Genomic DNA, 562,613 nt, shown 5'->3' on the forward strand with positions numbered 1-562,613 from the left:
TCCTGCCAACTCCTTGTCCTGTTTCGTTGGGGGTTCTGCTGGGAGTCGTTCTAACTCTGTGCCCTGACCTGTTGGGGGTCCCGCCGATACCTGTCCCGCCGGGGGTCCTGCCAACACCTGTTCCGTCGGAGGTCCAGCCAGCTCCGAATCCTGTTCAGTCAGAGGTCCCGCTGCCACCAGATCCTGACCCGCCGGTGGTTCCGCCTACACCATGTCCAGTTCTGTTGGGAGTCCTGCTGATGCCTCTTCCGCCGACACCGTGTGCTGTTCTGACGGCGGTCCCGTCGACTCCAGCCCTTTCCCCGTCCGGGGTCCCACTGACACCAGCCCATGTTCTATCCAAGGCTCCGTCTGTGCCTGTTCCATCGTGGGTTCCATCTGCACCTGTCCCGATGGCTCCGGTTCCTGTCCGGCTGACACCGGTTCCTGTCCCGCCAACTCCGGTTCCTGTTCCGCCATCCCCAGCTCCCAGTGCTCCAGATTCCTGTGCTCCTGCTCCGGCGATCCAGCTGACCCCGGAGGGGCCCCATTGCAGCCTACGCCGTCTTCCTGCCCGCCCTCCGGAGCTGTCCTGGCGCTGTCCTGGCGCTGCCTTCCTGCCCTTCCTTCGGAGCCGTCCCGGTACTGCCTTCCTGCCCGTCCTCCGGAGCTGTCCCGCCTCCGTCCTGCCCTTCCTCCGGAGCTGTCCCTGCGCTGCCTTCCTGCCCGTCCTCCGGAGCTGTCCCGTCGCCGCCTTCTTTCCCAGCCGATGCCTTTGCCGTCGAGCCCGACCCCCTGACTTTCCCAGCCACGGCCTTCGCCCTTGAGCCCGGCCCCCTCACTTTTCCAGCCGCTGCCTTCGCCCTCGAGCCGGGCCCCCTGACTTTCCCAGCCGTTGCCTTCTCCCTCGAGTCCTGCCCCCTAGTTTACCCCGACGGGGCCTTCACCCCTGTCTTCGGCACCCTGAGTTTCCCCGCCGCGGACTTCCCTGCTCTGTTGCTGTTCCCCCGGGCCGTCCGCATGAGTCCCCCTTCTCGGCTTCTGCTTTGCCCCGGGATGTCCGTCCGAGACAGCGTCTGAGGGCATCTTAATATTTAATAAACTATGAATGTTTTATATCCATGTAACGGGGAGAAACTCAGCTAACTGATCTTTTTTTTTTTTTAAACCCACAAAGCTAACGCTCTGCCTCTGAATTAGCCATGAGCGGAAAAATGCTAACGCATTACTGCACAGGAACTCACTCATAACACCCTTATTAATTATCGTAGCTGCACGTCCAATCCATCGATTAGCATCGTGAGAAGACACAGAATCGATCGGTACCTACATTATCACTCCATGATAAGAACTTGCGAAGATATTAACAAGAACAGACATCAAAACATGTGGCGCTAGGTAGCTAAAAACGGCAAAATGGCTCACCTTTGTCGTTGTCTGGTCAAAAGTGGTCTTCAATGGAATCAAAACGATAACAACGCTGCTGAAGGTTAATCCAATGTGTCTGTGTCCCTTTGAAATGATTTCTGATAATCCATAAGCAATAAACCTGCTTTTCCGTTTTCAGATGTCAGAGCGAGAGATAGGTTTGCTCTCAAGCAAAACTGTGTGCGCATAGCTCTCATTTCTCAATGGTAAGGTGTGTGTGTATGTGGAAATTCCCCTTTGAATCTATTGGCTCTAACAGTCAAAAAAAGATGTCAATCAGCAAAATTGACCAATGGGTTCCAGAGAAACGGTAAAAAAACGGCCATATCAACCCAAATCACTCCAGAGGTGGAGTTTCTTTTGCTAAACCTCTCTAAAAAGTTCAAATGTCACTTGTTTTGCATCAATCTTGATACAGGGTACTTATTATATGTTGTACTTTGGATTCCTAAAGCTTTTAGTATACCTTACCATCATCCAAGGGTAGTTTTCACGATAAGTAAAAAAGAATTTTTGGACAGACACTATAATTTACAGTTTTTTACTATGTTCAATCTTAATTTTCTTTAAAATAAAAAACATCTATATTGATTCTGAATTTTCTACATCCAACTCACAGGTTTATAATTAATTTTCCCCTTTTAGAAGTATAGTTATGGTCATTTGTTCTGGAAATGTCATTTTCGAGCCTGAGACCTGAAAAACAGGCTCAGTGCTTAACAGGTTAAAGTTGACCTATCATACAAAATGCACTTTGTGATGTCTTTTATACATACATATGTGTCCCCGGTGCGTCGGGGAACTCACGCAGCGTGTTTTGGACGTAATCTCGTCTTTGTTTACATTAGCAAGTCTCACTAACACTCAGAGCTAACCTGTACTGTATAGAGCAAGGCAAGGAAAGGCAATTTTATTTATATAGCACTTTTCAGCACGTGGGGATTCAAAGTGCTTTACAGATTAAAAGCAAAATACATTTAAGAACAAATACAGCATAAATACATTATTAAAAAGGCATTTAAAAACAGGCATAAAAAGATAATGAAATAAAATAGATGAATAAACACAGCAGGTACAGAATACATGACTAAAAAAGGCATACAGATGTAGCACTTCATTTCAGACTCCAGCTTACAGCTTCCTGCCTACGACCTGCCTAAAACCAGTATAGAGGAATGTTAAGCCCTCCCACTATTTTCCAAGAGGGCGTTGCCAGATTTTCAATTTCAGGTTTTAACCAGGAGATGGCGCTTCATTCACAACTACAGAAAGACAAGTTTCATGGACTTTCAGTTGTGTTTTGAAGAGCATTTGAACACATCAGTATTTTAGATCAACTAAAGTATATCTAATCTTGTAATTCAATAATCTATAGTCTTTATATATTAAATAATAATAATGTAAATGTTTACATTACACTTCTTTATTTGTTATGCTCATACTTTTACCTTTACAATCGTTTGCTTTAATATGCAATATATGTTTTGTATATTTTTGTGTTTGCTTCCTCCCACCCACCCTTTCTGACACATACTGTATGATTTATTATTATTATGAATATGAAGATATTATTAAGATAAGATAAGATGTTACTTTATTGATTGAACATTTTAGTTTAGAATGTGCTGTCCCACGGTAATTCAGAAGGCTCACAGGTCACATTCCGACCATTATTTAAAACAATAGGTGCTTTCACACCGTCTACAGTTTGATTTGTATAGAGGGAGCTCTGTGGCCAGTGTTCGAATTACCCATTTGCTTTCGGGGGAGCCCTATTATTCAGTGCACATCCTGCTACTAAATATATCACACGCACGCTCTGTTGACTGGCGCAGCAGCAGTTGAGTAAAGTTGGAACGATATTGGCAGATTCAGATTTCACGGATCAATAACTCATGAACAAAACGTTATTCAGACACAAATGACGTATCCTAAGTACCGTGGTAAGGTTGACAACAAACTACATTTTTATCAAAAAAAGCCAATACGTGCAGTCCTCCAAACTGGAAACATTACATTGGTCTCTATCCGCAGCCGGAGAAGAAATGAGTGCTCAGGGACCGTCTGCAAAGTGCAACTCCGAAAAAAGAGAATACAATAATATTCAATCACTATTATACAGCTTATTACTACCAAACTCACTACAGACATCAATAGTCTCCTGTTGGTCAGACTACAGCAGAGAGTTTGGAAGAATGTGCTTTTGAATAATTTTGGTGAATATTTCTAATGTAAAATCTTCAATAAATATGGCATCATCTTCAATAACGTTACTATTATACAGTATATATATACCAAACTCACTACACACATCAATAGTCTCCTGGTGGTCAGACTACAGCAGAGAGTTTGGAAGAATATGGTTTTGAATAATTTTGGTGAATATTTATAATGTAAAATCATGGCATCATCTTCAATAACCGTCTATACCTCCTGGATCATGGGTGTAATCCTAGACGGCACACGAGAGCAGATGGCCAGGCAAGAGCTAAAAAAGGTGAGTGAAACTGATTATTCAAAGTATTTGCATCCCTTTAGTACTGTAGGCTTGAGAAAGGAGACTGAACTGTGTCTCCAGGCAACTTCCCGCGTTATTATAATCATGCCGTTTTTGGAGACATTTGTGTTGTTTTTAACCAATACATTTAGAATATAAGCTTCCCTTTTTTTCTTGTTCCTGTTGAGAAAAAAAAAAATGAATACTGTGTAAATGAAATTATTGTTTTGCACCTGTATATTATAGAAAATAACACTTATGTTTAAATATTCCCTAGGTTTTTCAGGTCACATTTGATCTATATGATGGAGCCATTGGATTTGTCAATATAAGAAATCAAAACCAAACCATATTCTTCCAAACTCTCTGCTGTAGTCTGACCACCAGAAGACTATTGATGTGTGTAGTGAGTTAGGTAGAAATATACTGTATAATAGTAACGTTATTGAAGATGATGCCATGTTTATTGAAGATGTTACATTATAAATCTTCCCCAAAATTATTCAAAAGCACATTTTTTCAAACTCTATACTGTAGTCTGACCAACAGGAGACTATTGATGTGTGTAGTGAGTTTGGTAGAAATATACTGTATAATAGTGAAGTGATTGAAGATGATGCCATATTTATTGAAAATGTTACACTATAAATATTCCCCAACATTACTCAAAAGCACATTCTTCCAAACTCTCTGCTGTAGTATGAGGATCAGGAGACTATTGATGTGTGTAGTGAGTTTGGTAGTAATACTTTATAATAGTGAAGTGATTGAATATTATTGTATTCTCTTTTTTCGGTGTTGCACTTTGCAGACGGTCCCTGAGCACTCGTTTCTTCTCCGGCTGCGGAAAGAGACCAATTTAATGTGTCCAGCTCGGAGGACGGCGCATATTGCCTTTTTTTTATCAACATGTGATTGTAGTTGTCAACCTTACCACGGTACTTAGGAGGCGTCATTTGTGTCTGAATAACGTTTTGTTCATGAGTTATTGATCCCTGAAATCCGAATCTGCCAATATCGTTCTAACTTTACTCAACTCGCAGCAGCGCGGATTCGATCAATTGCTAAAAAATCACTCTGCTACTACTACAGACGGTGTCACTACGCCAGCGGCTGTGGCCGTTGTTGAAGCGTCTTCAGGCTCCGCATCGGCAGGCCTCTCCCTCGGTGTGGAGCTGTCAAGCTCGACCCTAACGCCGCTTACAGCCGGCCAACTAAAAGTTGTTTTCCGTTCACGTTGTCATTTTTAGACTCCTTCGCTTCTTTGCTTGCGAATCCAAAAGCTGTGACGCTTGGCTGTTTTCGTTTTGCCATATTTTTTTTTACAAAGCCAGAGTTAAAAAAATATCCATATGAACATTTCAAATACCGCGCCGGCATCACCGCCATAACCATAGCAACGTAAGTAAGAATGCAGCGCCGCCACGTACAGATGGCAACACCCAGACATATTCACAAATATAAAACAAATATTCAGAAACTGTAATGAACAATAACTATTTTTTATTTCAAGAACTGTTATTTACAGAAACTCAACATTTCTAATCTGTGGGACACAAATATGCACGATTGTTTTGGGCTCCCCCTATTTATCTCAAAGTCAGCCATCAAGGGAGCTCCCTCCCTCTTCGAGGGAGCCAAGCTCCCCCTGGCTCCCCCCATTTCGAACAGTGTCTGTGGCTGAATGGCCAGCGATTAGGTGTGGCGCATTTATCATAGGTGATCAGAGCTAACTGCCTGCCGTCAGATTTCATTTAAAAAACAGATCTGATTTTAAGACTATTTCTGCGCTCATAAAGAATGATAAGAATAAGAATAATGCGTATTTACTGGTTTCATTAATTAGTGAGTTTATTTAACACTAGAACAGCCAATCGGGTCAATTTGTGTGATGTGTGTTGTGTGTGTGCAATGTAACTTTTTTTCAATAAAATATTAAAGTCCCCCAGTCCGTGACTTTTCCTGAAAGTGTGTTATTTAGCACCCTATGTTATTAAAAATTGCATTCTAATAGCGGGATTTGACGGCTTTAGGTAGGCCTATACAGAAACCTCTGGTGGTTCTAGTGTTAAGGTAATTAGGTAGAGCAGAAGCCCTTTTTTATCAGTAACGAATTTAGCAGTTGAACATAAAAGTCAACTAACTGAGGGTCACTTGCAATGACAGTGTTGTGTCTAACTGTAAGCTTGTCACTCAGAGTAACCTACAGTTAATTTAGCTGCTGGAGAAGAAAGATCAGGGGGGGAGGGGGGGAGAGAGCTGTGGTTGATGGGCTATTAGTTGTGTAAATACACAGCTGAGAGCTGCCGTTTCATTCAGACTGTTTAAAATGTCAATTTAAATCAATACAAAAAACTATTTTTTAAATCAATAGCCTACATACAACTATTCTTTCAATCAATAAAAACATTTTCTAAAACCATAAAAGCATTTAAATTAATATTGGGAGTCATGTCGTTACTTTGTTGAGAATGTGGCCGTGTAATAAGCGGGATAATTTGCAGCGACTTGTTCCTTATGGGGAAAATAAGACCCGTCATGTGTGTGTAGGGGTGTGTGTGGTTAAAACACTTTCATGAAGTGAAGGAGGTTTTCCTTCTATAAAACAGCTGTGGGCAGCAGTGAGTGTCACGGACATGAATTCATAGATCAAAGCAGACTGGTGCACACACTCTCCTGTCCTGCCAACACTGGCAGGACAGTAGGCGACACGCCCGTTCTAAGCCGTGTCCCTCACTCCTCACATCCCAAGCTGCATCCCCACAAGTGTATTATGTTGTTACATCGTTTCAGATGTTATGTTTCAGTTGTGCTCTGTCTATGTTCAGTGATGCAAACTTGTCACCTTTCGGCGAAATTCGCCGTTTTGAATCCAAAATAGGTCGTTTGTGTGATTCATGTAGATCTGCAATAAAAATATTGTTGGGGTATGGGGGGGGCTGGGACCCGGAGTAATCTGCGGCCGTGAGCTGTTATGTGCCATCATGACACGCATGGTATTCTTTTTTATATATATTATAATGAAGTGCGAGCTGTGTGCTCGAGTCTTCCTGCCTGTCGGCTCTGCTCATGGATGTATAATAAGGCTCTGCTGCTCGGTTATGGCTAGAAAGGATCCGTCTAGTGTAAATATGACGTCACGTTCTCGTTGTAACTCTCGTTGGAGCGGCTCGGAAAAAACATCTACAGCAGTGACATGATGCAACATACACATTCATGCAGCAGGATAATAGTAAAACACTGAAAGGGAACATTTTATCTCACCAGGAGCTATCTTGGGACTTTTACTGTGACAACGTTGACTTGCCTGTGAATAAAAAATAAACCGCAGTGTTGGTGATATACAGTGTTGTCATTCTTCTTTGAACAGCAAGACCACTAACACCCTATTTCAACAATCACACTCCCTGTCATTGACATAATTAATAGATAGTTTAGCTTCTCACGATCATTTGCTGTGGCCCACTGATGTTAACGATCGTAACTGAAAGGCTGCCTGCCAAATGTAAACATTCAGCTACGTGACTTGCAAACTCTCGCGAGACTTTTACACTAGACGGATCCTTTCTAGCCATAACCCTGCTGCTCCGAGATGATGGTCTAGCTTCAGCAGCTACATTACCTACGGGTGCGTTCGTTAATATTAACTGCGCGTCCGGTCCGGAGTCACTGTGGCACAGACTGGACCGCTGGTGAACAGCTGTTAGAACGGGCCGTTCAGGTGTTCAGAGCAGAGCTCCCTGTCGGAGTGGCAGAGTGTGATGTGAACTGAAAAGTTTTTCTGTGGCAATAGTATTTAAGGAATCGTTGAGCTAGCTAGCTAGCATACATTGTCACTCTGCTAACGTTAGCTTTAGCCTTCTATTTCTAATAGTTTTTTTCATAGGCTATAAACAGAGGTGGTATAAGTATATATATATTGTACTTGAGTAAAAGTAGAAGTACTCAGATCTTGTGCTAGAGTAAAAGTAGAAGTACTCAGATCTTGTACTTGAGTAAAAGTAGAAGTACTAAGATCTTGTACTTGAGTAAAAGTAATAGTCCCAGAGTGTAGGAATACTCTGTTACAGTAAAAGTCCTGCATTCAAAATGTTCCTCAAGTAAAAGTAGAAAAGTATTATCATCAAAATATAGTGAAAGTAGCGACAGTAAAAGTAGTCATTGTGCAGATTGGTCCATTTCAGAATAATACATATGATGTGTTTTATAATGATTGATCATGAAAATGTTCTCAAAGCTGGTAAAGGTGCAGCTAGTTTGAATGACTTTGTATACTGCAGGGTAGCTTGTGGATTTAGTCCAGGTGGAACTAAAGTCTGATTTAACACTTGATTATATTTCACATCATTCATCCACATCTGTAAAGTAACTAAAGGTATTACATATATGGAGTGGAGGAAAAGTACAGCATGTACCTCTGAACTGTAGTGGAGTAGAAGAACAAAGTAGCAAAACATTGAAATACTTAAATAAAGTACAAATATCTCAAAATTGTGCCCAAGTATAGTACTTGTTGAGTTTATGAACTTAGTTACTTTACACCATGTGGCTATAAAGAAAGAAAGACTTAAGCCTTGCACAGAGGCATGAAAATACATTTTCAAAATGCTCAACAGTGCTGCCAAAATTATAAACTGACTGCTACACAATTAAAATAAATGCTTTTATATATTTCTATTAGATTTGACTCTTTGGCGTTTCTGATATTATTAACACTGCTGCTTTAGTTGTTCTGACTGCTAAAATCCTCTGTTATTCCTCATTTTAAAGCCGATATTCCGTGGGGTGGGGGAGCCGGGGGCTCGGATCCTTGTCACCTTTTTCACACAGATGAGTTTGAATCCCAAAGCCTCAGTCACCTTAATTCATGTAATAAAAACATCTCAGGTCAGTAACACTCAAAGCTAAATGTGCAATACCATGTTCAGCTATGTTACTATTTATAATGTTATTGTTGTTACATCAGAAGATGTACATATTGGAATGATTTCTTAACTTACAGTAGGCTATTTTTTACAATGTGTGTTAGAAGGATTTATTAAATTACTATGAATATTGTCATTGTTTAAGGCTTTTAGAGTTCGTTTTTTTCGAATAAACAACATTAGTTTGTTAAATAACAACATGGTGATGTTTTGTAAATGATTACATGTCTCTTATTTAGCACAGAGTATGATATCCGTGACATATGGATCTTAACAAAGTTCCGCTGTACATCCAGCATACTGTATCTGACTTTATTTCACATGAGCTCCAGTGTGGAACCCCACTGCACCCCCTGGTGGATCAATCCATTGCAGCTGGCTTCATTATAATTATATTTATCTATCACGGGGGCGGTCTCAAGTCAAGCTGGAGGTTTTCCCTTGAGCGAGGGCAGATCACGTACCAATCACCGCCCTCGCATTTCAAACTGTCTGAAATGAATCGCTACATCTGTACTGTAGCGTGAGTATGGGCAGCTCAATTAAAAGCAGTGGCAAATAGGTGTACTATTTAAAAATAGGAAGTGTTTCAGCGGACGCGCACAATTTGGGCAGTTTGTTCCAAATTGTTGGGGCATAATAACTAAAAGCTGTGTTAAGTATTATTATGATGACGCCCTTAGTCTGTGTACTACGGTAGCAGTCGCACTGTTATTCTGTTCTTGTATGAAGGTACGTCCTAATGGCACGTCACTACGTTGACTGTTGTCAGTCTGTGAATAAACTTACCGGAGACATGCTGAAGAGAATACCGAGTCTGATTTACTTATTGTTCATACGCGATTCATGTGCACCCAAGCTTAACAGGTTATGGGCCCAGGCAGAGTTGGACACAAACCGACTTGGAGATAAGTGAGTTAGATTATCGGAAGAAGTGTTACGCGACGTATTACGCGTTAGCCAATTAAGCTAACAAGCTAGCTTAGCAAGTGAAGTATATTAGCAAGCTAGTAGCCCTCGCGGTAAAGTTGGCGCGGTAAAGTTGGCGCGCAAAAATGGCAAGCAGAGCAACAGGTCTCCTGGCACCGCAGCTCTTATTCAAAGGATGTGAAGATAAGTATGACCTTTGGGAAACAAGATTCCTAGGCTGCTTACATACTCTGAGGCTAAAAGAGACTATCTTACATGAGCCCACCGGTGCTGATCAAGAACAGCTAGATGCAGATAGAAGGAAGAATGCTGATTGCTATGCTGAGCTAATAAGGCTGATAGATGATAAGAGCCTGTCGCTAATAAGACATGAGGCCGCAGATGATGGCAGGAAGGCTCTGAAAATACTGAAAGAACATTATTCAGGGAAAAGCAAGCCGAGGATAATAAACTTATACACGTCGTTAACGAGGCTGTACATGGCAGACAACGAGAGTGTTACCGACTACATGATAAGGGCAGAGAACGTGATTACAGCCCTGAGAGATGCAGGTGAGACCATGAGTGATGGACTGACCATAGCCATGATACTAAATGGGTTACCAGACTCCTTCAAGCCATTCGCCGTCCATGTAACACAGAACGAAGATAACGTTACGTTCACAGACTTTAGAAGAAGATTAAGGGTCTATGAAGAGTCGGAGAAAATGAACACAGCAGAATCCACAGATAATGTGATGAAAACATGTGCAAGGCAAGGCCGAGGCACCAAGACGCACGCTAGCAACAGAAGAGATGAAGATGCCAATGTGACGTGCTACAAGTGTGGAATAAAAGGACACATATCAAGAAAATGTTTTCGAAAAGTGTGGTGCGGTTACTGCAAAAGGAATACACACGATGAATCACTCTGTAAGAAAAAGGGGGGAGAAGATGGTGCCAGAAAAGTCGCAGAGGAACAGAATGGCGACCAAGACCATCTCTTCAAGGCCAAGCACACAAAGAGCAGGAAACCACCAGACAACGTGAAGATGAAAGGCATCATGGTGGACGCAGGAGCGACATCCCACATCGTGAACGACATCGGAAAGTTTAAAAGCTTCGACGATTCATTCCAGCCCGAGTCTCATTCAGTGGAGTTAGCTGACGGGACCAAGTGCAATGGAACAGCACAGAGAAGAGGAACGGCGGTGATATGTCTATTAGACGACGCCGGACGACAACACAGAGCACAGCTACGGGAGGCACTGTACATGCCCTCATACCCACATGACATCTTTTCGGTGGCAAGAGCAACAAACGGAGGGGCGACAATCACCTTCAAGAAAGGGGACAGTCACATGGTTACCAAAGACGGCAGCAGGTTTGACATCCATGAAAGTGTAAATTTGTATTACTTACCAACTGTTGAGGGGAATGTTGACCAATGTAAAGGGTGTCACGACATGCAAACTTGGCATGAAATTTTGGGTCATTGCAATTACGAAGATGTACAAAATTTACAAGGTGTGGTGAAAGGCATGGAGATAAGAGGAAGTGCAGTCAAACCAGCTCAGTTGTGTGAAGTGTGTACACAGGGCAAGTTCACCCAAACGAGAAATAGGGAGCCAGACAAAAAGGCTAAGATGCCCTTAGAACTAGTCCACACAGACTTAGCCGGTCCCATGTCAACACCAAGCATAGAAGGGCACAGATATACACAGTCTTTTACAGACGACTACTCTGGTACTATTTTTGTGTATTTTCTAAGGTCCAAGAGTGATACAGTGCAGGCCACAGAAAGGTTCTTAGCAGACATAGCACCTTACGGAGAAGTTAAGTGTATCCGTTCAGATAACGGCACTGAGTTTACAAGCCGAGACTTCCAGGCACTGTTAACCAAAAATAGGATTAGACACGAGACGTCTGCACCCTATTCACCCCACCAAAATGGTACAGCAGAGAGAGGTTGGCGAACTCTCTATGATATGGGCAGATGCTTACTGATAGAAAGCAAGTTACCAAATAAACTATGGAACTACGCCATACAGACAGCAGCTTATGTAAGGAACAGGTGTTACAGTAGGCGCACAAAGAAAACGCCATACGAGCTGTTCACAGGCAAAGAACCAAATATATCCAAACTTCAGAAATTTGGGTCAGTGTGTTTTGCTTACAAACAAGAGAAGGGAAAGCTCGACCCTAGGTGTGAGCAAGGTGTTTTCATAGGCTATGATAAAAATAGCCCAGCTTACCTGGTGTATTATCCAGACACAGAGAGGGTCCAAAAGCACAGATTGGTAAAATTCACAACAAAGGGGGATAAAGAAAAGGAAACACAAACACCAGAGTCATACAATGAATATGGTGATAGTGATGTACATCCCAGGGTCAAGGACAGCGATGAAAATGTTGTTGATGAATGTGATGTGGGAAATGTGCCAGGTCAAGATACTCAAAGTGGTGTTTCTGGGACTTTACCTGAACAGACTGAACGTACACAGCCGGGTAAAGTCACCGAGACTCCAAACAGAAAAAACCCACCCAGAACCAGGAGGAGACCAGCTCACCTACAGGAGTTTGAGACTGACGATACGGAGGACAAACTGCAAACATGCATGGATTTTTGTTACAGAGCAGTATGCGACATTCCTCAAACCTTCCAGGACGCCATAGCGTCACCCAAATCAAGGCAGTGGAAAAATGCCATGAACGAGGAGATGAGATCACTGGAGGAGAACGAGACCTTCAACCTCACCCAATTGCCACCAGCCAAACGGGCAGTGGGGGGTAGATGGGTCTACGCACTCAAGAGTGACATTGATGGGTCAGACAAGTACAAGGCGCGATTTGTAGCTAAAGGCTACAGTCAGAAACCAGGAATCGACTATGATGAGACATTCTCACCCACAGCTGATATGACAAGTGTAAGAGTACTCATGCAAAAGGCAGCACAGGAGAACTTAATCTTACACCAAATGGATGTTAAAACAGCCTATTTACATGCACCCATTGATTGTGAAATATATATGACACAACCAGAAGGTTATGAGAAACAGTCAAAAACAGGTGAAGAGTTAGTATGCAAGTTGCACAAATCTCTCTATGGTTTAAAGCAGTCAGGCAGAAACTGGAATGCTATGTTACATACATGTTTGACTGAAAATGGTTTTGTACAAAACCCCGCTGATCACTGTGTGTATACAAGAGAAAAGCACAGCGAAAAGGTAATCCTAATAATATGGGTTGACGATCTCATTATAGCAGCCAGCAACGAGGGTGTATTGGAAAGTGTAAAGGGGATGCTCACTGAAAGGTTCAAAATGAAAAACCTGGGAAAGTTGAAATATTTCTTAGGTATAGATTTTGAGCAAACAGAAGGTCAAGTCAAAATGTCTCAAAAGAGATATGTGAGCAAAATACTGGAGAGATTTGAAATGCAGGATTGCAAGTCCAGAGACACACCATGTGAGCCAAAACTAGAATACACAGCAGACGCTGAAAACATTAAAGAGCCAAGAAAGTACAGGGAGGCAGTAGGAAGTTTAATCTACTTGTCCACATGCACTCGACCAGATATATGTTTTGTGGTCAGTAAACTATCTCAGCACTTTGCTGAACCAACTGAAGAGCACTGGAACACAGTAAAACATGTGTTCAGATACCTTAAAGGTACAGCAGAACAGGGGTTATGCTTTAAGAGAAATGACACAGATAGACTAGGTCTGAGAGTGTACAGTGATGCTGACTGGGCATCAGACGTAACAGACAGACGTAGTACATCAGGATATTGTGCCAGTCTCAGTGAAGGAAGCTCCTTGATCTCATGGAAGGCAAGGAAACAACCTACGGTTGCACTATCTACCTGCGAGGCAGAGTACATGGCCTTAGCATCAGCCATACAGGAATACATCTACTTAGAACAATTACTCAGAGGTATAGACAAATACAAATATGCACAAACAAAGGTGTACGAAGACAACCAAGGTACTATAGCACTAGCCAGAAACCCAGTAAACAGGCAAAGGTGCAAGCACATTGATATTAAGTACCATTTCATAAGGGAGACTGTAAATAGTGGAAAGGTAATTTTGGAATACTGTCCTACTGAGCAAATGATCGCTGATGTGATGACAAAACCAGTCACCAAAATAAAGCTAAAGAGGTTTGCTCAGGATATGTTTGGCACCTAGAAGGGCAAAGAGTTAACATAGTTAAGGTAAAAGAAAAAGAAGCCTTATTTTGTTTTGTTCTCAGGTAACCCAGTAAGCTAAGAGCGAGTGGGGGTGTTAAGTATTATTATGATGACGCCCTTAGTCTGTGTACTACGGTAGCAGTCGCACTGTTATTCTGTTCTTGTATGAAGGTACGTCCTAATGTGACGTCACTACGTTGACTGTTGTCAGTCTGTGAATAAACTTACCGGAGACATGCTGAAGAGAATACCGAGTCTGATTTACTTATTGTTCATACGCGATTCATGTGCACCCAAGCTTAACAAGCTGCTTTTCCATGTTTAGTGGTTATTCTCGGAACAGAGATCAGACCCGACCCAGAGGACCTGAGACTCCTGGATGGTTCATAGTTATGGAGTAGGTCGTCTATATACCTCGGTCCTAAGCCATTTAGTGATTTAAAAACTAGCGGTAGTATTTTAAAATCAATTCTTTGGCAGACTGGAAGCCAGTGTAATGATCTCAGAACCGGAGAGATGTGATCCACTTTTCTAGTGTCAGTGAGTACTCGAGGCGTTCTGAATCAGCTGCAGCTTTCTGATAGATCACATTTTTAAAAAGCAGGAAATAAAAAAAGAACTCACCTTGTGATAAACCTGCAAGAGAAAATAGTATTGTAGTAAATTGTATAGCCCTTATTAAAAACATTCGTTCCTCAAGTTGTAAAAATGTGCTAATAACTTTATTCTGAGAGTTATTTCCCTCTGCATTATGAACGCGCATCTAACCCACGGGACTGCGCCGCCCGGCACGTTCATGTGATGTGACGTGTCAGCACTACATGAGTTTTACCTTTACCCATGCATGCACAATAAGAACGGACCCATATCGCCTTACTGCCAGCCCACGGAGCTGTAATAATGGATATATTGCACATGTTTGCTGTAATTCATCATTTATAAAATATTATACTACATGGGCTGTATGATGTAAATCTTGTATTAATTAAAGTTAATATTACCGACGTAGATTAACGTCCCTGTAGGTTCTTATTGCACTTATATACCATTAAAAGGAGTTGAACGTTGCTGTTTGCTATTTCTATAATACCACATAGGGAAAAGCCAGAGTTTACAACCTTTGCATGTGGGCACAACACGTTTTGACCAATGAATTAGCTATAATATCGCCCGAAGAAGTCGTCATACTTATACATATATAAATAAAGATATTTGTGTCAAAGCTCTAATCAAATGAACAGTTGTATTAATTATACTTGTATATGTATATGTATATAGCCTGTGTTGTATATTTATACACACAAATGAACATGCTTGTGTGTGTCAAATAACAAGTTGTATTGTAGTGTTTATTTTAGTGTTGTTTTATGCTTATCCACATTTTGATTTCAGAGCACAGGAGAATGCTGGGCACAACATAAAGCTCAAAAGTGAAGCTGTCAATGCTGAACAAAACCATGACTAGATCCTGTTACATCAGCGTAATATAAAAGTACTAGGGCTGTCAGTCGATTAAAATATTTAAATCGCGATTAATTGCATGATTGTCCATAGTTAATCGCAATTAATCGCACATTTTTTATCTGTTCTAAATGTACCTTAAGGGAATATTTTTCAAGTTTTTAATACTCTTATCAACATATTGTGCCATCCGACCTCTGCAGCTCATCCAGAATGCAGCGGCTCGTCTGGTCTTCAACCTTCCCAAATTCTCCCACACCACACCGCTCCTCCGCTCCCTTCACTGGCTTCCAGTAACTGCTAGAATCCACTTCAAGACACTGGTACTTGCGTACCATGCTGCGAATGGATCTGGCCCTTCCTACATCCAGGACATGGTTAAACCGTACACCCCAGCACGTGCACTCCGCTCTGCATCAGCCAAACAGCTCGCTGCACCCGCACTGCGAGGGGGACCCAAGTTCCCGTCAGCAAAAACACGTGGGTTTGCTATCCTGGCTCCAAAATGGTGGAATGAGCTCCCCATTGAAATCAGGACAGCAGATAGCTTACACATCTTCCGACGCAAACTGAAAACTCATCTCTTTAGACTCCACTTCGAGCGATAGAATTACTAACAAAGCACTTATATACTAATAAAGGGCTGGCTTTCTAAATGCCAGTTGAGTAACACTTGAAATGTTTGGCTCTATGAAACCTGATGTACTTATATGATTCTGTTTTCTTAAAGGTTGTATCTTCCTGGTCGAATGCACTTATTGTAAGTCGCTTTGGATAAAAGCGTCAGCTAAATGCAATGTAATGTAATGTAATGTAATATGAGTGGACAAATATGCTTTATGATAATGTTTATTATCATTTGAACAATGACACATTTTCTCATGAATATTAAACACAACAACCTCTGGACATTACAAATATTCGCCTCAATTCAACCTGGAACCTCTCTCATACAATAATACAATACAAAGTGTGTGTGTGTGTGTTTGTGTGTGTGTGTGTGTGTGTGTGTGTGTGTGTGTGTGTGTGTGTGTGTGTGTGTGTGTGTGTGTGTGTGTGTGTGTGTGTGTGTATGCTCGAACAGGAGCTGCCTGGACGCTGCAATCATGTTGCACTATCCGTGCTGAGTGTGCTGACCAGTGCTTGAATTGGGCCGGTACTCACCGGTACGCAGTACCGGCACTTCTGATTTTTACCCATGTGGTACCGGCACTTCTTACTGAGTACCGGCAAGGTGCCGGTACTCAGTAAAATGCCGGTACTCAGCCGCCGGCAATATACGTATATATTGTAAACGCAACGCAGCGCAAATGTGGGTCTGACTCTGCCTCACAGAGGGTGACTGGCTGTCTACATGACGTGGCCTGCCGACATTGCCACTTTCATACAGATCATACTAATGCCCTCGATTGGTCTCTGTGTGTCATTCAAGCTCGGGAGGGTGTGTGTTGGTGTATGTGTGGCGCAAGCGAGCGAGAAAGCGCGCGCACCGGTTACGTGTATTGTTGTTAGCATCTGGTGCTAGCTAGCTGCGCTAACGGATATAAGGAGCTTTTTCAACAACAAGGTGGAGGGAGAGTCCTTTGCTGTCAGACTGAGAGGCTGATAACTACAGCTCTGGTGAGGTAAATTACTCTCTGAGTCTTTAGATAGTTAACTTAGTTTAAGTTATCTCAGTGGGTCTCAAACAGTTTGGTCACCATTTATGTAAACACATATTTCCATTTGAGGGGGTAGTGATTAGTAAAATATGCATGAATAATACAAACAAAATGTTAACTAGGTGAAAAAAGGTAAGATAAACTTGTTGAGAGCTAAAACTAGTCTTTGCTGTTGCCTCAAAGAGGAGCAGGGGGGAGAGGAGGGAGACAGGAGAGGCCGATTCAGGAGCCCAGACACACTCACAACTATAAATGAACCAAAAACAAATAAATAAACAAGTTTCAATGTTTTTTCATATTGGATATTGTATGTTATTGGTTATGGCCATGTACTTATGATTTTATGATTATTTAAATGTATACATTTTTGTTTCATATGGGTGTAGTCTCTTTATTTCCCCCTCAAAATGCACCAGATTGATGCATTTAAGTCCAACATTTAAAAAAAAATCTTACCGGGGGAGCATGCCCCCGGACCCCCCTATAGGATTTGAGGCCCGGCCCCACTGTTCCCAAATAGATTTGCAATTTTTTTTTAAATAGTAACCCATCTCCATATGTTTTTTTTGGGTAGTAGATTTAAACTAGAGGGCTATCACTTTGTGCAGCAACGCTATTGACAAATAAATCCAGCAAAATGGCACAAAAAACTGGTAGTGGCCTCAGGGACGAGGAGTCATTTAACCAGCCAGTAGGAGTCAAGCTTTACTTTCTTTTATATCCATAAAGAAAAAGTAAATCTGTTTACAGTTGTTTCATTATGGATGTTGAGAGGTATCCATATATCTCTTCATTTTGCTCTCAAAGTGCACCAGATTGATGCATCTAACTTCAATATTTAAAAAAAAATGTTCCCGGGGGAGCATGCCCCCGGACCCCCCTAGACTAGAGGGTGTCAGGTCCACTCCCCACTTATAAAAATAGCACTTTACCACTGCACCCCCTCTAATCTCAGATGCACCCTGAGTCATTTTGTTTAAGAACAGTGAGCCTTTCTAAAATATACAGTAAAGAGACAAACCCAACAGCATTATAGGATATACTATGACTTTGTGCCAAATACTTGTTGCTGATTTAGAGTACTGGCACCTTTTTTATTCCAATTCAAGCACTGGTGCTGACTTTTCGTACAATGTCCCACTGTCTGGCTACCTGCATAAAGTCAAGTGCTCTGTGCAGTTTTCGGCGAAATGTCGCTCCTCTGTTTTCATTTAAACAGCTCCTTATATCCGTTAGCGCAGCTAGCTAGCACCAGATGCTAACAACAACAATACACGTAAGGTCTCTCTCTCGTGCCACACATACACACACCCTCCCGGTCCTCCCGATGGCCAGTCGGTGCCTGCCGGCGAGCGTGGAAGTGTGTTCTGCTGCAAGCGGACGGCAGGAGCGGGGCTGTCAGCATCAGCTTGTAGATGGTATTTTAAACTCAATGCGCTCTGAAACTACGGGGCGGCCGAGGACAAAAAATACACATGCGTTAATCGCTTTAAAATAATTAGTGGCGTTAATTTTGTTTTGCGTTAACGCGTTATTAACGCGTTAACTTGACAGCGCTAAAAAGTACATAACGATTGATGTGTACATTAGCATAATTACTAATGTCTCGGACGTTACACTAGCTACCCGCTAGCTGCTAGTTGCTAACTGCCGCGGCCGCCTTGTTATTCGCTAATCAAATCAATCATAACAATCCAGAACGTGCGGTGCTGTTACGTGTACGCAAATTAACGTGCTTGATGTGTGAAAGAGCCTTTGAGGGGCGTGGTTAAAGTTGCACATGCTCTATGAGCGCACATACGGGTACTTCTCAGGCATGCTGGGTAATCTGTGACGTTTCACTCCCTCAAAAGTTGGGCCATTTTGTCATCCATGCGCCATTGAGCAACTCTCATAGGAATGAATGAGGCCCCGCCTCCTACGCTGTATCCAGTTCTTATTATACATCCATGTCTAACAGGGCTTAGAAGAGGGGTTTGAGCAGTATGAGGGATGGCTACAATGGGTGAACTGTTTGGTATTTTGAAAAAAAAACTTCACAGACATGTTTTGTATAGGTATGGACCTACAATATATGTTTCAAATATAGCATGATAGGTCCACTTTAATTGTGGAATGAGCCAGCCCCCTGTCCACCAGTATATGTAAGTAGGCAAGAATAGAGCCCAACGTACATGACAGAGGCTCTAGACTCCTTACTTCGCACCATCGCCGGAATCCCGCCCACTTTGGCCGGTAACAGTCTGTGGTGGATTCTGCTCTTGCTGCCTGGATAGTCTGTATAACGTTGTCGGACAGCCCCACCTGTCTCAGTCTGTCCCTCTCAGGAGCCAAGCCTGGAGAGGTTGGCCCAAAGGTAACGCCCCTATTGCACCTGCTTCCTGAGACAGCGCTCCCCAGACCTGAGGAATCGCCCAGGGCTGGCCCACCATCATCTGTGTTACCTCCGCTTACGATAGCGCCAGGCGGCGACAGCTGTTCCCACCTCACCAGGAGGGGGGGATAAGGTGCAGCGGTGGAAAGGCGTAAAGCAGCTACAGTGGGGGAAAAAAGTATTTAGTCAGCCACCAATTGTGAAAGTTCTCCCACTTAAAAAGATGAGAGAGGCCTGTAATTTTCATCCTAGGTATACCTCAACTATGAGAGACAAAATGAGAAGAAAAAAAATCCACTCCTTTGTTGCCCGGACGGTGTGTTTGGGATCATTATCATGCTGAAAGACCCAGCCACGCTTCATCTTCAATGCCCTTGCTGATGGAAGGAGGTTGTCACTCAAAATCTCACAATACATGACCCCATTCATTATTTCCTTTACACGGGTCAGTCGTCCTGGTCCCTTTGCAGAAAAACAGACCCAAAGCATGATGTTTCCACCCCCGTGTTTCACAGTAGGTATGGTGTTCTTTGGATGCAACTCAGCATTCTTTCTCCTCCAAACACGTTTATGGTTGAGTTTTTACCAAAAAGTTATATTTTGGTTTCATCTGACCAAATGACATTCGCCCGATCCTCTTCTGGATCATCTAAATGCTTGCTAGCAAACTTCAGACGGGCCTGGACATGTACTTGCTTAAGCAGGGGGTAACGTCTGGCACTGCAGGATTTGAGTCCCTGGCGGCGTAGTGTTACTGATGGTAGCCTTTGTTACTTTGGTCCCAGCTCTCTGCAGGTTATTGACTAGGTCCCCCCGTGTGGTTCTGGAATTGTTGCTCACCGTTCTTGTGATCATTTTGACCCCACGGGGTGAGATCTTGCGTGGAGCCCCAGATCGAGGGAGATTATAAGTGGTCTTGTATGTCTTCCATTTTCTAACGATTGCTCCCACAGTTGATTTCTTCACACCAAGCTGCTTACCTATTGCAGATTCAGTCTTCCCAGCCTGGTGCAGGTCTGCAATTTTTGTTTCTGGTGTCCTTTTGACCAGTGTTGGGACTAACACTCGTGTTACAAAGTAACGCGTTAATGTAACGCAACTACTTTTTGCGGTAACTAATAGCGTTACTAGTTACCAAGCGGCAAACTCTGGGGAAGAGCCGGGACGCCAATACGGAAGTGTCAGACACTGCAGTTCATATATTGGCCGATAGGCGATGGATGCAGAAAGGAGCAATTTCCATAGAACCCCATGTTAAAATGCCCAATTTTACAGCAGAGAAAAACATATTTCTACCCCTGGCTCCATAAATTTTATTATCGATATAGTTAGATTCCAGCTTCATGATTATGGATCTGTGAGTGAATTGTTTTATAACACAACCCTTTTATTTATATTAGGTCTTAACGTTTTTGCATAAATTAGGGCGTGGTCACATTGAGTGACGGCTCTGTCAAGTAACTGCTGCTGCTAGCTTCTTGTCTCTCTGCTAGCTGCTCCGTGAAGCTAGCTACAGGGACTCTGCCTGGTCAGTTCCTCCAGGAAACACAACTTGAAGCCGGCCGTGGTTGTTTGTTCTTCATGCTTATATATCGGGCTATTGTGATTCGCTCTGCGGTTAAAACAGACGCTGCATGAATGCGGTTTTGCGGTAAGTGAAATTTGAGTACTTTATTCATGTGTTAATGATTTTAATCTACGTAATGAATGGGCTTGGGTTGCGAGTGGTAGCTACATCGGTGCTAACGATGCTAATCGTAGCCTCCAAGTTAAAATCATAGACTGTATATATAAAGGTTAAAACAAAATAGAGAAGTGTTAAGAGTAAAGTGGGATAATACTGTTGAACAAACAGCTTCTGTTTGAGGTTGATCAAATAAGGTCATCCTTGTAATTTAGAGATATTTTATTATGTAGGTAGGAACTGCACCACTAAGGTTAATTTAAATTGGCTATGCTCAAGTATGTAGACAAGCTAATGTCAAAGTAGTAGTGTATGTGAAATTAACCTCACAATAAGATGTGTGTATATTACAATTATTAATGTCATATTTCAAGATGATTACTTAAATATTACAATATGGTTGGTTGAGCTGGAGTTCATTATTGAGCTTACACGTTAACATCACAGTCATCTGAAGAACGAACCCAAACCTTGTTCTTTTTATTAATTGCATTACCAAATGGGTATCAAATAAACAGTAAGCATTGGTAACACAACTTCCAAAGTTACAGTAAAATAAAAAGGACCCTGACCCTTGCGCATGCGCGGAAGTAGTGTGTGAATTTTGAAAGCGTGTAACTCCCGTCTCAAACTTTTTGAAAAAATCTGGTTATGAACGGATGATCAAGTTGTTCAGTCAAAGTCCACAGGAGAGTATAATGTGGGGAATGTAATGCCGTCGAAGAAATCAAGAAGAAAGGCTAAAGTGGCGTTAAATGAGAGCAGCGATCTGTCTGGAGTGGATGAAACACAAACAGCTGATGAGAGCGCCATGGACAGCGGGTCCTCACAGGTGAGCCACTCGGAGCTGTCGGCACTAATACGCTCCATAATGAGAGAGGAGATAGGGGCTGCTTTTGAGAGATTCCAGCCGCAGCTTGATACTTTAAAGGGAGAACTCGACTCATGTTGTCAGAGGATCGGTGATATGGAGGTGGGACTGACTGATGTGGATTCTAAGGTTGCTATACTCGAAACTGCAAACCAAAATCTAATGAAGGAAAACAAAGACATTAAAGATAAAATGGAGAGGATGGAGATTCAAACCAGAAAATGTAATCTACGTGTCTTTGGACTGAGAAGGGATATAGAGAAGAGCGATCCCATTGCCTTTATGACAAACCTTTTAAAGGAGGTATTCGGAAATGCGCTCTCGTGTGAGCCGGCAGTAGAGATTGCCTACAGGATTGGCCAGGGGACTGATTTGAGACCCAGACCTATGATCGTCATAATGCAGAGATATCAAGCAAAGGAAGCTATCTTGAAGTTGGCAAGAAGCAAGGGAGAGATCATGTTCCGAGACATGCGACTGAAGATATTTCCTGATATCACTGCGAATATATTGCCAGGAGGAGAGCCCTATTCAATGAACTCAGGATGAAGCTGCGTAAGGCTGAGGTGAGGCATGGACTACTGTTCCCCGCAACACTTATTGTAACCTTCAATGGACAGACAAAACTGTATCGGGACTGTAGTGAAGCTGAACATTTCTATAAAACAGTGATAAGCCCGAGTTCAACTAAGATCTGAAATGAAGGTGGGAAAGGACTGATGGACATGACGTATCAGATGGTATGGTTATGCATATTAGGAGATGAAATTAATTATATTATGCAAAGGGAATTGCTGCAGTTGTGGTGAATTGTGTATTTGATTGTTTTCTTTTAGGCCAATATCCACTGGCCTATGAGTGATCTACTTTTTATTTAAAATTATTTACTTATCAACTGTGATTATGAGTTTATTGTGATTATTATAGCCCATTAGGAGATGAAATTAATTATATTATACAAAGGGAATTGCTGCAGGTTTGATGAATTGTGTTTTTGATTGTTCTCTTAGACCAGATTCCATTGGTCTATGAGTGATCTACTTTTTATTTAAAATGATTTACTTCATCAACTGTGATTATGAGTTTATTGTGATTATTATAGCCCATTAGGAGTTGAAATTAATTATATTATACAAAGGGAATTGCTGCAGGTTTGATGAATTGTGTTTTTGATTGTTCTCTTAGACCAATATCCTCTGGTCTATGAGTTATCTACTATTTTATTTTAAATTAGTTATTTCATCAACTGCGATTATGAGTTTATTGCTATTATTGGGCTATATAAGGTGTTTGTTTTTTTGTTTAAGGATGTTGAATAGAGACCAATTCTTACTGGTCTCTGGGGTTGTTCATTCCTCCTAAAATGTCATTTTGATTTATTCATTTTTTTGATTTATTGATTCATAAATAAGATCGTGTGTAATAGACATTACCATGAATGTATCTAACACATTGACAACGATCTAAAATGTTTGGGAGCTACATGCTGCTCGTATAGGTGATTGAGTGAGTGAGTATGCACAGGGATAGTAATCCTTTATGTGCAGTTAGGTGGTGGGTTGTATGTGTGGTTTTAGTTGTGTTACATGTGTGTTTTGGTTCAGCTCTCAATTTAAAAAGTAGTGAAAGAGAAACACATTTTAAATTGCCATCTTAATGTCAAATAAGTTACCAAAGAAAGGGTTTAAATTGGCTCATATCAATATTTGTAGTTTAAGGAATAAAGTTACTGAGATAGAGGAAATACTATCATCGGGTATTCATTGTTTAGCTATATCAGAAACTCACTTAGATGACACATTTAATGACGCAGCAGTTGACATTCAGGGATATAGTATATTTAGAAAAGACAGGAATGCACATGGAGGTGGGGTGGCAATGTATATTCAAAAGCAAATACCAGCTAAAGTGAGATACGATTTAATGTCTCCTGATATTGAAGTACTTTGGTTGCAAATTCATTTACCACACTTAAGACCTTTGTTGGTGGGATGCTGTTACAGACCTCCTAATGCTAACCTTGCTTATTTAGAAACAGTATGTCAAATGTTAGATAAAGTTTGTGATCTTGATAGAGAGATTTATTTTACAGGTGATTTAAACATAGACTGGAATATGTCGCACTGTGCCCTAAAAAATAAGTTGCTGACAATTACTAACACATGTAACTTAGTACAAATGGTGACTAAACCTACTAGGATAATTAGAAAGAAAGATGGATCAAATAGTGCAACTTGTATTGATCATATATTTACTAATTTCAGCCATTTATGTTCACAAGCAATTTCAATCCCAGTAGGGTGCACTGATCATAATCTAATCATCATTGTGAGAAAGACAAAGGTGCCAAAACCAGGACCAAAAGTAATAGTTAGAAGATCAATGAAATATTTTTGTGAAGAGTCATTTATAAAGGATGTTCAAAAGATATGTTGGAAACAAGTTCTTGAGAAACTAAACCCAGATGATGCTCTTGATGGCTTTAATTTCTTATTCAAGCAAGTGATTGATAAACATGCACCACTTAGAAAGCAGACTGTAAGGAACCTTAGAACGCCCTGGTTAGATGATGAGCTAAGAGAACTAATGAAACAAAGAGATGATGCAAAACTTGTAGCTATCTCATCAAGTTATGAGTCAGACGGGCACATTTATAGAAAATTGAGGAATTATGTTACAGCATTAAATAAAAAGAAATATTATTATTATTATGGAAAATAAAATTAAAGCTATTAATGATGATAAGAAGAAGATGTGGGATTTAGTCAATGGCATGATGGGCCGTAAGCCCAAATCCACCTCAACATATCTTGAAGTGGAAGGGAAATTTTTGACTAAACCGGTACAAATTGCTAATTATTTAAATGATTATTTTCTTGATAAAGTGGATACTTTGAGGAGAGATATGAAGCAACCTATTAACAGGAACTCCACTTTTCTAATAAATGATTTAATCATGGAAAATAAGAATTGTAAATTTAAAATAGAGAAAGTGTCAATTGCAGATGTTGAATGTCTACTAGGTAAATGTAATGATAAACCACCGGGTGTTGATAATCTAGATGGTAAATTTCTTAGATATGTTGCTAATTTGGTTGCGGAGCCTATCTGCCATATCATCAATGTAAGTATTGAAAAGTGTATTTGCCCACAGGCATGGAAAATAGCAAAAATTATTCTTGCAAAAACTCCAGCTGGATCATTTTCTGGAACAAATAGTCGCCCGATAAGTTTATTACCAGCGTTAGGAAAGATAATGGAGAGAATAATGTTTAATCAAATACAGAAATACTTTGAAGGTAACAATCTTAATACTGCTTATCAACATGCCTACAGACCGGGCCATTCCACATGCACTGCTTTAACACAAATGACCGATGACTGGAAGGTGGAGGTAGATAATAGGAAGTTAGTGGGAACAGTACTACTTGATTTTAGTTCTGCCTTTGATGTCATCGATCATCCATTGTTGTTGAACAAGCTAGAGCAATATGGTTTTCATCTGAATGCACTGAGGTGGATAGAAAGTTATTTGACCAATCGATGTCAAACTGTTTTTTTCAATGGAAGTCTGTCAACTATTAAGAAAGTCAGTTGTGGAGTTCCTCAGGGGAGTTGTTTGGGACCACTTTTATTTTCTATTTTCACAAATGATCTACCATTGGTCTTACAGGAATCCAAAATTGTTATGTATGCAGATGACTCGACAATATATGGAGCAGGTTCATCTACAAGGGAGCTGAGTCACTGTATAAATAAGGATCTACAAATGATTTCAGAGTGGGTAATAAATAATAAGTTGGTACTTAATGCAGGAAAAACTAAATCTTTAATAATTGGGTCAAATCATCAGTTAAAATGTGAACCTAAATTGCAGTTACATTTAAACCATATTGACATTAAACAAGTCAAGGAAACTAAGTTGTTAGGGATAACTCTAGATCAAACACTGTCTTGGTCTAAACAAATTGATAATGTTGTGTGTAAAATGGGAAGGGGTGTGTCACTCGTTAAAAGAATTGTAAAACATTTGCCAATAGATGTCAGGAGACAAGTCTTGGATGCTTTGGTGCTATCACAGCTTGATTACTGTTTTGTTGTTTGGTCTAGTGCTTCAGAAAACGATTTAAATAAACTACAAGTAGCACAGAATAAGGCAGCACGATGTGTTCTGCAGTGCTCCTACAGAACCAGAGTGACTGAAATGCTGGAGACACTGAAATGGATGAGTGTTAGACAGAGGTCCATTTATTCTCTGTTAAATTTTGTAAAGAATATTACAGTGACACACTTACCACATATATTGTCACAAAAGTTCATAGCACAGTACTCTACACATAACTATCAAACCAGACATGCAATAGAAAAAAGGTTCATTTTACCCAAATCAAGATCAAATATCAGACAGAAAACAGTACTATACAGAGCAATGGTCAGCTGGAATTCGTTACCGGTCCATATCATTCAAGACAACTCAAACATACATTTCAAACATTTGCTAAAACAATATCTGAGAACTACAAATTAAATTTGAACTGTACTTGTGGGTCAATTAGTAATTAGTAATTAGTATTATCATGTAAATTATATTGTTGGTAAAATTTTGTTTAGGTTTTGACTTGATGATGGCTAAAATGTGATGACTATTTTTTTCTGTTTTGTTTTTGCTTTCACTTCCTTACAATGCACTTTTCATGAAATGATGAGTTGTTCCGTTCTGGTTTGTATTATGTATGTTTTGTGTGGGTGAGGACCCCAGGAAGAATAGCCAATGCTCATGCTAGTGCTAATGGGGATCCTAATAAAAACTAAACTAAACTAAACTCGGATAATACACAATCCAACATGTTCAACAGAAGAGAATCAGTTATATTGTTTGTACACATGGTACTTTACATATATATCTGTTTGTTTAAGGTGTCCAGGTGATGCAGACAGGCTGGACCAGAGAGTGAGAGACATACAGTAACTGGACTCCTCACAGCAGTGAACTTCAGCTCAGGTACAAAGACTCTTTTTTTCATACTGTACAAAGAATCAAGAAAGATATTTGTTTAAATTAATGAAGTATTGACTTTAATACACTTATATACATTCCATTCAACAATACTAGATCACCTACACATCAGTGAAGCTGAGGGTTTTTTCTGTGCAAAAAGTTACATTTGGATATTAACAAGCAATATCATTTCGTCAGCTTTCTAATTTAATGTATTAAAGGCAAACATATTTAACACATACTGAGAACTGCTACTATTTATCTCTGAATATTGTTCAAAAAAAGTGGTAAAAGTTATTCTTTCAGTGAGACAACAGAGCAAGCTTCTACAGTTGCACTACATTTTGATAACAGTTAAATATTATTTTGATAATAACATATATTTCAATGTTGATGAACTTCATACTGTTCATTCATAATCTGATTGTCTTTGTAGCTCACTGTTGAAATAAAAAAAAACATTACAATTACAAAATAATTATATCTACAGCCCCTAAACACACAAACACATCGCTTTCATAAATAACACACTTGTTCTGCAATAATATGTTTTATGTTTCCTGTAATTTTTGTTAGGAAAGGACATGCCTGAAAGACACAACATTTTCTCCTTCTCTGAGGGTCAAGAAGAACATCCAAGAGGAAAATTAAAAGCTGATGCTTTGAGATTTTAAGACCAGTACACTAAGCAACTACTTTTATTGTAAAAACAGTCAGCTGATCGAATGCACCTATTTCCACATCTACACTCCATCAGCTGATTATTTCTATTTGCCTCGCTTTATGAGCTTCATAATCTTGCCCAGCATGGGCTCCTCCATCAGGCCAGGTCCTCCTCGCTGAGGAAAGACCCTCAGTCCTCTCCAAACCAACAGACAGGACGTCCATCACACAGAGGTTTCTCTCTGAAGTCTCTGCAGCTTTCTGGACACCACGCTGTCTCAATCCGTCCACACTGAATATGAGAGGGGGGAAATGAAAATAATAAATGCTTTAGACAATAAGAAACATAAAGTTGACTGTTGAGTTGCTCAGTTTTTTTAGATTGTCAATACTATTACTGTATAACTAATATATCAGGTTAAGAGGCACATTCAAATAAAGATTGGTCTTTAAATACATGTTGTCCTTTGAATTGTTTGTCTAAAGTCAAGGATCTAGAACTGGTACTTAGTTTTAATGATACAGTCTGGTTATTATGCTGTTTGGAGGAGGCCTCACAGGTAAGAGCACAAACTAGCTACCAGAGGTGGGAGTAAGTCCTACATGTGCAAGTCATGAGCAAGTCTCAAGTCTTGACCTACAAGTATCAAGCAAGTCCCAAGTCACTGTGGTGAGAGTCAAGCAAGTCAAGTCAAGTCATTGCTCAGGTCAAGCAAGTCAAGTCAAGTCATACGAAATTCTGATGAATAAGCCCAGTTTCTGCATTTATATCAGTTAAAAGATTGTGGTTATGAAAATGGATTTAACCCACACTATGATCTTCATTACATACACAGTTAATCATTTGAAATCTAATTTAGACCGATGACAATCATATTAGATTCATATTAACCCCAGAACTGTAGACAATATAGCTAGGACTCAAAAAGTCTGTTCAAAAAGGCAGAATTCCAGGTAAGAAAATCATATGGCATTTGCCATTACACATATTTAATTTAAATTTCTGTTAACGCTAGAACCGCCAACAGCGTCAGCACCTATGTAGCGATTCATTTCCGACAGTTTGAAACGCGAGGGCCGTGATTGGTACGTGATCTGCCCTCGCTCAAGGGAAAACCTCCAGCTTGACTTGAGACCACCCCCGTGATAGATAAATGTAATTATAATGAAGCCAGCTGCAATGGATCATTGATCCACCAGGGGGTGCAGTGGGGTTCCACACTGGAGCTCATGTGAAATAAAGTCAGATACAGTACGCTGGATGTACAGCGGAACTTTGTTATTCATATGTCACGGATATCATACTCTGTGCTAAATAAGAGACATGTAATCATTTACAAAACATCACCATGTTGTTATTTAACAAAATAATGTTGTTTAGTCGAAAAAAACGAACAGGAGGAAATGCAGCCCGGCTCTCGATTTTTAATCCTAATTTAATCATCATCTTCACCACGATCATTTATGTTTATGTTCGCCGAATTGACATGAAATCACTGACACATATGAATATACTGTATTCAACTTCATTAAAACGTTATTAACGTGCCTAAACTCAGTAATTCACTAAAAATATTTATATTTTAATGGAGACTCGTCGGCAGATTAGGATCCCAAAGCGTGGCGGAGGGATCCTGATCTGCATGACTGGTGCTATTTTCCCCATAAGGAACAAGTCGCTGCAAATTATCCCGCTTATTACATGGCCACATTCTCAACAAAGTAACGACATGACTCCCAATATTAATTTAAATGCTTTTATGGATTTAGAAAATGTTTTTATTGATTTAAAAAATAGTTGTATGTATTGATTTAAATTCACATGCATCCGCTAAGAAAAATTGTCCGTTGTTACCGTTTTTTAAACAGTCTGAATGAAACGGCAGCTCTCAGCTGTGTATTTACACAACTAATGGCCCATCAACCACAGCTCTCCCCCCCCCTCCCCCCCTGATCTTTCTTCTCCAGCAGCTAAATTAACTGTAGGTTACTCTGAGTGACCATAGACTGTATGTGACAAGCTTACAGTTAGTGACGTAACAACACCATAAAAGCTGGTGGGTTGAAAGCAATACGGGAGGTAAAAATAACTAGAATAATTGTGATTCATTTATTGTGGCTTTTATGTTTTTAGGTATAAAATGTTATGTAATTCAGGCTTATAGTTCACCCTTCTCTAAAAGCCTTCAACAATGACAATATTCATAGTAATGTAATAAATCCTTCCAACACACATTGTAAAAAATAGCCTACTGTAAGTTAAGAAATCATTCCAATATGTGTATCTTCTGATGTAACAACAATAACATTATAAATAGTAACATAGTTGAACATGGTATTGCACATTTAGCTTTGAGTGTTACTGACCTGAGATGTTTTTATTACATGAATTAAGGTGACTGAGGCTTTTTAACATACAGGGATGCAAACTCATCAGGTATGAAAAAGGTGACAAGGATCCGAGCCCCCGGCTCCCCCACCCCACAAAATATCGGCTTTAAAATGAGGAATAACAGAGGATATAGAGAACCGCAGTGACGCGTCGTAAAACCAGGAAGTAAGTTAGCATTTTTAGCACTTCCGGTTCCTTCCTCAAAAAGCAATGCGTTTTTTCCATAGGGTTTTGGAAAATAGCTCGAAATATGGTCTGTGGTTGACACAAATTTAAGAGATAAGTCACGTTTTGTTTTACGACATTAAATACATCAGCAGTGACCCCACTGGGGATTTTTGAAGAGTTTACGTGTCTGAAAAACGATGGTTGTTACCGAGTGGCGGAATAGGACTACAGAAATTGTCGAGGTCGTTGTACGTCATTACGCAGAACACGTAAACACTCCCGCTAAGTTTGTTTTCCCCTGTGTTCTGATTGAAAGCAAGTACCTGCCTATCTTTAGTATCTGTATATCTATATCTGACCATTAGAATCTGCATTTTTGAAATTGTCGTTTTTAACACAGTAGTTTTACTAATTATAGAATAATTAATTACCAGTGTTTTCCAATTTTACTCGGCAGTTCGTTTCGTTAGCTAACGTTAGCTAAAGCTAGCTAAAGCTAGCGCTACTAGTTAGCTACGCAATGGTTTGTTGCTTTGCTCCGGGTTGCAGCCACAGGTCTTCGCATGAAACGTGCTTGTTCTATCGTTTCCCGGCCAATGTTTTCCAAAGGAGAGTCTGGATTCGTGCCATGAGGTAAGCTGACGTGACATTTTTGTCCATGTCACGGTGAAATGTAAATGATGGGTAGTGACTGTATCGCCGTTTTAGAGATGGCGCTGCTGAAAAGACCGCAACATAAGTAAAGATAATGAATACATCCTATTAAAACCTGTGTGGCTTATATGATAAGTCTAATTAGTACAAGCAGCATAACGTGTCACCATGTAACTAAAGATTGTAGTCAGGGAAATCAGTTTGACATATTGAACTAATAACAAATCACCTCTGGCTGGCAGAGAACTCTCGGCTCCATAGCTTCTCTTGGGATGTAAAATCACATGTACATTTTACATTTATATTCAATTTAATATTCCATCCCTCACATACTTTGGTATATAATAACTTATATTTAGTTTTTCTTGTTATGCTGCTGCAACACAAACATTTCCCAAATTGGGATCAATACAGTAATATCTTATCTTAATTAATTAAGAAATATAACTCTTATAATTAGTGTAGCAGCTGACACCTATTTTCAATATATTTTCCATTTATTTCTTTAGTTCAATTTTCATCTATAAAAATGTCAAAATTGTGAAAATGTTCCCGAGACTTATCAAAGTGCAAGGTTATATCTTTAGATGTTTTGTTTTAGCCTATGTACTGTATGTCTTAATGCTCTTACAGTATATGTGACGGTGTGAGCTGACCTTGCACTTGGTGCCAGTAAGGATGTTCCTCACGCAGGCTGAATGTTTCCCTTGATTTGCAATGCTTCACTAATTTTCATTTCCCTGGCTCCGTAGGGACACTTTACCTCCAGCACAAAGGAAGACCCTACCAGACCATCTGGAGATGCCCCCAACATTCCTGATATGGAGAGCCACAAATCTGACTCATGGACTTGCATCTGGGTTGCAGTGGTGAATGCCCTGACGCCCTCACATTCATTCATAGTCCTCCACTGTACAGACAAAACAACATCAAGGGCCTGTTGTTGCCCTAGCACCCTGGCAATAAGGGAAGCAGTCACACGCTTTGACCTCAGGACAGCTCCAAAGTTGCTGGCAGTCAACCTTCCTTTCCTGAACAAATGCCAGTTTGGGTTGGTTCGCTGACCAGTGGTAGCCACCTGAATTGCCCTCTGTTGCTCTTCAGACAATGCCATGCTTGCCACAATTTCCTCAGGTCCCTGATGCCCAACAGATTTGATAATTTCAGGAACAGTAAGTGTTTCCAAGCTGTAGTGTTCCTTTTCTGGCTCGGGGGAGAGAAGCCAATAAATTCCTGAAAACCTGCCCCCGAGTCTGTCCCTCAGCCAGTCACGATCTTCGGAGGTGGGCTCTCTTGTCAGCGGGTTAAATTAGTTATTGGTTTGAACAGTCACATTAAAAAAGTTACTACATCGGCTTACTATCACCTAAAGAACATATCTAGGATTAAAAGACTAATGTCACAGCAGGATTTGGAAAAATATGTCTATGCTTTTATCTTCAGTAGACTGGACTACTGCAATGGTGTCTTCACAGTTCTCACTAAAAAATCTATTAGAAAGCTTCAGCTGATTCAGAACGCCGCTGCTCGAGTCCTCACTAACACTAAGAAAGTGGATCACATCGCTCCAGTTCTGAAGTCTTTACACTGGCTTCCTGTGTGTCAAAGAATAGATTTCAAAAATACTGCTGCTGTTTATAAAGCACTGAATGGTTTAGGACCAAAATGCATTTCTGACCTCCTGCTAAATGATGAACCATCCAGATCTCTCAGGTCTTCAGGGACTGGTCAGCTTTCTGTCCCCAGAGTCAGAACTAAACATGGTAAAGCAGCGTTCAGTTATTATGCTCCAAATATCTGGAACAAACTCCCAGAAACCTGCAGGTCCGCTGCAACTCTTACTACTTTTAAATCCAGGCTGAAAACTTTTCTTTTTGTCGCTGCTTTTAATTGAACTATTCATATCTTAGACTGCACTGTAACTTTTATCCATGTTTTTTTTCTTTTAATGTTTATTTTATTAGCTTTTCTTTTTAATGAATGATTTTAAATGCCATTTTCTTAATGTCTTTAATTTTTTGTAAAGCACTTTGAATTGCCTTGTGTTGAAAAGTGCTATATAAATAAACTTGCCTTGCCTTGCCTAATAAAGATTTCATGTGACACATAAAATTGATTTGTTGATGGGAATTAATGTGAATAAATTAACTCTAGGTTAACGGTACTCTTGCTATCACTACTCACCGACACTATAAACCTTGTCCCTCATGCTAGCCCTGACAACACCGGTAAGCACACCTTCATCTAGGCTGCACTGTAACGTGTCCTGACTTTTAGTGGTTCTCTCCTCTGTCTACACTCTTCTTGTCATCTTTGTAAAAAGATATCAGACTGGTAATTGACACAGCCATGACTTCTAGTTAAATTCAGTGTGGCTAAAATGAAAAGCTTTATTAAAATATGCAAGCATGCGAAAGTCAAATTCAGCTTTATTGTCAAAAATTCTACATGTGTTATACATCCAGAAATATCGAAATATCGTTTCCCACAGTGTGACATGTATAAATAAAACAAAACAAATACGGCCTCGATAAACGTGATATACATTAAACAAAACGGGCCTAGATAACCGGGGTATACAGTGTAAAATGTTAATATATTTAATTTAAAGTGTTCAAAGTGCAGTTTCAGTGCAAGTCAGTTGAAACGATCTTAAGTTGGTGTGACGTTGAAGTCGTGCGACCCTACTGCTGTACTGGCTTGTAGTTCGTTTATAGCATAACGTTAGCATTTAGCTTTTGGCGACTAGATTTATGATTCAGAAATTATAAAAGTAGGGTTGACATGTGGAGATTATCCGGCTGAACAAAACGTGATCCCTCTCTTAAATGTGTGTCAACCACAGACCTTATTTCGAGCTATTTTCCGAAATCCTATGGAGAATTTTCATTGGTTTTTCAAGAAGGAACCGGGAGAAGTTTACTTCCGGGTTTTACGACGCGTCACTGCGGTTCTCTATTAGCAGAACAACTAAAGCAGCAGTGTTAATAATAACAGAAACGCCAAAGAGTCTCATCTAATAGAAATATATAAAAGCATTTATTTTAAATTGTGTAGCAGTCAGTTTATAATTTTGGCAGTACTGTTGAGCATTTTGAAAATGTATTTTCATGTGTCTGTGCAAGGCTTAGTCTTTCTATCTTTATAGCCACATGATGTAAAGTAACTAAGTTCATCAACTCAACAAGTACTATACTTGGGCACAATTTTGAGATACTTGTACTTTATTTAAGTATTTCAATGTTTTGCTACTTTGTTCTTCTACCCCACTACAGTTCAGAGGTACATGGTGTACTTCTACTCCACTACATGTATTTAATACCTTTAGTTACTTTACAGATGTGGATGAATGATCCATCCATCTTCTCCCGCTTATCCGTGGTCGGGTCGCGGAGGGAGCAGTTCCAGCAGAGAGCCCCAAACTTTCTTTTCCCTGGCCACATCAACCAGCTCTGACTGGGGGATCCCAAGGCGCTCCCAGGCCAGAGAAGAGATATAATCCCTCCATCTGGTTCTAGGTCTACCCCTTGGTCTCTTCCCAGCTGGACGTGCCTGGAACACCTCCCTAGGGAGGCGCCCAGGTGGCATCCTAACTAGGTGCCCGAACCACCTCAACTGGCTCCTTTCGACGCGAAGGAGGAGCGGTTCAACTCCGAGTCCCTCCCGGATGACCGAACTTCTCACCTTATCCCTAAGGGAGACACCAGCCACCCTGCGGAGAAAACCCATCTCGGCCGCTTGTACCCGCGATCTCGTTCTTTCGGTCATGACCCATCCTTCATGACCATAGGTGAGGGTAGGAACGAAAATGGCCCGGTAGACAGAGAGCTTTGCCTTCTGGCTCAGCTCCCTTTTCGTCACAACAGTGCGGTAAAGAGACTGCAGTACCGCTCCCGCTGCTCCGATTCTCCGACCCATCTCACGCTCCATTGTTCCCTCACTCGAGAACAAGACCCGAGATACTTGAACTCCTTCACTTGGGGTAAGGAAATGAATGATGTGAAATATAATCAAGTGTTAAATCACCTGGAGTAAATCCACAAGCTACCCTTTAGTATACAAAGTAATTCAAACTAGCTGCACCTTTACCAGCTTTGAGAACACTTTCATGATCAACATTATAAAACATATCATATATATTATTCTGAAATGGACCAATCTGCACAATGACTACTTTTACCGTCCTACTTTCACTATATTTTGATGAGAATACTTTTCTACTTTTGCTTGAGGAACATTTTGAATGCAGGACTTTTACTGTAACAGAGTATTCCTACACTCTGGTACTTCTACTTTTACTCAAGTAAAAGATCTGAGTACTTTTACTTTTACTCTAGTCAGGGTTCTTACACCTTTTCCAAAGTCAAATTCAAGCACTTTTCAAGCATTTTCAAGGTGCATTTTCAAGCTTTTCAAGCAGCGTACAGCTGTTGTAAATTACATATTTATATGCACATACTTATACTCAAATGATTATTTCCCTACCTCACATTAAATCAGATGTTCTTTATGCTATAAACAACCAAATGTGTGTTTCGTAATAGCATTCTACATAAGGATGAAAAAATTAAAGATAAGAAAACAAAGTTTAATATTGTAAAATGAGTGACCCATATCATATATAGTAGACTGGGCATCCCATATAACCTGGCTGAGCCAATATAAAACAATCAGCCAACTAACTTTTCAATAAATTCTTTATTAACATTTTTAACATTTTTGAGGTCCTTTTAGGGTGGCAGTAAACATACGGCTCTCCAAGGTTAGGACAAAACCATTGAAACACAAAGCTGATATAAAAAAAAGCGTATGCAGAGATCCTCTTTCTGTGTAAGAGTTTTTGGAGGTTTCCAGGGAATTTTTTTCAGAATATGAAACTTTTATTGCCAAAATCTCCCGATAAATACATGTTTGAAGCTTGTAAAGGGAAGATGACAGCTCTCCCTCGCACTAATGCTTTTACGTAGTGATACTCCCCCCTCCCTCCCGCTGACATTATGAATGTATGTATAGTAATCATAGATAACACGGCAGGGTCCGTTAGTTTGTTTTCATCTGATTTCAAATAAACAAAGTCTTGGCTTTCAGAATATTAAACTTGTTTTGGCAAATTCAGATGATAAATACAACTTTGAAGCTTGTAACGGCATAATTACAAGCGGAGAACGGAGTAACTTTACGTCAAAGCAGGCATAACAATAGCCGGTGTTTCTCGTGAGTGTTTTCCCCGGGAAACTAACACAATACACACAAACGCAAAAATACACAAACACACACACACGCACACTCGCGAGCTTCCCCCAGACCAGTAATACAAACGAAAATATGTTTCCTCCGTTAGAAAGCTAGGAATATCCTCTTTCCAACAGTGTATAACTCAAAATGTGTCTTCGGGTCAATGTGACTGATTTCGATGGAGCAAGTTTAGGCACGAAAAATACTACCAGTAGAAATACATTGCTTTTATGTGCTTCATCCTCTGAAAACCACAGGATGGCGACTCTCGCACATACTGACATAGGTATGCTCCTTTTTATTATTGTCACCTGCATAAGCAATTATCCCACATCGAGTTCGCTAACGTTACTAGCTTAAACAAACGTAACATGCAGCGTTAGCCTAATCCAAAATGCTCTACTACGGCTTACCTTTCATATGGCTCGTCAGCGCAAACTCTCCCATCGCGAATAATTGAAATTCTTTGTGGCAAACTGTGCAGAAGGCGAATCGTTGGGTTGATCCTCGTTTTAGCCACAGCTTGTATTTCTTTTCGGATAGCCAACGCTCGTTAAAACAGCAACCTCCTGGCATACTGTCATTCTCTCATTAGAATGCCCAGGTCACACAAAATAAAACACTTGCAGGTCGCGCGCATAGCGCGGGAAGGCCGGAGCGGAGCTGTTTTATGTAGAAGCGAAGCAACTAAACTCGCTCCGACTTCTTTATTTTCTTTTAATCTAAAAAGCGAACTATTCAGTCAGACAGCAATTTATTGTAAAAGTAAAGCATTTACAATTTCAAGCACTTTATCTCAAAACCAAGCACCATTCCCAAAATTCAAGCACTTTTCAAGTCATGAAAACACCTCGTAAAAATTCAAGCATTTTCAAGGATTTCAAGCACCCGTACGAACCCTGTCTAGTACAAGATCTGAGTACTTCTGCTTTTACTCAAGTACAAGATCTGAGTACTTCTCCTTTTACTCAAGTACAAGATCTGTGTGCTTCTACTTTTACTCAAGTACAAGACATGAGTGCTTCTACTTTTACTCAAGTACAAGATCTGAGTACTTCTCCTTTTACTCTAGTACAAGATCTATGTGCTTCTACTTTTACTCAAGTACAAGATCTGAGTACTTCTACTTTTACTCAAGTACAATATATATATATACTTATACCACCTGAAGTATTATTTGAATTATTTGAAGGATTAAAGTAACGTGTTATGGCAGGAAAGTTCAATCTGGTATATTCATTTTAATGTCACCTTATATAGAATGTGTGTTAAACTTGTGATTTCTGCATTGAGTGACTTCTGCCTAGCAGATACCAAGAAGAGGCCCCTATGGTCTCTCTGTTAATTATCAATAGTCCTTGCAATTAACAGGGGAATTCCCAGATACATTTTCAGATATAAGGCAGTTAAAGTCTTGTAGAATTAATGATTTATCTCCTACAGACCCCAAAAGAGGCCTTGAGACTTGGGTCACCCAGCAGTAAACGAGATAAAGGTCCTTTTGAGCTTATCAATAAAATGTATTAATTCCTAGTAAGTTGACTTCAAGGTGAAAGGAAGTTCACAGAAGCCATTAAGCGACAAGAACAATTAACTTATGTTAAAGATACATGATAGGATGTTTGTGTTTGTGTGTCCAGTGTACAATTGCATACAACCGTTAAGGGATTTTAAGATTCTGAAGTATTATGCAAAAAACTCAATAACTTAGATTATTATTTATAGTTTTGCTGAATAGTTTCATGTCGGCTTACCTTAGAAACGTAAAATGCCACGGCAGTGTGCAGATGCGGAGCATGTTAGCTTGGTAGCTTCAGCTAGCTCTGGAACTTTCAGCTCGGTGGCAGCAGGTCCCGCCTCGGCTCCGCCTCTTTGCCCTTATTTGGAGCAGGCTGGAGTAGGCGAGAGTTGAACTCTGACGTCACTGTCGAGCCGTTAGTGGCCGACTCCGCCTACTAAGGGCTTCTCGGCAACTCTGCAGAATCCTATGGGTGACGTCACGGATCCTACGTCCATTTATATATAGTCTATGATATTGACCAATGGAAAAAAAAACACAGCAACAGAACACATAAATAAAACAAGGATAACTGTGACTTATTGTTGAGTAAATAACAGTGTGTGTTTTAAACCTTGGTCCTCCCGGCAGAGATTTGTCCACTTTCTATGTTTTAGTTTTTTTAATGATATTGTCAACTGTAGATGTTTACAATATAGTAAGTTAGGAATTGAATGAAAACATATTTATTTACTTTTGTTTCAACATTGGATATTTTGTGTTTGTGGTGGATTCAATCGAATATTGAGAAAATTATTTATGTAAAAATGTTTTACTTACATTTTACGTTTTTTTTATTTGACGCTTTTTTTTGCAGTTTTATGTTTACCTTAAAATTACAAATAAATATCTTAAAGTCTTATAATAGTAATACACTTTTATATTACGAGTTACATATTTAATTAGAGATAATACTTTTTATTTTACGTACATCTGCATTTATTTTCTGAAAGTGCAAAAATACTATAAATATTATATAGTAAATTTACTGTAAAAACGTTATTTGTTGTTATTGTCAAAATACTTAAAATAATGTTTTGAGTTGTTAATTTATAGTTAATATCTGTCATTTTACAGGATTTTGCAAGTTATTTAAAAGAAAAAATGATAATTACTATAAACATTTACAGTTATTTCCTGTAAAATTACGATCTTTTTTTACAGTGCATGAGAAGTTATCTTCTCGGACGCTAAACAAACAAGCAGTTGACCCCACAAAAGAGCTAACCAATGAGGTATATGGACAATACAGTTTATAAAGCAAGTTTTTTTTTTTTAAACAAAGATGATATTTACATATTTTACATATTTACATGTTAAAACGTGTATTTAAGGTGTAATATATAAAATGTACAGGTACATAGATGTTCGGGGTATGAAGAAAGAGTGTTAATGACACTGTTAGCTTGCTTTCTTTGTGAAACCTCTTGACTGATTGCTCTGGATTAGTTTTCTGTAGCGCGTCCTAGAGGGATGTGGGAGAAAGTTAGTCTGGGTTATTACCTGTTCTCCCACCCAAAAGTTCACCGATTACTGTTTCACTTCTGCCCTCTGGTGGCTGATGACAGCACAGGGTACAAACACCTCACTGCACAAACAGAAATACATGTTGAGTCCTACTGGGCTTAGTCCATTAGTGTGCGGTGTGTTTCTCTCACAAATATATCTACTTGTTCAGGAACATTTGCAACAAGATATTGACAGGAATTGATGGGCTGAAAGGAGATTTTCAGATGAAGAAGAAATACATATATCCAGCATATAGTTTAATCAGAATCAGAAAATTTTATATATGCCCGGGGTAAATTGGATTTTGTAACAGTTATGTAATGACTGCAGTGAATACAGGCAACAGACTCAACAGCGCTCAGAGACAAAGGCACTAGTTTTTGCAAAACGTCGGTACATGCCGGATCACTCAGACAGGCAACCACAACACACGAGAAGTAGGCAAAGCAGGTACACAAACACTAAACACTGGGAATAAAAAGCTCTCGAACGCTTGACTCGGAGGTACAAAGAAGAACTAAATACACAAGGAGAATAATGATGAATAATGATGATAATGGGGGCACAGGCAGTGGCGGCTGGTGCATTTTTCTCCAGGGGGGGCTCTAACAAAATGTAAGCAAACTTATACACAAACTCAAAACATATGTCATATTACAACGCAGGGCTTGCTCAAAGGCACACAGCACTTGATACCAGACGTGGGAAGTCTTTGCACTCAAGTCACAAGTAAGTCTCAAATATTTGCACTCAAGTCACAAGTAAGTCTCAGGTCTTTGCGCTCAAGTCACAAGTAAGTCTCAAGTATTTGCACTCAAGTCACAAGTAAGTCTCAGGTCTTTGCGCTCAAGTCTCAAGTCAAGTCTCAAGTCAGGATGGGAAAATTCAAGTCAAGTCCTAAACTTTGATAAACCGAGTCTTAAACAAGTGAGTCATTATGTGCTTTTCACCAAATGTAATGAAATCCATCAACAGAATAATACTTAATAATCAAACTGCTCTTTATTAGTCACATTAATAATTTAATAATCAATTTTCTCTCTGCTGGTAAAGTAACATGTTTTTTCTATTTTAAGAGGGTTCAGTATAGGCTACTGTGACGGTTTGATTCAGAAGGAGTTTAATTGATAAGATCAGAATTATTTCCACTGTGTATGTAAGCGAAAATGCCGTCAAATGGACATAATTAACATTGCAACTGACGACCAAATGGCAGAATGCGTCTCAATTGACATGCTACTTCAATTGCCTATCAGTTTACTGTACCCAAAGTGACAAAAAAAGTATTCATTTGTACATGCTGAAATACTTTCAATTTACAATAGGTGGAGCTGCAGTAACACCTTCCCCGCCTTTCAGAGACTTTTTGCTGGGTAGAAAAGCCATGTTCATCACCCTGGATCTCTGCATGTGTGTGCCTGTGAGTCTGAGACCCTCACAGCAGTGACTACGGAGGGGGGGCTGCATGAACAGTTTCCCCAGGGTCCAAGCCCTTATTGCTGGGTATAAAAGCCACGTGCATCATCCTGGATCTCTGCATGTGTGTGTGCCTGTGAGTCTGAGGCCCTAACAGCAGGGACTCTGCTGTCTTGTCCATTTCGTGAGTCAAATGTTAACAAAATGGCCATATTTCGTGAGTCGAATGTTAACGAAATGGACAGACTTCCGTCCTGTTGAATTACAACAGTTAAATGCACTTTTAACACTCATGTACCCAGGATTCCAGCACCTTTCCTGGGTTACAAATTGAGGTGACGCAGCCTATCCTCTGGGTGCGCTCTGTGGGGGGGGGGGTCTCGCAGCCTGCTTCTCCGGGGTGCTACAGAGTCATTTTCAGGCTCCTCTCCAGAGTTGTCACCCTAAAAATGATTTTTAATCATTATTTTTGCATTTAAATGATTTATTTTTAACACAATGCACATAGTCTGGAGCTCACTGGGGTCCTGCATATGCTTTAATCAGGCGTTTTAACACTTTTTTCCACGAAAATGATTTTTTTTTCACTATTATGGGGCCATAAAAATCAAATTCCGGGTAATGCGGAGCACAATTGTACCTTTTACTATATTACTATATAAGTGCTAACGTGGAAGGGGCTCCGAAAAGCTCATTCCTTCGGCCGTAGCCCCGGACACTTTTCCACCCCCCCGTTGCAACTTACAACGGAGAGGGGAATCCAAGCCTGCCCTACTCCGTCGAAAAAATTAATTCATCATTTTCAGACTACTGTCTGCACGAAATCGGAAACCCGGTTTTTGAGAGGACTCAGAAAAAAAACAGCTGTGTAACTTTATGGAGGAATTTATCCGCTCTATGTGCACTCTGGCTCGGATACATTTGTTGCCCGGAGACCCCCCAGCATGGTTCTTACCAAACTTTAAGTTTTTGAACTGGTCTCTGGAGGAATGTAAGGGGAGTTGCCAGGGGACTCTACCCGCCTTATGAGGCACTATTTTCGGATACATTTTAACACTTTGTTTTTGGTTCTCCAAAAAGTTAACTCAGACTTTTTCTGAGTCTGGAGGAATGCGAGGGGAGTTGGCAGGGGACTCTACCCGCATTATGAGGCACTATTGGTGGATACATTTTCTCATTCTCACCCCTTTTCTATGGATCTCCAAAAAGTTAACTCAGACTTTTTCTGAGTCTGGAGGAATGCAAGGGGAGTTGGCAGGGGACTCTACCCGCATTATAGAGCACTATTTTTGGATACTTTTTTTTATTTTCATCCCTTTTCTATGGATCTCCAAAAAGTTAACTTAGACTTTTTCTGAGTCTTGAGGAATGCAAGGGGAGTTGGCAGGGGACTCTACCCGCATTACGGAGCACTATCTTCAGATACTTTTTTTCATTTTCACCCTTTTTCTATGGATGAATTATTTTATTTATTTTAACTTTTTGGTCAATTTCACCCAATTTTGGCCGCTGCCTTGCCTTGAGGATAGGACCGAGAGATGACAGACTCTCTTGGGGGCTCATGAGGAACTATTTTTGGATACTTTTTTTCATTTTCACCCTTTTCCTATGGATCTCCAACAAGTTAACTCAGACTTTTTTCTGATTTCTCACTGATTGAATGGCGAATGCGACCCGCCATCGGAGGGCCTCCGCCGGCCCGGCCTCGTGCCGGTGCTCTGGCGGTCGGTTCCTCCGACCTGGCCGGGAGGGTGTGCTGCTTGGGGGCAACCCTGCGTGTCTCTTCCCGGGCCGACTGATATGAAGCGATACCAAGACGAACCGTCTGACTCAGGGGTCCCACCACGGGTCCCGCAGCGGGGTGGATGTTCCGGGCTGGAACCTCCCCACCTCCGCCGCGGTGCACACGGCAAACACGGCAAACACGGCAAACACGGTTGTTTCTCGAACCCTCCACTGTTGCATAGCGGCCTTCGTCGGCTGCGGCATTCAGCAATTGGCCTTGCTCCAGGCACCGGGTCCCCCGGGGACCAGTGTTCTGTGGCTTCACATGATATAGGGTCGACCCTGCTTCATCACAGGCTACCTGGTTGATCCTGCTTAAATACATATGCTTGTCTAAAAGGGGTAACGGCCTAGTCCAGCTCGGGTGTTTCGCTACAGCTTGTCCAGCCTTAAGCTCTGATATGAGCAATTGGTCCTGCGGAAGCTGAAGATGATAGCAATCTGAAACTTAAAGGAATTGACGGAAGCGCACCACCAGGAGTGGAGGCTAAGGCTTAATTTGACTCAACACGGGAAACCTCAGCTAGCCCGGACACGGAAAGGATTGAAAGAGACCATCTTCTAGCTGACATTGCTTCTAATCGAAGCGAGTGTAATCAGTCTCGGCCGCCTTCGTCCCCCTAAGTGTAGACGTTTTTGGATGTCCGGTGCGGTTGCGTGGATCCCCTGGTCCTCCCTCCTCTCCGTTGGCGCAAACTCCCTTTTGCTCCTCTCACGTCCGGGTCTTCGGGTCCGGGGCATGGGGCGCCCCGTCGGGCTCGCCTCTGTGCGTGCGCGGCTGCCGGTGGACTTTCATTCTCCGCGCTGCCTGCGTTCCGCATGGCTTGCCACGTGCGGGTGTTGTTTGGGGAGAGAGGGGGTGCCAGCGGAGGTTGGGTCGGGTCCGAGACCCACTCTAATGCCGCAGCGGAGCACCAGACTCATGGGGAAGCTGTGAGCCTCTCTGTGCGTGCTGGGAGAGCCACGTAGTGTCGTCCTCCGGAGCGGCTCTGAAAGGAATAACGTCCTGGTCCTGCCCGGGTTATTTCTCTACAATTTGTCCAGCCTTAAGCTCTGACATGAGCAATTGTTCCTTCGGAAGCTGGTTCTGAATATGAAAGCAACAAGCTGCGGCTTAATCTGACTAAAAGCGGTTAACCTCACCCAGCCTGGACACGTAAAGGATTGACAGACATTCTCTAACAGCGACACTGCTTCAAATAATACTTCAATTGTTGCCTGGAGACCCGCCAGCATGGTTGTTACAAAAGTCCCATCTGGTCTCCGGAGGAATATAAGCAGAGTTGACAGGGGACTCTACCAATGTGCTTGTCAACCAAATGAGGGGTGTGCTTGAGAGGGGAGGGCTCTGGCTGTTTCTGCAGCCTCTGCTTCTACCTTCTCTCCCCCCCAGACGAGCTCGTGCCTGCTGTAAAAGGCAGGTGCACAGGCTCTTACTGCCAATAACTCTGAGCCTGGCTCCCGAGCAGCACGTTCTCCCCGGCAATCCGCCACCAGATGAAAAACTCCCACCTCTCCGCCTCTTCCGAGGGACGAGGGAACCGCGCGGGGGGGTCTGCTGAAGGCTCCTGCCGGGTGTTCCGTCCTGCGTTTCACCGGGATCTGGCTCTAAAAACTCGGAACCCTGACTCCAGTGCGGTGTGGCGGCCTCGCCCTGGCCGTCCACAGTGCGCCTCCGGGTACCTGACTCCCCTGCCTCCTCCGGGGGCAGGTGCGAGGGGTTCAATGCCTCCTCCCCCCGCTGCGGCGAAGGCCGGAGCGGGATGGAGTGCCCGGAGGTACTGTTGTTCCCACATTACCATGTTGTCCGGAGGATAGCACCGATAGATGACATACTCTCTACCCGAGTTACAAGTCACTATTTTCGGACCCTTTCTTTGCTTTACCCCCGGTATGGATCACCTTTCCACAACTCAATCTTCTTCCCCCAGCCCCCCGGTTCTCCCTACTGACGCCCGGTTACGGGTCAGTTTGTGACTCATTTGCTGGGTGAGTAACATGAATTGATGGCTCGTATATGAGTGTCGGCCTGGTACTCCGGGGCACTCTCTAGCTCAGTGTTGGTATTGGAGTCGGAGCCCCCCTTCTCTGGTTAAATATGATTTACCCAGCAATGTTGAACGCAGATGGAGCCTCCCATCTTCCGAAATAGCGTACCTTTTAATCGATTTTAATGAATTTTAATCTGCTTGTGTCTCCAAAGGTTCGGCTAATATGACTTCGAAGATGCGGTCCAAGATGCAGTCCAAGATGACGACAGAATGCCCGCTGTGTCACCTGAAATACCGCTCTCTCCCAAGACACTTGGTGTTCCGGCACCTAATCCGCAACAAAACTGAACGCAGCATTCTCCTACGCATGGCCAATGGAAGAATAAACATTCGCCTGGAGCCCTGCTCTGTTGTCGGTTTTGCATACCATGGCACGAGGCTGGACCGGCATCTCGAAACAGAGCACCCGGAGCTCAGCCAACAGAAGCAGACTTGGTACTGCGAGAAATGAAACGCCTGGTGGGGCTTAAAATGCTGAGGGAGCTCCGGCAGATCCGTACACATGACAACAACACTTGATGTGGAATGATGTGGAATGAAAACCCAGACTCCTTTTCCGGGGAAATTGACCTTGACTCCGATGAGGGAACAACACACAGACTCTTAAGGCTGGAAAACGTCGCACTGAAGGCTCAAAAAGAGGCCCTCAATAAAGAGGTGTGTTTTCTACGAAATAAGCTGAAGTAGTTGAAGGCTTCCAGTGCCAAGAGGGACCTCCGTAGCTCGTCAGCGACTCCACCGGCGGAAAGCATTACGATCCAGCAGCCAGCAAGGACAGCTTCCTCCGGCAGGTACCCCCTCTTGGTTGAACGTGGCAGGCCTCAATCGAAATACGTTGGCGATGAGGAGTCTAGGATTAAGGAGACCGATGTCTGCCGCCCCCAGTGTGAACCAAGTAGACTTGTCTCGGCGGCGAGCGACCATGCCGAGTTCCTCGGGGGTGAAGTGCAAATACAAGCAGAAAGACACATCACTTGAGCATGGCTATAAGACGGGCCGTGATGAGGGTCGTGGTGGTGTGGGAACCAGATATAGCGATGAGCTGCATGGGGACTGTGAGGACTGTGAAGACTCTGATGATTGGGCCATGACTGACGTGGATGAGACGGAGATGGCAATTGAAGTCACGGAGCTCCTCATGGGTCAAAAGCAACCCACCATCCCAACTATCTCCGGCATCACGACTCCTGTGACACAGCCCACGGTCAGGGTCACCCGCCTACACAGTAGCATTTTAAATGCTGCAGCCATTGTCAGTGCTCAATCGTCCTCCACCAGCAGGACTTGGCAATCGTTCTGTACCCCTGTATTGCTCAGGAACACCGAAGCTCGGCGCTAGACGGGCAGTGGTCCCTGTGGCTGGGAAAGCGTCACCCACACCTTCCAGGCCCTCTGGTAGTGGGCGTGCGAATACAATGTGGTACATCACACTTCCACCCAGCATGGAGGCGGTAATGACAGAGTACAGGTACTACAACGCGAGGGTCGATCCAGACACAAAGTTGTCCTAAAATGTGCGGTCTAAGGTGAGCCGGGTCAAGAAAACTTTCTACTATTTATGGGGCGAGACTCTCCCCGTCTGTCGGAATGGCTGTTCCTGAAGGACACTTCAAAGACCCGTGCCTGGCCACATGACCTGAGAGAAAACTCCAACCTTGCCGTCACGACTGTTGCCTTTTATATAATTAAAGGTCTAGTGGTGGTCTAATGGATAGTGAGGTGGGCTGAAGATCGGAAGGTTGTGAGTTCAAATCCCGCCAGGAACACCACCACTAGTGTGCCCTTGAGTAAGGCACTTAGTCCTTAGTTACTCCAGGGAGAATGTCCCTGTAATTGGTAATTGTAAGTCGCTTTGGATAAAAGCGTCAGCTAAATGAAATGTAATGTAATATAACAAATATAATGCAGTTTATCCGGTACTTGATGGACTCACATGTGAAAACAAACAGGCTCAGTGTTTCTGACATGAAGACCATAAAGCGGGAGTTGCAAGGTTGCCTGGACCGTCTGCACGGGGATGTGACATTGCTTCAATGCCATGTGAAGAGGCGTAAGCTGGACAGCCTGCCTGGCTATGGTGATCTTGAAAAGTGTCTTTCTGCCTCTGTCAAGCGCATCCCGGAACTATTGGATCGAATGGAGCGTTCCCCCTCTGTAGAAGCCCGCTACATCTTATACGGCTATTTCTCACTCCATTGGTCCCTGCTCTATGGTCACCGTGCAGGAGTCTAAGCAAACATGACTAATTCAGAGGTGAATGATGCAGAAGACAGGGGCACCAAGCACGGTTATGTCATCCATGTCAAGGCACACAAGACTGTACAAAACCAATGGAGAAGCACAGCTGCACTGTACTTTGGCGGAATTTGGCTGGGCCCAGCGATTGATGCAAATCAAAAAGACGTTGGTTGGGCAACAGAATCGCTACTTGCTCTACACGGCAGGGGACGGCCCCTCAAAGAACCTCCACATGTTTCTCAACCTTGCATGGACTGATGTAGGGCTTGAGGGTTCCATTTCCCACACCCTGCTCCGCACTGCCCTGGCAGACACTGTGAGTTTGGTAATGACTGCACATTTAACTGTTCCCAATTCCAGTTTTACTAATTATACGTATCTTTCGAGGTGAAGAGATACCAGGACCCATCCAATCGTGAGGTGCTGTCACGGTTTGTGTGCCACGATTTAAGGACTGCTAACCGGTACTACGCCAGCAGCCCCGGTGTTAAGGAGGCCTTGGGCATCAGATACATGTTTCAGCAGTCGTTTGCACAGGCGACAATGGATGCACAAGCCGAGGCCGGGATGGAGCCTGAAGCAGCAGGTCCCTCCGCTGCCCCAGAGCCAGAGCGAAAAGCAAAGCGAAAGACATCCTCCGTTCGAGCAGGGCGAGCTCCAGCTCATTGTCCCGAGTTCAGCAGCAGCAAAGATGAATTAACTCTGGTTTACCAAGATACCACCATTGATCCCTCGGAGGATGAAGCCGATACATAGTTCCGGGCTGGGCTGCTGGAGCGGGCGAATAAACGGGAGAAAGAACCGAATGAGACTCTCCTCGATTCTGCTGACAATGACAGTGACAATCCCTTATAGTCTACTTGCTTATCGAAGACTCTCCAAAAGCGAAGTCGCTAAAGGCTCACTGTAAATATGTATACATGTTCTTGTGCAATTGAAAATAAATATATTGTTATAATTAAATACTGTTTCTTCTTTTCAAAATGCACCGACACACCCACAAAGTCAGCATTGGATTATCAGAGCGGAGGCTCTTGGTAAAAACTCTATTTTAGCCCACTGTTTGGTTCCCAGGGTCACCAGCATAGATGCTTTCCATCATCACTGGTGCATTTGGTGACCGTTGAGACGCTGTCTCCCTGCTGTTTTTCCCTCTGGGACTCTGTCAAAGTGCTGGCACCTCCATGCGCACCGTGAGGGCCCAGGTATCCAAACTTAAGCACACATCCTCTGAAAAACCCCAAAATGAATGACTTGCATACAAGCATACCCCTGGTCACCTAAACGTGTCTGAATGTGTGGTAGTCACATTTCCGCTGTAGGATGCTTGAGGGCGGACGATAAAACACCACAAAATCCTCCCCGCTTTAAGGGTTACCAGGGCCACGAAGTTCTGGAGGGTGTGATACTCTGGGTTTAGTCCGTGGGGGAGTGCTTAACTGTGGGGGCCCGGGGACTCACGGTGTGAGAGGTTATGGAGGTGCCCATGACAGGGGCACATGCTGGAGGTCATTAGTCCATCCTTTCAGGCTCTATGAGGGGCTACAGAGAGGTGGTTTTCCCGGTGTCTGTCCTTGATGAGTGAAATAATCAGAGTGCCATGTGAGGGAGAGATGCTGGAGGTCATTAGGCCGTCCTTTGGGGCTCTGTGAGGGGCCAAAGAGAGGGGGCTTTCGCGGTCTCTGTCCTGGAGGTGTGAAAAAACCTGTTTGCCCGTGTTAGGAAGCCATGCTGGAGCTGCTTTGTCCGTCCTTCGGGGGTCTGTGAGGGACTAAAGAGAGGTGGTTTTACCGGTCAATTTCATGGAAGTCTGACATGAGCAGAGTGTGCATGCTTTGAAACTAATACACCCACGCCTAGCATGCTATTTTAGGGTATAAATCTTATCTTATCACCATGGATGTACCGGTATTTTAAAAAAGCTTACAGGATTCCTGCTCCTTTCCTGGATTACAAAGTGAGGTGACACAGCCTGTCCTCTGGGTGCGCTCTGTGGGGGGCGGGGGTATCGCAGCCTGCTCCTCTCTGCCTGCTGCTGCTGCTGCGCTTTGCCTGCCTGCTGCTGCGCTCTGCCTATATTCACACAATTTTTCCCCGCCTTTCAGAGACTTATTAATGGGTAAAAAAAGTCATGTGCATCACCCTGGATCTCTGCATGTGTGTGTGCCTGTGAGTCTGAGGCCCTAACAGCAGCGACTCTGCTATTTTTACCTTCCATTTCGTGAGTCAGATGTTAACGAAACGGACAGATTTCCGTCCATTTCGTGATTCAAATGTTAACGAAACGGACAGACTTCCGTGCACATCAGCGGCTGTTGGATTAAAACAGTTTAATGCACTTTTAACACTCACGTACCCAGAATTCCTGCTCCTTTCCAGGGTTACAAAGTGAGGTGACGCAGCCTGTCCTCTGGGTGCGCTCTGTGGGGGGGTATTGCAGAGCCGCTCCCTCCTCTCTGGCTGCTGCTGCTGCGCTCTGCCTGCTGCTGCGGGTAGAAAAGCCATGTGCATCACCCTGGATCTCTGCATCTTCCCGGTGTCTGTCCTGGATGAGTGAAATAATCAGAGTTCTTTGTCAAATCTTGCTACTAATTGATATATTTTAATAGGAATCACTGTTTGACATGTGTTGAGATTCTTCTATTTCTTCTGAAATAGCAAATTGTGAATGACCCATTTTAATTGAAAACTGAATTAAAACAGTCCCCCCGAGCTTTGCAACTAATCTACCCACGTTTAGCATGCTATCTTCGGGTATAAATGTTGTCTTATCACCCTGTTTGTCTGTGTTCTGAATTAAAACAGTGTGTGCCCTCTCTGGGTACACAGTCATCCGCGATTTAACCACTTTTCATGGTGTGTTTGTGCCCTGGTTGTCTTTTGACTGAATTTAAACAGTTTTCCCAACTTTAAACAGTAACAATGCCCATGATTTGAGCACTTTTCCTGCGTTATAAACTCATTTTAGCGTGCCCTGGCAAAAGCGGTTAGGCTGGATTTATTTCTGTCCATCTCGCATGCGGCCGTTGTATTTCATTTGGACGTCGCGTCTATATGGCGACACGCACCACCTAAGGCATGCAAGGGATAATGTGCAGCGAGGTGGTCATTATGGGGAAAAGAACACCCAACTCTACATCCCTCTGGAGGTGTATTAGTCGTTGTATGAAGGAAATGTCCGGTCTCAAAGGTGCATGATGTGTGTGTGTGTGTGTATGTGCTCAGCTCAGCTCCGCTGTGTGTGTGTGTGTATGTTCGGTGTGTTTGTGTGTCCAACAACAGCATTTGTTTTCAAATGACCATGAACAGTAATTTACAGACATCTGGCCAACTCCATAAGTATATGTGGGTGTTCCCAAAATAACTTAGTTTAATCTTAATCTCGATGTAGTGCTAAATGCTGTCGGAGTGCACCGGAACGAACGACACTATCATAATATCTTCAGAAAAGAAATGCTAGTGTCACACACACACACACACACACACACACACACACACACACACACACACACACACACACACACACACACACACACACACACACACACACACACACACACACACACACACACACACACACACATCTCCTTCTCCTCGAATAACGTCGGTTTTAAGTTTTGGTTTTAAATCGTTGGGTTACGTATTGTAACCCTTGTTATATTAGCAGAGGCGGAGCCCTCTACTGGACTATATGGGTACTGCCTTATCCTGCGTGCATTCCCCCACTGATACTTCTATAGACGTAGCCGGCCTAGGGTGGGCCTACCTGAATGCACGCGCATCACACCAAATATAAGGAGGCCTCGCCTCCTGCCCATCAACCTACACCTCTCTTCAGCGAGCGGAATAGGAAAGACATATTGCCCGAGGCACGGGCCGAGGAGGTGGAGTTGCAGCAATCTTTGACTCGAGTTTACTTATCAATACTAAACAAAAATTAAATTATACCTCCTTTGAAAGCCTCGTTTTTAGTATTACGCATCCGACCTGGAAAACTTTGCAGCCAATCTTATTTGTTACAGTGTACCGTGCACCAGGTCCTTATTCAGAATTCTTATCAGAATTCTCTGAGTTTTTATCAGCTTTGGTACTTAAAACAGATAAAGTAATTATCGTAGGTGACTTTAATATTCATGTTGACGATGATAAAAATAGCCTTACTGTTGCATTTAACTCTATATTAGATTAGTTTGGTTTTTGTCAGATTGTAAATAAACCAACCCACTGCTATAATCACACTCTCGACCTTGTTCTGACTTATGGAATTGAAATTGAGCAACTATTAGTCGAACCGCATAATCCTGCTTTATCCGACCATTTCTTAGTAACTTTTGAAGTACTGTTACTAGACTACAAAGCATTAGTCAAAAGCTCCTGCAGCAGAAACCTATCTGTTAGTGCTATAGCCAAATTTAAGGAAGATATTCCACCAATACTTAACTCGATAGCATGTCTGCATGTAAGGGAGGAAACTTATACAAAATGTACACCACCCCAAATTGATCATGTTGTTGATAGTGCTACAGATGCGCTGCGAATACAATTAGACTCTGTTGCTCCTTTGAAAAAGAAGAAAATAAAACAACATAGATTAGCTCCATGGCATAATGCCGAAACGCGCAAAATAAAGCAAAAGTCGAGACAACTTGAAAGGATATGGCGTTCAACTAAACTTGAAGAATCTCGTTTAATTTGGCATATTACTCTCAATGAATATAAGAAAGCACTGCGTAAAGCGAGAGCAGCCTACTACTCTTCATTAATAGATGAGAATAAGAATAATGCAAGATTTCTTTTCAGCACTGTAGCCAGGCTGACAGAGAGCCACAGCTCGATTGAGCCTTCTATTCCCATAGCACTCAGTAGTAATGATTTTATGTGCTTCTTTAACGATAAAATTGTTACTCTTAGAAACAAAATTAATGACCTCTTGCCTTTGACCAGTATAGTGTTATCAACAGCTCCCGGAAACATAAGTTCTAATATTAAACTAGATAGTAAACTAGAATGCTTTTCAGCCATAAACCTTGAACAATTCAATTCAATGATTCTCTCTTCTAAACCATCAACGAGTATCTTAGACCCGATTCCAACTAAGCTGCTAAAATAAGTTTTTCCATTAATTAGCACTTCTTTATTAAATATTATGAATATGTCTTTATTATCAGGCTATGTTCCACAATCATTCAAAGTAGCAGTGATAAAACCGCTTCTTAAAAAGCACAACCTCGATCCAGAGGTTTTAGCCAACTATAGACCTATTTCTAATCTTCTGTTCCTCTCAACAATTCTTGAGAAAGCAGTCGCAAAACAGCTGTGTGGTTACTTAAAAAACTATGATTTATTTGAAGATTTTCAGTCTGGCTTTAGAACACAACATAGCACAGAGACAGCTCTGGTTAAAGTCACAAATGACATTCTAATAGCCTCAGACAAGGGACTTGTCTCTATTCTTGTTTTGCTCGATCTCAGTGCTGCATTTGATACTATCGACCATGATATCCTATTGCAAAGACTAGAGCACTTAGTTGGCATACAGGGAACTGCTTTAGGCTGGTTTAGGTCCTACAGATGTAGCACTTAATTTCAGACTCCAGCTTACAGCTTCCTGCCTACGACCTGCCTAAAACCAGTGTAGATGAATGTTAAGCCCTCCCACTATTTTCCAAGAGGGCGTTGCCATATTTTCAATTTCAGGTTTTAACCAGGAGATGGCGCTTCATTCACAAATACAGAAAGACACGTTTCATGGACTTTCAGTTGTGTTTTGAAGAGCATTTGAACACATCAATATTTTAGATCAACTAAAGTATATCTAATCTTGTAATTCAATAATCTATAGTCTTTATATATTAAATAATAATAATGTAAATGTTTAAATTACACTTCTTTATTTGTTATGCTCATACTTTTACCTTTACAATCGTTTGCTTTAATATGCAGTATATTTTTTGTATATTTTTGTGTTTGCTTCCTCCTGCTCCCTTTCGGACACATACTGTATGATTTATTATTATTATTAATATGAAGATATTATTAAGACAAGATAAGATGTTACTTTATTGATTGAACATTTTAGTTTAGAATGTGCTGTCCCACGGTAATTCAGAAGGCTCACAGGTCACATTCCGACCATTATTTAAAACAAGGTGCTTTCACACCGTCTACAGCTTGATTTGTATAGAGGGAGCTCTGTGGCTGAATGGCCAGCGATTAGGTGCGGCGCATTTATCATAGGTGATCAGAGCTAACTGCCTGCCGTCAGCTTTCATTTAAAAAACAGATCAGATTTTAGGACTATTTCTGCGCTCATAAAGAATGATAAGAATAAGAATAATGCGTATTGAACTGGTTTAATTAATTAGTGAGTTTATTTAACACTAGAACCGCCAATCGGGTCAATTTGTGTGATGTGTGTTGTGTTTGTGCAATGTAACTTTTTTTCAATAAAATATTAAAGTCTCCCAGTTAGTGACTTTTCCTGAAAGTGTGTGTGTCTTTCATGAAGTGAAGGAGGTTTTCCTTCTATAAAAAAACAGCTGTGGGCAGCAGTGAGTGTCACGGACATGAATTCATAGATCAAGGCAGACTGGTGCACACACTCTCCTGTCCTGCCAGGCGACACGCCCGTTCTAAGCCGTGTCCCTCACTCCTCACATCCCTAGCTGCATCCCCACAAAGTGTATTATGTTCTTACATCGTTTCAGATGTTATTTGCAAACTTGTCACCGTTCGGCGCAATTCGCCATTTTGAATCCAAAATAGGTCGTTTGTGTGATTCATGTAGATTTGCAATACAAATATTTTTGGGGTATAGGGGGGTCTGGGACCCGGAGTAATCTGCGGCCGTGAACTGTTATGTGCCATCATGACACGCATGGTGTTCTTTTTTTATATATTATAATGAAGTGCGATCTGTGTGCTCGAGTCTTCCTGCCTTTCGGCTCTGCTCTCATGGATGTATAATAAGGCTCTGCTGCTCCGAGATGATGGTCTAGCTTCAGCAGCTACATTACCTACGGGTGCATTCGTTAATATTAACTGCGCGTGCGGAGTCACTGTGGCACAGACTGGACCGCTGGTGAACAGCTGTTAGAACGGGCCGTTCAGGTTTTCAGAGCAGAGCTCCCTGTCGGAGCGGCAGAGCGTGATGTGAACTGAAACGTTTTTCTGTGGCAATATTATTTAAGGAATCGTTGAGCTAGCTAGCTAGCATACATAGTCACTATCTGCTAACGTTAGCTAACTTTAGCCTTCTATTTCTAATAGTTTTTTTTCATAGGCTATAAACAGAGGTGGTATATATACAGGGCTCTCAAGTTTTGAAAAGAGTTCAGAGTGAGATTTTGGCAGCGCTGTTTGGTATTCCAACTTCTGGCTCCCCTCAAAGTTCCCATGAAGCCCTCTGTACCGCGAATGTCAACGGGGGGGGGGGGGCTAGTGGAGTATGAAGCCCTCTGTATCGCGAATGTCAACGGGGGGGGGGGGGGGGGGGGAGTGCACGCGTCTCAAACAAGCCTAGTTTGTTTACAAAATTGCGGCGCAACTTGGTGGGCGGTACCCTGGAAAGAAATCTCAGCGTGAGAAATACAAGGTGTGGCGTGTGAGCGTGTGAATGGAGTGAAATGCGTGTGTCTCACGCCAAATGCGTGAGACTTGAGAGCTCTATATATATATATATATATTAGGGCCAAGACTTTAACGCCTTAATTAAGATTAATTAATTACACAAAAATTAACGCGTTAAAAAAATTAACGCATTTTAATCGCACTTATTTTTGCACCGCGGAACGTTTCTCACTGGATGAGTTTCAAGGTTACCGATTATACTGGAGCACCAGCTAACGTTCATGACTTCAGACATCAACAAACCACAGTGAACAATAGTCAAACATGAACGAAGAAGCTGATGAGACCGCTTTGGTTGGCCCCGTGGATGGGACATTTTGTTTTAAAAAACGGACGGATGGAAACGTCGATAAGAGCACGGTTGTTTGCAAATTATGCAAAAAGGAATTCGCATATCACCGCAGTACATCAAGCCTCAAGTATCACCTCAATGCAAAACATATAGCAGCTAGCGTGGAAGCTAGCGTGGAAGCTAGCGTGGAAGTTAGCCCGACTCGGAGTACAAGGACCCACACCCAATTCGCGTTGATCAAACAGTGGCCTATGCAACAGAGAGATTTTATTTTTCATCAGGATATTGGAAGAATAGGAAGGATTGAGGTCAATCACTGGCACTTTTTTATTTTATTTTAAATGGTACACTTTATGTTGAACTATTTATTATGTTGTTGGTGCAACTGGCACTTTATGTTGAACTGTTTATTGTTTTGGCCAAGGTTATTGAGAGAGTTGGACTGAAATTGATTAGATTTTTTAAATCAACTGTTGGTAAATCAACAAAGTCTGTTATGGCCTCTGAAGCAACAGAGAGATGCTTTCTAATAGTCAGGGTTTCCAATGTTCTGAATGTACTTGAAAGTATTGTGTTTTACTTAAAAAACAAAGTGTTATAGTTTACAGAAGGTCTACCTACCTATAGGCTACCTGAATCTCTGAAATGTACTATATTCCTAAATATGCTATTGCTACACTTTATGGCAAAAATTGTACTTTTCTGTTGGTCTTGATTAAGTACCACCTTGAAAAAAATAAACAATGTTTTGTTGCTTAAGCTTATGTATTCAGTCATTATTCAATGGTATACTAAAGTCCATGTGAAAAAAATTGCTTCTCACTGTTCTCAGGTCAAATATTTATGTGATTAAAAATGCGATTAATTTCGATTAATTAATTACAAAGCCTCTAATTAATTAGATTAATTTTTTTAATCGAGTCCCGGCCCTAATAAATATATATTGTACTTGAGTAAAAGTAGAAGCATCAGATCTTGTACTAGAATAAAAGTGGAAGTACTCAGATCTTGTAGCTACTTGAGTAAAAGTAGAAGCACTCAGGTCTTGTACTTGAGTAAAAGTAGAGAGTACTCAGATCTTGTACTTGAGTAAAAGTAGAAGTACTCAGATCTTGTAGTTGAGTAAAAGTAGAAGTACTCAGATCTTGTACTTGAGTAAAAGTAATAGTACCAGAGTGTAGGACTACTCTGTTACAGTAAAAGTCCTGCATTCAAAATGTTCCTCAAGTAAAAGTAGAAAAGTATTATCATCAAAATATAGTTAAAGTAGCGACAGTAAAAGTAGTCATTGTGCAGATTGGTCCATTTCAGAATAACATATATGATATGTTTTATAATGATTGATCATGAAAGTGTTCTCAAAGCTGGTAAATGTGCAGCTAGTTTGACTGACTTTGTATACTGCAGGGTAGCTTGTGGATTTACTCCAGGTGGAACTAAAGTCTGATTTAACACTTGATTATATTTCACATCATTCATCCACATCTGTAAAGTAACTAAAGGTATTAAATACATGGAGTGGAGTAGAAGTACACCATGTACCTCTGAACTGTAGTGGAGTAGAAGAACAAAGTATGCAAAACATTGAAATACTTAAATATAAAGTACAAGTATCTCAAAATTGTGCCCAAGTATAGTACTTGTTGAGTTTATGAACTTAGTTACTTTACACCATGTGGCTATAAAGATAGAAAGACTAAGCCTTGCACAGAGGCATGAAAATACATTTTCAAAATGCTCAACAGTGCTGCCAAAATTATAAACTGACTGCTACACAATTAAAATAAATGCTTTTATATATTTCTATTAGATGTGAGTCTTTTGCCTTTCTGTTATTATTAACACTGCTGCTTTAGTTGTTCTGATTGCTAAAATCCTCTGTTATTCCTCATTTTAAAGCCGATATTCCGTGGGGTGGGGGAGCCGGGGGCTCGGATTCTTGTCACCTTTTTCATACAGATGAGTTTGCATCCCAAAGCCTCAGTCACCTTAATTCATGTAATAAAAACATCTCAGGTCAGTAACACTCAAAGCTAAATGTGCAATACCATGTTCAGCTATGTTACTATTTATAATGTTATTGTTGTTACATCAGAAGATGTACATATTGGAATGATTTCTTAACTTACAGTAGGCTATTTTTTACAATGTGTGTTGAAAGGATTTATTAAATTACTATGAATATTGTCATTGTTGAAGGCTTTTAGAGAAGGATGAACTATAAGCCTGAATTACATAACATTTTATACCTAAAAACATAAAAGCCACAATAAATAAATCACAATTATTGTAGTTATTTTTACCTCCCGTATTGCTTTCAACCATGCTTTCAACCCACCAGCTTTTATGGTGTTGTTACGTCACTAACTGTAAACTTGTCACATACAGTCTATGGTCACTCAGAGTAACCTACAGTTAATTTAGCTGCTGGAGAAGAAAGATCAGGGGGGGAGGGGGGAGAGAGCTGCCGTTTCATTCAGACTGTTTAAAAAACGGTAACAACGGACTATTTTTCTTAGCGGATGCATGTCAATTCAAATCAATACACCTATTTTTTAAATCAATAAAAACATTTTCTAAATCCATAAAAGCATTTAAATTAATATTGGGAGTCATGTCGTTACTTTGTTGAGAATGTTGCCATGTAATAAGCGGGATAATTTGCAGCGACTTGTTCCTTATCGGGAAAATAACACCCGTCATCCAGATCAGGATCCCTCCGCTACACTTTGGGATCCTGATCTGCCGACGAGGCTCCATTAAAATATAAATGTTTTTGGTGAATTACTGAGTTTAGGCACGTTAATAACGTTTTAATGAAGTTGAATACAGTATATTCATATGTGTCAGTGATTTCATGTCAATTCGGCGAACATAAACATAAATGATCGTGATGAAGATGATTATTAAATTAGGATTAAAAATCGAGAGCCGGGCATTTCCTCCCGTTCGTTTTTTCCTACAAACAACATTATTTTGTTAAATAACAACATGGTGATGTTTTGTAAATGATTACATGTCTCTTATTTAGCACAGAGTATGATATCCGTTACATATGGATCTTAACAAAGTTCCGCTGTACATCCAGCGTACTGTATCTGACTTTATTTCACATGAGCTCCAGTGTGGAACCCCACTGGGCTTCATTATAATTACATTTATCTATCACGGGGGCGGTCTCAAGTCAAGCTGGAGGTTTTCCCTTGAGCGAGGGCAGATCACGTACCAATCACGGCCCTCGCGTTTCAAACTGTCTGAAATTAATCGCTACATCTGTATCTATCTGAACGCTCTCAGTTTGTACGTGTCAACGATTAATCTTCCACGCAAACCTTAGTTAGCCATGGAGTGCCACAGGGCTCAGTGCTCGGACCTATTTTGTTCACATTATATATGCTTCCGTTAGGCAATATTATAAGGAATCATTCCGTAAACTTTCATTGTTATGCGGATGATACTCAACTATATTAATCAATCAAGCCTGATGAAATTAATCATCTAAATAAAATTCAAGACTGCCTCAAAGACTTAAAAACGTGGATGACCTTACATTTTTTTATGTTAAACACGACCAAAACTGAAGTTATTGTACTTGGCCCAAAGAATCTACGAAACAAATTATCTAAAGATATACTTACTATGGATGGCATTAATATGGCCTCCAGTGAGACTGTAAGGAATCTTGGTGTTATATTTGATCAGGATTTACCATTTAACGCCCACATAAAATCAATTTCAAGGACCGCCTACTTCCATCTACGTAACATTGCAAAACTCAGGCATATCTTGCCTCAAAACGATGCGGAGAAACTAGTCCATGCATTTGTTACTTCAAGGCTGGATTATTGTAACTCCTTATTATAAGGGTGTACCAAGAAGTCAGTCAAGTCGCTTCAGCTGATTCAAAAATGCTGCAGCTCGTGTACTAACCAGAGTTAGGAAAAGGGCACACATTACTCCTGTTCTGGTTGCCTTACACTGGCTCCCTATAGAACACAGGATATCATTTAAAATTCTTCTTCTCGCCTACAAAGCCCTTAATGGGCAGGCGCCATCTTACCTTAAATAACTCATTATACCCTACTGTCCTACTAGGGCATTGCGTTCGAAGAATTAGTTTGTCGGGGGACATCTTGCTTCTTCCTTCTCTCTGTCTATACCTGTGGAGGTACTCTCATGTTCCGAATAACCCAGCTTCCCCAAATTTCTTTCTTTTTGGTGTCTATATACGCCTGGATCCGGAGTCATGGATTATCCTGCGGTCCTGTGTCATGGATCGCGAGTCCTGGATCTTGAGTCGTGGCTGTGGTCCTGGATCATAAGTCCTGGATGGATATCCTCGTGGATTCATCTTCCTATTATACACACATGCATTTCCAAACATTTGGACTACCTATGTTACAAATGTATTATCTTTTCAATTTACACACAGCATCTATTGCACGGCTGTCCGTCCTGGGAGAGGGATCCCTCCTCTGTTGCTCTCCCTTAGGTTTCTCCCATTTTTCCCTTTAAACTGTGGGGTTTTCTCCGGAAGTGTTTCCTTGTAAGATGTGAGGGTCTAAGGACAGAGGGTGTCGTATTGTCATACTGATATTCTGTACAAACTGTGAAGTCCACTGAGACAAACGTAACATTTGTGATATTGGGCTATATAAATAAACATTGATTGATTGATTGATTGACAGTGCCCTGAGTAGAGGGCTCCGCCTGTGCTAATATGACAAGGATTACAATACTTAACCCAACGTTATATCACTCATAGGCTCCGCCCTCTACTGGACTCTATGGGTACAGTGGGTGGAGCCCCGATGCATGTACACACTGTCGTCCACAACCATTCCACCCTACCTGACCGGCTTTCCTGGTCAGCAGCTGCTGCCCCACATTCTCCCTTAACCCGGTTGTGACTGAGGAGAAATCTGGGCTGTGGCTGACAGAGCACACCCTGCTGCGCTTACCTCGCAGAAAGTGTGCTCAAAAAGCAGTGCGGGGGGCTCAAACGCAGGTCCCACTGCGGGGTGGAGACGTGCACCACGGGGCGCAGTCTCCTAACCTCCTGTAAAAACCGCAACATCAGTGGTCGACTAAAGGCTGACCTGCCACCAAATCCCTCATGACAGGACGAGATGGCTGCTGCATACACCTTCACTGTGGAATGCGCCAGCCCTCTGTCCACCAATAACTGTAAGAAGGACAAAATAGAGCCTAGCTCACAAGATAGGGGCTCTATTCTCCGCTCCTCACACTATCGCTGGAACCCCAGCCACTTTGGCCTGTAACAGGCTGTGGTGGATCCAGCCCTAGCTGCCTGGATAGACTGATAGATAATTTACCCTGTCTCAGCCTGTCCCTCTCAGGAGCCAGGCCTGGAGTGGTTGGCCGAGAGTGGGTAACGCCCTGATTGCACCTGCCTCTCGAGACATCGCCCCCCAGAGCTGGGGAATCGCCCAGGGCTGGCCCACCTTCATCTGTGTCATTTCTGAGTACCACGGCGCCCTGACACAGTCCGGAGCCACTAGCATGACTGACAGACGTTCTCGCCTCACCCTCCCCAGGCGGGGGCGAATAAGACTCAGCGGTGGAAAGGCGTAGAGCAGCTTCCTTGGCCATGGCTCGTGTGCAAACGTGTCCACCCCCAAGGGCGGGTCGTCGCTCAGGGCCATGGAGAACCACAGTCGCGTCCATTCGCCTGACAGGGGGCCGCCCTCTTCTCCAGTCCCGGGACGTGAAGGGCTCTCAGAGATAACACCACCTCTGGGGCCCATAACCACAGCTCCTCCGCTGTGGCCAACAGGGCGGCGGAGCGAACTCCGCCCTGCCTGTTGATATAAGTCACTGTGGTGCTGTTGTCGCTCCTGACCCTTACATGTCTCCCCTGAATTAGAGGCATGAAATGCCGGAGGACTAACACTACTGCCCGTAGCTCTATGAGGTTGCTGTGTCGAGACTCTGTCAGAGCCCAGCGCCCACCTATAGCCCTCTTCAGGCAGGTCCTTCCCATCCTGTTCTGGACGGGTCCTTGAACACTGTGATGTAGGAAGTCACCCGTCCCAGTGGAGACCCCCTTCGGAAGTGGTCCGGAGACCCCCAAAACTGGAGGTTGCCCTACACTGAGGGGGGGATGGTCACCAGCCGTCATTTGTGCCTCTTGGGGTCGAAACGTAGGCTGGAGAACCACCTCTGCAGGTAGCGCATATGTAGTAAACCCAGCGGGACCACCATGTGAGCAGCTGCAATGAGACCCAGCGACTGCATGACAGTTAAAGCTGTCACAGTTGCCCCCTGTCGCAGCCTGTACACCGCCCTGAGAAGGGACGCACGTCTGCTCTCTGACGGCCCCTACACACGGCGGCGTGCGTTGTCACTTGCCGGTGGGCATGTCTGAAGCTAGACCAACAACCAATCACCTGAATCTCCCGCCCCGGACACACAAGCAGCGGTTTGATTGGCTCGAGCTTGTACTGGCATATGATTCGATTGGCTGGCGCTTCCGTTGAAGCTTCAAAAGTAGAACATTGCTCTACTTTTGAAGCGAGCAACGCTTTGCTCCCACAATGCAGTTTGACGAAGCGTAACGTCACCCCATTCAAAGTGAATGGGCAGAAGCGTTGAAGCGTCAACGCACGCCGCCGTTTGTAGGGGCCGTAACAGAATGGCACGTAGCGCGTCTGCATCGAGTACCACACCCAAATACAACGCCTGTTGGCGAGGTATGGGGGTGCTCTTTTTCCAATTGATCGCAAAACCTAATTTGGTTAGGTGTGTGATCAACTGTGCTGTGCAAAACATTGACTGTTCCCGGGACCCCGCCATGACAAGGAGGTCGTCTATGTAAAATAAACTCTCATGCCCTGCACGCGCAGCGGTTGAAGCGCTGTGGCCACACATTTGCTGAATTTGCGTGGGGATAGGGAATAACCAAAACGGCAGCCTGTTGTACTCGTAGGCTATCCCCTGGAATTCAAAACGCAGATACTTTCTGTGCTCTGGAGCAATTTCCACATGAAAGTACGCATCTTACAGGTCGATGGTGGTGAACCAATCGCCTGGCTGCACAAGCCCTAGTAACTGTTTCACAGTTAACCTGCGGAATTCCTGCAGGAAATATGACGATTCAGGCCGGGGAGATCTAGAATAGGTCTGAATTCCCCTGTTTTCTTGAGAACCGGGAAATACATGGAATAAAGACCCTTCTCTCTGTGCCGAGGATGCACAACAGATACAGCCTGTTTCTGCACCAGAGCCTGAATCTCTGCTGAGAGGAAACCCATCTCCTCCTCGGAAGACAGATTTACCTCTCGCATGCCCATAAAAGGAGGTGGGACGCTGCAAAACTGGAGTAGATAACCCCGTTTCAGCGTCCTGTCCATCCACCTTGTCAGTACACAGCTGAGTTTCCATTCCCCATAACATTGTGTTAATGGGCAAGCCCTCAGCTGTGGGGCCGCAGCTATAAATCTGTGATACTCTCTGATGACCAGCTCCGCCACAAAACTCCCCGTAAAGGGAAGATTTGCTCGTGGGGGGTCGAAACAAAAGGGCCGATTATCTATTGAGGACCCTGAACACACCGCCGCGCACTCACGTGCATGGGAGCCTGCCTGAAGGCAGCAGTCTCAGGACACCTGCACTCTGAGGACACCTCCACTCTCAGGACAGGAAGTGCACGTTAAGAATTCCAAAATAAAATCGCCACTATCAGTACATCGCCACTTTCCAAACAGGAAATGCACTCAAATACAAAATAAAATCGTATTGTGACATTTATTATATACATATGTATATACAGATATATATAAAAATAGGGACACCTTGTATTGTTTACTCTCAGTACAGCACCACTTTCCGAACAGGAAATGCAGGCTAATACTACATAAAATCGCACTGACACTTATTATCTATATATATATACATATATATATATATATATAAATATATATATATCTATATAGCCTATATAGATATATATTTATTTATATATATAAATACGACATCTTGTATTTTAGTTCGAGAAACAACCGTGTTTGCCGGGTGCACCGCGGCGGAGGTGGGGAGGTTCCAGCTGGGAACCTCCACTCCGCTGCGGGACCCGTGGAACCCCTGAGTCAGACGGTGCGTCTTGGTCACGCTTCATATCGGCTGGCCAGGGAAGGAAGAGACACGCAGAGTGGGGGAAGTCCCCCACCCCAACGCAGCAAACCCTCCCGGCAACAATACAAGACATCAGAGTCGAACCCGCAGTTCGGAGGAACCAACCGCCAGAGCACCGGCACTAGGCCGGGCCGGCACGGAGGCCCTCCAACAGTGGGTTGCGTTTTCCATTCGATCAGTGAGAGAAGAGGAGAAAAATGCAACAAAAATTGTCAAAATCCGTTAATATATGGATGAGTGGGGGGGGGGACTGGACTCAGGACGTGGGGAGACCGGGCAGTGTCCCCGGTAGAAACCGGGTGAAATAGCCAAAAAAAGAAAAATTATAAAACCGGGGAAATAGGGGGAAAAGTGAAAAAAAGTGTCCGAAAATAGGCACTCGTGAGGTGGGCAGAGTCCCCTGTCAACTCCCGTTACATTCCTCCATGGTGTCATTTGAGCGAAAAATGGCTAAGTCAACTTTTACGAGAACCATGCTGGGGGGGTCAAAAGGGCTTGACCAAGGCCGACCCAAAGTGCGCGGTGGGCGGACTCATCACCTCCGTGATGAGTCTCCATTGTGATTTGAAAACTTCCATCAAACTAGTCTTTCGGGGGGTGGGGAAAAAACGTGTTCGTCAGAATCGTCACTTCCTGTGCTGACAGTGCAGGTGTCCTGAGAGTACAGCCTACACCGAAACTGTCCTGAGAGTGCAGGCCTGCAGGCAGACCCCTCTCCACGTGTGAGCGCATGCTCCATCATAATGCTATTTTCATCACTATGGAAATCAACACCATCTTTATTTTTAAAAGTCTTAACGGGAATCTGGGCATTAAACAGCGAGGAGGCGGGATTCGCCCTCGCGTACCCGGTAGAGGGAATCTCTACCCCCGAGGAGGCGCTACCTCCCCCCGCTAGTCAACTCCGGGAAGATGGAGCACCCCACCCGGTCGCTCTCTGCTGCTGCGGAGCCCTCGATCGGACAGCCCTTCCCCGTGACTGGCGGTACGCCGGTTCCACGGGGCGGGCCGTGGAAGTGGAGGGCGCTATGACTGCAACCCGGCGCCTCTCCCTCCATCTCACAGTCGCACTGCGCTCCCTCACCTGTGTGGAAACCCGTGGAGGAGCGCGTATCGGGGTCTGAGGAGGGGCCAGCGGTAGCTGGACCCTCTCCTCCTCCAGGCGACTGAAACGCTGCGTGACCGAGGAGATCGTCCCAAAGAGCCCCTCCGAAGATACGGGGGCTCCGAGGAGATCCTCTCGGTCCTTCTTGGACAGCAAGGTGAGTCCCAGCTAGGGAAAACACCCGCCCTACTGTGGCGGCCACGCCACAAATCAGATTATTCATCTGACCCACAGCGCGGTCCGAATAACCGCTCTCTTCCTGAGGCGAGAGGACGGGGGCGTCTGACTGAGGTTTTGTGACCAGGGAGACGGCCAACACGCCAAGATTATTGGCTGCAGCCGCCATCTGAGTACCGAGCTTGAACATCTTATCCAGATATTCCAGGGTGTCTCGGTCCCGGGGCAGCGAGGGCAGAGGGCGTTTACCCTCCGCCCAACCAGCCGCCCGCAGGAGCAGATGGGCCGCCAGGCTCTCATCGAGGGGGGCCACACCCGGACATGTCGTGTCCGAGCGATCCACCACCTTAATGATACCCGCCATGGCGGCTACCGGGGTCTTCGTTTTTAATGGCTGCTGCCATGTCGCCTCCACACACCGCCATACCTCTGGCAGCTGGGGCGAGACGAAGGTTGGCTACGCCGGATGCACCAGGCCATAAACCCCCGATCTCAGATCCAGCTCCTCCGACTCCTCCTGCGGGGCAAACTTCTCCAGGAAGTGCTGCCCGCGATGCTCCCTCTTGCGCCGCAGGATCACCTGGCAGGCTGAGCACGCCAGCGTCGAGCCCATGCCGTCCATCGCGTGGTCGGGCCCCAAACACATGAAGCAGAAGGGGTGCGGCGCAATCAGATTCGGACATTTCGGGCAGGTCCTAAGGTCCAGTACTGGCTCCATACTTTCTCTCTTTCACTTTCACTTCAGATACGTCTCAGTCTCTCGTGGAATCACTTCCGCTGCTGAAGAGAAAAGGATGATGGGCAGGAGGCGAGGCCCCCTTATATACGGTGTGATGCGTGCGCATTCAGGTAGGCCCGCCCTAGGCCGGCTACGTCTATAGAAGTTTCAGTGGGGGAATGCACGCAGGATGAGGTAGTACCCATAGAGTCCAGTAGAGGGCGGAGCCTGTGAGTGATATAACAGATATTCCTATTCGGTTTTGAAACGGAAAAAAACGAACCATACACGGATTCGGCAGCCCTGTGATCGCTTGGAACTAATGGTCCGTCAAGCGAATTATTCCGGACACAAGCAACCGACCGGACTGGACAGCTCTGTCAGTGTCAGGGTGCTGGTGTCAGTGAGTGTAGAGGTGTGCGCAGGTGCAGAGATGAGTGGATCTCAGCAAACTTCTATGAACCACTTCTCTGCGGGCTATTCCAATAAAAGAGATGGTGAGGCACAACCCGAAAATGCTACCAAAAAGAAAACAGCTTTAATCGCAAATACGATTCCTCGTATATCAAATATGGATTTGTTGCAACGGGCGATTCGTTGGCCCCAAAACCATTGTGTGTTGTGTGTGCCGAAATGCTTTGTAATGAAGCAATGAAGCCATTGAAACTTCAACGGGACTTGACAACCAAACATCCTTTTCTGATTGACAAACCGAAGAAGATTTTTTTTTAAATATTGAAGTTAAAAGAATCAATCTGGTGCCCTTTGAGAGCAACATGGAGAGATCTATGGATATATCTCTCAACACCAGTGGCGAACCTCTTTTCACTGAATTGTTGTCTTGAAAAGGGTACTCACAACAATTCCGCAACAACTTCATCTTCACCTGTTGCACTTGTCATTTCAACGTTAAAAACAATAAAACTGCATGAATTGCTTCGTCGCATTCATAGATCAGGGGTGCCCACACTTTTTGGGCTGGTGAGCTACTTTTGAAATGACCAGCTCACCGAGGTCTACCAACCAAAAATAAACTCCCAAATTGCCAGGGTTGCTGAATAACACGTGCTATTTATACATGGGATAAATAGGGCTGCTACAAAAGACTAATTTGATAATCTATCGATTAATTAAATGATTAATCGACTATTCAGACTATTACTGTATGCCTTGCACAATTTCTCAAACGCTCTTATTTAGCCATCAACTTTTAGATTTAGCTTGAGGATGTTTTAGGCAGGTGGAAACTAACAATGAAGACAATAAAGATGAATACTTGATTCAAAAATACTAGGGCTGTCAGTCGATTAAAATATTTAATTGCGATTAATCGCATGATTGTCCATAGTTAATCGCGATTAATCGCAAATTAATCGCACATTTTTTATCTGTTCTAAATGTACCTTAGAGGAATATTTTTCAAGTTTTTAATACTCTCAACATATGAGTGGACACATGTGCTTTATGCAAATATTTATTATCATTTGAACAATGACAAATATTGTCATGAATATTAAACACAACAACCTCTGAACAATACAAATATTCGCCTCAATTCAACCTGGAACCTTTCTCATACAATAATACAACACAAAGTGTGTGTGTGTGTGTGTGTGTGTGTGTGTGTGTGTGTGTGTGTGTGTGTGTGTGTGTGTGTGTGTGTGTGTGTGTGTGTGTGTGTGTGTGTGTGTGTGCGTGCATTGGAGCTATGTGCAACTCAAGGCATGCTCGAACGGGAGCTGCCTGGACGCTGCAATCATGTTGCACTATCCGTGCTGAGTATGCTGACTGTTCGTACAATGTCCCACTGTCTGGCTGCCTGCATAGAGGGCAAGTGCTCGGCGCAGTTGTCGGCGAAATCTCGCTCCTCTGTTTTCATTGAAACAGCTCCTTATATCCGTTAGCGCAGCTAGCTAGCACCAGATGCTAACAACAACAATACGAGTAAGGTCTCTCTCCCGTTCGCTCGGGCCACACATACACACACCATCCCGGTCCTCCCAATGGCCAGTCAGGGACTGCCGGTGAGCGTGGAAGTGTGGTCTGCCACAAGCGGACGGCAGGAGCGGGGCTGTCAGCATCAGCTTGTAGATGGTATTTTAAACTCGATGCGCTCTGAAACTACGGGGCGGCCGAGGACAAAAAATACACATGCGTTAATCGCGTTAAAATAATTAGCAGCGTTATTATTTTTTTGCGTTAACGCGTTATTAACTCAACTTGACAGCCCTAAAAAATACATATATTATTAAATTAACGTAACAAATTGTGAACAAAATTAAAATTGCTTTTTATTTAAATAAAATAAATAATATTTCACATCAAAAGAAACAACAATGTTTTAACAAATCATATTAAATAATCTGATGACAGAACTGTAAACAGAATAGCTGAAACTTTAACAAAATAAAGAGTAACTCTGTTACCTCTAATCATTAACCCATGTTTGTATAATTGAGTTCACTCTGTGTGTTGCTGCTAGCATACATAACACCTGAAGTGGAAAAGTTATTGGTGGATGGGGGGGCTACAGAGCTACTAGAAAGCCAGTCGAACCCGGTGCATTCCTCCGTCTGAATGTGGTGCACTTTTGCTAAATGTTTAGACAAATTGCTCCGCCCTTACATGCTAAACACTCTTGGCAAGGAGCATTGGAGAGACAGCAAGCGCATTTCGTGGCATCTGCGGGCAGTGGCAAGTACTTCCGGCATCTGCCACGGAGGCCGCTACTCCGTGGTATCTGTGGCAAGTATATGCCACAGATTTGGTATCTGTGGCAAGTATATGCCACAGATGCCACAACTTTCCGTGGCAAGTATATGCCACAACCATGCCACAACTTGCCATGGCAAGTATATGCCACAACTTATATATGCCACAACTTGCCGTGGCAAGTATATGCCACAACTTGCCGTGGCAAGTAAATGCCACAAGTTAAGAGTTAAGAGAAGGTTTACGGTAGCTGCCACTCGCCTTCCGTGGCAAATGCTGATATTTAAACCCGTATTTATCGCGTAAAATGTCGCTGTTTTGGCATGACTTTATCGGACTGATCTGTACACAAGACTGATGATCTGTTAAAGATGGTCCGATCAAATTTTTCAAAAAGATTAAACATTATATGTTCTATAGATTTTACTTGGAGAACGTGGTTTGTTAAAATAAATAAACGTGCTATTTTTATGATAATACTCAAGATATATTATTAGTAAGTTGACATAAAGATCTAACATTGTTGACCAGAGGTGGGAAATAGGCCAACTTGTATACTCAAGTACTGTACTTGTGATTTAGAAATAGCCTACTTGTACTTTAGTTGAGTATGTAAATGGTATGTTACGTAGTAGGTTACTTACCCCACTACAATTCAGAGGTAAATTGTGTAATTGTAGCCTACTCCCCTACATTTATTTAATACGCTACCTTTAGTTACTTACTACAGATTCTGATTAATGATGATACATATAATCAAGTCTTAAATCAGACTTTATAGTTTCTCCTGGAGTAAATTCACAAGATACCCTACTACAGTATACAAAGTCATTAAAACTAGCTGCAGCTTTACCAGCTTTGAGAACACTTTCATGATCAATCATTATAATGAAAACATGTAATATGCACTTTAAGTATATTGTTATGCTAATCATTTTGCGCTTTTATTTGAGTAACATTTTAATGCATGACTTTTACTTGTAACAGAGTATTCCAACATTTAGGTTGGCTACTTCTACTTTTACTTCACACTAGAACCGCCAGGGGTCGCTGTATAGCCTACCTAAAACCACCAACGTGTCAAATGAACGAATGCATTGGTTTTCAAGGTACAATATTATTTTATTTATCATACTAGAACACAATGAGTGTTGCCACTACTCGCCTATGTGCCTATGTGCCTTGGCATTTGTGGCATCTCCCACAGAAGTAGTATTATTCATCCCGCTTCCATCACATTAGTATGCATAGAAAGTGACAGTTGCTGTGACAGGTCACACCTCTCCCTACTTATGCTAATGAGCTAAGTCCCGCCTCCCCTTTGTTCGAGGTGTGAGATCTCAAGTAGGTGTGATATCCCAGGTAGGTGTGAGATCCGTCGATAGGAGGGGGGTGATGTGTATTCACAGGTGTGTTGCGCATTATGGTGTATCATAAAAAATGTTTCAATCACATTAGTATGCATAAAAAGTGACAGGTGGACCCGCCCCCAAGTCTATTAAAACAAAATGCCGCTTCCATCACATTAGAATGCATAAAAGTGACAGAAGGGCCCGCCCCAATTATGTGATGTCAGAAGACCGAAGGGGTGGAGTGAGATAAAAAAAAAGAACCCTGTGCAGATAAAAAGCCAGTCATTTCCAATCATCAAGTCATCTTTCCAAAAAGAAAAAATGGCCAAGAGACGCCTCGATATGGGTTTAATCAGCGAGATGCCTGTGACAACTTACCGCCATCCATCCGGAGTGCCAATCAAGAAACGGATGCAGTATCTGTGCCGGGTTCAAACACCTCCGTTCGAAGATCTTGAAGAGAAATGGCTTCTGGAAAATGAACATGTTTGGGGATACGTATTCAACTATATGGCGAATGAACTGCATTTCTACAATCTGAAGAATGGAGAAACGTATGGACCCCACAGTGTTAAAGCAACGTTGGCCTCAAAAGATTGGGCTGTGTTAACTCTGGTGTCTTCCAAAGATCTCCACGCAACCATTGTATCGGAAGAAGTAGTGCATCAAGAAAACACTGTGGAACCAGCGGTGTACAAGATATGTGCAACAAAAAGCAAAGAAACGCAAACAAAAAGCGAGATCAAAGAAGAGTTTTTACCGTTACCCCTCAATGTGGAGGAAGAAGAAGGAAATATCCCCCCGCCGCCAGAAGTGAAAAGAGTCCTGACAAGCACCTTCTGGGAAACTAAAAGCGGACCATCTGGGCGATGGTATTACCGCGCAAGCCGTTTGCTGACGCAGGGGGGAGGGGTTCTCTCTAAAACACAGTGTCCTGCCATCTCTCTCTGTTTCTGCTGATGTGTAAAATATACAAAATAACGTTTTATATACTTACTCTCTTGTTAAAAGGTGATGAAGTTTGTAGCGTAAGCCAGCCATCAGTGTTCTAGTTTTAAGGATCGAAGGATCCAATGTATTTTTTAAATGGAGCAGAAATAGAATTAGTCTCCCAGTGCAAGTATCTTGAACAGAGAGTGTCATATTGGACTCGCACTTGACTTTTTAAGAAACATATCCAGAAAGTATCCAATACCATTAAATTCAACTTGCAACATTTTAAACAAATTAGACCTTTTTCTTAACTGTCAATGCTGCAACGTCATACCTCCACTGTATGATTCTATCCCACATTGAATACTGTTTTACAAACTGGTCGTTTGCTTGTGCCACACACCTGAAACCCATAGAACAGCTGTTCAAGAGAGCTATCCAGGTGTTTGACAGAAAGCCACAGTCATACCACCACTGTACCATCCTTGAATATGCTGCTCATGCTCTTTCTGCATATCATGTATTTTATTTTTGCTGTATATATATATATAAATGTCATGTTCTTATATGCTGTATGTGACGGGGCTACAGATGGAAATTAGCTCAAAGCTAAAATCCGGCTCATTTACACTTGTAGGCATTATTTTTGTTTTAAAGTGTTCATCAATGTGCACTACGGTAGCCCTGAAGAAAATTAAACATTAAAATATGTTATCGATGTCCCCATTCCCAGTTTTGTTTTGGAAATAATTGCGATGTTTACTATGTTTTTGGTAGCTCTTAACAAAACAGAATTTTTGTAAAAGACTGCGACTCTAAAAGGCAAGTTTGTGATTTTAACACTGTTTCGATGAAACAATACATTATACAATATTACGACTTTTTGCCATATTTTTAACACAATATACTTGTACCTTTTTATTTATTTTTGTGGTTGTAGGGCTTCAAGATATTTTGTATGTCATGCATAAATACGGTGTCATCTTTTCCTTCAAACTGACGTGCTGCCCGTTTTACAAAACAAGTTATTTTTCTGCTTCTTCATCCTCTGAATTTTCCTCCCCCGTCCCTCTTCCTTCAGCCAGCACAACAAGAATCAAGGTGGATCTGTGAAATGAAACACCTCTTCCCAAAGCGTGACTTCCCTATTGAGAGCATGCGTCTAGGGCAGTAGGGTCTAAACCAATTGGCCAGATAAACTAACATGCAGAACGTACGGTATGTTTGAAGACTAACCATTCATCCAGTTCAAGCTGTCTTTAAGATGTGACATTGCGCTCTGACTATTTCCCGTAAAATGGTGACAAACTATTACTTATTCTTAAATTTGACCTCTTGCTGCTTGGTTGAAAATGATAGTTGAAAAATAACTTTTAAAAAAAAAGACTCAAACAGCGAGGGACATTATACTGGTGAAAAAAACTCTCAATTCTACAGATGACTCCCCCCACTCAACGCAATAAGTCCCTCCCTCCACTCAGCAAAGCATCTAAAACTAAGGACCCCACTAAGACGACAGTTTGAAAACTAGCTATGGATCTGAGAAAAACCAAGTCTCCCCCCGCGAGTTGCAGCCAGGAACAAACTCCTGGACTACCATCATCACCACCATTCTGGACACCCGAATCTTGCAGTACTACTGCTGCTTATTTTGCTCCTTGGGCCAAGACGTCTCTGTTTATGGACACAGTGAAATCAGTGTTGGTTGATATTGTGGAGGGGGTGACACATCGGTACAGAGAAGAAATATGCAACGGATGCCAAGTCAGTCACCCCGGCCAGAGGCAACACGATTGTCTGAATGACATGCCCGATTTTTATTCTTCAGAAACAATTACAACGTGTTAATGAAAAGACTCTGGCTCACCGACTTCATTACTGAGATCGACCAGACTCTTATTGATAAAGAAATGTTCACGGATGATTGGAGGATCCAAGGCGCTTCGGAGGCTTTTCTGCACAATCTCAAAAATTGTAGACGTCTCAAGGAGAGACTTGAAAAGATCCATGCCGAGTTGGATGGAGAAGAAGAAGACTAATAACCTATGGCTGGTTGAAGCCAGGGATTTGTTCTTTTTCGATACATTGAGTTTTTCTTTAAAATAAAAATGGGGAACTACTATGCAAAACGCTCGGTATATATTGATCAGAATGTAGTCAATACCCTTTTAATAAGTGTGGTGATGAGGACGATTGAAAACAGAGTGAATAGTGATCCCCGTGTAAACAGAATGGCTGAAGTTTGTAAACTAGAAGGCATTTTGGATATCGTTCGTTCTGGCAGTACTATTCCTGGTCATTGGGAAACGATTGTAAACGAAACATTTAAAGTGGTCCTGGAATCTTCATTTTCCGAAAAATTCTGTAACATTACCGAAGAAATGAAACAAACATCAAAAGTGTATCATGTGCTCTCATTGTATGCTCTGTTTGTAGATGTAATGCATCTTTGTGTCAAAAACAACATACACATGAATATTTTGACTGAAGTGAAAAAACTCCATCATGATATTTCCAGTAATCTGGGGAATTCTAAGCTGGAGACGGTCCTGGGGATGTTACAATCAGTATAACTATTGATTTTGTGTGTGAAAATGTTTAAATGTAAATAGGACCTTTTTTTTTTTTAAATAAAAAAAAGTGTTTTTTACATTTTAACATGGAAACACAGAAACACAGAAAACACTGAAACCACTGAAACACTGAAAAAACACAGAAACACTGAAACACCGACACACAGAACTACAGAAACACAGAAACACAGAACCACAGAGACACAGAAACACAGAAACATGGAAACACAGAAACACAGAAAACACAGAAACACAGAAACACAAAAACACAAAAACACTGAAACACCGACACACAGAACCACAGAAACACAGAAACACAAAAACACAGAGAAACATAGAAACACAGAAACACAAAAACACAAAAACACTGAAACACCGAGACACAGAACCACAGAACCACAGAAATACAGAAACACAAAAACACAGAAACAAAGAAACACAGAAACACAAAAACACAGACACAAAGAAAACACAGAAACACAGAAACACAAAAACACAGAAACACCGACACACAGAAACACAGAAAACACAGAAACACAGAACCACAGAAACACAGAAAACACAGAACCACAGAAACACAGAAAACAAAGAAAACACAGAAACACAGAAACACAAAAACACAAAAAACACAAAAACACTGAAACACCGACACCCAGAAACACCGAAAACACTGAAAACACAAAAAACAGGCTTGTGTGCTAGTATGGTTTTTGAATAAACACATCATTATTTAAAAAAGTCAAATAGTATCAGCCTCCCATCGACTTTTTAAAATACTGATGTGTTTATTCAAAAACCATACTAGCACACAAGCCTGTTTTTGTGTTTTTTGTGTTTTTGTGTTTCTGTGTTTTCTGTGTTTTCTGTGTTTTCTGTGTTTCTGTGTTTCTGTGTTTTCTTTGTGTCTGTGTTTTTGTGTTTCTGTGTTTCTGTGTGTCGGTGTTTCAGTGTTTCTGTGTTTTTTCAGTGTTTCAGTGGTTTCAGTGTTTTCTGTGTTTCTGTGTTTCCATGTTTCTGTGTTTCTGTGGGGGTATAATACGCACGTTTCAATACACATGTATCATACATCTTCACTGTTACCCTCCCCTTGTTATAATGAAGACAACAGTGCATGTGAAGGACTGTAATACACATGTATCAGACACGCTCCCCTTGCTATAATGAAGACAACAGTTTTTAAAATTTAAAAAACACTTTTTTTTATTTAAAAAAAAATATGTCCTATTTACATTTAAACATTTTCACACACAAAATCAATAGTTATACTGATTGTAACATCCCCAGGACCGTCTCCAGCTTAGAATTCCCCAGATTACTGGAAATATCATGATGGAGTTTTTTCACTTCAGTCAAAATATTCATGTGTATGCTGTTTTTGACACAAAGATGCATTACATCTACAAACAGAGCATACAATGAGAGCACATGATACACTTTTGATGTTTGTTTCATTTCTTCGGTAATGTTACAGAATTTTTCGGAAAATGAAGATTCCAGGACCACTTTAAATGTTTCGTTTACAATCGTTTCCCAATGACCAGGAATAGTACTGCCAGAACGAACGATATCCAAAATGTCTTCTAGTTTACAAACTTCAGCCATTCTGTTTACACGGGGATCACTATTCACTCTGTTTTCAATCGTCCTCATCACCACACTTATTAAAAGGGTATTGACTACATTCTGATCAATATATACCGAGCGTTTTGCATAGTAGTTCCCCATTTTTATTTTAAAGAAAAACTCAATGTATCGAAAAAGAAAAAATCCCTGGCTTCAACCAGCCATAGGTTATTAGTCTTCTTCTTCTCCATCCAACTCGGCATGTATCTTTTCAAGTCTGTCCTTGAGTCGTCTACAATTTTTGAGATTGTGCAGAAAAGCCTCCGAAGCGCCTTGGATCCTCCAATCATCCGTGAACATTTCTTTATCAATAAGAGTCTGGTCGATCTCAGTAATGAAGTCGCTGAGCCAGAGTCTTTTCATTAACACGTTGTAATTGTTTCTGAAGAATAAAAATCGGGCATGTCATTCAGACAATCGTGTTGCCTCTGGCCGGGGTGACTGACTTGGCATCCGTTGCATATTTCTTCTCTGTACCGATGTGTCACCCCCTCCACAATATCAACCAACACTGATTTCACTGTGTCCATAAACAGAGACGTCTTGGCCCAAGGAGCAAAATAAGCAGCAGTAGTACTTCAAGATTCGGGTGTCCAGAATGGTGGTGATGATGGTAGTCCAGGAGTTTGTTCCTGGCTGCAACTCGCGGGGGGAGACTTGGTTTTTCTCAGATCCATAGCAGTGTGAGAAAAAGTTTTTAGAGAGTACTTGTCCATGGACAAGTGAGTTTGGCAATTTACTTGTCCGAATACATTTTTCACTTGTCCAGAATGGACAAAAATTGGGGCCACTGGAATCTTCTTCTTCGCCATCGTATTTTACATTTTCACACATAGGGTTGGGTATCGTTTGGATTCGAACGATTCCGGTTCTGCTTTTCGATTCTGGTTATTTTCGGTTCTTTGAGAGGGTAAAAATAAGTCCCATGATAAAGTGGGAGAAAAATATATTTATGAAAACATTAAGTCAAATCTGTATTCCTATTTACAAATCACTTCATACTGTTTAATTTCTTATGGTTATTGAATACAATTATATAAAAATAATCTCTTCATTATTTAGTTAGTTCTAAGTTGTGCAGTTTGAGAATGTACAATTGGCCCAGTCTCCTCTGATGTTACACTGCAACCTGCCTGATACCTGCCTATGTAGAAAAGCGCTAGGCCTTAAATATAATGATAATAGGCTAATAATAATAGCTTATAATAATAAGTAATAATTCATTATTAGGCTACTTATTAGTAGCCTAATAATAAGGCCTAGCGCTTTTCTACAACTCAAAGACGCTTGCACGCTTACACATGTCCTTACGCATGTCAGTGTTTCCCCTAGGTTTACTGCCTTGGCAGGGTGCTGCTCGAAAACAAATGTCGGGGCGCCCACATTTTTGTTATCCTCTGGAGCAGAGAGGAGCTGTGAATTATTGTTATCGATATCGTACAGTAACAAATGTATTTGGACATTAAAAAGTAATACAGTACAGTGTTACACTATACTGTATTACTTTAATTTAAACTGTATTCCCTTCTTATCATGTTGTCTACACTTCTTCCTTTCATTGATACATTTAAATCACCTGACTACAGCATATAACATACCTGCTGCAACCCTGTGCTGCTGCTGCTTCTCTCTGCCTCATCCTCTATTGCTGGAGGCAGCTCCACCTCATCTGATCTCTGATATGAAAGCAATCGTGTTATGATCATATTGAGCTATTGGTGTTAGTGTAACATTAAACAAGCAGTCTACTTGTCATACATTGCTGACGATACATTTTAAGTGGCAATTTGTTGAGTCACTGCCGCTAAATGCCGGTAGCATCAAGCTAGCAAGTCCTGCATTAGCCTCACATCAACAGGTGTAGACAGAACATCCAATTATCCTGAGCTAATTTACTGAATAAACCAACTCACATCTCAATACTGTAGTTCAAAACCGGGTTACCTGCTCCATCTGTGAGCTATTTTTAGAATGCGCACGCTACGTTCGTTGTCGCGTTCGCGCGCGTCCACCTGGGCAGGCTGTGTGTGTCCTTCTCCCGTGACGATAACGGCTTGCGGTTAAAAAATAATAATAAACGAATTTGAAACTTGGGGGGGACACAAACGGGCAGACAGCAGAGCTCGTGCCAATAAAGCAGATTTGTTTGACTTTTTTACACTTTGTTGTTCTCCTCCTTTCCTCCGCTCTTGTCTCTGATTGTGAGCGCGAGTGTGTGCATTCGTGTGTGTGTGTGTGTGTGTGTGTGTGTGTGAGCCCCGCCCTTCAGAAACAGAGCGGAGGGAGAATGTGAATACGCAAAGCAGTGTACACTGAAACATGAACACATTGGATAAATAACATGGCGTTTAGTTTATTTAATAAAAGAGCACATGTTCAATGGGAAAAGTGACCGTAGATAGATGACTTCAGTTGAAATTTGGTGCTATATATTTTTTTTTTTTAAAGAAAAAACAAAATAAAAACAGCTTGAATTTCAGGCAGGGCGCGGGGCTCCGTTGGCAGGGCGCAGCGCCCCGCCAAGACAATGGTAGGGGAAACACTGCATGTGTATTACATGCTGCAGCTGCCCAGCTGCTCACTGTTTGTAAAAGTAAATAAATAGTATTTTCATTTCAATAATGTACTTTCTATACCCTGCTTCATAAACAATACTGACATCCCTGTGCTCCTCCGAGTCTGGGGGTCCGGGGATGTGAGGACAGCGCGAGGACACAGGGAGGCTGCTTCACTTCATAAAGGAAATGGCGGTCAATATTAACAACACAGGAGCTAAAACGCTTAATAACCTTCATTACGTATTAGAGAAAGAACATAAGAATGTTTGAAAAAGATGAGGCTGTTAAACGGGCAGCGGATCCGCTGTGTGTAGAAAGAGAGAGAGACGCTGAGCTGCACCATGCAGCGAACAGCTGATCCGGAGAATAGAGAGAGAGAGAGCTGCGGTCCGCGGGGCTCGGCCTCGCCTCCTGTCCCCACAACTCTTATTAATCCCGGTACCGGACAATTGTTATTTGTTCCTACTCGGAACAGAGTTTTGCTTCCCAACCCTGCCACTGTGCTACACTTCCAGCGCTGCCCCGCCCCGCCCTAACTGTACAGAAAGCGGCGAGATGCATTCCCTTAGGAATCGACAAGCAGAACCGAAACTAACATTTCTAAACAAACAATGGCGGACACTGTAAATTTGCGAATGAGTTCTGCCTTCTGTAAACTGAATTTATCAATAAATCAGGGCGAAAAACGTCACTTGTCCGCCGGACAAGTCAATTGAAATATCTACTTGTCCGATATTGTAAATAACACGTCCCGGACGGTGGGACGTGTACTTTTTCGCACACTGCATAGCTAGTTTTCAAACTGTCGTCTTAGTGGGGTCCTTAGTTTTAGATGCTTTGCTGAGTGGAGGGAGGGACTTATTGCGTTGAGTGGGGGGAGTCATCTGTAGAATTGAGAGTTTTTTTCACCAGTATAATGTCCCTCGCTGTTTGAGTCTTTTTTTTTTTAAAGTTATTTTTCAACTATCATTTTCAACCAAGCAGCAAGAGGTCAAATTTAAGAATAAGTAATAGTTTGTCACCATTTTACGGGAAATAGTCAGAGCGCAATGTCACATCTTAAAGACAGCTTGAACTGGATGAATGGTTAGTCTTCAAACATACCGTACGTTCTGCATGTTAGTTTATCTGGCCAATTGGTTTAGACCCTACTGCCCTAGACGCATGCTCTCAATAGGGAAGTCACGCTTTGGGAAGAGGTGTTTCATTTCACAGATCCACCTTGATTCTTGTTGTGCTGGCTGAAGGAAGAGGGACGGGGGAGGAAAATTCAGAGGATGAAGAAGCAAAATTTAAAAAATAACTTGTTTTGTAAAACGGGCAGCACGTCAGTTTCAAGGAAAAAGATGACACCGTGTTTATGCATGACATGAAAAATATCTTGAAGCCCTAAAACCACAAAAAAAAAGATTGTGTTAAAAATATGGCAAAAAGTCGTAATATTGTATAATGTATTGTTTCATCGAAACAGTGTTAAAATTACAAACTTGCCTTTTAGAGTCGCAGTCTTTTACAACAATTCTGTTTTGTTAAGAGCTACCAAAAAAATAGTAAACATCGCAATTATTCCCAAAACAAACTGGGAATGGGGACATCGATAACATATTTTAATGTTTAATTTTCTTCAGGGCTACCGTAGTGCACATTGATGAACACTTTAAAACAAATATAATGCTTACAAGTGTAAATTAGCCGGATTTTAGCTTTGAGCTAATTTCCATCTGTAGTCCCGTCACATACAGCATATAAGAACATGACATTTATATATATATACATACAGCAAAAATAAATACATGATATGCAGAAAGAGCATGAGCAGCATATTCAAGGATGGTACAGTGGTGGTATGACTGTGGCTTTCTGTCAAACACCTGGATAGCTCTCTTGAACAGCTGTTCTATGGGTTTCAGGTGTGTGGCACAAGCAAACGACCAGTTTGTAAAACAGTATTCAATGTGGGATACAATCATACAGTGGAGGTATGACGTTGCAGCATTGACAGTTAAGAAAAAGGTCTAATTTGTTTAAAATGTTGCAAGTTGAATTTAATGGTATTGGATACTTTCTGGATATGTTTCTTAAAAAGTCAAGTGCGAGTCCAATATGACACTCTCTGTTCAAGATACTTGCACTGGGAGACTAGTTCTATTTCTGCTCCATTTAAAAAATACATTGGATCCTTCGATCCTTAAAACTAGAACACTGATGGCTGGCTTACGCTACAAACTTCATCACCTTTTAACAAGAGAGTAAGTATATAAAACGTTATTTTGTATATTTTACACATCAGCAGAAACAGAGAGAGATGGCAGGACACTGTGTTTTAGAGAGAACCCCTCCCCCCTGCGTCAGCAAACGGCTTGCGCGGTAATACCATCGCCCAGATGGTCCGCTTTTAGTTTCCCAGACGGTGCTTGTCAGGACTCTTTTCACTTCTGGCGGCGGGGGGATATTTCCTTCTTCTTCCTCCACATTGAGGGGTAAGGGTAAAAACTCTTCTCTGATCTCGCTTTTTGTTTGTGTTTCTTTGCTTTTTGTTGCACATATCTTGTACACCGCTGGTTCCACAGTGTTTTCTTGATGCACTACTTCTTCCGATACAATGGTTGCGTGGAGATCTCTGGAAGGCACCAGAGTTAACACAGCCCAATCTGTTGAGGCCAACGTTGCTTTAACACTGTGGGGTCCATACGTTTCTCCATTCTTCAGATTGTAGAAATGCAGTTCATTCGCCATATAGTTGAATACGTATCCCCAAACATGTTCATTTTCCAGAAGCCATTTCTCTTCAAGATCTTCGAACGGAGGTGTTTGAACCCGGCACAGATACTGCAGCCGTTTCTTGATTGGCGCTCCGGACGGATGGCGGTAAGTTGTCACAGGCGTCTCGCTGATTAAACCCATATCGAGGTGTCTCTTGGCCATTTTTTCTTTTTGGAAAGATGACTTGATGATTGGAAATGACTGGCTTTTTATCTGCACGGGGTTCTTTTTTTTTTATCTCACTCCACCCCTTCGGTCTTCTGACATCACATAATTGGGGTGGGCCCTTCTGTCAATTTTATGCATTCTAATGTGATGGAAGCGGCATTTTGTTTTAATAGACTTGGGGGCGGGCCCACTTGTCACTTTTTATGCATACTAATGTGATTGAAACATTTTTTATGATACACCATAAGGCGAAACAGTGGGGGCTTTTCACACCTGTGAATACACATCACCCCCCTCCTATCAACGGATCTCACACCTACCTGGGATATCACACCTACTTGAGATCTCACACCTCGAACAAAGGGGAGGCGGGACTTAGCTCATTAGCATAAGTAGGGAGAGGTGTGACCTGTCACAGCACCTGTCACTTTCTATGCATACTGATGTGATGGAAGCGGGATGAATAATACTACTCACAGAGGCCACTACTCTGTGGCATCTGTGGCAAGTATATGCCACAGATGCCACAACTTGCCTGGCAAGTAAATGCCACAGATGCCACAACTTGCCGTGGCAAGCATATGCCACAACTTGCCGTGGCAAGTATATGCCACAACTTGCCGTGGCATTTGCGCATGCTGAATGGGAGTTGCCACAAGATGCCAGAGTTAAGAGAAGTTTTACGGTAGCTGCCACCCGCCTTCCGTGGCAAATGCTGATATTTAAACTCGTATTTATCGTGGAAAATGTTGCTGGACTATCACAGGACTGATGTGCGATCTCTATTTTTCGAAAAGATAATAAATTATCATTTATATTCAATTTTACTTTGAATAGCCTACTTGGTTTGCTAAAATAAACAAACGTGCTATATCTATGATAGTAGGCTAAACATAGGCCTATATTGTAATAAAAAAAGAAATATTGGCAAGTGAGCGTTGCAACGCAAGCCCTTGGCAATTGTCGCTTCTTGAGGGGAGTTTCCACTGCTTGCTACGATAACCAGGTGTATTGTTACTAGTAAAGACAAATAATTAAAAAATAAATATCTGTATTGACACAGCAACGTGTACAATGGTGTTGTTAGACTTGGCTACAGACTTAGGGCAGCTGTAACTGATTGCAGTTGCCACTGCTAGTGAGATGCTAAGATTTATATTTTATAAATGAGGCAAAGGACAGTTATATTTGATTGTACACATGTATAAATGTGTTATTTTAAATCCAGGCATATGTACTTAATTTGTATTATTTTCGTTGTTAATAAACAGATTAATGTCATTGTATCTGTTTTGTTGTTTAATATTTTAATTCTGGTTGAACATTTTTATTTAAATGCTTCAGATTATTCTTATTAGATATTGATATCAGTGAATCTAAACAAACCATGTTATTCCGTTAAGACAATCATGACAGTATATTAAAAATCGAGACACAATGCATGCTTTTTTATCCACCCTTTTATTGCGTTTTGAAACTGGCGAACAATTTATATTGTTCGAGTTCTTGACAGAACGCTGAGTCATGCTCATCCGTCTCCCCTTGCCAGCTTTTCAGTGCTTGTAGGCTTTGCGCTTGGTTGTCCTTATCCTTATAGCACAAGTAGACTATTTCTAAATCACAAGTACAGTAGGCTACGTGAGTATACAAGTTAGCCTATTTCCCACCTCTGGTCAACAATGTTAGATCTTTATGTCAACTTACTAATAATATATCTTGAGTATTATCATAAAAATAGCACGTTTATTTATTTTAACAAACCACGTTCTCCAAGTAAAATCTATAGAACATATAATGTTTAATCTTTTTGAAAAATAGAGATCGGACCATCAGTAACAGATCATCATTCTTGTGTACAGATCAGTCCGATAAAGTCATGCCAAAACAGCGACATTTTACTCGATAAATACGGGTTTAAATATCAGCATTTGCCACGGAAGGCGAGTGGCAGCTACCATGAACCTTCTCTTAACTTGTGGCATTTACTTGCCACGGCAAGTTGTGGCATATACTTGCCACGGCAAGTTGTGGCATGGTTGTGGCATATAGTTGCCACGGCAAGTTGTGGCATATACTTGCCACAGATACCACATCTGTGGCATATACTTGCCACAGATACCACGGAGTAGCGGCCTCTGTGGCAGATGCCGGAAGTACTTGCCACTGCCTGCAGATGCCACGAAATGAGCCAGGCCCTACTGGAGCATTGTCCACCTCAAGACTGGTAACATTTAACCACACCTTGGAGCGCTTCTCTCCGCCATAACCGCCGTGTGTTGCTGCATGTAGCAGCTGCGTGTGTGTAAACTGCCCCGCCCCCTCGCACACAGACGGGGGAGAGAGATCTCGCCTGGATTGGAAAGGTCGAAAATACACCGACCATAGACGCATGTGTTTGTCTTTTTGCATGTTAGAAACGAGTTGGCAACACTAAGACTGCAAGATAAGGTTTTTGTAGCAATAATACATGACCTTTCTCAACTTGCTACTCTGAGGGAAGTCGCTGTCATATGCCTTGTGAACACTCCGATAATGAAGTGAAATAAAAACCTCAGCATTTTCTGTGAAGATATTAACAGTACTTAATGTCAGCAAAACATTACAATTATTATTTACAATGGACTAAGCTTAGCTAACAGACAAATTTCCACCACTCATGGACCGCACCCACCTTTTCTTTTGAAAAACTGGGTGACATACTGTCGCCCTTTAGTCCCTCTCTCTTGTCTTTCTCTCCTTTCTTTTCTTTTCTGAAAGCATGACTTTGTTGGTCGTTGAGACATCGTACGCACGTAAGTAATAGAGTGGCGAAGTCACGCCCATCTACTTCCGGTCCATGGGACCTTATTTCGGAAAAATAATGTATTGAAGTCAATGGAGAGAGAAAACGTACCTTTCGATCCCGTTCGAATTGTGCCATGAATTACACATACTATGTTTGTCAATCTTAAACAATTATTTCCATGTCAAAAAAGTCAAAGTTTGTCGTTAAACTGTTGAAATATAAGACTATGAAAAATACGCAACTAGAAAGACTACAAATCCCAGAGTTGCGTAAGTGATGTCACAATTGTTTTCCTCCACTAAGATAGAGATAGCTAAGATAAGATAACTTTAACAAGATACCTGTGTGCTTAGTACCAGGTTGTTATCATACCAGCAATGGTTCTTGCTCGTTCTTTCGCTTCCCGTCTGATGAAAGGACCAGGAGGGCTGGATCAAGTTAGCTACCTAGCTAGTAGCTAGCATGTTAGTTAGCATTACAGCCTTGTCATTTTTATTAGCCTTAATATGAAGTAACATTAAGTAACCAAAAATGTTGTAGTAGTCATATTTCGTGGACCCTTTGAAGAGTACTGTCACACCGGTTTGATCATTCTTCTGGACGTGTTGACAGTAAGGGTAGTCAATCCCTTTAAGACAGTAGTGACAGCCATCTTGGTGACGTGTGTTGTTGTGCGAGACCAGAGCTGTAGTTCATTGAGCGCTTCACACAAAAAAATGTGTTACTTCACAGTTTTACGACACATTTTTATTTTTTTTACTTGCAAAATTATCTTTTAAATTGAAAAACATCATATGTGTAATTCGTGGCACAATTCAAACGGGATCGAAAGATAATCTTTCTCTCTCCATTGACTTCAATACATAATTTTTCCGAAATAAGATCCCATGGAGCTCCCCCGGAAGGAGAGGGACTTCGCCACTCTATAGAGAACCGCATTGACGCGTCGTAAAACCCGGAAGTAAACTTCTTCCGGTTCCTTCTTGAAAAACCAATGCAAATTCTCCATAGGATTTTGGAAAATAGCTTGAAATAAAGTCTGTGGTTGACACACATTTAAGAGAGGGATCACGTTTTGTTCAGCCGGATAATCTCCACATGTCAACCCTACTTTTATAATTTCTGAATCATAAATCTAGTCGCCAAAAGCGAAATGCTAACGTTATGCTATAAACGAACTACAAGCCAGTACAGCAGCAGGGTCGCACGACTTCAACGTCACGCCAACTTAAGATCGTTTCAACTGACTTGCACTGAAACTGCACTTTGAACACTTTAAATATATTAACATTTTAAACATTTGTTTAATGTATACCACGTTTATCTAGGCCCTTTTTGTTTTGTTTTATGTATACATGTCACACTGTGGGAAACGATATTTCGATATTTCTGGATGTATAACACATGTCGAATTTTTGACAATAAAGCTGAATTTGACTTTCGCATGCTCGCATATTTTAACAAAGCTTTTCATTTTAGCCACACTGAATTTAACTAGAAGTCATGGCTGTGTCAATTACCAGTCTGATATCGTTTTACAAAGATGACAAGAAGAGTGTAGACAGAGGAGAGAACCACTACAAGTCAGGACACGTAACATTGCAGCCTAGATGAAGGTGTGCTTACCGGTGTTGTCAGGGCTAGCATGAGGGACAAGGTTTATAGTGTCGGTGAGTAGTGATAGCAAGAGTACCGTTAACCTAGAGTTAATTTATTCACATTAATTCCCCATCAACAAATCAATTGTATGTGTCACATGAAATCTTTATTAGGCAAGGCAAGGCAAGTTTATTTATATAGCACTTTTCAACACAAGGCAATTCAAAGTGCTTTACAAAAAATGAAAGACATTAAGAAAATGGCATTTAAAATCAGTCATTAAAAAGAAAAGCTAATAAAATAAACATTAAAAGAAAAAATACATGGATAAAAGTTACAGTGCAGTCTAAGATATGAATAGTTCAATTAAAAGCAGCGACAAAAAGAAAAGTCTTCAGCCTGGATTTAAAAGTAGTAAGAGTTACAGCGGACCTGCAGGTTTCTGGGAGTTTGTTCCAGATATTTGGAGCATAATAACTGAATGCTGCTTCTCCATGTTTAGTTCTGACTCTGGGGACAGAAAGCTGACCAGTCCCTGAAGACCTGAGAGATCTGGATGGTTCATAATTTAGCAGGAGGTCAGAAATGTATTTTGGGCCTAAACCATTCAGTGCTTTATAAACAGCAGCAGTATTTTTAAATCTATTCTTTGACACACAGGAAGCCAGTGTAAAGACTTCAGAACAGGAGTGATGTGATCCACTTTCTTAGTGTTAGTGAAGAACCAGAGTAAAGACTTCAGAACAGGAGTGATGTGATCCTCTTTCTTAGTGTTAGTGAGGAATCGAGCAGCGGTGTTCTGAATCAGCTGCAGCTTTCTAATAGATGTTTTAGTGAGACCTGTGAAGACACCATTGCAGTAGTCCAGTCTACTGAAGACAAAAGCATGGACACGTTTTTCCAAATCCTGCTGTGACATTAGTCTTTTAATCCTAGATATGTTCTTTAGGTGATAATAGGCTGATTTAGTAACTGTTTTAATATGACTGTTGAAACCAACAACTAATTTAACCCGCTCACAAGAGAGCCCACCTCCGAAGATCGTGACTGGCTGAGGGACAGACTCGGGGGCAGGTTTTCAGGAATTTCTTGGCTTCTCTCCCTCGAGCCAGAAGAGGAACACTGCAGCTTGGAAACACTTACTGTTCCTGAAATTATCAAATCTGTTGGGCATCAGGGACCTGAGGCAATTGTGGCAAGCATGGCATTGTCTGAGGAGCAACAGAGGGCAATTCAGGTGGCTACCACTGGTCAGCGAACCAACCCAAACTGGCATTTGTTCAGGAAAGGAAGGTTGACTGCCAGCAACTTTGGAGCTGTCCTGAGGTCAAAGCGTGTGACTGCTTCCTTTATTGCCAGGGTGCGAGGGCAACAACAGGCCATTGATGGTGTTTTGTCTGTACAGTGGGGGACTATGAATGAATGTGAGGGCGTCAGGGCATTCACCACTGCAACCCAGATGCAGGTCCATGAGTCAGATTTGTGGCTCTCCCTATCAGGATTGTTGGGGGCATCTCCAGATGGTCTGGTAGGGTCTTCCGCTGTGCTGGAGATAAAGTGTCCCTACGGAGCCAGGGAAATGACAATTAGCGAAGCATTGCAAATCAAGGGCTTCTGTGTCAGTAAGGAAGGAGAAACATTCAGCCTGCGTGAGGAACATCCTTACTGGCACCAAGTGCAAGGTCAGCTTCACCTCACTGCAAGAAAGAAGAAGAAATAAAAAAATTGTGAATTTTTTTTAATTTACATTTACTCGCCTTTGCAATGTTGTGGTTGTTAGAGTGTTAGGTTTCCTGTCAGCTCGTCTGTTGGGAAGATATAAAATATTAGTTTCATGGAAGTCACACCGTCACATATAAGAGCATTAAGACATACAGTACATAGGCTAAAACAAAACATCTAAAGATATAACCTTGCACTTCGATAAGTCTCGGGAACATTTTCACTATTTTGACATTTTTATAGATGAAAATTGAACTAAGAAATAAATGGTAGATTAATTCATATTCAAAATAGGTGTCAGCTGCTACACTAATTATAATAGTTATATTTCTTAATTAATTAAGATAAGATATTACTGTATTGATCCCAATTTGGGAAATGTTTGTGTTGCAGCAGCCTAACAAGAAAAACAAAATATAAGTTATTATATATACAAAAGTATGTGAGGGATGGAATATTAAATTGAATATAAATGTAAAATGTACATGTGATTTTACGTCCAAGAGAAGCTATGGAGCCGAGAGTTCTCTGCCAGCCAGAGGTGATTTTTTATTAGTTCAATATGTCAAACTGATTTCCCTGACTACAATCTTTAGTTACATGGTGAAACGTTATGCTGCTTGTACTAATTAGACTTATCATATAAGCCACACAGGTTTTAATAGGATGTATTCATTATCTTTACTTATGTTGCGGTCTTTTCAGCAGCGCCATCTCTAAAACGGCGATACAGTCACTACCCATCATTTACATTTCACCGTGACATGGACAAAAATGTAACGTCAGCTTACCTCATGACACGAATCCAGACTCCCCTTTGGAAAACATCGGCCGGGAAACGATAGAACAAGCACGTTTCATGCGAAGACCTGTGGCTGCAACCCGGAGCAAAGCAACAAACCATTGCGTAGCTAACTACTAGCGCTAGCTTTAGCTAACGTTAGCTAACGAAACGAACTGCAGAGTAAAATTGGAAAACACTGGTAATTAATCATTCTATAATTTGTAAAACTACGGTGTTAAAAACGACAATTTCAAAAATGCAGATTCTAATGGTCAGATATAGATATACAGATCCTAAAGATATGCAGGTACTTGCTTTCAAGAAGAACACAGGGGAAAACAAACTTAGCGGGAGTGTTTACGTGTTCGGCGTAATGACGTAAAACGGCCTCGACAATTTCTGTAGTCCTATTCAGCCACTCGGTAACAACCATCGTTTTTCAGACACGTAAACTCTTCAAAAATCCCCAGTGGGGTCACTGCTGATGTATTTAATGTCGTAGAACAAAACGTGATTTATCTCTTAAATTTGTGTCAACCACAGACCTTATTTCGAGCTATTTTCCAAAACCCTATGGAAAAAATGCATTGCTTTTTGAGGAAGGAACCGGAAGTGCTAAAAATGCTAACTTACTTCCGGGTTTTATGACGCGTCACTGCGGTTCTCTATAGCAGTGGTTCCCAAACGGTGTGCCGCGGCACACTGGTGTGCCGTGAGGCAAGTCCAGGTGTGCCGTGGGATTTTGTGACAAACATACGTTATTATTGCAATATACAACTACACAAAAATAATTATTTTTTTATTTACTATATCAGTACTTTGTATGCACACATTTCATAATACAGAGGCAAACTCTATACCTAAAAACGATTATTTAAAAAATAATCCTCACAGAACCCCGTATTCCGCTGTTAACGCAGTTGCGCAGGTGGGATTTATAAGACTGTGACACATCAAAGGCTGAAGGACAATATTAAAACTGAGAAACAAGCAAGCGGGAAAATGGAGCGCTTTCTTGTGCGGAGCAAACCAGCAACCACCAGTGTAGAGACTGCCGACAACCCACCACCGAAAGAGAAGAGGAAAAAAACTGTCAGCAGACAGTACCATGACAGTTATCTGTCTTATGGCTTCATTTGGACCGGGGATGTGAACAATCCTCAGCCCGAATGCGTCGTCTGTCGGGAGAAGTTAGCTAATGCTAACATGGTTCCAAGCAAGCTGAAGAGGCACTTGGAAACCAAACATCCCGCCCATGTTCACAGTAACTTGGACTACTTCAGAAGAGCGCGGGATCTGAACCAGAGGCAGCAAGGACGTTTGTTGGATTCTGTGAAAGTGTCTGATAAGGCAATGGAGGCGAGTTACATGCTAGCGGAGCTCATTGCAAAGCAGAAGAAGCCTCACACAATAGCGGAGACACTCATCCTCCCTGCTTGCAAAATACTTGCAGGTGTCATGCTGGGTCCAGATGCCGCAAATGAGCTATCGAAAGTGCCGTCGTCTGATAATACGATCAAAAGAAGAATCGACGACATGTCCGAAGACATTGAGGAACATTTGGCAGAGAAACTGCAGGCGAGCGGCAGATTTTCCCTCCAAATAGATGAATCTACGGACATCAGTGGGGCTGCCCAACTTCTGGCAAACGTCAGATATGTTGATGCTGACTCCATCAAAGAGACATTTTTATTCTGCAAAGAAATGGAAAGCCACACCACGGGAGAGGAAATATTCAGGGTAACTAATGACTATTTTAAAGAGAACAGTCTGACCTGGAATATGTGCGTCGGTCTTTGCACAGATGGTGCGGCGAGCATGACGGGGAGAGTGAAAGGATTCATTGCTAAGGTGAGGGCACAAAACCCACATATCGTGACAAACCACTGCATTCTGCACCGAGAGGCATTGGTTGCCAAAACCATGCCCCCGGAGTTGACTGAGGTGCTGAATCAGGCCGTGCAGATGGTGAATTACATAAAATCAAGGCCCCTGAAATCTCGCCTCTTCTCCCAGCTGTGCGCCGAGATGGGAGCCGACCACCAAAGCCTGATCCTGCACACAGAGGTACGTTGGCTGTCACGGGGGAAAGTCCTATCCCGTCTTTATGAGCTTCGGGAACAGCTTTTGGAGTTTTCAGGTGAAAACGCTGTCCCACATAAAGACAAGCTCGCGGATGAGAGGTGGTGCGCCAGGCTGGCTTACCTCGCAGACATATTTGGGCATCTGAACGAGTTAAACGCCAAGCTTCAGGGAAGGAATGAAAACATTTTATCGTCCACAGATAAGATTCGGGGGTTTATGGGCAAACTTCTCCTGTGGCAGGAGGCTTTGGAGCAGGGCTCCATGGACATGTTCCCGCTGACATCAGCTGCACCGCAGGCAGCTAAGGAGCGCGCTGTGTATGCGGAACACCTTCAGACCTTAAAAGAGAAGTTTGAGCAGTATTTTCCACGTGTGGCTGACATCGAGGACTATGACTGGATCCAAGACCCATTCCACCAGGAATCCTCCACAGAGAAGCTCTCCATGAAAGAGAGAGAGGAGTGCGCAGAGCTCCGTGTGGACCGCACACTGAAACTCAAATTCAGTGAGCTCCCACTGGATCAGTTTTGGTTGGCTTCTGCATCGGAGTACCCAAGCATCTCCCACCACGCGATTGAGCAACTACTTCATTTTCCCACTACCTACCTGTGTGAGCTGGCGTTCTCTACTCTGACTTATATGAAGAACAACAGCAGGTCACGGCTGTCTGTTGAACAGGACTTGCGAGTTGCCCTCTCTTCAGTGCCACCGAGGATTAAAAAAATCTGCGCGCCCCGACAGGCACATGTATCCCATTAATCTGTAAATAGGCAAATTTTAAAATAGCACATGTTTCAATGCTGATTGGTGAAATGTTATATTCATAATTTGTAGTTCAGGACCATGTTTCCTTGCATTGACAGTTCTCTGTGCTGAGTTTCTGCTGAGTTTCCGTTGCCTCATTTTTTATTTTGTGACCTGTCTGGTTTAAATGAGTGTGTTGCTGCTTTGATGAAGCCTAATTTGCTAAAGTTTAATAAATTATATAATATATATATTATATATATATATATAATATATATATATATATTTATATTTATAAATTAATTTTAAAATGTTTTCGTTAATAAATATTTCATTAGTAATATAGTTGTCTTTGTCACATTTTATTTGCCATTAGTAAATAAGTATGCACATTTACAGATATTTTACATGATATGAGTGATAACACGTGTTATAAGGGCTATTTTAGGGTAGGTGTGCCTTGAGATTTTTACTTGTCCTTTGGTGTGCCTTGGGCACAAAAAGTTTGGGAACCACTGCTCTATAGCATCCCTCACCTATGATCCCTCCTCACATGCTCTCACTCGCTACCAGAAAGTGCGGTCAGAGCGTTTGGAGGCAGGACCAAACCATTACATGAAAATAGAGAGGGGTGTACTGAGGCTTTGGATAATTAACTTTTGGAAGAAAAAAAGTTAAATGTATCGTAAGTTTAGTGAGTACATTATCAATATAACGTTATATTAATGTTAATTATTGATGATTGATGAAAGGTTACTAAAACATTTTTTCTTAATGTTCTAAAAATGTTTGCGGCCCCTGTCAGTCAAGGGCCCTTAGAATCGTCCTAACTTTTCACCCCATTACGGCGCCCCTGAGTAGATGCAGTGTTACTGCTGACGATAAGGGCTGGTTGTTTTAACCATTTTCTGATGTCCATCATTGACTGCTGTCTAAGCACCTTGCAGATGATGAATGTGCAGCGGCACAGGTACAGCGCACCTGACATAATAATGTTTCTCACACTTTAAATTGACCAAATAAATGCAGCAGACAATGTTATTTAACCACAATTACAATTTAAACTATATTCTTATTCTTCTCATTATTATTACTACTATTATTGTTATTATATATGTAATATTTTTAACTTTTAATTAAAAAAAAAAGTTCACTTAAAATTGTTCAAATGAGGGTGCATAACGACTCAACCCTTATGCACCCCCGTAGAACCGGGTCTGTTGTCAACCATCACGCCCCGGTACGAAGTTATTATGGCTGGCAAACTATGGCGTTATACAATGAAACATGTTGAGAATAGAAAATGCTATTGAGCATCAGAAAGTTCTCTGAAGTTCGTGGCGGGCCATTTGAATCACGATTTGAATGCATTAATAACAGGATAGAAATGCAATTTTTGGTAATTAGTGGTCAACAAAGGTTTTGATTTGCAATATGTATACAACATATCGATATGTGTAGGCCTATGTAGTTACATCAATGTGTTTTTTTTTTTTTTTTAAGTAAAATGTGCTAATATTTGAGGTTTAAAAAAGATAAAATAACAAGTACTTTATTGATACCAATTGGGGAAATGTTTACGCTGCAGCAGCAAAAGACAAGGCATTGTTCGAAATGTAATGTAAACATCTTAAATAGAAATAACATAGCATTACAAAAAGTAGAAGATATACATAGACAGTGTGAACAGCTATCTTACCTGTTAACATATACAGTTTAGGCTAACGTTGCCTTGGTTTCAGAGCCTGTTGCTGTTGTTTATTGCTTTGAATTCTTTAAAACAAATATTATCTTCTTAAACTTGTATGGTAGTCAAGAACATCACATCCTAATGTTTATTGATATATTTAGAGGGAGGGAAGGAAGGTTTCAAAATTCAGATTATAATTATTTCTACCATTTCTTTAATTCATGGTGGTTTCAGTAATCCCTTGGTAATTGAGGACATAAGTAATCTAAATGACTAATGTAATCTTTATGACTTTCAGAAAGGACAGGAGACCCACAGGTGCCTATCAATGATTGTCAACTGACAGCACAATGAGTCAAAGGGCTAGCAGCAGCAGCATGATGATGTTAAATGTGTTGTTTTAGGAACATCCATGTAAATAAATGGAATTGAATAAACATTGAATAGCATGCGTGCAGTTTGTCTGTGCCTTTTCCTCCGTGTTGTCCTGGCATATAGTCTCCCCCATGGTTTGCTGTGCTGCCTGGGGATGCCCCAATCTCTCAGAGAAAGGAGTATGAATGTATGGCTTCCCCACTGACACAGAGAGGAGGAAAGAATGGCTGGCTCAAGTCAGCAGGAGCAATTTAACTATCACAAAAGACAAAACAGCAACAACAACATGTGAGGTAATCATATTTTTCACAAAACAAAGACCACACCATTGGGAAGCTTAATGTCTGTTTAATAAAAATAAGGAACAGGGAGAGGCTTGCAAAACTCTGGGAGTTGAGACTCAAGTGCAGGGTGAGGGTCTCATTGCAGGTCTTCAAGCTCCATTGAATCCCCCTGGGGTTCTTGTGCTGAAAGAGGGAGACAAAGACAGGATAAATGGTTAGATACATCTATATAGCAACCTAGGATGGGACATTGCTGATCTATTTGAAACTTACCGTGTGTTTTCACTCTCACTTAAAAACGACACTGTGTCTCAGGGGATCTTAATATTTAAGAACCTATTAATGTGTTATACCAGATTAACGGAAATAATCTCAGCTAACTGACGATACAAACCATTTTTACCAAAACAAAACACAAGTCTCATAAGAAGCATCTAAATGACCCCTTAGCGAAAAATGCTAACGGACATTGGCACAGAACTCAAGATAAAAGTACCCTTATTACTTATCGTAGCTGCACATACAAGATATCCGATTAAAGCTGAAGTTCCACAGATTATTTAGGTATATAGTATCATCACTGAGTGATCCGAACTCGCGACAGGGGAAGCAAACACAGACATCACAACACGTACCTTTACGGAGCTTCTAGGAAGATCGTCTCACCGTAGCTGTCAATCTGATCAAAAGACGTGTTCAATGGCATTAAAACGAGAAAAAACGCGGCTGAATCGGTTAATCCATAGGTTTTTAACGTCTCTGTATAAAAAAGTTATTTCATGTATAATCCATAATTCATTTTTTATGTAAAAATCAGAGAGCAAAAGTTAGCTGCTAATGGTAGCCACCAGAGTGGCTGCTGCTTCCAGTCTTGGCTATGCGGCAGTCTAACACACACACATTAACAAATAAGAACTATGTGGGAGTTCTCCTCCATTCCATTGGCTCTGACGGTTAGAAAGAGATGTCACATGTCAAAATCCAGCAAGGGGGGCCAGAGATATGAAATATCCACCCAAATGGCCCCAGCTATTAAATCTGTCTAAAAAGGTCAAATATCACTTGTTTTGCATCAATCTTGATACAGGGTACTTATTATATGTTGTACTTTGGATTCCTAAAGCTTTTAGTCTACTAATTGAAGTATTATTTGAATTATTTGAAGGATTAAAGTAACGTGTTATGGCAGGAAAGTTCAATCTGGTATATTCATTTTAATGTCACCTCATATACAGAATGTGTGTTAAACTTGTGATTTCTGCATTGACTGACTTCTGCCTAGCAGATACCAAGAAGAGGCCCCTAGGGTCTCTCTGTTAATTATCAATAGTCCTTGCAATCAACAGGGGAATTCCCGGATACATTTTCAGATATAAGGCAGTTAAGAGCTTATCAATTAAATGTATTCATTCCTAGTAAGCAGACTTTGGGGTGAAGGGAAGTTCAGGGAAGCCATTAAGCGATAAGAACAATTAAACTTCTGTTAATCAACCAAAACTCATGACTGTCAGGGGACAGGACATTCGTACCTATAACAAGGGTCACTTCATAGAGAATATGTGTGTGTATTCCTTACTGTGATCATATGTCCTGTATAATCATTTATCAACTATTCCTGTATTGGTGTTTTATTTGATTCCTCTGTTTTTATTCTTTCATGTGTGGGTACTAGATGGCTACAAACATTGTGGAGAAATTAGCTTAAACATGTTTTATTACTCTATATGAAAAGGAAGCAGCTTTTATGACAGGGACGAGAGAGCTGGGGGAGGGGACATTCTTCTTGAGATTTTCAGCATGTCAATGATCAGGGAAATCTACTTGTTTTAAATAGATGTGTGTGGTTGATTACTTTGTATTAATAATAACAGTATGTGTAAAGGAAGCTGGAAATATGCAATGTGAAACCTTTTATTTGAAATAAAGATTCTGCAGGGAATATTCTTAAAGAACAATAGCTCAAGTGTCTGGAAGAGCTGCAGGCTAAATGAGTGTTCGGTACTTTTTAACTGCTTGAGATCAGAGCTGATGTTTTCCTCTTGTTATTATTGTTTGAGGTTAAGGTAACTCACATGTGTTATTTGTATTGTTACTTTTTATCATTAAAACAAGATTATTGTTTAACTTGCATTCTGGTGTTTCTTAATCCCTTCCTTTTTTACGAATTTACCCAGCTTACCAAACGACACGCGGAGACGAGGTTGGTTTTAAACATCCTCCGATCTCCAACATAACCTATCATCCAAGGTTAGTTTTCACTATAAGTACAAAATATTTTTGGGACGGACACTATAATTTAGAGTTTTTTACCATGTTCAATCTGAATTTTCTTTAACCTCTTAAGCACGAGGGTCCTCCCAGTGGAACCCTCCCCCCACCGTGTTTTTACGAGACTATGTCTCAGGTAGGGTGACCAGACGTCCCCGTTTTCCGGGGACAGTCCCCGTTTGTATTGCCCTGTCCCCGGTTGAAACTGTCCCCGGAAATGTCCCCGTTTTTTAATATATGTTAAAAACACATAGCAACGTGAAATAAAACGTTTCATGTCATGAAACACTGGGTAAACAGACTGTGGTCAAGCCAGCCCCCACTTTGGAAAACACAGTCAAGCCAGCCCGCACGTTGTATTGCGGTGCGCGAATATCGTATGCATTACGGTAGAGGCCTGTAAAAACTGCCTTCAAAATAAAAGCGTTTACTCGGTCAATAACAAATATACCTAAAAAACACACCAAACATATTCATATATACTGGATCTTAAATTAAGAAATATTTACTATATAATGTGATCAATAATAATTTAAAACAAACTACATATAACTACCACATTATAACTGAGTGAATGTAAAATGTAAGGATACAGTTAGGAGGACATATCTGACATTTCCACTGGGTGACTAATTTCAAATGATGTTGACACCATCTCACAACACTCCTAAAATAACATTACTTTCTGAGGCACAATTTAAAATGTATGCTGTTTAAAATCTCAAATTAGATCTATTGTCCATCTATATTTTGATTATTATTTAATGGGAACCGTCCATAATCAAAGAGTCATTCGAAGTCAATCAAATACTTCTTTCACTTCAGGGTGATAGCATGACACCCCATCTAAGTCACTCAGAGAGAATCTGGACAATCTGATGTACAGTTTCAAAATAAAAGACCTTTGAAGTCTCATATATGAGCTATTGTCCTTCTGTTTGTATCCAACAGTTCAAATGTTCGAATTACATTGAACCAGAATTGTCCCCCTTTTTTCTTTAACAGCGAAGAAAATTGGATATGTTAATGAGATTTTGACCGCAAAACTCAAAATGTCCCCGGTTTTCATTTTGAAAATCTGGTCACCTTAGTCTCAGGGCTTCTTAACATTTATGAAACTATTAATGTTCCATACCCTTTTCACGATAAGAAACTCAGCTAACTAACAATATGAACAATTTTTAGCTAAAAGAAACACAAGAGTAATACCAAGCCTTTGAATTAGCATGGAGCGAAAAAATGCTAACTAATGCTAACGGACTTTTGCACAGCACTCACGGTAGCAATGCCCTTATTACTTATCGTCACTGCACAAACAAGATATCCGATTAAAGCTGAGACTCCACAGATTCCACACATGTAATGTCATCACTGTAGGACTTCGAATTGCGGAGCTATCAGCCAGAAAAGAGAAAGTAAACAACATCCGTTTTCAAAAATATTACAATAATTACGTCTTACCTTTTCGTAGAAATTTTTACAGGTAATCCACCATCATATTTATGGCAATATACTGGGTATAAAGTTTTGCCGTCCAGGCTTGTACTTTCAGATGTGCTTCGTTTGCTTCTCTATTACGTCTGCAATTTTAATGTTTACGTGGACTTGGGAACTGCTCATCGATTCTATTGGATGTAATGGTTAAGAAAAAGGTGTAAATCACCCAAATCGACCAATGAGTTCCAGAGATATGGGTAAAGTATGAAGAATGCCAGCCGGCGTAAGAACTTCTTCTTCTTCTTCTTCTTCTTCTTTTCTTTAATGACGAATCGCTTCCACTTGGAGCATATATCGCCATCTACTGTTTAGTTACTAAATGTTCATACTAAATCCTTGTCCTCAGACCAGTGCTTTTGAGGAATTTGAAGATCAGCTTGTTTGCTTCATTTCTTGATTTACTTTCAAATATTGCCTTGAAATCCATGTCCTTGATGTTGAGTTGTTCCAGTGCAGTTTTCAGAATGAATCTTTGTCTGTTATAGTCCGGGCAGCTAAAAAATACATGATGTATTGTCTCTGGTTGTTGGCAACCATCACAATTGCCATCTGGATGTTTTCCAATCAGATGCAGTGATGAGTTTAGTCCAGAGTGTCCCAATTTTATCCTGCTGTTGATGCTCTGCTCTCTTCTACTACTACCCCACGTGCTTCCTGTTCCTACTTCCCTTTGTATCTGATATAAATGTCTTCCTTTGGTGTTACTGTCCCATAGTTTTTGCCATTGTTGCTTGATAACCACTTTAGTAAAAGATTTGACTTCTGCTCTACTGATGGGTACACTAATATCAATCTGGTTTGCTTTCAAACCACATTTTGCCAGTTGATCCACTACTTCATTCCCTCTAATGCCCACATGCGCTGGAACCCACACAAATTGAACAACAATTCCCAGATGAACTAACCTAAACATGCTTTGTAAAATTTCATGTAAAATATCCTGACGACATTCTGAAGAGAAGTTGTTTATACTCTCCAGAGCTGCACTGGAGTCAGAGCAAATGACCACTCGCATTGGCTGTATTTCCTCTACCCACTGAAGTGCTAGAGAGATAGCCATCATCTCTACTGTATATACTGCAATGTGATCACTTGTACGCTTTCCCACTTTGACTTTTAACTCAGGAACATAAAATGCACAACTCGTTAAACCATTTTCTGGATTTTTGGATCCATCAGTAAATATTTTTATAAAGTGCCCATATTGTTCATGTAGAACAGTGTTCACATAAGCCTGTACATTGAATTTGTTTTTCATTGAATGTACCCGTTTCAATAGTGATAAATCTACTATAGGTTGAGGTAGCAACCATGGTGGAACAGCTGATAACAACACCGTCGGACTAATATTCCATTCCTTAACTTTGAATTCCTTACATATTTCCGAAACACAAAAATCAAAAACTTTCTTTTTTTATTTTGTTACTTTCCCAACTTGTTTGTACAGTTTGTTTAGTAGGGTGAGTATCTTTATGACCCTGTAGATTTGCCCAGTAATTAACAATTAACTGCTTTCTCCTCAAAGAAATAGGTACTTCTCCGACCTCTACCTGAAGTGCCGACACTGGTGTAGATCTGACTGCCCCACAGCATATCCTTAGTGCTTGTGCCTGGACTCTATCTAATTTTTGAAGAGAAGAGTATGAAGCTGACCCATACACTATTAGTCCGTATTCTATGGCTGATCTAATTAAGGCCGTGTATACGTTCCTCAAAGCAGTTTTATCAGCCCCCCACTTAGTGCCTGCCAAGCACCTCATAACATTTAAAACCCTTTTACATTTATCTACGACTTTATCAATGTGAGTACTCCATGTGACTCTCTCGTCCAACCATATTCCCAGAAATTTAAATGTCTTCACTTTCTTTAGATCTTGTCCATAAAGTTTTAACCTAACCTCCTCACCTATCCTTTTCCTCGTAAAAAATAAAGTTTCAGTTTTTTCCACCGACAATCTAAACCCCCATGTCAGAGACCAGCTTTCAATTTCCCTAATGGCTTCCTGAATCTTAGCTACAATATATTTTACATTTCTGCCCCTTTTCCAAATAGCTCCATCATCTGCAAAAAGTGACTTACCAATATCAGATCCTACTTGTGTATATATATCATTGATCATGATAGAAAATAAAAGAGGACTGATGACACTCCCCTGCGGGGTTCCATTCTCAACTTCATGCCTGCGAGAATATGACTTGCCAACTCGGACTCTGATGGCACGGCCAAACAAAAAATCCATAATCCAATTATATACATTACCTCCCAGACCCATAATGTCCAGTTTGATTAATAATCCTTCCTTCCACATCATATCGTAAGCTTTTTCCACATCAAAGAATACAGCTACAACACACTCCTTGTTCGCTTGGGCTTTCCTGACTTCAGACTCCAGGCACAGCAGTGGATCTAAAGTACTCCGCCCTCTTCTAAACCCACTCTGATACGGAGTCATTAGTTCATTTTTCTCAATGTGGTATGTTAGCCTTTCTGTTATTATTCTTTCCATAACTTTACACAAGTGTGATGTCAGAGCTATAGGTCTATAACTGCCTGGACTGGTTGGATCTTTCCCAGGTTTCCTAATAGGAATAATGACTGACTCTTTCCATATTATTGGCAGCTTCCCTTTCTCCCAGATCTTATTGTACATCTCCAGCAGCTTTCCTAAGGCAAAATCACTTAATTTGGTCAACATTATATAACATACATTATCTTTCCCAGGAGCAGTCATTTTACACTTACTTAATGCTCTTCTCAACTCTTGAATAGAGAAAGGTATATTTACAACACTCTGCGACGAATGTCTTTCTTCATATACATTAGGATGCTCATCTAACACTTCCTGCCTCCTGATCTTACCTTCTTCTGTCAAATTTTCCGAAGAATGAACTTTGACAAAATGTTCAGCTAGAATTTCTGCCTTCTCCAAAGCACCAGTGGCAACTTCCCCTCCAATCTCTAATACTGGCAGGTTACTCTGATGTCTTATTCCCCTCATCTTCTTAATCATTCCCCATACTTTATCTAATGGTGTAGTTCTCCCAATACTTGAACAGAATCCTCTCCAACACTCACTTTTTGCTCTTTTAACAATGTTCCTTACCTGAGCCTGTGCCTTTTTATATTCTAATAAATTATGTAATGAATGTGTCTTTCTTAGCTTTCCAAACAGCCTGATTTTGTTTCGGATTGCATCATTACAGTCTTTGTTCCACCACGGTACCATCTTAACACATTTACCAAGTTTCCCAGTTTTATTCCCAATAGTTTGATTAGCGCTTTTAATTATATTTGAAGTAAATTGCTCATTTATTTCATCAATACTTTCTGCCATATCAATCTGATCCAATTCATTATCGCACAATTTAGCAAACATCTCCCAATTTGCTTTAGAAAAAGTCCATCTCATGATACCGTCTAGCTCAACCACATGATTTATATCAAACTTGATTATAATTGGAAGATGATCACTCCCAATACTGTTATTTGTCAATACTTCCCAACTGCTACCAGAAGCTAATTCACTTGTTACAAGAGTTAGGTCGATCGCAGACTCTGTTCCATCTCTAAAATTGATCCTTGTACCTTGCCCATTATTTAAACAAACTAATTCCTTTGCCTCCATTAAATCCTCCACCACCTGTCCGTTGTAATCTGTTGATCTCCCTCCCCACATTGTATTATGTGCATTGAAATCACCACACCATATTATTTCATTTCCTTGGCAGAGACTGTCTAATTCCTCTATTCTGAGTTTATTACATGGATTATAAAAATTCAGGACACTAATTTTCCTTTTATTAATCCAAACTTCTACACCCACTATTTCTAAATCATGACTGTTCTTAAAAGTTAGCTTACTATAAGACATGACTTCTCTGATAAAGATTGCACATCCCCCTCCCTGGCCATCATTTCTATCTTGTCTTATAGCAGTATACCCCCCAATTATGAAGTCCAAATGAGTCTTCAGCCATGTTTCTTGAATACAAATAACGTCTGGTTTGTCTTTTAACTGATATATATAGGTCTTGAATTCTTGTCCATTTGCAATAAGGCTTCTAGCATTCCATTGCAGAATGAGAAAAACCATTCATCTACTCAATCTGTGAATCATCATTATTGGTGGCTAGCATTTCATGTATCATTTCAACGGTTATATCCTTTATCCCCAAAAATTCACCTGCTGCCTCCACTATTGTCTTCAGTCTTGACCTCTTTTTTGTCTGTTGTAACGCAACATTCACCACTTTTCCAATAAAGGCCACAAACTTGTACTTATTAACAATCAATGCATCCTCTCCTATCACACACTTATGTGAACACTTTGTGGGGCTTTCCTTTGCCTGTGGGAGTTTGGGAAAATCTTTTGAAGAGAAAATACTTGATGCTACTTGGGATTTCCTAGCTATGTTTAGTGAAACCTTTTCTGTTGCTTCAGCATATGAGACTTTATTTTGCACTTTGTATCTCTGCACCTCCTTGGCCTTTTTCTGCACTTCACAGCCCTGATACGCAGCACTATGTTCCCCACCACAGTTACAACATTTCACCTTAGCACCTGCAGTACAACTACCATATTCATGTTCCCCCGCACATGTTGGACACCTGGGCTTAGTTGCTTTGCACTTTTCTGCCACATGCCCAAACCTTTGGCACTTAAAGCAGCGCAGAGGTTTAGGGATGAATTCTCTTACTGGAAAGCTCATGCAACCGATCATTATCTTCTGTTGCATTGTTTCTTCAAACTGAAGAAGAACAGACAAACTATCCACTATCTTACCTTGATACCTAGTAGGAAGACGCTTTACTACAGTCACTTTCCCCCGTTTAATTTCCTTCTTGAGTTCTTCTATGCCTATTTCTATGGGAACTCCACTGATAACTCCAAGTATTTTCCGATTTGCTCCAGGAACATGGCATTTAATTCGAACTTCATTCAGGGTCTTCATTTTCAGTAACTTTTCCTGTTGTCTTGCATTAATCAACTCAACCAACATCCGTCCTTTGCTCAGAAATCTTGCTTGTTTTATCGATCCAATTTCTTTGTGAATTGCTTTAGTCAGGGCCACTGGATGTAGCTTAGCTGCGGTTTGCTCACCAAACTCCACAATCACTTTCCACTCTTCATTCTCAATCCTTTTCTTTACTTTCTTCAATTCATTCTGTGAATCAGATTCACTAAGACTGTCACTTGACATGTCTATCTTCTTTCTTGAAGTCTTTTTCCTTACTTCATTCCATCCTCCTTCAGATGCACTTTCCATATCCTCCTCTCCAGGACTCAGAGAAGCCATTCCACCAGCTGCTCTCAATCTCGCACTCACTTCAACGTTCACTCCTATCTCCGTCTACTCAGTCTCAGCACGTGTGTCCGCTGCTCCAACCCAACTCCAAAACAGCCGGATCAGGGCAATCCATGGCGTAAGAACTTTACGCAGCAGACTTTACTTATTTTTTACTACCGTAAGGAAGCAGGAATTGCAGGACCCAGAGCGCACGGAACACAGAGCGGACAGCAGATAATGGAATTGCGTGCGCCCCCTTCAGTGCTGCAGAGGTTATGGCTGCCTCTCCTGCTGCTTTTTTCATTGCCGTTATATGATGAGACCAGCGAGCCTAAATATCATATATACCTTAAATAAGTTATTTAGAGACTATGGATGGCGAGGATACATTTAATAAAGGGATCTACAAACATTACATTGGTGACCTACAGTGAGATGGTAACAGGCATGCGCTTAGGGCCCGCTTTCCAGCCAGTTTCTGTGGGGTGACACATTCTGAGGTGAGGCTGAGCTCATCTGTGCCTCACCTCACCCCACAGTAACTGGCTTGAGCGCGCTCACAAAATAAGTGCCCACGCTAAATTAGTGCCCGCGCTCCAGCAAGTTACTGTGGGCTTACGAGAGGCAGAGCTCGTCCCTGCCTCACTTCTCATCGCTACCCGTAGTTGTAGCGGAGCTCGGCAAATTTGCTGATTTTGATTTTAAAAAGCGATTGGAATCAGACATTAATCACACTTACATCATAGATCAGTGGAGACATTTTATTATTATTACTATTTAGTTTTTCTTGAGTTGTTTTTCCGTTACATTGGAGTATGATAGGTGAGGCTCTGCCTCCCCTGCCTCCCCTGCCTCCCCTGACTGCACGTCGCTGGTAGCTACCTAGCGCCACTTGTTTTGATTTACGGTTTTTTTTTTTTTTTTTAACAACTTTATTTTTCTGTTTTTCACAAATACAGTATGTCTGACATTTATGACAATAAGTTGCAAACACCCCAGATCCCACCCCCTCCCACTCCAGGTGGTATTCCCCAGTGAATAGACAAACAAACGACACAAATACACAAATGGTCATAGAAATAAAATGTAAAAAAAAATATATATATATAAATACAAGTAAAATAAATGAAAAGAATACAAGATAAATAAATAATAATAATAAGGAGTAGACCAAAATAAGAACATACAACAAAAATGACGATAATGGACAGTGTACGAGTAGATAATCAGATATAATAAAACATCACACACATAACCCAAATAAGCATTTTAGTTTATGCTATTCTTATTGCCAGCCTTCTACACCCTTAGTGTGACAAGGTACGTAACAACTTCAAGCCCACAGTTAAGGACCCCAGAGTGCCCAGGTCAATAGTCAAAGAAAAATGTACAGTGTATCAGGTGAGGGATAGGCCTCTAACATGGGTAATAAATAGCGACCAAGTTTTGTCGTATTTGTTGTCTAAACCGCGCACTGCATATCTCAATTCCTCCAAGTCTAGCTCAAGCATCACTTCCCTGATCCAGTGAATATAGGAAGGGGGATTTTTTCCTTTCCAATTTAGGAGTATGAGACGGCGGGCATGCAACGACGCATAGGCAACCGCATTTTTGTGGAGAGAGGAGAACCCTAGTCCAGTATCAACAGTTCCAAAAATAGCTGTTTGAGGATTAGGAGATAGTGTCCTGCCAAATATTGCAGAGAGTGACCGAAACAAAGAAGCCCAGAAACTGCTTAATGACGGACATGACCAGAACATATGGCCCAGGGAAACAGGAGAATAATGACACCTGGGACAGGCTGGAGCGACACTGGGAAAGATCTTAGATAGTCTGTCGTTGGAGTAATGTAGCCTGTGAACTACCTTAAATTGGATGAATCGATGTCTAATACAGAAAGAAGAGGTGTGTATACAGATGTAGCGATTCATTTCAGACAGTTTGAAACGCGAGGGCCGTGATTGGTACGTGATCTGCCCTCGCTCAAGGGAAAACCTCCAGCTTGATTTGAGACCGCCCCCGTGATAAATAAATGTAATTATAATGAAGCCAGCTGCAATGGATCATTGATCCACCAGGGGGTGCAGTGGGGTTCCACACTGGAGCTCATGTGAAATAAAGTCAGATACTGTGCAGTACGCTGGATGTACAGCGGAACTTAATGTTGTTTAGTCTAAAAAACGAACGGGTGGAAATGTAGCCCGGCTCTCGAGTTGTAATCCTAATTTAATCATCATCTTCACCACGATCATTTATGTTTATGCTTGCCGAAATGACATGAAATCACTGACAAATATGAATATACTGTATTCAACTTCATTAAAACGTTATTAACGTGCCTAAACTCAGTAATTATACGAGCATGTTCTGATAATGATGACGCAATAGCCCCGCCTCTCCCCACCTCTGCTGCTCACCCCCGCGTCAAAGTAAACTGCACACTGAACTCAGATTATTTATCTTTCTCTCGATATGGACATAAACGAAAGTGAAGTCTAATCTGACAGGACGGAGACACGCAGCTCTGCTCACCTGCAGCTCCTCCCGCTGTGATGCAGCGGGGAACGGAGTAAAACACACACTTCAGTCAGATCATCGCCCTTAGCTATTTTAATTACCTCTCGAACTACCTAAACTAGTTATAAATATGTTTATTTTTACTGTCGGCCAGGTCACTCATTACTGGATCAGCTGCTGCATGAGACAGACACTGACACTGTCCGAAGAGAGGGAGGAAAAAGAGAGGCTCCGTGTATTTTATTATTATATAGAGTCGTTATTCATTTGTTTTAAAGCTCAATAAATAACAAAGAAGACCTTTGACCGGCACTTTTTATAATTTTGTCCGGAAGATTTCAACTTTAATACACGTTGACCTCTGCCCCATGGGAGGCGGGGCCGCATTAATTCCTATGAGAGTTACTTGGCGCATGATGATAAAATGGCCCAACTTTTGAGAGAGCGAAACGTCACAGATTACCCGGCATGCCTGAGAAGTACCCGTATGTGCGCTCATAGCGCATGCACAACTTTAACCAAAATGCAAAGAATTATTGCACTGTATATATATATGTATATTAATTTATAAGCTTCTTAGTGCAATAAGTAGCTACAGGGACGTTATTCTAACGTAGGTAATATTAACTTTATTTAATACAACATTTACGGTACAAGATTTAATCATACAGCCCATGTAGTATAATATTTTACAAATGAGGAATTACAGCAAACATGTGCGATATATCCATTATTACAGCTCCGTGGGATGGCAGTGAGACGATATGGGTCCGTTGTTATTGTGCATCCATGGGTAAAGATAAACGCATGTTGTGCTGAACCTGCTGAACACGTAACATGAACGTGCCGGGCGGCGCGGTCCCGTGGGTTAGATGCGCGTTCATAATGTAGAGGGATATAACTCTCAGAATAACGTTATTAGCACATTTTTACAACTTAAGGAACGAATGTTTTTTATTAGGGCTATACAAGTGTTCATACTGGGTGGTATATTTAGTTTAAAAAAATTATCCAACGATTTACAGACCATTCTTTCCCCATGGGAAAAATGGGGAAAAGTGTTTCTGGGCCCAGCAACCTAAAGGAAGTGTAGTACCGCCGTTTGGCCACGACGAATATTCTACTCAGAGTCCGGCTCACTTCCTGGGGGCTTGCTCGGCCCCCACTGCGGAGAATAAACAGAAGGGTAACCATGACAACCATGCTTCTTCGCTAATTTTATGCCACTGGTCCGTGGTCAGGCCTGGGAACCGACGGGAGACACTGGACTCAAGTGGCTGCCTCACATTGAGGGGAAGGGGCATTTCCCCTTTGCTCCCGCTCCAGTTTGTGATTCTGACCATGTTCTCATAGGTTTCAAATGGCAACATGGCCATGAACATATCCCGCTATTAGAATGCAATTTTTAAAAACATAGGGTGCTACATAACACACTTTCAGGAAAAGTCACGGACTGGGAGACTTTAATATTTTATTGAAAAAAGTTACATTGCACACACACCACATCACACAAATTGACCCGATTGGCGGTTCTAGTGTTAAATAAACTCACTAATTAATTAAACCAGTTCAATACGCATTATTCTTATCATTCTTTATGAGCGCAGAAAGTCTTAAAATCAGACGGCAGGCAGTTACAGGTGTGTGCTTGTGTGTGTGAGTGTGAGTGTGTGTGTGTGTGTGTGTGTGTGTGTGTGTGTGTGCGTGTGCGTGCGTGCGTGTGTGCCTTACGTGCCCATCCCCCCATGTGAATCACACTTAGCTCTGATCACCTATGATAAATGAGCCACACCTAATCGCTGGCTATAAACAAGTTTACGCGCCAAAACACGGGTAGCGCCATGACACTACACAAATGCACTTCATTTCCGCCGGAAGTCTTTTGCACAGCGTCTGTCGGTGTAAACCGATGTAAACAGTCAGACGGGCACTGGTGTAAACACAGCGATTTCGATGCTAACAGTGATGCTAGCTTGGGAACACGATTCTACTTCTTTGACTGGAGATGGCGTTACTCTCCCCCACCCGAATTCAGTGCAAAACTGGGAGGATAACATGACGACGTGGCCCAGCATAAAACCAAAATAAACTGCCTTATTTAGGTCATGCCCACAGGAGCCAACAGTTGTCTGTTGTTTACATAATGCACAATTTACATGATCTCTTTATGCTGTGCAATATATCATATGTGCCTGTACTGTTTGAGTGAAAATAAAGTTTGATGTAATTTAATTTCATTATTGCACTGTTATTGCATTTCATATGTTCCTTAGAGTGCTACAATTTCTTTTAACACAGTTCATCATTCATATTAAGCTCATACTGTACATAAATAACACTGAATGAATTAATTGTTGAGAGGAAACTAAAGAAATGGCTTCAACAAGAAAGATCACGTTTAATCCTAACAGGTATTACAAATTAAAATATAAAAGCAGCCCACACAATTACATCACTATGAAAATATTCATATATAATATTAAAAAATACAATGCATGCAGTATTTGTTGTGTTTATCTGTATTTAATGAACAACATGGCTGGGTGCTGGGTGCTGGTTTGTGGTCGTAGCACTCTCTATCTAACCACTCGTTCAGGTGCTTTCTCGAGTGATTGCAACCAACTACCGCACACGTAGTTCCCGAACCACTTTTCTTCATGTTGTAATTGTTATATCCTCTTTGTCTCTGCGATATCAGTGCTTTGTCGGCACAACGGAGCTAGCTAGCTAAACAAACCCAGTCCGCCAAAACGGAAGTGCATTGCATCGAAGGGAGGAGTTCAGGATGTAGAGCGGAAACGGCTCAATAACTTGTGTATTCAGCCACAGAGCTCCTTCTATGCAAATCAAACTGTAGACGGTGTGAAAGCAGTGAGGCCTGTGAAGACACCATTGTAGTAGTCGAGTCTACTGAAGATACAAGTTTAAAATCAGACCTGTTTTTTAAATGAAATCTGACGGCAGGCAGTTAGCTGTGATCACCTATAAGGCTTGAAGTTACTTCAGATGCTGAAATATTTTTATTTTTCAAGTATAAACATATAGTATACAACAGATATACATGCATACAAATTATAACATCACATTTATGTTATTAATTTTACAAATAGGACAGAGGGTGCAGCACAAACAGTACGAAACAAATAGAGAGCTTTCTGAACATCAGCAGGAGAGGACTCTTTCAAGACACTAGTAAATACTGAAATGAACATTAAATGTCCTCTTAAAATGCAAGTTTCTTCGTGACACTTCCAACATAAATGGAATTCTCACTAACCTAAAACATTTTATTTTTTTAAAAACATGTCACTGTAGAGACACAAAATACTTGAACATACAAATGAACAACACCAAATTGAGCTCACTTTCTACACTCTTTAATGATCTACCTCCTACCTAGTTTGTTTTTTAGTCCATGTATTTTGGCAGAGGCTTGGTCTGGCTGTATCTTCATAACAACCCTCTGGATAAACTCAAATGAATATTTCATTTCCAGAGTATACTGAAGATTGAAGCAATATATTAGTCCAAGAAGCATCGCAAAGCCACATCTTTCAGGTTGTGGAGCACAATTGTCTCCTCGACCACAACTGCCACATTGAAGATCTGCTGAGGAAAGGCATCCCATTCACCTTCGTAGCCTATGAGTAGACCAACTTGCATCACCTTCATGGCTTCCTCGAGAATGTCTCCATGAGCCTTAAAAAAGGAGAAATAAAAGTGAGCTCAGTACTACAAGTACTTTTTCTCTACAAAGCTAATTAAGAGGCTTCTGCTATAAACATAGAAGCTAAAATCTACAGTTCACAGTGTAAAAGTGCAATGTGATGGAACATCATTTCAACTGCCTCTCTTTTCACAGTTTGAGCTTTATATTTATTTATATTATTTAATAGTTACGTTTTCTTGCGGTTTTTGTTTATATTAAATGTATCATTCTTTATTGCAATTATTTTAGTTAAATTAAGGTAATTGTAATCATTACTTTTGAAGGAAACTTTGGGCACAGGGTGATTTGGGTTTATTTATGTTAAAATGCACAATTACATAAAGTAATTCAAGACAGTTATGATCTTACATCACACATCCTGATGACATTTTCCTGATTTTTGCCAGACATGTAGTGTGATAGTCCCAAGAGAGCAGCAGTCCTTCTCTCATTTGTGTCCTGCAGGACAACAAATGCAGTGGGATATAAACATTTGTAGCAAACAAATGGTGGCTAAATGATGGTCATCAGCATCTCCACTTACATCTTTCTCAAGGCAGTCCAAAAGGCCTTTTAGTGCCGGCTTCTTTCCAGTCCTGGATGCACCTTTGTAGACCTCCAGCAATGCCAGGCCATCAAGTCCATCCAGAAACGATGAAAGCAGGTCCGTAGTGACAATTCTCTGGAACTCTGCCTGAATCTGAGGAGACAGACATATAGAAAATATTCTACCAACAGTCTGAAACTGTGCATGTTGCCTTCTCATTGTAACTGGAAAACCTGCACAACTTACAAGTCCACTTCATCCAGTTGCAGCAAAACGGAAATCTTTGAAAATCTGTCTGTAATAGAGAACACACATTTAGGTACATTATGAAGCAGGCCTTAATAAAGTAATAAGAACTGAGAACATGACAAAGAATAAGATGCACACAATTACAACAGTCACGTTGCCCATGAACTACAAGTCTTGGCTTTCACAATTACAATATTATCCCTGAATTCATATGATAAAGACTTAAACAGTACTTCATTTAAATAAATAAACAACTTGAAATGTTCATCTTTGATTGATGAGGCATATTCAATCTAATAAATTCATGGGATGCATTTAATAATAACAGGGAAAGGTTAGTGTGCATCCACATAGAGCATTTTTGTGTCTACGTGCATGCCAAATATATCAACGAAAAAACTATTATTTGTTTTAACCAAACTTAAAAGAAATTGTACAATGGTTGTAATTGTTGATTATTTGCTTACAGTTATTTTCCATAGACTATTCAGTGGATTATTATTGTTTTTTTAGTAATAACTTGACTAACTCTGAAAGCAGAAGTTTAGGAAAAATTATTGTTCATGTATAAATATTATTTATTTTATTATAATATAAATATCTAACAATTACAACCATTGCACATCTTATTTATTATTGTGGGTGAACAGTAACCTTTCCCTGTGTTATAATTACATACATCCCATTAATTTGTTAGATTAAATAACAATAATCTCATCAATCAAAGATCAACATTTTTAAGTGCCTTGAGCACCGACTGTTCCCGCTGCTAGAAACGGCTGATATTAAGACACTTCAGTGCGCAAGTCACAGAACGAAATGCATTGTGGGACATGTAGTTTATGGGCACCATAGTTCAATAAAATAAACTAAATATATTCCTTTCTTTTCTATAAAATATTTTCTAAAAAGCAGAAATACAAATTTGTCTCCATTTCAAGAGTGGAACATAGCATTTGTACACAATATAAATGCTATTTCTGAACACAGTTAGCATTTTACTCGTTCAATGGCGCGAGGCACCCCCTCTGTATCTGGGCAGGTTGAGCGTGAGCTGAACCAGAAAAACGTTGCAAGGATAGAATCACTTTAACACTTGCTCGGCCTTAACAAAAAACAATCTTCAAGTCCCCTATACTTATCCACAAATGACATCCATTTCAAAGCCATGGCGGGGGCTAACAAGCTACAATTCTTAGCCGAACAGAGAGTCGGGACACGGCTAATTACTGGCAGGAACACACACAACCCGACCGAAACACGTTAATTTAGCTTAAATATTTAGCCGAACAGAGCCGGGACACGGCTAATTACTGGAACGAACAAACAAAACCTCTCTAAATTAAGCTACAAATATAGGCAGTTACCATTTAAACCTTTTAAAAATTCATAAGCGTCATACATAAGAGTAAGAATACTTGAAACTTATTTATTTAATAAAAGTTTAGATAATCATAATCCTGTAAAGTTAGCTTGGTTAACCGACATTTTCATAACACTGCCCTGAAATAAAATCTCTTTTATAAACATTCAAACACCAGTTAGGTGTGAATTTAACTCCATTTAGCTACTTTTCGTTTTGCCTGAAACCATTAAATATGCAACCACTCACCTGACTTTGCCTGACCGTCAGTGGTTCATCAGCCGAAATCACTGTCATATCGCTTCACAAAAACGTATTCATCCGCCGCTTAGCTTTTCGTAGTCATCAATCTGTCCGGTGGAAGTTCTTCTTTTGATAATGGCGAATCAAACTCTGTGGTTCACTTGCTGTATATCGTAAAAAAATAAAAAAACTCATGTCCCTGTTAAATGCATTCAATTAATGAAAACAACTATGAGACCGGGACTATTTTCACCGGGCAGGAATATGTCAACACTACTGCCATGTTAAGAGGCCATGGAAAGTTTCAGAACATTATTACACATCACAACTCACTGTTCAGTCAAATTGACTTCATAGAATGTAGAGCTCATTGAACTGGCTTACAGAGCTGAGTTGAAATAATAACAACTTATGAAATTAAGTAGAAATTGCATAAATTGAGTTAGTTTCAATAACTTAATGATCAAATCCTTTTTTACAGCGGCTCCATAATATAACTGGCAAAAATGTGAGAATTTCATGCATCGGCCTACAGTGGGAAAATGGTTTAATCTGTTGGAATAGAGTATAAATATCAAATATCACTACTTTTCTTCTAAATGAAATGCTGACATTACAAAATGCATGGTTTAATGTAATGTAAACATTTACATTATTATTATGATTATTTAATGTATAAAGACTATATTTTCAAATGCTCTTCAAAGCAGTTTCTGTCAACTACGAAAGGCAACATCATTTCTGTATTTGTGAATGAAGCGCCATCTCCTGGTTAAAACCTGAAATTGAAAATCTGGCAACGCCCTCTTGGAAAATAGTGGGAGGGCTTAACATTCCTCTATACTGGTTTTAGGCAGGTCGTAGGCAGGAAGCTGTAAACTGGAGTCTGAAATGAAGTGCTACATCTGTATAGATTTAAATTGACATGCATCCGCTAAGAAAAATAGTCCGTTGTTACCGTTTTTTAAACAGTCTGAATGAAACGGCAGCTCTCAGCTGTGTATTTACACAACTAATGGCCCATCAACCACAGCTCTCTCCCCCCCCCCCCCCCCCCACCCTCCCCCCCTGATCTTTCTTCTCCAGCAGCTAAATTAACTTTAGGTTACTCTGATTGACAAGCTTACAGTTAGACACAACACTGTCATTGCAAGTGACCCTCAGTTAGTTGACTTTTATGTTCAACTGCTAAATTCGTTACTGATAAAAAAGGGTTTCTACTGTACCTAATTACCTTAACACTAGAACCGCCAGAGGTTTTTGTATAGGCCTACCTAAACCTGTCAAATCCCGCTATTAGAATGCAATTTTTAACAACATAGGGTGCTACATAACACACTTTCAGGAAAAGTCACGAGACTTTAATATTTTATTGAAAAAAAGTTACATTGCACACACACAACACACATCACACAAATTGACCCGATTGGCGGTTCTAGTGTTAAATAAACTCACTAATTAATGAAACCAGTTCAATACGCATTATTCTTATTCTTATCATTCTTTATGAGCGCTGAAGTAGTCTTAAAATCAGATCTGTTTTTTAAATGAAATCTGACGGCAGGCAGTTAGCTCTGATCACCTATGATAAATGCGCCACACCTAATCTGGCCATTCAGCCACAGAGGTCCCTCTATACAAATCAAACTGTAGACGGTGTGAAAGCACCTATTGTTTTAAATAATGGTCGGAATGTGACCTGTGAGCCTTCTGAATTACCGTGGGACAGCACATTCTAAACTAAAATGTTCAATCAATAAAGTAACATCTTATCTTATCTTAATAATATCTTCATATTATATTAAGCACTCACAAACTCTCCTTCTCTTAGCGACTGTAACTCCACAGTTGCCTACACTCTTTTCGGGTTTGCTAACGGGTTTGCTAACGGGTTTGCTAACGGTAGCTACTTTAGCTTGATAGCTAGCCATGGCTCTTTCCCCACCCTCGGGTGCTATTTCCTGCTCTAACTGTCTCATGTTTGGTTACTCCCCTACCTCCTTTACTGGTACCGATACATGTGTTAAATGTAGTATAGTTGTTAGGTTGGAGGCGGGAATCATAGCCATAGAAGCCCGGCTCCGCATCTTAGAAAATAACTCAGCTACAGTAAAGCCCATGTTAGCCGGTGCGGACCGGCAAAAGGTAGCTCCTCTTAGCCGTCCCCCGGCAACTCCCGAGCAGCAGGGAGAATGGGTGACTGTTCAGAAGGGGCATAACGCGAAACCCGCAGGTCCCCACCAACCCGTTCACGTATCTAACAGATATTCCCCACTCAGCGAGACACCCGCTGAGAAGCCAACTCTGGTCATTGGTAGCTCTATTATGAGACACGTGAATTTAGAGACCGAAGCGTCCACAGTCACATGCATTCCGGGGGCCAGAGCGGGCGACGTTGAGGCGCATCTTAGACTGCTGGCTAAAAATAAACGTAAATACAGTAGGATTGTTATTCACGTCGGTGGTAATGATGTTCGTTTACGCCAATCAGAATGCACCAAACTTAATGTGGCGTCGGTGTGTAATTATGCTAAAACAATGTCGGACACCGTAATCTTCTCTGGTCCCCTCCCCAATCTGATCAATGATGACATGTATAGCCGCATGTCATCATTTCAGCGCTGGTTGTCTTGGTGGTGCCCAGCAAACAATGTGGGCTTCGTGAATAATTGGATAGCCTTCTGGGGAAAACCTGGTCTGATTAAGAGAGACGGCATTCATCCTACTTTGGAAGGTGCAAATCTCATTTCGGCAAACATTTCAGGGCTCTGTGGACTTAATCCATGACAAACTGGAGTTGAGACCAGGAGGCAGAGTCGCAGTCTTACACGCTTCTCTGCGCTCTCTCCTAGGCAGTCATCCATAGGAATCCCGAACCCAATAAAATACCCAATATTAACGGTGTGTGTGTCTGCCCAAGGACAATTTAAGGTAAAACCTAATAGAGGTGTCATACATAATAACCTAATAAAAGTAAATGTAACAACTACTACAGTGCAACAAAACAGGAAGATTAAATGTGGTCTCTTAAACATAAGATCTCTAGCATCTAAAGCAATACTGGTAAATGATTTAATATCAGATTATAATATTGATATATGCTGTCTCACTGAAACTTGGTTGAGACATGAAGAATATGTCAGCATAAATGAGGCCACTCCACCCAGCCATATCAATACTCATATTGCCCGAGGCACGGGCCGAGGAGGTGGAGTTGCAGCAATCTTTGACTCAAGTTTACTTATCAATACTAAACAAAAATTAAATTATACCTCCTTTGAAAGCCTCATTTTCAGTCTTACGCATCCGACCTGGAAAACTTTGCAGCCAATCTTATTTGTTACAGTGTACCGTGCACCAGGTCCTTATTCAGAATTCTTATCAGAATTCTCTGAGTTTTTATCAGCTTTGGTACTTAAAACAGATAAAGTAATTATCGTAGGTGACTTTAATATTCATGTTGACGATGATAAAAATAGCCTTACTGTTGCATTTAACTCTATATTAGATTCTGTTGGTTTCTGTCAGAGTGTAAATAAACCAACCCACTGTTATAATCACACTCTTGACCTTGTTCTGACTTATGGTATTGAAATTGAGCAACTTTTAGTCGAACCGCATAATCCTGCTTTAACCGACCATTTCTTAGTAACTTTTGAAGTACTGTTACTAGACTACAAAGCATTAGCCAAAAGCTCCTGCAGCAGAAACCTATCTGTTAGGGCTATAGCCAAATTTAAGGAAGAGATTCCACCAATACTTAACTCGATAGCATGTCTGCATGTAGGGGAGGAAACTTATACAAAATGTACACCACCCCAAATTGATCATGTTGTTGATAGTGCTACAGATGCGCTGCGAATAAAATTAGACTCTGTTGCTCCTTTGAAAAAGAAGAAAATAAAACAACATAGATTAGCTCCATGGCATAATGCCGAAACCCGCAAAATAAAGCAAAAGTCGAGACAACTTGAAAGGATATGGCGTTCCACTAAACTTGAAGAATCTCGTTTAATTTGGCATATTACACTCAATGAATATAAGAAAGCACTGCGTAAAGCGAGAGCAGCATACTACTCTTCATTAATAGATGAGAATAAGAATAATGCAAGATTTCTTTTCAGCACTGTAGCCAGGCTGACAGAGAGCCACAGCTCGACTGAGCCTTCTATTCCCATAGCACTCAGTAGTAATGATTTTATGTGCTTTTTTAACGATAAAATTGTTACTCTTAGAAACAAAATCAATGACCTCTTGCCTTTAACCAGTATAGTGTTATCAACAGCTCCCGGAAACGTAAGTTCTAATATTACACTAGATTGTAAACTAGAATGCTTTTCAGCCATAAACCTTGAACAATTAAATTCAATGATTCTCTCTTCTAAACCATCAACGTGTATCTTAGACCCGATTCCAACTAAGCTGTTAAAAGAAGTTTTTCCATTAATTAGCACTTCTTTATTAAATATTATGAATATGTCTTTATTATCAGGCTATGTTCCACAATCATTCAAAGTAGCAGTGATAAAACCGCTTCTTAAAAAGCACAACCTCGATCCAGAGGTTTTAGCCAACTATAGACCTATTTCTAATCTTCCGTTCCTCTCAAAGATTCTTGAGAAAGCAGTCGCAAAACAGTTGTGTGATTACTTAAAAAACTATGATTTATTTGAAGATTTTCAGTCTGGCTTTAGAACACAACATAGCACAGAGACAGCTCTGGTTAAAGTCACAAATGACATTCTAATAGCCTCTGACAAGGGACTTGTCTCTATTCTTGTCTTGCTCGATCTTAGTGCTGCATTTGATACTATCGACCATGATATCCTATTGCAAAGACTAGAGCACTTAGTTGGCATACAGGGAACTGCATTAGGCTGGTTCAGGTCCTATCTATCTGAACGCTCTCAGTTTGTACGTGTCAACGATGAATCTTCCATGCAAACCAAAGTTAGCCATGGAGTGCCACAGGGCTCAGTGCTTGGACCTATTTTGTTCACCCTATATATGCTTCCGTTAGGCAATATTATAAGGAATCATTCTGTAAACTTTCATTGTTATGCGGATGATACTCAACTATATTTATCAATCAAGCCTGATGAAATTAATCATCTAAATAAAATTCAAGACTGCCTCAAGGACTTAAAAACGTGGATGACCTTAAATTTGTTGATGTTAAACACGACCAAAACTGAAGTTATTGTACTTGGCCCGAAGAATCTACGAAACAAATTATCTAAAGATATATTAACTATGGATGGCATTAATTTGGCCTCCAGTGAGACTGTAAGGAATCTTGGTGTTATATTTGATCAGGATTTATCCTTTAACGCCCACATAAAATCAATTTCAAGGACCGCCTACTTCCATCTACGTAACATTGCAAAAATCAGGCATATCTTGCCTCAGAACGATGCAGAGAAACTAGTCCATGCATTTGTTACTTCAAGGCTGGATTATTGTAACTCCTTATTATCAGGGTGTACCAAGAAGTCAGTCAAGCTGATTCAAAATGCTGCAGCTCGTGTACTAACCAGAGTTAGGAAAAGGGACCACATTACTCCTGTTCTGGCTGCCTTACACTGGCTCCCTATAGAACACAGGATAGAATTTAAAATTCTTCTTCTTGCCTACAAAGCCCTTAATGGGCAGGCGCCATCTTACCTTAAAGAACTCATTATACCCTATTGTCCTACTAGGGCATTGCGTTCCAAGAATGCAGGGTTGTTGGTTGTTCCTAGAGTCTCTAAAAGTATAATGGGAGCCAGAGCCTTTTCTTATCAAGCTCCACTTTTGTGGAATCAGCTTCCAGTTTGTGTTCGGACGGCAGACACCCTATCCGTTTTTAAGAGTGCGCTTAAGACCTTCCTTTTTGATAAAGCTTATAGTTAGGGCTGATTAGATTCAGCCCCTAGTTTTGCTGATATAGGCTTAGTTTGTCGGGGGACATCTTACTTCTTCCTTCTCTCTGCCTATACCTGTGTACTCTCATGTTCCGATTAACCCAGCTTCCCCAAATTTCTTTCTTTTTGGTGTCTATATACGCCGGGACCCGGAGTCATGGATGATCCTGCGGTCCTGTGTCATGGATTGCGAGTCCTGGATCTTGAGTCGTGGCTGTGGTCCTGGATCACAAGTCCTGGATGGATATACTCATGGATTCATCTTCCTATTATACACACATGCATTTCCAAATATTTGGACTACCTATGTTGCAAATGTATTATCTTTTCAATTTACACACGGCATCTATTGCACGTCTGTCCGTCCTGGGAGAGGGATCCCTCCTCTGTTGCTCTCCCTGAGGTTTCTCCCATTTTTCCCTTTAAACTGCGTTTTCTCTGGAAGTTTTTCCTTGTACGATGTGAGGGTCTAAGGACAGAGGGTGTCGTATTGTCATACTGATATTCTGTACAAACTGTGAAGTCCACTGAGACAAATGTAACATTTGTGATATTGGGCTATATAAATAAACATTGATTGATTGATTGATTGATATTAATAATAATAATAAATCATACAGTATGTGTCCGAAAGGGAGCAGGAGGAAGCAAACAGAAAAATATACAAAAAATATACTGCATATTAAAGCAAACAATTGTAAAGGTAAAAGTATGAGCATAACAAATAAAGAATTGTAATGTAAACATTTACATTATAATTATGATTATTTAATATATAAAGACTATATATTATTGAATTACAAGATTAGATAGACTTTAGTTGATCTAAAATATTGATGTGTTCAAATGCTCTTCAAAACACAACTGAAAGTCCATGAAGCTTGTCTTTCTGTATTTGTGAATGAAGCGCCATCTCCTGGTTAAAACCTGAAATTGAAAATCTGGCAACGCCCTCTTGGAAAATAGTGGGAGGGCTTAACATTCCTCTATACTGGTATTAGGCAGGTCTTAGGCAGGAAGCTGTAAACTGGAGTCTGAAATTCAGTGCTACATCTGTACGTGAGACAATGCTTTCCCAGGCTTCCTGTGAGATAGAATCACCAATATCTTCTTCCCATGCTTTTTTTGTTTTGTCCCATGTGGGAGGGCAGTTATTCAGAATCAATGTATATATTTTGGACACAGCCCCTTTATTAAATGGATTCACATTAAGAACCGAGCGAGCTAGATCTTTAGAGGGTGGACATGGATAACCTGGAAAATGTTTAGACGCAAAAGACCGAGCCTGGAGGTATCTAAAAAAGTGAGATTTTGATATGTTGTGATCCCTACACAAGTGTGTAAAGGATGCAAAACTGCCGTCACTAAAAAGATCTTGAAAATAGACCAAGCCACTTCTATGCCAAACAGCAAATGCCATGTCCAAACAGGATGGTGTAAAAAGGTGATTAGACATTATTGGCGGGAAAATGCATATGTTTTCCAGATTCATATGTGTCCTAAATTGACCCCAGATCTTAATTAAGTTTTGGACCACTAAGTTTGAGTTAAACTCACTTACTTTAACATTCAATGGAAGGGGGGCAGTTAAAAATGAGATTGGGGAAACTGGGAGTGTGGACTCCAACTCCATTGTAGCCCATATTGGGCCCTCCTTGTCTGCAAATGCGGTAATCCAGTATGTGAGTTTAGCAATGTTAGCTGCCCAGTAATAAAATAGGAAATTAGGTAGACCCAAACCACCTTCAGATTTGACCCTCTCCAGATTTGCCTTCTTTGTGAGTGCAGGCTTCTTATTCCATATAAACGCAGATATAAGGCTGTCTAGTTGGGAAAAAAATGATCCTGGGATGAAAATCGGAATCATCTGAAACAGGTACAAATATCTGGGCAATATTGTCATTTTCACAGGGTTTATCCGCCCTGCTAGTGTGACAGGTAGCTTCGACCACCTATCTAGATCATTCTTGGTGCGTTCCAAGATAGATTTATAATTGTACTTAAAAATATCCTTAACCGAGCCTGCTATCTCAATACCCAAGTAGGTACATTTTTCATTTTCAATCCTAAAGGGCAGATGACCATAATCCTCCAGTCTTGCCAAGTCGTTGAGAGGAAACAGTAAATATTTTGACAAGTTAATTTTGTAACCTGAAATGCTCCCAAATGCCTTCAGCAAGGAGAGGACACATAGCATACTTTCTATTGGGTCTGATATTTGCAAAAGCAGGTCATCCGCATATACAGATGTAGCGTTTCATTTCAGACGCCTACCTGTGCGGGTCCGTGATCTGCACGGGCTGGGCCCCTGCTGAAAAGGAAAACCCCCCCGCAGGACTTGATAGGCCACCTTGATAAATAAATGTAATTTTAATGAAACCAGCTGCAAAGGATCATGGATCCACCAGGGGGAGCCGTGAAAAGCTGCCACACTGGAACTCATGTGAAATAAACAGCTGATAGATCTACAGGTGTCTGATATAGCGGATATTTGTTAAGATCCATATGTCACGGATAGGATCATATTCTCTGCTAAATAAGAGACATGTAATCATTTACAAAACATCACCATGTTTTTATTTAACAAAATAATGTTGTTTAATTCACGTAGGTGTAAATACAAAACCATCCGGCTCAAACAAACGATTTTCAATCATCATCCTCACGATTATTTAATGTATCATATGTTTGCGAATTGAAATGAATGCACTAATACATGTAGTTTAATCCACATGAGTTTACAACAACAAAAATAATCGCTTTGTTTTTATATCACATCCGACCGGAGGAAAATGCAGCACGGCTCTCACTACCGATAATCCTAATCCCACGGGCAAACAATAATATGTACAGTTTACTGTATTATTAGTGTCTAATATTACTGCTATAACAATCACACATTGAGTTGTTTAAATCAGAACGTTTTTTTTTTTTAAACAGTCTGAATGAAACGGCAGCTCTCAGGTGATCAGGTGTGTGTTTACCAGTGTTGGGACTAACGTGTAACAAACTAACGCACACAACTACCTTTTGCGGTAACTAATAACATTATTAGTTAACTATTCCCATTCAGTAACGCCGTTATAGCTACTGTGATTTAAATGGGTGCGTTACTGCGTTACATTATGTGATCCAACTGAACCGAATCTCCCTGCGGATGTAATTTACAGGCGAATACAGCGATGTCCTCTCACAGTATCATGGAAAAGTGAAAGTGACCAGAGAGGAGTGATGATTGGTTAACGCGGGGTAACATTTCAGGGTAAGCCAATCAGAGACAGAGTTGGGCGGGTCTTGCCTTATGCGGAAAATACACAGACATACAAACACTTGCTAAGGCTAACACACACACATACACGGCAACGCCCACCACCAGCACACACACACTATGGCAGATGCAAGTATCAGCGAGAGCAGCAGCGCATTTACAACTTGGAGATATAACCACTATTTTCAATTTGTGGGGATAAAGGACGCACAAAATATTAGGGTCAAATGTAAACTGTGTGCAGGACAGAAAGAATTGTCAACATCGAATAACAGCAATCCCGATCTCCTGAAGTCGCCAAAGACCCCACCGTCTCAACCAACGGCAGTGACCCAGATGGAGCAACACCATCTAAACAGCCAAAAAACGATTTTTTTAAATCGCCACATGTCACCCAGAGTCAACTAAACAGATTGATTGCAGAAAATAGTTTGTTTGTCTTCAGTGTCAGTCTGACCGTTTATTATTTATCTAATTGTTACTGCCAAAAGAGTGTAGTTCTTGTTTAATTGTTACACTGCCAAAATAGTGTAGTTGTTGTTAATGTGTACACTGTGGTGATTGACATTATTCACCCACGGATCTATGGGTTGGGGTATTGTTCTGCACGGACATTTTAGTGAACCGGACTTCCTGTTTCCGCCGGTCTTCGCTTCCCGGGCATGAAGTTGTTTACAATGGTTTTCAGATGCTAAATAAAAGTCTAGCTTGTACCTTTGATACCCCGCCTCCGACTCCCATCTCTCGGCACCACAACACTGCCAAAAGAGTGTATATGTTTTTATTTCATATTGCACTACTTAGAACTTGATTGTTGAGGCCACAATAAAGATGCCTGCTTTATTGTTATTGCACAGATTACAGGTACTGAGACAACGAAATGCAGTTTAGCTTCTAACGGTGCAACAAGCAGTAAAGTGAAAAGTAATGTACACAATCTACAGAATAAAATATAGAATTAATTGAATGATGAATAAACAGTGAGGGGTATGAATACACTAGATATACACAGCAGCCTGTGAGCAGTATGAACAGTGTGTATGAATATGCTAAGATATATAAAGTATGAAAACGGTAAGCAGTGCAAGTATAGCATACATGCCAACCTTTCCAATTCCAAAAGAGGTAGGTTTGCGCGTGGCAAATGTGCACGCCCAAATAAGGTAATCAGAAGAAATGGAACCCCAGTAATCACATGTATAAACCATGTATTTAAAATAAATTGCATAATTGTATGCATTTTTCTGAAAAAGTGGTAGTTTGGTAAACAGTGACATCAACGACATGTTTGGTCTCCACATTTTATTATATTTTTTACGTGTTTCTGGTCCTCTTTCAGTTGAGACAGTGTAGATGAAGGATGTGTCAGGATGTAGAACTCTTGTGTGAACATTGGATAAAGCCAGGTTCATATTGTTGTTTCATGTTGTTGACATATTAGAGTCAAAGGTTTGCACAGAGCGAAATATCTTTGTGTTGCGCCATAAATCAGAAAATACTGCATTAAAAAAGTCATTTCCTGCATTTTTATACTGATAAAGTGTGATATAAATAATGTACAGGCTTTCAGATTGCTGTAGTTCACTAAACACATTAACGACATGTTTGGTGTTGAAAATGTCAGAAAAAGTGAAAAAATAGGAGATAAATATCCCCAAATCTCAAAATTGCATTATATTTTGTGTGTGTTTGTGGTCCTCTTTCAGTTGAGACACTGTAGGATGCTTCCGGAAAAGACCAAACACTGGATGTCTTTCAGTCGCCAAGATGTGTTTTCGACACGCTGATATTAACGGGGAAATCCTGCAGGACTCAAATGCCTCGTCGGGAGTAACGCTGCCTTTCCCGCAGCGTTACCCAGTTCTGTGTTATGCCCCTAATATGGGGAAAATATAAGACAAAGGAAACAGAGACGATGTTAGCTTGCTTCAAGTCTTATGTATTATGCACCCGCGGCAAGCAACACGCGCCCTCTGCTGGACAGACCCGGAAGGTCATCAACCATGACTTATATCTATTACACACTCCCCTTCAAAACAGATGTCGTCCCGACATTCTAATCCACAATATTATGCCTACATGTCAGCAACATCTATAACATTTATTAAACACATACCACGCTCACTGTTCAGTCTGGCAAAAGTGCACACACTCAATTTACACATTTAAGCCCTTGGCTTAGTAGAAAGTCCATCATTGTATGACAAACATATGTTCACAAGCTCTCCGTTTGTTTTTGTTTTTTACAGTCCCTGAATGTATGTTGTGTGTGTGAGTGCTCTACTTCTTGCTGCATATGTGGCCAGAAGAAACGGTCTCGAATATGCATTATTTCAGGCTAAACATGTTTAGTACATTTACCTATAAAGTGCAATGTTACAGTCTGGAACTCTTTTCATACATTTGTTTTTGACCTCCTTTGTCACACATACAGTAGTTTCAACATAGTCCGTTGCTACCTTGTTAACAGTTCTGCCTGTGCAGCATGTCCAAGTGAACTACACTCCTTTAAAACAGGTGAGTGAGATATGATTGACTGTAACAGTGTCATGTAATGATATATTGTGTGAAAACACAGCCCATAAATGTATCTCATGTCAACAATCACTTTGAATGTGACCTCTGCCGTCCATTTTCCTTTTTATGTGTTCTTTGAGTGTAATGTATGTGCATTTACTCAGTTCAATGGTGTGCAATGTCACTACCCTCATATCCATAGTACTGCTGAAAGTGGTATGGCGGTACAGTGTGTGTCCATGGCACCTTTAAGTTTGTATGCAGAGGTGGTGCTTTTATGTTGTAGCAGGCTGGTGAGCCAAGCCTATCATATGTGAAGACCTTTGGTCGTCTGCATTGTCGTCGATGCCCTTGAAGCTCCTTACTACTGGGGTCACTTTGAGCAGGTGATGGGACAGCATTCTCCACAGGTAGATCCTCAACGTAGCTGTCATTCTCCACAGGTAGATCCTCAACGCAGCTGTTTTCAACGTAGCTGTCATTCTCCACAGGTAGATCCTCAACATAGCTGTCCTCAACGTAGCTGTCCTCCCCCTCCGGCAAGTACCCAACTTTGTGTGCCATTTCTTGTTCTTTCTCTGGCTCAGCTGACAGGTTTTCCTCAGAGTGTATGCATTCAAGCTCCACAGGTGTACTAGTGCACGCAGGATTCACTGTCTCAGGTGGGCATGGATTTGATTGCTGCTTAAGTGGTGCTAGATAATACTCATCATCCTCTTCCTCCTCCCCTGTTTGCTCCGCTTCCTCATTTCTCTCCACACTCTTTCTCTTTGCATGTGGCTGTACTTGAGTTTCCAGCGGCAGGTTGTCACATGGGAGGAGAAGATTACGATGTAAAACCCTTGATCTCCCTGTCCCTCTCTCAGGTCTGAGTTCATAAACAGGGATATCTTGACTCACTTGACGCACAACTGTGTGAATAGCATCTTCCCAGTGATTTCTCAGTTTGCCAGGACCACCGCGAGGTGTCATGCTCCTGATTAATACACGATCACCAGGCTGTAATACTGAGCTTCTCACCTTACTGCCATAATGTGTCTTGCTTCTCATAGCAGCTTTGTGAGCATTTTCTCTTGTGATCTCGTATGCCTCCTCCATGCCCTGCCTCCACTTTTCCATGTAACGATGATGATTACTGTCCCCTTGCTCCACGGTCAAGTCGAACAGCATATCAACTGGCAACCGTGGAGAGCGTCCGTACAACAGGTTGAAGGGTGAGAAACCTGTTACATCACTACGAGTACAGTTGTAGGAGTAAATCAGTTTATTTAGTGAGTCTTTCCAGTTAGTCTTTTGTCTCTCTGTGAGGGTCTTTAACATCTGGAGTAATGTTCGGTTAAACCGCTCGACCTGTCCGTTTCCTTGTGGGTGGTAGGGAGTGGTTCTCGACCCAGCAACTCCACAGTACTTTTTCAATTGTGTGAACAATTGGTTTTCAAATTCACCACCCTGATCATGGTGTATTCTTGTCGGAAAGCCGAATCTCAGCACATAGTCGTTAAAGATTTTTTCTGCAACTGTTTTTCCTGATTTGGAAGTCGTGGCGTAGGCCTGGGCAAAACGTGTAAAGTGGTCAACAATTACAAGAATATATTCATAACCACCCTTACATTTGTCATGGTGCAAGAAATCAATTGAGACAAGCTCAAACGGTTGAGTGGTGACAATGTTCGTCAGTGGCGCTCTTGTCTGACGGCTTGGTTTCTTGTGCTTGAGGCACACACATCTCCTCATGACATAATCTTCGATTTCTCGTTGCATGTAGGGCCAGTAAAACCGGTCCCGTACCAAAGATGTAGTCCTGTCTGCACCTTGATGGCCCATTTCATCATGGAGCTCCTTTAATACTGTGCTTTTGTGCTTTTCTGGAAGCACAAGCTGTGTTCTGTTTGAAGTTTTCCTGTACAACACTCCACTCTCATTCATCTCCAACTTGTCCCACTCTCTTAGCAGACATAAGATTTGTGAACTGAGTTGTTTGAGTTCTGAGCCTGATGGCTTCTTTTCTGCCAGCTTGTACTGAATCACTGCTCCAACATTGGGATCATTTCTTTGGTCATGTTTGATCTGTCCTATTGTCAATGGAATGATGGATGCGTCTACAGTTAATGCTGCACAACTTAATGAGACACCCATGGACCATGACACACTGGATTCATCCTGGTTCTCCACTGCTTGTGTAGCTGCTCCAATCACATCATATGACATTTCCTCTGTACACTCAGCCATGAATACTTCCACGTCCAAAGGCATTCTGGACAGACTGTCAGCATCAATGTTTTCCTTACCAGGACGGTATTTAATTATGAAATGGAAGTCTGCCAGTTCTGCTACCCATCGACAACCTGTTGCATTCAGTTTGGCAGTGGACAGTACATATGTAAGTGGGTTATTGTCACTGTAGACAGTGAAGAATGGTGCATAGTATAGGTAATCACGGAATTTTTCTGTGATTGCCCATTTGAGGGCAAGAAACTCTAATTTGCCTGAGTGTAGATTGTAATTTTTCTCTGCTGTTGTTAAAGTACGTGAACCATAAGCAATCACACGAAGCTTTCCATTTTGCTTTTGGTACAATACTGCCCCCAATCCCTGGTTGGAAGCATCGGTATGGAGGACAAATGGCTGTGAAAACTCTGGGAAACCTAGAACAGGAGGCTGCGAGAGACAGTCTATCAACTGTTCCAATATTAACTGATGCATGTCAGTCCATTTGATGGGTGTGTTGGATGAAACTCCTCTACTGTTTCTTTTTGTTTTCGTTTTTTTCAGCATTTCAGTTTCTGTAGGTGCTTTAAGCAGGTCATACAAGGGACAGGCAATACGTGAAAAATCTTTGATATACTGCCTGTAATAACTTAATAGTCCCATTATTGCTCTTAACTCACCGATAGTTCCTGGGTGTTTGTTTTTCAGGGCCGTTACTGCAGCAGTATCGGCAGGGTCCACTCTATTTCCCTCAGCAGACACAATTCTTCCAAGGTAACGTACTTGTGTTTTAAACAGGTCACACTTTCTGGGCTTTAGTTTTATCCCATGCTCCCTCAGCCGTTGCAGCACCCTTCTGACAGCATTGATATGATCCTCAAATGTCCTGCTAAACACAAGAACATCATCAAGATATGGCACACATATTTCATCCCTTAAGCCCTCCAAGCACTCTTCCATGCAGCGCTGGAATGCTGCAGGGGCATTCATGAGTCCAAACGGGATTCGTACCCACTCATAAAGGCCCCAGGGGGTCACAAAGGCTGTTAGGTGTCTACTGTCTTTGGCCATGAAACCCTGGTGGTATGCCTTACCCTGGTCCAGCAGTGAAAAGAGTGTGTTTCCTCCCAGGTTATCCATAATGTCCTGTACTCTGGGGATGGGATGGCGATCTGAGTGGGTTTTCCTGTTGAGCTCCCCGTAGTCAATACATAAACGTAGAGTTCCGTCCTTTTTTCTTACGCAGACGATTGGAGAGGAGTAGGAAGACATGGACTTTTCAACCCACCCTTGTGCTATCAAGTCCAGTAAGTAATCTTTCATCTCCTTGTATAAGGGTTTTGGAACAGAGCGGTAGGCTCTTGACACTGGCTCAGCATCTTGTAGTGAAATCTTCATTTGCAAGTTTTCCACACAGCCTATGTCGTCATCAGACTTGGAAAATGAGTCTGATTCTTCTCTTAGCATCTGACTGACTATTTGTCTCTGGTGTTCATCAAGGTGAGTCAAATCCACAGGAGGATCCCACTGCTCATGCACAGGGGGGCTTTCACTGGAGATCTGGGCGTTGACATGGTGGATTGATGCAGCAGGTTTTTGGTCTGTTTTAAATATGTTTGCAGGATATACTGATCTGACTGACTGTACAGTTCCAATAATAGTTCTTGCTGCCATCGTAATGTCATGATTTGTTGTGTTTTGCACACTAACAATAATTCTTGGGACTGTATCTGCCTTCACGGACACAAGAGTATCACAAAACTCTAATCCTTCAGGCCATTGTGGGTTCTCATTTGGCTCAAAAACCAGAGTTTTATCCTCTTTGAAAAATGGAGCCTGTACTCGACACCCGAGTTGAATGGAGTTACGTTTAGGCACACTAACTCTCTCATTTGCTGTTCTTACATTATAGTCACATGTCTGTCCTACACTCACAGCATTAATAAAGGCTTTTGCTTTGTTTTTTCGAAGATGAGGAAAGGCAATTTTTACTGCCTGTACAAGCTTCTCTTTATCCCCATGTCTTTTCTGGCCTGGCTGACTGGCTATCACAAGGTGCTCAATGACATTAAAGCCAATAATGGGACACTGCTGTTGGTTACCTTTTAGCACTAGCATGGGTATTAGCAACTCGGTATCACTTGCAGTAAGTTTAAAGGACACTTCAAGCCAACCAACATATGGCATTTCTGTACCATTGGCCGCTTCAATTTGTAAAGAGTCTATAGGGTCAATTAGCTCTGCTACATCTCTTAGCGGTACATCAGTTAGATGGCTTTCTTTCCATACCTCATCTATAGCACACATTTGTGAGCCTGTATCCCAGAGGGCCTGAGTTTTCTGTTCGTGTAGGAAACACCTGATGAGGCACTTTTTCCCTACTAACTCTCTCACAGTAGCTGTTTTTTCTTTTGCAATATTTTGTTTGTGCTTGGATTTGTCATGTGACTGTGTCGCTTTCTTAATACCTGAACATGTGTATGTCTTACAATGCCTTTTGTGTGCAGGCCAATGGTTCTCCTGACATTCTTTAGAACAATACAGTGTAATTTTGCAAGTTGAACAGTATTGTAGTTCCCTACTCTTTTTCTCTTCATTGCAATTTGCACAAGATTGGGACTTATCTGTGTGGCCGGTTGCTGCATGTCCCATGGGAGCAACCCCTCTTAGTTTAAAGGGCTCCGCCTAGTGGGTCCCTCTACCCTCTGTGCCTTACAACCTGCTCTGAAATGTTCAATGCTTCCACACCTAAAGCAATGCTGACAGTACTCTTCGCCTGCATGAGTACAGGAAACACACCTAGGTCGGGGGCGTGGTGCTGGGTAGTATCGCTGCGGTGCATACCCTTGTTGAAACTGAGCCGTTTCTCTTACTCGTGCCGGGTGGAATGCCGGTCGGTACTCCTGCACTGCTGCTGGTGGCTGCTGGTGGTACACGCTGTTGGCATTGAATTCAGCCCTATAGGGAGAGGGTTGTTGGGGTGAAAACACAGGATAAGGGGCGGAAATATTAGCTGGTTCTCTGCTTGGTGAGGGATGCTGTGGGGGTGCAGATGTGGCCGTTTGGATCGTTTCTCTGATTTGGGAGACCTCAGCTCTCAGGGCTTGCAACAGCACCATGTCAGAGCACATTCCTTTGATTTCTGACAGCAGATCAGTGGGCAGAGTAACTGTGTTTTGCTGGCTGGTGCTTTTCATTTCCACCGGAACTTCAGTGGACTTGACTGTATTCACATTTGTTACTCGTGATGGGGCAGCAAGTTTCTTTTTATCCTGTCTCTCTTTTTCATTGGTGTACGCAATGTTCACTTTCTCCAGCAGCAGCTCATCCGAAGTACTTATCTGCATGAGGAGAGGCTGCAGGTCACTTTTAATATTGTCATTCTGTAGACCAGTCAGGACAGTATGCATGAAGAGACTCTGGACTAGTGCTGGGTCATATTTTAGGTTTGACTCGGCTTCTTGAGAAGCAAACAGGATTTTCTGTCTCATGTCCATAGTTCTAATCAGGAAGTTTTGAGGCGTTTCTTTACTACTCTGAACCTCAGAGGTGAGTTGTTTGTATAACTCTGTGGCACCTTTCTCCTGGTAATGAGACCTGAGAATTCGGCGAAGGGCAGGCAGTGTAAGGTTTTCCTTCCCTTCAAGGTAACTCCGTAACTGCAGGCCTGGTGTGATGGCACGGATTACAGCATCAATGATCTCTGACTCTGGGTGGCCCTTACTAAAGCCATTTTCAATTTGTCTGGCCAGACTAGAAAATGTGAGCCTATCTTTTTGTCCTGGCTCGCCTATTTGGCCTGCGATCTTAAGATCTTTGCGCCACATAGAACTACTGGGGAGTACTTGGGCCAGATTTCTTTCTGGGGGGCTGAACCCGGCAGGGTGGTTCATGCTTGTGTTCATTAGGTCATGCATTGCATTTTCTTTTTCTTGTAATGACAACCTTAGTGCCTCTAACTCCTTCTGGAGATCTTCCCTTTTGACACTGTCATGTACATTTGTTGTAATTTTGGCTTTGTCTATGATATCCTGCACATTAAGAAGTTCGGACATGCCTTCATCCTCTAGCTCGGCCATTTCTTCACGTTCATTATGCTCTGTGACATGAGAAATTAATTGACTGCGAGATTTACCAGTCACATGCACATTATCCGGTCCTGAAATCTCCAGTTCATTGCACACTTTAATCAGTTGTTCTACAGTCAGTGTATACAATGCACCTGTAATGTCCAGCTGCAGCTTCTCCAATTCAGCCTCCATTGTATCAGAGAAGTGGGCAGAAATAGCAAATGAGGGTTTATCTTACTTAATTAGGTTTTTTTGCTGCTCCCTAGTGGTGACTTTTCACACTTCAGGATGCAGGTTACCAACGTTGTCTGAAAACGACCTCGACTGCCTTTCCAAGCTCCTTTCTCCGATGACTGGGTTGTTTAAGGGGATGATTGATCAGAGGATTCCACTAACAACTCAGGGATGGTCCTCAAATCAAATCTCCCAGCAGCGCCTCCAAATGTTATGCCCCTAATATGGGGAAAATATAAGACAAAGGAAATAGAGACGATGTTAGCTTGCTTCAAGTCTTATGTATTATGCCCGCCAACAACATGGTACACATAGCACGCTGTATAATACAGAACATGGATTCTTGATATAAAACAACCACTAACAATGCGCGTACTGCAAACATACATCCAATTTAACACACAAGATGTCACTTTTTAAATGCACAGTACAAACATACATATCCAAATTAACACCCAAACTCCCCTTCTTGGAGCTAAACTACACTATCATAGCTAGCTGCGCTATCATAGCTAACGGCGCTCGCAAAGCTAGCATACACATCTACAACAATTACAGAACCTAGAGAAACCCTCCAAAAATACCTCTAACAACTATCACTATTCACATTAATATTATACACAGTCAGTCTACATATATAACGTTTCTCACGGATGAACTCACCTAATATGGGGAAAATATAAGACAAAGGAAACAGAGACGATGTTAGCTTGCTTCAAGTCTTATGTATTATGCACCCGCGGCAAGCAACACGCGCCCTCTGCTGGACAGACCCGGAAGGTCATCAACCATGACTTATATCTATTACACATGCACGTTGTTTCTCTTTCAGAAACACAGAGGACTACTGTTTGTATGATGCGATCACGCTGCAAACGATGTCCACCAAAAGTCGAGTCCAGTGTCTATGGAGTGTCCTTTTTATTTGTAATAGTTTGGGAAGATTGAAAATCGGTAGGGAAAGCCAGCTAAATCGGTAGGCGGTAGAAACATGTCAAAAGCGGTAGAATACCGCCCAAATCGGTAGGGTTGGCATGTAGTATAGTATAAAATATATGCATATTAATTTCATGATAAACATTGTGGAACAATGATGAAAAATGTGAATGGAAGTGGCGACGTAAAACTGACACAAAACAGCAACAAACTTTTGCCGAGCCAATGGAGAGTTTCATCAGCAGCGGGTACAAACCACCAATGAGCGCTCAGCTCGAGATACCAGCGAGTCGGGAGAGTGAATTATATCTGCATTTTCTCTTTTGAAAAGCCCCCACCCCCCATGTTGCAAGCTCTTTGTTGAAAGCTAATTGGCCATCGGAATGTGTGGAGTAAGTCTCCCTAGGGGGATGCTCACATTCCACAGCTCCCCCCCCCCCAGTGATCTCCCAACCCCCAGTCTGTAGGTTTGTGTTCGCTTCAGCATGTCTGTTAGGCCCCCACACACAGAGAGACACAGGGAGATCGCTCTTCTGGAGTGAAGAGAGCGGAAATAATGATATTGCAAGTTAGAAACGTAAGATGCATTTTGACAGACAAGATGGCCAGCCCGCCACTGCACCCAGCCCAGCCCACGTAAACTTTCAACGGGGGGAGCCTCGCTGCTGGGGGAACGGTGGACCTAGTGTCCCGACCGGAGTGGGAATAATAATAATAATAATAATAATAATAATAATCCATGCATTTTATCCATTAATTTCATTACATTACATTACATTGCATTTAGCTGACGCTTTTATCCAAAGCGACTTACAATAAGTGCATTCGACCAGGAAGATACAACCTTGAAGAAAACAGAATCATATAAGTACATCAGGTTTCATAGAGCCAAACATTTCAAGTGCTACTCAACTGGCTTTAGATAAGCCAGCCCTTTATTAGTATATAAGTGCTTTGTTTGTAATTCAATCGCTCGAAGTGGAGTCTAAAGAGATGAGTTTTCAGTCTGCGCCGGAAGATGTGTAAGCTTTCTGCTGTCCTGATTTCAATGGGGAGCTCATTCCACCATTTTGGAGCCAGGATAGCAAACCCACGTGTTTTTGCTGATGGGAACTTGGGTCCCCCTCGCAGTGCGGGTGCAGCGAGCTGTTTGGCTGATGCAGAGCGGAGTGCACGTGCTGGGGTGTACGGTTTAACCATGTCCTGGATGTAGGAAGGGCCAGATCCATTCACAGCATGGTACGCAAGTACCAGTGTCTTGAAGTGGATTCTAGCAGTTACTTGAAGCCAGTGAAGGGAGCGGCGTGGTGTGGGATAATTTTGGAAGGTTGAAGACCAGACGAGCCGCTGCATTCTGGATGAGCTGCAGAGGTCGGATGGCACATGCAGGTAAACCAGCCAGGAGGGAGTTGCAGTAGTCTTGGCCAGCGCCGTATAGACTGAGAGTTACGTCATCTCCGTTCAGTCCAATGGACCACTTTTTTACAGCAATGGCGGATCGTGGAGCCTCTCAATCGTTCCCCGGAAGTTAGCGCCAAGGCTAGCAGAGCTGTAGAGTTGCAGCATAATAGACCGTTCGTGACGGACTTTTAAAGGTAAGAAGAAGTTTAAAGATTTATATTGCGGATATTATCAGTACATCTGATTCAAATGAACATGTGTATTGAAGGATGTCAGTGGATTATCCCTAAATTAGTAGATTTAGGGAACGTTTACAGATAACAGATAAAGCTAGGATACCGGATCAAGTTAGCAACACACGTTGAACAGCCTTTTAATTGTAAATTCCGTTCTCTTAATGTCATTTCGTCCAACGTTGTTGAATTAGAGAAGAGGGGCTTCTAAACGGGATTGCATGCGGGGGTGGAGGGAGTTAAATATTAGATATAACTTTGGTGCATGTAAGAGTGAGTGTTTTTAGCAGAGCCATATTGTGTCCTTGTGATTATGTTGATTATTACCTGTCTGTATAATTTTGCAGCTCAGCTGATTTTGGATTGATGGCAAAGGGAGAGGGACTTAAGTGAGAGTGAAAACACAAGGTAAGTTTAATACTACTGTTTTGTATAAGTAAGCATACTAAACATGTATTCTATCACTGTATTATATAAGTAATCTTGTTAGTAACCTACTGTATGGCAGGTGGAGGGGCAGTGATGTTACAGGTGGAGGAGCAAAACTGCAAGACTGCAAACTCACAAGACAGAGAAATCAAAGTTTGTTCTCCAGAGAAGAGGTTGATTTCACTTCATTTATTTCATATTTTCTAAAGATGTGGAAATGGCAAAAAAAAAAACTTGAGAGCTGTAACCAAGACAACTGTAACAACATGAGTAGAGAGCCACCAAGGTTTTTCAAGTCCCTCTCTTACTCCATTTTGCCAACCCAAACTTCCAGGTACATGACGGGACACCTTGCTTGTTTTTGTTGTTTGCGCTCCTCTGGCTGGGTGCTGGCAGGTGGAGGGCAGTGATGTTGGCAGGTGGAGGGGCAGTGATGTTACGGGTGGAGGGGCAGTGATGTTAGCTGTTACGCACCAGGCTCAAACTTAACACATTGCATCCTTCTTTGCAGTGTCCTTATTCCTGGAAGGGGAATCTGCAATTCCTGCAGAGTTTTGTAACCCGTTGGTCCGCACGCAAAGCGAATTTTTAAAGCCTTCTTAATTTTCTCATTGCTCCATTTCATCCCCTTTGTGGTGAGTCTGCTTAATGCCTTAACACTAGAACCGCCAACGGGTAAATTTTACCCGCAGCTGTTTTTTGATTGTATGTAACTTGTTTTCAATAACATATTAAAGTCTCCCAGTCCGTGACATTTCCTGAAAATGTGTTATGTAGCACCCTCTGTTGATAACAATTGTCAATATGAAGTCAGATTGAAAAAATCGCCCAACAAAAATACCATTTATACCTATATCCGCCAGCGGGTAATATTTACCTCATTGAAAATGCAGCGTAAACGTGACGTGTTGCTATAGCAACGCCTTTTGTCTACTGCAGTTCCTTATAGATAAAGAGAGAGAGAGATTGAGAGAGAGAGATAGATAGATAGATCAGGGTATATGCAGGAATCCTGAAGTCAAATTTAATACCTTTTAAGACCTTTTTTAAGACCCTCTCAATACATTTTAAGACCTCATCGCAACTTTGAGTTCTAACCGGTTACATTGGCAACACACTTTACCTCACATTTACTATATTGATTGTAAGATAGCAAAACTAAACAGAGTGCAGACAGACTACTGAAGCCTTCTCTCCACATGAACTTCAACCTCTCTGTGAAGGTCAGGTTTAATGCAGTATGCTGCTTTGTTGCTTCTGTACTCTGTGCTCTTTCATTCCAGTAAAACTCCTCAGAAAACATTAGAAACCAGTATTTGACCAATAAACAAAACAATTGACAAAACTTTGAACTATGAAATATATTAAACTTTGGTGAGCTTCAGCGGGGTAATGCCATATAGGAGCTCCCTCACAAATACCCAGGGGTTAAATTGGGCTGGGGCTGTCCGGGGCTAAGCCCTGGCACATAAGACGATGCTCTGACTTCATCACCCTCACACATTTGTCATATGTTTACAAAAAAGGATATATATATTATGATTTTTTTCGTTCTTAATATAGACTATATTTAGGGTCGATATGTGTTGACTTTACTTTAAAATAGCAGATCTCTGTGACCGTATATAGTTTGGCTTAGACCCCGGCCCCACACGGTAAAACGCATACGCAAGCGCAAAAAAGGCTTCCTTTCACACGCATTCGATTCATTAACGTGTCCGTTCACACTAGACCGCTGCAAATGCTGGAAACGATGTAGTACATATGTCATGCCTGTAAGTGGCGCTGCTGCCGCCCGAAATACACCAAAAGCAGCGAAGAAGAACCCGGAGCATGGTTGCCATGGTTGCACTTCTGTTTATTCTCCTCGGTGGACGGCGTGTTCTCCTGCTGTATCTCTCAGGTAGTCCACCAGCAGATGAAAAACACCCACCTCTCCGCCTTTTCCAAGGAACGAGGGGACCGTGCGGCAGTTTCCGTAAAAAAAATGTTCCGCCGGTCAACATGTCCGTTAAAGTTTAAATCTTCCGTACAAAATTAGGAAAGTGCCGGTCAGAGGTCTTCTTTGTTATTTATTGAGCTTTAAAACAAATTGATAACGACTCTGTTCTCTGTATAATAATATAATAATATTTAATAAACGGTGACTGCCTCTCTTTTCCTCCCCCTCTTCTGACAGCCCAGCAGCAGCAGGAGACGTGGGGAGAGGGAGGCGGGCTCTTTCATCGTTATCAGAAAATGATCATATAGGGCACACACGGAGCCGTTGGACCCCCAGAGCGTTGCGTATGCCGGTCTTCCCACCTTGGGACCCGTTACCGTAGTCGTTTATTCCCCCCCCCCACACACACAGAGCGGAGCAAGGCAACGAAACTTAAAATAATAAGCAGCATTTTACGGCGCGCTATGCATGGGGCCGCCTTGTGGGGTTTCCCGACATGTCGTTTCAGTAAATTAAAGGGTGTTTCATGTTGTCGTTGCTGTGGGACTTCTTAATACCTTGGAAAATGCCATTTAATACTTTTTAATACTTTTTAAAAGCCTTAATTTTCGCTAAATTGATTTATCAACTTTTAATACTTTTTAAGACCCCGCGGACACCCTGTAGATAGATAGATAGATAGATAGATAGATAGATAGATAGATAGATAGATAGATAGATAGATAGATAGATAGATAGATAGATGGATAGATAGATAGATAGATAGATAGATAGATAGTTATAGATAGTGTAACATCTTGGAGAATACAAGATTTTGGATGACTGAGCTCACGTTGAGGACGTAATGCATGTGTGCAGGTTACGTGCCAATGGAATAAAGATGGACACTCGGAATGAGAGAAGTAGTCCGCGTCGTCTGTTTATGTAGACAATTATATGTCCATTGAACAGAACATTACAGATAGATCGATAGATAGTTATAGATAGATAGAGAGATTTGTACCTAAACAAAACACAAGTCTAACACCAAGCGTTTAAATCAGCACTCTTAGCGATATTTTATACTTCATGTAATCTGCACAAACTATGTCATATGAAAAGTTGAGAGTCCACAGATTCTATTGGTATAAATTTCATCCCTGTGCAATCAAAACTCACTGTTCTGTATGATAAATAAAAGAACATTGTACCTTGAAAATCAATAGCGGGTACATTTTACCCGTTGGCGGTTTTAGGTATACAGTGACCTCTGGCGGTTCTAGTGTTAAATTGGTCTTTTGAAAACGTTTTCTTATATTTCTTGTCCCTAATTTTCATTGTTTTCTTGAGAGCTGCATTTTCCTTCCTGATTTTTCTTAGTGCAGACTTTGCTTTTTTGGTGATTCCTTCTTGGCTCTTTAATTTTCTCTTTAATTTTTTTAATAGATCTGTTTGACTGGCTGCTGGTTCCCTCGTATGCTGACTGGCTGCTGGTTCCCTTGTATGCTGAGTGGCTGCTGGTTCCCCCGTATGCTGACTGGCTGCTGGCTGAGTGGGTGGTGTCCACCCTCCCTGTCTCTCCTCACTAGCCATGTCCTCTCTTTCTTCACCCAAACTTTCCTTTCTCTCAGTCTCCTCATCCCTTCTTCCTTCAATCTTTGAGACTAATGTAAGTAGAAGACATGGCACTGTAAATTTTCGAACATTTAAAATATTATACCACTTAAAAATAAGAAATATGACTTTTGTCACTAAGAGTTCATACTTATTATACCTGTGTCACCTTTCACACTATAGCTGTGATCATGAGCTATGGGCTTTGTAGATACAGGTCCCGGGGTGGATCGTGGTGCAGGGGCCCTTCTCTTTTTGACCACAGGGCGATGCACGAAGATGGTGGGTATAGCCTCTGCTCTCAGCCTAGTCTTGCCCTTTTTTGTCTTGACAAACTGGTCTGCATCAAAATGTGCCTGCGGAGTGACTTGAGGTTACTTCACACACAGAACAACTCAGTTTTGTCTGCCCACATACATATTCCATAGTGGTTGAATACACGGTATTAGGAAACACTTTAAACTTACTGGACATGTTATACTCATTACATACTGTATATAAAATATGACCAAGAATGTGAGACAACTTTATAGGAAATTCATATCACATCTGTTTCTGATGCCATTTGTCATACTTTGTTAAACTCACAAATAATAAAGTTCCATAACTTCAGTTGGGAACAAAGACCACACCTTATCTCCCCAAGGCAATTTCCCATCCAATAGGTGTGTTTTATAGGTCTGTGTAACCCTTTCTCCTGTCTGTTACTCCCTCTTTCAGCACAAGAACCAGAGGGGTTTCAATGGAGCCTGAATACCTGCATTGAGACCCTCACCCTGCACCCTGAGTCTCAACTCTGTGTTTTTCAAGCCTTTCCCCTGTTTTTTTGTATTAAACAAAACATTAAGCTTTCCCAATGGTGTGGTTTTCGTTTTGTGAAAAAGTGCAAATGCAGTGTTTGTATATAATTACCTCACATATTGTTTTGCTGTTGGTCGTGAAATTGCTCCTGCTGACTTGAGCCAGCCATTTTTTCCTGCGCTCTGTGTCAGTGGGGAAGCCGTACATTCGTAATCCTTTCTCTGAGCGATTTGAGCATCCCCAGGCAGCACAGCAAACCGTGGTGGCGACTAGGAGGCAGCACGGAGGAAAAGGCACAGACAAACTGCATGATATGCTCTTCAATGTTTATTGAATTCCATGTATTTGCAATGGACGTTCCTAAAACAACACATTTAACATCATCATCATGCTGCTGCTGATAGTCCTTTGATAGTCACCTGTCGGTCTCCTGTCCTTTCTGAAAGCCATAAAGATGACATTAGTCATTTAGATAAATTGTGTCCTCAATTACCATGGGATTACTGAAACTACCATGAATTTAAGAAAATGGTAGAAATTAATCTAATCTGAATTTTGAAGCATTCCTTTAGATCCCCTCCCTCTAAATATATCAATAAACATTAGAAAATGATGCGACTACCATACAAGTTTAAGAAGATAATATTGGTTTTAAAGAATTCAAAGCTATAAATAAACAGCAATAGGCTCTTTAAGCAAGGCACTGTTAGCCTAACATGTAAACTAGTTGTTCACACTAATCCTAATATTATCACTTAATATTAGCAAATTCTATTTTATTTTTTAAAACATATTGATGTAAATACATACACATATCGATTTGTTCTATAAATATTGCAAATCAAAACCTTTATTCACAAATAATTACCAAAAATCGTAGTTCTATCTCCTGTTATCAATGCATTCACATTGCCCGCCATGAACTTCCGGGGAACGATCCTCGTCTGCATGAACCACGTGACGATAACCGTTTTTGGACTTCCGCTGTCGTAACTCTTCTATCTATATGGCGCTGTTCTAGGCGTGAGATGACGAGAGCCTGGACCAGAACCTGCGCTGATTTCTGGGTCAGCTGGGGACGTATCCTCCTGATGTTGTAAAGCGTGTATCTGCAGCACCAACATTGTGGTAAAAAAAACACACGTTTAATCCATGTTGGTGTACTACAACTACAAAAAGCATCGGTTTGTTTTCTGATCAGGAAATGCAGACCGGCTCAAACAAACTATTTTTAAATCATCTTCCTCACGATCATTTAATGTATCATATGTTCGCCGAATTGACATGAAAGCACTAATAAATGTAGTTTCATCCGCTTGAGTTTACAACTACAAAAATAATCGATTTGTTTTTATATCAAATCCGACGGGAGGAAATTCAGCAGCTCTCACTACCGATTTTTAATCCTAATTTAATCATCATCTTCACCACGATCATTTATGTTTATGTTCCCCGAATTGACATGAAAGCACTGACAAATATGAATATACTGTAGTCAACTTCATTAAAACGTTATTAACGTGCCTAAACTCAGTAATTCACCATTTCTACGCATGACAATAAACTTTGTCCGTGTTTGGTTCTCTCGCCGCACAGTGAAGCGTTCCCGCATTGACGTCACTTCCGGCTTCCCCCAAAACTTCAAAATGAGTCGAAGGAATTTCCCTGCAACGTTCGAAATTATTGATATTTATCGGAACGGTATCGCACCTTCTTTTTTAAACTAACGGTTCGAGGTGACTAGTAGCCCAATATTTCATTGCACAACAGTTGTTGGGATGCTGTCACAGGCTCTTTAAACTGTCGCACTTTCTGTTGTTTCTATCGCGCATTGCCGGTATGAAAGGGTCTGTGCCGGAAATATCAAACATTTAATAAAAGTGAAAAACAATGAACAAGACTTAACGTATTAATAATAATTAATTATATTTATTCCGTTTGGATGTAGGATTTTTGACTTTGTTTAGAGCAGCAGTGATCTTCAGCAGAGAGCTAAGCGCTGTCAGACCGGACCTAACCCTGAAAAGTATTATCATCTGAAATTAATCATTATGTTATTCATATTAAATACATATTGTATATTTACGACTTGTATTTAGAAATACTCTGTTGTAATTATTGATGCATAAATGTGTTCATCCATTCAATGTGGCATCTGCTATAATGGGGTTAATGTATGATATTACTTAATAATACAATACATTATAATATATTATATGATAATTATATTTTAGTTTTATTCATTTCCTATTTCATAGTTTCTCATTATTATTATTTTTATCGCTCATCTTATTTTTGATTTGATTAATCTGTGTGAATCTGTGCTATCCTGTTTTTCACTCTTACCCTGATGCTGTTTGAACTACTGAATTTCCCCACGGGGATTAATAAAGGACCATCTTATCTTATCTTAATGTATAAATTGATTTACTTCAATCTACTGTACTGTGTAAAAACCCCCCAACAATAGTACAAAAAATATACTGCATAAAGCAAACTATATACTTTATTTGATCTAAAATATTGATGTTATTTCGTTATAGTAGCCTGTGAAAACCATAACAAATAAGTGATTAAATGCTACAGTATTCAGCAAACACAACTGCAGAGCTGCAAACATTGCAAACAGAATAAGTTCTGCAACACCCAGTTGTCTTTGTGTATTTGTGAATGAAGCGCCATCTCATGGTTAAATCCTTTAATTCAACAAATGGGGAAATTTGGCAACGCCCTCTAGCAATTTGGCAACACCCCCAGCCACTGGGATCCGCTGGGCTTTTGACTGGGACACACCCATGTGAGTCCTATCTGGAGTGCTACATCTGTAGAGATGTTTTATGCACTGTGTTGCCCCTGGAAACGCCCTTAATCCTATTGTCCGTTCTGATAGCAATTGCTAAGGGTTCAATTGCAATGTCGAATAAATAGGGTGACAGGCAGCATCCCTGCCTTGTTCCACTGTAGAGCATAAAATAATCGGAAATAATGTTTGTTTTTACAGCGGCTGTAGGAGCTGAGTATACTGTCTTAATCCATTTACAAAAAACAGGTCCCATTCCAAATGTTTCCAAGGCAGCAAAAAGATAGTTCCACTCAATCCTATCAAACGCCTTTTCAGCATCAAGGCTCAGGATAATTTCAGGCCGTACTGTGGATTTAGGGGACAGTAATAGATTAAGTAACCGCCGTAGCCTAAATTAAAAAATGAATGTCGCCCAGAGATGAAACCTGTTTGGTCTTTATCAATAATGGTAGGAATAAAGGCTTCTAATCGCTGCGCAAGGACTTTAGTCAATATTTTATAATCACAACAAAGAAGGCTGATAGGAACTACACTGTGAGGGATCCTCGTCTTTTTTCAATATCACTGAAATTGTCGCTTGAGAGAGTGTTGGTGGCAATTTACCATTAACCAGTGATTCTTCATAAACAGATTTTAAAACCGGCACAAGTTTTGAGGAGTATTCCTTATAAAACTCGATGGGGAACCCATCGGGATCTGGTGCCTTCCCTGTACTAGACAGTCTGATTGCGCCTTCTATTTCTTCAACCGTTAATGGCTGTTCTAAGGAGCACTGGGAGTCTGGTGAGAGTTTTGGGATATGTAAGGAATCCAGAAACTACTGAATTTCAGACGAGTTAACATCTACCTCTGATTGATATAAAGTAGAATAGTAGGCTATTGCTTAAACTGGTCATTAATTATTTGGGGATTATGCGAAGTCGAATCGGCACCCGTATTGATCCTCGGGATCGTCTGTCCAGCCGCCTGCTGCTTGAGCTGAAGTGCGAGGAGTCTCCCTGCTCTGTCCCTATGTTCATAGTAAACCTGTTTAGTTTTTAAAATATTTTTTTCAGCTCTCCACGTCGAAAGTGTGTTAAATTGAGATTGAAGCAGTACTTTTTCTTTAAAAAGATCTGCCGTGGGCAAGAGAGCATACCGTCTGTCAACATCTGCAATGCTGTGTGTCAGTTCTTTAAGTTTCTTAGATCTCTCTTTGTTTTTATGTGCAGTGTATGAAATAGCCTGTCCCCTGATGTAAGCTTTTAGGGATTCCCATAGAAAACTCCTCGAAATATCCTTGGTGTCATTAATTTCTAGAAAAAAGTCAATCTGGCCACTGAGCTAAGTTTTAAAATGTTCATATGAAAGCAAATGGGGGTCTAGACGCCAGGTGCGTTGGGGTGCTATATTACCAGGAAACATCATATCCATTTGTACTGGACCATGATCTGATAGCACAATGCTGTGGTACTGGCTCCTGGGGATTAAGGGAAGTAATTGGTCATCTACAATGAAATAATCAATCCGGGAATAGCTATGGTGGACAGGGGAGAAAAACGAAAATTGTTTAGTATTAGGATATTTTGCCCGCCACGGGTCAGATAGGCCACAGGAGCGCAGGAAGGAGTTTATAGCTATCGCAGATGTTGACAGGGTACTATTAGGTCTAGGGTTAGATCTGTCAAGGCGGGCATGGAGAACGCAGTTAAAATCACCACCCAATACCAATTTTTAGGTATTGAGGTCAGGGAGGGCTGAGAAGAAGTTTATGAAAAACTGTGAGTCATCCCAATTCGGTCCATAGATATTAGCCAATATTAAAGGAGTATTGAACAACCTGCCAACTGCAACAATATATCTACCGTTGGGATCAGATATTTTTTCAGAGAGTTCAAAAGGTATCCCCTTTCTAATTAAAATTGCTGTGCCCCTGGATTTGTAATCAAAACGTGAATAATACACTTGTCCAATCCAACTGCATCTTAGTCTCTTTTGGGAGTTAATATTCAGATGTGTTTCCTGCAGAAACATCACATCAGGCTTCAGTGATTTTAAATGGGAAAATATTTTCATATTAATAGTTAATAGTTTCACCATATTATTTAGGCCTTTGACATTCCAGCTGATGAAAGAGAATGCACCTTGTTGTTTATTTACAGCATCAGGAGCCATAGCTCTGCCACTGGATATATGGTCTGGACTTGAAAGTTGGCAAAATCTGAACACACATGTGCAATCTTGGGTTAAGACATGAAACAATAGAGAAACAAAAAAGTACCGTAAAACAGACAAAAGTTAAAAAAGTAACAAAAAATAAACTCTTACCATCCTGGATCCCCGGGCTGGTCTTCTTAAGGCCTGAGACTGCCCTACAAACACTCGTCCTACTCGGCATATAACACGTCAAGACTAATCTAAACACTCGACTGAACTGTGCATGGGCAGAACAATATGAATTTAAATGAAACATGGCCCTTCACATAGTACCGACATTGCTGCACTTATGTGGTCATAACTTAAAACAGCCTTAAACACCTACAGTTGGGAGATACAAACAGCTATAACTTAAGAACATCTGCATTGTTGTAATTTCCCTGACTCATCGTCCATAGTCCACACATATAGCGCAACCAACTGTAGTGTAGTTAACAATCAAAAATGTAGTAGTTGTGACACAGGCTGTGACATTATCCTGCAGCTCCAACAGTACCTGTCATGGCCCCAACATTGATTATCACTCTCCCTCCGGGCCCCGCGGGTGCAAATCCGTCTCAATGTAGTGCTTTGCCTTGGTTGGGTCTTCAAATGACTTCTGCTCTCCAGCTGAGGTTGTGATTTTAAGTGTGGCAGGATACACAAGTCCATACTACACACCAGGGCATCTGCGCAGCAGCTCCCGGACCTCAGTAAAGGCCGCTCTCCTTTTCCTCACCGAGAGCGTGTAGTCCGGATAGATGTAGAACCGCTTGCCGTTGTGGAAGATGGGCCCCGCTCCCATGGCTTTCCGTATAATATCTGCTTTCTCCTGAAAGTAGTGGAATTTAATGATGATCGGCCTCGGGGCATCCCCATCCGCTGGTTTCGGCTGCAAGCCCCTATGTGCACGGTCAAGCGTCGGTGTGTAATCCAGGCTCAGAGCATCCTGCAGTAGTTGAGCTATGGCTTTCTCTGGTCGAATATTCCCAGTCCCTTCCGCCACACCGATTAGTCGACAATTATCTCTCCGTTGTCGAGACTCTAGATCTTCGGTTTTGTCCACCAACCTGTTTACTTGTGAGGACAGCGTAGTAACTTTAGCCTCGAGTTCCACTACCCGGTTAGCATAGCAATTATCCCCCTCCTCAAGGCCTTCAATGTGCGTTGCGAAAGTTGCGTTCTCCTTCCTAACATCTTCAACAACTTTAGTAAACTCTGTGCGCAAATTGAAGATTTCTGATCTTAAGTCCCTCGACAGATTGTCTATTTTGGTGTGCAATTCACCTACAGCCGCCGCCACAGTTGATTCGATCTTAGCTAGCACACACAGCTCAGTCCGCTTTAGGGCGGCCATGATTGTCTGTGTATCCGACAGCGGCTCCACCAACCCGGCCGTGTCTTCCTCAGGCAAATCCGCGGCGTTTGGGCCTGGTTTCGGTGTTTGGTTCTTCGGCATTTTTTGAGAGTTTTATGTACAACCAAATCAAAACACGGTCACCTTTAGATAGCTGAACACTTTAGAGACACATTTGCCCCAAAGGAGCGAGAAAAGAGGCGAAAAAAAACTTTTTAAATGTTCCTTCCAAGCAGAGCTCAGAAAACTACATCCTCACATGTTGCTGCTCCTACGTGCCCCCCTTGATTTACGTTTTTGTTGATAACATTGCGAGTTAGTATCTTTCTGAATGTTGAGGTGGGCACCGTTAGATTCTGTGTCTTTACGATCATAAACGATGCGTTGGATGTGCAGCTGGGATAAGTAATAAGGGAGCTAGGAGTGATTTTCGGTGCAGTAATAGGTTAGCATTTTTCGCTCGGGGCTAATCCAGAGGCTCACTGTTAGCATTGTGGGGAGGATAACAGTATGTTTTTTTTTGTTGTTTTTTTTTCACAACAGTTGTATTTGGATGGATTGAATACCTATAGTGATAATTCAAAGTAATAAAATGATTTTACAGTGAAAAAGGTCAAATGGAACTGATGGTTCCCAAATTACCCAGAGGTGAGTCTGCCTGGACTTTATTTTTTTATTATTGTATTTATTTTACTTTTTCCTTTAAGCTTCAACTAACCCATCATTCAATGGTGGTTTTCACTATAAGTAAAGTTGTTTTTTTAGGCAGACATTATAATTTACATGTTTTTACTATGTTCCATCAGAATTTACTTTAAAATAAAAACATCTATATTGATTCTGACACTTCTACATCCAACTCACAGATGTAACCTTGCTTAGAGAGAAAACATTATTAATTTACCCCATTTAGAAGTGAAGTTATAGTCTTTGCTGTGTTAGTGGCATTTTGGAGCCTGAAACCTGAAAAACAGGCTCAGGGCTTAAGAGGTTAAAATAAAAAAAATCTACATTGAATCTGACTTTTCTACATCCAGCTCACAGGTTTATCATTACTTTAAGAAAAAAAGATTATTAATTTAACCCTTTTAGAAGGGAAGATCAATCAATCAATCAATGTTTATTTATATAGCCCAATATCACAAATGTTACATTTGTCTCAGTGGACTTCACAGTTTGTACAGAATATCAGTATGACAATACGACACCCTCTGTCCTTAGACCCTCACATCGTACAAGGAAAAACTTCCAGAGAAAACCCCACAGTTTAAAGGGAAAAATGGGAGAAACCTCAGGGAGAGCAACAGAGGAGGGATCCCTCTCCCAGGACGGACAGACGTGCAATAGATGCCGTGTGTAAATTGAAAAGATAATACATTTGCAACATAGGTAGTCCAAATGTTTTGAAATGCATGTGTGTATAATAATAAGATGAATCCACGAGGATATCCATCCAGGACTTATGATCCAGGACCGCAGCCACGACTCAAGATCCAGGACTCGCAATCCATGACACAGGACCGCAGGATCATCCATGACTCCGGATCCCGGCGTATATAGACACCAAAAAGAAAGAAATTTGGGGAAGCTGGGTTAATCGGAACATGAGAGTACACAGGTATAGACAGAGAGAAGGAAGAAGTAAGATGTCCCCCGACAAACTAAGCCTATATCAGCAAAACTAGGGGCTGAATCTAATCAGCCCTAACTATAAGCTTTATCAAAAAGGAAGGTCTTAAGCGCACTCTTAAAAACGGATAGGGTGTCTGCCGTCCGAACACAAACTGGAAGCTGATTCCACAAAAGTGGAGCTTGATAAGAAAAGGCTCTGGCTCCCATTGTACTTTTAGAGACTCTAGGAACAACCAACAACCCTGTATTCTTGGAACGCAATGCCCTAGTAGGACAATAGGGTATAATGAGTTCTTTAAGGTAAGATGGCGCCTGCCCATTAAGGGCTTTGTAGGCGAGAAGAAGAATTTTAAATTCTATCCTGTGTTCTATAGGGAGCCAGTGTAAGGCAGCCAGAACAGGAGTAATGTGGTCCCTTTTCCTAACTCTGGTTAGTACACGAGCTGCAGCATTTTGAATCAGCTGAAGCGACTTGACTGACTTCTTGGTACACCCTGATAATAAGGAGTTACAATAATCCAGCCTTGAAGTAACAAATGCATGGACTAGTTTCTCTGCATCGTTTTGAGGCAAGATATGCCTGATTTTTGCAATGTTACGTAGATGGAAGTAGGCGGTCCTTGAAATTGATTTTATGTGGGCGTTAAAGGATAAATCCTGATCAAATATAACACCAAGATTCCTTACAGTCTCACTGGAGGCCAAATTAATGCCATCCATAGTTAATATATCTTTAGATAATTTGTTTCGTAGATTCTTCGGGCCAAGTACAATAACTTCAGTTTTGGTCGTGTTTAACATCAAAAAATTTAAGGTCATCCACGTTTTTAAGTCCTTGAGGCAGTCTTGAATTTTATTTAGATGATTAATTTCATCAGGCTTGAATGATAAATATAGTTGAGTATCATCCGCATAACAATGAAAGTTTACAGAATGATTCCTTATAATATTGCCTAACGGAAGCATATATAGGGTGAACAAAATAGGTCCAAGCACTGAGCCCTGTGGCACTCCATGGCTAACTTTGGTTTGCATGGAAGATTCATCGTTGACACGTACAAACTGAGAGCGTTCAGATAGATAAGACCTAAACCAGCCTAAAGCAGTTCCCTGTATGCCAACTAAGTGCTCTAGTCTTTGCAATAGGATATCATGGTCGATAGTATCAAATGCAGCACTAAGATCGAGTAAGACAAGAATAGAGACAAGTCCCTTGTCAGAGGCTATTAGAATGTCATTTGTGACTTTAACCAGAGCTGTCTCTGTGCTATGTTGTGTTCTAAAGCCAGACTGAAAATCTTCAAATAAATCATAGTTTCTTAAGTAATCACACAGCTGTTTTGCGACTGCTTTCTCAAGAATTTTTGAGAGGAACGGAAGATTAGAAATAGGTCTATAGTTGGCTAAAACCTCTGGATCGACGTTGTGCTTTTTAAGAAGCGGTTTTATCACTGCTACTTTGAATGATTTTGGAACATAGCCTGATAATAAAGACATATTCATAATATTTAATAAAGAAGTGCTAATTAATGGAAAAACTTCTTTTAACAGCTTAGTTGGAATCGGGTCTAAGATACACGTTGATGGTTTAGAAGAGAGAATCATTGAATTTAATTGTTCAAGGTTTATGGCTGAAAAGCATTCTAGTTTACTATCTAGTGTAATATTATTAGAACTTACGTTTCCGAGAGCTGTTGATAACACTATACTGGTCAAAGGCAAGAGGTCATTGATTTTGTTTCTAAGAGTAACAATTTTATCGTTAAAAAAGCACATAAAATCATTACTACTGAGTGCTATGGGAATAGAAGGCTCAGTCGAGCTGTGGCTCTCTGTCAGCCTGGCTACAGTGCTGAAAAGAAATCTTGCATTATTCTTATTCTCATCTATTAATGAAGAGTAGTATGCTGCTCTCGCTTTACGCAGTGCTTTCTTATATTCATTGAGAGTAATATGCCAAATTAAACGAGATTCTTCAAGTTTAGTGGAACGCCATATCCTTTCAAGTTGTCTCGACTTTTGCTTTATTTTGCGGGTTTCGGCATTATGCCATGGAGCTAATCTATGTTGTTTTATTTTCTTCTTTTTCAAAGGAGCAACAGAGTCTAATTTTATTCGCAGCGCATCTGTAGCACTATCAACAACATGATCAATTTGGGGTGGTGTACATTTTGTATAAGTTTCCTCCCCTACATGCAGACATGCTATCGAGTTAAGTATTGGTGGAATCTCTTCCTTAAATTTGGCTATAGCACTAACAGATAGGTTTCTGCTGCAGGAGCTTTTGGCTAATGCTTTGTAGTCTAGTAACAGTACTTCAAAAGTTACTAAGAAATGGTCGGATAAAGCAGGATTATGCGGTTCGACTAATAGTTGCTCAATTTCAATACCATAAGTCAGAACAAGGTCAAGAGTGTGATTATAGCAGTGGGTTGGTTTATTTACACTGAAACCAACAGAATCTAATATAGAGTTAAATGCAACAGTAAGGCTATTTTTATCATCGTCAACATGAATATTAAAGTCACCTACGATAATTACTTTATCTGTTTTAAGTACCAAAGCTGATAAAAACTCTGAATAAGGACCTGGTGCACGGTACACTGTAACAAATAAGATTGGCTGCAAAGTTTTCCAGGTCGGATGCGTAAGACTGAAAATGAGGCTTTCAAAGGAGGTATAATTTAATTTTTGTTTAGTATTGATAAGTAAACTTGAGTCAAAGATTGCTGCAACTCCACCTCCTCGGCCCGTGCCTCGGGCAATATGAGTATTGATATGGCTGGGTGGAGTGGCCTCATTTATGCTGACATATTCTTCATGTCTCAACCAAGTTTCAGTGAGACAGCATATATCAATATTATAATCTGATATTAAATCATTTACCAGTATTGCTTTAGATGCTAGAGATCTTATGTTTAAGAGACCACATTTAATCTTCCTGTTTTGTTGCACTGTAGTAGTTGTTACATTTACTTTTATTAGGTTATTATGTATGACACCTCTATTAGATTTTACCTTAAATTGTCCTTGGGCAGACACACACACCGTTAATATTGGGTATTTTATTGGGGTCGGGATTCCTATGGATGACTGCCTAGGAGATAGCGCAGAGAAGCGTGTAAGACTGCGACTCTGCCTCCTGGTCTCAACTCCAGTTTGTCATGGATTAAGTCCACAGAGGCCTGAAATGTTTGCCGAAATGAGATTTGCACCTTCCAAAGTAGGATGAATGCCGTCTCTCTTAATCAGACCAGGTTTTCCCCAGAAGGCTGTCCAATTATTCACGAAGCCCACATTGTTTGCTGGGCACCACCAAGACAACCAGCGCTGAAATGATGACATGCGGCTATACATGTCATCATTGATCAGATTGGGGAGGTCATTTGTAATGGGAATGTCATTTTCGAGCCTGAAACCTGAAAAACAGGCTCTGGGTTTAACAGCTTAAGTCCCTCTCCCCTTGCCATCAATCCAACATCAGCTGAGCTGCAACATAATATAGAGAGGTAATCATCAAAAGAATCACAAGGACAATATGGCTCTGCTTAAAACACTTACCCATAAGTTACGTTTTTGTTTACTGTTTAGAAGTCTCAAATATGCACTCTAAATCCATATCAATAGCGATGTATCACAAAAATAGCTCTCTTCCTTATTATTGTGTAACGTGAACTATATTATACTAGCTTGAACTCCAAAATGGATATCCTCATTTCACCACCTCCACCCACTACAATCACATGCCCCAATGTTATATTTAACTAATATGTAACTCCCTCAACCCCGCATAAAATCACGCTAAGAAGCCCATTTTCTCTAATTCCACAACATTGAATTAATAGGCTGTTCATGGTTAACGTGTGTTGCTAACTTTATCTGGTATCCTAGTCTAATCTGTTTAGTTGTCCGGTTGAAAATTAACGGAAGCTCTATCTATGCCCATTGTACAACAGGAAACAGAAGTTGGTTCTGGTCAACCCAAAATTGTGATAGAGAGAAAAAACATGTTTTGTCATTCTGCCACCTCTAATGCTTACAGCAAGTAGCCTAATCAATACCTCAGAAGGGTTCATGTACATGTAGGCTACGGTTTGTTAGCTGTTTGCTTAAACTACCCTAGATATATTGCCGGCTAGCACAGGGGTTCTCAAACTTTTTGTTTATGCGGACCACTATTTATTATCAAGGATTTTCGCGGACCACCTCATATGCAAACCGTAAAAATAAGTAGGCCTACATAAATGTAGTGTTAAAACGCATATATTTTTTATAGTTAATTATAGACAATCAAAAGTAAATTGAAGCCTATCTGATACTTTTGTGACCGGTGTCTGTCTGCGTTGTGTATGTTTTTCAAAGAGGATGGCGGACGCTATTTTAATTAGGTCATCCCAAACAATGCCACAAGTGTGCGCAGTGCACTCACAAAACGGGCAGACAGGTCTACAAAAAACTACCGGTATGCTTAGTCCTACTTTAGTTACTGTACTGCAAAAAGCAGACGGCGCTGCGCTCAACACACACAGACTCAAAACCATGGACGCACCGGCACATAAGTAACATAAACAATGTATAGGCTGTTGGGGCAGAATCTCTGCTCCGCGCCGTTCCTATATGAGCGGGTTCTCAAAAGAAGAAAAAATTCAAAGCAGCCAGGATAAGGGTTAAACAATAATCTGCTTTAATGTTGGAAACATACAATACAACACATCACCTAATCAAGAAGCACTCTGCAGAGTACTCCGGGCTCAGGTTCTACCACTGTGTGAGACACGTCTCAGGAATGGCAAGTCAAAAACAAGAGCGCCGATCTTCAAAATGATCACAACATTTATACACAGGTGGGGAGGAGTTTTGTCGCTTGATCATCCCTAGCTATTTGTTATTGGCGAGTTCCCTTCTGAGCGAGCTAGCCAGTGAGTTGGTAGTGTTCCATTGGTCGGTTTCACTTCTGGGCGGGAGCCCAGGTAGTAAGTCCGCAGTTGTTGATTCCATGTTGCTTCTGTGCGTGTGTGTGTGTGTTTCTGTCCCTCTGCCCTTAGGCAGATCCCCCAATCAATGATTTTGAATCATGACAGAGGACTCTTTGACAGGACACATACTCATTCCCCCTAAACATCTTCAACACACACAAACATCGTATCATGTATCTTATCACACAACAGTCACCTGTTTTTCTTTATGAAAGCCATATTTCTAAATATCTCCAAACGCCATCGTCCCATGACAGTCACCGAATCAGTCAACCGACATAAGTTAATTGTTCTTGTGGCTTAATGGATTCCCTGAACTTCCCTTCACCCCAAAGTCAGCTTACTAGGAATGAATACATTTTATTGATAAGCTCAAAAGGACGTTTATCTCGTTTACTGCTGGGTGACCCAAGTCTCAAGGCCTGTGTAGGAGATAAACATTAATTCTACAAGACTTTAACTGCCTTATATCTGAAAATGTATCCGGGAATTCCCCTGTTGATTGCAAGGACTATTGATAATTAACAGAGAGACCCTAGGGGCCTCTTCTTGGTATCTGCTAGGCAGAAGTCACTCAATGCAGAAATCACAAGTTTAACACACATTCTATATAAGGTGACATTAAAATGAATATACCAGATTGAACTTTCCTGCCATAACACGTTACTTTAATACTTCAAATAATACTTCAAGGCCTAATATGCATAAAGGCTTGAGCTACAGTATTGCAACTAAGCAGCTCTCTCTCTCTCTCTCTGAGTGAGTGTGTGAGGAGTTTGGTGGTGGTGAGCTGAGAGCGTGGTGAGGTTTGATGGTAACTTTTCTTAAAAGTTATTTTTTTTCTTCCTCTACTTTTTTTATTGTATGATTGTTCATTGGTCTTGTTTGTTGTGAGTGTAGTTTAGTTTTTCTTCCGTGAGAGAAGCGTGTTTCTCTGCAGGGATGGCTTCCTGTGAGATGCCGTCCCTGCGACACGGGGTGAGGGTGATCCCTCAGGAGAACAGCACGGTGGAGAGTGTGCTGCTGGCGGTGGGGGAGCAGGTGGGACACGGAAACATCTCCTTTGCATCCCGCATGAATAAAGCTGTGGTGGTTTTTGTAAAGAAGCAGGAGTTGGTAAGCCAGTTAATTGAAAGTGGTTTAAACATAAATGATGAGTTTATACAACTGTCCCCGCTGGCAGTGCCTTCTACCCGGATTACCATATCGGGAGTCCCTCCATTTATTCCCAACGAAACGCTGGAGAAAAAGCTCAAACGCTACGGGAGAATGGCGAGTGGTTTTCCGCACGGTGAGTCTGGGCTGTAAAGACACCAAGCTGAAGCACGTTCAGTCTCTGCGGAGACAGGTGTTTATGTTTTTGGACTGCACATCACAAACACTGGATGTGTCTTTCCGTATTAAATATGAGGGAGGTTTCTACATGGTGTATGCGAGTGCTGGCAGTGTCAGGTGTTTTGGTTGTGGTGATGTGGGGCACAAGAAGATCGCTTGTCCGCAGAGACTGATAGCAGCACTTCTATTGGAAGGCAATATTGTGAATGAGAGTGGAGAGGGAACCAGCGGGGTTGCTAGGCCCGTGCGGGGAGCTACCGGAGCTACCGGAGTTACGGCCCCTGTTTCCGGAGCTGACGTACTCGTGTCTGCAGCCGCCGTGCCCGCCGTGCTCGGTGCAGCCGTGTGTGCGGCTGCAGCGCCGGGGGCCGCGGTGCCCGCTCCTGCTACACCCGTGCCCGCTCCCGCTGTACCCACATCCGGTGCAGACGTGCTCGTGGCCGTCGTGCCCGCACTCGCTGTGCCCAGTGTAGCCGTGCCTGTGCCTGTGTTGCCCGCAGCAGTGGTGCCAGGCGGTTTTGTGTTTGGTCCCATGATGGCCGTTAAAGCCGCAATGTCTGTGGGTGTTAAGCCGTTGTTTGCGGGGATTAATATGAAAGCAGTTGTGGAGGCTGAAGCTCAGGTCAGGGCTGGATGCAGAGAGGGTGTGATGGAGTGCTCAGAGCAGGAGCTGCAGGTTGTCTCTGGGAAACAGGCTCAGCTGTCACAAAAACTGGACAGTGAGGCAGAGCAGGGGGGCAAATCAGCTGGTTATGATGGAGTAGATATGGAGTATGACTCTGAATCGGATAGTGTCTCCGTATCTGACAGTGTTTCTCAGAGTGAGGATCTCTACTCTTTTGAACAAATCCAGGAGTTTCTGGAGGAAACTTTCGGGAAATCAGTAAATGTAAAAAATTATTTCCCAGATGTTGAAACGTTTATTAAGTCAGCCAAGACAATTCAGAGGGTTGTTGGGCTAGACTTACTTGATGAAAAAAAACGGTATCGCCTCAAGAAACACATCACTACACTGAGGAAAGCTTTAAACAAAAAGATCAAAGTGCCTAAAAAAAGGAGTTGTAAATAATTGAATATGATCATACAACACCGGGTGTTTCCTCCTTACTGTCTTTTTCTATCTTTTTTCTTAATGGCCTGTCACTCTTCTCCTCACATTCAGGGTTTAAGTGTAGCCTCATTAAATATGAATGGGGGCAGAGACGCTCAAAAGAGAGCCTTAGTAACAGAAGTTATTCAACAGAAAAAGTTAGATGTAATATTTCTACAAGAAACTCACAGTGACAGCAGAAATGAAACTGACTGGGGTCTATGGTGGGGGGGGGGGCCGCACGTCCTTAGCCATGGGACAAATTTGAGTGCAGGAGTAGCTATTCTATTCTCACTGCTTTTAAATATAAAAATAATATCCAGCACAGAGGTAGTGAAGGGTAGAGTTATTCTAGTGAGAGCTGAAATAGATGATTTTCTGATTAGCTTTATTAATGTGTATGCACCAAACCAAGGCTCTGAGCGTGAAGAGCTCTTTAAAGTATTGGAACAGAAAATAAGTGATATTGGTCAAGGGGAGTTTATTGTTTTGGGTGGAGACTGGAATTGTTGCACTGACTTTACTTTGGATAGGACTGGAGTTGAGCCACATCTTCAGTCTTCCTCTGTATTGTCTCATGTTCTCAAGAAAAGTGATTTAGTGGATGTGTGGAGGATGATGCATCCTACATGCCAGCAATACACATGGGTTAAAATATCAGATGGTAGAGTTAGTGCAGCCAGATTGGACAGGTTTTATTTACCCAAGCCCTTTTCTGCTAGGGTTACAAACTGTCAGATCATCCCTGTTGCTTTCACAGACCATCATTTAGTTTTGATGGAGCTGATCTTATCTTCCAACGGAAAACCCAGATCTTTTTGGCATTTCAATAAAAGATTATTACATGATTTGAATTTCTGTGAACATTTTCAAATGTTTTGGGCTTACTGGAGATCTAGGAAAGATAGTTTTTCTTCCCTTACTCAGTGGTGGGAGGTAGGAAAAGCCCAAATTAAGGTTTTTTGTCAACAATACACCTCCTATTCAACAGCCAACATTAAGAGAGTAGTGGAGAGTTTAGAAAGAGAGATAATAGATTTGGAAAGTGTCTCATATGCTGATCCACGGAATAATGTCAGTTTAAAAGGAAAAAGACAGGAGCTTAACTCCTTTATGCAAGAAAGAGCCAAAGGAGCTTTAGTCCGAGCCCGTTTCACCAAACTCCAGGACATAGACGCACCCACTGCCTTCTTTTTCAGTTTGGAATAATCAGTGGTAAAGAGAAAACAGATGTTGTGTCTGCGGCTTCCTGAGGGAAAGGTGACCACGGAGCCGGCTGAGATGAGGAAGCATGCAGTAGATTTCTACACAGATTTGTTCAAGGCTGATGAATGTGATGTGGATTCTGCTGCAGAGCTTCTGCAGGGACTTCCTCAGCTGAGCTCAGAGAAACAGAACACGCTCAGCTCTGAGCTGACTTTTGATGAACTAACTGCTGCTGTGTCTCAGATGGCGTCAGGAAAGGCTCCTGGAATAGATGGATTATCATCAGACTTTTTTAAGCATTTTTGGAGTCTTATGGGACAGGACATTTTGGATGTTTTTAAAGAATGTTTTGAAGAAGGGATGCTCCCAGCTTCCTCCAGGCGTGCAGTTCTCTCTCTGCTTCCTAAAAAAGGAGACTTGACCTCTTTAAAAAACTGGAGACCAGTGGCTCTTTTATGTACGGACTACAAAATCCTCTCAAAGGTTTTATCAAACAGATTAAAACTTGTTATTGGTCAATTGATTGTTGTGGATCAATCGTACTGTGTGCCAGATAGGTCTATGCTTGATAGTATGTTTTTAATGAGGGATGTGTTTGATATATGTAAATTATATAATATCAATGCTGGCATCATATCAATTGACCAAGAGAAGGCTTTTGATCGTGTAGATCACAAGTTTCTCTTTACAATACTGCAGGCTTTTGGTGTTGGGGAGGGGTTCCTGTCCTGGGTAAGGATTCTGTACCATCAAGCGTTTTGTGTAATAAAAGTGGGGGGAGGGTTGAGTGTTCCTGTGCCGGTTGGGAGGGGGATCAGGCAGGGCTGTCCTATCTCAGGTAAGCTTTACAGTATTGCCATTGAGCCTCTTCTCTGCAGGTTGAGGAGCCGATTGAGGGGTCTCTGTCTACCAGAGATGTCTCACAGCCCTCCTGTTGTTGTGTCAGCATATGCAGATGATATAGATATAATTATCCAGGGTCACACAGATGTACAGGAACTGAAAAGAAAGCCTTGCCCTTTACGAAAAAGCATCTTCAGCCAGGGTCAACTGGGGAAAGAGCGAGGCTGTTTTAGTGGGCCAGTGGAGAGTAGGGGACATTCCTAGTCTTCCTGGCGGCATCAGGTGGGGTAGACAAGGGATTAAAGTCCTAGGGGTGCAGTTAGGGACTGAGGAGTTTCAAAAACAGAACTGGGAGGGAGTGCTTGACAAGGTGGAAGCTAAGTTGTCTAAATGGAGATGGTTGCCACCTCAGCTGTCAGAGGAAGAACTCTGATTGTGAATAATCTCGTTGCCTCTTCTCTTTGGCACAAGCTCGTAGTGTTGGCACCACCACCAGAGCTGGTGAAAGAACTACAGCGGTGCCTTATAAACTTTTTCTGGTCTGGACAACACTGGCTGAAGGCTTCGGCCCTGTATCTCCCTGTGGCAGAGGGAGGGCAAGGGCTGATAGACATTCAGTCCAGAATAGCTGCTTTTAGACTGCAGACTGCTCAGAGACTGCTGTACGGCAGCGGGCAGCGCTGGTTGGATCCTGCTCGGCTGCTCCTCAGGAAGGCTGGAAGGCTTGGGATGGATAAACACCTTTTCCTAATCAGGACGACTGAAGCTGACCTGACGGGACTTACATCCTTCTACAGATCCGTTCTTAACGCCTGGCAGACACTAAAGGTCACACGGACCCCGGACCAGAGACCGGGAATGTGGTTGTTTGAGGAGCCACTCCAAAATAATTACCTCTTCCCAACTTCAACCTTTTCATCTGCAGCTTTGGGAACAAAGTTTGTTGAGGCTGGAATCACCAAGCTGGGTCATCTAAAAAGAACGTCAGTTGAAACTCTTTGTAACACCATAAACATCAGGTCTTCCAGAGTGCTCCAGAGGATCGTTGAAGACATCATGCAGTCCCTGTCGGCGCCAGAGAGGGCATTCATTGGGGATCCTGCTAGATTGGACAGTTGGAAAGAGGAAAATGACTACGAGTTTCCCTCACTCACCGTTGGTCCTGCTGTCGGAGAGTGGCAAGAGGAGCGTGGAAAACTTTTCTCGCTAAAAACTCCAATTCTGGGCAGTTTCAGTTCCTGTGGGAAAAAGCAGCTGTACCAGTGCTGTGTCAAGACGCTTAACATCCGTCTTCTAGCTGAGGTCAAGGAGTCAAGGTGGAACGAGTTTTTCCCTTCAGACTTTACCCCTAAAGGCAGGTGGAGGGTCCTGTATAAGCGTCCTGTTGAAAAACGGATGGCTGACCTCCAGTGGAGGATTATACATGTAGCTTTAGCTACAAACAGACACCGAGCTCACCTTGATCCAAGTGCTGGGGAGGAGTGCCCTTTTTGCCAGCAGAGTGAAACAGTTGAGCACCTGGTAGTTTCTTGCACGCGGCTAGCAGGCTTATTTGGGCTAATGAAAGGATGGGTGGAAGGGTTAGGGGAAGTGTTTTCACTTCCTCTCTTTGTTTATGGGCCTAAATATGTGGCAAAAAGAGGAGTAACTCTCTCTCTGATTAATGCTATTTTTGCAACTGCTAAGCTAGCAATTTGGAGGACCAGGAAGAACCAGATGCTAGGGCAGGGCTGGACAGATGTTGTTCAGAGTGTGAAGGGTTTGGTGGCTGCTCGGCTAAAAGTAGAACATGCCTTTTACAGTGTGACAAACAACCTGCCTGCTTTCAGGACTCTTTGGGGGGTCAATCATGTTCTATGTACGGCAAGGGACGATGGTACGCCGGAGCTGAATTTAAAAAAAAATGTGGGGTTTGTTATGTGTGAGCTTTGATATGAATATTTAAAAAGGAAAAAAAAAAAAGAAAGTCTTGAATGTGATGATTTTGTAAGTTCTTATTTAAAAATGACTTAAATAAAGGTTTTATTAAAAGTCACAAAAAAAAAAAAGTCTCACTCCTAGACCAGGGGTACGAAATCTATGCAGACTGCTGCAATAAGTACATTAATTAACTGTCTCATCGATGTTTGTCTGAATTAATATGTAATATTAACAATCATATTATTCCATATATCAGCTGTCAATCACTGTTATGATGCAGCGATTACCATGTTGTTCAGCAAAACGCCTTACAAACTGATTAAGATCCAAAATGTTAGTGCGTTTTTGATTCAATGCTGAGTACAGCCAAACTTGACAGTCTCTTCTCTGTCATTGTAGACCGCAAATACCTCGTTCCTTCCGTCCACAGTACTTGGGTCCGGATGCTTCTCGTTTTGCTCCGTCCCGTTTAAACAAAATTGCCGCCAATCATATTTCCACGCTCGCGCCATGGCTGGGGGAAGGGTTACAAGCAGGGGTGGACTGGCCATCTGGCATACCGGGCATCGTCCCGGTGGGCCGTTGACCCAATGTGGGCCAGTCCGCTATGGTTTTTTTTTCTTTTCTTTTTTTTCTCTAAATTCCCTCCAATTGGGCCGGCCAATTGGCTACAGAGGGCTAGCAGTGTGTTGCCAGCATCGACACATATTATTGGTCTATTGTTTGTCATTGTCAATCAATCATGGGCTGACAGGCTCAGAGAGCCCTGACAGTGCTGTCAATCACAACACAAACCAAGGTGGGGCGGGACCTCATGGCATGGGCGGGAGTCGCGGGACGGGCTGCTGCTGAGCTGAAAATGGATAAGCAGAAGAAACGCCCGGGTGGCGCTGAAAAACTGTGACTTAAAAAGCTGAACTCTCTGGAGGTGGAGGCTGCTATATATTCTAAATTGACGGACCTATTTGGTGCCGGGGTCACCGCCCCAGCAGGTGCTGCTGCGCCGGGAGACAAGCGAGTGGAGGCATAAATGGTAAGTAACGTTAGCCTGGGGCTGGCTAGGCTAAATTTTTGAGACATGTCCAAAAAAAAAGTAGAAAACGTTTTTACATTGAATGTGATGTGACCTAATTAACTGCATAGTCCTACTTGTGACAACATATTAGCCCAGAGTTGAAGGGCTGTGAATGTTGGTAGTTGTGGTTGATTTTGTTTAAATATGCCGAATTGTGATATTATGGGTTATTATTGTTCAGATGATTTAGCTAGGCTAGCTAAGAGCTGCTAACGTCAGCGGTTTCTTGTTGCCATAGCAACAGTAAACGTTCACATGGACCAACGAGCTGTAAGTAGAGATGAAGCTGCAGAATCAAGCTGTATTGTAAATACAGATGAGATACTTTGAACTTTAGCATAAAATAGAAGTAAACCTATAGGAAATAATTACATTAATTTGCAATATTTGCCATTGAATTTATTGTAATCTTTCAATTCATTTATTGTTTACTGAGGTGATAACTATTTCATAATTTGTGTGTAACTTTAATTTCTGTGTAAATGTGTCAGTTCAGGGAGAGAGCCAGACCAATTCAGGCAGCCCAAAGACTGCACCACCACCACCAGTGGTGCAGAAAGTGTTCTGTAGCAGAGACGGCACCAGTAGAAGGTGGCTGACGTACTGTCCAGAGCGTCACATGCTGTATTGTTTCATCTGCATGGCATTCGGTAAGAGAACTGATAGCAGTCTGTTCATCAGTGGAATGTCAGATTGGAGGCATATACACCATGTATGGTGCTACGCACATGTACTAAATCTGGTGCTTGCAAACACAACCCAGATTTTTATTGAGAGTGGGTCCCTGTTTGCGCTCCTCAATGGCATTGCGGTATTCATCAAAGAGTCATATAAAAGGATGAATGTGTGGGAAGAGTCAGTCCGAAACAAGAGACGTAGACGCCTTGCTCCTATTGGCGAGACACGCTGGTGGGCCAAGCATGAGGCCCTGAAGAAGGTGTTTGGCTCCTTTGGAAAACTGGAAGATGGTCTGTACGTTAATGTGCTGTTGACATTATCAGCTATACAGAAACAGGCAACAGTGAAACCATGTATCCGTGTCATGGCCAGAGGATATGCAGAGTCATTGCTCAACTATGAGACGATCTTGACGGCTCAAATCTTCCTCCGCATATTTGAACATACCTCTCCATTGTCTAAATACCTTCAGACGGCAGGATTGGACATCCTCTCTGCTCACAGAATAGTGGCATCGACACAGGATACGCTGAAAAGCTTGGGAAGAGATTTTGAATCTGTAAAAAAAGCAGCAGACACATCTGTTAACTGGACAAACACAGAAATCTAAGAGAGAGATGACACAGACATTGAAGTGGAGGCCACACTGCCACAAAAGAGGAGGAGGATGAAGAAAGTCTTGCCTGGAGAGATGGCTCAGGATGAGACCCTGGATGATGCAGAAAAATCCTATGAGGTGAATGTGCATAACCGGATCATGGACACAGCAATTGAAGCCATTCATAGGCGCTTTTTAACACACGGCAATCTATATGCTGACTTGGCATGTCTGGATCCCAGAAACTTCCCTTAGCTCTGCACCAGTGCTCTTCCCCAGTCTGCCCTTCAAGACTTAAGCAAGTGCTTGCAAGGATTTGACAGCAGGGCAACCAAGGAAAAATATGCAGGCCGAGTTGAAAAGCTTTGCACTCCAGTGGAACAGGCTGAAGGCATCCCCATTGGCAGAGTACAAAGCAAGAACAGTAGAAGATGGATCAGGTGGTGAGGAGGACAACACAGAAGAGGTTGAGATAACTCCCATAAGCTGTTGCTCCTGCAAAGAATGCCCTCTCTTCTGCTACCAGATACTTCGCCATTTCAACATGCTAACAGATGCATACCCTGCCCTAGGCCTTGCTTATAAATACCTGCTTACATTATCCCTCACACAGGTGGCTTGTGAGCGCACATTTTCAATTTTGAAGTTTATTAAAAACAGACTCAGAAGCACCCTCTCATCTGATAAATTGGAGGCATTTATGTTGATGGCCACAGAGAAAGACATCCTCATGTCCTTGGACTCTGACTCTGTGATAGACAGACTTGCAGAGAAGAGTGAGCTGCTTAAAAAGCTGCTCCACTGATAAGGCGAGAAATATTTAATATTATTGTTATTATCACACATTATGGATGTAGTAATTCATTATTTGTCATTTTAATTATGCTTTTCAGAAGTTGTATTGTGCTTATGTGTTGATCCTTAAGGGTGTGATCATGTACACTAAATTATCAATTATTCTCCATTACAGGTTGTTCTGATATATTTGAGGAGTCGTTCTCCCTCTGTTCTATATGTGGACTTGTTCTCTCATTTGGGACCACTGTTAGAATTTGGTAAGTGTATCATGTATTTTTTAATGTTGTATAAATTCATACTTCATCATTTTAAAAAAGTTTTGAAAGAAACGCACATCCCAAAAGTTTTCAACTTTAGGTGCAGGACAGAGGAAAACATTTTATTTATTTTTCAGACTTAATAATGTATCCAATTCCCTCTCAGGTTGACCACTTGACATGTGAGAGCTTGAGGAGTTGTTCCCCCTCCGTTCATGTTCGAGGACTTGCTCTCTCTCTGCCTCCACTCTACCTTCACTGCACCAAAGTTTGGCTGTTGAGTCTCCTCTAGTATGGTGAGTTTATCATTTTTTATGTTTTATGAAATCATACTTAATTTGTGAGGATTAGAGAATTAATAATGTATCCAATTCCCTCTCAGGTTGACCACTTGACATGTGAGAGCTTGAGGAGTTGTTCCCCCTCCGTCCATTTTCAAGGATTTGCTCCCTTACTGCCTCCACTTCACCACTTTTTGGCTACTGAGAAGTCTATGATTTGTTGAGTATGTCATGTGTCTTATAATGTTATATGAATTCATACTTGATTTGTGATGATGAGAGACTTAATAATGTTTCCATGTCTCTTTTAGGTGGACCACCCTATATATGAGAGCCTAAGGAGTTGTTTTCCCTCTGTCCCCTTTTGAGGACCTGCTTTGTCTCCTCCATCATTCACTGGGCCACTTTTAGGCTCCTGAGCTTATTTCATGTGGTGAGAGGAATGCAATATGTGTATGTTTAAAGGTTATGTTTAAAGGTTTATGTGAAGAAACATACTATATGTGTGATAAAATGACAATTGGTAATTCATAAATGTCTCTTTATATTCTCTGCTACCATTATCTCCTGTCAAACAGGTTTTCCTGACCTGCTAGAAGTTCTTCTATGATGCTTGAGTCATCCATCATATCTGAGAGCTTCGTCTTGACTTTGTGAGTTTATTATGCAACTTGTTTTGTCTCAGATTGAAACAAAAGGTTTGATTATGACTATTTCCTGGCTGAAGATTTTCATATCGATGGTTTTCATTTCAAACATCTGCATATCTTTTAAGTTCAATTAACAGTTATGCAGGTAGGCCTTAGGGCTCTTTTGAGACTTAAGTCATCCTTCATGACAGATACATTTGTTCACTAAGTGTCACTACGTCACAAAAAGGCTACATGGCTACTTATATTTGTCAGTACACAGATACTGAGTACAAGTTCTGTTTGCTGTTTCTTGCAGGTCACGAATTTGGTGAGGAGTGGAGCTGGCTGGCTGCGGACGAGGAAGTATAGAGCAATACATTCTTGTGCACATACACGTATATGAGAATGCATATCTCTTCAGACCTGTAACCCATGTCTTAGACTTTTCAGACAGCTATATATATATATATTTTTTTTTCCAATTCTCTATTTATGGTTTCATAATGAGTGAGTGAATTTCAGCTCTAATGCTGCTACTGTCTGTAATATGTTTCTATTTAGATTATTTGTCAGGATATTTTTTTGTTATTATTGTCCGAGTCTGGTTTTAACCAATACTGGGCTTACACCAAAAGATTTTCACAGTCACAGACTAAAAACTGAAAGGGTAGCATAAGGGTTCTTCCCGTTAGTCTCGTCCCACCCCTAGTCATTACATAACTTATGTTGTGATTTGACACTATAATGAATAAAGATTGATTGATATAGCTGTCAATTTTAGTCCTTGAGTTCATAGTTAAGTGCTTCATTTGTTAACTGCTATCAAGGAATATGACTCTCCTTTGTAGTATGCATGAGAGAAGATGCCGCAAGATTAGTGGACTTCTATGTAGTGTCCGCTGATAATGTAGTGGGCTGGTCTGGACAGAAAATGCCAGGGCTGAATTTTTGTCCCAGTCCACCCCTGGTTACAAGGCTCGTGTCTTGTGGTGCATTCACTTTGTTAAATATGTTCTTTATTCTCGCGTCCAGGAGAGAAGCTTTAAAATGAGATTAAATGGAGTCTCTGAGAAGATTCAAATGGGATATTTTAATTTAAAAAAGGCGCGGTAGTGTTACAGACAGAATATTGTTCAGGCAGAAAACAGCTGTGATCTGGCTCTCATGAGCAAGAGAAGAGGGCGAATCCCTCGTCCGGTGCTGCTATATATATCCTCTGCTGGCTCCTCCCCGCCAGCCGGCTCGCCTCGTCTCTAATGTCCGTTGTTGCATTTAAACAGAGGATTGGTACTTTTCACATTCAATATATGCTTAACCCGCCTTTTCTCCTCATATTCTCTTTCATCACTTTTCATGTAACACATTCTAAACGCTGTAATCAATACTCCAAAATATACAGAAAATACTTCACGGCTGGTTTGGTTTCCGGATGTTGTCACATGCTACTCTCGTCTGTAAACAATAATGAATTCAAATAAACTGTACTTTCATTTAATATTCAGCATGGTAGTATCTCGACATCTATAGTTGTAGTGTTAAATCAGTAGGTTTCGGTTTGCACCACTCCATGTCATTTCGCTACTCAATTCACCTCTTTAGGAAATCGTATATTAGCCACATGCTAAATGCTAACCGTAGATGAAGGATTTTCAGAATAAAAGCTTAACTGTTTGTGCACAAGAATTTCAGGTTTTTCAGTATAAAAGAGCGTTTAAACTGACGGTATGTTTAAGCTACATTATACCATCAAAACATTGATTTTAATTTCTAACAACTTGCACTCGGACATTAGAGATTTTCTCTCATAAATGTCTGATGAGCCCAACGACCACCACCCGTCTGCCTGATATCAATATAAAGCTAGGAATCTCCTCTTTCCAACAGTGTATACAACTCAAAATGTGTCTTCGAGTCAATGCGACTGATTTTGATAGAGCAAGTCACATATGAGGTGGTCCCCGAAAATCCTTGATAATGAAAAGTGGATTTTATTTAGCTTTTCTCCATGGACCACCTGCAGTACCCTCGCGGACCACCAGTGGTCCGCAGACCACAGTTTGAGAACCGCTGCCATAGAGCATGTTGCAAAACACACAATAGCCAGAATGTGTAGTTCTGGGGACGGGGGGCGGGGTGGACCCATTCAAACCCAGTTTTGGACAGTCTGCCGTGGTTCCATCCCATTTCAAAGTGTTGTTCGACGCTCAGCGTAACCCTCGGCGCGCACTCAAACATCCAATCATAGAGCTTGAGGACTATCACAGGGTTTGTCAAGCGAAGCGGAGAGAATACTTACTTCCGGGTGTAACATTCTCTAAAGCAACTACTATGAGCTGCTCAGACCCTCGGTCCTGACGGACTCTAACTTGTGTTTATTAATCAAACAAATAAATAAACACAAGGATAATTATCTGTTATTGTTGAGTAAATAACAGTGTGTGGTTTAGAAAATAATACAAAATTAGAAGGAAAAAACGATGAAACAATACAGATTTCAGTATTCTGAGCCCCTACTCTCCCCATAACTGACGGCAACAAAAGTCCTACATTATTCAATTAAAATAAAGAAGTAAAAACAATAAGTGTGGCTTGATATTGAGTAAGAAAAAGGTTGATAAACGCTGTGAGAATGGATCTGCGGAGAGCATTTCGCCGCGATCCCAACTCCTCTATTACCAACGTTCAGGGAGCTCTATGCAAGTCAATGGGACGCCCGTTGACAACTGACTTCCAAGGGGTACCCTGTCCGTAATAGTGTGACGGGTAGGGGCCCTGATCGTCCGTCAATATGTGACGGGTTGGGAGTGAGAACGTGTTGTGATATTACAACAGACCCTGCTGAAATCAGTGATATCTTCTCAGACTACTATTCTGAATTATACACCTCACAGTCTTCTCCACAGGATTGGGACAACCCTAACCTCTTATACCAGGGGTATTCAACTAAAATTCAACGAGGTCTAGTTAGGGAAAATCTCCCCATGCAAAGGTCCGGAGCTAACTTGCTTTATGAATTAGTGTGATATATATTGAATTATAGAACGGACAAGTCAAATCAATCAATCTGATTGGTTCTTAGCCGTGATATACTGAGCGTATACCACGGGTAGAATTGTAAGTTGCTTTTCACAACAAGTCAGTATCTCTCCGCGTCTGAGAAAAACAGTATACCGTTGGGCTGAAAAGCAAACTGCCTGCAGTTTGCTTTTCATACTGGAACAAGAAAGCAGCGGAAAAGTAGCAGGGCAGAAACCCTCCTTTTTACGCAGCGGTCCAGACATAGACATCAGAAGGCAAAACATATTCAGTGTGCAGTTCCTTTGGCATTAGGGCAGGGATATCTAGATACTTTCCAAGGTTTGACATAATGAATTGTGCTACTTTTAAAGCAAGCAACGATGTTTTCAAATCTGTAATCAAAGAGGTCCGCAAAAACACTATCGACCAATCAAATTGCTTGATTTGACTTGTCAGTTTTATAAATATATTGACATTTCTTCCGTTACGAAAAAAAAATTTTCAAAACAAAGCATAAGATGGAAACATTTAAGATTAACTTCGACCTCCGGGGGGGGTCTTACTATGGAGGAGTGGATTGAGGAGTGCCTATCTCCAGAAAAAAAAGCACCTAACGACGACATGCAGAGCTACGTGAAGAGCAGGTAGACCAACTGGAAAAGTACCACCATTCAAAAGCTTTCTCATGCAGGTCTTGAAACAAAGCAGAGAAATTATGACCGTTAGTTGGCCACAGGTGCGAAAGCTCTCTCCAGAGCTACTGGAAGCCGAATCTCGGGAACCCGAGAAAGTGGAGCAATATTCTCGCCACGCCAAGCAACAGCCTAGAACAGGGGTCGGCAACCCACGGCCCTCGAGCCGCATGCGGCCCTTTAAGCCCTTTGCTCTGGCTCCCTTGAGCCTAGACAAAAATAAGAAGGAAATAAAATAAAAGTATTTGTAGGACTATTTATATTTTGTTAGATGGTTGAAAATGTTTCGTATCTTGTATTTTGAGGTGATTCTGTGACACATAAAAAAACATTAAAAAACAAACATAACGGTTTTAATTAGGTCAACTAAAATATGCGTCACATCCTGCTACGGTCCCGCGCCAGCGCCTTTTCCTGCGGGTGAATAACCTGACCCCCGGCTCGATGAGCGAACTATGGATAAATCAAAGAAAAGTACCGGAGGAACACAGGATTTAATTCTGCTTGGACAGAGTTATATGCTTTCACAGCAAACTATGCTGGTTTACCGGTATGTTTGATATGTAGAGAGAAGTTGTCAACGGTGCTGCAGCCTTTACGTATCGAGGAACAACAAGGGAGAGGAAGACAGCTGACGATCTTCAGTCATAATTCAATGGGGTATGTAATTTATTTCAGAAAACACTTTTTGTTATATTCCATGGAATGCTCTTAACATCCCGATAGCAATGAATATATTAAATGCTTTGACAATAATTACATACACAAAATAATCATTGAAATATATATATATATATATATATATATATATCAGATATACAGTAAATACTGTGGATATGTGTAATGTTTCTCTCTGGCTGCATTTAAAAATAAAATAGGAGAACATAAATAAAATAGCTTTTGAAAATATGTGCATCTTAAAAGTCTTTGATTTTAGATAAATAAAGTGTAGCAGCAGCAGCTTGAGTTTCCCTTTTTCTTTGTTAACCGTTACACATCATGACTTAACAGTTTCAGACGATTATAGAACAATATCAGTCTTTACACATCATAACAATTGAACAGTTTTAAAGTTTCTCTTTCTTTCCCTCTTATATTGCAGTCCCTCACTCATTTTTTTTTAATTCAGTGCGAGAATTGAGCTTGAGCTTGTCCTGCCAGGTGTTTAAATCTGGGCTGAAATGGTGTCAGGGCCATTCTCATACACATGCAGGTGCTCATTGGTTAGCCTCGGTTAGCCTGCCCTGGAACGATATTTAGTTTACATTTTTATCCTGGTGGACTGATCATATCGGGCTCTGAGACTGCTTATTTTTTGTGACCTCAGTTCTGACTTGAGAGGGAATGTTTGGTCAAACATTTTGTGTTTTGTCTCATAGTGGCGTTTTGGCACTTTTAATGAGCGCCACGGTCTGTGAACAAATGAGCTGGGACTTTGTTTCATGGATTCAACTCCTCTATACATCTCCGGTAGCTTCAGTTAACGTCAACGGTGTTAAGTCTGGTCTGTTCTCGCCCTCTCGCGGAAATAGGCAGGGATGCCCTCTATCTCCGTCATTATTTGCGCTAACCGTCGAGCCTCTAGCCCAGGGGTCGGCAACCCCTGGCACGCGTGCCAGCATTGTCACGCGGCACCGTAACCAGTGGCACACTAGGAATAAGTGGAATAAGTGTGCAAAAATATTTAAATTGTATTTTCCAATCCTGAACGAGACCGCCGCCAGAGCGCGTCTCCCCGTTACCTGCAGAAGGAAGCCATGCACGCAACGCAGCCCCGCTCTCTTTATCTCCAGGTGACTTTCTGCCGCTTTCCTCCGTGGTGCAGTGCTGATCGTTTCACCACGGACGGATACCTGAACCGTAGCGTCCGGCTAGCTTAGCCGCTAGCTTAGCGATACATACACACCGCGTTGTATTCTCCTTCCCCTGTCGGTCCTAAAAGCTTCAGAGGGCGTTCATTTTATTCACTTTGAACTCGGCCAAATGGAGTTTAATGCTTTGGGATTTAAGTTCGGCCACATAGTACGTGCATGGGTTTGAAAGTATAACGTGCTAGCCTGCTGTAATACATCGTATAGTCAGGCACAAATTTATGAGATTTAACAATGGCCAATTATATTTCTTAAATAATATGTAGCCTATTCCCAGAGCATAATTCATGGGGCAACAAGGTGAGGTGTAAAATGTGTTTTAATATCATACATTTTACGCCAGTAAACTTGTACGGACTTCGGCAGTAGTGAAGACTCACTGAACAAATTAAGTACAAAGACAACTCGTTCGCGAACGTGCAAATCACCAGAAGTCGTTCGCGAACCGGTGAACGAATCAGTGAACAAATCTTTAAAGTGAACTGAATCAAAAGATTTGTGTCCCTGAAGGGAATCGGAATGCCCATCACTAGCGGACTGGCCATCTGTGTGTTGAACTTTCCTGTCGGCTCCCAGACCGTAGTCGAGGAGGGCAGAAGCAACCAGCTTCAGGTTCAATAACTCACTTTAGCTTAAATGACTGGAGAGATGCGAGTTCTTCTTGGGAGGCCGTTGCATTTATTTAGCTGTTCTTCTGTTTCACAAAATACATCACAGACCTCTGTTTTTCTGCTTCCTCGTTTCACTTCCAGAAACATACACACGTTCCCTCACTGTCGGTCTACCATACACAAACATACATGCACAAGCCACACCCCTCTCTCTCTCTCTCTCTTAAAGGAAAAGCGATCTCATCTAACTCTGCATGACCCTAATATCATAACATGTGTGCTCTGGAGAATCACAGAACGGACGTTCGTCCTTATTATTATGCCGTTTAAACCAACTATTTAAATGTGTTTGTTAAATTCGGCATCATGTAAGTTGCGCTGACAGGTCCACACACTTCGAGGCTCAACCGCCCTCCTGCTGATAGTTGACGAGCGTCAAGCTCCTCAACCCCCCCCCCCCCCCCCGTTGATAATTCTAGCCTTATGGCTTCGTAGTGAGGAAGGATGTAGGGGCATCACGCGCTTCGGTTTTTTGCATAAGCTCTCATTGTATGCAGATGACCTTTTACTTTACATTTCCAGCCCATCTTCCTCCCTTCGTATAATTCCAAGCATTTTAGAGCAATTTAAAAAGCTATCTGGCTACAAACTCAACCTCCAGAAAAGTGAATATTTCCCTGTTAACACCCTCGCTGAAAAACTTCCCCAAGCTCTCTTTCCTTTTAAGAAGGTCTCAGAGGGATTTAAATACCTGGGTATCCATATTACTAAATCGTTTACAGAGCTTTTTGCCAAGAATCTTAGTCCATTAGTAGAGTGCTTCAAAGCAGACTTAGCTAGATGGTCCTCCTTGCCTTTTATCCTTAATGGGACACATTCATTTGATAAAAATGGTGGTACTTCCTCTGTTCTTATATTCCTTCCAACACATTCCAATATTTATAAATAAATCATTTTTCTCAGCACTTGACCAGCAGATTAACTCTTTTTTATGGTGCAACAAGAGGGCTCGTATCAGAAGAGTAGTTCTTCAACTCCCTAAATCTGAAGGTGAACTGGCCCTGCCTAATCTCCGCCAATATTATTGGGCATGTAATATTAATAAGCTTATTTTTTGGATCACTAATTTGGCACAGGGCGAACACCCTCGATGGGCCCAGGTCTTTAAAACACTCTAAAGATTTGAGGTCAGTTTAGGAAGCAGTTTTGCTTACAAGCTTCATCAGGTCTAGCCGTTGTGCTCGGATCCTGTCTTTCGGACTTGGTCAGACCATAGACTGTATATATAAATGGACGTAGGGTCCGTGACGTCACCCATAGGATTCTGCAGAGTTGCCGAGAAGCCCTCAGTGGGCGGAATCGGCCACTAACGGCTCGACAGTGACGTCAGGGTTCAACTCCCGACTGCTCCAGCCTGCTCCAAATAAGGGCAAAGAGGCGGAGCCGAGGCGGGACCTGCTGCTACCGAGCTGGAAGTTCCAGAGCTAGCTGAAGCTACCAAGCTAAGCTAACATGCTCCCGATCTGCACACTGCTGTTGCATTTTACGTTTCTAAGGTAAGCGGACATGAAACTATTCAGCAAAACTATAAATAATAATTTAAGTTATTGAGTTTTTAGCATAACTTCAGAATCTTAAAATCCGTTAACGTTTGTATGCAATTGTGCTAAATTCAACACTGGAATCAAGCAAATATGAATATGTTTGCATGAAATAGTTATTTATATTTTGATATCACTTAATTATATGTGTAATACATTTAAGTCAAGCTAAGGTACATGTGATGGTAGCTAGTAGTGCTCTTACCTGTGAGGCCTCCTCCAAACAGCATAATAACCAGACTGTATCATCAGGGTGTCCGCGGGGTCTTAAAAAGTATTAAAAGTTGATAAATCAATTTAGCGAAAATTAAGGCTATTAAAAAGTATTAAACGGCAATTTCCAAGGTATTAAGAAGGTTCACAGCAACGACAACATGAAACACCCTTTAATTTACTGAAACGACATGTCGGGAAACCCCACAAGGCGGCCCCATGCATAGCGCGTCGTAAAATGCTGCTTATTATTTTAAGTTTCGTTGCCTTGCTCCGCTCTGTGTGGTGGTGGGGGGGGGGGGGACGACGACGACGACGACGACGACGGTAACAGGTCCCAAGGTGGGTAGACCGGCATACGCAACGCTCTGGGGGTCCAACGGCTCCGTGTGTGCCCTATATGATCATTTTCTGATAACGATGAAATAGCACGCCTCCCTCTCCCCACGTCTCCTGCTGCTGCTGGGCTGTCAGAAGAGGGGGAGGAAAAGAGAGGCAGTCACCGTTTAGTAAATATTCTTATATTATTATACAGAGAACAGAGTCGTTATCAATTTGTTTTAAAGCTCAATAAATAACAAAGAAGACCTCTGACCGGCACTTTTCTAATTTTGTACGGAAGATTTAAACTTTAACGGACATGTTGACCGGCGGAACATTTTTTTTTAGGAAACTGCCGCACGGTCCCCTCGTTCCTTGGAAGAGGCGGAGAGGTGGGTATTTTCATCTGCTGGGGGCTGAGAGATACAGCAGGAGAACACGCCGTCCACCGCGGAGAATAAACAGAAGGGCAACCATGGCAACCATGCTCGGGGGTCTTCTTCGCTGCTTTTGGTGTATTTCGGGCGGCAGCAGCGCCACTTACAGGCCTGACATATGTACTACATCGTTTCCAGCATTTCCAGCGGTCTAGTGTGAACGGACACGTTAATGAATCGAATGCGTGTGAACGGAAGCCTTTTTTGCGCTTGCGTATGCGTTTTACCGTATGCGTCCTTGTGGAGCCGGGGTCTAAGCCAAACTATATCCGGTCACAGAGATCTGCTATTTTAAAGTAAAGTCAACAAATATAGACCCTAAATATAGTCTATATTAAGAACGAGAAAAGTCTTAACATATATATCCTTTTTTGTAAACATATGACAAATGTGTGAGGGTGATGACGTCAGAGCATCGTCCTATGTGCCAGAGCTTAGCCCCGGACCGCCCCAGCCCAATTTAACCCCTGGGTATTTGTGAGGGAGCTCCTATATGGCATTACCCCGCTGTAGCTCACCAAAGTTTAACATATTTCATAGTTCAAAGTTTTGTCAATTGCTTTGTTTATTGGTCAAATACTGGTTTCTAATGGTTTCTGAGGAGTTTTACTGGAATGAAAGAGCACAGAGTCTACAGAAGCAAAAAAGCAGCATACTGCATTAAACCTGACCTTCACAGAGAGGTTGAAGTTCATGTGGAAAGGAGGCTTCAGTAGTCTGTCTGCACTCTGTTTAGTTTTGCTATCTTACAATCAATATAGTAAAGTGTGTTGCCAATGTAACCGGTTAGAACTCAAAGTTGCGATGAGGTCTTAAAATGTATGGAAAGGGTCTTAAAAAAGGTCTTAAAAGGTATTAAATTTGACTTCAGGATTCCTGCATATACCCTGATCATTAAAACTAAGTACCATTTCTAGATCCTTGACTTTAGACAAACAATTCAAAAGACAACATGTATTCAAAGACCAATCTTTATTTGAATGTGCCTCTTAACCTGAGATATTAGTTATACAGTAATAGTATTGACAATCTGAAAAAACTGAGCAACTCAACAGTCAACTTTATATTTCTTATTGTCTAAAAGCATTTATTATTTTCATTTTCCCCCTCTCATATTCAGTGTGGACGGATTGAGACAGCGTGGTGTCCAGAGAGCTGCAGAAACCTCCGTGTGATGGACGTCCTTGTCTGTTGGTTTGGAGAGGACTGAGGGTCTTTCCTCAGCTAAGCTAACATGCTCCAACTGCACAGGCCTAGTCTGTCACGTTATTTGACTAAATGTGTTTACTTATACATTTAATAGGTTTACACCTTCTGTCCATATGTGATTTTTATTTAAAACATGTTTGATTAACTTTTGGTTCGCGTTTCAATAAATTGTATTTGTATTTGCACGCCTTTTGTCCATTATTCTTACTGAAATGTTAGATTACACATTCACATCCGACTGAAGATTGGCCCCATTTATTTGTGACGTTGCAAACTCTGCGGTACAAGGCACAAGTGATGTGAAGCTCATAAAGCGAGGCAAATACAAATAATCAGCTGATGGAGTGTAGATGTGGAAATAGGTACATTCGATCAGCTGACTGTTTTCACAATAAAAGTAGTTTCTTAGTGAATGTCCTGTACTGGTCTTAAAATCTCATAACATCAGCTTTTAATGTTCCTCTTGGATGTTCTTCTTGACCCTCAGAGAAGGAGAACCTGTTGAATCGTGTCTTTCAGGCATGTCCTTTCCTAACAAAAATTACAGGAAACATAAAACATATTATTGCAAAACAAGTGTGTTATTTATGAAAGCGGTGTGTTTGTGTGTTTAGGGGCTGTAGATATAATTATTTTGGAATTGTAATGTTTTTTTTTGCTACAAAGACAATCAGATTATGAATGAACAGTATGAAGTTCATCAACATTGAAATATGTTATTATCAAAATAATATTTAACTGTTATCAAAATGTAGTGCAACTGTAGAAGCTTGCTCTGTTGTCTCACTGAAAGAATAACTTTTACCACGTTTTACAGACAATATTGAGAGATAAATAGTAGCAGTTCTCACTATGTGTTAAATAGCTTTGCGTTCAATAGTCATATTGCTAAATATCTAAATGTAACTTTTTGCATGGAAAATACCCTCAACTTAACTGATGTGTAGGTGATCTAGTATTTAGTATTGTTTAATGGAATGTATATCCGTGTATTCAAGTCAATACTTCATTTAATTAAACCAATATCTTTCTTGATTCTTTGTACAGTATGAAAAATAGAGTCTTTGTACCTGTGCTGAAGTTCACTGCTGTGAGGAGTCCAGTTCTGTCTCTCACTCTCTGGTCCAGCCTGTCTGCATCACCTGGACACCTTAAACAAACAGATATATAGTAAAGTACCATGTGTACAAAAAATATAACTGATTCTCTTCTGTTGAACATGTTGGATTGTGTATTGTCCTAGTCAGGGTCCTTTTTATTTTTACTGTAACTTTGGAAGTTGTGTTACCAATGCTTAATGTTTATTTGATACCAATTTGGTAATGCAATTAATAAAAACAACAAGGTTTGGGTTCGTTCTACAGATGACTGTGGCGTTAACGTGTAAGCTTAATAATGAACTCCAGCTCAACCAACCATATTGTAATATCTAAGTAATCATCTTGAAATATGACATTAATAATTGTAATATACACACACATCTTATTGTGAGGTTGATTTCACATACACTACTTCGACATTAGCTTGTCTACATACTCGAGCATAGCCAATTTAAATTAACCTTAGCGATGCATACAATTCCCACCTACATAATAAAATATCTCTCTAAGTTACAAGGATGTACGGAGCCCTGGGGGTATACTACGAAGCAGGATTTTCGCTTAGCCGGCTAACGTCAGGGAAAACTCGGGGTTTCCGGTCCTACGAAGCTGGTTCTCTTTTTAGCAGGCTAGATCTCCATGGTAACTTATGCTGTGCGGCTAACCTGCCCCGGAGCAGGTTAGGTTGCAGGCTAAGAGCTCAACTCAGTGAAAGCACTGCCTGCTGACCAATCAGAGCTCAGTGTGCAGAGTTTAAAGCGATAAAGTCATATTACAGGAGAAAGGAAATACAGAAAAGCTGCCGTTGCAGGAAAGACGGCCGGCAAAAATCACCGAATGTGTGATCGTGAACATTAATAGAATATCACCTCCCATCTTCAGAGTAATCTGACTATTATAACATTAGCGTTAAGAAATCTTACTTAAATATCTACCACAACATAAGTAACCGGTTCAGAGTATCATTAAGTACAGTCCGCGGCATATCACATCATAATGTATCATATACTTCCTTATCTGAGTCAGCTGAGCCGTATCTGGCCGTGCAACACTCACAGTGTCACATACTGTATGCAGAAGTATTATTTTAAGCAACACATTAAGTTGACGAAACACTCGAGTCAAATGTAATTTAAAGTCAGATCCACTCGTGTAGACGGGGCAGTGATATCATAAACCTGTTAATGTACGCATTCAAACACTTTTTCTTTTACCAGCTGTATTCACCTTGCAGGTGCAACTATGTGGCTTTTATCCTGGATAAAGTGTTTAAGTCATGGATGTTTAAAGTTTAACTTCTTCATATGTCTAATATTATCGTTGACTTTTCCTTCAGGAAGTATGACGTGCTGCAGTGTCAGTACGCTTCTCCATGTTTGTGATTGGTCGAATGCTCCAAATGTGCTAGTGTAGTGCAGAGCTTTGTGACCACAGAGCGTGTGAACGTTGTGATCAGCTGTTTTAGCGCAGTGCTGCTGTACAGACCGACGTCAACAGCAGCCCTGTCTGTGCACACGGAGACCGACTCTGTCATCCGGTGATCTAACCGCCTTCTGGAAAAGCTTCACAAGTACGTCAAATGCGCTTTGTGACACAAGTGACGGTTCGCATTTCAGATTGTTGCCGCGCATGTGTACCTTCGTACCACTTATGTGCACCCCTGTGTATAGGTGTGTGTGTGTGTGGTTAAACGTAGCAGCCTTGATCTCTATTCAGCGGTTCTAATGAAGGGAAACACAGTGAAGTAAACAGTAAAAGGCACAGCTCTTTGCAGCTGGTGCTGCTCTTCTCAGATTCTGCTGAGTTACACGTTACTGCCGACAGTGCCCTGTACGACGAAGCCAGTTCAACAGACCCTGGATATGTTTGATTTACCCGGTTTAACTAACCCTAACAAACGCGATCCATAAGCGGTCCTACGAAGCTGGTTATCAACTCAGTAAATCAACCAGGGTTTCTCTGACCGGCTTAGAGCGCCTTCACGTGAAAGGGACGGGGTTAGCAACATTTGACCAATCACAAACATGGAGACGCGTGCTGACAGCGCAGCGTCATACTTCACGAATGAATAGTGTAAATAGAAAATCCTGCTTCGCAGTACAGGCCACTGGTGCCGCAGAGATTTCATAAAGTGAAGGAGGTCTTCCTTCTATAAAACAATACTGTGAGTCACGGACAGGAATCCCTCAATTTAAATAAAACGAGGCCACGCTTTATTAACTCGTGCGCACGCTTTATTAACTCGTGCGAACGAGAAAGTAAAACGTGGCCACGTTTTATTTATTTTTCTCTCAATGAACCCTCCAAGGCTCCGTAAGGATGACCTTATTTTATCAACCTCAAACGGAAGCCGTTTGTTCTGCAGTATTATCACATTTAACGCTTAATACTTGTCTATTTCGTTTTAACCTTTATACAGTCTATGATTTTAACTTGGAGGCTACGATTAGCATCGTTAGCACCGATGTAGCTACCACTCTCTTACACGCTAACCCAAGCCTTAACATTCATTACGTAGCTGATTAAAATCATGAACACATAAATAAGTACTCGAATTTCACTTACCGCAAAACCGCATTCATGCACCGTCTGTTTCAACCGCAGAGCGAGTCACAATAGTCTGATATAAAAGCATGAAGAACAAACAAACACGGCCGGGGTCAAGTTGTGTTCCCTGAATGAACTGAGCAGGCAGAGTCCCAGTAGCTTCACGGAGCAGCTAGCAGAGAGACAAGAAACTAGCAGCAGCAGTCACTTGACAGAGCTGTCACTCAATGTGACCACGCCCCTATTTATACAAAAACTTTAAGACCTAATATAAATAAAAGGGTCGTGTTATAAAACAATTCACTCACAGATCCATAATCATGAAAGTGGAATCTAACTATATTCATAATAACATGTGTTGCATCCATGGGTAGAAACATGTTTTTTTCTGCTGTAAAGTTGGGCATTTTAACATGGGGGTCTATGGAAATTGCTCCTTTCTGCAGTCAGTCCCTATCGGCCAATATATGAACTGCAGTGTTTGGCACTTCCGTATTGGCGTCCCGGCTCTTCCCCAGAGTTTGCCGCTTGGGTCAGACAAAGGCCTGCGGTCTATTAACAACCTTTATGCTGGTGGTGTTTTCCCTTCGTTTGCAGATTTAGCCAACAAATTTGACCTTCCAAGTTCTCACTTGTTCCGATTCTTTCAGATCAGGCACTTTGTGGAAAAGAAATTCCCCCAACTTCCAGCCCGGCCTCCTGATTCGATAATTGATTCTTTCCTATCACTTAAGACCGATACAAGGAAGCTCACCTCCATTATATATAATAAAAATGTTAAGATAAATCCTACTTGCTTAAATTCCCTTAGAGTTGTATGGGACCAGGACATGTCAGATGATCAGTGGGGACGTATATTAGACCTGGTATGCACCTCGATCGATTTATTTTCGCCCATAAATGTTAGTTTCGGTTCTGCTTGTTGATTCCTAAGGAAATGCATCTCGCCGCTTTATGTACTGTTAGACGGGGCGGGCTGGACGTGTAGCACAGTGACAGGGTTGGAAAGCAAAACTCGTTTTTTTGTCCGGTCCCGGGAATAATAAGAATTGTGAGGACAGGAGGCGGAGGCCGAGCCCCGCGGACCGCAGCTCTCTCTCTCTATGCTCCGTATCAGCTGATCGCATGGTGCAGCTCAGCGTCTCTCTCGCTCTCTCTCTCTCTTTCTACACACAGCAGCTCCGCTGCCAACGCGTTTAACAGCCTCCTCTTTGTCAACCTTTCTTATGTTCTTTCTTTAATACGTAATAAAGGTTATTAAGCGTTTTAGCTCCTGTGTTGTTAATATTGACCGCCATTTCCTTTATGATGTAAATCAGCCTCCCTGTCTGTGTCCTCGCGCTGTCCTCACATCCCCGGACCCCCAGACTCGGAGGTGCACAGGGATGTCAGTATTGTTTATGAAGCAGGGTAAAGAAAGTACATTATTGAAATGAAAATACTATTTATTTACTTACAAACAGTGAGTATAGCTGGGCAGCTGCAGCATGTGTATTGCAGGACATGTGATGGACAGACAGAGTGTGTGGTTGGACTCTGTCACACAGGCAGGTTGCAGTGTAACATCAGAGAAGACTGGGAATCAGCACGATAGATTCAAACACACACGAAGAGACGAGACAAGAAGAGAGAAACAGTCGGAGTCATTTCAAATGGCCTGCTCCAAAAAGAGAAAGGTAGACAGCGAAAACAGAGCATTTAATGACATTTTCTCTTACTGGACCTCTTTGAAATGCAATTAAATACCCCTCCATTATAGCAGCAGCAACAACAACAACAACAACAACAACAACAACAACAACAATAATAATAATAGCAATAATAATTGGGAGGGGGGGCGCGGCTGTTCTTATGTTCTCTGAGGGGAGGCTCACCTTCCCACACTTTGAAAACCCCTGTTCTAAGGCTATTTTTAATGCTAAAAGTTCCTTGTTCCCCACATCATAGTTCCTCTCTGCGTCTGTCAACTTACCTGACAAGAACGCACAAGGATGGAGCTTGTTGTCCTGAGCAGACCTTTGGGAGAACACCGCTCCGACGCCTTTGTTCGAGGCATCCACCTCCACAATGAATTGACTCTGCGGGTCAGGCACTGTGAGGATTGGAGCAGTTGTGAACAGTGTCTTGAGTCTTTGAAAGACTTTCTCCACCTCAGTATTCCACTTAAACACAACATGGGAAGAGGTTAGTACATGTAAAGGCGCCGCGATGGCGCTAAAGTTTCTTATGAACCTTTGCCAAAGTTGGCAAAGCCTAAAACTTGTTGGATCTGTTTCCTGTTTGTGGGAGTTGGCCAACTTTCCACAGCACTAACCTTTACTGGATCCATATGAACATGGTTTGCGGTGATGATGTAACCCAGGGAGGAGACCGTCTTGACATGAAACTCAGATTTCTCAGCTTTGCAGTACAGTTGATTCTCCAACAGTTTCTGGAGTACTTGGCGGACATGTTGAATGTGAGTCTCCTCATCCGGTGAGAAAATTAAGATGTCTTCAAGGTAGACAAAGACAAACTTGTTGAGAAAGTCCCTCAACACATCATTGATCATACCCTGAAAGACACCTGGAGCATTGCATAAAGCAAAAGGCACCACAAGATATTTGTAGTGGCAACTAGGAGTGTTGAAACCTGTCTTCCACTCATCCCCCTCCCAAATTCTGACGAGATGATAGGCGTTTTGAGGTCCAGTTTGGTGAATACTTGGGCATCCTGCAACAGTTCAAACGCTGAAGACATTAGTGGGAGGGGGTATCTATTCTTAACAGTTATTCCATTGAGTGGACTATAGTCTATGCATGGACGGAGAGAACCATCTTTCTCGCCAACAAAGAAAAAGCCTGCAGCCGCAGGTGATGACGACGGTCTAATGAGTCCAGACTTAAGGGAAGAGTCAATATACGTTTTCATGGCCCCCCTTTCTGGTGCAGAGATGGAGTAAAGCCGACCTCTAGGGATCGGGGCTCCAGGCAAAAGGTCAATAGGGCAGTCATAAGGTCGATGAGGTGGTAGCGATTTAGTCTTAGTCTTGTCAAAACCTCTTTTAAGTCCAGATAACATGTGGGCACTCTAGACAGGTCAGCGTACTCTGACTTGATGTCAGTGGTAATTCTATTGGGTTTGTCTGTCTGACTTACTGTCTCACGTCTGGAGTTCCCAGAGGAGGATAAGCAGGTAACTTTACAATTAGGAGCCCAGTTCTTAATGTTTCCCGGCCGCCAGTCAATATTCGAATTGTGTCTGAGGAGCCATGGAAATCCCAAAACTATAGGGTGAAGTGCAGAGTCAAATAAGTGGAATCTTAATCTTTCTGTGTGAATCTCATCTATAGTTACTTGAACGGGTTCAGTTATATGGGTTACTCTGAATGCAGTAAAAAAACTTCTCGACGTTCCAGAAGGGGGAATGTGGTCTGCAGCAGCAGCAGCAGCAGCAGAACCAGCAGCAGCAGCAGAACCAGCGGAAGCAACTGATGGGCTCGGCATAGCAGGAGACCGATAATCCAGCTTCGAGTTGGGCAAGAGCTCTGTGCACTTGAACCGCCAGGTGATTAACTTGATTAGTTACAGCCTCCTGGAATTCTTCTTGGCGATCAGTGACGCAGACCCGGCGTCATGGGCGGGCCCGGCCCCGCCCATCCAGGATTTGGGCCCGCAGTTTTAATCAGGGCTGAATACAACATTTTAATTGTTTTATTATTATGTTTATGGTTGTTATTTGTAGGGCTCTGTCCTAATATTTATTTTTGTTTTGACTATGTTGAAAGATTAGTTTAATATAATTTTTTTATTTTGCTATGAAATTCTGAATGAAAGGCTGCGTGCGAGACTGGTTTTTCGCTGGGTTGAGTCATGTGGGTGTTTGAGTGAGATGCGGCACAGCAGCCTGTCAGTTTACTCTTGCTAGGTTAGTTTGGCTATTATCATTTATATTTATCTGCAACAATGGATATCAGGAAGTGGTTCATGAAAGGAATATGGCAACTCAGCGCCAGATGCAGGCACATTAAAAGAAATCAGTTACGTTACCAACGAGCTAGCAAGCCAGCCAGGGACAATGGAGGCTGGCAATCAATTATATTTTGAAGAGAAATTGACTCTCAAGCCGGCTCTCTCATAAACTCCGGCTCTGTGCGCAAGCAGACCGCTGCACACGCTATCTGCCTCGCTCAACCTCTCTCTCTCCCTTTCTCTCCATCGCTCCTCAAGTTTGCCTGCGTGCTTGCCCAAGTTGGCACAGCGTTACAAATGTGCCACAAAACCAACCAATGGATGTAGCCCATAATAAGACCGTCAACAGCCTTATGGCAACCTAAAACCCCTCTCTTTCCGTAACAACAATTCACGAGCCCCCCCCCCCCCCGTTGACAATTCAGATTTCCCGGGAAACTTAAGTTTCGGGGTGGGCCCGCCCCGCCCTGGTAAATCTAATGCCCGCCCAGAGACGTATGTCTGCCGCCGGGTCTGCAATGACGTTACTAACTCATCTGTTAATGGAGACCAGCTGTGCAGCATGGTGAGCAAGCTCTGCTCTCTGTCCTTCGACATCCGCTTCATGCCCGGCGCCGTGGGAGGGCCAGGCCCTCCCATTTGACATTCCTGCCCTCCCCCAATAAACACGATTGTTATTACTTATAAAAAATTAAAAATATATATATTTCATTTTTTTTTATTAGAATACACAAATACACTGTGAACTTTTATGCTACGATGTATGTGATGTCAGATAGTAACTAAAAAAAAAATCGCAGGCTACGTCAAATAAATTCATGTGTCTGTTGTGATTTGTGATTCGTCCACATTTAGACCAATCACAGCGTCACAATCTGCCGCCTAGTCTGGATTTGTTTATTGTTTATTATGCATTCTGTAGACTCCCATTTCTGTTTGAATTACAAAATGGACATCAGAAATTGGCTTAAAAGGTCTAAGGATTTATTCAAACGAAATAGCGATGAAAGAACCGCAGCCGATGGTGCTGCTGGCGACCCTGCACCTGCCGTTGCAGCAGCACGCCTTAATGTCACAAGCTTGACCTCGGCAAACCCCGGGGCTAAGCCTGAGTTAGCGAGCCCAAGCCTTGACTCAACAAGGCGGCCGCCACCAACGCTGTCCTCCGATGCACAGCTCCTTGTGCCCCTACCATCACCACCTTCATTGCCACACACCCTGTACCACACCCGCCAGCATCCTCCTCCTCCGTGCCGGTGCCTCCACTACAGACGCTACCTTGCAGCACATCAACAGGTACTATTGGGCCAGCAACCGCTCAAAGACCAACAGCCCCAAATGATCTTGGGGTTAATAAACCCAACCAGGTGAAACTGGATCGTTATCCAGGGAGATTGTTTTCAGGAAAGAAGCGCATTTTTGCCACTGCATGGTACAAAAACAGACCATGGCTTGAATATCCGTGAAAAGCAGACGCAGCCTTTTGTTTCCCCTGTAGACAGTTTAAAGTAAATACGTATTCATCTGATGCGGCTTTTACTGTCAAAGGTTTTTGCGACTGGAAACACGCATTACAGACTGATAAAGGACTGCTAAGGCATGCCGCATCAAAAGAACACATTTCATGTGAGAGTTTGTGGAGAGAGAGACAGATACGCCAGGAAACAAATAAGGAAATTAGTACTTTGGTGCAGATCAGCTGGCACGGAACCGTTATTAGGTGTCAGCTGTCGTTGAGCTAACAGCTTTTTTAGCTGTCAACCAACTCCCTCTCAGAGGTGACCACGATTCCCTCCACAGCATGTTCGAGTCAGGCAGTGGGCTCTTCCTATCACTGTTTGAGTATACGCTGCACAAAGATGCAGAGTTGGCCAAAATAATGTTCTAAGTTAGCTCGGCTGAGTGAAAGGATGCACCTGCAGTGCATAGGAAATAAACCATGACCAAGGCGGGCTAAACAGTCCATCGTCTCCGTCTCTACTATTTCTCTCCGAGTGCAACGATGAGGAAGCTGCCATCCTTAACCTCTGTGCCTTGCTCGTGATTTACCAGTGTTTGTGCTGCCACGCACACAATGTTTCAAAAGTGGTTTCTATGTTGCCCTTTATTTGTGAATGTATTTGCGATACGTGTGCGTCTTTGCGCAATGCTGTCGGCCTTGCTGTTTGATATATATTGTGCCGCAGGCCCGCAGCACATGACGGTTTTGTGTGCCCTCCCATGAAAATCATATGCCCTCCCTTTAGATTTGTTCTGGCGCCGGGTCTGATCCGCTTTAAATCTATCTGAGTCGGCTGAGTCCATGGTGGCCAGTTCGTTCTGTTAAGACTGTCACAGTCCAAACTGTGTCCCTGTTTGTTCCCCTGTGTGTGTGGAGAGGGTGTGGTGTCCCTTGCAGGCAGCAGCCTGTTTGCTCTCACCTGGCCGTCCGACTCAGCTGTCCCTCATCATCTAATCAGGACACAGTTTATCTACTCCAGTCTCCCAGCAACTCACCGCCAGATTGTTTTCTACACCAGTGGTATTACATCCTCCTGGCTGCCCATTCAGTTATCCTGTCTGCGTGTAAATCCGTACTCTTTGTAACTAGTTTCTCTTGTGTTTCCAGTGCAATCCCTCGGCCATCATCCACCAGAGCTTCCAGCCAACCTGCCAGCCTCTCACTGCCTACCTCCACTCCGGACCTCCATAATCACCAAACCTGCCTGAGTCTCCGAAACAATAAACCATTTGAATATCTTCAGTCATTGCCTGCGCCTGGGTCCTGTTTAAAACATAATCCTAACAGAACAATCTGGCCACCATGGACCCAGCAGGCCCGGACCCAATTCGTGAGGCTCTCTCCAACCAAGGCGTCCTCGTGGGCCGGCATGACCAGATGCTCAGAGAGGTTATGGATAACCTCGCATCACTAGCCGCCAATGTAGCACAGATGGGACATCACCTCAACCTGGTTTCAACTCATCTTGCTCCGCCTGCTCCGGAGGATCCAGCTCCCTTAGCACAGGTTCCAGCCCAGCCCGCTCTCCCTTCACGTGAGCCAAACATTCCCACTCCAGAGCGGTACGCAGGTGCCTTAGGGACATGTAACTCTTTCTTAATGCAGTGTTCTCTTGTGTTTGAGCAGCAGCTGTCTACTTATGCTAATGACAGAGCTAAGATTTGTTATATGATAGGTTTACTTACAGGTAGCGCCCTAGCCTGGGCATCAGCTGTATGGGAGAGTCAGTCCAACATCTGTTATTCTTATCCAGAGTTTACAGAAGAAATGAAGAAAGTTTTCCACCACCCCGTCAGCGGTAGGGACGCTACTAAACGCCTCCTCTCACTGCGACAGGGCTCCCGTAGTGTAGCCGAATACTCAGTGGAATTTAGGACCTTAGCGGCAGAAGCGGGGTGGAATGACACAGCGCTTCAAGGGGTTTTTCAAACCGGGCTAACTGATTCTGTTAAAGATGAGTTAGCAGTCAGGGACGAATCAGCTAACTTGGATGAGTTGGTCTCCCTAGCCATAAGACTGGATAACCGCCTTAGGGAGCGCCGTAGGGAAAGAGCCAGTCGATCTCCTGGGTCACTCCCCTCTCGCCCTGTCTCGTCTCCTCTCGCAAGATTCAGGTCGGAGACTTTCCCAAGTCCTAGTGCTCCATCTGAAGTCTTTTCTCCTCTCCTGTCTTCAGAGGAACCGATGCAGCTAGGCAGAGCCCGACTCACTCCCCAAGAACGACACATGCCCCCAGCGCCCAAAAGAGGGTGCTCGCCAGTAAAGGTGGGGATACTGGTGAGCAAGGCTGTTTCTTCCTCAACCCCCCAGACCCGCAAGCCTCTTGAAGCCACACTGCTGTTAAATCAACAGTCTCTCTCTCTGCCTGCCCTAGTGGACTCTGGGGCTGATGAGAGTATTTTGGATGCCCAACTGGTTGCCTCAGCCGGCATCTCAACTCAACCTCTGACAGCTCCTCTCAATGCTCGAGGTCTGAATGGGAAGCTCCTGGCACGCGTTACCCATGTCACCGAACCCCTACATCTCGTCCTGTCCGGTAATCACCATGAAATGATTCAGTTCAACGTCATGTCCTCCCCTCACACACCCCTAGTTCTGGGCCAGCCATGGTTAAGACTGCACAACCCCCACATGGACTGGTCGGAGAATCAAGTAAGGAGTTGGAGTTCCTTTTGTCACTCTTCATGCCTGCGGTCTGCAATTCCCCCAGCAGAGGTCGGTATTCCTCCAGTTCAGCAGGAGCCACTTAACTTGTCCGCTGTCCCTCCGGTTTATCATCGCCTGGGAGAGGTTTTCAGTCAGCAGCGAGCTCTTTTTCTGCCCCCTCATCGCCCTTACGACTGTACAATAGATCTTCTTCCTGGGGCATCTCTCCCATCCAGTCGCCTGTTTAACTTGTCCCGAACTAAGCGTGAGGCCATGGAGACATACATCAAAGACTCACTGGCTGCTGGCATCATAAGACCCTCTTCTTCTCCCGTCGGAGCAGGCTTCTTCTTTGTATCCAAGAAGGACCGCTCCCTACGCCCCTGCATTGACTACCGGGGCCTTAACAACATCACCATCAAGAACAAGTATCCACTGCCCCTCATCAATTCAGCCTTCGAACCCCTACAGAAGGCCACCATTTTCTCGAAACTCGACCTCAGGAATGCTTACCACCTGGTCCGCATACGTCAACGAGACGAGTGGAAGATGGCGTTCAACACCCCACTAGGCCATTTCGAGTATCTAGTGATGCCCTTTGGACTCACCAATGCCCCAGCTGTCTTCCAGGCTCTTGTGAACGATGTCCTCCGTGACTTCCTGAACCGTTCAGTATTTGTGTATCTTGATGATATCTTGATATTCTCACAGACCATGGAGGAACACACCCAACATGTGCAGCAGGTTCTACAAAGGCTCCTCGAGAACAAGCTGTTTGTCAAAGTAGAGAAATGCTAATTTCACGTGGATTCAGTGGATTTACTGGGCTACATCATTGAGCAAGGTCAGCTGAGAACAGACCCAGAGAAGGTACAAGCAGTGGCACAATGGCCCAAGCCTTCCACCAGGAAGCAGCTCCAACGTTTCTTGGGCTTTGCAAATTTCTATCGCCGGTTCATCAGAGACTACAGTCGTGTTGCCGGTCCTCTCAACCAACTCACCTCCCCAGCAATCCCCTTCTCGTGGACTACTCAGGCTGAGGCTGCCTTCTCTGAGCTGAAGAGACGTTTCACCTCGGCTCCTATTCTTATGAACCCTGACTCATCTCTTCAGTTTATTGTTGAGGTTGATGCATCCAACACCGGATTTGGGGGCGGTTCTATCACAACGCTCAGTCTCCGACCAAAAGCTTCACCCTTGTGCTTTTTTTTCCCGACGACTGACAACCCCTGAGCGCAACTATGATGTTGGCAACAGGGAGCTGCTTGCTGTTAAGCTTGCGCTGGAAGAATGGAGGCACTGGCTGGAAGGCTCTGAACATCCATTCATTGTGTGGACAGACCACAGGAACCTGGTCTACATACAAACTGCCAAACGACTAAACTCCCGTCAGGCACGCTGGGCATTGTTTTTTGGGAGGTTCAACTTCACCCTTACCTACCGACCTGGTTCTAGAAACCTTAAACCTGACGCATTGTCCCGGCAGTTTGCAGTGGATCAGGATCCCATAGCTCCTGACACCATAATCCCCGCTACCAGAGTGGTGGGCGCTGTAACATGGGAGATTGAGAACTCAGTGAGGAAGGCACAGAGAGACCATCCAGATCCAGGAAAGGGTCCAGCTAACCGTTTGTTTGTACCTGACTCTGTCCACTCACAGGTTCTCCTATGGACTCATGCTTCCCGCTTTGCCTGCCACCCGGGTGTGAGTCGGACCCTATCCCTCCTGAGACGACACTTCTGGTGGCCTTCTATGGAAGCGGACTCTCGAGCCTTTGTGCTGGCCTGCACGATTTGCGCCCGTAGCAAGTCTTCACACCAGGCTCCTATCGGTCTACTCCAGCCTCTCCCAGTCCCTAGTCGTCCCTGGAGTCACATCGGCCTAGATTTTGTTACCGGCCTCCCGGTTTCACAGGGTAACTCAACCATTCTCACTATTGTTGATCGCTTTTCCAAAGCAGTTCATTTTGTGCCTCTTCCTAAACTCCCCACAGCCTCTGGAACTGCTGACCTCCTGGTCAATCATGTTGTCCGGCTCCATGGCATTCCAACAGACATTGTTTCTGACAGAGGGCCACAGTTCATATCTCAGGTATGGAAAGCATTCTGTCGAGCACTTGGAGCATCTGTCAGTCTCTCCTCAGGTTATCATCCTCAGACTAACAGGCAGGCCGAAAGAGCCAATCAGGACCTTGGAGCTGCACTTCGCTGTGTCACCTCCCGGAATCCCACCTCCTGGAGCTTACATCTGCCCTGGATTGAATACGCTCATAATTCACTGTCTAGTGCTGCTACCGGTATGTCCCCATTTGAATGTTCTCTTGGATATCAACCCCCTTTGTTCCCAGCCCAGGAGGATGAGATCGCAGTTCCCTCTGTCCAAGCCCATCTCCGTCGTTGTCGTAGGATTTGGAAGGATGCCCGCTCTGCCCTTCTCCGCTCCGATGAACGCAATCGGCATATTGCAAACCACTACCGGACCGCAGCTCCCCAGTTCCAACCAGGTCAGAAAGTTTGGCTTTCTTCAAAGAATATTTCTTTACAAGCTGAGTCTAAGAAGTTGAAACCACGCTTCATTGGCCCCTATGTGATCGAGCGCATAATCAATCCATCTGCTGTTAGGCTCAAGCTGCCTCCCTCCATGAGAATTCACCCAACCTTTCATGTGTCCCAGTTGAAACCAGTGTTGTCCAGCCCTTTGTGCCCTCCAGCCATCTCCCGTCCACCCACCCTTGTTATTGATGACCACCCGGCCTACACGGTCCGACGGCTGTTGGACATTCGCCGCCGGGGCCGTGGGTACCAGTATCTGGTTGATTGGGAGGGTTATGGTCCTGAGGAGAGGAGCTGGGTGTCCCGCAAGCTCATTCTATGTCCCTCTCTCATTCGGGACTTTCGCAGGGACCACCCAGATAAGCCTGGTGGTTCGCCTGGAGGCTCCCGTTGAGGGGGGGGTACTGTCACAGTCCAAACTGTGTCCCTGTTTGTTCCCCTGTGTGTGTGGAGAGGGTGTGGTGTCCCTTGCAGGCAGCAGCCTGTTTGCTCTCACTTGGCCGTCCGACTCAGCTGTCCCTCATCATCTAATCAGGACACAGCTTATCTACTCCAGTCTCCCAGCAACTCACCGCCAGATTGTTTTCTACACCAGTGGTATTACATCCTCCTGGCTGCCCATTCAGTTATCCTGTCTGCGTGTAAATCCGTACTCTTTGTAACTAGTTTCTCTTGTGTTTCCAGTGCAATCCCTCGGCCATCATCCACCAGAGCTTCCAGCCAACCTGCCAGCCTCTCACTGCCTACCTCCACTCCGGACCTCCATAATCACCAAACCTGCCTGAGTCTCCGAAACAATAAACCATTTAAACATCTTCAGTCATTGCCTGCGCCTGGGTCCTGTTTAAAACATAATCCTAAAAAAGACGAGGTACAAAAATACTGGACTCAATTGCAACGACTCACTTTTTAATGAGAAAAAATAAACAAAGTTTAAACAAAAGATCACTCTTGCGTGGACAAAATGAAGCTCTTGGTTTCTAACAAACAAAACTCTCCTCTCTGGTAACTCTCCTCTCTGGTAACACGCTGGACCTCTGGACATGTGAAGCACACTGAAACAAGACGAACTGGCACAAGACAAAGGGAGACAAGGACTATTTAAACATGATCGGGAAGTGGGAACAGGTGGAAACAATCAGGGGCGGGACAGATGCTGAACGATGGCGGGAAAACACACAAAGGGAGGAAGTAACAGGGCCTGAAATGAAAGACAAGAGGTAAGTACAAAATAAAACAGGAAATGGGAAAACGAGACATGACATGAAACACGGGAACTTGACTAGAGATGACAGACATAAATAGACAGACAAGACAGGACGTTAAGTAATATGAACACCTGGCTCTACATAAATACCTGACTAGACTTGAAATGACAGACATAAAACAAACACAACTAACACATTTGACGAGACACTACAGGTACACTCCTTCCAACCATCATCACCAGTAGTCTTAGGTGTAAAATAACAGATTATAAACGTCACACAATGATGGCATTTGGTCACTCTCTGGAGTTAAAATAAAGGGCCTAACGAAGGTCTTAGTGTTTCTGCCAATGCAAGGCAGCCAACCCTGAGTAAATGATGTCTTTACGTTAATGTGACAGTTTTCAACACTAACTGCTGTGAAAAACAGGTCTGACAACAAGCACAGTTTTGGAACGTGAAAAGTTGGCAAATGAAATGTTGTCAGTCACTCTTGTGCAGTGTTGTGCTAGTTACTGAAAACCAGTAACTAGTTACCGTTACTAGTTAATTCATTTCAAAAGTAACTCAGTTACTTTACTGATTACTTACACCCAAAAGTAACACGTTACTGTGAACAGTAACGCATTAGTTACTTAAAAAAGGGCTCCCATTAATGCCCTTATAGCCTTCATTTCAGTACTGTTATTGCATTGGAGAATAATACAATCTGTTGATCAAGAAATAGCAATAGAAATAGTAGAAATAGCCTGCATGTGTTCTAAAACATACCGTGCAATGGCTTTATCAACTTTTCCCTGGCTAGCAGTCCCTCGGTTAAAATCCAGCCGCTGTTGCTTAGGTGGAGGTGGAGTGGCGCCGGATGAGTCTGGGTCTGTTGTCTTAGCTAGGCTACTAGCTTCATCCCAGCATGTTCTTTCTGCAGATGTTTCAACATATTTGAATTGCTGTTTTGGGCAGTAGATAGGATCTTTGACCCGCCAAGACACAACTTACATTTAACTAAAACGTTCTTTTCTTTGTGCTCGACAAAAGTGAAATAGTGAGAATATCTCCAGGTGGAGAAACTCGACTTGAGCTCCTCCGCCGCCATGATAGTCTTGTTAGTAAACACAAACACGCCCACAGCGCGTCTCCGCATGTGACACAGGAAGTATCTAAGTACATTTACTCAAGTACTGTACTTAAGTACACTTCTCATCTCTGTTCTCCTCGCTGTTGGCGCCACTCACCAACGTCTGGGAGCCGAGACTATATAAAAAAAATAACGGAGTAACGCACCATGTAATAACGGTAACTGAGTTACTGAATTAAAAAGATAACGCGTTAGAGTACTAGTTACTGCCAAAAATAACGCCGTTACAGTAACGCGTTACTTTGTAACGTGTTAGTCCCAACGCTGCTCTTGTGTAATTATCTTCCCCTCCCTTTTTCGTCCCGTCTGTCTCGCTCTCATCTGCCTATATACCTAAGTACAGTTCTAAACATCAAGAACATCCCATCCTGACAGAAGCAGTTTGCAAGTTTAATAAAAAAACTCGGGCGTCATTTCTCATAGTTGCTCTTTCACTTAGACCCAACACTTCGTTTTTTGTTGTATTGTTATTTAGTAATATAGGAGTTACAAGACAAGTGTGTACAAGTACAGTGTCACAGATACACATACGTAAGATGAATTTACAAGTAAAGACAAATAACAAATGACAAAATATGGAGACAAAAAAAATGATGTGTGTGTTTGCTTGTCTGTGTTTGAGAGATTAGACAAAAATAAAACAGTAATAAATGACAAATGTAGAATGAAAATGATAGTAGCAGGCCCTTAAAGGAGTAAGCCCAAATTGTGGGTGGTGGGGTGCAGTGACAGGGAGGCCAGAAGTCCTCATGCACCCAAACCTTGTTCAGCTGATCTGTTCGTGGGCAACCCTCAGGAGGGGGTTTGCTCACCCTGCAATACCTTTTTAATGGATTTTTGTTCAGAGTTGAGCGGCGGTGGTGGCTGATGCTTTGGGGGGCAACGTCCTGACCCCTAGGAGGGTGTTTACTCTGCTTGACCAAGCTTTGTCCCACTTTTTTCTTTATTTTGTTTTCTTTCCCCAATAATGTATACATTTCATTTTATAAAACAAATTGTTGTTGATGTTGTTGTTTTGGGTTTGGGAGGTACAAATGGATCCCTTCACCACACCGGACATACCTACACCATGGGTGCTGCGAATTATGGTCTGGGTTGGGGCCCGTGCCACTTTATATCACAATGCACAGGAGGGCAGGGGATTGTTGGGGTTGTGGGTGTTACTGTGCGTTTCGTGAAGAAAGGAGAACAAATATATATATTTATGTATGTAGAATAATAATAAGTTAGTAATTAGTATAGCATCAACAGCAACACCCTTAGTATGAATGACAACAATATGATAACGATAACAACATCGACATGCTTAATATTGACAAATGAGTGTTCGATAATAATAATACTGATAACAACCTTTGTGGTCTAAAGGGGGGTTGAGAGGAGAGTCAATGAGCATGGTAATAAAACGAAAAATAAATGGAATTAAGACTGCGGTCGCACAAGTGCGCGCAGTGATGAGCGGGCCCTCGCGTCCGTGCGCCTGTCGGGGAGGGTGGCCGCTCGTCCCGGTGTCAAGCAGACGCGCGCGAGTCTTCGGAAATGAGACGTTTGCCATTTCTATAATTTTCGCGTCCCAGACTCCCAGGTCCTCCGGCAGCGACCCGGAAACGGATGTCGGTGCGCCGTCTCGAAGGAAAACAAATTTCTCTAAAGGGTCATCGAGGATCGATTATCGAGGAGGCTGTCTGGAAGAGCCGTAACCGAGGATACACTGATTTAGAGGAGAGAAGAGAGAGGAGAGAGGAGAGAGAAGTCTCTCTGGAGGAGCTATAACCGAGGGTACACTGAAGTATTCTCCGGAGGCGATTTCAGCCAACAGTGATGTTTAAAAGAGTTTTGACGCATGGCTGGACCTATGTCAATGGAGCACAGCTCTGCAAACTGTTCCCATTGTGATTATAAGTTATTTAAGATGATCAAATGTGCATCAGTTTCTGCCCTTTACCGTTTGTTTATTCACTAATCACATCTCCCCTGGATGTTAGGCTATATTTTGTTTTAATACAACTGGTTTCATTCAGATGCGATGTTTACAGTGAGAATGGCAATCATATATGTAACAGGCCTACATTACACACTTTATTTGTATGCTTTAGTAGATATCTACAAGTAAAAAGTAGATATTTTTCATGAAACCATATAGTGCTTCTCATAATAAAATATACAAGGGCTGTAGCCTGATATACATTATATGCTTTCGGAGCTGTATGTGTGTGTTGTAAAGTCAGTAGGTGTGTGTTGTGGAGTGAATAGGTGTCTGTTGTAATTGAATTTGCCGCGAGCAGAGCCGGTGTGTGTGTGTGGGTTAGGGATTAGGGGTAACCCTAACCCTATTTAGGGGCAATGGATGTCCACTCTCGGGAGAGAGACCTCCAGCGTGTGTCCCTGCCATGGGGACTCTGTTTATTTCACACTTCCAGGACAGAGACCGGGGAAATCTCCTCTCTGTGGCCCCTCCAAGAGCCCCAAATGACGGACTAATGACCTCCAGCGTGTGTCCCTGCCATGGGGACTCTGTTTATTTCACACTTCCAGGACAGAGACCGGGGAAATCTCCTCTCTGTGGCCCCTCCAAGAGCCCCAAATGACGGACTAATGACCTCCATGTGTCCCTGCCATGGGCACCTCCATAACCTTGCACACCGTGAGTCCCCGGGCCCCCGGACTTAAGCAATCCCCCATGGACTAAACCCAGATGATCACACCCTACAGAACCTCATGCCCCTGGTAACCCTAAAGGGGGTGGATTTTGCGGTGCTTTTCTGTCAGCCCATCAGCATCCATATTCGGCCTTCTTCCCGACACCACCACCCCTTCTTTGGAGGATATTCTCATGCTCTTGGTAACCCTTTAAATAGTCTGATACTACCAGGGCTCATCACCGCACTTTACAAGCCAGAAATAATGTTTAAATGGTCGGGGAACGTGTTTTTAAACGTCTGGAAGAGAGTTGTAGCCTGTCATTTTGCACTATATCATTTAACATTGAAGGTCTCACGGAAATGCACAGAATATGTCCATTTCCAGGAGAGATTCCATGTTAAATGATATCGTGCAAAATGACAGGCTATAACCCAGGAATAAGTGTTTGAAAGGCGGGGAAAAGTTGTTTAAAATAGTCGGAAAAGTGTTTTTTAAACGTATGGAAGAACGTTTTAGCCTGTCATTTTGCAGGATATAATTTAACATGTAACGTCTCCTGGAAATGCACAGAATATGTCCATTTTCAGGAGAGATTCCATGTTAAATGATATCCTGCAAAATGACAGGCTAAAACACCCAGGAATAAGTGTTTGAAAGGCGGGGAAAAGTTGTTTAAAATAGTCTGATACGTCCAGGGCGCATCACCGCATTTTACAAGCCAGTGAAGGTGTCTTAATCATGGGTAAACATTGTTTAAATAGTCTGATACCTGGCACTGTATTTGCCCCTGGGAACCTTCAAGGTTATACTAATGTTTTATTATTTATTTAATTATCACACGATTTTTACAAAAACAGTATACAAAATATACATAATAAACATAATAACAACATGATTAGCGGGGGCCTGGGGGCCATATTAGCCGTCTAACTTGTACGATGCACCGGGGAAAAAAGGTTGAGTCCACGGCCCCTTTCCCCTCATCAGGAGTATCAACCGGCCCTGAAGAAGAGGTACCGCTGCTCTCCGCCCCTGAGCCCTCTTCGGAGGTAGCTGACGGTGGTAGACCTCCTTCTGATGATGCTGCTGCAGCTGCTGCCGCCCTGAACATGGAGCGGATCTTCAATCCCTCCTTTATTCCAGGCGTATTGGCGTAGAACCGGTCTGCAGTGCTTACGTCGTGACACATAAACCTAGCGAGAATCGACCTGCTTTCTGGATCTTGGTGATGCTTGATATTGTCAGCCAAGGCAGTGCGCAAGATGGTGAAGGTGACGGCTGTTTCTAGCCCAGCATCAGCCCAAGCCCTCTTCAAGTGAGCGTTCAGGTTCTTGGAGGCCTGTTTCCCCGTTGTGAAAAGGAAGAATTCACTCTGAGGACCCGACAAGCCCTCTTTTATCCCCATCCACTGCATGACCCAGCTAAACTCCTTTACTGTAAGCACCAGCTGTGCTTCGCCAAATGTCTTGGCAGTCTTGTGATCCTGCACGTGGATGATGTAGCCCTCAGCAGTGCCCCTTCTGTCCGCCTCAAAGACCTCCGTGTTGGTCATGTTTGCGTACACACCCGGACAGTGGCCATACAGGAGGCTCCAATGGAGGGTTGGATAGCCATATAGCAGGTACTGGGTGATTGAGGTCGGATTGCTAGCCATCAGGTCAAGGAGATCAGGGATGTGCTTCTCAGCGGCCGCCAAGGCGACGAGAAGCTCCGCCTGACTCGGCAGACTATCCAGCTTGTTCCTCTTCACGTTAAACTGGTGGACAGTGACTGACTTTTTCAAATCGTTCATGTTGGCTGTCACCTTTCTGATGATGTGGGTCATATCAGACTGGGTGAGCCTGCACCCCCGGAGCTTTGACGCAGACAAGTACCTCAGGAAATGGTTCACAGTCTTCAGGAACAACAGCGATGTTGTGACTGCCCGGGCCCGACTTTGAAATATACTCGCTCCAGCCACGGACCCTCTTTGTGTCTTTTAGAAACAGCCAGTCTGACAGCCGGTCAACACCATGGGCCATGAATACTAGGAAGTTCTTTATCCGGCTGACATTGGACATACAATTCTCTTTCCGTTTTACTGTCGGTGCAACACCCTCACAATGACCTCTGTATGTCTGAATGAACGTCTCCATGCTTTTAGGCAACGTGATTTCACGCATGGTATTCCCCCGTCCCTTCCCAGTGGACCAGTGATTTCGGGGAGAGGACCAGTCCTTAGCCAGATTAGCTTTCAGCTTATTGGAGACAGACGCACGGGTCTTCTGGCATACAGGGGTCTCACTACCGGAGGCTTCTACGGACCGCATGACAGTCTTCACCGGGGTCTTGCTTCCGGAGGCTTCTGGGGACCGCATCACAGACTTGAGAGGGGTCTCACTACCGGAGGCTTCTACGGACCGCATGGCAGTCTTCACTGGGGTCTTGCTTCCGGAGGCTTCTGGGGACCGTATCACAGACTTGAGAGGGGTCTCACTACCGGAGGCTTCTACGGACCGCATGACAGTCTTCACCGGGGTCTCACTACCGGAGGCTTCTGGGGACCGCATCACAGACTTGAGAGGGGTCTAACTACCGGAAGCTTCTACGGACCGCATGACAGTCTTCACCGGGGTCTTGCTCCCGGAGGCTTCTGGGGACCGCATCACAGACTTGAGAGGGGTCTCCCTACCGAAGGCTTCTACAGACCGCATGACAGTCTTCACCGGGGTCTCACTACCGGAGGCTTCTGGGGACCGCATCACAGTCTTCACCAGGGTCTTGAGAGGGGTATTGCTGCCGGAGGCTACTGTGTTCATGCCGGGGGTACTTGAGATTGCTAGGCCCTTAAATCGTATACATTCTTTGTCTTCCTCAAGCAGAGCAGCAGTGGCACTCTGCTTCCTGGGTTTTAGCCCCTGTTTCAGCCTGGAGCGCAGGGTCTTCACCTCATCAATGAGGGCATCCTTCTGAGTCCTCAATGCCACATTTTCCAGCCTCACCTGCCTGCAGTCCTCTTCGTCACACTCGGTATGTGGGGAGAAGGGTGGAGGGTGCACCGGGTATTCCTCCTCATTGTCTATATCCAATGATGTAGCCATTCCAATGATGGGATTAGTCTCTCGGAGGTCATGGAGAAACTGCAGGGCCACACTATGCTTCAGCCTTGCCATGAACTGATGTGCCTCATCTCGGGAGAACTCAGGGTGGTCACGAGTTACATGACGGTGTAGTCTCTTCCCAGCATACGAACACCCTGTGATGGGACAGGGTTTGGTCCGAACATTCATTCTGCCACTGGCCATTTTAAGAATGATGCCTCTTTCCTCCAGGTTCCGCAGTGCATGTTTGTGCTTAAGGTGCTTATTCAAAGCCAGATAACAGAGTCTGCACACCGGGCATTCGGACAACATCCTTCCTAAAACACACACAATGAATTTTATTTAAATGGTTTTCTGTTTCTCCGTTTATATGCGTTAGCTAACCGGTGATTGCAACCATGGGTCCGATGCTTCAATGCAGGGAACACGGACCAAGGGGAGGACTTGGGCTACCACCTGGTTACATTACATTACATTACATTGCATTTAGCTGACGCTTTTATCCAAAGCGACTTACAATAAGTGCATTCGACCAGGAAGATACAACCTTTAAGAAAACAGAATCATATAAGTACATCGGGTTTCATAGAGCCAAACATTTCAAGTGCTACTCAACTGGCATTTAGAAGGCCAGCCCTTTATTAGTATATAAGTGCTTTGTTAGTAATTCTATCGCTCGAAGTGGAGTCTAAAGAGATGAGTTTTCAGTTTGCGTCGGAAGATGTGTAAGCTATCTGCTGTCCTGATTACAATGGGGAGCTCATTCCACCATTTTGGAGCCAGGATAGCAAACCCACGTGTTTTTGCTGACGGGAACTTGGGTCCCCCTCGCAGTGCGGGTGCAGCGAGCTGTTTGGCTGATGCAGAGCGGAGTGCACGTGCTGGGGTGTACGGTTTAACCATGTCCTGGATGTAGGAAGGGCCAGATCCATTCGCAGCATGGTACGCAAGTACCAGTGTCTTGATTATTGGTTAAAATGGTCCCACCTCCGCACCAACGCGGGGCTGGTGATGGGTCCGATACATTGATTGTTTTTTGTTTCATGGTTCTGCCATGAGCTCACAAGACAGTTTTGGGTACGAAAACGTGGGGATAACAGTACCTCCGGGCGCTCCATCCCGCTCCGGCCTTCACCGCAACGGGGGAGGAGGCATTGAACCCCTCGCACCTGCCCCCGGAGGAGGCAGGGGAGTCAGGTACCCGGAGGCGCACGGTGGACGGCCAGGTCGAGGCCTCCACACCGCACTGGAGTCAGGGTTCCGAGTTTTTCGAGCCAGGTCCCGGTGAAACGCAGTACGGAGCACCCGGCAGGAGCCTCCAGCAAACCCCCCCGCGCGGTTCCCTCGTCCCTCGGAAGAGGCGGAGAGGTGGGTGTTTTTCATCTGCTGGTGGACTGCCGGGGAGAACGTGCTGCTCGGGAGCCAGGCTCAGAGTTAGTGGCAGTGAGAGCCTGTGCACCTGCCTTTTACAGCAGGCACGCGCTGGTATAGGGGTGGGGAGAGAAGGTAGAAGCAGAGGCTGCAGAAACAGCCAGAGCCTTCCCCTCTAACACACCCCTCATTCGGTCCATAAGCACTGGGCAGAGTCCCCTGTCAACTCTCCTTATATTCCTCCGGAGACCAGTTGGGACATGGCAAAATCCCACTTCTCCTGGTACACCATATCGTTAAATGAGCTCAGTAATGTACTGCACAACATCACATGGTTAAATGAGCTACGTAATGCCCTGCAAAATCACATTTGGTTTATTTCCAAAAAGCCTGGAAAAAACACATATATCCGTCCTGTCCTGTAAAATATCATTCTTTGTTAATTTCCATCCTTCAGGCAAATACACATATCTTTGTCCGCTCCAGGAGCACAGTCGAACCCGCAGTTTGGAGGAACCGACCGCCAAGCACCGGAACCTGGACCCGGGGAGGAGGCCCTCCGATGGCGGGTCAAATTTGCTGATACCGCAGCTGGCTGGACACTAGCCGTAGAGGAACACCCGGGCGGGACCAGGCATGTCCCTCTTTGCAGACAAGCATATATGCGCTCCGGCATTCGCCGCATATCTTTGTCCGCTCCAGGAGCAGAGTCGAACCCGCAGTTTGGATGAACCGACCGCCAAGCACCGGAACCTGGACCCGGGGAGGAGGCCCTCCGATGGCGGGTCAAATTTGCTGATACCGCAGCTGGCTGGACACTAGCCGTAGAGGAACACCCGGGCGGGAACAGGCATTTCCCTCTTTGCAGACAAGCATATATGTGGTTGTTACGCAGGATCAAACAGGTAGCCTGTGATGAAGTAGGGTCGACCCTATATCATGTGAAGCCACAGAGCCGTGGTCCCCGAGGGAGCCGGTGCCCGGAGCAAGGCCAATTGCTGAATGCCGCAGCCGACTAAGGCCGCTATGCAACAGTGGAGGATTAGAGAAACAGGTGTTTGCCTGGCACTCCGCGGCGAAGTGGGGAGGTGGAACTTCCACCCCGCTGCGGAACCCGTGGTTCGACCCTTGAGTCAGACGGTTCGTCTTGGAAACGCTTCCTATCGGTCGGCCCGGGAGGTAAGAGACACGCAGGGTAACGGACACGCAGGGTTACCCCCACGCAGCACACGCAGCACACGGAGGAGGCTGGGGAGTCAGGTACCCGGAGGCGCACGGTGGATATACAGGGCGAGGCCGCCACATCGCACTGGAGTCAGGGTTCCGAGTTTTTCGAGCCAGGTCCCGGTGAAACGCAGGACTCCAGCAGGAGCCTCCAGCAAACCCCCCAGGCGGTTCCCTCGTCCCTCCCGGCCATCAGAGTCGAACCCGCAGTTCGGAGGAACCGATCGCCAGAGCACCGGCACGAGGCCGGGCCGGCGGAAGCCCTCCGATGGCGGGCCACGTTTGCCATTTGATCAGTGAGAAATCAGAAAAAAGTATGAGTTTACTTTTTGGAGATCCATAGAAAAGGGGTGAAAACGGAAAAAAAGTATCCAACAATAGTGCCTCATAATGTAGGTAGAGTCCCAGCAAACTCCCATTGCATTCCTCCAGAGACCAGTTCAAATACTTAAAGTTGATCTGGGGGTCTCCGGGCAACACATGTATCCAACAATAGTGCCTCATAATGCAGGTAGAGTCCCCTGACAACTCCCCTCGCATTCCTCCAGACTCAGAAAAAGTCTGAGTTAACTTTTTGGAGATCCATAGAAAAGGGGTGAAAATGAAAAAAAGTATCCGAAAATAGTGCCTCATAATGCAGGTAGAGTCCCCTGACAACTCCCCTCGCATTCCTCCAGACTCAGAAAAAGTCTGAGTTAACTTTTTGGAAATCCATAAAAAAGGGCTAAAAGTGTTAAAATATATCCGAAAATAGTGCATCATAAGGCAGGTAGAGTCCCATCAAACTCCCCTTGCATTCCTCCAGAGGTCATTTCAAAAATTTAAAGTTTGGTAAGAACCATGCTGGGGGGTCTCCGGGCATCAAATGTATCCGAGTGCACATGGAGCGGACGCATTCCTCCATGAAGTTACACAGTCGTTTTTTTTCTGTTACCTCTGAAAAACTGGGTTTCTGAAATCGTGCAGATTGTAGCTTGAAAATGATGAACGTTTTTTTTGGACGGAGTAGGGGAGGCTTGGATTCCCCTCTCCGTTGTAAGTTGCAACGGGGGGGGGTGGAAAAGTGTCCGGGGCTTCGGCCCGAAGCGCCGAAGGGTTGAGCCCCTCCTCCGTTGGCACATTTTCAAAAAACTTCATTTTTGATTATTTTAAGATATAATTGACCGTTTTCCTTCATTTTTTCTTTCTTTCCACGGGTGGGGGCGCATGGCAGGCCGCCTATGAGCTCCCAAATTCGGCCTGGAAGCTCCAGGATTTGTGGGACAAGCTCCATAAACTGACAAAGTCATCCAAATATGTCACTTTTATAGCCCAAACATATATAATACAAATAAATTAAAATAGTAAAAGGTACAATTGTGCTCCGCATGTTGGAGATTTGGAGGATGTTTAAAACCAACCTCGTCTCCGCGTGTCGTTTGATAAGCTGGGTAAATTCGTAAAAAGGAAGGGATTAAGAAACACCAGAATGCAAGTGAAACAATAATCTTGTTTTAATGATACAAGGTAACAATACAAATACAAAGGAATCACGAAGCACTCTGCAGAGTACTCCGGGCTCAGGTTCTACCACGTGTGAGACAGGTCTCAGGGAACGGCCGGTCAAAAACAAGAGCGCGAACCAAAGGAAAACACAGGCTTTCATACTAAAACACAGGAGGAGGTGTGTGCGTGCTTTCCCCCAGAGGTCATCTTATTGGGAGAGACCAACACATGGCCTGTCGCACCCAATCAGTGCGACACAGCAGAAGAAACCCGGAAACCAAAAGTCTCTTTCAGTTTGACGAAAACCAGACACCTTTTGGTGTCTGGTACGAACCTGATCTTATTTCACATCTTGCAGCCCGCACACACACATCCCCTTTTATGGCCCTTTGTCCCTGAGTCCATCTTCCCCCCTTCAGGTTACCACACACAAGTTAAAAGTATGTTTTAAGATATAGTTGTTATAGTTGGCTAAATATACGTAATACATGTAAATCACTTTCATATCAATAATAACGAAGAACACATTACCTATGCTCTTAAGCAGTATTAGAGATGCTTTTCAAATAGTCAAACTTCACACAGGCCTAATATAGAGAACACACTCATTTGTCCTACAGCCCTTCCATTTGTTTGAGCTATTGTTCACATCTTTACTTCAAATAAAAGGTTTCACATTGTATATTTCCAGCTTCCTTTACACATACTGTTATTATTAATACAAAGTAATTAACCGCACACATCTATTGAAAACAAGTAGATTTCCCTGATAATTGACATGCTGAAAATCTTAAGAAGAATGTCCCCTCCCCCAGCTCTCTCGTCCCTGTCATAAAAGCTGCTTCCATTTCACATAGAGTAATAAAATATGTTTAAGCTAATTTCTCCACAATGTTTGTAGCCATTTAGTACCCGCACATGAAAGAATAAAAACAGAGGTATAGTTGAACAGTAATCATGTAGCACATATATTTACTGCAATGAAAACACACATATTTGCCCCAAGCCTGTGTAACGCACCCTCTTCTTTTATGAGGGGAACATTCCAGAGTCTTGGAGCTATCCCCAAATTAGGATGTCCCCTGCTCCCATCCTTCTCTAAACACAAAGACTTCACCTCAATATATTGGGGAGGGAAAATATACTTTGTCCCTTCAAATTTAACACACATGAATATATATAAGGTGACAATAAAAGGAATATACCAGATTGAACTTTCCTGCCATAACACGTTACTTTAATACTTCAAATAATTCAAATAATCCTTCATTTTCCCCCTTTTGGTCTCGCCTCACGAGACCAACACACATAAGACATTTGAAACACAACTACTGTCATTCTTTGATACTGTGTCTGTCCCCCTTCATTAAACCTTTGGGAGCAGAAAACAACCTCCAATGACAGTGAAGAAACTATCAGAGTGAGAGCCTGAGTGCCCCCCCCCGGAATACGCCAACAAGGGCAGCTGATAGGGAGGGGGAGATGCGGCCTTTCCTTCAAAGGTGGAACTGATGAATCTGATCAGAGAGAAGTAGACTCCTCTGCTGCCTCGAGAAGTCCCCCAGCCCGCTGACGCCTGCTTCCAAGTCGTCTGCTGTAGGGATGTCCGCGAGGTCCTTCTCCTCCAGTCCGCTGATGCCTGCTTCCAAGTCGTCTGCTGTAGGGAAGTCCGCGTTGATGATAGCCAGGTCCGTCCGGATGTCGTCGTTGGGTCCTTCCAGGTGATTTCCCCGCTGCACACTGGCTCCAGTAGTACCAGATGTCCCCCTTTGCTCCTCGGCGGACGGCATGAGATGTCCTCTGGGTCACTCTGTAGAGGCCGGAGAACCTGGGGTTGAGTCACGTAGGCCTGACGACCTTCAGCCAGACGAACTCCGCTGTGTCGGCCTCCTGCTCCTCGGGTCCCCCTTTTGGCGTCAGCAACCTGTGTGGAGAAATCTGATACCCACCCCTCAAGTCTACGCTCAGTGCTTCTGGGCCCTCAGGTGTTTGACCCACCACTGGTAGGCCGCTTCAGAATTCTAATACTTGGCCTGTGTCAACAAAATAAACCCCAACATCTTCAGGTGAACTAAATAACATATCTCAATAGCTCTGAATTTCTGACAAGCATCTGTGTTATTATAAATGAAATCCTTGAGATCCCATTTAAAATCTAAATATAATATGAACTGCTAACGTCTGGTAATGGAACACACTAATGTTATGGATTAAAAACAACTAAAATCATGATACTGACAAAGTGAATAATTTCCAGGCGAGACTGCTTCTACCTGTCAGTGCTTGGATATTATCAAGCTGAAAAATGAATACAGAAATCCAACATACTGTCATCAAATGTCTTTCTATTATGACTTTAAATTAAATGTACATCCCCATAATGATCTAAATAGTCTATGGCTTTTACTTCTTTACCAGGCTAGTTACAAGATGTTGTCTAAATTAAATTCTATCTCATTACATTACTATGTTTTAGCTTAACTGTAATATGTTCTTTCTACATTTCAAACCTCAGTTACTTTAATACCTGTTGAAATATTACAAAATTGTTTTCATTATCACAGTTCACCTTCTCATTCTCATTCTGGAATTACCTCTCTCAGTAGCCCCTCGGCCACTGATTCTGCATCTGTGTTTCCTGTTATAACTCAATCAATATTAGAAACATGTCAACATTAATCAAACATTATCTTATCCCCAGATATGGAGCAGGTTAAATCTAAAACTGTCAATCAATGGTCAGATTGAACATCTGAGTTGGGGCGGCAGGTTTCTTCCAGTCCCTAAATGAAAATATCCCACACTCCCCCTTTTTACACATGTACACATGTGTAACAAACATCTGTATGGGAAGAAAACCTTCAGGTAACCAGTGGTTATAAGAAAATACCAAACATCATTCACAAAAGTACATCCATTATTATTCACAGTAAACACTCCAGGGAAAATAAGTGTTCATTTCTAGCTGGCAGTCCTAAAAGAAACAGAATCTTTAGATTTTAGTTTGAGTTTTACATTTGCAAACCGCCAACTCCTGTGGGAATTAGAAACGGGTCACATGTGCATTTTTCCAAATGTGTGGAATTGTAGGAAACCTGTGTTTCCCATGGAGCTCCAAAATAATGTATTAGTCCAAAGACATGCTCGGTTAGTTATTGTTTTAGAATCATGCAGTTACACTGATCACATGCAGAAATTCATTCACACCCACACTGTCAGGTTGTAAAGTCAAGTTTGGTCAGCCCCAGAGTCAGTCATTGATAGTGCTTTTCTCAAGTCACACTGTCAGTCAGGGTCAAAGGTCATTTGGTCTCAATTTCATTGGCCATGTGTCGTGCTCTGCAGAGACTTTGATATTTCAGCATAGGCCAGTATCCTTTGTCTACAAAAATCAGTCATATATGGAGCGCCATCATTTATCAATTCACGATTACCACCTTAAGTCAGATATCTCTAACTTGTCATCGGGACGGCTGCTTCCCACATTTCCTGCAACTTGGTACAAAACTCACTTCATAATAGTACTACTACTACTGCAATTTATTTACACCTAAGTAGTATTAAAATGTCTAAGAAATCTAATTCAGAAACTTGTGTACATAACTATTATCTTGAGTCAAACCATTACTAGGATCTGTGTAGCTCTGCATTTCATAGCTCATTATACTCATTTATCTTCAATTCCGGTCTACTTAAAAACAATGTTAAACTCTTTAGCAGTGTGTGGAACCTTGGGTGTCCGAACATGCAACCACCACCCTTTACTTTAACAAGGATTAAAAACAGTTTCCATCCTAAAGCCCTCCTATGGTAATAACTATGCCACAATGGTGAAATCAATATTGTAACAAATGAGATCACTGCTTTATTCACACATGAATAAAAATCTCTTGAAGAATAATTTATTAATATGATGGAAAGATTGAAGAATATGGTTCTACACTGTGCTACTCCAAAACACCCCCTGCTTAAAGTGTAGTGCATATTTCCCTCATGTCTCCCCCTTTAACCCTCAATGTGTTTTTAGGATGATTTTCTCATTTTACTTTAATAGTTTCCTCTTTACTGCTATTTTGAATTTACCAATAGATTAATTCATGGTTAATACCTCGTTTTATCTTTACTTATTTATCAAGTCAATTCAAGTTCTTTAAATGTGGTGTCTTCTATGTGCGTTTTGTGAATAAGTGTGTTTATGTGTAAACTCACTCATTCCTGTTCTCCTTTTCTCCTCCCCTGGTTGTCTCAAGCCGTGACCCCGACCTCCTCACTTCAAATCGACTATGCCAACTCCTCTGATTCTGTCTTCTCTTCAGTCCATCAGCTCTTGAATCCATCCGCTGTAACTGTTTTAGGCAGCCTTTGGCCCAGTCACATCGGCAGCCCACATCATGCCACCGTTCTTTGCACTGCTTTGCATTTCATCTCCTCCTTTACAGTCTCTCTGCTGCTTCATGGAGGGCGGATTCTGCTCTCATGTCCCCCACTCTGCTCCTGTGCCAAATCTCGTGGCTCAGCTTCATGCCCTGTCTGAGGGACTGATGAGAGTATTTCTGTATGTCAGCAAGCGGTTTGGTTCTGGATGCCTCAGGTAGAGACGGTTCAGCTCTGGTTCTCTGTCTGTTTGATGGAGAAGGAGGAGTCTCCTGTTGGGTTAGGTCTTTTGTCTGCTTGGAGGGACGGGGTCGTAGCCTTTCTAACTCAGAGGGGGAGTCCAGGTCCCGGGACGCATTATCCATAAGAAGTCTAGCACACTGAGATTTCTTTAAATCCAACCCTTTCCACTCTGTCTCTTTCTAATCATACTATCTGTCTTAGTTGCTAAATGCCATCTAAACAACACCATTAATGTCTACTAATGATATTACAAAAACTCCCTCTATAAATTGTTTCATCCATTGTTACATATCTACCCAACCTGACTCTTTCAGGAAACCATTTTCTTCCATAAATTGAAATACCTGTTTCAAGCATCACATATTTCACACACTACGAAAGAACATCTCCATACTTTCTCCAATATTTTAAATCCCACTGTTACTTAGAACAATAGTAAACCTGCAGAGCACACTGATCAGATCACATTAATATAATTTGACTCAAGTGTAGGCCTATGTCTACTTTCCATTATACTTATTACTTTTGGTGAATATTTCTTTATATTGTCTAAATTCCTTGTCTATGATGTGCAAACAGTTAGAGTATAAAAATGTGTTTTTCGCAATGTATTTACACTCCACGGATTCTTGAGTTTACTCATCTCCTAGTGTTGTCGTTCCTAAAAATGTTAGCAAACACAAAACTCCCACTACAACATTTATAGATAAATTGATCTAGCAAAATGAACTCTTTTCTAATTCAAAATGTGACAAAAGAACAATGATTTGTCTTTCACAAGATGGTGGTCTAACAGAATGACTCTTGACCTCATGGGGTCAAATAGATTTAGCCATGAGGCGGCTGACTTTAAAATGAACTGGGACAAAGAAACCACATGCATGTGGGTACTTTATAGTTAAGACAAATACCATGAAATTCACAACGCAATGCAACGGTATCAATCAGTTCTCAAAGACTATATTTAAATAACAGCAAATCATTGTTTATTTATTTCAATATATCTACCACTTCAAATCACACCTTGATCTGTTAATTTTCTATGTATTTCCTGACAACTTCAGATCACTAGAGAAAAAAGCAAGCAGACACACTCCGGGCTGCTGCTGCTGCTCTCGAGAGGAAAAAGGGTGGGGGGAACTCTCACAGACAAATACTGACACCCCCTTCTCTTTCCCCTGCTGTAGCTCTCAGCCTCCTTTGGAAAAAGGGGGGCTTCTTTCAACAATTAACAGTTCTGCTATCCTTTTATTAAATTGTTCTGCTTGAACCCACTGTCCTCGTAAGCTCTTAACTCACGCTCCTCTCGTTAAAATTCTCCCTTCATTATGACTTCGTATCTATTGATCTGACTTACTGTTTTTGTTACCAGTAAATATTCACAGACTTCATATCTATTGATCTGACTTACTGTCCTTGTTACCAGTAAATATTCACAGAAAAAATTCCCCGTACAGTCTATTCAGCTTTTATTGTCCGATGTTTATTCCAACAAGTTTAGCAAGCCTCTCAGCGCGCTTCAACACCGTCTTTCAACAATGTGACGCTGACATGGAGTCGTAACCCAGGCTTACAGAACTCTTTACCGTGACGTTTGGCTTTATAGATTCAACCCCACAGAACAAAGGATTAATGAGGTCCGGTCACTTAAAAATTGTTTTTTGAAGTTTGCGTTACTCTCCTTTGGATCACTTATAACATAAATAACTCATATCCAGCCCCGTCGAGCTGTGTATTCGTTATTTTGAGTCAGTCTGATATGGAGACTTAATACTACCATTTGACTACTCCATACAGTCTAACTGTGGGGACTCTATACCTCCACTTTTCAAGCCAGGGACTTTAATACCCTTCTAGCTGCAGGAACTTAATATCCTATTTTAACTGTGGGGATTCCATACCTCCACTTTTCAAGCCCGGGACTTCAATACCCTTCTGGCTTGCAGGAACTCAATATCCTATTTTACAACTAAAACACGCATTTGCATTGTTACTATAAAAACACTCTAAACTTCGTCTGACAACCCTAAAATTTGGAATATGGTCAAATCACAGGTTTCGAATTAAATCGTGTCTGCTCACCTGGTAGCCTATTGTACAGAGCTCTGTTTGTAGTTGTCAGAAGAGGCCGAGATGTTTAGCCCTGGACTATTCCGTCCGCTTGCTGCTGGTGGTCTCTTCCCCGAAAACACCCCACTCAGACACGTCGGGTCACCACTTGTTGGCGATTTGGAGGATGTTTAAAACCAACCTCGTCTCCGCGTGTCGTTTGATAAGCTGGGTAAATTCGTAAAAAGGAAGGGATTAAGAAACAACAGAATGCAAGTGAAACAATAATCTTGTTTTAATGATACAAGGTAACAATACAAATACAAAGGAATCACGAAGCACTCTGCAGAGTACTCCGGGCTCAGGTTCTACCACGTGTGAGACAGGTCTCAGGGAACGGCCGGTCAAAAACAAGAGCGCGAACCAAAGGAAAACACAGGCTTTCATACTAAAACACAGGAGGAGGTGTGTGCGTGCTTTCCCCCAGAGGTCATCTTATTGGGAGAGACCAACACATGGCCTGTCGCACCCAATCAGTGTGACACAGCAGAAGAAACCCGGAAACCAAAAGTCTCTTTCAGTTTGACGAAAACCAGACACCTTTTGGTGTCTGGTACGAACCTGATCTTATTTCACATCTTGCAGCCCGCACACACACATCCCCTTTTATGGCCCTTTGTCCCTGAGTCCATCTTCCCCCCTTCAGGTTACCACACACAAGTTAAAAGTTTGTTTTAAGATATAGTTGTTATAGTTGGCTAAATATACGTAATACATGTAAATCACTTTCATATCAATAATAACGAAGAACACATTACCTATGCTCTTAAGCAGTATTAGAGATGCTTTTCAAATAGTCAAACTTCACACAGGCCTAATATAGAGAGCACACTCATTTGTCCTACAGCCCTTCCATTTGTTTGAGCTATTGTTCACATCTTTACTTCAAATAAAAGGTTTCACATTGTATATTTCCAGCTTCCTGATATTATTAATACAAAGTAATTAACCACACACATCTATTTAAAACAAGTAGATTTCCCTGATAATTGACATGCTGAAAATCTTAGGAAGAATGTCCCCTCCCCCAGCTCTCTCGTCTCTGTCATAAAAGCTGCTTCCATTTCATATAGAGTAATAAAATATGTTTAAGCTAATTTCTCCACAATGTTTGTAGCCATTTAGTACCCACACATGAAAGAATAAGAACAGAGGTATAATTGAACAGTAATCATGTAGCACATATATTTACTGCAATGAAAACACACATATTTGCCCCAAGCCTGTGTAACGCACCCTCTTCTTTTATGAGGGGAACATTCCAGAGTCTTGGAGCTATCCCCAAATTAGGATGTCCCCTGCTCCCATCCTTCTCTAAACACAAAGACTTCACCTCAATATATTGGGGAGGGAAAATATACTTTGTCCCTTCAAATTTAACACACATGAATATATATAAGGTGACAATAAAAGGAATATACCAGATTGAACTTTCCTGCCATAACACGTTACTTTAATACTTCAAATAATTCAAATAATCCTTCACGCATTACCCGGAATTTGATTTTTATAGCCCCATGATAGTGAATAAAAATCATTTTCATGGAAAAAAAGTGTTAAAACGCCTGACTGAAGCTTATGCAGGACCCCAGTGGCCTCCATACTATGTGCATTGTGTTTGGGAACCATGTTAATGATAAAATGAATCATTCAAATGCAAAGATAATGATTATAAATCATCTTGGGTCAAATATGTCCATTTCGTTAACGTGCCATTCACGAAAGAAGTTGATTTTGTGAAAATGACATTCACGAAATATGCCCATTTCGTTAAAACGCCTGACTGAAGCCTATGCAGGACCCCAGTGAGAGCTCCAGACTATGTGCATTGTGTTAGGGAACCCTATGAATGGTGTACATGAGTGTATACATGTTTTAAATAGTAGGATACCTCCAGGGCGCATCACCACATTTTAAAAGCCAGGAAAGGTGCATGAATCCTGGGTAAACATTGTTTAATTGTTTTTAAATGTGTGGAACACTGTTTTGTCACTTTGAAAACTCTCCTGTCATTGACCGGAGAAATTGGGTCGATGTTGTATTTAATCTGGCCAATAATATTCCAGTGAGACGAAGTACGTACATTGACCGGAGTGATCCCATGTTAATTTTGTCCAAAAACCGGAGCATTCCCTAACCCTAACCAGTTAAGAGCATTTATTTTTAAGCCCCGCCTTTTTGCAAACAGATTAATGACGGGCATATTTATCGACTGAACATGCTCATTTTCTACGGTAATGTGTCTGAGCCTCCACCGATGCTGTATACTAAGTTTGGCGTTGAAAAACAAGAAATTGAAATTTAAGGTAATATTTCACTGTTTTTAACATTATGCTAATAAAAAAGAATGAACTAGGCGGAGCTTTGGGGTTCAAGAAGACAATATGTAGAGTAGGTCCACCCGAATAAGTGTGCAAAATGTCAGGTCAATCGGAGTTATGGTGCCACTTTGTAAAGGTTTCCAAAAATGGAAATGTAGTAGTTTGATTTAATTTGTGACATGTAAATCGTCAAAAATTGTACATTCTCCGTTAGCTTACGAGCTCCCCGTTTGAGCTAGCAACTATTTTCTTCCCAATTTAGCATCACATTGGGTATGGGCTGAATTTGTCCAGGATATAATCTTTTTCCATAATTTCCCTATGAGGAGTTTGCAAGAATGTGCTTAAAATGCATGAAAAACGCACATTGTTGAATATGGCCAACTTCCTCGGGGGCGGGGCTAATAAAAGCAAATGTGAAATATGTCCGCAATCATAATAGCAATGTGTATACAGCGTTTCGTGAATATCGTAAAAACTATATGTGAGTAGTTTGGAGTAATTTGTAAATCGTCAAAAATGCTGTATTTGCTGTTAGCTTACGACCTCCACGATTGATTTATCAAAGATGTAATGTACAATTCTTCATGACATTGGCCAGGGGCTGAACCTGTCCTGCATTTTATTTTTTCCGATCATTCCCCGAGGAGGAGTTCGCAAGAATGTGCTTAAAATGGCTGAAAAACGCACATCTTTCAAAATGGCCGACTTTCTGGGGGGCGGGGCTAATGGAAGGCAATTTGAAATATGTGTGCAATCATAATAGCAATATGTATACAGCGTTTCGTGAATATCGGAATAACTATATCCGAGTAGTTTGGAGTAATTTGCGACATGTAAATCTTCAAAAATGGTGTATTCGCTGTTAGCTTACCACCTCCACGATTGAGCTATAAAAAATGTTCTTCTCAATTTAGCATCATATTGGATAGGGGCTGAACTTGTTGTGCATTGGAATTTTTCCGATCATTCCCCTAGGAGGAGTTCGAAAGAATGTGCTTAAAATGCATGAAAAACGCGCAAATCTTTCAAAATGGCCGACTTCCTGGGGGGCGGGGCTAATAGAAGCCAATGACAAATATGTCTGCAATTCCATGAGGAATGTCTGTGCCAAAATTCGTGAAGTTCTGAGAAACTATATATGACTACCACACAATAGGGGGCGCTAGTGAGCAGTTTTTTTGAAGAATTACGTTTTTTTTTACATTCTTGAAAAAGTCGTGGGCTCTGACGTGTCCCAAGTTTTGCGTCCGAAGCTCATTTAAAAAATGTATAGGCCACGCCCACATTCTCCATTTGTTGCGACACTTTAAATCTGAGTTTGTAGTCACCCCGAGAGTATGTTTAAAAAAAATATATATATATTAGTCCATCCGCTCTTGAGTTATAAATTGGTGGTGTTTTTTGCGCCCCCTTTTGTCCAAAATGAAAATGCTTTGATGTGCCTATTCCCCAAGAAAGACTGAACCTATCTACCAAAATATGTGATGTTTGGATACATTGTTGAGTTATGAGCATTTCTTTCTAAGCCCCGCCTTTTTGCGAGTACGTTTTGATTGACGGCGGCAATATTTATCGTCCTAACATGCTCATTTTCTACAGGAATGTGTCTGACCCTCCACCGATGCTGTATACGAAGTTTGGTGTTGAAAAACTGAAAATTGAAATTTAAGTGAATATTTAACTGTTTATGTCAATTATGCTAATTAAAACAAAATTAAAAAAAAAATTTGAGGCGGAGCTTAGGGTTCCAAGAGGATTATTTCTAGAGCAGGTCCACCCGGATATGTGTGCAACATTTCAGGTCATTTGGAGTTACGGTGCGACTTTGTAACTGTATTCCGAAATGGGTTTTTCATAGCTGGCGCTAGCAAGCACGTTGGAGTATTTAACACATTGACTCCAGAATATTGTATGGCAACGCCCTGCCAATGGAGCCCTGCGCCCCGCCTGAAATTCAAGGTGTTTTTTTTATTTTTATTTAAAAAATATATATATATAGCACAAAATTGCAACTGAAGTAATCTATCTACGGTCACTTTTCACATTGAACATGTGCTCTTTTATTAAATATGTGCATGTTTCAGTGTCCACTGCTTTGCATATTCATATAGGCTCTGTGCACAAGATGGCGTCTATCAACTTCCGGCGGCTGGGTGTGAGGCTGAGTACTTCCGGTTTGAGTACAGAGTTTTGACAGCTTGACAGTTTGTTATGACACACCGAGAGCAAGAATGAGCGGATTTCGGGGTAAAGAAAAGCGATTGGCCTTCCAGCGTGTAAGAAAGTCGGCACTACATTGCTGTGTGCCCCTTTGTACAAATTCGTCCCGTTATCAGAATCAGAATCCCTTCATTAGTCCCACAGAGGGGAAATTTGCAGCGTTACAGCAGGAAAGAGCCACGGACAGCTTAGTGTTGTATATCTTACATGCGTTAAAAAGTACTTAGTTATAATATAATAAACAATATGCTAAAAAAGTACTAAGTTATAATATAATAAACAATTCTAAAAAAAAGATAAAAAGTTACATAATTTTCAAAAATACAGATCAATAACAAATCAAATCAACAAATCAAATCCTGTAGCAGTTCTTAGGATTTAGCAGCCACGGACAATCCTTTGCATCCATCTGCTCCACGCAACGCACTGTTGCACACCTGACGCGTCATCAGAACGCAACTCCTACTGCTTCTCTTACACTCTCCCCCGCTCACCTACACTCCCAGCTGCACGGAATACCTGGAGCGGATCCCACTCCCCTCCGCCTCCCAACACATATAACAAGCCATTTCTCCCCACCATCAAGCCCCCCTCCTCTGCTCCACTGCCCCCCCTCTCATGGCCACCCCCGCGCTGCTAACCTAGACAACCTCATACCTCTCCAGCCTGCCACCACCCCTACAACCCCCCACTGGACCAATTTTGCCCTTCTAAATATACGGTCACTCAACAATAAAGCCCACATCCTTCACGAACTCATCCTGGACAAATCCATCGACTTCCTTCTGCTCACTGAAACCTGGCAACAACCCAATGACTTCTTCTCGCTTAATCAAACATCCCCCCCTGGTTTTAATTACATCACTAAACCCCGCCCCTCACGCCGTGGTGGTGGGCTGGCTGTCATCTACAACCAGAACATCCGGACTACAGAACTCACCTCAGTACCATCCTTCGAATTTCTCGCCTTCAAAACCCCTCCCTCACTGACAGTTAACCTCATTTACCGCCCCCCTAATCCACACCCCTCCTTCCTCTCTGATCTCACTGAACTCCTAACCATTGCTTCATCCCTCTCCCCACGTCTGTTACTCCTCGGCGACCTTAACAACCACATGGACTCCACCACCTGCAAACATGCTTCTGAATTTTCCTCCCTTCTGGACAATTTCTCATTAACACAACATGTCACCTTCCCCACCCACGATAAAGGACACATCCTTGACCTTGTCTGCTCCACCAACCTCACAGTACTCGACCTCCACCCCTGCCCCTTTCCCTTCTCTGACCACAAACTCATACAGTTCACCACCGCCTCCCCCGTCCGCGGCCCCCCCCCCCCCCCCCCCATCCAGGAACATCACTTTCCGTAATTTACGCTCTGTTGATCCCCAGCACCTCTCCGACCTGCTATCCTCTACTCTCCCCCTGGACTCGAAACTCAGCTCACCCGATGATCAACTCAACCACCTTAATTCAACCCTACTCGCCTCCCTCAATAGCTTGGCCCCCCTCAAAAGGAAAAATTGCACTTTTAAAACCTCCTCACCCTGGTTCACCCCTGCACTCCGTAAACTGAAGCAAACCGGCCGCCAGCTTGAACGCCTAACCATGAAATCATCCCTCACAGTTCACCATGATTCCTACAAACTCCATCTCACTACCTACAGAGACGCCCTCAATGCCGCAAAATCTGCTTACCTCTCCACCATCTTCATCGACCCCTCCCGTAACCCCAGGACCCTCTTCTCCACCGTCAACAAGCTCCTCAAACCCCATGCTGACACCCTCTCTTCCTCCACTTCCACATGCAGTTCATTCCTCCAGTTTTTCTCTGACAAAATCAATGCCATTAATCACTCCCTATCCGCTGCATCTGACACACAAACATCTCCCCCAACATCCACCGCCACAATTCCTCCCTCCATCTCCCTTGACCTCCCGAGCCCTCCTCCCCACGGCATTCTCTCCCAGTTCACTCTGGTTACCCCCCCTGAAATACTCCAACTGATCAGCTCCTCCAAACCCACAACCTGCTCGCTTGACCCTCTACCCACCCCTCTTCTGAAGTCCTGCCTCCCCGTCCTTTGCCCCTACATTGTCAACCTTTTCAACTCCTCCCTGTCCCAAGGAACCGTTCCCTCTGCCTTCAAAACTGCTGCTGTCACTCCCATCCTCAAGAAACCCGGTCTGGATCCCTCCTCCCTCAGTAATTACCGCCCCATCTCCAACCTCCGCTTTCTCTCTAAAACAATAGAACGCATCATCTCCAAACAACTCCACCGCCATCTCCAAACAAATGACCTTTTTGAACCCCTTCAGTCTGGTTTTCGTCCTCACCACAGCACAGAAACGGCACTCATCAAATTCCTCAATTCCCTCCTCACCTCTGCTGACACCGGTTCCCTCAACATCCTAATCCTCCTTGACCTCATCCTGACCATCCTGCTTACCCGACTCCGGGATATCGGTATCGAAGGTACTGCACTCAGTTGGCTCCAGTCCTACCTCTCCGACAGATCCCACTTCATCTCCCTCAACAATCACTCCTCTACCACTGCTTCAGTCACCCAAGGTGTTCCCCAAGGTTCAGTACTCGGCCCCCTCCTCTTCATCATCTACATCCTCCCCCTTGGTCAGATTCTCCGCCATCACAACCTGGACTTTCACTGCTATGCTGACGACACACAGATCTACCTCAGCACCAAATCCCCCCACAACCCCCCTCTCACACACATCGAATCCTGTCTGACTGCAATAAAATCCTGGATGCAACACAACTGCCTCAAACTCAACAGCAATAAAACTGAACTCCTCCTCATCGGCTCCAAATCCACCCTCAGCAAAACCCCCAACCTGACACTCACCATCGATGGCACCCCTGTTTCCCCCTCCACCCAGGCACGCAACCTTGGCGTGATATTCGACCCCACCCTCTCCCTTGACCCCCACATCCGCCAAGTTGTAAAAACCTCATTTTTCCACCTCCGCAATATCGCCAAACTCCGTCCCTCTCTCACCCGCCCCGCAGCTGAGCGACTCATTCACGCCTTCATCTCCTCCCTTCTTGACTATTGCAACTCACTCCTCTTCGGCATCAGCACAACATCCCTCAACAGACTCCAGCGTGTCCAGAACGCAGCCGCCAGACTCCTCACCCACACCAAATCATGGCATCACATCACCCCGGTCCTCAAAGAACTCCACTGGCTTCCCGTCTCACACCGCATTCACTACAAACTCCTGGTCCTCACCTATAAAGCCCTCCACCATCTGGCCCCCCCCTACCTCCCTGACCTCCTCATCCTCTACCAACCACCCCAGTCCCTCAGATCCACCTCAGCCGGTTTGCTCTCAATCCCCAAGGCCAAACTCCGGAGCTTCGGGGACAGAGCCTTCTCTGTGGCAGCCCCGAAGCTCTGGAACTCCCTCCCCCAAGACCTCCGTGAGTCTGATTCCCTCACCCTGTTCCAGTCCCGTCTCAAAACCCACCTCTTCAACTCTGCTTATCCTTAAACCCGCCCCTCCCCCCTCTGAACCAACATCCTCCTGACTGCTTTTCTGTTTTTGTTTTGTTTTTTGTTTTTGTTTGTGTTTTTGATCTTGTTTTGTTTGTCGACCTGACTCATAATGTAAAGCGTCTTTGGGTCTAGAAAAGCGCTATATAAATCCCATTTATTATTATTATTATTATATAAAGTATATATTGCACATAAAGCACATATTGCACATAGTTTGACGGTATTTAACAGCAGCAAGTTACACAATGTTATAATCGGGAGATAAGTTTCCATTCAGTTCGGCAAGCCTGGGCAACAACGATTAAAAGATTTCTTGCTCCCAAACCAATTGTGTATTTCATTACAAAAAGCAGTTATACGATACTATGTTTAGGCACTAATGAATTATATCCTCAAAACACACACATAAATAACAAAGGAAAATACATAATTTAATAAATCCACAATATGATAACATTTTACAGATTAATTTAATAAACTTTTACAAGACATAGGTTGATGTTATATCGGGGGGAAAAATACATATTTAAACATTTCAATTAGTCTCTGTATATTTAAGTAATGCTAGTTTATATAACAGATGAACAGATGAACAATATCCAGAAAGTAGATGCAAAAAATATATATAATTTGTGCATTTCCAACATATCCTCTGAAAGAGTGTTAGTCGTTGAGTTGAGTAGTGAGCCATTCGGTTTTTTTTCGTGGTGCGATGTCTGCTGAGAAGTCCTTGTATGCCTCGCTGACTTTGAGGACATCTGGGTCTGGCAGCTCCCCCCGCACGGCCTTGTAACGTGTACTCCTTTGAACATGTTTATATGATAATTAGGACTTTAAGAACAATTTTACACTCAGACAACAATCACAAAGTTGTAGCACTACATACAATTACTTAGGACAATATATATTACCTTACACCGTCAGCAACTGTAAACTGCTTTGGCTTAGTGGAAATGAACACCATGTCACTCACTCTGCTTGGTTTCACACCCTATTAATTACACAAAAGAATTGTCAAATTAATTGAAAAGGTCGTTGATGCAACATACTAAATCAGCTCTTGGCACAAAAGAAATACTCATTAAACCGTGGATTGGTTGTGAACACATACTGTACTTACCATGGTTCTTGGCTTCTGCCATCGCTGCTCTGTTTCAGTGCAGCTGAGGACAGGGGGTACAGCAGCCAGGTTGAGTGTGGAGTAGTGTGCAGTCTGGAGCAGCAGTGCAACATTGTGGTTGCAGAGTGCTGTTCCAGCTACACAGGAACACTTTGCCACTGCAATCTCCACAGGTGAACAGTTCTTAACACAACATGTCAGTCATTTTACATTTAGGACACTGCTTCAATACAACACAGACAAATGAGAAAGCTGAGAGCAGGCTGATCAGGCAAGTAATAGGTGTGGGAAAAGGCTAAACCATGTCAGGTTGTCAGTCACATCACATACACAGAAGTTCTGCTGTTTGGAATACTGTAATTTAAGGACATTCAAACAGATACGCTTGTATAGCCTGTCTCAGCTCTCTCAATGTATTATCTTATATTATAAGTACATAAAATAGTGTTAGTAGAACGTTGAACAGCTTAACGTAGATGTAGGGTACAAAACCAGCACTTACCTAACACTGGACAATACAAATAATTGGACCCTACATGGATTATACTAACCATTCAGTAAAGAACAGCAGCCGTCACAACCGGTTTCTGGGGTTTCCATGAAAGCAGAGACGGTTTTCAACCTCTCATTAAGAATCTTTCATGAAAGCTAAGTTTGGGTTTAGCTAATGTATTTATCATTTTACACGTGAGGGTTACAAAACGAAAATAAATCTGTAGCCCCTTCATGCTACACACACATAGCTAGCTACCAGTTGATGTGAGCAAATGTATCACTATGTAATCTGTTGCAACACGTCAACTAGCTGGGCTTATTTGAATCCTAAATCACAGCAGGTTACCTACTCTAGCCACATCAAAACCCCAGAACATGAACCTGATTGAGGCTTTGAACCGATGAACACTTTTTATTTTCCTCCCTACTCTGAGATCGTGAGGCTTTTCATGCTTTCTCATGGACCTGTAACAGCTAGCCCTGATGCTCACTCTCCCTGAAGGTAGATCTTTGTTTGAAACTGTGGGGAATTGGTTATCATTCATGTTATCCAAAAAAACGTAATAGTACATCATTAAAACGCTTTACACTGTATAAAGACTGTCAATTTGTCAAAGTTAGCCTGTAACTACAGCTTTGTTTGTCACTTACCTTCATAATTGTCAACGTAGCTGGATATGTAGCTACATCTTGAACCCCTTTTCTCTTTTGCTCCTCGGGGCTGAGCCTGCCGCTTGTACCAGCCGATGTAAATCACTGATGTTAACCCTCGGTAGGTCTTGGAGACATCGAGTGTAAAATAGTGCCTTATAATATCTATACGCTATCTCTCTCGCTATCTATTGCTATCTATGCGCTATCTATCGCTCTTCCCTCTACCGCTCTACCGTAGACCGGAAGTTTACAACCACACACTTAATGAACCGGAAGTTGATAGACGTCATCTTGTGCAACTAGCCTATTCTCCGATTCTCCCTCCGCTTCCGCGGTTTTGAACTACAGTATTGAATTTGACAGAAAACAACAATGAAACGCCAGCAGAAGAATAGTCTAATGAGTTGGGTGAAAAAAAAGACAGGAGATGTGATTTGGTTTATTCAGTAAATTAGCTCAGGATAATTGGATGTTCTGTCTACACCTGTTCATGGGCCATGGCTAGAAAGGATCCGTCTAGTGTAAATATGACGTCACGTTCTCGTTGTAACTCTCGTTGTAATCGGAGCGGCTCGGAAACACATCTACAGCAGTAACATGATGAAACATACACATTAATGCAGCAGCAATATTAATAGAGAAACATCAGACATAATAGTAAAACACTGCAAGGGAACATTTTATTGCACCAGGAGCTATCTTGGGACTTTTACTGCGACAACGTTGACTTGCCTGTGAATAAAAAATAAACCATAGTGTTGGTGATCTACAGTGCTGTTGTCATTCTTCTTTGAACACCAGCAAGACCGCTAACACCCTATTTCAACAATCACACTCCCTGTCATTGACATAATTAATAGATAGTTTAGCTTCTCGCCAGTGGCGGCCGGCCCATAGGGGCGCTAGAGGCGCCACCCCACCTCTTCCCACATACAAATATATATATATATATATATATATATATATATATATATATATATATATATATATATATATATATATATATATATATATATATATTAAATAAAAAATAAATAAAAAATATATATATATATTTCAAAAATATATATTTTTTTAATTTTTAATGAACAAGGTAAATATCATACAATTGGTATCAGTAAAATGTATAATCTACAATAAAATCTTGTTTAAAATTGTGTTACGATGTCTAAAGTTACTGATAAGTCACATGTTTCCTGCCTGGCCTTGCCCTTGGCATTAGTTTATCATTACGGGGCGCTGCCCCCGAGCCAAACAGCAGCAACCAGCACGTTGCAAAAGTGTCAATTGTAAACTGTGCCGCCGAAACATAATTTCAGCCAATCAGCGCCGTCAAATATTTTGGTCACGAGAGCGCTCACGTTGGCGCCCACGCTGCTTACGTGCGTTGACGTGAGTGGTTTTTTAGACTCGTGAGGAACTGGGGTAGTATCTCTAGTAACGCAGTGTAGGCGGAGCCGTGAAGTCATCTTCAATGAGCTCCCCAGAAAAACAACACAGCCGTTAGTTCTTAGCACTCAGAGCTCACAGCTCTTCATATCTGTTCAGAAACTAGACAAAACACATACTGTCTGTGTCATGGCGAATACAGTCGCTGGTTTATTTATGTCTGTATAGGCCGTTGTTGTGAGTGTGGACGGTCGGAGCATTTACAACGTTAGCTTAGCCAAATCTCCATTAGAAAACACGCATTTTAAAAGGTTTTTCGCCTACCGTCGGTCTGCAGACTTGTCAAAGCCGTAATTCATGGTTTTTACTATCCGGTATCAGTATGTTGTTACTTCGGCATTATTTTGAAACGGTATTACAATTAAATCACGGTCAAATATGTTCATCTTGTTGTAGTTGTAGCCCCCTTGACAGCGATTCTCTCTCTAGTTTAGACTGCGGTCAAGCCAGCCTCCACTCGGAAAAACCTAGTCAAGCCAGCCCTCACGTGATATTGCGGTGCGCGAATATCCTATGCATTACGGTAGAGTCAAAAAAAATCCTCCCTCTGTGTTTAGATGAGAATAAAACTAAAACTGTCCAGTATCAAAGACTCATTTCACTTCAGGGTGATAGCAGGACATCCCATCTAGTCACTCAGAAAAAATCAGGACATTCTGATTTACAGTTTCAAAATAAAAGACCTTTGGGTACAGGGATGATAGCTCATATATGAGACTTCAAAGGTCTTTTATTTTGAAATCAGAATGTCCCCTAACCCTGAGTGACTAGATGGGATGTCCTGCTATCACCCTGAAGTGAAATGAGTCTTTGATACTGGACAGTTTTTGTTTTATTCTCATCTAAACACAGAGGGATGATTTTTTTTTACTCTACCGTAAGGCATAGGATATTCGCGCACCGCAATATCACGTGAGGGCTTTCCCGAGTGGAGGCTGGCTTGACCGCAGTTAGTTTAGCATACTCAGCCCGACTCAGCCTGGTTGTTCCTGGCCCTAGAACCACGATTTTATGGGGCCATTACATCACCAGAAGTCCCAATTTAAGGGGTCATTTCTCCCCCCAAAAAATGTTTTACTCACTATATCAACAGCCCCACCAAAAATATTTTCCACCAGCCGCCACTGCTTCTCGCCATCATTTGCTGTGGCCAACTGATGTTAACGATCGTAACTGAAAGGCTGCCTGCCAAACGTAAACATTCAGCCAAACTCTCGCAAGAGTTTTACACAAGACGGATCCTTTCTAGCTATAACCCTGTTCATGTGAGGCAAATGCAGGATTTGCTAGCTTGATGCTACCGGCATTTAGCGGCAGTGACTCGACAAATTTCCACTTAAAATGTATCGTCAGCAATGTATGACAAGCAGACTGCTTGTTTAATGTTAGACTCACACCTAAGCTCAATATGATCATAACACGATTGCTTTCATATCAGAGATCAGATGAGGTGGAGCTGCCTCCAGCAATAGTGTAACACTGTACTTTATTACTTTTTAATGTACAAATACTTTGTTACTGTACGATATCAATATCAATAATCCACAGCTCCTCTCTCTGCTCCTCCCCCGCAGCATCCTGCCAAGGCAGTAAACCTATGGAAACACTACAGTAGGTGCAGTTCTAAAAGGAACATCCCGTCCTGGCAGAAGCAGCCTGAGGCGTTTAATACAGGTTTAATACAAAAACTGGGGCGTCTTTTATCATACTTGCTCTTTCACCAAGACCCAACACTTTCTCTTTCCAGCTGGTGAGGTAAGATTTTTTGTAGTTAACATGCCAGGTAACAAGTCGATTTACACTTTCTCAAACGGTTTAGCAACTGATATTATAGTTGTAGTCCCAGTTCTAACTGTTCCTCCTTAGAGACACTACAATGGTATTAGGGGCCTGCACTATACATCTCAGTATAATGGGTTATTTTTGTATGATTGTTATTTAAGTCTTATTTTAGTCCTTTCTATTTAGTCATGCGTTGGTTTTAAGTGTTCTTTTTTCACAAAGCTATGTGGCAGCGTAAATGTATAGTCTTTCATTCTTTTCTTTTTTATATGATATGCCATTAACGTGGCAGCTACAACAAACAGCAAAACACAGAACAAAAAATGTCATGTAATACCAAACGCTACTGGTGTGATGATGGTAGGGTGTGTGCACCCACACATACATCGTAAGACAGGTATCAACATGCATATTGACTTTTAGGGTCCAAATGTCCTGGCATGCCGGTCTTTGCAAACTCAGATAATGCTAATCTTTTAGTTGGTTTAGGACACAAACTAATATGATAGGAATGTCTTAAATGTTACAGAGGACAACAAATAGTTGGATTTTTTTCCTTTGGAAAAGTCTGTGCATTAAGTGCAGTTGGACATATTTTGCCTAGCAAAATAAAAGATCAGTATGGGGGTCTTATGAGGATAGATGAAGGCGTCTCACAGTGTTTTTCATGTTTTTTGTTTCAAACTTGAAGTCCAAATGCCAAGGAAAGCCTTTGGATCAAATTGAACATTTTCATGCTAATTATTTGTCGTATTTATCTAAATCTTACGTTGGTTATAATGACCTGGTTTAATCTGCTGTTTGTATGCCCCACGCCCATGGCACGGTGGACAAAGGAAATGAAACAGCTATGGATGATGGGCGATGTGTCAACTCTTTCTATTATATTTCACATCAACATCCAAAGCCAACTTTTTTCAAAGAACCCTTTCTCATTTTAAAATGCTCCCTTTTCTGAACAGAGTTCAAACGCTACAGAATGCCTCATCCAGGTGTTTGTGTGAACATCATCAATGCCCGTCACCTGAAAGATGGTAACGGGACCATCACTAAGCCTCAGAAGTTTCTGGACCAAGACTTTGAGCAGTTGAAACAGTACTGTATTATTAAACGGGTACGGTACATCGACGACATGTTCCCCCCTGACGTGAGGTCCATCGGGACTGGGTTACTGAAGGCTGATGACCTGAAGCGAGTGGTGTGGCTGAGACCACATGTGAGTGTTTCAGCTTTCAATTTCAAATCACATGTTTCTCTCTGCTAAATGTTCAACTGTTCATCCGTTCATACGTGTTTAATGTTGATCCTTGTTAATGTTGGGCTGGCACAAGTAACTTGTGTTAGCTCTTGTGCTAGTTGTTCTTAACGAGTAATGTCAATAAGTCCTCTCTTTCAGAAAATGGTTCCCAATCCAATGTTTGAACTTGATGGGGTCTCCAGGTTTGACTTTGGTCAAGGCATGCTTGGTATGGAAACTGCTTTATTTATAACCATAAATCCATAATCCATCAATTGTTTTTCAAGCTGTGTTAGCATTCTCAATAGGTTGTAATCTGGAAACCCTTCTGTTCACATTTAACTGTCATACCTTCTCCTTCTTATACACCTTCCTGAAAACAAATGTCCATTTCCCTCTCAGGAAACTGCTGGTTTCTTGCATCAATCGGAGCTCTGACGTTCCAGAACTTCATCCTTAGGCAGGTTGTTCCACATCAAACATTTAACGAGGACTACTGTGGAATATTCCACTTCAGGGTACATCAACAACCTTGCCTTATGTATATCCTCAATGATAACCCATCTCATCTTATCATATATTGCTATTTAATTATTTATATTATCTCCTTTCACAACTACTCAGTTCTGGAGGTTTGGAAGATGGGTGGATGTTGTCATTGATGACAAACTACCAACTATCGATGGCAGAATGATCTTTGTCCGCTCCAAAGACCCAACTGAGTTCTGGCCTGCTTTGCTGGAGAAAGCTTATGCGAAGTATGGAAAAACAATGTTATGTTTCTCATTCCTGAAATGCATTTTCTCAGAAGTCGATATGTGTAATTAATTTCACGCCCACTTCTGTCAGAGTGTGTGGTTCCTACTCAGACATGAATGCTGGAACTCCTGCCGAGGCCATGGTGGACTTCACCGGTGGAGTTCACATGTGTATTGATCTGACAGAACCTCCCCCACATCTGTGGGAGTTGATGTGCAGAGCTGGCCAATCCAAGTCACTGATGGGCTGTGGTACACCTCAGGGGGTAAGAACGAATATACCATAACCAACACTGACTAGCTCCCTTTGCTTCATGTGCTCAAACTTTTTGGGTTGTCCAATAGACCAAAGCCCCAACTCACCAAAGCATCTTAAGGCTAAAATGATCATGGCCCAAGTACATGTTTAGAATGTCATAGTTAGAAAGATTATTAAAGTATCTTTCTGGCTGCTTTAACGTTTTCACTTGTCACAACAGATAACTGAAAGCATTACTATGGTGATTTATGTGTGTCGATAACTGCCTGTTTACATGTGTACATGGGGACTACCAAGTCTCAATAAATCAGGGGTTTGACACCTTTTTCGGTACCACTTTACAATAAGACTACCCTTATAAAGGATTCATAAAGGGTTTATAATTAGGTTATTAATTAGGTTGTAAACACTTTATTAATCATTAAGAAACATTCATAAACCAGTTCTAACATATTTTTCATACATCAACACAGGCTCACTATTTGGCAAGATGACTAAGCCTTATATTGGCTACTTAGCGAGAATCAACTCGGTGAACAACAGATACCAAGGAAGCTGGCTGATGATGAAGAAGAAGTAAGCTAGGTAGCCAATATAAGGCTTAGTCATCTTGCCAAATAGTGAGCCCACATTTATCTTTCCTGCTAAGCCTTATATTGGCTACCTAGCTTACTTTGTCTTCTTCATCAGCCAGCATCCTTGGTATTTGTTGTTCACTGAGTTGATTCCCCCCCCCTCCATCTTGATGTTTCTTGGCATCTCTTATGACCATTTATTTACGAGTTACTAACATTTATAGTAGCCAAAAGGGAGCCTTATTGTAAAGTGTGAAACAAATCACCATTTATTAATGAGTTACTACCATTTCTAATAAGGCTTAGCAGTGCAGATAAATGTGGGCTCACTATTTGGCAAGATGACTAAGCCTTATATTGGCTACTTAGCGAGAATCAACTCAGTCAGCAACAGATACCAAGGATGCTGGCTGATGAAGAAGACGAAGTACGCTAGGTAGCCAAGCGGAGGTAGCAGTTCCAGCAGAGAGCCCCAAACTTTCTTTTCCCTGGCCACATCAACCAGCTCTGACTGGGGGATCCCAAGGCGCTCCCAGGCCAGCAAAGAGATATAATCCCTCCATCTGGTTCTAGGTCTACCCCTTGGTCTCTTCCCAGCTGGACGTGCCTGGAACACCTCCCTAGGGAGGCGCCCAGGTGGCATCCTAACTAGGTGCCCGAACCACCTCAACTGGCTCCTTTCGACGCGAAGGAGGAGCGGTCCAACTCCGAGTCCCTCCCGGATGACCGAACTTCTCACCTTATCCCTAAGGGAGACACCAGCCACCCTGCGGAGAAAACCCATCTCGGCCGCTTGTACCCGCGATCTCGTTCTTTCGGTTATGACCCATCCTTCATGACCATAGGTGAGGGTAGGAACGAACATGGCGCGGTAGACAGAGAGCTTTGCCTTCTGGCTCAGCTCCCTTTTCGTCACAACGGTGCGGTAAAGCGCTGCTCCGATTCTCCGACCCATCTCACGCTCCATTGTTCCCTCACTCGAGAACAAGACCCCGAGATACTTGAACTCCTTCACTTGGGGTAAGGACTCATTCCCTACTTGGAGTGGACAGTCCATCGGTTTCCTGCTGAGAACCATGGCCTCAGATTTGGAGGTGCTGATCCTCATCCCAGCCGCTTCACACTCGCTTGCGAACCGATCCAGTGAGTGCTGAAGGTCGCAGACCGATGAAGCCATCAGAACCACATCATCTGCAAAAAGCAGTGGTGCAATCCTTAGTCCACCGAACTGCAGACCCCCTCCCCCACGACTACGCCTCGAAATCCGATCCATGTATATTACAAACAGGATTGGTGACAAAGTGCAGTCCTGGCGGAGGCCAACCCTCACCTGAAATGGGTCCGACTTACTGCCGAGGACCCGGACATAGCTCTCGCTTTGGGAGTACAGAGATTGGATGGCCCTGAGTAGAGACCCCCTCACCCCATACTCCCGCAGCACCTCCCACAGTGACTCCCTGGGAACCCGGTCATACGCCTTCTCCAAGTCTACAAAACACATGTAGACTGGATAAGCGTACTCCCAGGCCCCCTCCAGGATCCTTGCGAGAGTAAAAAGCTGATCCGTCGTTCCACGACCAGGACGGAATCCGCATTGTTCCTCCTCAATCTGAGGTTCGACAATCGGCCTGACCCTCCTTTCGAGTATCTTAGAGTAAACTTTCCCGGGGAGGCTGAGTAGTGTGATGCCTCTGTAATTGGCACACACCCTCTGATCCCCCTTTTTAAAAAGGGGAACCACCACCCCGGTCTGCCACTCCTTCGGTACTGTTTCCGACTTCCACGCAACGTTGATGAGACGTGTCAACCATGACAGTCCCTCAACACCCAGAGCCTTCAGCATTTCTGGGCGGATCTCATCCACCCCCGGGGCTTTGCCACTGTGAAGTTGTTTGACGACCTCAGTGACCTCCCCCCGGGAGATTGGTGTCGATCCCCCGTCACACTCCAGCTCTGCCTCTAACATAGAGGGCGGAGTTGTCGGGTTCAGGAGTTCCTCAAAGTGCTCCTTCCAACCAGGGCTCGAGCTTAAGGACGTCCCGTCGTCCCGGGGCCGAAAAAAATAGTGTCAGGGAGGATACAAAATAATTTTGGGAAGAATTTGGGACGAGAGTTCAAATAAAAATACCCTGCTAACTCTACAAACGGCGATGAAAATGAAATCGACTGCACGTTGTGTGTAGCACACAGTTATTAAACCTCCTTGTCAACATAAACACACAAAACATTTAGCAACCCGCGAAACACACACACACACACACACACACACACACACACACACACACACACACACACAGTACGTAAGCTGTGCCCATGGCTGTCAGCCAGCCGCACAGCTGGCTGTGCCCGCGAATTCCTGGCCCGCAAATTCGCGGATCTATCTACGGTAGGCTATGTACTGAGTGTGTTTATTTCGCGGGTTGAGTGATGTAAAATGACAATGGTATCCCGTGGAGGAATTCTGAAATGTTTTACCGTTACATCACAAAAACGCACAGCAGAACCAGACCCTGGAGCGCCGGCCTCTTTATTTACTTACTCCTCTTCATCTCCTATGGGTAATTAGGCTGAGATGAGAACCCTCCATCGTATTTAGTCCTTAGCAATATGCTGCGCCTCTCCCCATGTATGGATGGGTACCGAGCCCCGGTATTAAACGGGCTCCGCCCGGGCCGGAATTATTAAAGACAGTGGTAACGTTAAGCTCCGACGTTATCTGACATTTTATCGGTACTGGAGACATTTAAAAAATATATGTCATATGTAGTATTGCTACATAAACATTATATCGCAGTTTTAGTTTATCCATCTCCGTTTCTAATATGCAATAAGACTATCAATCAATCAATGTTTATTTATATAGCCCAATATCACAAATGTTACATTTGTCTCAGTGGACTTCGCAGTTTGTACAGAATATCAATATGACAATACGACACCCTCTGTCCTTAGACCCTCACATCGTACAAGGAAAAATTTCCAGAGAAAACCCCACAGTTTAAAGGGAAAAATGGGAGAAACCTCAGGGAGAACAACAGAGGAGGGATCCCTCTCCCAGGACGGACAGACGTGCAATAGATGCCGTGTATAAATTGAAAAGATAATACATTTGCAACATAGGTAGTCCAAATGTTTGGAAATGCATGTGTGTATAATAAGAAGATGAATCCACGAGGATATCCATCCAGGACTTATGATCCAGGACCACAGCCACGACTCAAGATCCAGGACTCGCAATCCATGACACAGGACCGCAGGATCATCCATGACTCCGGATCCCGGCATATATAGACACCAAAAAGAAAGAAATTTGGGGAAGCTGGGTTAATCGGAACATGAGAGTACACAGGTATAGACAGAGACAAGGAAGAAGTAAGATGTCCCCCGACAAACTAAGCCTATATCAGCAAAACTAGGGTCTGAATCTAATCAGCCCTAACTATAAGCTTTATCAAAAAGGAAGGTCTTAAGCGCACTCTTAAAAACGGATAGGGTGTCTGCCGTCCGAACACAAACTGGAAGCTGATTCCACAAAAGTGGAGCTTGATAAGAAAAGGCTCTGGCTCCCACTGTACTTTTAGAGACTCTAGGAACAACCAACAACCCTGCATTCTTGGAACGCAATGCCCTAGTAGGAAACTTACGTTTCCGGGAGCTGTTGATAACACTATACTGGTCAAAGGCAAGAGGTCATTGATTTTGTTTCTAAGAGTAACAATTTTATCGTTAAAGAAGCACATAAAATCATTACTACTGAGTGCTATGGGAATAGAAGGCTCAGTCGAGCTGTGGCTCTCTGTCAGCCTGGCTACAGTGCTGAAAAGAAATCTTGCATTATTCTTATTCTCATCTATTAATGAAGAGTAGTATGCTGCTCTCGCTTTACGCATTGCTTTCTTATATTCATTGAGAGTAATATGCCAAATTAAACGAGATTCTTCAAGTTTAGTGGAACGCCATATCCTTTCAAGTTGTCTCGACTTTTGCTTTATTTTGCGGGTTTCGGCATTATGCCATGGAGCTAATCTATGTTGTTTTATTTTCTTCTTTTTCAAAGGAGCAACAGAGTATAATTTTATTCGCAGCGCATCTGTAGCACTATCAACAACATGATCAATTTGGGGTGGTGTACATTTTGTATAAGTTTCCTCCCCTACATGCAGACATGCTATCGAGTTAAGTATTGGTGGAATATCTTCCTTAAATTTGGCTATAGCACTAACAGATAGGTTTCTGCTGCAGGAGCTTTTGGCTAATGCTTTGTAGTCTAGTAACAGTACTTCAAAAGTTACTAAGAAATGGTCGGATAAAGCAGGATTATGCGGTTCGAATAATAATTGCTCAATTTCAATACCATGAGTCAGAACAAGGTCAAGAGTGTGATTATAGCAGTGGGTTGGTTTATTTACACTCTGACAGAAACCAACAGAATCTAATATAGAGTTAAATGCAACAGTAAGGCTATTTTTATCATCGTCAACATGAATATTAAAGTCACCTACGATAATTACTTTATCTGTTTTAAGTACCAAAGCTGATAAAAACTCAGAGAATTCTGATAAGAATTCTGAATAAGGACCTGGTGCACGGTACACTGTAACAAATAAGATTGGCTGCAAAGTTTTCCAGGTCGGATGCGTAAGACTGAAAATGAGGCTTTCAAAGGAGGTATAATTTAATTTTTGTTTAGTATTGATAAGTAAACTTGAGTCAAAGATTGCTGCAACTCCACCTCCTCGGCCCGTGCCTCGGGCAATATGAGTATTGATATGGCTGGGTGGAGTGGCCTCATTTATGCTGACATATTCTTCATGTCTCAACCAAGTTTCAGTGAGACAGCATATATCAATATTATAATCTGATATTAAATCATTTACCAGTATTGCTTTAGATGCTAGAGATCTTATGTTTAAGAGACCACATTTAATCTTCCTGTTTTGTTGCACTGTAGTAGTTGTTACATTTACTTTTATTAGGTTATTATGTATGACACCTCTATTAGGTTTTGCCCTAAATTCTCCTTGGGCAGACACACACACCGTTAATATTGGGTATTTTATTGGGGTCGGGATTCCTATGGATGACTGCCTAGGAGAGAGCGCAGAGAAGCGTGTAAGACTGCGACTCTGCCTCCTGGTCTCAACTCCAGTTTGTCATGGATTAAGTCCACAGAGCCCTGAAATGTTTGCCGAAATGAGATTTGCACCTTCCAAAGTAGGATGAATGCCGTCTCTCTTAATCAGACCAAGTTTTCCCCAGAAGGCTATCCAATTATTCACGAAGCCCACATTGTTTGCTGGGTACCACCAAGACAACCAGCGCTGAAATGATGACATGCGGCTATACATGTCATCATTGATCAGATTGGGGAGGGGACCAGAGAAGATTACGGTGTCCGACATTGTTTTAGCATAACTACACACCGACGCCACATTATCACAATCCTACTGTATTTACGTTTATTTTTAGCCAGCAGTCTAAGATGCGCCTCAACGTCGCCCGCTCTGGCCCCCGGAATGCATGTGACTGTGGACGCTTCGATCTCTAAATTCATGTGTCTCATAATAGAGCTACCAATAACCAGAGTTGGCTTCTCAGGGGGTGTCTCGCTGAGTGGGGAATATCTGTTAGATACGTGAACGGGTTGGTGGGGACCTGCGGGTTTCGCGTTATGCCCCTTCTGAACAGTCACCCATTCTCCCTGCTGCTCGGGAGTTGCCGGGGGACGGCTAAGAGGAGCTACCTTTTGCCGGTCCGCACCGGCTAACATGGGCTTTACTGTAGCTGAGTTATTTTCTAAGATGCGGAGCCGGGCTTCTACGGCTATGATTCCCGCCTCCAACCTAACAACTATACTACATTTAACACATGTATCGGTACCAGTAAAGGAGGTAGGGGAGTAACCAAACATGAGACAGTTAGAGCAGGAAATAGCACCCGAGGGTGGGGAAAGAGCCATGGCTAGCTATCAAGCTAAAGTAGCTACCGTTAGCAAACCCGAAAAGAGTGTAGGCAACTGTGGAGTTACAGTCGCTAAGAGAAGGAGAGTTTGTGAATGCTTAAGCTGTAGTAACGTGTGATTACAACGTCAGGCAGTTGCCGTGATCAAGAGTTTTAAAACGATCGATTAAGTTAAGATAATAAGCTATCAGCAACAGAACAGGCACACGGGATACCCGGAGATGACAACAACAACCGGAAGTTACAACATGCTTACCGCAATAGTGGTCCGATTCAGTTTTAGTTTATCCAACTCCGTTTCTAATATGCAATAAGACTACAACATGAGTCTATGATGTATTTTCGAGCTTTCCAATCCAGACGAGATCTCTCTCTCCCGTCTGTGTGCGAGGGGGCGGGGCAGTTTGTAAAGGTCTCCTGAGTGTGTTACAGACTGTCATCCTGGTTAGTGGTTACTCTGGGTTCTGTCTTCAGGACAGAGTGTTGGATTTTTTTGTTAATTGGACGGGACTTGATTTGATTCAATATTAGAGTCATTTTCTCGTTTGTGTGTTTGTTTAAATATATTTGGCCTTTGTTCATGTGATTGACTGATTTACTCAAATAAAAAGGTTGATGAATTATCATCTAATGATTTGTATGATGTTTTATTTATGTTAAAGGTCAATTTGAATGATTTTAACTAATGATAAGTAGTAGAAAATCTAATATTTTAAATTCGGGACGGTCCACATTAATTTCGGGACGGCTTAGATTGTATTTCGGGACGGTTCCGGGAGGATGGTGAAAAAAGTTAGTCGAGAGCCCTGCTTCCAACGCCCTAACACTCCATCAGTTGAGGTCAACAACGTCCCATCCTTACTGTACACAGCTTTGATGGTTCCCTGCTTCCCCCTCCTGAGGTGTCGGACAGTTTTCCAGAACAACTTTGGTGCCGCCCGAAAGTCTTTTTCCATGTCTTCTCCGAACTTCTCCCACACCCGCTGCTTTGCCTCGGCTACGGCTGAGGCTGCTGCCCTTCGGGTCTGTCGGTACCTTGCAACTGCCTCGGGAGTCCCCCGGGATAACAAATCCCTGAAGGCCTCCTTCTTCAGTCGGACGGCTTCCCTGACCACCGGTGTCCACCAGGAGGTTCGAGGGTTACCGCCCCTTGAGGCACCTAGGACCTTGAGACCACAGCTCCCCGCCGCGGCTTCGGCAATAGAGGCTTTGAACACCGACCACTCTGGTTCAATGTCCCCAACCTCCACAGGAATGCCAGAAAAGCTCCGCCGGAGGTGTGAGTTGAAGGCCTCCTGAACTTGGGCCTCCTCCAGACGTTCCCAGTTCACCCGAACTACACGTTTGGGCTTACTAGGTCTATCCAGAAGCTTCCCCCGCCACTCGACCCAACTCACCACCAGATGGTGATCAGTTGACAACTCCGCCCCTCTCTTTACCCGAGTGTCCAAAACATACGGCCTCAGGTCCGATGATACGATAACGAAATCGATCATGGACCTTCTGCCTAGGGTGCTCTGGTACCACGTACACTTATGAGCATCCTTATGTTCGAACACGGTGTTTGTTATGGCCAATCCATGACTAGCACAGAAGTCCAGTAACAAACCATCACTCCGGTTCAGATCAGGGGGGCCATCATGTGGGGCCATCATTGCCCCACATGTGCGTTGAAGTCTCCCAGCAAGATTAAAGACAAAATATGCAACAAAAAAAAAAGTCTAATGATGATATTTGGCCTCAAATCATCTGAGGCCTGGCGCCCCCCCTGTGATCTTTGTACTTTGCTGAACAGTATGGGTGAACTAGAAAATTCAGAGAAATGTTGACTGTGTGACTGAAACTTGGGTGTGCGTCCCGATGCTACCCCTGCTGAGTTTGTATTAATAGCATTCGTTGTATTGTTAAGGTACAACAAAGAATATCCATTAATTTTAGCTCACTTTTAGCTGACTATTTTAACTGTTTATCTATTACATTTTTGGATTCTTGTACCCGATTCCTGCATCGTTTCTGAACATCTTTTGATCACCACTTGATCAATCCGACAGGCGTGTTCAAAGATTAAAGCGTTTCCACGGCAATGCCCTGCCAGTGAATGAGAGACAGCCTGTCAGAGGATAATATTGTGCTGCATTATTGCTTCAAAGTAAAAAACTGTAACTCCAATCAGCTAAATATCCTACCCAGAGTATTTAGGATACCAGATGAACACATCTGATGACTCTCCTGTTTACTTAATTCACAGAGGGATAAAGCATTATGCACTATTCTGACTCCAATAATAACATGTATCTAAATCTTCTAGGCCACATCTGACAACACGGTTTTACCAAATGGAATCGTCCAAGGACATGCCTACACTGTCACAGGTGTGAAACAGGTGAAGTTTTTTTAAATTATATTATCATTATATCCAGTATATATAATTTAGGTCCTGCAAATGTCTTTTGTCGATATTCAGAGTTTTGAGATAATAAAAGCTTAAAGGTGCAATACACAACATTCAGAGCATATCTATTATTCTCAGCTGGGATTGCTTCCTCACGGCTCTCACAGTGCTACAATAGAGCTGCCAACGATGCTAACAGTGCTAACAAAGTACGCGACCAATGTTAAAGCGGCCTTATTCTGCTTATTGGGGTTTTCCCTTCCCTGTAGTGTTATATAGGTTTTTGTGCACGTAAATGGTCTGCAAAGGTTAAAATCCCTGTGTTTCTCTCCCACACCTTCAGCCACCCCCCCCCCCCCCTATATGCACATTACCATTTATAGCACCTTTAGGTTGGCCTCTACTGTATACTCGTAGTAAAGACTTTACAAATTACACTTTAAGTGTAATTATTTTCATTTCAAATAACTGTGTGTTTCCTCTGGTCATGTTGAGCAGATGACGAGCCAAGGGCAACCGGTACACCTGGTGCGTTTGTGGAACCCCTGGGGCGAACGAGAGTGGATCGGAGACTGGAGTGACAAGTAAAAATGACACAGTGACTGTTTCACAGAGACATTGCTTTGATCTGTTGCCTTGGGAAATAAACTGAGATTCCTTTTCAATGACAAAATAGTATTGCATACATGTTTATTGTAGCACAAAGGCAAATTACTACATTAGCTATGTTCATCATGTTTTAACACGCTTGTGGAAATTCTGATTAGAGCAATGGGATCCTTTCTGAAGCCTTTCATTGCAAACTCGCACAACCATTTTATAACAACCTTTAATAAACTGGTTGTACCATTTTACAGCAGACCATTGTGAGGGATGCCAAGTTTTGACAGGTCTTCTACGTTCATATCTCTAAGGCTTTATCAGTTGTAATGAAAAAAAAATGACACTTGAAAGTTAGACACACTGTCACGATCTGTCTGTATTGTATTTTGTCTTGTCTTTTGTTTCATGTTTTATTTTGAAAGGTCTTCACCTCCTGTCTTGCCTGTTTCTGTCTGCGTTGTGTCTTGTCCAGATCAGTCTTTGGTTTTCTGTCTGCGTTGTGTCTTTTCTAGATCTGTCTCTGGTTTTCTGTCTGCGTTTTATTTTGTCTTGTTTAAATCTGTCTGTGGTTCCCTGTCGTTAGTTTCCCTGGTGTGTCTAATTTACCCGATTGTGTTCACCTGGTGTCCCTGTGTTTTCTCCTCCCTCCTCAGCTGTGTCTTGTTTGTATGATTAGTCTTGCGTGTATTTAAGTTCTGATTTTTCTGTCTGTCTTTTTCGGTTTGTCTTGTGATATGGCTTGTTCCTCGGTGAGTGTTCTGTTCAGTCTTTGTTTAGAGTTTAGCCTTGAAATAAAGGAGTTATTTTGTCACTTTAATCTGCATTTGGGTCCTGCTTCCTTCACACACCGTAACACACACACTCATTGCAAAGTCTTAGTAGTTATTTTAACTGCAAAATTGTTGAGTTTAAGCCCAAGCGGAAATACTGTATATTTCTTCCTCAAAAACTCCCATACTGTCAGTATTTGCAACAGTGCATCTGTTCAAAAAATCCCGGCCACCCCCACGAGGCGCACATTTTGGAGCTTGTGCCCACTTCAAGAAACATTACTTGACTCTTACTGTAATGTGAAGGAACATGTATAATAAGGATGCTTCGCTGATAAATCTTCTCTTAAGGTCTCCTTTGTGGCAGACCGTGAGTCCTCAAGAACGCGAGATGTGCCTTTCTGTGGCTGATAATGGGGAGTTCTGGTAAGTATCCCTAAATGTAGATTTGACAAAGTTAAGTCATCTCTTTCTACAAATACAGAGTCGCAACGAAAAGCGCTGATTGTAAACATTGTCTTACTTAAGTATTTTTCCTTTGGTGGATGAAGTGAATGAACTAAAACAACAATGAGTCATCTAAAATGATCTCTGATGTCACCAGGATGACCCTGGAAGACTTCTGTAGGTTCTATAGTGATCTGGACATCTGCTGCCTGTGTCCCGACTTCCTTGAGGAAAATACATCTTGCCACTGGAAGACCTCCTTTAATGAGGGCCGATGGGTTGCAGGAACAACTGCCGGAGGATGCATGAATAACATGGGTATTTACAATCTGGATTTATTCAAAACTGCAGAATGTGGAGACATGATTTGAGCCAATTCGAAAATGTAGAGATTTGTTGTGATCTTTTTTAAATTGAATTGTAAAAATACATAATTGAATCGCAACTTAAAGGTATTCTATTATGCAGTTTTTTATGTATTTTATTCATTCAAAGAGTCTAACAAAGTGTCAGAAAATGAAACCCTTTCTTTTCCTCCAACGGAGCTGATCCAGATTTACTGCGGTCATGACGACATTACTAAAATGTGGGCTGGCTTTACTTTGAACTCCTGGCAACGTTCCGCCCCAACCTATCAGGAACGTTTCTGTATCAGAAACAATGCGCAACGTGTTTTGGGAGTAATATGGTCTGTGTTTACATTAGCTTTGCCTCCGTTGCTCGTGCTGAAAGTTGAGAACTTTTCAACCTTTCAAGCGTCGACGGAAGCGCCAGCCAATCAAATCATATGCCAGTGCAAGCGCTAGCCAATCAAACCGCATTCTTGTGTGTCCGGGGCGGGAGATTAATGTGATATATTATATAGCATAATAAGTGAACTTTATGTATAATATTAAATTCTAATTGTCTGGCTTTAAAATCCCCCCAACAAGCCCTCACTAACGTGATTTAACGTAATGTCAGGGATAATGTGCTGCTACAGGGTATAGCTCACCTGGAATGGGTTATTTTATCATTAATGACCCACCTATTACAGGGCTACTTACTAAATGATTGAACAATTTCACTCACAATATTGATTTAAAAAATCATTTAATTTATTCAATCCAAGTCAGTCACATCATGATCATGTTCCCTTGAGTGTTAACCTCCTGATCAGATCCTTGATCAGAGCGTCCTGAGCAACCTTCTCCTATCGAAAAAGGGCTGAAAGTCTAAATTGACCAATCAGAATCGAGTATTCAATTAAGCCGTGTAGTAAACTAATAGACTTTTTTTTATATATATATCTTTGCCTTCCAGACCTTTTCTGGACAAATCCGCAGTACCAGGTCAAGATTGATGAATTACTCAGGGAATGTTCTGGGAAACAGGGTGAGAAGAACATGCTGGTATCTCTGATGCAAAAGCCTGACAAGAGAAACAGACGCCTGGTCCAAAATCTCCACATTGGATTCTCTGTATTTGAGGTCAATATTACACATTTTGCATTTATAGTATGTGGCTCATGACATTCTACAAAGAAAACAACATTCATTAACTAAGAGCCTGTTTTTTTAGAATGTTGGTATACGTCAAACTTTAAACACATTTATTTTCCTCTTATTTATTCGAAGGTGACTGAAGAAGTAAGTACGATTTTTATCCCGATCCTCATACACAGTTCATGCCCACCTAAATTGTAAAGCTATAATATAAAACAACATGTTTATACATTATTTATGACTGGTTTTACAGTACAAGTCACTGAAGGGAAAGTTCCCAGCCTCTTTCTTCAACCCGAACAGACTTGTCTACCAAACTAAACCTACGCAAATGCACGTGAGGTGATGGGGTTCCTGGTACTAAAGCCTGGCGAGTACCTGATCGTACCGTCCACCTTTAATCCCAATGAGACTGCCTCCTTCATCCTGACCATTCTCTCCAAGGCAGAGACCCACATCCAGTAAGCATTCTAAATTTACAATAACTATTTTTAAAGGCTTGTACAAATATATACGCAACACATAATATGAGCCTATTAAAGAGTAAGCAGTGTTGGGGAAGTTACTTGAACACTTCAATCAATTGATAGCGCATTAAATCTACATTACAACTGCAAAGCACAGAGAATCACTGATTGAGTACTCCATCACACCTGTTTAAGGCATACTTCAACCCTTAACTGATCATGTGTATCATCCGAAATGATATCAAAACATTAGGTTACTTGCGTATCATATTCCAATCGCTTGTATATAGATTCTTATTGCACTATTTCACTATTTTCGTATTTATTTACTTCTCTTTTTCTGTTTTATTGTGTTACACTGTTGGAGGAGCCTGTGACCTAAGATTTTCATAGTCATAACTACACTGTAGCTATGTACGTATGACAAATAAAAGCCTTGAACCTTGAACCCTGGTTCTCAATTACTTTGCGTGAGACGTCTGACCAGACAGCTCTTATTTGGAATGGTTAGCTATTAAAAGGGTGAGTGGGTTAACCTACGATCAGCAGCCAATCAGGATTTGGGTTTGCTTCCATTCAACTGGACCTTTTACTGATTGGTAAACTGCAGAGGCACCTTTTATTCGCTCATTTTGAAGTTACCATCAGATCGGTGGTTGATGTACAGATTATTATTTAGGGGTTGAAGTAATGCGAACAAGCTGAGCCCAACATTTATTAAAATAACAGTGTTCATAGGACTAGTAACTATTATGTCAAATTGTAACACCTTACACTTCATTTACTATCTCTTGCTGTTCTTGTTGACCAGAACTGGCCACAAGCAATGTCCTGATGTCTCTTGTCTTTCCTTTCAGTGAAAATTCTGATGGCCATGACCACGAACATGAGGAAGCTATGGAAGAGGTGTGCAAGATTTCAATAGATTATATTATGATGTTAACATTTGTAGCATACGAGACAAAACTGTATAATTTGAACATTATTGCATTGGTTCATCTCGAGCTGAAAGCACTCAATATATTGCAGGACAAAGGAACTGAAAATGAGGAGAACGACGAAAATAAGAGAAACTTTTTCCGTCAATACTCTGACAAGGTAATTGATGTAGACCTTTTATGCAGAAAAGGACAGTTACAGAGACTTTTCCCTTTCTTTAAATATAAAGGTAACCAAAGTTATTTTTAACTCAACATGTGAGCCAAATACTAAATAAGTATTTTCTTGTTCTCATTCCCAGTACGAAGAAGTGGATGCTGAGCAGCTCCAGAGGCTTCTAAATGAAAACATTCTAAAAGGTTTCAAATATTAAAGTCTTGAGTAGCACGCACTCAGAGGTTTTAGCTAAATTAAAAGTCCTGTTTCTTTTCTACTTTTATTTAGGAGACATGAAATCTGGAGGCTTCAGCATTGATGTCTGTCGCAGCATGGTTGCTCTGATGGATGTATCCTCTAATGTCTTATTCCTTGAGTATTGTTGTATAGAATACATTGCATGCTTGACATTTTTCTCCATATCGTTTTTTTTATTAAGGCGGTCTCTCACAGTGAATGCGGTTGCATAAAACACAGTGTTGAGTACCTGCCAAAACCTGCCTGCCCTTTTGCTAGTTTCACACTCATGAACACATTTAAAGGTCAGGCATGACACAGCATGTAGTACAGGGTTAGGTTGGACATCAATCCCTGGCAAACTGAATGGGGAGGAATTTGTTTGTCTGTATAAGAGGGTTGCACGCCCAACGTCAAAAGAACTAAGTATACATGAAAAGCTGACTGGTGGTTTCCGAATGGATCTAATATGTGCTCATTGCCTTCATATCAGCAAAAGCTATAATGAGGTACGGGCATTCTGACTCTGATTTGTCGGTGAAGGATCAGGAATGGGGTAATGGTATCAACGCTTTTAAGGAAGGGAGGCACGTAAGACATTGAAACAAATGCTATAAATGAGAACATCAGTTTACATACTGCTTAAGGGGAAATCTCTCACAGTAAATGTAGTAGTAGTAGTAGTGTACCTGCCAAAACCTGCCTGCCCTTTTGGTAGTTTCACACTCATGAACAGATTTAAAGGTCAGGCTGAGACATGAAACAACATCTAGTAAAGTTATATACCTTCATTTTTGGTTAGACATCAACCACTGGCAAACTGAATGGAGAGGAATTTATTGGCCTCTGGAAGAAGGTCGTCACGTACAAGGTAAAAATAACCAAGAAAAGGTTTATGAAAACCAACAACTTTGAGTGATAGAGTTAGATTATTTCCTGATTGAGAGTTCATATGTTCTTACTGTGTTCTACAAAACCCACTGTCTTCTGTTTTACCAGGACATTTTCTTCCGCACTGATGTTTCAAAGACAGGAACACTGTTACTGAGCGAGCTGAGGAATGCTGTCATGGCTTCAGGTAACAATCAGCCTAATTTCGTATGTGTTCTTTTTTGCAACTAGGGCTGTTGTGGATCGTCTTTCAACTGGAAGATTATGGGTTGGATCCCAGCCCCTGCAGTCAACATGTCGATGTTTTCTTGGGCAAGATACTTAACCCCAAGCTGCTCCGGAATGGCATGGCTAACGGATTTGTCAACATTTTTGCTTTTGTGTATACACTGGGCTTTAGTCTTAAGTCTACACTGAAAGAAATGCATTTGGCCTCCAGGCACAAAGTATAAAAGTTGCAGCAGACAAGTTTAAGCATGTAGCAGAGAATCTTAAAGGAAGGATTTGGTAAAGTTTTGACAAAGTATAGTACAGCATGCTTGTCTGTCAACGAAAGAAAAACAAAGCTTTACTCCGATTGTGTAATGTGAATCCCTGCTTTTGTGTTTGACTGACATTTACCTTGAACATTGAATTACTTAAACCCACTGCTGCCCGTTAGCATTTTGTATAATCCAAATGTTAACACAGAGTCGAAGAAAACAAACCCCAAAAACAAGGCAGGCAGTTGGTAAACGGTTTCTAAATCATAATAGTTTTTTGCGGCCCTAATCAAGCCATACCTAAATTCTTGTCCTATTTTTAACGGTCAGGAAAGAGGGTCAGCGATGACATGCTGAACTTGTTGGCTCTGCGCTATGGAGCCTCCTCTGGACACATCACCCTGGAGAGCTTCATCAGTATGGTGCTGCGCTTCGACTGTATGAGCCGTAAGTACAGATGGGTAACCGATGACGCGAAACAACACTAAAAAGTACCTAAACACGTATTACATTTAACTTTGAGTCTCTCTCTTGTGCTGTCACAATTTGAAATGACCTCAATAAACAAAACATGGACTACCAGGTTTACTCTTGTGGTTTAAAGTGACAGTTCTCAATTAAATGTTGAATGTGTACTGTAAATTCTTTTGAGCAGTAATACTGGAAAACACAGAGAGGCTCCCGGAAGCTGGAACTGCAGTCCTGAAGGGTTATTGAGCGCTTAACCAAGGGACCAAACAATGTAAATACAGAGAAGATAAAGTGTTTACGCTGTATGCCAAAGTCAGTTTTCATGCACAGCCATTCTGTAAATGTTTTTGCCTAAGCAGTAAACTGAATCTAGGGTTAAGTTATTTTGATACTTTACAGATCGCTGTCTCTCTATCTCCCTGGCCTTACATGGCAGAGAACACTGGTCCAGCCTAATTATTTTCAGCTAAGGGCTAACAGTTCTGCTCGACTCTGTTAAGTTGACTACAAAACTAAAGCTGGGCTGGGTGGGACTCAATTGTAAACAACAGGAACTTTTAAGACTTCAATTTAACACAAAGCATGGCAAGGAAAGGCAAGGCAAATGGACCGAACCAAACTTTACAGTACAACATACAAGAATCCGACAAAGACTAACTAAAAGTAGAACTTAAATGCTGAACAAAGGAGAAGATAAATGCAGGAATACAGAAGGTCTGATGGTTTCAGGGCTAACGAGGAATGGGTGAAACTAACAAGACCAGGGCTGCGGTCGAATAGTCCGTTTTGCTTAGGAACCTTCCTAACAGAGTGAAATGACCCGAAAGTACCTCAGTGGCAGCCATGATAAGAGCCGTTCAAATTGATGATAGGAAAGAAGGTTTCAAACTTCCTTTATAACCTTCTTTAACTTAGGAACCACTGGACCTCCCTTGACGAAAGGAAAGGAGAAAATGCTGCCCCACAATGCCTTGCGGCCGCAGCATTTACCGTCACACAACAGTCGGCCGTTCACGGAAACAACCGATTATGACCGAGAAATGATATCATGAAAGTTAAGGTGCTTATTAAGCATTTTAAAAAGTATGTGGGATCTTGCCAAAGTGCTTTGTTTTGAACGTTCATCAGCATTATAATCAAAAGGAGAAATATGAACGTTGAGTTTTTACTGAAATTATCAAATAAAGTCAACATTTCACAGTCTTTACTGAGCTGTGTGGGGTTTTTTAAACTTTTAAAAGATGTTTGAATGGTAATATACACAGTGATAGGTGTTAAAGACTAACGTTTATAATAAATACATTTGTATTGATTTTAAGATCTTTTCATAGTTCATACAATCATAGGTATTGGGATCATTTGAATTAATGTGGACCGGAGGGAGAGGGTGACGAGCAAAAGTTTCACTTTGCTTTTTTATTTAAATTCCAACTTTGGTCATGAAGAATATGTTTCTCTGTTGTTCATAAAGCAACAGCATCAGAGCATGGTGCAGAGTCTCTAGATGAGTTTACAGTAGTCCCTCTTTCTTATTATACATCCATGTTGTAGTCCGCTGTATAGAAAACTGTAGTTTCCATAGTTTCCCCATAGCAGCAGACGCACATTTATGACGTCTGCTGGCGCATCATTAACACGTTGGATAGTGAAAGTGCAGTCGGATTCTCAAATCACTCTTCTCCTAAGTCCTTTTGAGTTCTCCTATCCACTATCCCTTAACCCCGTGACGTTTCACACAGAGGTCAAGGGATTGACGATAGGAATAAACGATAGGAGCTGATTTTTGGACTATTAGACCGCAACCCAGGACAGACAATCAAAACAGGCGGGGAAACACACAAAGACAGGAAGTTAAAAACAGACATGACACATGCACAAAAGGTTTTTAAAAAAACAACTCAAAGTAATCATATCACTCAGATTGACCCCTTTATTCCAGATCGGATTTTTTGAATGGCAGTGAAATAGAAAAGGAAGGGGATACATCAACACAAGCTACATGTGTTGCACTGACTGGAGACCACTCACACTACCTCAGTGTGACAGCAGACCTAATTGATTAAAAATGGCAACTGCACTTGTTTGCGTTAGGTGTGGTGAAAAAAGAGGAAATACTTTTTGTTTAACCATGCTCCAGTTTCTTGAAGTTACACAGGAGTGGGGGATAGTGGACACGGTTACCACTGTAGGAACAGATAGTGCTCGCAGTATGTTAGCGGTAGCAACATACTGAGCATATGTTCTGTGTAGCCACATTATACAGAGGGGGACCACAGGGGCTCTCTGTGACAGCGGTTTGTCAATATGACAACAATTCAGAAATCATGTTATGATAAAATAAAATACCCTCTCTTTCTTAACAGTTTGTCATGCATTTTTTTATGACGACACCACCCGGGTATTTGTTTTATCCCCCCCCAAAATACAAGTAAATGCTAGAATTTCTTGACACCCTGACAGATACAGTTACTGTTTCATTTACAGTTGAGTGAGTGCTGTAATACAATGTGTGTCTTTCTCAACAGAAATCTTTGGCCAGTTGTCTAATGGGATGAACATGACTCTTCTTGAATCAGAGGTTATTATTGGCAGAAAATAATTTCTGTTTCAATACAATTCAATATTAAGAGTTTGTTCTAGAGAATGTTGGATTCTGGTACTACACTTGTACTTTTCTGTGATGAAATGCAATGAAATAATACTTTCCCCTTCCTTAATTTTCAGTGGATGTACCTTTCGATGTACACTTAAACTGAAATGGCGGCAGGATGCACTTGGAATCACATAAAGCTGAAGAAAAGTTGTGTATTTCTTTACAATCCTATGTTCATACAAATGTATGTTCACACAGAAAATAATCATTTCTGTTTGAAGGTTTGAGGTAACTTTAGGTATATTTCTTAGGGTTTAGGGCAAATATTAGATGAATAAACATTTTCTTTAGGAATTGGTTTTGCAAGCTTTTCCAAAAAGTGAGAGACAACCCAATGCAAGCTGACAAGAACATGCATGACATATTTTGTATACGCAAACCCCGAAAGGAAGCATTGCTCTGGTTCTATTGACAAATAGCCAATGAGATGTTTTCAATTGGACTGATTCAGAAAATAATTTCTGTGGCAAACAAACGTTACACTTTTGGTTTTTATGATTTGTGTGTACATACAAATTGGCGTAAGTAAAAAGTTAATGTTAGGCTACAAACCAACAACACACAACATGACTTCATTTTACAACCACTTGCAGATTTTTAGTAATGTCAATTACCTGCTCGGAACCAGTGTTTTTTGAAACACAAAACAGCTTTGGAAAAACACAAGTGGGGTATTTACTGACATATTTGATGTTGCATAACAAAACATTAAAATCTCTAACCTGTGTGAACAAAGGAGAAATGTGCGCTGATGTTCCAAAACCTACAAGTGTCTGTCACAGCTGTCATCACCCGAACACTCCCCTGCAACTGCCAATTGGCCTCCGCCCAGTTCTGGATTAGCCATAAGGTGGGCGGTGTAGTCACTATAGCAACAGAAAACGTTGTCTTTATGGTTGTCACTCTAACTAAGCTTAGACTTCTTACGTTAGTTAAAAATACTGTTCAAACTGAAAATCAGATTTCAATCAATGTATTACAGATTTGATCATCAAAGCGCAGTTTTATTAAAAACAGAACTGGAAGATGACCACAACAATTGTATCAAATCAACAATTATGGGTGATGGGTGTTAAGAAAACTGTGATTTTAACATATCTTATATCTCAATATATTTGTGTTATACTATGACTGGATTTTGTGTGTTTTTAGCCATGGTAGCCTCTGGTTAGTCCTCTATTTTATATCCCAATAACTATTTGATGGATTGTCTATATTTATGTTAATATTCATGGTGCCACCAGTATGTAGCATAATACATTTGTTGATTACATTTCTTAGGCGGATGGATTTTCAATTAAATTTGGTTCAGACATGCATTCTCCCTGAATACTTAAAAAAAAAAAATGCTATTCACATTGGTGATCCCTTACCTTTACATCTAGCCCCATCATCTGGACATACTTATAATTGTCCAAACCACATTTTTGATATATATATATTTCTAACTGGCAAATCTAAATCTTGGCATGCTAATATGCAAATCAGTAATAGCATATTAACATTGGGACAATGGTATGCTGACATTAGCAATTAGCTCAAAGCACCACTGTGCACAGCCTCAGACTGGTGCTAGCATGGCTAATTGTCAAGTCTAATAGCTGATCTTCATGATGGGATACTTCTACATTTTATGTTTTTGGTGGGAATAGACTTTGTACTTTACAAAATAAAGACATTTTCCAAACAGTATAAATATTTCTTTCTTTCTTTGCAGATTTCTTTAAATATAAATCCCTTATTAGGAAAGAGGCTCCTTGAATGTGGCACACAGATAAATCGTGGCTATCGCAGGACTATCACAAGCAATCCATTTGACTACAAATGCATCAATTACTCATTTAATTGAGAAGAACCACAATGGGTGTTTGGTGTTGAAATGGACCTGCGTAGCAACAGCTGAAACTGCAGCAAGCAACGTAACCTATAATGCTGCCATATTATACCGTTTTTGTGGGATTTTCTTTTCTTCACCAAACAAACAGTGCATTATGTAAACTAACGGCTATTTAAAGAGTTAACATTCTGATAATAAATTAATATATGATAGTTGTTATCAAGACTAATAAAGTTGAAAAATGACATCACTATTTATTTTTATAACAGTCTTTTTAACGTGGCATGATTTTACTTCTCTAAATGCACAGAGCAGCAACAAACTATAATGTGGGTCTTGGAAATCTGTACCACTAGATGGCGACAGATGACCTCTTTTTTAAAACATGACAATTATCCACTGCCACCCAACACAGCCTTCACACTGAGACATGATCTCTTACTCTCATTATGATAGGACCAATGAATTGATGAGTATTCATTAATGATATCAGTTAATATGCTCATGACTTAAGAGCAATGACAAGCCAATGAAAATGTGGTTTAATAACCATGAATTCCTTAAACTAAACTGTTAGACTTCCAATAATGACCAGGTGAAATAATAAAGTGTATTTTCCAAACTCTCAATGTACAAACACAGTCCCTCAGCCCTGATATGTAGTCCCTTTAAACCCAGGCAAGCAGCAGCTGTATAATACTGCAGTACTTAAAGATTTGTGACTGAGAAGCACTGATCAATAGAGTCATTTTCAGCAGTCTGAGAGATTATCCACCTCACTGCCCACTCATGACACACACATGCGCGCATGCACAAAGACACACAGAGACACACAGAGACACACACACACACACACACACACACACACACACACACACACACACACACACACACACACACACGTCCTCCAGCCAACAGCCTCCTCAGACTGTCTGTGGATCCATATTTGTTTTACACGACATTGACTGAGAATATGTTCCCTGTTTGATAATGTCTGAAAGCTCCTTCCTGTCCTTCCTTACACCAGACTGCCATTAGCTTTTCTCCCCTAAAATATGGGTTTTTATTCAACCTTTTCCATTTGATTTACATTTTGAAGGAACATTTTATCCTTTGAGGTGCATAAACTACAAGTGAATAAATACATGTGGAAGTACAAGTCGACCAAGTGTCAGTCAGTTATGCGTTAAAAATGAATGTCAAATAATTCACCATTGTGACTTTTAGGTCAAAATGATGATATATAATTAGAGAGCGATTTAAAATTATGATATAAAAGAGAAAAGTCACCATGTTAAAGTCCTTTTTTTTGACACATCATCAAATACGTTGTTGTCAGAACTCTTTTTTTTATTTTTACTTTTGGTCACATCCCCAAAAATGTTTCTAACATGGCCCTAATCATCTTCCGTAGTAGTCAATCGTAAACATCTGATCTATTTTTATCCGAGGCCAATGAGCTTCCATGCTGTAATGCCAAGTTAAAGGCTCCAGTCACTTATGGTGCATTTCCACTGCAGCGCGTAGCACGGTTTAACGGCCCGTCTACACTACAGGCATCGAAAAATGCTTTCAACGCTTCGCCCATTCACTGGATGGGGTGACGTAGAAGATTTTTAATCTTCGCCTAACTGCATTGTGGGGAGCATGAGATGGCTTTGCAAGCATCACGAGCATCTATCGGCTTCAAAAGTTGAACAATGTTCAACTTTTGAGGCTCGATGCGTCTAAAGTTACTGATAAGTCACATGTTTCCTGCCTGGCCTTGCCCTTGGCATTAGTTTATCATTACGGGGCGCTGCCCCCGAGCCAAACAGCAGCAACCAGCACGTTGCAAAAGTGTCAATTGTAAACTGTGCCGCCGAAACATAATTTCAGCCAATCAGCGCCGTCAAATATTTTGGTCACGAGAGCGCTCACGTTGGCGCCCACGTTGCTTACGTGCGTTGACGTGAGTGGTTTTTTAGACTCGTGAGGAACTGGGGTAGTATCTCTAGTAACGCAGTGTAGGCGGAGCCGTGAAGTCATCTTCAATGAGCTCCCCAGAAAAACAACACAGCCGTTAGTTCTTAGCACTCAGAGCTCACAGCTCTTCATATCTGTTCAGAAACTAGACAAAAGTTAAACAAGTACAAAACACATACTGTCTGTGTCATGGCGAATACAATCGCTGGTTTATTTATGTCTGTATAGGCCGTTGTGAGTGGACGATCGGAGCATTTACAACGTTAGCTTAGCCAAATCTCCATTAGAAAACACGCATTTTAAAAGGTGTTTTGCCTACCGTCGGTCTGCAGACTTGTCAAAGCCTTAATTCATGGTTTTACTATCCGGTATCAGTATGTTGTTACTTCGGCATTATTTTGAAACGTGTATTACAATTAAATCACGGTCAAATATGTTCATCTTGTTGTAGTTGTAGCCCCCTTGACAGCGATTCTCTCTAGTTTAGACTGCGGTCAAGCCAGCCTCCACTCGGAAAAACCTAGTCAAGCCAGCCCTCACGTGATATTGCACTGCGCGAATATCCTATGCATTACGGTAGAGTAAAAAAAAAAATCCTCCCTCTGTGTTTAGATGAGAATAAAACTAAAACTGTCCAGTATCAAAGACTCATTTCACTTCAGGGTGATAGCAGGACATCCCATCTAGTCACTCAGAAAAAATCAGGACATTCTGATGTACAGTTTCAAAATAAAAGACCTTTGGGGACAGGGATGATAGCTCATATATGAGACTTCAAAGGTCTTTTATTTTGAAACTGTACATCAGAATGTCCTCTAACCCTGAGTGACTAGATGGGATGTCCTGCTATCACCCTGAAGTGAAATGAGTCTTTGATACTGGACAGTTTTAGTTTTATTCTCATCTAAACACAGAGGGATGATTTTTTTTTACTCTACCGTAAGGCATAGGATATTCGCGCACCGCAATATCACGTGAGGGCTTTCCCGAGTGGAGGCTGGCTTGACCGCAGTTAGTTTAGCATACTCAGCCCGACTCAGCCTGGTTGTTCCTGGCCCTAGAACCACGATTTTATGGGGCCATTACATCACCAGAAGTCCCAATTTAAGGGGTCATTTCTCCCCCCAAAAAATGTTTTACTCACTATATCAACAGCCCCACCAAAAATATTTTCCACCAGCCGCCACTGCTTCTCGCCATCATTTGCTGCCTGTGGCCAACTGATGTTAACGATCGTAACTGAAAGGCTGCCTGCCAAACGTAAACATTCAGCCAAACTCTCGCAAGAGTTTTACACAAGACGGATCCTTTCTAGCTATAACCCTGTTCATGTGAGGCAAATGCAGGATTTGCTAGCTTGATGCTACCGGCATTTAGCGGCAGTGACTCGACAAATTTCCACTTAAAATGTATCGTCAGCAATGTATGACAAGCAGACTGCTTGTTTAATGTTAGACTCACACCTAAGCTCAATATGATCATAACACGATTGCTTTCATATCAGAGATCAGATGAGGTGGAGCTGCCTCCAGCAATAGTGTAACACTGTACTTTATTACTTTTTAATGTACAAATACTTTGTTACTGTACGATATCACTATCAATAATCCACAGCTCCTCTCTCTGCTCCTCCCCCGCAGCATCCTGCCAAGGCAGTAAACCTATGGAAACACTACAGTAGGTGCAGTTCTAAAAGGAACATCCCGTCCTGGCAGAAGCAGCCTGAGGCGTTTAATACAGGTTTAATACAAAAACTGGGGCGTCTTTTATCATACTTGCTCTTTCACCAAGACCCAACACTTTCTCTTTCCAGCTGGTGAGGTAAGATTTTTTGTAGTTAACATGCCAGGTAACAAGTCGATTTACACTTTCTCAAACGGTTTAGCAACTGATATTATAGTTGTAGTCCCAGTTCTAACTGTTCCTCCTTAGAGACACTACAATGGTATTAGGGGCCTGCACTATACATCTCAGTATAATGGGTTATTTTTGTATGATTGTTATTTAAGTCTTATTTTAGTCCTTTCTATTTAGTCATGCGTTGGTTTTAAGTGTTCTTTTTTCACAAAGCTATGTGGCAGCGTAAATGTATAGTCTTTCATTCTTTTCTTTTTTATATGATATGCCATTAACGTGGCAGCTACAACAAACAGCAAAACACAGAACAAAAAATGTCATGTAATACCAAACGCTACTGGTGTGATGATGGTAGGGTGTGTGCACCCACACATACATCGTAAGACAGGTATCAACATGCATATTGACTTTTAGGGTCCAAATGTCCTGGCATGCCGGTCTTTGCAAACTCAGATAATGCTAATCTTTTAGTTGGTTTAGGACACAAACTAATATGATAGGAATGTCTTAAATGTTACAGAGGACAACAAATAGTTGGATTTTTTTCCTTTGGAAAAGTCTGTGCATTAAGTGCAGTTGGACATATTTTGCCTAGCAAAATAAAAGATCAGTATGGGGGTCTTATGAGGATAGATGAAGGCGTCTCACAGTGTTTTTCATGTTTTTTGTTTCAAACTTGAAGTCCAAATGCCAAGGAAAGCCTTTGGATCAAATTGAACATTTTCATGCTAATTATTTGTCGTATTTATCTAAATCTTACGTTGGTTATAATGACCTGGTTTAATCTGCTGTTTGTATGCCCCACGCCCATGGCACGGTGGACAAAGGAAATGAAACAGCTATGGATGATGGGCGATGTGTCAACTCTTTCTATTATATTTCACATCAACATCCAAAGCCAACCTTTTTCAAAGAACCCTTTCTCATTTTAAAATGCTCCCTTTTCTGAACAGAGTTCAAACGCTACAGAATGCCTCATCCAGGTGTTTGTGTGAACATCATCAATGCCCGTCACCTGAAAGATGGTAACGGGACCATCACTAACCCTCAGAAGTTTCTGGACCAAGACTTTGAGCAGTTGAAACAGTACTGTATTATTAAACGGGTACGGTACATCGACGACATGTTCCCCCCTGACGTGAGGTCCATCGGGACTGGGTTACTGAAGGGTGATGACCTGAAGCGAGTGGTGTGGCTGAGACCACATGTGAGTGTTTCAGCTTTCAATTTCAAATCACATGTTTCTCTCTGCTAAATGTTCAACTGTTCATCCGTTCATACGTGTTTAATGTTGATCCTTGTTAATGTTGGGCTGGCACAAGTAACTTGTGTTAGCTCTTGTGCTAGTTGTTCTTAACGAGTAATGTCAATAAGTCCTCTCTTTCAGAAAATGGTTCCCAATCCAATGTTTGAACTTGATGGGGTCTCCAGGTTTGACTTTGGTCAAGGCATGCTTGGTATGGAAACTGCTTTATTTATAACCATAAATCCATAATCCATCAATTGTTTTTCAAGCTGTGTTAGCATTCTCAATAGGTTGTAATCTGGAAACCCTTCTGTTCACATTTAACTGTCATACCTTCTCCTTCTTATACACCTTCCTGAAAACAAATGTCCATTTCCCTCTCAGGAAACTGCTGGTTTCTTGCATCAATCGGAGCTCTGACGTTCCAGAACTTCATCCTTAGGCAGGTTGTTCCACATCAAACATTTAACGAGGACTACTGTGGAATATTCCACTTCAGGGTACATCAACAACCTTGCCATATGTATATCCTCAATGATAACCCATCTCATCTTATCATATATTGCTATTTAATTATTTATATTATCTCCTTTCACAACTACTCAGTTCTGGAGGTTTGGAAGATGGGTGGATGTTGTCATTGATGACAAACTACCAACTATCGATGGCAGAATGATCTTTGTCCGCTCCAAAGACCCAACTGAGTTCTGGCCTGCTTTGCTGGAGAAAGCTTATGCGAAGTATGGAAAAACAATGTTATGTTTCTCATTCCTGAAATGCATTTTCTCAGAAGTCGATATGTGTAATTAATTTCACGCCCACTTCTGTCAGAGTGTGTGGTTCCTACTCAGACATGAATGCTGGAACTCCTGCCGAGGCCATGGTGGACTTCACCGGTGGAGTTCACATGTGTATTGATCTGACAGAACCTCCCCCACATCTGTGGGAGTTGATGTGCAGAGCTGGCCAATCCAAGTCACTGATGGGCTGTGGTACACCTCAGGGGGTAAGAACGAATATACCATAACCAACACTGACTAGCTCCCTTTGCTTCATGTGCTCAAACTTTTTGGGTTGTCCAATAGACCAAAGCCCCAACTCACCAAAGCATCTTAAGGCTAAAATGATCATGGCCCAAGTACATGGTTAGAATGTCATAGTTAGAAAGATTATTAAAGTATCTTTCTGGCTGCTTTAACGTTTTCACTTGTCACAACAGATAACTGAAAGCATTACTATGGTGATTTATGTGTGTCGATAACTGCCTGTTTACATGTGTACATGGGGACTACCAAGTCCCAATAAATCAGGGGTTTGACACCTTTTTCGGTACCACTTTACAATAAGACTACCCTTATAAAGGATTCATAAAGGGTTTATAATTAGGTTATTAATTAGGTTGTAAACACTTTATTAATCATTAAGAACCATTCATAAACCAGTTCTAACATATTTTTCATGCATCAACACAGGCTCACTATTTGGCAATGACTAATGATGACTAAGCCTTATATTGGCTACTTAGCGAGAATCAACTCGGTGAACAACAGATACCAAGGAAGCTGGCTGATGATGAAGAAGAAGTAAGCTAGGTAGCCAATATAAGGCTTAGTCATCTTGCCAAATAGTGAGCCCACATTTATCTTTCCTGCTAAGCCTTATATTGGCTACCTAGCTTACTTTGTCTTCTTCATCAGCCAGCATCCTTGGTATTTGTTGTTCACTGAGTTGATTCCCCCCCCTCCATCTTGATGTTTCTTGGCATCTCTTATGACCATTTATTTACGAGTTACTAACATTTATAGTAGCCAAAAGGGAGCCTTATTGTAAAGTGTGAAACAAATCACCATTTATTAATGAGTTACTACCATTTCTAATAAGGCTTAGCAGTGCAGATAAATGTGGGCTCACTATTTGGCAAGATGACTAAGCCTTATATTGGCTACTTAGCGAGAATCAACTCAGTCAGCAACAGATACCAAGGATGCTGGCTGATGAAGAAGACGAAGTACGCTAGGTAGCCAAGGCTTAGCAGTACAGATAAATGTGGGCTCACTAATTGGCAAGCAACCGGTCACAGTTGCCCAGCAACAGATACCAAGGATGCTGGCTGATGAAGAAGACGAAGTACGCTAGGTAGCCAAGGCTTAGCAGTACAGATAAATGTGGGCTCACTAATTGGCAAGCAACCGGTCACAGTTGCCCTGTTTATCTCATGTGTTACAAAAGCTTATTAATGATTTATAAAGTGTTCACAACCTAATTAATAAATGAATTACAAATTATTCGTAAACCCTTTTATAAGGGAAGTCTTATTGTAAGGTGGTAACCATTTTTCTTAATCCCTGCGGCTAACAGAAGTACATAGTTGATCTAACAATGACAAGGGATATCATTCAGGAAATAACTACTTAATTGTCAAGCAAGGAACATGCTGCTGCTTTTGATTCTGTACAGCAGGGGTTCCCAACCTTTTTTCCCAAGAGCCCCCCCAAATGACTCCTGTTGGAAGTTCACAAAGGGATTATACTGTTTAAAACACATGCTCAAAGTAAGCCAGATTTTGCCAATGTGTTTATGTGGATTCAAAAGTCGTAAATAATCTACAAAATGGAGGAGACCAATCTGATTGGAGCAACTGTGAAAAATAATCCAACTGAAACCGGCATGGACAATGACTATGTTTTAAAAATGCGCTTATCCAGACAAGCCTGGTTTGGAACCTTTATGGGCAGAAGAAACATTTCTATTAAAGAAAGAATTATACATTTCTGTCTTTTTATGCCTTTAATACTAACTTGAATTTTTATTAAAATTAATTAGCCAATTATTTTTTATATATTATTGTAATGTAGAGACAAGGCTTTTAGTGACAATCATGTACTGCCTTACAATTATCCATCCATCCATCTTCTCCCGCTTATCCGTGGTCGGGTCGCGGAGGTAGCAGTTCCAGCAGAGAGCCCCAAACTTTCTTTTCCCTGGCCACATCAACCAGCTCTGACTGGGGGATCCCAAGGCGCTCCCAGGCCAGCAAAGAGATATAATCCCTCCATCTGGTTCCAGGTCTACCCCTTGGTCTCTTCCCAGCTGGACGTGCCTGGAACACCTCCCTAGGGAGGCGCCCAGGTGGCATCCTAACTAGGGGCCCGAACCACCTCAACTGGCTCCTTTCGACGCGAAGGAGGAGCGGTTCAACTCCGAGTCCCTCCCGGATGACCGAACTTCTCACCTTATCCCTAAGGGAGACACCAGCCACCCTGCGGAGAAAACCCATCTCGGCCGCTTGTACCCGCGATCTCGTTCTTTCGGTCATGACCCATCCTTCATGACCATAGGTGAGGGTAGGAACGAAAATGGCGCGGTAGACAGAGAGCTTTGCCTTCTGGCTCAGCTCCCTTTTCGTCACAACGGTGCGGTAAAGCGCTGCTCCGATTCTCCGACCCATCTCACGCTCCATTGTTCCCTCACTCGAGAACAAGACCCCGAGATACTTGAACTCCTTCACTTGGGGTAAGGACTGATTCCCTACTTGGAGTGGACAGTCCATCGGTTTCCTGCTGAGAACCATGGCCTCAGATTTGGAGGTGCTGATCCTCATCCCAGCCGCTTCACACTCGCTTGCGAACCGATCCAGTGAGTGCTGAAGGTCGCAGACCGATGAAGCCATCAGAACCACATCATCTGCAAAAAGCAGTGGTGCAATCCTTAGTCCACCGAACTGCAGACCCCCTCCCCCACGACTACGCCTCGATATCCGATCCATGTATATTACAAACAGGATTGGTGACAAAGCGCAGCCCTGGCGGAGGCCAACCCTCACCTGAAATGGGTCCGACTTACTGCCGAGGACCCGGACACAGCTGTCGCTTTGGGAGTACAGAGATTGGATGGCCCTGAGTAGAGACCCCCTCACCCCATACTCCCGCAGCACCTCCCACAGTGACTCCCTGGGAACCCGGTCATACGCCTTCTCCAAGTCTACAAAAAACATGTAGACTGGATAAGCGTACTCCCAGGCCCCCTCCAGGATCCTTGCGAGAGTAAAAAGCTGATCCGTCGTTCCACGACCAGGACGGAATCCGCATTGTTCCTCCTCAATCTGAGGTTCGACAATCGGCCTGACCCTCCTTTCGAGTACCTTAGAGTAAACTTTCTCGGGGAGGCTGAGTAGTGTGATGCCTCTGTAATTGGCACACACCCTCTGATCCCCCTTTTTAAAAAGGGGAACCACCACCCCGGTCTGCCACTCCTTCGGTACTGTTTCTGACTTCCACGCAACGTTGATGAGACGTGTCAACCATGACAGTCCCTCAACACCCAGAGCCTTCAGCATTTCTGGGCGGATCTCATCCACCCCCGGGGCTTTGCCACTGTGAAGTTGTTTGACGACCTCAGTGACCTCCCCCCGGGAGATTGGTGTCAATCCCCCGTCATACTCCAGCTCTGCCTCTAACATAGAGGGCGGAGTTGTCGGGTTCAGGAGTTCCTCAAAGTGCTCCTTCCAACGCCCTAACACTCCATCAGTTGAGGTCAACAACGTCCCATCCTTACTGTACACAGCTTGGATGGTTCCCTGCTTCCCCCTCCTGAGGTGTCGGACAGTTTTCCAGAACAACTTTGGTGCCGCCCGAAAGTCTTTTTCCATGTCTTCTCCGAACTTCTCCCACGCCCGCTGCTTTGCCTCGGCCACGGCTGAGGCTGCTGCCCTTCGGGCCTGTCGGTACCTTGCAACTGCCTCGGGAGTCCCCCGGGATAACAAATCCCTGAAGGCCTCCTTCTTCAGTCGGACGGCTTCCCTGACCACCGGTGTCCACCAGGAGGTTCGAGGGTTACCGCCTCTTGAGGCACCTAGGACCTTGAGACCACAGCTCCCCGCCGCGGCTTCGGCAATAGAGGCTTTGAACACCGACCACTCTGGTTCAATGTCCCCAACCTCCACATGAATGCCCGAAAAGCTCCGCCGGAGGTGTGAGTTGAAGGCCTCCTGAACTTGGGCCTCCTCCAGACGTTCCCAGTTCACCCGAACTACACGTTTGGGCTTACTAGGTCTATCCAGAAGCTTCCCCCGCCACTCGACCCAACTCACCACCAGATGGTGATCAGTTGACAACTCCGCCCCTCTCTTTACCCGAGTGTCCAAAACATACGGCCTCAGGTCCGATGATACGATAACGAAATCGATCATGGACCTTCTGCCTAGGGTGCTCTGCTACCACGTACACTTATGAGTATCCTTATGTTCGAACATGGTGTTTGTTATGGCCAATCCATGACTAGCACAGAAGTCCAGTAACAAACCATCACTCCGGTTCAGATCAGGGGGGCCATCATGTGGGGCCATCATTGCCCCACATGTGCGTTGAAGTCTCCCAGCAAGATTAAAGACAAAATATGCAACAAAAAAAAAAGTCTAATGATGATATTTGGCCTCAAATCATCTGAGGCCTGGCGCCCCCCCTGTGATCTTTGTACTTTGCTGAACAGTATGGGTGAACTAGAAAATTCAGAGAAATGTTGACTGTGTGACTGAAACTTGGGTGTGCGTCCCGATGCTACCCCTGCTGAGTTTGTATTAATAGCATTAGTTGTATTGTTAAGGTACAACAAAGAATATCCATTAATTTTAGCTCACTTTTAGCTGACTATTTTAACTGTTTATCTATTACATTTTTGGATTCTTGTACCCGATTCCTGCATCGTTTCTGAACATCTTTTGATCACCACTTGATCAATCCGACAGGCGTGTTCAAAGATTAAAGCGTTTCCACGGCAATGCCCTGCCAGTGAATGAGAGACAGCCTGTCAGAGGATAATATTGTGCTGCATTATTGCTTCGAAGTAAAAAACTGTAACTCCAATCAGCTAAATATCCTACCCAGAGTATTTAGGATACCAGATGAACACATCTGATGACTCTCCTGTTTACTTAATTCACAGAGGGATAAAGCATTATGCACTATTCTGACTCCAATAATAACATGTATCTAAATCTTCTAGGCCACATCTGACAACACGGTTTTACCAAATGGAATCGTCCAAGGACATGCCTACACTGTCACAGGTGTGAAACAGGTGAAGTTTTTTAAAATTATATTATCATTATATCCAGTATATATAATTTAGGTCCTGCAAATGACTTTTGTCGATATTCAGAGTTTTGAGATAATAAAAGCTTAAAGGTGCAATACACAACATTCAGAGCATATCTATTATTCTCAGCTGGGATTGCTTCCTCGCGGCTCTCACAGTGCTACAATAGAGCTGCCAACGATGCTAACAGTGCTAACAAAGTACGCGACCAATGTTAAAGCGGCCTTATTCTGCTTATTGGGGTTTTCCCTTCCCTGTAGTGTTATATAGGTTTTTGTGCACGTAAATGGTCTGCAAAGGTTAAAATCCCTGTGTTTCTCTCCCACACCTTCAGCCACCCCCCCCCCCCCCTATATGCACATTACCATTTATAGCACCTTTAGGTTGGCCTCTACTGTATACTCGTAGTAAAGACTTTACAAATTACACTTTAAGTGTAATTATTTTCATTTCAAATAACTGTGTGTTTCCTCTGGTCATGTTGAGCAGATGACGAGCCAAGGGCAACCGGTACACCTGGTGCGTTTGTGGAACCCCTGGGGCGAACGAGAGTGGATCGGAGACTGGAGTGACAAGTAAAAATGACACAGTGACTGTTTCACAGAGACATTGCTTTGATCTGTTGCCTTGGGAAATAAACTGAGATTCCTTTTCAATGACAAAATAGTATTGCATACATGTTTATTGTAGCACAAAGGCAAATTACTACATTAGCTATGTTCATCATGTTTTAACACGCTTGTGGAAATTCTGATTAGAGCAATGGGATCCTTTCTGAAGCCTTTCATTGCAAACTCGCACAACCATTTTATAACAACCTTTAATAAACTGGTTGTACCATTTTACAGCAGACCATTGTGAGGGATGCCAAGTTTTGACAGGTCTTCTACGTTCATATCTCTAAGGCTTTATCAGTTGTAATGAAAAAAAAATGACACTTGAAAGTTAGACACACTGTCACGATCTGTCTGTATTGTATTTTGTCTTGTCTTTTGTTTCATGTTTTATTTTTGAAAGGTCTTCACCTCCTGTCTTGCCTGTTTCTGTCTGCGTTGTGTCTTGTCCAGATCAGTCTTTGGTTTTCTGTCTGCGTTGTGTCTTGTCTAGATCTGTCTCTGGTTTTCTGTCTGCGTTTTATTTTGTCTTGTTTAAATCTGCCTGTGGTTCCCTGTCGTTAGTTTCCCTGGTGTGTCTAATTTACCCGATTGTGTTCACCTGGTGTCCCTGTGTTTTCTCCTTCCTCCTCAGCTGTGTCTTGTTTGTATGATTAGTCTTGTGTGTATTTAAGTTCTGATTTTTCTGTCTGTCTTTGTCGGTTTGTCTTGTGATATGGCTTGTTCCTCGGTGAGTGTTCTGTTCAGTCTTTGTTTAGAGTTTAGCCTTGAAATAAAGGAGTTATTTTGTCACTTTAATCTGCATTTGGGTCCTGCTTCCTTCACACACCGTAACACACACACTCATTGCAAAGTCTTAGTAGTTATTTTAACTGCAAAATTGTTGAGTTTAAGCCCAAGTGGAAATACTGTATATTTCTTCCTCAAAAGCTCCCATACTGTCAGTATTTGCAACAGTGCATCTGTTCAAAAAATCCCGGCCACCCCCACAAGGCGCACATTTTGGAGCTTGTGCCCACTTCAAGAAACATTACTTGACTCTTACTGTAATGTGAAGGAACATGTATAATAAGGATGCTTCGCTGATAAATCTTCTCTTAAGGTCTCCTTTGTGGCAGACCGTGAGTCCTCAAGAACGCGAGATGTGCCTTTCTGTGGCTGATAATGGGGAGTTCTGGTAAGTATCCCTTAATGTAGATTTGACAAAGTTAAGTAATCTCTTTCTACAAATACAGAGTCGCAACGAAAAGCGCTGATTGTAAACATTGTCTTACTTAAGTATTTTTCCTTTGGTGGATGAAGTGAATGAACTAAAACAACAATGAGTCATCTAAAGTGATCTCTGATGTCACCAGGATGACCCTGGAAGACTTCTGTAGGTTCTATAGTGATCTGGACATCTGCTGCCTGTGTCCCGACTTCCTTGAGGAAAATACATCTTGCCACTGGAAGACCTCCTTTAATGAGGGCCGATGGGTTGCAGGAACAACTGCCGGAGGATGCATGAATAACATGGGTATTTACAATCTGGATTTATTCAAAACTGCAGAATGTGGAGACATGATTTGAGCCAATTCGAAAATGTAGATTTTTTGTGATCTTTTTTAAATTGAATTGTAAAAATACATAATTCAATCGCAACTTAAAGGTAATCTATTATGCAGTTTTTTATGTATTTTATTCATTCAAAGAGTCTAACAAAGTGTCAGAAAATGAAACCCTTTCTTTTCCTCCAACGGAGCTGATCCAGATTTACTGCGGCCATGACGACATTACTAAAATGTGGGCTGGCTTTACTTTGAACTCCTGGCAACGTTCCGCCCCAACCTATCAGGAACGTTACTGTATCAGAAACAATGCGCAACGTGTTTTGGGAGTAATATGGTCTGTGTTTACATTAGCTTTGCCTCCGTTGCTCGTGCTGAAAGTTGAGAACTTTTCAACCTTTCAAGCGTCGACGGAAGCGCCAGCCAATCAAATCATATGCCAGTGCAAGCGCTAGCCAATCAAACCGCATTCTTGTGTGTCCGGGGCGGGAGATTAATGTGATATATTATATAGCATAATAAGTGAACTTTATGTATAATATTAAATTCTAATTGTCTGGCTTTAAAATCCCCCCAACAAGCCCTCACTAACGTGATTTAACGTAATGTCAGGGATAATGTGCTGCTACAGGGTATAGCTCACCTGGAATGGGTTATTTTATCATTAATGACCCACCTATTACAGGGCTACTTACTAAATGATTGAACAATTTCACTCACAATATTGATTTAAAAAATCATTTAATTTATTCAATCCAAGTCAGTCACATCATGATCATGTTCCCTTGAGTGTTAACCTCCTGATCAGATCCTTGATCAGAGCGTCCTGAGCAACCTTCTCCTATCGAAAAAGGGCTGAAAGTCTAAATTGACCAATCAGAATCGAGTATTCAATTAAGCCGTGTAGTAAACTAATAGACTTTTTTTTATATATATATCTTTGCCTTCCAGACCTTTTCTGGACAAATCCGCAGTACCAGGTCAAGATTGATGAATTACTCAGGGAATGTTCTGGGAAACAGGGTGAGAAGAACATGCTGGTATCTCTGATGCAAAAGCCTGACAAGAGAAACAGACGCCTGGTCCAAAATCTCCACATTGGATTCTCTGTATTTGAGGTCAATATTACACATTTTGCATTTATAGTATGTGGCTCATGACATTCTACAAAGAAAACAACATTCATTAACTAAGAGCCTGTTTTTTTAGAATGTTGGTATACGTCAAACTTTAAACACATTTATTTTCCTCTTATTTATTCGAAGGTGACTGAAGAAGTAAGTACGATTTTTATCCCGATCCTCATACACAGTTCATGCCCACCTAAATTGTAAAGCTATAATATAAAACAACATGTTTATACATTATTTATGACTGGTTTTACAGTACAAGTCACTGAAGGGAAAGTTCCCAGCCTCTTTCTTCAACCCGAACAGACTTGTCTACCAAACTAAAACCTACGCAAATGCACGTGAGGTGATGGGGTTCCTGGTACTAAAGCCTGGCGAGTACCTGATCGTACCGTCCACCTTTAATCCCAATGAGACTGCCTCCTTCATCCTGACCATTCTCTCCAAGGCAGAGACCCACATCCAGTAAGCATTCTAAATTTACAATAACTATTTTTAAAGGCTTGTACAAATATATACGCAACACATAATATGAGCCTATTAAAGAGTAAGCAGTGTTGGGGAAGTTACTTGAACACTTCAATCAATTGATAGCGCATTAAATCTACATTACAACTGCAAAGCACAGAGAATCACTGATTGAGTACTCCATCACACCTGTTTAAGGCATACTTCAACCCTTAACTGATCATGTGTATCATCCGAAATGATATCAAAACATTAGGTTACTTGCGTATCATATTCCAATCGCTTGTATATAGATTCTTATTGCACTATTTCACTATTTTCGTATTTATTTACTTCTCTTTTTCTGTTTTATTGTGTTACACTGTTGGAGGAGCCTGTGACCTAAGATTTTCATAGTCATAACTACACTGTAGCTATGTACGTATGACAAATAAAAGCCTTGAACCTTGAACCCTGGTTCTCAATTACTTTGCGTGAGACGTCTGACCAGACAGCTCTTATTTGGAATGGTTAGCTATTAAAAGGGTGAGTGGGTTAACCTACGATCAGCAGCCAATCAGGATTTGGGTTTGCTTCCATTCAACTGGACCTTTTACTGATTGGTAAACTGCAGAGGCACCTTTTATTCGCTCATTTTGAAGTTACCATCAGATCGGTGGTTGATGTACAGATTATTATTTAGGGGTTGAAGTAATGCGAACAAGCTGAGCCCAACATTTATTAAAATAACAGTGTTCATAGGACTAGTAACTATTATGTCAAATTGTAACACCTTACACTTCATTTACTATCTCTTGCTGTTCTTGTTGACCAGAACTGGCCACAAGCAATGTCCTGATGTCTCTTGTCTTTCCTTTCAGTGAAAATTCTGATGGCCATGACCACGAACATGAGGAAGCTATGGAAGAGGTGTGCAAGATTTCAATAGATTATATTATGATGTTAACATTTGTAGCATACGAGACAAAACTGTATAATTTGAACATTATTGCATTGGTTCATCTCGAGCTGAAAGCACTCAATATATTGCAGGACAAAGGAACTGAAAATGAGGAGAACGACGAAAATAAGAGAAACTTTTTCCGTCAATACTCTGACAAGGTAATTGATGTAGACCTTTTATGCAGAAAAGGACAGTTACAGAGACTTTTCCCTTTCTTTAAATATAAAGGTAACCAAAGTTATTTTTAACTCAACATGTGAGCCAAATACTAAATAAGTATTTTCTTGTTCTCATTCCCAGTACGAAGAAGTGGATGCTGAGCAGCTCCAGAGGCTTCTAAATGAAAACATTCTAAAAGGTTTCAAATATTAAAGTCTTGAGTAGCACGCACTCAGAGGTTTTAGCTAAATTAAAAGTCCTGTTTCTTTTCTACTTTTATTTAGGAGACATGAAATCTGGAGGCTTCAGCATTGATGTCTGTCGCAGCATGGTTGCTCTGATGGATGTATCCTCTAATGTCTTATTCCTTGAGTATTGTTGTATAGAATACATTGCATGCTTGACATTTTTCTCCATATCGTTTTTTTTATTAAGGCGGTCTCTCACAGTGAATGCGGTTGCATAAAACACAGTGTTGAGTACCTGCCAAAACCTGCCTGCCCTTTTGCTAGTTTCACACTCATGAACACATTTAAAGGTCAGGCATGACACAGCATGTAGTACAGGGTTAGGTTGGACATCAATCCCTGGCAAACTGAATGGGGAGGAATTTGTTTGTCTGTATAAGAGGGTTGCACGCCCAACGTCAAAAGAACTAAGTATACATGAAAAGCTGACTGGTGGTTTCCGAATGGATCTAATATGTGCTCATTGCCTTCATATCAGCAAAAGCTATAATGAGGTACGGGCATTCTGACTCTGATTTGTCGGTGAAGGATCAGGAATGGGGTAATGGTATCAACGCTTTTAAGGAAGGGAGGCACGTAAGACATTGAAACAAATGCTATAAATGAGAACATCAGTTTACATACTGCTTAAGGGGAAATCTCTCACAGTAAATGTAGTAGTAGTGTACCTGCCAAAACCTGCCTGCCCTTTTGGTAGTTTCACACTCATGAACAGATTTAAAGGTCAGGCTGAGACATGAAACAACATCTAGTAAAGTTATATACCTTCATTTTTGGTTAGACATCAACCACTGGCAAACTGAATGGAGAGGAATTTATTGGCCTCTGGAAGAAGGTCGTCACGTACAAGGTAAAAATAACCAAGAAAAGGTTCATGAAAATCAACAACTTTGAGTGATAGAGTTAGATTATTTCCTGATTGAGAGTTCATATGTTCTTACTGTGTTCTACAAAACCCACTGTCTTCTGTTTTACCAGGACATTTTCTTCCGCACTGATGTTTCAAAGACAGGAACACTGTTACTGAGCGAGCTGAGGAATGCTGTCATGGCTTCAGGTAACAATCAGCCTAATTTCGTATGTGTTCTTTTTTGCAACTAGGGCTGTTGTGGATCGTCTTTCAACTGGAAGATTATGGGTTGGATCCCAGCCCCTGCAGTCAACATGTCGATGTTTTCTTGGGCAAGATACTTAACCCCAAGCTGCTCCGGAATGGCATGGCTAACGGATTTGTCAACATTTTTGCTTTTGTGTATACACTGGGCTTTAGTCTTAAGTCTACACTGAAAGAAATGCATTTGGCCTCCAGGCACAAAGTATAAAAGTTGCAGCAGACAAGTTTAAGCATGTAGCAGAGAATCTTAAAGGAAGGATTTGGTAAAGTTTTGACAAAGTATAGTACAGCATGCTTGTCTGTCAACGAAAGAAAAACAAAGCTTTACTCCGATTGTGTAATGTGAATCCCTGCTTTTGTGTTTGACTGACATTTACCTTGAACATTGAATTACTTAAACCCACTGCTGCCCGTTAGCATTTTGTATAATCCAAATGTTAACACAGAGTCGAAGAAAACAAACCCCAAAAACAAGGCAGGCAGTTGGTAAACGGTTTCTAAATCATAATAGTTTTTTGCGGCCCTAATCAAGCCATACCTAAATTCTTGTCCTATTTTTAACGGTCAGGAAAGAGGGTCAGCGATGACATGCTGAACTTGTTGGCTCTGCGCTATGGAGCCTCCTCTGGACACATCACCCTGGAGAGCTTCATCAGTATGGTGCTGCGCTTCGACTGCATGAGCCGTAAGTACAGATGGGTAACCGATGACGCGAAACAACACTAAAAAGTACCTAAACACGTATTACATTTAACTTTGAGTCTCTCTCTTGTGCTGTCACAATTTGAAATGACCTCAATAAACAAAACATGGACTACCAGGTTTACTCTTGTGGTTTAAAGTGACAGTTCTCAATTAAATGTTGAATGTGTACTGTAAATTCTTTTGAGCAGTAATACTGGAAAACACAGAGAGGCTCCCGGAAGCTGGAACTGCAGTCCTGAAGGGTTATTGAGCGCTTAACCAAGGGACCAAACAATGTAAATACAGAGAAGATAAAGTGTTTACGCTGTATGCCAAAGTCAGTTTTCATGCACAGCCATTCTGTAAATGTTTTTGCCTAAGCAGTAAACTGAATCTAGGGTTAAGTTATTTTGATACTTTACAGATCGCTGTCTCTCTATCTCCCTGGCCTTACATGGCAGAGAACACTGGTCCAGCCTAATTATTTTCAGCTAAGGGCTAACAGTTCTGCTCGACTCTGTTAAGTTGACTACAAAACTAAAGCTGGGCTGGGTGGGACTCAATTGTAAACAACAGGAACTTTTAAGACTTCAATTTAACACAAAGCATGGCAAGGAAAGGCAAGGCAAATGGACCGAACCAAACTTTACAGTACAACATACAAGAATCTGACAAAGAATAACTAAAAGTAGAACTTAAATGCTGAACAAAGGAGAAGATAAATGCAGGAATACAGAAGGTCTGATGGTTTCAGGGCTAACGAGGAATGGGTGAAACTAACAAGACCAGGGCTGCGGTCGAATAGTCCGTTTTGCTTAGGAACCTTCCTAACAGAGTGAAATGACCCGAAAGTACCTCAGTGGCAGCCATGATAAGAGCCGTTCAAATTGATGATAGGAAAGAAGGTTTCAAACTTCCTTTATAACCTTCTTTAACTTAGGAACCACTGGACCTCCCTTGACGAAAGGAAAGGAGAAAATGCTGCCCCACAATGCCTTGCGGCCGCAGCATTTACCGTCACACAACAGTCGGCCGTTCACGGAAACAACCGATTATGACCGAGAAATGATATCATGAAAGTTAAGGTGCTTATTAAGCATTTTAAAAAGTATGTGGGATCTTGCCAAAGTGCTTTGTTTTGAACGTTCATCAGCATTATAATCAAAAGGAGAAATATGAACGTTAGTTTTTACTGAAATTATCAAATAAAGTCAACATTTCACAGTCTTTACTGAGCTGTGTGGGTTTTTTTAAACTTTTAAAAGATGTTTGAATGGTAATATACACAATGATAGGTGTTAAAGACTAACGTTTATAATAAATACATTTGTATTGATTTTAAGATCTTTTCATAGTTCATACAATCATAGGTATTGGGATCATTTGAATTAATGTGGACCGGAGGGAGAGGGTGACGAGCAAAAGTTTCACTTTGCTTTTTTATTTAAATTCCAACTTTGGTCATGAAGAATATGTTTCTCTGTTGTTCATAAAGCAACAGCATCAGAGCACGGTGCAGAGTCTCTAGATGAGTTTACAGTAGTCCCTCCTTCTTATTATACATCCATGTTGTAGTCCGCTGTATAGAAAACTGTAGTTTCCATAGTTTCCCCACAGCAGCAGACGCACATTTATGACGTCCGCTGGCGCATCATTAACAAGTTGGATAGTGAAAGTGCAGTCGGATTCTCAAATCACTCTTCTCCTAAGTCCTTTTGAGTTTTCCTATCCACTATCCCTTAACCCCGTGACGTTTCACACAGAGGTCAAGGGATTGACGATAGGAATAAACAATAGGAGCTGATTTTTGGACTATTAGACCGCAACCCAGGACAGACAATCAAAACAGGCGGGGAAACACACAAAGACAGGAAGTTAAAAACAGACATGACACATGCACAAAAGGTTTTTAAAAAAACAACTCAAAGTAATCATATCACTCAGATTGACCCCTTTATTCCAGATCGGATTTTTTGAATGGCAGTGAAATAGAAAAGGAAGGGGATACATCAACACAAGCTACATGTGTTGCACTGACTGGAGACCACTCACACTACCTCAGTGTGACAGCAGACCTAATTGATTAAAAATGGCAACTGCACTTGTTTGCGTTAATACTTTTTGTTTAACCATGCTCCAGTTTCTTGAAGTTACACAGGAGTGGGGGATAGTGGACACGGTTACCACTGTAGGAACAGATAGTGCTCGCAGTATGTTAGCGGTAGCAACATACTGAGCATATGTTCTGTGTAGCCACATTATACAGAGGGGGACCACAGGGGCTCTCTGTGACAGCGGTTTGTCAATATGACAACAATTCAGAAATCATGTTATGATAAAATAAAATACCCTCTCTTTCTTAACAGTTTGTCATGCATTTTTTTATGACGACACCACCCAGGTATTTGTTTTATCCCCCCCCAAAATACAAGTAAATGCTAGAATTTCTTGACACCCTGACAGATACAGTTACTGTTTCATTTACAGTTGAGTGAGTGCTGTAATACAATGTGTGTCTTTCTCAACAGAAATCTTTGGCCAGTTGTCTAATGGGATGAACATGACTCTTCTTGAATCAGAGGTTATTATTGGCAGAAAATAATTTCTGTTTCAATACAATTCAATATTAAGAGTTTGTTCTAGAGAATGTTGGATTCTGGTACTACACTTGTACTTTTCTGTGATGAAATGCAATGAAATAATACTTTCCCCTTCCTTAATTTTCAGTGGATGTACCTTTCGATGTACACTTAAACTGAAATGGCGGCAGGATGCACTTGGAATCACATAAAGCTGAAGAAAAGTTGTGTATTTCTTTACAATCCTATGTTCATACAAATGTATGTTCACACAGAAAATAATCATTTCTGTTTGAAGGTTTGAGGTAACTTTAGGTATATTTCTTAGGGTTTAGGGCAAATATTAGATGAATAAACATTTTCTTTAGGAATTGGTTTTGCAAGCTTTTCCAAAAAGTGAGACAACCCAATGCAAGCTGACAAGAACATGCATGACATATTTTGTATACGCAAACCCCGAAAGGAAGCATTGCTTTGGTTCTATTGACAAATAGCCAATGAGATGTTTTCAATTGGACTGATTCAGAAAATAATCTCTGTGGCAAACAAACGTTACACTTTTGGTTTTTATGATTTGTGTGTACATACAAATTGGCGTAAGTAAAAAGTTAATGTTAGGCTACAAACCAACAACACACAACATGACTTCATTTTACAACCACTTGCAGATTTTTAGTAATGTCAATTACCTGCTCGGAACCAGTGTTTTTGGAGACACAAAACAGCTTTGGAAAAACACAAGTGGGGTATTTACTGACATATTTGATGTTGCATAACAAAACATTAAAATCTCTAACCTGTGTGAACAAAGGAGAAATGTGCGCTGATGTTCCAAAACCTACAAGTGTCTGTCACAGCTGTCATCACCCGAACACTCCCCTGCAACTGCCACTTGGCCTCCGCCCAGTTCTGGATTAGCCATAAGGTGGGCGGTGTAGTCACTATAGCAACAGAAAACGTTGTCTTTATGGTTGTCACTCTAACTAAGCTTAGACTTCTTACGTTAGTTAAAAATACTGTTCAAACTGAAAATCAGATTTCAATCAATGTATTACAGATTTGATCATCAAAGCGCAGTTTTATTAAAAACAGAACTGGAAGATGACCACAACAATTGTATCAAATCAACAATTATGGGTGATGGGTGTTAAGAAAACTGTGATTTTAACATATCTTATATCTCAATATATTTGTGTTATACTATGACTGGATTTTGTGTGTGTTTTTAGCCATGGTAGCCTCTGGTCAGTCCTCTATTTTATATCCCAATAACTATTTGATGGATTGTCTATATTTATGTTAATATTCATGGTGCCACCAGTATGTAGCATAATACATTTGTTGATTACATTTCTTAGGCGGATGGATTTTCAATTAAATTTGGTTCAGACATGCATTCTCCCTGAATACTTAAAAAAAAAAAATGCTATTCACATTGGTGATCCCTTACCTTTACATCTAGCCCCACCATCTGGACATACTTATAATTGTCCAAACCACATTTTTGATATATATATATTTCTAACTGGCAAATCTAAATCTTGGCATGCTAATATGCAAATCAGTAATAGCATATTAACATTGGGACAATGGCATGCTGACATTAGCAATTAGCTCAAAGCACCACTGTGCACAGCCTCAGACTGGTGCTAGCATGGCTAATTGTTAAGTCTAATAGCTGATCTTCATGATGGGATACTTCTACATTTTATGTTTTTGGTGGGAATAGACTTTGTACTTTACAAAATAAAGACATTTTCCAAACAGTATAAATATTTCTTTCTTTCTTTGCAGATTTCTTTAAATAGAAATCCCTTATTAGGAAAGAGGCTCCTTGAATGTGGCACACAGATAAATCGTGGCTATCGCAGGACTATCACAAGCAATCCATTTGACTACAAATGCATCAATTAATCATTTAATTGAGAAGAACCACAATGGGTGTTTGGTGTTGAAATTGACCTGCGTAGCAACAGCTGAAACTGCAGCAAGCAACGTAACCTATAATGCTGCCATATTATACCGTTTTTGTGGGATTTTCTTTTCTTCACCAAACAAACAGTGCATTATGTAAACTAACGGCTATTTAAAGAGTTAACATTCTGATAATAAATTAATATATGATAGTTGTTATCAAGACTAATAAAGTTGAAAAATGACATCACTAAATATTTTTATAACAGTCTTTTTAACGTGGCATGATTTTACTTCTCTAAATGCACAGAGCAGCAACAAACTATAATGTGGGTCTTGGAAATCTGTACCACTAGATGGCGACAGATGACCTCTTTTTTAAAACATGACAATTATCCACTGCCACCCAACACAGCCTTCACACTGAGACATGATCTCTTACTCTCATTATGATAGGACCAATGAATTGATGAGTATTCATTAATGATATCAGTTAATATGCTCATGACTTAAGAGCAATGACAAGCCAATGAAAATGTGGTTTAATAACCATGAATTCCTTAAACTAAACTGTTAGACTTCCAATAATGACCAGGTGAAATAATAAAGTGTATTTTCCAAACTCTCAATGTACAAACACAGTCCCTCAGCCCTGATATGTAGTCCCTTTAAACCCAGGCAAGCAGCAGCTGTATAATACTGCAGTACTTAAAGATTTGTGACTGAGAAGCACTGATCAATAGAGTCATTTTCAGCAGTCTGAGAGATTATCCACCTCACTGCCCACTCATGACACACACATGCGCGCATGCACAAAGACACACAGAGACACACAGAGACACACACACACACACACACACACACACACACACACACACACACACACACACACACACACACACACACACACACACACACACACACACACACACACACACACACACACGTCCTCCAGCCAACAGCCTCCTCAGAATGTCTGTGGATCCATATTTGTTTTACAGGACATTGACTGAGAATATGTTCCCTGTTTGATAATGTCTGAAAGCTCCTTCCTGTCCTTCCTTACACCAGACTGCCATTAGCTTTTCTCCCCTAAAATATGGGTTTTTATTCAACCTTTTCCATTTGATTTACATTTTGAAGGAACATTTTATCCTTTGAGGTGCATAAACTACAAGTGAATAAATACATGTGGAAGTACACGTCGACCAAGTGTCAGTCAGTTATGCGTTAAAAATGAATGTCAAATAATTCACGATTGTGACTTTTAGGTCAAAATGATGATATATAATTAGAGAGCGACTTAAAATTATGATATAAAAGAGAAAAGTCACCATGTTAAAGTCCTTTTTTTTGACACATCATCAAATACGTTGTTGTCAGAACTCTTTTTTTTATTTTTACTTTTGGTCACATCCCCAAAAATGTTTCTAACATGGCCCTAATCATCTTCCGTAGTAGTCAATCGTAAACATCTGATCTATTTTTATCCTAGGCCAATGAGCTTCCATGCTGTAATGGCAAGTTAAAGGCTCCAGTCACTTATGGTGCATTTCCACTGCAGCGCGTAGCACGGTTTAACGGCCCGTCTACACTATAGGCATCGAAAAATGCTTTCAACGCTTCGCCCATTCACCTGAATGGGGTGACGTAGAAGATTTTTAATCTTCGCCGAACTGCATTGTGGGGAGCATGGCATGGCTTTGCAAGCATCACGAGCATCTATCGACTTGAGGCTCGATGCTTGGCATCAGCCAATCAAATCCCGTTTATGCAATTCCCGCCAGTACAAGCGCTAGCCAATCAAACCGCGTGTATGCTGATACCGCAGGTCTTGACTATTTTCCATATGTCATAAAATGGAGGATAAATTAATCATTGCCGTGGCAAGTGTCCCAGTCCTGTATGACTGTACTCTGTTCACCTACCGGGAACTAAACCGGAGGAACCAGGCATGGCGGGAGGTGGCAGAGACAGTTGGTGAAACTGGTAGGTTTTCAACTGTTTGGGGAGTTTATATCCAGTTTACTTCGTTGAAGAAGCGGGCTTTTTTTTGCTTTGTATTCCGGGGGCGGGCGGGAGATTCCTGATTGGTTGTTGGTTGCCTTGGGCGCAAGAAATCGCCAAGCCTCAGACACGCCCAACTTCAAGATTTTTTGATGCCTGAAGTGTAGACGGGCCGTAAGCGTGCCAAACCCGGCCCATTTTTTGTTGCGTTTCCACTAGGGGTAGTTCCGGCTAACGGGTACTGTTTTACAGTTTTTCTGGCTCTCCAAAATCCAGGTTCTTTCCGGGCCAACAACCGGGCTGAGTATGCTAAACTCGTGAGAGAATCGCTGGCAACTACAACAAAATTAACATATTTTACCGTGATTTAATTGTAATACATGTTTCAAAATTATGCCGAAGTAACAACATACTCATACCATGAATTAATGCTTTGACAAGTCTGCAGACAAAACACGTTGTGGAAGTACACGTCGACCAAGTGTCAGTCAGTTATGCGTTAAAAATGAATGTCAAAGAATTCACCATTGTGACTTTTAGGTCAAAATGATGATATATAATTAGAGAGCGATTTAAAATTATGATATAAAAGAGAAAAGTCACCATGTTAAAGTCCTTTTTTTTGACACATCATCAAATACGTTGTTGTCAGAACTCTTTTTTTTATTTTTACTTTTGGTCACATCCCCAAAAATGTTTCTAACATGGCCCTAATCATCTTCCGTAGTAGTCAATCGTAACATCTGATCTATTTTTTTCCGAGGCCAATGAGCTTCCATGCTTTAATGGCAGCTTAAAGTCTCCAGTCACTTATGGTTCTCATTTCCACTGCAGCGCGTAGCACGGTTTAACGGCCCGTCTACACTACAGGCATCGAAAAATGCTTTCAACGCTTCGCCCATTCACTTGAATGGGGTGACGTAGAAGATTTTTAATCTTCGCCGAACTGCATTGTGGGGAGCATGGCATGCCTTTGCAAGCATCACGAGCATCTATCGAGCACAAGTTTACGCGCCAAAACACGGGTAGCGCCATGACACTACACAAATGCACTTAATTTCCGCCGGAAGTCTTTTGCACAGCGTCTGTCGGTGTAAACCGATGTAAACAGTCAGACGTGCACTGGTGTAAACACAGCGATTTCGATGCTAACAGTGATGCTAGCTTGGGAACACGATTCTACTTCTTTGACTGGAGATGGCGTTACTCTCCCCCACCCGAATTCAGTGCAAAACTGGGAGGATAACATGACGACGTGGCCCAGCATAAAACCAAAATAAACTGCCTTATTTAGGTCATGCCCACAGGAGCCAACAGTTGTCTGTTGTTTACATAATGCACAATTTACATGATCTCTTTATGCTGTGCAATATATCATATGTGCCTGTACTGTTTGAGTGAAAATAAAGTTTGATGTAATTTCATTTCATTATTGCACTGCTATTGCATTATTGCATTTCATATGTTCCTTAGAGTGCTACAATTTCTTTTAACACACTTCATCATTCATATTAAGCTCATACTGTACATAAATAACACTGAATTAATTAATTGTTGAGAGGAAACTAAAGAAATGGCTTCAACAAGAAAGATCACATGTTTAATCCTAACAGGTATTACAAATTAAAATATAAAAGCAGTCCACACAATTACATCACTATGAAAATATTCATATATAATATTAAAAAATACAATGCATGCAGTATTTGTTGTGTTTATCTGTATTTAATGAACAACATGGCTGGGTGCTGGGTGCTGGTTTGTGGTCGTAGCACTCTCTATCTAACCACTCGTTCAGGTGCTTTCTCGAGTGATTGCAACCAACTACCGCACACGTAGTTCCCGAACCACTTTTCTTCATGTTGTAATTGTTATATCCTCTTTGTCTCTGCGATATCAGTGCTTTGTCGGCACAACGGAGCTAGCTAGCAAAACAAACCCAGTCCGCCAAAACGGAAGTGCATTGCATCGAAGGGAGGAGTTCAGGATGTAGAGCGGAAACGGCTCAATAACTTGTGTATTGGAGTGACTTTGATGGTTATTGGAATCAGGATTAATTCATTTGGATTCCCGCTGTATGAAGAAATTAAAGGACGCGCAAGTGGAAACAATTCACAAAGGGATTAAACTGTTTAAAACACATGCTCAAAGTAAACCGGATTTTGCTGATGGGTTTATGTGGATTCAAAAATCGTAAATAATCTACAAAATGGAGGAGACCGATCTGATCGGATCAACTGTGACAAATAATCTGAAACCGGCATGGACAAATATGTTTTAAAAATGCGCTTATCCAGAAAAGCCTGGTTTGGACACTTTGCGGGCAGAAGAAACATTTATATTAAAGAAAAAATTATACATTTCTGTCTTTTTATGCCTATAATATAGCTACTAACTTGAATTTGTATTCAAATTAATTAATCAATTCTTTTTTATATTTTATTGTAATGTAGAGACAAGGCTTTTAGTGACAATCATGTATTGCGTTACAATTATATGTAAAAAAAAAATATATAATAATAATAAAAAAAGTCTAAATATGATATTTGGCCTCAAATCATCTGAGGCCTGGCTCCCCTCCCCTGCGATCTTTGGCTCCACCCAAAGGGGGGCGCGCCCCCCAGGTTGGGAACCACTGGATTAGAGCAATGCGAATATTCGCATCACGTCCGTTGTGAACGCAGCATAATGCAGTTCAGAAACCACTGTTCTGACGCTTTTAAAGCAACTTCGAGATTTAAACAGTGTGAGGGGCCCAAAGGCCATGGTGGCCGACGTAGGCGACAATTATTGGTGGGGCATGATGACGGCCAGCCGCCTTGAAAATCCCACCCTGGCCAATACGGTCCCACTCAGTCAGGTCAATACAGGCTGAACCTGGGTCAGTTGCTCATAGTCTAGAAATCAGCAGCTGTCGGTTACAGTGAAAACCAACCAAACTAAGGATCCACGAGGCTTGGTGCTTAATTAGTTTTTTAGTGTTGGACCCTCCACCGCCCCTCTCGTTTCTATTCCCCAGGCGGCCCCTCGCCCAGCCAACAGCCCGATCCTGAAGCCCGCTCTCACGCTCAGCCCCCTTGATTGATTTCCAGGGAGCGACGCCGGCTGGCCGGAGCCCACTGGCCGAGCTAGAGAGCGCCTGTCCCCGCAGAGGGGCCGGCCAAGCCCGGGGGGAGGGGATGGATGGATCTATGAATCTCTCTCCGATCTCTTATCAGCCAGAGCAGATACACCTCACACACTCACACACTCACACACTTACACACACACTCACACACACACACACACACACACACACACACACACACACACACACACACACACACACACACACACACACACACACACACACACACACACACACACACACACACACACACACACACACACACACACACACACACACACACACACACACACACACACACACACACACACACACACACGCAGAGGGAAAGCTATGCCCGAAGTATTCCCACCGCCAACAAAGACGCATAATCCGACACTTCAGCAGGGATCGGTCATAAGTGTTCTTAAAAATATATGATGTGTATCTGAATCCCGGATGCTGTTTCACTGCACTGACTCCAACACACACATCTGATCTCCTCCTCTTAAATAAAAACATATCGGTGAAAGGTAAAAAGGGCATTGTTTTGAGGAAAAAAGAGGGGGAAATATCACTGACAGAGGCTCATCTTCACCGTGGGAATTCAGCAGGAGAAATGGCTGATAAAACACACTGGAATGAAATGTGAACCCAACTTTTCCTTATATAAATTATTAGAGTAAAAACTGCAGTCCTCAAAAATGTCAACAATATTAATACAATCTAAATATTTGCAGCTGGATTTTTATTTCAAGAACCACGTGAGCCACATCCTGACGCAATGACGAGATTAGAATGGTCAGATAAAATGTAAAATGAGTTCTGCTTAAAAATGGTCTGAAACATCATATAGCCTAAGTAATACAAAAATAACATTGATACGCATAACTTCATGTACATGTATGTTGGTTGATAGCTCGAAACATATACTAGAAAGCCTCATTAGACGTCATCATGTAAGAACTTAAAGTGAAGGCACGTGTTTTCTTAGTTGTTCTTATTCAAATAGAATGACATCGTTTATGAAGTTAGTTTTGGAGTAAAACTTAACCGAATCTCCGCTGAAGTTCCTCGCAGTTGTTAAATAACGCTTTCAGTCATTGCTCGATGCTTTACTTTAACCCTATATTAAATATTCACTTTAAAATTCGTTTGAAAAAGTAATAGGCCTACTCTAATTAGCCTACTAATACGCCTGTATTTTGGGAAAAAAATGTCTACGATGTATTTTACGATATTCAATTAAATCATTATTAAAATTAAAGAAAAACATTATACGTTTATCTTCAAGCACGTGGGTTGATAGCTCACAATTACACCAAGAAAGCCTAATTGGACTTCATCATTTTAGATTACGCATTTAAAGTCTTCTTAGTTGTGTTTATAAAAGATAGGGGAAAAAATAAAATAAAGTACTTTTTTGGAGTAAAACTGAACCGAATCTCCTTCTAAAATTCATCGCAATGACTAAATATTTTTCTTTTAGTCAATGGTCGTTCCACTTCGTCCCCAATATGTAGGCCTATTAGTTTCCAAAATTGAAGAGGCTAACTCTAATTAGCCTTTATATTTTGTTGGACTTTTCTTGTACAAAATATATCTAAGTGTAGTGTTCCTCACCAGGGTAGGGATACAGATGTCTCTCTCTCGTCACACATGCCCCCCTCTCTCTCCCTCTCTCTCTGACACTTCAAAGCTGTACTTGAAAGTGAGCTCGAGACAAGAGTTGTTGTTCTCTCGCGCTTGGTGGAGCATCATCGTCATCATGCCTCGAGGATTCTTGGTGAAGAGAACCCGGCGATGTTCGGGGTCATACCGGTCACGAAATACCAGCAATAACCAACCTGGAACATACTACGGTGACAGGAACAACAATAACTCCGAAGGGATCGAACCGGAGTCAGTGAAGCAGACCGATGTGTTGAAAGGTGTCCTGTTTGAACGGTCAGACGGACGGTTCCCGGTATCCCGCGAGGACTCAGCCGGTGTAGGAGAGGCGTGGAGCCCGCAGGTGGAGTCGGCGCTGGAGGCAGAAGCCGACCGCAGCGCGCAGTTACCCGAGACCGAGGAGCAGGTGAGCGAGGTGGACGTTCTGACTCCCGAAAGAGATTTCTCCTGCTTCTTCCCGCCTCCTCATATACCCCCACGCGAATTGACAATAACGTCTTGTAGCCCCGTTAAACCGGTCGGCACGAGGCTGCTGGAAAAACATGAGGAAGGAGAGAAGCAGCCGTTTTTAACTGGTAAATGCCTCACATCACCCCCGGTGTTGGAGTTACCGGAGCTGCCGTTCCTGGTGAGCTCCACTCCGACCTCCGCTTCTATCGAGAGACTCGTGGCGAGCAGCAGCCGCCACGCACCGTCCTACGGTCACCACGACACATATGACCCGAGTATGGGGCACCTGTTCCCGCCCCTAACACTGATGAACCAGCACCAAGCAGCGAGGAAACGCGCCTTCCTCGAACAGGACCAACGCTTGAACAACAACAGACACAACAAACAGTCAAACACGCCAAAGAAACCAAAAGTCAACCGGAAACTAAACTTCGAGGATGAGGTCACGACCTCGCCGGTTTTGGGTCTGCGGATAAAAAAGGAGAGCCCCGAGCTGAGGAGACAGCGCGAGAAGTCTGCTCTCAGCGGGAACAAGCCACTTGGAGAGTTCATCTGCCAGCTCTGTAAAGAGGAGTATCTCGACCCCTTCTCCCTTGCGCAGCACAAGTGCTCCCGCATAGTGCGCGTGGAGTACCGGTGTCCGGAGTGCGACAAAGTCTTCAGCTGCCCCGCAAACCTGGCGTCCCACCGCCGCTGGCACAAACCTCGCCCGGTGAACAACCAGGGAGTAGAGACTCAAACAAACAAGAGTCAGCCGTTAAAGGAGACACGAGGGCTCATTCAGCACGAGCGGCAGCCGGTTGACATGGAGGGCAAAGAGAACGAGCTGCTGCGCATTAACACCAACCAGCACCACGGAGCATCGGACAGCTCCCGCATGAGGCGCGAGCCCTCCCTGTTGATGCTCCATGGCCGGTCCCGAAACAGCCCCGACACCGACAGTCTTGCTCCTCCTCACTATGAGCACTCTCTTCATTACCAGAACCCGGTGGAAAATTGTTTGGAGGTGAGAGCTGCAGACAGCCCACCCTCGAGCCTGTTTCTATTGAACGGTAATTCGGAAGAGAGCGTGGACCTGTCGCAGCAGCAGCGGCCGTCCTTCCCGCTTCCCGCTTTACCGTTCGTGCAGTCCCTAACGGAAGAGGAGGTTTATGTCTGCAGGTATTGCGGGAAGAAATTCCGCCGACAAGCTTACCTGAAGAAACACCTTGCCGCGCACGAGATGACAGCACGAGCGTCACCGCCTCCACCACCTTATAACCAGGCGCGCGAGACCAGCGGCCAGGTGTTTCTGTGTCACCTGTGCGGCGCGCGCTTCCCGTCGGGTGAAATCAGGGACAAGCACCGTATGTGGCACGCGATGAGGGATGAGTTACTGGCGGGAACTTTGGGAGGAGGACTCAGACATGAAGTATTCCACGCGCAAGGAGACGAGAGCGGCACCGGAGAGAGCGAGCAGCAGCAGATCTTCACGTGCAAGCAATGTCCGTCAACTTTCTTCAGCTCCCCGGGTCTCGCGAGACACATCAATAAGTCTCACCCGACCGAGAACCGGCAGGTGATGCTGCTGCAGATGACCGTGCGACCATAATACGATGTAAAGACTCTTAAACAAGAAAACTGATGATTTGGTGAAAACATTCCTTCATTGATAGTCATAAGGGAGACTCTATGGAATTTGACTTTTAGTTATATCCATTCACATTAAAGAAATGATCAATTTAAGCTTATTGTAAAGCAAAGTTTATTTTTGTTGTGGTGAAAAAGCTAAATGTGTATCAATCTGCGACAGGAAGTGGAGTCACTGTTTCTGTTTAAAGGTCAGTAATCATCTTGACTTTGTTTCAGAAAGGCCCACTTAGAATATAGTGATACTAGATTAATGAACCCATTCAAACGGAAATAAAAAACGTTCCACAACCACTGATGCCATGTACTAAAAAACACCTAATGTAATCTTCAACAGGATGATCAGTCTATACTACAAGCAGTATTGTAATATGAAAATAATAAATACAACTTTAACAATGGGACATTATCATTCAGGTGGCAATCTAAAATAATGAAATAAACCAACAGCAAGATTATTATTACTGATTCAATTTACAGTGAGCTATACACTGAAGTCTGACACATTACATTAAATATCAGTAATTGTCTCTATAATAATTCTCAGACAATATTGTGTCTTATCCGTATTGGCACAGAGGAAGCCATCTCTCCAGCTTCTCCTACATGCCCAGCACTCGGTAAATGATTTGACATGTAATCACAGAAGCAGCTGTTAGACTGGAGAGTGGGGACAGAGGGAAGTTTGACAGAAAAGGTCATTTTGATTATAACTAATTAGAGCAAGACAGGGTCATTTTACATGGAAGATACTGAAGCAGATAGACAGGCTACACGTGGCAGACATCTCAACACATTCCTGTGGCAAAGTAATCAGATTATATTGAAGCTGCGTTATAACTGGAGACAGAATCAATGTCCTAACTCTGTTACAAAGACTATTTCATGTACAGTGAACAATACAAAAGAAGATTGACTGTAATATGCCTTTTATAGTAAATGTGCCAGTACGTTTCTCAGCTAAAAAATATTTTCATACAAAAAAGGAACATTTAATGCTAATAGTTTAAAAAAAAGTATTTCATCTTTATTAATTATATATAACTGTTGAAATACTTCCTTCATGATGCTTAAATGTATTTGTGATTCTGTGAAGCTTTTACTATTTTGATATGTTTCATGTGAATTTTAATTGAAATGATTGTCAATAAATGGTGAGACAGTATGATCAATGGACTGGTTCATATACTTTTGAAGCTGTATACACTCACAATAAATGAATGGGTCTGGCAGGCAAGTGGTACGAATCATTTATTGTCAAATCCCATCATCGCACATCCACGTTCTCTGTCTGTGTCCAAAAGACACGTTACAGGTTTACATAGTACAGGTGTGACATGGAGTGTGTGTGTGTGTGTGTGTTTGAGCGTAATACAGCTGTTACATGATCAACACATGCAGAAAGTGCTGAGCTGGTGTCATGCAGTATGTACAGTCAGTAGTTACATGCACTCTGGACAACAGGCCACAGAGCTTTCCGAATGTTATATATAAAGGAAAATAATGTAATCTGAATGTTTTACCCCTTATTTATAGACAAGCAAAGTTTGGTTTAGGGTCGCATTGAAACATTTTTTAATATTGAGATTATTCACAATTCCAAAAAGTACAAATGTGTTTTGTTTTTTAATCTTCAATTCTTCTCAGAAATACATTTCCACATGTGGCCTTAATCCTTTATCTGTAGACTTTCAGAGTCAAAATGCTCCAGATAAACAGCAGGAAAGTTTCTATGAATAGTTTGTAATGATGAAAGGTTAATCATTTGTTTGAATACATTTTTGGTTGCTGCTAATTACGTTTAGAGTAAGCAAATCATTTCGAGGTAATTATAAAACACTATAATCCTCCGTATTATTTACAATCTGTAAAACTACATCGGAAATGTCCCATCTTCTCCATGGGCTTTTGAAAGCAGCACCATAGCTCATAATCAAGCACAGGTATGTGTAATCCAAAGGGAGTGTGAGACTCGGCGTTTCCAATCAGGATGGAGTGAGAGGTACAGCATGAACAGATCAGAGTGACCACCAATCAATGGTGCTCCAACCTCAGCAATAATAATAATTATTGTAACAGCAATAATTTAAAGGGCCAACTCAGAGTTCAGCAGAATTCAAATATTCACGAATAAAGTTATATTCACCACACACAGAGGTGCAAAAAGTGTAACAATCCCTTTCATTTCTACGGATAATCTAGGGCTGAAATAAAAACAGTAACATCAAATAAACTTGAGTTTAAATACAGAAGAAGCCATCATGTAAAATAAATGGAGGAACAGCAGCTAAAGAAAAACCTTAAACAATGTTAGACAATTCCATTTTTAGTAGAGCTAACTGACAGAGTACTGAAATAAGGATGTTAAAAACATAAGTGATAGTGTTACTTGTTATAGATTGTGATTACATTTGGGTCCCCTTCGTCAAGAATGGAGCAGGGGGATGAGTCTCAATATAAGAGTGGAGTTATAAAAAGAAAAATAACATAAGGATTCATATCTAAATAAGTATCTTTGATTCCCCCCCCCCTCTTTGGCTGTACACTATCTCTCCTTTATACACACTGTTTCCACCTTTAAACCACTAAGGTGTTGAAGTTATCTTTTCAATAACAAAACCTGCCACAAAGCACAGAAGAGGATTAGAGCCACATGAGGGAAAGGTTTTCAGATCGGACCATAAGTCTTTTTTATATATAGTTCTGAATTTTTTCAAAGAAGTCTTAAATTAATCTCAGAATTCTGACATTTTCCCAGAAATTCTAAATGTACTCTAAGAATTCTGATTTTAATCTCAGAACTTTTTTTCATAGAATTCAATACATTTTCTCAGAATGCAGATTTTGTTTCTGAATTTGATCTCAGAATTGTGAATTGAATCTCAATATTTTTATTTTAAAGTCAGAACAAAAGAAAAATAAATCTCTTTAGGTCCGATCTCAAAAAATGTTTTCACATGTGGCACTAATCCTCTTCCGTACATTATATACTCAATGAAAAACGAGGACAATTATGGCCTAAAACTTCCCCAATGTGGCAACATTGAAGTAAAGAAGAGTCCTTGGCCTGAAATTAAATTGCCTTGCAAATGTAAAAAATAAATGAAATCTTGTAGTGTCTATCCATTTTAAGCAGATACCCGGTCGGAGGTCTTTGGCAGCTACTCTCAGTATATACACCCACTGTACACATCCCATTAGATGTTCATATAGCTACTATATATATCTATACTCATACATATATAGATATACAGAATATAGGAACAAAAATAATAGCTGTGGTTCCATTGCATCAGATGACAAAGTGACAAATAAAATACAGCATTGTTCTTGTTCGGGTCCAAACACATTTCAAGAAAAAAATCATCAGTGCTTGTCCACATTTTACAGCATAAGCAAAACAAAACTAAATGGAAGTGCTGCCTCTTGTGTTCTATTTTGACGAATAATTCAACTATGTAACACTGATTCTCTTCACCTTTTGGCTTTAAAGCATCCGCAACAAAACATCTTTCTTTCATTGTAAGCAAATGAATGAGTTTCTATATACAATTCATACCAATAGAAACCGACTCAAGCCTAAAGCTGTGCTGAGAACAAAAATATACTTTTATCTTGCTTCCTCCATGCAACACTACAGATGCACACGTTCTGATCTTTTTTTTTTTTTTTATATATATCAAAACTCGTGGTTCTGTCTGCGCACACATGGACTAACTATAGTACAAATATACAGATAGCAACCTATGCTTTTATTCCTCTGTGAACATGCTTTAACCCTTTTCTAAAATGGCACAGATTATTATAAACTAATACTGCACTTGTTTCTACTGTGGCAAAGGTCAGCATGCTGGAGCAACTTCGAGGATATACACAGCCATTTTCAAAATAAAGTTACAGTGAGGGCTTTAAGTCTTATTGGCCGATCCGGAGGAGCGTCGCAGCTTCATGGACATGCGGCTCTTGCTAGTCCGAGGCGACATGGGGGACGCCGAGTCGCTCCCGGCCTCCCCAAGAGCCGGACTTTCTCCCCGAAGAATCTCGAGGCAGGAGCCTGAGGAAGGGGAGGAGGGAGGGATAAAGGAGGAGAGGGAGGAGGCAAATCAGAGAGTAAGATTGGAGACTATATAATACAGCAATAAGAAAATGACATCACGTCCAATCATGATCTACTTAGGCACACAGACAGGACAGAGTGATGGACACACACAGGACAGAGTGATGGACACACACAGGGCAGAAAGCCTAGACAAACAGCAGGTGTATTTGTTTAAACATAATAAAGGCAGCTGCAGCTGATTCAGGACGTTGCTGCTCGGTAACACCAAGGAAGTGGATCACATCACTGAGGTCTTTAAACTGGCTTCCTGTCAAATATTACTGTTTTTTGTAATTATCTGAAATAAATGTATGTTTAATATCTGTATATTTCCCCCCTCTTCTTCTGCTTTGTGGTTTGTAATTGTATCTTCAACTGTATTCCATTTGACATGCCATGTAAGCAATAACAATGTGTAAAAGAGCAAAGAAAAAAAAAAAAAAATCTATATTCAAATTATAATATACTAGATAGGATTTAATAAACAGCTCTGCCAATACTAAAACAATCTATTTCACTGTACAGACCAGTTTTCTGTACTTCTTGCTGTGTAGATCTTTCTTTTTTTTCTTTTTTTCTTTCCAGTTTTGTAACCCTCTATATTTTCATTGATTGTAAATCATTAATAAAAGACAACAATAAATAGCAATTTCTACTTGAGCTGTTGGCAAACTACACCGTCACATGTAACTATAAAAAGAAGGAAATGTGACTATTGGGTCTAAAGGTGATACTTACAAACGTACATCCTACATGAGGGAATACCTACAGGGTTTTCTATCTAAACATCCATGAATCATACCATTCACAGCTAGCATGGAGAACCTTCTGCTTCAGACCCTTCCCCTTCACTCTGAGCAGGTTAAAGCTGTCTACTGGTTTAGGGACCATCATACACATGACACTATGCTCCTCTACAGGAGGAGGAGGAGGAGGAGGAGAATAGAGGAGAGGAGGAGGAGGAGGAGGAGAATAGAGGAGAGGAGGAGGAGAGGAGGAGGCGGAGAATAGAGGAGAGGAGGAGGAGAATAGAGGAGAAGGAGGAGGAGAATAGAGAGGAGAGGAGGAGGGGAATAGAGGAGAAGGAGGAGGAGAATAGAGGAGAGGAGGAGGAGAATAGAGAGGAGAGGAGGAGGAGAATAGAGGAGGAGGAGGAGAAGAATAGAGAGGAGAGGAGGAGGAGAAGAATAGAGAGGAGGAGGAGAATAGAGGAGAAGGAGGAGGAGAATAGAGGAGAGGAGGAGGAGAATAAAGGAGAGGAGGAGAATAGAGGAGAGGAGGAGGAGAATAGAGGAGAGGAGGAGGAGAATAGAGGAGAGGAGGAGGAGAGGAGGAGGAGGACGAAAATAGAGGAAAGGAGGAGGAGAATAGAGGAAAGGAGGAGGAGGAGAATAGAGAGGAGGAGGAGGAGAATAGAGGAGAGGAGGAGGGGGAGAATAGAGGAGAGGAGGAGGAGGAGGAGAAGGAGGAGGATAATAGAGGAGAGGAGGAGGAGAATAGAGGAGAGGAGGAGGAGGATAGAGAGGAGAGGAGGAGGAGAATAGAGGAGAAGAGGAGGAGAATAGAGGAGAAGGAGGAGGAGAATAGAGAGGAGAGGAGGAGGAGAAGAGGAGAAGGAGGAGAAGAATAGAGAGGAGAGGAGGAGAATAGAGGAGAGGAGGAGGAGAATAGAGGAGAAGGAGGAGGAGAATAGAGAGGAGAGGAGGAGGAGAATAGAGGAGAGGAGGAGGAGAGGAGGAGGAGGAGGAAAATAGAGGAGAGGAGGAGGAGAATAGAGGAGAGGAGGAGGAGAATAGAGGAGAGGAGGAGAGGAGGAGAAGGAGGAGAATAGAGGAGAGGAGGAGGAGAATAGAGGAGAGGAGGAGGAGGAGGAGGAGAAGGAGGAACATAGAGGAGAGGAGGAGGAGAATAGAGGAGAGGAGGAGGAGGAGAATAGAGGAGAGGAGGAGGAGAAGGAGGAGGAGAATAGAGGAGAGGAGGAGGAGAATAGAGGAGGAGAATAGAGGAGAGGAGGAGGAGGAGAATAGAGGAGAGGAGGAGGAGAAGGAGGAGGAGAATAGAGGAGAGGAGGAGGAGAATAGAGGAGGAGGAGAAGGAGGAGGAAAATAGAGGAGAGGAGGAGGAGAATAGAGGAGAGGAGGAGGAGGAGGAGGAGGAGGAGGAGGAGGAGGAGGAGGAGAGTGGAGTAGAGGAAAGGAGAGGAGGAGGAGAAGGAGGAGGAGAATAGAGGAGAGGAGGAGGAGGAGAGTAGAGTAGAGGAAAGGAGAGGAGAAAGTAACAAAAGAGAAGTGAGGAAAGAAAGTGTAGGAAAAGAAGTAAGGATTTGAGAGTAAATTAAATTAAATAAAAGACAAAAAGGGATAGGAGAGGAAAGAAAAAGAAAGGAGAGAAGAGTTAAGGATTGGAGAGGAAACAAAAGGAAGAAAGAAAGGAAAGGAGGGCCAGTAAAAACCAAGGCGAGAAGGTGGAAGCACGGAGGATACAGGAAAGAAGGAAAGGGAGGAGAATGGGGAAGCACGGAGGACACAGGAAAAAAGGAAAGGGAGGAGAAGGTGGAAGCATGTAGGGTACAGGAAAGAAGGAAAGGGAGGAGAATGGGGAAGCACGGAGGGTACAGAACAGAAGGAAAGGGAGGAGAAGGGGGAAGCATGGAGAATACAGGAAAGAAGGAAAGGGAGGAGAAGGGGGAAGCACGGAGGGTACAGGAAAGAAGGAAAGGGAGGAGAAAAAGGAAAACAATTAGGAAAGAGGAAAGTGAGCAGTGTAGGAGAGTGAAGGAAATAAATCAAAAAGAAAATGAATAAAAACCTAGAATAAGAAATGGCCACACATGTAAAGAGACACAATGGAAAGACATAAACACACAAAGCACTGTGCAACACTCGCTTTAAATACACTCATTTTTCCTAAACCAACCACTGAGATGACTACAGTATTGTGTGTGTGTGTGTGTGTGTGTGTGTGTGTGTGTGTGTGTGTGTGTGTGTGTGTGTGTGTGTGTGTGTGTGTGTGTGTGTGTGTGTGTGTGTGTGTGTGTGTGTGTGGTGAACCAGGAAGAGGAGCGCACAACAGGTTAGAGGTTAGGTTTTAGCGCAGGTTAACAGAACAAACAGGAAGACGCGTTAGTAAACAGGCAAAAAGGCAGAAATGTCACGTTGTTATAAAAAGGAAGTCTCATTTTCATCATGACTGAGTCCAGGTTAGTATTAACAGGGTTTCACATGTATAACTAGCTACCTGTTCACATGTTTGATCTAATCCAAGTATCACGCATTGTGGAATGCCATAAACCCCTCTGGTTCAGCCCTGTTTCTTTGTGGGGCGTAGCTAAAGAGCCAGATTTTCGAGGGGGTGGTGGAGACCAAAACAGAGCTAAAAAGAAGTGTGAATATTGGACATATTGGATCATTAAAAAAAGAAAGCGAGAACCTTTTTTTTTTTATGTCTTCTTTTTGAAATTAATGTTGGAATGTCAATAATAAATGTTGACGTTTTTAGAGCTAACAACCGAGCAAATACATCTCGCCACATGAGTCATACCAAACTGCTACCCACAGCTGAGATGGAAAAGACACTTCCTTTGAAATAGTTCGTAACCATAGATACATGCAGACCTGCTGGTGGAGAACACAGGAAGAGAAAACATTTCAAACACAACGTGGCAGAGAAATCAGAGAGAAGCACAGGTTAGGCCGAGAAAAGGGATAGCCAATCAGAGAGGGGCGAGTCAATCATGTGACCAGGCTTACCTTTTAGCTATAGGCAAGTGAGACAAAACGATCTAAAGGAGGGGGGGAACAAAAAGGAAAGAAAAACACAAAATAAAACAGAAAAAAAATAGGAAGAAAAATGAAAAAAAAAAAAATAACAGAAAGAGAGAAAAATGTTTGATCACTGTGCTGTTAAGGGAGGGGCACCTGTAAGTTAATATAGGGAGATACATAGATAGAGAGATAGATATATATATATAGAGAGAGATATGAGTCAGGGGAAGGGCAGTAGTAGTTTGAGCAAGGTTTAATTCAGAGCACAGGATTATTATGCCGTCTTTAAATGATCATTTCAATTATTAACTTTAGTAATTATGCACCTCTTAAAAGGTAGGGTAGGTAAGAATGGAGAAACCAGCTCGAGTCCGCTCGAATTTGAAAGTACGCAGTCTACGCACCCAAACAAAATTCTGCCCCTTCCTTCAGACTTCCTTACAGAGCCCCTCCTCCAACACACACGGACGCGAACATGACCAATGAGGGCACGAGATAAGTTTGTGCACAGATGGAAGGTAGGCCATCCAGTTATTTTAGCCAAGCCGGCTCAGATGATTGGTCGTGCTTTTTAAAACGCCACGGCTTCCACAGATGACATTTTCGAATGTATTTATTGTCAAAGCATTTCATGTATTCATTGCCATCGGAGTGTTAAGAGCATTCCATGGAATATAATAATAATATAATAATAAAAAGTGTTTCTGAAATAAATTACATACCCCACTTTTAAGACAAGAAATCAGGCAAATAACATCCTGTTATCTGACTCGAATATTGATCCTGTGTTCTGAGATCACATTTGGGGCCCATTTTACTACCACAGAATACAATTATAATTTTAGGTTGTGTTTATGGTTATTCAGCCTCAAAACAGGTTGTTATTGTACTATTAATATTTGTCACTGGTGAGATCACGGGCAGTTGGACAATAAAAACAACAGGGATAAGATATATACATACATATTCTGTTTGACCAGAATAGAGAGTAAAGCATTATGTCCTCATGTTACTTTATGCTTCATGAACCTCCTTAGCTGCAGAATTAACTTTGTTTTAAATTACCGCCATGTTAAATCATTTGATTATGTGCTAGTCAAAGGGAAAGCACACTATATTATCAGTCTGTGTCCAATAAAGTTAACAGGATACATATGAGAGTCATTCAGCGGAATGTGTGTGTGTGTGTGTGTGTGTGTGTATGTGTGTGTGTGTGTGTGTGTGTGTGTGTATGTGTGTGTGTGTATGTGTGTGTGTGTGTGTGTGTGTGTGTGTGTGTGTGTGTGTGTGTGTGTGTGTGTGTGTGTGTGTGTGTGTGTGTGTGTGTGTGTGTGTGTGTGTGTGTGTGTGTGTGTGTGTGTGTGTGTGTGTGTGTGTGTGTGTGTGTGTGTGTGTGTGTGTGTGTGTGTGTGTGTGTGTGCGCGCGTGTGTACTGGTAGCCAGCATAGGGTTCTTAAAGGATGAATTCACACCAAAATGACAAAGTTTTATATCAAAGACTCTTTGGAATCTTGCAGAAAATGTTGTTTCTCATGCATAACAAATGGGAAAATCTTGATCGATGGAAGTAAATGGGAGCCACGGCAGAACTATATCCAAACATGAGTTCAAACATTTTCACGTAGTATAATCAATTCTAATTTTTATGCTCACAACTTCACAAGCATATGAGATTTCACGATTTTCACAAAACGTTACTATTTGAAGCACTTCTGCATAAACAGCCTCACAAATGTGAGGGCGTGCTATTTTTATTTATTTGTAGCTTTATGTGGATATAAATGTAGTATTGTTAAACAAGTAACAGTTACTTCTAATCTTGTTCATCGTGTACAAAAGAGGATTAGGGCCACATGTAAAAAAACCTTTTTGAGATCTGACCAAAAGAGAACACATTTGTTGAGTTTTGAGATTAAAGTCTCAAAGAAAATAACTATTTTGGTCCGATCGAAACAAAAGTTCACATTGCCCTAATCCTCTTCTGTAACTGTGAACACAAGAGACGGACAACGGTTTCTTTGCAAAAACCAAGGTAACACTGGGTGAGTAATTGATATACACATGGTCATTTTATCTTTCCAACTTGTCTTTGTTCTAAGGTTTGTATCACAATAAATCCAAAATATACGGCTAAGAAATGACAGTCAGCACAAATTAACACAAGTATTAAGTCAAAATACTTTTTACGTTTAGTTTAGTTTAGTTTGACTATACTAATGTCTTCATATTTTTTATTTACGTCCTCGACAATGAATGTCAAAGCCCCAAGGCTTTGATTGACAGGTGATGCTGTTTGAGCGGTATCATACTTGTGTTTTACCTGAGTCAGAGGGCAGGTGAGTGCAGGGAGCCGGGCTGTACACTCGAGCTGCGTAATCTTCGAAGGTGGTTGGCTCCTGGTGGTGCTGTACGATGGTCTCCAGGTATCGGGCTCGCTCCTCATAGCTGAGGTCAAAGGTCAAGGTCAAGCAACAAAGAGACAGACGCTAACAAAACATGGAAGGAGCACAAATATCAAATCTGGAAACAAACAGTTATCAAACCTAGACAAGCTATAAACTGCTGGTGTCATAGAAAGAAAAAAAAGAATATTTTTTTATTCCATGGTGTTTTCTGACGGAATAAAACAAAAGATCAAATTGACTGGACTTTCTTCTGCAGATGGATATAACAGCACATAGTCCTTCGTCAGAGTGTCCTCCTTAGCAACAGTCTGCTAGATTCATTTATCATGAATCAATCTATTCAATACAAAAATGAATACAAAAACATTATATCAAATATTTTTGGAAAGGATTATGGGTTATATATAGACTTTATTTTATAAAGCTGAATCCTTGTTACTATCAAATATAAGCAAACACAATCAAAGTTTGCTGGAGAAACCATAGTGTGTGTTGAAAGGTTACTTGATCTATAAATAAATAAATATCTCAAATAAATGTGAACTTAATCATTAGCAAAAAATATAAAATAAAATAAGAGATTATTATAATAATAATAATAATAATATAATAATAATAAAGAACTGAAGAAAAGGTAAACAATGAAAACAAAATAAAGAAATACAATTAATAAGCGCCTTAATGGATTTTCTATGTGAATCTTCGGAGAATGCGGCGGTCCAAATTAAAAAAAAAATGAAAAAAGAGAAAGAAAGAAATGCTCTTTATTACCTGCTATTACAGCCTCTCAGCATTGATTTCAAAGAGAGAGGCGCAGGGATTCTGCAGAGTAAATGGAAACCAGGACTTCAACTGTCCATCTATTAGAGATAACCTCATTGATAGAATGACATTTACCCTCTCGTCCTTAGTCCTACTCATACATCCAGCCACAATGACAGCCATATGCAGTCTCTCGGACACACACACAAACACACACTCACAACTCAGGGCCATCATCTCCCAATAACATTACCATTTGCTCCAATAACTGAGGATCTGCAATGAGAGTGTGTGTGTGTGTTTTATAAGAGTGGTTTGTGAACAGGCACGTTGTGTATGTAAGTGCATGTGTCCGTGTTTGTGATGGGATTAGGCCAATGAATCTTCAGAATGAAATCTCTGTGTGTGTATGTGTGTGTGTGGTGGGGTGCGTTGTGAATGGGTCGACCCTCTGAAATAGCTCCCATGGGTTTTCTATTGGGTTAGAGAGGCGCTCTATGGGCCTCAGAAGATAAAGATTCAGGTCTAATGGTAACTGATCCAGTTAGAGCCAATGATAATAACAACAATATGGCTCCTTTAAAGTGGAGGGACAGACTGCGCTGGCGGAATCAAACAGAAAGGAGGAAGGGTAGAGAAGAGACTGGGGAATGAATGGAAAAGAGAGCAAGAAAGTTAAATAAACCTGTTATTACTCAAATATGCTATTAAACTTTGTAGCTCTGGTCAACTTTTTATAAGAAGATAGTGGCCGACCCCTCCCACCCTGGACATAAACTGTTCACCCCCCTCCCCTCTGGCAGGAGGCTGCGCTCCATCAAGACCAACACCTCTCGCCACTTGAACAGTTTCTTCCCCTCCGCTACCGGCCTCTTAAACAAGGCCCGGCACCCCCACTAACACCTTACCTCAGCCACAACATAGTCTCTATATGCATTACATTAAAGCACACAATGTTCAAATATTGCTTACTGCACATATTTCATAGTCTATAATTCACTGCATTCTATTTCGCTGTAAATTACCGCTTTATTTTATTGCTATCTATCTATATTGTTTTACAGTTTTCTTAATATAGTTCGCTATCTGTGTACCTTTTTAGATTTTTTGTTTTATATTTTATGTATGGACCATGACATCAAGTCAAATTCCTCATACGACGTGTCAACCTACCTGGCAATAAACCCGTTTCTGATTCTGAATAACTTTCAATGCCAGAAGGGTAGACAAAGGTCCAAAGTGATGAAATGTTTTATACTCAGTAAACTTAGAGCTTGATGTAATTACACTGTCAGTTTTTTATTTAGCTAGCAAGTGTTAGCTATCTAGCGAACGTAAGCTATCTAACAGCTATCTGACAAGAGGAAATGTAAGCGGAAGTACCAACACAAAATAAGATAATGTGGAACCACCCTTTGCAGCGTCACTTTAAATGTTGGGGTCACAGTGATTTTGGGAAGGCATTACCTCCTTTTCTTTCATGAAGGAGAGTCCTTTGTATCCTTGAAAAAATGATTAACAAGGGAAAGATTTAAGCTGCTTTCCATCAGTTAGAGAAATCAAACAGCTGCTTTAAGGTATTTCCGGGTAATTTCACTCCGTTAGAATCTTTCCTAAGCAAAAAATGCTATTTAACACTTGTTTCAAAAAGTCAAACTGAGAAGGGAAGGGAGGGAGCAACAGTGGGAGAGAGGGAGGCTAGAAGTTCAAGACAGTGAGAAGCTGAGGGAGCAGCTTGTAAAAAGAGAGGAGAGGGAAGTGGAAGGGTAAAGCGGAAGAAGGGTGAGAACCCTAGAGCAGGTCATAGTGGAGGTGAAGGGGAGGACAGCGGGTGAGACAGGGAGAGGAGGATATTTAAGTAGCATGATGCAGTGTGTGTGTGTGTGTGTGTGTGTGTGTGTGTGTGTGTGTGTGTGTGTGTGTGTGTGTGTGTGTGTGTGTGTGTGTGTGTTACTCGGAGAGAGCGGAGAAAAAAGCAACAGTCTCACACACACAGCGCAGAGTCCCCTCGCCGTTTGCCTTCTCCTGCCCCCCCCCCTCCTCTGAATCACACTTCCCTCTGAGGTGAAATGTGTGTCTGTGCAATTAAGACAAATAACTTGTATGTATTACCAAAAACACAGTGATCTTCCTGTTGACAGAGTGTCTGGCTGAATGAAGAAGCAGCTAGGGAAACAGCACCTGAAGGTTTTAGAATAAATGCACTGCCTTAATATTAGCAAATATGGAAGTACATTGTTTTAAACATGTAACATATTTTAGTACAACGTGCACTTTTTCTATTTAACTTCTTATATTTTTATAAATATTTCATTATATGATTTTAAAGAAAAATGTTCTGATGTTTATATAAATATCCTTTTTATTTATCTTTATTGCACATTTTTACTTTAACTTCTTACATTTATACATATTTGAATTTAATTACTTCCTTTAATACGAAACCCACTATTCCCCAGGATAGATCAAGTATTCTGATTCTAAAAGTCCAGAGTTGCGTCATTTCTGAGGAGGTGAAAAGGTTTACAGGACTCCAGCTGGACAGAGCACAGAGGCAGGGCGGACTGAAAGAAAGGACAAGGAGGAGACGGAGAAATAAGTACACAGGCATGGCACCACCGCTGAGATAACTGATGGGAACATCACTTAACTTTCCTTCACTCTATGTTCGTATGCCTTCTTTATCTCCCCCTCTTTCTTCCTCTCAGCGTGGGGTCTCTGACTGTGGCCTGATGTCACTGTGTCACAAACACCAGCTAGCCACCAGGGGGCTGGCTGATACGATATATCACGTTTTAGGCCCCGGCCCCACGAGGACGCATACGGCTAAACGCATAGGATTAACGCGAACACAAAAAAGCTTCCGTCCACACGCAATATTCACCGGATAGTGTCTGTCCACACGAGACAGCTCCGTTTAGCTCCAACCGCTGGAGAAGCTGCAGTAAATATGCAGGAGCCTGTACGTGGTAACTTCCTCCACAAAAGCAGCGAAGAAGCATGGTTACAACCATGACGGTTGCCCTTCTGTTTATTCTCCGCGGTGGGGGCCGAGGGAGATGGGCAGAGTTTTTCGCCAGTCAACGTGTATTAAAGTTTTAATCTTCCGGACAAAATTATAAAAGTGCCAGTCAAAGGTCTTCTTTGCTATTTATTGAGCTTTAAAACAAATGAATAACGACTCTATATAATATAATAATAAAATACACAGAGCCTCTCTTTTTCCTCTCTCTCTTCTGACAGCGTCAGTGTCTGTCTCATGCAGCAGTTGATCCAGTAATGAGTGACCCGACAGTAAAAATAAACATATTTATAACTGAGGTTACCTATTGTAACCCCAGCTTCTATGAGTAAATGGCGCAGCCCTCTAAGGCTATCGCTATTGGTTAATCCCCCTGCGCCCCCGCGCAGCACTGAAACACTTGTAGTCCACGCCCACCCGCAAGGTGGGCCCCACCCTCGGGCCTCCTTCCGGTATAAATAGGAAGGATGCCCGGCAATCTGCTCCCATACAAAATAACTTTTCTTCAGCTATTTGTAGAGCCAGTGGGTCCAGCGCTTAGAGGGCTGCGCCATTTACTCATAGAAGCTGGGGTTACAGTAGGTAACCTCAGTTCTATTTCGTATATGGCTTCGCCCTCTAAGGCTATCGCTATTGGGTTAAGGGGGAAGCATGATGTTGTCTGTGCCCCACTGGGTCCGCCCGGCACTAGAAGCATAGGCACACCTGCTAAATAACACTCCATGCCTGTTGTGCCATGCGTAATGGCGCATCACCGTCCCTGGAACATAGCAAAACATGCCTATCTTCCCAACGGGGTGAAGGCTGGGAACAATACATACCGGCCGCTGTGAGAAAGTAGAGACGAAGGTCCCACCTTGCGCAGCGATCATAGAGGGGGAACAGCAGCTCTCTGCGTGTCAGACAGGTAGGAGAGCGCCCAGCTGGATCCCTGACGTCACTCACTCTGACAAGACACTCCGTACAAAGTGTGTCAGAGGAAAAAGGAACATTCCTCCTATAAGAGGGGAAAAGGGCCGCTCTCCGCGTGCCGAGAGGCAGGAGAGAGGCGCACAGCTGGCTCCCTGACGTCACTCACTCCGACAGGACACCCAGTACAGGGTGTGTCAGAGAGGAATGGGAGACATCCCTCAAAATAAAAATGAATAAACAAACAGGGGGAAGACCAAGATGCAGCAGTGCAAAATATCTTCCACTCCACATTCCTCCGTGCAAAGCCGTGGAGGAGGAAATTCCTCTGGTGGAGTGCGCATTGATGTTCTCCGGGGGCTCCACCCCCGAGGAGACATGCCTGTGACACAGCCTCACACAACCTGTGTGACAGCCGTTGTGCAGACAGAGGTTGCCCGATCGAGCGCTCTCTATAGTGCACAAACAGGCACTGAGAATGGCGCAAGGCAGCCGTTCGCGCCACCTAGCAAGACAGCGCACGCACCGGACAGAGGAGATTTAGAAAAATAGCGGGGGTAAAAACCGCGCAAGACACTGTTCCTGGGATGACATGTTTCTTGTATCCCATGGAACTGCTGGGGGGAGAGGCTTCTCTGTGAAGTGCCGTAATGGTCTTCATGGTGACGAGCCACGCCATCGCCGCCGCTGCCCGTGAGGCAAAAGGGCTGCGAGGGAGTTTCCACACGCTGCCTTTCACTCCGTCTCTCCTCATGAGGCGCGTACATGCCCAGGGGATGAGAGGTGTGTGCATGCTGTCCACACGAGGCGTTATAACGGTGCTCGTGGTTATTATGACCGTGTGTAGGAGGCATATCTGGGACAGAGGAATGCTGCGAGTTCTGCAGTTTATAAACCAATAGGTTAAAACAGCAGGCTTCTGCAGCGAATGAACAACCTGTGGAGTGTCCCCCTGTTGGAAGAGACCCAAGGGGATCATCACGTGACCAGCTGACGCCAACGCCGAGCAGCTGCGTCACGGAGAGGGCTGTGTGGGTTGTGACACGCCGGAGGAGAGCTGTCAGTTCCTCCCCTCGCTGCCGCGAGATTCGCGCTCTCATGCTGGCTGAGTTTAACTCCACTCCCAGATAAACGATTGTCTGAGAGGGAAGAGGACAGCTCTTCTTCCAATTTATTATGAAACCCAGGCTTTGACAGATGCGATATGAGATGTACCGTCTGTAAAGCGACTTCCTCCCTGGGGCGAGCCAGCAAATAGCAGGTCGTCCAGAAGAAAACCACACTCTCATCCCTCCTCTGTGTAGTGGCTCCAGCCTTCTCTACACAAATGCGAGGAGCCAGGAAATATCCGAACGGCAGACGATTGTCTCGTCTGATATTCCCTGAATGGAAAGCGCAGGAATTTCCTGTGTTTGGGGATGATGGGTACGTGGAAGTATGCATCCTTCAGGTGGAAGTGAACCAGTCGTCCTGGTGAACACATTCCAGCACCTGTTTGATCGTCAGCATGTGGAATACTGACAAATCGAGGATGTCTCATTCCCCCAGTCTTTTTCGGGATTAGAAAAATAACGGGAGTGAAAACCCCTGATTTTCCTCCCTTTGAGGAACCCTGGAAATATCCTCTTTCAACAGGAGTTCCAGCAGCTTGGATTGGAGTGCAAGACATAGCTTCTGGGAGGACAGGAGTGTTTCCTGTATCCCATTGAACTGTGGGGGGGGGGGGGGGGAGAGAGGCGAACCGCAGGACGTATCCTCTGCTGATCAGCCTGCTCATCCATCTGTCCATCAGACACACGCGCTGCCACTCTGAAAAACACTCTAAAAGCGGGCGCACATGCTCGAGATGTTCTGTGGTCGTCATGGCAACGAGCCACGCCAGGGAGCCTCCACACGCTGCGTTTCACTCCGGCTCTCCTCATGAGGCGTGTACACGCTCAGGGGATGAATGGAGGTGTGTGCAGTGCTGTCCACACGAGGCGTTATAACAGCGCTCATGGGTTTATTATGCCCGTGTGTAGGAGGCGTATCTCGGACAGAGGAATGCCGCAAGCTCTGCAGGTTATTAACCGAGGTTAAAACCGGCAGGCTTCTGCAGCGAGCCCTGCTGTCTACTTAATCAACAGATTAGTGGCAGCCGGCTTAATTAGCGAGCTCTGCAGGTTATTAACCGATAGGTTAAAACCAGCAGGCTTCTTGCAGCGAGCCCTGGCGCCGTGGCGCTGCGGGCGCTGCCGCTGGGGGCACTCAGCCTGGAATACTGCTCATTCCCCCGTTCTGGCTTCTCTGTGATGCCATTGCCCTCGCCGCCACTGTGAGGCAAAAGGGCTGCGAGGAAGCCTCCACACGCTGCGTTTCACTCCGACTCTCATCATGAGGTGCGTACACGCTCAGGGGATGGATGGAGGTGTTTGCAGTGCTGCCCACATGAGGCGTTATAACGGCGCTCATGGGTTTATTAAGGCCGTGTGTACGAGGCGTATCTCGGACAGAGGAATGCCGCGAGATCTGTAGTTTATTAACCAACAGGTTAAAACCAGGCTTCTGCAGCGAGCCCTGCTGTCTACTAATCAACAAATTAGTGGCAGCCGGCTTAATTAGCGCGCTCTGAAATGTATTAACCGACAGGTTAAAACCAGGCTTTAGCAACGAGCCCTGCTGGCTATTAACCGACAGGTTATAGGCAGCTGGTTTACACAGGGCGTGAGGCAACCCCAGGTGGGCTTGGACCGAGCGGGCTGCTCGGGGGCCTCCACACGCTGCGTCTCACTCCGACTCTCATCATGAGGCGCGTACACGCTCAGGGGATGGATGGAAGTGTGCAGTGCTGCCCACATGAGGCGTTATAACGGCGCTCATGGGTTTATTATGACCGTGTGTAGGAGGCGTATCTCGGACAGAGGAATGCCGCGAGCTCTGCAGGTTATTAACCGAGGTTAAAACGGGCAGGCTTCTGCAGCGAGCCCTGCTGCTAATCAACAGATTAGTGGCAGCCGGCTTAATTAGCGAGCTTTGCAGTTAATGAACCAATAGGTTAAAACCAGCAGGCTTCTGCAGCGAGCCCTGGCGCCGTGGCGCTGCGGGCGCTTCCGCTGGGGGCACTCAGCCTGGAATACTGTTCATTCCCCCGTTCTGGCTTCTCTGTTATGTGCTGTAATGGTCGTCATGGTGACGAGCCACGCCATTGCCCTCGCCGCCGCTGCCCGTGAGGCGAAAGGGCTGCGAGGAAACCTCCACACGCTGCGTTTCACTCCGGCTGTCATCATGAGGCGTGTACACGCTCAGAGGATGAGTGGAGGTGTGTGCAGTGCTGTCCCCATGAGGCGTTATACCGGCACTCATGGGTTATTATGACCGTGTGTAGGAGGCGTATCTCGGACAGGGGAATGCCGCGAGCTCTGCAGATTTATTAACCGATAGGTTAAAACCAGCAGGCTTCTGCAGGGAGCCCTGCTGTCTACTTAATCAACAGATTAGTGGCAGCCGGCTTAATTACCGGCTCCGCTTCCTCGGAGGCTCTCGTGGAGCAGACCATGAGCGGGGGAGCCTCACTCCCCTTTGACTCGCCGCCGGGAGACCCTGTCTCTGGGGTGGCGGGGGAGCGGAGACGTGGGACGGAGCCCCTGCAGCCGCCGGGGCGGTTGCTGTGGGCGTCTCTCCGCTTGCGGCCTCCTGTGGCCGGCGTGGACGCCGCAGCTGCTGCGGGCGTTGGTGCCGCTGTGGCAGCTCAGCCGACTGGAGCCAGCTGTACATGCTGGCGAATGCCGTCCACCTGTTCCGCGGCCGTCTTCATGGACTCCACCATGGCGTGGAACTGGGGTCCGAACAGCCCGTCCGGGCTGATTGGAGCGTCCAGTAGCACTTTTCTGGCCGTCTCCGTAACAGACGCCGCCGCGCTGTGGTGAAGGAGAGGGGGAAAGCATGTTCGGCCGCCAAGCTGGCACCCTGCTCCGACTCTGTCTCCCCCGTCCGGGGGAGAGGAGGGAGGGGAGAACCGAACGGTGAACCGTGGAGGGAGGCGGGGCAGGAGTTGCTTCGGACTCCTGCCCGGCACTCTGCCCCAGGGACACGAGGCCCCGTCCGCGGGCTCGTAAGCCTGGACGGGCCAATCGTCCTCCTCGGCCACAGCAGCAAGAGTTTCTGCTCTCCGCTTCCTGTCGCCGGAGGGGAGACGAGCGCAGTGCATGCTACCTGCTGGTTTAGAGCCGCGTACGCGTGCTGTGACCCCCGGCAGGATTCGCATACTGCTTTTATCTCTGCAGGTCATAACTCATTATGAACCCAGAGCCACATGAGGGACAATCACGGAAGCAGTTGTTGCTCATGATGATTCTCAATTGCTGTGCTTCAGTAACTGTGCTGGTTTGCTGAAAAAAAGAGGAAGCAGATTGTCGGGCCTCCTTCCTATTTATACCGGAAGGAGGCCCGAGGGTGGGGCCCACCTTGCGGGTGGGCGTGGACTACAAGTGTTTCAGTGCTGCGCGGGGGCGCAGGGGGATTACCCAATAGCGATAGCCTTAGAGGGCGAAGCCATATACGAAATAGAACTAGTTTAGCCAGTTTACTTTGACGCGGGGGTGAGCAGCAGAGGTGTGGAGAGGCGGGGCTATTGCGTCATCATTATTAGAAAATGATCGTATAGGGCAGGGGTGCCCAACCTTTTTTGAACCGAGAGCTACTTTTAAAGTTGCCAGTCTGCCGAGATCTACCAGTCCAAATAGAGGCGTAGCCATTACTGACAGCCTACTACCAGGTGAATACACACTTCTACTTGTATAAAACTGAGCTTTGTACGATTAATACTTCATAAAATACTGCAGATCCTTTATCTTACCTCTTGCTAATCCACACAAATAAAAGTATTTAACTGAAGTTACACAACAGTGTTGTTGATACAAAGTTGGAGTTTATTCACACGTCACATACTACAGTGGGTAATGTTTTCAAGAAACATTGAACAGTGCTGCCACATATGACACAGGAAAAAAAGAAAATACTCTGAACCCTTTCTTTGCCATTATATAAAAATAGTGTTGCTACAAAAGTATAAATTAGGCTTACTGTTACAATAGTTGTTATATGTTTCCACACGGATCCTGTTGAGGGGAACACACACCAGAGCAGGCATGCGGATGAAGCCAGGGTGTAAATGTTATGCTACGTTCTATGTAAAAGTTTAATAAATTGTAAGCAGCTAAAAGTGCTTCAACCGTCCATTCTTGTAATATGAGGGGAAAGAATGAAACATGGTGGCAGCGGAAATTGGAAACTTGGAAGTAAGAGAGCAGTACAAAAGAAGAAAAAGAAAACAAACTTTTGCTGTGCAGCTAACCAGCTAGCCTGTGGCTAATAACAAGCAGTGGGCTGGGGAAGACGCTCGTCGATCGGCCATGGAAGGTTTGAAACCCCCATCAACATTGTGTTTGGTCTCTGGCAATCTTGCAAAGTCATAGAAATCATGGAAAGAGGAGTTTACACTTTACTTGGAGCTTATCTTTGCCAGAGGCAGAAGAAACAATGAAGGTGAAATTGTTCTACTACCTGATTGGAGAGACTGGTAGAGAACTTTGTGAAACTCTGATGAGTGATGTGACTACAGCCAGGAGGACAGTGAAGAACATCATTGAAAAATTCGATGGACATTGCAACCCCAAGGTAAATGAAACAGTGGAGAGATATCGGTTTTTTGTGAGAAAATCAAGGACAGGATGAAAACATTGATACATACAGTATGTCACTGATCTAAGAATGTTAGCCAGCACATGCAACTTTGGACAAATAAGAGACTCACTCATTTGTGATAGCATAGTATGTGGCATTATGGATTCAGGACTGAGAGAGAGATTGCTCAGGGAGAACAACCTGACATTGGACAACTGCCTACAGTTGTGCAGGGCTACAGAACTGTCACGTGAAAATAGTAGAACCCTTGCAAGACATAGAGTGGAGGAGGTGCACATGATGAAACAGAAAGCATGGCAGGATAAGAACACAAACACAGTTTCATGCAAATTATGTGGCATTAAACATGAGAGGGACAAGAACAAGTGTCCAGCCTTTGGAAAGCGCTGCAAAAAATGTGGTAAAGAAAATCATTTTGCTGTCAAATGTAAAACCACACAGGATAAAGAAAAGAGAGGAAGACAAGTACACCAAGTGACTGAACAGGACAGTGAGGAATATGAGGACATCTTGAGTGTCACCACGACAGAGATACTGACAGTGACTGGTAAAGAGGCCGGGGAGGACAAAGCCAAGAACAGCCAGCTTTTCGCAGGGATGCTAATCGGCAAGGAGCTGCTGAAGTTTCAGATAGACTGTGGAGCTAGCTGTAATGTCATCCCTGTGAATCTATTGAGCCCTGAAACTCAGCTGGAGAGCACTAAGACAGTGCTGGTAATGTACAACAAGACCAGGCTGCATCCACTAGGCAAATGCAAGGTGAAGGTGAGAAACCCAAGGAACCAAAAACAGTACCGCCTGGAGTTTGAGGTGATGAATGAGGACTGTAGACTACCACTGTTGGGAAAGAAGGCAAGCGAAGCCATGAAACTCATCAAAGTACAGTATGAGAACATACTAGCTATTGACAGTATTGTCACTGAAGTGAAATCAGCCCACGGTGGTCTACACATGCAACAAATACAGAAGGAGTACAGTGATGTGTTCACAGGTGACGGCTGCATGGAAGGAGAGTACAAGATCGAGATCGACGAGAGGGTGGAGCCGGTGAAACTCCCCAAACGACGAGTCCCGGTTGCCATGATGACTCCTCTCAAGTTAGAGCTGCAGTATCTACAAAGGAGAGAGATCATCACACCTGTGGAGAAAAGCACAGACTGGATAAGTAGTCTTGTCACAGTGCAGAAACCTAATGGCAAGCCAAGAATATGTATTGATCCAAGACCATTGAACAAGGCTCTAAAGCGGAGCCATTTCCCACTTCCTACCATTGATGACATCCTTCCAGACCTGTCGAGAGCGAAGGTGTTCACAGTCTGTGACGTCAAACATGGCTTTTGGCATGTGAAATTGGAGGAGAAGTCAAGCTATCGAACAACATTTGCTACACCGTTTGGCAAATTTAGGTGGCTCAAGATGCCTATGGGAATCAGCCCAGCACCTGAGATTTTCCAGCGGATGCTGACTCAAGCACTGGAGGGTCTGCCAGGCATCTACATCATAGCTGATGACGTATTGATCACAGGAGAAGGTGACACACAAGAAATGGCCTTCAAAGACCATGATGATAAATTGAGACAGTTTCTAAGCAGATGCAGAGAAAAGAATATCAAGCTGAATGCAGAGAAATTCAGGTTGAGGCAGCAGGAGGTGCCATATATTGGACGCCTGCATACAGCAGATGGACTGAAAATTGACCCCGAGAAGATCAGGGCAGTGAGAGACATGCCAAGACCAACTGACGTGAAGGGTGTACAGAGACTGATGGGCATGGTAAATTATCTCTCTAAATTCTACAAACACCTCTCAGATGACTGTGAGATTGTGAGACAGCTCACACACAAGGAAAATATGTGGGAATGGACAGAAATGCACGAAGAAGCATTCAGCAGGCTCAAGGACAATATAGCCAAAACACCAGTACTGAAGTACTATGACCCACAAGAGGAACTGACATTGCAGTGTGATGCTTCAGAAACGGGGCTCGGAGCAGCACTGACTCAAAAAGGGAAACCTGTAGCATTCGGGAGCAGAGCACTGACACCAACCGAAAGGGGCTATGCCCAAATAGAAAAAGAATGTTTAGCTATTGTCTATGGCATGGAAAAGTTCCATCAATACACGTATGGCCGGAAAGTGACAGTACAGAGTGACCATAAGCCGTTGGAGAACATTGTCAAGAAGCCACTGTTAAGTGCACCAAAGAGACTCCAACGTATGTTGCTCAGACTTCAGAGATATGATTTTGATGTGATTTATGTTCCAGGTCGTGACATGTTACTTGCAGATACAGATGTAGCACTGAATTTCGGACTCCAGCTTACAGCTTCCTGCCTACGGCCTGCCAAAGACCAGTATAGAGGAATGTTAAGCCCTCCCACTATTTTCCAAGAGGGCGTTGCCAGATTTTCAATTTCAGGTTTTAACCAGGAGATGGCGCATCATTCACAAATACAGAAAGACAAGTTTCATGGACTTTCAGTTGTGTTTTGAAGAGCATTTGAACACATCAATATTTTAGATCAACTAAAGTATATCTAATCTTGTAATTCAATAATATATAGTCTTTATATATTAAATAATCATAATTATAATGTAAATGTTTACATTACACTTCTTTATTTGTTATGCTCATACTTCAACCTTTACAATAGTTTGCTTTAATATGCAGTATATTTTTGTGTTTGCTTCCTCCTGCTCCCTTTCAGACACATACTGTATGATTTATTATTATTATTAATATGAAGATATTATTAAGATAAGATAAGATGTTACTTTATTGATTGAACATTTTTAGTTTAGAATGTGCTGTCCCACGGTAATTCAGAAGGCTCACAGGTCACATTCCGACCATTATTTAAAACAATAGGTGCTTTCACACCGTCTACAGTTTGATTTGTATAGAGGGAGCTCTGTCAGTTTTCGAATTACCCATTTGCTTTCGGGGAGCCCTATTTTTCAGAGCACATCCTGCTACTAAATATGTCACACGCACGCTCTGTTGACTGGCGCAGCAGCGCGGATGCGATCAATTGCTATAAAAACACTTCTACTAATACAGACGGTGTCACTATGCCGGCGGATGTGGCCGTTGTTGAAGCCTCTTCAGGCTCCGCATCGGCAGGCCTCTCCCTCGGTGTGGAGCTGTCAAACTCGACCCTAACGCCGCTTACAGCCGGCCAACTAAAAGTTGTTTTCCGTTCACGTTGTCATTTTTAGATTCCTTCGCTTCTTTGCTTGTGAATCCAAAAGCTGTGACGCTTGGCTGTTTTTGTTTTGCCATATTTTTTTATTACACAGCCAGAGTTAAAAAAATATCAATATGAACATTTCAAATACCGCGCCGGCATCACCGCCATAACCATAGCAACGTAAGTAAGAATGCAGCGCCGCCACGTACAGATGGCAACACCCAGACATATTCACAAATATAAAACAAATATTCAGAAACTGTAATGAACAATAACTATTATTTATTTCAAGAACTGTTATTTACAGAAACTCAACATTTCTAATCTGTGTGACACAAATATGCACGATTGTTTTGGGCTCCCCCTATTTATCTCAAAGTCAGCCATCAAGGGAGCTCCCTCCCTCTTCGGGGGAGCCAAGCTCCCCCTAGCTCCCCCCCATTTCGAACAGTGTCTGTGGCTGAATGGCCAGCGATTAGGTGCGGCGCATTTATCATAGGTGATCAGAGCTAACTGCCTGCCGTCAGATTTCATTTAAAAAACAGATCTGATTTTAAGACTATTTCTGCGCTCATAAAGAATGATAAGAATAAGAATAATGCGTATTGAACTGGTTTAATTAATTAGTGAGTTTATTTAACACTAGAACCGCCAATCGGGTCAATTTGTGTGATGTGTGTTGTGTGTGTGCAATGTAACTTTTTTTCAATAAAATATTAAAGTCTCCCAGTCCGTGACTTTTCCTGAAAGTGTGTTATGTAGCACCCTATGTTGTTAAAAATTGCATTCTAATAGCGGGATTTGACGGGTTTAGGTAGGCCTATACAAAAACCTCTGGCGGTTCTAGTGTTAAGGTAATTAGGTACAGTAGAAGCCCTGTTTTATCAGTAACGAATTTAGCAGTTGAACATAAAAGTCAACTAACTGAGGGTCACTTGCAATGACAGTGTTGTGTCTAACTGTAAGCTTGTCACTCAGAGTAACCTACAGTTAATTTAGCTGCTGGAGAAGAAAGATCAAGGGGGGAGGGGGGGGGGAGAGCTGTGGTTGATGGGCCATTAGTTGTGTAAATACACAGCTGAGAGCTGCCGTTTCATTCAGACTGTTTAAAAAACTGTAACAACGGACTATTTTTCTTAGCGGATGCATGTCAATTTAAATCAATACAACTATTTTTTAAATCAATACATACAACTATTTTTTAAATCAATAAAAACATTTTCTAAATCCATAAAAGCATTTCAATTAATATTGGGAGTCATGTCGTTACTTTGTTGAGAATTTGGCCGTGTAATAAGCGGGATAATTTGCAGCGACTTGTTCCTTATGGGGAAAATAACACCCGTCATGTGTGTGTAGAGGTGTGTGTGGTTAAAACACTTTCATGAAGTGAAGGAATTTCCTTCTATAAAACAGCTGTGGGCAGCAGTGAGTGTCACGGACATTAATTCATAGATCAAGGCAGACTGGTGCACACACTCTCCTGTCCTGCCAGGCGACACGCCCGTTCTAAGCCGTGTCCCTCACTCCTCACATCCCAAGCATCCCCACAAGTGTATTATGTTGTTACATCGTTTCAGATGTTATGTTTCAGTTGTGCTCTGTCTATGTTCAGTGATGCAAACTTGTCACCTTTCGGCGAAATTCGCCGTTTTGAATCCAAAATAAGTCGTTTGTGTGACTTCAGCTGATTCAAAATGCTGCAGCTCGTGTACTAACCAGAGTTAGGAAAAGGGACCACATTACTCCTGTTCTGGCTGCCTTACACTGGCTCCCTATAGAACACAGGATAGAATTTAAAATTCTTCTTCTCGCCTACAAAGCCCTTAATGGGCAGGCGCCATCTTACCTTAAAGAACTCATTATACCCTATTGTCCTACTAGGGCATTGCGTTCCAAGAATGCAGGGTTGTTGGTTGTTCCTAGAGTCTCTAAAAGTACAATGGGAGCCAGAGCCTTTTCTTATCAAGCTCCACTTTTGTGGAATCAGCTTCCAGTTTGTGTTCGGACGGCAGACACCCTATCCGTTTTTAAGAGTGCGCTTAAGACTTTCCTTTTTGATAAAGCTTATAGTTAGGGCTGATTAGATTCAGCCCCTAGTTTTGCTGATATAGGCTTAGTTTGTCGGGGGACATCTTACTTCTTCCTTCTCTCTGTCTATACCTGTGTACTCTCATGTTCCGATTAACCCAGCTTCCCCAAATTTCTTTCTTTTTGGTGTCTATATACGCCGGGATCCGGAGTCATGGATGATCCTGCGGTCCTGTCTCATGGATTGCGAGTCCTGGATCTTGAGTCGTGGCTGCGGTCCTGGATCATAAGTCCTGGATGGATATCCTCGTGGATTCATCTTCTTATTATACACACATGCATTTCAAAACATTTGGACTACCTATGTTGCAAATGTATTATCTTTTCAATTTACACACGGCATCTATTGCACGTCTGTCCGTCCTGGGAGAGGGATCCCTCCTCTGTTGCTCTCCCTGAGGTTTCTCCCATTTTTCCCTTTAAACTGTGGGGTTTTCTCTGGAAGTTTTTCCTTGTACGATGTGAGGGTCTAAGGACAGAGGGTGTCGTATTGTCATACTGATATTCTGTACAAACTGTGAAGTCCACTGAGACAAATGTAACATTTGTGATATTGGGCTATATAAATAAACATTGATTGATTGATTGATTCATGTAGATCTGCAATACAAATATTTTTGGGGTATGGGGGGGGCTGGGACCCGGAGTAATCTGCGGCCGTGAGCTGTTATGTGCCATCATGACACGCATGGTGTTCTTTTTTTATATATTATAATGAAGTGCGAGCTGTGTGCTCGAGTCTTCCTGCCTGTCGGCTCTGCTCATGGATGTATAATAAGGCTCTGCTGCTCCGAGATGATGGTCTAGCTTCAGCAGCTACATTACCTACGGGTGCGTTCGTTAATATTAACTGTGCGTCCGGAGTCACTGTGGCACAGACTGGACCGCTGGTGAACAGCTGTTAGAACGGGCTGTTCAGGTGTTCAGAGCAGAGCTCCCTGTCGGAGCTGCAGAGCGTGATGTGAACTGAAAAGTTTTTCTGTGGCAATATTATTTAAGGAATCGTTGAGCTAGCTAGCTAACGTTAGCTTTAGCCTTCTATTTCTAATAGTTTTTTTCATAGGCTATAAACAGAGGTGGTATAAGTATATATATATTGTACTTGAGTAAAAGTAGAAGTACTCAGATCTTGTACTTGAGTAAAAGTAGAAGTACTCAGGTCTTGTACTTGAGTAAAAGTAGAAGTATTCAGATCTTGTACTTGAGTAAAAGTAGAAGCACACAGATCTTGTACTAGAGTAAAAGTAGAAGTACTCAAATCTTGTACTTGAGTAAAAGTAGAAGCACACAGATCTTGTACTAGAGTAAAAGTAGAAGTACTCAAATCTTGTACTTGAGTAAAAGTAGAAGCACTCAGGTCTTGTACTTGAGTAAAAGTAGAAGCACACAGATATTGTACTAGAGTAAAAGTAGAAGTACTCAGGTCTTGTACTTGAGTAAAAGTAGAAGTACTCAGATCTTGTACTTGAGTAAAAGTAATAGTCCCAGAGTGTAGGAATACTCTGTTACAGTAAAAGTCCTGCATTCAAAATGTTCCTCAAGTAAAAGTAGAAAAGTATTATCATCAAAATATAGTGAAAGTAGCGACAGTAAAAGTAGTCATTGTGCAGATTGGTCCATTTCAGAATAATAGATATGATATGTTTTATAATGATTGATCATGAAAATGTTCTCAAAGCTGGTAAAGGTGCAGCTAGTTTGAATGACTTTGTATACTGCAGGGTAGCTTGTGGATTTACTCCAGGTGGAACTAAAGTCTGATTTAACACTTGATTATATTTCACTTAATTAATCCAGATCTGTGAAGTAACTAAAGGTATTAAATACATGTAGTGGAGTCAAAGTACACCATGTACCTCTGAACTGTAGTGGAGTAGAAGAACAAAGTAGCAAAACATTGAAATACTTAAATAAAGTACAAGTATCTCAAAATTGTGCCCAAGTATAGTACTTGTTGAGTTTATGAACTTAGTTACTTTACACCATGTGGCTATAAAGATAAAAAGACTTAAGCCTTGCACAGAGGCATGAAAATACATTTTCAAAATGCTCAACAGTGCTGCCAAAATTATAAATTGACTGCTACACAATTTAAAATAAATGCTTTTATATATTTCTATTAGATGTGACTCTTTGGCGTTTCTGTTATTATTAACACTGCTGCTTTAGTTGTTCTGACTGCTAAAATCCTCTGTCATTCCGTGGGGTGGGGGAGCCGGGGGCTCGGATCCTTGTCACCTTTTTCATACCTGATGAGTTTGCATCCCTGTATACATCTCAGGTCAGTAACACTCAAAGCTAAATGTGCAATACCATGTTCAGCTATGTTACTATTTATAATGTTATTGTTTTTACATCAGAAGATGTACATATTGAAAGGATTTCTTAACTTACAGTAGGCTATTTTTTTACAATGTGTGTTGGAAGGATTTATTAAATTACAATGAATATTGTCATTGTTGAAGGCTTTTAGAGAAGGGTGAACTATAAGCCTGAATTACATAACATTTTATACCTAAAAACATAAAAGCCACAATAAATAAATCACAATTATTCTAGTTATTTGTACCTCCTGTATTGCTTTCAACCCACCAGCTTTTATGGTGTTGTTACGTCACTAACTGTAAGCTTGTCACACAGTCTATGGTCACTCAGAGTAACCTCCTGTTAATTTAGCTGCTGGAGAAGAAAGATCTTGGGGGGAGGGGGGGAGAGAGCTGTGGTTGATGGGCCATTAGTTGTGTAAATACACAGCTGAGAGCTGCCGTTTCATTCAGACTGTTTAAAAAACTGTAACAACGGACTATTTTTCTTAGCGGATGCATGTCAATTTAAATCAATACATACAACTATTTTTTAAATCAATAAAAACATTTTCTAAATCCATAAAAGCATTTCAATTAATATTGGGAGTCATGTCGTTACTTTGTTGAGAATGTGGCCATGTAATAAGCGGGATAATTTGCAGCGACTTGTTCTTTATGGGGAAAATAACACCCTTCATCCAGATGAGGATCCCTCCGCTACACTTTGGGATCCTGATCGACCGACGAAGCTCCATTAAAATATACATATTTTTGGTGAATTACTGAGTTTAGGCACGTTAATAACGTTTTAATAAAGTTGAATACAGTATATTCATATGTGTCATCGATTTCATGTCAATTCGGCGAACATAAAAATAAATGATCGTGGTGAAGATGATGATTAAATTAGGATTAAAAATCGAGAGCCGGGCTGCATTTCCTCCTGTTCGTTTTTTTTTAATAACAAAATTATTTTGTTAAATAACAACATGGTGATGTTTTGTAAATGATTAAATGTCTCTTATTTAGCACAGTAGTATGATATCCGTGACATATGGATCTTAAGAAAGTTCTGCTGTACATCCAGCATACTGTATCTCACTTTATTTCACATGAGCTCCAGTGTGGAACCCCACTGCACCCCCTGGTGGATCAATGATCCATTGCAGCTGGCTTCATTATAATTACATTTATCTATCACGGGGGGGGTCTCAAGTCAAGCTGGAGGTTTTCCCTTGAGCGAGGGCAGATCACGTACCAATCACGGCCCTCGCGTTTCAAACTATCTGAAATGAATCGCTACATCTGTACATTGAGTAGAGCATACTTACCAGAGAGCTCATCTGCAGGAACAGTGGAAGTTGAGATTGAGATGGTCAATATGGTGGCCTACTTGCCTATCTCTGAAGAGAGACTGAGCACAATCCGCTCTGCTACACAAGGAGACAAAACGCTACAGACACTTAGCAACACCATTCAGAAGGGATGGCCTAAACATAAGAAAGATACACCGATAGATATTATGCACTACTACTCATTCCAGGAGGAACTGAGTATACAGGATGACATCATCTTCAGAGGGGAGAGAGCTGTCATCCCATATTCACTACAAAGGGACATCACCCGCCGGATCCACTCCTCTCACCTGGGTGTGGAGGCATGCCTCAGGCGTGAGAGAGAATGTGTCTACTGGCCGGGAATGAATGAAAAGATAAAAACTTTCATAGTGAAATGTCACATTTGCAGATCAGTTGACACGAAACAACAAAAAGAGACACTACATCCACATGAGGTACCAGGCAGACCATGGGCCAAGGTTGGTACAGATTTGTTTACCTTTAACGATAAGAACTACCTCATTACAGTGGACTACTATTCCAACTTTTGGGAAGTTGACTACCTACCTGATACAAAGTCAAGTACTGTGATTAGGAAGCTGAAAGCTCACTTTTCCCATCAGGGGATTCCGCTTATTCTCTTTTAAGACAATGGGCCCCAGTATTTGTCCCAAGAGTTCCAGCGTTTCAGTCGGCTGTGGGAGTTCGAGCACAAAACGTGATACCCACAGAGCAACGGGAAGGCCGAGTCCGCTGTGAAAACTGCAAAACGACTGATGCTGAAAGCTAAGGCGGCGGGACAGGACCCGTACCTGTCTATGTTGGATCACCGCAACACACCTACTCAAGGACTGGCTACAAGCCCGGCTCAGGGACTGCTTAGCAGGAGGACCAGAACTCTACTACCTGCTCGGGACAGTCTCCTACAACCCGAGGTGAAACAGACAACACAAGAGCGGATTGACAGGGAGGAGAAGCAAGCCACATACTACAACAGGACAGCTAAGGACATGGACATGCTCAAACAGGGAGACCGGGTTAGAGTTCAGCCTTACGAACCACACACGATCTGGAGGACGGCGACTGTGGTGGAGCCTGTTGACCACAGGTCCTACACGGTGCAGCTGGAGAATGGAGGTGTTCTAAGGAGGAATCGACGTCACCTGACCAGGGCACAGTACCGAGTGTGACAGCCCGTGCGGTGACTGTTGACACTCACACGACTCCAGAAACTGTTACAACCCCTGACAGAGTCATGTGTGACACACAACAGACTGTGACTACCAGAGCTGGCCGACCAGTTGTTAGGCCACAGTACTTGCAGGACTATGCACACTGATATGGGGTCACTGATGTGATGTGACTCAAGGACTTTGGGGGGGATTTAAAAGAAAAAATGTTGAGGGAAAATTGTATTTTGACATTTGTATTTAAGAAAAAAAATTAATAAGTGATTTTGTACCGACACTTAAAAAGAAAAAGAAAAAGGGTGTTATAATAGTTGTTATATGTTTCCACACGGACCCTGTTGAGGGGAACACACACCGGAGCAGGCATGCGGATGAAGCCAGGGTGTAAATGTTATGCTACGTTCTATGTAAAAGTTTAATAAAGTGTAAGCAGCTAAAAGTGCTTCAACCGTCCATTCTTGTAATATGAGGGGCAAGAATGAAACACTTACTAATAGGAAAACTCAGATCTGAAGCTACAAAGGAATCTGCTGCCAAAGTGCAATAAAAAAGACAAAATTAATAGAATAAAACCCTTTTTTTGTTGCATTTTAGTAGAGTATAAAAACAAATGCCTTTAAAATAGGATGCAAGCAACACTAGTTTCTTAACCTGAATTGAGACTATAATCAATTTAAACAGAACAAATCTTAATGTTTGCATTCTTATACCATTTTGTACAATAATTATAATGAATAAGTTCAAACAAACTAAAACTTACAGCTGATTAATAACGGTATCTAACTTGAGTTTTTATTATATCAAAAACCAGTTGAAATGCTACTGTTATTTTTACTGTCCCGAATGCTTCTTTCACAACTTCGCCTTCTTTGAAAGACTTCATGTGTTTCGCAAGAACGTGACTGAAACGATAAGATGCTATGGTAGCAGCCGTGCTCTTGTTGTTGGGCCTGGTGAAAATGGGCTGCTGTGCATTAAGCTGTCCTTTCAGGTCCTTCCCCTTTTGGGAGCGTAGGGCAGAATTAGGAGGGAATTCCGTCTCGTAGCGTTTTTGCACTGTTTTGAAATGCCGCTCCTAAATTACCCTTCTTCGATAAAGCCACACTCGCATTGCAGATGAGACAGATGGACTTTGAAATGGAATAGATAAAAAAATAATCATCCTCCCACTCTGAGTGAAAATGATATATTTTGGGCTTTTTTGCTTCTGCCATAATTGTGGTCTTGTGTGTGCAGACTGTCACTCCTGTTGGCACGCACAATGTCAGCGAACTAGTGCACTGCCCACCAGCCACGCCCCGACACATGGGGGCACGCCGGCCAATCACAAAGCTTTGATGCGTTCAAGTGCATTATTTTGGCACAGGAAGATTATGTTACAGGACATTAACGATAAAACTGAATATTGTTGTTCTATTTTTAGACACATCTTGCGATCGACTGGGAATTTCCCCGCGATCGATCGACTGGTTGGGCACCCCTGGTATAGGGCGTACACACGGAGCCGTTAGACCCCCCAGAGCGTTGCCTATGCCGTTCTATCCACCTTGAGACCCGTTATCGTTTCCGCAGTTGTTTACTGTCATATTCGGTCGTCCTCGTGTGGCCGAACGGTCTATATGACACTACACAGCAACGCAAACGACCGTTTTCGTCCTCGTGTGGCCGGAGCCTTAGTTTGGCCCAATATTCTGAATAGTCACGTTAAAAGAATATTCTGTTTGGATATTTTGTTTATCCAAAGAGATTTACATACACTTTAATATTGAGCCTAGAATGGCCTAGAGGAGCCCTTTGGGGTTATTCATCTAGCCAACTTTAGACATGTTGATTGCAGGGGCTGGGGATCAAACCATCCAATCGCTGAACGGTAGACGCACATTTTACCCCTGAGCCACAGTCGCCTGACATTCCGAATCGGGTCTTAGTGCGAAAGCAGCATTTTCCAATTCAAGTCATGGTGATTTTACACAGGTTCTTAGGAGCATTCTTTAAAGTTATCTTCAGGGTAACGCAAGTGATCACGCTTTCCCGTTTACGCCACAATCTAATCAACGTGAGCTAGCTGAGAGACAAAAATGCTTGTCCACAACAAAAAGCGTATTATTTTCGGAAAGAGACAAGCACCTGCCTTCAAACACAATGGAAGCAAGGAACATTTAAGTTATTTGAGGATGTACGCCATATGAGAATTTTCCGTTAATCGGAGGAGTATTCGTTTTCATTAGCTATGTTACCAGCTCAGAGGTTTTTTTTCTTCAATATAGGTGCCAGAAACACAATATTATGCAGATTTAAACGTAATATTGTAGAATTGTTGGCATAGAAACGCTGGTTAGCTCAGAGAGCAAGTTCTTTTCGACCCACGAAAACACGTTTACTTTTAGGTTGTGTGACATTTTCTTCATTTTAATACTTGAAACATGTTCCCAGATTGAATCCTGCTCTGTTAGGCATTTTGTGGTCCGTATCTGAATAAAGTGATGAGTATCAAAACGTAGAAACCAACGAGAGATTAGAAAAAATAGACTTTCACACGTCCGTCCGTCCGTCCGTCCGTCCGTCCGTCCGTCCGTCCGTCCGTCCGTCCGTCCCTCCCTCCAAATGGCAGCCGCGGATATGAAATCTACTGTAATTGAATTTCAGACTGCTCCTCTTATTAAGTCATTAGCAGAAAAGATATCTCTCTTTGAGAGAAAAAAGAAAAGAGGGGAAATTATAAGGGGGAGAAAGCGGAGAAGAGAGAGGGGGGGGGGCAGATAAAAAGGCTCTTTTGTATCAAATCACAAACTCATTTTCTTGTATGTGGCTGAAAAGAGAGTGAAGTGTTTGTCCCTACTCTGTCGCCCTCTCTCTCTATTGTATGCCCTTTTCTCTCCCTCTCTCCCCCACAGCGCCGGTCATTGTGGCGGAGCTTCGACTCCCGCCATCACTTGAGACTGAGGAGACCAGAGGAGGAGAGGGGGGGAGGAGAAAGAGCACATTAGGAGCTGGGACCACCGCTGGGGGGTGGGTGTGTGTGTGTGTGTGTGTGTGTGTGTGTGTGTGTGTGTGTGTGTGTGTGTGTGTGTGTGTGTGTGTGTGTGTGTGTGTGTGTGTGTGCTGATGTACATATGCTGCTCTTCTTATGAATGAAAAGGGCCTAATATGAGCTTTAAACCCCACTCAATTGAATCAATAAGCTGTTCATTGAATGGTTCTTCACATTTTTACCCCGCGTGATAGAATGACAATATATGGTGTTTCCATTATAGTTTGTTAAAGGAATGAAATACATTTTATTAAAGTAAAAATGTACATTTCCAGACTCTTTCCAGAAATGGTCACCTGGTTAAATTGTGCTAAAAGTTTGTTTGGCATTTCATATATAAAGATATTTTATAAATGTATTTTGAAATAGTTTGTGGGTGAATTCCTTCCTGTTACCCATCCAGTTTGTACACCAACGAGGGTTAAAGAGTCATTCTGTTCGTCTAAATTGGGATTAAGAGACATAACTTCTACTAAAAGATGTTATTGTTAAAATGAAAAGAAAAAAGTTTGGTCAAAATGTCCCCCAAATTCAAGCTATTTGCCCCATAAAACACAATAAAGTGGGAAAAATAATTATTGCGTGAAAGTTCTTTACATTTTCAAACATTGAGGGCAAAAGTTGTCCGTTGTAAACATATATTATTTCCTACCCTGATGGTAAAACACAGTATTGTTTAACTACGTATGGCTGTGATAAAATGTTCTTGGGTATCAAATACTGAAACCCAAATTAATCAACGGTACGTCAGTGCATATTAGTGCTTATCGCTATTGATGTGGGCGAATTATAATTCAAATTAAAAGGCGTAAAAGTGCTGTGTCACAATTACTGGAAAAAATCTATAGAAATGCATATTACTGTGATTTAGGGCAAGTCAAAGTAAAACGGGATTTAAAATCAAACTATGGAATGTCCCTGTAAAGCAGTGGTTCTCAAACTTTTTCTGTCAGGCCCCCCCTTTGGAGAAAAAAAAAAGTCGGGCCCCCCCCAACACAAATAGTCAGGCTCAGTGGCAGCGCCAGAGATTTATTTTGGGGGTGCTGTGGGGTAGCTTGACGTTTCATAGAGGGTGCTCAAACATTTAGGGTTTCCCATTTATATGTAGCGGTCACTACAGTGGAATTTTCTACTGCAACACTCACGCAAATACACAACGTACCCGCAACTGTTACAATGAAGGCTCGATAATCAGCTCACGGCATATAGGTGTAAGCAGGGGTAAAGTGCTATTTTTATAGGTGGTGTGTGGTCCTCACATAGGGGGGTCCAGGGGCAAGCTCCCCCGGTAAGATTTTTAAAGATTGAAGTTAAAAGCATCAATCGTTGGCACTGTGAGAGCAAAATGAAGAGATCTATGGATACATCTCTCAACACCCATTTGAAACAGAACTGTAAACAGATTTACTATTTCTTTATGGATATTTTACAAATCACCCTTCTCTCAGGAGAGGACTCTCAGGAGAGGACTCTCCTCCACTTTGTTGTTGAAAAAAACTCCATATCCGTTAGCGTAGCTCGCTAGCACCAGAAGCTAACAACAACGATCTCCGGTACCGGTGCGCTCTCTCTCTCTCGCGCGCACACACACACACAAAATGTCTCGTTCCACACACACCCAGAGCCGAGATTTAATGAAACACAGAGACCCAGACGTAATAGTACTGTATAATATTATTTTCGAATCAATAATATTTCAAAATATGATTTTTTTTTTATCTTTATTTTTTTATTTGTTTTAATAACCATTTTTCCTCCTGGTCTCTCACGCCCCCCCTGTCATGCCTGCGCGCCCCCCACTTTGAGAACCACTGCTGTAAAGAGACTGCACATTTTTAGATAATGATAGAAAACAGAGAAAGAAGAAGTAAAGCTTTTCTATTAGAGGATCATTGGTTGCAGCTCCAGCAATAACGTTGTCTATGTGTTTTTTGAAGGTTAACAAAGCAACATGTATATTTATTACATGGCTAAGTTGAATTCATTATTCTGATTGGTAAATTTCAATTTTCAGTCCAACATTTGTTGCTAGCAGACCGTTGCTAAGAATAACAGCCCGTAGCCAAGGAGGATGCTCTGATCAAGGGACAATATTATGTGCAGTCATATCAATCCGCAGAATGAAGTCCGGGCAAAACTGACCCCAGTCAAGAAACGAAAAAGAGAAGAAGGGAAGGAAAGTGGAAGATGGAAGTGAACATTAACAGGAACACGGTATGGGCTCTGTCAATGTCTAAACAATGGTTTGATGGAAAAGGAAAGTGAACAGACTTGGACAGTTACAGAAAACCTCCATCAGTGCCGACATCATTTTAAGTTACACTGCTGTCGCTGCAGTTCCAGCCGTTGGTACACAGTGGAACAAACTTATTTCAATGTTTAAACCAATTACCATTTCAAGCCAATATTGTGAGCTAAGTATGTAGTTTATTTAGTATGCAGACGTGTAATAAGCTGGATAATGTGCAGCTAGCCGGTCCTCGATTAGAAAAGAACACTGACAGGGTGAGCAGGATCTCGACTCGTACGTATAACCTATATATGATCTATTTTCTGCATTTCAAGACACCTACCCTCAGAAACACACACACACAATATCTCACTTTGCATCTCACACACCCTATCTGTCCTCTCCACCCCAGGCATTGGAACAGACAACAGAGAGAAGGACATCAGAGGGATAATACAATTGGAAAAGCTTTACAGCGTGTAATGATAAACCTGTGCGTGTCTGACAATGGGGGTGTGTGTGTGTGTGTGTGTGTGTGTGTGTGTGTGTGTGTGTGTGTGTGTGTGTGTGTGTCCATGCCCAAAGGACAAAAGCTAATGGGTTTATATCTTTCTGCGATAGCAATGATATGGAGGCTTTGTGATTTCATTACGAGTGTGTGTGTGTGTCCACGTACGCCAAAGATGGGGGCAGAGATAGGTAGGTCTAATGCACTACTTATTGTCAGGGGCCGAACATGCACACACACACACACTCAAATTCTAGTTTACCCCTATTCATCTGCTCTTAAACCCATTGCAGAGAAACACACATAGAGGAGAAAACAGACGTGATACATTAATTGGCTCCTTGACACTCCATTATTTCACCCTTTGACGTGTGTGTTTGAGAAAGAATACACACACACCCCACTGGGGAGCCCTAAAGCTGCCAGCGCAATTACAAGCCTTATTTAACGCACACACACATCAAAGTGCCCAAACACAGGTGCCAGTGAGCGTCACACAGGACCTGATAATAATTATCAGATTAAGGAGACGGACCTTGGTCCCTATCTGCAGGCTCAATATTCATATCACTCACACACACAATACAAATGTGTTTCTAATAGCAGGAAGGAGAAGAAGAAAGAAGAGCAAGAGGGGTTCGTACTATTGGTTGGACGAAACAAGTAATATACATTAGACTACATCATAAAAAAAAATATATTAATTGCATTAGCCCCAATAAAAAACACAGAACAGTATATAAGTAATTCAATGCAACTCGTGATCAATAATGTGTTTTTTTGGTCATACAAAAACCTGCTGGAGTAGCTTTTGGTTAAGTTATAAAGAGTTTGATCAATCATCAAATACCTATTTACATCCCAGACTGTGCACTATATACTCCACGTCCTGTCTTTTCAGTGCCAAATTGAAGCTGTGTGTCAGTGTGCCGTTCTGCACTCTCATGGACATCCCACCTGAATCTTAAACACCTCTTCACATCAAAATACTTACATTCACACCCCCCGCCTCAAACTGCATTCACACACTTACACGCGCTGCAGATTAGCTTGTTTACCAGTCAGAGGGGGGTCTGCTCCAACAAGGCGTCATCAAGCCACTGATGGCTCCAACTCATGTGTCCGCACAGCTCTCGGTGACAAGTTGTGACACACACACACACACACACACACACACACACACACACACACACACACACACACACACACACACACACACACACACACACACACACACACACACACACACACACACACACACACACACACACACACACACACACACACACACACACACACACACACACACACACACACACACACTCTACATGGATCATGTGTTTCGGAAATTAGACCAAAAAAAAAAAAACTTGACAGGAAACGAGTAATAGCTAAAGTTAGGCTTCTCACAGAACAGAAAGGTGTCTGTTCTTCTTCCATGATTCAGGTGCATCCACTCTGTGGACTAGAGCAGGGGTGGGGGACCCTTTTCCTCTCAAGGGCCAAGAAAAAAAGACACTCGCTTGTTTAATTATTTTGCGGTCTAGATTTCTTTAATTTAATTTATTTTTTGCGTGCGTTTAGAAATTACCTCGAGGGCCGTATCAAATGGTCTTGCTGGCCGTATACGGCCCGGGGGCCGGAGGTTCCCCACCCCTGGACTAGAGACATGTGAATGGTAAAAAAAAAGCTCCCCATTGAGATCAGGACTGCTAAAATTCTACACGTTGCAGACTCAAAATCCACCTGTCCAACTGCACCTTGGCTATTACAATCAACCAAAGAAAAAAAAAGGGCTGCCCTCGAATAAAGATTGTTCTAGTCGACCAATAGTTGTCAATTCAGACGATTAGTCAACCAATCGTCTCACTTTTATAATACATTATTATTATTATTATTATTAATACAATAGATTTTTTCTCCCCAAACGGTTTGAGTTTCAAAGACTGATAAAGATCGTTATAATAACAGCATGATACGTTGTGCTTCACATAAAATATTAAATACAACTGTTGTGTAATGACCCTTTGAGATATAAATTAAATGTTTCACGTAGAAAGTGCATGAGAGTCGCAGTGCAGAGACGGAGCGGTCCGTCCGTCTCTGCTTTAAAGCTTTAATTTATAGTTTTCTGAGGTCAGAATTATTATATATTACATTATTATATTTCTTCTTCAAGTAGAGCATTTAAAAATGCATCAACAAAGTCTTACAAATGAGTTTAGTCGACTAATTAGGGGCAGCTCTAGATGAAAGAAAGGCAACGTACTGGCAAGCTTCTCGCTGTTATTTATAGTTTATTGCACTCATTGTAAGTCGGTTGGATAAAAAGCCATAACTAAATGTAATGTAACTTGAGTTTGATGCTACACAAAGTTAAAATGTCTGTGTGTGTGTGAGACAATTCTGCCAGTAGACGTTGTGAGTCTATGATAGAGGTGTGTCTATATCGTAAACAGTGATACCCGTACAATGGAGTAGTGCAAGAACGAGTCCTAAAACATGGGAACGGGTATCATGTGTTTACCACAAAGTTTATTTTCTGCAATATGGAAAAATATCAATGTCAATTTTTTTGTCTCATGTCTTTAATGTGCACTGTGAACTGTAACTATGCTCATATTTTAAATATATATATATTATTTTGTCATAGATTGTTAATTATTTTTCTTGAGTCCTCAGCTGTTCTATGTTAAACACATATTTAAAACCCTATCATGTTGTTCTGCTTGAAAAATAATCGACTAATAATCAAACATTAATCCACATAACAGACGAACCGCTGTATTAGGAAATGATGCAGATGTTACAGTGTCACACACACCATGGTGCTAACATGTGAAAGCTCCGGAAAGCCTCTCACACACACTCACACACATCTCCCCCCCAAGGGAGAAGCGGGAGAGATTAGCTGTGACCCCTCCTCCTCATCCTTTTCTTTTCATTTCCTCTATCTGCCCGACGGGAAACAATTAACCAAAATCACCTCCCCTCTGCACACATTCATTTCCTCACCCCCCCCCCCCCCCCCAACACACACACACCCTTAACCCAAGCCTGATTGTATTTTAAAGCATGAAACACCACTCAACGAGCCGATCTGCTGTCAATTTGCAGGAGGATGCTCAGAGAACGCTGTGATTTCAGAGTGGATGGGCATCATGCATTTAAATGTATCCGTATTTACAATGTGCAGGACCTCTATTCCTCAATTCAAAAAGACTCATTTCCTTTGTACTTTGACTGTATAAGTACTTATAAGTAATAACACATATTATTATGTAATATATAATAGAAAATATGTTCTCATCATATCAGACATTTCAATAGGGTTAGCTTTAATTGACTTTGCACTCCTGCAAGCCAGGTGGATGATGTCTCAAGCTTGGGAGAAAGTGAATATATCTTCCAAAAAGTATGTGTGAAAGAAATGTACAAAGCTACTTTGTTGGAATGCTGAGTGCTTTTATGTTTATCCATTTATTTATTTGATTTGCTTAATTTATATTTTCTTATTCTGTGGTTTTAATTTGCTCATTAGTTTTTTCACTTGATTTATTTCTTTTTTATTGCCTAAGTGTAATAAGCAGAATTTTATATTTAATTCATGAATAACTAACTGACTTTAGTATGTGACATTTGATTGTTGTCACTATTTGTATTTGTAAAAATGGTGATTATTTAGTTGGAATGCTGACAGCATTCCAACTATCTGTTATGCTACGCAAGAAATTCTTTATTATTTCGCCGGGTTATTTTGCGCCACTTCTCCTCCCACATTGAACATCGCAGAAACTCTGTTCAAACATCAAAACGTTCAGCTTGGTCGGGAATCGATGGCTATTACTTTTATCATTCATAACTTTCATAATTCCAGAGATACATCCCATAATTCATCACATTTTTAACATGGAAGTCAATGGAGAAATTCTTCAGACTTCAACAATCTTCATGCAACTTCAACTGCTAACTGCTCCTTCATACTTTCACTCGGAAACTTCATTCCAACTTTAAAATGTCACATCTTTCTGACATTATTCGTGTAACACAACTTTTAAATCTCATTCTTACTTTAAAGATATTAAACATTGTTCAGACCTTGGTAAAGAGGCCTTCTTCAGATTTTAGAGTGCGTGATGTCACAGCTAGAGTGGAGGACAGATTTAATTTTGCCTTCATATTTTCTTTTAAACCTGCCATAATTCCCAAACCCTACATTCCTGAGACACCATTTTTCATGACAAACGTAGGAAAACATCTCGTAGCTTGAATGATTAAAAATAAATTAAGCAAAATAATTAAACAAAATGCCTCTTGAGGGCATGAAGTGACAAAAAAGTTCAATATGTCTCCATTAAAATCCATTGTAAATTCAGCCTCACCTTTCCCCACCACAGCAGCCGCACACCTTCAGTTAATCTGCCAAAAAGGCCAAATTATTAACCCGAAAGTACACAAAAAGTACACTTCTGATACTCAAGTTCCTTGACATGCTTCAGGCTTTGAAATTTCACCGATATCTGTTATGGTTCTTCAACAAAACGTTGACATGTAAGAGGTTTATCTCTCATTCAGAACAATGAAAATGCTCTCACCTCACTGATCACCATGGAAACCTTTGATCTCTGGACAGTTGTTAGTTCAAATATAAACACCTGTGTCATGGAACACGATGATGTCATAACTCCAATTAACGTAATTAGAGCAGCAGACTAATGACGTGGTCACTGGAGTTTAACAGACTGTCTCAGCCTATTATTTTCCGTCTGATGTAGACTTCATACTGACTTCAACATGTTCAACATATTTTTAGACATTATTGGTGACGTATGCTTTTAGTTCTAAAGTTTTCAGTTCAAATATTCTGCTGCTTTTTCATGCATTTAGACTTTTATTTTCTTGTTCTTATTTCACATTCAAGTCCCCTCTATACATGAACCCTTTAAAGTACTCAGCCACACCACTTATATACCACATGGGACTGTTGCTATGTGAGTTAATCTTTCAAATACAAGGTTGTTTGATTCAAGCTCTTGTAGTCAATATGTCAAGGTATTTATCCCTAACATGTGATCAGCTAACTAATGACACACACTCAGAGGATCTTTATAAACGTTTTAAGTATTGCATATCTTAAAACATGACTCTTATAAATCACTTTTAAATCCAGCGATGCACTACAGTGTCAGCTTTTCTAAAATAGAAACTTCAATGTTCACATCTTTCTAAATGATTCTACTTTTCAATGACCTACAAATAATCCTAATAATAGTCCCATTTTCAATCTTCCAACTGTTCATATTTTTTGGTCAATCAACAAACCTGTTACAAATGTGTTGTTCAACAAATTTGAGCCTTTGCCACATTTATTTGATCACCATGGAAACCTTTGATCTCCGGACACGTCGTTAGCTCAAATATAAACACCTGTGTCATGGAACACGATGATGTCATAACTCCAACTGAAATGCTCAGAGCAGCAGACTTCAGATAATGGTTAGTGGTCCTGCCCTAAACAGCTCTACGTCAATTATGGGGTGTCTTCTTATGCCGTTTCCATGGAAACGCATCCCTCACCATAAAACACGATGTCACTGTAACTCCAATAGACACGGTCCAATCGTCCCCCAAACTTCGCTTGTATATCACCGGTCCATGCCTCAACAGCTTTACGCCAAATCTGAGATCTCACCATAGGCTGTTGCCATAAAACACGATGTCGCTGTATCTCCAATGGACATGATCCGGTCGTCCCACAATCTTCACCTGTATATCACCTCTCCATGCCTCAACGTCAAATCTGACAGCTCACCATATGCCGTTTCCATGGAAACCATATGGTGAGATAATGAAACACGATGTCGTTATGCCTGTGAAAAAGGTAAAAACAGCACCACACTTCCGATAATGGTTAACGGTCCAGCCCTCAACAGCTCTACGTCAATTATGGGGTTTCATCATATGCCGTTTCCATGGAAATGCATCCCTCGCCATAAAAGACGATGAAAATGTTCAAAAAGTGCTCAAACTTCACACGTGTGCTAACAGTCTAGCCGTGAAGACATCTACGGGACAGTTTTGAGATTTCTTCAAATGACGTTGCCATGGCAACACAATGCTCGCCATGAAACACGGTTTTCTCATAACTTCAGTGAAAATGCTCCAAACGGCCCAAAACTTCACAGGTTTGGTAACGATGCAGCCATCAACGCATCTAAGCGTATTATGGGATGTCATCAAATGCCGTTGGCATGGCGACAGATCATTCACCATCAAGTTAGTTCAAAAGTTTGCAGTTCAAATATTCTGCTGCTTTTCCAAGCCTTTTTACTTTCTTTTCTTCTCTCATCACACATTCAAGTCAGTTCAGTTCAGTGTTCATGTATCATTTCAATCTAAATTCTTCACTTTCTTCTTAAACATTACATTTCAGCATTGCAGTTTAGCGTCAGATTTTCAGCATAAAGCAATCCCACTAGCAATTTCTTCAGGAATTGCATTCTCTAGTTTGTATTAATCTACCAATTATTTCTAAGATAAATCATAAGGTTTAAAACATGGCCAAAAGAAGAGAAACATATTTACTTAATTGTCCCAAAGTCCAAGCAGTTGTCTTTAAATATGTTTTTATGTCACTATCAAACCTCCAACTCTCCAAAACTGCATCAACATTTTAATACAAAGATAAATGTGTTTTTTTTTTACATGTTTTTATTAACACCAAAACTAAATCTTTATGTTTTGTACCTTTATACGGAGCCCTGGAGGGTTCATAGAGAGAAAAATAAATAAAACGTGGCCACGTTTTACTAAAGCGTGCGCACGAGTTACTAAAGCGTGCGCACGAGTTACTAAAGCGTGCGCACGAGTTACTAAAGCGTGCGCACGAGTTAATAAAGCGTGCGCACGAGTTAATAAAGCGTGGCCCAGTTTTGTGTGTGTGCGCGCGCACGTGTGTGTGTGTGTGTGTTTGTGTGGGGGGCGTTTGGGTGGGGGGCGGCATTTGTTTATGATAGTATCGTTCGTTCCGGTGTACTCCGGCAGGACTATCACATCGAGATTAAGATTAAACGAATTTCTTTCACTTGGGAATACACATATAACTATGGAGAACCAGATTTGTGTAAATTACTGTTCGTGGTCATTTGAAAACAAATGCCGGTGGTGTCGGACACACACAAACACACCGAGCACGCACACAGAGCGGAGCTGAGCGTGCACACACGCACACGCACACACACACACACACACACACACACACACACACACACACACACACACACACACACACACACACACACACACACACACACACACACACACACACACACACACTAGGGATGGGGCCGATCCGATCCAGTATCGGTATCGGGTTCCGATATCAACGTAATTCACGTATCGGAAATTTCCGATCCATACCCCTAGATTTCCGATCCACACATTATGCTGAAAAGATTCTCCGTGCACGGTTCTGGTATGTTGCTTTGCTACTGCAAGATGTGGAATGGATTTCCTAAACGGGGCCATCTCAGTGATCACAGTAGCCTAGGCACGCCCCCGTTCAAGAATTCCATGCCATAGTTTGCAACAAGCAAGCAGTCGAACGTTGAGCGGTCTGGTCTCTGGCCGGGTAATTAGTGCTAACTATTTTGTTGCTAACTATCAATATGTCTGCTGTATGGCAATACTTTTCTCTCGATTCACTGCAAAGCAATACAGCAACATGTAATGTTTGCAAAGCCGTTATATCCAGAGGTGGACGCTCCGTTGCGACATACAATACTACAAACCTAATAAAACACCTGCAGAAGCACCACCCTAAAGAGCACGATGAGTTCTTAGCCGTGAGGGGGCTGAAAGCACAGACTAGCCGTCAGGAGTCACTTCTACAGTCATTCGAAAGACAAGGTAAACTCTCACCAGACAACGTGAAAGCTAAAGAAATAACTGGGAAGGTACTGAACTTCATCGTACTCGATGACCAACCATTATCAGTGGTCGAAAATGAAGGTTTTCGCGGCCTGATGGAACATTTGCAGCCAAGATATAGTTTACCATCAAGGAGATATTTGTCAGAGACTGCGCTACCTGAACTTTACAACCGAGTGTCAACCAAGTTAGCCGACAAGTTAAAGGGAGTCCCAAATCTGAGCTTTACGACAGACATTTGGACGTCAGATGTCTGCCCAATGTCACTGATAAGTCTTACAGTGCACTGGATTGACCGCGAGACATACAGGCTTTGTAGTGCCGTGCTCCAAGTAAAGAAGTGCAGAGGCTCCCACAACCGTGCAACAATCGCAGCATCCATTACAGAAATGCTAAACAACTGGGGGATCCCACTGGAAAAGGTACATGCTATTCTGCGAGACAACGCGAGCAACATGAAGGCAGCAATGCAAGACATGTCCGTTTCTAACCTCGGCTGTTTCTCTCACTCACTGCAGCTCGTTGTGAATGAGGGTCTCATATCACAGCGCAGCGTTAGCGACGCCTTGGCAAACAGCCGAAAAATCGTAGCTCACTTTAAGCATTCACAACTTGCACAGTCTCGCCTGGAAGACCTGCAGCGTGAAATGCAAGCGGGAACAGCGACGAACCCTTCTCGCCTGGTTCAAGATGTGCAGACTAGATGGAATAGTTCCTATTACATGATCAAGAGCATCTTGAAAGAGAAACGACCCCTCTGTGCCTATGCTGCCGACCACAACTTACCAGCAACACTGTCAGCCAACGACTGGGCTTTGCTTGAAAAAACAGCGACTGTGCTGGAGCCCTTCGAGGAGTTAACCAGGAAAATCAGCTCGGCGACCTCCACTGCAGCCGAAGTAATTCCAGCCGTCACAGTTTTACAACGCCTGCTCGCAGAGAATACCAATACCGACAGCGGCATCAAAACAATGAAAAGTACGCTTCTCCAAGCTGTCAACCGGCGTTTCAGCGACATCGAAAGTGAGCCACTCTATGCTCTTGCCACTTTAGTGGACGCTCGATACAAGGACAGGTAAGGCATTTTTTGTTGCAATTTAATCAAAATGCTGCTGAATCAAGTGTTAACATATTCCTAACTTTAACGTGAATATTTCTTAATGATATTAACTTAATGTAAACTAAAAGTAATTGGATAACGGGGAAGTGTGTGTGTGTGTGTGTGTGTGTGTGTGTGTGTGTGTGTGTGTGTGTGTGTGTGTGTGTGTGTGTGTGTGTGTGTGTGTGTGTGTGTTTGTGTTTGTCTGCCTGCATGCCCAGCTGTATAACTTGTACTCAATGTTTCTTCTTCTGTGTGTGTGTGTGTGTCAGATTCTTTACAAGTGGAGAAGCTGCCAGGAGGGGGAAGGCTCTCCTGATTCAAGAGCTGGAGAAGATGGAGCAAGCACTCACTGATGATGCTGGGACAACGGTGGCTGAGCCAGCTAAGAAGATTGCTTGCATGGAAGCTGGGCCAAGCACTGGTGTTCCTCCAGGCAAAATGAAAAGCAGCTTCAGCAGTCTATATGACAAAATTTTGGAGGAGCATGATGAACCTGCAGGAGGTAGTGGTACCCAGACTGCGGTCACACAAATGCAGATGTTCTTAAAGGAACCAACTATAGGTGAGGCAGACAGCCCTTTTCAATACTGGGCAAACCACCATGCTCGGTTTCCCCTCATTGCTGCAGTTGCCACAAAGTTCCTGAGTGCCCCTTCAACCAGTGTGGAAAGTGAAAGACTTTTCAGCACAGCATCCAATATCGTGGATGAAAAGAGAAATCGCCTGACAGCAGAGCGGGCAGAAATGCTAATCTTCCTAAAAAAGAACCTGACAATGTTTAAGTGAAAGTGGTTGATCCTGGCCTCACTGTTATTTTATGTTATCTCAGATAGTGCTGCTGCACTTCATTTGTTTGTTTTGTTAAGACAATGTTTTACCCATTATGAGTTGCTGAGGTGAATAAATATTGAAGGCCAACTTGAAATCCTGCTTGCGTGTAGTTTGTTAACAGTAAAGATGATGATCATGTATGTCCTCATAAATGTAAGGGCTATTTTTTGGAGGTTTAGTAGGCTACAACTTCTACTTAAGTGCTTCCTGTGCCAGTATACTTTGGTCTATCATCAAGTGGCTGGTATAATTTGAAAGATCAAGACTGTTATCAGAGATATCGGAATAGTATCGGTATCGGCAGATATCCAAATTTAGTTATCGGAATCGGATCGGAAGTGAAAATATGTGTATCGGTGCATCCCTAGCGCAGTGTCTAATTGTAGCAGTAAGCTAACGAGTACTAATAAGCTTTATTTTGTTTTGATCCAATGCTGCACAACTGAACTGATCCAATGCTGCTGTGAAAAAAAGAAGCTATATCCATGTTGGATAGAATATCCAATTTAAATAAAAAAATAACCTTAAGGGACAACTTGAATGCTTTTTTTCCCTCTTAATGCATTGCATAAAGATCGGATCGGGAAAAATCGGTATCGGTCAGAGGTGTGTGTGGTTAAACGTAGCAGCCTCGATCTCTATTCAGCGGTTCTAATGAAGGGAAACACAATGAAGTAAACAGTAAAAGGCACAGCTCTTTGCAGCTGGTGCTGCTCTTCTCAGATTCTGCTGAGTTACACGTTACTGCCTCCAGAGCCCTGTACTACGGAGCCAGTTCAACAGACCCTGGATATGTTTGATTTACCCGGCTTAACTAGCCCTAACAAACGCAATGTCGATAAGCGGTCCTGCGAAGCTGGTTATCAACTCAGTAAATCAACCAGGGTTTCTCTGACCGGCTGAGAGCGCGTTCACGTGAAAGGGACGGGGTTAGCAACATTTGACCAATCACAAACATGGAGACGCGTGCTGACAGCGCAGTGTCATACTTCATGAATGAATAGTGTAAATAGCGAATCCTGCTTCGTAGCACAGGCCACTGGTGCCGCAGAGATTTCATAAAGTGAAGGAGGTTTTCCTTCTATAAAACAGCTGTGGGCAGCAGATACTGTGAGTCACGGACAGGAATCCCTCAATATAAATAAAACAAGGCCAAGCTTTATTAACTCGTGCGCACGCTTTATTAAATCGTGCGCACGCTTTAGTTATTAAATCGTGCGCACGCTTTAGTAACTCGTGCGCACGCTTTAGTAACTCGTGCGCACGCTTTAGTAAAACGTGGCCACGTTTTATTTATTTTTCTCTCTATGAACCCTCCAGGGCTCCGTACCTTTACCTGCAGATTTTGTAAATTTTGAAATGTAAATGAAAGGGGCCATATTCTTCTGATGTTCAGGTTCATATCAGTATTAGTGTTTCTACAGTGACATGCTTTAATGTTCAAAAAGCTCTTTATTTTTCTCAAACTGCCCGTGTTGCAGCACCTCTTTTCAAAAATAATATGTCCTCTTTAATGAAAGGCAGGTTTTCCTATAATAAAAGCTCTGAGCAGAGGACACGTGTGTTCTCTTTCACTGCATTTGATATTGGGGTAAGATCACACTAGTTTACATGTAACTATTGATTGTAGCAGAGTAAAAATAATCCTCCTAACCCTGGTTATTTCCTTATCTCACGGTACCATCAAGGCGTCTTCCTCTCATGTCAAACGCATTTTGCCTCCATGTGTGACGGCTGGAGAGGAGCTCAGAGGAGGTGGAAGATAACATGACCCCATTTCAGCATCAGCAATAACAAAATGTCTTCAATTTGTAAGGTTTCGCCCTCACCTCTCCACCGTGGTGAGGAACACACACACTCCTTGTCACACGCTGCAGATTGTAGCCTTAGTGGGACAATGGGCTCTTTTGTGGGAGCTGGCAGAGAGAGGCAGGCCGCTAGGCGTGTTGGATGCGTGTGAGAGTGTGTGTGTGTGTGTGTGTGTGTGTGTGTGTGTGTGTGTGTGTGTGTGTGTGTGTGTGTGTGTGTGTGTGTGTGTGTGTGTGTGTGTGGACATGGAGGATAATAGCGCTACATGCCCAGAGCTGCCATCATTTCTCTGTGAGTGTGAACAAGAGGGAAAGGCAGCGACACATACACACACAGCATCGCTATCACACTGAGCCATATGCTGACCCCAGCCTCAGTGCAGCTATCTCTGCCAATCAACTACTAGAGTCGATGTCCACACACACACACACACACACACACACACACACACACACACACACACACACACACACACACACACACACACACACACACACACACACACACACACACACACACACACACACACACACACACACACACACACACACACACACACACACACACACACACACACACACACACACACAATATATACACATGCAACACACACACAGTGAAGTGTATATGGACTGGTAAAGATTTAGAAATTCATGCACACAAACACACACTTGCTGGAACGTGTGTGTGTGTGTGTGTGTGTGTGTGTGTGTGTGTGTGTGTGTGTGTGTGTCAGCTTAGCATCTCTCCAACATTGTTCCCCGGCACCACAATCACCCAGGAGCAGATGGAGGACGGCCACAGCTTGCTCTCTTTCACACACATTCGTACACTAAACTACCATGCAACACACACACACACACACACACACACACACACACACACACACACACACACACACACACACACACACACACACACACACACACACACACACACACACACACACACACACACACACACACACACACACACACACACACACACACACACACACACACACACACACACACACACACACACACACACACACACACACACACACACACACACCTCACATGCACATGTCTCTCAGATGTTATCAGATGGTGGAGCAGCTGTAGGAGATGGAGAGTCTTGGCCCAGAGAGGTGAGCAGTGCACAGAGGTTCTTTGGTCACAAACTTTGATTGCACTTTAACTCGGGGAAAAAGTAGATCTTAAGTAGAAATATGTTCATATGGATAAAGAAATTACCCACTTCAGTCAATGTTGTCGTCGTCCTTTACACCCCATAAATACTTGACTCATTGTATTATTGTAAAAATTGAAAATTGTATCTTATCTTCTATCGTTTTCCTACTCAAGAGCCTGGATATTGCTACTGAATTAGTCAGGCATAATCGTGCGATTAGTTGAAAAATACAAAGTACCAGTTTTACATGTTTTTGTACAGTTAATTTTGAACATTTCTGATAAATAAAGCAGCTGTCCTTAGCGTTACACTGTTATTTAACAATTTGCATATTTTTCGTATAACTTTGTGATTATTCAAGATAATTACTTTAAATTAAAAAGTGCTAGTATTGAATTTTCTCAGGTTTTTTGTCTTTGTGTGTTTAAATGATTGCAATCAGTTGATAAAACATACACACGCATTAAAACTCCATTAAGTACTGTATCATGATTCCATTCTGTATCATATTATTAGCTACCCAATGATTCACACCCCTACTGAATCCAACCAATCAGCATGTACTTCCTATAATTAGCCTGTTATGTTATTGACTATGCTTTGAAATGCATATCATCATAAATGCATATCATCTCGCTATAGTTCCTGATGTCCTTTTCTGTCAACCTTCTAATTAGAAAATAAGCCTTAAAAAAAATTACTCACAAATGTAGTCAGAAGTAAACAGTGCCTTATTTTCAGCTGCTGATAAATGCACAAATGTGTGTCAGTAACATGTTAATGAAAACTATGTCTTACATGTTTTTTTATGTTGAGTACATAAGTTTTCTTGTCTTACTGGACACTTTTAGGCTTGACATTTCTCTTAAAATTCTCCCTTAGGGTCCCACTCCATGTAACTCTTTTTTAGGTGTTAACATGGAACTTATCATTTTCCTGATAGGACCCGTACAGAGGGAGCTACTCACGTAAGGAGTGGTGAAACCAATATATCACTCCATACTTTCATCTGCTCTGATCTACAGAGAGGGGCTGATCCCACTGTGGTGGGCTGCAGGAGGAACCAATCGCTCTCTGCACTCACCAAAATGATACTGCACCATTTGCATCGCTATTGCAAAAAAAAGCTTGAACTGGAGTGTAGGCTTACTGTCCATCAGAAGCGATATATGGCTTCTTTTGTAGAAAAAATAACTCATTTAATAATTCAAAGATCGATTTTTGGAAGTTGTGGATCGCTGCTAATGGGATAAGAATCTCCATTATTACACGATTAGATCTTCTCCACCCAACCCTAATAGACTGCTGCAGTAATAAAGTATTTTTGTAGGCCAACCAGGAAGATATTATTGGATAGTGTGATCATGGCAAACAACGGTTTATGATAGTTACACATTTGTTTATGATTTGTGTAACGTAATTGCAATTGATTGAATAAAGAAGCTAACGTTAGGCTGTAAAAGAACTACATCAAAGTAACATAACTTCAAGTTACCACCGCTAAGCTAATGGCGGATCAGCTTATTACAGGCCTTCAACCTATAACATGATAAAGACGCGGAAACCCGGATCTGGTCAAATGCTCACTAATATCCGCGTTTTTGGGATTCATTCCTGTACCACTCTATAGGAGACAGCAGAGGGTAGGGCAGTTTTACAAACCTTTGTGTGTATATAGCGGGGCTTATATGGAATGGGGCTGACTGCGCACGCGTGCGTGCGTGTGCTTGTGTGTGTGTGTGTGTGTGTGTGTGTGTGTGTGTGTGTGTGTGTGTGTGTGTGTGTGTGTGTGTGTGTGTGTGTGTGTGTGTGTGTGTGTGTGTGTGTGTGTGTGTGTGTGTGTGTGTGTGTGTGTGTGTGTGTGTGTGTGTGTGAGGGAGTCTTGGATTGTTTTTCTTGCTGCAATGAGCTGATATGTGAGATAGAGCTGTGCTTACACACAGCTGCCCCAGTAGCCTGGCACTATGTTCGTGTGTGTGTGTGTATGTGTATGTGTATGTGTATGTGTATGTGTGTGTGTGTGTGTGTGTGTGTGTGTGTGTGTGTGTGTGTGTGTGTGTGTGTGTGTGTGTGTGTGTGTGTGTGTGTGTGTGTGTGCGTGCGTGTGTGTTTGTGTGTGTGTGTAAGTTGCTGGATGGCTCTAGTCATGGTGAATGAAAGATCAGAGGGAGAGAGGAGGCAGATGGACTGCCCTGAGGGCCAGGAGACAGAGAGGGAGAGGAAGACAGACGTAGATAGACAGAAAAAGAAAGAAGAGTAAAATGCCAGTTAACCGCTGACACGCTGAGCCCTGCCAGCCTTCTTCCCATCTCCCCCCCCCCCCCCATTTGCTTCTGTGTCAGCCCCTATGTGAGGATGCTTGATGTCACAGTGCAGCAATCATAAGGGCATCCAACCCATATGTGCAGTATGTGTGATAATCTCCAGGAATATTTGATGAAATAAAAGCTATTAAGGGATATTGGATTTATACCAGATATTATATCAATATTGGTTCCACCAAACTGCGAAGGTCATCATATCTCTGCTTTAGTTGAATTAGCATATTATGATGCATTCCATGACTTAGAACAGATGCTTTAGAGGCTGTTGCTCAAAATTCAAGATTCTATGCTTTTATTATCCCCGTTAATAGTGTACGTAATGCCGATGAAACTCTTAAATCCCAGGCCTTGACAACAGTACAACAATCAATATACTTAAGATTCCAAAAAAATAAGTGATGTAAGAAATACTATTTACAAAGCAAATATACACCCTATCATGTTTCACGTTAACCCAACTGATGGGCTTTTCTTTACTTATAAAGAATGGGGAAAACATGTGCGCCGGTGAAGATGGCCGCATTGTCTTTTGGCTGCAACTTCTACAGGTGCACAGAGAGCATCCTGAATGGCTGAATCACAGCCTGGTACGGCAGCTGCACCGCCCTCAACCGTAAGGCTTTACAGAGGGTGGTGAAAACTGCACAGAACATCACCAGGACGGAGCTGCCATCCATGGAGGACCTTTACTCCCAGCGGCTCAGGAAGAAATCCCTCCGGATTATAAAAGACCCCCATCACCCCATCCACAAACTGTTCTGTCTGCTGCCGTCTAGCAGGCGTTACCGCAGCATCCGGACTAAAACCACCAGACTCAGGGACAGCTTCATCCCGCAGGCAATAAGACTGTTAAACACCTGAACTGTTGAAACTATTTCATAACATTCATCTGCTACTTAGTAATTATTTATCTCTTATCTAATATATCATTCCAATAACTTGTATATAGACTCGTATTGCACTATTCCTCTTTTTTTCCTCACTTTTTTAAAACTATTTTTCTTTTGTATTACTTTTAATATACTATATTTTAATATTGTTTTAATATTCTCTGCTTATCTGTATTATTGTGTTGCATTGTTGGAGAAGCCTGTGACCTAAGATTTTCAACAACATAATTACTCTGTAGCTATGTTATTTTGACAATAAAGAACCTTGAACCTTGAACTTGTATTACAAATCTGTTTCTTTTGGGATTCTTTTATATTTTTTAGTACCCCCCCCAAAACTTTACTGATATTTCATTGTCTTATCCTTCATCAACTCTTAAAACTTTAGCATTGACTGCTAAGGATTGTAATGACATCATGATGTCAGACTTTCTGGAGGTTAAGGACGATGAGAATCAGCAGCGAGGAGAACGGGTCGAGAATTCTGAACAAAGAGGAAAGGCAGACCGAGATGGAGGGAGATAAAGGAGTTAGAGAGACAGGAGAGAAAATACAGGGAAGGAATTAGTGAGGGGAAAAAGAAGAAACAACGATAAGGGGGGGCAGAGCGATACCAAGAGATGGATGTAAAGACAGAGAGACAGGACTGGAGGGACAGAAGAGAGAAAAGAAACGAGGAGTGACAAAGTGTGTGTGTGTGTGTGTGTGTGTATGTGTGTGTGTGTGTGTGTGTGTGTGTGTGTGTGGGTGTGTGTGTGTGTGTGTGTGTGTGTGTGTGTGTGTGTGTGTGTGTATGTGTGTGTGTGTGTGTGTGTGTGTGTGTGTGTGTGTGTGTGTGTGTGTGTGTGTGTGTGTGTGTGTGTGTGTGTGTGTGTGTGTGTGTCGCAGAGAGATGGGGAGTCAATAATGACTGATTACTGTAATTCAGCCTGTCACAGACATCGACCTGCTGCTACTACCAATCAATACACACCAGGACACCGGCAGACACACACAAATACCCGAACAGGCCTGCACGGCACATGTGTCACCGGGCACACACACACACAATGTAAATACCCAATTTATTGAAATCTCCAATATCAACGTAAGAGCTTGAGCCTCTTCGGGGGGTGCTAACACTTAACCATACACTTACTTTCTCCGTCTTTATATGTAGATATGACTTTTCTCTGTTAATCTCCGTCACGTTGTTTCCATAGCGACAACAACTTCCTGTCAACAGCGCTAACTCTCCTTCAAAATAAAAGCATGTCCATACAAAATAGGAAGCCAAGCCGAATTACACGTGTTGAAGCGGTTTGCTAACGATTAGTACCGAATATCCGGAGCCCGAAAAATGGTATTCAGGACGACAACACACACACACACACACACACACACACACACACACACACACACACACACACACACACACACACACACACACACACACACACACACACACACACACACACACACACACACACACACACACACACACACACACACACACACACACACACACACACACACACACACACACACACACACACATCCCCCCCCAACACCACCTCCACTACTTATATTATCTTTTTGAAGAAGGAGAAAGGGAGGAGAAAAGGGAGGGAGGAGAACAGGAGCCAAAGTAGAGAAAATATGAAGGAGAGGTGGAACAAAGTGAAGAAGGACAAAAGAAAGAGAGGACAGGAAGGAGGTAGGAGAATGAATATGAGATACTAGGAAATAAAAAAAAGTAAGGATAGGAAGACTTTTTATTTAGGTAAGAAAAATAGATAAAGGGTGGAAAGTGATTACTGCAGTGGCCGGGGTTCAAATCACAGTTTTCTGTCTATCTGCTGTAAGTTCTAAATAAAGCCCCCTACAACGAGTATGTGTTTGTGACAGCAGGTTTTTTTTAAATATATTGCGATTTAGCTTATGTAAAACAATCGGTTAACAAATAGAAATCTTATCTGAGCACTAAGGGATTAGAATCTGAAAGGAACAAGTAAACTGGCCATTGATGTGTCCAGGGGACAGAACTACATTTTGTCCACAACAATGCTGCATTATGGGCAAGAAATGTCTTTTGAAATCAGCACGGGACTTGGCGATTTGGAATAAATAACTAATTGCGTCATTTGACAGACAATGCAATTGCGATATGATTAGGGAATGAACATTTTGAAAAGTTCTTCTAATTATCATTGAAAACAATATATAAAAATTCTTATGTGTTTTTTTAAGAGGATCTGTACCAAACAAGGATTTCATATTAAGTTGGTGGAATATCATTTGCAGTTTTTACCATGTACAGGCACGAAGACACTAATACAAGTCATGTATTTGGATTTGAGGAACAGGAATTAGGGGGAAGGAGAAAAGAACAGGCGGCAGACAGGAAGAAAGTACCATTAGGAGATCTAATTGCTTTAAGTGCTGCTTAGAAGAAATTCCAACGATCAGTGAGAAGCTCAGCTCGCCTCAACAGGGGACACTCTGTGTGTGTGTGTGTGTGTGTGTGTGTGTGTGTGTGTGTGTGTGTGTGTGTGTGTGTGTGTGTGTGTGTGTGTGTGTGTGTGTCATGTGCATGACAGTGCCTCTGTGGAGCTATCAGGTGTAATTGTCTGTTCGCGCTTCTAGAATAAAGAGTGTGTAGAAGTGTGTGTGTGTGTTTGAGAGCAGAGAGCAAAGCCCCCTCGTTTAGAATCCGCGCTAGGGAGGAGAGTCATCGATAAATATTGACCGTCGGGCTTGTTCATACCAAACTACCATCGCATCGGATCAAGCAGACAGACAGACAGACAGACACCACACACACACACACACACACACACACACACACACACACACACACACACACACACACACACACACACACACACACACACACACACACACACACACACACACACACACACACACACACACACACACACACACACACACACACACACACACACACACACACACACACACACACACACACACACACACACACACACACACACACACACACACACACACACACACACACCTGTCCATTTATCTTTCTCTCCTGCACACACACTTGATATATGGCACTTCAGAGCCGACTAAATACAGCTCCATCAAACTAGCACTTATACTCTGAAAGCCCGACCCCACTGGACATTGATTTGTTATTCTTAACACTCGAGCTGAGTGAGAGGCGACACTCTCGCTACATCTGTGAGGACTTCAGCACAATGGCACAGGTATATCCAAGTTTAAACCCTAGAAACAACTCACTTTTAAAGAGCTGACCATGAGGCGTAAGCCCTGAAATAGAAAGAAAAGTGCGACCTACCTTTGGCGTCTAGCGTTGTTTTTTACTCAGTAGGGCTTAGAAAGGATACAAGTTCTGGTAGAGTGGAATCAGTGATTTGAGAGCTCGACTGGCGTTGATGGCTGTGGCCCGGACCATGGTGGGCAAGATGTTCATGTCCACTACGGCACCGTCAAACAGTGGACCGAAGAATGGCACCTAGAGACACAGTCGTGAAATAGTTATTAAGGCAGGAACAATAGATGAGCTGGGTTTGACCATCCGAGTGCGGGCAGATAATCGCACACTCGCACATACTCTTCTGGACAGAGCACCAGTGGGAAATCTTGCACAAACTATACTATTAAATACAACGTTTAGCTAGGTAGCTACCATACATTCTCTCCAAATCCGAACGTTAGCTTTCATCAAAAGCGATGGGATTTCCCCATTGGTTATATTAACACTCATTTCTGAAGCTTTGAAGCAATAAGCAGAACTTAAAAGCCAACGTAAGGATTTTAGAAACCTACATCGCGGTCGCATGCCTGTGCATCACCAACGCTAAGCTAAAGGCGGACTTATGCTGCGATTATTTAGTCACTTGTTAGCAACCGCCATTTTTGTGACACATAGAAGCTTCAGACAGGGTGCTCACTGACATATTTGATTTCGTAGGAAGAAAACGAGTTACTCTCTTGAGCTTGTGTTAACCCCAGACCTTATTTCAGGTTTCTAACCATAAACGCATCAATAAACAGGTTTGAAATAAGGCTAACATGAAGTTTTTAGAATTAAACTAATTTCTGTGTTTTAGGACTCATTATTAGACCACTCTGTTGGCTAGGCCTAAAACAGGTCTTAGCTATCCTTTTGATGGCCTCATTTTGGCCTGTCTCTGTGCTCAGAAACTGACATCCATTGAAAAGTTTGATCTCATTTGGACCAATGCGACTGCAGATTAACTCCATGCCAGATATGTTGTGTTCCACTAATGGAAGGCCCGATACGAGATGAATAAATCCTCGTTTTTGTTATCTTTGGCGTCATCTTACTGTAACGGAGTCTGGAGGGACAATTAAGTGAGATTGTAGTCTTCTCTGTCTGGAAGAGACTCACCTGAAGGAGATCTGCACTCTTCTGAGTGAGCTTTTCCAGTTAATAATGAATCTACTGCCAATAAAAGTCTCCTGAAGAACTGCAATTCTAGATATTTTCATGAATAATCTTTAAGAGCCACTAGGTTTTAGTCAACCAATCTTGACAAGTCAAATGTAATTCCAGTAATTGCTAGTGGAATCTAGCAAAGAGAATAATGTCAAGCCTTTTTATTGAATTCATTCTCAGACCAGGTCTCTTAGCCATGCACTCTGACCGAATGCAGGGCTTTCAGGACGACCACACAAAGAATATCTTATCTTTCTGCTTTTTTTGATAATTCAATAGTTTTTTGTAGAATGAATGAAACAGAATGAGGTTATGTTATTAGTGCTGTGGTATCTATGTCATACAGAAAAAGCAGCATTTGATTGTGTTAGGTCTTGTATGAAATAGAATTATGCTATCAGTGCTGTGGTATTAATGTCTGTGTTTTACAATGATACATTAACCAGAGCAGCAAAATGCAGGGGAACACTCTCTTTAGGATTGTTTCGTCAAGCTGGATGCATCTTTAATGTCTGCTACAGAACATTCAAGTATGGAGCAAAACACTGCAACTCAATTATTATTTCATTATTCCTTGGCAAAGCTATGGTCCCCTAATAAAAAGACAAGGCTTGTCTTTTCTTATCATTTACTAAAGTTATATTTTGATTACTTGTTATTTGTAAAAAATAAATAGTTCCCAGGGCAGAAGTGTGACAGCCACAAATACTGCAACACTAATCTGTCTCACCTCCTCCTCTGTGTTGAACTCTGTAGTAGCTCAGTAAGCAAAGTTCCCACAGTAAACACAGAGCGCTAACTCGGACACACCCCCAATGTACCAACTCTGAGCTGAGAACAATTACCAAACTGCTTACTGACTGAATCTCTATATGATATCCATGTTAATCTGCAGTTGAAATGATGTTATTGAGTTTTCATTTCTAATTTATATAATTATTGTTTAATTTGGATGACTGATTGGTCTCTCTTCATTTGTTGTTCTGTTTAGAAAACATAGTGGCCGTAATAAAACTGGCTTATGAGCAGAAATAATTGGGGTTCAGAATGACTAACACACGCTTTAGCAGGTATAATGTTTGCAATGTTCATTATCTTGGTTTACAGAGTCAGCATGCTCTTCAAAACGCAAAAACCTAAAGTTCTGCATAAATGTTCTGCACATTGAAAAAAGAAAGAGATCTCATCTTTTTTTGTCACCAAAGATGAAGAGGTGATTGTTTGTTTGGTAAATTTGTCTCGTCTTATATATTTTTTATTTAATTGTTTATTTGAACCGGGACAATGCACATTAATGAACATTTTAAACAAAATAATGCTTTGAAATGTAAATTAGCCAGATTTGACCTTTGAGCTAATTTCCATCCGTAGTCCCGTCACATACAACATTTATGAACATAACATTTATATACATGGCAAACAGAAATACATGATATGCAGAAAGAGCATGAGCAGCATACAATATCAATATTGCGTGTTGATACAGTCACGGTAAGTGACATATTTAGTAGATTTTTCGAAATTAGTACCGATTAGGCCTTAACACAAAGTACTGCCACCCGATAAGGATGTAATTTGTCTTGTGGGCAATTGATTATAAACCAAAGTATTGAAAACATAAAAATCTTGATCTTGCAATTCATCCTGAAAGCGAGAGTAATGGGTGTACAACATTTTGTGAATATCCATACAATAGTTGTTGACATATTTCCCTAAAGACCATAAATGTGATGGTGGCATGAGATGAGGACTCAGTGGGGATCATACTCTGGGGATCATGAATGATTGGAGCAAGTTTCATAAAAAGCCATCTAATAGATGCAGGAGTGCCATCAATAGAGCTGCGCCACTGTGCGATGGCATTACACTGATTGGCCAATGAGTCACAATTACTGCAACAGTCGACGAGGGGTCGTTTTCCCTGATTAGCCCAGAGGGGGACGGCATTATCATCCTGGGTTTTAATCACACATTTAAATGTCCTGCAGGAACTTTGTCCCAATGTTAAAGTATTCAGCGAACACTGACAAAACTAAACGCATTCTTACCTCAGGTTTTTTCAGTATGTGGATGGAGTACATGTGGTTCTTCATGGGGTAGATGATGATTAGCACGTCTCCGAACTCGGTGGGGATGATCCCTCGCCGGTAGTCTCTAGAATGTTCCGACCAAACAATGTGGACCTCGTCATTACCCAGGTGTCTTAGCTGCAGGGAGACAAGAGGAAATACACCTGAATCAAAACTGGAATAAACATCTGTTGCAGTTTAAACAACACGAACTCAGTCAAAAACAACCACACACACTCAGGGTCCGGTACAACGAGCCTGATATTCATCATAAACCCAAGGGTTTTTATCTTGTGTGTGTACGGGCTGTAAAGGTGGCCCTGGGGGTGATGGAGTGAAGATGGAGAGTGGACACGAAGACCTAGTGAAGCCCCGGAAAGATGGAGTATGGGCTGGAAGACAGATGGGATCAAATCTGGTGCTGTGCGATTCTGAGTGTGTTTCACAATTGCTCAGTGGGCTACAGTAAGGGCCGCTGACAGCTCTGTCATTAACCTTGATGCCTGGCAACACACACACACACACACACACACACACACACACACACACACACACACACACACACACACACACACACACACACACACACACACACACACACACACACACACACACACACACACACACACACACACACACACACACACACACACACACACACACACACACACACACACACACACACACACACACACACACACACCTCTCTACTTGTCTGCGTTGTCTCACACCTTCAGATGTCTGTTGCTGTTGGCTTCGGTCAAGAGACAAAAACATTTTCTTTTTTGATGAAAATTGCAATCAGTTGTGTGTTTTTTTACCTGTGAAGATTTTTTACTCTTAAAGGTTTTTTGTATTCTCTGGGATATAGTCATTGGCTGTGTCCATTTGTAAAATGGATGTAATAACAGTGAAATGTGGGTGCAATGAGGATGTAGTAGTGGAGAAACATGGGTGTAATATGGGTGTAGTAGCAGCGTAGCATGGGTATAATATGGGTGTAATAACTATGTAACATTGGTGTAATAACAGAGTAATAGGGGTGTAATAAGTGTGTAATAGGGGTGTAGTAATGTGTGATGCTTGTGTAATAGCAGTGTATTATGGATATAATGTAGAAAATAGCCATTATTTAATGTTTGAGTGATGCCCATTAGGGATGATGAAGTATGGTTTGCATACATATTTCTTTCGACGGTGAACCACACCATTTTATTACATGTTTTTAATGTTATTTTATTTCCACGCATGCAACTCAACTAATTGCCATATACAGCAAGTCTGAGGTTGATTTAAAGCAACAACTGTTGGAGATATTTTTGCTTCCATTACATGTTCAACAAGTGGAAAAGAACGTGTTAATTTGTGTCTGTAGATTTCTCATCAGATAATGCTGCATTTGCACCGTCTTTTCACTGAACTGTCGTCTCGAAAAGGGTACTCACAACAATTCCGCAACAACTTCATGTTGCACTTGCCATTTTAACGTTAAAAACAATAAAACAGCATGAATTGCTTCGTCGCATTCATTCAGTGTTTCTCAAACTTTTTCATACCAAGGACCACTTAACCAATAAAAAAACACTTGCGGACCACCTAACTCCACAAATATCCAGAAACACATCGTTTTTCTAGAACAGATTACAAATCGCCTGAAAATGGTACAAACAGGTGACGAAGGTGTTGCGCTGGGCTATATCATGCAATCAAAAGTTAAACTTAAGCTCGCTCCATTGGGGAGATATTCCCGCGAGAGTGCGGAAAACTTAAATTAACTTATTAAAATGTGAAATGTTACCAATATACTCACGGACCACTAGGGGGCGCTCACGGACCACCAGTGGTCCGCGGACCACACTTTGAGAAGCACTGATCTAGATCCTCTGTCTCGAGCCAGTGAACTACCGGGCCTTCTAGAATACCCGGGAAACGAGGGAAACTCTGAAAGAATACGCCCAATGGCTACAAATCAATGTATGGTTGGTTGATCAAACTGTCAGTCCAAATGTACGCTCTCATTCAGTGCAACGGCCAGAGCATTATATCAAGGATGTAGAATACCTTGGTTGAAGGATATTCTACCAAGAGACCCAGAACAAGATCTGATTGGTTGCTTTCTTTTCTAACACAAAACCACTGAAATGCGTAGTGCATGGACCGAGAAGGACAAACAAATCAACGTAACACTCTAATATTACAGAGATCAACAACAGAGATACGATTCTCATTTATTCATTTTATATACAATTTATTTATATAATTAAATCAATTTTTTGTTTGTTTTATCTGAGTGTTCCAGGGTATTCTCTGAATACCTTGAAGGCCCTGACGGTTAGCCACTGCTAATGATACAGATTATGAAGGTAGATATGGTGCAAAATGCGAGAGCGTGTAAAACCTGATGTGAGCACTTATAGAAAAAAGTTTTGAGCTTGTGTGCATACATTTACACTTGTATAAAATATCCACGTAACTGTGAACCAAATTTACACTTGTATAAAATATCCATGTAACTGTGAACCAAATTTGAAATCACAGAAGAAGAAAAAAAGTTTTGTAGCTTGTAGAAAAAAAATGAACTTAGTGATGAAATGTTCACTTGCAGAAAAACACATATTTTTAAAATATATTTTCCATTACAACTGCAACTCGGTTATTACTAGGGATGCACCGAATATTCGGCCACCGAAAATTATCGGCCGAAAATTGTTAAAAAGGCCCTTTCGGCTTTCGGCACCGAAAAAATATCACCGAATGTCCGAGAACAGGGTTACGTTGATAATACTCCGCATATTTGTCCGGGTGTTTTGATTTCAAGTGGTGGAGTAATCCCGAAGTGGTGAAAGTCGCAGTTACACCCCCTCGAGAAATGTCAGCTGAACACGTTTTACAAATCGCAATCCGCGCCTCTCACTCTGATATTTTTGAAATATCTCCAAGCGGCAGACATGTTGGCTGTGAGCCAGCCGCGAGCATGGTCGCGCGCGGTGCATGTCGCCGCGTTTTGATTACGTCATCACAACAACACGTTAGGTTACCAAACTTATAGGTGCATTTGTTGTTGTTGAAGGCCTGGCAGTCTTTATTTACACTATTTTGTTGTAGGCCTACTGGCCTAGATGTTTATGCAGTTTTAAAGCACCTTGGCTTTGTTCTGAATGCACTTTGTTGTAGTTATCCTACAGAGAAAAGAAAATGCACTTGACTTGGAATTAATGTACTGTGTGCATTCAAAAGTGCTGAATAAATGTTTTATGGACCCATAATAGTGATTATTATTTAAGTTAAGTTTTGCCATAATCATGTATTTTTCCATAATCAGGTAGCTGAACAACATTGGTAAAAAAAATATATATATATTTCTATTAATCATTTTCGGCCTTTCGGCATTCGGCCAACTGTTTCCTATTTTCGGTATCGGTTTCGGCCAAGAATTAACCATTCGGTGCACCCCTAGTTATTACAACCTCTCAAATCATTCATTACAACTTGAAGAATCTGCTCTGTGGCAGTATAAATCAATGAATCTGCGGTCTTCACTTTTGCTACACTTCATGCAATAAATGTGTCGCAAAAGTAATTTTCACCTGAAGATGTGGGGGGAGGGAGGGGGATTGGAGCGAAGAGGCGGAGCAATCAGAATGACGAGGCTAAATAATAAATCAGAATTTAGAGATTAAAGTCATAATTCTGAGAATTAGTGAAAATACATTTCAGAATTATGACTTTAATGTCAGAATCTTCTGACAATTGGCCTTTATCCTCTTCTGTAATTTATCAAGTCCTTAAAGTGATCAATCCTTGAGCTGCACTTCCCCCTGACAGTGTTTCACATTTCATCCGGTTGGTGAAGGGCTCTGCACATATCACATTTAAAGATATTCTCATTATGACCCTTATGCTGTATTTTTGAATTTCAGAACAATAAAGTGGCACAGTGTGAATAAGGAAAGGTGGAATCTGTCTGATATGCGTCTCTGATCAATATCTCTACATTCTTAAATATTTCGACAATGAAGATTGGGTTGGCGTCATCTTTGATTCCACAATCAGTTGCTCTAATGCAGCTTTAATCCTTTTTCAAGCAGATGTAGTATGAGAGGAAACAGAACACACAGCAAAGAGTGAGAGCTGTGTGTATCTGTGTGTATATGTGTGTATATGTGTGTATATATGTGTGTGTGTGTGTGTGTGTGTGTGTGTGTGTGGTGTGTGTGTGTGTGTGTGGTGTGTGTGTGGTGTGTGTGTGTGTGGTGTGTGTGTGTGTGTGTGTGTGTGTGTGTGTGTGTGTGTGTGTGTGTGTGTGTGTGTGTGTGTGTGTGTGTGTGTGTGTGTGTGTGTGTGTGTGTGTGTGTGTGTGTGTGTGTGTGTGTGTGTGTGTGTATGTGTGTGTGTGTGTGTGTGTGTGTGTGTGTGTGTGTGTGTGTGTGTGTGTGTGTGTGTGTGGTAGGAGGATGAATGCCTGCCAGTATGGACATGTGTATGTCTGTCACTTTAACCTCTTTGTGGACACATTTGTCAAACTGAGTGTTTGTAAGCCTGTACCATGTGCGAGTGTAATGTGTGTGTGTGTCTGTGTCCAACATTAACGCACATTTATAGCCACGTGGTTATTTGTGCAGGCCGATGTGAATAAAGCCCTTCGTGGATGTGTGTTTGTGTCAAGTTAAATACAGGTTTATAGTATGTGTGTGTTTGTGCTTGTGTGTGTGTATGTGTTTGATGGGGCCATCAGCTGATCAGGGAGACGGATGGTGTCGGACCAGGCGCTGATAATCCAATCAGAAGCCTGCAGCGACGTGATAGGCCGAGAAGCAGGAAGTATGATCTGATTAAAAGGGACATTATGGCCATGTGCAGGGCGCCCAATGCCTGAGGGTTGACAGGTGTACACACACACATACACACACACTAACACACAAGTGTCCCCCTAACACACAATCAAAGTGCCTGCCTGGACGCTGATACGACCAGCACCGCGCACAAACACGGACATGATTGCTGCTCAGAGTTATTGGAAACATCGGTGTGCTTTAGAACCGCCAACACAAACAGATAGTGTGTGTGCAGCCACATATGTTCATCGGACGCAAATATAGGGATTGGGAGGCGGAAAACAAAAACACATTGTAAGGGAAGAACATAAGCCAGGTTTCAATACAAGTGCATCGCACATTTTAACGGATTTTTGCGGTTATAAAGGATTGGTTAGACGAGATTACCTACGTACTTCAATAGATCCTTTTTTATAAAACAATTGTGGGGGAGAATCGCCCCGGAATTGCTCTGCTTGTTCAAAACCGGATGAATGCGAATATATGTCTGCAACTATGCCATTTTCAGTTCAGTGAAATCCAGACGCACATATGTCACATGCAGATACGGACATATCACATTTAATCCGCAAGATCAATAAACCTGCCCTCGAAAAACAAATGCCCACCCACTGATTCAGGCCTGCCTTGGGTCCGTGTAGATGTTTGAGACTTACCTAGATAAATGTTCTATTAGTTCCATACAGTGTTAATTTTGTTTTGTTCCGGGGACGGAGCGTTCAAAAGTATAGTGACACTCTACAAAGCTTGTTTGCCATTAGTGTTTTTGCATAAGCACGGTAACGAGCTGTCTGTCCAAACAGCTGGCCAAAAGGCATCATATTTAGTCGGAGAAAAGCACAATTTTCGACTTCCTTAACTCGTAGCTCTGTTGCCCCAATTACGAGTAACAGAACCTACACACGGTTCCGTCGCGTTGACGCTTGCCGGTGGGCGTGTATGGCGCTTGGGGTTAACGACCAACAACCAATCACATTAATATCCCACCCTGGACACACAAAGCAGGCGGTTTGATTGGCTGGCGCTTCCGTCGACGCTTCAAAAGTTGAACTTTTCTCAACTTTCACCGCGAGTAACGGAGGCAAAGCGACGCGACGGAACCACAATGCAGTTCGGCAAAGCCTGACGTCACCCCATTGTGAATGGGAAGCGTCTCCGTTGAAGCACGCGTAACGCATCCTACACACAGTGCAAGCGCTAGCCAATCAAACCGCGTGCTTTTGTGTGTCCGGGGCGGGAGATAAATGTGATTGGTTGTTGGTCGTTAACCCCAAGCGCCAGACACGCCCAGCGGCAAGCGTTAACGCGACGTGCCGTGTGTAGGTTGTGTAACGTTATCACATCAGGTGCGCAGAGGTGGGAGAAGTACTCCAATATTGTAGTTAAGTAAAAAAGTACCAGATTGTAGGAATATTCTGTTACAGTAAAAGTACTGCATTCATTACATTGCATTTAGCTGACGCTTTTATCCAAAGCGAATTACAATAAGTACATTCGACCAGGAAGATACAACCTTAAAGAAAACAGAATCATATAAGTACATCAGGTTTCATAGAGCCAAACATTTCAAGTGCTACTCAACTGGCTTTAGATAAGCCAGTCCTTTATTAGTATATAAATGCTCTGTTAGCAGTTCTTTGTTAGTAATTCTATTGCTCGAAGTGGAGTCGAAAGAGATGAGTTTTTAGTCTGCGCCGGAAGATGTGTAAGCTATCTGCTGTCCTGATTTCAATGGGGAGCTCATTCCACCATTTTGGAGTCAGGATAGCAAACCCACGTGTTTTTGCTGATGGGAAGTTGGGTTTGAAGTGGATTCTAGCAATTACTGGAAGCCAGTGAAGGGAGCGGAGGAGCGGCGTGGTGTGGGAACATTTTGGAAGGTTGAAGACCAGATGAGCCGCTGCATTCTGGATAAGCTGCAGAGGTCGGATGGCACATGCAGGTAGACCAGCCAGGAGGGAGTTGCAGTAGTCTAGGCGTAAGATGACGAGAGCCTGGACCAGAACCTGCGTTGCTTTCTGGGACAGCTGGGGACGTATCCTCCTGATGTTGTAAAGAGTGTATCTGCAGCAGCGGGTTGTTGCAGCGATGTTTGCAGTGAAGGACAGTTTGTTATCTCGGGTCACACCCAGATTCCTTGCAGTCTGAGTCGGGGAAACAATAGAGGTGCCGATGTTGATTGTTAGGTCAAGAGTGGGGCAATCTTTTCCCGGAAAGAAAAGCAGTTCAGTCTTGTCAAGGTTGAGCTTGAGGTGATGAGCAGACATCCACTGAGAGATGTCAGCTAGACAAGCAGAGATGCGTGGGACGACCTGGGTCTCTGAGCGGGGAAAGGACAGAATTAATTGGGTGTCTTCAGCGTAGCAGTGGTATGAAAAACCATGCGGACTTATGACTGATCCGAGCGAGTTTGTGTACAAGGAGAAGAGGAGGGGACCGAGAACAGAACCCTGAGGGACCCCTGTAGTTAATTGACAAGGGTCGGACTCCGACCCTCTCCAAGTTACCCTGTAGGTGCGGTCTTTGAGTTATGAGGTGAGAAGGGAAAGTGCAGTGCCTGAAACTCCAAGTTTTTGTAGAGTGCGAAGGAGGATCTGATGGTTCACCCTGTCGAATGCAGCAGACAGGTCCAGAAGGATGATGACAGAGGAGAGGGAGGCTGCTTTAGCAGTGTGCAGTTCCTCAGAGACAGTAAGGAGGGCAGTTTCTGTTGAGTGACCTGCCTTGAAACCAGACTGGTGCGGATCCAGAAGGTTGTTCTGATGGAGATAACAGGAGAGTTGTTTAAAGACAGCGCGTTCAAGTGTTTTAGACAGGAACGGGAGGAGAGGGACAGGCCTGTAGTTTATAACATCAGACGGGTTGAGAGTGGGTTTCTTTAGGAGAGGGTTTACTCTTGCCTCCTTGAGACTGTTTGGAAAGTGACCAGAAGTTAGATAAGTGTTGATGAAATGGGTGAGAAACGGTAGAATATCAGGAGCGATAGTCTGAAGGAGGTTTGAAGGGATAGGGTCCAGAGGACAGGTGGTAGGACGGGCAGAAGTAATGAGGGTAAGAACCTCACTTGGAGAGAGAGGGGAGAAGGAGGTTAGTGTGTGGGTGAAGGGTGGGCCTGGTGACCAAGCGGTGAGTAAAAGTGAGTCAGAAAAAGAAGAGCGAATATCATCAACCTTTTTTTCAAAGTAGTTAACAAAGTCGCTTGACAGAAGGGAGGAGGGGCTTTGGGGGGGTTCAGAGGGTGGAAAAGATGGAAAATAGTTTTTTGGGACTGGAATAGGAAGATTGGATCTTATCTTGAAAGAAAGTGCTTTTTGCCTGAGAGATCGAAGCAGAGAAAGAGGAGAGGAGAGCCTGATAGGTTAGGAGGTCGTCATGGTGTTTGGATTTCCACCGTTTCCGCTCTGCTGCCCGAAAGATGGTTCTATTAGCACGCAGTGCGTCATTTAGCCAGGGAGCTGGAGGGGACAGACGAGCCTGCCGAGATGTGAGAGGACAGAGAGAGTCCAGAGAAAGTAGAGAGGAGAGTTTCTGCAGCAGAGTTTGGAGGCAGGAGTTGGACCGAGTCAGAGGAAGGGAGGGCTGAGAGCACGGATGAGGCAAAGGTAGAGGGGGAACGGAGGTTACGGTGGACAGGTGCAGAATTAGAAGATATTAGTTCGTTATGTTTGGAAAGGGGTAGAGAGAATGAAATGAAAACAAAATGTTACTCAAGTAAAAGTAGACATTTTAGCATCAAAATATAGGTAAAGTACCAAAAGTTATTATTTTGGAGATTGATCCTTTTCAGAATAATATGTGACCCGCTCTATCGAAATCAGTCGGAAGTCGCAACGGCTCATTTCAAAATAAACGTGGATTTGAGTAAAAAACTAGTTTTTCGGGGTTTTGGTGTTTTGTTTGATTTCAAATAAACAACGTCTTGGCTTTCAGAATCTGAAACTTTTATTTCCAAAATCAAACGATAAATACATGTTTGAAGCTTGTAATGGGAAGATGACAGCTCTCACGCTGCTCTTCCGCAGCGCTGCCCCCCCTCCCTCCGGCTGACATTATGAATGAAAAGCGTATAGTAATCATAAATAACACGGCAGAGTCCGTGATAGTTTATTTTCATCTGATTTCAAATAAACAAAGTCTTGGCTTTCAGAATATTAAACTTGTTTTGCCAAATTCAGATGATAAATACAACTTTGAAGCTTGTAAAGGCATCATTACGAGCGGAGAACGGAGTAACGTAACGTCACAGCTGGCATAACAACAGCCGGTGTTTCTTGTGAGGGTTTTCCCCGGGAAACCAACACAATACACACAAACGCAAAATACACAAACACACACACACACACTATATAAACCAACATTATTCCTCGCGACCTTCACCCAGTAAAACGAAAATATTTTTCCTCCGTACTTTGACAATTTATTAGCCGCTAATCAGATCGATGGATTCCAGAGAAGATCAAATCGCAAGACTGTTGAACTCCAACATTGTGAGAGGGACAGCCTCTGATGAGCAATGGGTTCAGCTGATCACTGATTACTTTTTGACGGCACCGGTTGAAGTTTCCCCGTTATCCGGCTCCGATTTAGAGTCAGACAGCCCTGACACTGACAGCAGCCCTCAGACCACGGATGCTGAAGAGGATGAGGACACCACAGAGGAACAACCACTGCTGAACGACCCGGTGGCTGAGACACTTCAGTCCGTACGGCATTATGTGAGCGAGGACAGCGCTCAAGAGATTGAGAGGGCCCATGACTACAGGTGTAGCTGTACATTTAATGATGGATGTTAGCTACTCTGTTGATTGTTTGCTATTTTTATATTGTGTAGTATATTTATCTGTTCTGTTGCTTGCTTCTTTCTCTAAATTAGCTTTTGTGCCAAATGATTCTAATGTTGTTAGAGGTTAACATGCAATCAGTTCATTTAAGTATTTATTCATAGTGTTTTTCATAAAAATTGTATATTGATGATTCTGCACGTGGGTCTGGGTGTGCACGTGAGTACGGGCGTGCACGTGAGTACGGGTGTGCATGTGGTCTGGGTGTGCACATGGCCATGTACATGGGAATAGATGTGTGCGCATAAGCATGTGCTCAAACATGACCAAAATACATACATAAATTGATGAACGTGCACGTGAGTTCGGGAGTGTACGGGAGTGCACGTTGGTACGGCGTGCATGTGTATGTGAGTGCCTTTGTTCCATGTATTGATGTATGAAAGTGACAACAAGAGAACAGTATATTGTGTGTGTGTGTGTGTGTGTGTGTGTGTGTGTGTGTGTGTGTGTGTGTGTGTGTGTGTGTGTGTGTGTGTGTGTGTGTGTGTGTGTGTGTGTGTGTGTGTGTGTGTTTTTGTGCAAACAGCTCTAGATGAATTCGTTTTATGGTATGGTTCATTTGAATAAATACCTAAGAAAGTACTGCAAACTTTGAAGGCCTTTTTCTCAAAATCATGGTTCGATGACATTCATTATGTAAAGTGACGTATTTTGCTTAATATTTGGAGGACAAAAACAATATTGATATCTCTAGAAAGCTAAGAATCTCATCTTTCCAACAGTGTATCAAACTCAAAATGTGTTTCAGGGTCAATGTGACTGAAAATGATAGAGCAGGTCACATATATATGACATGTTTTATAATTATTGATTATTAAAGTGTTCTCAAAGCTGGTAAAGGTGCAGCTAGTTTGAATGACACTGGAGGTTTCTCAATGTCGAGTACGCTTGCTTGGTAGCACATGTCTTCCGAGTCACTTGCTTCAGAAGTGAGGCAAGAATACTTCCTCGCATTCGGAAAACGAAGAGTGGAACAGGCAAGCAAGTGTGCAGGTGTGCTTCATATGAGAGGCCCCGCCTTATTATCCGCCACAGATTTGGGGAAATTGGTCCGTGCGCAAAGCATTGTGGGGATTTTAAGACAGCGGAGTCTAGACATGTGCAGCCTCGAAATGTCTCTAAACGAAGTACGCCGGGCTCGGTAGAATTCCAAGTATGCTGGACATTGGAACAGTACTTCGGCGGCACTCGATGACGTAAGTATGCTTGAAATAGTGGCTCTGCAGCAGCTTTACTCGAGATTGAGAAACACCCTTAGTATACTGCAGGGTAGCCTGTGAATTTACTCCAGGTGGAACTAAAGTCTGATTCAACACTTGATTATATTTCACATCATTCATCCACATCTGCAAAGTAACTAAAGGTATTAAATAAATGAAGAGTAGTGGAGTAGAAGTACCAAGTAGCAAAACATTTAAATATTCCAATAAAGTACAAGAACCTCAACATTTTACTCAAGTACAGTACGATATAATGCCTAACTGAATTGGTTTAAAGAGTCTCAAACATTTGACTAAAAGTTGACTAAAATGTAATGATTTTTCATTGACTAAAACTGGACTAAAACTATGAAGGATAAAAAGGACTAAAAAGTGACTAAAACTAATAACCATTTTCGTCTAAAGACTAAGACTAAATCAAAAATAGCTGCCCAAATCAACACTGGTTCCATATCTTACAGGCTATTGCGCATTTTTGGCAATGCATTCATAAACATAAATATAATTAATTTGGATTGTATCCTGTGTGGAAGACATCTCATTTGATGGCTGGAACATCAAAATCTTCTGGTAGCAAGCAAAAAGATCTCACAAGGAAGTGGCTGAAATTAGAGACACCCACCTTCCATTGAGAAATGGAATTAAATGATATATAAAATATATATATAATATGGAAAGAAAGCAATCTGACCAGAAAGTCTTTAATTGTTAAAGCCGTTTCTAGTGCACTTTAGCGAATTTGCGGTACATTTTTGTTGAAGCGTATATCAGTTTGTTTCCACAAACTTTAGGTTTTCACTCAGGTCTTTAAAAGTGCAATTTGATAATCCGTATAAAAGAAAGGTTGGATAAAAGATACCCAGAGAGACAAGAAGCATGGAGGATTATTTGTACTAATAACCGTGTCTTTGCCACTACAGAGGCTCACTCGACCGCATTTAGAAAGAGGGAAGCGCAGCATATGATTGGATCGTCAAATGTAGAGTGCTTGACACAAAGAAGAGATATATTCATTCAACTGTCAAGCAAATCAGAACATTTTGAAACATCAGTGTGTATACATTGGTAAGTGGCCTTTCCCTTAACTGCACAGAGAATATTAAACCGTGGAAACTTCTATACTTTTCCTGAAAGGTTCTGCGTTACCTTCTTGGTGAGGTTGTGGTCCTGGTCGTGGGGCATGCGGGTGGAGACGTGGTAGATGACCTCTGTGGTGGAGGTGGCGTAGTAAGGCGTGGTCTGGCCCGTGCTGCGGTTCCTCTGGAGGCCTCCCATGAAGCCACAGTGGGTGGTGAGATCCACCTGAAGGGGAAACACACACCATCAGGATGTATACAAATATGAACTCCCTTTTTATCTTAGTGCTGTCGTAAGATGTGTTCACGTGACGTGAAGCAAACTCATGCCTCGTGTTAATAATTTATGTTTACTTGCTTCACTACTCCCCCCTTCACTCGGGCTCAGTTCCTGCTGCTGGTACACTTGTGTTGATGAAAGTATTCTTACCTCCCAGCCCAGTCCGGAGACAAAGTCCTCGTACGCCTGGCTGCCCGCGGTGTTGGTCAGTATAGAGTGTTTGTCCTCTTGGCCCTCAGCCACATAAAATACAGCTATTTTATGAGTCTCCCGGCTAGAAGGAAAAGAAGGAAACCGATCACTACCGAGAGGACAGCTACGGAATATCAGTTGCAGACAGAGGAATATAATATATCATATGCAGTGGGGCAAAAAAGTATTTAGTCAGCCACCAATTATGCAAGTTCTCCCACTTAAAAAGACGAGAGAGGCCTGTAATTTTCATCCTAGGTATACCTCAACTATGAGAGACAAAATGAGACAAAAAAAATCCAGAAAATCACATTGACTGATTTTTAAAGAATTTATTTGCAAATTATGGTGGAAAATAAGTATTTGGTCACCTACAAACAAACAAGATTTCTGGCTCTCACAGACCTGTAACTTCTTCTTTAAGAGCCTCCTCTGTCCTCCACTTGTTAACTGTATTAATGGCACCTGTTTGAACTCGTTATCAGTATAAAAGACACCTGTCCACAACCTCAAACAGTCACACTCCAAACTCCACTATGGCCAAGACCAAAGAGCTGTCAAAGGACACCAGAAACAAAATTGTAGACCTGCACCAGGCTGGGAAGACTGAATCTGCAATAGGTAAGCAGCTTGGTGTGAAGAAATCAACTGTGGGAGCAATTATTAGAAAATGAAAGACATACAAGACCACTGATAATCTCCCTCGATCTGGGGCTCCACGCAAGATCTCACCCCGTGGGGTCAAAATGATCACAAGAACGGTGAGCAAAAATCCCAGAACCACACGGGGGGACCTAGTCAATGACCTGCAGAGAGCTGGGACCAAAGTAACAAAGGCTACCATCAGTAACACAATACGCCGCCAGGGACTCAAATCCTGCAGTGCCAGACGTTTCCCCCTGTTAAAGCCAGGACATGTCCAGGCCTGTCTGAAGTTTGCTAGAGAGCATTTAGATGATCCAGAAGAGGATTGGGAGAATTTCATATGGTCAGATGAAACCAAAATAGAACTTTTTGGTAAAAACTCAACTAGACGTGTTTGGAGGAGAAAGAATGCTGAGTTGCATCCAAAGAACACCATACCTACTGTGAAACATGGGGGTGGAAACATCATGCTTTGGGGCTGTTTTTCTGCAAAGGGACCAGGACGACTGATCCGTGTAAAGGAAAGAATGAATGGGGCCATGTATCGTGAGATTTTGAGTGACAACCTCCTTCCATCAGCAAGGGCATTGAAGATGAAACGAGGCTGGGTCTTTCAGCATGACAATGATCCCAAACACACCGCCCGGGCAACGGAGGAGTGGCTTCGTAAGAAGCATTTCAAGGTCCTGGAGTGGCCTAGCCAGTCTCCAGATCTCAACCCCATAGAAAATCTTTGGAGGGAGTTGAAAGTCCGTGTTGCCCAGCGACAGCCCCAAAACATCACTGCTCTAGAGGAGATCTGCATGGAGGAATGGGCCAAAATACCAGCAACAGTGTGTAAAAACCTTGTGAAGACTTACAGAAACCGTTTGACCTCTGTCATTGCCAACAAAAGGTATATAACAAAGTATTGAGATGAACTTTTGTTTTGGACAAAATACTTATTTTCCACCATAATTTGCAAATAAATTCTTTAAAATCAGACAATGTGATTTTCTGGATTTTTTTTCTTCTCATTTTGTCTCTCATAGTTGGAGGTATACCTAGGATGAAAATTACATGCCTCTCTCATCTTTTTAAGTGGGAGAACTTGCACAATTGGTGGCTGACTAAATACTTTTTTGCCCAATGTATATACCCTTTGTTGGCAATGACAGAGGTCAAACCGTTTTTTGTAAGTCTTCACAAGGTTTTCACACACTGTTGCTGGTATTTTGGCCCATTCCTCCATGCAGATCTCCTCTAGAGCAGTGATGTTTTGGGGCTGTCGCTGGGCAACACGGACTTTCAACTCCCTCCAAAGATTTTCTATGGGGTTGAGATCTGGAGACTGGCTAGGCCACTCCAGGACCTTGAAATGCTTCTTACGAAGCCACTCCTTCGTTGCCCGGGCGGTGTGTTTGGGATCATTGTCATGCAGAAAGACCCAGCCACATTTCATCTTCAATGCCCTTGCTGATGGAAGGAGGTTGTCACTCAAAATCTCACGATACATGGCCCCATTCATTCTTTCCTTTACACGGATCAGTCGTCCTGGTCCCTTTGCAGAAAAACTGCCCCAAAGCATGATGTTTCCACCCCCATGTTTCACAGTAGGTATGGTGTTCTTTGGATGCAACTCAGCATTCTTTCTCCTCCAAACACGTTTAGTTGAGTTTTCACCAAAAAGTTATATTTTGGTTTCATCTGGCCATATGACATTCTCCCAATCCTCTTCTGGATCATCTAAATGCTCTCTAACAAACTTCAGACGGGCCTGGACATGTACTGGCTTAAGCAGGGGGACACGTCTGGCAGTGCAGGATTTGAGTCCCTGGCGGCGTAGTGTGTTAATGATGCTAGCCTTTGTTACTTATGTCCCAGCTCTCTGCAGGTCATTGACTAGGTCCCCCCGTGTGGTTCTGGGATTTTTGCTCACCGTTCTTGTGATCATTTTGACCCCACGGGGTGAGATCTTGCATGGAGCCCCAGATCGAGGGAGATTATCAGTGGTCTTGTATGTCTTTCATTTTCTAATAATTGCTCCCACAGTTGATTTCTTCACACCAAGCTGCTTACCTATTGCAGATTCAGTCTTCCCAGCCTGGTGCAGGTCTACAATTTTGTTTCTGGTGTCCTTTGACAGCTCTTTGGTCTTGGCCATAGTGGAGTTTGGAGTGTGACTGTTTGAGGTTGTGGACAGGTGTCTTTTATACTGATAACGAGTTCAAACAGGTGCCATTAATACAGTTAACGAGTGGAGGACAGAGGAGGCTCTTAAAGAAGAAGTTACAGGTCTGTGAGAGCCAGAAATCTTGTTTGTTTGTAGGTGACCAAATACTTATTTTCCACCATAATTTGCAAATAAATTCTTTAAAAATCAGACAATGTGATTTTCTGGATTTGTTTTTCTCATTTTGTCTCTCATAGTTGAGGTATACCTAGAATGAAAATTACAGGCCTCTCTCATCTTTTTAAGTGGGAGAACTTGCACAATTGGTGGCTGACTAAATACTTTTTTGCCCCACTGTATATATATATATATATATATATATATATATATAGAGTGACTATATATATATATATATATACTATATATAGCATGACACGATATATATTATAACTGTTACAAACCCTTTGAACACTATTCGTCAGACTTTTTAAATGCATTTAAATGTATATTTATAGAATGTTAAATGTCACAACTCTTAAGGAAAAAACGTCAGAGAGAGGGAATAAAATAAGACTGCGCAATTTAAGAAAATGTATTATTTGCGATTATTTTTGACTGATATTGTGATTACTAAAAAGAAGAAAGTGATAATTTTTGCATCATTATTATCAATATCATTTAAACATATATTAAAATATCATGCTGTGATTTTTAAAGGCGATCTGTAGCAAACTCTTTTGAGTCTGTCGAATAGAATCTTTAGGTTGGGATATCTCACCAGTTCCAAAATACTTCATTAACACAAGGCATTTTAACAAATATTTAGCCTTTACCAAATATTGTGTTTACTGCAGTAGACCATATTCCCATTTGATTGACCGTTACATATAATTGTGCAGCCCTAAAATTAAATAATAAATTGTGAAAAAGCTGAAAAGAGATTTTTTTTAAAGGAGGTAGTAATCATCATATTTTCTTACCATTGCCGTGAGTCCAGGTTCTTCAGCTCTCTCAGTAACTTCTCATTCTTCCTCAACAAATGAAAGTTACTCCTGTAACACAGAAACATAAACAGGTTAGGAACCACTCTCCAAAGAATCGGTTAAACCTGCTGCTCCACCATCTTCTGGCCTTCAACTTAATTGGCTGTTTGCTTTGTTTTTCTCACTGCTTCCTAGCAAAATAAGGAATTCTAGTGAAAAAGACCCGAAGACTTCAAGGTTTAAAAAAAGAGGAAGAGAAAAACAGATCAATCAGAGGTATTCATATCCGAATAAAAGCGGTGACTTTTTAAGCTTTCGAAACAACAAGCCCAGGCTAACCTTAAACCAGCTGACCTATCAGCTCTGTTTAAAAGTACTGATCTTAAATGTGGAGAGGGTATTGGCCTGCTTTAAACAAAGGCGGAGCTGGCTCCACAGACAAAATGTTTTGAAAGCTTAAAACATAATTGCTTTTATCAGGCTATCAATAACTGCTTTAGGCTAAAGACCTTCCTTTTGACTAAAGCTTATAGTTAGGGCTGGCCCAGGCTTACCTTGAACCAGCCCCTAGTTATGCTGCTCAGATTGTCAGGGGACTTTAGATAAGATAAGATAGGACTTTATTTATCCCGAAGGAAATGGTTGTGCCAGAGTTACAAAGATACAATAAACACAGCAGCATAATAATAAAAGTGTACACTAACAGTGCAGCAAAAAGAGCAGATCAAAACAGACAATGTTACGGAGCAACTCTGGCAGGCAGCCGCCCGTGGCAGCGTTCTTCGCGTTCGCCTTCGCCTTCTTCTTCTTCTTCTTCTTCTTCTTCTTCTTCTTCTTCTTCTTCGGTGGTGGAGGTGTGTTTGAAGAGGGAAGAGGGAATTTCAACTTTATTTCTTTTGTCTTTAACTGTATGATCTTTCGTTGGGATTTTTGTACCCTTTGCAAGTACGGTTAATTTGTTAATTTAGTGTTTTTCCGTGCCTCGTGGCGGGGATGGCGTCCTCCGGGGCGCCGCCGGTGTCTCTGAGACACGGAGTGCGGCTGGTGGCTCAGGCCGCAAGCACAGTGGAGCAGGTGCTGCTGGCTGTGGGGGATCAGGTCGGTCATGTAAACATCTCCTATGCTTCCCGCATGAACAAAGCGGTCGTGGTCTTTTTGAAAGACCAGAAATATGTGACGGAAGTTATCGAGAGCGGATTAATGCTAAACGAGGAATACATTCAAGTTTCACCGCTGGCAACACCGTCCACGCGGATCACTGTGTCTGGCGTTCCTCCGTTCCTCCCGAATGAGGCGCTGGAACGGGAGCTGAAGCGTTTTGGTAAGTTTGCCAGTAATCTCCGCACTGTTGCTCTGGGGTGTAAGGACAAGTTAAAACATGTCCAATCTCTGCGGAGACAGGTTTTCATGTTTCTGAATTGTCCCACTCAGACACTAGATGTGTCCTTCCGGGTGAGGCACGAAGAGGGTTTTTATATGGTTAATGCGAGCTCAGGGAGCGTAAAGTGTTTTGAGTGCGGGGAGTCGGGTCACAAACGTGTTGCATGTCCACAGAGACGGCACGCCGCTCCGCCGGGTGCGGCTGGGCCCGGGGCCGCCGAGCCGGGGGCCGCCGGGGCAGCCGAGCCGGGGGCGGCCGGGGCCGCTGGGGCAGCCGAGCCGGGGGCCGCTGGGGCAGCCGAGCCGGGGGCCGCTGGGGTGGTCGAGCCGGGGGCGGCCGGGGCCGCGGCAGCGGGACCTGGTGTCGCGGGGGCTGCTGCTGCACCCGCCGGGGCCCCGGTGGCTGCGGAGGAAGTAGGGATGAATATCGTGAGAGATGAAACAGGGACTGTAGAGAGTGTGGTGAGTGTGAGAGGAAAAAATGTGGAAACAGGTAAACGGGTGGGAGATGATGTAGCAGGACAGGTGAGGACTGGTGCTGTGGGACAGGTGGAGGCTGTTGGCACACAGAAGGAGCTGCCGTCTGGCTCTGGGCGGCAAAAAGAGCTTCAACAGGCTGCAGACAATAATGAGGTGACAGAGATGGACACAGACGGTGAGGGGGATTCTGACTGTGTTTCAGTTGCAGATAGTCTCTCTCAGAACGCAGAGATATATTCTTTGGAAGAGATTAATGTCTTTTTAGAGGAGTCTTTTGGCAAGTCAGTGGAAGTGAGAGATTTTTTCCCTGACATTGACAAGTTTCTTCATACAGTGAGAACTCTTCAGAAAGTTGTAGGGTTAGACCTGCTGGATGAAAAAAAACGTTATCGTCTCAGGAGGCATGTAACTGCTGTGAAAAAAGATACGAAAGGAAGCAAAAGAGGGAAGAAACTGAAAAGGTCTAAATAATTTCAACATGATCATGCAACACTGGGTGTCTCCTCTCTGCTGTGTGTAGCTGTCTGTTCTTTCTCTCTGTCTCCTTCCTCTAATGCAGGCTTTAAGGGTTGCTTCCTTGAACATGAACGGGGGTAGAAGTGCACAGCAAAGAGCTTTAGTGTTAGAAGTCTTTAATCAGAAAAAATTAGATGTGATATTTCTGCAGGAAACGCACAGTGATAGCCTGAATGAGACGGACTGGGGGATGTGGTGGGGGGGTCAGTATGTACTCAGTCATGGCTCAAACCTTAGTGCTGGAGTAGCTGTTTTATTCTCCCCCTCTCTAAATGTAAAGATTTTATCCAGCACTGAGATAGTGGCAGGTAGAGCCTTGATGGTGAAAGTGGAACTGTTAGAGTTCAGTTTCACCTTTATTAATGTGTATGCACCCAATCAGGGCCCTGCACGTGTATCTGTGTTTCAGTTATTAAAAGACAAGCTAGACACTAGTGTACAGGGAGAGTGTGTTATACTGGGGGGGGACTGGAACGTTTGCACTAATGTCACTTTAGACAGAATAGGACGGGAGCCTCATCCTCAGTCGTCCCTTTTACTGTCACAGGTGATAAGAGAGGCTGACTTAGTGGATGTGTGGAGGATGAAGCATCCCTCCGTTAAACAATACACCTGGATGAGAATGCTAGATGGGGGCATCAGTGCAGCCAGGCTAGACAGATTTTACATGTCTTCTTCTTTTATTACTCGTGCAGTGAACTGTCACATCCAACCTGTTGGTTTTACAGATCATCAGCTAGTTTCTTTGGATTTGGTTTTACCCAACACAGACAAACCTAGATCGTTCTGGCAGTTTAATGTTAAAATTTTACAAGATTTGATTTTCTGTGAGAATTTTGAATTGTTTTGGATCAACTGGAAATCAAAGAAAGAGTCTTTTCCCTCCCTGAGTCAGTGGTGGGAGGTAGGAAAGGCTCAGATTAGAGTGTTCTGTCAACAGTATACAGCCTACTCCAATGCAAACATTAGGAGAGCTATAGAGCAGTTAGAGAGAGAGATCAGAGAGTTAGAGAGTGTGTCTGCTCGAAATATAGAACAGTCCCTCCTAAAACAACAACAGCTTAACTGTTTTCTTCAGGAGAAGGCCAAGGGAGCTCTGATCAGAGCCCGTTTTACTTCCATGAGAGACATTGATGCACCAACCACCTTTTTCTTCAACCTGGAGAGGTCTGTGGGCCAAAGGAAGCAGATGGTGTGTCTGCGTCTTCCCGATGGACAGGTAACCTCTGAACCTGCTGAGATGAGGAGACTTGCAGTGTCCTTCTACACGGACCTGTTCAAAGCCGAAGGTTGTGACGTGGAAGCCGCTGATGAACTTCTTCAGGGTCTTCCACAGCTGAGTCCAGCCGAAAGTGACACCTTGGGCTCTGACATTACGCTGGAGGAACTGACCTCTGCGGTGACACAGATGGCCTCCGGCAAGGCTCCGGACATAGACGGTTTACCTGCAGACTTTTTTAAACATTTTTGGAGCATTTTAGGACATGATTTGTTGGATGTATTGATGGAGTCCTTTGGGAAAGGGACTCTTCCAGCTTCCTGTAGGCGTGCAGTGATTTCACTGTTGCCTAAGAAAGGAGATCTAACCCTGCTGAAGAATTGGAGACCTGTGGCTCTCTTATGTACGGACTATAAGATACTGTCAAAGGTTTTAGCTAACAGACTGAAGTGTTTTATCGAACTTCTTGTTGGTACTGATCAAACATATTGCATCCCTGGCAGATCAATTGTGGACAATTTGTTTTTGATGAGAGACACTTTTGATGTTTGCAAACTGTACAATATAAATGTTGGTATTATTTCTATTGACCAAGAGAAGGCCTTTGATCGTGTGGATCACACTTTTCTGGCTGCCACATTGCAGGCTTTTGGTGTTGGGGAGCATTTTTTGTCCTGGGTGAAGTGTTTGTACAGTGATGCATGTTGTGTTGTGAAAGTGGGGGGAGGGCTGAGCAGACCTGTACCAGTTAAAAGGGGGATCAGGCAGGGCTGCCCTATCTCAGGCCTATTATATAGTATTGCCATCGAGCCGCTTTTGTGCAGGCTTAGAAACCGGCTGAGGGGCCTGAGTCTGCCAGTGTCAGCTCAGGCCCCCCCGGTGGTTGTATCAGCTTATGCTGATGATGTCAGTGTTTTTATCCAGGGTCAGCGAGATATCCAGGAGCTACAGGACAGTTTAGTTTTGTATAGGAAGGCTGCCTCAGCCAAAGTTAACTGGGAGAAGAGTGAGGCAGTTTTGGTAGGTCAGTGGAGTTTAGAAAATAGGCCCAGTCTTCCTGGTAACCTCAGCTGGGGAAACGAGGGTTTAAAGGTCCTGGGAGTTTGGTTGGGGTCTGAGGACATGGTGGCACAGAACTGGGAGGGATTGCTGGGAAAGGTGCAAGCAAAATTAGCCAAATGGAAATGGCTGCCTACAGGGGAAGAGTTCTTGTAGCCAACAATCTGGTTGCCTCATCTTTGTGGCACAGACTCCAGGTGTTAACCCCACGGCCGGGCCTCATGAAACAACTGCAGCGGCTCCGTGTGGATTTCTTCTGGTCGGGTCATCACTGGGTGCCAGCATCGGTCCTGTACCTCCCTGTGGCGGAGGGGGGGCAGGGCCTTGTGGACATTACTGCGAGGACTGCTGCTTTTAGACTGCAGGCAGCTCAGCGGCTGCTGTATGGTGCCTCTCCCTGATTGCTGGCTATGGCCCGGCTGTTGCTCTGGAGGGCAGGGGGCTTTGGTTTTGATAAACACCTGTTTCTGCTGAAGGCCCCTGCGTACAAGATAACTGGACTTGCACCTTTTTACTGCTTAGTCATCAATGCCTGGAAGATTCTGAGTTTTACCAGACCACCCGACCCCCGGCCTGGGATGTGGCTGTTTGAGGAGCCCCTGTTTGACACTGGTTTTCTTTCTGGAACCATTTTCTCTTCAGCTGCCCTAAAAGATGCGTTCATTGAAGCGGGAGTGGTAAAACTTGGCCATTTGACAGGGATCTCCACAGAAAAACTGGCTGAGGTGACGGGCATTCGATCAACTCGAGTTCTGGAGAACCTGGTATAAGAGGTGTGGCAGTCGCTGTCGCCATCCCACCGGACTTTTGCTCTGGATGCAGATATGGCCGACCAGTGGAGAAAGGGACATGATTATGTTTTTCCTGCCTTGAGTGTGGGTCCTGCGGTGGGGGAATGGAGAGAGGAGGATGGTCTCCTGCTATCACTGGGGACTCTAACACCTGGAATGTTCAGCTCCTGCAATGGGAAGAAGATATATCTTAGCTGCGTAAAGGTGCTAAACCTCAGCTCGCTCGCAGGCGTCAGAGAGTCGAGGTGGACAGATGTGTTTGGTTTGGGCTCTTCCCCTCAGGGCAGCTGGCGGATCCTGTATAAATCTCCCGTTGAAAAACGGATGGCTGACATCCAATGGAGAATTATACACGGTGCAATAGCCACTAACAAATACAGGGCTCATTTTGACCCAGGCACAAGGGGGGGCTGTCCGTTCTGTTTTATGGCAGAAACCTTGGAGCATTTAGTGGTGTCCTGTCCCCGGTTGGCTGGTCTTAAAAAAATGTTACAGGAGTGGGTGGAGGGGTTCGGGGAGGTTTTCTCCATACCACTTTTTGTCCATGGCCCCAAATACATCCTGAAAAAGAAGGAAATCCTACTATTGATCAATTTCTTGTTTGCTAATGCAGAATTAGCAATCTGGAAAAGTAGGAAGAACAAACTTGCTGGAGTAGGGTGGACGGATGCAGTGCTCTGTCTGAGGGGGCTGGTGGCAGCGCGTCTGAGGGTGGAGCATGGGTACTATACGCTGATCAATCATCTACAGGGGTTTCTGGATGTGTGGGCTGTTGGGCAGGTTCTGTGCTCACTGGGGGAAAATGACTCTCTAATATTGAAGTTTTAAAGGGTAGGTGAAGTTTTTTGTTTTTAAAGTGTGTAAAAGATGATGTTTTTAAATGGGTAAAACGTTTTCAAAAGACATTTATTTGGTAGACGTGAAAACCTGTGTATTTATTTGATTTGTGTAATGTTTTTTTGTTTTTTGTTCCGGTGTATAGTTAAAACAAATGGAAATAAAATGTGTTTTAAAAATCTAAAAATCTTCTTCTTCTTCGCAATTATGTCTCATATTTATGTCCCATGTATGTCTTTGCTTTAACATGTAAAGATCCTATTGGGTTTTAGAATGAAGATTTGAAAGTGTATTGTCATTTGTTATGGCCCTCCAAAAAAGAAAAGAAAAAAAAGAATCTCTTAGAGAGACTTTTGCTGGCATGTTACACGAAAGATTTTTAGGATAAACTAATAAACTAGGAATACTAAAACCCATATAAGCCTTACAAATGAAAAAGCTGTGATCCATGTTGCTGCAATACAGGTGTGGGAAGTCCTTTATACATGTTTATCTCCCTAAGAACAACCCCAAAGCCTGATGAATGCAAATGAGAGAAAAGATTCACATTCAACAAAGTATTTTGTGCCAATTCGACAACGTTTTCCACACTCACACCGAACAGCATTTCATCTTCTCAATGACTCTGGGCTAGAACGCACAATGCCGAGGTATCACTTTAAATGTATCTGGCCAGCTAATGGACACTCATCTCTCTTCATACTTTATCCAGGGAATTACACCTCCTGCATTCAGCCTGCACAATGGCCTCCTTTGTGTGTGTGTGTGTGTGTGTGTGTGTGTGTGTGTGTGTGTGTGTGTGTGTGTGTGTGTGTGTGTGTGTGTGTGTGTGTGTGTGTGTGTGTGTGTGTGTGTGTGTGTGTGTAAGAGAGTGTGATAATGAGTTTAGTACTCTATTGATCAAACTCAACCCATTTGGAGTTAGAATAAAGGGCAGTAGTTGAAAAAGATGGTTGGAAAAGAGGCAAATCAGAAAAAAGCAAATGTGCATGAGGCGAAAAAGAAAACAAGTGCGTTAATACGGAAGAGAATGGCGGGATATATGGATAAAAAAAAGGAAGAGAGTGTCTAATCATCTATTATTGTCCCCTTACGTCTCTCCAGGTATTCAAATTGGACATCAGACACGAAGATACTGACAGTAGTGTGTGTGTGAGTGTGCGTGTGCGTGTGTGTGTGTGTGTGTGTGTGTGCATCCCCTTTTATGCTTTTCCCAATAATCCAGGGTGTAAATGGAGTCTTTGAGAGCAGTGAATGAGGCCATTACCAAGTATCAGTTTAATAAAGAGCAAATTGCCGTCTCTCTCTCTTTCTCTCCCGCTCTTTCACTCTTTTTCTCCCTGTGTGAGAGTGAAAAGAATGACGTGTCATTATCAGTCCACTCCAAGCCTCACCGCCCAGGTCTCCGTTTTTATATCAGCGGTGCGGAGGTTGGTGGCTTCGGCCTCTCCAACGATGCCTGGACTATTCCAATGAAAGGCTTTTGTTTCGGTTGAAGAGTAGGGTCCTGTCCTTTTCTGTGTGAAGAGGTAGTGGGTTGTTGTGCGTGAAATAATGTGGTGTTTGAATGATGTGCCGTATTCTTTATTTCCACGGTCCAGTCGCCAGTGTACAAACAGTGCTTGTCAGATACAGGGTTCTTACACCTTTTCCAAAGTCAAATTCAAGCACTTTTCAAGCATTTTCAAGGTGCATTTTCCAGCTTTTCAAGCATCTTACAGCTGTTGTAAATTACATATTTATATACACATACTCAAATGATTATTTCCCTACCTCACATTAAATCAGATGTTCTTTATGCTATAAACAACCAAATGTGTGTTTCGTGATAGCATTCTACACGAGGATGAAAAATTAAAGAAAAGAAAACTAAGTTTAATATTTCAAAATTAGTGATCTGTACGTAGACTGGGCATCCCATATAACCTGGCTGAGCCAATATAAAACAATCAGCCAAATAACTTTTCAATACATTATTGATTACTATTTTTGAGATACTTTTAGGTTGGCAGTAAACATAAGTCAGAGGTAAATGGTGTACTTTTCCTCCACTACATGTATTTAATACCTTCAGTTACTTTACAGATGTGGATGAATGATGTGAAATATAATCAAGTGTTAAATCAGACTTTAGTTCCACCTGGAGTAAATCCACAAGCTACCCTGCAGTATACAAAGTCATTCAAACTAGCTGCACCTTTACCAGCTTTGAGAACACTTTCATGATCAATCATTATAAAACATATCATATATATTATTCTGAAATGGACCAATCTGCACAATGACTACTTTTACTGTCGCTACTTTCACTATATTTTGATGAGAATACTTTTCTACTTTTACTTGAGGAACATTTTGAATGCAGGACTTTTACTGTGACAGAGTATTCCTACACTCTGGTACTTCTACTTTTACTAAGTACAAGATCTGAGTACTTCTACTTTCACTACAAGATCTTTGTACTTGTACTTTTACTCAAGTACAATATCTGAGTACTTATTCCACCTCTGGTAGTGAAATGTAGCAACAAAATCACGCAGAGCTGCATAAAAATAGACTCACAATGGTAACAAGTGGAAAATAATATTTACAAATGTGTACAATGATTTGTAGGTAATTTTGACTACTCAAGACACCTGACAAATACATATTCAAAGGAAGACTGTGTTCATTCTACAATTACATGGGATTAAAGCAAAATGTAGTTTTACTTGTATAATACTTCAATTTTATATAAAAGACAGTACAGTTTGTTTTCATCTGTTTTCAAATAAACAAAGTATTGGCTTTCAGAATATTAAACTTGTTTCAGCAAATTCAGATGATAAATACAACTTTGAAGCTTGTGAGGGCATAATTACAAGCAGAGAACGGACGAATGTAACATCACAGCAAGCATAACAACAGCCGGTGTTTCTTGTGAGTGTTTCCCCGGTACACAAACGCAAAAATACACAAACACACACACTCGCGAGCTTCCCCCAGACCAGTAATACAAACGAAAATGTGTCTTCGGGTCAATGTGACTGATTTCGATAGAGCAAGTCACATTTGGTTTAGGCACGAAACATACTACCAGTAGAAATACATTGCTTTAAAAATCGCTCTGTGTCGAATCAATAGATTATATTTCGTGACTATAACACGAAATGCTGTGAGACTGGGTTGAATGACAAGTGAGTGCTTCATCCTCTGAACACCACAGGATGGCGACTGTAACGCACATAACATAGGTACGCTCCTCTGAAATGATTGTCCCCTGCAATTATTATTATCCCTCAATCGAGTTAGCTATTCAGCTCGCTAACGTTAGCTTAAATAAACGTAACATGCAACGTTAGCCTAATCTAAAATGCTCTACTATGGCGTACCTTTCATGTGGCTCGTCAGCGCAGACTCTCGCATCGTTATTTTTGCAAACTTTGCAGGAGGCTACTCGTGGGCTTGACCCTCGTCTTAGCCATGGCTTGTATTTGTCTTCTGCTAGCCAACGCTTGTTGAAACTGCAACCTCCTGGAACACTGTCATCTATCACTCTCATCAGAATGCCCAGGTCACACGTAACACAAACACTTGCAGGTCGCGCGCATAGCGCTGGAAGGCCTGAGCGGAGCTGTTTTATGTAAAAGCGAAGCAATTATTTTCTTTTAATCTAAAAAGCAAACTATTCAGTCAGACAGGAATTTCTTGTAAAAGTAAAGCATTTAGATTTTCAAGCACTTTATCTCAATTTCAAGCACCATTCCCAAAATTCAAGCACTTTCCCAACCTTGAAAACACCACGTCAAATTTCAAGCATTTTCAAGGATTTCGAGCACCCGTACGAACCCTGCAGATAGATATAGAAGAATTACATTTTTCTGTTGTGTCTGACATGTTAAGATGACCTGTAGTAAAACAACAGCTATTTTAAATTGGGATTTTTGCCTTTGAAGAGGTCATGTTTATAAAGTAACCTTTCAGAAGATTGACGTTACAATAGTTTATACTTTAGGTAGTTGGGCAGTAGGACCCTCTAAATTTGTTAAAGAGAGCCTCCCTGCCATCTCCCAACTCATCGCCACCATCATTAACTCCGCCCTCAGATCTGGATCAACACCCATTCTCAAAAGACCTGGACTCACACCTGACATCATCTCCAACTTCCGGCCCATGTCAAATCTCCCCTTTCTGTCAAAAATACTTGAACGTGTCATTGCCTCACAACTAAAATCCCACCTCAGCTCCAATGACCTCTTTGAGCCATTTCAATCCGGTTTCCGATCAAAACACAGCACAGAAACAGCTCTTCTGAAAATCACAAACGACCTCCTCCTCTCCTCTGACTCCGGCAACCTGAACATCCTCATCCTCCTCGACCTCACCGCAGCATTCGACACCATCAACCACACCGTCCTGCTGTCCCTCCTCGAATCATCACTCAACATCACTGACACTGCACTCTCCTGGCTGAAATCCTACCTCACCGACAGACATCAGTTTATCAACATCAACAACTGCACCTCCTCCACTGCTCCTCTGTCCCAAGGCGTCCCCCAGGGTTCGGTGCTTGGCCCCCTCCTCTTCATCCTCTACATGCTCCCCCTTGGCAAAATAATTTGTCGCCACAACCTTCAATTTCACTGCTACGCCGATGACATCCAACTTTATATCTCAACAAAAACCATCACTCCCACAACACACTCCACTCTCACCAACAGTCTCTCAGACATAAAAGCATGGATGCAAACAAACTATCTCCAACTGAAAAGTGCCAAATCAGACATCATCATCATCGGCCCCCCATCCCAAAGCCATCCAGAATTTCAACTTCACCATTGACAGCCACACTCTATCCCCCCCCCCCTCACATCCGCAACCTCAGAGTCATCTTCGACAGTCAGCTCAAATTCAACCACCACATCAATCACATCACCAGGACCGCCTTTTTCCACCTCAAAAACATTGCCCATCTCCGCCTATCACTCTCCTCCTCTGCTGCTGAAACCCTGATTCATGCATTCATCACACCTCGACTACTGCAATAGCATCCTCTACGGCACACCATCCAACCTCCTCAATAAACTCCAACATATCCAGTCCTCCAGAACCTCCACTGGCTCCCCGTCCATCAAAGGATCAACTTCAAAGTCCTCCTCATTACTCACAAAGCCCTCAACAATCAGGCCCCCCCTACCTCACAGACCTGCTACACCACCACACCCCTTCCCGCTGCCTCCGCTCATCAGAAGCCAACCTCCTATCCATCCCCACCCACATCAATCACCGGACCTGGGGGGACAGAGCCTTCTCCGTCGCTGCCCCCTCCCTCTGGAACTCACTCCCACAACCCATCAGAGACTGCCCTGACCTCACCACCTTCAAAAAACTCACCTCTTCAATCTGGCTTTTAATGTGCGATTGTTTTTGTATTACTTGACTTTAACTTTAACTACATATGTATTTGTTGTTTCTTTCTTTTCACTATATCTGTAAAGCGTCTTTGAGCACCTGTGAAAGCGCTAACAAAATAAATCTATTATTATTATTATTATTATTATTATTATTATTAGGACCCACAAAATGTTTTTAGATTTTTGGCAAATTCTTTGTTATTATTTAGACCAGGGATGGGCAACTTTGATGGTGGTGGGGGCCACATAATTGATGTACTGGCCACCAGGGGGCCGCAGATTAACTTGGAACACACACACACAACAATTCCATGTGTTGTATGTAATTATTAACAAATATACTAAGTCTGACATATTCATTGACATTTAACAATCAAAGGGAACGTCCCCAAAAAATGGGAACATCCTCTAATAAGCTCACTAAACAAATATAAGTTCACAGAAATGTTATTTCATTTTTACAAGTGGCATGTTTGTATTGAATAGGTTATTAAACAGTGGAATAAAACGATTTTAAACTATTGGAAAGCACGGAAAATGTCTGTGTATTGAGATTAACCATTAAGATGACATAAACATGAAGTCATGAACACTAACCCAGATATTAGTTGTCTAACTTGAACCTAAAACACTTGTAGCCAATCTCTGCATTCCCCTTATTCCACAATAAGGGGAATGTCAACACAGACACCTGTCAGCCCGCAGTCTGCTGTTCCTGAGCGCCACTCCCCCTCCCTCCTGCTGAAATTATGAATGAAAAGCGTAGTAATCATAGATAACACGGCAAGGTCCGTGACAGTTTGTTTTCATCTGATTTCAAATAAACAAAGTCTTGGTTTTAAGAATATTAAACTTGTTTTGCCAAATTCAGATGAAAAATACAACTTTTAAGCTTGTAAAGGCATAATTACAAGCGGCAACTTAACGTCACAGCAGGCATAACAACAGCCGGTGTTTCTTGTGATTGTTTCCCCGGGAAACAAACACAATACATACAAATGCGTCACAGATTATTTTCCGGTATTTTAAATCATGTACGCAGCTCGCGACGTAACTAGGAGTCTAGTGGACGGTATCAGTACTACAAGTAAAACAAATAATAATAATTTTAACAAAAAAAAATGTTTTCATTAATTACGTTCATTCTGAGGGCCGCAAAAAGAGGAGGTGGGGGCCGCCATTTGCCCATCCCTAATTTAGACTTTCCTTTTTGAGAAGGCTTATAGGGCTGGCTCAGGCTAACCTTGAATCCGCCCATAGTTATGCTGATATAGGCTTAAGACTTTCCATATTTATTATATATATATATATATATATATATATATATCTATTCGGATATGAATACCTCTGATAGACTTTCACTACTCTTTATCTCTATGCATTCTGTACCCTGTTACTAACTGTGCGTGCGTGTGTGTGTGCCTCCCCTCACCTCTTCTCCCAGGAATTGAGGCCCAGGATGTTGATGAGCAGTCTGCAGTAGTAGAAGGCGGACTGAGGCGTCTCTGTGTCCGGCTCCGGCTGCTGCACAGCCCTCATGTTCAGATCCTCTCCTCTCTGACACATTCAACAGTTCAAGAATAAACAAATGTTAGGGAGGAAAATATAAAATGCATTACAATTAAATAGAAATGTATTTTATATGCGAGAGCTATGAGTGAGAGACTATTTTTAGCGACGTAATCTGTTTTAAAGCAGGACTGCAAAGGACATTTTCAGTCGAATAGCTTCAGAAAATGTTCATAGAGACTGGAAACAGCACATTCTGATGTTTTTGCTTTGGATTCAAAGATTGAAAAAGATAATAAATATTGGACACAACATACATGGAGGACAAACTCTCTTTCGGCAGCACTCTGCTTCAGGATGGCGTTGATCACGTCGTTCTCTTGCTTTTCTGACACACACGCTGGAGGAGGGGCCGGGATGTTGAGCGGCATGCCTAAGGACCAATCAGGGGACAAAGATTTCATTCTCTTTGAAGATCCAGGACAACAGATGCAATTGACAGTAACACGTTCCTATATTTATACAGGACTAGTTGAGGGATGTCAATCTGGAGATTTCTCAATGAAACTCTGCCTCAATAGTTTGTTGAGGAACAGAAAAGTCAGTGATGCATGTTAAGGGATTTCTGAGTAAATTACTAGTCATTTAGATATACATAATTTAAGTAGATCTTAAGTCACTGCTACAGTAGGTCACATTAGTAAAAGCTGTGAAACTCATCCAAATTCTCAGGTGGCGCCTCTGTTTTGGCATGAAGACATATGTTTATGGAGAGTCTACATTCACAAGACATGTGGTAAAATGGCTCTGGGCTTATGTTGCCGTTGTTTTACTTTGGAGAGAGCGGCTCCTAAAATTGTTGCAGAGCTCTGTACTTAAGGTTACAATTATTCCAACTTTGAATACCGCTGACCTTTTAATGTGCAGCAAGTCAGATGACAGATGTGCATTGCAAGCTAACAGGGAAGTTAACCATAGACACAATATTTAACTAGCAGTTACATTTGCAGTCTTTGGGAGAGTTTGGCAGAACTGACATGCAGCCTGAACACTTCCGTGTCCTGTTTGAATCAACGTGTTATTCTCCAGCTAGCTAGTTTTTCAGTCAATGTAGCTAAAAAGAGTTCATGATAATGCATGTTTGCCCAGTATTTGTTTTATCGTAAAACCTAGACTTCAGATTGAGTAACTAATGCAGAACATTTCTAATAGGAAGTCCATAGTGTGTGTGTGTGTGTGTGTGTGTGTGTGTGTGTGTGTGTACCTGCTCTTTGTAGACACTCGGGGCTCGAGTACCCCAGGTACTGCAGCATTTCATCCAGCGAGTCGTCCCCCTCCCTCAGCGAGTCCCACGCTGGCACCGCCTCCCGACACACCCGTTTAGCCAATGGCGGTGCGGGAAACTGCTCTAGGCCCGACTCGCCCTGATCCCGCTCTCCATCCATCCTATGCTCTATCCCCTCCTCCTCTTCTTCTTCTTCATCATCTTCTCCATCTCCCATCCCCTCCTCTGTGTCTTTCCTCTCCTCCTCTCCTTCCTCCTCCCCCTCCCCATGTAACTCCTGCCTTTCACCCTCCGTCCCTCTCCGTCCCTCCTCTGCTACCTCGATATCCTCCTGCCCCCCCTCCTCTTCGCTGTCTTCTTTCTTCAGTCCCATCTTTTTCGCCGGACCTCCCGGTGGAGTGCGCAAATGAAGATTGCCGCCGTGAGGGGATTGGCTGTGTGGCATGAATGTGTGTGTGGGGCTGTTCGGGGGGCAGGGCGGGGGTCCGTAGAGAACGGCAGAGTCCCAGGAGTGTTTCCCCGCCACGTCTCGGATGATGACGCGGACGCAGGCGGGGGCGGAGGACAAACCGGCCGTCATCCCGCCTCCTGGAACACCGGATTCTGAGCGGATCTGGGACAAAGAGGAAAACAGTGTTTAGACTAACGACGACCAAATATGAATGGTATACTTTTTTCAAACAACCACACATCTCAACTGCCCTAAAACAACACTTCTTGGGAATGTTTTGGTGTCTTCCTCATAGTTACACCTTCTTTACACTTTTATCAGAAAAGCTAAGATGATTTTAACTTGATCAATCAACTCAGGGTAGAGAGGGTTTATTTAATATAAAATAATAACAAACAATTACACAAATGTACACTACACAAGGCTTATAATGAAAAACAAAAAAATAAACACTAAAACATAGTATATCGCTATCAGCTAAATTGCTACGGCAAATTGGTTTCGATATTGGCCAAAAGATGACTCAAAACATCTCTATTGGCTGAGATTGTGACATGTGTGCATCTCTAATAAAAAAAACTAAGTTCTAAAAGGACCGGAAGCAAAAGCTACTTAGCCAGCTTGTCGGTCGGTCGTTTTGCGGTTACATTCTGTACCAGTTGCGGCGTCATTAAGGCAATTAACAAAAGAAAATATGCAATGTAGGCATGTTAACTTGCTAAGTAACATTTCCATTCTTACAGTGGCTAAATACAAATGAAGACGCTTTAACTACCATGATGTTCAGATAATGTTAGTGGCTGTTGCGTTTGATGTCAGATTTCTCCAGCCCCTTTCTTTTGATTGAGGTTACCTGATACACGGAGAGCAGCGTGGAGCCGTTCAGAACCAGGAACTGCAGGTTAGGGGAATGGAAAAGCTCCGGTCCGAGATCTGCACTCTCACAGAACGGATTATCTTGGTTTTCACACACCTAGAACAACATAGAAAAGTGTGTTGTTACAGCAAAAGATGTAAGATCTGATTGAAGAATCAAGACTGGTTTATTATGTGTATTCCATGAAGGACAAACACGTCCCATCAGCATATCGATTGGTGAAGGAATGAGTCCTAAAACCAGGTAATGATTCAGCATAGTTGGACTTTCAGTTTTTTTTGCCTCGTTTTAATTCGATGTCTGAAACGAGATTGTTTGTTAATACCACTTTCTAAACAGGGTGGGTGCTAACAAGTGGCTAAATGAGACTCAACGGTTATCGGGCACATTTAACGGCATCATGCAAAACACAAAGAAAATCATCTCAGTGGTTTGGATTCCAAAGTTGTGTGACTATAAATTGGTGTTCCTGTTGGCTTTTTGTCGAGGAACCAGTGCAATGCTAACTTTTAGGTTGCCTACCTCCCTGCATCACTCAGTAGAGTACATCAGTCTGGCATTTTTAGCAACAATCCCACAGTACCTGGCTGGACAGAGTGGCAGGCCCTCCGGACATGGGGTAATGGCCTAGATGGTTGACTAAGTGTGTGATTACAGTACTGGCTGCGATGGAGACCAGGCCATGCTGAATTCGGCTTCGCACTGCAGAAAGAGGACACAGAGAACATGTTTTTTAGAACAATACATTTCAATCAGCAAATATTAGAAGTGTACAGTCTTTGTTTACTGTCTCTTTTTTAAAAGAACCTAATTGGTGTGTGGAGCGTTGAAAACAGAAAATACATTATTTTGCGAAGCGCTGGAGTAATTGGAATATTATTGTATATGTATTTTTAACATGATATCTAAGGAGAAGGATAAGGGCCATGAGCATTCTTTTTTTAATGAGATTAAAGACAGAATTCTGAGATTAATGTCAGAATTCCAAAAATATTATATTATTATATATTTTGGAATTCTTACTTTTTACACGGAATTCTGACTTTAATCTCATCTTTTACAAAAATGTTTGGTCTAATCTAAAAAATGTGGCCCTTATCCTTTTCCGTATATATACATTTTTCGTGAGATCACTAGACGCAAATAAACCCAGAAAAAAAATGGTGTTCTCACAAAACATTGATATATTCTTGTTGAACAAAAGATAATGACAAAAAATGCTTAAAGATGCGTTCAGACAAAACGCCCCACTGTGTAAAGACCTTTACTTTTTATACTTGCAAGTTAGGAGAAAACTTCAGGAATTACAGCGAGAAAACTAGGAAGAGGTCTAAAGAAACACATTCAGCTCGTACATACTTTGCCTCATGCTGAGCAGAAGCCAATGCCATCACACACTGTTCTGCCGGCAGATCCTGGCTAATCAACATCATTACACACACACTGTGACACACACACACACACACACTACAGCTTGTTATTGGCAGGGCTGTGTGTAGAGTACAGATATGTATTGACCAGACATTCTCAACATCTCCCTGAACCTCAGGAGAGCTTTAGGAGGAGGAAGGGTAAGGACATTTCAGTAAAAAATGAAAAATAATATTAGTGGAGATTGAAGCTAAAAGAATAACAGAAGAAAGGAAGTGAAGAAGAGAGGAGAAGCTTGGTCTATGGTGGTGCTCCGGTCATTAGCCGAGAACGCTGATCATGGTGGATCGCAGCAGGGGAACACACACACACACACACACACACACACACACACACACACACACACACACACACACACACACACACACACACACACACACACACACACACACACACACACACACACACACACACACACACACACACACACACACACACACACACACACACACACACACACACACACACACACACACACACACACACACACACACACACACACACACTTCAATGCATCACTTTACAAACAAGTATTCCCTTATTGAGGTAATCCAATAGTAACATTACTTCTATACTGTGTTACTAGTATTTGTAATGAAATACATTAAAGGTTTAGGGTAGGGTTTTTCAGAAATGAGGTGATTTAAAAAAAAATACTTACTATCTGAAAAATAACTTCATTTTTGAAAAATCATTGTATTTGAGGTGTAAGTACATTTTTATCCAATTTCTCATAATGATTCAATAAAAAAAAATCCCCTCATTTCTGAAAATAACTACAATTACGAAGAAATCACCTCAGTTATCAAAAATGGCAAGATTATCCCAAATGACCTACTTTTGATTTGGTAAAGGGGAACCATTTTTGAAAAATCACCATATTTATATATAAAAAAAAGAAAAAAAGATCCCAACCCTGCTGGATATAGGTTTTCTGCTGGTTGTATTTTTGTAATGTTTCTGATCGTGTGAAAATTAAAATACATATCCTCATGCTCATTCACAAAATAATCATGTAAATGTTGTGTTTTAGGTGTCCTCTGAGTGTGTGATATTCTACCTTCGGTGACAGGCTGCAGTTTGCTGGAGCGCTCAGAGTCAGGGCTGTGCAGCGGTTCTGGTTCTCGGAGGCTCTCTAGCGGCAGGAACGGGTCGTAATCCGGACTCAGCAGGTCGGACATCTGCAGCGGGTAATACTTAGGACTGTTGAACGACTGGGCTCCATACACACAGCCGTGTAACACCTGGAATATTTCAAAAGGAAAGGGACATCAGATTGAACTCCATTGAGCCTCATTAATAGCCCATGTTCAGCTTTACTTCCCTGATGCTTACACTTTATGTGAGAAGATAACACTTATCTTCAATATAGGATTAGTTTTGGGGGAATGTATGATTAACAGTGTGCTAAGTGTAAGTTATGACCAGGTTAACATTAATAACAGAATGTGAAGAGTGTTGCTGTTATAACAAATGCTTTTATGTATTGTATGCAGAGATATTGGGTGGCTGTGGCTCAGGAGGTAAATGGGTGTCTGGGGGTCAAACGTTGGTACTACAACTTCCATATCAGTATGTGACGTAATTCGGCCCAAAAATAATTTGCCCATTAAGAAACATTGGGAAAGAGACGTCAGTAAATTGCATAGTCAGGGCATTCTGGCTCCATGCGCATGAGCAACTTTCCTCCCGCCTACAACACTGTATCCAGTTCCCTTTAAACATCCTTTCAGTCAACATGTAAAACATGTAAAAAGGTCAGCAAATTGCTGCCCTCTTGTTACTCTAGATGGGGTAATAAATCCAACTGTACGAGTGTTTAGATTTTTTTTACGTTTTTGTGTGAGTGTTGGCAGATGAAGTTTGGTAGAAAGAAATGTGTTTTGGAGATAGAGCCGACATCTCTACGGCCGATATCTGCCGCACTCAGCAAGTCACATCAACACTATCTAAATTGATAACAAGCACTACATGTTAGAGCATTTCATTTTGATTATCGGTTCAATTGTCCCTTTAATATTAAATTACATGTTATTTGTTAGACGCTTTTATCCAAAGCGACTTACATACTCAATACTGTGGGGAATCTCCACAGGAACAATTTGAGGTGAAGTGTCTCAGGGACACAACGACATGCAGTGGGGTTTGAACCTGTGACCCCGTGATCCCAACACCAAGGCTCTATCCACTGCGCCACACTCCTCCTCCTATAGACACACAAACATTTGTACCTTATAAATACAGCTGAGCAGGGTCTTGGTGGGCTGCTCCTTCTCTGGGGGACTTCTGGTCTGAACAGGCTGGAGGAGAGTCTTTGGAGGCAGAGCCATCACCCAGTCCAGCAGACACAGCAGGAGGGACACCACCAGCTGACACACACAGGGTAAAAGGTGAGTTTCTAAGCAGAAAGAGGAATACAGTGAAAGATGGGAAAGTGAATGTGTGTGTTACCCTTTTATCCAGCTCATGAGGAGAAGTCTCCGTAGTAGGCAGCAAGTGTGTGATGGTGGCTATCAGAATCTAAGAACAAATCAAATCAGAGAAAAATTGTTTTTCTACATCAGAACTGTTACAATGATTACTTCTGGTTAGAATGTAATCATGTAAAAATAAATCCAAAAATATTATATTACATCTGACTTCATTTCTCACTAGATAATCTACACACCTATAATCAGAAATGGTTGGAATACAACTATAAGTGATAAACTACATTAGATAAAGACCTACTTGTTTATCTAAATATTTGCATATATATATATATATATTTCAGTATTATTTTTTTTATTATTTATTTCTCGAAAACTGTTACCAAACCAGATGTATCCATGATAATACAAGTATGCTGATTCTAATTGATTGATTCCATTTACAGAGATAAGAAATTAAACAAGTATTGAAATAATTCAAACAAATAAAGTCTCACCTCTACGATCTTCTTTGGAGTGTCGGGGGGGAATTCCTGAAGATAATCCACGTGGCTGATCAGGAGGTGCAGGATGTCCGACGCCACCAGGGCTACATTCTTATTGGGGTACTGCCAACACAATTAAATATGTGAGTTCATTCACAGGTTTTTGGAGCAAACGCATTATTTGATCCACTCATTTAGTATATATGATTCGGGAAACAAGTACTCTAATTTTTGGTACTCAATTAAAAGTATGAAAGTATTGGCTTAAAAGTATACTTAAGAAAGATTTGAATGCAGGTCTCTACTTGTAATTGTTTTACAATTAAAGGTGGGGTTGGTAAGTTTGAGAAACCGGCTCGAGATACAGTTTTTGTTATATTCCATGGAATGCTCTTAACATCCCGATAGCCATGAATATCTTAAGTGCTTTGACAAAAAATCCATTAAAAAAATGTCATCTGTGGAAGCCGTAGTACTGTAAAAAGCACGACCAATCATCTGAGCCGGCCCGGCTAAGATAACTGGATGGCCTACCTGCCTGTCAGCTTTCCATCTGTGCACAAACTTATCTCGTGCCTTCATTGGTCATCTGCATGTTCGTGTGTGTTGGAGTAGGGGCTCTGTAAGGAAGTGGCAGATTTTTTCTGGTTGTGTATTTTCAAATTCTAGCGCACTCCAGCTGGTTTCTCCAAAATTACCTACCCCACCTTTAAGGAATGCCACTTTTTTAAAGTATAACATCTGAGTTCTTCTTACACATCTTTTAGAACAAAACGTAAAATAATCCTGAATCTTCCATTTACCACATTTCTTATTTAAGGCATCTAACCAAAAAAAACATTTAAAAAGAAATTTACTTTAAAATAATGGAAGCTTAAGAGCTTAAAATGCTAACTCATTCCCGGGTTTTAGGACTCACTCCTGCATTAATCTATAATGCACAACTGCTTAATTTAACTGGGGCAGGGCAACAAATACATTTGTCATAATCCTATATTATCAAATCGAATTATTGTGATCCTTTATTCTTGTAATGTGTATCCATGGAACTGCCCCCCCCCCTACCTCAAGGAACTCCTCACCCCTCATACTTCCTTGCGGACCTCCCGCTCCAGCAAAACCAACCTCCTCAAACCCCCCAGGACCAAGCTCCGTACTATGGGAGACTGGGCTTTCTGCTCGGCTGCCCCCAGTCTGTGGAACGCTCTCCCCGAGCACATGAGAGCACCACAGACCGTGGAGGCCTTTAAAAAAGGCCTCAAAACCCATCTGTTCAATAGAGCCTTTTCCTAGACCTTTTATCTTATTACTACCCCTTTGTTATTTTATTGTTTGTTTTTACTGCTTTTTAATCATTCTACTGTGTTGTGTACAGTTTTGATTTTGTTCCATTCTAAATGCTTGTAGCACTTCGGGATCTGAACTCAGATATGAAGTGCATTAAATTAAACCCATTATTATTAATGTTATATATTATAAGGGTGTTAATCTTTCTTTTATTTATACAATAACATGCAGGTCAATTAGTGACAAGAGAAATAAATAAAAGATGCCACAATGAGGATTACAACATGGAAACTAAAAGTGCTTCTAGATACGAGGAGGAGCGGGTAGCGGGAACAAGACAGCGGGAAGTGGCTCCACATGGAAATAGGACAATCCCTACAGCTTTTTTTTATGTGTGTGAGATTGTGTGTGTGTGTGTGTGTGTTTGCATGTCACTGGGCCTGTGTGTGGGGCTACTGGCTGCTGGTATGAAGGCAAGAGATGCAAGTGGACAAGATGTGTGCACAGCTTGCAGCATTCCCTCTGGATTAGTGTCCTATCTGAAGGAGGACCAAACATATTGACTGTCCAGGGTTTGCTCCCAGGAGTCAGTGAATGCTAGTCTAGTGTGTGTGTGTGTGTGTGTGTGTGTGTGTGTGTGTGTGTGTGTGTGTGTGTGTGTGTGTGTGTGTGTGTGTGTGTGTGTGTGTGTGTGTGTGTGTGTGTGTGTGTGTGTGTGTGTGTGTGTGTGTGTGTATGTGTGTGTGTGTGTGTGATGCTGTAGCTGGCCATTGGCTGCCGATACACGGGCTAGGGATTCCAAGGTGGAAGAGGTATGTGTGTGTGTCCATCTAGAGCCACTTGGCGGCAGATGAGACAGTGAATGTTGGACAGTGTTTCTGATCCAGAGGCCTGAAACAGACAATACCAACTGAGGCAATTTACAAGAAGATGTTTGTTTATCACTCTTTGGCTACACAACACTAGCAATGCAACTCTCATTGTGTGGTATTAAACCATTGTTTAAATTACATTACATTACATTTAGCTGACGCTTTTATCCAAGAAAGTACATTCGACCAGGAAGATACAACCTTGAAGAAAACAGAATCATATAAGTACATCAGGTTTCATAGAGCCAAACATTTCAAGTGCTACTCAACTGGCTTTAGATAAGCCAGTCCTTTATTAGTGTGTAAGTGCGTGCTATAACTGCTTTAAAAAGAGGATTGTGAATTGCATTCAAGATGAAAAATATATCAGTATTTGTTTGTATTGGAAGTTTTTGTTATTATAACAGTTTATTAATATTACTAGTTATTGATGTCACACTCAGGGTTTGAATGAGGAAAGGTGTGCAGAGGAAAAATACAAGTCGTATTTGACTCTTCTTGATGATGTTCTAATTCACTCTTGAGTTGAGACAATGGTGAGATTAAAGATAATTGAGCATGGTGGATAATATTGTTATAATTATGCATACAAGAGCAACATTATCATGTTTTGACATTACATAATATCTGGTCATATCTGGGGGGGGTAGCGTCTGGCAGCGGAGAAACTGTGACGCGCTGGGACGACTGGGACTGTGACGGCTGCTAGTGGAGCCTCGCAGCAACTCTGCACCACAATCTGGTGCTGCTGAATTGGGACTACTAAATGAGTGAGACTCAAATATCAGAAGTTCCGAACAAGTTTTAATTTTAATTTTTACTTCATTTACTTTACTCAGGGTCATAGAGAGGAAACCAGTGTTAAGATGTTGAAAAGTTCATTAAACATAAAAACGCATTTCAAAGAAGTTGCGTTATTCTACATTTTGACACCAAGATTTTCTGATTTTACTGCAAATGTATATCGGTTCCAAATATCGGTTATCGGTCTCCTTGATTACTAATAATCGGTATCGGCCTTGAAAAAGCCATATCGGCCGATCCCTAATTAATATTAAAAAGAAATCTTGTTATCATTAAAAGATCATTTCATAACCTTAAAAATATCAGGGTATAAAAAAATATATATCTTGTTTGATAATATAAAAAGGTATTGGATTCCAAATGAAATGCAACCCTTCAATGACCATTAAATAAGCTATATTTTGAAGCTGCACAGAGTAGTCACTGACCTTCAGAGTGACGCAGATGACATTGAGAGCGTCTTTAATCTGCGGGTGCTGAGTCCCGTGAGCCAGCTCCTCACACAGCCAGATCCCCAGACTGCACAGAGCCACACACCTGAACACAAACACACTGTGAGCATGTGATGCTGTTATACACACACAGTAATAGATAGTCCTGCAAAACTCCACATATATGTAAACATGCTTTACACACGTAGATATTAGGAATATCAAATGTGGAAGAGCCCTAAAGCAAGCCAAGCATAAGGTGGATAACAACAGAGTGAAAACTAGGTTTTCCCTTCTGGAATTAATAATATACGTCTTCTTCTAAATGTTGGGGGACTAGAAACACATTTAAATAAAACGCTATCCAACTCTATACCACAAACTATGATATTAAAATAAGAAATATGTTACCTAGCAGGAGCAGAAGGTTCGTCCCTGGCAGAGGTCAGGATGGTTTTGATAATGTGCTCCTAAAAAGCAAAGCATACACAAAAACACAGTGAATTAACACAATACATATCTACATGCATGTAGCAACTTCTTCTACAGGTCCCACACACAAAGTTAGGTGTTTGTCACAAAAGCTCAAACTTGCATTGGTTTTTCAGATAGTAAGAAAAGTGATGCATGGGATTACATAAACGTTCACACACACTCGCTGGTCCGTCCCTCTGGTTGCTGCTAATGACCGCTCAGTGATTCAGAACAAGTATGTGCTTTGTAAGGAACCAGTGAGCGGGGCTGAGGTGCTGCCACGCATGGCATTATCTGTTTACACGGCGACAACAACAATAAGAACATCACTGCAATAGCTCTGGACTGGTACAAGAATGAGTAATGAGACATTAACCTAATAGTTTGGTTCTACAACCCCCCGCTGACAGCAGCCTGATGTGTTACAGGGTTTTGACTGACCTGGATTACACACAGAGATGGGGGCAGTTTTAAAGTATCCTGACATGTTAGAAGGTGGTAAGGATATTTTAATGATACAACTTTTACGTCATTACTGTTATCATCTTTCTACCTAGAGAATTGTTTTTGTTTGTTTATCAAAACCTTTCTTAGTAACTTTTTCTATAAAGCATATCTTCTTTTATAACAAACTCACAACCTGTTTGTTACATTGCTTTGTTGAGGACTCGATGCCGATTGGTCAATTTTTGCTCTTTTCGCTATCAGACCGCTGCCAAGGACAGCAGACTGTTGCCAAGGATAGCAGACCACTCTTAAGGACAGCAGACCATTGCTAAGGATAGCAGACCATTGCTAAGGATAGCAGACCGTTGCTAAGGATAGCAGACCGTTGCTTAGGATAGCAGACCGTTGCTAAGGATAGCAGATCCGTGGTTAAGGATAGCAAACCGCTGTTAAGGACAGCAGACCGTTGCTAAGAATAGCAGACCGTTGTTAAGGACAGCAGACCGTTGCTAAGGACAGCAGACCGTTGCTAAGGATAGCAGACCGCTGTTAAGGACAGCAGACCGTTACTAAGGACAGCAGACCGCTGTTAAGGACAGCAGACCGTTGCTAAGGATAGCAGACCGCTGTTAAGGACAGCAGACCGTTGCTAAGGACAGCAGACCGTTGCTAAGGATAGCCGACCGTTGCTAAGGATAGCCGACCATTGCTAAGGATAGCAGACCACCTTTAAGGATAGCAGACCGTTGCTAAGGAGGACGCAAACTCTGACTAGGGGTTTTGTGCAGTCAAATCAAGCTGCAGAAATAAGTCTGGTCAATTTAACATCAGTGGTCAAACAATGCTTCAACTTACTGTAAAGGTACAACCCTCAGTCAGTGCTCTAATCTTTCAAAATGACAGACTTTAAATGTTGTCCCTTTTAAATTTAAAGATCCCCTATTATACTGTTTTCATCAATATATCACAGGTCTCAGATATATACAAAACATGTCTCTAAAGTGTTTGGCTCGAAATACCAAACTGATCATTGCAGCATCCCATAATCCCCTCTGTTTCAGCCCTGTTTCAAAAGTGCTGATTCTCTTTACTTTAGATGAAAGATAAGGAGCCACTCCCCATGCCCCTCTGAGAGATATTTGGTTGGAAAAACCCCAATGGTGCTCTAGGAGGATAATCTATATTCAACCTTGGTTGGTGATTGGCTGATGGTTACACAAGTCAAAAACACGTTATGACATCAAAAAGTGGCCAAAATCTGATCAGCTCATTTTCAGACAGGTTTTTATATAAATGGATCAGGACAAAAAAGAGCGCAAATGTTTTTCAGAATCTCTTTACACAGAGGGGACACATGTTTATGTATAAAATACATGAACAAGTGGAGTTTGCATAATAGGGGACCTTTGAAGAAATTACACTCAAGTTAAATCTCCCAGTCACATAGCCAAGCAAAACATAAACATGGTCAACAAGTCACTAATGTATGGCCGATGCATCGGTTCATCCCTAATTATTATTGCTACTATCTACCTTGACGTCAGGGAACTTGGTGAGCACCACATCAGCTGTGGTGGGGTGGAGGGCTGGAAGCTCCTCGTAGAAGTTTGGGAAACATACCAGAGACCCCAGCAGGATCTGGGCCTCCACCCTGGGGGCCTGGGATAGAAGAGGCGGGGTGGGGAAAAGACACAAAGATAGAAGAAAGAAGGACACAGGAAATCATGACACATCTATGTAATATATACTATATAATAATTGCTGCACATGAGTGTGATCCTGTTTCTTACGTTGAGCGATGAGCATGCGGTGACTCTTGACGCTGCGATGATGAAGTCCAGGATCAACATGGTGGCTCCAGGGAGACCGATACTGAAGAAGCGGGGACTGCAGTGTTTTATGATGGTGTTCACAATGTCCTGCAGAAACATTATGTTGTTTCAAAAATACAGCTATAGACAGAAAAATATTCTGGCAATAAGTATGCAGTACAGTAGAGAAGACTTTTCAATAACAGATTGTACTGGACGAAACATAAATACATGTTTTTAAAAAGAGGCATGCTTTAAGTCAAAATATGTATTACATTGATTTGGCAAAATGCTCACGACAGATGTTACAAGCAATCCATTAGAGAGGATATGTTACATATTAAAGGCAGAATTTATTTGACAACATAAGGAGGCCCTTTATTAATTATGTTAAAGATTTGGATTTAACCGACGAAGAATTCGGCAACTAGTTGCAGTAACAACGCGAGCTTGTGGACTTATATATGTTTTCCTATACATTTTGAACCCTTAACAATTAATATACAGTACTCCACTGTGTACTCGATACATTTTTATTAATTTCCTTTTGTTTTTAGTTTGTCTCCTGTGTGAATGCAGCAAAAAATTGTGATTTATTTTTACCTTATAATTTAAAAGGCTGTATTTTATGTTGTTATACATTTAAATAAAAATATTGTGCAAAACAATATATATCACAATAGCAGTCATCATTTTTATATTTTTATATTCAGATAAAGCATTTTTGATTTTATATAAATGTTCCAGCATTTTCTAAACTCTAAAAGGCTGAATTTTTTAAACAAAGCATTGTGGAAAAAATATAAATAATATATAACAATAGCAGTGCCGGCTAGAGAGCATTTGCACAAACAAATCCCGGCTTGATCTGAATGGGTTTTTTTCTTATAAACTTTGCTCTACATAATTGTTTTGTCAGACAGCCACACACACTCCACCTGGTCTTGGTGCAGCAGTCCCTGGTGCATGATGTTGTAGAAGTGTGTGAGGAAGTCAGTGTTTGGGGAAACATCTTGCCGTCTCTTCATGATCCTGCAGATCAGCTTGTAGGCATGAAGCTTCCCTTGCTTGTAACGCTCAGTCAGCTTGGTGGCCTGGAGGAAACAAACCCAATAAATACATACGATGATAAACATCTCCAGGCAAGATAAAGGCTTAACTGGCCTGTTTGTGGATGCATAACTGTCTCTATGGATGTTTAAACTGTCTTTATGATTTTTAGCAAACAAATGCATTTTGAGTTCTGTTTATCAAAAGAAATACAATTAAAAACATGGCAAGCTTCTCCATGTCTTCTCCGAACTTCTCCCACACCCGCTGCTTTGCCTCGGCCACGGCTGAGGCTGCTGCCCTTCGGGCCTGTTGGTAACTTGCAACTGCCTTGGGAGTCCCCCGGGATAACAAATCCCTTAAGGCCTCCTTCTTCAGTCGGACGGCTTCCCTGACCACCGGTGTCCACAAGGAGGTTCGAGGGTTACCGCCCCTTGAGGCACCTAAGACCTTGAGACCACAGGTCCCCGCCGCGGCTTTGACAATAGAGGCTTTGAACACCACCCACTCTGGTTCAATGTCCCCAGCCTCCACAGGGATGCCCAAAAAGCTCCACAGGAGGTGTGAGTTGAAGGCCTCCTGGACTTGGGACTCCTCCAGACATTCCCAGTTCACCCGCACTACACGTTTGAGCATACTAGGTCTGTCCAGAGTAGGGATGGGTATCGTTAAGGTTTTAACGGTACTACTGATTTTATCGATACCGCCTATCGATCCGGTCCTTTTAACGGTACTCTTATCGGTTCTTTTGGAGAAAAAAACAAGGTAAACTAACTAAACAAATTGTGAACAAAACTAACATTGCTTTTTATTTAAATTAAATACAAAATATTTCACATAAAAAAACAAAACAAGTTTTTAACAAATCGTATTAAATAATCTGATGACAGAACTGTAAACAGAATAGCTGAAACTTTAACAAAATAAATAACTCAGTTACCTCTAATCATTAACCCATGTTTGTATAATGTAGTTAACTCTGTGTGTTGCTACTAGCATACATAACACCTGACATGGAAACGTTACTCGTGGATGGGGCTACAGAGCTACTAGAAAGACGGTCGAACCCGGTGCATTTCTCCGTCTGAATGTGGTGCACTTTTGCTAAATGTTTAGACAAATTGCTCGTGTTACCGCCCTTACATGCTAAATTCTTATTGCACTTTTGGTAACGGGCATTGTCCACATCGAGACTGGTAAAGTTTAACCACACCTCGGAACGCTTCTCTCCGCCATCTCCGCAGTGTGTGTGTGTGTGTGTGTGTGTGTGTGTGTGTGTGTGTGTGTGTGTGTGTGTGTGTGTGTGTGTGTGTGTGTGTGTGTGTGTGTGTGTGTGTGTGTGTGTGTGTGTGTGTGTGTGTGTGTGTGTGTGTGTGTGTGTGTGTGTGTGTGTGTGTGTGTGTGTGTGTGTGTGTGTGTGTGTGTGTGTTGCTGCATGTAGCAGCTGCGTGTGTGTAAACTGCCCCGCCCCCTCGCACAGAGACGGGGGAGAGAGAGATCTCGACTGGATTGGAAAGATCGAAAATACTAAAAATAATCATAGACGCATTTTGCAGTCTTTTTGCATACAACGGAGTTGGCGAAACTAAAACTGCAATATAATGCTTATGTAGCAATAATACATATGACATATTTTTTACATGTCTCCAGTACCGATAAAAAGACCGATAACGTCGGAGCTTAACGGTACCACAGTCTTTAATAATTCAGCGCCGGGGCCCGTTTAATACCGGGGCTCAGTTCCCATCCCTAGTCCAGAGGCTTCCCCCGCCACTCGACCCAACTCACCACCAGATGGCGATCAGTTGACAACTCCGCCCCTCTCTTTACCCGAGTGTCCAAAACATAAGGCCTCAGGTCCGATGATACGATAACAAAATCGATCATGGGCCTTCTGCCTAGGGTGCTCTGGTACCACGTACACTTATGAGCATCCTTATATTCGAACATGGTGTTTGTTATGGCCAATCCATGACTAGCACAGAAGTCCAGTAACAAACCACCACTCCGGTTCAGATCAGGGGGGCCGTTCCTCCCAATCACGCCCCTCCAAGTGTCTCCATCATTGCCCACATGTGCGTTGAAGTCTCCCAGCAAGACTAAGGAGTCCCCTTCAGGAGCCCCATACAGGACTCTTTCCAGGGTATCCAAGAAGGCTGTATACCCTGAACTGCTGTTGGGTGCATACTGTAAGCACACACAACAGGCAGAGTTTTCCCCCCCATAACCCGCAGGCGTAGGCTGGAATCCATCGATCTGATTGATTATTAGCGGAGCAAATGATCAAAATACTACGGAGGGAAGATATTTTCGTTTGGATTACTGGTCTGGGGGAAGCTCGCGAATGTGTGTGTGTATATGTGTGTGTGTGGTTGTGTAATTTTGCGTTTGTGTGTATTGTGTTTGTTTCCCGGGGAAAACCTGTGCGGTGACGTTAAATTACTCCGTTCTCCGCTTGTAATTATGCCGTCACAAGCTTCAAAGTTGTATTTGTCATCTGAATTTGCCGAAACAAGTTTAATATTCTGAAAGCCAAGACTTTGTTTAATTTAAATCAGATGAAAACAAACTGTAACGGACCTTGCCGTGTTATTTATGATTACTATACACCTTACATTCATAATTTCAGCGGAGGGAGGGGAAGCTGCGCTGCGGAACAGCGGAGTGGCGATTTGAGAGCTGTCATCTTCCCTTTACAAGCTTCAAAAATGTATTTATCGTGTAATTTTGGTAATAAAACTTTCATATTCTGAAAGCCAAGACTTTGTTTATTTAAAATCAAACAAAACAACCGAACCCCGAAAAACTATTTTCTTATGCAAATCCACGTTTATTTTGAAATGAGCTGTTGCGACTTCCGACTGATTTCAATAGAGCGGGTCACATATTAATATTGAATTAGTTGAAAATAAATGATTAAATTAAATATCAAGGGTCCTGTAGTGATCCCATGGTCAGGCCTACCTTAAAAAGCCAGGGTGTGAGGATTCTCAAAGGCGGGATCAGATCAGGGGGCCGGGGAGACGACTGGTTGTCCAGAGAAATGCCCAAATTATCTCTTATCTGGAAAGAAAACATACATTTTAAAAACTCTTAATAGAAAGTGTCCCATCTCAGTTAGTGATATAGTTATCAGTGTGTGTTGGTTACACACCTTGGCCAGGTTTTGCCACAGTTCACAAAGATAGTCGAAGACCTGAGCGTGGATCTCTGGGTCTTTGATTGTGTTGACGTCGCCCAGGATACCCAGCATCCGTCGCCACATTACCGTGGCAACATCTGCGTGCCATCCGGTCAGAGAGCCACCCGCCATGACGCTGCAGTCCTCGCTTGGGAACTCACTGGTTTCTATAACCGGTTAATGAAAGGATCAGTTAGTGTTGCTCAGATAAAGAAGTATATATTTGAGAGTGTTTGAGTTTTTCTTACCCAGGTCATCTGGAGTCTGCAGCATTGAGTTGTGGAGCTTCTGGTCCAGCTGTAGGTGTGAGTGGGAGTGTGTGTGGTCAGCGTGGTCTGCTGTCAGCGTGGCCGGGGAGGGTGTCTGGGAGCGAGAGCCCCCGAGGGAATGCATGGGAGACGCACTTTCAGAACCTGGACAAAGATTTATATATTACACACATGAGGAGAGGAAAGACACAGTTGAAAAACTGTCCAGGAGACAGAATTACTTGCTAAATTCAGGATGTACTGGCTAAAATGTAGAGCTGCTTCTAAAGTGATTGAAATGTGAATGATGGGTGTTGAAAATCTGACACTACACCTCATTGCTGGCTTTAAAAGTTCAATTTAGACATTAATCAAATCATAAAAGATATGTCATATTTTTCAGAGAAACTCCCTCTGAAGGGAAAACAGGGATTTTAGTCTTTGCAGATAGTTTACATGCACAAAGACCTATATAACACAGTACAGGAAACGGAACCCCCTCAATAAGCATAATAGGGCCCCTTTAATTTAAACAATTATATATAAATTAACATCCACGGTGTATGATATGTATGTAATGTTTAGTCTGTGGATATTAAGCTTTAAGACAGATCTCTATGAGTGAATACCAGTGACAGTGACGGTGTGGCTGAGGCTGCTGGTCTCCGAGTCGATGTGAAGTGTCGTTAAACTTGCTACTTCGTGTTCGTCCCCGACCCCGCCTCCTCCCAGGCTGTCCTGGTCCAATGAGCTTCCTCGCCCTCCTCCCCCAGATCCACCTCCTCCTCCACCAGCTTCTGAACTGTAAGTGAAGTCTACAACAAAGGACAAAGTTGATCATTATAAAAGTTCTTTCTTTGGGGTTAGGACTCATTCCCTGCACCATCTTATTTATAATACAGTCATAACTGTGGACAAATATTAGGGAGATAGGTCCGGAAGTACATGAGATAATCTGCAGACAGATCATGGACAACCAATCAGCGGAGGAAAAAACGGGTGTAGTTCCTTACTGTCAAACTTGCAGGTGGAGTACTGAAAGGCGTTGAAGGAGTCTGATTGGCTGTCTGAGCTGACGACATCAGAGCCACTGGCACTCGCAGGGGACGTCCACTCTGAGGGAACGCCCGGGTCATCGATAGGCCGGTGATCGTCTGAGGCCCGAAATCCAGGACTGTGACCTGCCTCCAGGAGCTCCGGCAGGTCCCGGGGAACCTCCAGGCTTCCTGGGCTGCTGCCACGGCGACCCTGTGTGTCGAAAAGAATAAAAAGCACAGTTTTAATGTATTTCCCTGTGCTCGGCTTTAGTAAATCACACACTGTTTTTCAATCATCCGCCGCGATTGGTTGCTCTTTTTCTTTTTCTTTTATTTAAACTCGAAATCAGTGTGTGTTACTCACGGCTGTTCCTTTGGCCCTTAGTCTCTCCTGGATAAACTCATCCATGAGGTCGGAGAAGTTTGGGTTGGTGCTTCCCACGTCACTGGAGACGGGACGAGCCTTATGGACCACCTCCTCTTTGTTAGCTAGAGGCAGATATAGGTTGATAGTCAAAGATGGAGGGTTCCACAATACACAAAAGCACAAAAATGATGAAAAAACGTATGAAAATAAACTTAGTTCCATGATATAATCAAGTCTTATTTGCTGATGTTTGCTAAAATAATATATGTGAACCAGAATATCAGGGATAAGATGTCATTTTGAAGTCATTGCTGCTGATAATTATATTAAATTTTACAATATCCATATAACAAATGGTATTTTTTGTCTTAAATGTAATAACCGTCCTGATGTGTATGTACTGTAGGCCTTGGAAGTAAGCCAAAAGACTGATTGTTAAATAAAAGCAACAACGCAGCAGGCAAACCCACCAGAGAAGCAATGCAGGAGTTAATTCACACCATGCACGGAGAGAGATTCACCTTGTTAGGGCCGAACGGGCAGCACATCGGGAGCTACATTAGTGCAGTTATGTTGACCATGTTGTTGTTAGCTTGGTAGCAATGACAGCAGTCAGTGTGAGTGTATGAACTCAGAGCAGAGAGCAGTAAACTATCACAAATGAGAAGAGCTTTAATACGATGCCTACTGAACAGACTGATGTTTAAAGCCTAAACCTGAGTCTGATCATCCAGACCTAAACACCAGGGAGTCGATCAATACATCTTAGTTATTACATCTGTACTCTGCTGCCCCCTAGCTGAGGAAAATGTCACCTTGTTGCACAGTTTCAGTTCAGATTAAAGGAACCTCCACTTGCTACGGAACAAGACAGGCTGCGTTCAAACTCAATATGTACTGAAAAGTGTACTAAACATCACTCAGTGGAGAAGCTAGCCTGTTCTCAAACACAGAGGCTAGTGCAACACTTGCTTTTAGTCTTTTGAGTTGTGGCTGTGTTATTATCAAGCATTAACATTACAGTATATCTCCCTTACAAGAGTAACAGATTACATAATCAGGATACCAACAAAAAAAAAGGTAACTGTATTACCTTCCATACATTTAAATCTTGTTAATAAAATATTAAAAAAATAGAGATAACTAGCAGGATTACAATGTGGTTTTGTAATCTCATGAGCATAGATCATCCATTTTAGTGCTATGATCTGTGTAGTTGTGTGGTTGAGTGGTTGACTCCAACTGTGTTCATAGAACTAGGATCAGGCATAACAGTTAGCTTGCCGAGTTTAAGAGGTTTAACACACAGCCAGACAGACAAGCAGACAGTCAGAGCACATCATATCTGCATGGAGTAACAGACTAATGTGATTGCAAAAATATACAATTCAAGTTCAATATTGATTGATTGAAAAGTCCTGTTAAATAATATTTTTCTACTTTGGCAAATTCCACACATCTGGCACAAAAGTAGACAAATTATAAGCTGTTTGTAGGAAATAAGGAAGGGGAAAAGGGTCCTTGGAAACAGTAATTCCACATCAAGACAGATTTAGGAGATGAATTGCTGTGCTATCGAACCTGTGATCTTATCGACAAAATCATTTAAACCAAGCTCTGAAGCCAGAGATGAGAAAAAGCTGTAGTGAAAATGCCTTATCACGAATCAATTGTGCATTTCTCATGTTGTATAATATCTCATGGCATTTGTATTCCTAAGTGTACACCTATTCTTATGGATTCAAATTATGTGTGTATAAGTGAGGAATAATAAATATTCTCACAGGTCCAATGCTGCACTCTAGTGGCTTAAGAATGAACTGCATGTTCACATATAAACTAATGTTTGCTACTCTAAAATCATTATGCTTTTATTACTTTATAAGCGATATACTTTTTTGTTTGAGTACACGAATAAGAAAGCTCGGATGGTATATGCAACAAAAACGTTTGCGTGCTTTCTGTCACCTCTCATGTAAAGACAAGTCTGTTTTTCTATTTATCTGAAATGCTATATTTGCTAGACTGTCGTTTTTTTTTGTAAACTGCCATGTCCTCCCATGCAGCTGAAGAGGGGGCCGGACTCTGGGGAGGAGGGCGAAGGAGGCGCGAGGAGGCCGCATGCAACATCGAGTAGAGGGCGGAGGTGGTGGAGAAGAGGGGAATGAAGGAGAGAAAGTTAAAAAAATCCCAAAGCCCTTAGAAGGAAGAGGATAGGAGGAGGAAGGGAGAGGGAGGGGGCTTCCGAGGTAAAGGAACAGGTGGGAAGGTATGGGAGTAAGGGGATGGGGGTCCTTGAGAGGAGGCAGGCTGGAGGGGGGGCTACGTTCAAGAGGAAAAACATCAACAAGGAGTTTGAATTTCAGTCCAGCAGCAAGATGATGAGTGTCAGCCAAAAAACAACAACATCATTCCATCATTACAAACCAGTTAAAAAACAGCCAAAAAGAAAAAGAGAGTTGCTGGTGTTTGTGAGTATGTCTTTCCAGAAGTTGTGTCCTTTGTGACGGTTCGTTCGTTGCAACCCTCACCTGTCGTCTTTCGACCAAAGTAGCCCAGGACGTGGGAGTACAGGTCCCTTAGCGACGCGTCACCCATGGCGGCGCGTCCCTGCCTCTGGGGCGAAGAGCCTTGGGAGGACCCCTGGCCTCGGGGCCGTGGCTTCGAAGACAAAGCGTGGACGACAGACTTATAAACGCCGCCGAGAAGAGCCCCCTGGTGGTGTCGTGAGGCGGTGCTGCCGGGCTCCTGTGAGCGTGAGCGGGAAGCTCGCGATCGCAAGGCGGAGCGTCCCAGGCGCCCGCGAACTCCTGACGACACGCCGGAGAAACCTGAGCTGCTGGACGCCAGCTCTGCGTGAGCCTCGGAGCCCGGGTTGGATCCCGAGCAGGATCCGGGGCTTTGCTTGTCCTTGTCCCCTCCAGTTCCAGTCCAGTTTTCCAGCCCCCCACTATTTGCGGCATTTCCTGACCCGCAGTTATCCGTAAAAGTCCCAGAGGCTGATTTGTCATGCACCCCTGCTTTGTGGCTACTAATCCCAGTCACAGCGCCAAACTTACCTGAGCCTCCTACTCCCTGCTTCGCCCCTGAGCCCGCTCCAGCTCCGGATCCCACCCTCTCCCCGGCAGAGTTGCTGTATGTATGGAAGTGACTGAGGCGCCGCAGCCTGGCTTTCCAGTGGGCCTCTTTACTCTCCAGGGGGTTGTGGAACTGCACAGACTCAGTAGAGGGCCGGAAGCTGACATGAACACCACCGGAGTGCCTCTTGGCGCTACTCCGGGATATTTTAGTTTTTGTCGGGTCTGAAGTTTGGGGAGTTGGATTTGATTCGGTGCTGGATCCTATGTTAGTGTCATGTTTTATTAAAATAGACCCATCCTCTTTTTTCTCTTCAACTGTTTCCCTTAATCCATCACATTTCCCTTCTGCTCCTTCTGCTTTCCCTGTACTTCCTGCTCCCTTTTTATCCGCAGCTTGTCTTTCTAAGCTAGCATTGCCCTTAGCGTTGGGTGAAGGCCACTGACACTGCAACTCCAGACACTCATAGATGCTTCGCTCCTCGCCTTCATTCTCCTCAGTGGAGTCCACACTGCTGTGCCTCACTGATTTACTTACCTGTCTGTCCTCCCTCACCACTTGTCTCACCTCTCCTGCCTGACCCGTGTATTCCATTTGTGTTCTAGCGATTCCTGTTTGAACTGTCAAAGTTACAACACTGTTTTCTACTACATGACCAGGAACTTCTCCCTCTGCTGCTCCTTCCTTTTTCTCATTTCCTTTGCTAGTGAGGTAGTCCCTAATTGAGGAGAATAAATCGTCTTCCTCAACCCCGGCCCCCATTTCCCCTTCCTCTATATCAATCTCTTTTTCAGATGACAAGGCAAATGCTGAATCCCAGTCGCTAACCCAATCTGAACTAGAACCTCTGCTTTCAGAGCCAATCTGCTGCCAGAACTGCTCGTAATCACTAGCATTTTCTGGTCCCTCTGAGGGCGACGAGACAACGCCACTGGACAAGGTTAAAGGGGAGGGGGAGTGGGTGAGGGGTTGTGAGAGTTCACGAGCTGCGTGGCTGCTGACTGCGAGTAAAGAAGAAGTTGTGGAGAGGTGTTGGTGGGGGGGGTTTTGGATCGAAGTGGGATTCGTTTCGGGGTCGTCACCTTTGACCCGCTCAGCGATGAAGGGCTCCATGACGTCAGAGGCACTGCTGCTCCTCGGGAGGGAGGAAGGGGCGGCGGCTTCCAGGTCACAAGCCACTCCCTGGAAGACCTCCGAGCAGGAAGTGGGAGGAGCCTCGTCGCTCTGGGAAGAGTGGCGCATCCGAGAGGAGCGGGTTGTCAGCGTGATCGGCGGGTCCTCGAGGTCTGGGGGTTGGAGGAAGATGGAGGAAAGGGAGTTAGGTTAGTGCAGGGCTATGAGGGAGAGGAGACATGTAAACTCAAATATACACACACACAGTTATGAAATGAACAAAGACCAAAAAAAGACACCTAAAATTAAATATTGCAAACGCATAGAGCCCAAAACATAAAGTAAATATGAATAGTATTCCTTTGATTCTTTGTGGTGGGCAGTAAATAAGCACATTTACTCAAATGATGTGCTTCTGTACTTGAGGTAATTTTCTTGAGTATTTTCCATTTCCTGCTACCAATTAGTTCTACTCCACTACAATTCAGAGGTGAATATTCACTTTTTACACCGCTTAACTTACTTAACTCCACCTAACTTAAAGAGCAACTTGCAGGTTTTTTTTTTTTACTAGATTCATGCTTAACCTTGCCCGAAAATTACAATTAAAAAAGTTAATGCAGGATTGTATATGTTTTACGAGACATAAGGGCAGGAATTCAGAGGGGAAGGAGCCGTTTTGAGCTCTGATACTAAAAACTGCTTTTTTCTTGGACTCCTTCTCCGCCCAATCCGCGGTAGTAGTTTGTAGTTGGTTTGAGCGGTTGTGATTTAGTGAGCTGGTATTTTTTCGGTAATTTTACATTGTATTTCACCATTTGTAATCATGGCGAGCTTGAGTTTGTGCAAGTTGCAAAAACTCCAGCCTGTCAGGACATCGAGTCCACAGTTTCCCTAACAGGAAGCTTGCCGGTGGGCGTGTCTGAAACTCAACCAACAACCAATTACATGAATCTCCCACCCCGGACACACAAGCACGCGGTTTGATTGGCTAGAGCTTGTAATGGCATATGATTTGACGCCGTGTGGACGGGCCATTACGGCGTGCGTTGAAGCTTCAACGCTTCTGCCCATTCACTTTGAATGGGGTGACGTCACGCTTTTCCGAACTGCATTGTGGTTCCATCGCTTCGCTTTGCTCGTGTTGCTCGCTTCAAAAGTTGAGCAAAGTTCAACTTTTCAAGCTTCGACGGAAGCGTCAGTCAATCAAATCATATGCCAGTACAAGCTCTAGCCAATCAAACCGCGTGCTTGTGTGTCCGGGGCGGGAGATTCATGTGATTGGTTGTTAGTCGAGTTTCAGACGTGTGGACGCTGCGTATGACGTAGTGTGCAGTTGCAGTTGAGTTAGGTAACGCGAGATACGGCTGATACTTGCACATTAGTTTCTGTTATGGATCAGTATCAACTTTACAATGTTGTGATGTGACCGACGTTAGCTAACATTAACTGTAGCTAACGCCGGTCACTCACCAAGACAGCTGCCCTGTTCTCCACTGGTTCTCCACACACCACAACTCTATTTCTCTCCGATGGCCATTATTTCTTCTAATCCTTGGCTGCTCCTGGTCTCTTGGCCGCCTAGCAGGCTCATAATTATAAGGTTGTGGTCCGTCATATGCATAGAAATATACATTTTCAACCTCTTCTGTGTCAAAACTAGCATTGTGATCCATGTTTATTAATACGTTAGACCGGCCGCTCTCCCCCATGTGACGTCACACGCGGTGGGTGGTCTTCTTTTATGCGAAAGTAAAAATGTCTCACATAAAACGACGCCAGATGTCACTGTAGTGTTTATTTCTGTAAAAAAAATAATAAATCTAGTGTATACATCATTTTCCTACACATTTATTCACTGGGGTCTCTAACCTGCAAGTTGCTCTTTAGGTTGGTTTGAATATTAAGATAGTGTAAAAAAGTATAATCAACAAACAGTTAAGCATGATTATTTGGGATGCATAATTACAGGTTAGGACAAACGTTGATCCTTTAATAAAATTACTATCCGGCAGTATTTAGACTAGGAAAAATAAGATCAACCAGATGCAACATTTAAGTTAAGTAAATGTGTTTTTGCAGCTATAATCCAACAATAAAATCTAACTTTTGCGTAATGATTTAGTGATAACACTTTACTTTACAGTACTTTTTCTTAAGATTTTGAATGCAGGGCATTTACTTTTCAAATGTGTCATTGCTACTTTTAAGTAGAAAAAAGTCCTTTGTCACCTCTGGGGGTTCAACAATTTTAGAATTTCATTTTTATTATATATATGAAAAAAATAATTATATTATCATTTGAAGATAATTTAGTCAACAGCTCTCGATCCTTATTTGATTTAGCCTAAAAGTGAAATCAAATATAAATAGGATTCAGGGCAGCGTGGTGGCTGTGATAGCAAACAATAAATCGCATTTTGGATTTGTACGGAAAATATGTTAAGCTTATTATTTTACTAGCCTGTAAAAACATTTGCTATGTCAATTTGGCATAATTCACTTGAATAGAGTTTAAAAAAAGGCAACTTTTAGAGAGCCTGAATGATCTTTTAGACCTCATGACAAAACGCACACAAACAATAAGGAAAATCATCGTTAGAAAATTAATCTATCAGAAGATGATAAAGTAAAAGCATCACCATGGCATACAAAAAAGAAGGGGATTGAATAAAATTCCATCCCAAGAATACAAGGCAAATGAAACTTCACACACATCTGTAATAGAGAACTCAATGAAGAGGGCGTAGAAACAAAGTTGATATAAATGCTTGCCATTTGAAATGTACGAAGGCAGCAGGAGTTAAAGGACAGAGGGACGTGCATGTGAGCAGGGCAGTTAGCAGGGGACAAGCAAGCAGACTGGAACACTGGCAAGTGTCATGCATCAAGTCAACAGAAACAGAGACATACACAACCTATGTTCAACTACCTATACAATCAATAATCATTTATATCACTGTCAATCAAAAACAAATGATTTACTTGTATTTTTATACATACGTAGTGTTGTAATATATAATTGAATGAAAAACTGGTAAGAGAAATCAGAGGGCTGTTCTATTATGAAATAATTTTTGAATGATTGGCTTTAAATCAGAATAGTTTTTTACACTTATCTGAAGCATTGACAAAGCTGCTGTCACAGTGAGTGTGTGCATTTTCTCTCTGCTGTTATCACACTGTGAGCACTCTCTGCTCCTACAGTGGTGACCCTACCCACTGTCTCACGTGACTCCTCAAGAAACTGGGTATGGTTCAGAGAAATGCCTTTCCTTAACAAGTGCAGACTATTGTCATGGATTAGATGTGCTGTTGCTCACTTGCTAACTGCTAACAGCTTGTGCCCATTTCTTGACTGTAAATATAAAGTTCCTCTGTTTTCTTTGCCTTTTCAGCGGCATTTGATTCATGGTAAACATCCACGCTGGAATTACGGGATGAAGTTTAGGTCCAACTTGGTTATGTGATTTATTTGTGATGAATTATTTTAGAAAAAACAGTTAATGCATATCTTTGACTACCAACTGCAGATGTCATTCTAAAGGGTCGGCGAGTCCATTTTTTATTCTCTCATTTGGCAAAATTCAAGTTTACCACCAAATGCTAAAACAAAAACGTACAAAATTGGGGAACTGTGTAGAAGAAAGGTTAAAAACAGTATTGAGACAAAAGGCCATTCAACAAAAGAACTATGATCATCCATATTTCACATGCAAACTAAACAAAGAGAGTATTTCACCAGAAAAATACATATTTGATGTCAAAGCATTAAAGAATCACACTGTAACAGGTCCAAGAGGGAAGGACTTTATGATTCCATGCAAACTGTTCCACTAATGAAACAAATACAATCGATAGAGACAAGAGGACAGACATAACGTTTCAATCTCTGACAGACGAAGAGAACGCAGCCAGGCAGGCAGTGCAAAGAGAGTGTACCTGCCAGCTGGTCAGCAAGGGGGGGTAGTAAAGGGTGGTGGTGGTGGAGGAGGACAGGAAGAGGCGGAGCCAGAGTGGGAGCACTCTTAGCACTGCGGATAAAGGCTGAGGACAGCAGAGAGTCCCCCGTAGAGCAGCTACGCAGCGCTGCAAGAGGGGGGAGAAGAGACGAGGAAGGGACAGAATAAAAGGGGGGAGAGTGTGAGACAGGAGAGGAAGCAAATGAGAGGAATGTGGAAGAGGTGAGGGGACGGAAAGTGGATGTATGGGCGAGGATGGGAATGTGAAAGGGATGACAACATGAAGAGAAAATAGAGATTTAAATATAGGAAAGATGACGGTTAAAAGGGAGGAAATAGAATGACACAGGGAAAGGGAAGGATCTGGAGGGAAGACGGGGGGAGGCGTGGCAGCTCGATGCACTACAGCTCATGTCTCCTCTTATAACCACAATACTCCACATTTGTCAGACCCACTGTTTGCTTACAGTCACAACAACATGATACCCTGCAAGTCTGACCAATTCTATGAAATATACGTTAGAAGTTCAATAGTCAACTGAAGAAGTGTGACAAAACAACTGCAGCTCTGCAGGCGTGGACTCATCTCCTACAGGAGGAGTTAGACTGTTAGACATGTTAGACTTTGATGCTGAAGCAAAGAAAGAAAAGCAGCAATTCTGCAGCCCTGACAGTATGCATACCTCATGTCCATTTTAGCAGGAGGATAAAAAAGTGCAGATGTCCCATCAAATAATAATAACTTTAGAAGGAGAAGCCTTCTTAAATACACTCAGGAAAGAAGGGCCACACGTGTGCCTGAACACTTGCACAGATCAGTGCCTGAGAGCACTAATAGTCGACCAAACATTAGTTAGCTAAAAAGGTCTTACTCAAGCAATTTGTCACTCATTTATTAGTCGAAGGAAAAGAAACGTCCTCTGAGCGTGTGCTTTGTCACGTTTGCTAGAAAACCACCCACACTTAATGTGGGAGCTACGCCTGGAACATTAAGGTATTATGTCAGGCAGGAAAACCATAGTGTGAGACCATTTGAACGTTTAAAGGGATGGTGACAAAAATGTGCCTTCCAGGTCTAGCTGTCGGAGCACACCTTCTTAAAAGCCGGCTTCCTTTGTGAACGAGACAAAGAACTCACTTATTCTTGACAACTCTTAGTTCTTTTTCATAATATGAGAAGAGTGGCATCGTAGGAAAAATTCAAGTTTTCATTCAATTTTGAGGGCTTAATGTGAATCGGCATCTTTTTTCAAACAAGTGTATTTCATTGATTACATGTTACTTGATTTAACTGTGTCCTTCCTGCTTGTTTCGACACACATTAGGAATCTATTCAAGCGATTCTGCCGTTTGTTTTGTCGCTAAAAGCTTGTGCCACGAGACTCAAATGGGCTATGTACGTGTAAAAGCCTTCCACTTTTATGCGAAGACAAAAATGTTATTAATATTCCGATTAAAAGCAAAGACTAGTCGATTAATGGCTTGAATTGACTGGTCGATGGCAGCCCTGATAGCACTTTCTTTCCTTTAATCTCCTCCGCAGAAGGTCAGAGGTGTGAGGGGAGATATACTGACCCACAGTCTTCTGGCGGACGATGCTCCGGGCCTTCTCGATGCCAGGTGACCCGGCGGTGGTGGCACTGCGCTGCCTCATGGCCGCCGCCTGCACCGGCTGGTCTCTGCTCCAGCCTTTGGAAAAGGAACGGTCCGGAATCTGCCGCTGACCCTCTGAGCCAATGCCTGGTGGAGGAGAATGGAGGGACTTCATTTCTCTATGCACACTAAGTGTTACATATGTAATGACATTTTACATCTTTCTGTAACTATGCACTGATATTGTGTGTAAAGAAAGTGTGTAATGTGCAGATGAGATTAGTAAACATTTACTAAAATACAGTACTTTGTTACATTGCACCACTGCTCTCTAATGACTTACTGACCTTTCCCTTTATGTTTCTTCTGTTTCTGTTCACTCAGTTTGTCCAGAGGCAGCTCATTCAGATCCACAGTGTAAAGGTTCCTGGCCAACACCTGACACACACACACACACACACACACACACACACACACACACACACACACACACACACACACACACACACACACACACACACACACACACACACACACACACACACACACACACACACACACACACACACACACACACACACACACACACACACACACACACACACACACACACACACACACACACACACACACACACACACACACACACACACTTCAATGTTACATTACTGATTCAGATGGCAGCAACAGAACTGGTGGGACTTTAACTGCTGCTCAAGGCAGAAAGCTTTCTCATGCAGAGGAAGAGTGTTTTCTTAGAGTAAACATTAACCAAAGCATGTGAGGAAAAAGGGAAAAAACAATGGTCAGGTCTGACTTTTTCCTCAGAGTTCTGACTTGAAACTGAATAAGAACAGAGCGCATGCCGTCACATGGGGCCGCCTGGAGACAAAGCGTTGCAGCTTCATTCCAGAGCGCCTCGCCTTTTAAAAAAGATATCTATTTGAACCTTCAGAAAAGCACTGTTGACGTCACTGTCTAAATTGGTGGAGAAGCTTGTTTTTGAGACAAAAATACAGAAAACCTGTTTGCTGTAGCATAGCAACCGGTAGTGTTGCTGCCGGTGAGTGTAAACTAAAGCTCTTTCAGACAACGTGTGAGAGCAAATATCTAATGAAATCGTATTTGTTTGATTAACTTATAACCATACTCAGTTTAGGCATACATCTGGAGGATAACATGGCCGAGACCACTGTAGTACCTTGGTGAGCGTTTCCATGGTGAGAGACCACTCAGTGACCAGCTCGTCCCAGCAGGTGAGAGAGGAGAGGACGGAGAGCAGGTCGTCCCACAGCTCTCTGCTGATGTACACGTTCAGATTCCCCTTGATCCACGCCACGATCAGCGTCTGAGCACAGGGGGGGGGTGAGAGGACAGAGAGCCTCATTAGGAAAGGCTGGAATCCAGCCTTCTACTCATTGAAACTCAATACAAGTCTTCTCGGCACAATTCAACCTAATTTACCTCAAAAACATGTTTTTATTTTTGGTAAAAATATGTGTACCTGAAAGATGGGTCCGGCCAGCCGGCCTGACAGCGTGTTGTTCTTCTTGACCTGGGGCATGATGGATGGAGGCCTTTTCATCACAGACTCCGTCACCCTCAGCATAACCAGTAACGCCTGCTCCCTGTAATCAAAGAACACTATTATTTAATATAAAGTCATGTAGATCCTTTCCTTACCTTCCCAGATTTCCCCCAATAAGATCACATTTTTTAAACGTATTTTAATCAAGACATGACATTTTTGTGTTGTCTTCCCTGTACAAGATTTTTTTTTAAAAGCGCAGGAACAGGGAAACAGGGAACCACCCCCTAAAACAGCGTTAAAAATACAAATGTATAGGAAAATACAAACAATAGCTCAAATGAAATGATGATGGAAAAGCAGGAGGTACATCATCTTTCAGGTATTTCTTTTACCATGTTTTCTGGTCCATGGTCTCGTGCATGACGAGGCTGCGGTAGATGTTCAGGACACGCTTGCACATGTCCACGTGCTCCTCCAGAAGGATCTTGATGTCGTTGGCTGGCTCCAGAAGGAACACGTTGGAGGAGTGGGTGATGAATACCTGAGAAGGAGACGAGATACTACAATTAGGAAATGTAACAACTTGACACCACAACGATGAGACTGTGTGTGTGTGTGTGTGTGTGTGTGTGTGTGTGTGTGTGTGTGTGTGTGTGTGTGTGTGTGTGTGTGTGTGTGTGTGTGTGTGTGGGCTGTCCCGAATACCAATTTCTTGGGCTCCGGATATTCGGTAGTAATCAGCAGCGAATATTCGGCCCGTGGGGAGGGGGGGCAGTAGTATGTCGGTGTATTCACGGCATTCATTTTGTTATTCAACAGTATTGTTGTTTTATAGTTATTTTTTAACGTAACCCATTTTGTGTTCTTTGAAATTGAAAAGGATATTGCATAGTGTTTGTTACTTTCGTTGCAGTTGTATATGTCTTAAGGCCCAGATACACCGGCCCGAAATCGGCAGTAAATGGGAGTCAGGCCGAACATGAGCGTGGGCACGCCCTATTCGGAGTGGTGTGCGCCGCACCGTTGGGTCTTTTCTGCCGACCTGACGACTTTTCTTGACGATTCAACATGTTGAATCGGCGTCGGGAACACAACCGGAAGTCGGACAAAGGGATAACACTGATTGGCTGTTCAGCTAGCGAATCAGTGCATGAGAAGCGTTAACGGAAGTGAGGGAGGTAAACAAATGATTTAACACAAGCGTGAGTCCAAGGGCTGCTAGCTCCAGTACCTCCCGTTCATCCTGCTCCTGTTCGTTCATGTTTTCAATGGACAAGAGTGAAAATGGAAAGAAAAACGCTATTTGTTGTTTGTTTATATCACGGAGTCTGTTCTTCTTCTCTGTCTTCCGGTTGTTGCCTCTTTTGAATGATGAATACACACTACCGCCGCCTGCTGGTAAGGAAAGTTATTGCCACTCACGCATGCACAGTTCATACGTGCTCGGCTCGGATTTGCGGTGTGTTCCAGTGCGCGAAGTCGGCAAATACGCAGGAGAGTCCGGCGACGCAACAGTCGGTGTCGGCGACTTCTCAGGTGACTGGCCGGTGTATCTGGGCCTTTAAGTGTAATTTGACTTGGCTTCCTATTTTGTATGGACATGCTTTTATTTTGAAGAAGAGTTAGCGCAGATGACAGGAAATTGTTGTTGCTATGGAAACAACATGACGAGATTAACGGAGAAAAGTAATATTTACATATAAAGACGGAGAAAGTAAATGATAACGTTTATGGTTAAGTGTTAGCACCCCCGAAGAGGCACAAGCTATTACGTTGATATTGGAGATTTCAATAAATAAAAAATACAAATTTAAACAGGGAAAAAACAAACAAAACGAATGACGAAATTGAAACCCGAATAGTACTCCAACGAACGAATATTCGGTTACAGCCCTAGTGTGTGTGTGTGTGTGTGTGTGTGTGTGTGTGTGTGTGTGTGTGTGTGTGTGTGTGTGTGTGTGTGTGTGTGTGTGTGTGTGTGCGTGCGTGCGTGCGTGCGTGCGTGCGTGAGTGCGTGAGTGCGTGCGTGCGTGCGTGTGTGAGGGACACACCTGTAGTGTGGTCTGAACTCCAGCATTGACGCTGTACTCCAGCAGTTCCTCATCCACTGCTCTGTTCATTCCCTGAGGGGGAAAGAAGAGAACACATTAAGATATAATGACCTGACCACATTCAGGCATCCACACACATTCTCTGTGAAACACATTTTCTATCTTACTAAATATATCATTTGTGAACAAATTATATTTAAAATTGGGACTGCACGCCACCTCCAGTGTTAATTCAAGAAATGTAAATGTAAAATATTTCTCGTTTTTGTCTTTCTCCGTCAACTAAAAGTGAGTCAATAAAAGAAGTGTAAGGTTAAATCTTAAACAGTAAGCTAAATGAACTTTGAGTATAGCTGGCACAGTTTTGCAAAGCAACTTTAATCCACAGTAAATATTCATACCATTTTCTTATTTCTTTTATTTTCTTAATAGCACTTTGAATCGCCACGTGCTGAAAAGTGCTATATAAATAAAATTGCCTGGCCTTGCCTGGCCTGGCCCGGCCTTATTGTTGTCCCCTTCCCCCTTCTCTCCCACCCCACTCTCCCAGACACACTAATACAACTCGCCTCGTCCTCCTTGTCTCCGAGCTGGGAGCCTGAGTCCAGGCTGCCAGTGGGGGGGTAGGGGCCCTCCTCCGGCTCCTTCATGAACACTGGCCTGCCCTCCATGGCGATCCACTCCTGGTAAACACGCACCACCTTACGCATCGCCGCAGCTTCACACATGGGGAGGAGGAAGGCCTATAGGTGGAGAAAGTAAGATGTGACTTAAATGTGGACATTCAATCCACCTGATCTACTGCAGCCATACGAGGACATATCTCAGAGCCCTTTGCTCAGCACTGCTTTGTAATCAGCTTTCATTTGCTATCTAATTAAATATGATACTATTTTCAATGTAACTTATTGTTATTATTTTTTTCCATCGTTTAAAACAAAAAATGTAAGGCATATGATAAGGCCTGTTTGGTTTTACTTGTATTTTTTGTAAAATATGAGTTTGTATTCTGAACGAAAAGACTTTGGACAAAAATATCTATAAGTAATAAGTGTTTACATTTCATTTAAATGTACTGCAGACACAAAATTTAAGATTGAAATCATAGGACCCTCCCCACTCCCTGAAAACGTTTTTTTTCTTCTTCACCTGTCTAAAGATCTCGGTGATGAAGTTGACGTTGGTTCTAGAGGAGGTCAGGACCCTCCTCACCACCTCCATGTCCGTGAGCTGCTCTTCATCCATGGAACAGAGCGAGGAGGAGCTGGGCTCCCTCTCCGTCAGTGTGGAGGTGTTGGAGTGGCTTTGTTCCACCTCGCACCCGGACCCCAGACCCCCGGACAGCCCCATGCTGCCCCCGCCCGGCCCAGACGAGCACCCGCTACTTTCCAGGTGGGCGTCCAATCGGAGCCCGCCTCCGCCGCAGTCCTCAGAGCTGCCTGCCGAGCGAGCCGCCAGTCCTGCTGCTGCACGCTGTGGGGGGGGGGGACAATACAGCGAATTATTTAATACCCTTTTCACCGAACATCACATGGATCTTTTACATTGGCAGTTTACACATAGTCGTTATTCTCAACAACAAGAAGTGAAGCCTTTAAAATAATGATGATCTAATATCACTGGAGGTACAACAATAAGTCAATCTAGAGTCAAACGTGTCTGTAAATACAGGAGAGGGAGAAGCAAAGCGTGTCATCAAAGCAAAAAGGGGCAACTTTGAAGAATATAAAATATAAAATCATATTCTGGATTTTTTAACACTTTTTTGTTAACTAGATAATTCCATATGTGTTCTTTCATAGTTTTGATGTCTTTAGTATTCATTAAAAAAGTAGAACAAAATGAAAATAAACGAAAACCATTGAATGAGAAGGTGTGTCCAAACGTTGGACTGGTACTCTATACAGGACCTTGATTCATCTGGGTCATTGGACATGTGCAGTGAACCGTTGTAGGCACATGCTTTATATCAGAAGAGTGTGTACAGTGTGTATGAACCTGTATGTTCTTGGGGACATTCTCCCCCTCTGTTCCCGGGATGTGTGTCTGCGCGTTGGGCCGCGGCTCCAGCCAGAAGGAAACCAGCCAGCGGATGAAGATGACCCGGGCCTGGAGGAAGCTCTCCTTGGTGCAGTACACCGTTTCCCCCCCGTCCTGCTCCCTGTGCACCACGCTGTAGTAAGGCTTAGGACGCATCGGGGGCACGTCTGTGGGGGGCAGGATCATCTTTAGTTATGCTGTCTATGGTTACAATAATACAACGACACTATTCAATGTGTTCCGATGCGCTGTGGATTTATAGTGTGCAGTCGTTTTGAAATATACAGGTTGTTTGAAGCGGATTTGTATGATGTACTAATTCATATTCAGTGTATTACCTGGAGTATAGGCCTATACAGATAATCAGATACAAAGGTGTAATAACAGTGAAACGTGTGTCACATGAGTATAAGAGGTATAACACGGGTGTAATATGGGAGAAACATGGTTGTAATACAGGCGTAATATCGTATCTCGGAAGATGCAGAGTGTAACTTCAATACAAATAGTAAATAATACATTTTCCAAAATATCTTCATGTGCTTAGAGATTTAGGGGGAATGAATTAAGTGTAGAATACAGTTCAAATATTTTAACAGCCAAATCTTTTGTGAGACAGTTTTTTCTTTCCAACAAGGATGGAAGTTGTTATCTATGCTCTCATCAAAGCCACCAGACTGAAAACTGTCATTTCATCTTGCAAAATAAGGGAGTTGCTGGCTTACCGCCTCATTGGGGTTAGTTAATTTGGTGTTATTCTGTGAAATGGTGAATCTGGACTAACCTTAGTCACACATTAACACAAACAAATTGTTTTATTTGAGCAGCGATAGACAATGAACCCCTTGAGTTTTACTATTTAAAATCACTGTATATTTCAATTGAGTTTGGTGGCTTTGAGGAGACTATATATATTGTTCCCCGTCAAACACAAAGACTGTATTGCTGCTTCACCACAAGGTAAAGTGTTGTCAATGTTCTGAATATAGCAAACACTTTAACTGTTATTGACATTAGTGCCTCAGACAACCCGAGTTCAAAGAAATATGAACTGTCCCTTTAAGAGCTAATGTAACTGACCCAGTATGGGGTTGTAAAGGCTGGTTTCCATGGCGAAGTTGGGAAAGATGTGAGGAAGGTAAAACTTCCTGAAGTGACCGAAGAGGAAGCTGAAGGCGCGTTCATGGTTGTCTTTGCAGCGCCACTCGAGAGACTTGGCCTGGTGGACAAACAGACACACACACACAGACAAACAAGCTTGTGTTATACAGAGACCATGACGCACACTAATCAGGGTCAAGCGGGAAGAGCACCATTGTTTTTGGAAAATAATGTTGTTATCAGTGTGTGTCTGTGTGCGTGATAGCAGCAGCAGGAAGAGGAAATACAGAAATAAAGTCAATAAGGGATGACATTAGTGTTAAAGGAGTTAGTGATACTAGTAAGAGATTAGAAGAATACTTCCCTCTACCATCAATATGATAAACATCAGTAAATAACAGACCTAATAACTGCTTTCCCTGTGTATTAGTAAGGCATTACAACATATTCAAAGGTGTAATTGGTGTTAGTAAGGAATGATGATAATACCTGGTTTACCATGTATTTAAGTAGCGCTTCTAAAAAGTAAGCGGTGAGGTCTTCCTGGTTCTTGTCACCTGACTGGGGGGGAACCAATGGGGTGATCTCTTCTGGGGTGACCTGAGCTGTAGGAGGGAAACGGGGTCACTTTATATGTATAATACAATGAATACTGCTGAATGTAAAGTCACATGTCTCTGTGTAGAATCAATGTATGGGGATGAAAATAGTGACCAGGATATCAACAATTCTTAGGAGCAGTAACAGACTTGCACTAACTCTCTGTTAGACTCAGCGGGGGGTTGATCAGAGTGTCCAGGGTGCGTGGGGTCCCGTGACAGAGTGGAGCCGGGAAACCAGGAATCAAACAGGCGAACATGCAGAGCTGCTCCCGCTCGGCATGACTCTGCAGCGCCTGCATCCACAGCAGGAACAGGCGCACGCCCTCACGACGGATCTGTAATGTAGACGAGAAGAAGATCCAGATTTGACTTGCAGCATTCACTCGTTCATTTTTTAGTAAGACTTTAAATTCAAAAGAGGCTGTACGAGTCGTCTGAGGAGGATGTAGGGGCTGTGACAGAGGTAATGACGGGTCAAAGGTGTACCTTCAAAGAATTCCCAGTGTGCAACAGCTTCTTGAGGATCAGCCCTGAAGAAAGAAACACGTCAGCATTAAATGACAGTAAAATGGCATAAAGCTAGCCAGCTCTAAAACCACCAAAAGCTCATTTTGCACACACTTTTGTTCTGGTGAAACCTCTGTGTTCAGTTGAATACTTGATTCTGATTGGCCAATACGACATACCAGAGGTTTGTTATTCTGTAATAGCAGACCACTGCTAAAGAGGATGCTGCGATCAAGGGACTAAGTGCAGTCATATCAATCCACGAAAAAGAGGTCTTGTCAATTTACATCAGCGGTGGCCCAAAAAAAATAATCTGAAAACTCAGTGGAATACTTTGAAATATTAGTTTTTATATTTGTGGAAAGCAGCTTTGGAATTATGATGGCTAAACTGTCCCAAGTAAAGAAAAAAAAAAAGTGCAAGTGAGAAGAGAGGTTAAAAGACAGAGAGCTGGACGTCAGAAAAGTAAACAGTAGAGGAAGACAGACAGGAAGTGAACAATAAAGGGAACACACTATGGGCTCTGGCAGTGTCTAAAGACTGGTTCATGGGAAATAAAATGGACAGACTTGGAAAGTTACACAAAACCTCAATCAGTGTTGCCAACATTTTAAGTAACGCTGCTGTCGCCCCAGTTCCAGTAGTTGGTACGCAGTAGAACAGACTATTTTTCTTAGCAGAAGCAACACAATAATCTTTAAACCAATGAAATCATTTAAAGTGGACCTATCATGCAAAATGCACTTTTGTACGTATTTATACATGAATATGTGTCCCCGGTGTTCCAGGGAACTCACCAAGTGTCAGAAAATACAACCCTCTTTCTTTTCCTCCGTACCCGAATCTTTTAAAAACGGGGCTACAATGAGCGGATACATATTCCATCCGACCCGACGTCAGCCCGGAATATTGGGCGTTGACGCTCCGCCTACATGGGCAACTCTCCACCTATCAGGGGAATGAGAGGTTGTGTGGCATGGTAACAGCATGGTAACAGCATGGTAACATGACACTCGTGCCTCGACCCCTGCATTTGCCACATAATCAGCCCTTGTGAAGACAGGGCTGGAATAGAGCAAATAGAGCTAAATGAGGCATGGCTAAAATGCATGATCTGTTTGGTATTTTGAAAAAAAAACTTCACAGACATGTTTTATATAGGTAAAGCCCTAAAATATATTATTCAAATATAGCATGATAGGTCCACTTTAAAATGAATATTGCAGGTCAAACAGTTCATGTCTTTAGCACATAGCTGTGTAATAAGCTTACATAAAACCCATACCAGCACTACTAATCCTTCGGGGGGTCGGGGAAGCTAAGCAACCCGGACAATAATATAACAAACATGCAGGATTACAGGACAACAACAGCGGCACTCTGTTTTCTTCTTCTGCAAAGTAGTTTAGGTTTGTATCTCACATTACATAATATGACCCAAAACTAGTTGACAGGGATCTGATCTGCAGCACACATTCAGTACAGGAGCTCATCTGTAGCGGGTTTGAAAGGGCTGTGGGTGCTTGTGTGCGAGTTACCGATGCTGTGGAACTGCCATCGGCTCTGGATACGCTCTGGCAGGAGCTGGAGGATTTTCTAGAGGAAAAGAAAGATTTTGATGCTAAGGACCATTTTTTTAAGATGACATTTTGTGCCTTTATTACAGAGACAGATTTGAAAGGGGAAGATGGAGAGGATGACTTCAGTGAATGGTCCCTGAGTCGGAATTGATCCTGTGCCCATTATGTAATGTGTTATGAGCGCATTGATTTATTGGTTGCAAAAAATCCATATTAATATATTTGAGTCAGTATAGGATGAAAAAGTATTATTACACGGCTTAGTTAAATACTTAATTCTGATTGGTCAATTTGTTGCATTGCTAACACCACAGTTGTTAGCAATGCAATGTTGCTACTAGAACTCACAATTTATAGTGCAAGCAATACGATGATTGTAAAATCAATAATATCATGTAATATCATTGATTTATACAGCTATGCTGCAGCTAGCTGGTAATTATATGGAAAAGAAACCCTCGTTGATTTCCCTATGATGACTGGATCACTGTAATTATTCCTTATTTCGTCATTGTAATGTTCTATTTTATTGTCCATCTTTTTCCTAACTAATGCCTCTCAGGGAAAACCTTGAATATTTTGTCCAAGTACTCACTGTACTAGCCCAGCCTTGTTTTGACTTGTGTGGGTGTTACGACCCGCCCTCTACTCCGTGGTAGTGGACAGAAAAGACAACACTGAGGGGAGCACGTAACAGTGGGGCCAAATGAAGGTCACACATACTGACTGTGCTATCTTATCCCGGCTACTCTACGCTCCACCACCCAGTCCAGTGTAGCTGAATGCCAGCGCTCTCAGTCTGAGGTCAGAGTCAGCTGGTGCTGTGGTACTGACCAACAGGAAGTTAGAAACACTTTCACAAGTCAGAGCTCCGTTCTGAAGTCATGTTGCCTCTTAGAAACAGTCTTCTCTGGATTTCTATTTTGAACACAGTCTACTAGGGGTGTCTCAAGCTCTCAAAACAGTCTTCACAACCATAGAATGGTGAAGTGATCACGTTTTTTTGTTGGCCTACCCATAAGTATTATACTATCATAGCAAGGCCTAAGCAGACACAACAGTAAAGGAATGTATCAATATTGCAGAAAAAGGATCTTTGGCTAACAAATGTTTATGACACTTACACTTTTATGTTTTTAGAAGTTTAAATGCAAACACCAGGAGTAAAGAGCTATGGTTAGGCTATAAAAAAACTACATCACAGTCACATAGAAATACTTTACCTCGAATATAAAGAGAATTGAGTCCAGTTCCTCCCTCTGAGACTTGTGACCTGAAACACACAGACTAGCTTGAGAACAAAGCACCGTGATCGAGTCTTAATAGCAACAGAACATTGCCTTACTTCTAAAAGCTAACCAATCAGAGTACATCGTGTTGAACGTGGGTAAAACGTACCTTTTTGTTTGAGGCTGACCTCAATGGTGACAAAGTTCTCGAAGAACACATAGTAGATATGCGAGTAGTTCAGGTCGAAGAACTGTTTCAGCTCGGACGGCTCTGCGTTCTCTGGGAAATCAGAGGGGAAATGAAGATGAAAACTAACAAACATTTAGTGAAAAACGCAGGATAGCACCAAGGTTAACTCCAAACTGCACATTCACTTTGATTCCTCAAGAATCTTTTTTAGTGCTGAAACGGACTCATTCCTCAGATCCGACTGTTAATTGAACATGCACATCACCCGCTAATGAGTCGTATCTAAAAATGAGTCTTATATAAAAATAAACATTACAAAATAAATCAAATTGACTCATACATGTCTCTCTTCCCTCTCATAGCTGTTTGCAGAAAATGAAATATAGCAAAAAACAGAGGAAAGGGAAACATAATTAAATATGACAAAAGTCTGATACTATTCGATCACTCTTATGACATCATTCTGACAATGTTCTGAAGCTATTATGACTTTAGTCTGACAGATATGTCTAATATGTAAGTAGTGTGATTCTAAAGTCATTACTTAAACCAGTTGAAGGCCCTTCTCTATCCATCTTTAGTCTAAATCATGGGTTTTCAAAGTGTGGGAAGGTGAGCCTCCCCTCAGAGAACATAAGAACAGCCACGTCCCCCCTCCCAATTATTATTGCTATTATTATTATTATTGCTATAATGCAGGGGCATTCAATTGCATTTCAAAGAGGTCCAGTAAGAGAATATGTCATTATGCTCTGTTTTCGCTGTCTACCTTTCGCTCTTTTGAGCACGCCATTTGAAATGACTCCGACTGTTTCTTATGGGCTCAGAACAGTCTCATAATACACACATGCACACAGAAGGATTCACACTTGTGTTTTTCAATGCACATACAAATATGTTCCATTTCATATACATGTAAATAAAATCCAAATACAGAAAAAAGTTTTACATATGTATTTTTGATCCTCACATTTGTTTTCCGTTTAAATCCCCTGCACCTGCAAACACAACCCGCTTTCTGTGCACGGATCGCTGTGCATTCGTGTGTGGGTTTTTTGAGACTCCCCTGACGGTCAGCCGATTTGTACTTGTAATTTTTTCTATCTATAGCCAATCAGATGTCTCCTCAATTCTAAGCCAATTCAATGAGCGCGCCCCCACGAGGGTAGATTTATTGCGTTCATGACGTAGCGCTTCATGTACGCATTTTGCGCAGTCCGGAGCTGACAGGTCCATGGAGCTAATCTCAGGACACCTCCACTCTCAGTACTTTGCCACTTTCCGAACAGGAAATGCACGCAAATACAAGCCTTTATATTATTGAGGTACAGCGCCACTTTCCGAACCATTGATGAATGCTTGTGTACACAAAAATGGCAGGCAAAACCGTTTTAAATGTGTGTTTCCTGCATGGCGAATACAGCTGCTTTATTTATGTCTGTATGAAGTTGTTGTGAGTGTGGAGGGAGCAGCTTCAGGTTAGCTTAGCCTAATCGATCAGTGCATTACGAAGCCAGTGCTAGACAGTGAACTGTCAACAGGGGGGAGCCCCGCCGGTCATTATCGGCCGATATTCACTCTTAATAGTTTGATCGGTGCTCTCTATAAAGGCCAATCAGGAGAGCTGGATCTGATCGATATGGACATAAACGCGAGTGAAGTATAACCGGACGCGAGAGAGAGATCAGATCAGCTGCTGAGTCTGTCGGAGACACGCAGCTCTGCATGATCACCTGAAGCTCCGCCCTCTGTTTAGCGAGCTGACCGGACTGCGCAAAATGCGTATATGAAGTGTCATGAACGCAATAAATCATACCCTCGTGGGGGCGCGCTCATGTGATTGGCTTAGAATGAAGGAGACATCTGATTGGCTATAGATAGACAAAATTACAAGTACGAATCGGGTGAGCGTCAGGGGAGTCTCAAAAAACCCACACACGAATGCACAGCGATCCGTGCATAGAAAGCGGTTTCTGTTTGCAGGTTCAGGGGTTTTAGACGGAAAACAAAAATGTGAGGATCAAAAATACATAAAACTTTTTTCTGTATTTGGATTTTATTTACATGTATATGAAACGGAACACATTTGTGTGTGCATTGAAAAACACAAGTGTGGATCCGGAAATACAAGTGTGAATCCTTCTGTGTGCATGTGTTTATTATGAGACTGTTCTGAGCCAATAGAGAACCGCAGTGACGCGTCATAAAACCCGGAAGTAAACTTCTTCCGGTTCCTTCGTCAAAAACCAATGCAATTTCTCCATAGGATTTTGGAAAATAGCTCGAAATAAGGTCTGTGGTTGAAACACATTTAAGAGAGGGATTACGTTTTGTTCAGCCGGATAATCTCCACATGTCAACCCTACTTTGAATCATAAATCTAGTCGCCAGAAGCAAAATGCTAACGTTATGCTATAGACGAACTACAAGCCAGTACAGCAGCAGGCTCGCACGACTCCAACGTCACGGCACTGAAACTGCACTTTGAACACTTTAAATATATTAACATTTTAAACTGTATACCCCGGTTATCTAGGCCCTTTTTGTTTTGTTTAATGTATACCACGTTTATCTAGGCCCTTTTCGTTTTGTTTTATGTATACATGTCACACTGGGGGAAACGATATTTTGAGATTTCTGGATGTATAACACATGTAGAATTTTTGACAATAAAGCTGACTGACTTTCTCGTGCTTGCATATTTTAACAAAGCTTTTCATTTTAGCCACACTGAATTTAACTAGAAGTCATGGCTGTGTCAATTACCAGTCTGATATCTTTTACAAAGATGACAAGAAGAGTGTAGATAGGAGAGAACCACTACAAGTCAGGACACGTAAAACAGTGCAGCCTAGATGAAGGTGTGCTTACCGGTGTTGTCAGGGCTTGCATTAGGGACAAGGTTTATAGTGTCGGTGAGTAGTGATAGCAAGAGTACCGTTAACCTAGAGTTAATTTATTCACATTAATTCCCATCAACAAATCCATTCTATTTGTCACATGAAATCTTTATTATCAAAAAAGGCAAGTTTATTTATATAGCACTTTTCAACACAAGTCAATTCAAAGTGCTTTACAAAAAATGAAAGACATTAAGAAAATAAAATAAACATTAAAAGAAAAAATACATGGATAAAAGTTACAGTGCAGTCTAAGATATGAATAGTTCAATTAAAAGCAGCGACAAAAAGAAAAGTCTTCAGCCTGGATTTAAAAGTAGTAAGAGTTGCAGCGGACCTGCAGGTTTCTGGGAGTTTGTTCCAGATATTTGGAGCATAATAACTAAACGCTGCTTTACCATGTTTAGTTCTGACTCTGGGGACAGAAAGCTGACCAGTCCCTGAAGACCTGAGAGATCTGGATGGTTCATCATTTAGCAGGAGGTCAGAAATGTATTTTGGTCCTAAACCATTCAGTGCTTTATAAACAGCAGCAGTATTTTGAAATCTATTCTTTGACACACAGGAAGCCAGTGTAAAGACTTCAGAACTGGAGTGATGTGATCCACTTTCTTAGTGTTGGTAAGGACTCGAGCAGCAGCGTTCTGAATCAGCTGAAGCTTTCTAATAGATTTTTTAGTGAGACCTGTGAAGACACCATTGCAGTAGTCCAGTCTACTGAAGATAAAAGCATGGACAAGTTTTTCCAAATCCTGCTGTGACATTCGTCTTTTAATCCTAGATATGTTCTTTAGGCGATAGTAAGCTGATTTAGTAACTGTTTTAATGTGACTGTTGAAACTCAGGTCAGAGTCCATGACTACACCTAGATTTCTGGCTTTATCTGTTGTTTTGAACATTGCAGACTGAAGCTCAGCGCTAACGTTTAAACGTCCTGCCTTGGCTCCAAAAACCATTACCTCAGTTTTATCTTTGTTTAATTGGAGAAAGTTCTGACACATCCAGCCATTGATTTGTTCAATGCACTTACTCACTGTTTGAATTGGAGCATAGTCTCCTGGTGAAATGGTTATGTAAATTTGTGTGTCATCCGCATAGCTATGGTAACTTATTTTGTTGTTTTTCATTATCTTAGCCAGTGGTAGCATGTAGACGTTAAAGAAAAGAGGCCCCAAGATTACAAATATTACACACCAGAAAACACAGAAATATGCATGAAATAAACATACAGTAGGCTATAAACAATTAAAGGGATAATTGGGAAGGCATTACAAATGTAAATATATTTTAAATAATAAAACAATCCCACCACCACAGGCATCTACAGGAGAAGAGGGAATTCTCTCCACAAAATGTGAATGCCCACGTGGAGAATGGAAATGCAGTCATGCGGCTGCATGAGCCATCTTTGCCATCCACAATTTCAGCTGCACTGACACCCCCTGTCAGTGGAAGAAGCCAAAGGCAGCTAAACGTATGCATTCAGTGGAGGAGCTATTTCCTCCAACCAATAACTAATTTAACCCGCTGACAAGAGAGCCCACCTCTGAAGATCGTGACTGGCTGAGGGGCAGACTCGGGGGCAGGTTTTCAGGAATTTCTTGTTTTCTCTCCCCCGAGCCAGAAGAGGAACACTGCAGCTTGGAAACACTTACTGTTCCTGAAATGATCAAATCTGTTGGGCATCAGGGACCTGAGGCAATTGTGGCAAGCATGGCATTGTCTGAAGAGCAACAGAGGGCAATTCAGGTGGCTATCACTGGTCAGCGAACCAACCCAAACTGGCATTTGTTCAGGAAAGGAAGGTTGACTGCCAGCAACTTTGGAGCTGTCCTGAGGTCAAAGCGTGTGACTGCTTCCCTTATTGCCAGGGTGCTAGGGCAACAACAGGCCCTTGATGGCGTTTTGTCTGTACAGTGGGGGACTATGAATGAATGTGAGGGCGTCAGGGCATTCACCACTGCAACCTACATGCAGGTCCATGAGTCAGGATTGTTGGGGGCATCTCCAGATGGTCTGGTAGGGTCTTCCGCTGTGCTGGAGATAAAGTGTCCCTACGGAGCCAGGGAAATGACAATTAGTGAAGCATTGCAAATCAAGGGCTTCTGTGTCAGTAAGGAAGGAGAAACATTCAGCCTGCATGAGGAACATCCTTACTGGCACCAAGTGCAAGGTCAGCTTCACCTCACTGCAAGAAAGAACAAGAAATACAACAATTGTGAATCGTTTTTAAATTTACATTTACTCGCCTTTGCAATGTTGTGGTTGTTAGAATGTTAGGTTTCCTGTCAGCTCGTCTGTTGGGAAGATATAAAATATTAGTTTGATGGAAGTCACACCGTCACATATAAGAGCATTAAGACATACAGTACATAGGCTAAAACAAAACAGCTAAAGATATAACCTTGCACTTTGATAAGTCTCGTGAACATTTTCACTATTTTGACATTTTTATAGATGAAAATTTAACTAAAGAAATAAATGGTAGATTAATCCATATTGAAAATAGGTGTAAGCTGCTACACTAATTATAATAGTTATATTTCTTAATTAAGATAAGATATTACTGTATTGATCCCAATTTGGGAAATGTTTGTGTTGCAGCAGCATAACAAGAAAAACAAAATATAAGTTATTATATATACAAAAGTATGTGAGGGATGGGATATTAAATTGATTATAAATGTAAAATGTACATGTGATTTTACGTCCAAGAGAAGCTATGGAGCAAAGAGTTCTCTGCCAGCCAGAGGTGATTTGTTATTAGTTCAATATGTCAAACTGATTTCTCTGACTACAATCTTTAGTTACATGGTGAAACGTTATGCTGCTTGTACTAATTAGACTTATCATATAAGCCACACAGGTTTTAATAGGATTTATTCATTATCTTTACTTATGTTGCGGTCTTTTCAGCAGCGCCATCTCTAAAACGGCGATACAGTCACTACCCATCATTTACATTACACCGTGACATGGACAAAAATGTAACGTCAGCTTACCTCATGGCACGAATCCAGACTCTCCTTTGGAAAACATTGGCCGGGAAACGATAGAACAAGCACGTTTCATGCGAAGACCTGTGGCTGCAACCCGGAGCAAAGCAACAAACCATTGCGTAGCTAACTAGTAGCGCTAGCTTTAGCTAACGTTAGCTAACGAAACAAACTGCCGAGTAAAATTGGAAAACACTGGTAATTAATTATTCTATAATTTGTAAAACTACGGTGTTAAAAACGACAATTTCAAAAATACAGATTCTAATGGTCAGATATAGATATACAGATACTAAAGATAGGCATGTACTTGCTTCCAACTAGAACACAGGGGAAAACAAACTTAGCGGGAGTGTTTACGTGTTAGGCGTAATGACGTACAACGGCCTCGACAATTTCTGTAGTCCTATTCAGCCACTCGGTAGCAACCATCGTTTTTCCGACACGTAAACTCTTCAAAAATCACCAGTGGGGTCACTGCTGATGTATTTAATGTCGTAGAACAAAACGTGATTTATCTCTTAAATTTGTGTCAACCACAGACCTTATTTCGAGCTATTTTCCAAAACCCTATGGAAAAAATTCATTGCTTTTTGACGAAGGAACCGGAAGTGCTTAAAATGCTAACTTACTTCTGGGTTTTTGGACGCGTCACTGCGGTTCTCTATAGTTTCTCTCTTCTTGTCTCGTCTCTGTGTTTGAATCTATCGTGCTGACTCATTGACTGCACCGATTTCATTGGCTTAGTAGCGTCACCTCCTTAAAACATTAAACAATAACTTTTAAAAACCTTTTTATCTTTATTTTTTTTAATTTCTTTTACATTTTTAACATTGTGGATGAATTCTTATATGCTCCCGGCAACACACTGAACGTCAACTTTGCCTCCTTATTACACTCACCCCTACTTTAGTGCGAACAATGAGTCTGCGTCTTTGATGCGCACAGGCGGATGATGCGGGGATGCAATGCACACAGGAATAAACGCAGATCATCCTCCTGCTACTGACCATGCTACAGATGTTATTGCAAAATCTACAGCTCCTCTACCACAACCATCAGCAACAAGTGGACATGGAGAACGACATGAACTACATGTTGCTAAATCCACCGTGGGGCATAAACAGAAGGGCAACCATGGCAACCATGCTCGGGGGTCTTCTTCGCTGCTTTTGGTGTATTTTGTGGCGGAAGTACAGCGCCACTTACAGGCCCAGCATATGTACTACAGCGTCTCCAGCGGGTCGAGCGACCTTGTGTGAAGGGACACGTTTATTGAGCCGTATCCGTGTGAACGGAAGACTTTTTTGATACCGAATTCTGTTAGTTTGTGTTTTTTTGCGTTCCCATGTAAATGGGGCCTAAATGATTTAAATGTAGAAGTATAAACACAGCTACAGTCTTGTAAAGACTGTATTTCTTAGGGATGCACGATATTGGTTTTTTGAAACCGATACCGATAACTTCCTGCTTCTCAAGACCGATACCGATAATAATATAATATATATATATTAAATGTACCTGTAGTTTTTGCACACCTGGTGGTAAAAAAAAGACTAGTAGTGAGCTAACGACATGAGCATTACTACTATGAACAAAACAAAGCCAAGAACAGTTTTGACTCTTCAAAGTGACCATATTTATTTTCCCAAATAAATATAATTGAGTCAATCAGTCAATGTCAATGACAATGTGTTTCCCTGAACAATGAGTGGTCCATATTCCGTCTATCCATCGATAGGTAAAAGCCCTGGTGCCTTTGCAGCTGGCTTTGGATTCATCGCTAGTTTAGCAGAGCAGGCGTCTTCGTACGCTTTTAACACACCATCGTAGCGATGGCAATGTTTCAGGTGACTGATCAGGTTGGAAGTATTATAGCTCATTGCCTTTTTCCCTCCTCGTGGAACTTCTGCATTGCATTTGTTAATACAAATAGCAAGCGAACTATCTAACTCTGAAACTTTGAAATAGTCCCATACTAACGACGACATGTTTGTTTACTGTCCTGGCTTCACGGCTGCACACCATTTACGTCACAGCCAGGCATGAGTTAGGGAGCGCTGGATTTTTGAAAAACTCCCCTCTTCCTAAATCACTAATACCACAGTACTGGCAAAACGGGAGGAGTCGAGTGAAAAACAAGCGCCCCTCATCTCAATCCACCCACACCGCAGTATTTTTTTCTTTTTTTTTTTAACCCAAAAAATATATTGTATATTATTGGGGCTATTAATACTTTTATCGGGTTTATCGGGATGACGTCATAATTCCTAATATCGGACCGATAATTATCGTGCACCACTAGTATTTCTGACTTCTCACCACAGGAAACATATACTTGAGCAACGTGACCTCACTGCAGCATCTAGGTTCTCTAAACACACTTGTGAAATGTCAAAGAATGACAAGTGTACATGGAGATAAAACACACACTAAATGCAACCACTATGATAGTTTAGAGTCAAAAGTCAAAGAAATACACATTAGGAAATAGACTATTAATATAAAAGTGAAATGTTTCACTTTTTATTTTACATTATATCGCACCCATGCACAATCAGGGCCTATAAACATGCATTAGAGGGAGGGGGTTGCCACACACTGTACTTGGTCGGATCGGGACTCAACCCGGCAACCCTCTGGTTCTCAAGTTACTGCCCTGCCCCACAAGCATGTAGCAGCACATCAGGCTATGCACTGACACACAGGTACACACACACACACACACACAATGAGCCCATCTGTGTCCTATGCCATACTGGTTGCCCTTGTACTCTTTTTCTCCACAGACTGACTTTTGTAACGCGACCACACGAGTGTGTTGGAGAGAAACTCAACACAGGGATTTTAGCCTTTGCAGACCATTTAAATGCACACAAACCTATAGAACACACTACAGGGAAGTGGAAACTCCAAAAGCATAATGAGGCCCTTTTCGGCAAAACAAGTTCCTTCAGAAACTTCAGGTAGGAACAGAAAGATTAACTCTGACTTATCATAATGGAAGTAAATGACTTTGTGATGTGATGGAGTTGACATGTAGGGTCAACTCTAAACCAGGCGAAAAAGCCTGTAAACAATACTTTCTTTTTAGACGATGATGAGATTATAACCTTCTATAGACATGTAGTCATGGTTTCCTGAACATATCTGTGCAAGCAGCAGCAGGGCCAAAAGGGTTTGGGGTCAGTTACTTAATAACCTGATTGCATCAAAGGGATTGCAAAAGGATGAAACAGCTTCTTGTTCAAACATTTGTTAAGAACAGGTATGAACTACTCAAAAAGTATCACTCTTTGTGCTCACTTCCTAAAATGGCAAAGGTTAACATTTTTCAGGAGAGGCTCTTGTGTCAGGTCATTTTAAATCTCTGAAGTGGCCTGGCTTCAGTTCTCCTCATCAGTGCTACAATTTTAAGTGACCATTTGCATTTATCTATAATGGTCTTCTGGCACCATGAAAAGTAAAACTGGGTTGTTAGATTTTGTTCAGCTGTCCGAGTTGTTTTACCTCCTCAAACAATGTGAGTGCAAGTGTTTGTCTTTTTCTGTGATTGTTATCAAGGTCTTGTTTTCCCTCTGGTGCACAGAGAGGGGCACACCCCTTGGACACACACACACACACACACACACACACACACACACACACACACACACACACACACACACACACACACACACACACACACACACACACACACACACACACACACACACACACACACACACACACACACACACACACACACACACACACACACACACACACACACACACACACACACACACACACACACACACACACACACACACACACACACACACACACACACACACCCCCCCTTTCCGGTCAGAGTTTGTTTGTGTGGGTGTGTACATGTGTGAAAGCAAAGGGTGTAACAGTGAAAGGTACACACACATAAATCACATAGGCACTCAAACAACCATTACTTATTCATACCCATCGCAACCTCCTTCATTCCATACAATCAAAACGCTACAATTAGTGTAGTGTTGTAACACATCTTAACACACTCAGTATTTCTAACTTTTAAATAGGCACGCCCCTGGAGAAATCACAACAAGCCATTATGAATAATAACCTAAATGTTTTTGCAGGCAGCTTCATAATCAAATGTTATCACCGGGTAATAAAAGCAATACATCCGATGTTCATCCATACAGAGACTATAAGCCAAACTTAATTAAAAAACCTGCCAATTTAATAGAGCTGTCACTTAGACAAGGTGTGGAGCACGCCTTTAAACCCTCCTATACCTCAATAGAGTCAGTTGACAGCGGATACACTTAGCCTTATTTACTTTTAAACATAATTTACTTTAAGTGTGTATACACAAAACTTAATACTGTCAAGGATAGTCGTTCTGATGAAGAAATAACAAGCAAAAACAATCATACATTTGGGATAAAAGTGAACAAATTACATGCAATGAACTACAGGTGTGGTGCTGAATTGATGCGTATACACTAAAAGATATCTGAAGCGGTTTTAAAGTTTGTTATATAAAGGCTGCCTCTCTGTTCATTGTAAGGCAACTTTAATTCCGTGAGTTTCGATGAGGTTTTGGTTTGGCATTCCCTGTATCCCCATATTGGCAGGTATAAGCTAACCTGTTCGCTGCTTAATTATTATTGTAACTTACCTATGACTATTCTGAGATGTTTCAGTCTTGTCAACACGTCCTTCTTTGGGTCCAACACTTTCTGTGTTGATTTTTTAACGTCCCCATGAGGCTTTTTGGAGAACATTCCTGGGGCAGGAGACACAAGAATGCGATAGTAGGGAGAAGCTAGCTGTGTAGCCGCTCAGACAGCTCGAGATAATCTGTAACTATACCGACAAACCCTCGCGCCTGGATGATGTATTAACGCTGCGAACTAGCAGCCCTCCGACACAGCGCGGAGTTTATCAACGGGTGAATTGACGTAGACGCATTGTGTTCATACTAAAACAGATATCTAAAACGTAGCAGGGCAAAGCATCCATCCATTGCACCTCCCTTCCACAACAGTCCGCAGCCTGAAGGCTAAACTAGCTGGTTAGCTACTTAGCTCTGCTGTTCAGTCGAAAACATCATGGCGGAGCAGGCAGGAGGGAAAACAAAATAATGGACGCCAGATAAATTAAACGTCATAATAGTTCAACAATAAGCTAACTTTACATACTCTATTCGAAATAATAACTGTATAATTGTAACAAAACGGATATATACTTTTAAAACAAAGGTTGTTTTAAATGTAACTAGTGGTAACGTTTTAAAAGCGTTTAGACAAGTTTTGCTCGAGCTTTCCCCCTTAAGGTACAGGGCTGATGGGTAACGTAGTTCACGGCAGGTTGTTAGAACTTAGGTTATGTTAACATTGGCAAGACATAAGACTACAGCTCCCAACACAAATAAGAGCGCCCTACGAACATTTGTTTTTAGCTTAGCTGAGACACACGAGTGACATTCTAACCGAGCGAGGGAAAATAAGTTATTTTAAGCTTATTGTTGAATTATTTAAACAATCTTGCAAACGTCTTGCACGACCCCATATTGTGAGTTGCGGTTTTATTTTTTATTTTCAACTTCCTTGTTAATATGTGTGTGTATCAAGTCGTGCTAAGGTGCCTGCTATCTGAATAGCTAACATGCTAAAGCAATGCTAACTGATGTGTTTTCGTTTGTTATGTTTATTTAACTTGTATATTTTTATTATTTAAAGGAAACCCGATTTCCCAGTCAATTAAAACTGCTTTGCATAGTTTATATTTTAATATATTATCTCAAGCAATATGACAAAGCCATCTACAGTATATTTTATCTATGCACCATGACATTAAGTCAAATTCCTCGTATGTGTAAACCTACCTGGCAATACCCGTTTCTGATTCTGACAAACAGGGTTTCATTCTCGTTTTTAGGGATACTCATTGAGATAACAGCATTTCGCGCAACGTCTACGACGTTATTTTCCAACATGATCGATTATAGGTATGCAGATAAATGACGGAATGTATATGTAATATATTTTTTTCAGGCATCTTTCGACCGGAAGAAAATGTCAGTGGCTATCCCTGCATCACTGCCTAGGGTTAATACCTTTTTATATATACGGTCTATGGTTAATACAGAGTCAAATAAATGTATACAAAAATACATGTAAATCAAATCTAACTAAGTGTTGGAATGATGCTCATCAAACAACACTAACATGACGAGTTTGTCACTGTACATCTGAGCAATAATCAGGTGTTCCTTATTCTTATCTGCATTAATACTAATACACCACTGTATTTATCGTAATATGTTGTTATATGCTGTATATGATTTACTACAATGTGCACATTTGTACTCTACCTTATTGTGTTTATATACATATACAAATTTCATCGCACGTTTTGACTTTAGCTTCTAACGATTGTATAAATATATTGAATCAATTTTATTAAAACAAATTCTAAAATGGAGCAACTGCCTAGATAAATAAATAATGCTATTTTCATGTCTGGCGAAAGAAAATTGTAATGAATGCCTTTTTAAAAAATGGAATTATGAAACTGCTAAATGACATTATTTCTCTCTGTCTACCAGTCTGGAGTGGAGCTACTGCCATGCCGGTGCACCGGGACCGGGAGAAGAAGGAGAGCACGGCCGAGGAGATGGAGGTGGAGGAGCACGAGCAGGAGGCGTCCAGCTCCGAGGAGGAGGACTCCGACACCTCCTCCGTCTCCGAGGATGGAGACAGCTCTGGTGAGAGAGTCTGAAACCGTATGAAACCAGCACAACATTCTTATTCAGTAGAAATGTTAATGAAATACACATTATTTCAGTGTATGAACTGAAGTATTATCTTTTATTTACGTCTGCGATCAGTTATTGTAACTTTTTTAAAACATTATCAACTTAAACACTTTATTCAGAATTTGATCTAATTTCGATTTGATTTTTGCCACCAAAATCATAACAAAATAATAAACACTCTCTGGTAGAAATAGTGAATGTCTACCATGTTTTGCTCCCTTATCCGCTCATTAAACTGCTTCCCAGTGTCAAAGTGTGTGTGTGTTTTGATCATGTTCCAGAAATGGACGAGGAGGACTGTGAGCGGAGGAGGACGGAGTGTTTGGATGAAATGACCAACCTGGAGAAACAGTTCACCGATCTCAAAGACCAGTGAGACTGAAATAGATTATTTGTATCTTGAGACTGTAAGATTATTAACTATAAGTCATTCAAAGTCATTTGCCATGGTAACGTGTGTGTTTGTGTGCAGGCTGTATCACGAGCGCCTCAGTCAGGTGAACAGCAAGCTGACGGAGGTGGAGGCCGGCAGGGCGGCGGAGTATCTGGAGCCTCTGGCCGTGCTGCTGGAGAACATGCAGGTCCGCACCAAGGTGGCAGGTAAACTCTAAACACACACACACACACACACACACACACACACACACACACACACACACACACACACACACACACACACACACACACACACACACACACACACACACCCACAAGCATACATCTACTGTGCTTTTAAAGCAGTGGTTCTCAACTGGTGAACCAAAAGTGGGTGTGAGTGAAGAAAAGATAAATTGAATTGTATTTATTTTTTTAATTAGTTTTTTAATTTTCTTGTGGAAAAAAGTCAAACTAGGAACCATCAGTGTCTCCTCGGTTAGAGATCCCCCAGAGAGCCTCCTCAATGCTCGATCCTCGATGTGCATTTAGAGAAATGAGATGTCCTTCAACATGGCGCACTGAAATTAATATCCGGGTCACTACCGGAGGACCAAGGAGTCAAGAAGAGGAAATCTTTGAAAAGAGACCCGGCCATAGTCTTACACACTCTTGTTTCCTTGCTCACTCTCCTGTGTTTCACTCTCTCTTCATCAGGCATCTACAGAGAGCTGTGTCTGGAGTCTGTGAAAAACAAGTATGAGTGTGAGATCCAGGCAGCGTGCCAGCACTGGGAGGTGAGACACAAACAAACTCACTCACTCACTCACTCACTCACTATTTACTAGGGATGTAACGATGCCAAAAACTCACGGTACGATAATATCGCGATAAAAATTCCACGGTACGATATTTATCACGATATTGAAAAATATATTTTTTTTCTTGAATGTTTTTTTTCTTTATTAAATAATAAATCTGATTTGTATAGCATTTTAGTAGGATAGTAGTATTTTAAAGTCTCAACAATATAATAATCAGACCCTGCAATAGAATAAATCACTCACTCATAAGTCATTTCACTTTAGTTTTTCAAGTAACTCAACCCTAACTCACTAACTCACTCACTCAGCATCATCAAGGTTATCTTTTAGGAATATGAGCATGTCCACATTTCCAGGTAGAAGCTGGGATGTTTGGGCGTTTACAATATCCCCTGCTGTGGAAAAAACTCTCTTGCTTGGTACTGATGTTGCTGGGACAGAGAGATATGCTTTGGCCATGGGTGCATTGTCTCTCCACCACTTCAAAAACAATACAGTTTTTGCCAAGAAGGTGAAGCTTATTGACAGGGCGAGATATGAATATACTGTTGTTGGTATGTAAATACGATGTCCTTTATTGTTATCTGTTGTTTTAAGTTCATGTTGTAACCTACTTGTTGCCATGTTAGACATGTCTCCCTTGAAAAAGAGATCGATGATCTCAATGGGACCATCTGGTTAAATAAAGGTTTAAAAAAAAAAAAACGCCGTAGATTTTGTCAGTCTCACGACGGTATTGAGACATTTATTTACCGCGATATTCGGTATATCGTTACATCCCTACTATTTAACTTTAGTTCTTCACTGTTGTGTTATTTCACAATTACAAACAAAGGTTTTGGGTGTGTGTTTGTGGTGTTTTAGGGCTTTTCCAAATCTTTTGTGATATTTTTTATTTCAGATAGATATGGTATAATACAAAAATGATTTCAAGTAGATGATCAAGTCCGACATTTCCTTGCATCACAGCAGCTACATTCACATCATCGACAAATATTAAGACAAGCAAACCGACTTTCATCATATCAATGCAGCATCATGTCTTACTTTGTGTACACAAAATTATTTGTTCGTTGTTTTCTTTAGGTCTGAATGTACAAAAGCACATTGAAGCAGATTATTTAACAAGTTGAAAATGATTTTGTATTTGTTTTGTTTTGGACTTAACGCTCTGGAATGATCGAAAATGGTTGAATCACTCAATTCCAAACATCATGGTATTTCATTTTACAGAAGTATATTACCAATAATATGATTGTAGCCTCCTCCTTATCTACAACTGTGGCAAAATACCGGGCTAAATAGACTTGCACAAAAAAGCTGCACCGCTTTTAAATGTGAATTTAGAATTGTATCTGTTATGAATGAAGCTACAAACTATGACGTCTCTTTCTAAACATGCGTCAATGTGTTTGTGCTTGCAGAGTGAGAAGCTGCTGCTGTTGGACACCGTCCAGAGTGAACTGGAGGAGAAAATCCGCAGACTGGAGGAAGACAGACACAGCATAGACATCACATCAGGTGACACACTCAATACATCGTGTGGTGTCATCCACACAACACACACATTCAAGACTGTATACTATATTGAAATCATGCTCAATACATTTCTATGTGCCTGTTTCTCTATCAGAGTTGTGGAATGACGAGCTGTCGGGAAGGAAGAAGAAGAGAGACGCTCTGAGTCCAGACAAGAAGAGGAGGAGACCTTCAGTGGTGTCTGATATCCTTCCACTGCTAATACACCTTCTACACAGACCTTTATACACCAGAGTATTTACACCAGAGCTGCACAACTAAGACACGTGTTATTGAAATGGCCCAATGGGTAGCAGATTCAGGCAGCAGCCTGTACACCAACACTGAAACACATGAGCACATACTACAGTTTAAAAAAGCAGGAATCAAATCTGAGCTGACAGAAAATGCTGCGTTTTAGTTTAACACACAGTTAAGCTCACACACACTATTTGATGAACATATAGGTTCATCTGCTGAATTAAAAAGAGAATAAAGAAAGTGAAAACTATAAAGCAGATTCAGGCAGTAGGCGTATAGATTCCCACTTAAAGTATTATCCTACAGAATAGTTCACAGAGAAGAGAGAACATCTGACATGTAGCTGTAGGGGAATACAGTTCCCTTCTGGGTTTCTGATTGGGTTTCATTTATTTAAACTGCCTAATCCAAAATGCTGCACTCTGGATATGTCCTTATATTTAGAATGTAATTAATCCCTGCTCCATGTGGCACCGCCCTTAACTCCGCCCACGCCCATATATAGTTTACATGCTCCCTGACCTGGACATCCTGGAGGACTGGACCGCCATCAGAAAGGTGTGCAGATGTGTATGTGTCCATTTTCCGAGCTGTGTCTTCGTCTCCTGGGCTTTGGCATCGGTGTGTTTTGGGGTTGGTGAATCTTTTTTAACGTGTGTGTGTGTGTGTGTGTGTTGTTTTCCAGGCCGTGGCCACGCTGGGGCCGCACAGAGGGAAGTCCGACTCCGACAGCCCCGTGTTCCCATTCAGACAAGACAGAAACAGGCCCATTCTCAACTGCTGAGGAGCACACACACTTTACAAAGCACACCAAACACACAGGAATGCAAACACATAGACAATACACCAGATATAAGGTACAGTAATGTATCCATTGTAACAGTCGATTGGCTTTACTGCTGTTGGCGGGGTAGCAGCAACATATATTCTAGCCACCTGGACGCCACATTTAGACTTTTTTCACCGTTTGTCAACTCTTTCCGGAACTGAAGACGTTTTGCTTGCTGATCAAAGCCACAGGGACAAAAAAGCTAATTTTACTGCGGGGTTTCCTCAGATATTATTCCCAAGAATAACAAAAACAAGCAAATGGTTGGAGACAACATTAGACAAACAACTATTTTGTTTTTCTTGCTCATATCGCTGTCTCGATGGAGTCTGGTGGCTTTGAAGACAGCATAAAGGGATGACTACAGTTGGAAAAGGCAGTGATTCAGGAAGCAGTGAAAATATTCCAAATATAGCGTACAGTAGGGATAAGTTCCTCATACAACCCCGCTTCAGAGTGAAGTATCCCTGTTAATATATCACATGGACAGAGTTCATTCCGCAAACATGAAAGCTTACCCACAATCCTCTGCACTCCTTAGCAAACAGCGACACCAGTCGGTAAGCTGCCTCTCGTGCCAACAGGCAAACACAATAAAGACTCAGGGTTTGAATCCCTTTTTCAGGACAACAGGAAGAGGAGCATCGTTCCCACTCATATTTCATTTACCGGTTCTTCATTATCGGAGGAAAGAGACGGAAACACTGAAACTGTTCATCACATGGTGAGGCTTCAGAAATGACTGCGTGACCCAGGTTTCAGTTTTTCCTTTTCAAGGTGTGTTCACAACGAGAGTGAATGTGATCAGTCTTTTTTACAAATGTGTTTGACAACTAACATCTCTGACATGAACGCCATTCAACACACGCACCACGAGTCACATGGTTTGCACCAGCTGTCCAAGAGCCTTTAAGAACCTCACAGTTTTACTTTGGGATAATGGAGTGTTTATACAGAAGAGGATTAGGACTCTTAATTGAGTTTGGATCTGAAGTCTAAGAGAAAAGTCTTAACTTCTGACTTGATCAGATCACAATGTGGCCATAGTCCTCCTCAGTACTTTTATATAACGTTTCTTTTCACATGATCCAGATGTTTGCATGTTACTGTAAACAATGTGGGATTTGTAACGCTAAACCCAGAGGGTGATTGTGGAAGCTTCCGGCGCCATAATAGGAAACACCGGTGGTTAATTGTGCCATTAAAACCTTTCTTTACGTGGTTCAGTTTAAATGACTTGTATGGGACTTATTATGTTGTTGTTTTTCTAATTTGTGTACCGTTTTGCACCCAGCACTCCACAGTGCCTACTCTTCACGTTGAATTGATTGCATGCTGCATATTGCTTTGTGACGCCTTGGTTGCAGTGATTGTGGTCGAGACAAATGACGAATTAGTGAGATCAATAGTTAAAATGAAAATAAGGCGATACATATACAAAATAATGTGCATACATTAGCCAAGACAGACTTGGTGAGTACATTAAGAAAGGAAAAAATAAAGATTTATATTTCCTTTTGACATGTAGTCGTATATTGTGTATCTTTTGATACCTAGGAAGTCACAATACCACAAACTGAATAACCAATGAAGGTAGACCTGTTTTTCTGGGGGCTTTGAAGGAAGTTCTGATGCAGCGAGGTAAAGCAGTGTAATATGCATAGCATACACTCAGGCTGATATGACAGCCTTTAAGGACTGCTCATTGCAAACCAGTGATGAAAAAGCGACGAGTCATGCTAACAAAATCATTTTGGAACTTGAGTGACAAATGAAATAAAATTGAAATGATTTGAAAGTTGGTATTCACAGGCATCTACCTCCTCTCTTGAAACATCACGTGTTATTATCGCATTATTGCTCGTAAACGTGCAAACGCTTCCATCACTAGGACCATACTGAGTCTTTACATACAGCCCACGGTTTAGAACGGAGTCTGAACAAACTGCCATGTATTCATATTCTTTTCTTAAACAGCTTTCTGAACATTAGGTTCTTGGGGATGTTCAAATCAAAAAATGATTTTCTTTTTGACTGTTAATGTTAAATATTGTGTCAGGTATATTTGTGTTGATTGTGTGGGTTTTACAATAAAAGTTGTTTTATAAATGTATTGTGTCTTTTAGCTGTAATTGAAAAAGGCTTTCTTTTTAATATTTGTTACTTTACTTTATGTAACTTAATGAATAAATGTTTTTAAAATGTATTCTTTTATTGGATTTATAACTTCTAATATTTATATAATTATCTTTATTTTATTTGAACATTTTACTTTTATATACATTTTATTTTGTATAAATATTTTTATTTTATAAGAAATGATAATCATAACTTCTAATGTTGATATAAATACTGTACAATTATTCCATTTAATTGGACATTTTTACTATGACTTTTAATGTTTTTACTTCATATTTTGATTCTACTTTATTTTACTATTACTTTTATTTAAATATTAGTGTATATGTTCATTTAATACTTGTATTTTACTTCATATTTTATTGGATATTTATCTTTGGATTATTTTAATGTTATTATTCTATTTTATAGGACATTTTACTTGAACTTGTGTTTTCAAAAGAAACATTCCAAAATGGAGCAACTGTCCCAAAAGAGTAATACATATCCTAAGTGACTCTTGTTCCGGCGGTGAATCCCCTGACCTCTCCGCTGAGCGAGAACACAGAATGTCTCCTCTGAAAACCCTCTTTGGTCTACCAAGTCCTAAAATGAAGAAAGAAATACAGTTGTTGGTGATAAATTCTTTAAGTGTTTTTTCTGTACCGTGTTAATCACTGAAGAACAGGAAGAATCACTTGTTCTGTGAAAACGGATTGTTGTTGTAATAGTCATTGTAGCCACAAGAGGCTGCACTGATCCTACTCGATGCTCCTCAAAGCATTCATTAAAAAACGGTTTTTTGAAAGGAACTGAGAAAGATTATTCTAGCAAACCTTATTTGTTGTACCTGTTCTTAAGTCGTCGAATTGTTGAGAAGTTTGAATCTGGCTTTAAAAATTTATCAATGGCTGTGATCAATAAGATGAAGGCTCTGATGATGTTCCTCCATGCACAACACGTTTCACTTGATACAATATTGAAAGATGAGAGCATTGATCATTTGACAGTCTTTATTTGTATCTATTATTAATCACTTTTTACAAAATTCACATGGGTGTTATTTGTCTGTCTCTTCCAGTCCTTCCCTTCCCCGTGGTGGTCAGCAGGAGTCACAGCAGAATACACAAGTCACTTTCATTGACTCCTCCCTGCTGTTGGAAATCAAAGCTGTCGATGAAGGCGCGATCCTCACAGGAGGGAAATTCAGATATGCACTTTATCATATTTTAAGAAAATGTCTCTTTTTGGAAGTATACGCCTCTCAGATTTAGGACAAAACTAAATTTGACATGATCGGAATTATTTGAATCGAGTTTAAGATCAGTGTCATTATAGGTTTGGTACAACAAAACAATTTTTTCTTTCTTATAGTAATGTATAGCTTTGGGCCATTTTGATTTTCTCGGAATGAAATGTTACTTGATATATTTTTTGTAAAAACACTCCAATTCTGATATATCCCACACACACAGCCTTTCTACATGCACACTTTTAACCCTTATAAAAGCAAACGTTGCTGGTTCTCATGGCCACACACACACACACACACACACACACACACACACACACACACAAATTCAAGGACCTTCCATTCCAGGCCCTCAAATTCAAGCATCCAACATGGCATAGACTAAGACACTGATCAATGGTAGTTATCAGGGGTCATTACATGGCTTGTTTGAATACTCGATTCGGATTGGTCAATTCGGAAATTCTGAAGTTGCTGAGGACACTCTGTACCTAAGAGAATGTGCAGTCATATCATTACTGTTACGTGCTCCCTTCCTTGTTGTGTTTTCTGTCTCGCTGCCACTGTGACTCCACAACGACAGGAACTAGTTCACAGGGAATAAAGCTGGAGAAAAGAGAAGAGAGGAGGAAGAGTGTGCAGAAGACAGACAGAAACAAAAAAGGGCTCATAAAGGCCGATGGTTCCCCCCGTGCTGACAACCTTTATTTAAAACATCCTCCTGGTTAGTATGTTCAGAACGATGGAAAATCCACCGCCCGCTGAGTTAACCTTTAACCAGGAACAGCTCCAAGTGGAAAACCTGCTCAGATTGCGTCTTCAGGCGAGGGGGGGTGCTGCTGTGGGGACTGGCTGTGTGGGGGGGACTGCTGAGGAGGGGGAAGACCCAGTGAGGGATGTGGGGAGCCGTCTGGTGGAAGGGGCCGAGCGTAGTGAAGAGGAGGGAGTCCAGGACCGGGAGGGAAACGAGGAGGGAACATCCCTGGAGTGAGAGGGGCCCACACTGGAGAGAGAGAGAGAGAGAGAGAGAGAGAGAGAGAGAGAGAGAGAGAGAGAGAGAGAGAGAGGGTTAAAGGGGCCAAATTGTGCTCATCTTCAGGTTCATGTTATTATTTTGTGCTTTAATGTTCAAAGAGCCCAGTCTGCTCTGATTGGTTAGCTGGCTGGCTCTGTTGTGACTGGTCAACTGCTTAGAGATGACCATTAAGGTGGGAGGAGACAGGAAGGCTCTGGTTTCAGAGGCAGGTCGTCCCAGAGGGGAGGGCCTGTATGGGGACTTCTCAGCTGCAGGTGGGGGGGAGTTTAGTGAGGCCAGGGAATGTGTGCATGCGTTTGTTTCTTTTTTCTTTTTCTTTTTGTATTTTAGGAAATGATACGGTTACAGGGCCTCCATAACAATATGAGATACAGTAAAAAGGTCAAATACATCAAATAACTTATAACTTAACAACATTCCACAAATCATTAAAAAAACGGAATAACAATTACGTACAGGGGTTTATCACATACAATGTGTTTGAGCATTATGATGTCACTATGCAAGAGTATTAAACAATGGAGTCAGGGCTCGAGCTTAAGGACGTCCCGGGGCCAAAAAAAAGTAGTGTCGGGGAGGATAAAAAAAAAATGTTGGGACGAATTTGGGACGATAGTTAAAACAAAAATACCCTGCTAACTCTACTACAAACGGCAATGAAAATGAATCCGACTGCACGTTTTGTGTAGCACACAGTTATTAAACCTCCTTGTCAACATAAACACACACAAAACATTTAGCCACACACACACACACACACACACACACACACACACACACACACACACACACACACACACACACACACACACACACACACACACACACACACACACACACACACACACACACACACACACACACACACACACACACACACACACACACACACACACACACACACACACACACACACACACACACACACACACACACACACAGCTGTGCCGCAGCCAGCCGCACAGCTGGATGTGCCCGCGAATTCCTGGCCCGCAAATTTGCGGGTCTAGCTACAGCAGGCTATGTACTGAGTGTGTGTATTTCGCGGGTTGAGTGATGTAAAATGACAATGCTATCCCGTGGAGGAATTCTGAAATGTTTTACCGTTACATCACAAAAACGCACAGCAGAACCAGACCCTGGAGCGCCGGCCTCTTTATTTACTTACTCCTCTTCATCCCCTATGGGTAATAAGACTGAGATGAGAACCCCCATCGTATGGATGGGTAGCGAGCCCCGGTATTAAACGGGCTCCGCCCGGGCCGGAATTATTAAAGACAGTGGTAACGTTAAGCTCCGACGTTATCTGACTTTTTATCGGTACTGGAGACATTTAAAAAATATGTCATATGTAGTATTGCTACATAAACATTATATCGCAGTTTTAGTTTATCCAACTCCGTTTCTAATATGCAATAAGACTACAACAGGCGTCTATGATGTATTTTCGAGCTTTCCAATCCAGACGAGATCTCTCTCTCCCGGTGTGCGAGGGGGCGGGGCAGTTTGTAAAGGTCTCCTGACTGTGTTACAGACTGTCATCCTGGTTAGTGGTTACTCTGGGTTCTGTCTTCAGGACAGAGTGTTGGATTTTTTTGTTAATTGGATGGGACTTGATTGGATTCAATATTAGAGTAATTTTCTCGTTTGTGTGTTTGTTTAAATATATTTGGCCTTTGTTCATGTGATTGACTGATTTACTCAAATAAAAAGGTTGATGAATTATCATCTAATGATTTGTATGATGTTTTATTTATGTTAAAGGTCACTTTGAATGATTTTAACTAATGATAATGTAGAGAAACTAATATTTTAAATTCGGGACGGTCCACATTAATTTCGGGACGGCTTAGATTGTATTTCGGGACGGTTCCAGGAGGATGGTGAAAAAAGTTAGTCGGGAGCCCTGAATGGAGTCTAAAGGAGGTGTTACAGGCAGAGGGGGGGGGGGGTTAAAAGGCTATGACAAATACCTATAACACACTACAGAATAGGGCTCCTTTAACTGAAGACATTTGGAGATAATGTGATAAAATGTTGTGATGTTAGAGGTGACGGCTTACTAGGCATCATGGGAGGGCCCCCAGGTCCCCTGGGGGTGTAGAAATCAGGATGGGGTGGTCCGTAGGGGGCCCAACGAGGAAAGGGACCGTCCATGGGGACCATCGGACGTCCACCGGGGGGGGGGCCGCCTATCCTCGGATCAGAGTCAGGGGGGGTCCTTCGATCACCGGGACCGGACTGCTCACACAGAGACAGTGGTGAGAGAGAGAGAGAGAGAGAGAGAGAGAGAGAGAGAGAGAGAGAGAGAGAGAGAGAGAGAGAGAGAGAGAGAAGAAAAAAATGTATGTGTAATGCACACAAATTCAAGGACCTTCCATTCCAGGCCCTCAAATTCAAGCATCCAACATGGCATAGACTAAGACACTGATCAATGGTAGTTATCAGGGGTCATTACATGGCTTGTTTGAATACTCGATTCGGATTGGTCAATTCGGAAATTCTGAAGTTGCTGAGGACACTCTGTACCTAAGAGAATGTGCAGTCATATCATTACTGTTACGTGCTCCCTTCCTTGTTGTGTTTTCTGTCTCGCTGCCCAGGTGCACCTCCGCCTCTGCGCAGGTGCACCTGGTCTGCCCCTGGCTCCGCCTCTGCGCAGGTGTTCCTAGATTCCACTCAGCCGGGCTATAAGGAGAGACTGGAGGAGAAGGATCTTTCATCTATCCCTATGCCGGAAGACTCTGTCTGCTGTTTCTGATCTGTAGACCCTTTTGCTATTGTGTTATGATGTGTATCCTGGAGGACCTGGTAGTCTAGTTTTTGTGGCTTTATTTTGTTTCCCGTACATTTTGTTAGATTTCTGGTTAGGGGAGGGAAGCTCTGGGTCCTACGGCCCGTGGTGTGGCTGGCTCGGGCCCCCTCCTTCTTTTTGTTTCTTTTGGCCAGTCCTCCAGACCTCGTTCGTTTGCCGGTTGGCCTGTGTGAGTAACGGTTGTACATTTAAATAAATGATCGCTGTTAAGTGCTGGAAGTTTTGTGTGTTTTCTCTTATGTTGCGGGTCTCCCGGCGAGCCACTACCACGGAGTAGAGGGCGGGCCTTAACGGAGGAAGAAGTCGATGTGACGTGGCTGTAGCCAGAACGCAGCCAGTGAACTCAAGTTTTCAATGACCTCTGCCTATTTATGTCTTTTTTAAACACTTTCAACGCCCTGGTTATTTCCCTGCAAATGTTCAAGTATTTCAAGGACCCGTAGGAACCAAGTCATGGTCATAGTGTGAATGGTTATTGATTTCCAGGAGGCTCTGCTTGGGTCCAAATGGATGTGCTGCAGATCTTTAATAATATCAAAACCACTTACATTTCTGCTTTTGCACATTCAAGTTCATTTGGCTTTATTTAAAAATGTTTGACTTTCTAAGCCGTGATTTTTCCCTTTAAATGTCACCAGCTTTGAAGGATTCCTGCCAGCTCTTACCTCTCGGTGCTCCTGCTCCCCAGGGCCCAGATGGTTCTCTCTGTAGGAGCCGTCTGCATTGACATAGAGAACAGAGGAAATGAGCCATGATCAAGGACACGGGTCATGGGTGCTTTTGGTTTAGTGTCCATCTTGTCTAGTTCACAAAGAGTTCACACACATGTCCTTGATTCACCGATTTACAGTGAAATACGATATACAATAGAATATATATACAGATGGCGGTGACTCACCCATCATGTCTAGCCCTGGGTGAGAGGGTCCGGGGGGGAGACCCCTAGGATGCAGAGGGCCGTGGGGGAAAGCTCCAGGAGGGGGCAGTGGGCCGAGGGCTCCTGGGGGAGGTCTCCTGTACATGGGACCGCCTGGCTCAGGGAACATGTACCCTGAGAGACAAAAGGGGGGAGGGGACACACACACACACACACACACACGCACTGAGACATTAAAGCTGTGTCTCAATCTGTATTCTTTTGGACTCCATCTGCCACGTGGACTGCACTATGAGCAGAGGTGGAATAGTGAATATAAGTGAATATACTCAAGTATAGTACTTTTTGTTGTACATATTTGTACTTTACTTGGGTATTTCCATTAATGGTACTTTACTCCGCTACATTCCAGAGGTAAATATTTCACTTTGTATTCTACTACATTTATTTATTATACAATACGAAAATGCTCTTATAATGGATGATAAAATTATAAGCATAAAAATAAAATACTGTGAAAAGTACATTTACTGTTGATACTTGGAGTACATATAGCAGATATTTCTTGAGTACATTTATAGAATTCTGAAAACTGCAAAATGACCCGTATTACATCTTGTAAATGAAGTATTATATTTTGATGCCAAGACTATTGTACTTTGAATGTAAGATATTGAAATCAGGACTTGAATTGCAGTGGAGTATTTTAGGACCATAGTATGAGTACTTTTACTTAGGTAAAGGATCCGATTACTTCTTCCAACAGTAACTTTGAATAACAGAAAAAAAGGCACTAATAACGTTAATTCAAAAATAAAAAATGATAAGAATAACATTGCTAGCAAGACAGCCAGCTAGTAACGATAGCCACTGTTTGCTAGCTAGCGGCGATCGTATGCTAGGTCGCAAACAGTGATAGTGTCATGTTGATAATTCAGTAGGTGGAGTTCCCTCAGGTTCACGTGATAAAGGACACAACATTTTTGTAAAGTAGAGCTTCACAGACAACTGCAGTCCCCAGTGTCAAAATGCATGTAAGAAAATACACATGCACCATCAAGCTTTAGACATTCACGTGCACACTACGCAGCTGTTGACTTGCCATGCACAGCTCTGCCTCTAATAACCTTAATGAGGTCTGCTTCAGAGTCATTCATGTGATGAGCCACACCTGTGCAGACCAACACCTTTAGAACCGCAAAGACTGAGCCTGAACACACGGTGCCACAGTCAAGCTGAGTTCTTACACATTTAGAAATCATCTCGTAATGACTTTTTCCAGAGTATTTGCTTTGACAGCACTAGTTTACACTCGAGCACTTATCTGGGTAGTTTTGGGGAAACCTGAGGCTATTTCTGATCTAAATCCTGACCTACTGGACCTTACACACACTCAATTGTTGCTTTTCTAAAAGTTGTATTTTTAAAGAAGAGAAGAACATCCGTCCCAATGTAGTGAGATTCTTTTAGCGCCTTGGTTTTCTTTCCCTCATGATTTTCTTCCTATCATTCCTTGACTTTATGGCATTTTCCCTTAAGGACAAGAAACAGTGGTAAAGAAAATATATAGTTTGATATTCGACTGCGACTGTCTTTCTCACACACACCTGGGGGTCCTAGTGGCCCAGGGGGTCCTGGTGGGGGGCCCCTGCGATCTCTCTCCCATGTTGGAGAGATGGAGCCGCTGTCTGAATGAGGACCTCCGATCCGCTCCATCTCTCCTTGGCCCCCGGGGGGCTCCATTGGACCGCGAGGCACTGTGGAGGAGAGGACCGGAGGAAATAGAGGACGAGGAGGAAAGGAGAGGTAATGGAGGATAAGCGTGAGAGAAAGAGGGAGACAGAAAGGGAAGAACCAATCGGCAACAGACAAAATATCAGAAAATTAAGCAGGAGATGAGATGTACGACATCGTCGCATCAGTTTTCATTGAGTTTCCACACCATGCTACTCATGTTTAAGCTTCTACAGTTGATCATGCTGCAGCCAGCTGCTCCTCTCCAACATGCTGCCAGTGATTACTATGTGACTGAATTAAGAAATGTTCCATATGTGAAGATGTTTTTCAAATTCTAATCAGCTAAGTAAGTCTGAGTGATAAAGTAAATCACATATAAGAAATAACAGCGGGGTGGGTGTACTCTTGACATCTCTGTCTGTCTGTCTGTCTGTCTGTCTGTCTGTCTGTCTGTCTGTCTGTCTGTCTGTCTGTCTGTCTGTCTGTCTGTCTGTGCACCTACCTCTAGGAGAGAGTCGAGCAGGTGGTCCGTCCATTAAGGTGGGAGGAGACAGGAAGGCTCTGGTTTCAGAAGCAGGTCGTCCCAGAGGGGAGGGCCCGTATGGGGACCTCTCAGCTGCAGGTGGGGGGGAGTTTAGTGAGGCCAGCGAATGTGTGCATGCGTTTGTTTCTTTTTTGTTTTCTTTTTGCATTTTAGGAAATGATACGGTTACAGGGCCTCCATAACAATATGAGATACAGTTAAAGGTCAAATACATCAAATAACTCATAACTTAACAACATTCCACACATCATAAAAAAACTGAATAACAATTACTTACAGGGGTTTACTAACACTGCATACACAAAACGCTGCAAGAAGCTCAGAGCCCAAAGGAAATGGAGAAACTAAAAAGTGACACACACAGCTGGGACCAAAACGCCATTAAGGTTCGGGATTCTAACGTTTGCCAACTGTCACTGGAAACTTTACATGTACATTGTATTGTCTTATTTTAACAATGTGATCACATGATTCCTTCAGATATTATTGCAGATCTGCTGTAAGCTAGAAAGCTAACCTAATCATTTCAAATATACCGACAAAACACTTACAGATGTGAAACAGACTAACTCATAAGTTACTTTATAATCCCCGAACGTCAACAAGTGCTCCGGTCCCAGCTGTGTGCATCACTTTTTAGTGTCCCTGTTTCCGTTTTTTATTTGCAGCGCTTTTTTTATACTGTGCATGTTTCATGGAGTTGGGGAATATTTTCTAATTGCTCCATGTGTTGTCAAGTTGTTGAATATGTTAAACAAATTTGCCTGTGTTTTGGCACATTTGTGTTTTTATACTTGTATCATTATTTGAAAGTACAGCTCATTTCTCCTAATGGAAATGTTCTGGGCCGATGTAGCCTTACTTGCCAACCCCCCAATTTCATTGCCCTCTCCCGGTTTCCTCCCGGGGTCATATTTCTCCCGATTTCTGACAAAATCAGATTTACTCACAACTGTTTCCACTCAGACTTTAATACAGCTACACCATTTATTGGTTTCCATGGTAGCGCGTCTCTTTAGTAGCGCGTGCAACTGAAAGTCTGAGAGGGTTAGGAAGATAATCACAGAAAACAGAACAAGAATCGACAACTCCACCCTCTGCTCACTCCTTTCCTGCCCACACATATGCTCCATCAAGGAAGGTGCTACAGGCCGCAAGGCAGTGCACTTACAACCACAATGAGCATGTTAATGTAACAGCTCCGGTGATCCACTAGCAATCCCCCCCCCCCCCCGGTGGTTTTGAAATGCTCCCGATTTCTGAGGTCTCAAGGTTGGCAAGTATGGATGTAGCCGTACTCATAGGATTGATAGCGGATACATCATTAACACCATACGTACATTAATTATCACATCATACCACAGGGTCATTAGAAATGTTTTGTGACCACTCGCCCATTTCTGTGAGTTAGCCAAGTTATTTTCTCTAAACTATTTCCTTGTAATTTGTTTAATAATTGCTACCCTACAAGGAATAAGTATCATTATTCCTAATAGTATAAGTGGGTTCTTAATTGGAGATAACCAAAACATTGTTGACATTTCCCTTACAGCTATTTCCCAGAACTCCCTTCCCTTTACACGAGAATCTGTTTGTTTCTGTGTGTGTTTGTGCTCACCTCTGAACGGCAGAGGTCTAGCCAGGCTGTCCAAGGCGTAGGGATCTTTGTCGAGGGCGTCGAGTTTAAACTGCGTGTCTGTCAGCCTGTAAACAAACACACTTAATGTCAACATGTGACGAGCAGAACCGGCTATGCAATACACAGTTTGTACTGTACAAACAACACGGGAAACATCTCAAACATTTCTAAGGAATTCAGAACACAGTTTATCTGCTGTTTGACTACTTCTGTCTGAAGAGGGCGTTCTCTCTCCGGATGTCTGACAGCTCTCTCTCTGCTGCTCGGGCGGCCAACTGCAACAACAAACCAAGATCAGTCACAAGGATGACAATCGTACATTTATACAGACAGAGAATGAAGAAGTCCACAAATATTTCTCTTAAAAGGTCTCCTATCATGCTATTTTTTGGCATATATTATGGGTCTCAGATATATACAAATATATAAAAAGATGCCTATGATGTGTTTAGCTCAAAATATCAAACAGATCATGCATTTTAGACATCCCTCATATCCCTCTATTTCAGGCCTGCTAGATAACTGCATGTTCTGGTTCCTTAGCTTGAAAAAAAGAAAAAGGGGAGGGGGAGCTAATGCCTGCTCAGAATTCTACGAGATACAGCTAAATGCTTCCGTGATTAAGCGTAATCACGTTCCAAACCACATCAAGCATTATTTCTGAAACAGTGTGGAGCTCAAATGCTTTTTCTCTTGCCGGTTTACCACAAGGTGAGTTCCTTTTTTTATTTCAACATACTCTCTCCAGTACAGGTTAGCTCTGAGTGTTAGCAATGGTTGCTAATGTAAACAAAGACCAAATTACGTCCAAAACACGTTACGCATTGTTTCTGATAGCAACGTTTCTGACGCGGGTGTAAAGCCAGCCCACAGTTATATTACGTCATGACCGCAGTAAATCTGGATCAGCTCCGTTGTACCCTCGTTTTGAGAGATGTGGGCGCGGATGAAAAGAGAGAGGGTTTTGTTTTCTGACACTTTGTGAGTCTCCTTACACACCAGGGACACATATTTACGTATAAAGGACATTCAAAAGTGCATTATGCATGATAGGAGACCTTTAAGTAAAAGTAGAAATACCACAGTGTATAAATACTGTGTCACTAGTTAAATTCAGGCATTCCAAATGTTAATTGAGTAAAAAGTAGAGAAGTGGAAGCATCAAAATATACTTAAAGTACTCAAACTAGAGCAAAGTAGCCTATCTTTTCAAATAAATATAGTGGCGTAAAAATAATTGTGGTGGGGAAGAAGTAAGAAGTAGCATCTAGTATCTCAAAATGTACAATACTTGAATGAATGCACTTTCTAAACAAACAGTTAAGCTCGATGTAATGTGAAGAGCTCAACGTTTGAAATGGCGTTGTACTACTTATCCGTAACAAGAGCTGCAGGAAGGATTCCTTAAATCCTAAAATGCGAATATGATGCATCTACATTAGCTTTGTACTTTTTGGCGATGTATTTATGCTTCAAAAATCCTAAAGTGGTTTTCATATTTGGAGATTATCCTGCTGATCATAATGTGTAAGGCAAGGCAAGTATATTTATACAGCACCTTTCAACACAAGGCGATTTAAAGTGCTTTACAAAAATGAAAGACATTAAGAAAATGGCATTTAAAAACAGTCATTAAAAAGCAAAGATAAAAATAATCATTAAAAGAAAAAAATACATGAATAAAATGTACAGTGCAGTTTAAGATATGAATGTGTAAGTATCATTAATGAGTGTTTGTCAACAATCTTATTTCTGCAATATTTCAAAATCCAATAGAAAAATCCCATTGCTTTTTGTCGAGGGAGCCCTTGTGATGCCAACTTCTGGGTCTGCCAGTGTTTCTCAAACTTTTTCATACCAAGGACCACTTAATCAATACAAAAAAACTCGTGAACCACCTAACTCCACAAATATCCAAAAACAATAGGCCTGCTTACCTACAACCGTACTAAAAAAACTATCCCAGATCTAACGTCAGAGTATGGAAATGGAGTAAGAATGCACACAATGCAAACAATATGGTGTTCATTTTAATACTGTCAGGCATGCACAACCCTGCACACTTTTCACAGTACCAGCTACCTGTTATATTTGCCCAGTTTTCCACTTCAGCAATACTGCACATATATTTTATTTTAACGGGTGTATCTATATTTCATGTGAATATTGATATATTTTAATGTTAAAATAGATTTCTCAAGATAGTTTTTTATAATTGTTTTTTGGTCCTCTTCTTGCAATGTATCTTCTCTACTGTGTTTATGTATGCGCCAAGGGAAATTCCTCATATGTGTAAACCTACTTGGCAATGAACCTGTTTCTGAAAACTATTTGGCTTTAAAAATAAACATCTCTCTACTTTTATTTGCTCATGTTTGGTGTGTTACTTACCCAGTTATTGTGTGCTTTCTTCTCATGTGCTGACATCTGAGTCTGGTAAGATTGTTTGGTTTTATCCAGCTCTTCCTCCATCTCTCCTGCTCGTTGTCTGAAGAAAGGGAGACACACAGGTGAGACTTAACATGTGCATCCTCACACATGTCCTCTGTCAATGTGTTAATACTTAGTTAATACTTTAGCAGAGCAGCTACCTGTAGTTGATGAGTTCTTCCATGGCCATCGCAATGTTTTTGTCCGCCTTATTTAACTTCTCTTCTTTCTGCATGCGTTCCCTCTCCTCCACTGTCAAAAGCCTGCAAACAAACACTCGTCAACATCCTGAAACTGCCAAAACATGTATTTGCTCTTCAGGAATAAGTCCTAAAGCCGGAAATGACTCAGCATTTCAGCACTTACAGGTTCCCTCAAAGTCAATGGTTTTTTAAATGTGTTTTTTTTAGCTGCCTGTAACAAAGTCTTTGATAAACACGAACTAAAGAGATGTTCACTTTTTGTTCTAGGACATCAAATATGTCAGTTAATACCCCACTGGTGTTAACAAGTTCCTAAATGTGACTTCTAAACGTCATCACGTCGAACATCAGCCGTCTTTAGCTTAGCGGTGGTGGCGTGAAGTCATGTCACCTTGATATAGTTATTTTATAGCCAAACGGTGATTTGGTGATTGCATTAATGCTTAGACTATTATAAAAGTAGTGTTAATATGTGGAGATTATCCTGTTGAACAAAAGGTGTAAGTATCATAAACATTGGTTTGCCACAGAGATTATTTTCTGCAATATTTGAAATCCGATGGACGTACAGTTACGTTATATCATTTTGTATTTAATTTTTTCTAAAAAGGATGGATTACTAGCAGGATTACAAAGAGCATATAGTGTTTGTTGTAAAGGATCAGATGTTATCTCTTCTCTATAAAGGTCCTTACACACCAAGCCGATTTTCAGCATCGATAGATGTTGTTAGATGTCGGGCCGTCGATGAGCGTCCTGTCGCCCTACTCAGATTGGGGTGTCTTGGTGTGTCCCGCACCGTCGTGTCTTTTCGGCCGTGCAGACACCTTCCGCCGCCGATTCGACATGTTGAATCGGGAGGTTGTCGGCCAAAGAAATCACTCTGATTGGCTGTTCAGCTTAGGGAATCAGTGCACGAAAAGCGAAACGGAAGGGACCCAAACAAACTATTAGGAAGGCAAATCTGAGATTTAATTTAACTCCAGCTCTCGACACAGGTTCGGGAAAGCCCTATGAGCTTCTCGCTGTAGAGTGAAAATGGAACGCACACGCTATTTGTTGTTTGTTTATATCCATATATGTATATATATGTTGTCTGTTCTTCTTCTCTTGATGTATCAAGCAGTCTGTCTTCCAGTTGTTGCCTCTTTTGAATGACGAATACACACTACCGCTGCCTGCTGGTAAGAAGAGTTATTGCCACTCACGAATGCGCAGTTCGTACGTGCAACTTGGCCGTCGGCTGAAGTCTTTGCGGTGTGTTCCAGTGAGAAACATGGTTTTGGCCAAAACGCAGGTGACGTGAGGCGGCGTGAGGCGGCGTCGGGACGTGTTCTTTGGTGTCAGTTTGGTGTGTATGTGTGTGGACCTTAAGCTGTACTGTTCTGTAGGCTAATACTTTAAGTGGGAATCTATACGCCTACTGCCTGAATCTGCTTTATGGTTTTCACTTTCTTTGGTTCATTTGTTCTCTTTTTAATTCAGCAGTTGAACCTTTATGTTCATAAAATAGTGTGTGTGAGTTTAACTGTGTGCAGGATTTCATATGAATAAAAAAATGTCTGATACTAAACATGTCGCCTACCTGTGTAGCTTGAGCTCGTTCTCCTGGTACATTTCTGTCATAATCTGGAGTTTCTGTTGTAATTTTTGGACCTAAACACATGGAGAAAATAAATGAATCCCAAAGCAAATGAATGTGAAAAAAGAATAAAATAAAACATCACACTAATATGAGGCAGGTACCTGATCTGAGTATGTCTCAGCTTCTGTCTGCAGAGAGGACTTCTCCCTTTCCATCTCCTTAATGCTCACTAAAGGGGAAAAACAAAGACATTTTTATGTTGTACAGATTAAATACATCATTTGGAATTGGAAATCTAAATTGTTGTGTAGTTGCCTCACCTTGCAGGTCTTCTTTAGCTTTGACTTCATCGTCCAGTTTGGCAAATAATCTGTCCTTGTCTTCATCGACAGATTTGAGGTCTGCATTCAGCTACACACAATAACACAAACAAAAAGTCAGCACTCAGTGAAGAGGAAAGATGTTTCCGATCAAGTCAATGTTTTTTGTCCGTTTGTGTCAAATACCTTAGCGGCGTAGATGAGTTTCTGGACTTTCTGCAGATGGCCTTGTGTGTCCTTCATAATGTCTCCTTTTCTGTCCTGGGCTGTACCGTTGGACGTCTCCTTCTCTCCTCCTTCCTCACCTTCCCCCTCTTCCAGTTCTGAATCCCAAGCTTTCATACTGAGCAGGCGATCTGTCAAAGACTGGAGGCGTACATATAATAGATGTTACCTTTATGCCAAACAACACAAAGTAATGTGAACTAATACGATCACTGTAAAGCACAATATGCCATTATCAGCCACTAGGGCAAAAACAAAAGAAGGTGTTTGGTGGCTTTGTGAAGTGGGACTTAGGAGTATGTTCCTGCAATCTCCAATGAATCCTTCCTCGTATATCAATCAGGAGGTTTTTACTGAGAACCGAATTATACGCATACAGAAGACCCCTCCTCTCCAAAACTAACAGTCTCTTGGATTAAAAGTAGTAAAAAGGTAAGTTTGAGAAACCGGCTCGAAATACACTTTTTGTTATATTCCATGGAATGCTCTTAACATCCTGATAGCAATGAATATATTAAGTGCTTTGACAAAAAGTCAAAAAAAAAAATCATTTGTGGAAGTCGTAGCACTGTAAAAAGCACGACCAATCATTTTAGCCGGCCCGGATAAAATAACTGGATGGCCTACCTGCCTGTCAGCCTTCCATCTGTTCAAAAATTTATCTCGTGCCCTCATTGGTCATGTGCGCGTTCGTGTGTGTTGGAGGAGGGGCTCTGTAAGGAAGTGGCAGATTTTTTCCAGCTGTGTATTTTCAAATTCTAGCGCACTCCAGCCGGTTTCCCCAAAATGACCTACCCCACCTTTTTTGAAGCAGTTTCACATTAAAAAATTTATGTTTCCCCAATGCAGATTGGTAGAAAGCCGACATCCCAGGGAGCTTTAAGCCGAGTTGACACTAATGTTTGCCCAGAATTATATGCAAATGTCTTATTCTCTCCAAAACAAACAGACCAGGTGAGTAAAAACGGTAAAAATAATTAATGCAGCCATGACACACTCGAATAGTCTATTTAGCTTAGGAACCTTTTAGCTTAGGAACAGGGCCGGACTGGGACAATAAGTCAGGCCGGGAATTATACGCCCAGCCAGGCCACTACCAGTTTTCTTTTGTGCCATTTTCCTGGATTTATTTGTCAATATTTACAGAGTTGCTACCCATAGTGATAGCCCTAAACTTGAAATCTACTAACCCAGAATAAACATATTGAGATGGGTTACTATTTTTTTTTAAAAGTGCATAAAATTAGGAACCTTTCCATGTGAACATATTTTAAATGGAGGTGGACCTCAAATCCTCCGGGCATGCTCCCCCGGTAAGATTTTTTTTTAAATGTTGGACTTAAATGCATCAACACCCATATGAAAAAGAACTGTATACATTTAAATAATCATAAAATCATAAGAACATGGCCATAACCAATAACATACCATATCCAATATGAAAAAAAATTGAAACTTGTTTATTTATTTGTTTTTTGGTTCATTTATAGTTGTGAGTGTGTCTGGGCTCCTGAATCAGCCTCACCTGTCTCCCTTCTCCTCTTTGAGGCAGCAGCAAAGACTAGTTTTAGCTCTCAACAAGTTTTTAAAGTTTCTTACCTTTTTTCACCTAGTTAACATTTTTTTATTATTATTCATGCATATTTTACTAATCACTACCCCCTCAAATGGAAATATGCGTAACTTTACATAAATGGTGACCAAACCGTTTGAGACCCACAGAGAACTTAGACTAAGTTAACTTAAACACTCAGAGTCCTTTACCTCACCTGAGCTGTAGTTATCAGTCTCTTAGTCTGACAGGAGAGGACTCTCCTCCACAGAGAGGAATGGGAGACATCCCTCAAATAAAAATGAATAAATGAACAGGGGGAAGACCAAGATGCAGCCGTGCAAATATCTTCGACTGACATTCCTCCGTGCAAAGCCGTGGAGGAGGAAATTCCTCTGGTGGAGTGCGCCTTGATGTTCTCCGGGGGCTCCACCCCAGAGGAGACATATGCCTGTGACACAGCCTCACACAGCCAGTGTGACAGCCGTTGTGCAGACAGAGGTTGCCCGATCGAGCTCTCTCTATAGTGCACGAACAGGCGCTGAGAACGGCGCCAGGCCGCCGTGCGCGCCACATAGCAGGACAGCGCGCGCACCGGACAGAGGAGATTTAGAAAAATAGCGGGGGTAAAAACCGCGCAAGACACTGTTCCTGGGATGACAGAAGTGTTTCTTGTATCCCATGGAACTGCTGGGGGGAGAGGCTTCTCTGTGAAGTGCCGTAATGGTCTTCATGGTGACGAGCCACGCCATCGCCGCCGCTGCCCGTGAGGCGAAAGGGCTGCGAGGGAGTTTCCACACGCTGCCTTTCACTCCGTCTCTCCTCATGAGGCGCGTACACGCCCAGGGGATGAGAGGTGTGTGCATGCTGTCCACACGAGGCGTTATAACGGTGCTCGTGGTTATTATGACCGTGTGTAGGAGGCATATCTGGGACAGAGGAATGCCGCGAGTTCTGCAGTTTATAAACCAATAGGTTAAAACAGCAGGCTTCTGCAGCGAATGAACCACCTCTGGAGTGTCCCCCTGTTGGAAGAGACCCAAGGGGATCATCACGTGACCAGCTGACGCCAACGCCGAGCAGCTGCGTCACGGAGAGGGCTGTGTGGGTTGTGACACGCCGGAGGAGAGCTGTCAGTTCTTCCCCTCGCTGCCGCGAGAGTCGCGCTCTCATGCTGGCTGAGTTTAACTCCACTCCCAGATAAACGATTGTCTGAGAGGGAAGAGGACAGCTCTTCTTCCAATTTATTATGAAACCCAGGCTTTGACAGATGCGATACGAGATGTACCGTCTGTAAAGCGACTTCCTCCCAGGGGCGAGCCAGCAAATAGCAGGTCGTCCAGAAGAAAACCACACTCTCATCCCTCCTCGGTGTAGTGGCTCCAGCCTTCTCTACACAAATGCGAGGAGCCAGGAAATATCCGAACGGCAGACGTTTGTCTGGTCTGATATTCCCTGAATGGAAAACGCAGGAATTTCCTGTGTTTCGGGATGATGGGTATGTGGAAGTATGCATCCTTCAGGTGGAAGTGAACCAGTCGTCCTGGTGAAAACATTCCAGCACCTGTTTGATCGTCAGCATGTGGAATACTGACAGATCCAGGATGTCTAATTCCCCCAGTCTTTTTCGGGATTAGAAAAATAACGGGAGCGAAAACCCCTGATTTTCCTCCCTTTGAGGAACCCTGGAAATATCCTCTTTCAACAGGAGTTCCAGCAGCTTGGATTGGAGTGCAAGACATAGCTTCTGGGAGGACAGGAGTGTTTCCTGTATCCAATTGAACTGTGGGGGGGGGGGAGAGAGGCGAACTGCAGGACGTATCCTCTGCTGATCAGCCTGCTCATCCATCTGTCCATCAGACACACGCGCTGCCACTCTGAGAAACACTCTAAAAGCGGGCGCACATGCTCGAGATGTTCTGTGGTCGTCATGGCAACGAGCCACGCCAGGGAGTCTCCACACGCTGCGTTTCACTCCGGCTCTCATCATGAGGCGTGTACACGCTCAGGGGATGAATGGAGGTGTGTGCAGTGCTGTTCACATGAGGCGTTATAACGGCGCTCATGGGTTTATTATGACCGTGTGTAGGAGGCGTATCTCGGACAGAGGAATGCCGCGAGCTCTGCAGGTTATTAACCGAGGTTAAAACCGGTAGGCTTCTGCAGCGAGCCCTGCTGTCTACTTAATCAACAGATTAGTGGCAGCCGGCTTAATTAGCGAGCTCTGCAGGTTATTAACCGATAGGTTAAAACCAGCAGGCTTCTTGCAGCGAGACCTGGCGCCGTGGCGCTGCGGGCGCTACCGCTGGGGGCACTCAGCCTGGAATACTGCTCATTCCCCCGTTCCGGCTTCTCTGTGATGCCATTGCCCTCGCCGCCACTGTGAGGCGAAAGGGCTGCGAGGAAGCCTCCACACGCTGCGTTTCACTCCGACTCTCATCATGAGGCGCGTACACGCTCAGGGGATGGATGGAGGTGTGTGCAGTGCTGCCCACATGAGGCGTTATAACGGCGCTCATGGGTTTATTAAGGCCGTGTGTACCAGGCGTATTTCGGACAGAGGAATGCCGCGAGCTCTGCAGGTTATTAACCGAGGTTAAAACGGGCAGGCTTCTGCAGCGAGCCCTGCTGGTAATCAACAGATTAGTGGCAGCCGGCTTAATTAGCGAGCTCTGCAGTTAATTAACCGATAGGTTAAAACCAGCAGGCTTCTGTAGCGAGCCCTGGCGCCGTGGCGCTGCGGGCGCTTCCGCTGGGGGCACTCAGCCTGGAATACTGCTCATTCCCCCGTTCTGGCTTCTCTGTGATGTGCTGTAATGGTCGTCATGGTGACGAGCCACGCCATTGCCCTCGCCGCCGCTGCCCGTGAGGCGAAAGGGCTGCGAGGAAACCTCCACACGCTGCGTTTCACTCCGGCTGTCATCATGAGGCGTGTACACGCTCAGGGGATGAGTGGAGGTGTGTGCAGTGCTGTCCCCATGAGGCGTTATACCGGCGCTCATGGGTTATTATGACCGTATGTAGGAGGCGTATCTCGGACAGGGGAATGCCGCGAGCTCTGCAGGTTTATTAACCGATAGGTTAAAACCAGCAGGCTTCTGCAGGGAGCCCTGCTGTCTACTTAATCAACAGATTAGTGGCAGCCGGCTTAATTACCGGCTCCGCTTCATCGGAGGCTCTCGCGGAGCAGACCAGGAGCGGGGGAGCTTCACTCCCCTTTGACTCGCCGCCGGGAGACCCTGTCTCTGGGGTGGCGGGGGAGCGGAGACGTGGGACGGAGCCCCTGCAGCCGCCGGGCTCCGACTCTGTCTCCCCCGTCCGGGGGGGAGGAGGGAGGGGAGAACCGAACGGGGAACCGTGGAGGGAGGCGGGGCAGGAGTTGCTTCGGACTCCTGCCCGGCACTCTGCCCCAGGGACACGAGGCCCCGTCCGCGGGCTCGTAAGCCTGGACGGGCCAATCGTCCTCCTCGGCCACAGCAGCAAGAGTGTCCGCTCTCCGCTTCCTGTCGCCCGAGGGGAGACGAGCGCAGTGCATGCTACCTGCTGGTTTAGAGCCGCGTACGCGTGCTCTGACCCCCGGCAGGATTCGCATACTGCTTTTATCTCTGCAGGTCATAACTCATTATGAACCCAGAGCCACATGAGGGACAACCACGGACGCAGTTGTTGCTCATGATGATTCTCAATTGCTGTGCTTCAGTAACTGTGCTGGTTTGCTGAAAAAAAGAGGGAGCAGATTGCCGGGCCACCTTCCTATTTATACCGGAAGGAGGCCCGAGGGTGGGGCCCACCTTGCGGGCGGGCGTGGACTACAAGTGTTTTCAGTGCTGCGCGGGGGCGCAGGGGGATTACCCAATAGCGATAGCTATACATTTGCGCAGCGTTGCGTTCATAATACATACATTAAAAAAAAAAAAATCCTCAGGCCAGCAGGCCACTTAACAGGCCAGGCTTGGCCAGTCCGGGCCTGCTTAGGAACCTTCCTAACGGAGTGAAATGACCCGGAAGTACCTCAGTGGCAGCCATGATAAAAGCCGTTCGAATTCTCTAGAGTCTAGATCAGGGGTTCTCCAACTTTTTTATTAAAGGTCCACACGTGAATTTTATACGAGGTCACTGGTCCGGATCAATGCCAGTAAAGTCCCCCACCCCACCCCCGGAGCGGAGCGGAGCAACGAAATTGAAATTAAGAAGCCGTTTGTGCTATGCATGGGCTATGCATGGGCTATGCATGGGCTATGCATGGGCTATGCATGGGCAATGCATGGGCAATGCATGGGCAAAAGGTTACTTAAAAAACTGCAGATGTATCCAGGTTTGAATTTTTTTTGGGGGATAATGCAAACACATGACTAAACAAAAAAAGAACATAGGTCTAGTGGTTTTTAGAAATGTGCATGCTGAAATGTTAGATAAAACAACTTTAAGTTCATCTTCTCTCCTGCCTGAGAGGATCAGGGCTGGAAACTGTCTGCTCTTTCAATTTGTTTTTCTATTACAATTGCTTTTAAGTCATTTTATTTCTGTTTTATTTATTTTTCTTGGTTTTATAATGAGAGTAGTTGCCGGTAAATGTTTAATTTTATCCTCTGTATTATTTTCCTCTGTAAGATGCTTTATTTTCAGAAAGGGAAGTACCATCGACGACTGCAACATTTATATTTATATATATTCAACTGAGTTATAGAAATAAAATGTGGAGTCTTCTTGGATAGTAGTTCAAGATATTTCCAGTTTTAATCAGATTAAATAAATAACACAGATTTCTAGCTGCACCCATACACATAAAGCTGCAACATACTAATATGAATGCTAGTACAGAACATACCATGATGCGCTCGTCCTTGGTGGCGACGTCCTGCAGCATCCCGCTGTGAGCCACCTCACACCGGCTCATATCCGCCTCCAGCTCACTCACTCTCTCTGCCCACCCCTCCACCTGCTGCCTTAACTGCAGGGAGCAACACAGAGCAAGGGTGAATACTTCATTTAGAAAAAAACATGAACTAGTACAGTATATGATTGGATGGACTTAAAGAGCAACTTCCAGGTTAAAGAAACCTGTGAATAAATGTGTAGGAAAATGATGAATACACTAGATTTTCAAAAAAATATACAGAAATATACACTACAGTGACATCTGGCGTCGTTTTTGTAAGAAATGTTCACTTCCGCATAAAAAAACCCTCGGCACGTGACCTCCCTTGTGTGACGTAACACGGGGGACACAAGGGGGAGAGCGGCCGGTGTAACGTATTAATAAACATGGATCCCAATGCTAGTTTCGACAAAGAAGACACAGAAGAAGTTGAACATGAATATTCAAATGCATATGACGGACCACAACCTTATAATTATGAGCCTGCTAGGCGTCCAAGAGACCAGGAGCAGCCAAGGATTAGAAGAAATAACGGCCATCGGAGAGAAATTGAGCTGTGGTGTGAGGAGAACCAGTGGAGAACTGGGCAGCTATCTTGGTGAGTGACCGGCGTTAGCTACAGAATGTTAGCTAACGTCAGTCACATCACAACATTGTAAAGTTAGCTATCATATATCAGGCTATAACTAAAGTAGCATTGATAATATAGTAACGTTACTGGAAGGACTGTTGATACTGATCCATAACAGAAACTAATGCGCAAGTATCAGCCGTATCTCGCGTTACCTAATGCAACTCCACACTACGGTGCTGTGTACCGGAGGAGAGACGCGAGATACGGCTGATACTTGACGATCTGGCGGAGAAAGGTTGTGGAGCCTCCGTTGATATGTCGTTGTAAATGGCTTGATGGAAAGCAGGTGTGTAGTCGGGGAGGGTGCACAGCTGCTTGCAACAGGTGAGTGGAGGTTGAGCCGGGAGCCAGGAGTGACAGCCACCACGCACACACAAACAACACAGACAGGGGGAAACAAACAAACACAAAGGAGACGGCTGGAGCAGTACAGCCACCACAGCGTTACCTAATGCAACTCCACACTATGTCTTACGGTGCCGTGTACCGGAGGGGAGAGAGAGAGAGCAGCGAAGGGGGGGGGGGGGGGAGAGAGAAGTAATATGGTTTCCTGATACAGCTGTGGAGAGTATGTGCTGCAGGGAGGTGGATGCACAACGCACCCAGGAGCAAACGCTAGCTCCGGTCCTTTTTACTGTGGACTCGATGTCCTGACAGGCTGGTATTTGTGCAACCTGCACAAACACAATACTGCACCATGATTACAAATGGTGAAATACAATGTAAAACTACCGAAAAATACCAGCTCCTTAAAACACAACCGCTCTACTCAACGCAACTCTACTATACCCACGGTCAGAGAGCGGAGATGTGTCCCCTGTGTGATGTAATATGACGCGTTTGACGCATTACCTGAAAAAAAAGCCGTTTTTAAGAGCAGAGCTCAAAATTGCTCCTTTCCCTCTGAATTCCTGCCCTGATGTCTCGTAAAACATAAAATCCTGCATTCACTTTTTTAATTGTAATTTTCAAGCAAGTATAAGCATAAATGTAGAAAAAATAAAAACCTGCAAGATGCTCTTTAATGAACAAACTAGCTAAAACTGATTCTAACCATACAAAAGCAAAACAACTCCACATGCTTTAAAGCAGTGGTTCTCAACTGGTCAGGCCTCGGAACCCACTTTTTCCTTTGTCAATAAATCAAGACCCAACATTTTTAACCATTCAAATCTATTCAACAAAAAATGGTGCTGTAATATATACACCTTTCAGCATACAATATTAATTAAAGTGAAGTACAGTGCATACATCCCTCATATCCCTTCACAGAACTAAAGTATGCTTTAAAAAAGGTTTAATGAGATGATGGAATCAAAGCTGAACTGTATAACATAAGATTTTTAGAAATACTAACATATAAACTACGCATTCTGGTACACTCTGAGAAGAAAATAAATAAATGTATTACTACCCGACATTAATAGTATTTTATGCCATTGTTTGTTTTTCACTTTGTTCTAACAGCTGAACCTTCTGCTCCACACAGAGAGAAGAGTAAAGAGGAGATAGTCTGTGTGAATTACTTTAAATTGTGGGTAAGGGTTCAGTCAATCATCAAACTGAGGGTCATATTTCATAATGTGTTCATTTTTATCTGAAGTTGTACCCATGGATGTATAAAGAAGAGTTCTACCGCAAAGTTATTCTCCGTGGGGACTTCCGGCAACAATCTTGATTCTGATTGGCCAGAAGACTCGAAAAAACATCAGCAAACATGTTTTATTGAGAAGATGATCACTACTTGACAGAAGTTTTCAAAACAGTTTATGTTTTCCGGTACTTTCAGTCCAACGCCTACTGCATGTACAGCGTTAGAAAATCGGGCCTTCCAAATAAAAGTTTGACTTTTTTCCACAAGAAAATTAAAAAACTAATTAAAAAAATAAATACAATTCAATTTATCTTTTCTTCACTCACACCCACTTTTGGTTCACCAGTTGAGAACCACTGCTTTAAAAGCACAGTAGATGTATGCTTGTGTGTGTGTGTGTGTGTGTGTGTGTGTGTGTGTGTGTGTGTGTGTGTGTGTGTGTGTGTGTGTGTGTGTGTGTGTGTGTGTGTGTGTGTGTGTGTGTGTGTGTGTGTGTGTGTGTGTGTGTGTGTGTGTGTGTGTGTGTGTGTGTGTGTGTGTGTGTGTGTGTGTGTGTACGCACGCTAGGGCTGCCCCCAAATAATTTACAGTTAGTTGGCTAAAGTCCTATGAATTTTTTTTTAAACTATCTGGGCGCTGCGTGTTTTTAGCCGGGTCAGCCACAAAACCCCTGTGCCTGTTCATTATATTCAAAGTGTTGGATACGTTTACGACCCAAAGAAGGTGACATAACCGTTGCTCCTTTCTCATAATATGCGAAAACGGATGGGAGGAAAAAACTCAGCAGTAATTGATCTATATAAAATGACCAATAAAATATATATAATTCTGTTTGAATTGTGTATGATTATAGGCGTAATTTAGAAATAACATTTATTTGCACTTTAGTTGTTTTTTTTTGCATTTGTTTAGTTATTTTTGATGGCGTTACAACTTGGTTATACTTTTATAAAATGTGTTTGAGATGTGGTAATAATGTTATATTGTGTTGAGGGAAAATTAAATTAAGGTTCAGGGTTTGCCCAAGCTGCTTGTTCCGGCACACATGAAGCATCGTTGTGGCGATTGTTCCGTTAGCATTGTTGCTAACTGGCGGATCGCTTTCTCTGTCATGCGCTTTGCACGTGTAACATTCAAAGGCATTATTACAATTTTATATTATCTTTATAGGTAGAACAACATACTAGTATTGATGTTACTAATAATAACGTTCTACCTCAGCCGGGAACTGAAACCATTTTGTGAAGTCAGAAATAATAATATTAATAATCGGAATATAACATAAACATGAAAGGACTAGTCAACTTACGGCTTGAACTGACGACTACTGGTCGAATAAAAACACTTTTCTCAGGGCGACCAAAGTGTGTAATGAACCCTACCTGAGCGTTGCTCTCCCGCAGCAGTGTATTCTCCTCTCCGGCTGTTTCCAGATTCCTCTGCAGTCTGTCACTGTTCATGCTGTACACCTTCAGAGTGGTCTGTGCCTGGAGATAAAGAGGCAGAGATTGATATCCCATAGTCATGTGAAACGCAAATAAAGGAACAGACTGAGCAGAGAAGGAAAAGACAGGAACAAGTAATGATACCTGCTCTTCCTGTGACTGGAGGTCTTTGGTTTCTTCTTCAAATGTTGTCATGCTCTCTTCAAGCACTGCTATCTGAAAGGATAACCACAAAAACAATCCAATCAAATCACACACTTAAATATCGGATTCCTTATTTGAATGTCACTTTGAGTTGTCCTACCCTTTTTTCCTGCTCTATCCTGTGTTCTCTATGCTGCTCCAGTTGCTCCTTCAGTTCTTCCAGATCTCTGTCCAGCTCCCTTTTAGATTCTTCCAACTGTCTGGCTTTGACCTGGGGGAGCGGGAAAACATGTCTTATGTACAAAGATTTCTTGAAGCAACACATAATGCCGTCTAGCAGTTTTCTCCTGGTTTTGAAGAAGTTTCAATGTATTATTCTTCTTTTAATTCTCTTTTCCTGTGTGCCTTACCTCAAGCTCTTCTGTCTTCTGAGTCTGTGCCAAGACTCCACTGTCCCTCAGAGAGCTCTCCACCTCATCGTACTGCAAAAGACACAAAGGGAAGAAATACATCTGATGAAATGTGGTCAGCACTTAAACTTAAAGCCACGATTAACAAAACACTTTATATGAATTTCAGATGAACAAACAGTGTTGTGTGTGTGCAGGCTCAGGCCCCATTTACACGGGAACGCAAACGAAAACGAACCGAATTCAATATCAAAAAAGTCTTCCGTTCACACACAATCGTTCACACGAGACTGCTCGACCCGCTGGAGATGCTGTAGTACATATGCCGGGCCTGTAAGTGGCGCTGTACTTCCACCAACAAATTACACCAAAAGCAGCGAAGAAGACTTCCCGAGCATGGTTGCCTTTCTGTTTATTCTCCGCGGTGGATTTAGCAGCAGAGGTGGGGAGAGGCAGGGCTCTGGCTCTTTTTCTCCCTCCCAGAGGCAAGCCTGTGCTCCTGCTGTAAATCTCCCCGGAAGTCCACCAGCAGATGAAAAACACCCACCTCTCCACCTCTTCCAAGGGACGAGGGGACCGTGCGGCAGAGTTTCCGTTATAATTTGTTTTTGCCGGTCAACATGTCCGTTAAAGTTTAAATCTTCCGGACAAAATTAGAAAAGTGCCGGTCAAAGGTCTTCTTTGTTATTTATTGAGCTTTAAAACAAATTAATAACGACTCTATATAATAAGCAAGGGATAATGTGCTTCGCGTCGGGCTCCTGATCTGCCTGTCAGGTGTTCTTTTACCCATAATGACCGCCACGCTGCACATTATCCCGCTTATTACATGGCCACATTCTCAACAAAGTAACGACATGATATATATACAATATTAATTTAAATGCTTTTATAGATTTAGAAAATGTTTTTATTGATTTAAAAAATAGTAGGCTATTATTGATTTAAAATGACATGCATCCGCTAAGAAAAATAGTTTGTTGTTACTGTTTGAACTACGTAGCAACAGCAGGAACTGCTTCGATAATGTTTATGTGGACCTTTTTGATTACAGATTTGAAAACATCGTTGCTTGCTTTAAAAGTAGCACAACTCATTATGTCAAACCTTGGAAAGTATCTAGATATCCCTGCCCTAATGCAAAAGTAACTGGCAACTGAATATGTTTTATCGTTTGATGTCTATGTCTGGACCGCTGCGTAAAAAGGAGGGTTTCTGCCCCGTTACTTCTCCGCTGTTTTCTTGTCCCAGTTTGAGCAGTTTGCTTTTCGGCCAAACTGTATACAGTTAAATCGAACGGACTTCTTTGTGCAGATGTGAGCGCCCTTAACAACGGTCAATAAGTCCTTGACAGCGGTCTGTCTGTTCTCGTGTTCTGAATTGACCAATCAGAATTGAGTATTCAACTAAGCCATGTAATAATATCAGAATAATACATGGAGCCTCTCTTTTGGGAGAGGCGGGGTTATGGCGTATTGGGCGTACACACGGAGCAGTTTGACCCCCCAGAGTGTTCCGTCCGCAGATCTATCCACCTTGGGACCCGTTATCGTTTGAGGGATCCGTTTCCGCGGTTCCGTTACGTTCCTGTGTAAACAGCGCCTCAGTGTCAGTCAGCTTTAGCACGAGTACAGACCTCTTGTTGACATTTGCTGAGAGTCTCCAGCACTTTACACTTCTCATCCAGGAGCTGCGTAACCTGCTCACCCATCCTCCGCTCTCTACCTGAAAAAACACAAAACAATGCTCAGAACACATTCAAATCTTTGCTTTGTTATTTCCGGGAGAGTTTGCATAGGAAATGCAAATATATTTGCAATAAATTAAGCTACAAAGTTTTAAACGATTCCATACAGCTCTAATAATTTGTGATGTATTTGTGTTAAGTCATAAAAAAAATAGATATTATGAAAAAATAAGTCAGAACTTACTTCGATACATTCTGCTTTTGACCTGTGAAATATAAGAAGAAAGCAATGGTGAACAAGAAGTACTAAAGTAAGAGATTTATTTTTAATAAATAATCATTAGTTATGTGGAATGAATGGCTATTTGGGTAACGTCAAACAACAGACAAACTAAAACTGTCTTGTAAATTCTAAAAAATACATCACTTAACTGTAATGCAGCCTCTTAAAACGAGGAAAAGACTATCTAATACGATAACTTGTCTCGTATCACAATATGGATATAACATTTATATATTGCTGAGCCCTAAAAGGGATACATCGGTTTATAAATGGACCATAGGAACAAGTGGGTTGTGTGTTGTGTGATGAACAGTACATGTGTGTGTACTCACAGAGCTGTAAAATCTACAGGTGAACAGCAGCATCGTCACCAGCCCCACCAGACCGGACACGATGACCGGTTCCCATGGCAACCCGTACAGGTTTGGACCGGGTCTGATGTCATCAGGCAGTGCCAATACAACCTGAACAAAGAGGGGAGGAAATCTGGTTAATTTAGGATTTGAAACATAATTAAAAGAGATGGGGAAACCTTGGTTTAATCTATTCAACTGAGAGGAGTCCCATTCATTATGGTGAATGTTATTGTTATTCAAATTGACCACTGAATGTATATTATATAATTTGGTATCGCAAGTAGTAAGCCATGACTAGTAATCCTACCAGTCATGTGATGTAGTTAATTATGTTTACTCAAGTACTGTACTGAAGTACGATTTAAGGCTACTTGTACTTTATTTGAGTATTTTGTTATGCTATTTTATACCCACTACATTTATTTGATAAAATTAGATACAAGTTTCTTTACATATCTATTTTATTAGCTATTACAAAATATAAATAATCTCTGCTATGAAATTATAGGTTAAAATATCCAGCAGTAGTATATAAAGTAATTAAAAGTTGCTCCACTTGTACCAGCTGTGATGAACACAATGCATCAAAAATAACAACCAAGCTATTTATGATAATAAATTGGGACATTACTTTAACTTAGGAAGTACTTTAACTTTTGGTACTTTAAGAATATTTTGATATTATGTTTGTACTTGTACTTGTAATGGAGTATTTTAAGATCATAGCATTTGTACTTTTTACTAGTAAAGGATCACAGTACTTCCTGTTAAACGAATTAGATAGTGGCTTATCTAGAGCAAATGATCTCATACAAAGAGAATAACAACAGAAAACACCGCAGGAAAGCACATCACCTGCTCAGACAAACTAACGTTACTATCAATTAGCTAGCTAACCATTACTAGCTAAACAACATTACAAACAATTCTGAAAAAGCGACTTAAAATGTCACTGTAGTGCTGACAGCTGGTGAACAGCACTGGCACTACACACACATGAAGTCAAACATGAGCTGTATAAAAACAACATATGAACTTAGCTATAATACTGAGCTATTTTCCAACGCTTGACAATCTGTTAAGTTATGTCAGTTGGCTAGTTAAGAAATGCTAACAAAACCTGCCACATAACGTACATCCTTCACTTTCTCCACGGCGATACTGTAGTAAGCCTCTGCCATCGTCTGGAAGTCGACCGCTTTAATAGCCAACCGGTCGCTTGCCGTAAGTTCCTCCATTACCGAATTAGGTCATTTGGTTATTTTATTGATATCTGTCATTTAAAACGGACATTTAAGAAACGGTAGCCATCAACCGGGCTAGCTAGCGGCGGATTTCACATCCTATTCACAACACCGAAGCTCAAGAGTGGACCACGTCACATTCAACTTCGTAGGGGTGGCTGGATGTTGGATACTCTCTAAAAACTCCTCGTAGAGATTCCACTAGGTTGCTATTGCCTCCGAACATTAACATACACATAATGCAATATATTTCCACAAGTTATAAATACCTATAAACTAGGTTGAGCATATACAGGTATGTGTAGATAGGCTCACACCCCCACCAGTGTAAATGGTTCACACGCAACGTCACCAATTGTAAACTGCCACACTGGCACATCGGAGCACTTTTAAAGTGACAGCAAAAGAAACAGGTGTCACTAAATAGAGAGTTTTCGATGTCGTCTTTAATAACTTCTCAAATATCTAACTTCATTTTTGTATTCTTAAATCGTAAAATGTTTTTCTCACATAAACCATGTTTCTCGAAACATTTGTCACTTGTGTTGAGTTACGGCGGCAGACATTTAGACATAACAGGCCGGTCTGAACAGACCAGTCTAAAGTAGGACATAGGTAGGACACACTGTAGGGGAAGATTCGACAATCGTCAAATGTTTTTGAAAAGTACTTACCGACCTGGCCTCCTTTTCGTCCATTTGAAACTACAGAATTAATATACTCCTTAAAACATTTTAAACACTTTGCCTTTAGAGCAAGTGGGTTCCCAGCTGGCTCAACGTGTGTAATAGAGCCACCAGCACTGAGTAATGTGAGTTATGATGACGGAGCACAGCAAGTTTGACAGCTGGGAGAGAGTCAGAGCAACATGTTTAATGCTTTAAAGAATTATACTCTATACAGGGTGAAAACACAGCTGTGTGTCTAATGGCGCATTTCCACTACAGGGCCTCGCACGGCTTAGTACGGTATAGTTTGGTACCTTTGTCCTGCTATGACCTCAGTTACAATTTTAGAATGTAGCCTACTGTATATGTAGGTTGCAATGCTGCAGGGGGAAAACATTGAATGAAATGTGGCTCGGCAGAACTGACAGTATTGTGATTTTTGCAAATACTGTAACGCTAGCAGTGGAAATAGACTGATGAATCACATATTTATGTTGGCTTCAGTGCATTTTGACCTTTTTAACATACAATGTGTTTTAGCTGTGAATTGGAAGTTGTATGACAAACACTTATACTTCCATGTATGTTAATGTGCAGCTAACTCTTACCTGTACAATAAGCCATATAAGGAGCTCCTTCACTGCATGAACATGAGTGGTTGAGTCTTCAGCCATCTGATGAACTAAATCCAAAATGTGCTTCATTATCCCTGGAATAGAGTCACAAACATAATGGAATTAAAAATGTATGCTTTCCCCCTTTTGTCACAATGATATATTGTCAAAATTCAAATAATTTATATTTAAAAAGGTATAATTCACTTCTATTCAAATATAGAACTTTCCTCTTAGCTGGAGTGTAATTTATCAGTCTAGATAGTTTTGAAGTCAGTAGCCGAGTGTTTGAATTACGCACGCTTCCTTTGGCACGATGATATGGTTGGCGAGTGTTTTACGGTAGAAATAAAAACTTTCCTGAAACTGCTCATTACAATGTCTGGATTATATTGACTAAGGGGAGCATGATTTCTGGAAAATAGTCATTGCTGTTGAGTTCCTAAATGTATTTTGAGCATTCGCGCACCGCAAGTCAAGTGCCATCTAGTTCCATTGTATTCAAGAGAAGAAACGGCCGATAACTAAAAAATAAGGCAAGTCAAAACAAAACAATCTAGATTGATAAATAGCTTTACAGGTATGGGAAAACATTTTCTGATTTTGAGTTAATCTCTGTTTCATGTATTAATGTACTAGTGTGAAAAAAATCTATAGTCTGTGGCCTTGTCGTGATGTTCCAGATTGTGTGTAGCAGCTTGAAGAATCAGCAGACCTCGGTCTTGTCATATCTCACTATATATCTTTTAATCATCTTGGAACCCTTTTTGATTAATGGATACTTGATTCACCCATACCTTCCAGAGGCTGTGGTGATCCTGGCTGATCCTCTTTCACTCTCTCTTTTTCCCCTCTTTGTCCCTTCTCTGCTTTTTTGTCATCTTCAGTCGACATCTCATTTCCTGTGTCTCCACTCAGTCTTCCATTCTCCTTATCAACTTTCATCAAATTATCCCTTGGAGCGTTGTCATCCAGGCCTACAGACAAATCTTCCTCAGTGGTCTGATCCTTATCATTGATGCGAGTTGAACAAGATTCACCAACACAGCTGGCCTTGGCTGCATTTAACAGGGAAACACATGCATTCAATGAGATTAATTGAGATCATCGCAAGTCAAACCCATACCAACATCGGATGTAATTATTGATCTTTAAGGACATGTAGCCATACAATACTTGATGCTGCTGATTCACCTGATTTTAAAGTCTCTCTCACTCTTTCCAGAAGCATTTCTAGTTTCTGAAGTGCGATGAGAGCTTTGGTCTTTTCTTTATCCTCCTGAGGTGCATCCGCGAGCCTCATGCTAGGAGCGACCAGTGCCTCTCTGTGATAAAGCAAAAGTATTTCTATATCCAGCAATATGGATTCATCATTGTCCGGGTCATCGTTCACGGTTCCCAAGCTTCCTAAAATGTAATCCAAGAACTGCAGCTTATTTGGCCCAAAGAGTTCCACGAGGATAGTCGTCTCGTCGTCGCTCATGTGGGCGTGGAGGTTCTTGTACAATTTGGTGAGGGTTTTTCTTTGAAGGTGGCTTTCTGGGGACGGAAGCGATGTATCTGAAGAGGTAAGAGAAGGCTGAAGTTGCTGCTGTGGCATAGTGATGGAAGAAAGCAACTCTTGCACCTGATTCGAATCAGTGGTTGATTCCAGTTCTTGATCAAGGGTAAGAGATGCTGGTTCCTCAGATGTCTCACCTGTGTTGGAATCCAAATTTGGGGTAGATTCTTTGGATTCTTTGGTTTCGGCAACGGGGGTTTTGCTAAAAAAACTAAAGGCATTTTTGAAAAGTCCAAATGCTCCGCCACTTCCGGTCTCTGCTTCCTTTTGATTCTGACTATCAGACGGAAGAGTTTGTTCAGATATTATATCCCGGTTTACGACATCTGGAAACTCGATTCCTCCGTCTTTGCTGTCTTCAGAACCAAATGCATTGCCATCTAAAATGTTCCCCTGTATATTATTAAGCTTCACGTTTATCTCCCTCTCCTCCCAGCTTTGGCCACTTTCACCTAAATCGAGCAGATCAATGTTTTCTGCCTCATTCTGCTTTCCATTCCTATTATCATCCCTTTCCCCCTTCTCCTGCATTCCATCGTCATCTCTCACTATGCCTTCGAATGGTACCTTTAGACTCACTCTTGTCCTATCAGCTAATTTTTTATAATTGTCAGGATAATTGTCGATTGCCCCTTCATTTATTTGGCTCAACTTATCTGCAGAATCACCTCCATCTTCGGCCCTCCCAAATCCTTCTTGAATGCCGTTTATATTGAACTCCACAAAACTTGAGTCAGGCCCTAAAGTGAGGTCAGGTTGAGTCCGAAAGTCCAGATCAGTGTCGTTTTTAGCTCTGAAATCTTCTCCTGACTCTCCGTTGCTGTCCTCCTCCCCGTTTTCTATTGATTTGGACATCTGATGAAATGGACCATTTATAGTCTTTGGAGAAATATCTTTTACATCAACCTTGGATTCTGCATCTTCAGGTAAGACACTATACTTACTGTCTAAAGTACCCATATAAATAGAATTACTGCCATCATTTTGGTCTTTTGGAGTTTCTTCAACCTTTGATTCGTTCGCATCTGTCAGTTCGCCGTGAGATTGACTGGTATTCTCTTGTTTTAAAGTTGTTTTATCTTCTATCTCCTTGAACCTACCTTCTGCACTCTCATCAATTTGACTCTCGTCTTTCCTAAAGCCTAAAATGTCTCCAATCCCCATATTCAACCAAGAATCTGACACTGGTTGTTCCTCCTCTGTGATTAACTCCCTATCCTCTTTTTCAGGTGTAGTCTCTTGCTCTGAATCCTTATCGGTCCGAACAAACCCCAATGTGTTCGGAGAATCACCTCCATCTTTGGCCCTCACAAATCCGTATTGACCAGCTTGAGGACTAAGATTGTTTGGACATTTGAGGCTCCCCTCTTCTTCTTTTTTCCTTATGTCGCCCTCCACATTCTCTGGACTCTCATTGTCTCTTTCAGTGTCAGGTAAAAATTGGACATTGTTTTCAATCTCAACCTTAAATTGAGACTGTACTGTTTGTTCAACCTCTTTCTTTTCTATTTCCTTAACTCCTTCCATCTTCTCTAACTCCTCTCTTTCTTTATCTTCTTTTGACCATTCCAGTTCTTTGTGTTTTTCCTCCTCTACCTCGATCTCTTGCTGCTTCTCATCTTTTTTGAACTCCTCTATATTCTTATCCTGCATCTCATCCAGTTCCTCCTCTTCCTTCATTTCCTCTTCCTCCCACTGCTTTGCCTTTTCCTCTAACTCCTCCTCTTTCGGGTTGGCCTCTTCTTTTATCTCCTTAAAATTCTCCTGTTTCTCCTTGTCCTCTATCTCCTTCATTTCCTTGTGTTTGCCCTCATGCTTTATCTCCTTCACTGGTTGCTGTTCTTCCTCTCCTTTTTTTCCCTCTGCTTCCTCCTGTTTCCCTTCTTTCTGTATCTCTTTCACTTCCTCCCATATTCCCTCTTCCTGTATCTCCTTCACTTCCTCCCGTTTCCCTTCTTCCTGTATCTCCTTCACTTCCTCCTGTATTCCCTCTTCCTGTATCTCCTTCACTTCTTCCCGTTTCCCTTCTTCCTGTATCTCCTTCACTTCCTCCCGTATTCCCTCTTCCTGTATCTCCTTCACTTCCTCCCGTTTCCCTTCTTCCTGTATCTCCTTCACTTCCTCCTGTATTCCCTGTTCCTGTATCTCCTTCACTTCCTCCCGTTTCCCTTCCTCCTTTATCTCATTCACTTCCTCCTGTATTTCCTCTTCCTGTATCTCCTTCACTTCCTCCCGTTTCCCTTCTTCCTGTATCTCATTCACTTCCTCCTGTATTCCCTCTTCCTGTATCTCCTTCACTTCATCCTGTTTCCCTTCTTCCTGTATCTCCTTCACTTCCTCCTGTATTCCCTCTTTCTGTATCTCCTTCACTTCCTCCTGTATTCCCTCTTCCTGTATCTCCTTCACTTCCTCCTGTATTCCCTCTTTCTGTATCTCCTTCACTTCCTCCTGTATTCCCTCTTTCTGTATCTCCTTCACTTCCTCCTGTATTCCCTCTTTCTGTATCTCCTTCACTTGCTCCTGTATTCCCTCTTCCTGTATCTCCTTCACTTCCTCCTGTTTCACTTCCTCCTGTTCTTCCTTTTCCTTTTTTTCCTCTACTTCATCCTGTTTCCCTTCCTCCTGTATCTCTTTCACTTCCTCCTGTTTCCCCTCTACCTTTATCTTCTTCACTTGTTGCTGTTCTTCCTCTTCCTGTATCTCATTCACTTCCTGTTGTTCCGAATCATCCTTTATGTCCTTCACTTCCTCCTGTTTCCTCTCTTCTTTTGTCTCCTTTACTTCCTGATGTTTCTCCTTATTCTGTATCTCCTCCACTTCCCGTTGGCTCCCTTCTTTCTGTATCTCTTTTGCTTCCTCTTGTTTGCCCTGTTCATTTATTTCCACCACTTCCTGCTGTTTTTCCTCTTCCTTTAATTCATGTGAATCGCCATCACTTTGTGATTGTTCCTGTGGCAAACTTGGAGAGTCCTGACCTGCATTGTTTTCCATCTGTGTTGTGCTCTCACTTGTGGATAACGTTCTTCTCTCAATATCTGAGGCATTTTCATACAGAGTGTCACTACCGCTATTTCTAGAATGGGATGACTCAATGTCCTGAGAGCTGCTCTCCAAAGGGTGCAACTCCCTCTTGGTTTCTGTGTTATTATTAATCATAGAATCAGAATCATCAAGTACCTCCATCTCTGCGATATTCCTTTCACTTTCATGACTATGTGCCCCGACCATATTGGTGGATGCTTCCGTGTTTATGATCTGAATCGGTACCTTGACCCCTTCCTCGAGGACACCCTTTGTTGTGCCCTTCTCAGCCTCGCCTACAGATTGTCCTGCAGCATTCGAATTTAATTCCAAAAATCTTGAGTCAGGCCCTAAAGTGAGGTTAGGTTGTGTTAAAAAATCCTGATCAGTTTCACTTTTAGCTCTGAAATCTTCTCCTGACTCTCTGTTGCTATCCTCACCCCCTTTTTCTATTGATTTGGGCATCTGATGATCTTTACCATTTATAGTCTTTGGAGAAATATCTTTTACATCAACCTTGGATTCTGCATCTTCAGGTAAGACACTATACTTACTGTCTAAAGTACCCATATAAATAGAATTACTGCCATAATTTTGGTCTTTTGGAGTTTCTTCAACCTTTGATTCACTGCTAGGTTCTGTTCTTACCTCACCTGTCAGTTCACCTTGAGATTGACTGGTATCCACATTCTCTTGGTCTAAAGTTTGGTTCTCTTCTGTCTCCTTGAACCTACCTTCTTCACTCTCATCCACTTCACTCTCCTCTTTCCTGTAGCCTAAAATGTCCCCAATCCCCATATTCAACCAAGAATCTGACACCGGTTGTTCCTCCTCCTTGATTACCCCCCTATCCTTTTTTTCATGTGTTGCCTCTTTTTCTGACTCTTGATCAGTCCGACCAAACCCCAGCGTGTTTGAGAGTCCATGTCCTAGCCAACCCAATGTCCCCATTTCTTCCTTCTCTTCTTCATGTGACTGGCTACCTTCTAGGTCCAGAGACATCCGTCTACTTCTGAACATATCTGCTGGCTCTTCTTCTCGCTCTTTTTCTGTGGAGGGATCGGTTTTTTCCTCCCCTCCAAAACCAAGCCACCCAGACATGGTTGAAGTGAAAGAATGATCAGTCTTCTTGTCTTCTTCTCTACTTTCCTGAGCATCATCAATAGGTTCTCCTCCCAACCCCAGCCATCCTGTCACAGAAGAAGCAACAGAAGCATCGGCCTGCATCTCCTTTGTCTCTTTTTTGTTCTCTCCTTCAACCAAAATGCCAGTTTCTTCTTCCTCTTTAGCTAGACCTAACCATCCTGTCACTGAAGGACCCAGCCAGTAAGAGGGTTCAGACCCACCTTGTTCCTTCAGAGTTCCTGGAGGCTCCTGTACTTCCTCTTGAGTCCCGGCATCGCCAGCATCCCCAGCGTTTTTATTTTCGTCCTCTTCCTCTGCTGAGATTGGAAATCCTGTAGAAAAAACTGCAGGTGTTGAAGGACTTTCCGTGTTTGTGTCATCGTTGTATGGTGTGGTTTGGGTGCTTTCAGACTCCTGGTTTAGTATGTTCTGATCAACATCCTCCTCCTCACTGTCCAGATGACTAGAGTCAAGTGGGTAACCATACTCATCCATACAGAAGAAATCAGAGTCCTGAATGAAGAAAGGAAATAAGGAATTCGGTTTCATCTTGAAGATTCAAAAACTACTTACTCAGGGTAAATAATATACCATATATCAGTTTACTGAAATCAATGCCTGTTTACCTGTGTTTCCACTAGGTTCTCCTTAGTAGCATAAACCTGCTCCTCTTGCACTGCATCCTTTGGGAAATAGCCAAACTGTTTGTCAATCTGAAATCAAAAGTAAGCAGTTGTGTAAAGCCAAGGCAGCATTGTAGAGGAATTGAATAAACGGCACATAGTCATTAGAAGGACAGGAAAAACAGATAAGGAAACACTTTTTTCTGGGGTTTCCCCTTATTGGGCACTTTATCGACTAAGATTTCTTTAGTCGATTCATCATTTTTAAAGCTTTTCTCATGAGGATGGACTTATTTTCAAGAAACGTATGTGCAAATCACTAGTAAACATACATTTTAAAGTGGTACTTTTGCATTGGTCTTTGTGGATTATATTATCCACTTGATAATTGATATCAACTCGTTAAGGAAAAATAAACGTTATCTTAATACATTACAAAAAAGACTGTTCTCTTACAGGGGGATAGCCTAAGTAAAGGGGTTTTCAAAATAAAAGATAAAAAAGAAGTGGTGATTTATCTACTCATTCTGTCTGTTAAGTACATCATTATATAATTATATCAATGAACTGGAGTGTGAGATCCAATCAGAGAACCTAGTATCTGTATTGTAATCACGACTAATCTCGTTAACCTACAACCTGAGATGAGGGCTTGAGTTGTGTGTGTGTGTTAAGGCCTAAAGAGAGAAGAGGGGATATATCAGACTCACACTGCCGGCCCAGAACTCGTTCCTTCTTCCAGTCAGTTTGTGGTAAACAAAGATGGTGTCTCCTCGTCTAAAGCTAAGGAAACGACAGTCCTTACCACGGTGGTCCTTGATGGCCTGCACTCTACTCATCAGGCCTAGACAAACACACACACACACACACACACACACACACACACACACACACACACACACACACACACACACACACACACACACACACACACACACACAGACACACTCATCAGTGATTGAGATAGTAAAAGATTTAATTAAATATTTCCTGTAATGGTATGGTTTTGTGCATACTTCTTATTGTCATTATTTGTTTTGTTGTATTTATTTGTGAATTTCCCTGAATTTTAAGAGTGGTCTCATGCAGTTTAATGCTGTGTGCAAAGAATAGATAAACAAAGCACTAAATGACAACCGAAATAATAACGGTATTATCATAATTAAATAGTTTAGAAAACTGTATAGTGGACCATCATCAACTTTAAGGATATATTAGCAAATGGACACTTACTTTCACATTCAGAGTCTCCACAGATCTTGTAGTCGGACAACATTCCCAGATTCAAGTGAGGTAAAATCACAAACACTATGCCTGTACACCACATAATACTGTTGGCCTTTGAAACAGCCATAGTTAATGGTTTAATAGGAGCGTATCAAGAGAATATGTCCATGTGGACATTGCCTCTAAGCTGCTGCTGTCATGAAGACTCAATAGTAAATGGGAGAGCTGAGATAAGATATAAGGCCAACGTTGGGATAATCATTAACATCCAGCTGCTGCTTGGTCACCGGTCAAAGGTTTTTATTTGGTTTTATTTCAGTTCAATGTTAGAGAAGATCATCTATATTGGCATTTCACCGTGAAATAAATAAACAAAGATGGCGACAGCGTTTTGGAAAGTTTAACGTGTGTTTTATGGACTTCAGCCTTTATCTAAAAATATGTCAACACGTATAGCGTTCATCACCATGACAACAAACGCCGCGCGCAAATACGGCGTCATCACTCCGCGTGTCAAACCAACCAAGATGGCCATCTAGTTGGAGAGCACTTTTCAACACCTGTGAAAAGTTCATTGTTTTGGTCGTTTTCTGTTGCAAGTTGGCGTTTCATTCGCAGTTGGCGACAGTTTACATTAAGGTTGTTGTAAGGTATTAGCTTAAAAATGAAGTCTGACGTAGAGGAGTTAATGCCGAGGCTGCTGCCCGTTGAGTTTGGAGCCAGTGGAGAAGAACTGGACCTGAAAGGACCCCCAAGAAACCCCAGGGAATACCTCCGACAGGTCCAGTAAGTCGCCCTCTGAACAGAGACACACTCCCCTTTAAACCTTAATGATAGTGCAGTATCAGTGCTACGCTATTACACTGATACTGGCACCGGAAACACTGTAAACATGGTGGATAGTAGAGGGCACGTGATGTTTCGAAAGCCAGTACAATGAATATTGTTTTCATGCTTCCATTTCTACCCTTGGTTGAAAAATACTCAACTTGCAAATAAGACAACATGGCTGTTAAAGTGCATTTCTTCGTATGTATTCACTATGTTTGTGTTTATTACGAAGTGCGTCACTAGAACCAGTTACTTGAATGAAGTAGGCTACTGTGGGCTACTTGCTCTTCCTCCTTTTTCCTGTGGAACACCATTGATTTCACAGTCATTTTGTTACATCGTATTAGTGTTACTGCAAATAGATTAATTTAGTCAAACAAAACAAAATTGTAGTACTATTATTTACATTTGAACCTTGGAGGCGTTTAACTTCGATATGATAAAACAACATTTTTTGACAGGTGATGAAATAATATAATATATAAACCACAGTATACTTTTATTATTTATTTTATCATGCCTACTCACTCCACTTGATCAAGATTTAGAAAAAGTACCTGTTGAGGGAAAATAGCAACATTTAATAACCTATATTTTTAGAAAGTATTTATATTTTAATGAAATACCAATGTTTTTGCTTTTCTCCAGGTTGGAGGCGTCACAGTGTCCAGAGGTGGTGGTGGCTCAGATTGACCCCAAGAAACTGAAGAAGAAACAAACAATTAATGCCTCTGTGAGTAAAAGTACACAAACACAAAAACCTCAACATAAAGTGCAATAAATAATAATTCTAATGCAATTTGTCTCTGTTTAAATGTAGCTTTGGTTAAGGTAAAAATAAATAATACATTGATGAATGGTTGTTTTTAAAATATGCAATTCCAATAATTGTTTTACTAGAAGTAGACTGCCCACATAAAGTGTAAAATGAGCAAACAGGGACACATGGGTAATGCTAGCTTGTATGAGAATATATAAAATGTATCAATTCCTTCTATTGTCTGACTGTTCCTGGTGTTTCTGTCTCTCAGGTGGCGGGGTGCCATGCTGCTCCGGTGGGGTTCTGCCCCAGCCTCAGTTGGCAGCAGCACCAAGTCAGTAACTTTTCAGATGTCAGACAGGTGAACTAAAACAACCTGGTCTTCCTTTTTTTACTCAAGTCCATAAAATATATAAAAAGCAATGCTGGAAAGGTTTGGTCCATATCAGAGGATGACAAAAATAATGGCTCAGGCATGCGTCCTAAAACCCAGGAATGAGCATGATTTCCTCGTCTAGAAGTCAACGTTTTTATTGAACATGTTTGTGGTTAGATGCCTGAAATAAGGTCTGTGGTTAACTAGGGCTGCTCGATTATGGCAAAAATCATAATCACGATTTTCTTTTGGTCAATAATTGATATCACGATTATTAAAAAACGATGAAAAAATGTGAACAATATGTTTTTAACAGTTGATTACCCTGAACTTTAAGTATAAAAAAATAAAATAAATAAAAATAAAATAATAACAATTGTTTTATTTCGATTACGTTGTTTTTGTAATCGTTGCAAGCCAAAATCGTAATCGAGATTAAAATCCGATTAATTGCACAGCCCTATGGTTAACACAAGCTTAAGATATTAAGAAAAAAAGTTCTATGACATAAATACGTCACTTCTGCCTTTTGCCCTTAGAGCATTGCAAAGAACAGGAATCATTGGAGCAGCAACACTCTGGACGACAACGTGGAGATGGTGAAGAGGATCTTAAATATACGATGGTGCAAACTGATTAAGAGATTTAGCATTTGTTATAAATACATTTTCTGTGTGTGGTCCAGCCGGATATAACAGACGAGGAGGGCTGGAAGAAGTTTTGTTTTGGAGAGACGCTCTATCTGGGCACTTCATCCAGCCGGACAGAAGCAGCTGAAGCAGAGCCGGCACTGGACTACAGCAAGGTTGTATTATAGTGATAAGAAAAAGATAAATGAACTATTGTTATTTAGCTTACAGAATTTCTTACAACAGGGTGTCCGCGTGGTCTTAAAAAGTATTAAAAGTTGATAAATCAATTTAGTGAAAATTAAGGCTATTAAAAAGTATTAAATGGCATTTTCCAAGGTATTACATTTTGTAGCTTGTTTTCAATAAGTATATAAATCATCCAAAGAGGTTGTATTCTACAGTCTGCCTGAATGTAATCATTGCGTAGGTGTGTAGTGTTATTCTGTGTAGTTTATTTATGGCATCCCGTTGGATTTAACGTCATCTGAACAGGACATCGCACGCTCACTGCTTGATAGCGCGCGAAGGTCCGTTTACGCCGGTTGTTTAACAACATCGTTATGGGGAAATGTAAGTCTGCGTCCAAATGGTTGGAACATCAGGAGGAAGGACAATCAATACTGTATATAGTAGGTAGTTGAGGTAAAGTGTGTCGCCAATGTAACCGGTTAAAACTCAAAGTGGCGCTGAGGTCTTAAAATGTATGGAAAGGGTCTTAAAAAAGGTCTTAAAAGGTATCACATTTGACTTGAGGATTCCTGCATATACCTTACAAAGCATTACAACTCATGGAGTTTGAAGAACAGCCTTCAAAAATCTGTAAAACTGTTAGCTATGCCTTTTAAAGTAAAGTAGTAGGACTGTATCCTAAAGCTTGATCTAAAGAAATAACAGTTACATTGTTTATTATTTAAAAGCATGTTGCTAATAAGCGACAATGTGCAGCGAGCCGGTCAATAATGCAAAAAATATATAAATATCCCACTTCTAAAACAGATACCTATTACTGATCTACTACTTCTTTTGATCTAAAAATTATCGCATTGCTTCCGACGGAAGAAAACAAATGTGTTTCTTTGGCCCCCGCTCATGTTACATTTATCAGACTTCTTTCTGCTGATTGATATGACTGCACATTGATCAGAGTGTCCTCCTTAGCAAGGCAAGGCATTTTATTTACAGTGGGGCAAAAAAGTATTTAGTCAGCCACAAATTGTGCAAGTTCTCCCACTTAAAAAGATGAGAGAAGCCTGTAATTTTCATCCTAGGTATACCTCAACTATGAGAGACAGAATGAGAAGAAAAAATCCAGAAAATCACATTGTCTGATTTATAAAGAATTTATTTGCAAATTATGGTGGAAAATAAGTATTTGGTCACCAACAAATAAACAAGATTTCTGGCTCTCACAGACCTGTAACTTCTTCTTAAAGAGCCTCCTCTGTCCTCCACTTGTTAACTGTATTAATGGCACCTGTTTGAACTCGTTATCAGTATAAAAGACACCTGTCCACAACCTCAAACAGTCACACTCCAAACTCCACTATGGCCAAGACCAAAGAGCTGTCAAAGGACATCAGAAACAAAATTGTAGACCTGCACCAGGCTGGGAAGACTGAATCTGCAATAGGTAAGCAGCTACTCAACTGTGGGAGCAATTATTAGAAAATGGAAGACATACAAGACCACTGATAATCTCCCTCGATCTGGGGCTCCACGCAAGATCTCACCCCGTGGGGTCAAAATGATCACAAGAACGGTGAGCAAAAATCCCAGAACCAAACGGGGGGACCTAGTCAATGACCTGCAGAGAGCTGGGACCAAAGTAAAAAAGGCTACCATCAGTAACACACTACGCCGCCAGGGCCTCAAATCCTGCAGTGCCAGACGTGTCCCCCTCCGCCTGCTTAAGCCAGTACATGTCCAGGCCTGTCTGAAGTTTGCTAGAGAGCATTTAGATGATCCAGAAGAGGATTGGGAGAATGTCATATGGTCAGATGAAACCAAAAATGAACCTTTTGGTAAAAACTCAACTAGACGTGTTTGGAGGAGAAAGAATGCTGAGTTGCATCCAAAGAACACCATACCTACTGTGAAACATGGGGGTGGAAACATCATGCTTTGGGGCTGTTTTTCTGCAAAGGGACCAGGACGACTGATCTGTGTAAAGGAAATAATGAATCGGGCCATGTATAGTGAGATTTTGAGTGACAACCTCCTTCCATCAGCAAGGGCATTGAAGATGAAACGTGGCTGGGTCTTTCAGCATGACAATGATCCCAAACACACCGCCCGGGCAACGAAGGAGTGGTTTCGTAAGAAGCATTTCAAGGTCCTGGAGTGGCTTAGCCAGTCTCCAGATCTCAACCCCATAGAAAATCTTTGGAGGGAGTTGAAAGTCCGTGTTGCCCAGCGACAGCCCCAAAACATCACTGCTCTAGAGGAGATCTGCATGGAGGAATGGGCCAAAATACCAGCAACAGTGTGTAAAAACCTTGTGAAGACTTACAGAAAACGTTTGACCTCTGTCATTGCCAACAAAGGGTATATAGCAAAGTATTGAGATGAACTTTTGTTATTGACCAAATACTTATTTTCCACCATAATTTGCTAATTAATTCTTTAAAAATCAGACAATGTGATTTTCTGGGTTTTTTTTCCTTCTCATTTTGTCTCTCATAGTTGAGGTATACCTAGGATGAAAATTACAGGCCTCTCATCTTTTTAAGTGGGAGAATTTGCACAATTGGTGGCTGAATAAATACTTTTTTGCCCCACTGTATATAGCACTTTTCAGCACGTGGCGATTTAAAGTGCTTCACAGATTAAAAGATCACAATAGCCACCATCTACTGGCAAAAAAGAGCAAACTTAAAATTAGCAATCAAAATTGGCGAGTTTTCAACTACGCAGTGTATTAAAAGATAATAATGAAAGCATGTGTCTGTGCTCAGGTGGGCTTCCCTCCCTTCCTCACGATAGTCAGCAGGCTGAACCAGGTCAGTAACTCTCTGTGAACATTTCATTCTGAAACACTTTGACCGTCTGATTAATAGTTTCCTCTTGTCTGCAGTCCACGGTGCTGATGGTGTTGGAAACTCTAGTCGGCTGGTTTGAGGAAAATGACTTCGCTCCACAGTTGGTGAGTTTAGTTAGTCACTGCTTTTTAATTGTTTGCCAAATCCGCATGTCCAAAGCTGTGATCGTATTGCAATGTTGTAAATTGAAAACCGTGCTCAATTCTTATAGAGTGTCTTTGATTAAGTTAACACTCAGCCAGTGCTTGAATTGGGCCGGTACTCACCGGTACGCAGTACCGGCACTTCTGATTTTTACCCATGTAGTACCGGCACTTCTTACTGAGTACCGGCAAGGTGCCGGTACTCAGTAAAATGCCGGTACTCAGCCGCCGGCAATATACGTATATATTGTAAACGCAACGCAGCGCAAATGTGGGTCTGACTCTGCCTCACAGAGGGTGACTGGCTGTCTACATGACGTGGCCTGCCGACATTGCCACTTTCATACAGATCATACTAATGCCCTCGATTGGTCTCTGTGTGTCATTCAAGCTCGGGAGGGTGTGTGTTGGTGACGTATGTGTGGCGCGAGCGAGCGAGAAAGCGCGCGCTCCGGTTACGTGTATTGTTGTTAGCATCTGGTGCTAGCTAGCTCCGCTAACGGATATAAGGAGCTTTTTCAACAACAAGGTGGAGGGAGAGTCCTTTGCTGTCAGACTGAGAGGCTGATAACTACAGCTCTGGTGAGGTAAATTACTCTCTTGAGTCTTTAGATAGTTAACTTAGTTTAAGTTATCTCAGTGGGTCTCAAACGGTTCGGTCACCATCTATGTAAACACATATTTCCATTTGAGGGGGTAGTGATTAGTAAAATATGCATGAATAATACAAACAAAATGTTAACTAGGTGAAAAAAGGTAAGATAAACTTGTTGAGAGCTAAAACTAGTCTTTGCTGTTGCCTCAAAGAGGAGCAGGGGGGAGAGGAGGGAGACAGGAGAGGCCGATTCAGGAGCCCAGACACACTCACAACTATAAATGAACCAAAAACAAATAAATAAACAAGTTTCAATGTTTTTTCATATTGGATATTGTATGTTATTGGTTATGGCCATGTACTTATGATTTTATGATTATTTAAATGTATACATTTTTGTTTCATATGGGTGTAGTCTCTTTATTTCCCCCTCAAAATGCACCAGATTGATGCATTTAAGTCCAACATTTAAAAACAAATCTTACCGGGGGAGCATGCCCCCGGACCCCCCTATAGGATTTGAGGCCCGGCCCCACTGTTCCCAAATAGATTTGCAATTTTGTTTAAATAGTAACCCATCTCCATATGTTTCTTTTTGGGTAGTAGATTTAAACTAGAGGGCTATCACTTTGTGCAGCAACGCTATTGACAAATAAATCCAGCAAAATGGCACAAAAAACTGGTAGTGGCCTCAGGGACGAGGAGTCATTTAACCAGCCAGTAGGAGTCAAGCTTTACTTTCTTTTATATCCATAAAGAAAAAGTAAATCTGTTTACAGTTGTTTCATTATGGATGTTGAGAGGTATCCATATATCTCTTCATTTTGCTCTCAAAGTGCACCAGATTGATGCATCTAACTTCAATATTTAAAAAAAAATGTTCCCGGGGGAACATGCCCCCGGACCCCCCTAGACTAGAGGGTGTCAGGTCCACTCCCCACTTATAAAAATAGCACTTTACCACTGCACCCCCTCTAATCTCAGATGCACCCTGAGTCATTTTGTTTAAGTACAGTGAGCCTTTCTAAAATATACAGTAAAGAGACAAACCCACCAGCATTATAGGATATACTATGACTTTGTGCGAAATACTTGTTGCTGATTTAGAGTACTGGCACCTTTTTTATTCCAATTTACACTGCACTCAGCTATTAAGTTGGACAAAGACAGGATGTTGAAATTCAGTTCAAAATGGATACGACTATAATCTCAATTAATTGTATTTATCTTGTGATTTTATTTCTAGTTAATTCGTTTTTTTCATCTGGGAATTTTAGACTTTTTTCTTAGTATTACCCTCTCCTTCCAACCTCCATAATATCATTTGGCCTCCCTGAAATGCTATTGTAGGACACAGCCCCATTGCAAAATTATTCTAACCGTGGTAAAGCAGCAATGAGCACTAGTTTTCTGAATGTGGGGATTAAAGACTTGTTTTAGTTTGCAGCCCCTTCCACGATTAAAATATGAAAGGTGACTTTAACAAAACGTGTGTGTGTGTGTGTGTGTGTGTGTGTGTGTGTGTGTGTGTGTGTGTGTGTGTGTGTGTGTGTGTGTGTGTGTGTGTGTGTGTGTGTGTGTGTGTGTGTGTGTGTGTGTGTGTGTGTGTGTGTGTGTGTGTGTGTGTGTGTGTGTGTGTGTGTGTGTGTGTGTGTGTGTGTGTGTGTGTGTGTGTGTGTGTGTGTGTGTGTGTGTGTGTGTGTGTGACAGGGTCGCTGGCTGTACGCTCTGCTGGCCTGCCTGGAGAAGCCCCTGCTGCCTGAAGCCCACTCTTGCATCCGACAGCTGGCCAGGAGGTGTGCTCAACTCCGCAGTGCGCTGGTACGATTCCCTTGCTGAGACTGTAATGCTGCCGTCCTCAGAGGTCTTTCCTGTGAATTCAAGTGGAAATATACAAGTTGCCTTTTCCCCCTAATTTTTTCTTTGGAGCTAAATACAGGAAGGAAGGGATAACTCGGAGTGATCGGTTTATTAGTACATTGTTATTTCTGTAGGAAGACAGCTGGATACAGTGTTCGAGGCCCTGTTCATTCATATACATGTTTCTTAGGGCACATGAAGAAAAGAATCGCTTGACTAGTGAGAAAATAAATAATCTGGACCAACGGCATGTGTTTTTCTTAAGCTCCGCCTCAAATCCACATGGCCAGTCTCATGAATGGACAGACAAAGTAACTCTGGATTATACAACTTCTAGGACCTAGTGATGTGAATAAAGGCTATTTAAGGGTCCACACTGAATAAATCTGTTTTTTTTTTTCAATGTAAGTCGATGGGAAGAAGTCTTTCTAGGCCAAATGATGTCACGGACTTGCTGCAACGGCCGGCACACTTCCTGGGGGCTGTAAGACTTTTTAAATGTCTTCTCACAGCATCACTTTTTCTGATTCCACAGGAGAGTGGGGAGGATGAGAAACTTCCTGCCCTTAACCTACTCGTCTGTCTTGTTGCCAGGTAACGAGCACTGTGTCCTGGGTAGTTTATTCTGTCAGTCCATATGACATTGAATACATCAGGCTGTCTGCCTTTGGTCATATAATAAATCAAATACAAAGAGTGTAAGGCCTAGTCTACACATAGTTTGAAAACACCAACATGTTATTTAAATTAAATATTACTATCAGATATACTTGCGTGCTAAACACATGCTTATTTCCCTTTGTCCTTCCTGTAGGTACTTTGAGCAGAGTGACCTGGCAGACCAGGCCGAGTGAGGATTTAACTATTCGACTGTGTCAATGTTGAGGAACATGTCAGAGCCTTTGGGCAGCAGGATGTACTTAAGGACATTTAAAGGTGGAGATAATGTAACCAGGACACGTAGAGAGCTGTCAGGATTCTGCATGACGGGATGAAAGTTGAGGATAAACCAAAGGGATCATGAACACACTCTGTAAATATATTTGCAATTAGCGTGGATCCCTGCTCATGACTGGACAGCAACCATAGCAGATGTTATTTTTGATTGTTCTATTAAACTCATTTGCATAAGTGTGTGGAGCTTATTGTTGGTCTCTGCATAGCCACCGATGTTCATTCTGGGGATCTTTGCTAGACAATGAAGCAATAATCCTAATGCTTACAATACACAACTGCACACATCACTAACCAGGATATGATCACCCTCAGATTATGAATCCAAGTTATCTCCAACAACCCAGTTTAAACTTGAGCAGTGTTGGAAGAAGTATTCAGATCCGATAGCAAAGTCGAAATACCACACTGTAAAAATACTTCAATGCACTTGAAATTTAAAGTACCCAATGCAGAAAATAAAGACCTTAAACAATGTTCATGTTTATAGATGCCAATTAAATCTGTCTAAACTGTTTTCTCGTTACATTTAATTTGTAACCAACATTTGTATAAACTCTTGGGCTTGTTTAAATCTTTATTGGTTGTATTGAAAGTAATGTAATAAGTACAATACTTCATCTTATAAACACCTCATCGTTTTACCTGTGTTCGATACTTCAGTAGATGTGCTGAGTTACTTTCCAAAACTTCTATGATCACATTTTGAAAGCTTTTAGAATGAGACATTTTGATTTATCACCTTAAGATGCAGACTTTACAAAGAAAGAAATGTGATCTACGGACAGAATGATAACAGTTGACATTTCCTTTTTTTAAATTAATAGACAAGCTACAATCCCAAAACATCTCTTGCTCTAAGCTTTTATTTTAAGAGTGTATTTTATGCTTTTCCGTTTTAGCTTAATGTTAATAAATGTTTTGTTTTATGGATTGTTGAACATACATTTGAAGAGGTTACCTTAACCCCTGGTGATTTGACACTTAACCTAAATATTTAATGGGAGATCATTTAAGCAGTCCCAGCCTTAATATGATTTCAATAAAAGCACATCACACTTATTTCCACCAATATCTCACCTTTAATTTGAAGCAGATTATCAGTTCATACAAAAAATGGAAAAACACTTTCAAAAACCAGCAAATCACACATGTACCCGCAGGGTGAAGGTACAAGGGCTTTCACATTGATTCAACAATCAAATAAACGTGGATTGACAGCATTGTCACATCGACTTAAAAACAACAGTACTGTGAGTGAATGGTGCTACCGTAACCACCGGCAACCCCAGCCTATGACATTATGATGGAGAACATTCAACACCATCTGTCCAGAGAGCCTTTTAAAAGCCAAGTGTTTCGAATACCCTGGCTAATCTGGCCCTGGCAAGGCGTCCAATCAGGTACACTTCTTTTGCCAAATATAAAAAAGGGAAATTATAAGCACTTATCCTCCAATTCTATCAACTTTTAAATCCCTACGCTGGAGAAAAATCCTCCAAAGGCCTTTAAGTGGCATTTTAATGGAAAATGCTAGTTTAAAAACGTTATGTGTAGTTAAGTGAAGTTGATTGCCCCTCAGTGTGCCAGCGTCACCGTACAGCTGAACGAGAAGCAGATTAGCGTCTCTTGTCCTTCCTGTCTCTATCTTTATGCTCCCTATCGCCGCGGGAGGACCTGCCCCTCCCTTCATCGCTCCTCCTCTTCTTCTTCTCCTTGGACGCCTTTGAGTCCCTCCCTCCTCCGCTGCTCCCCCCTCTCTTGCGTTGACTCCTCTCCTCCCCTTTCTTCCTGTCCCTCGCCGACGGCCTCCTCTTGCGCTTAGTGGGGTCTCGACTGCGGCTCTTTGACGACGCGGATGAAGAAGAGGAGGAAGACGAGGAGTGGCTGGACCCGGAGGAAGAGGACGAGCTCCCGCTGGAGGAGGAGCCCGAGGACGAAGAGGAGGTGTTGCGACTCTTCTTTGGCTCCTTTGCCTTCTTCCTGCCTCTCCCGCCCTCCTCTCCCTTCTTTGCGGGTGAGGGGGTGATGGCGGGGGCCTCCTGGGACTCGGCTGGTTTTTGAGGAGCCTCCTCCGGTTTCCCCTCCGCAGTGTGGCTCTCAGCGGCTGAGTTCTGCAGCACGAGGCCAGACGTGCTCACTTCCTGTTCGGGAGCCACGGAGGCTTTTTGTGGTTCTGGGATCTCGGAGGGCTTTTCTGCTAGCTCCTCCGCAGGGAGGATGGGGGGGGGCTGGGGCCCGTTGTCTGCTGCTTGGCTGGGTGCGCTTGGTTCGGAGGACGGGGTCTCCTGGGGCTTTTCAATCTGTATCTCTGGGAGATTTTTCTCTGCATTCCCCTCGTCTACCATAGTCCTGTCCTCTTTCTGTTTCTGTTTCTCTCCCTCCCCCTCCATCTCCTCTGACCCTGGGCTTGCCTCCTTCTCTTCCTTCTCCTCTACAGCTTTAACCCCCCCCTCTCCTTCCTTCTTCTCCTCATCCACTTTCCTAACATCCTCACTCAACTCCATCCCCTCTACCTCTTCCTCAACCTTCTGCAACACTTCCTTCTCCCCCTCCTCCATAATAATCTGCTTTTTAGCCCCTTCCTTATCCCTCTCCTCCATCTCCTCATCCTCCTCATCGTCTTCCTCCATCTCTGCATCCCCCCTGTTACCTGTCACCTTGACTACCTGACCTGCTGGCTTACCCTCCGCCGGGCGGTCCGTTCCCGTGGTGTTGCCGTCCTGGTCGCGGTTTGGCTGCCGCCGGGGGCGGGACTCCATCTTACTGAGGTGCTCGGCAAAAGCCTCACGCCTCTCATCAAACACAGCTGTAGAAAAACAAAAAGAACAAGAAGTTACAGATTAAAAAATTATGTATTTTAAAAGGAGATGTAACAAATAAACATTTAATAATTTGTTTTGCTTTGGCCCGTTACAATGACACGGTCAAAAACACTCCCGAAACAATAAAGATTTCCAATAATTGTATCGTTAAATAAAGTACAAAAATATTTGATTAAATTAGGACCTTGAAACATTAGAAAATGTCTGAGCCTGCCCTTTCCGTCTCCAAAAGCCCTCTATACATGTGTGAACAAGAGGACAATTGACAGAAGTAATAACAAAATACAACATCTGCAGTCCAAACAAATCAATAGAAAAATAAAATAGGTAAAAAAAGTATTTTGGCTACTACAAGAACCAAAAATGTAAACTCATAAACTTTAGCAAAGAAGCCCCCTACTCACCATTGAGTTTCTTGGTGGACTCGTCGAGGAGTTTCTGTGTGGCGGAGCACATTTTCCCAGGCGCATAAAATATGTTAGGCTTGGTCTTGGTGCGGATGTATTTCACCAGATGGTTGTTGTGGCTGGTCCACTCCTCTTGCTGTGGATGGAGGAAAGACAATGTAAAAAACAGGCAAAGGACAAACTCTGACATTTGTTTTGTATACAGTCACAAACATAACATAACAACAATGCATTAGCAGTCAAGCACTGTATATTCCCTTGTGTCAAAATCAATGTTTTTTTTGGGTTAGATGCCTGACCACAGGTCTGTGGTTAACTCAAGCTGGGGAGATTTTTAAGTTTTGTTTTACAACATAAAAAAACATCAGTAAATACCCGACTGATAACGTCAGTAAATACCCGACTTAAATTACACTTAAATTATGGTTGGTAACAAATGGCTAAATGAGACTGCTGAAAGTCATTGAACGCTAGCCTCCTTTAGCTTGGGGTGGTCACGTGAAGTCATCTGACTGATGTAGTTTATTATATTATTATATATATTATATATTAGGGCTGTCAAGTTAACGCGTTAATAACGCGCTAACGCAAGAAATAATTATGCGATTAACGCATGTGTATTTTTTGTCCTTGGCCGCCCCGTAGTTTCAGAGCGCATCGAGTTTAAAATACCATCTCCAAGCTGATGCTGACAGCCCCGCTCCTGCCGTCCGCTTGTGGCAGACCACTCTTCCACGCTCACTGGCAGGCACCGACTGGCCATCAGGAAGACCGGGAGGGTGTGTGTATGTGTGGCGCGAGAGAGAGAGAGAGAGAGAGAGAACGGGCACACCTTACGTGTATTGTTTTTGTTAGCATCTGGTGCTAGCTAGCTGCGCTAACGGATATAAGGAGCTGTTTCAATGAAAAGAGAGGAGCGGCATTTCGCCGACAACTGCGCCGAGCACTTGACTTTATGCAGGTAGCCAGACAGTGGGACATTGTATGAAAAGTCAGCACACTCAGTGCACGCAACATGACACGACACACACACACTATTGTATGAGAAGTTCCAGGTTGAATTGAGGCGGATATGTGTAATGTTCAGAGATTGTTGTGTTTAATTTTCATTAGAATATTTGTCATTGATTAAATGATAATAAACAAACATTTGCATAAAGCATATTTGTCCACTCATATGTTGATAAGAGTATTAAAAACTAGAAAAATATCCCTCTAAGGTAGGGGTTACCAAACTTTTCAGCCCGCGACCCCCAAAATAACAGTGCCAGAGACTGGCGACCCCCTGTTGACGGGGGGGAGGGGTGCTAATCAATTTTTTTATATACATTTTTTTTTTTCATTTTGTTATCATCTCGCGACCCCCACTCGTCGCGACCCCCACTCTGGGAAACCCTGCTCTAAGGAACATTTAGAACAGATAAAACCGATTAATCGCGATTAAATATTTTAATCAACTGACAGCCCTAATATATATACAGGACTGTCTCAGAAAATTAGAATATTGTGATAAAGTTCTTTATTTTCTGTAATGCAATTAAAAAAACAAAAATGTCATACATTCTGGATTCATTACAAATCAACTGAAATATTGCAAGCCTTTTATTATTTTAATATTGCTGATTATGGCATACAGCTTAAGAAAACTCAAATATCCTATCTCTAAATATTAGAATATCATGAAAAAGTATACTAGTAGGGTGTTCAACGAATCACTTGAATCGTCTAATTAACTCGAAACACCTGCAAGGGTTTCCTGAGCCTTGAAAAACACTCAGCTTGGTTCAGTAAACTAAATCACAAGTATGGGGAAGACTGCTGATCTGACTGCTGTCCAGAGGACCGTCATTGACACCCTCCATCAGGAGGGTAAGACACAAAAAGAAATTTCTCAAAGAGCAAGCTGTTCACAGAGTGCAGTTTCAAAGCACATCCACAAAAAGTCTGTTGGAAGGGGGAAATGTGGCAGGAAACGCTGCACAACCAAGAGAGATGACCGCAGCCTTAACAGCATTGTGAAGAAGAGTCGCTTCCAGAATTTGGGGGAGCTTCAAAGACAGTGGACTGAAGCTGGAGTCCAGGTATCAAAAGTCACTGTTCACAGACGTGTCCGGGAAATGGGCTACAATAGCCGTATTCCCATGGTCAAGCCACTTCTGAACTCAAGACAACGGAAGAGGCGTCTGACTTGGGCTAAGGAAAAGAAGCACTGGACAGTTGCACAGTGGTCCAAAGTCCTCTTTTCAGACGAAAGCAAGTTTTGTATTTCATTTGGAAGTCAAGGCGCCAGAGTCTGGAGAAAGGCTGGAGAGGAGCAAAATCCAAGTTGCTTGAAATCCAGTGTGAAGTTCCCACAGTCAGCGATGGTTTGGGGAGCCATGTCAGCTGCTGGTGTTGGTCCACTGTGTTTCATCAAGCCCAGAGTAAATGCAGCTGTGTACCAAGAGATTTTAGAGCACTACATGCTTCCGTCTGCTGAAAAGCTCTATGGAGATGAGGAATTCATTTTCCAGCATGATCTGGCACCTGCCCACAGTGCCAAAACCACCAGTAACTGGTGTACTGACCATGGCATTACTGTCCTCGATTGGCCTGCAAATTCCCCTGACCTGAACCCCATAGAGAATATGTGGGGTATTGTGAAGAAGAAGCTGAAAGACACCAGACCCAACAATGCTAATGAGCTAAAGGCCGCTATTGAAGCATCCTGGGCATCCATAACACCTCAGCAATGCCACAGGCTGATTGCCTCCATGCCACGCCGCATTGATGCAGTAATCCGTGCAAAAGGATTCCCAACCAAGTACTGAGTGCATTAATGGACATTTTCAAATGTTTGATTGTGTTTTGCTGTTATAAATCTTTTTTTTTTACTTGGTCTGAGGAACTATTCTAATTTTTTGAGATAGGATTTTTGAGTTTTCTTAAGCTGTATGCCATAATCAGCAATATTAAAATAATAAAAGGCTTGCAATATTTCAGTTGATTTGTAATGAATCCAGAATGTATGACATTTTTGTTTTTTTAATTGCATTACAGAAAATAAAGAACTTTATCACAATATTCTAATTTTCTGAGACAGTCCTGTATATCCTAGCGTTCGCTTTTATATGTAGAGATTATTATGATGAACAAACATATGTTATCATAATATTCCAAAATATCCATTGCTTTTTGACAAAGGATACGTTGTTGCGATGCCAACATCAAGGACAGCCAAAAGAAATCCATCATCCCTGCACTACTTCCTTTTTCGGACAATAACCAAACCTAAACAAACTTTTTAAATTGCTAAAAAGGCATGTTGGTTGGTTTCTACTGGCTCTGAAATGGTTTTTGAGTATTTGCTTACCAGCTGAGCTAATTCCACTTTCTGCTCCAGCAGTCTCAGCTCAGTCTGTTTGGCTCTCCTCTCCTCGAAGAGCTCCCTCTTGTCAGTCTCCACCTTCTTTTTCTCAGTCTCTGCCTGAACCTCGAGCTTCTGCTCGATCTCTGTGCGACGCTTTAGCTGTTGGAAGAAGATAGACAGAGACATGCTTAAGATGGGAATTGGTCAGCACAGTTCTATTGCACAAGAGTCACATTTTTACACTGTGCTTTACGAAACAGAAAAACATTGCACTACACCATCCCATTTAGAAAAAGTGCATTCAGCCAGGCAGTCTTTTCATTCAACGCATCCCATCAATGGAATACCACAATCTATAAGAGAGTCCTCATCCTACTACTCATTCAAGCACAGTGTTAAAAAGTGGCTCATTGACAACCAACAGTGTCAACACTGATGTGTGGAGTGCGTATTGTGAATGTGTTCTTTATGACTGGCTCCTTACCAGAGGCCTGTACTACGAAGTAGAATTTTCGCTTAGCCGTAATTTCAGGGAAAACTCAGGGTTTCCGGTCCTACGAAGCTGGTTCTCTTTTTTGCGGGCTAGATCTCCATGGTAACTTATGCTGAGCGGCTAACCTGCTCCGGAGCAGGTTAGGTTGCAGGCTAAGAGCTCAACTCAGTGAAAGCACTGCCTGCTGACCAATCAGAGCTCAGTGTGCGGAGTTTAAAGCGATCAAGTCATATTACAGGATAAAGGAAATACAGGAAAACTGCAGTTGAAGGAAAGACGGCCGGCAAAGATCCCCGACTGTGTGAACGTGAACATTAATAGAATATCACCTCCCATCTTCAGAGCAATCTGACTATTATAACATTAGCGTTAAGAAAGCTTTATTAAATATCTGCCACAACATAAGTAACCGGATCAAAGTAACATTAAGTACAGTCCACGGCACTGAGTGCAGACGTCGATGTGTCCCATTATCATTCATATGATATCTTTTTTTTTTACACACACACACACACACACACACACACACACACACACACACACACACACACACACACACACACACACACACACACACACACACACACACACACACACACACACACACACACACACACACACACACACACACACACACACACACACACACACACACACACACACACACACACACACACACACACACACACACACACACACACACACACACACACACACACACACACACACACACACACACACACACACACACACACACACACACACACACACACACACACACACACACACACACACGTAATTAAAGTCAGATCGTGTCTTAGACGGGGCAGTGATATCATAAACCGGTTAATGTACGCATTGAAACACTTTTTCTTTTACCAGCTGTGACACCTTGCAAATGTGGCTTTTATCCTGGATAAAGTGTTTAAGTCATGAATGTTTCAAGTTTAACTTCTTCACATTTGACTAATATTGAAGTTCACTTTTCATTCAGGAAGTATGACGCTGCGCTGTCAGTACGCTTGTCCATGTTTGTGATTGGAATGCTCCAAATACCACCCCTTTCATGTGAACACGCACCTAACTAGATAGGGCACGGCTGGCTTGAGCGATCCACTTGATAACCCGCGTCGTAGGACAGCTTAGCGCGTATGTTTTGGATTAGGCCAACCGGCTAACTCAAACATATCCAGGTTATGTTGAACCGGCTTCGTAGTACAGGCCTCTGTATTCAGTGATGTCGTCTATTGTAAATATGTACATTTTATGTAGTGGTATTTTTATTCTTGCTTTTAGGATGTGTATCACCATCTGGCAAAGGGACTATCGGTGAAGACTAGCCTTTTGGCTAATTAGAGCATATTCACAAGTTTTTAATATGTTGATTAATGTAAACTGTCTCTTATATCAATTCAACTGTGACACCAAGGCTCCGATTTCTTTATTCAGAAATAAGTGATCATCTAAATAAGTGAAAGCTTTAAACTGATTAAAATGTTTTTGTTGTCTTCGCCTCGTTTGATGACAAAAATACTTTCTTCTATTAACCTGTTAAGCCCTGAGCCTGTTTTTCAGGTCTCAGGCTCGAAAGTGACATTCCCAGAACAAATTACCATAACTTCCCTTCTAAAAGGGGTGAATTAATCATCTTTTTTCTCAAAGCCATGATAAACCTGTGAGTTGGATGTAGAAAAGTCAGAATCAATATAGATTTTTTTTTATTTTAAAGTAAATTTGGATTGAACATAGTAAAACATTTTTAAATGATTGTGTCCGTCCAAAAAAACAACACATTACTTATAGTGAAAACCACCCTTGAATGATGGGATCGGAGACTAAAAGCTTTAGGAATCCAAACTATAACATATAATAAGTACCCTGTATCAAGATTGATGCCAAACAAGTGAAATTTGACCTTTTTAGAGAGATTTAAAAAATAAATTAAAAAAACACGTCTGGGGTCATTTGTGTGCATTTTCAGGGCTCGACATTAACGACTGCCCGGGGCCATCTAGTATTTAGCTCGGGCAATGAAGCCTCACCTGCTGGTTGCCCGATCGGGCAATCTATTATGCCAATATCATGCAGCTCGCGGATCCAGTAATGAGTGACCCGACAGTAAAACTAAACATATCTATAACTAGTTTAGGTAGTTTGAGAGGTAATTCAAATAGCTACGTGTGATATTCTAACCTGAAGTGTGTGTTTTGTCCGCTCACCGCTGCATGTGATCATGCAGAGCTGCGTGTCGACTCGTCAGCAGCAGCTGATCTCTCTCTCCCGTCAGATTAGACTTCACTCGTGTTTGTGTCCATATCGATCAGATCCAGCTAGTTCTAGCTAATGATATGACTACCTGCTTATTAAAAGACACCTAAACAATAAGTGTCGCTATGCAACCGGTTGAGGCCACAAAGTATAGCGCAGCATTATGCATTTGTTTACATGCCCACCAGAACCCCGAGGCATTACCAACAGATCAACGCACAATCAACCCATACAGGACATCTCTTTCTCCACATTAAGTGTTAGACATTAGAATTAGGGATGCACGATATTGTTTTTTTGAAACCGATACCTTCCTGCTTCTCAAGACCGATACCGATAACTGATAATAATATAATATATATATATATTAAATGTACCTGTAGTTTTTTCCTCGTTTTAGCCCTGGGGTCGTCTCTGGCAAACTTCTTGCCTTTTTCAAAAGCCTCGTCGATAGGTAAAAGCCCCGGTGCCTTTGCAGCTGGCTTTGGATTCGCCGATAGTTTAGCAGCGCAGGCGTCTTCGTACGCTTTTAACACACCATCGTAGCGATGGCGATGTTTCAGGTGACTAATCAGGTTGGAAGTATTTTAGCTCGTTGCCTTTTTCCCTCCTCGTGGAACTTCTGCATTGCATTTGTTAATACAAATAGCAAGCGAACTATCTAACTCTGAAACTTTGAAATAGTCCCATACTAACGACGACATGTTTGTTTACTGTCCTGGCTTCACGGCCGCACACCATTTTACGTCACAGCCAGGCATGAGTTAGGCATGCCCTGTGGGCCATCTAAGCTAATTTACAGATGGCCCTGAGCCCAATAGAGATTGCCTTGAAAAATGCGCACCGACGAAATGGCACGAAGGGTTCTGGGGGCCTCCCCGTAGAAAATTTAGATTTTTGCAGGTCTGAGATGCTGTCTGGTGCATTCTCTCGACTGAATTATAAGATGAACCACCACAATATTATATTGTACAATTTCAATTTTATTCTTCATTTCATATGTTTGTTTGTTCTTGTTTGCTCGCTTGCATGCCCTGCATAGCTATAAGAAATACTTAAAGACCCTGTGAAGTGTGCACCTGTGCATGATCTGTTATGCTAATACGTATAGTAATGACCAAAATTGTCCATTGGAACCCATATCAAAAGATGTTGGAATAGCAACGAATTTGACGAGTTTTGAATTTTCCGGGGAAATCTGCAGTCGACCTTCGCCTTCGTGGGCGTGGCTTGCGATCTACTGCGTGACGTCACGAGATGGACGCCGCCGCACTGTTTACATTCACCACCGTTAATTTTTTCTCTTTTTCAAAGTCGAATTTCTCAACGTTTTTGAGCTAGTATTTTCCTGGAAAGTGTGTCCGAGTCGACTGGAAGTGATTGCCAATCGAGAAAACCTGACAATGGAGGCGACAGTGAAGAAAGAGGGATGAAAAACACAGGGGAAACGATGCATTGCCGCTGGCTGTAGTAATGTCAAGTCTGCCGAAGTGGCGATGTTTCTGTTCCCAAAAGATGAAGGTGAGCCTGGCTGGTGTCATTGTTTCGTAGATTCTTTGATTGATCATGATAAATAAAGGCCACTGGTCGATTCGAGAGAGAGAGAGAGAGACTGAGAGAGTTACAGGGTTGTTGTTAGCATCTGGTGCTAGCTCGGAGCTAACGGAGATTAGCTGTTTGAACAATAAGGAGAGGGAGAGTGCTCTCCTGTGGGACTGAGAGAGATAACGTCAGCTCAGGGAGGTAAACTGTAGCCTAAGTTATCTCAGTGGGTTTGGTCATCTATGTAAACAAATATTTCCATCTATGTAATATTAGTTGTATAAAATAGGTTAAGAAATCCTTCCAATGTTTTTTGATTATTGAAATATATGTTTCATATGAGTGTTGAGAGCTGTATCCATAAATCTCTTAATGTTGCCCTCAAAGTGCACCAGATTGATCACTTTCCTCATCTATCCTGTCCGAAAAGCTGTCCAAATCAATCATTTCTCTCACACTAGTATCACTTTCCAGAGTCTCCGCCATGTTTACAATCGCAACTGGGTACATCTTGTGACGTCACAGCCACTATCGTCTGCAACTTCCGTTAGGCTCAGACGGCAAAATTAATAATTCATTAATTCATTAATTATGAATTATTAAAAATTATTTTAGCCATGAACAGGCACAATGATATGTAAGGAATGAAACTGCCATTTCATTTTGGTGCAAAAACATGCACTTCACTGGGCCTTTAAATTGTTGGTCAAGACACTTTCCATCGGATGAAGGCAAATGCCTTCCCAGATGTAAAAAAAGTAGAAAACATTACATTCAGTTGTAACTGCCAAAACAAAACATTATTTATACTATTATGGCCCCTGTTAAAAATGTTTGTAATTTTATCTACTGTAAGTTGGTCGTACGAATGCCTCCTCATCCGGAAGCTGACCGAGCAGACCCGAGCAGCAGTCGAGAGGAGCCGAGCGCATCCGCGAAGCACACAAAATGGCGACGTCAGAGTTCCCGTTAGCAGGCAAATCTAAATCTCTTCCGTCAAAATAATTTCCCTTTAGTGCAATACCGCTTCAGTTGCGCCACTTATGTGACAGACAAGAATAGTCAATTCTAATGTCTAACACTTAATGTGGAGAAAGAGATGTCATCTATGGGTTGATTGTGCGTTGATCTGTTGGTAATGCCTCGGGGTTCCGGTGGGCATGTAAACAAATGCATAATGCTGCGCTATACTTTGTGGCCTCACCCAGTTGCATAGCGACACTTATTGTTTAGGTGTCTTTTAATAAGCAGGTAGTCATATCATTAGCTAGAACTAGCTGGATCTGAAATGGACATAAACACGAGTAAAGTCTAATCTGGCAGGAGAGAGAGATCAGCTGCTGCTGACGAGTCGACACTCAGCTCTGCATGATCACATGCAGCGGTAAGCGGACAAAACACACACCAGGTTAGAATATCACACGTAGCTATTTTAATTACCTCTCAAACTACCTAAACTAGTTATAGATGTTTAGTTTTACTGTCGGGTCACTCATTACTGGATCCGCGAGCTGCACGATACTGGCATAATAGATTGCCCGATCGGGCAACCAGCAAGTGAGGCTTCATTGCCCGAGCTAAATACTAGATGGCCCCGGGCCATCGTTAATGTCGAGCCCTGGATAATTATCGGGCCGATAATTATCGTCCACCACTAATTAGAATTGACTATTCTTGTCTGTCACATACTCTTCTTGTCTGTCACATAAGTGGCGCAACTGAAGCGGTATTGCGCTAAAGGGAAATAATTTTGACCTGACACTTTGACCGAAGAGATTTAGATTTGCCGGCAAACGGGAACTCGTTATGGCTAGAAAGGATCCGTCTTGTGTAAAACTCCCGCGAGAGTTTGCAAGTCACGTTGCTGAATGTTTACTTTTGGAAGGCAGCCTTTCAGTTACGATCGTTAACATCAGTGGGCCACAGCAAATGATGGTGAGAAGCTAAACTATCTATTAATGATGTCAATGACAGGGAGTGTGATTGCTGAAATAGGGTGTTAGCGGTCTTGCTTTTCAAAGAAGAATGACAACACTGTAGATCACCAACACTATGGTTTATTTTTTATTCACAGGCAAGTCAACGTTGTCGCAGTAAAAGTCCGAAGATAGCTCCTGGTGCAATAAAATGTTCCCTTTCAGTGTTTTACTATTATGTCTGATGTTTCTCTATTAATATTGCTGCTGCATTAATGTTTATGTTGCAACATGTTACTGCTGCAGATGTATTTCCGAGCCGCTCCGATTACAACGAGAGTTACAACGAGAACGTGATGTCATATTTACACAAGACGGATCCTTTCAAGACATAACCCGGGAACTCTGACGTCGCCATTTTGTTTGCTGCTCGGCTCTTCTCGACTGCTGATCGGGTCTGCTCGGTCAGCTTCCGGATGAGGAGGCATTCGTTCGACCAACTTACAGTAGATAACATTACAAACATTTTTAACAGGGGCCATAATAGTGTAAATAATGTTTGTTTTGGCAGTTATAACTGAATGTAAAGTTTTCTACTTTTTTACATCTGGGAAGGCATTTGCCTTCATCAGATGGAAAGTGTCTTGACCAACAACTTAAGTATGTCTTATAGCTATGCAGGGCATGCAAGCGAGCAAACACAAACAAACAAGTGAAATGAAGAATACAATTTAAATTGTACAATATAATATTGTGGTGGTTCATCTTATAATTCAGTCTAGAGAATGCACCAGACAGCATCTAAGACTTGCAAAAATCTAAATGTTCTAGGGGGAGGACCCCCAAACCCTTCGTGCGTCATTTCGTCCGCGCGCATTTTTCAGGGCAATCTCTATTGGGCTCAGGGCCATCTGTAAATTAGCTTAGATGGCCCACAGTCCCAAAATCCTTAATATCATGCACTGATTTTCCATATCTCTGGCCCCCCTAGGTCGATTCTGATGATTGACATCTCTTTTTAACCGTTAGAGCCAATGGAATCGAGGGGAAGTTCCACACACACACACACACACACGTTACCAAATAAGGACCTAGAGAGACGCGTAGCCAAAACAGGAAGCTATCGTACACTCTGGAAGTTATCATTAGCAGTTAATATGAAAAAAGTATTAATAATCCATAATTCCTTTTTTATGTCAAAGACACATTGGATTAACCTTCAGCCACGTTTCTCGTTTTAATGCAATAGAACACAACTTTTGATCCGAATAACAGCAAAAGGTGAGCATATCTCCGTTTTTTGCTACCTAAAGCTGTTCGGTCTAGAAGCAAGATTCCGGAGCTAAGATGCGGCGCCGCTTACGTCTCTCTTACGTCGAGGCGTGCAGGAAACTAAACCCACCTCCCCTGGAGCCTCATTTATAAAGGGGATATATGCTCAAAAAATGGCATACGCCAGTTTCTACGCAATGTTTGCGATTTATAAAATACTAACTTGACGGAAAAACGTGCGGTCCTCCACGCAAACTCTAACCCATGCGTACGCACTAAGCACAAAAACGGGAGAGACGAGAAACTGCGACACCGTTGGCAGAAGGAAGAATGAAGAGAAATATGTGGAAATAATACCATAAATAAAATGTTATCTCTCAGTTATCGTATATGAAGAATTCATTTTTCAAACATTGATCAAAGACAATCTTAAAATGATTAAACAAACGCCTGTTTGCGACTCAGTCCCCGGTACAAACACACTGCCTGAGGAAGGCTATGTGTATTTTTTTTGTCATGAACCTTTTTCGGACCACTTATTTATTTATTTTGTTGACGATCCGACCTCCATGCTGCTACTCTGGTTCAAACTGCATCCACCAAACAATGATTTATCTCAACCTCCCCAAAATAACCAAAATCTGACACGGTGTGAGATGTCTTTTTTAGCTGTTCCGTCGTCATTTCCGGCTATCTTCTTCATAAAGTCAGTCAAAATGAATGAATGGGCGTTTCTTTGACTATTTATAGGCAAATATGGGCGTTACGTGAAGCCCGCAAAAGCTGTCGAGTCGATTGTGATTTATAAAAAGGGAAACCGGCGTAGGAAGTGCTGTACGCACTTTCCTCACCGGTACGCAATGTTTGGTGAATCGGAAAATGTCGGAAGATTTCTGTACCTATTTTTTGGATTTCTACTACGTAAGCAACCTTCCCACGTGAATCCTACGCACGGCGTTATAAATGAGGCCCCTGAACATGGGTCGACTGAAGAGTGTCGTCATGCCTGCCTACAAGCAGTCGCGCTGAGCAAAGTGACTAGAAGGCAACCACACACTTTATAAAGTCAGGCAACACTAACCAGGCTTCGTGTGATTTTGTTTATTTGTACCTTACTTTGACCATCCGTTCGCTGTTATTGATCATTGTGGAGAGCAGGCAGACGTTTTGTTTTGTATTATAGCAGCTATCGGATGGAATCAATACATGGGCTGCAAAGTTTGTATTGTCCGACTATCACAAGTAGAATCATAATGAAAAATACGCAGCGAAATGTGCCTGTAGAAAACGGCTTATGCCACAATAGGATAGCAACAAGTAGTCAAGATATTCAGATTAGCTTCAGTTGCTATGCTAACATCACCTATTTTATACCAGAGAGACTTTCATATCAGCGTTGTGATGCCAAACAGCGTCAATTCAGACTGACACACATTCACTTATGGGGAATTGGGGATATGTATCAGCTGCTTGTGTGACAGTCAGACAGTGAATAGGCCTACTTTACAGCGGCCGCTCTAAAGTATTAGCTAACCCGGACCTAACAGGAGAATAAACTCCCATGGAAGAGCAGCACTGCAGCTGTCGGTAAATGCCGCTGAAACACATTAATAAACAATGAAGCACAGCACTCTGGAGGAAAGTATAAGGTTGGAGAAGTCGTTATTTAATTTAATCTGGCGAAGCCATATTAATTAAATCAATTAATATGATTAAAAGCAACACGATCGTCGACCCAACGCAGTCCCCCGTTGTTGTTGTTGTTGTTGTTGTTGTAGTAGTAGTAGTAGTAGTAGTAGTGAGCGCCGTAACGCCGTTGGGGAGCAAATCAGCATGTAAACGGTGACGTCATGACGCAGCAGCTGCAGCACCAGTCGGGCTCTGGGCGGTGTGAACAAAACGGGAGCAGAAAGGGGAAACCGGAGCTGAACCAGAAAAGCTCTAACACGGAGTTAGAACGGGATAAGCGCTGGTGTGAAAGCCGCATCAGTCATGATACTTAAATTCCAGGAATCTGTGGAATCTCATCACGTTAGCAAAGCTTGTTTGTGCAGATCCAATAAGTACAGTGGGGCAAAAAAGTATTGAGTCAGCCACCAATTGTGCAAGTTCTCCCACTTAAAAAGATGAGAGTCCTGTAATTTTCATCCTAGGTATACCTCAACTATGAGAGAAAAAGAAAATCCAGAAAATCACATTGTCTGATTTTTAAAGAATTTATTTGCAAATTATAGCGGAAAATTTGGTCAGTAACAAAAGTTCATCTCAATACTTTGTTATATACCCTTTGTTGGCAATGACAGAGGTCAAACGTTTTCTGTAAGTCTTCACAAGGTTTTCACACACTGTTGCTGGTATTTTGGCCCATTCCTCCATGCAGATCTCCTCTAGAGCAGTGATGTTTTGGGGCTGTCGCTGGGCAACACAGACTTTCAACTCCCTCCAAAGATTTTCTATGGGGTTGAGATCTGGAGACTGGCTAGGCCACTCCAGGACCTTGAAATGCTTCTTACTTCTCACTCCTTCGTTGCCCGGGCGGTGTGTTTGGGATCATTGTCATGCTGAAAGACCCAGCCACGTTTCATCTTCAATGCCCTTGCTGATGGAAGGAGGTTGTCACTCAAAATCTCACGATACATGGCCCCATTCATTCTTTCCTTTACATGGATCAGTCGTCCTGGTCCCTTTGCAGAAAAACAGCCCCAAAGCATGATTTTTCCACCCCCATGTTTTACAGTAGGTATGGTGTTCTTTGGATGCAACTCAGCATTCTTTCTCTTCTTTCTTTCTCCAAACACGTCTAGTTGAGTTTTTACCAAAAAGTTCTATTTTGGTTTCATCTGACCATATGACATTCTCCCAATCCTCTTCTGGATCATCTAAATGCTCTCGAGCAAACTTCAGATGGGCCTGGACACGTCTGGCACTGCAGTATTTGAGTCCCTGGCGGCGTAGTGTGTTGCTGATGGTATCCTTTGTTACTTTGGTCCCAGCTCTCTGCAGGTCATTGACTAGGTCCCCCCGTGTGGTTCTGGGATTTTTGCTCACCGATCTTGTGATCATTTTGACCCCACGGGGTGAGATCTTGCGTGGAGCCCCAGATCGAGGGAGATTATCAATGGTCTTGTATGTCTTCCATTTTCTAATAATTGCTCCCACAGTTGATTTCTTCACACCAAGCTGCTTACCTATTGCAGATTCAGTCTTCCCAGCCTGGTGCAGGTCTACAATTTAGTTTCTGATGTCCTTTGACAGCTCTTTGGTCTTGGCCATAGTGGAGTTTGGAGTGTGACTGTTTGAGGTTGTGGACAGGTGTCTTTTATACTGATAACGCGTTAAAACAGGTGCCATTAATACAGTTAACAAGTGGAGGACAGAGGAGGCTCTTAAGAAGAATTTACAGGTCTGTGAGAGCCAGAAATCTTGTTTGTTTGTAGGTGACCAAATACTTATTTTACCGAGGAATTTACCAATTAATTCATTAAAAATCCTACAATGTGATTTCCTGGATTCTTTCCCCCCATTCTGTCTCTCATAGTTGAGGTGTACATAGGATGAAAATTACAGGCCTCTCTCATCTTTTTAAGTGGGAGAACTTGCACAATTTGTGGCTGACTAAATACTTTTTTGCCCCACTGTATATCGATCGATTTATACCTAGAGTTCTGTGCTAAGTGGGTTAGCATTTTTTTGCTCAGGGCTCATTTAGATGCTCCTTGTGAGACTTGTGTTTTGTTTGGGTAAAAATTGTTCATATCGTCCGTTATCTTAGTTTCTTCCCGTTAAGTGAGTGACACATTTATAGTTTAATACATTTTAAGAAGCCCTGAGACACAGTTTCGTGAACAAAAATGTTCATGGGGGTAGGCTTGGGCGGTATGACGGTATACCAGGGTATTTCGAAATACCGTCGGTATGTTTTTCAATACCGTGACGTCACAGACTGTGCGCCAAATCACAGATGCGTTTCATTCTATTACACTGACACGGAGTTTTGACAGGGACGACATTGATTGTAATGCACAGCACGCGCCAGCAGAGGGCAGGGGAGGGCAGTCCGTCTTTCCCGCTCTCAGAGCTCAGCACAGAGCTGAGCAAGATGGCGGCAGCATTTGCCGGCCCCGAACTCGGACAACTAGTAAAAAAGAAAAATGCCTCTGCGCCTGTTTGGGACTATTTTGGGTTTACTCGTCGCCAGTGACTTCATCCAGCACAACGAGAGACAGAGGCACTTCTTTGGGAATGTTTAAGACGGGGTGAGTGAGTGTTGACATTTTTTAATCCTATGCAACTGGTTGATGGTTTTGTAGTCGAGGTCGGACGGTTTTAAAAACGAAAGCATTTACGTGCTGAACATTCACGCGGGTAATCCAATGAATCAAATGGAAATAAGGTTTTTAACACATGCACGGAATAATATTGCCAAACTAGTTCGTGAATATAGCAAACTTTATTCAATAAGTCAAGTATTTACTCCCGGAAAATGTTTATGTATGATGATATATTGTTAACTTAGCTCACTATGGAAACAACGTCGGACATCTACAAGCGCGTCCTGTATCCGATCTCAAAATGTGCCATTTGCACAATGTGTCATGTATGCAGCCCTTGTTTTGCACTTGCGCGCACGTCGCGGCACTTTGCGAGCGTCTACCGGCTCGGGCTGCATTTTACACCAAACATATAATATACTGTTCGAAACATCTATTTGCCGCCGAACGCCACCTCACTCAAGTCGACCCAAGTCATACCGTCAGTGGCGGCTGGTGGAAAATATTTTTGGTGGGGCTGTTGATATAGTGAGTAAAAAAAAATTTGGGGGGAGAAATTACCCCTTAAATTGGGACTGATACCGTCATATACCGTATACCACGGTATGATGTCAGCAAGGTATGACGGTATGAAAAAAATGATACCGCCCATGCCTAATAGGGGGCTATAGGGCTTAACTACTCAATAGGTGGGTTTCTTCTTGCCCCACTAAATGGCGTCAGCTTAAAAGTTCACTCATGAATTCTGTGTTTTTTCCTCACCTTATCTGTGGAGACGTTTGACTCCTGTTTGAATTTTTGCAGGGTCCCCATGAGCAGACCGAACATACGCCGATTCCTGAACAGAAAATAAATTATATTTCCAGCTGTGCTTTAATAATACAATTATAGTTTGGGCCATTCCCACACAGCACGGTTTGGAAATGTCAAGTCAGGATTAACGAGGCTAAAATAAATGCAATTCACCATATCATCCTGATGAATAAATACATTTATTAAATAGACAAATGTGTAGCATCGGTTTTTTCCTTGATTACATTTTTAATACCAAGTTTTTGTCTACCTCTGTTTGCCCCTCTCATCGATGGTCTGATCTTGGATGAGGTCTCGGCGTGTTCTCTCCTTGGAGGTAGCTACAACAGACGACTGCAACGCCGGCTGAGGGAAGGGGGGGGAAACAATGTGTTATCTCCGTTTGTCCTTCAGCACTTTTTTCTGTATAAATGTACATTCACCTGTTTAACTCATGTCATTTCGATTCATACTATTACTACAGGTTTATCCTTTTTTATTATCCTGTGTGTACTATCTGTGTTGCTATGACGGCTACATTTCACTACGAGGATCAATAAAGGTCCATCTTATCTTAAAACCGTGAATGTCGTTTTCTGATAACTTCTTTTAGATTTGACATTTATACCTGTCTCCCTCTCGGACTGCACTTACCAACAGTGCTAACTTCAGAGTAAAATAAACTGTATTTTCACCTTTTTGACATCGTCATCATCCTCGGCATCGCTGTCGTGGCGCACGTCTCTCCTGGCCCTCTGGTCCCCCGCCAACCTAGACATCAAGATGAGACACCCGTAAGACACAGACACTTCACAACACAAGCAAATACAGCTGCTGCTGCTCGTTTAATAATAATAATAATAATAATAATAATAATAATAATGATAGTATTTATACAGCCCTTTTGAAAACAAAGTTAAAAGTGCTTTACAGGCCGTCCAGGCGGCAACAGAACACAAGGTCAAAAATCCCCACCCTAACCCGTAAACGATACCAGTGTTAATTTGGGCAGCAATTTTTTATTTAGTCTTAAGACGAAAATGGTTATTAGTTTTAGTCACATTTTAGTCATTTCTAGCCTTCGTAGTTTTAGTCGACGAAAACTTAAAACGTTTTAGTCGCTGAAAAATCATTACATTTTAGTCAACTTCTAGTCAAAATGTTTTCTCTCTTTAAACCAATTCAGCTAGTCAAATACAGGTATCTGAAATTAGAATCAAGGTGACAGCATCAAGTGTTGAAATTCATAAAGCAACATTTCACTCTCAACACTTTACTTGTGTAATATCTAGGGATGCGTATCGTTAAGGTTTTAACGGTGCTACTACTCTTATCGATCCGGTACTTTAACGGTATTCTTATCGGTACTTTTTGTTATTTAAAAAAAAAAAAAGGGAAAAACTAAACAAATTAACATTATTTATTTAAATGTAAAATAAATATAAAATATATATAATTATGTTATTATATTGTAACTGTACTTGAGTGAAATGTTGAGTTTCTTGTACTTTACTGGAATATTTAAATGTTTTGCTACTTAGTACTTCTACTCCACTACAGTTCAGAGGTAAATGATGTATTTTTACTACACTACATGTATTTAATACCTTTAGTTACTTTACAGATGTGGATGAATGATGTGAAAAATAATCAAGTGTTAAATCAGACTTTAGTTCCACCTGGATTAAATTCACAAGCTACCCTGCCGTATACAAAGTCATTCAAACTAGCTGCACCTCTACCAGCTTTGAAAACACTTTAATGATCAATCATTATAAAACATATCATATATATTATTCTGAAATGGGCCAATTTGCATAATGACTACTTTCGGTACTTTACCTATATTTTGATGCCAATACTTTTCTACTTTTACTTGAGTAACATTTAGAAAGCAGTACTTTTACTGTAACAGAGTATTCATACACTCTGGTACTTCTTTACTTAACTACAAGATCTGAGTACTTCTTCCCATCTGTCATGAACCTTGGAGTGACCTTCAATAGCGCTTTTAAATTTGATAAACAGGTCAGCACCGTAGTCAAGACCTGCTTTATTTTTTTAATTTTAAATACGACTATTGGCTAAGACCAAGTCGTTTTTATCTTTTAAAGACCTAGAAAGGGTTACTAACGCCTTTGTTACCTCGAGACTGGATTACTGCAATGCTCTGTATGTGGGTATGGACCAGGCATCAATTAGACGCCTGCAGCTAGTGCAGAACGCAGCTCCACGTCTTCTAACTGGCCATAAAAAGTGTGACCACATCACCCCAATTCTGGCCTCACTACACTGGCTTCCAGTTCGGTTCAGAATAGATTTTAAACTCCTTTTATTTGTTTTCAAAGCCCTAAATGGGCTGGCTCCGGCCTATGTAGCCGAAACTCCTCCATCGCTACACCCCAGGCAGAGCCTTAAGGTCGGCTAATCAGTTGCTGTTGATAGTGCCTAAGTCCAGGCCCAAAACCCGAGGGCACCGAGCATTCGCAGCAGCGGGCCCCAGGCTCTGGAACATTTTGCCCCTCCATTTGAGGTCGGCCCAGACCCTGGGGGTTTTCAAATCAACACTTAAAACTCTCTTTTTCTCTCTGGCCTTCGAGACTTATCTTATCAAGAATAACTTTTGTCCAAGACCTTTTCCCTCTCTAACCTCTCAAGCTTTTATTAGAGGGAAACGGTTTGCAGAGTGGCTTAGACAGGCCGGGGAATGTTACGATTCGTAGACACAGCATACCTCCCCATCTCTCATCTATTTCCAACTAAGGCTCCAGTGGGGACCTTGTACCCCGAGTGTGACTCTCCACCTATGATTCTTACTCTCTTACTTGCTACTCTTTGCCCTCAACCTATTCTAAGAGAGTGCTTGTTCTTCCGTCTGTCTGTCTGTGTATTCTCTTGTTCCGATTAACCCAGCCACATTTTTTCTTGTTTTGTGTCTATATCTACGCCGGGATCCGGCGTCGAGGCTGATCATCTTTTTGTGGTCTTGTGTCCTCTATCCTGAGTTCTGGATTAAGTCGTGGACTTCGGGTCGTGGCTAAACCTGTCTCTGTGGTCCTGCCTGGGTCTCGCCATGCTGCTTCCCTGAAGGCTCCCCCCAGGATTGTAGTTGACATCTTCGTAGATTCATATTCTTATTACAGACACATGCATTTCCTAACATTTGAACTACCTATGCTCTAAAATCTATTATCTTTTCGATTTACACACGGCATCTATTGCACGTCTGTCCGTCCCGGGAGAGGGATCCCTCCTCTGTTGCTCTCCCTGAGGTTTCTCCCATTTTTTCCCTTTAAACTGTGGGTTTTCTCCGGAAGTTTTTCCTTGTACGATGTGAGGGTCTAAGGATAGAGGGTGTTGTTTTTCTCATACTGATATTCTGAACAATCTGTGCTGTTGTATTAGCTGTAAAGTGTATCTAATGTAGGCTATTTTTTATTTTATGTACAGCACTTTGGCTCGACCAAAAATCGTTTATAAATGTGCTATATAAATAAAACTTGATTTGATTAGTCCCGTCTCGTCAACGAAAACTGAATATACATTTCGTCATAGTTTGTATTATCAAGAATCTATTTTTAACTCGTCATCGTCTCAGTCATGTAAAAAAGGTCGTTGACCAACATTTTTCGTCAGATTTCGTTGACGAAATTAACACTGAACTATACGACATTTCAACCAAAGCAACATAGTAAAAATGGAAAAAATTAAATAAAGTAAAAACAAATAAAACATGGAGGTTGAGTAAAACCGAGCCATGGCATTTTTAGTTCAAGACTTTAATAAAGAGATGAGTTTTAAGAAGTGATTTAAAAGCATAGCTGTGATCTCTGCTAAGAGCATTTCTGAATCGAAGAATTAAAAGCGATTCAATTAAAATCACATCAAAGCAATATTTCTATTTATGTAATTAAGAAGGGATAAGACACATTATTTAACATGAACAATTGAGTCCATCATGTAAATGTGACAGATTAGCCATAGAGGCTGATTTCTATCTACATACATACAATGGAAGGTTGATGGGGATTGAAAAAAACAACAAAATAGAAGCTTGATTGCAGCACATATGATCTTCAATACACACAAGTATAAAAAATTAAATAAAAATCTCACCTGAGCAGGGCTCCTTCGATGTCCCTCTGCTTGGCGGGGGGGGCGCTGCTTCCCATGTCTGAGAGACTACGCCTGAGGAAATACACAGAGACGGGAAATTGTTTGTTACAGTAGCATGTTTAAAAGGCATTGCACACAAATATAACTAAATAAACTGTAGAAAGGATAGCTATAGAAGACTCAATATGAAGTATATGAGAATTAGAAATACCTTAAATATTCCCAATTGGTTTTCATTCATTCAGTTCAAACCACTAAAAATGCATGACTATACAAAAATGTATTGATTGCATTGCACATCCTACATGTCTGATCAGTGATTAGTTTTAATTAAAAATGATTTTAGAGAGATTATGAATGAAATTCATGGTTGTTTTAGAAGATTTAGTTTGAGGTGCAGTTAGAAAAGTATAGTTACATATTATACTCATTCATATTTAAAAGTTTCAATGTACATACATCTAGCATAAACATGTCTTCATTAAAAACCCTGTTGTCTATTTTCAATCACATATCTCCTGTATTGCAGTAAAAGTGAAACAATTCTCACATTTCAAGCAATACAATTCCAAAGCGGGGTCCCGATTTTAAAAGCTTGATATTTTATTAAAAAGCGCAAAGGTTGCATACCATTTGATAGTAACCTTCTGAATGAAAATGTAGTAGTTACCTGAGCAGGTTCATCCCTCTGCCTCTACCTCCTCCACCGGGGCCTGCCATGGGGCCGCTCATCCGACGGATCTGACCCGGTCTGTAAAGACAGCAATACACATGATAAGTGCATGCGAGAACCAGAAACCTGTTCGTTCCGGTAATTCAGCTCCAACGGAAACTGTTTTGATGAGCATTGATTCCTTGGTAATGCTAACGTTTTAGAAACAGTGCTATTCGCTTCAACTAAGCAGGACACCGGACGACGCATTATGGGCCTAGCAATAGTTAGCATACTGCGTTTGATATTCCACTCCACTGTTTAAGCCAGTTGTGTGTTCCATGCAGTGTTTATGACTGTAGTGTTTGTCATGTTTTAGTTTGGACACAGGTGTGGGGTCAGCTAGCACAACACAATCAAACGAGGTGGCTATGTTTGCTAATTAGCTAGCCAACTAATGCTAACACACGTCGCTACTCATTTGGATGCTAGCTATTTAGCTTAACTCTAAACACACCCCCAAAAGCTAAATAATCAGTCGGCTTTATTCTTCTTTACCTTGATTCATTAGGGTCACGTCCAGTTAATTTACGAATATTATCGTCCACACTTTTCAGGCTTTGTTTTGCTTTTTCAAGCTGGTCTTGCAAGCTCCGCACTACCACCGCCATCTTGCTTCCAGTTAGCGTGAATCACGTGTTTCCTCCTCTTCGGCTGCTTTTTTCTTCTTCTTTGGTTTTTCGGCGGCTGTCACGCGAGGTTGCGTTGCCGCCATCTGCTGCTCAGGTTTTCTCCTAAAATCGATAACCACTTTTACTACATACAGTTGCAAGAAAAAGTATATGAACCCTTTGGAACTACCTGGATTTCTGCATAAATTGGTCATGAAATGTGTTCTGATCTTCATCTAAGTCACAACAATAGACAAACACAGTCTGCTTAAGCTAAAACCACACAAACAATTATATGTTTTTATGTTTTTATTGAACACACCATCACCATTCACAGTGCAGGGTGGAAAAAGTATGTGAACTCTTGGATTGAATAACTGGTTGACCCTCCTTTGGCAGCAATAACCTCAACCAAACGTTTCCTATAGTTGCATATCAGACCTGCACAACGGTCAGGAGGAATTTTGGACCATTCCTCTTTACAAAACTGTTTCAGTTCAGCAATATTCTTGGGATGTCTGGTGTGAATCGCTCTCTTGAGGTCATGTCACAGCATCTCAATTGGGTTGAGGTCAGGACTCTGACTGGGCCACTCCAGAAGGCGTATTTTCTTCTGTTGAAGCCATTCTGTTGTTGATTTACTTCTGTGCTTTGGGTCGTTGTCCTGTTGCATCACCCATCTTCTGTTGAGCTTCAATTGGTGGACAGATGGCCTTAAGTTCTCCAGCAAAATGTCTTGATAAACTTTAGAATTCATTTTTCCGTCGATGATGGCAATCTGTCCAGGCCCTGAGGCAGCAAAGCAGCCCCAAACCATGATGCTCCCTCCACCATACTTCACAGTTGGGATGAGGTTTTGATGTTGGTGTGCTGTGCCTTTTTTTCTCCACACATAGCGTTGTCTGTTCCTTCCAAACATCTCAACTTTGGTTTCATCTGTCCACAGAATATTTTTGCATCCAGGAGCTCTTTTGCAAACTTCAAACGTGCAGCAATGTTTTTTCTGGACAGCAGTGGCTTCCTCCATTTTATGACCAACTTATGCAGAAATCCAGGTAATTCCAAAGGTTTCACATACTTTTTCTTGCAACTGTTGCTACTTGGAATAATCTTCACAACCAAAAATAATAAAACCCTGTTTTTTCAGAATACTTCCAGATAAACAGCTGAAGGGAAGCAAATTATCTAATTTAATAATGCTTTGATGCAAAATAGTAAAAGGGGAGCTTCGATTAGGACTCTTTTGATGAGTTCTTTTCTGAGTCTGTCCTTGGGTGTTTTCTCTCCGGTTCCTATCTTGGTCGAAACATATAAACTGTTTTGGTTGGAATGTGCCTTCTACCAGAAGTAAAAGATGGAGGAAGCAAAGATCTTTTACTGCTTGTAAAAGTACTAATACTGTAAATGTCCCCTCTGTGGGATTAATAAAGGTATTCTGATTCTGAATAATACCAACATTTAGAAATACACAGTTCCAATTAAAAGTTACACACAAATAACAATATATTTGACTGTACAAAAAGTTAAACTAATCAAAACAAGCTCTCTTTTTTGCATTTCATATGATAGTACTGTTTTAGAATTATAGCTTTAATGTGTTCATTACTATAATGTGCAGCTAGGGGGAGTTTTTTTTGTAATAATTATATTGCTGTGTCCTGTGTAGTTGTACATTTCACCAAGGGACAAGGGATCAATAAATGCAATTTGAGAAGTTATGCTAAGAGAAAATGGTTAGAATAAACTTGACATTTCAAGATGAAAGGTTAAGTTTTAATAATATAAACTCATACTCCATAATATTACTTTGGTGAGTTGCAACTGTGCAAAAATATTAAACAGTAATTACGAATAATTCATCCCTATTGTCGGACACACCCCAATGAAGTTGAGCAAGTCTTTCTAATTAATCAACATTCTGCTGTCACCCTGTGTGTTGTTTGTTTATCGCAACAATGTGGTATTGCTCCAGATTAATTACATAACACCATAATCTGATTACCCAAATGTGAAATAAAGCTCTTTGTCAGAGCTATAAACAAAGCAGAACACAGAACAAAATGAGCAGTGAACATTTTTCTAGTGTTGTCGTCAAGATGAGTGACACATGTTTATAGCTTTACTGCTATAATTAATAAAAGCAAAATAAGGAAAAGCCTTTTTGTCATATGATTTCAACATAATTCTGCCATTTACTCAAAATGACATATTTTTAAAACCAAAAAAGGATTAATTGGGAAGGTAAGCACTTGAGGTACCTGTCTTCTCCCAATATTTCCTAGTATGTCTTACATTTTTACTGATGTAAAAAGCACAGGAAATCCCATCATTCCTCCTGGTTAGGTGCTTTCAGTATCTCTTACTCATCATTATCCAGCACGTTTCTCTGCATTTCCCATCGCTGTGTTGTCATGGTGACAGTGGTTGAATCTCATTTACAAGTGTTTCATGTTGCCCTCTCACTAGGGATGCCCTGCACTGCAGAGCTGTTTCCACTCCCTTCCTGTGAAGAGAGCTGATATTTGATGTTCCCTCCTCAACCGCCCTTCCTCGAATGGAGTTACATTTCAAACATATACATATAAGGTATTGTACATTTTAAATGCACTACATCCTGAACAACATTGCAACATTTCTAAAGCCCAGGAGGTTACAGAATCTTATAAGCATCATAATCCAGGTCAGAAAAGCCAATGCAGAACTGATTTAAATCTGCATTCTCTCCGATATGCAGCAGGGGGCGTCAGATTAGATAGAAGTCTATGAAAAAATCCTCTTCTTATAAGTGCAAATGCTGTTTACAGCATTCACACTAATAAGAATCTTTAATCTTATTATTATTTCAACTAATAGTTTGGCTCTCAATAACTTCAACATACTTTCAGCTAGAAACCATTCAAATATCAAACTATTCAGCCTTTTCAGCACTTGATGGGAAACTTTCAACTTTTTCAAAATATTTTATACTTTTTGAAATATTCAACTTTTTAAACTCTTTTTTTAACATGTAACTCAATAAGAGGAACCTTAAAATCCTCTTTTACCTACACCTTGCGCCAAATGCGTCTCCTTCCACATCCATTCCAACTTTAAAATGATCACAAGACCTTCAGCTATAAAACTTGTTCTTCAGATTTGTCATATCTTTTACACTTTTTGAGATATTTAACTTAGTTTGGAGCTTGGTAAAGAGGCCTTCTTCAGATTTTAACATGAGTGTGTATTGCACAGCTCGTTAAGGCTTATGCTGCGTTCACACCGGACGCAATGCGAATATTCACTTCGCTCTAATCATTCCTATCGCATTGCTCTAAAGGCCCTGACACACCAGGCCGAAATCGGCCGTTTTCGTTAGTCGGACGAAGAAGCGTGCCCTGTCGCCCAAACTCAATTTGGTGTGTCCCGCACCGTCGGCCGTGACACGCCTTATTTGGCCTTTCATGGCCGACGCATGTTGAATCGGCCGTGCGTCGGTCACAGGCAGTCGGACAAAGAAATCACTCTGATTGGCTGTTCAGCTAGCGAATCAGTGCATGAGAAGCGAAACGGTTGCTTGAGAATGTCTTCCACAAGCAATACTCCAATGGCTGATAGCTCCAGTACCACACGAAACATGTTTTCGATGGACGAGAGTGAAAATGGAACGCACACGCTATTTGTTGTTTGTTTATATCACGTAGTCTGTTCTTCTTCTCTGTCTTCCGTTTGTTGCCTGTTTTTAATGACGAATAAACACTACCGCCGCCTGCTGGTAAGGAGAGTTATTGCCATTCACCCATGCGCAGTCCGTACGTACTCATCATTCAAACAAGACGCGCTGGCTCTGGGGCTACAACTACAACAAAATGAACATATTTGACCGTGATTTAATTGTAATACCCGTTTCAAAATGATGCCGAAGTAAGAACATACTGATACCGGTTAGTAAAAACCATGAATTGTTGCTTTGACAAGTCTGCAGACAGACGGCAGGCGAAAAACCTTTTAAAATGCGTGTTTTCTGAATGGAGATCGGCCAACGCAGTATATGCTCTGATTGTCCACACTCACAACAGCGGCCTACGGACATAAACAAACCAGCGACTGTATTCGCCATGACACAGACAGTCTGTGGTTTGTACTTGTTTAACCTTTGTCCAGTTTCTGAACAGATATGAGGAGCTGTGAGCTCTGTGTGCTAACTGCTAACAGCTAATGGCTGATGTTTTCTGGTTGAACGTCAGTGACGGCAGGCTGAGATTCTCACCACTGATTTGCTACCGCAAGATCGGATCACGCGAATATGACGCTCGAGTTGAACAAATTGAACTCGAGCGTTTGTCGCGGCCCCCTTCAATCGTGCCGCGAAATTCGCGTCCACCGCTTCATGCTCGCCGTCGGAGCGAATTGTGTCTCTGCATTGACTTTACATGTAATCGCGCCGCCCCCAAACATCGCATCGCGTCCGGTGTGAACGCAGCATAAGAGTGCGTGATTTCACAGCTAGAGTGGAGGACAGTTTGAAATTAGCCTTACATTTTTTTTTTTAACTGCCATAATTCCCAAACCCTACACTCCTTGGAAATCATTTTTTGTGAAAAACGTAGGAAAACCTCTCCTACGTTGAAAAAAAAAATGTATTAAAAAAAATTAAACAAAATGCCTCCTGAGGGCATAAAGTGACAACAACTTTCAACATGTCTCAATTAAGGCCCATTGTAATCGAGTCTGATCTGTCCTCAGAACAGCAGCTGCACACATTTAGAAAATCTGCCAAAAATGCCACATTATGGACCCAAAAGTACACAAAAAGCAGATTCCGACGCTCCTCACGGTCCTGACATCCTCCACGCGTTGACATTTTATGAAAGCAGCTACTGTTTTTAAACTGTAGTTAGAAATGTAAGAGGTTTATTTCTCATTCAGAACAATGCTAATTTAGCAGATTATGTTCCCATGTTGAGTCAAATGTAAAATACAGCAAGATATGCTCTATGGCAGGGGTCACCAACCTTTTTTAGGGTGAGGGCTACTTTAAAAAAAAAAAACAAGTCGAGGGCTACTATTACTCCTTTTTTTTGTTTTTTGCAGTGTATATATTTAGCACATTTTAACATTATTATATGCTTACCTTTAACCTTTGTGTGCTGTTTGGGTCTGTGAGACCCGTTTTCAGTGTTTACTAAAAGAACATGTATTACATTTAATTATTTTAACCTGCTTTATTTGGGGGTGGACGGGCCTCACCTCCTCTAGGGGTTCCTCACCTCCTCTAAGGGGGTCCGGGGGTATGCTCCTCCGGGAAGGTGTTTTTTTAAATGTTGAAGTTAAAAGCATCAATCTGGTGTACTTTGAGAGCAAAATGAATTTATTGATACAGCTCTCAACACTCATATGAAAGGGAGCTGTATACTTTTCAATGATCCAAACATCTTTAGAATATGATCACAACCAATAACAAATCATTTCAACCGGTTTATTCTTATCTTATGTTACCTAGTTAGTTCCTTTCTTTTTTATTTATGCATATTTAATAATCACTCCCCTTTTAAACTTTTTTTTGTTTTTTTTTACTGTCCTATAGTACACATTGGAAGGATATCTTACTTTATCTATATTAAATAGATAAAGTTGTGCTCTCCCTAGCTCTCTCTCTCTCTCTCTCTCTCTCTCTCTCCTTCTCTCGCTCTCTCCCTCTGTCTTGCTCGCTCACAGAGGCTGTGTGCTCCTCCGTGGCGATGACGCCTTGCGTTAAAAAATAATAAACATATTTGTAAAGTGGGGGAACACAAACAGGTTTTCGAAAAGAGCGGGGGACATGTCCCCCCTGTCCCAGGTGGAAATTAAGCCATGCGTGTGTGTGCGTCAAGTGCAAGAAATATATATGCAAATTGCAACACACACAGAGTAAAACTCTGCCCCTCATGTGTGGTATAGGCTGGCATGATAGGCTGTTTAATGGAGCTGATGTGTTGTGTAGATTCTGCCAGAAGGAAAATCAGCGGGGAGGTGCCACATTGCTTTTCTTCCCGACTGCAACGCTGGTCCCGCAAATCAAGCAAGAACGTGATTGGTCAATATTCATTGTGGGTGTGGGGGGAGGAGGGGTGTTAGATGGCCGTGTCTCAATTCAGGGGCTGGACCCTTCGGAGTACGCAGCCTACGCGGTCCACGGAGGACCCAGCCCACGTAGACCGGGTAGGCTGGACCGAGCGGCCTACGAAATGAGACGGGCCCTTTCTCATTTCATCAAATCCCCCTCCTCGACTCCTCGACTCCTCGGTCCTCCGGTAGTGACCCGGATATGAATTTCAGCGCGCCATGTTGAAGGACATCTCATTTCTCTAAATGCACTTTGAGGACCGAGGATCGAGCGTCGAGGAGGCTCTCTGGAGGAGCTATAACCGAGGATACACTGATGGGTCCTCCACGGTCCTCCACGGCTCCTTCGTGGATGCATTTCCGGGAATAGAGATATTTCAAAGAGTCGTGACGCACGGCCGGACTTATCTCAGCCAATGACAGCTCTGCATGCTTCCCCTTGATATTATTTTATTCTGCTTTCATAGCGACGCGATGTTTACAGTGAGAACAGCTGTGAGGTCTGTGCAGAAAGCAGAGCAGTGTGTATAATATATATCACTCAATATAACAGGCCTACTCTCTGTATTTGCTTTAGTTTAGTAGATATCTACAAACAAAGAGTCGATAGTTGGTTTGGTGTCCTCTGCTTACTTTTAATAGCCTACTTGTAAATAAAACTTTTGGCCCGTAATTTATTTTCCTTATTGTAGCGACCAGAGAGGGGAGAGGGGAGGATATATCCAGTCTCTGTTAGTGTTACGTTATTATGAGAGTGCTCTGTTTGATTCTGAAATTGTATATATTTATATAAATATATACGTGTGTGTGTGTGTGTGTGTGTGTGTGTGTGTGTGTGTGTGTGTGTGTGTGTGTGTGTGTGTGTGTGTGTGTGTGTGTGTGTGTGTGTGTGTGTGTGTGTGTGTGTGTGTGTGTGTGTGTGTATGGATATGTGGATATGTGTGTGTTGGAGATATTAAGTGTTGTAATAAAGCTGTAAAACAGGAAAGTGTGTGTGTCCCCGCATCTGTAGCCTGTTATTGTCTCATTATACCGCACTGTGAATGAATTAAAAGCAGTGCTTGAATTGGAATAAAAAAGGTGCCAGTGCTCTAAATCAGCAACAAGTATTTGGCACAAAGTCATAGTATATCCTATAATGCTGGTGGGTTTGTCTCTTTACTGTATATTTTAGAAAGGCTCACTGTACTTAAACAAAATGACTCAGGGTGCATCTGAGATTAGAGGGGGTGCAGTGGTAAAGTGCTATTTTTATAAGTGGGGAGTGGACCTGACACCCTCTAGTCTAGGGGGGTCCGGGGGCATGCTCCCCCGGGAACATTTTTTTTTAAATATTGAAGTTAGATGCATCAATCTGGTGCACTTTGAGAGCAAAATGAAGAGATATATGGATACCTCTCAACATCCATAATGAAAAAACTGTAAACAGATTTACTTTTTCTTTATGGATATAAAAGAAAGTAAAGCTTGACTCCTACTGGCTGGTTAAATTACTCCTCGTCCCTGAGGCCACTACCAGTTGTTTGTGCCATTTTGCTGGATTTATTTGTCAATAGCGTTGCTGCACAAAGTGATAGCCCTCTAGTTTAAATCTACTACCCAAAAAGAAACATATGGAGATGGGTTACTATTTAAAAAAAATTGCAAATCTATTTGGGAACAGTGGGGCCGGGCCTCAAATCCTATAGGGGGGTCCGGGGGCATGCTCCCCCGGTAAGATTTTTTAAAAATGTTGGACTTAAATGCATCAATCTGGTGCATTTTGAGGGGGAAATAAAGAGACTACACCCATATGAAACAAAAATGTATACATTTAAATAATCATAAAATCATAAGTACATGGCCATAACCAATAACATACAATATCCAATATGAAAAAACATTGAAACTTGTTTATTTATTTGTTTTTGGTTCATTTATAGTTGTGAGTGTGTCTGGGCTCCTGAATCGGCCTCTCCTGTCTCCCTCCTCTCCCCCCTGCTCCTCTTTGAGGCAACAGCAAAGACTAGTTTTAGCTCTCAACAAGTTTATCTTACCTTTTTTCACCTAGTTAACATTTTGTTTGTATTATTCATGCATATTTTACTAATCACTACCCCCTCAAATGGAAATATGTGTTTACATAAATGGTGACCGAACCGTTTGAGACCCACTACTTAAACTAAGTTAACTATCTAAAGACTCAGAGAGTAATTTACCTCACCAGAGCTGTAGTTATCAGCCTCTCAGTCTGACAGCAAAGGACTCTCCCTCCACCTTGTTGTTGAAACAGCTCCTTATATCCGTTAGCACAGCTAGCTAGCACCAGATGCTAACAACAATACACGTAACAGGTGCGCGCGCTTTCTGTCTCGCTCGCTCGCGCCACACATACACCAACACACACCCTCCCGAGCTTGAATGACACACAGAGACCAATCGAGGGCATTAGTATGATCTGTATGAAAGTGGCAATGTCGGCAGGCCACGTCATGTAGACAGCCAGTCACCCTCTGTGAGGCAGAGTCAGACCCACATTTGCGCTGGGTTGCGTTTACAATATATACGTATATTGCCGGCGGCTTAGTACCGCAGTAAGAAGTGCCGGTACCACATGGGTAAAAATCAGAAGTGCCGGTACTGCGTACCGGTGAGTACCGGCCCAATTCAAGCACTGATTAAAAGTAAGTCGTCATGAACACATCTGTCCATCAGACAGAGTGCTGCTGTGCCTCCTGTCATCATTAATGGACGTCTCTTTAAAATGACCGCTCAGAGGAGAGGAGTTCTCGTCTAACCGCCTGCTGCTTCCCCTCCTCTCTCCTCGGTTCCCCTCCTCGGCTCCTCCACTCGCATCTCCTGTGGGCGGGACTAAGTCTCGAGGATAGGAGTCGAGGAGGGGAGTTAGAGAAATGAGAAAGGGCCACGGTCTAGCCTACGGAGCGCTTCGTATTTACGTCACGTGAGACGCGCTGTTCGGTTGCGTTGCTCCAGCAACCTGCTAGCAAATTAGCTGAAAAGGATCCAGAAACTTTACTTTTACATTTTTTGGAGATCACCGTCGGAGATTAAATAAAGAGAACCATGGCCAGGTAAATAAGGTGAAGCTGTTCCTTTAGCCCCCAGTAATGTCACATTAGTAAGTTAACAAATTAATTAAATATAGCTGATGTAATTTAATCACATTATTTCATATTTAAAATAAGTCTTAATTTTTCTGTACTAATAAAACAATATGTTTTTTAAATGAACAAAAGCATGTTGTATAGATTGATTGTTAACAATATTAGTGTTCTAATCTTAATAGCTGTGATTATAACAGTTTATATTCTCCTTCTTCCCCTAAACCTGCCCAGATGATGTCCCACTGACACCAGGTCAGCACCTCCGGGTCCAGCAGCACCGTGAACCCCGCTCTGCTGAAATACAAAAAACATTTTCTATGACCTATTTTTTGTATTAATACAATTAAACTGAAGACAGTTGAATGACCTAGAGATATCCTATTATTCCACTGCTTATGTACACATGTTGGAAATAATGGTTATAAAACCTCAGTAAATGAAATTAACAATGTGTTTAACAATGACTATTTAATATTGTATTTTCATCTAATCACAAAGTTGAGGTAAGAATATATCCATCCTCTCTCTGCAGTTTCATGTGTTCTATTATTATAACTTTCATCATTGAGACAGAGGATATCAATCATGTACTTTAACATCACCAGCAGTAACACAAATATCAGCAAAAGTGTGTTTATCAAGTTGTTTATTTGTATTATATGTGCAGCAAGTATATAGAAGCAGCTGTTTGGGGAATCAGACAGACTCAAGCTATAATCGTTAAATATCTATTAAAAGAAAAGACACATACAAAATCAAATTCTGAAACTAAGACACAAGTCTGTAGGACGGCAGTAAGCAGAGGTCTGGGTGGAGGATGTTCCTGATCTGCGTTTTGCTTTCTTCAGCACCACGGGGGGGGGGGGTCCAGGTGGATGGCAGCTCTTTCCTGATGATCCGCTAGGGTTAGGGGTCCTTCTCCAGCAGATCCATTTCTCCAGCACCTCGGGGGGTCCAGGTGGATCTCTGTCCTTATGATCCGCTGTGCACTTTTCAGATTAGGGGTCCTTCTCCAGCAGATCCATTTCTCCAGAATTGTCCTAATTACAGAGAAAAACAAGACAAAAAGAAAAACGTGAATTAATCATATTAAACAAAGGGTTGCAAAAGTATTATTGCAAAATGTAACTAAGCATTTCAGACTAAAAATCCCTAAAGGATCATTTTAAATGATGTACTGTTCTGGTTTAAAAAAACTAAAGAGATGCAATGACAGTCACACGTGCATCCCTTTGACACAAAGTAATATCAAGCAAAAGGCTTTTGTCTATTTTTGATTTGTCTTATTATTATTGTGGGATTAGGATAAATTAAATCAACTTTAACCTAAATAAAAGATGATCAAATAGTGGAAATATTTAAAATAGGCTTTTCTTTTAGCCCTACCTCAAGGCAGCATGAGCTGAATAAAAAGGTTGTAATGTTGTCCCAAAGTTTAATAAACAGTACAAAATTGGAACATGTCAGAGAAATAAATAAAGCTAACAGCAGCTACACGTCAGGGTAGCATTTTATCAATCCCACCGTACTGTAGGCTATACCGGTCTAAATGTTTTCACTTTGGTCTATTTATGTAACATAAAGTATAACTTAACTATAACAGAGCCAAGATCTCTGTATGACTTTAGTAAACTTCTGAATTGAATTAAAAATAAGTGTAAACAACAGTGCAGTATGTACAGCTGGCTAGTTAGCGTCACATATGTATCCGTATTATTTAACGAAAATGTACGTTTGAATGCCCCTTGGGTTTGACGTGTGTGACGTTAGTTAATTTAAAGTAAGTTAAAACCGAATACTCACATTTAGTAGTGATTCCTCCGCTTGCTGTTGCTTTTAAATCCACTCTGCTGGGGGGTTATGGCTAGAAAGGATCCGTCTTGTGTAAATATGACGTCACGTTCTCGTTGTAACTTTCGTTGTAATCGGAGCGGCTCGGAAACACATCTACAGGAGTAACATCATGCAACATACACATGCATGCAGCAGCAATATTAATAGAGAAACATCAGACATAATAGTAAAACACTGAAAGGGAACATTTTATTGCACCAGGAGCTATCTTGGGACTTTTACTGCGACAACGTTGACTTGCCTGTGAATAAAAAATAAACCATAGTGTTGGTGATCTAGCCTACAGTGTTGTCATTCTACTTTGAACAGCAAGACCGCTAACACCCTATTTCAACAATCACACTCACTGTAATTTACATTAAGTTAGTTTAGCTTCTCACCATCATTTGCTGTGGCCCACTGATGTTAACGATCGTAACTGAAAGGCTGCCTGCCAAAAGTAAACATTCAGCCATGTGACTTGCAAACTCTCGCGAGCGTTTTACACAAGGACGGATCCTTTCTAGCCTGGGTTATGGCTAGAAAGGATCCGTCTTGTGTAAAACGCTCGCGAAGGAAGTCTATACGGCGCTGCCTGGGATATGGTCATATGAAATTAGCCTAGACTAGCCTAAAATGGCGTCTATCAACTTCCGGCGGCTGGGTGTGAGGCCGAGTACTTCCGGTCTTCGCCATCACTCACTGTACGGAGGCTCAGTCATTGGTAAAGAGTTGCGTGAATTTCATTCAAGGCAAGACATCTTTATTTACTTAACACATACAGAGGGTAAATTCAAAGTAGTACATTCACTGACATGGATATGGCGCCACCTTGTGTCATGTTTACAAAGAAGATTATTGACATTAGGTCTGGCAATACAGTCAATCATTATCCTGGTGATTATTTCGCTTATTTTCCCTTCTAAGAGCCATAATTCCCATCACTAATTGCTGCCCAGGCTTGCCCATGCTTTTACCAGCGGTCCGTTCTGGTAGTTGACCAGGAAGCAAGCCACATTGAAGAGCTCCTCAATGCTTCCACACACAGACAGTGGTATGGCTTTGTCAAATAGTTTGTTCTCTTTGAATCTTCTGATGCACCTCTACACATGGACCCTAAGCCTGGGCAGCAATTAGTGATTGGAATTATGGCTCTTTGAAGGGAAAATAAGCGAAATAATCACCAGGGTAATGATTGACTGTATTGCCAGACCTAATGTCAATAATCTTCTTTGTAAACATGACACGAGGTGGCGCCATATCCATGTCAGTGAATGTACTACTTTGAATTTACCCTCTGTATGTGTTGAGTAAATAAAGTTGTCTTGCCTTGAATGAAATTCACGCAACTCTTTATATTAGATACTGTGTTCTTAAGTGGCGATGGAGATTATTTGTTGACCCTGCTTTAAGGATAGTTTGCCTTTACAAATGGTGCGCTTTATCACTGCCTGGGTTTTGGTTGCAGTGCATCCAAATGCTGCTGCGTTTGGCTCATTTTCCATTTTTCATTTTCAAAAGAATCGGCTAATGAATATAACTAATATATATATATATATATATATATATATATATATATATATATATATATATATATATATATATATATTATATATAACTAATGAATTATAACCTCAAAACAAATGCACACAAAAATAACATAGGACAATACATAATATAATAAATCCACAATATGATAACATATGATGTAGTGTGGTACCAGAGGTTGCGCTTGACTTTTTTGCTGTCTGTCATTTTGACGGACAGGATCATAACATTTCCGTCAAAATCCATTATTACCCGTCGGTTTGTACACAACTGACGGGGGGAAGAGCACGCTGGTGAATTGTCAACGGGGGGTGGGGGGGGGGGTTGTGAACTGTTAGCGCCGGTGTTGTGTCAAATGATGCACCCCCACCGTGAAATGCGCACCGTGTCACGGGAACGCACATATCTAAATGAAACGTTTAGACCTTAAAACGAAAAATAAACGTTCAGGGTTTTTTTTAATGGTCATTTTCAGACTGTGAGTCGTTTAGTGGTAGCTGGTCCCTCGGCTCATGTCGTCCCCTCGGGCCACCTGTGCGTCAATAAATAATGTGTCAGCGTCACACCCCCTGACCAACGTAAATTGCAACACCCCAACCATCAAAATACGGAGCGAAAAGTCTAAACACAAGAATTATGACTTGCTAGCCTACCACTAAACAACTGCAAATTACCATTAAAAAACCCTGGACGTTTACTTTTAGTTTTAAGCATCGTTTTAAGGTGTAAACGTATCATTTTCAAATGCGCGTTCTCGTGACAAGGGGTGCATTTCACGCCGGGAGGACATAATTTGGCACAACACCGGTGTTATGCATACCCACTGCACCTCGCGGGAGCACGCAACAGCGTAAAGCAAAAACTCCCAGACATTTCAATGATTTGTACGGCAAAGTTAGGTCTGGAAACGACATAACGGCATAACACCGCAGCCCTGCTGCGGGGAAACGTTGGCGCTGTTCTGTGTTTGTTCTAATCCTTCAAAATGACGGACTGCTTTCAGATTTTTCCGTCATTGTTAAAAGAAATCCGTCATAGACGGAATATATTCGGTTAACGCGACCTCTGTGTGGTACACTAATGTTTCATTTCAAACCTTTATTTATTCAGATTGGTCCCTTGAGATCATAGATCTCTTTTAAAAGGGAGACCTGCAGCAATTTAAGTTCCACATGAAACATAAAACAACATAAAAACAAACAATAGAGGATATCATACAACATATTAACATACTTATCAACATTTACAAATACCCATAGTTTCAGAAAGCATTTCACTTAGACGTGCTTTAAAAACATTCAGAGAAATAAAATTGCTCAATTTCAATTTTAGCTGTAGACTGTTCCAAGCAAGTGGAGCTGCGCACATAAAAGCTGTCTTACCTAAGACAGTCCTTACTCTTGGCACATCTAACAAGACTACATCATGCGATCTCAGACAATAGCTGCTTGCAACTTTCTGCTTTATCAGTGAACAGATGTAATACGGGAGTTTGCCCAACATAGCTTTATAAATAAATGTCTACCAATGACTGAGCCTCCGTACAGTGAGTGATGGCGAAGACCGGAAGTACTCGGGCTCACACCCAGCCGCCGGAAGTTGATAGACGCCATCTTGTGCAACTCGCCTATTGGGGAAAAGTAGGCTGCATTCGTGGGCCGCATTCAGTCCCTCCCCTTCCGGTGGACCTCCATGGGACCTTATGTCGGAAAAATAATGTATTGAAATCAATGGGGAGAGAAAGATGATCTTTCGATCCCGTTTGAATTGTGCCACGAATTACACATATGATGTTTGTCAATTTAAAAGATAATTTTGCAAGTCAAACAAATTAAAATGTGTCGTAAAACTGTGAAGTTACACATTTATTTGTGTGAAGCGCTCAATGAACTACAACTCTGGTCTTGCACACGTCACCAACACCAAGATGGCCGTCACGTTGGTACATTTCACCTCTTTCTTTCAGAATGAGGCGAAAAGTATTAAAAGAGGAGAAAATCACTACAAGTCTGGGCATGTTGAGAGCTGTACAGTACATACAAAAAAGGGGAGTTAGTCGGTTCCGTAAGAGCCAGCATGCGGGACCGGCTTTACAAGGTTTCGGTGAGTAACACGAGTGTAATGTGTAACGTTAATGTCAGCTAGCTAACATTAGCTAACAAGGTACACTCTCCTGTTTTGTTTTAGTTGAGAACGAGCAAGAGGTACTATTACTGTTATGATGACAACCTGGTACAAAGCACACGGGCATCTTGTTAAAGTAAGTAAGTACAGTAAGTAAATGTATTTTTAGCTATCTGGAGGGAATACATCAGTTATGACAGCACTTACGCGACTCTGGGATTTGTAGTCTTTCTAGTTGCGTATTTTTCATAGTCTTATATTTCAACAGTTTTAAGACAAACTTTGAATTTTTTGACATGGAAATAATTTTTTAAGATTGACAAACAACATATGTGTAATTCATGGCACAATTCAAACGGGATCAAAAGATAAGTTTTCACTCTCCATTGACTTCTATGTATTATTTTTTCGGAATAAGGTCCCATGATGCGGAAGTAAGTGGGCGTGACTTCGCCACTCTATTGGGACAGCCTTCTTTCGGCGAAAGTGACGTATGTGGTCTACGAATGCACCCTTCGAAGGATGCAACCCCTGAATTGAGAGACACGGCCTAGAGTTGTAGTAAAGACAGAGTTCGCTATGATTTAGGTTTTGTTCATGCATAGGGTAGATTCTTTTAATTACATTTGCTTTTTTGTTTTGTGTATTTTATACATTTTGGATTTGCTTGGCGAGCTATTTTTAGAACATGCCCCGCGGGCGACTCACGTTGCCCCTGCAGGCGACCAAGTGTTGCACCGTGCAAGTGGGCACCGTGTTGACTACCCCTGATCTATGGTTATCACTCCTTTTCATTAAGAAGAGCTCATATTCTGTTACATCGGTTTCTTTAACCACAAATACATACAGGTTAAATTTGTGCGTATTCAATGCACCCTCTAAACAAAACAGTGACATTTTTTAACCCCAGAAAGTATTGGAATTTTATAAACGTATGCCAAGCAGCCTCAAGGTCATAGATAATCCTTCTTCATACGGTGATTCCTATTGATCTGGATTTAAAAGTGAAGCTAATGTGGAAAGTCACAATTTGGCATTCTTTCTAATTGCCAGTAGGGGCCGATTCCTTTGTTTACCCTACTTCTCATTAGATTTGTTACACAACTTAAAGGTCAAATATTATGCTAAATCCACTTTTTCATGTCTTTTATACATAAACATGTGTCCCCTCTCTGTAAGGAGATTCTAAAAGTTTCAGGAAAAAGGATTCCCTTTCTTTTTGTCCTGATCCATTTATATAAAAAACCTGTCTGAAAATGAGCCGACCAGATTTTGGACACTTTGTGAGGTCATGTTTTTTTAGGTTGTGTAACCATTAGCCTGAATCTCCTCCTAGAGCACCATTGTGTTCTTTTTAACCAAATGTCTCTCAGAGGGGTGTGGGGAGTGGCTCCTTATTTTCATCTAAAGTAACAGACACAGAATCAGCACTTTGGAAACAGGGCTGAAACAGAGGGAATTATGGGATGCTGCAATGCATGATCTGTTTGGTACATGTTTTGTATATAACTGAGACCTATAATATATTGATGAAAAAGAGTATAATAGGGGACCTTTAACACTTCCCTGTCAAGTTTATGGTCTCAGACTCTAGTTTAAGTTTTTGAATACAGAATTATGTTCTTTTTGTAAAATATGCAAAAAGTAAAATAGATCATTAATCAGGGTATGCTTTAGGGCGGGTCTACACTGTGATTGACAGGTCTACCACAGTATTCTTAGGATAAGGGCTAATGGAGCTGAAGCTGGAAACAGGAGATAAATAACACAATTGAAACAAATAACTTTGTAATGCTTTTATTAATTGACTAAAAGAAGAGAAGCATTCATTCAACATGAATTCAAATCAACATTCGACAGGTTGACCCCTCAAGTGTACACCTTGTGAAGAGGTTTTACATGGAGGTTTGTAACGTCCCCTCCCTTTTCTCAAAAAAAACCCCATTGATCCACACTGTTAATTAAGATAAAATCTGTCCTCTCAGCTGGAGAGGACTCTTTCCCTGCAGATAAAAAAAAAACAGCTGGAAAGGTTTCAAATCCGGGTTTTGTATTAGTCTAAATTTGATTAATTAAGAGCGGTTTCACAAGCATAGATTAAGCCAAGTTCTCAACTAAAACATTTTCTTAGGTGGACAAACAGTTTTTTGGAGCGGAAACTCCCTTGGCTGGTCTTAATCCATGCCGTTCATAATACAGATCAGATTAGGCCATTTAAGAAACAAAAAGGTATTTAAAATGTGCTCCGTGTGATTTTAAATCTGGTCCAGCTGTGTTTGGGTTATGTCTGGTTCCCTACTTACAGAAATAAGGTACTGCTATGTGCTCACTTTAACAAACAAACACAATCACACAGGAACATAACGCTCAGAATATTCAACATTAAGGATGGTAAAACAATTTTTTCCACATAAAACACACAACAACATAGCTTCTGATTTACAAAGTCTGTGTGATTTTTATAATATACTTTGTGTTCATAAATTGAACCCGGACATGTGTTGCATAAGTATACCACGGTAATGCATTGTTGATACCTAATACAAATATGCACTGTGTGAGTTAATATATATATATATATTTATATAGTTTATATTTCTTCCTCTATGGTTTTCTAAAGACGCAGCCGGGCGCTGTCAGCACTGCTCGTGCCCCTTTGTGGCCACTAGTAAGACTGCTGTTATTGCAAACTGTCCTGATTTTAAACAAATGCACAACATTCGTACCACGATAAAACTGGGGCCGTCTAGCCGGTCTCACAGAGACCAAGAGTGAGCCCCCCGTCACCGCTGCTGTCGCTGTGCTGGCTGACCAGAATCAAAAACAAAAAATAAAGATCTTAAAACTAAATGATAAGATTTCAGAAATCATCATAAGGCCAAGTATTGTCATTGCAAGTTTTTAATAGTTCATTTCTACTGCGTAACAGTGAGAGAAAGAAAAACAAACAAAATAATAGAGAAGCGTGTGGATTATATGCATTCCTCTTGCATAGTTGTGCGGCTGGCCTGCCTGCCGGGCTAATTGGGAGGTTTGGCTCTCCAGACTTGACAAGAAAGACTTTGTTTAGGGGCCAGAAACATCGGAGCCACAGTAGCTGAGAAACGAAGATAGTTGGCTGACACTGAGCATGAGTATCTATCAGTTCCTTGATGCAGCCGTGCGCTTACACAGACCCCCGGGGGGGGTGTGCGCCGCGGCGACTGACAGGAGTTTGGCCGGGTTATGCTATCAGTGCCGTTATGTTGTTTCTTCTCTAGAAATCAAATGTGGCAAGTAAAGCCTTTCTGCTCTGTGTGAACCTCCCCTACGCTGAGATATTATACACACCTACATCTGTTATTCTATACCAGTGCAATGCACATCCAGTGTTTTTCCTGCCAAGTAACAGAAACATACATCAGGATGTTTTTTCACATTCCTGCCTGAGTCCAGCCCTGTGTGAGCCTATGTCTTGCATGTAATGGTAGTAGTCTATGGTGTTAGGTAAAAACACCAGAAATACCCGTTTGAAATCTCCCATTGTGATGAGGACGCCCTGTCTCCTAATCCTGTCACTGTTTTAGGCCTTGAACCATCTAAACTAGTTCTTTTCAAGCTATTTAAGAGTCAAAAACATTGCAAACGTCCCGAGAGTCGACATTATAAAACTCAAGTTGGCATTGAGTCTGAGCGGTGAGCCCGTTTAGACTGAGAGATCTGACACAGTCTGTTGCTTTGGTACTAAAATAACACACTCTTGTTTGTTTCGATAGGATTTGTATTGGCGAGTAAGTATCCAACCCAACTCCAGGACAGATGTACCCAGATCCCTGTTTCCCTACAGCTCTGCCATCACATCAGGCTATATTTCTCCATGAATGCATATTAAAGAGCATGGATAAAACCAACATGTCAAAAGGAGTCAGCTTGAACGGGAATTGATGTACAGTAACTGCTGGTAATGGTCTCCTATATAACCGGCATCTCATTTATAGCCTTAAAACCATATTTTTTGAGGCAGAGCTCTTAAAAAAGTAAGGCTCCATCAGTCTTCCTGTGTACACACAATATAGTTTGGCCATACACAAACCTCTGTCTGCACATGATGTATAAATAATTCCCAGACACCAGGTGTTTTCACTTCCCCTTTCCGTATTGCGATGTACTTTACTCTAGATGGTTGATTTAATGTGTTAAAGAGAAGAAGAGTCCATTAACTGTATTTAGCACAGTCTTGGTATGTTTCTAACACTTGTAACCTTTTGTGTGCCAGACACAAAAAAGACCCAGAAATGGTTTCAGCAGAAAGCGCGTTAGAAACACGGTAAACCTTTAGAGAGACCTCCACTCTGCTCAGACCAGCTGGTAATCTGGTGTGTAGTCAACACCATCTGCGTCTTGTAACTCTTAAAAAAAAAAACAGACCTCTAAATAAAAAAATAATAATATATATTTATATAGATTCTTAGTTTTCACGCAGACGTACACTGTTTGCAAGTCTGACGGCCTGAGCGACCCCTGCATGGAATGTCCCATTACCTGGCTGATCTCTAGCAGCAAATCACGTTACAGCTCCACAAGCCTGGCGCCAAACACTTTTCCCATCAAGTATGACCTTGGACACAGGCAACACATCAGATCAGAACGCTGGCCTGTGTCCCAGCTGGTGAAGCTACAATGAAATCTGTCAGAACGTAGCTCCAGGAAGCATGGAAGGGAGTGTTTAGTCCCTGAAGTGTTCAGAGATGACCCCGTCCTCCTACATTCGCTCACAGTGAAAACAAAGAGAGGAGTATAAGCCTTAAAAAACATACTGCACTGGACTTCAAGGCCTCTCTTTGATATATGCAGTGTAGACCCAAAATCCCAAGATAGGAATTGGCCAGTCGAAGTTGAACTAGCACAACGTTGGCCAGGTCCGCTTTGGTCTCTTTTCACACTGTTGTGACCCGGTACAGCACAGTATAGTCTATCCACAGATTGGTAGAAGTTAGTAGACTAGGAGCCACTGAGAGTGAGGAGAAAGAAGGAGAATACTGGACCAGCCTCCTGTGTGTGTTTGGGCACTTCAGATAGACTTGTGTCTGTTTGTTCCACTCTGGTCTTTGGCAGCTTTAAAAACACATCAAGGTATGGAGAACAGATCCAGAGACTCCTACGGTCCTCACAAGTGAGATCAAAGGCCTGAGCTATCGTGACCTTCCCACCTCCTCCTCCCACTCTTATTGAAAGCCGATTGTACCCTGAGAACGAACGATGCCATTTCCTGCCTTGATAAGACTACACTCCTGAACGTGAGCAAGCCCTCCCCTTGTACATACACTCGCATATCCATGCTGAAACGTTTTTCTACTTGAAAGTTAAATGAGAAGCGCAAGAAATACAGGCACACTCCAAACACTAGCTATTGTAGCTGCTAATGCTGTGTTTCTTAAGCTAACAATTACAGCAACGACTACAAACGACACAAAGCTGATAACTTGGAGAGCAGACGTTTGAAAAGCACTCACACTCTGGAAGCTTTCAGGCACACACTGCTTAATTTTAAGATGTGAGGGATGACAAAAATGGACCAGGGATTTTTTCGCGTATGGTAGCTTATAATGCTATCCAATACTGTGACCAATTTTGCCAGTATTGAAAAGTTGTTCAGCATAAATTTGGTTTTGGTGAAGAAAAACAGTAGGAAAGGTTGTTTTACGATACCTTCTGCTCCCACTCACATCATACATAGTGTTTATCTCAGCACCTCTGTGATTTGGGAATATTTCTACATTGCAATTGTCAAAACTGGCGCCTGCTTATAGAAATACTTTTTCTCTCGAAAGTGTTAGGAAGTTAAATGTATTTAAATTGGGAATATTATTCCTATTAGATGTTTATTTTTCCGTTGAATCTGAGAGAAACCACAGACCATTTGTTTTAACATGTGGGTACTTAAGACTTAAGGATCCATAAGAGGAAGCGCACACAGAAGGTGAGGCTGGTGTTTGTAAAATCATCTATTTTCGTAAATTTCTATTTCACCAGCTCAATTCTAGTTTGAAAGGACATTCTACCATTGCAGTTTTTCCCCTTCTTATCAGGTGATGCCTATACACAATACAAACAGCTTCAATCTCTCACATGAAGGAGCGATGTAGAGTTCTAAAAAACTACGAGAGGAAACACCCAAGGAGGGGAGGAAGAGAAAAAATATTTTAAAACATGTTTGGTCTGAAAGTGTTATGTTGGCATTGCTCTTCCCTCTGAGTGCTCAATATACAGCCTTTAAAAGAAACTCTTGGTACCAGAGTGCATTTGTCCTGAGATATGGACCAAGGAGAGATTATCACTGTCGAACCATTGATAACAGATGACCTAACATTTGTAAACACAGGCCAACCACCACTGCAATCCAATTCATTCCGAACCAATCAAAGTGCTGGCACACTGTATAACTCAGGATCCATACCAGTCTATGAAAAGAAACGCACTTCAACCTTGTAAACTACAGACCTGGATATGGACCTTCACAGTCTCTGATGCCATTGCCCCGACTTCTAAAGTGCGCAAAACAAGCTAGCTGACGCCATTCTGGGAGGCTAACTTTTCAAGCGATGGCTAGTTGACGGCACGTACTTGTGAAAGTTAGGCGCTCTACGGCCCGACCCAACTCTTTACATGCTGAGATCCGAACTCAAGTTCAAGAAATACCCTATTAAGATGTAAGTACAACAGCAATTATAACGAGATGGAACCGAGTTATCCACTGGTTGTACAATAAGGAAGATATGTGGTTGTTAGAGCCCGGCTTGAGGGCCGACCATGGCATGGTTGAACTTCAAGAGCCTAAATAACATTTATTTTGTTTGTTAGAACAGAGGCATCTCACTCTTCCCCAAAAGATAGAATCTGACGATTCAAGCGACTCATCCCCAATATCCCTTGTGCCAGGCCAAAGGTATTTCAGCCCGGAAAACGGACTACATTCAGTTTCAGACATTATTCGGGCGCAGCAGGTCATTCCCTTTCCCCCACATCTCCTGGAGTTATCATAAAACATGTGCAATGAGCAGACTGCCATTCTTTAGTCAACCTTAATCTTTGAAAACAAATGTATGATAAGGTTCGCTGATCCCTGCCAACCGAGGTGGGGCGAGGGATTAAAAGATGGCAAGATAAACAACATCATCAATAACAACATCTGTATCCAGAAAACAAGGGGGCTGTTTCCAAGGCAACTGTGAATCGAAAAGGAGATTCAAATAAAAATAACGACAGTATCTAACGCTTAATGATTGTTTCACACACACCCTACTCATCACTGCAGCGGTCCTGGTCATAGTGATGTTAAAAGCCTACCTGAGACTGACAAAATATATTTCACCACAGAAATACGGCATAACGTTTTGAAACCAAAACCTTGTTGTGCTGTAGGTGCCGCGGAAAAAATATTCCGCCACTGACATTGGAATCCACGGTATCCAAATGCTGGCTGCCATTGGAACCTAGGACATTGAAATGCTGGAAACCATTGGAACCTAAAATATCCAGATGCTGGCTGCCATTGGAACCTAGGATATTGAAATGCTGGAAACCATTGGAACCTAAAATATCCAAATAATGGCTGCCTTTGGAACCTGGGATATCCCAACGCTGGCTGCCTTTGGAACCTAGGATATTGAAATGCTTGAAACCATTGGAACCTAAAATATCCAAATAATGGCTGCCTTTGGAACCTGGGATATCCCAACGCTGGCTGCCATGGCTCATACAATATCCAAATGCTGGCTGCCATTGGAACCTAGGATATCGAAATGCTGGCTGCCATTGGATCGTACGATTTCCAAATGCGTTATTCAGCAGCAATGACTATTGTGGCAAGATAAAGCACATTTCTGAAGAAAGTATAGCTTTACAGTAGGCCTTGAAAAAAAAGGGCAGACTGGCTAACAGAGTTAAGTTACATTCAGTGCCTCCTTAACTTTTCCCTGTTCTTAATCATGAAATGTTTTACACCAAAAGAAGAAAAACCTACTACTAGTTTCTGCCAAAAGAGTTGTAGCATACTTGCAAAGCCTCCGTCTGGTACTCAGGGAAGTCGTGCCTTCAGAATACTGGTTTTAGACTTTGGAAGGAGTCATAGATTTTAAAATATATATTTATTCAGGGCATAATGAAATGAAGACCTACTTTCTCTTCCGGATTATGCAGGTTGTCTAATCTCAGAGTCCTTCATGTTGTGACGCACACTTCCTTTCTTCTATTTAAACTGGTATTTCACATTTGAATATTCTGTAACCAGTGATACCTGTCAGTAAGTCTTGACCTAAGTCTTGACCTAAAGAGAGCAAAGGTAGAACAAGATGAAAGATTGCCCTAGCTTATTACAGATCCAACAAAGCGGGGGACTTAGCGGTGAATTGTATAGTTGCACTCTGAATGTCTGTCGGAAGAAGAAGCTCTCCATTTGATTCACTAGCAAGGTTTCTCAAAAAGCCGGCAAGTGGGGAGTGTGTTGGCTAAAAGTATGTAACAATATTCTCTAATACACCATTGGTAAGGGGCTCTAAATCCTTGATAAAACCATTTACATATATCAGGGTCATAGTATAGCAGTGGATATTCCCACCTTGCTGCGAAGGCTCAATCTAGTAGACAAGTGCACTAGGTGCTCTTTGCGAGCAACACAAGAAGCAGCTAAGGATGCATTATGAAGGAAGTGATTGAGTGGTTAGCTTACAAACTCTAACCTTTGCTCTGCATTGGTATGTCAGTCTGCTCCACTCTAGTTAAGGGTTTTAGAAGAAAGACGAAAAAAGAAAAAACACGTTCACAACCAAAACACTCCCCCAATAAATCCCACCGGCCCATCACTCAACCTGCCTGTCCTGTCTTAGCTGTGAGCAGGATAATAATAATATATCTGTATTTAAATACACACAAAGCCTATACAGGCAAGGGAACCACCACACAGGAAAAACAAGATTATACACAGAGCGGGGAGTGATGAGAAACAGTCAACAACTAAAAAAATAAAGAAAATAAAAACATCCTACAGAGAGGCTCTGGAGGTTTTTAAGGTGAAATAGAAACATTGAGCTATGAATACTTGTCTATCAAGACCAGACCAGATTGAGCATTTGGAGCTGCAGTAACCCATTTTTGCAGACAAAAAGGGTTTATGATTCAAGTCTTGTATATGATCCAGGGCCAGAGATTGGTATGCCTTTAAACTAAATAAATATCACGTTTTATTAGAATAACCAGTTTTAAAGGGCTATTGTTGAATATGTAAAACATCAAAGATTGATGATCTGTTTTCCCCAAGTCACTGGCTGACTAAATAATCAAAGAGACAAAGCACCTTAAAAGGGAATAGTTTTGAAAATGGTAGGACTTGATGGTGTGCTAAAAACCCTGTGAAAAGAAACAAAGAATAAAACTATAATAAAAACAATCCTTTAAATGTAATTCACAGATTGTTTTAAGACCCAGTTTACATCTCTCCCTGCTTTGGGGACCCATTCAGAGGTGTGTTTGGTCTGGCCTGGTCTTGACACGGTGTAGGCTGTGATGTGTTGGAACTGCCTAAATGCCCATGCTGAAGGCGTGCAGCTCGCGGTGGAAGTGCTGGGTGGGTTCGGACAAATCCAGGCTGGAGGGGTGCCACCCGCGGCCGAGGCCCAGAGAGACCTCCTTCACCAGGTTGTGGACCGGATCGCCCTCCATGCACACGGACTGGTCCGGGTCGAAGTCGATGCTCTCCTCGGAGACTGTCAGGACACGAAGGCTGGAGCCCCGCAGTCGAGAGATAGCCACCAGGTTATGGGACCAAACAGTGTAACCTACGGAGAGAGATATTTGTCAGGGAGGTTGGACTAAGTTTGCCAATATTATGGATAAATCATCTTAAAAATGATTTATCGATGTCATCACTGCACAACCCTATACTCAACCTAGCAAGGGGTATAAACTATAACATAATATATGATGTAATCGTTCCAGATTCACAGTGATTAGGATTTGGTAATCTTTTGTTAATTTTACCTTCTTTATTTCACATTGTCTCAAATCTTTTCATTGATTTATTTTTGCAGCAAACACAATGGCTGTAAAACGGCAAATTAGAGTATAAATATAAATCAGTGTCTAGACCAGGGGTCTCAAACTCAAGGCCCGGGGGCCAAATCCGGGCCGCAACTTCATTTTATGTGGCCCTGCAAGAGCTTGCCAAGAATATAATACGTTTATTATACGGTTACATGCCACTTTACAGAAGCAGGTTGCCCATAAACTACATGTCCCACAATGCATCTCGTTTTGTGACATGCACACTGAAGAGACTTGCAATTATTTGCCCTGGACTTCAGCTTTCAGACGTAGTTAATTACTAAGTTATTATCCTATCCGATAATAATTCAATTCAGAGGCAATAATGTAATATATAATACATTATTTTATATATTTATTATATATTTATATAGTTACAACCGGCCCTTTGAGTGCAACCGTTATGCGAATGTGGCCCGCGATGAAATTTAGTTTGACACCCCTGGTCTAGACCAACTGTTGTGCAGAATTTGAACACTTTTAACAATAAGCAGATATTTTTCATGTTCAAGACTGTTGTCCCAAACACAATATGCAATCCATAAAACTCTCACAAGTCTCATTAATTAGTGAACAATGGATAACATTATGTGTTGCGGTAAAGATGTCTTGCATAGAACAAAACCACAAATTATAAACTCTGCATTGGTCCTCAGCATGTTTATTTTTCTCATTTTGCCCTTTGGTTCACTCTCACTCTATTAAGTTTCCAAACATAGCAGGAAGCGGTTTTCAGTGAAAATGAAACTGTAGAAAAAAAAAAACAAGAAAGCCAAAGTTAGAGACTAACAGGAACATAGCATTTAGCAGCTAATGAGCTTATCGTTTTTCCTAAAGGAGCTAGGAGTGAGAAAATAGAGCAAATAGAAGAGGAATAGTGGAAATAAATCAATCTCAAAACTTCAGATGAATGCTTATGCATTTCTTTATCTACTGGATAAACTTCTTATAAACTTTCTCAACCAGAGAAACTGTGTTTTGCATTTACAAATTATTGTATTAACTCCTATTCGCAAAAGAAACCCCCAAAGACAGTTAATGTAGGTTTAATATTAAGCTTAATACAGGGTTCTTACACCTTTTCCAAAGTCAAATTCAAGCACTTTTCAAGCATTTTCAAGCATCTTACAGCTGTTGTAAATTACATATTTATATACACGTGACATACTTATACTCAAATGATTATTTCCCTACCTCACATTAAATCAGATGTTCTTTATGCTATAAACAACCAAATGTGTGTTTTGTGATAGCATTCTACATGAGGATGAAACATTAAAGGAAAGAAAACTAAGTTTTATATTTCAAAATTAGTGATCTGTACGTAGACTGGGCATCCCATATAACCTGGCTGAGCCAATATAAAACAATCAGCCAAATAACTTTTCAATACATTATTGATTACTATTTTTGAGGTACTTTTAGGTTGGCAGTAAACATAAGTCAGAGGTAAATGGTGTACTTTTACTCCACTACATGTATTTAATACCTTTAGTTACTTTACAGATGTGGATGAATGATGTGAAATCTAATCAAGTGTTAAATCAGACTGTAGTTCCACCTGGAGTAAATCCACAAGCTACCCTGCAGTATACAAAGTCATTCAAACTAGCTGCACCTTTACCAGCTTTGAGAACACTTTAATGATCAATCATTATAAAACATATCATATATATTATTCTGAAATGGGCCAATCTGCACAATGACTACTTTTACTGTCGCTACTTTAACTACATTTTGATGATAATACTTTTCTACTTTTAATTGAGTTACATTTTGAATGCAGGACTTTTACTGTAACAGAGTATTCCCACCCTCTGGTACTTCTACTTTTACTCAAGTACAACATCTGAATACTTATTCCACCTCTGGTAGCGTATTAGCCTGAATTGTAGCCACAAAATCACGCAGAGCTGCATAAAAATAGACCCTAACCCTTTGTAGGTCATTTTGACTACTCAAGACACCTGACATATACATCTTCAAAGGAAGACTGTGTTCATTCTACAATTACATGGGATTAAAGCAAAATGTAGTTTTACTTGTATAATACTTCAATTTTATATAAAAGACAGTTTGTTTTCATATTTTTTCAAATAAACAAAGTATTGGCTTTCAGAATATTAAACTTGTTTCGGCCATTTCAGATGATAAATACAACTTTGAAGCTTGTAACGGCATAATTACAAGCAGAGAACGGAGTAATTTAACGTCACAGCAAGCATAACAACAGCCGGTGTTTCTTGTGAGTGTTTCCCCGGTACACAAACGCAAAAATATACAAACACACTCGCTAGCTTCCCCGAGATCAGTAATACAAACGAAAATGTGTCTTCGGGTCAATGTGACTGATTTCGATAGAGCAAGTCACATTTAGTTTAGGCACGAAACATACTACCAGTAGAAATACATTGCTTTTAAAATCGCTCTGTGTCGAATCAATAGATTGTATTTCGTGACTATAACACGAAATGCCGTGAGTGCTTCATCCGCTTCATCCTCTGAACACCACAGGATGGCGACTGACATAACATAGGTACGCTCCTCTGAAATGATTGTCCCCTGCAATTATTATTATCCCTCATCGAGTTCGCTATTCAGCTCGCTAACGTTAGCTTAAACAAACGTAACATGCAACGTTAGCCTAATCTAAAATGCTCTACTACGGCGTACCTTTCATGTGGCTCGTCAGCGCAGACTCTCGCATCGTTTCTTTTGCACACTTTGCAGGAGGCTACTCGTGGGCTTGACCCTCGTCTTAGCCATGGCTTGTATTTGTCTTCTGCTAGCCAACGCTCGTTGAAAACGGCAACCTCCTGGCATACTACTGTCATCTATCACTCTCATCAGAATGCCCAGGTCACACACGTAACACAAACACTTGCCGGTCACGCACATAGCGCGGGAAGGCCGGAACGGAGATGTTTTATGTAAAAGCGAAGCGATTAAGCGCGCTCCGACTTCTTTATTTTTCTTTTAATCTTAAAAGCGAAGTAAAGCATTTACAATTTCAAGCACTTTATCCCAAATTCAAGCACCATTCCCAAAATTCAAGCACTTTTCAAACCTTGAAAACACCTTGTACAATTTCAAGCATTTTCAAGGATTTCCAGCACCCATACGAACCCTGTTTATAGCAACATTATGCAACTTTTTACCTTTATATAACTGCTTCCAACTCTAACTCTATGATAATGCCTCAATACATTGATTTTGGTAAATATATAGAATTCAACCCGTCCCAAAAAGATCGATAGTAAATAAGTGTTAGCTATTTTTTGAAATGTTTTACTACTTTACCTAGCTGTAAGGACCTGAAGGTGTTCCCTAAACTCCAGTCACAAACCACAATACAGTCATTTTTACCTTGCGGAACACAGGAGTTTCTAGTGTACAGCTGCCCCCATTAGCGCATTTGATTTTGTTGCGTGACTGAAATACCGTTTAAAAAAACACTATAATAAATGATGTACAGTAGGCCAAGAAAATACTTGAATAACAAATAAATATGAAAAGCTCTATTTAAGTTTTCTATGAAATCTATATGACAACAAACTATCACTTGTTGAATGACAGCCTACATTTGCAGCCTTGCCGTTTATCTAGCTTTATTTTTTTCCTAATAAGCACCAACCAAAAAGATTCTTGCTCTCAAGCTTCAGTCTGACAGCAACATCCAGCTCATACCAGCCAATACACTAAAAGAGATTTCATTTTCACTCTTTGTAATGATATTTTCCATCCAAAAAACACAGCTGTAAGCAGCTTCTGGTGGTATGTTTAAATATTTTTAACTGGAACGGCTCATGGCGGGCGCACAAAAAAGGTGAAGCAGCTCTTTTTCTGGAAGTTGCTTCGCGCAAAAAAGACAAAGGCTCTCGAAATTGAAACACTATGAGGATTCAGGGACTTCTTGTAAAACAAGCCAAACTCACCATGTATCACCAGTACAGCCAGCTGAGTGCATCTCCATGCCAACAGGACCAAGGGGTCTTCGTTCCGATTGATGCTGAGGTCGGGGAAGTCGGGGTCGTCCCTCAGGAGCAGGAAGTGCGTCAGTGTTTTTTTGTACTGCTGAGTGATGAGCTCCAAGGTGCCGTCGGTCACCAGTGTGCTGTAACTGTCCAGGTGGAGGCGCTCGAGAGGGAGGCTGGGCTTCAGGACTCGGAGGAGCTCGGAGCTGTCGACCTCCAGGGCCATGAGGTACACTCGCAAGTTGGTGCTCGAACGAACCTGGGGAGGAGTACGCAAACTTGAGTGGTGCACATGGAGACTTGAAAACAGCTAGATGAGTCTGGTAAATTCAGAAAATGACATCCTATTACAGTCATGCAGCCTTTAAAACCAGGAAAAAACACTTATTACCGTATGAGAAATCTGAGTTGATATATATTTTCATATCCCGATATTGGGAAACAAATAAACATCTTGTATTACCAGGGATTTCCAATCTTCCTCCGTAGCGGTCCCTTCCAGCGGTTTGAACTCCAGGGCAGCGCCGTTGAGCAGCAGGGACAGGCGGTGCAGTGGAATTCGGCGCGGAGATGCTAGCAGAGCGCAGAGTTCGGACGTCAAATCGGAGAAATCCAGAGCCAGAGAACGAAGATTAGACAGACGACTCAACTCTGAGGGTGAGATGAGGGGACCTGAGGGAGATTCAGGAGAGGGCAAAGGTTGAATAAACATAACACATTACTAATGAATATCTAAGGCAGTATTTGACGGACTTGGACGTAAAAAATCAGTTGTAGTCCGAAAATGTTAAATCATAATGTCCGGTGAAAATAATTCCACTAAGCACAATTTGAAGTATATTAAAATAGACAAGTCGGCACACAGACCTATATGTATGTTGTAGGCTTGGGCGGTATGATGGTATTACGGTATACCAGGGTATTTCGAAATACCGTCTGTATGATTTTCAATACCGTGACGTCACAGACTGTGCGCCAAATCACAGATGCGTTTCATTCTATTACACTGACACGGAGTTTTGATAGGGACGACATTGGTTGTAATGCACAGCACGCGCCAGCAGAGGGCAGGGGAGGGCAGTCCGTCTTTCCCGCTCTCAGAGCTCAGCACAGAGCTGAGCTGAGCAAGATGGCGGCATTTTTTTGCCGGCCCCGAACTCGGACAACTAGTAAAAAAGAAAAATGCCTCTGCGCCTGTTTGGGACTATTTTGGGTTTACTCGTCGCCAGTGATTTCATCCAGCACAACGAGAGACGGAGGCACTTCTTTGGGAATGTTTAAGACGGGTGAGTGAGTGTTGACATTTTTTAATCCTATGCAACTGGTTGATGGTTTTGTAGTGGAGGTCGGACGGTTTTAAAAAAACGAAAGCATTAACGTGCTAAACATTCACGCGAGTAATCCAATGAATCAAATGGAAATAAGGTTTTTAACACATGCACGGAATAATATTGCCAAACTAGTTCGTGAATATAGCAAACTTGATTCAATAAGTCAAGTATTTACTCCCGGAAAATGTTTATGTATGATGATTTATTGTTAACTTAGCTCACAATGGAAACAACGTCGGACATCTACAAACGCGTCCTGTATCCGATCTCAAAATGTGCCATTTGCACAATGTGTCATGTATGCAGCCCTTGTTTTGCACTTGCGCGCATGTCGCGGCACTTTGCGAGCGTCTACCGGCTCGGGCTGCATTTTACACCAAACATATAATATACCGTTCGAAACATCTATTTGCCGCCGAACGCCACCTCGCTCAAGTCGACCCAAGTCATGGTATGAAAAAAATGATACCGCCCAAGCCTAGTATGTTGGTCTGTTTACAAATGGTTTTTATTATATTTTACTTATTCATGTTTTTGAAAAGCCTACTGGTGTTTTATTGGAAATACAAAATCGACATGCCTCGCTGGTGTAATTCTTTATATAGCCTTCTTATCAATTGTTTTATAGCTTAATAACAAACACAGATAACATTTAACTGGAATATCTTGTTGGCAGCAATAGAATATTCCCAAACATGTAGAATGGCACTAAAACACTGTTCTATGAGAACAACTGCTAATAATTGAAATGAATACAATCGATTAGTTTTTATTTTATAACTGCATTTAAACTGTTACAGTCAAAGCCATCCAGAATGACACCAACACATACCTAGCTGGTGGTCCAGTAGGCTGAGGTGTCGCAGGGTCTCAGCTGAGGGGTTTGACAGACAGGCGAAGGAGCAGGGAGTCACCAGACCCAGCATGAAGCTACAGGACAACCACCTCAGCTGCCTGCTGTTAGACAGCAGCTCCATGAACAACTGCTGGATTCTGCAGAGAGCACAGGGGAGGGGAATTAGCTCATACTCACTTTAGCAGCTGGATTACAGCTTCTTGACACCATAAAACAAGTATATGCCCAAATAAAAGAAAATGTAAATCTCCAGGTAAACCTTGTAGATGAAGAATTAAAAAAAGGGTCATTATATATTTGTGCCAAGTGAAATATGTGCGGGTAGTCCTACAAAGCAGAACATATGAATCAACATGATATGTTCATGTGATGCCACCCACCTCACTACCACAGAGCTGCAAAACAAACCCTCACTGGCTGCTATGAATAGGAAATACTGATGCGATAATAAGAGGAAAGGCAATTGAAATGCTGTGTGTTCTGCTCTAGATCAGTGGTTCCCAACCTGGGGGGCGCGTCAGGCCCCAGATGATTTGAGGCCAAATATCATATTTAGACTTTTTTTTTTAACATATAATTGTAACGCAATACATGATTGTTGCAAAAAGCCTCGTCTCTACATTACAATAAAAAAGAAAAGAAAAAATTGATTAATTAATTTGAATAAAAATTCAAGTTAGTAGCTATTAAAGGCATAAAAACACAGAAATGTATAAATCTTTCTTTAATAGAAAGGTTTCTTCTGCCCATAAAGTGTCCAAACCAAGCTGGTTTCAATTGGATTATTTGTCACAGTTGCTCCGATCAGATCGGTCTCCTCCATTTTGTAGATTATTTACGACATTTGAATCCGCATAAACACATTGGCAAAATCCGGCTTACTTTGAGCTTGTGTTTTAAACAGTTTAATCCCTTTGTGAATTGTTTCCACTTGCGCCGTCCTTTAATTTCTTCATACAGCGGGAATCCAAATGAATTAACCCTGAGTCCAATAACCATCAAAGTCACTCCAATAGTGCTCCTTAATTACGCTTTCATCCTCCTTCAACAAAATACTTCACATTCATCCAGTTTGTGACAGTAGTAGTAGCATTTTTGAGACGTGTGTGTGTGTGTGTGTGTGTGTGTGTGTGTGTGTGTGTGTGTGTGTGTGTGTGTGTGTGTTGGGGGGGGGGGGTGCAACTTCCAACATGAGTCATTTGGGGGGACTCTTGGGAAAAAAGGTTGGGAACCCCTCCTCTAGTTCAATGGGCTGTGAATGTTGAAAGGCCATTATAAGGAAACTAGGGGTGTAACGGTTCAAACATTTTGGTTCGGTACGCACCTTGGTTTTTAGGTCACAGTTCGGTACGTTTTCGGTACAGCAGAAAAGATTATCACAAAACATAAAATATATATATATATATATATTTTTTTATTATTATTAAACTGTGAATAATGTATTCACTCAAATAAATACAAAATATAATAAAATAAACATTAAGGTGTAGCATTTCGATGAACTGAAATAATCTGTATTTTGAACTGTACTGTATTAATAACTAAGCAGCCAGCTTGACATTAGGACTTGCTTGCTTGTCATTGTATTTTCATGTTGTTGTTAAGAAAAATGAACTTGTCCACATTGCTTGCCGAAAGGGCAGATCTGCTGGCACTAACAATGTCTCCTGCTGTGGAGAACACCCTCTCGCCAGGGCAGTGGTTCTCAAAGTGGGGGGCGCAGAGGCCTGCCAGGGGGGGCGCGAGAGACCAGGAGAAAATGGTTATGAAAAAAAAAGATAACAAAAAAAAAAATCATAATTAAAAAAATTATTGATTCGAAAATAATATGATGCAGTACAGTACTATTACGTCTGGGTCTCTGTTTCATTAAAGCTCGGCTCTGTGTGTGTGTGGAACTAGCCATTTTGTGTGCGAGCGAGAGAGAGCGCAACGGTACTGGAGATCGTTGTTGTTAGCTTCTGGTGCTAGCGAGCTACGCTAAAGGATATAAGGACCTTTTTCAACAACAAAGTAGTTTTTTTATAACTATAATGATCATATAAAGATGTGCCTTTACCTCACTGGTTGTAGAAAAAGCTTCTTATATCCATTAGCATAGCTAGCTAACCAGATGCTAATAACGACAAAGTTATTGACTGTATGATCAGTATGACAGATGAACAGATCGCCACTGGGCTTACTACTAAAGATAGACCCTCCAGAAAAACGCGATTCTGCGATCGCAGAATTTACCGCATAATCAGCAAAATGGCGCATATTTTTAAAAGGCCGCATAATCCCCGCATTTTTCCACACAAAGTTGAGAAGAAAAAAAAAGTTAACTCGTCTTGACGTGACGTCATCAGCTCGCGCATCACAGAATGTAAACAACACTGTATAGAGTGAAGGTGTGGAGCTCATACGATAGAGAAAACACCAAGATGAAAAAAATCTAATCCATCTCATTTACCGACGAACATTTCTACTAAAGACCGGTCAAAAAGTGGGGGGAAACTATTCTGCACCCCGTGCAACTGTGTGTTGGAGCATAAGAGAAAATCGACGGTGACGACCCACTTTGATTCATTCAAACATTCGAAAATGCTTTCTGCTGCTGCGGACAAGAAAGCCAAACAACTTACGTTCACCGAGGCATCAACCTCCAAAATCCTTTCGAGGGCTACAAGAAACGAAGTGAGTAGCCTACAAGATTGAAGCTGGTCAGATAACGAACGAGTAAATGAAAAAAGAATGAGGCGGAGAAGTGTGTGTGTGTGTGAGATTAAAAGAGCCCAATTGCTTTTACAATAAATAAACATTGAATGTGTTTAATTGAATAGTAAAGGGGTTTAACGTTAGTGGCAGGTTCTGTGTGAGAGAGAATAAATAAGACAGCCCAATATTTATTTATTTTTTTATTCTTTTCCCCCGCATATTTAGCATATTTCCGCATATTTTGCAACTTCACCGCATAAAATCACATAAAACCCCCGCATGTTTAATCGCATAATCAAGGATTTTAGCCCGCATAATCAAGGAATTTTGCCCGCGTTTTTCTGGAGGGTCTATAAAGACACAGCCACGCAAAAACTGCGGCATGTGTACGGCTCCTTTGGATACTGCAATTTTTGGAAGTGCCGGAGTGGGGTTCTGGTGCTCTCCGTCAGAACCGCACCCCTATCAGACGAGACATATGCCACGTGATGACACGTTAGGCTCGTGTTGTGTTCAAGGACCCTGACCGTGGCTAGGAAAAACAGGCACTCGCTTGTTTCATTTTTTTGCGGTCTAGATTTCTCAAGTTTTTTTCTTTTTTGCGAGTGTTTATAAATTACCTCGAGGGCCGTACCAAATTGTCTCTCGGGCCTTATACGGCCCGGGGGCCGGAGGTTCCCCACCCCTGATCTACCGGGATACAAACCGGAGGAGCCAGGCATGGAGGGAGGTGGCAGAGACAGTGGGTGAAACTGGTAGGTTTTCGCCTGTTTGGGGATTTTATATCCAGTTTACTTCGTTTTAACATTGCTATTGCTTTGTATGTCGGGGGCGGGAGATTAATGTGATTGTTCGCGTTGCTCGCAAAAAATCCGCAAGCTTCAGATACGCCCACCGCTAAGCGTCAACGCACGCCGCTGTGTGGACGTGCCGTTACCCCTACTTACACCTATATGCCGTGAGCTGATTATCGAGCCTTCATTGTAACAGTTGCGGGTACGTTGTGTATTTGCGTGGGGATTGTTGCAGTAGAAAATTCCACTGTAGCGCCCGGTACATTAATGGGAAACCCTACATCTGTGAGCACCCTCTATGAAACGTCAAGCTACCCCAGCAAACCCCAAAATAAATCTCTGGCGCTGCCACTGAGCCTGACTATTTGTGTTGGGGGTGCCCGACTTTTTTTTTTCTCCAAAGGGGGGGCCTGACAGAAAAAGTTTGAGAACCACTGCGCTAGGGACAGAGGTAGCAGATACAGCCAGGTAGCGCTTTGCTAACATGGCAACATAAGGATATTTGGCATTTGTAATAGCTTTGGCTCGGTCTGAACTTTTGGCGAGCGGTGGAGGCTTACATTTTTTTTAAACAGTTCCTCAAATTACTGACTAAATTTGAACGCGTCCCTGTGACCAGCTCTCATAGTATGCCTCTCGTCCAATTAAATGACTTGGTCGCTCTATGACGCGTTGAACCCAATGTGAGCAAATTACTCTGAATGCTGCGGCGCAGCACCTGAGATTACTTCCAAAAAGTTGTTCACGTTCTCATTTTTTTACATTTAACGTTATATTCATTCGGTACACTTTGGTACACACGTGTACCAAACCGAAGGGCCCGTACCTACGTATACCGTTACACCCCTAAAGGAAACCCTATGTTATTTTTCTCATATTTGAGAGCACTAGCATGAACAATACTTCCGATTCGACCACATATTCTAACATTTTTCTAGGAGAAGTTGGCTTACTGGATTATTAAAAACGTTACATCAGGATTTGCAATTCAATTTCAGTGTGTTTAGTTTAGTGTGTTGTGGTGATGCCGGGAACCTGCTGACTGGATGATGACAAACTGTCCAATATATTTTGAAAATGTATTGTCAAAGGGAGGGTATGATGTATTGCCAGCATGAGACCTGCATTGTTGTACTGCTTCTACGAATGCACAATTATTTGAGTTTGATTGCATGTGGCTATGCTCAGGCTTACTCATTGATCTTTTTATCCCCCTGGTGAATTTGGTGCAGGTTGGAGCTGTCCAATAGTCCCTCTTGCTGGAGAACGCAGGTGTCTCCATAAAGACTCAGCTTCCGCAGGTTTCTGGAGAAAGATAAAGAGCCAATGTTAGAAATGTCGGAAAAAAAGGTTTTAATAATAGATGCACATATGCTTATATTAGGGATGCTCCGATCGCCAATTTTGGGGCCGATCGCCGGAATCAGTATCGGCTGATACCGATCCGATCGAGTGGACGGGGCCTATGGGGATCTTCCATTTAAAAGTGATGTTTAAAACTCAGTTAATGGGGCTCATTCACTGGCGCTTCCACAAACAGCAACCATGCCTTCTACATCGACAGGTAAGCAAGTGATATTCTTACCAAATAACAGCGTGCAATGATAGTCATTACTGAGGCCCCTGAACTAAAGAAAAACAATGATACATTTTGTAACTTGAGATAATCACAAAAAGGATGGTCATTGTCATATGTTTGCTGAGTCAACATTTGTGAATGTTATCTTATGTACATTGTGAATATGACTATATCACATGGAGTGCCTCAGGGATCCTGGGATATTGCAAACAGAAGCAATAGTAGTTACACTAGGATTCATGTTTAACCATTTCCTCTCCTTCACCAGCCTTCGCCTGGAACTGTAGTGATTTCCTGAAATGTATTCTAGCTTGGTTATGTATTTTGATGGATAATTGCTTATCATGCGAGAACTTGCACTTTGCTGCACCTTCTGTCCAGAGCCCTTTACATCCTGGTGCCCAAAATAGATGTGACATTATATTTTGCAATATTGTCTGCTGCTTTATTATTTAATGCATCTGATTACATAATGTCTGTTATGGTTTTATAAACAATGTTTAGAAGATAAAAGTTGTACATTGAGGGAAATAATTGTGTGCAACAATGATGTAGGCTTGTACCTGTATGGTACAATGTTCATTATGTTCGATGAAGCCCACTTCCTGTAAATGAACAGAGAGCTAAGCTTCACAAAGAGCCTCTACAGAAACCAACAGCAGTCTTATGTGCAGCTACTTAGTGTGCAAAACCATTAGTAAAGGAACAATTGGTTATCTATTCTCTTTTTTTTTTTACATGTTACAGTATCAAAGGAGTTGGACTGATGTTAGCTGAATTAAAAACTTCAGTATCCTCATATGATAACATAGATTCCTTAAGATAAGGTGGGAAATGGATTTTGTTATATTTCTTGAATTTCATTTCTATCAATATATCAAAATCCTTGACAAAGTATATGTCGCTGGCGATGAACTGTAATAAGTGGACTTGCCTTACAACCTGCATGCAATTTGCCTAGCCGTAATTGCCTTTCTGAAAGTACTAACAATAGCCAAGTTTTCCTTTTTGTGGATTAGCTTGGAAGGATACCTGAAGTGACAGACAGTCAGTGTAGCCAACTTTTCCAAAAATGTCGGACTTTTGGAGCTAGCAATTGAAGCTACTTGCATTGGAAAAGAGTTGCAACATTTGGCTTTAATTTGCTGGGTTAGCAAATGTTTCCTTCTTACGCTTTAAGTTAGAATTAATACAAGCTCTTGAATAACATAATCGAGTCTGGCACATTTTCTCATAACATACTGCTAAAAATGCTCACTTGCCAAGTCAACATTTTGTATTGCTGGTGCGCTAATAGAAGTCTGGAACTAGGAAACTTCACAGGACCTGCCGCAATATCTATTTTCTAGAGTTCTCGTAGTGTACTACAACATGCTACTTTAATGTACTAAATACTACGTTTCAAGCCATGGCTTTCCTTTCTATACAAGAAATAAGCCAACTTTATTCTTTAGTTTAGTACACACAAAGTAAATGATACAAATCCTGCATCAACCAATGCAAAATTAAATGTACATATTCTAAAGAGGAAGTTTACTTTGTGAAACAAAAGGATCCACTGATCCAGTGCAGTATGAAAACTGACATCCAGGTGTATTGAATGTTGATACTTTCCAGGATGGATGAATGTGGGAAACAGGTATTTTTTGTCAGTGTTTTTTTTAATGGAAATTGTTGGAAGCTGTTCAATGAAGTCTGACAACTGAAACGGTTTCAAGCCCCCTCAGCAGAACTAAGACATGGACGAATTAACTTTTGACACTACGAAGCACTGCAGAGAATAATAAAGAATGTGGGAGAAGGTATTATATAGAGCACTGAAACAGGAAAACTTTGCCATATAAATACATATTTTACAGGAAACAACTTCCACAGCAGAAAGCTAGAATATAAGTACGCAGCACATAGGTGATTATATCCAACAGTATGTAACGACATCCCAGAGCTAAATATATACATATACACACTGTATATGTGTGCTGATATCAGCAAGTTACAGCCAACAAAGCCTTCTCTAGCCACCAGCAGTGCTGCATTGTATCTGCTGGTATGAAGACCCCAATGCAACGCAGAATATAGAACTGGCAACAATAGAAACGCAGGCAAGCGTTTAAACGTCGTCCCATATGCATACACCACAAATATGTCATTATGTAAAAGTAAAACTGTAAAGGAAAGACAAAGAAATGCCTCCTGTTGTATTGATAATGCCCTCAGAGACTGTAGCGTCGGATGCTAACTGCACTGCAAAGACATGACCCTATTACGTAACGGCTAATGTCAGGGTTTGTTTATAGCTAACTATGCTAGCTTGCTGCGACGCACCAAATACTACGGATTTCAAAAAAAGCAGAGGATGTCATGGGAATTACAGACATTGAATACAAATAAACACTCAGAAAGTGATTTTAGAGCAAGTTTTTCTGTAACATTACCTGTTGTTACGGGTACTGGAGAACACACATAACACCTGGTCCAAGTAGGTGGCCATGGCGTCCCTCCATCGCTCGGAGAGCTCCGGGTCGCTGTCTGGCTGGTCCATCCTGGGGGGGGGGGGGTCGTTGCTCAGGGGACTAAGGTAACCCTCCACCGGGGCAAGCTCCAGTTGCAGCTCCCGCACGAATGAACCAAACTTACGCATGAGGAACTCCAGCTTCGGGGTCTCCTCTGAGGTGGATCCGCCACCGTTACATCCACCACCTACCCGCAGCTTGAGCTCAGTCCACAGCGCGGGGTAGAAGAGACACTCCCTCCAGCGTGAGCACACGGACGAGGCCCGGAGCTTGTCTCGGTCGGACAGAAAGGAGAATATATGAACGATAAGCTCGCTGGGCAAAGCCATGGCTCCGATACCCTCACACAGAGCCATGGCAAGCAATAAAAGCTGCTTTGCGAGAACCAACCAGCTATAAAATAAATGGTACAACCGTTATAAAAAATTGGTGCTGCAGCAGATAACGGCAACGCTTCTTCCTCTGGGTGAAAACAAGTCGTTTTTTCAGAGTTGCCTTCAATACTATTGGACCGTACCACCGCTTTTCAATGAAGGGGAACAAAACAATCCTCACGCAGGTTACACAAATCCCATTTGCCGCAAAAGTACGACTGTTTGTGAATTTTAACCTAAAGATATTATTTATTTAACAATATGACGGCTCTTGTGAAATATTGCTGGTAACTAGTGACTGCATCGCAACGTTGTCAAGTGAATGGTTTAGTCCTGAAGTGCTGTTATTTTTGCCATACTGCCATACCCCCGCGGGAGGGCGCTGTTTTGCTGGTTCGTATCAACACAGACACAACTCTTCTCCTTAATAATCAATGGATTACAACCCATCCAGGCTTTGCACTCCACTTTAAACACGTATTACACAAGGTGGAAATAACCACAGCACAACAAAGTTAAAGTGATAACAGTTTGGCAGTCCTAACAAACTCCTATGCCTCACAAAAGTTTCAGGCAGTAGGCTGTTGCACTGCATGGAAAGCATTAACATTCCTGGTATTTTATCTGACAGCTGTGCACCACACTGCAATCATACTGTATCTACAAACCTTCATCTCAGCCTTTTATTAAAGAAACCAATATATTATTTCAAAAACCAACACACATCTTAAGAATATAACTAACAGCAATACTGTAACGTTCCACAATAGGAATCGGAAACAGGCCTCAAGTTATCAGGTTTAATAACTCCTTTGATAGCATACAGATATAGGTTCATAGGTCACAGGTTACAGGTTGCAGGTTCAACATCACTCAGTACTCCAGTCCCTAACTCACACACACACACACACAGCAGGGTCAACGTCACACGCTCTCCAGCCCTCCCCCCTCTGCTCCCCCAACCACAGGCCCACACACCGACCAGCATTACTGTGCAGCTCTGTGATTGGCAGAGAGACGGGGGATGCTTGAGTGACCCACACAGCACCCTATACCGGGTCGCTACACTACCCCCCTACCACAAAGTCCCTCGCCCACGAGGAACAAATGACAACAACAAAAAAACACCTGCGACTAAACACAAACCCACAGCACAATGTGTAACACATTTTTAAAAACAGATTTAAAAAAAATTGAACAAGGAAGGTCTGGGTGGACTACCAGTGAGACAAGGGCACATTCTTGCCCTCTACAGGAACCGAGGGGTCTCACTATTAACTTTATTTACCACACAAAGTCTCTGAACCGACTTGGGGGTCGTGTCTGCCTTCTCAGCAGGGGGGCTGGAGTCAGAGGGACAGGGGGTGCCGGTTCTGGACTAGGCGGGGAAATGGGGAAGAAAGTGGGGGAGAACTCAGTCACTGGTGGGGGGCTGCTGCTCTGATCGCCGGGGGACCTGGGGGTGTCGAGGGGGAGGCTGTGGACAACGGCTCTGTGGTCCCTTGGGCATGTGGAGAAGCGACTCCTCTGTAAGGGACCAACCTGTCTATGTGGAGCACAACTTTTCTCCCCTTGGGAGGCAGCTGCACCCTGTAGACAACTTCCTCCACCCTCTCCAGTACTCTGAAGGGACCAACCCATTGGCTGTCATGTTTTGGGCACCGGCCTTTTTTCTGTTGTGGGCTGTAGACCCAGACCAGCTCCCCGGCCCGGAAGTGCTGCACTCGTGTCCTTGTATCATAGTTCCGTTTCTGTCTCACACCAGCACTTTTCTGCTGATCGCGGGTAAAGGCGTGAGCTGAATCAAGGCGGTCCTGAAGTCTCCTGGCGTACTCAGGCCCTGGAGGAGTGTCCAGGGAATCCGGCGGCTGACCAAATGCCAAAACGGCAGGGGTGCGAAGCTCTCTCGAGGATGGAGGAGGGCAGGAGAACAGGCTGAGGATTCCTGGATTGCAGAGCAACATGCCATGAGCACCAGGGGCAGATGATCGTCCCAGTCACTTTGGTGCTGAGACATGAGAATAGCTAGCTGCTGGCCCATGGTGCGATGAAATCTCTCGACTAGTCCATCGCTGTGAGTCCACAAGGGGGAGGTGCGGGTTTTGAGCATGCCCAGTTGTGTGCACATGGAGGTGAACACCCAGGGCTCGAAGTTCCTCCCCTGGTCACTATGCAGGGACTCCGGCACTCCAAACCGGCTGAACATGCCCGCCACCAGGGCATCTGCGACTGTCACTGCTTCCTGATCAGGGAAGGGCATACGCCATTTTGTGAAATAGTCAATGGCGGTGAGGACGTAACGGTTACCCCTGTTTGACAGAGGTAGTGGCCCCACCACATCAACTGCTACTCTCTCCATCGGGACCCCTACGGGTAACTGTTGAAGCGGAGCATGGGAACGAACAGGAGGGCCCTTACGAGTCATACAAGGGTCACAGCGGCGACAGAAGTCTTCGACATCCCTCCGGCACTGCCCCCAGTAGCAACCCTGGCGAAGGCGGCGGAGAGTCTTAGTGACGCCAAAGTGCCCAGAGCCTGCCGTTCCATGCATGGCCTTGAGTACAGCCTCTTGCAGACCCTTCGGGACCACCACCTGCCATCTCTTCTCCCCCGTTGCTGGCTCCTTCCACGCATGCTTCAGTACGCCCTGACACAGACGCAGAGCCTCAAACTGAGACCACAGCCCCTTGGTTGCTTTGGAGAACACTGCCACTCTCTCCCACGGTGACCGCTGCTGCGCCTCGACCCACTGCAGTACATGCTGTAGGTCTGTGTCCAGCTCTTGCTGTTGCTTCCACTCTGCCACGTCCACTGTCTGGAGCTCCCGGCAAATAACCTCTTCAACTTGTCGAGCTGCAGCAGAGACGGTGTCCTCCTCCAGCAGCTCCTTTTCATCGGTGTGTCTCTCCTCTCACAGTAGTGGCATCCGCCGGCGGCACACGGGTGGCGGGAGAGAGCGTCTGTGGTTAGAAGAGCTCAGCTTGGAGCTCTTCTATCCACCTGGCGACCTGCCCTTCTGGCTCCTTGAATGTCATGAGCCACTGTAGTGCAGAGTGATCAGTCCTCACCGTGAACGCCTGGCCACACAGGTAGTATTTAAAGTGCCTGAGGGACAGCACCACTGCCAAGAGTTCCCTGCGAGTGAAGCAGTATCGTCGCTCTGCTTTGTTGAACGCCCGGCTGAAGTATGCCACCACCCGCTCCCCCTCTGGTGTAGTCTCCGCCTACACCCACGCCGCTAGCGTCTGTGTCCAGGGTGAATAGCAGAATGGGGTTGGCTGGGGCGAGAACCGGGGCCTCACTCAAGGCACGCCGAAGGCTGTCAAACGCTGCTTGACATTACTCAGTCCAAAGGAAATCGCTGTCCTTCTGTAGCAGCTGGAACAGGGGTGCAGCAGTGCAACCGAAACCACGTACAAACTTCCTGTAGGACGAGGCCAGGCCCAGGAAACTCTTCATCTGGTTGCGAAGATTTGGCCAGTCCGCCACCGCCTGCACTTTCTCTTGCAGTATGTCATGGCGAATACAGTCGCTGGTTTATTTATGTCTGTATAGGCCAGGGGTTGGCAACCCGCGGCCCACGGGCCGCATACGGCCCTTTAAGCCCTCTGCTCTGGCTCCCTTGAGCTTAGACAAAAATAAGAAGGAAATAAAATAAAAGTATTTATAGGACTATTTATATTTTGTTGCATGGTTGAAAATGTTTCGTATCTTGTATTTTGAGGTGATACTGTGACACATAAATAAAAAACAAAACGGTTTTAATTAGGTCAACTAAAATATGCGTCACATCCTGCTACGGTCCCGCGCGAGCGGCCGAGCGCCTTTTCCTCCGGGTGAATAACCTGACCCCCAAAAAACTGTAGTTTTTGTCTGATATAACAATAAATACAACTGTATTAGCTATCAAGCTATGAAATATGTTTTGCGGCTCCAGACAAAAAAATTTTGGGGAAAAAGGAGCAAAATGGCTCTTTTGGTCAAAAAGGTTGCAGACCCCTGGTATAGGCCGTTGTTGTGAGTTTGGACGGTCGGAGCATATACATTACATTTACATTACATGTCAGACGCTTTTATCCAAAGCAACTTACATACTCAATACTGTGGACAATCCCCACAGCAGCAATTTGGGGTGAAGTGTCTTGCCCAGGGACACAACGACATGCTGACTGCAGTGGGGTTTGAACCTGTGCCCCCCTGATCTGAACACCAACGCACTTGTCCACTGCGCCACAGCCTCCCAGTTAGCTTAGCCGATCTCCATTTAGAAAACACGCATTTTAAAAGGTTTTTCGCCTGCCGTCTGTCTGCAGACTTATCAAAGCATTAATTCATGGTTTTTACATTACATTACATTGCATTTAGCTGACGCTTTTATCCAAACGACTTAAAATAAGTGCGTTCGACCTACAAAATACAAACTTGAAGAAAACAGAATCATATAAGTACATCAGGTTTCATAGAGCTAAAACATTTCAAGTGCTACTCAACTGGCTTTAGATACAGTAAGCCAGTCCTTTATTAGTATATAAGTGCTTTGTTAATAATTCTATCGCTCGAAGTGGAGTCGAAAGAGATGAGTTCTCAGTCTGGGCCGGAAGATGTGTAGGCTTTCTGCTGTCCTGATTTCAATGGGGAGCTCATTCCACCATTTTGGAGCCAGGATAGCAAACCCACGTGTTTTTGATAATGGGAACTTGGGTCCTCCTCGCAGTGCGGGTGCAGCGAGCCGTTTGGCTGATGCAGAGCGGAGTGCACGTGCTGGGGTGTATGGTTTAACCATGTCCTGGATGTAGGAAGGGCCAGATCCATTCGCAGCATGGTACGCAAGTACCATTGTCTTGAAGTGGATTCTAGCAGTTACTGGAAGCCAGTGAAGGGAGCGGAGGAGCGGCGTGGTGTGGGAGAATTTAGGAAGGTTGAAGACCAGACGAGCAGCTGCATTCTGGATGAGCTGCAGAGGTCGAATGTCACATACAGGTAGACCAGCAAGGAGGGAGTTGCAGTAGTCTAGGCGTGAGATGACAAGAGTCTGGACCAGAACCTGCGTCGCTTTCTGGGTCAGCTGGGGACTTATCCTCCTGATGTTGTAAAGAGTGTATCTGCAGCAGCGGGTTGTAGCAGCTATGTTTGATTCCTTGCAGTCTGAGTCGGGGAAACAATAGAGGTGCCGATGTTGATTGTTAGGTCAAGAGTGGGACAATCTTTTCCCGGAAAGAAAAGCAGTTCAGTCTTGTCAAGGTTGAGTTTGAGGTGGTGAGCAGACATCCACTGAGAGATGTCAGCTAGACAAGCAGAGATGCATGCGACAACCTGGGTCTCTGAGCGGGGAAAGGACAGAATTAATTGGGTGTCGTCAGCGTAGCAGTGGTATGAAAAACCATGCGGGCTAATGACTGATCCGAGCGAGTTTGTGTACAAGGAGAAGAGGAGGGGACCAAGAACAGAGCCCTGAGGGACCCCTGTAGTTAATTGACAAGGGTCGGACTCCGACCCTCTCCAAGTAACCCTGTAGGTGCGGTCTTTGAGGTATGAGGTGAGGAGGGAAAGTGCAGAGCCTGAAATTCCAAGTTCTTGGAGAGTGTGAAGGAGGATCTGATGATTCACCGTGTCAAATGCAGCAGACAGGTCCAAAAGGATGATGAAAGAGGAGAGGGAGGCTGCTTTAGCCGTGTGCAGTTCCTCAGTGACAGCAAGGAGTGCAGTTTCTGTTGAGTGACCTGCCTTGAAACCAGACTGGTGCGGATCCAGAAGGTTGTTCTGATGGAGATAACAGGAGAGTTGTTTAAAGACAGCGCGTTCAAGTGTTTTAGACAGGAACGGGAGGAGAGAGACAGGCCTGTAGTTTATAACATCAGACGGGTTGAGAGTGGGTTTCTTTAGGAGAGGGTTTACTCTTGCCTCCTTGAGACTGTTTGGAAAGTGACCAGAAGTTAGAGAAGTGTTGATGAAATGGGTGAGAAACGGTAGAATATCAGGAGCGATAGTCTGAAGGAGGTTTGAGGGAATAGGGTCCAGAGGACAGGTGGTAGGGCGGGCAGAGGTAATGAGGGTAAGAACCTCACTTGGAGAGAGAGGGGAGAAGGAGGTTAGTGTGTGGGTGAAGGGAGGGTCTGGTGACCCAGCGGTGAGTAAAGGCGAGTCAGAAAAAGAAGAGCGAATATCATTAACCTTTTTTTCAAAGTGGTTAACAAAGTCGCTTGACAGAAGGGAGGAGGGGGAAGGGGCTTTGGGGGGGTCCAAGAGGGTGGAGAAGATGGAAAATAGTTTTTTGGGATTGGAATAGGAAGATTGGATCTTATCTTGAAAGAAAGTGCTTTTTGCCTGAGAGATCGAAGCAGAGAAAGAGGAGAGGAGAGCCTGATAGGTTAGGAGGTCGTCATGGTGTTTGGATTTCCACCATTTCCGCTCTGCTGCCCGAAGGATGGTTCTATTAGCACGCAGTGCGTCATTCAGCCAGGGAGCAGGAGGGGACTGACGAGCCTGCCGAGATGTGAGAGGACAGAGAGAGTCCAGAGAGGATGAGAGAGTAGAGAGGAGGGTTTCTGCAGCAGAGTTTGGAGGCAGGAGTTGGAACGAGTCAGAGGAAGGGAGGGCTGAGAGCACGGATGAGGCAAAGGTAGAGGGGAAACGGAGGTTACGGCGGACAGGTGCAGAATTAGAAGAGATTAGTTCGTTATGTTTGGAAAGGGGTAGAGAGAATGAATTGATTGATCATATTCAATACAAATGTGTTAGATGTTTGTTCCCTGAGCTTTTTAACATTGGCAGAATACATGTATGAGTTAAGTGGCAATTTAGGGGTAAGTGAAAAGGCTTCAATGTCTACCCATGCTGGGACTGGGTCGGGGGAGAAGTAATACATTGTGCTGCGTAATTGGGCGGCCCATTAATACCACTGGAAGTTTGAAAGTTTGTTTCCTCCTCTGTCATACGGTAAGTATAATAACGTCAAACGTAGCCTGTGTCGTCTATTATTCCAAATGAAATTCGAACATGTTTTCCTCAATTTAGCGAAATGCGATAGTGGCAAGGGTAAAGGTATGTTTTGAAACAGGTACAATAGTTTTGGAAGGATATTCATTTTCAGTATATTTATTCGTCCTATTAAAGAAATTGGCATATTAGACCATCTTTCCAGTGATTTATAAATTGATTCAAGAGCAGGATCATAATTGTTTTTTACAATTTTTCCCACATCAGGCACTATATGTATAGGTAGGTAAAATAGTCTGTTGAGTTGAATGAGGACACATGGTCCATAGGATTGCATCTTTCTTTTCCATTCAATAACATTATGGAGGATTTTGCATTATTCACCTTATAACCTGCAAATAATCCAAACGTCTTAATTACATTTAGTAAAGCTGGAATTGAATTATCTAAATCCGTGAGGAATAAAATGAGGTCGTCCGCGAAAAGAGCTATGCGATGTTCTAGCTATCCCAACCTGACACCTGCAATATTCAGTGTCCTGACTGCTATGGCGAAGGGTTCTATGGCGAGTGTCAATAGGAGGGGTGACAAAGGGCACCTCTGTCTGACCCCCCTATTAATATTAAATGGTTGAGAAATAACATTGTTAGTCAGAATTTCAGCTGTGGGTTGAGTGTACAATAACCTTACCCAATTGCAGAAAGCAGTCCCAAATCCTAAACGGTCTAGTGTTGCAAATAGAAAAGGCCATTCTATTCTATCAAACGCCTTTTCGGCATCGACTGATAGCAGAGCAGTGTCTGGCGCGTCTTTCCTCTCGTGAAGTATATTTAACACTGTCCGTACTTTATGAAAGCCTTGTCTCCCTTTAACAAATCCGTTTTGATCCATATCTATAATGACAGGGAGAACAGACTCCAATCTACGTGCTAATACTTTGCAGAGAATTTTAATGTCCGAATTTAGAAGTGAGATGGGACGGAAAGATTGTCATTTATGGGCTGGTTTGTTTGGTTTTAAAATTAAAATGATCATGGCACCTCTCAATGAGGGAGGGAGTGACCCGTTTTTATAGGATTCCTGAAGCCTTTCTATAATTGGAGTTAAAAGTTTCCTCTTGAATTTCTTATAAATATCGATTGATAATCCATCAGGACCAGCTGCTTTGCCAGCATTCATGGCATCAATTGCTTCTATAATTTCCTCCGTTGACAAATCAGAGTCCAGGTTGATTTTTTCTTCATTTGAGACCCTTGGGATTTTTAAATTATCCAAAAATGAAGTTTGAGCCTCCAAATTAGGGGGATATTCTGAGGAGTATAACGTTTCATAAAATTGTCTAAAGGTTACATTTATTTCTTCAGGATCCACAGTCACTCTTTCTCATTGTAGCTGTTTAATTCTCCAGGCCAGAAGTCTACCTGCTTTTTCTCCCTGATCATAAAAATTATGTTTATCAACAAGCTATTCGCAGCCCTCTCAGCAGATATTTGATTGTATTCAGCCTTAAAAAGTAATAGTTCCTGATGTGGGTTTTCTGAGCTATCTATAAACTTGTCTTTCTCTAGCACATTAATTTTATAATCCAGCTCTTCCAGTTTTTGACGGATGCGGTTTAATTTAGGAGACGTAAAATGTATAATCTGTCCTCTCAAGAAGGCTTTAAAAGCTTCCCATCTGATACAAGCCAAGGTCTGACTTGTGTTCATTTCAAAAAAAATATCTATTTGTTTCCCAATAAAGTCTATAAAAGCCGGGTCCTGTAGCCAGTTTATATGAAAACGCCATCTCGGAGGGCTATTAACCAGTTTAGAATCTACATATGTAAAAGATATCGGGGCATGATCAGATAACACTATGGCATCATAGTTGCAGTCTTTAATTTGATATCTTATCTGTGTTGATATTAGAAAGTAATCTATCCGTGAATAGGTTTTATGTGTGCTAGAGTGACAAGAATATTCTATATTGTTTGGGTTCAGTTCCCGACAGATTTGTGATAAGCTCAAATCCCTCATAAAATTTAATATAGATTTTCTAGCTCTAATATGGGACGTGTCCGATCCAGTAGATTTTTCTATTTGTGGGTTCAGGGCCACATTGAAATTACCTGGGAGCGTTGATAAGGTCAAGAATAAATCATCAAAAAATGCGAGGTTATCTTCGTTGGGGCCGTAAACATTCACTAAATTAAGTTTCTCATACAGTAATATGCCCTGAAGTATAATGTACCTGCCCTTGGGATCAATTATTGAATTTACTACTGGAAATGGGATTGACTTGTGAATTAGGGTTAAAACTCCTCTGGCATGTGAACTATAGGGAGCTGAAAACACTTGGCCTTGCCATCTTTTTTTGACTTTAGACAAATCACACTGCATCATATGAGATTCCTGCAGGAAAATTATGTGTGAGTGTTTTTGTTTCAGTCTACTAAGTAACTGCTTCACTTTAGTTAATTTAGCCAAGCCCCTGCAATTCCAAGATGTAACCTTAACCTTCATAGATTTAGACATACAGTTGCAAGAAAAAGTATGTGAACCCTTTGGAACTACCTGGATTTCTGCATAAATTGGTCATAAAATGTGTTCTGATCTTTATCTAAGTCACAACAATAGACAAACACAGTCTGCTTAAGCTAAAACCACAAAAACAATTATATGTTTTTATTGAACACACCATGGAAACATTCACAGTGCAGGGTGAAAAAGTATGTGAGCTCTTGGATTTAATAACTGGTTGACCCTCCTTTGGCAGCGATAACCTCAACCAAACGTTTCCTATAGTTGCATATCAGACCTGCACAACGGTCAGGAGGAATTTTGGACCATTCCTCTTTACAAAACTGTTTCAGTTCAGCAATATTCTTGGGATGTCTGGTGTGAATCGCTCTCTTGAGGTCATGCCACAGCATCTCAATTGGGTTGAGGTCAGAACTCTGACTGGGCCACTCCAGAAGGCGTATTTTCTTCTGTTGAAGCCATTCTGTTTTTGATTTACTTCTGTGCTTTGAGTCGTTGTCCTGTTGCATCACCCATCTTCTGTTGAGCTTCAATTGGTGGACAGATGGCCTTAAGTTCTCCAGCAAAATGTCTTGATAAACTTGGGAATTCATTTTTCCGTCGATGATGGCAATCTGTCCAGGCCCTGTGCAGCAACAAACCATGATGCTCCCTCCACCATACTTCACAGTTCGGATGAGGTTTTGATGTTGGTGTGCTGTGCCTTTTTTTCTCCACACATAGCGTTGTGTGTTCCTTCCAAACAACTCAACTTTTGTTTCATCGGTCCACAGAATATTTTGCCAGTAGTGCTTTGGAACATCCAGGTGCTCTTTTGCAAACTTCAAACGTGCAGCAATGTTTTTTCTGGACAGCAGTGGCTTCCTCCATTTTATGAACAACTTATGCAGAAATCCAGGTAATTCCAAAGGGTTCACATACTTTTTCTTGCAACTGTACCTCGATCGAACATATATTGTGTTATATAGGTTGTTCAGTGACTGTACTGGTGAGTGGATAAACAATGCTGCCCTAACAAAATATGTGTAAAAAGACATATATTCCAACACATAAGTACACATAAGTACACATAAAACCCCAACCCTCTAACATACATTTCCCCCTGAGATCTACAGAAAAATCTCCCCTCCCTCTTACCACCTCCGACATGACCAACCTACCACCAGACCTGCACACTGTAGTGGGCTGTCCTTTGTCCTCTCTTTTACCCTCCCCCTGCAACGTGATACTGATTAACACTTTCAGAACCCACACAAATACATCCCCCCTCCCATCTCTTTCCCAAACACCAAAAGTGCCATTTGTTCACGATAACAGCAACATTACCCGATTCCTAACTTTTGCAAGAACAAATATTGTAAACTTTGAACATTAAGGTTAACAGTGAATAGCTTGAATTCAAATAAGAATTATATTCCAACCAATGGAAGCGTAGTATAATTTACCAATAAAAAATAAACAAATTGAGCCTCCATTCAAGGGAGCATCGCCTTTTGCTGCCCACTTGACTCCCAAAGCAAAGAAAGAGAAACATTGAAAAAATGGAGAGCTTGCGTGTGTTGCCTTGTAAACTGGCAATCGTAAAAACATAAATTATTATTGGGGCACCCGCTCCGAAACTCACATATATATATAAGCGGTGTTCATGTGGTTGATTTCAAACTCGGTTTTGACAAAACAGCTATTACATTCCCTTTTGGTCTAGGGCAGTGGTTCTCAAACTTTTTTCAATAATGTACCCCCTTTTAAAAAACAATGCAGCCAAGTACCCCCTGATCAGCGCAGAAACAATTTGTTAGGGACAAAAAGCCTATATAAAGAGGTACAGTACAGCGCTGCACCATCTGGCTGATTTATTAAAACAACAACATTGTAACTGAGAAACACTTAAATGTTACATTTCAAATGTTTACAATCCATCACTAAATTCATGGCAAACCAATTTTGACATCATGCAATAACACTGAGATGACATTAGTTGCATTGAACTGATCTTTTTAATAAGTTATACTTACAATGTAATGAGAAACATGGGCTTGAGCTTCACTGAGGACCTTTGTCATTCTGACAGGGAGGCCACTGCAGTTATTACACTTCGCGTTTTGAAATATGTGTAACTCTGTTAATATAAAACCCACACTGCTCAAACTTCGTTACTTTCCCTAAAATTGGTATATTTATTTATTTTGGGGCGTGGGAAATGAAGAGAAAACAATATATGAGCATTTTATGAGCATGGGATTTTGACCCCTCATATAAACATATGCATAATGCTGCGCCATACTTTGCGGCCACACGCCGTTGCCAAGCAACGCTTATTGTTTAGGTCCTTTGATAAGCAGGCAGTATATCATTAGCTAAAACTAGTAGATCTGATAGATTTGGACATAAACACGAGTGAAGTCTACCCGGACGCGAGAGAGGGATCAGAGATCAGATCGGCTGCAGCTCTTCCGGATCAAAGCTCCGCCGCTGTGACTGACCGTTGAGCGGAGCAAAATACACTAAGAGTTAGACCTAACACACTTAGCTAGTTTATCTACTCTGGAAATAGCTAAACTAGTTATAAATATATCTATTCTTTACTGTCGGGTCACTTATTACAGGTTCAGCGAGCTGCACAAGACTGACGGGCTGTCAGGAGAGGGAGAGGAAAAGAGAGCACCCCATTTATTTTTCCCATTTTATTATCCAGAATTACTGTAAACCTTTGAATAAAGTAGTTAATCTACTATTAGTAGTTTGTTTAAATGCATAAATGTTTTCTTTTTCATTAACATAAAATAAATCTCACGTACCCCCTGCAGTACTCCAACGTACCCCTAGGGGTCCGCGTACCCCCATTTGAGAACCACTGGTCTAGGGGATCCAAAGAGAAGCAACACAACCAGATTGGATTTGGTATAAGTTACAAGTGGTTTTATTGTAACTATAGTTGAACAAAATAATAGACACCTACAGCCTGGCACAAACAAAGGGCCAAAACTGTAGCCTAATAGTAAACAAAAGAGAACTCCAAAAGAGTTGTAAAAGTATTACATCACAACGAGTAATACACAAAAGGAAAAGAAAACCTCACTTCTAAAGTGGAACAAACAAACAAAGGAGGGCTGTACAAAAACACAGCTGCTGCTGATCAACAGGCGCTAAGCTAACCTGGGTCTAAGCTAACATACTTCAAACTAATGCTTAACACAGAACACTAATGACACACTGCTAACACAGTGTAACAAAGCACAGAAGATGAACAGTATTCTTGAAACACAATGAGAGGCTGGAGGCGTCTGTCTCACAACACAGAGCCTCTCAAATGATGTCCTTCCCCGGCCTTTGTACTCCTCCCCCGGATGATGTGCCGGAAGCGGGCGGGGATTGGATGATGTCAATCCAATCACCTCTTCGGATGTTGCGAGGGACGGCCAATGGCATCAGAGGAACTGCACAGCTCATTTACATACACACACACAAACAGAGTTAACAGCACCAGGAAAGCAGCGGCTGTAGCAACAGCCAAAACAATTATTTATCAGGAAAGAATATAGGTAAGGTAGGGGCAAGCCGCCCCGTCATCTCCCACCTGTGTATGTGTCATTGTCGGCTGTCCGCCTATAATCGCCCGGCCGCTTCCGAGTTATTAGTCAAGCGCTTCTCCTTTTAAAATATTTTGATTTACGTCCGTAAATCATGTTCAGTTAGTGTTCACGCCATCTTATTTCTTCTGTATGTCCTTGATGAAGTTTTCCGTGTCCGAGGGGTTGTCAAAAAAGTCAGATCGGCCGCCATGTGTGACCCTCAGTCGCGCCAGGAAAACTATTCCATATTGGACGTCCATCTCCCGCAGTCTCCGTTTAACTCGATTGAATCTCCTCCGTTGTTTATGCAGCTCTGCAGAGACGTCCGGGAACAGCATCACTTGGCGATCTTTGTAGAATATTTTACCCATTTGTCTTGCAGCATTCTGAACCAGGACTTTATCCTTGTAATTAAGGAACTTCATGATCAGTGGTCTAGGCGGGCCATTAGCAAGTTTAGGGCCAGAGAGCCGATGGGCTCGCTCGATAACAATACGAGAGGCTGGCGGCACTAATCTCAAGGCATCGGGGAGCCAGGATTCCAGGAATGCGCAAATATTCCCTTCTGCCGCTTCAGGTAAATTCACCAATCGTAAATACAGCAATAATCAAAGCTGACGATCTCTTGGTTTGATATGTTTTCCCCCCCAGAAAACATGGACATAAGAAAAAAGAATTCAAAGAAGAGGAAAGTAAGTCATCAGCTGGTAGCAGTTAATCAGTTAACAGTGATGGCGGTGGCGGCAAAAGCATTTCACTTCTGGAGAGGAGTTTCGTCTTTATGTCATGATAGAGAGATGCAAATACTGAATAGTTTAGATCAGAAAAGGCATCGAAATGCCAGGTTACTAGTATTTATCATGTAAACAGGGAACATGAATAACTGTTACGAACTCAGGCACTTAGGATGTAGGACCCAATTGCACGACCCGGGAGACAGAGGTAAAGTATTTGTAAGATACTTTATTTTTCCAAAATTCAAAAATATGGACAACAAAAAAAGGTCACTATCAAATGTTAAGTTTGAGATGACAAGGAACAAAACTATCAAGAGCACAAAAGAGCAAAGACCTGACCATGGCAAGAGACAAGACGAACTGACACTGAACACTGGGAGACAGGTGAATTTAAGCACATGATAATAAGACACAGGTGGGAACAATCAGGGGCGGGGCTGCCGCTGATGAGCACAGGAGACACACAAGGGAAACAGGTGAAAACAATCAGGAAATTAGACACACCAGGAAAACTAACGACAGAGAGGAAAACAAAGGGAGAAAGACTAGACAATATACAAAGAGGAAAACATGACAAGGAGAACAGCAAAAGACCCACTACCATACACACAAAACAAAAAACGTGACACAACACAAGAATCGTGACAATAACCCACACACATATTGATAGATCTCTCTTGTAATGCACTGTTGAGGAACCTGCGACCCAAGTTTTTAATTCATTGACTAACTACACCATAGTTGTGTATAGGATATGTCAATAAACCTTAGAAAATCTTGAAATCTTGAAAGGGATGTGCAAAATAGTCTTTATACAGTCTTTAAATAACTATTAGTAGAGAATAATGAGTAATGAATATACTTTATTACTCGTTTCCATTCATGTCAATTGCAGATAAATGTTTAGTCTTCTCAAGCACCAACTATCAAATATCTCGCCTGATTGTTGGCACTTGACAATCACCTTCCCTGAATTTTACTCAGGTGTAACTAAAGTCTTATTTAAGGGTTGTTTATATTTCACATCATTAATCAGAATCTGCAAAGTAACTCAAATAAATGTAGTCGAGTAAAAATACCAGGTTAACCTCTGAATTGTAGTGGAGTAGAATTACAAAGTAACTATGAGCTTGCGCGGAAGTTGTGTGTGAAGTCTGAGAGCGTGTAGCTCCCGTAGCAAACTTTTTGAGAAATCAGGTCATGATCAGATGAGGAAGTTGATCACTCAAAGTTTATAGCGAAATATGATGTGGGGAATGTAATGCCACCGAAGAAATCAAACAAAAAGGCTAAAGGGCCATTGAATGAGAGCAGCGGTCTTTCGGGAGTGAGTGACACACAAGCAGCAGAGGAGAACGCCATGGAGAGCAGGGCCTCGCAGGTGAACCACTCGGAGCTGTCGGTGCTAATACGCTCCATAATAAGAGAGGAGATAGGGGCTGCTTTCGAGAAATTCCAGCCGCAGCTTGATACTTTAAAGCAGGGGTCTCAGACTCAATTTACCTGGGGGCCGCTGGACGTAGAGTCTGGGCAAGTCTGGGCCGCTTCAAATATTCCGCAAAACATTTATTAAAAAATACAACATTAACAGTTATTCAACATCTTCTTAACATGAACTGTTCTTCACAACATAACTATGTACAGTTGCTCTTTCTTACCTACTATTTGCTGGTAGAGACCTGGCAGCGCTTCCTCTCACACAGCTGAGCCACATTTGGTTTGAGGGAGGAAGCAGTTGAAACCCTCAGTATGTCTTGAAGATGTGCATCAGTAAGTCTGGACCTGTACTTTGACTTATTGAAGTTCATGGTGGAGAAGAGCTGTTCACACATGTGCTCCCAAAAAGGCACATGGTCCGCTTGAACATCCTGGAAATCTCAGGGAAGGAGGGGGGCAATTCTCTCATGAACTGTCCAAGCTTGTCTGCTTTCCCATTCACTTCCTTGAACTTGGCTTTGAGCTCAGAATTGCACTGCAGGTCGATGAGCTCCATTTGAAGCACACCAGGGGCATTTTCCACATCAAAGGAGAAGGGGTCTGCAAACATTTGGAAAGTGGCTCTGTGTGTCTTGAAGTCTGCAAACCGCTGATCGAATTCCTCCTGTAGCTTCACAATGGCATCAATATACTTCTCACCACTGAATGCTGTGCAGAGGTTTTTCTGAGGGAGCTGGGCTTTCCATAACATCAGTTTTGTAGAGAATGCTCTGACATTGTCATATGCTGCACTAACAAGCTGGCCCTGGCCCTGCAACTTCTTATTCAGAGCATTCAGCTCCTGCGTGATGTCAACAAGAAAAGCTAAGTCCATGAGCCATTTGGGATCACTCAGCTCGGGAACAGCCATCCCACCTTTCTCCAGCATGAATACTTTCAGTTCTGTTCTCAACTCAAAAAACCTCTTCAGGACGTTTCCCCTGCTGAGCCAACGTACCTCTGTGAAGTAGAGCACATCCTCATATTCTGACTCAATTTCCTCCAAAAAAGCACGGAACTGGCAGTGCTTTAAGCCCCTGGATCTGATATGGTTGATGCATTTCACAACGACAGACATCACATTGTCAAACTTCAAGCATTTGCTGCAAAGGGCCTGCTGATGGATAATGCAGTGCAGAGCAATAGCCTCCTCCACACCCTCCTCCTCCAGTTTTCTTTGAACAAGTGCCACCAGCCCGTTTTTTCTCCCTGTCATTGATGGCGCTCCGTCCGTCGTAATTCCAACAAACCTCTTCCATGGCAGACCGATATCCGCAATGGCATCACACAGTTGCTGAAATATCTCCTGAGCGGTGGTCTAGCCATGCATTGGTTTCACTGTAAGCAACTCCTCTGTCACTTCAAAATTGTCATCAACACCACAGACATACATTGCGAGCTGAGCGGTGTCAGTGATGTCTTTGCTCTCATCAAGAGCCACAGAGTATGCACGGAAAAGTTTGGCTTTGTCGCACAGCTGTTCATATATGTCACTTGATAAATCAGAAATGCGCTCTGCGACTGTGTTAGCTGACAGGCTGATGTTGTTGAACTGACCCTTCTTTTCCGGACAGACTATACTTGCAGCCTGCAACATGCATTTTTTTACAAACTCGCCTTCCGTAAACGGCTTTCCCGCTCTAGCAATCATCTCACTCACCACATAGCTAGCTTCGACTGCTAAATCAGCCTCATTGCTTCCTTTCTTGAAGAGATTTTGTTGCTTCCATAGATTTTTTTTTAGCTCTGTGACTTTTTTCTCTCTCTCATCTCCCAGGTATTTTGCATACTCTGCATGTTTAGTTGAGTAGTGACGTTTGACGTTATACTCCTTGTATACAGCGATTTTCTTTGTGCATATAAGGCACGTTGCGTTTCCCTGTACTCAACAAAAAAATATTCAGTCTCCCACTTCTCCTGAAATGTTCTGTGGTCATCATCGATTTTTCTTTTCCCTGAAAGTTTTGATGAACACATGGCGATATATTTTGCTTCCACTCTGTGTCACTTTTGGATCACGTCTGGATTGATTCCGCTGCGCGTATTTGATTGACGTGTGGCGGAGTTCCCTCGGAGGGGGGAGGGGCGAGGGAACTCCGCGCAGCAGTTCCCTGCCAGCAGCAGCAGCAGCAGTGGGAAAAATAAAATTGAAATATAAAGCGCAAACGTAAACGCGCGGGCCAGATTAACACTTTTACATGATATCAACAAAGGGGCCATGAGAAACTGTCTCGCGGGCCACATCTGGCCCGCGGGCCTGGAGTCTGAGACACCTGCTTTAAAGGGAGAACTTGACTCATGTTGTCAGAAGCTCGGTGATATGGAGGAGGGGTTAACCGACATGGATTGTAGGGTTGCTATACTCCAAACCGCAAATGGCAATCTAATGAAGGAAAACAAAGAGTTCTTTATCGGGACTGTAGTGAAGCAGAGCATTTCTATAAAACAGTGATAAGCCCGGTTTCAGTTCAAACCAGAAATGAAGGTGGGAAATGACTGATTGACATGACCTGATAGATGGTATGATTATACATATAGGAGAAGAAATTAATTGTATTATGAAAATGGACATTGTTGCAGTTTTGGTGATTTCCACAATTGTTTTATTTTCTTGTAGGCCAATATTCACTGGTCTATGAGTTATCTACTCATTTATTTGAAGTTATTTACTTCATCATCTGCGAGTATGAATTTATGTTTATTAGATTTTGAATAGAGACAAATTTCAATTTGTCTCTATTGTTGTTCATTCCTCCTAAAATGTAATTTTGATGTATTGATTAGATCTAGTGTTGCGAGACATTACCATGAATCTATTTCATACTATTATTTAAAAAATGTTTGGGAGCTACCGGGAGGCTCGTCTAATTGAGCGAGTGTGTATGCACATTTATTGCAATCTATGTGCAGATAAATGTTGGGTTATGTATGTGATGGTGTATGTGCATGTATGTTTTAGTTCAGCTCTCATTTTGATAGGAAGTGAAAAAGAGATAACATTTAAATTGCCATCTTAATGTTGAATAAGTTACCAAGTAAAGGGTTTAAATTGGCTCATATAAATATATGTCGTCTAAGAAATAAAGTGTCTGAGATAGAGGAAATATTATCATGTGGTATTCATTTGTTAGCAATATCTGAAACTCACTTAGATGACACATTTAATGACGCTGCTGTGGATATTGATGGATATAGAATATTTAGAAAGGACAGGAATGCATATGGAGGTGGGGTGGCAGTATACATTCAAAAGCAAATACCAGCTAAAGTGAGATATGATTTGATGTCTGCTGATATTGAAGTACTTTGGTTGCAAATTAATTTATCTCACTTGAAACCTTTGTTGGTAGGATGTTGTTACAGACCTCCAAATGCAAACTTAATTTATTTAGACAAATTATGTGAAATGTTAGACCAAGTTTTTGATCTTGACAGAGAGATTTATTTTATCGGAGATTTAAATATTGACTGGAATATGTTGCACTGTGCCCTTAAAAACAAGCTGCAGACAATAATGAATACATGTAACTTGGTACAAATGGTGACTACACCTACTAGGATATGCATAAAGAAAGATGGGTCAAAAAGTGCAACTTGTATTGATCATATATTTACTAATTTTAGTCATGTATGTTCTCAGGCAATATCAATTGCAGTAGGGTGTTCTGATCATAATTTAATAATTATCGTGAGAAAGACAAAGTTGCAAAAAGCTGGACCAAAAGTGATTGTGAGGAGATCAATGAAATATTTGAGTGAAGAGTCATTTATACAGGATGTTCAAAAGATATGTTGGAAACATGTTTTTGAGAAAGTCGATCCAGATGATGCTCTTGATGTCTTTAATTTGTTATTTATGCAGGTGATTGATAAACATGCTCCACTTAGAAAACAGACTGTAAGGAACTTTAGAGCACCCTGGTTAGATGAGGAATCAAGGGATCTAATGAAACAAAGAGATGATGCAAAAAATGTAGCTCTCTCATCAAGTTATGAGTCAGATGGGCAAATTTATAGAAGGTTAAGGAATTATGTTACAGCATTAAATAAAAAGAAAAAACAGTTGTATTATGGAAATAAAATTAAAGAGATAAAGGATGACAAGAAAAAACTGTGGAGTTTAGTGAATGGCATGATGGGCCATAAGCCGAAATCCACCTCAACATATCTTGAGGTGGATGGGACATTTTTGACAAAACCAGTACAAATTGCTAATCATCTGAATTATTATTTTCTTGATAAAGTACAACATTTGAGGAGAAATATGAATAAAACTATAAACAGTAACTCCACATTTCTAATAAAGGATTTAATTATGAAAAATAAGAAGTGTACATTTAAAATAGAAAAAGTGACAATTCTAGATGTTGAATGTCTACTAGGTAAATGTAATGATAAACCACCAGGAGTGGATAATTTAGTTGGTACATTTCTTAGATATGTTGCTAATTTTGTTGCAGAGCCTATCTGTCATATTATAAATTTGAGTATTGATAAAGGTATTTGCCCACAGGCATGGAAAATAGCAAAAATTATTCCACTTGCAAAAAATCCAGCAGGACCATTTTCTGGTACAAATAGCCGTCCAATAAGTTTATTACCAGCATTAGCAAAGATAATGGAGAGAATAATTTTCAATCAAATACAAAAATACTTTGAAGGTAACAAACGTAATACTGTGTATCAACATGCTTACAGACCTGGCCATTCCACATGCACCGCTTTAACACAAATGTCAGATGACTGGAAGGGCGAACTAGATAATAGGAAGTTAGTGGGTGCAGTACTACTTGATTTTAGTTCTGCTTTTGATGTCATTGACCATTCTTTGTTGTTACACAAGCTGGAACAATATGGTTTGAATTTTGAAACGCTGAGGTGGTTAGAAAGTTACCTGACAAATCGAAGTCAAACTGTTTTTTTTAATGGATGTCTCTCAAAGATGAAAACAGTCACTTGTGGAGTACCTCAGGGTAGTTGTTTGGGACCACTTTTATTTTCTATTTTTACAAATGACCTACCATCAGTGTTAGAAAAAGCTAAAATTGTAATGTATGCAGATGACTCAACAATATATTATGTAGCATCAACTACAAGAGAGTTGACAAATGTTATGAATAAAGATCTACTACTGATATCAGAGTGGGTCATAAATAATAAGTTGGTACTTAATGCGGGAAAAACAAAATCATTATTAATAGGATCAAATCATCAGTTAACAGGTGAACCAAAATTGCAACTACATTTAAACTATATTGAAATTGAACAGATCAAGGAGACAAAATTGCTAGGTATAACCCTGGATCATAAATTATCTTGGTCTAAACAAATAGATAATGTTGTATGTAAAATGGGAAGGGGTGTGTCAGTTGTAAAAAGAATTGTAAAATATTTGCCTATGGATGTCAGTAGACAAGTTTTGGATGCTTTGGTTCTGTCGCAGCTTGATCATTGTTTGGTTATATGGTCTAGTGCTGCTGAAAAAGATTTAAACAAACTACAAGTAGCACAAAATAAGACAGCACGATGTGCACTGCAGTGCTCCTACAGAACCAGAGTCACTGAAATGCTGGAGACATTGAAATAGTTAACTGTCAGACAGAGGTCAACTTATATTTTATTACATTTTGTCAGAAATATTACAGTGACTCACTCACCAGATATATTATCACAAAGGTTTATAGCGCAATATGCACAACATAACTATCAAACACGACATACAATTGAAGGAAAGTTTGTATTACCCAAATCTAAATCAAATATGGGACAGAAAACAGTCATGTACAGAGCCATGATCAGCTGGAACTCTTTAGCGGTTCACATCATTCAGGAACATTCTCAAGTACATTTCAAAAGGTTGCTAAAAAATTATTTAAGTATTATAAAGTACATTTGAACTGTGCCTGTGGCTATGTATGCATATATTATGATGTAAACTTATTTGTATTTACTTTTGTTTGGACTTAGGATGGCGATAATTGGATGACCATTTTAGTTTTCACTTCATTTCACTGTAAATTGCATGCAATTATGAGCTGTTTTGTTTTGTTTTAATTTTGTTTTGTTTTGTTTTAATTTTGTTGTATGTATGTTTATGTATGTTTTGAGTGTGTGAGGACCCCAGGAAGAATAGCCAATGCTCATGCTAGTGCTAATGGGGATCCTAATTAAGACAAAGACAAAGACAAAGAGCTGTCATGTGGGTATATATTAATGCTTTGCATTATGGACACAAGCGATTTTCACCCATTTATTAAATATATGTTTTACATTTGAACACCAATGTGTTTAATACTGGCAACTTCTAATTGTGGGAAAAACGAAAACGTTCAGTAGAGACGTCCCATAGAATATTTTGCGAACACAATAGCCAGCATGTATAATTCTGGGGGGGGGGGGGGGGGGGGGCGTGGTTTCGTTCCATTTCATAGCCGTAACCTTGGCGCACTACCACTCCAACATCCAATCCCAGAGCTTGAAGATTAATCACGGGGACAGTAGTCCTAAACGATAGCTGGGGATTATGGGTAGTGTAGTGTCTTCGGCCATCCTAAACTCCGAAATGTTTTTCGGATTTCATATCGCATTAACACCATATACCTACGTGCATTGCGGCTAAAACATCCAATCAGCGAGCTTAAACCATAGCTGAGGATCTTGGGTAATCAGTTCAGTGGCTGTGTATCGCAATGATGCTCGAAATGTCCCTTACAGGCCTACGTCTGTTTCTGGTTATTTTTATTTTGACGCCAAAAAAGCCAGAGATTATAGAATTAAACAAATAAATAAAAACAAGGATAATTGTGTGTTATCGGTGAGTACAGTAAATAACAATGTGTTATTTAGAGAATAATAACAAATTAGAAGGAAAAAAAATTAAAAGAAATACAGATTTCAGTATTTTGAGGCCCTGAGCCCCATTTCTTTTCCTCACAAAAAAAGTCTGACATTATACGATTTAAAATAAAAACAATAATCGTGGCTTGATATTGAGTAAGAACATGTTTTTATGAACCCCACAGCTTCCGGTCTTCCAAGACCCGAACGGACAAAAAGACGTGCTGCAGGCACGAAACAACGTAATAGAAATACATTGCTTTTAAAATCGTTCTGTGTGACATGAAAAAAAGGGGAAAATCGTGTTGGTGAGCACGAATCAATAGATGAAATGTTGTGACTATAACACGAAATGCCTTAAAAAAAAAAAAGAAAAAAGATCACTTAGCTGAGTTTCTTCCCGTTACATTGATATAAAACATTCATAGTTTATTGAATATTAAGAAGTCCTCAGACGCTGTTTCCTGCAGATGAAGTGTTTCCCCCCCCCCCCCCCCCCCCGGTATTGGGGGGGCGGTGTAAAACAGGTTAATTTGGTATGTGCAGATATTATTTGTTTTCTCCTTGTATTGAACCGACTGCAGAGTTTAAGTCAGATCAACTGGCTTCTTTCTAACATGTCCTTGAGCTTATACTTAAAGTATAGCTCATAAGGCAAAAAAACTTCCCCTCTTTCAATAACTAAAGTACATCAAACCAAAGAGCTTAATGCTGCTGAATAACAATACAGGAGGGATGAGCCAAAACTATCAATCTCTGCTTCATTGTATGATAATCTGTTTTACTTCCACCTGCAGAGTCTGATGGCAGCTCTCATGTTGATATTTTAATGATGCTTCACACATTACTCTGTTGTAAAGATAAGTGCTTCCCCAATGATGAATTTCTGTCTGAAGAAACAAGAACAAAGGAGCTAAGTGGTTAAACATTTGGTGAATGCAGAAACACAGAAACAAAAAGTAAAGTATTTTGTTATGCTCGCCAGTATAGGCATCTCAGTGGTGGTTTCCAATAACTGGAGCCTTCGCCTGTGTTGCAGCCTGCTAATCAATGACATCCTTACAAACTCCATATCCTCACTCTGATTGCTTGCAGACAGGTTCTTGTCACACTCTGAAAACTCATCAGCTTTGCTTCCACCAAGCAAACAGCCACATATGTGCGTGGGATCATTTTCAGAATCAGAATACGATGGGGGAAATTGCGTAAAACATATTCAAATAGGGTATGAAGAAATCCTGTTGAGCTGTAATGTGGCAGATAATAGTTTTGTTAAACCTGTGTCTTTGAGCCAAACTGATCAATTTTGTGCTGAATCACCTGGCGTCAGCCTGCTGCAGGCCCACTCTTTAGCACTGGGTGGTAGTAGAGCTCTATTAGAGACTGCTACTAATGCTTCTGATACTATAGCTGCCACATTGAGGGAAGAAAATACACAAGATATAGAAATAAAATAGCATAAAGACTTAACTAGGACTAACAGAGAAAATGAGGGCGATACTAAATATATTATTATTGTGCCTGGAAGCATTATGTACATGGCTAATGATAGCCTATAAGGCACATTAGTTCTTACAGTGATTTTTTGGGGGAATTTCACATATTTATACTACGCAGTAAGCTAAATATTTCTATACCAGTTCAGGTATATTCATTTGTATGGTTTAAAATGTTTGAACGACAACAGGAATGTAATAAACAGCTAAACGTACAAACAATAATCATAATAATTATATTGAATTATAATATTTACTTATATTTATATTATTTTAAACAACATTATAATTAAAACTTTAATAAAATGAATGCCATAAAAAGGATTCCTGAGTTTGTCCTAGAAAAAAACCCTCAACGTTTAGGTAATTTGGCAATATCGTTATTTAATATCTTTGCAATTTACACTAGTCTGGGATAGTTAAACAACAGCAAGACTATGTGGCTCTTGAATAAAAATATGGTACAACAGAAGGCAATTGGTTGAGAAGAGCCATAAAGCTAGCAATGATAAGTTAGCGAAGTATGCTAGCTAACATTAGTCTAAAACAGCCTATATTTCATATCTGTGCAAATTTCACTATCATCTGTTTGTTTTGTAACTTTAAGTGACAATTAAATAAAAAACATAAACGGTATTTGCTTTTATATAAGGGAATGAACAGTTTTATCTCCACTGTACATCTGGGTCTCTGATTTGATTTAGTTCCAATAAATCGCAATATTGTAAACTTTTTTTGGAGGGGGGCCGCAGGGGGGTTCCTGGTCAGTGTTAGGGGGGCACTGGCCCCTGTTGCCCCCCCCCCCCCATAACCGCCCCTGCTTAGGAACTATTTATCTGGAAGGAAAATAAAGTCTAGTCTTGCTTAAAACACAATTAAGAAAGAATGTTGTTCTCTTAAGGTTTAAGAGAAGGCCAGAAAAAGTAGGATGATGGAGGGATAACAAGAAGGACTTTTAAGGACTTGAGGGAGTGCAGTTTGAGGACTGTTGAGTGGAAGATGGTCATTTTCAAGAGTAGACAAGTTCACAGACAGCTCCTTGAATGGCCTGTCTGTCTAAAGAACTGTAGGATTGAGAGCTAAGCGAAGATGCTAGACAGGTAACAGGCCATCAAGCTAAGCATGAAGTAGAAGCTTTTCCACATCACCAAAATAAAGTATATCATCGTAGAGAGTGCTACTGCTGACTTAGTCTAGATTTATGCTCAAAAGAGTGATAATTTAGGGTAATTCCAAAATGAACATGTTGTCTATCACAAAGGTATAGGACATAGGCAAAGTGGAGTTGTTATTAGCCCCAATGTGTACATTTTATAGAACCGACTGATCCTAAGCAAAACATATTTCCAGGGAAGACTGAATTATTACTATAGTCAATAACTGGGGAAGAAATCGACCTCAATACCACTAGATTTGTGTTGAGGATCAGAGTGCAATTGACCAATCTGACAGCATCCAGTCAAATTGCAGGGGAGACCCATACGGACAGCGCCGAGAGAACGAATGAGAGAATCTTCCAATGTTTAAATATTTCATACACTTAACGATAATTAATTGATTATAGCACTAGCATTTCTGTTCAACAAAAAATAAGAGTGCACATTTAAATCACTTGAGGTTAAATTTAGATGCAAATAACCAAAATAGCTAACAACCAAACGTGAATTATTTGGATTCAAGCCATTTTGAACTTTTCAACTGCAGGATGTCTGTTTTTTTCATCTTCTTTAAGGGGATGATCAGGTTTAAAATAAGACTGTGGCTTGACAATACAGCATCCTTTAACATAGGACCATAGTGCAAATAGAGTCCATCAGTGTTCAATATAAATCCCATGAGGAGTTATTTGCTAAATTGCTTCAACCACTCCTAGTGTTATAGTATTGCTGTAGTAATGCAATTTGTAATGCATGTGGGATTTACTTCCCAGCATCTGGATAATGCGTTAAATGTGTGTGTGTGTGTGTGTGTGTGTGTGTGTGTGTGTGTGTGTGTGTGTGTGTGTGTGTGTGTGTGTGTGTGTGTGTGTGTGTGTGTGTGTGTGTGTGTGTGTGTGTGTGTGTGTGTGTGTGTGTGTGTGTGTGTGTGTGTGTGTGTGTGTGTGTGTGTGTGTGTGTGTGTGTGTGTGTGTGTGTGTGTGTGTGTGTGTGTGTGTGTGTGTGTGTGTGTGTGTGGTGTAATACAGCATGTTGTAACTGAGATGCTCTTCACAACAAAAAGGACACATTATTTATTGAGGAGGAAGTCTGAATAGCGTGATAGCCCAAGACCTAGCACTGCTTCCTGCCACCTGCCCAATGTAAAGAATGACACATTTTGTGTTTGGCCAACAGCGATTTGGGTATATTAGTTTTTAAGGAAAAGCATTGACAGCATTTGTTTCTAATTGTGTAGCTTCAAGGGCCGGGGTTGTGGCTTAATATTTTATATATTAAAAAGGACATGTCCCCTTTTTATGAACCCAAAAAATCTATAGTCAATCCAAAAGATAGAAAGGTTTGCTTGTCTTGTCTTCAGCCTAGATTACTGATTACAAGTGTTTTGTTCAGTGAGGCATTAAACAGCCTTTGTTTGGGAAGAGGGACAGATGGACACATTGGCTGAATCAGGGAATGTTTGTGCTGCTATATGCAACAAAGCACACCCGGGTGTAAAATCTCAAACCAATTCATTTCATGAGAACATACAGTTTCCCTGCTCACTGTCAACAAAATAACAGCTTTATAAGATTCTGAAAGAACATCACCTCCAGCCAGCCATCAGGGAAGAGTTGTTGACAAACATTTCAAACTTTGGAAGAAAGTATAAATGATTAACTTAAATGTTCTCGCGAAAAAAAGGAAGTAATAAGGACTATGTGCTGCTTTTGTTGAAGAGTATATAAAAGCTTATAGAAATCTAGTAGCTTATTGAAATGCTTTCTATGCAGGTGTGTTGGTATTGTTCGACACCAATAGAAATGTTCTGATTGAATGAATACGAGACAGAGTGGAAGGGAGTCAATGAAGATAGATGTACAATCAGAACAAGAGAAGGAAGGTTGAAAGTAGAGGAACTTAAGGAAACCACAATGTTGGGAGTGACAAAGAAGGAAGATATTGCTTTTCTACTAAAGGTCCCGTTTGATCCAAGCCAATAGAAAACCCCACCAACACCAGCAACAATACAGACACATGGCTTAGACCGATTTATATATCGTCAAAAACCAACAACATGAAAGCATCATCAATTTGTCAGTTAACAACTAAAATAATGAATTCAGTTACACAAATTATTTGACAATTAATGGAACTTTTTTGCCTCTTTCCAGAACATTTCACCTCTGTTTAAGTTCCCTTTCACTTGGCAATGTCTGGTAAACTGGGTTACGAAAACTGGGTTACGAAAAAAAGACTCAATTTCGGACATTCTGACGAATCAGAAATGTCATGTCTCATCTCAAAAAAGTAGCTCGTCATTTCCCATCTCACCGAGGTATCTTTTGATAAAATCATAAAAGGTTGGGATGATGAACTTGACACAGTACGGACCAGAATGTCTGGGATAATGCATTAGTTTCAGGGAACGACAGTACATTTAGTTCTAGACTTAATCTCATACAATTTAGCGTTGTCCAATCACATCAAGTAAACTGCAAAATGTCAACCAGTCACTGGCACCAAATAAGGCCGAAGTAAAGAGGCTGCTGTGATGTTCTTTGGTGTGAATTTTTGCCTTTTTTTGTGCTGCTGTTTTTTGGTTTGTATGTTCGAGAGTAGAACAAGGAAGCGAGCATTCTACAGAAACAAGGCAGCTTCCTCCGGTCACCAGCTAGTTGGAAGACTACCTCGAAGCTAAAGGACCAGTACTCTGCTGCTTTAGAAATTCTGGTAGTTCAGCCTCGTTCAGATTAAATTGCCCAACTATACTTTTTATCCCAGTTCTTCACCAGCAAGATCCTATTAGCGAAGCCAGGGGATTTTGTTTTTAAACAAACCGTGTTGGGCCTCACTTTTGCTCCACTAATCTCTTGCATGAGAAGCCCTAGAGCAGAGAGGAAGGCAGAAAGATGGGAACATTAGATTGATTATTTATTTGTGATGTAGGGTTTTATCCCAGCATATCTCACTGTGGTGGATAAGTAATGTAATAGACAGAGCAAGCATGAAAAAGAGAGGAATAGAAGGGTATACAAAAGTGAAAGGCTAATGTTTAATATATTCACTACCACATGAATAAAATACCACACATTTATGTGACATGTAACTCAATAGCCTCTCATTATCAAATATGATATTGACCTTTGTGGTTCATAGGGGACATAGATTTTCACGCTTGCCTGCGAGTGAGTGTGCATCAGGAAGCGGTGGGAATCATATTTCATTTAGACGCACCGGGATTGATTTCAGAGACTCATCAGAGGGGATCAGCTGTAAATGTGCCATTACTGGTGATGGGCTCTGCCGCCAGTGTCTTAATCACAAATTCACAATTGTCAGGATGCAAGATCAAACAGAATGCATATGCATGATTTAACCATCCCAATCTCTATTCAGAAAAAGTAATCCGATCGTATTCATACATAAAATAATCTAAAAGAAAATATAAAAAGAAAATACACAACCAGCTTCAGGGATACTTCAACTAAAACCCTGTAACATTTTCTCCTGTCTATACCTGTCGAAACACTTCATAGACATGTTTTTTTTATATATCTGAGACCTATAATATATGCCTAAAAATAGTATAATAGGAGACCTTTAACTAGACGAGCTGTATATGAGAATGTGAATATCCAAACCATTTTGGCCACACGTTAATCAGACTTGAGGCTTAAAGGTCTCCTATTATGCAATTTTTAAGGCATATATAAGTCTCTTGTAAAAAATGCTTGCCTATAGCTTATTCATCCACAAGCGACTGGGTCCCACATACTGTAACCGTGTCAATAGTGTGTGTGTTGTTGTACTACCTAGTTAAAAAGCATCTCTCCATGTGTTCTCGAAACTAGTGGGTTGAGTGTTTATTGTACCTGGAATCTGTGAATCTCTCTTTCTCACTGTTGAAAGGTCAAGCTCACTGGAGTGTGTAGGCGTGCACAACCTCATCCATTCATCACTCGCCAACAGTCTAGCATCAATGTGTGCACGGAGACTGAATACATTCATCCAGGCAATACAAAAATGTAAATAATCAAAGGAATGTGGATATTTATCATATGCCCCAAAATACAAAACATTTGTCTATACAAAACAAGATTTAATTTAAAAGATGCCATATAGCAATTTTAAGCATCAGTATATCTTGTCAAGTTGTCATGGATTAATTTTCAATTTGTGAAGGCCAACCTTGATCCAAAATTTGAGTTCAACTCTGAAATGTAAGTTGAATTACACAGGAAGGCTCACTCCTTTGAATCTTGCTTTGAGTTTTTTTTTTCACCAGTCATTATCCTTTCATCTTACAAAATATTGTTTTTGTCTTAATGTCATAAAGCAATAACTCTATATGCAAAACAGCTTTACAGTTTGTTGTGTTTCTTACTTGACGACAGGTCTGTTTTTTTTGATGAATTCACTAATAAAATCTAGATAGCTGTTTCTAATGGAGTCAAGTTCATGTTTAATAAACTTGCGACTTAAGAATAAGATGAAGTTGATAAGAGTTTAAAGTAATTCAGGAAATAAACCCTATCTTGCGGCCTGTGCTAGTTTCCTTATCAGCCAGCAAGTACTATCCTATAGTTTGATTTTGTTTCTTTGTTTTAACGACTCCTACAAATGTACCTAGGTTTCTCCACAGTACTAACATGGATGTCCAACTTCTTGGACTAAATGTATGTAAAACCAAGGTAGTGAACCGAGCAACAACGTTAGCTAAACCGTGTAATTTAAGCGAATATCAAATAACATTTAAAAAAACGAATTTCTCTAATGCTTGATATGTTTTTTTAGTACATGATCTTTTTCAGTTACTTAGTTTAAAAAAACAAATGTAAATTACATTATGTAGTAATATAAGCAAAAAATATCAATAAATACATTAGACCCACTCCACTTAGGAGACTGGAAAAGGTATACTATTACATACCATTTGCACAGCTTGCTGAATCGTTTGTTGTAAGCATCTTTGGCTATATTTTTGTTGGAAAATACTTTGTATGTTTTTGTCCAACATGGCTTTGGTGTGTTTGTGTTACAAATGTGTTCTAGGACATATGTTGCTGTTCACCCTTTATTTATTTTATCTATTGATTAAACGCTAATTAAACCCAACATACTAGAATAGAATAGAATAGGATAGTTTGATGTCATTATACATGTACAATGAGATAAATGCTTCTCCCTTTCAAGGGTGCCATCAAAACAAAACCAAACATCACAACATAAGACAACAAAATACACGCAGCATACATACTTTGGAATAAGGGATAAAGGAATAAAGAATAAAGTGCAGTAATTATTTCCAGGAGTATAAAAATAAAATCTGTAATGTAATAAATAATAATAATAATAGTGTGTATTTATAATAATAATAATAGTAATGATATAAATGTATATATGTACAGAGTCACATTGATTCACATGTCAGGTGTTAAGAGCAATGATGGCTCTTGCGAAAAAACTGTCTTTGAGTCTGTTTGTTTTGGATTTGATACACCTGTAGCGCCTGCCCGGAGGGCAGCAGGTTGAACAGGTGAAAGCCGGGGTGTGAGCTGTCCTTGATAATGTTTTTGGCTCTACTGAGGCAGCGGGAGGTGTAAATGTCCATCAGGGAGGGGAGAGGGCAGCCGATGATCCTCTGTGCTGCTTTTACGACTCTCTGGAGCCTCATCCTGTCGGCCTCAGTGCAGCTGGCGTACCACACTGTGATGCATTTTGTCAGTAGGCTCTCGATGGTAGAGCGGTAGAAGGTCACCAGCAGCTTAGTGGCCAAGTTGTTCTTCCTGAGCACCCTCAGGAAGTGCAGACGCTGCTGGGCCTTCTTGATGACAGCTGTGGTGTTGTCCTTCCAGGAAAGGTTGTTAGTGATGAGGACGCTAAGGAACTTGAAGGTGTGGACCCTCTCCACACACTCGCCGTTAATGTCGAGGGGAGCGAGGTCGGTAGTATTCCTCCTGAAGTCTACGATGATTTATTTGGTTTTTGTGGGGTTCAGTGCCAGGTTGTTCACTGAACACCATGCTGAGAGCTTCAGTACCTCACTCCTGTAGGCCAACTCGTCTCCTCCTGAGATGAGCCCCACCACAGTGGTGTCATCAGCAAACTTGACGATGATGTTCTCTGGGTGGGCTGGACTGCAGTCGTGGGTGTAGAGCGAGTACAGGAGAGGGCTCAGCACCAGCCCTGAGGAGAGCCGGTGCTGAGATTGCGGGTGGAGGAGTGATGGGGGCCAAGTCTCACACGCTGGGGGCGGTTAGTGAGGAAATCTTTGATCCAGGAACAGGTGGGTGGGGGAAAGCATAGGTTTGACAGTTTGCAAACTAGAATGTCCGGGATGATTGTGTTGAACGCTGAGCTGTAGTCAATAAAGAGCAATCTGACATAGCTCCCACGATGCTCCAGGTGGCTCAGTGCAGAGTGGAGAGCTATGGCTATGGCGTCTTCCGTGGATCTATTTGCTCTGTAGGCAAACTGGTGTGGGTCGAGGGTGGGGGGAATGGGGCGGTAGTCATTAAGGCTGTTTGTGGTTGCTTTCTTAGGAACAGGAATGATAGTGGCAGTTTTAAGGCAAGGTGGGATAACAGTTTCAGGGAGAGATTAAAACTGAGTTCTTGGACTGAGTGATTTAATTTGAGCCCACACACACCATGATTCCTGGCTATGCTAATAGGAAAGTTTGTAACCACATTAATCACTGGAACATATTCCATTAGTACTAAGTTGTAGCTCAAGGATTTGTCATTGAACTCCGTTTTATGTACTTAAATCCAAGTGGAGTAAATGTTTTGGTTATTTTTGCAGACTAAACCGCTTTTAAACTCTATAATTTATCTGCCTGGCCAACATGCTTGTCATCTGAGCTGGCTTTGGGTTTGCAGTGAATGATATTGATGTGTGCAGATCTGTGAACAGCCCTTGTGCAGCTGTCAAAGACTTGCTAGTCATGCCAGCTGTGCTGTGTGAATGCCGTGTTGGACAATCCACTGCTGTGCTTCAATGCCTTTCCAGCATCAGTCAGTCAGTGTGTCCACATGCCAAAAGTCTGAATGTAACTGACAGCCTGTACAGGTCTTTCCAAAGAAATCTGGAAGAGTTCAAGCATGTGAATTTAATTAATAGCAAAAAGGACAAGTGTACAAAGCACTAGGAATCAAATTACAATGATTGTTTGACAAGCAAATCAGACCTTTTAAACATGTAGGCTTGTGAAGCTGACAATTGAGCGGCCCGACCAAGTAAGGAGGCAGAGGCAGAACGTCCTGATACAACCCGGTGTTGGAATTTATTCATCGTTGGTACATGATAAACAACATCAATTTCCCCTTATGACTGTCTCCAGCACTATACCTTTCTCTCAATGAGCCTAACATGCCACCCTTTATAGGCCCATCCATTGGACCGTACCATCAAAAGGGGTGGTATGTGCACAGAATGTTGGCTCAGATAATGAAAACCAGTTAAAGAAAAATAAACATTACTTGGAAATAACAAACATCTATTAATGAAAGTATACTTAATTAATCTATGAAACTAAAAATATTATAAACCAACAACATTAATGTACACGATATGCAACCAAGTCTCACGGCATTTCGTGTTACAGTCACAACATTTAATCTATTGATTCGTGTTCACCAACACGATTTCCCCCTTTTTTTTAAAGCAATGTATTTCTATTGGTAGTGTGTTTCGTGCCTGCAACACGTATTTTTGTCCGGTCGGGTCTTGGAGAGACCAACCAGTCTCACGGCATTTTGTGTTATAGTCAAAAAACAGATAGACAGAAGATATAACAAATACATAATTAAACAGTGTGCTTTTATTCAGTCATTTATTCAAGTAAATGGAAAATATAAAACATGAATACAGAATAACCGAGCAGAACCGAAAAGGTCTTGGACGAGGAGTGGTGCTGAAAAGGGCTCATCATGGATGCATCTGTGGAACAACATAAGCAGACACTTAAGCATTCTATATGGTGTTAAATATTCAAAAACATTTGTCAGCATTTCATCACTATTCAAGATGTTAGAGGAATGATTAATGTATTCCAATTGACTTCTATGTCTGCCTTGGTTTGAGATACTTGGAGATATAATCACTGGGTACTGTAGGTGATATTATGTATATTATGTCAACATTGCAAAGGTATTTTAAGTACTTAAGATTTGTTTTTTCAAGAACAGCTAAATTAGTATGGGATACTTTATGGATACAAAGTTATGCATCTGAATAGTCTGGCTTTCATCATGCTCTGTAACATGAGGATTTTTTGTTGTTTTGCCCTCTTTTTCATCCTTATTTACCACATACTAAATGTTGATAGGCCTATTTGCAAAAGTAGTAGCTCAATATTATTTGGACAGGGTAACACATTCAGATTTTTGTTGACCAAAAATGTTGACCAGATATTAGATCTGAAAACGTTGACATCACAAACTTTAGAGACACTTTTGACTCTTTAATAGCCTGGTTTCACTTGACGTCACACCGCTGCGTTCCTTTGGCGCAAAATTCCATTGGAGGTCAGGAAGTAATTTTCTACAGAGGATCTAGCTGCTGTTACCATTGTGAAAATGCCGGTGTGTTGTGTAGTTTACGGTTGTTCCAATCGATCCGGCCGAGAGAAAAACAAGAGGTTTTACCGAGTGCCGAAGGTTGTCGTCCATAAAGCTGAGCAATTTAAGAAGCTAACCGAAGAACGCCGGAAAAAATGGCTTTCAAACCTACATCTGCGGTCGGGAGGAGCAGAGTCGTCTAATGCACGTGTCTGCAGCGACCACTTCATCAGAGGTATTAGCTAACTTGGTTTTGTGGCTTTGTTTATGTATTATTGGGTTGTGGTTAAATGCTTATTTACTTAGTAATACTGATCATGTTTAAGTTACCTGTTGTCTAATATGGACTTTGTTGGGATTTTTTAGGGTGCCCTAGCGCTTTGGGTGACGTTGATTCGGTAGACTGGGCTCCCACTGTTAGCCTCGGTTACCACACAACAAGTAAGCCCAGATCAGAGACATCTCTTCGACGAGAGCAGAGGATGGAGCTCAAGGAAGACCAACAAAGACAATCAGAATGTGCAGAGGCTTTGTTGGATCTCCTGCAGACAACCGACAGCCCAGAACCGACGCAGCCCCCGTCTGACAGCCCACAACCAGAGGACACCAGTGGGATATTAAATGACCAACAAGGTAAATTAACCACCAGCATTATTATTAAATATTACAAATGTGATTGTCAGAAAATCAATGCAAACTTTGAATTAGGTTTAGGTTTAGAAAATAGAGTACTAACTTGAGAATCTGCAATAATTGGAAGCGAGAACTTGCATGTCTGTAAAAAGGTTGTCAAAAAGATAACTTCACAACAATTCACATTCATATTTGACTATTTTAAATAACTAATTATGCTTGCTACTGCTATATTGTATGCAGATGCAGGATGCCAGACTGATTTAACGATGGAAGAAATCGAGAGGATGAAGGACGTTCTGAGACAGAACACAACAGAGCTGGGAGAGGTTCGGACAAAGGCACTGGACACAAAGTTCAAACAGGAGTCCTTTGAGAACAACGAAGAGAAGACAAAGTTTTACACCGGGCTCCCCAACTCCTTAGTTTTACTTCAGGTTTTTTCAACTATGCGAGCCCTACATCATCTGTGCTTTTCAAATTTGAACAGTTAATTTTTGTTTTGCTGAGGTCTGAGACTAAATCTCCCTCTGAAAGATTTGGCTTTCAGGTTCAACATCTCTCTCTCCACTGCTTCTAGAATTTGGCATAAGTTAATTGACATACTTCATGAGACAACCCTGTCTCCTAAAACTTTCGTTCCTACAGAACTAAACAGCATTCTCAATTACGTTTAGCAAGAAACGTATTTTCTCCCACGTTACGTTTGTTATGAACGTATCTCAAATACGTTTATTTTCTACATATCTTCTGGAAACAGATTTTCTCCCACGTTACGTTTGTTATGAACGTATCTCAAATACGTTTATTTTCTACATATCTTCTAGAAACAGATTTTCTCCCACGTTACGTTAGTTATGAACTTATCTTAAATACATTTATTTTCTACATATCTTTGCCATTTAGTGTATTGCTTATAAGAATGATAATAGTCATTTATAAATATCATTTTAGAGCACACCTTTGAAATCGACAATCGGGCTCGATATATGGTTAAATTAAAATCAGTAGGCAAGGCTGTAATTTCGCCAGCTGTTACTCTCATGAGCGAGGCAGAACATAATAGTCTTAACATGCCAAAAAGCTACTGTGTCGTTTATTGCACCTCAAATATTAAAACAAATCCACAGTTACGTGTTTCTGTTCTTCCTCTAAAGAAAGGACAGTAACAGAAGAGCTCTGTGGCTTCAGGCTTGATCGCCGTTCAAATTACAGCGTTGGTTTCCCCAAAAGTGGGTTGGGCTGTAAAGTGACGTGGATTTTACTATCATCTATTATTCAAACTCATTATTTATTCTAACGTAAATTACACGCAAGTGTTTTATCTTTTTATTTATTTCTTTTTATTTTAAATCGTATAATGTCGGACTTTTTTTGCCGTCTGTGAGGAAAAGAAATGGGGCTTCGAGCCTCAAAATACTGAAATCTGTGTTTTAAACAAATCTTTTCCTTCTAATTTGTTATTATTTTATAAATAACACACTGTTATTTACTCAACAATAACACACAATTATCCCTGTTTTTATTTATTCGTTTAATTCTATAATCTTGGGCTTTTTAGTATGCTTTCTAGCCGTAAATAAAGTCACCGGAAACAGACGGGACATTTCGAGATTTAGGATGGCCGAAGACACTACACTACCCATAATCCCCAGCTATCGTTTGGGACTACAGTCCCGTTGACAAACCCCGTGATGTTGGAGTGGCAGTGCGCCAAGGTTACGCCGAGCGTCAAGCTCTTTGAAATGGAACGAAACCACGGCAGACTATTCAAAACTGGACTCGAACGCCCCCCGAGAACTACACATGCTGGCTATTGTGTTTCGCAACATGTTCTCTATGGCAGTCTCTACTGGGAATTGTAGTTTTAAAGACGTTTTCGTTTTTCCCGAAATTAGAAGTTGACAGTATTAAACTATGTACAGCCCTGGAGTTTTAGGCGATAGGAAACACATTGGTGTGTACAAATTTAAAACATGTAATTACTAAATGGGTGAAAATCGCTTGTATCCATAATGGGCAGCATTAATATACCCACATGACAGCTCATTGTTACTTTGTAATTCTACTCCACTACAATTCAGGGGTTAACCTGGTATTTTTATTCCACTACATGTATTTTAGTTACACTGCAGATTCTGATTAATGATGTGAAATATACACAACCCTTAAAGCAGACTTTAGTTACACCTAAGTAAAATTCAGGGAAAGGTGATTGTCAAGTGCCAACAATCAGGAGAGATATTTGATAGTTGGTGCTTGAGAAGACTAAACTTTTATCTGCAGATCTCTATAAAGTATATTAATTACTCGTTATTATCTACTAATAGTTCATTAAAGACTGTATATAATGGCTATTTTGCACATCCCTTTCAAGATTTCAAGATTTTCTAAGGTGTATTGTTCATAAACACAACTACGGTGTAGTTATGCAATGAATGAAAAACTTGGGTCACAGGTTCCTCAATAGTGCATTACAAGACATATCAATGTGTGTATACCTCAACCATTAAACTGTCATATTCTGCACATTTCTTACTATCTACATACATAAGA

General features: G+C 42.0%; 9 protein-coding genes and 10 long non-coding RNA genes across 29 annotated transcripts; 9 read left to right on the top strand and 10 right to left on the bottom strand.

Annotated features, from left to right (window-relative positions):
• Window positions 1–27,039: 27,039 nt before the first annotated feature.
• On the bottom strand, window positions 27,040–96,677 carry LOC307047230. The gene is made up of 5 exons (XR_013810373.1): window positions 95,207–96,677; window positions 49,009–49,197; window positions 39,157–39,241; window positions 37,850–38,122; window positions 27,040–27,938 (listed from the first exon to the last, which is right to left on the bottom strand). It is a non-coding gene; the product is annotated as an uncharacterized lncRNA (long non-coding RNA).
• Window positions 84,922–86,947, bottom strand: LOC307013982. Its single transcript, XR_013801115.1, has 3 exons — window positions 86,307–86,947; window positions 85,551–85,598; window positions 84,922–85,356 (listed from the first exon to the last, which is right to left on the bottom strand). It is a non-coding gene; the product is annotated as an uncharacterized lncRNA (long non-coding RNA).
• A 32,160-nt stretch (window positions 96,678–128,837) lies between the features above and the next one.
• On the top strand, window positions 128,838–130,631 carry LOC307046243. 3 transcript variants are annotated; one of them, XR_013810115.1, is made up of 3 exons: window positions 128,838–129,890; window positions 130,277–130,337; window positions 130,420–130,631. It is a non-coding gene; the product is annotated as an uncharacterized lncRNA (long non-coding RNA). The 3 variants fall into 3 exon arrangements; XR_013810116.1 differs by having other exon boundaries at window positions 130,438–130,631; XR_013810114.1 differs by having other exon boundaries at window positions 128,838–130,337; window positions 130,438–130,631.
• Window positions 130,632–155,462: 24,831 nt separating this feature from the next.
• Window positions 155,463–157,944, top strand: LOC307013356. 2 transcript variants are annotated; one of them, XR_013800958.1, is made up of 4 exons: window positions 155,463–155,756; window positions 157,353–157,437; window positions 157,604–157,733; window positions 157,820–157,944. It is a non-coding gene; the product is annotated as an uncharacterized lncRNA (long non-coding RNA). The 2 variants fall into 2 exon arrangements; XR_013800959.1 differs by lacking the exon at window positions 157,353–157,437.
• On the top strand, window positions 157,939–158,798 carry LOC307013357. Its single transcript, XR_013800960.1, has 3 exons — window positions 157,939–158,151; window positions 158,297–158,371; window positions 158,667–158,798. It is a non-coding gene; the product is annotated as an uncharacterized lncRNA (long non-coding RNA).
• Window positions 158,799–165,227: 6,429 nt separating this feature from the next.
• Window positions 165,228–168,496, top strand: LOC307046887. Its single transcript, XR_013810267.1, has 2 exons — window positions 165,228–166,098; window positions 168,235–168,496. It is a non-coding gene; the product is annotated as an uncharacterized lncRNA (long non-coding RNA).
• On the bottom strand, window positions 166,409–172,143 carry LOC307046886. Its single transcript, XR_013810266.1, has 3 exons — window positions 171,989–172,143; window positions 169,394–169,473; window positions 166,409–168,854 (listed from the first exon to the last, which is right to left on the bottom strand). It is a non-coding gene; the product is annotated as an uncharacterized lncRNA (long non-coding RNA).
• Window positions 172,144–209,778: 37,635 nt separating this feature from the next.
• On the bottom strand, window positions 209,779–212,697 carry LOC307013825. Its single transcript, XR_013801080.1, has 3 exons — window positions 210,678–212,697; window positions 210,469–210,548; window positions 209,779–210,359 (listed from the first exon to the last, which is right to left on the bottom strand). It is a non-coding gene; the product is annotated as an uncharacterized lncRNA (long non-coding RNA).
• Window positions 212,698–214,802: 2,105 nt separating this feature from the next.
• LOC307047428 (calpain-1 catalytic subunit-like) lies at window positions 214,803–237,535 on the top strand. Its single transcript, XM_079694398.1, is given in 22 exon segments — window positions 214,803–215,030; window positions 216,020–216,273; window positions 216,454–216,523; window positions 216,697–216,812; window positions 216,919–217,052; window positions 217,144–217,318; window positions 226,156–226,230; window positions 226,738–226,823; window positions 227,964–228,038; window positions 228,217–228,377; window positions 229,362–229,540; window positions 229,797–229,860; window positions 229,863–230,004; window positions 230,868–230,916; window positions 231,040–231,108; window positions 231,251–231,308; window positions 231,394–231,455; window positions 232,145–232,213; window positions 232,342–232,420; window positions 233,046–233,162; window positions 235,712–235,764; window positions 235,911–237,535. Coding segments are annotated over 21 exon segments (2,097 nt in total). The 5' UTR covers window positions 214,803–215,030; window positions 216,020–216,036; the 3' UTR covers window positions 235,938–237,535.
• Window positions 237,536–241,311: 3,776 nt separating this feature from the next.
• LOC307013897 (calpain-1 catalytic subunit-like) lies at window positions 241,312–260,096 on the top strand. The gene is made up of 21 exons (XM_079641501.1): window positions 241,312–241,462; window positions 242,452–242,705; window positions 242,886–242,955; window positions 243,129–243,244; window positions 243,351–243,484; window positions 243,576–243,750; window positions 248,745–248,819; window positions 249,327–249,412; window positions 250,554–250,628; window positions 250,807–250,967; window positions 251,950–252,128; window positions 252,385–252,593; window positions 253,457–253,505; window positions 253,629–253,697; window positions 253,840–253,897; window positions 253,983–254,044; window positions 254,728–254,796; window positions 254,925–255,003; window positions 255,629–255,745; window positions 258,273–258,325; window positions 258,472–260,096. Exons 2-21 carry the CDS (start codon window positions 242,469–242,471, stop codon window positions 258,496–258,498), a joined length of 2,100 nt encoding a protein of 699 aa, XP_079497627.1. The 5' UTR covers window positions 241,312–241,462; window positions 242,452–242,468; the 3' UTR covers window positions 258,499–260,096.
• Window positions 260,097–267,102: 7,006 nt separating this feature from the next.
• On the top strand, window positions 267,103–270,690 carry insm2 (insulinoma-associated 2). The gene has a single exon (XM_079692214.1). The coding sequence runs from the start codon at window positions 267,119–267,121 to the stop codon at window positions 269,060–269,062; it is 1,944 nt and encodes a 647-aa protein (XP_079548340.1). The 5' UTR covers window positions 267,103–267,118; the 3' UTR covers window positions 269,063–270,690.
• ralgapa1 (Ral GTPase activating protein catalytic subunit alpha 1) lies at window positions 270,335–408,092 on the bottom strand. Of its 7 annotated transcripts, none has more exons than XM_079692205.1 (47): window positions 407,704–408,092; window positions 397,124–397,234; window positions 396,949–396,998; window positions 395,684–395,741; window positions 394,943–395,093; window positions 394,125–394,168; window positions 393,796–393,973; window positions 393,526–393,641; window positions 393,016–393,154; window positions 391,894–392,102; window positions 391,045–391,368; window positions 390,465–390,638; window positions 389,896–389,967; window positions 388,237–388,385; window positions 387,818–387,941; window positions 387,515–387,661; window positions 386,661–386,751; window positions 386,296–386,460; window positions 384,701–384,847; window positions 379,099–380,931; window positions 376,565–376,689; window positions 376,177–376,411; window positions 375,793–375,978; window positions 375,164–375,328; window positions 374,889–375,082; window positions 374,699–374,797; window positions 371,623–371,778; window positions 370,664–370,792; window positions 370,407–370,532; window positions 368,364–368,422; window positions 367,950–368,058; window positions 364,571–364,681; window positions 364,096–364,164; window positions 363,876–364,013; window positions 362,705–362,888; window positions 360,797–360,915; window positions 360,190–360,309; window positions 358,865–359,498; window positions 357,918–358,033; window positions 357,524–357,648; window positions 344,414–344,485; window positions 340,595–340,718; window positions 340,235–340,390; window positions 328,169–328,327; window positions 325,045–325,172; window positions 279,284–279,408; window positions 270,335–273,154 (listed from the first exon to the last, which is right to left on the bottom strand). In XM_079692205.1, the coding sequence occupies exons 2-47, from the start codon at window positions 397,172–397,174 to the stop codon at window positions 273,009–273,011; spliced, it is 8,331 nt and encodes a 2,776-aa protein (XP_079548331.1). In that variant the 5' UTR covers window positions 397,175–397,234; window positions 407,704–408,092; the 3' UTR covers window positions 270,335–273,008. The 7 variants fall into 7 exon arrangements, with proteins under 7 accessions (XP_079548331.1, XP_079548330.1, XP_079548329.1 ...); XM_079692206.1 differs by lacking the exon at window positions 394,943–395,093 and adding an exon at window positions 276,949–276,980 and having other exon boundaries at window positions 273,016–273,154; XM_079692204.1 differs by lacking the exon at window positions 394,943–395,093 and having other exon boundaries at window positions 393,535–393,641.
• Window positions 400,152–406,655, bottom strand: LOC307046067. Its single transcript, XR_013810063.1, has 3 exons — window positions 403,047–406,655; window positions 402,294–402,341; window positions 400,152–402,098 (listed from the first exon to the last, which is right to left on the bottom strand). It is a non-coding gene; the product is annotated as an uncharacterized lncRNA (long non-coding RNA).
• A 353-nt stretch (window positions 408,093–408,445) lies between the features above and the next one.
• On the top strand, window positions 408,446–415,765 carry brms1la (BRMS1 like transcriptional repressor a). The gene is made up of 9 exons (XM_079692216.1): window positions 408,446–408,599; window positions 409,636–409,794; window positions 410,127–410,217; window positions 410,318–410,445; window positions 410,938–411,017; window positions 412,469–412,565; window positions 412,678–412,767; window positions 413,317–413,381; window positions 413,509–415,765. Exons 2-9 carry the CDS (start codon window positions 409,656–409,658, stop codon window positions 413,605–413,607), a joined length of 789 nt encoding a protein of 262 aa, XP_079548342.1. The 5' UTR covers window positions 408,446–408,599; window positions 409,636–409,655; the 3' UTR covers window positions 413,608–415,765.
• A 1,000-nt stretch (window positions 415,766–416,765) lies between these two features.
• Window positions 416,766–455,339, bottom strand: mia2 (MIA SH3 domain ER export factor 2). 2 transcript variants are annotated; one of them, XM_079692212.1, is made up of 28 exons: window positions 454,958–455,339; window positions 452,984–453,117; window positions 452,277–452,363; window positions 447,138–452,163; window positions 446,741–447,001; window positions 445,938–446,038; window positions 443,394–443,525; window positions 443,023–443,044; window positions 442,728–442,816; window positions 441,092–441,163; window positions 440,842–440,952; window positions 440,682–440,753; window positions 440,475–440,579; window positions 436,814–436,936; window positions 430,395–430,574; window positions 430,209–430,299; window positions 430,050–430,117; window positions 429,889–429,959; window positions 428,262–428,363; window positions 428,062–428,158; window positions 425,878–425,945; window positions 425,650–425,735; window positions 423,990–424,103; window positions 423,358–423,507; window positions 421,772–421,924; window positions 421,539–421,591; window positions 420,122–420,299; window positions 416,766–418,025 (listed from the first exon to the last, which is right to left on the bottom strand). In XM_079692212.1, exons 2-28 carry the CDS (start codon window positions 453,110–453,112, stop codon window positions 417,829–417,831), a joined length of 7,938 nt encoding a protein of 2,645 aa, XP_079548338.1. In that variant the 5' UTR covers window positions 453,113–453,117; window positions 454,958–455,339; the 3' UTR covers window positions 416,766–417,828. The 2 variants fall into 2 exon arrangements, with proteins under 2 accessions (XP_079548338.1, XP_079548337.1); XM_079692211.1 differs by lacking the exon at window positions 454,958–455,339 and adding an exon at window positions 453,507–453,854.
• gemin2 (gem (nuclear organelle) associated protein 2) lies at window positions 454,015–462,866 on the top strand. The gene is made up of 10 exons (XM_079692215.1): window positions 454,015–454,286; window positions 454,980–455,064; window positions 455,363–455,452; window positions 456,007–456,066; window positions 456,153–456,272; window positions 459,054–459,098; window positions 459,173–459,241; window positions 461,586–461,696; window positions 462,271–462,329; window positions 462,550–462,866. Exons 1-10 carry the CDS (start codon window positions 454,165–454,167, stop codon window positions 462,587–462,589), a joined length of 801 nt encoding a protein of 266 aa, XP_079548341.1. The 5' UTR covers window positions 454,015–454,164; the 3' UTR covers window positions 462,590–462,866.
• Window positions 462,867–463,748: 882 nt separating this feature from the next.
• Window positions 463,749–487,315, bottom strand: pnn (pinin, desmosome associated protein). The gene is made up of 9 exons (XM_079692213.1): window positions 487,151–487,315; window positions 486,611–486,691; window positions 485,941–486,012; window positions 482,520–482,595; window positions 482,096–482,190; window positions 481,795–481,870; window positions 469,274–469,429; window positions 465,919–466,057; window positions 463,749–465,498 (listed from the first exon to the last, which is right to left on the bottom strand). The coding sequence occupies exons 1-9, from the start codon at window positions 487,261–487,263 to the stop codon at window positions 464,309–464,311; spliced, it is 1,998 nt and encodes a 665-aa protein (XP_079548339.1). The 5' UTR covers window positions 487,264–487,315; the 3' UTR covers window positions 463,749–464,308.
• Window positions 487,316–497,077: 9,762 nt separating this feature from the next.
• On the bottom strand, window positions 497,078–498,907 carry LOC307046888. The gene is made up of 3 exons (XR_013810268.1): window positions 498,683–498,907; window positions 498,252–498,395; window positions 497,078–497,488 (listed from the first exon to the last, which is right to left on the bottom strand). It is a non-coding gene; the product is annotated as an uncharacterized lncRNA (long non-coding RNA).
• Window positions 498,908–503,734: 4,827 nt separating this feature from the next.
• Window positions 503,735–526,255, bottom strand: fbxo33 (F-box protein 33). Its single transcript, XM_079692202.1, has 6 exons — window positions 525,697–526,255; window positions 522,877–522,987; window positions 518,168–518,328; window positions 516,468–516,676; window positions 515,966–516,263; window positions 503,735–511,765 (listed from the first exon to the last, which is right to left on the bottom strand). The coding sequence occupies exons 1-6, from the start codon at window positions 526,128–526,130 to the stop codon at window positions 511,509–511,511; spliced, it is 1,470 nt and encodes a 489-aa protein (XP_079548328.1). The 5' UTR covers window positions 526,131–526,255; the 3' UTR covers window positions 503,735–511,508.
• Window positions 526,256–562,613: the final 36,358 nt, after the last annotated feature.

Source organism: Notothenia rossii, assembly GCF_949606895.1.
Source record: "Notothenia rossii genome assembly, chromosome: 7".
Classification (NCBI taxonomy): domain Eukaryota; kingdom Metazoa; phylum Chordata; class Actinopteri; order Perciformes; family Nototheniidae; genus Notothenia; species Notothenia rossii.

Coding starts and splice junctions, on each gene's coding strand:
- LOC307013897 (XM_079641501.1), top strand. CDS start 242,469: ATGCCTCATCCAGGTGTTTGTGTGAACATCATCAATGCCCGTCACCTG. Junction 242,956..243,128: donor CTTTGGTCAAGGCATGCTTG/GTATGGAAACTG, acceptor TTTCCCTCTCAG/GAAACTGCTGGTTTCTTGCA. Junction 243,245..243,350: donor GTGGAATATTCCACTTCAGG/GTACATCAACAA, acceptor ACAACTACTCAG/TTCTGGAGGTTTGGAAGATG.
- insm2 (XM_079692214.1), top strand. CDS start 267,119: ATGCCTCGAGGATTCTTGGTGAAGAGAACCCGGCGATGTTCGGGGTCA.
- ralgapa1 (XM_079692203.1), bottom strand. CDS start 407,809: ATGTTCTCCAAAAAGCCTCATGGGGACGTTAAAAAATCAACACAGAAA. Junction 396,999..397,123: donor GGTCAGCCTCAAACAAAAAG/GTACGTTTTACC, acceptor TGTGTGTTTCAG/GTCACAAGTCTCAGAGGGAG. Junction 273,155..279,283: donor TCACCTGCCCTCTGACTCAG/GTAAAACACAAG, acceptor CCCCTTCCTCAG/GCTCCTGCCTCGAGATTCTT.
- brms1la (XM_079692216.1), top strand. CDS start 409,656: ATGCCGGTGCACCGGGACCGGGAGAAGAAGGAGAGCACGGCCGAGGAG. Junction 412,768..413,316: donor GAGACCTTCAGTGGTGTCTG/ATATCCTTCCAC, acceptor AACTCCGCCCAC/GCCCATATATAGTTTACATG. Junction 413,382..413,508: donor ACTGGACCGCCATCAGAAAG/GTGTGCAGATGT, acceptor GTTGTTTTCCAG/GCCGTGGCCACGCTGGGGCC.
- mia2 (XM_079692211.1), bottom strand. CDS start 453,627: ATGGCTGTTTCAAAGGCCAACAGTATTATGTGGTGTACAGGCATAGTG. Junction 440,580..440,681: donor TCCAGTCACAGGAAGAGCAG/GTATCATTACTT, acceptor CTTTATCTCCAG/GCACAGACCACTCTGAAGGT. Junction 428,364..429,888: donor AACGAGCTCAAGCTACACAG/GTAGGCGACATG, acceptor GTTTGTTTGCAG/GCTTTTGACAGTGGAGGAGA.
- gemin2 (XM_079692215.1), top strand. CDS start 454,165: ATGAAGTCTGACGTAGAGGAGTTAATGCCGAGGCTGCTGCCCGTTGAG. Junction 455,065..455,362: donor AACAAACAATTAATGCCTCT/GTGAGTAAAAGT, acceptor TCTGTCTCTCAG/GTGGCGGGGTGCCATGCTGC. Junction 462,330..462,549: donor CTCGTCTGTCTTGTTGCCAG/GTAACGAGCACT, acceptor TCCTTCCTGTAG/GTACTTTGAGCAGAGTGACC.
- pnn (XM_079692213.1), bottom strand. CDS start 487,263: ATGGCGGTGGTAGTGCGGAGCTTGCAAGACCAGCTTGAAAAAGCAAAA. Junction 486,013..486,610: donor AGAGGGATGAACCTGCTCAG/GTAACTACTACA, acceptor GTATTTCCTCAG/GCGTAGTCTCTCAGACATGG. Junction 466,058..469,273: donor AAGTGGAATTAGCTCAGCTG/GTAAGCAAATAC, acceptor CTCCATCCACAG/CAAGAGGAGTGGACCAGCCA.
- fbxo33 (XM_079692202.1), bottom strand. CDS start 526,130: ATGGCTCTGTGTGAGGGTATCGGAGCCATGGCTTTGCCCAGCGAGCTT. Junction 518,329..522,876: donor GGGGATAAAAAGATCAATGA/GTAAGCCTGAGC, acceptor TGCTCTCTGCAG/AATCCAGCAGTTGTTCATGG. Junction 511,766..515,965: donor GGCTGTACTGGTGATACATG/GTGAGTTTGGCT, acceptor CTCTCTCCGTAG/GTTACACTGTTTGGTCCCAT.